Here is a 495,255-nt window from a genome sequence, read left to right on the forward strand (position 1 = left end):
TTGGCTTTCTTTACGTGAATCAATTAAACATCCACCAGGAGAGCAATTAACCTAGATACAAATTAGACTAGCAGGGAGAACGTTTCCTTGTATCAGGCCTTTTATTTTAGAAATAAGAATCATCCATATTTAAGTGCGCTGTTTTGCCTCAGCTAAAAACAAGTCAATAAAAGAAAGGAAAGTCAAATGTCACGGTGAAGAAGGAGGATGCAGCTGTTGCTTTTTGTGCTGTAAGGACTAAAGTAAAGCTGAGTGCAAAAGCAGGGTGACAGCACACAGGAGGTAAACCCAAATGCATACAAAGGAGCCCTGCCCACAAACTAATTAGGAACAGCTGCCATAAATAGCCTAGTAACTGGCCGCAGATTTAGGTCCAAGCATTATAAACATAAATCTTCCCAGATCAGGGGTTTTATTCCCCAGACATGTCTGCAAGTGTGAGCATTTCTCTGAAATTACTGGAGCAATGCTGATTTATATTTGACTTTAGTTTGCAAAAGAGCCCCCCGGCTCTGAGCCGGGATGTCCACAGAGCTTCCAGCCCGTTCACGCCACCAGCAGTTTTGCTGGGTTCAAATCCCCAGGAGTTGCACTTGTGTTAGGCCCAGGATTTTGCAAAACTGTAGGATGGGGTCGCACACAGGCCCTGTGGTTAGCACAACAGGCAGCGTTCCTTGGCAAGACCTCCCTGTCTTGAAAAATGGGGCTTCTACCCCAATAATGCCTCTAACTGCTAGCATGACGAATGTGTTGTGATAACGGATGTCAAAGGTAGCTGTGGCTGCGGCTAACTTTCTCTAATTTCCAGCCTGCAATAATTTTTCACTGCTATTCCTCGGAAGCAGCACTAGGAATAGTTTTGCCCTATGGCAGTCATACGGCGTGTACAGCTTCAGGAAAAGTGATCGTAAAAGGAAGCACAGTAGCCTTTTCAGAGTTATATTTTTAGAAAGGGAAGGCTAGGAAAAAACCTCTCAAAACTAGGTAGGAAGAGCTATTTTTGATCACTTCATCACTAAAAGGCTGCTATCCTGACCCGTGCTATTTTCTGTATGGCACTTTCAGGATAGATCAGTTTGAAGCATCAGACAATACACACAGGAGAAGTGACCAATGAGCCAGAAAGCCAAGCAGAGTGTGGAAGCATCAAGGGAACAAAGACGTGTTATTTCCTTTGCTTTTCATCTGAGCCAATTAGATTTGAGTTTTTCTTCGTCTGGGCTGTGGCTCGGAGCTGATCCTTCGCATTGTCTGGGCCATTGTATGCCTGAATCCCCCAGCTCTGCAGAAGGCAGAATTGGGTGATTTAATACCTTGAATACAGACAAATTTCCCAAGACAGACAGGAGAACCCGAGATCAACCATTTCCTAACTATTGATTAGAGGACATTAATAGTTAGTCCCATCTCACTCCCTGCCATCCCGCTAGTCCTATAATTCAACATTATGGCCACAGACAGCAGGGTACTGCAGACTGCGTTTCCTCAACAGCACACGATTCCTATTAGAGTTATGGCTTTTCAAAGATGTCACACGTGAAATTCAGTATGTAGTTCAGCACGGGATCAAGCACTGATTTGAATTATAACCAGACAGGCAAGGCAAATGAAGCTAACGGACCTCAGTGGTGGTTTCCAGATTTGTAGCTATTCTTACCTCTAAGTGTGCAGTGATACCCTGACACATCCATTGTGAGCCTCCCGTCCACTCCAGTTCTCTCTGACAAATTGATTTGCAGCACCCCACTGACACGAGTTTTTAAACATATAAATTCTGCTGATTCATCTCTGTTATGAACCCCTTTTACAGGCCAGGGAGACACTTGAAATCTTGTTAGAGGCTGGGCTGGACATTCTCTGCGGCCGAGGGGCCATTTGAAGCATCAGGACAGTCTCCAAGCTCATTCATGCCACACCTGAACCCAGTCCTCCCAGTTGGCACCTCCAAACTCCTTCTACCTGAAAAAGCTGTTCTGGGCAGGCTTATTTCTGTTTTGTCGTGTTTTGGCTTCTCTTATAAGGGAATCTACAATTAATTCTCTAGAAGAAACCAAGATTTCCGATATCTGTTTAATGTACATAGTCATTGCTTCAGAAACATTGTCATTAAGAAAGGTCATAGTTCATTTTTGTGCTGAATATGCTTTTCATATAGCAAGTTCATGGCACATCTGTACTTAATTGGTCCAAGAGCGGTTTGACAAATCGGTGAAACTGAGTTCAACATCCAGTTCAAGTAACTTGAACAGGGGTTTGCTGGCCAAGGACTCGATATGCTGCTTGAATATATTTGTAGAAAATGGGAGACTTGAATAGCTGCCATGGAGATAGAGGTACAAAATCTCTCTTTCCCTCTCACCCAAGTGAATGCCATTATGCCATATAATGCCACAGAAAGCTGCATTAATTTACAGCAGGTTCTGAAACTTTTCTTGAATATCTTTCTGTTATTTAATCATAAAACTCTAGGCTAAGTCCTCCACTGGAGTCATTTGGCATGGCTGATCCTTTGTGAATTTGCACAGGCTAGAAAACTGGCCCTTTGAAACATGGCAGGAGGTGGTCATGAATACAAACATGCATTACGGAAGTTATAAAACAAATGTGCAATGCAGTGTTTTAAAAATGCAAGGAAAACGCCACTGGAAAATGTAGGTGGTAAGGTACATGTTTAGCTTTTTTAAGTCAGTAAATTACTGGAGTATGCTCCTAGCTGTGAAGTCATTCTTCGTATTGCTATGGAAAGAAACTTAGCTCTGTAACTTTAACTGCTCTTGGAGTGAATAAATCCAGGAAAGTGAATATCAGCAGTGAGCTTAAATGATGATCTGTAGAAATTTGCAAGGAATCTTCATTTACTCATAAATTGAATGCAGATGTTGCTTTAGGACTGTGCTTTCAGAAATTTATTACCTTCAAATGCAACACAAAGCATTCCTGCACAAAGGAAATAATGCAAGTGGCTGGGAATGTTTGATTTAAGGTTCTGAAATACAACCCCTGGCTGAACATGAATGATGAGAAGTGAGATGGTGTTAGGCAACTACTACTGTGTTACAGCTCTGTCCTGCGGAAGTCCAGAACAGAAGGAAAATGAACACATAAATTTTTCAAAGCACAAGCGCTCCGCACGAGAACCGTCAGGCATTGTGCTGTGGCATGTTATCAAACAGCCTGGCGTAGCTGCCTTAGCCAGGCCAGCTGGCCTCATCACCACTGCCAGCAAGTCTGAGCCACGCCGAAGCAAGATGCTCACGTTTGAGTACCCTCCCATTCACTTTGTCCCCTTTCCTTCATTGCACGTCCCCGAACAAGGATGAAGATAATTCGTGGAAGATCATGTGAACCCATCATGAAAACCCACACAGGACCTGTTATTTCAAATCTCAAGATCCTGAACAAATTACAGGGAAGGAAACAAATGTAAATGCTGTTTGCTGCGAGGCAGTCCCTAAGAGCAGCTTCCCATGAAGCTGAACACCAGCACTGCTTGCTCGTGTGATGGCTCAATCCTGCCAAGAGCCGTGCGCTTCTGTGTCTGCTGATCACCTCTGGGCTTCCTTAGGAGTTCAGGTACCCAGCGCCACAGAGGATTAGGCCCTTAGTGCATAAACCTAAGTGTTTTCTTCCATAGCTGCCGCTATATAAATATTATTAGGACATCCTCAGCTGGACTGAAATGTCCTTGTTCTGTTGGCTGCACTGGAATGAGACCAATTTATGGCAGCTGATTATCTGGGCCATTATTTATTCCCAGTTTATGGTGACCAAATAAGGCTCTAGGACATCAAGGTCTTTGGCTGATACAAAGCGGCAGAACTTCACTGGTTTGGAGAGTCGTGCCCATCTACATTACTGTGTGGTGTGGAATATAGGAAAGGGGCCAAATTCCAACTACCTTATTCTCCTTTTCAGCCTGACAAAATTCCTCCTGAAGTTGCACTTTGCTCTCCTTGCATTATTATCACTAATGCCTATTCAGGCTTAAATTTCTTAAGCTTAAGCTTGAAGCAGCCTTATATTGAAAATAGGCAGCCACTTACCAAGAGAAACCCCATTAAACTGACAAATAGTTTTTAATAGTTCCAACCAACTGCATTGCATTGTCTGCCCAGTCCTCTTCGTTCTGTTGTCTCTCCATAACCTAAAAAAAAAAAAAAAAAGCCAACACCTTTTCTTCTACTCATCCGATACTATCATTTTTTAAAAGATATTCAAGTTAATTCATTGCCACTGAATGTATTTTCTACTCCTTTATCTGGAAGCAGTCAGGCTGTTGTGCAACTCCGCCTTCTGTGGTTTGTCTCCTTTTTTTTTTTTTAAGGAAGCTGCAGAACTCAGTCTCATCCTTCCATAGTATTTCTTTACTGCAGGTTTGTCAGTAGTGCGTAATCAAGATTAAAATCAATGCAGCTGATTTGCAGTTCGGTGTGAGTGCCTGCTCCTTCCGTGCATTTGCTCCAAAGCATGAGACATCATGTTGCTGTTTGCTCCAAAGTAGCATTGCTTGTTTCTTAAACTTTGGGGAAAAAGTTCTCTATAAGCAGAAATATTAGTCTTAATTTCAAAATCTCCAGAAATGGATATAGATAAAAAGGAAAAAGGAATTAGATGCTCATCAGAAATAAGGCATCATTTCAGACTAATTTCCCTGACTCATTCTAACCTTCAGATCACCTTCAGGATCATGTAGCAGGAACGCTGTCCATCTACATCTTATTATAGCCAGAAATGCATATTACAAGACTGTGATTAAAATGAAAATGATGTATTTTATTTCAGAAGGAAATTCTGTACATGCTTGTAAATGCCTGCGTGAATAAAAAACTTTTCCTTACCTGAATACCCTGATTTTTAAGGTAGTCAATATGTATTATGAAAATGATTGTATTCTATAAAAGTTTGCACTGCTTGAATTTCAAGATGCAATGAATAAGCCGAACGCTATCACTGCTTGATTATAAAGCAACAATTTATTTTGCATGCTGGGTAAATGGATTTAAAACAATCCATGCCTCAATTGTATTTAATGAAAGGGAGTTCTATTACAAAGTTCAGTATGTCTCTCCTTACTTGCTGTTCAACTCCATTAACTTGTTTTCAGAACATTAAAAGGATAATAAAAATTCCCAAGCACCTCTGTTAACCATATGTTTGCTTTTCCAGGAAGTTTTACATACGTATAAAACATGTTCTGCCCCCCCCACCCCCCACCCCCAGTCTTTTATTTCCTTATCAGGGGAAAAAAGAGTAGTAAACCAGATCATAACATATATTTTTCCCTAAAATGAAACTAAATGTGATGCCATAATAGACAGTATTTTTGTTTTGACTTCCAATCAAATCCAAAGAGCTGCTTTTTGCCCATGGAGAAAACTTCTACCAAAATAAGTGGAACAGATTTAGAATCCATGATTGCTTCAATTATGGTATAATCTTTTCTCTATGCTTGTCATATAAAACTCCAGAGAGGTTAAACAGTGGATCTAACTGCCTGTGTTTGCAAATACAATTCAGCGGATACCGGGGATAATTCCGACTTCTCCACTGACTGCAGTGCTGCAGTCCTATGACAGCATCATATTAATGAGCCAGCAGAGGTCCGATGTTCCATGTGCCTTGCAAAGTTTAACCCTGTCCCTCGGACTTCCCTAACTCTCCACAATGAAGACACAGCAGCAGCAAAACCAGGAGCTGTGTATGCCCCAGGTTAAAGGCAGGAAGACTTTTCTGGGGACGGATTTTGCCTGTTAACAAGATCAACTCCTCCAAAATTCAGATTGCTGAACACAGGCAGACACATTTTCAGCACCTTTCTGAATGAGGAGTTAAAACCTACCCCCCTCAGCTTTCCTTTGCTTTGCAATGGAGCTGTAGCAGTGATTTTTCTAGCACCAGCAGGGCTTTTTTTTTTTTTTTTTTTTTTTTCCTTTTCTTTGCAGCTTACTAATCAATTGCCTGTGTAGCTGTCACCCATCCAGGAGGAGTTCAAAGTCTGGATGCTAGCTAGTCTCTGCATGCAACCCCTAGAAAGTATATTGGACCACAAAAACATAATTCTTAACAGAATTTCCAAGCAGGAGAATTCATTTCTAAGCAATGCACCAAGCGATAGACGAAACAGGGAGGGCGGGAGGAAAAAAAAAAAAAAAAAAAAAGAGGAAGAAAGGGAGAGAAGGAAGAACCAAGAGTAGGGATTTTGGGTGCAAGGGGGGGCTTTCAAACTCCTGTTTCCTGCAGCGGGTGTAGGGCAGAGCGCAGCCAGCCCCCTGCAGCCCCCCTCCTGCGGCTGCCCTGGCCCCCAAGGGGAGGCAGAGCTCTCCTTGCCGCAAAGCCTCCCGCAGCACCCCCAGCCCCCCGGCCCCGGCCACTTTTGACCTTCAAATGTCACAGCCTGCCTGGGGAGGGAGAACCGGGGAGGTGGCACCGGGGGGTGGCATTTTGGGTCCCCTCTGCCCCCTGCTCCCCCACCCCCCCTGTGCCATGCGGGAGCTGCCCGTGGTGCTGCAGCCGCTGCTGCTGGCCCCGGTCCTGGCCCCGATCCTGGCCCCGGTCCTGGCCCCGGTCCTGGCCCCGGTCCTGGCCCCAGCCCCGGTCCCGACCCGGCCCCGGGCCCTACCCTGCGGGCTCCGCCGGGCGCTGCGCTCCGCCATGGCCTCTGCGGGGGTGGGAGGGAGGAAAGGGGCAAGGAAAAGGTAAAAGAAAGAAAAGGGAGAAAAGGAAAAGGGAAAGAAAGGGATAGGAACAGGAAAGAAAAGAAAGGAAAAGGGAAATGGAATAAAAGAAAGGAAAATGAAAGAAAGAAAAGAAAGAAAGGAGAAAAAAAGAAAAGAAAGGAAAAGCAAAATTAAAGAAAAGAAAGGAAAAGGAAAGAAAGGAAAGGAAAAGGAAAGAAAAGAAAGGAAAGGAAAACGAAAGAGAGGAGAGAGAAAAGAAAGGAAAGGGAAAAAGGAAAATAGAAGAGAAAGAGCGGCGATGTAAGGGCGGGGGAGCAGGGAGCCGGGGGAAGGGGAGGGGGGAGCGGGGGCGCACGGGAATGGGGACGGGGGCAGGGGCGCAGCGGGGAGGGGGCAGCGGGGATTTGGGGGGGTCGGGAGTGGGGAGCAGGGGCCAGCGAGCGAAGGGGGGAGCCAGGGAGGGAAGGGGGGAGCCGGGGCAGTGGGGGAGGCAAGGGAGGGAGGGGAGGAGCCGGGGAGGCGGAGCAGGGGAAGGGCCGGGGGGAGGCCGCCCCCCCGGCCACGTTGTGCCGCCGGGGCTTTATAAGGGGCGGCGGGCGGCGGAGCAGCGCCGTGCTGCCCCCGGAGTGTCCCCAGCCATGAGCTACACGATGGAGCCCTTGGGCAACCCCTCGTACCGGCGGGTGACCGAGACCCGGGCCACCTACAGCCGTGCCAGCGCCTCCCCGTCCAGCGGCTTTCGCTCGCAGTCGTGGTCGAGGGGCTCCGGCAGCACCGTGTCGTCCTCCTACAAGCGCCCCAACCTCGGAGCCCCCCGAGCCCCCTACGGCTCCACGGTGCTGAGCTCCGCCGACAGCCTCGACGTGAGCCAGTCGTCGCTGCTCAACGGGGCGGCCGAGCTGAAGCTGAGCCGCTCCAACGAGAAGGAGCAGCTGCAGGGGCTCAATGACCGCTTCGCCGGCTACATCGAGAAGGTGCACTACCTGGAGCAGCAGAACAAGGAGATCGAAGCGGAGCTGGCGGCCCTGCGGCAGAAGCACGCCGGCAGGGCGCAGCTGGGCGATGCCTACGAGCAGGAGCTGAGGGAGCTGCGAGGAGCCCTGGAGCAGGTGAGCCACGAGAAGGCGCAGATCCAGCTGGACTCGGAGCACATCGAGGAGGACATCCAGCGCCTGCGGGAGCGCTTCGAGGACGAGGCGAGGCTGCGTGATGAGACAGAGGCCACCATCCGTGCCCTGCGCAAGGAGATGGAGGAGGCCTCGCTCATGCGGGCGGAGCTGGACAAGAAGGTGCAGTCGCTGCAGGACGAGGTGGCCTTCCTGAGGGGCAACCACGAGGAGGAAGTGGCCGAGCTGCTGGCACAGCTGCAGGCGTCCCACGCCACGGTGGAGAGGAAGGACTACCTGAAGACCGACCTCACCACAGCGCTGAAGGAGATCCGCGCCCAGCTGGAGTGCCAGTCCGACCACAACATGCACCAGGCCGAGGAGTGGTTCAAGTGCCGCTACGCCAAGCTGACAGAGGCAGCCGAGCAGAACAAGGAGGCCATCCGCTCTGCCAAGGAAGAGATCGCCGAGTACCGGAGGCAGCTGCAGTCCAAGAGCATCGAGCTGGAGTCGGTGCGCGGCACCAAGGAGTCACTGGAGAGGCAGCTGAGCGACATCGAGGAGCGCCACAACAACGACCTCACCACCTACCAGGTGCCGGGGGGGGGGGCTGGGGATGGCGGGGTGGGGGTGTTGTGGGGAGATGGAGCCCCCTTCTGGGTGCTGAGCATGGTGCTGGGTCGGGGGGAGCTGGGGAGGGGGGGGTCTGTGGGGTCTGGGGTCCTGCTGCCCCGAGCCCGGCGCTCGCTGTCGGCGCGTTTCTGAAAGTCAGTCCCCAACTTCTTGCGCTCTCTGTGCGTGTGGCTTTGTCACAGGGGCTTTCTTGTCTCCCCTGCAGGACACAATTCATCAGCTGGAAAATGAGCTTAGGGGAACAAAGTGGGAAATGGCACGTCACCTGAGGGAATACCAGGATCTCCTCAATGTCAAGATGGCCCTGGATATTGAAATTGCTGCGTACAGGTACAGTAGGGTCGTTGCAGACATGTCTGGAATATTAATAGCACTGCAGATGCTGCTGCTCTGAGAAGCCGTACCATGGATGAGAAATAGCTGCACGCAGTGAACACAACTCAAATTAGAGCTTGACTAAATTACTGCAAGCCTCTCCAAATCTAGGCAGACCCTGGAAGGGCTGCAGTAAGGAGGCAGAGCTCACTGGGGACCAGCTCGCTGGTAATGAGTGGCGAAGCTCCCAGTGTGCTCAGTGGCACTGGGATGGCGTGACTCAGTGCAGTGGCACCCTGGTGCTGCATTCTGCCCTTGTTTACAAAAGCAGAAGACGAAGCAAAAGACAAGCTTATTTTTAACTCCTGCTTGCTTTGCATATGCCAAGCAAGTGGTGCTTGTCATTTGAATTCCCTTTTATCACTTGAGAGGGACGGTGTGCTTGCTTGATCACAGTTTCAGGCAGGGACGGAATCTGCTTGTCACAAACACTTTTGCTTTTCTTGCTCAACTTTCCTCTGGCATCCACTCTAATCTAGAGCAGGAAAACTGCTTGCTATTGCCATCACCTGGCAGATTTTTTTTAGGCTCCTTTGCATCACTTCAGAACACTAATCAGAACCACTGATTTTTCTGGGTCACGGGCTTAGATGAAAAACATGCCTTTGAATACAAGAAAAGTCAAAATAGAAAGCACCCTCAAGTCCCTTTAAATTCCTGAGGCTGTTCAGACAAACACAGGTTCCCTAGGGTCTATAGCTGTTTGCTGCCAAAGATCACTTGAATGAACCAAAGTCTCTGAAGCCTTCTATTTTCAAAGCCACACAAGAAGGGTGGATGCCCAGGCTATTGCACTAGAGCCGTGCTCTAGCTGGCTTTGAAAGTCTCAGTGACAATATTCAATTCGGGACCTTTGGCTGCATTCAATTCTCAGTTCACCTGAGTCATAATGCAGCCCAGGAAGCTAATCAGCCTGAGTTTCTGATGGTAAAGATGAATTGCAACCGATCTGCCATAGGTGGTATGTTTGCCACATGCAAAGCAAGCCAGAAGGTGCTTGCTTAATATGAATTTACTGGAAGAGCTGATTTGAGGAAAGCAGAACTCAGGCTGTGAGCGATGGATTATGCTGATCAGCTCTAGCATATTCTACAAAACTGTTTTCATTGCCCTGACAGAGGGAGATATTCTAATAGCCGTCGCTTATGTTGGGTTTCCGTGCTCACTGTTTTTCTTCCTCCTGACTCCTTTAGGAAGCTGCTGGAGGGTGAAGAGACAAGATTCAGTGCCTTCTCTGGAAGCATTACTGGGCCCATATTCACACACAGACAACCATCTGTCACAATAGCATCAACTAAAATACAGAAAACAAAAATCGAACCACCAAAGCTGAAGGTCCAGCACAAATTCGTAGAAGAAATCATTGAAGAGACAAAAGTAGAGGATGAGAAGTCTGAAATGGAAGATGCCCTAGCAGCTATTGCAGAAGAAATGGCAGCGAAGGCCCAGAAAGAAGAACAGGAGGAGGAAAAGGCAGAAGAAGCTGCAGAGGAAGAAGTTGTTTCTGAGAAGGCGGCCGCAGAACAGGCAGCTGCACCTGAGGAAGAAGAGAAGGAGGAAGAGGCAGAGGAGGAAGAAGCTGCGAAATCTGATGCAGCAGAAGAAGGAGGCTCTGAAAAAGAAGAGATAGAGGAAAAGGAAGAAGGGGAGGAGGCTGAGGAACAAGAGGAAGAAGCTGAGGCCAAGGGCAAAGCTGAAGAGGTAGGAGCGAAGGTCGAGAAGGTCAAAACACCTCCCGCAAAGTCACCCCCTAAATCCCCCCCTAAATCCCCTGTAACTGAGCCGGCCAAGGTAGTCCAGAAAGAACCTGCTGCAGAAGCAGGAAAGGAACAGAAAGTGGAGAAAGGTGCCGAGAAGGCAGCTAAGGAGGAAGAGAAAGCAGCATCTCCAGAGAAGCCAGCCACACCAAAGGTAACATCTCCGGAGAAGCCTGCAACACCGGAGAAACCTGCATCCCCAGAAAAGCCTGCAAGCCCAGAGAAGCCCGCGACCCCGGAGAAAGCAGTGACCCCGGAGAAGCCGGCAACCCCGGAGAAGCCCCGCTCCCCAGAAAAACCAGCAACCCCGGAGAAGCCCCGCTCTCCAGAAAAGCCGGCGACCCCAGAGAAGCCCCGCTCTCCGGAGAAGCCAGCTTCCCCAGTCAAAGACGAAAAGGCCGTGGTGGAGGAGACCGTAACCGTCACGAAGGTAACAAAAGTTAGCGCAGAGGTCGAGGCCTCCAAGGAGTCCAGGAAAGAAGACATTGCAGTGAATGGTGAGGTGGAGGAGAAGAAGGAGGAATCCAAAGAGGAGGAGGAAGACAAGGGGGTGGTCACCAATGGCCTAGACGTGAGCCCAGTTGATGATAAGGGTGAGAAAATCGTAGTAACCAAAAAAGCAGAGAAAATCGTTAGTGAAGGAGGGGACAGTACAACCACATACATCACGAAGTCTGTGACAGTCACTCAGAAGGTAGAGGAACATGAAGAAAGCTTTGAGGAGAAATTAGTGTCCACCAAGAAAGTGGAGAAAGTTACTTCACATGCTGTAGTAAAAGAGATTAAAGAGTGAATTAAATAAATTATAGCTAAATTAAAAAAAAAAATTAAAGAGCTTGGGTCGGTGCAAAAGGTTAAGCCATATGACAGCTGCAAAATGCATGTGAGTGACGGCTTTAAAGCAGAACGGGTTCTCTCATGGAGGCTCCAGACACACAGTATTTTACTTTTTTGTGCAATATAGGGGAGGGGGGGGGAATGCATGCAGGCTCAAGATGTACTCCCTCCACAGAGCTTGGGGAACTAAAAAAAATAAAAATTAAAAAAAAAATACTAATAATAATGCATGAGATGAAATGTGCAAAGGAAGCTTTTGAATTTCCTGAGCTGTTGGAGGGACATATCTGAGGAACGACTTAAGATGTATTATGCAAAGAACCAACTGAGCCAAAAACAAACAGAAAACAGTACTAGAATATTCATGAGAACCAGAACTCTCCTAGCCTTAAAAAAAAGCTACTTATAAATAATTATGTTTACCTCACTGGTGCAATTAGGGTGGACTTTTGCTCATGGGAGAACCTAGTCGACATGCACAGTACGCAACCTTTTGTTGTTTGATGTAAAACCGTCACAGCAGTTCTTGCTCAATAAAGGTCAATACTGAAAATATGCCTTGTCTGGTGATTCTCTTCCAACTCAAATCCCTCCCTGAAATAAGGTATTTGTACTGACCAGCAGGGTGGTGGGGGTTGAAAAGGCTCTTGAGCTTTTCCTTCTCTGCATTTCCTCATTAAGATAACAAATTTCCTGTAGCATGATTAAGTAATGCTAATACTTCAGCTGGTTTAAGCAAACATGAGCCATATGCCCTGGTTTCTAGAGCAAAGTGGGATCTATTCTATGGGGTGGCCTTCTGGTGCTTGGAGGGGTTGCAGTCCCTCTTGCTAACAGAGGAAGGGGTCTCTAAGCCGTGTGCTGCTAACACTGCTTGTCTGAGCAATCCTGCTCGTGTTACTTGTAAAAGCGTTGGGCTGGCTCTGCATACTGGTCTCAATGCTTAAGGAGAACCTTAAAGATAGGGTTATTTCCAGATCATTCCTTGACTTTCCTGTGATAGTAGCATATCTGTTAACCACAACTGGTCATGGTATCTTCTGTGACGCTCATTTGTGACTTAATGGGTCTTTGCTCACTTAAGTCGTCTCAGCCCCAACACTATGTATTCAAAAGGTAGTAGGTAGCAGCTTTTACTTTTTCCTTTCCTGCCTTAATTCTGTGGGACCGTCCTTCTCATCACCTCCCTGTCTCAAATGATCCACAGTGAAATCTGTCTCTAAACACAAAATTTAGAAATTGAGGGCAAATAATTTCCTAGAAAAAGGAAACTGTCCCAGAGATGACATTGGGTTGAGTATCAAAAATATCCCTGACTCATTTTTTTACATATTTGTCCATCTTAAAATAACTGTAGAAAGGAAACCGTTCCAGAGCCTGGACTGAGGCTTAGTAGAGTTCAGATTACAACTGGTATGACTGAGAAATAAAATAAAATTAAAGCATTTTTTTTTATCATTTCCAATAGAAAGCCCTTCTAAATGCTGGCCTATGTCTACCACCATTTGCAGGTTGGCTTCATTAAGAAGAAAGCCAGGTAAAAGGGCCCTTTAAAATCCCAGTACATGGAAATTAAATGGAGATAGCTGACGCAAACGGAGAAAGAGGAGGGCCCTGACTCTAGTTTAGGGAAATAATGTCTTATTCTAGGATTAAGATTGTGTTTATTTCAATTGCATTTTAAAAGGATAACAAAGACCACTTCTACTGCTTTACATGCCATAAATAGCAAAGAAATGCAAATCTTTTTTTTGTTCAGCTGCCTGGGTTTGGCATATGAACTGTTCTGAAAGCTGTTGACTAATAGAGGGTCTGATCAAAACCCATGCTTTGCATAAGCCTTCCAATTCTTTGCCCTATCAATAATTGAAGATCAAGTAGATTTTAATTGGAAGGGTTACTCATGTTCTTCACTGGAGAAAACGTAAAAACTCCACAGTAGATAAGTCTTTCAAATAAATGCGAATGCCTTTGTGTAGCAAAGTAATGAATGTTTCTCCTGCTGATATCAATAATGGAAAGCTGTGCTCAACAGATTGCTGCTTGAGTGACGTTTAATTAAAGCAGAGTAAGCAAATTAAATGGCAGCTTCTCTGTAGCAAGCTTATTTGTGAAAGTTACGTGCATATGCGGATGTAAAAATAACTATACCTTTATGAATAAAATGTTAACGAGCCCAGTCCCACTCACCTGCCATCAGTGCTGCCAGAATCTGCTAAAATGTCACGAATTGTGAAGCCAATGGGCTACCCCTCAGCATGGAAAGTTGGGCATCTTCAGCATCAGGACAAAGAAGGGTCACCTTGTACAATTAATTAAATTTTGACATCAGCGAGAAACTCGAGAACATGTTAACGTGTGCTTACACAGGTGCAGGTGGGATCCCAAACTGGCTTGCTCTTTTTTATGTTATGCTTTCTTTTCAGTTCTGGTAGGAGACAGGTACAAGGACAAAACCTAGAAATTAATGTTCGTGTTGCTAAATGCAGCCAACAGACCAGAGTTTTACAGCAAGAAATGACAGCCATCGAAGTAAGGCAAACTCATGGGCTACTCATTGGCATATTACAAAATACTCTCTTCCTCCCCTTTTCCACACAAAGCATATTTCAGCCTTTAGTTATTATCCACAACTACACTTCTTTTCTCTGTATGCTTTAACATACAAATTTTTTTAATTATTATTATTATTTTTAGTTTGGTCTATTTCCCACTGCAAATGTTTCCGTCAAATCCTAAGAGAAATAAGCAACCAGTTAGCACATTTCTAAATATTTATAAAACTATAAGATCTGGTTAATATTTAATTTTGCCAAGAGGTTTTGTCTACTGACATCTGCAATCAAACAGTTTCAAGAGATAGCATAATTCCAGGGCAGAGATGCATAAATAGTATGTTATTTGCCTGTTCTGCACCAATTATTTCTTGAGACTGTGCATAACCACTGAAGGGATTAATTATTTTCAGACACAGGAGTTCATTAATGAGTACAAAAGACTCTGCAAAAGGAAAAACAACAATTAATGGAAGCTATCTGTGAAGATCTGTGTGTTTGAGTTACGGGGGGCCATCAAGACCCCCCGTGACTTTGGGAACTGGAGGGCTCTAAAACGGGAACTTTGTGCCTTATCGGGTTGGAGGAGCTATGATTAAGGCATTTTCAGCATCCCAGAGCTAAAATCCAGGCAGAAACAAAATCGGAAGTGTTACAAAACAGAAATAGGTTGCGTTTGCCAGGGTGCTGAGTCAGGCACTAGAATTTTCTCCACACGTCAGGGTCTGTGCTTTTACCAGGCACTAGTGGGCTTTTCCCTTCTCTGTTCAGGACCGAACCACCCTCAATTAAGCCAGGAAGGTAGAAAATGATGAACTGTCAATTATTCAATTACCGGAAGGTTAATTCTTAGAATCTGGGTATTATACCTGTATAAGTTTTCCTCTTGCCAGGTAGAAGGGGAGTGTGTGTGGAGAAGAAAAGCCCTCAGGACCTCCTTGCATTCGTCTCCCCAGTGACAAGATCTCGGCCTGATCCAGACCCCGTCTGCCTGAAGGCCAGAGGAAGCTCAAGGACAGACTTGCTGCTTCACTTGCAGCTGCAACTTGGGTTAAAGTTTCTACCGTGTCTCCCTCTGCCTGCTTTTACTGCATTGCGTCAAAGCCGGCTCCTGGATTTTCTGAGGTAAAGCAAGCGTTGCCAGCAGGATCTCCACAACCCCGAGAGCCTCTCGGCACGCAGACGCATGCTTCCACCCTCTCTCCCTCCAGTTTTCCTCAGGAGCTGGGCAGGACTGGGGGTACCAAACCAGGCTGGATGGCCCCTGCAGCTCACTGCCACGGCTGTGACTCACACATTTCCCGCAAGAGTCGTGAAATCTCTCCTTTAGCTGCAACGCGTTAAAAATAACGCAGGGAGCGGGGATCAGGCCGAGACACACTGCAGGGAGGACTGTGTTTTCTGGTGTACCTCTGAATGCGCTGGTTTGAGAGCATCCCTAGCAGCCTGGCTGCCAAGATTTGGAAAGCCACAAGCTGTGTCACTTCCCAGAAGTGAAAGGGATGAAAATGACTAAGTGACGAAAAGGTTCATCCGCAGGAGAAGGCATGAGATAGGAAGAAAAATCAGATATTGCAAAGTCAGGAGGTGCAGTGCTTGGAGAATGGGAGGATAGGGGCAGTGGTTTTAATATATGCCGATCTATTTTAACAGTGGTTTGGCTTTAATGGCTGTGATGAGTTCTGATCTGGCACATAGCATGCTTTTTGCTCTGCAGAAGCAGCTTCTCTCTTCCTAAAGTGCCATGCTAAGCATTTTCTGATAGGGCACTTTGGCGGTTTTCCAGGTGCCATCTCCTGCATTCAAAACCGTGCTGCGTTAGAGCTGGGGGTGTCACGTACCGAGAGGAGCAGCTCTGCCACCCTGCCAGCCCCTCTGAAAAGCTTGACGCCAGTGGCACAGCCGAGCCTCTTGTCCATGGCACCGAAAGTACCCGCTGGGGGGACACCCACATCTGCCTGGTGAGTCTGCATAAACACAGAAAACTCTTTTCTATAGAGGTGGAAAAGCCTCTATGGAAAGCAGAGGGGAGGTGTGGAAGAAAGTCTTAAAAGAGATTGTTGAAGAAAAAGGGGTATAATTTGCTTGCTTACCTTCTGGTTCTCAAAAGCATCAAAAATACAAAAAATAGGAAGAAAAAATAAAAATAAATAAATAAACAGTATTTAGAAATGCTGTCAGGACTCCCTGAAAACAAGTTACTGAATTACCCCATATGAGTACAAAGCTCTGTCTCCTGAACAGTTTTGCCATAAACTTCCTTTTTCCTGCTGTATTTCCTGGGAGCATGGAAGGAAAGAATTGCCTTGAGCACTTACCTCATCCACCTTCTTTATAACTCTTTCAGCAGAGGGACGTGCTTTTGGAACATCCCTAAAATTTGTATAAAAACATACTTCTCTCTGAAAATAGTCGTTGAGGAGAGCCAATGCAAATCAGCCAATGTCATGAAGTCAGCGTAGAAAATTAAAAGGTACCCCAGAATCTCATGTAAAAATCCATCTAGCTAAATGTGACTGAGAAGGGTGCAGCCCCACGATGCCTGTTCTATTTTGGCTTTCCATAAGTTTAAGCATATTTTAAATGGTTTAATTTGCAGTCCTGGTCTGCTACTTGCCCTTGGCACAAGGTGAAGTTATAGGCATCAACTTTTTGAAAGCTAATTGAAGCTAATTGAAAATAAATAGGCTCAGGCTTGATATTTCTTTCAGAATTGTCAGGCTTTGCTGCTGTGAGCTGTTCCTATTTTGTGTCTGATCACACTTTGTGAGACTTTTCTTTGGTTCATATTGAAAACCCTAAAAGGCCCTGACAAATTCTCATTAGAGAATGAGCCTCAAGTCCATAGTGGTATGACTTAAGATGGTGGTCTGTGGGAAGACAGCTCACACTCAGTTGTCAGAGAACGCTGCACACACCCCGTCCTTCCTTAAAAAGGAGAGAACTATGATAAGGTGTTAAGACAGACCTTGTTCCAAACCTTGTCAGCAGTCATTTTCCCTTTCCATCGCTGAACCTATCCATTGTTCTTTTGCCAATATCAGTTTCTCTATTCATTGGATTTTTTCCATAAGGCAAGAGAGTTTGTTTATACAAGACTAGCAAAACCAAAGCTAACAGCCCATTCAGATTGCAGCATATTTTTACAATTAAAGTTTCCTGTGAACGTACATCCACAGCACAACAAAGAAACGCCCTTATTGCTTTATCCACATATCAGTGCTCCAATATATCAGCTTGGGACAGAATCATTCAACAGGCTTGAAAGATGAGTGTAATACCCCACTTTATCTATCATTTTTAAGTGCATCAATGACAAAAGACACATACTACAAGGAATCTGTGTAAGCATTTCTGTAACTTTATTGACTAGCTTTATTGCACATACTTATTGAAGCCTCCATTTTGCCCACCCAAGGTTTCCATAATTATTTTAAATGCAAGTTAAAGATAACTTTCATTCCATGACTTATTTTTTCCTTTTAGAATTTTAAGATTCTGAATCACCCAAATAGGACATAACCCCTGAATTCATACGTGTAGACCATGCAGCACTCAGGGAGCAAGCCAGTGGGTGCTCTGCAAGCATACTGATACTCCGCATAGAGAAACATCATAGATCATTAACTTTAAACCTCAGTGGTCACTGAATTAAATATGTGAGACTGCAATTTTAGCTCAGTCAATCATAGTTTAACTTGATGAGAAAGCTGGACTGCCTTAAAAATTAAGCTTTCTTCTTCACTTCACTCTCTTCCTTTCCTGCTGCTTCTTTCTCTTCCTTTTCTTCCTCACCAGTTTCCTCAGCAGTTTCTTGAGACTCCTCTCCTTCTTCAGCTGCTGTTTCTTCCCCTTCTTCATCACCCTCTTTGGCTTCTTCAGATTCTTCCTTCGCACCTTTGAAAAGCGAGAAGAAACATTTCTCATCTCCTACACTGCTTCAGACTAGTTCCTAATCCCAATTCCACAGAAGCCAGCATACCTGCACCTCCATCTCCATCCATTTGGATGACAGCCAACCTAAACATCATGGGGCTAGCAACTGATTTCTGCATGGTAGCAGCAACATATCTAGGACTGACAAAATTATACAGCCCGTTTACCCTAAATTTCAGAGGGAGTGAAACTTTTTACAGGTCTTTTAGAAACCAGTCTTGAAAAACAGTAATTAACTGTAGACTCGCTGCTTTAAACCTTATACAAAGATTTGAGTTCAAGAAGGAATCTTGCTATTATCCTCCAACTGGCTCTCAGCTGTAGTTTTGTTATGATCTGATCACGTTAATAAAATTGTAATTAATCACCTTAAACTCGTCAATTGGTCCAATGGTAACCAATACATTTCAGATGTGTTTAGGTTACAGCCTTCAGAGCTAAAATGCTGCTCTTACATTTTTAAAAAGTGAGTTTGGTAAGTAAACTGGGGGACAGGAAGTGGCGTATACTTCGGTTGAAGGAAGCGAGTAAGCTACCTAGACCTCAGGCAACAGGAGCTGCTCTCAAGACACGGTTAAATCCAGACATCAGGTGATGTTCCCATTATCCTAGCCTACTCTGGGAATTAGTATTTAGTTCAGGATGTTCCTGTTATCCACTCAAGGATGTTTGAAATAGCCACATATTGCTTGCTGCCAGCATTACCTGCTTTTAAAGTATTGCATTAAATTTTGTAAGAATGAGAAACAGACAGCAGTTTCCAGGGGCTAGAACCAGTCCTATAATCTCCCTGGCACTAAACATTTACCTTACCTTCTATTCTAAATTCAGGTGTACTTGCTCAAATGCTACATGCTTGATCTCACATGCTTGTTAATAGTCAGTGAGAAAAGTCTATTAATTAAATCTAGTTCCTAGGATTTCTAGGTTTTATCCATATGAGCAGGGTGAAACGTGGAAGAGAGGGGTTTGAAAGTAACTAAGTACCTTCCTCCTCTTCTTCAGCCTCTTCACCTCCTGCTTCTTCCTCCTCACCTTCTTCTTTCTCTTCTTCCTCACCTTCCTCTGCTGGGGCTGCCTTGGCTTCTCCTGCTTTAGCAGCCTCAATTGTTTCCTCTATTTCAATCTGTTCTTCCTGGACATGACTAGAGTAGTAGGTGGGGAAGGAACGGGTTGTCATCAAGTAGGAACTGGACTGGAGACCACTGTATGCAGACCTGCCAAAAGTCGGGGCAGCCTGGGTGTAGCCACTGGTGATGCTTCCAACACTAGTGAAGCTGAGTCGGGTCTCTTCACCTTCCAGCAGTTTTCTAGCAGGAAAAAAAAAAAAAAAAAAGCAAGCATCTTAGCTCTGCTGCAGTGGTATTCAGCAAACTCAGCTATGGACAAGAGAACCATTATTACGCTTTGAGCAGCACAAGCTCTAGGGACTGCATACTACCTGGAGTGCAAATACTAGCCCATAATGAATAATTGTGTGGCAATAGTATTCTTATCTTCTTAGAAGAAGTTAAGTTTGAAATGTGTATTACTGTGGAATTAGTACTTGTTTGAAGTAATGAAGAAAAGACCCCCCAGGACTAGGTTTCTACAGCAGGTAAAAGATACAGATGTATTTTGGTAGCCTGTGAAGTTCCAGAGAACAATGCAGATGCAACAACTCCATGTTACAGCTATAAACCTCGTCTAACAGCTAGCCACTTTCAATGTTTCCCTCTGCGGCATTCACAGAAACTGTTTCAGCATTTATAATTTCTACCAGTATCTGGGTTAAAACATTAAACAGTTATTTGAAAGCAATTCTGTGAAAGAACTCACAAGTAATCTCCTGCTAAGCAATTAGAGAGATATCCCATTGTTGAAAACATGTACGGGATTTCTAGTTCTGAAAACGCAGCTACCTGTTTTAAGGAGTTTTACTGATATAAAAACAGGTTTTAGGCTTAGGGATCTCTTTGCTGTATGAGTACAGCATTTATTTTTTTTACATGTAAAGATGGAGAATAGATAATATACCTGAGTTAATAATTCTGTATGCATGTACACACATACTATGATACTCCTATTTGCTACACAGTGCAGATTTTGCTGAGAGCAAGCTTTACCTTAAAAGCACTGCTTCTTTCAACCACAAGACAATTAAGAAAACCTGATTAAACTCTGCTATCTCTGACACTTTCAGCTGGAGGAACAAAAAGAGTTCTCTTATAAAAAAAGGGGGAATCAGATCCAAGATTGATTTACACATCCTCCCTGTCATACCTGTATGCTGCAATCTCAATGTCCAGGGCCATTTTCACATTGAGCAGGTCTTGGTATTCCTTTAAGTAGCGAGCCATTTCACTCTTCGTGGTTCGCAACTCATTCTCTAATTTGTTGATTGTATCCTGTTGGAAGCAAGAACATTGACAGTGCACAAGCCTCGGTTTTCCCCTGTCTAGCAACGCCACCTGCCAAGGGATTCCTGCAGCCCTTGCAGCTTAACCTTGCTGCAGCAGACCGACAGCCCCCTCACACCGCTCCCCAGCAGGGCTTCCCCACCCCGCCCTCTACACCCTACTACAAACCTAAGCACCCATTTCCCGCTATTTAAAGACTAAAGCATTCACAAGGGTTAAATATACTTCATTTTATAATCTAGGCTGTTTCCCCTTATGCTTTTTGGAGCATTCATTTACCTTATTGACAGGAGCTTACCACAGTACACCCAAGACCACCCCCGCGTTATGCACCAAGCGGTGCTGTGGGCTGAAAGGCAGCCTGCGCTCACCTGCAGCGCCGAGATGTCAGCGCTCTGCTTTTCCTCCAGCTCCTGCAGCTGCTTCTCCAGCGCTTCGTTCATGCCACGGGTAGCCTCAATCTCCAGCGTCTTGGCCTTCAGGAGACGGCGGCTCTCAGACACCTCATCCTTGGCGGCACGGACAGCGTCGGTGTTCTTGGCAGCGCTCTCGCTGAGGACGGTGAAGCGGCTGCGGAACCACTCCTCGGCGTTCTGCATGTTGCGGGCCGCCAGCTTCTCGTACTGGGCACGGATGTCCCGCAGCGCAGCTGAGAGGTCAGGCTTGGCCGACACGTCCATCTCGACGGAGAGGTGAGCATACTGGATCTGAGCCTGCAGCTCGGCCAGCTCTTCCTCGTGGACCTTCTTGAGGAAGGCCAGCTCATCCAGGAGGCTGTCCACACGCTTCTCCAGCTCGGCCCGAGCCAACGCCGCCTCATCGGCGCCCTTGCGGACCTCCAGCAGCCTGGCCTCAGCATCCTCCCGGCTCAGCACCTCTTCCTCGTAGCGGGCCTGCAGCCCCCGCAGCGTCTCCTCCAGGCTCTCCCGCTCGCCCTGCAGCGCCTGCTTCTCGCTTGTCGCCTCCTCAGCAGCCAGGCGCAGCTCACGGATCTCCTGCTCGTACAGGGCTCGGAAGCGGGATGGCTCAGCGTGCTTCTGCCTCAGCACCAGCAGCTCAGCCTCCAGCACCTTGTTCTGCTGCTCCAACTCGTGCACCCGCTCGATGAAGCAGGCGAAGCGGTCGTTGAGGTCCTGCAGCTGCGCCCGCTCCTGGCTGCGGATGGACTTGAGGTCGTTGCTGATGGCCGCCACCTGGCTCAGGTCGAGGCTGTCCACGGAGTGCAGGAGGGAGCCCGAGGCGCTGGAGGCGGCGTAGCTGCGGCGAACCGACACGGAGGAGACGGGCGCCGACAGGCTGGAGTACGCCGAGCGCCCGGAGCTGTAGCCGCCGCTGCTGCTCCGCATCGTGGAGACGTGGAGCCGCGAGCTGTCGGCATAGCGGCGCTTGTAGGAGGGAAAGAACGGATCGTAGCCGTACGAGCTCATGGTTACGGGAGGCCAGCGACTGCTCTGCGGCTCGGCGCCGCCCGACGGCCCCTATTTATCGTCGGGGAGGGCGGGCGGCCCCAGCCGCCAGGCGGGGACGGGGAGGGACGCGGCGCTGAAGGACGGCCCCGCTTGGTTCGGGCGGCTCTGCGGGGGGTTGGAGGCGAGGGGGCTGCGGTCGGGGCTTCCCGCTGCTCGTTTGTCCCTTCTCGGGTGGGTCTGTGGGAGGCAGGGTGCTCTCGGGTCTGTGTTGCCTCACGACTCCTTCAGGATTAGCCCTAGGGTGCTGCGCGGCGCCATTTTGTGCCTGGTGGCCCCCTCCCGCCCAAAGCCTCCCTGAGGGAGGTGGTATGGAGGCTGTCGGAAACCCCTGTCATAGCCAGGGCCTGGGGAAGGCTCGGGTTATCAGTGGGGCTGGGGCGTTTGCAACACTCACCTGTACCTCAGAAAGCTTAGAATACATGTCTAAACAGCGTGGTTTTTTTCCCCATCTCGTTTGCAGTTGTCACAAGGTGTGTGTGCTCTTCAAGCTCCTGCTGTGCTCACTAGGTATCTCCTCACAAATGGTTCTTGATAACCAAGTAATTACATGAATTAAGAAACTACTATGCGGTGTAGTTTGCTCTTGGAGCAGGAAAAAAAATATTGTCTAGCCATCTAACTTTGCTTTCTATGTTCTTTGAAATGGTATGGAGGCAAGTTTGAGGTGTGGACAACTGGGATTGAATACTTAATCTTTCATAACCTGACTACAATGGAGACTAAAACTGGACAGCTGCCTTGCAGCTACCTCTGATACAGATTATTAGCCACTGATTGAGTAAAACCAAGCGTTATTATGCAGTAGAATTCATCTAAAAGTAAGGTAGGGATACATTGCCCAAACATTTTCTGGGATGCTCCAAAAGGTGTTGATAATAATATATGTAAATGAAGCTGTCTGGCTGTCACTAATTACAGTAGTACCCAAGTATTTGGGGCACAAAGATATGCTTGCTTAATATGAATCATCTAATAAAAGTAAGACAGGGTGGATTTCATCATGTTTCCTTCTATAGTCTAGTGCTCTCAGGCAGAACTTTACCTGTTGTGTGTTGTCATTTCCACAGGTCATAGTGTACTTGAATATAAAGAATATTAAGCTGTGAAGGGCAGTTTCTATCAAAGATAGAAAGGTATAAGATCTTTTCATCTGAGCTCATGCTGGAGAGAATTAACTATGCAAAGAACAAATAAAGACATATGCATCACTACCTCACAGTAAATCTGATGAGATTTTATTTTGCAAATATGAAGTGTCCACATGAAGATCGATGGAAATGCTCTCAACTCATAAGCATTGCAAGTGAGGCTTCAAGTTTTATTCAAAAAAATTCAGTAGCGGTTACGTTCATGCTTGTTATTCGTGTATTATATATGCAGAATACAGTAACAGCACAGGCATGATTTTACGTGCTAATAAATTTTAGATTTAACTGAGTAGCTATTCTTGACTTTTGCCAAAAAAAAGGTAGCTTTTGTATCTTGCAGTGCACCCAGGGAAGTAAATGAGCAGTGTAGACGTCGTAGCAGATGGGAAGATTTACCAGTAGGCTTGGTCAGAGATTCATTGAGCTTCTAAATACAAGTTGTTATGGGACATTCAACAAATGGATACTGGCATACCTTGTTTCATGCCAATGGATTTGTTAATCTCCACTGTATTCAATTTTGAGCATAAGATTTAATAATTAATAGTATCAATTATTATGCCATGTATTAATAAATTAATATACCTCAACTTGTAAAATAACCTCTACTTTGTGTCCCAGGAAAATAAGGTTTGTAATTGTAGTCTGTTAATATTCTTTCTCATATTTCTTTCTCATATCATTTTAGAGAGAGCAAATGAGTGCAAAACCCCTCCTTCTCCTCCAGTAGCGTGTGCCAGGAAGATGGGAAAGCATGTCTGCAGACAGCCCTGCAATGTTGAATTTCAGTGTTAGTCAGAGGTAAGGATGAAGCTTTCTTACTGTAATGAAAGGGAAACCACTGCTCGAGGCATCCTATCTTGGAAGTTCACATTTCCAGGTACGGAGTAATGCTAATGCTGGTTTTCCCATTCTCTTTGTCTCCCTTTTGTTGCTTTTTGTCATAATGCAGAGCACACTAGCCCCTTGATATTATTGTTAGACAAATCTCTAAAGTAGTAGTGAATAGAAGAACAGGATAAAGACTGGCTTCCAATTAGAATGAAATGGTCTGTGCTGTTTGCCTTGTCTGTGTTTAAGATTGCATCGGAAAAAAAGCAGGCAGGTGGTCACTGGAGATGAGCTGAGTCACCCAGCTGCTTAGCATTACTTCCCTTTCCATCTGCTAAAGCTACCTACAGCTGCTGCCTTGCTGTTTTAATTAGGTGCGAGTCTCATGATTTCATGTAACACGGACTTTAGGCGGAAGAATTGTAAGGCCAGGTTCATCCCTTGAAAACCTCCACTAGGTTGACTGACCTAAATAATGTAAATTATCATGAATGATACTGAAATTACATTAATGACATGAAAAGTGGCAGCTGTGCAGTCACATAATAGTGCTGCAGAAGCAAAAGCAAACATCTCTGACATTACTGTTTGCAAATTTCCCTCTGCCTCATACTACTTAGTTAATGTGCACCTAGGAGAAATTTAGGTCTAGGGCCAAAGACTTTCCTGTGCTAGGGCCTTACGTGTACTGAGAAGTAACTTGAATGCAAAACAAGAGCCAGTGAAGAACTTCCCTGAGCTGGAAAAGATTCATGCATTGGAATGTAGTGGGGTTTGCCTTTTGCTTATTTGCATCAAAAATTGGTTTCCCCAGCAGAAAGTCTAACAGGTATGTTTGGGGTTGGGGTGCATGGCAGAATGAAGCATGTATCATCTGCACCTGGTCTTATTTCAAAAGCATAAAATAAGCTGTGTCTGCTCAGTGTGGATTTACACAGAAATTGAGCATTCCTGAGTCAGAAGAGCAAAAGCATTGTTTATCCTTGTAGATTTTTCTACTCAAGAAAGGCACAACTCTGATAGACTGGGGAATCAGGTGCTCCCACTTCTGAAAATTTCCTAACTGTGGTGTAAATAAAATACAATGTAAAACAATCTGGTGAGAGTTGATCTGTGCGTGCTACCTATACTTGCAAAGCAGGCAGGTGAGATATATTACACATAATTAAGTGTGATTAAGAAAGTTACTTTCTAGTGTTCTGTAATTGTTGATGAATTTACTGGAAATTCAAAAATCAACATATTTGCATTCAGTGACACCATGTATTACTGAATGATTTTTTTTAGTGATAAGATTGATCAGAGCAGTCCTGAAGGAGAAAAGGAAGAGCTGGAACAGGTCCACTGTAGCAGTCGATGTTGAGTGCCAGTACTTTACTGCTATGGGAATGCAGTAAAGCATGCATTCTGCTGAGTGGTCCCTATAGGTCCTTTTACTGATCTTACCACAGAGAGGTGTGTTGTAAAAACGGAATAAGAGAATTCTCATTGAAGCCCCTGAGAGCTTCAGTGCTGAGAAAAGTCAGGTTAAGTGTTTCAGTTTCCCTACAATGTTTCCGTTTTTAATAGCTACTTCTCTCTTTAAAACTTCTGGGAAGAGACAAGGGGGCTAAAGAAATTTCTTTGGCTTTATTCTCATGTATGCTGGATAATACTGTATGTATTTTTACATCTTTGGGTTGTTTTGAAGCTTTGCTCATATGCTGAAGAGGCTTCAAAATCTCTGTTGTAGGGCACTAATACAGGGGAAGATTGTGAGAGGCTAAAAGCAGGAGTAAGGGGTCCAGTTTCTTTCCCTTTTCCTGGTGTTCAGAATCCGGATCTTATATATGCACTTGAAATTATATCAAGATCTCTGAAGGATTTAAATGTACAAACAAAAATGCTTTGTTCTACTTTGATTCTCCTTATGCTGCTGCATTTTTCTTTGTTGAATTGGAATGAATCTCCCATTTTAGGAAGTCTGCTTCCTGTATTCCGAACAGCCCTTTTAATATGAGACAACACTAATATGAGTTGTCAAAGCTCATAGGGAGTTTTGTCTGCAAGGACTGAAATACAGTATCTGAAAGACACAAAAAATGCTAATAAGTATTTAATTTATTTCTTTTGAACTGCTATTTGCTTTGTTTGTGCCATATATAGTAAGTGCCTGAGCAGCTTTCATTATTTTATTATCGCTTCCACCAATTCTGTTTTGCTGCACACAGTAACGTTAATTTGCTCACTTTGAGTTTGTTCTGCCACTTGATTACAAGAGCTAGAGGAAACAACCAGCCATCTGAGCTCCTTCAATGAATGCTTAATTAGAGGATTCATTAGCTTTGTTTACTCTTTGGATCAAGACTCCAAACTAGGCCACAAAATGTGATGGCAGATTACTTCTTGTGGTTAGATCTTAATTCCCAGAATCAATTAAATAGGTGATCTACGTTTGTCAGATTCCAGCAATTAAAGATAAAAAGGTTCTTGGGCAAATAATCTGAAGCTACCTTGCCAGCTGCAGAGCAACGTGCATGTCTTGAACAAGCCCACTCAGCCCGTTCTGAAAGAGATTTATTCCTCTGCAAAATCTCATGAACGGGTCTTCTGCCAACAAGAGAAGAAAGGAGTTAGACTGAGGCACATGGTAGGAGTTTGCCTAAGTTGGCACTTGCCCGTAGGCTTCACTGAAGCCCTGCCAGTTTAGGCTAGCTGAGGATCTGAGCCTCAGCTTTTAAAACATTTTGTCTCCTTGTGGATGATCTTACACGAAGCTGTCACCTGAGAAGTGTTTTGTGATGCCCTAAAATCCAAGAATAGTTGTTGACACCTCCCTGTGCTGTTATACGATAGTGTTTTCTGCCCGCAGTATGTACTCGCGTGTCAAGCAATGAACTCAGATCTGAGACATTCTCATCAGTACGAGTTGTGTTAAGGGGCAAAGACAAAGTGAACCCTAAGTGTTGGTGTGCACCAGAGAGTTGTTCTGGGAGACCAGCTCTCACTACTGCGCTTTTAAATGCGCAGTGATGATAATTATGTGTATGTAGTGTTACTGTTAGTGATAAGTGCAAGGAAGAGGCTGCATACAGTTAAGAGCATATGAAAGGCTCATAACTCAGGCAGAGGCTCTGTTTCCTTCCAAAAACTTGCCATCATGCGTGACAATAAAGATAAAATGGGAGTCAAAACCAGTATTTATTTGTGATCTGCAGGCATAATTGAAAGGCAGAGAGATCTTATATCTGTGGTCTGCAGGAACTTAAGCATGGTCTGAGTTCTCCACTACCAGGATGGGTGCTTCCTTTGGTTGCAGAATCTAGAAGAGTTGAGGAATTCATCTGCTGTAACTCAATTATTTTTTGAAATTTTATGAGATTCTTCTTACTGCATAAGTAGCAATAAAATTTGTGGAGTGTAAATAAAGCCACCTCTACCTTTAATATATATAATCTTCCCATGCACAGAAGTGCAAGCATTTTTTAGCAAGATATAAGCATCCCATTATTTAGTAGTCTGGCACGGACAGCTGACCATAAAACACAGATGGAAAGCGAGCAGTAAAACTGTCTGACTGTACTGCAGTGTAGTGAATGGTTAAGCTTCATAGCAGCGAGCTGAAGTTGCTCAGCTCTGCAGCATATGAATAAAAATTATTGAACTTCTGCAGCCCGTGCACCCAATTTCCTACATCAGATCTTCTTGCATGAATCAGATTCTTGGTATTGTATTTGATAATCAAGGGTGATAGTCAAGGACGTACGCCTGGGTGCGATGGAATAGGGAATGCATCCCAGTGCTCCAGTTTTATGCTAATATAACCTCACTGAAGCATTTGCAGAGGTCTGCAGAGGTTTAATCTCTGGCACTACTCCTAGAGGGAAATTGGCTTTGCACCACTCTAATGCAGGACTATTTGTAAATTAAACAGCCTGGTTGACAGTGCCTGTAAGGCTCTCGTAGCATGTATTAGTGTGTTCTTGATTATACTGCTTAAGGGCAGATGAGAAGTTACTGTTTTTTCTTATTTGTGCAAATTTTTCAGAGAAATAGCAACTACCATTAAAAAAACTGTTAACTCTTTTTGAATGTGGGGGAGAAAAAATTGCTTAAAAGCAAAAGAAACTGCTAAACTGGAACACTGAAGCTTCATGAATCACAGGCAGATCACAGTTAGTAACGAGAGCATGATGCGGGTGTGCTTCAGGGAGCCCTGCGCAGGGACTAAGCAGTGCCTGCTGCCTTTGGGTGTTCCACGATCATCACCTTCCTTAGATCAGGATCTGTCACACTCCTTCAAATTTCTGTTATCCTGATATTATCCTCTAAGTCCTTCAGGTGACTGGTGGTATTAGACCCTTTAAAAGCCCTCAGGTTACTAAAAACTTGGAGCATGAGTTTGGCTTTTGTGTAAGCGAAATATTCCTGAAATAACTTCAGAAGTGCCTAGCATTGTAACTAACTAGCCTGCTTATTTGGCATTGCCAAAAGCTACTCAGTCGTTTGTTTTAATTACTCCAAAATCTCCAGGGTCGTTGTTGCTGTTGAGCAGATGGTTGTGTTACCTTCTAAGTGATTCCGCTTCCTCTCTGACAGCAGAAGGGGTGCACTTGCATGGGCTGCAGTGTGGGAGATTATTTGCCTATACCTAGCTGGTGCTCTGCAAGTCAGAGAAATTCCTGCAGCAGCTCAAATGAGCGCGGTTTCTAGGTCTCCAGAGTAAGATAGGAGATAAATCTTCAAGGGTCTGCTGATTCACAAACACAGCCATCAGAACTGACTAGAAATTGTATTAACTTTGCTTTTCAAGGAGAGTAACTTGGCCGTTTGTTATGAGGTAGCGTAAAGCACTTGATGTTGTAGAGAATAGCTATTGAGTAGACGGGGTATTAGGAAAGATGAGGTAGCCAGATAGATCCTTTTATCTCGCATTTATCTACTTCTGTTGGTAGAATCTATAAGAGGATGTTTGTGAAGCTAAACAAGCGTATTTCAAATACTGAAAGCAAACACGAAAGGTCACGTTTCACCTTTCAGCACAGCACTCTGCCTTTCAGAACAATATAGCTGGGGAGCGGTGTAAAAGCTGCTTGCAGTGAAGAGTTTTATGGGTGGATTCTCACTGCCTCCTGGTTCCTGCCTGGTTCCAGATGGGGTGACCTTTGGGAAAGCTGAGTGCTGGTTTGAGTTTTCTGACCTACAGCACATCAGTGTAATGGTTTTATGCTCTTGAAGAGCACTTTTTTTTTCTGGTAGATGGGTATCAAAATGATGAAATGAACCTCGAACAAGAAATGACCAGAAGAGAGCCCTTTCCTACAATCTCGTCAAGTCTATAATTCACTAAGCTGTCAAACCAAGCCCTTGCTCTTGAGTTGCTCTACCTCTACCAGGTCATGCAGTATAAACCCAGGCAGTTCTGTATTTTGAGCTGTAATTCTTGGAAATTCTCAATTGGTAAAGGTATTCTCTGACCTCTGGGCAAAAGGACCGAATAACTTCTAAAATTTCTAGGATTGGCACATTTACTAAATCAGAATCAAGAACATTGTTGTTGAGCCTAAGCGGTGCTGAGCATCTAAAATTTTTATGAGACTGTGGTTGTTTCAGAACTGAATCCCATATACAACATTTAGTACCTTTCTTAGCCCAGCATCAGTCATTTATAGCAGGGGATGCCAGCAGAAGAGTAAAACTGATTTCCACATTCCCAGGTTAGCAGAGGCTCTGAGGCTGTGAATGCTGGACTTGTTTAGCTGGGGAGAGGAGCTTTCAATTAAAAATTGCCTGTTGCCATGCTGTAGTAGGAAATTGAGAGCCAGCTGGCACGTCTCAGAGCCTGGCTGATAAACAGGCGCTGCCATGGTGGCTGGAGGATGTTCTCCTTCAGCACATTTTCTAAGCAGCCTCCAGAAGCTGAGGTGCTGTAGATGTACAATCAGATATTAGTTATCCAGCTCTGATGAGTCAGTCCTGAACAGGGAGATGAGCTTATTTCATCTGCCCAAAGATACATTTTTCTTTTCTTTTCAGCACCAGCAGGAACTAGTCAAGCCTCCTATGTTAAACACAAGATGGGATGGTAACAGTTAACCTCTGCATTACTGCACCACATTCTGTGACGCTACAGAGGCTGGCAGCTTTCAGTGGCACCTCACAAGTGGTATGAGTAGTTTATATGCTGTCACTATTTAGAGGAATAATCCCTTGTGTATCTGCTTTTACTGTGTTGTTGGGAAATGTTTCCTTTACGTTCATGGGCTACAAGATATGATAGAACTGGTTGTACCCAGATTTAAAGAAGTTCTTTGTGTAGTCATCAAGAAATCAGGTGGTACTCCTGAAATATTTACAGCTCCTTCCTTCTGGAAGGCAACAGCTTAGAATTCATCTTCCATGCCTCAGCTTTCCAGCTACCATTTTTCCTTTCCAGATCGTGCTTTCCTAATTACATTGCAAGTGCTCAATAGCAGGCACTCTGTCCGAATTTATATATGTACAATATCTAGTGTGCTTGTGGGCCTCCACAATGTGTGGCAATGGTAATAAAAATAAAGCATTAAAGTAGCACTTCTTGATCCATTAAGATAATGGTTTGTCATCAGGAGGAACACGCTTTTAAAAATTTCACTAAAGAAATTTGTACAAGCTCTAAGATGTACTTCTGCTTTGAAGTACTGGGAAAAAGGTTCCAAGCTTTTTTATGATTTCAGGAAAAGATACATAGTTGTTTTTAATACCCGTTGCATATTCAAGATGGAAAGCAGTTTTTCATTAATTCTTCTTTTTTAACTTCAATAGTGGGTACAAGCAACTTGTTTTTTAATCTTTTGAGTGTGTGTGTGAAGAGAGCAAAGAGGAAACGGTCACAGTATCCACGATGTCTGCTTCTGTTAGATCAAAGTTAAGGACGCGTAACTCTCTGTAAGGCTGGGCTACGTCCTCTGTTTTATTTGTTAAAATGACTTGTGAGCATGGCAGCATTTCCAGTAAGCTGAGGAAAGAAGTGGCACAAGCTGGGTTGTTCCTGTAACTAACACAATCTTTAAATCTGGGAGCATCTGAGGCTTGAGTTTAAGACCAGTAAGCCTGGAGATCAGATGTTGAGAAAATTGGCTGCTGCTGTGAGTCTGCAGAAAAGAGAAGCCATTCTGCCAGCTCGCAGCCCTGGTCCAGCTGCTCCTGCGGCCATTAGAAAGCAAACGCCTTTGTAGGCTCAGCATGGTCAGAGAGGTGAAGGTGCACCTTGGGGATGTGTGTGGGATGAGTGAGGGGGAGGAAAGGAGGAGTTATTTCTTCCAGAAGTGCAGCCAGAGTGAGACAGGAGGCGACCTACTGAGTTCAGTGCTCCCCAGGGCTTGCTACTGCTGTGCTCGGAAAAAAGAACGCATTGCAGATTTCATTTAGGCTGGGCAAGGCTGTTCAGCTGCATCTAGGGCTTGCCTTGAGGGGCAGAGTTACTATCCATATAATCTGACCTAAATCATTCCTTCAGGAGGCTTGCCACGCTTCGGAGCAGCCTGCGCTGGACTGAGAAGTGCTGTGCACAGTGAGGAAGGAAAAGGCCCAAGGGAAGGGTTAATTTGGGATTTGCAATTCCCTGGGGGCAGACCGCAGCGTTTGGAGCTCTGTGCACCCTGCCAGCGCCTCCTGTTGGGAATTCACCCCGGTGGAGCTGCAATTTAGGGGGAGAGGAGAGGGCAGAAAGGCAGCCGAGACATTTTTTTCTTGGACTTTTCAAGGAATCTGTCTGCATGAGGTGAAATAAAGGGCCTAGGATTGCTGTGTCAGGGACAGCAGAGGCAGCTGCAGCCTAAGGGGAACTTAAGCAAAGTTTCTCTGCGTCCTTTGGGGGAGGATGGGGAAAAGGGGGATTTTACCATTTTTCCAAATGGAAAAGGAAGGAGCAGCCCCTCTCGCATTAACCCTTGGCAGTGTCCTCTGCCTGTCACTGCAGGGGTGTGGAGGTAGGACCTGGCATTTCTACCTGTACCAGGAATTTATTGTTAGAGCCCTGCTATAGGCAGGGAAGGGAACGAAGAGGGAGAAGTGATCGTCTGAGTGGCTGCTGTCAAGTGGAGCTTCGAGAAAGCATTACTCAGTCTGCCTCTTCTCTCCACCCTCTGGGAAGCTGCCGCTTCTGCAGCAGGTCCGGTTCCTGGCAAAAGTTCAGCACTGCAGCAACTTTCCAGGAGAAGGGAGGGAGAGAGGAGGAGAGTCCCGCATAGAGGAGGAGCTACCATGTCCCAGGCTCCCTTTGGACAGAAGCATAACTGCTAAAAGCAAGAAAAATATGCAAAGGGCAAGCCTCTTTCGTATCCAGGAGCAGTGAGTGCTCTGCACCAACTTCCGTATAGTTAACAGAAGTTTTCAGTGGCCTTATCACTGCCAGACCTCACCCCAAGAGCTAGTGTTTGTGATTGATACTGCATAAAATTCTTCCCCAGAGTAGCTAAAAATGGTGCAGCAAAATGGGGTGATGGGAGTATCCGTGGGATCGGAACAGTTTTAGCCCAGGAAGGTGTTCTTTTCTGAGTGCCCCGAGAGGAGGTTCAGGTGAAACTGGGGGGGAAGCAGGAAGAAAATGTTCATTTTGGGGGAGAGGGGTAAATAGACAACATACAAAAGAGGGAGGTGTTAAATCAGGAATAGAGAGGTGGGGTGCCAACAGGTGGGAAATCAGGACAGACCTAGCAGAAACTGAGCAAAGGGCTGAGAAGTGAGCGCGTGGGCTTTGTACAATTGTGTGTCTCTTCTCCCTTGCCTCCCACAGCCTTCGCCAAGCGCTTGCATTCAAGGCAGTGTTTGTGGACACCGAGTGCTTCTCCCACTGAGCCCAGATTGCAGGAACGGAGAGCACGTCCCCCGTGGGAGTGGGAAGAGCCCAGTCTCCAACTCCGGGCTGCGTGGAGGGGGATTAAGTTCTCCGCCTGCAACCAGCCTTGCACACAGAGCAACTGTGGGGTGACAAAGGAAGCTTGCGACTCCTTTCCCACCTGCTTGACAAAGGAAGCTTGCGACTCCTTTCCCACCTGCACCTTTAGGTGCCTCCTGCTGGAGAGCAGCGGTAGGTGTGTGGGGCTGGACGTGCAGCGCTTCGTGGCCCTGCTGTTCCTTTTCTATCCTGTGCAAGGTAGTGAAGGCACTGGTGTACAGCCGCATGGGAGATGGGGTGTAGGAGAGGAGGCGTCAGCTGCTCAGCTGCTCCCCGTGAGTGGGAGGTGAGCGTGGCAGTGGGAGTTAATGGCTTTTCTGCAGCTCGGAGGGAGCAGAGCGGCTTCTCCTGACTGCGGTGGGGAGATAACGGGCTGGGGGGGGCAGCTTTGATGCTTTCCCTGGAGCAGACCCTGGGGAGGCAACGGAGGGAGCTGTGACTCTGCGATTATTTGCAGGGAGATTTCTGGACAGGAGGAGACCAGCTCTCCGTGCGAGTGGCTCCGGCTTGGCTGCAGTGTCTCCTGCAGCGATGGCTCCCAGGGACGGGCAGGCCTGGTGCTGGCAGCCGGGGAGGGGCGGTGGCTGCTGCCAGCCCCCCTCTGCCGCAGGAGGCTGCTGAGTCACTCCTGCAGCGCCTGCTCCTCTCTGAACCTCCAGGCTTTCCTAGGCACCCGCAGTGAGACTGGCGGAGACAGCGCAGCCTCTTTATCTCTAGCCCTTTCTCTCTCCTCTCTCTGTCGTTTTTGTTCCCCTTCTGGGTCCCAACCAAAGGAAGACATTGCTTTATAATTTTTTTTTTAAAAGCCATAGCCAGCATAAGGTGATGCTGAATCTATTTCTTTGATAATAGATCTTCCCATTCCTCTAGAGAGCAGCAATAATATTTGATGAATACAGTGAGTGCTGCAGCAATTTTCTTCTTTAAAGGAGCCCTACTGGGCATTGAATCAGCAATTATTATCCAGCGGGCAGACATTTCTTGGAAGAAGGGCTGGGGTGTGGGGGAGAGACATGATTTTTTTTCGTTTTTTGCAGAAATAAGCAGCAATAAAGTACTTTGTACTGCTGCTTTCCACTGCCTGCTGTACAAGCTATTCCTCTAACCTCTTTTTCCTTAGGGATTGCTGTAGAACTTGTTGGTAAAACTCTTCAAAACTGCCCAGCATGCAGCTTTAGGGAGGATGCTCTGCAGGGAGGTGAAGCATGTGCAGGACTGTGGTTGTTTTACAGAAGCAGGGGCTTGGGGAGAAATGGGTGCTGGCTGAACGCTGATGACCAGCATAGAAAAAGCTTCCATCAGTGTTTCACTGTTCTCTCAAGCATTAGTGCTCTTTAAACATTCACATCTGCACTACCTGACAGGAATTTCATAAATGTAATGGTCCTGGTCTCCTGAAAATCTAAGTACTTGTTTGAGCCAGTGGATGATGACTCATTGCTTTGTGCCTTACAGCTCTATATTGAACTCCCCTATAGCCTTACCTCCTCCATATCAGTACAAAGATATTAGCACTACTTTGTCTTAAGATAAGCTCATACTAACTATTTTAAAATCCTGTTTTAATTTGTTCAGAACTTCTATATGTAATCTTTTTAAAATTAACTTCTGCTTTAGAAGTTCTTTGGGCTTGCTATATTTTAAAACTGGGGCTTGAAATTTCATAATGCTGGGTATTATTTCATTTGTATCTGTCTGTTACAAAGAAGCCATTTAATTATGATCATAGTTTTTTTTCCAGAACACTTGTAGATTCATACAAATATACCAAAATATTATATTAATATACTTATTTTATTCTTTTCCTTTAGTGTTTAATGCCCTGTACTGTTTACAGCATGCAGTCCAAATTCTGCATTTAATACCATTAGGTTTTCTATTTTTTCCCACATGGGCTCACACTAATTGATTCTAAAATGCATTAAATGGTTGAAATATATGCAAGGAAAAACATTCCATTATTTAATGAACCACTCAAAGTCAGCTCCTCGTCCTCCAATGTTTATGAAAAAGCAAGGCCAATTGTAGCCAGCCCCACAATAAGTCTGGCTCGTTGGCTCTTCCTAGCCTGAAATCTTAGCCTTAAAATAGAGCCATGAGACCAGCAGGGTTTATTAGGTACACAAAAAGAAATATAAATTAAAAAAATCTCAATCATCAGTCTCTGCTGCTTCTAACTCTAGCATTAATTCTAGTTCAGTGCTTGCTGCTAGCTACGAATCTAAATTTAGCCAGTTGGCCTTGGCACAAACCCACTCTGAGTCCTATCATGTCCGTATCCCAACATGTTTGGGAACATAATTTTGGTGGGAAATTTACTAGAGTGATAAGAACTTGAGAACTTGTTTCTGAGCTCTGAAGTCCTGGCTACTCCAGGAGCTGCTGTTTGGAAAAACAGGGAAAAAAACTTTCTTTTACCAGCCTGTGTTCCAGCATCTGCTCACATACTTATTGTTTCCTTTTTCAGATCTATTTTTATCCCAGCCGTTCCTAGCTGCACATCCTTAGGGATATGCAGATGTTACATAATGAATAAGTCATTTTCCTTGTAGAACGACAAGAGGAGGGGAGGCTTGAATTAGGAAATCTTTCTTGTCAAGTTCTGCAGTTTTCATAAAGTTATTTATATAGACAGAAGTATCTATCTGCCTGTAACATCGGTTTTATCAGGCTTCAGCATTTCATTTGGATAGCTCTAAGGGGATTACTCAAGTTAATAAGGAGTGTGTGTAGGAGGACTGCAGGTCTTCCCTTCTGTCGTCCTCCCACACTTCCCATCGAAGTCTCTGAGCCTAGTAAACTGCCTTAGAACACTTGGAACTGAAGCCTATGAATCTTCTCCTGTAGCTAATGGGCAGATCATTCATAGCGCACGTTGTGTAGCTACAAGAGGAGTATTAAAGACCTGGCTCTTGAAATGTAGGAGTTTATCAAAGAAGTGGAATTAAAGGATGGAGAAAAGGAAAGGGGAGAAGCAGCATCAAGGTTTTTCCAGCAATTTAATTTCAATGTGTGTTTCTATGTTTCATTGACTAATAGTAGAGTAAAACGTTGTCTTTCTTTTGTATTTTTCATCTACAGATCTCAAAATGCATTATGAATACTAATCAGGTAAGAAAGAAGAAATTTGGATTGGCCTACCTAAAAAGTAGTTAAAGAATGTTTAAGCCATACTGGCAGTGTTTTCTAAAGATGGGCCTATTGCATTTGCTTATATAAAGACTACAGTCATCTAATAGCTCCTTATAAGTTGCTCCAAAATTACACCACTGCAAAGTGAGACCAAAACAAGGACGTGTTTGTTAGTCTTATGTTAATTATTTGATTACTGATTTTGGTTAAGATTCTGATCAGTGTCCTGAATAGACAATACTTGCTAGCCTTTCCTGTAGTCTGTCAACGTTTGGAATGATTATGTGCAAAATGAAAACTCTTTCCCCGGGCTAGTACACCAGATATGTAAACCTATCCTATTAAAGGAGTAATTTACTTAACAAGGCACAAAATTGGCTTGCCATCCCATGAATAATTGGAATAAATGTCTGCCATCTGAGCCCTTGCTGCAGTCACTAATGCAGATGGAGATTTGCAAGGTTTGGCTGCACTGTGTGCTAAAAGGGCTCACATGTACAGCTCACACAAACTACCTCTTGGTCTGGGGAGTTACAGATGGGACCCATAAGAATCCCTACACATGCCCAGATACTTATTTTATCTTCCACCAGCCCAACTTAGAAAAAGCTTTATGTTCTGTTGGGATCTGAGGCTCCTTTGTGCATTTGTTGTGGAACAACATGTGTGATCTAGTACGTGGGAGCCCCTTTATATATAGGGTATATATATAGGGTATATATATATGCCTCTTATGGGATCAGAGGTCTGGAATTGGGACAGGAATTTGAAACAACTTTTCATTACATGAAATTAATTCATTGGACAGGAAGCAGAACAAACAATACAAAGTTAGGGGTCTGTCTGTCTGCATGTTAGACAACACTCGTTGATGTCCAAGCACCCAGAGCTAAAGTTTGAATCTGAGCTTCAGAGCCAAACGTGTCAGTATGGCAGGCGTCTGTGGCAGACACGTGTATGTTAGTTCCCACAGAAGGTGGGCGTTCATTTGAGGCTTTGTCTAAGTCTTTCAATTTGTTACTGTCATAACAATAAATATAAGGACACTCAGTGGGATTTTGTTTTGGGCAGGTTAACTTCAGATTCTTCAAATGTTGGCTTCCATGATCATTCCAACCACAGCGGTTTTCAAGATCGAGCTCTTACCAGTTGCATTGCTGGACCAGTGCTGCAGCTAAGATGATAGGTAAGTGCTGTAGCTTTGTTTTTCTTGGTAGCATACTGTGAATTATTTATGCCATCTCTTTGTTGTCCTGGTGGCTTGGATGAAGGGAGAAAAATGCATGAGTGTGCGGCTTCATTTATAGACCACATTAACATCAGGTACAAAACAGGTGCATCGGCAGGTAGTAGAATCGGTTGCAAGCTGTTGTAAGGATGTGCCGTGCACCTACATGGACATCATGTGTTAGCTGAAATTGCAGCACCAAGAAATTTGCTAGAGCTCGTCATAGTGGATCTGTTGGGTATAACAGGTATATTTTAGTCTTGTTTCGCTGTGTATCTGGTGTTATATTGGCAGAATAGCTTGGATAAACTGTCATGTACATACTGGTTTAAATAGATGTAAGCACGAGCCTCACTTTAAAAAATATAAAGCTTTAATTGAACACTTTTCAGTGTGTGAACCATCTGGCTCCTGTTTCTGTAGTCTCAGAACTGCACAGAATCTTAGTACATGTATCCTCATCACCTCTCTGTAAGGTGATGGCACCCCATTATCCTTGTCCAGCACGTGGGAATTGCACTCATAAATACCCTGGACTATCAAAGAGTTAATTATCTAACATGCTTTTGTGCATTTCTGTGATTTCCACAAAGCACATTTTAGCAATTTTGTAGTCCTAAAGATCTTTGTAGTCATGGCTGTGATTTTCTGAGAAAGTTCCTGGGAGAGTGGAAAGGTGAATTTAGTTGTCTGGAGTTTTACGTCAACATTGTTGCCCCTGAAATACCTTGTTCTTGTGATCTGTAACTGTTGGTTCTTAAAAAAATAAATAGAGAGATGTTGAATGGGTACATATTTACATTAATCACAAAGACAAGGTAAGTGCATTTGATTTTTGATACAAAGTGATATTGTAAAAGGCAGGTGGCTTCTTGGCCATAGCCCCAAATTCTGCACATCCTTGTGCACCTTCTATTACTGGCTAAAATAAAGCTTATAATTAAATAGGTTACTGAAGAGTTTGTAGATTCTATTATACGTGCAGCTGCTGCAACATTTTAAATTCAATTTGTTAAGGGATATAGACATCATCTCTATTAAGTTATAATGTATAACTTAATGTAGGGTAGGAGGGACCATTAGCAAATGCCATATGCTAACCTCAGTCGTGTCCACACTATAATATAAGTTAGGAACAAAGGCGTATTCCCAGATGCAGTTATCTCCTATGGAAGAGACCTATAGGGTCAGCACGCCCATTGTCCATGCAGACATGAGGGAAGAGGTTTGGGTGAGGGAAAGACACAGACAGATGCAAAGCTGTGTGATGGATATGCCTGATTACAGCATGAACAATAGCTGAAGAGAGGTTCATGCAGAGCTTGCTGCTGTGAATTTACTCAAAATTTAATGAGCCCAATCTGCCACCTTTGCATCCAGCAGGAATTTTGCCATTGATTGGAAAGATGGCAGGCTAAGGCCCAATATCAGACACCAGCTAATGTTATTAGTGCACGGCTTTCCTGCTATTCCTTTTAAGAGATAAAAAGCCACCAGTAAAGATACTTGCACATGCTCATGTTTGTAGTTTATAGGAAGTTAAGCTGGGGTTGCTGCGTTTTATGCTCTGCTCTGAAGTGACTGTTCTACCATTACACCTTGTGAAATACCCCTCAGGTGTCCTGACTTTCAGTTCCCTTCTCCTATGCAGTGGCCTAGTTATGAGTCTACCTTTCTGCCCAGAGAGTAAAACAGAATCTAAGCATCCTGAGGCTGCTCTAATTAGCCCCTACCTTCCAAAAAAACAGGAACAAAACCCTGACTGATGTACCTTCAGACACCTGGTCTACCTATTTGGTTGTGCTGTTTCCTTCAAAAGCTTTTTACTGGAGTGTTTCAGCCCAATTTAGATTACTTTTCCAGCTACCTTATCTTGCTTTTATTTTAATGGGTATTTGGTATCTCACATTGTTTTGTTGGCTTAGGACAAGACTCCAGTGTACCTCCGTAGCAGAAGTAATGCATGATGTCAAGAAGGAAGCTATGTAGAACATAATTACTTGCAGTCTTCCGAAGTAACTTAGAGTCATATTTAAGGTTAAATTTCATTCTCGGTAGTCATGAAAGCCAATTTGATTAGTAGCTTTATGCACAGAAGTTGCCGCTGATATTAGATTACTGCTGCTTTTTTTCCCAGATTTTTGCCAGTGTTTATTGATTAAGTGTGCTGCTCCAGGCACAAATAAATAAATAAATAAAATCATGTCCTGCAGCTAATCAATGGGCTGGTTTTTAAAAGTCTGCAGATCATGTTACAAGGGCAATTGCTGTTGTGGGTTCAGCAGATGTGGCTGCAAGCTGTGATTTTGGATGCAAATGCGATTTAAAAATAAAGTAGTGTCTCCCTGCATCTCAGCTCTCTGGTTTTAAAAACGGCCTGTTCACACAATCTTGTGCTGGAATGTGTTTGTTTAAACACCTTGTTAAGTGATAAGGCTGGCACAACCAGAAATTTCAGCATTTCTTACTACACTGTATGAGGCAAAAAGAATTTCATATCAGAAAAACATAACATTGCATCTTCATTGGTCAATATCATTGGACACAGTACCCCAGTATACACTGGTAAAGAATTAATTATCATTATTTTACGTAGCTGCAAGCAATCTTGCACTCAGTGCAGTTTTAATGGGGGTGAACAATTTAAGGCTCTTCTGACATGCCATAATCATGATTTCTGTCCTTCCCTTGGGTGTGTAAATGTGAACATTTTATTTTGCTCAGTCTGTTTCTCGATTGTGACTTAAGGACATTCTTACCTGTGGCATTTTGACACTGATATTCTTGAGGGCCCTTCCAGTGTTCACAGAAGGTAATACAGAATGGCTGAAAATGAAATACAGATATTTGAAAGTTTTATAGGAGGAGCTGTATGAGCACAGATTGCCACAGAGATCGTGTTTTAAATTGATAAGGTAACAAATAATGGTAGAAGTTTTGTCCAAAATGGCACAGTACGGTAAAAGGAAGGCCAATCTGAACCTGTTAGGTTGTCACCCATTAACTGATACTGTTGTCCTGCCTTACAACCCCACAAAATAACGTAGTATCCATATAAGAAATCAGATAGCAGTGTTGAATCTGATCTCACCCATAATTGTTTAACTCCATCTTTATCAGCAGTCTGTCCTGATAAATTACTGGAACCTAAATTAACTAAAGAAAGTAAGACTTTTTATTGATTTCTATGGACTTTTAATTAGGCCCTCACATAAACCTGCCTGAATTCATTAGAGTTACTGGGGGCTTTTTCAACTATTCTGCCCAATTCAGAAGACTGTTTATGTTCCTAATCTCTTACTAAGTCATCAGGAGGCTTGTGTGGAGTCGAGGATATCTCTGTGCACCCCCACATTCCCCTACAGAACGGTCATAAATGCTTGGAAAATTTTGAGCTGCCATGACAGTGCTTTTAAGTACAGCAGTGGCTGAGGACCACAGCTGACATTAAATGAACTTTCTCTTCTAAGTATCTGCATATTCAGTACTGTGTTTCAGTGCTCAGCAATGCTTATTTCTGCATGCCTAAGTGTCCTTACTTCTCTTTTCTGCACCTAATGCTTCCTATATTTTACTTGTTCAAATTGATAACAAATGTGTTCCTTTGAAATGCAAAACAGTTGCAGAAACAGAAGCGAGAACTCTGAGTTGGGTCTGAAGCTGTGATGAACCTGTATTTTAATAACAGGTGGTTTAACAGACATGAAAGAAAAAGCTTTTGAGGGAGAGAGGCTTGTCTCATGAGGCTGCTAACATGTTCTCAGCTTCAGCTGCTTTGAACCACCATGTTCCAGTAAACGTTGCATTTCAGCTCAAACCTCTTCCATTATTTCTAAAGGAAGGGGGGATATCTAACCATAGAACACAGAGCCACGGTAAGAAAGTTTATAAAACATCTGGATTATCAAGAATCATCCTACAGGATTTAAATTTTTAGTACCAAGTCACCGTAGGCCAAATCTTGCTTGCTTCTATTTTAGTCAAAGGATGTTTTATAAGAATAGGTTCAAGAGGGATTTGGCCTTGTCTTTCACAAGATCATTTTTGTCTATCGTAGCTGTGGCATGTCTGTAGAAATGTCAGTGTGAATTGTCTAGTGATCAACAGTGACGGCAAAACATGACACTTGTGTGTTTGCAGATAACAGCAAACAAATTGACCTTTCATATCAGGCATGTCAATATACCAAGCAACTCTATTCTTTTGGAAATAAATGCTTTTTGCTGGTTCTTCTCTTCTCTTTCTCTGTCTCTCCCCCACTCCCACCCTTACCCACTTTTTTCAGTAGGCAGAACCAATGGTGGTGATTCTGACATCTCGATTTTGGTTTAGATAGTCTTCAGGTTTGTTGTGGTTTAACCTGGCAGGCAGCTCAGCGCCACACAGCTGTTTGCTCCCCGCACCCCTAGGTAGGATGGGGGAGAGAATGGGGGAAAACAGTAAAAGCTTGTGGGTTGAGATACAGACAGTTAACAGGACAGAAGGAAGAGAAATAATATGATATCCACAAAGCAGGTGATGCATAATGCAATTGCTCACCACCAGCAGACTGATGCCCATCCCATCCCTGAGCAGTGGTCCCCACACCCCCCATATAATTGTTCAGCATGTCTACATGATGTGGAATATCCCTTTGGCCATCTGGGGTCAGCTGTCCTGCTTCTGTCCCCTCCCAGCTCCTTGTGCACCCGCAGCCTCCTCGCTGGCAGGGCGGTGTGAGAAGCTGAAAAGTCCTTGGCTTAGTGTAAGCACTGCTCTGCAACATTAAAACATCAGCGTGTTATCAACATTATTCTCATCCTAAATCCAAAGCACGGCTCCATATCAGCTCCTAGGAGGAAAATTAAATCTCTTCCAGCTGAAACCAGGACAACATAGCAAGCTACAAACCTTTAGGTTTTGAGCGTTAGTATTCTGAGGATGAGAAGCCAAAGGTTGCTGCATGTTATTACTATTATTGATCGGGAAATAGTGCCTTATCCAAGCTGAATCCTTTGCCTTTAGGTGGCCTTTATTTCTCTACCAAAGAACTACAGAAAAGAGGAGGACTTGTTTAAAGCAGATTCACTTTTTCTACCACATTGTTTCATGATACTTGTCCTATGTGGTATGTATTTCTTTCTGTACCAATCATCTCAGTGTACTATCAAATCTCATCCGGAACAGTTCCCATTTTAAACCGAATTATATGATGTCATGCAAATTGTTTGGAATTTTAATTTTATTTTTAGAACTAGGATAGGTAAGGAAAAGGCTAAAATGCTGAAGAGCCTGCATGTCTGAGACTTCGGGAGTTCAGCATTGAAAGGTATCTCTGATACATTATTCAGGAAATACTGGGCAGACAGCATACCTAATGAGTAGCATCAGGGGTATCTGGACTTTTTCTTTAATGCCAGTGCCTTTGTACATCTTGCTAACGTGATTTACAATGCCTTAAATGAATTAGTACTACAGCTTCACTGGTCTTGAAAGAATACCTATGCATCATCTTACTTTGACACAGCAGCTAATCGCATCCAGGAGAATTAAAAGGCATGTAGCCATAAATTCTGGCATAAGCTTCAGATAAGGACTGGAGGTGAAAAACTGGGTGGAGAGCCAAGTAGATTCTGCAGCTTGCAAAAATACATCCTGGGCACTGGGGCAGAATTCTGAAATTCACAAGGTCAAAGTAAGCAAAAGTTGTGTCTGACTCAGATGATCAATAGTTCCTGCCCTAATCACTTGTTTGCACTCCCAAAGCTCACTGAAGAGACCAGGAATATCTGTATCTAGGTCTCTTACATCTAAAGCTTAGATCTGTGTTCAGACAGACTTCTTTCAGATTCAGCTTGAAAGCAAAGGACCTATACATGCAGAAGTAAATGTGTGTGCGTAGCCTGGATCTTAAGTGCTCATGTCCTCAACTATGATCCAAAGGAGTCTGTCATTTTGCTTCCTTACTGTTCCAGCCCACAGCCCCAAGTCCTGTAGCCAATAACCTCTATTAGTAGACAAGGGCTTGCTTTCACTGGCACAGTTATTGTGAAAGATATCTCTAAATATAGGTATAAAAACATACAGCAGCCTTACATGACACAGACTGCTTTGAATCTCTCTCGTATGTCTATATAACCACCACTGATTCCACTAGCTTGACTGAATCCTTGCTAAATTACCTCTCTGGAAGAGAAGAATCAGACCCCCCTGCTTAACAGAAAGCACTGTACTTTATTTTCATTCTGTTTAAAGCAAGGAGGATCCGGTGCTTCAGCCGTCAGCAGGGAGACAGTAGTTATTACCCGTGGAGCTGTTACAGACAAGCAAGGGCACTGAGAAGCTACTGACAGATTTTTATTTCCATTACTGGTAGGCATCGATGTCAATATAAAAACCCATACATTTCTCCATTAGGTATGCGTGCCTGGTTTATGCATAAGGGCTCGATGACATTCTTGTTTGTGTTTTGACATGACATCTTTTTCCTCTGTAACTGGACATTCTCTAAAAAGAATGTCATTGCTTTCCTCCATGCTTCATTATAGTTTGTCTTTATGTTTTCCCCCCCAGCAGCCTCCGGCAATTAGGCTGTTAATGCAGTTAGGGGTGGATGGAAGGCAGCGATCTGGGCTCTGAAACAGAACAGCAAGCCCTACGGTCCTGCACCACTTCCCTCTTGTCCACACTGCGTAGTCATTAATAAAGTCCCGCAGGTCTCTCGCGGCGTGCTCTCAGAATCTGGGCTGCCCTTCACAGCGGAGTAGCGATAGTGCTGCTTCGGCTCTTCCCAAATTCAGATAGGTCTGACCTCTGGCGCTCTGATAATTTGTCTACAGCAGCTCTCTTGCAAGCCAGTGACAGACAACCTAGAACAGGTGAACTACAAAATATTTGCTCTGGGTTTCCTTAAATCCTTGCACAGGAGCGTTAGTCAGTGGCAAAGAACAACGGCAATCAAAGCTAAAGATGTGAGTGTAATAAATTGCTTTGTGTGGTAACCTGAGGCAGGCGACATTTTGATGTTGGAAAAAATTCAGATCAGTTGTGAAATGAAAAGTCAAAGGTGTTCCTTTAGAAAAGGTTTCTCTGCTTTAGATTCAGCAAAGTTCTGCTTTTCCGTCACCCTTCTGAGTCAACTGTTTACTGAGGGTGACCTGAATTTACAAAGAGCTGATTTTCTACCAAAAATTGCATTTTTTTTCAGTGAACTGCAAATAACACTTTCAACAAAGTTTCACCGAAGCTTATAAGAGAATTTGGGTGGAACCTGTGCCTTAGCTTGCCATATAGCCAGGATGGCTTGGGGAAAATTGCACTGTCATGCCAGCCTTGTATCGGGTCTTTGCAGCGAAGATCCAGGAATTAGGATTCTCAAGCAGGCGTTTAGGAAGTGCTTGCCACAGAGGAAGCATGAATATGTGAAAAGCAGCAAACCAAAATATTCTTTACACTCGCATTTATAGACAGACACATGCACACGTTTTGAGGCTTTGTTTTGAGGCAGGGAGGGTATCTTTAGTGAATATAGATCATTTATATTCTGGTGGGTTTAGCTTAAATGCTGCACAGCTCAGTGCCTGCTTGTCTGAGGCAGCTTGCTCTGAGAAGGGTTAAGCTTTGTGTTTGTCGACAGCATTGCAGCAAAGGGGATGAAGTAAGCTTGAAGGGCAGAAACGCTGTACTGCATCTTTAACAGGGTGTGTCCCATCCATTGCTGCAGTCTCTGCTGCAGTGAGGTTTAAATTGGGCTCTGTCTGTCTCGTTAAGCCTCCTTACTTTATGATAATTGGAGACGGCAATCATATTCAGACACAGCGCTAGAATGGCTGCTGATCTGAAAGCGACAGTCAGCCCACGAAGGGTGGGAAACTTTGGATAGCACAAATCCCCTGCTCAGTCACCCATTGCGTAGTCCAGAAAAACTTTTTAGTGATTTTGTGAGTTAAAAGGCTCTGTTGCATATAAAAAGGAGCTAGCCGGGGATTTCGGCACTCTGTAGCATCGTACTGTGTTAGTAACTTCGCAAAGTCATCGAACATGTTCTGCAGCAGCTGCTGGATATTGCTGAATCAATTTGGCACTGAGAAGAAGGAGACTGTTAGGCTGTTGAATTTCCTTGAGATTTGCAAGTCCCTCAGACTCATTCGATGTGAAGTTATAAAAGACACTGGCTTTTCACAGTATTGACAAGCAGGTTTCAGAGGATTAGAAGAAGTGATTTTGAAATAAAATCCTCTGCCGTCATGACTGCAGTGCTGGCTGCACTGCATGGGGCAGGTCCAGCGCCACTTGCGTAGTCATTGCGTGGTGTAGTTCTACAAAGCCTGCCGTGGTCTCCTGAGTGCTTGTTCCCTTTGTATTATAAACATCCATCTGTGACGAATGTCATATTTAAATCCTGTGAATTTGTGTATTACGAAGTTGGTAGACAGCGTTCAGTTATTTTTATTTTGAAAGGAGACGTTTTCTTAGACTACCTTGTAATTCATTACGTCTGACATACGGTGCTGCTCTAAGAAGAGTGCTCATGTCACCAAATGTAGCTTCATGCTCAGATCTCATCCTTTCTAATTGAAGTTTTGGTCATATGCATCTAAGACTTGTTCTAGTGAACTGAAGCAGTGACAAATATTTTGTTAACCTAAATGAAAAGGTAATATTTAACCAGAACAAAGCTATGATTTAGGCTATCCGTCTAATAGCAACTCCCGTGTTCTTACAGACTCATGCTGCTAGCACATTTGTATGCAGGGGCTCCTGCAGAATGTGTCGAGTCCACCAAAAACTAATCAGGCTTCCTGCTAATATTAAGGGCAGATTGCAAGATCAGCCTCTGTAATTATAAGATGGCAGAAATAATTTCTGCTTGTCTGTGAAGTGTTCGCTGTACTTCTGGCACTGAAAATGAGATAAGTTGTTCAATTTCCTCCCGTGTCGTGAGAGTTCACTGTTCTAAGTCCTGCGGAGACTTCAGAGAAGATTGCAGGGAGCAGGGAGTGGATCGCATTTCACTTAAAATTATAGAGCACATATATTTTCAAAGAAAGTGCAGAGCCAGACTTCAGAGCTCATTGAGCAATGTTACCTCTGGAACAGAGCAAACCCTTCTAGATGACACTCTGCATCAACTATATGAACAGTGAAACGCTGCTGATTCATCTCTATTTGTACTTTCCCTTATGTGAGCTCTAGTGCCACCAAGCGCCCGTCCCCTGGAAGAAAGCAGCCCAGCCTGATTGACGCAAACAACGTCCAAATGATCTCTTTCAGGGAATGCAGTGATCTGCAGCAGGTGGGATCAGAGCTAAAATAATCTTTTCTGAAACAGAAATATGAAGGCTTGAACTTGGGATTCCTCCAAAGCCTTAAAACTCCTTGTAACCGAGCTCTTAATAACAGATTTAGCAACATTCCCAGCTTAAATTTGTTGGCTGATGGAAATAATGGTTTGGTAGTTAATAGACTGGGTGTAGGTCCTACAGCACAGCTCACACCAAAAAGGTAGGACCAGCTGCTTTGTTTGTGATCAGTTCCTCACAAACCAGAGACTGAGCAGAATTGTGAATTCTGCCTGAAAGCAGACGTGAGGGTGCTGGGCTGGATTTTGTGTATAGGGAAAGAGCTGGAAAGAGCCTTATTCTGCCGGCCCCTGAAACGCCAGTTCTGCAGTGACAGGTGAAGGAAAGGAGAGATGATACTAATCTGAGATCGTGGCAGCCTTAAAGCAATGATGGAGGAGACAATACATCGTACAAATGCATTAATCTTATGTAATTTCAGAGAAGGAAGCTTGCCAAAATTGACGTAAATAGAAAGCCGGAACATTTTTAGGTGTATACTCTACTTGATTCTCAAGTGGACTCTGCCAGGACTCACTGTGCTGCTATTTTTTTTGGATACCACTCAAGGTGATCCAGGTTTGTCCTGCATTGCTTCCTCTGTGTTGTAAGAAGGCAATAATGGTTTTTTTTTTAGAGCTCAGGTGATAGAAACTTTTACTGCTCTCTTCTTCCCTGTAGAACTTTTACTGATTTGCATCATCTCCAGCAGTCTGTTATCAAGAGTTTAGTCTTTTTTAGTCCTTGATTCCTTCTGAACAAAGTTTAACAGATTTTATACTGGCTCATTATGCTGTGCTACTACAGCAGTGCTGTTAATGAGGCCAGAATACTTGTTTAAGAAATTAAACCTATTGCCTGAAATAGGAGCAGATATCCTTGAGCCTTTTGTATGAGATCTCCCTTTGGATGGGGGAGGCTGTAGCCTGGTGAAAAATAGTTCCCCACAGTGCATTTTGTAATCACCGCTTGCATATGAACCTAACTGACTTCTTCCTAAAAGGGCAAAAGCTGGAAGGAGCCAAGTGGCAGATAAAGCTCCATGAATTTTCATTCCCTATCTTAGAAGAAAGAATGCAGAGTCCCTTAGGCCAGGCAAGACAATTGTGCGCCTCACCAGGAGATCTGTCTGTTGCCTGCCGAGCTGAAACAAACATTTCCATGTTTATAGGGCTGGGGATGGCTTCATCAAATTGCAGATCAAGTCTGCTTCTGCTTTCCTCCCCTCAGACAATATATTGAACTGCTACCTCTGAATTAGTCATCCCATCTGGTACTCACTGAAACCAAGGAGCTAAATCTCCAGGCAGAAGAGAGTGGAGCTGGTCCCTTAGCTGACGGATTTGTATTTTAACATCTGAGAAACGTTCAGAGGCCTGAGAGGTGTCAGCACGAAGGCAGCCGAGGGGGGCTGATGTGCAGCAGCTGAGATCCAGCATGCCCCTTTGCTTTCTAGTGCAGACTTCAGACAAGGAATTACAGATTGCACGTGAGAACACACACAAAAAAAATTCTTAGGACAAAAGACTCCGTCCTTTCTGTGCAGCTTTTCATTCGTTATGCTGCAGCCTCGGTGTGTGCAGTTTATATCTCGAGACTGAACTAACGTGCCAGGCTGTCACCTCTTTGTGTTCCTGCACGTGTTAATGAAAGAATGTGGGCCCGACCCTGGAGTCCTGCAGTGCTTAACCCTCCCCCGTGAAAGCTGGTGTTGGGTCAGATACTTTGTCTTGCTCAGATCAGTCTTGCTGTCAGTAAAACAAGACTGTAATTGTCTTCCTGCCTTTCGTGCGGTGCAGTTTTGATGAATAAATCAGTTTCTAGACTGCTGTGTTAGAGATAAGTACAATTTGGGCAGAGTGTTGGCAATCTGTGTCTTTTGGACTTCTATACTAAACTCACTAATTAAAATCCAGAAGAGTAGGAAGGCAGAGGGCTTTTTCTTACCCTCTACAGAGCGTTACCAGTTGCCAGCAAGTAATTTTATTTTCTTTTGCCCGGTTGGTTGCTTGAGCTCTGCTCCAGGCAGTGCGTGTGCTCCCAATGCCTGGCAACAGCGACCTGACGTCAGTCCCGGCACGCTCCTGAGCAGCAGAAAGAGCAGAAATAGTGCCTTGTCACCGTGTTCTCCTCGGGCTGAGCTGCATCATGCTGCTGCAGGGATAGCCTGCCTTCGGTTGCCTGCACAGAGCAATGCAGAAAGGTGCTTGGGGGGGTATCAGTGCTGTGGGGGGAGCGTGGTGCATGCTGAGGGCACGGGGCTGAGCACAGCAGCAGCTGTTTCCTACGGTAACAAGTGGCTCCTTGTTGGCTGATGGCAACATCTGTGCACAGCAAAGTGGCAGAAGTGCTGCCTTCCGTGGTGCAAAGCATTATTCCACGCGAGGCAGCGGTTCCCAGTCCCTGTAGGGGACCCGTGGAGCAATGTGCTGCAGGGAGTCACCCCTCAGCCGGCTGGCCACATCTCATCTCAGGGACCGCTGCTTCTCTGGGACACCCACAGCTATTCAGAACATGTTCTGTTGCAAAATGTATATACAGCACGCTCAAAATAAAACGGGGGTGGTACAGGATAGAAGCCCGCAGAAGGTATCATTGCATTGCTCTGAGGTTTGTCTTCAATGTGAATTTACAAAGTCGAACGGACGCTTAGTCCCTGCTAGAATTTTGCCCTGCCGCTTAAGGCTTTGAAAAGTGCAGACGTTTTGAGTTACAGTTTGTGTGCACATCTACAGAGATCCTCATAGATCTTGATGCCACAAACGCCCTTCTTGTTTCACGCAGTAAATACCGGGAGCATCGCTGAATGACGGTTTTAGCTCATGTTATTTCTCTGTGCTGGAGGAGGTCGTTTTTCACATAGAAGAGCATTAAATCTCTTCTTTGCTGCTGTTTGCTGCAGAAATATTTGAGGCAGGCAAGGATAATAGCAGGAAATAATTTTGCAGAAACCTAAATACTGCACGCTAACTCTTCAGCTGTGCAAAATGCCCCCTCAGGTGTTTACCTGGAGCTCTTTTCATTTGCTTTTTTCCTGCTGCTGAGGAACCAGGCCAGTGGCCACAACCAGGTGCAGGGGGTTTGAGCACTCTGCAGGGAAGAGCGAACAGTTTTCCATGCTGATCTCTTAGTGGCATCTAGCGTTTAATATTTGTAATAGCATCCTCTCACGAACATTTGGAACTGCAGTAACCTTGAGGATTTCCCTTGAGATTAAGCATTTGTAGATCTTTTTAAGCAGAATATCACTTATATGAGGGCTGTAGGCTTAGCCCTTTTAAAAGAAACGTTTTCCAATGCTTTCCTTCTCCCTACATCCCAGTGCTTTCCTTTGATTTGGGTATTTAGTGAGTCTTTTCTTCAACTTTGATATATTTGTCATTAATTCTCACTCTTAGTGATTTTTCTAATCTCTATTTCCCCATAGCAGAGATTTTTTTTCCCAACGGTTGTGATAGTTTTGCTTCTCTGGAGGGATGAAACAATCTCTTGGGCTCTTTGCTAGAATTAACCTCACACTATGGGAGCACTGAGACAACAGAGGGGGTGTCTGTGAATGTTGCTGGCAGAGCAGGTTTGCGTTCAGGCTCTGTACCCCTTGCATGAGAGGGGAACGGAGAGGAAGAAGGCAGACATGAGAAGCAGCATGGAAATCAGGAGAGCTTAATGGCCAGTGCCAGAGATCTTCAAAACCATAGACTCTACTGTTAATAGGTGTTTTATTTTGCCTGTTCAACTCCATTCCTGCAAGCACTGAGAACCAAGCCTACTTTGCTTCCTTTCTTTCTCTTCCCTGGTTCACTTTACAAAAGAAAAACCTCTCCACATTGAGGGTATCGCGGGGCCGGTGCACTGCACGCCGCCAGCGTGCTCTCCTGCAGGCCTGTGCAAGAGAGATCCAAAACTTCTAATGACATCTAAACGGATATTTCTGGGTCCCAGGAGGAGATGTGTTCTACCTCCGGAGAATCAAAACTGAATGACAGAAATTACAAGAAATTTCCTTTAAAAAATGAAAGCCTCTTTCAAGCCAGGGAGAATTAACTTATAGAGAGGACATTTAGAGCTGTGAAGGCAGTCTCTTATCAACAGTACTGTGTGCATCAGGCAGTACCCTAGAAAAAGTGATTATTGTATTGGTATTGTTTCTCAGTTTTGGTTTTCCAAGTTCTGAATACATCTTTCCTCCTTTTCAATGGGAGAAAAGAGAAATAAGTTGAAAAAAAAAAAATTAAAGATAAAACTCATAAAAAAGAATCAGTATTAGATGAATGGAGAAATTCTTAGGACTATGAATGTATCATTGAAGTGCTCGTTTATTCGTATGCAAATGAAAATGAGTCATAAGAATGAGACATAAGAAAGTCATGGGCTTTGTTGTCTTTTTCTGAAGCGTGCATCACATAATAAAATTTCATGCTTATCCAGAACCTTTCCTCTGAAGATCTCAAAACTCCCAATGTAAATTAATCAAGCCCTGTACGTAAATATAAGCAGTTTGCCTTTGTTTAAGGATGCAAGGAATGTGCTGTACCTAGAACCCCTAAGTTGTAGGTGAATATTTCTGAAGAGTTGCACATAACCATTAATTGTTTACAAAAAAACAAAGCACCTCTACCTCCTTATAACTTAAATCCATGCTAAATGGAAATTAGTCCGAGCCACAAAATTTGTATTTGGGTATTAGATCGGGTGAGTTCCTGGGTGAGCCTTTATTGTTTGTGGTTAGGTCTAGAAACTACTGTGCTTGGTTTTAGCTTGAGTTTACCCGTTGTAAGATCTATATTTGATTTTTCTTTTTATCAGTATTGATTTATTACTTGAGAAATAACCACATATGACAGTGGTGACAAGCAAATATCAAAATCCTGTGGGATCAAAGTCAGATCCTTCTACTTTTGCTGCTTTCTGTCCATCTGAATCTGCATCTTCCCATCATGAACCAGATCTCTGTGATGGATTTGACAGGAAGCAATCTCTGATCAACGGCCAAAGCAATTATTATTCTTTACAGAATGTCTGAACTCCTTAGGAAAAACACTCCTGTATGTAACAGGCATCTGAATTAAATAGGTGTTTTTAGCTTTCTTGTATCCTCAGTGTCAAAATCGGGGGTTAATTTTGTAGTAATGCACTTCATATAGACTTCCCAGGAGCAGAGGGAGAAATCACTGCTTTTAAGAAAGGAACTATTGATCGCAGTTGCCGAAGAGGACTATGACATCTGCCCATGCGTCCTAAGAATTATTGGAAGCTCATTTCCAGCCATGAAAATTTTGATTAAATCTGACCACACACCTCCCTGCTGAGGACGCTTTCGGGAACAAGCTCTTCAGACATTAAAGATGTAAGAGATGCATTAAATATAAAATAGTCGATATCCATGATTCAGCTGTGATGGATAGATACCACAGGCATTGCAAGAGGGCTTCTACTAATAGGCACTTTGGAATTAGCCAGTGATTCTTAATGAAAATGCCTGCCAGCACTTCCTCCTTTTAATCTTTCTCATGTTATCAAAGAGGAGGGAGGAGTGGGATCGCTGGAACAAAAGTAAAATATAAATTCAGAGTTTGCAAGTCTCTTGGTAGCTATTTCAGTTGTGCCATAGCAGCCGGAGCTGAGGGTTCTGGCCTACGTGGTGGTAAGGTAGGAGTAAGAGAAACGCAACCTGGATTCCTCCTGGGGTAAGTAAGCAGAGTCACTGCCTGAGGTACCAGGCCACTAGTGAGAACCACACGTATCCGTCACTGGCATCTATGTCTGTACCTGCAGGTCAGGCTGTTACGCCAAGAATTTTGCTGAAATCTTCCTCTTGCTGAAGTTAGTCTGAGCATTGCTACTGACTTCAGCTCTTAGTTCCTCAAGTTTATTCTTCTGTCTTGGAATTAACTGAGCTCTGTTGAATCTCATTGATTATAAAACCAGTTCCATTTTCTATAGTAATGGGAACAATATAATGTAAAAACCCCGCAGTAGGTTGACGTTGAAATTATTTTTTCAGCAATACATTCCTAAAAAACATTTATCTCCACAACAAGTACTCTGTTAGATAGGACAGGAGGGTCCAGGCACATTCGCAGTGCGAATGGGGTCAGTTTTTTTGCTGTTCTATTTGCAATTGCTTACATAGAAAGTAATGTTAGAAAATGAACGAATATGTTTTAATGTAGTCATGAAAAAGGGGCAGAAAACTTAACCCTATGACCATTTAGCGCTGTAGAAATCAACAACTAAATGAAAGAACTTTATGGCTTTTTGATAGACCAATACCAGCTTGAGACAGAGGAGTTTAAATAAACCCACTGGCTGTGAGAGTGATCTTTCTTGAATTTATAGGGTCCTTCCTCCAGCCTCAAATGCTCTTTTCTTCAAATAAAATAGCAAAAGAGTAAAATGCAATGGTTAAACCAGAGTATGGCAATTATCTTTGGAGTAAGAGTTACTTACTGCTTGCTTTTCATCGTTCTTAAATTGTAAAGCTCAAGTTGGTAGCTGAGGGAGTGTTAACCTAGAACTTAACTAGACACAAGACGCAGCCACACAAGCAAATTCCCTTCCTTCGTGTCTGACGAAACACCAAAGCAGTCACATGCCTCGATAAGGGGCATTTCTGTGGAAGTTTCTGGCCAGTTGCAGTCACGCACTAAAGATACCTATCTGCCCCTCTGGCAGAATGTCAGTTAGCGTAACTCTGCACAGAAACACCCACGTGGGTAGAGAATTACTCATTTACAGCAGTTGACAATGTGTGTTCTGCTGTTTCCTTAAATCTGCTGCCATCACTCACAGTTTTATGGCAGGCTGCGTTTGGGTAGCTCGTACCTCATCAGATCCCTCGTTGACAGGACGAGGTCACAGGGATCTTTTATCTTCACAAATTTTGCAATAAAATCTTGGAGCACTGAAGGTCTCTGAGTTCTGTCAAACTTGCTTGTGCTGTTATTCCCTAGAATAGCCACGAATTTCAGTCTAGCAATTCTGATTATGAGATTTTGCCTGAGGCCACGGACTTGCAAAACCTTTTATGAAACATGCAGCAATCTTTCCGACAAAGGGAATTGCAAGATAACCTTTGCCTCTGCCTCCTGCTAACCTTTTTAAAAGGAGTTCAAAAGTGAGATAAAACAATTTGATATCCAGCTGTTGGGAAAGGTCTTGGCATCCCAAGCTGAAATGTAGCAGTCAGATGATCTCCTGCTAAAATTAAAGTCACAACCCTTTTTGTTATCGCTAAGAGCAACATTTGTGGCATGAAATGTGAAAAGCAAACAAAATGGATTTCAGTGAAGCTGTGCTGATTTACATCCACTGAGGATCGTGCCCACCTAATGAGCTACTAATACGAATAATAAAGTCTGGCTTTCAGCAGTAATTCATTCATGGGCTGGAGAGCTGGATTTGTTGCTGGCCCATGGGATTCTTTATCAGTGCATGTGGCAGCAATAAATGGACTCAAGTGAATTGTAGATGATGAAGATAGTTAAAAGCAGTTTTGAAGTGAGATCTCTGAATGCTATACCGTTTTAAGTATCGTTTCTCATTGTGTTTCATTTCAGAAATATTGGATTTGGGACTTAACAGAACCTACAGGAGTAAGGTCTGGTCTTCTTGTATCAAGTTGGTGCAGATAAGTAAATGCATGCGTGCATCATGCTGGCATTTGCAGCGGTGAACATACCCGTAAGTGTTACAGACAGGGTGTTAACACCTTGCACTTTCTAATGAAGCAAAATATCCTAACGAGTTTTGCAACTGTTGCAGATGTTGATTGCGTGATTGGTGCTTTGATTTGCATGGATAGGATTCATGCCTCAACAAAGGAAGAGATCACCATCTGGATAAAATGCAGACTAGATGGGAAGATTCTTCTGTCTTTCCTTAATAAGAAACAGATGGAGGAGGGGTAGGAAAACTAAGCTTTGAAATTTTAATAAACTCAGACATGAAAATACAAAGCTATTAAAATAGAAACGCCAACTAACTGATTACTCAGAACCTGTTCATCTGACTTAGGGATACATCAAGGCAGAATTTTTCAAAGCTGCCTAAGGGTTGTTATAGTCCCCATTCCTGTTTAATTGAAAAGGAGTCAGGTTTCGGTACTCGGATGGCTTTGGAATTTTTTGCACAAAATCATGAAACGGAGATGATTACATTTCATCTAGGATTCCTCTTGAGAAAAAGCGATAAGCCCGTCTAACAAACTGTTGTGCTACTCAGCACCATGTTACCCCAGCTTATCAGTGGCGTAACTGTACTGAAACGAGCAGCTCTGCCTCATTAGGACTGAAGAAATGCAGGGCTGGCTTGAAGGGAATCCAAGGGCACTGCAGAGCTTTGGGGCTGCAGCCATGCCCCATGCCAGGGGTGCTAGTCATGCTGCTTGCTGCTGATGAGAAGTCAAGTCCTCTTGACCTCTCAAGAAACCCGTACCTGCCTATTATTTGACTACAGGTCCTGTAGTCATTAACCCTGGAAGATTCTGAACATTGCTGAACTCAACAGAGTAATTCATACGAAGGCAGCATCTCTGCAGCTTCTGGATTTGAGCTAGTAAGGCTGCACGGCACGGTGCTCGGGACATGCAGCGTCATGTCTTTATTAATTGGGACATACACTGGAAAACCTAAGCCTGAATGGCTTTCAGCGAAACTTGCTGTTCCTACATTAATTTCAACAGGAATTAGCATTGAGGTAACTCTCAGATTCCTACTAGAATCGTTAACAGCATCATTAAACATCTAAATACCTTTACAAATCTGTCCCCAAGACGTGCATCGGTTTTGGAAAGGAAAGCTCAGCTCCATAATCACATAATTGCTTTGGGGATTTTTTTTTTTTTTACACAAAATCCACAACTTTTACAGTGCATCTTCTCCATTACTGGTCCTCTCAGCAGCACTGTTTGCCCACAGTTCTGCTTATTTACCAGCCCAGAATACCATGCAGAATAACTGTTTGCTATCATATGCAGTTAGCCTCCTGGGGAGTTTGCTGCTCTGTTCAGAAATACTGAATGCTCTGCTTAAGAAGCAATTTATACCGTGTATAAATAAAACAGAAACATTGAGCAGCCATTCATGTTAGGCCTTGGGTCAATGAGCTGTGCCCAGAGCTGCTGTGTATTTCTTCCAGTGAAGAAATTGTTTCCTTCCATCGCTGCAGGAAGACTGAACAAACTGTATTTGCAGAAGAGAGGGGTCTTGACATAATTCGTGGGCTTGTTGAGTAAGCCATCCTGTGCTTACTCTTAACTCCCAAGTAGCAGGAAATGCTTCTGGACAAGTTTGTTGCACCTTAGTCCCAGGTGGTGATCAAAAGATGGTAGTAGTAGCTGTAAATCACAGCTTAGGTAATGAATGTTTACTCTTTCTCACAGCTGTGCTGGTATAGAGTAATCCAGAAAAAAAGTGCCTGTGAAATTGGTGTCCTTTAAATAGTGTTTGTTTGTTTGTTTGTTGTTGTTTTTTTTTTTTGAGAAGTTGTTTAGAAATATCACTGCGACATTAACAGAACAACAAAATGAGCTGACAATATGGTAATGCCAACTAAATAACCAAACTACCATTATCATGCAAGCTTTTGCCTTACTTGCATAACAAAATGTGCAGTGAAATATTCAGCTATATAACTATATATTTGGGCTGTGAGATCTTCAGATAAGGTTAATTGTTATTCCACGATAAAACATGTACAGGCAGCTGGGTATAAACGGCGTTTTCTCCTATTTGTGGTGTATGAATATATTTGCATATTTAGCTGATCATATTGCTTACACTGCTGGGTTTTATTTACGATTTCTGCTAGTGATCAGAACCTAAGGGTCAATTTCTGAACTAGACCTGATCATTCATCAGCAGGAAGGCTTGAATTATTCAATTAATGAAGAGATGGCTTTAGTTGTGGCAGGAGATTTTTTTTGTTGATATTTTAAAACCACTTAACATTTTGTGGAGCAATATAGTTTTGTTATTTTTTCTCCACTCTGTTTCCACGTCCTTTCTGTTAATTTAGATCGCAAACTTTTTAGTACAAGTGCCATCTTTTTTTGGTCGTATATGCACAGCACCTAGCTAGATAGAATCCAGGCTGGTGACTGGGAGAGTTCGTAGGTGTTGCCCCAGGAAAAACTTTTTCTTGCCTTTTCCTTTCATCCAGTGAAGGTGAGTACATTCTCTAGCCGCTGTAGTTCTCATTTGGGACATAGGAGGGCACTAGAATTACGTTTCTTTAACTCCAGTTATTCCACAAAGAAAGAGATGCAGTTGGGTAGTACTTGAGAAATGTTTCTAGGACATGGGGCTCTTTCTAACTTAACGTCTTGAAATGACAAGTTCAGATGAAGGATTTACTCCAGCAGTCAGATAAATTGCAATTGTGTTGTTCTTTCAACTGTGAAAGGTAAAAGACACAGAAGTGATATGGCGTTCTTAGTGCACTAACGTGAATAAACCCCAGTCACGCAAATTCTCTCCCACTCTGATGTGCAGCATGCCCTCAGTCGTGTGGCTTTGATGTGGTATTTATGTAAACAGAGTTAATCTCTAATTGTAACCTTGATGGAATTGAACTGTCTATCTTCTGTTTGGGGCAGAGAAGAACAGGGTCCAGACTGTTTACCACTAGTGTCCCTGGTTAAACAGCACTTAAGCGTTGAAAGAAAAAAAATAATGTATTTGGTAACATAAGATTAAATAAAAGGCTTTCCTAAATAAAACCTACTTTTAGTGATAGCTGCAATTTCCTATTCCATGTGCCCTAACATATGCAAATCGTTGTATTCGATGAATCATTCGCCAACTTCCCTTACTTCAGTTAAAAAAAAAAAAAAGCAACAACAACAAAAAAAGAAGCAGCTACTCTAGTTGCTGCTTGTCTGTCTTTCATGTTTTGCTCTTGTTTTTCATTTGCTGCCAAGAATTTGCTTGAACTGGGTTGGAAAATACGGGTACGGCTCAGCCAGCTCAACTATAAAATCAGGAATCTTAAAATCAGGGTGCTAGGCCGTCACGCAGACTCGGTTAGAGAACCTCTAGCCAAAGGCCTTGGCAGCCAGAATACAGGTGGGCTTTCAAAAACTCACTGCATTCTCTTCCTCAATGTTTTTCTGCTTTAATATTCTGGCCTCAGATCCAGGCGCTTTGCACAGTCCCTCGCTGGTCACCTCCAGACGCTTACCAAGCTGCTTCTCTTCTCTCTTTGGGTTGATGATATGGAAAACCACTGCTCAGCGTAACTGACATGGAACAGAAGAAAACTTTAGCAGAAAAGAAAGAGGCGTTTTCCTCCTGCAAAGGAGGGTTATTTTAGCTAAGCTTGGATGTTAGCACGCACGTGGCACCTTGAACTGCAGCGAGGAATGTTTAGCTTGAAGTACTGCAGCTTTTACAAGACTAACACTTCAGGCATGGCTAAAGCAGCCCTCCAGGGTGGATGGAAAGTTCCTTGGACAGGGAGGAATGCAGGGTGATGCAAGAGAAGCCTCCTCTGCATCGTTTGTTCTGCCACACACTGCAAAAGGGCCACAAAAAAGCCTTATCCCATTTGTATCGGGGAATATTTTGGAATCCAGACAGTCCAAGGTCAGATTAGAGGGGCTTAGACCAACCCAGTTTGGTTGTCTTGATAGCCTAATTGCGTTGTTCTTTGTGTTAAGGTCTCCAAGAATTTTGCAGTGTTAAGCTTCCATTAAAAGAAAAAAGTTTGGGTGAATCTTTCAGAGTAGAAGGATTTGCAAAATACCCCAGTGTTTGTTCTTCATGCAAGTGTGTGAAGTTGTTGGATGCCCCCACCCCATTCCTGTGAGCCCTCAGCTCTCCACAAAAACCCTACAAGGGCTGCGTTTAGTGGCACTACCGAATCTTTAGCTAGAGGTACTGTAGGCTTTGTGGATAAGGACAACGATTTCAGGTAGGTGTCAGTACAGCATCAGAGGCACAGTTGGCTGAGTTGAGTTAGTGTTTTGTACAGAACAGATTAGTTAACCGGTTCCAGCTTGCAAATCTTGCTGTTTTGTTGCTATAACTTGTTCCACATACTGACAAACTCCGTGTGGACCCTTCAGGTGCCGTGCAGGTACCGAAAGAGCCCTTGTCCACGTTTAACCTTCTGCTGCTCGGTTCTTCAGCAGTACACAGCCGAACAAAGTTGGGAGCACCCCAGTCGCGTTGTGAGCAGCCCTAGGGAGATCAAAACATCGTCTGAGAGAAGGGCTTGGCTCTCTAGTGGGAACTGGGCGTAACGTTACAGCACATCACAGCTGGATGAGTAATGGACTGGGCACGCAACAAATTCGTAGGCCACACATTCTTGTCGGATGACAGGCCACCAGGTATTGTTAAAAGCACAAAATATTGTACAGTGGTGCTGTGATAGTGTTATCAAGTGGCCTTAGGTTTAAAGTTTTGGCTGGCGAAGAACAAGTTTATTTGTTGGAGAGGGCAAATTACCAGTAATTAACTCTCATTTATGTTACTCTGCCACTTAGAGGCGTCAGTGAAGATGAAGGCAAATTAAATTTAGAAGAAACACAGGTGGGAGAGCGTGGTATGGAAAGTATGCTCTGAACATGCAGGAGGGATGGAGGCTGGGAATCAGCCACGAAGCGATCTGCCCAGGGCAAGATGAGCTGAGCAGCAGGGCTGCCCCTAGTGCCTCTCCCTTGGAAGAGAATAAGATTATTTCTCCAGATTCTCCTGCTTTAGTGCGGGTATACAGGTGGTTGTGTATTCAAATATTGAGACTGATTGCACTGTTCACTGCCTGCCACGGGAGACAGGCATTCTGCAGAGATAAAAAGCACATTGGTGACTTCCAGCCCCCGAGGGATGAGGAGGACCTGGACCTTCCCAGGTTCGACCTGGCACTTTGTAAAAACCCCCAGCTGTCCGCACGGCCCAGGGCAGGTCGGGCGGTGGGACGGGGTGCTCGGGGAGGTGCTGGGGTCACCGTCCCTGGGGATGTTCGAGGAGAGGTTGGACGTGGAGCCTGGGGACACTGTCAGTGGGTGATGGTGGTGGTAGGGGGCCGGTTGGCCCAGGTGATCTTGGAGGGCTTCTCCAACCTTAATCGTTCTGTGGTTTTGTGTCTCTGTCACCAGTTTCAAATACTCCAGCAGGTCCCAGAGCACCGGAGGCTTACACCAGGAACCAACCCAACCCCACAAACAAGAGCCTTGTGTCTTCGGCAAAGCGCAGCCCTGTGAGCTTTCTTTTTTTTTTTTTTTTTTTTTACACACTACTTTTAAACTAACCCTTTTGTTTCCTTCCTCGTTAATGGTTCACTGCTCGAGCAAAGCCTGCAGCCAGCGGGACCCCGGCTGCTCCAGCAGCGGGAGCGGCCGCAGGTGAGTCCCAGCGGGCGGAGCCGTGCCGAGCCGAGCCGAGCCGTGCCGGGCCGCCCCCGGCCTTGTTCCCTCCCCTCTGCTCCGCTCCTTGCCGCTCGGCGGCGGCCGGCACTCGGGCGGCTGCGGGCAGTTGTCCCGCATGGCGGAGCGGCCCGGGCCGGGCGGTGGCGGCACAGGGACCGGGCCGGGCCGAGCCGAGCCGGGGGAAGCGCCGCCGGGATGGCCCGCTGGATCCCCACCAAGCGGGAGAAGTACGGCGTCGGTGAGTGCCAGCCCCAGCCGCTCCCCCTGCCCGGCTCCTCTGCTCCCCCCTTTTCCCTTGCTCCCCCTTTCCTTGCTCCCCCCTTCCCTGCTCGCTGTGCCTTTCCCCCCAGAGCCCTCCCCATGCTGCACGTCCCTTTGCTTCCCCGGCTCTGTGCCTTTCCTTCCTCCCCAGCTCCTCAGCCCCGGGAACCCCCAGTTCCTTTCTCCTCTGCACGCTTCCTCCGCTGTTACTTTCTTTTTTTTTTCAGTTTCTGCCCTCTTCCACTTTCAAGTTTCAGCCGCCGGCATCCGCTCTTTGGACCCGTGGGGATGGAGGCTGCGTTCAGCGCCTGCCCTTGGAGCTCTGGGTTTCTGGGCTCAGGACTGACCTTTGTAGTTTTGCCTCCGCAGCGTGTTTAACAGCACAGAGAGATCTAACGTAGCAGCAAAAATGCCTGCTGTTGTCCCCAAACGGAGATGTGGATAGGAAAAGTAGCGTCAGGATAAGAAGTTTGTAATGTGGGAATTGGGGATTGTGGGGGATGTATTTGGAGGGGGCTGGAAATCTTGACAGTGATATTTTGAAGTGAGGGGAGGAGCAGTGAAGGCTTAACTGGCACCTTGTGCCTTCTGCCCTGTCCCGATAACAATTAAAAGGAGTGGGTCGAGTACTGGCTCGCTTCTCTCTAGGCAGAACATAACCAGTGGTGCTGCCGATAAGTTCCCATTTTCTTGCGAGCGTGACAAATCAAAAACCACACAATTCTGAGGTTGATTGCAAGAATTGGATGGGAACGATGGGCAGGAAACCATGACTGACACAAGCAGCTCCTTACAGTTTATTTTAATGCAGGGCGATCTTTTGTGCCCTCTGTGTTCCTCGGTGGACTTTTTTTTGATGCGAGGCAAATTTGTAATTTCATGCTTGCAAAGTGTCAGTTGCCCCAGCTCCCATGAGGTTGCTTGTTCAAGTTCAGTCCATGGGCTGAAAAATGAGGGACCTCATCCAGCGCAGCTTTGCGTAGTGAATATGAAAACCAACTCGATTGCAAAGTGGCTTCGCAGGGAGGCAGCCTCCTTCTTGCAGGACTGTGGCTTAAGTTTGGCTAGATAACTTCAGAGGTACCGTATGCAGCATGGCCTTATCTAGTTCTGCTCTGGTAACCGGGAGGGTGTGGAGTGCTGTACACCCTGAACTTTGCTTCTTTCTGTGCAGCTAACAGCCCAGGCTGTTTGTACATGGGAACCCATGTGTATGACTTAGTGAGATTACTCCGAGCGTCAGGAATTAAAAATGTTGGGTATTATAACCCAGTAAGCTACATAATCATAATCTGAATGGCTGGGCTAGATCGTTGTGTGTTTTTTCCTGAGCTTTTTTTTTTTTTTTTAAGCACACCTTTGAGTAAGGCTCTGCTACCTGAAGAATGGCCTTGGGCAGCGGGATGAATCAGAGGCACTCCTCTAGCCAACATTTCATCTTGCTTCCGGGGTGATTTTTGTGTGCTGGCTTCAGCCAACTGCTGATTATGACATCTCCTCTCCACAAAAGGCTTGTGAGTAAGCAGGGTGGAGGAAAAACTGCCTCGTCCCTTATGTTACCGACCAAGAAGTGCTGGTGGGAAGTGTCCCCGTAGGTCTGTGCGTTCAGACAGCTGTGTAAAAAGGATACTCACTTCCCCTGCCTGCAGACTCATGGACCAAACTGACCTAGAGGCTGTAATGCTTCGACTCTTGCTTTTATTTTGCAACACAACTGAGGGGGTTAATCCGCAGGCAGTAAACAGAATTATTTACGCAGTGACAAACTTTATCAGGCAGTGTTTGATACGTGGTGTTAATGAATCTTAATTTTGTCAGTTCGATATTCGCAGACCTGTCAGTTTCCTATCTACAGTTGCATCCTGTGCTGTGTTAAAGCTTTGCACTCAGGTGCCAGTCCTCTCTGCGTTTGTGCTTAATGCGACTGTCAGAAACAATAATCGGGCCTACTCATCATAGGTAGACTGAGCGTGTTTATGGCTGTTTGTAGGATCTAGATTTCAGTCTGTAGGGTTACTAATGCTTAGGATAGAATGTAGACTGATCACATGAGATGGAAAAGGTCCACTTGTGTATGGAAAAGCCCAGAGCGGGGGCATTAAGCTTTTTCTGCTGATGCCTCAGTCTAAAGAAGTTGACGTGGATTGAAAGGGAATTGTGAGCTTCTTGTGCTGATAATGTCTGCTAGCCAAGGTGCCAGGTGGTACAAAATATGAAGGTGGCTGCGATGAGGGTAATGCTACTGGTTCTTGTAGTATGGGCCCTTGGATGGTAAGAACTTCATTCACTGGTAGCATGGGTAAGTTGATGGTTGTGAAATGTAAAGCTAGAAGTTCATTCCTTTTAGAAACAACAAACACACGCTGGGTTTGTTAGTGGTCTGCACTTTGGAAACTAACCCAGAACTGCTTGGTTTTTTATTTATTTTTTAAATACACCCCTGTAAATCATACCAACACAGTAGGAAATTCCGAGAAGTTAACAGTGTGATTCAGTGTCACTTGTCTAATCTTTGCAGTGCAGTTCAGAATGGTTTATCTCCTGGGTTATATTCTACAGATTGAGGGTTCAAATGGATTTGCTGCCTTCTAGGAGTTTTGTTCTCAATTGGTTAAACCTGGTGACTGCTACCTTTTAGCGTGGATACTACTGATGGCATATGGACTGAGTTTGAAACTGGAAATTACAGCATCCTAAGGGAAACATACATGAGAGGCAAATGACTTGCAGTTTCTCACTCCCGATGAATTTTCAACCCAGTAACAGATGTGAGTTTGGAACCTTGAGCCTTGTAAAGGGACAAAACTGCTGCTGATCATCTGATGGGCAACATCATGCCTTTTGAAGCAACAACTGGGGGGCTCACTAAGCTTCCTTGCAATATGTTTCACCTCTAGTTTGGGAAGGAAAGATACCGAGGTTGGACGGTCTTTGCTCCAGACTCAGTGAAGTAACCTATTCTTGGAGTAGTGCTTTTCTCAAAAAGAAGTTGGCACTTGCAGAATGGCTTTCTTGCAGACTCTTTTCTGTCAAAAGAGCTTGCACTGGAGGAAAGAATACCTGAATGGCTCACTGCAGCTTTTAACTTTTATTTTCTGCTTGTTTTAAAATGATTAACTTAGGGAATCCACAATTCAATTTTTTTTTCTTTTTTTTTTTTTCTTTTCTGCTGGCAGTGACACAGGCTTGCATTAACTTTAGCTTAAGTATTCCACTTCAGTTGTAAAAGCAATTCTTTCTTCAGTCATCACCTGCTCTTAACCTGTAAGTGTTCTTTGTGGACTGGAGAAGACCGTGCTCTTGGTGCTTGGCTTCAGCATGAAGTACGAGAGAAATCTGGAGTCTGTGGTACGATAAGATCACAGAGTCACAGAATGCTAGGGATTGGAAGGGACCTTGAAAGATCATCTATTCCAGTCCCCCTGATAAGATGTTCCATTGCAGTGTAAATCCAGGCTGCTATCAGAAAAAGTAGTTGGACCCCTTTTTTTGATTGCTGCCTCATACAGTAACAGTCTGAAAAAGCAGCAATGGCAGCGTGGCAAACCAGGGCATGGAACTGAGCCAGCTCAAAACCAGTTCAGAAATAAAAAGTGCTGGGTTTTCAGCCAGAGCAGTTTCCAGATGACAGTAATGATGCGTCAGGTACACATGCTTTCTATGTCACCTTTGACTGTGAGCTAACAGGATGAGAAGTGCTTATTTGCAGTTCTGTAGTTGATTTGTGTGCATATCTACTCTTCAGGCGATCCACAAATCTGGTCTCCCACAATGAGTCGTTAACTGGAGTTCTACTGAAAGAGCTTAGAGAGGTGAGGTCCAGAACAGTTTGTGTTTGGGTGGGGTTGGTGGCTTGCACCTGGATGCACTGCTGTGGTTACCTCTTGAAATGTCTATTTACCTGGAGTTAGGGGATAACAGCTGTTCATAGAGCTTGTGTGCTGCGACTGGGAAAGGGCTGGGCAGGTTATCGTGTCTGAGCCTCTGCAGTTGAAGGCTGTAATGGAGCATTTGCTCCACACACCACGAAATGCTTCAACCCAACAGCAAACTTAGAGCTTGCAGCAAAAGACCGAAAGCCACAAATTGCCATGTTCTGCTTGGAAGGAGAAACCAAAGGTATTATTAGTTGCCTATGGTCTTCGGAAATTGTTAAATGTATAACTTCGTATGTTATTATGAGCCCAGAAAACTTCACTAGTCAATGAGGTATATCAATGAATTGTTTGTATCTTAGTAATCTTTATAGACTCTGAGTAAAATCAGTCACATTTTGGGTAGAAAGTGTTGTAAAATGTTGGGTCTGAGAGAATCTAATGGAACAAAGCACTTCAAGTAGTTTTGTGGAAGGTATTTTGGTTCTTCTGGTGCGTTTTGAAAGAAAAAAGTTGAGAAACTTTTGGGCAGCTTTAATTCCCAAGCTTTCTCTGCCTCTTCACATCCCATTGCAGGGATTTACATGTTGTATTTCAGCTATGCAAATACACGGGTGGCTGTTTGAAAGGGGATGGCTTGTTTTGATCCAGTTCCAAAAGCAGCAGGGCCATTTGCTAGGGCTGAAATACCTCGGCCATGTTACCAAGATCAGCTATTTGTTACAGGGGCAAGTAGCAGCCTCCAAGTTTTCAATCTATCATCTTTTATTGGGGGGGTGTTGAATAGATTTTTATTTTTTTTTAACAGACAGGTAATTACCCCTAATAGTTATTGGTGACCTTTTAAACCCATTATATTTTTCCCTGCTGGAGGGACCAGCACGTAGGACTATTCTCGTCGCAAAGAAGTATTTACTCTGCTGAAATACCATGTGGTGGTTGAGTTACAATCAGCTGCGTCATGTCTTAGGAATGGCAGTAATTTTTCAAATGTAAACCAGTGCCTGGCAGCTACATTTGTGATTTATGTGAGCAGAAATGCAAAAGATCAGAGAGGAAGAGAGAGTGCTGCAGAATAAGATTTTCTTACTAATGGTTTGATTTGTGATGACTTCTGATACGCTTGGCCATCAGGTCTTGGTTTCGTGTTCAGACTTCATATATCTTCTGCAAAGTTGTCTCGAAATACAGTCTGTGATCAAAAGAGGCTCACAGCACTGATAGCAGTACATCATGTCAAATTAGAGCAAATTTCATATTTGTTTCAACTTGCTGCTTGCCTTGTGCTCCCCTTCCTGCAGGCTGCTGCTAATTGGAAACGTTAAGTGCACTCTGGTGCGCTGCTTTCCTGACCAGGCTCCAGAAGGATGCAAGAATCTGGCTGCATCTGGATGCAAGAATACCTGGCTGTACGAGTAGCCCAGATTAAGTAAATTTTTCTTTTTTTTCAGAAAAGTGTGCCTAAGGATATCAAACCAGACATTTAGCCCTGCATCAGGTTAGCTTCATGTGAGATGTTGCTTAAAAAGGGGGGACGAGACGATGATAATATATTTACCTAAATTGGTGCAAAACCATGCGTGAATATTCTTCATCAGTTTAAGGTGGATTAATTTTGATGTAAGCTAATCGGTTAGCAATAAGTTCAGGCTGGATTGAAGGCCCATTTATTGCCAGCAACACATTTTTTTTATTTCAGAAGGAGAACCTAAAACTCAATTCACTTTAGTAGACGTTTATGTATAGAAAAGCACTGAGTGGTTTTATGCACCTGGTTTGTCAATACATTAACTTATTGAGCATCCTCTTTTTTTTTTTTTTTATGTGATTTAACCTTTCCCTCTTGAATTTGTGCAAAATACTGTAAGGACTGAATTGGGAGCAAGAAAAAGCCATGTCATGTCTTACTGCATCTTGATTCATTTTGGATCTCCCGTTTTTATATAATGCTTTCAACTGCATTAATACATCCTCATTCAAAAAGCACACTGCGCTGCTTTTTGCTGACCAGTTCTGAAACGTGCACTTAACCTTTTTTCTTGCAAGCTCTCAGATTCAAGGTTCTCACTCTCTCCGTCTTCCAGTGGCTTTCACTCAACACAAGATAAACTTGCCATGTACTTCAGAATTTGTTTGTACAAACGTGCATCCTGTTCTTCTCTTCTGTGTGTTTCTGAAAGGAACTTCATCTGTGCTAAATCGGTAAAAGAGCAGTCCGAGTGCATGTGTCCAGTAAGTGGAAAATTCTTTATTTAGAAGAGGCTGTGAGGGAGGAGCAGTGCTGGAGACCACAGGGGGGGAGCTCTCCTGAGCTATCTACCAGATTTTTTGTGCCTGTGTGTGCGTGTTCGTGCTTTTTTCACTTTTATTTTTGGTCAGGGTTGATAGAAATTCGGAGTTTTCACAACAGAACAGCTGAGCAAAGTCTTTTTTTTCCAGGAATGGATGGAGAGAAGTACCTCTTAAGAAGTACCTCTTAAGTATTGGTGCAGCTGCTTAGCTTTTTTGTTTGCTTGTTTTTGTTTTCTTTTGTGTAAAGAATTATTGGATACTGCTCATTTCCCTTGAAGAATGAGAAAGCAAAAAAAAAATAATAGAGATCTGATGAAGTGATTGCTTCCCGGCCCTCCTTCCCCTTACAGAAAGGAATGCGGAGAAGTGGCAGTAATGGAGTAACAGAAACAAGAAGCGTGCGGCTTTGAGGTGAAACTGAATTACTGAACGAAGATGTAACAGTGGAAATGGAGCGTATGTGATAAGGATGAGCTGTGCCTGGCTGGATTTATGTGTGGGAGCAAATGTTAGGGAGAGGTTTTTTCAGAGCAGCGCTGTGTGTAGCCGTTGGAACCAGGCAGGAAGGACCTGTGCCTGGAGCAGCGATGGGCTGGGGCTTTTGTACCTGGATTTTAACTGGGAGCCAGACAGAGTTAACACCCCAAACTGGGGACTTTTGAAAGCTGTATTTCATTCACATCCTTGGAAAATTCCAGTTGTGGCTTCTTATCCAATTTTTAGATGGATCCCAAATCATGCTTAGGCATGCTTTGCTGTACCATTTTCTTCTGACACGTTTCTTTGTCAAAGGTGCGGAAGCTGTACTGTTAATTGCTGAGTGTAGCTGCGTTGCTGCAAGGTCTCTTCCCACCCCTGTGTTTCCAGCATCCTTGTGCTCTCTCTCTTCGTTCCTATCCATGTTACCAGACTGTAACTTTCCAATTATTTCTGTCTGGGAACGAAGAGCTGACAGAGGTTATTATGGGCAAGATTTGCTCAGTTGTAACTTCAAGGGCAGATAAGCGTTGTTGGGTGGAAACCCCGCCTGCCAAAATTTGCAGCTAGTCTCTCGAGTTACAGCCATTGTCTCGCCAGCAGCAGCTCAGATTTGCAGATCATATCATCATGGCAGAACATTAGGTCAAGCCTGCCAGCTGTTTTATGGGTACTCTCTGTATGTCAGCAGAGTATAATGCATCCCATTATTAGTCTTCTATAGGATTACTCATTTTTGCAAGTGCCTTAGTCTTTTTGAAACTTACAGCACATAGCACAGAAGACCCTGTTGTGACAGCAAAAGAGCAACAACAAAATCAAACAATAAAAGTAAGGGGGGAGACTTAAATGTTTCTTTTAATTTTGCATGGTCCCATACATGTTTTATTTGTGTTTACTTTCTGACAGCCAATTAAATCTCATTGTGTTTGGAATCATTATTTTAAATTATATAGAAACAGAAGCAGTGCTGGATTTCAGCTTGCAGCCAGAGAATGAATAAATCAGCAATCTGCTCTGCAGCTACGAGCAACTCTGGCTTCTTGAAGCTTACCGCCGTCATAGCCTGTGTTGTGGTAATGAAAGGGAAGGAGGCACAGGTGGGAAAGCTCTGCAATCCATACCTAGTTATACTTTGTAATAGATGTTTTTAGCTCTGGGCAAACCTTCCTAAGTCTGTGATAAGGATAGTGAGTTTAGATTTCAGCATTTAAAGTGAAGAAAGAATTAAAAGACAAACCTTACCTGTTTGCTAATAACAGTTGTTATAAATCCAAAGTCTAGAATTTAATAGCCTTAGGATTCGCTCTCCACAGAAGCTAAACAGCACTTTCGTACTTTGACTGGAGTGTTTCCCTTACCAGTTTCCTAAAATTAGTTTTCTGATCTTTACTGTGTCTCAGTAAAAACAAAAGGCAGCCTGTTGCTCCTTTCTTTCCATGATAGAAAATGAAAATAAAGTTAACTTCTTAGTTCTCATGTACCTACAGAGTTTGTAGTGGAACCAATACAGGGAGATACTGTAATTACAGAGCAAAGTAGGGGTTTGGTTTGTTTGTTTGTTTTTGTTTTCCAGAATATCTAGAGCCCTCCCAACTCTTCTTTGATCAGGACAGAGAGAAGCTACTGTGAACCCAGTCCTGGTGTAGAAGTAGCTGTCTTCCTCTCGAGTGCTATGCACATTTTCCGTAACTATTCGTGTTCTTCCTCCATTTGCTTTATTACGATTTGTGTCTACCAGTTCATGTTGAAGGTAGTAACTACAAAGCTTTCAACAGGGAAAGGTAAAAACCTTGGTGCTGTTGACAGCAAGAAGTTTGGACTCTTCAGAGCAATATATGATATTTTCTGTCCTGAGTTAATGGTGGCATTTATTCTTTTAATTTAGTTCCTCAGTTTATTGGCTGTGTCTAAAGTTTATTTGGTATGTAAGTTCCCAGTGCAACTTATCGCTCCCAGAGTCCTTTCTCTTTTTTGCTAATCCGTATTAGCTTGAGTCTGTCTTCCCTTGCTTTTGGTGCTTACTCTATTTCTTAAGTAGTTCCCTGTGAAACTAATCCTTTGGACTTCAAAGGCATTACTGACATGCAAAGGACTTGTACCCATTCCTTGGCTTATTCTTACTTTGCAAAGTAGAAGCAATATTTCTGCAAGTGTCTTGTGACTTTTGGCTGCTTTAGTTCTGGGTATCGAGCTTGAGACGTGACGGTCTTGATTTTCAGGATCTGTCTAACTCCATCTTCTTAACAGTCAAGCCTCTTTAGCTCTTGTGAAGCATCCAAAACTGCTCCTTGCATTCTGGAGCTTCTGCTGAGGTGTCTCCTGTTAATTAGATATGAGCCTAATTGTTCAGAGGTGTCAACAGGCTGGAAATATCAACTTCACTAGTACCGGCTGTGCCGACTGGTTCTGAATTTCACACTGGCCTCTTGCACATTCCTGTAGTTCTTCTTTTGCCATGGGGTTGTATTTGCTAGCACAAATGCAGTTAGGAGCTATGGACGTTACTAATGAAAGTTTAGAAACTGGGAAAACTTCAACCAATAACAGATTGATCAAGAAAGAATAAAGGTATAATAATCTCGCCCTGTCATTAAAAAGTGGAAAAAATGTACAACAAAAGTTTGGGAGAGTTTCCTTTACATGCTAACATGGTAAAGACACAAACATGGACAAGCTTATAACTATCTTAGTCCCAAGTCATATATGCATTTATCCCCTTGCTACCAAATGAGAACTGTGTTTTCAGGTCCAGTGCATTTAATTTATGGTAGGATGCCTAAAATAATGTCATGAATTTAGGCGCATTTGCCAGGAACATAAATAGGAATTACTGGACAGCTTTCTAGGTGGACAATTCACGGCTGGCTTCAAAGACTGAGGGTGTTAGAGTCCTGGTTGGACCAGTTGCAAATACAATTTAAGTTTCCAGCTTAAATGATTAAAAAAAAAAGCCTTTTTGGTACAGTACAGACTGTACCTCCTAGGAAGATCTCCCAGGAGTAGAGGGGGGAGCATTGTTCAGAGGATGAATTGCTCTGGCAGCCTCTTGAAGCTTTCAGATAGGCGTCTGGCACATTGTCAGGATGTGTCTAAAAAAAAGTCATGACGGTCCTGTGGAGAGTCTTTAGCCACTTCTTGCACTCACAGTTTCTGAGGTGTTGCTGCAATAAAAGTGGGCCTCGTCCTGGAAAATGCTGAATGGGCAAAAAGTTCCTTGAGATACAAAGGCAGTAGTAATAATTTTTTGTTCTTGGGAAGGGTGGTGCTTTGATCTGCCTAGTAATAAAACAGGTTATAACTTCAGTTATGTAGTTCTAATGCTGTTACAAACTGTCACAGATAAATAGTGGCCTATTTGTTCTGAAAGAGGGCTTGTGTGTGTGTGTGTGTTTGTATTTATTTATCGGAGTACCTAGCTTACGTGTCGGAGGTCTTACTCTTGCAGCACTTACATTTTCAGTGCTCTGACAGTGTAATGGGTGCTTCAGGCTGCATAGAAGTGGAGTTTAATGTACGGGAATAAAATGAAACCACAGACATCCATTATGAAGAGCAATCCGTTACGAAGCCCACGTGGAATAGGTGGCACTGAAGATCCAGAGGCCGACTGAAATCCCTCTGGTTATGCGCATTAGAAATGCTACTCGTGTTAGTCCTGCCTGGATGAGTTATCTCAAGGGCGAGTTTCCACGGAGGTGCTGTCTGCTGGCAGCAGAGAAGCTTTTGGCAGCGTATCCTGAGTTTCCTGAAACAGAGTAGGCCAAGCCGTGCTACGGATTCATCTCATGCAAATTGTGGGAGAGCTCGTCTGTCTCTTTCTGAGCGCATCGATGGCAAGGGGAAAGTATTGGAGGCCTGGGAACACTCGTACACAAATTTGTGTCTGTGTTTCTGGTGGGCTGGGTTTGCAGCTGGTGGAATGGGATCCCTTAGCTGTGTTTTCCCTGTGGGTCTGTCAGCTTAAGTTTAGGGTTGCTGCGTGTAGGTGTGATGCTAGCAGGAGACGATGCTGAAGTTTTAACTCAGGTGAACTTGATGGTGAAGACTAGCCTGTAGGCACACTTGGGCTCTGTGCTCAAGTGTTTTACTCATTAGACCTCCTCTCATCTCTCTGCCCTCTCTCCCTCTGGAAGTAATGCATACAGTGAAAACTCGTTAGATAGTAACACTCAGTTCTGTACAGTAGTATTTCCAAGTTTTCTTTTTATTTCCTTTGATGTTTTGCCCAGTAAGATCTAGGACAGTAATTTAAAGCCAGTGGCAAATTCACTTAATTCTTTTGAAAGTGCCACACACTTTCAAGTTGGAAATTAGCTGAGTAGTCCAATTTATCAAGTGATGGCTGCTTTGGTGGGGTTTTTTGTTTTGTTTTGGTTTTTTGTTTCTACAAATCTGCTTGAAAATTTTGTTTCAGAAGTTGCTCTTGTGCTATTTCATTTTAGGCACAGAAAGTACGTTTGCAGGAGTGGAGGCAAAAGAAAGGGTGACTACAGGCAGACTTCATAAACTTCAGTAGTGATCGTATGTGCCTTATAAGTGAGCATCTGTTTCTTCACAGGCCATAAAAATGGAAACATTCAAAATCAGAGGTTGCTTTTGTGAAAACTGGATTGAAACCCTCTACTAGGTATGTGCAGTTGTCAACACTGGACTGGAAATACTGCGCTATTCAGAAGGCTGTAGGTACTGACCCCTGTTCTGTAGGAGATTACCCAGAGTGTTTATGTGCCTGTTCTCTGCCAAGTCTCTCCAAAATAGAAAGTGCAGAGAAGATGCATAATATTTTTAGGTTATTAAAATTATTATTTTTAAATATTTTTTTTATTTGGAATTCTCATGATACCAGTGGGCTAACCTGAATACAAACCAGATTCAGACACAGCCAGTGGTAAAACTGTTGAATTCTGTGGTCATGTGACAGATGAAAGTGTTTTGAGGTTAGAGCATTGCTCTACAGGACAAGGCTGTGATTTAATATATCTTTGGGAAAATACTAGTCTTTCAGGCTAGGTGTTACTGCTCAGATTTCAAAGAGGTAAAATAAACCTGCAAGGCGTGGAAGATACGCACCTTACAATAATATCAGGCACCTTTTAACCTAACGAGATCTATAAGTCACCTGTCATTATGGTATCTAGTTCCTGTAGCCTCGCCAGTAGATGAAAAGGAGCAGTCTTGTGTTGTGTCCTGTGTATTGGGAAGGTCGCTGTGTCACAAAGCAGTTAAACGTACATCGTGGTGAATGAATGAAATAATTAACACACCAGATTGATGTGTTTCGTGAAGTTAGAGCTGGTGAAAGACGCAGCTTTGATAGCACCAGGGTCTGAGACCTTGCAGATTGCAGTAGTAATAACAAGATTGGCAGCTGTTGTGGCACCCTTCCTCCCCGAGCCAGCTTCATACTGCTCAGAATTGAGTACCACTCCGAATGGCAGCATAGTGTCACTGGTGGCTTTTCTCCTTTATCAACTAAAGGAAGGTTGGCTCAATTAAACAGCAAGATCTTCTGGCAGCTGGACTGTGAACCATGAAGTCAAGGAGCACCTTCCAGACCCAACAAGCAGCGCATTGTCGTCTTTATGGACTCGGAAGCTGCTTGTAGCACGTGAGTGCCAGATTGGCTGCTCCTGTGTGTGTTCATTCCACTTGAACACTGACATGCTATTGCACGTTGTTTGGTTTAATTCAGCCAGACCTGGAATAGGCTGCGGCCTTAAGAACTGTCTTACACTGACATTAACACTTCATGATTTTATCTTCCCTTTGTATGTTTGCACACTGTTTGGTGGGCAGCATTATTGACTGCAGGGGGTAGATGGAGGCTGGTAGAGCAACAAGAACAAAGCCAAGGGCATTCCTCTTAAGTACAGTCTAGGTAAGCTTGCAGACAGCCTTAAATGGTTGTAGAAAGAAGATGGATCAAGGCAGCCTGAAAAATGTTCACAGAAGTGTGAATCTTCAAGAAGAGAGAGGCCAAGCTATTTTCTTCGTCTTTTTTTCTATCTGCAAAAGGGGATATTTCATGATGTTCCAAGGAGGCTAGAATTGTAGGTCTAATAGAAGGAAATTCATTTTGATAAATCGTTGTCTGTATACGTTGGGATACGTTGTCTGTAGTGTAGGAGTTGGCTCCCACACTGGTTCTGATTTATTCCTCCATTGGCTCACAGCATTCCCTCTTACTCCAGACATAAGCTGAGACAGCTAATGTAGATTAATTCTTTATCTGAGCTTAAAACCCCTAAGGGCTCTTTAGAGTGAAAATAACAAAAGGAAGTAGAGAGCCCGGTGAAGAAAATTACACAGCTAACAATTTGTGTGTATTACCTATATATAAATTAAAATGCGTACTTACTATTATGTACTGTGACTGTTGTGCATTATTCTGGTACGTGTTTTCAGGAAGATAGTTTAGAAAATGACTACACATGTAAAAACAGCAGATGTATGTCTACGTGAATGCCCAAGTGTGTTTGGATAGGCTTGGTTTCTGGTGGGTTTCCTACTGTACGTTTTCTGTGCTGTTGACTTCCATGGCCTAGTTTGAGGAGGAAGCAGCAAGAGAGGCTAAGACGTTAAATTTATTTTGTCCGGGCAAAATGTGGGACTGCTATAAAATACGCACTTTGTGGCAAAACGGGAGAGATTTCAAGACTTGTCCAAGTGTTGTGTCTGCCCATACACATACTGGTTTAGTGTGTCGTAATGCAATAACCAGCGCTCCGTAGCCTTACTCTGCTAGCCACAGATACAAAAGTAAGCTCAGAAAAGTCACTGGTCATCAGGAAAACTTACTCTGCAGTCTTGTCAGCTTAACTGGGGTATCTGTGTGGCTCAGATCACTGAAGCAGCTGCAGTTTGGCTAGTTCTACCCCAGGCATGCTTAGGAAGAGGCAGAGCAGTTTATACTGAGATGATATTACTGGTGTCAATATTAACATTATGTTTAGGATGTATACCTCTATCTTTTATTGCAGGATAGATGTACCGTGGGAACAGAATCTCCTTTATTTTCAGGCAGCAACCACCGTGGTGTAAACGCTTTGCAATAAATAATTGAAGGGAAGATGACTAATGGGAATTCTGTAGGCATGAAAAGATGGAGATTATTTCTTTTTCCTTTATAATCAGTATGTCTTTTGCTTCAACAGTTCTGAATCATCTCAGCTTGCCTGATCCGAATCTCCTAAGAATCTCTAATTAAAGTACAGGGGTAATTTGTCATTGGGTCTGCTGCTTGATGCAGAGCATTGTTGTGGAACTGACTGTGGTTTTCCTTGGTAGAGTGCAAAGCCATAAGAGACCATTAGATCATCTAGTTGGAACATTTGTGTAATGCTTGTGAAGCCGTCCCTTTTCCCATGGGTGAGGTCGTTAAGTTGGGTTTCTCTAAAGCAATCCAGGCTTTGAGAGATTAAACCATTGATCCTAGCGTATGATCCACAGGCTGTGATGGAGAGGAACGGGAATATCCAAATGTTGGTGGTAGCGTGACTGAAGAGGAAATCTTTCCCAATCCCAAATCTGGCAATCAGAGCATTTGTGCAGGGCAGACTGAAAAACCTTAGATTATTAGCCTGTCCCATCTCCAGGATAATACTCTGTTATTCAGAGGAAATCTGAAACATCTTAGCATGCTTTTTATCAGCTGTGCTTCTGGAATCACACTTGGCAGGTGAGCAGCTCCCATCCTTGTTTGGATTTGGTTATTGGCATAGTCTTAGGCTGGACTCTTCAGTGTTAGAAGCATGTTGAGGACAGTGTGGATCCTCTGCTATTCTCACGGTTCTCAGAAGGAAGGAATTAACACCGAAACTGACAGTTATAGAATTCAAATTAGAAAGGCCATGCCGTATTTTCATGCATAGGCAGATTATCTGACTTCTCAGTTCATTTTTAATGCTCATTTTTAAGATAACTCTGAATGATTTTAAGTAAAAATCCTCCCAAATGTACTCCTGTGTGAGAGGTCACCCTGAAACAAGAAGTATACAGGATATTCATGGTCTACTTCTAGCTCATCAGATGATTGACTCTGAAGCCTAATAATGGCTGTTAATTAAGCCTTCTATCCAAATAATGCCACTATTCTGGTTTACATTCAAAATGCTGAGCATTTGCTTGGAAGTATGCAGAATCGAGGCTGAATGTCGGCTGCAGCCGTTTCAGGAGTGGTCATTTTTTGCATAACGACGTGTATGTTTCCCAGTGTTGAACCACGACTTGCTTTTTTTCTGAAGATATCTGCCACGCAAATCTTAATTACGCTATTTTCAAATTTTCAGACACAAATTCCTGGGTAGTACAAGAAAGTTTTTTGCTCAAACATCAAAAAGCCTTTGTTCCCATTAGGAATTAATTCCTTGGGCAGTTCCTTGTTTTTTAAATAAAGGCACTGTTTTTTTGGTTACGTCTTGGCAGCAGACAGCATACCAGGCTTCTCCGAATGGGTCTGTCCAGCCTAAATGCCACTTCTTAACACAGGGCTGTTGCAGCATAAAGGCACATACTTCTGTTTCCGTACAGAAGTTTTTGACTCCTCGCTTGAAAGATGTAATGAGACGAAGTCTGGTCGTTGCTGCAGCACTGAATGTGATTCTTTGTTCGGAGGAAGCAAGGCACAGCCCTCTCCTATCAGATAGTGGTGAGGGCAGACTTCAGAGAAGTGGGACGTGGTATTTGGAAACTGTTATCGGGTCTCTGTGATGGGTGGAGGGCTGGTTATTTTGAGCCCAGTGAGAAATAGCGGATCTGGCAGTGGCTGTGTTTTCCAGGCCAATAATCCACATTTCAAATACATTTAAGCAAGTTACTCTGCTTTGAATTAGACGCAAAATGGTAGGTGACAGTTTCTGCCTCGTTCATTTTAGTTTCAGATGTTTTAGCTAAGCTTCCCTTTTAGAGCTGTCTTGAAAATGAGTTACGATCTTATGGCTAAAATGGCTCAAGGAATTAATATTTGGGTTTCGTCTGAGTGTGCTGCAGATGAAGTCTTATGTGCCGTTCAGTTCTTCTGCCTCCAATTTCCCTGCATGTAAGAGAGAACGATCACTACCTTTCTAATGTGTGTCAGTACTGTTATGTGAAAGGTGCTGCATTAGTGCAGGAGGTCACTTGTCCAGGGATGTATTCAGCTGCACTCTGAAGAGCCAATACACGTGGCACTGGAGCTGATGGCACTGTCACCTTCCTCCCAAACGAATGGTGCTAGTAGGACGGGAAGGAATAAGCCTGCTTTTGTTGAAATATTTGCCAGAACTCCCACTGGTTTCACTAAAAGCCAAGTCAGGCCCAGTTTGTTGCTGACAGACCTCTGGCGAATCAGGAATGTGCTGTGATTAATCTTGTCCCTTCGTACAGTTGGAGATTGACAACGAAACCTGCTCATCCCATCAGAACCCTGCCCTCTGCCAGCCTGCATCCAACTCTGCCTTCTCAGAAGCCTCCAGCTCGCTGCTAGCTATTGCTCAGCGCCCTGGAAAGCCCAGGCTGTCCCGGAGGTGTCCTTTGCCCCACATGCAGCCCTTGCTCCTGGTGATGACTGTTGGGTGATGCTTCAGACCGAGCCGTGCACCCCCTGACATGCCCCTTGCTCACCCAGTTGTGCAATGCCTGGGGAGTTCCCCCGGATCCGTTTTGAGGAGTCGCCTCCTGCCCTGCAGCATGAAAATTGCTTCTTATCTTCACCTACGTAACTCTGGCTGCTGTCATCGGCCATAAAGTTATCTGTTGTCCTCTTCAAACCACCTCCAGTGTTTACTTCGCTGACCTTCCCTGCCGGTGAAGTGCTCAGGCTGAATGCACAGCCGAAGAAAATATTTCCTAATCCAACTTGCTGCTAAACAAACTGGGGAGCCTCCTTCACGCAAATTAAATAATACAACACGTCGCCTGAAGTTATGCTTGAAGAATAAGTTCGTTAAAACAAACCCAGTATCTCTTAAGGATCGGGGTTTTCTTCTCTGCTTCTTTGTTCAGAATAAATGTATTAGACTTCAGTGCTGCTTTTCATTCAGGGCAACAAAAGGAACAGAAAGGCTGTTTTAAAGTGAATTTCAAAGGACAAATCTCAATGGAAGTTTAACTTGAAGGGAAGAGCCTTAACTTCACATATTCCTACAAATTCTGGGGCAGAAGTATTTATTTTCTTTTTTTTTTCTTCTTCCCTCCTTGCAGCACTGTCAGGTTTTCATAGGAAGGATTTTTATTTTTTCGTGCCGTGACCGTGCTTGTTGTGTGCGGCTTCCTTTTCCTTTTAAGTTGGAAGGAGGTCAGATTAAATACACATGATGAAAAAGAGGCTAAACAGTTCAAATAACTGCGGACGGACAGTTTCAGACGGGGCTGACTCGAAGCAGCAGGAAGCATCGGTTGCAAACAGCAGAGCTCCCAGGGAAAATATGCCAGCAATTTGTCTTTTATAACCTTGCACATAACCGTTGGGTAGGAGACTTTATATACAGTGGCCCTCTGTTCTTGCTTAATTCAATGTAGCAAAGCAAGATATTACAAATCTTGCCTGCCTTTGATGTACGGTGGCAGAATCATGTTCCTTCAGCTTGTAAATGCTGCATTTTGGGATGAGATATCTTCCCTGTAAAGCAGGGGGGAGAAAAGGGAGCTGCGGTAGTTACTTGTTTCTCTTGGGGCTGTTGCACTTTTGGAGGGGAAGGGAGCTGCCTTTAGTTCTCCCTCTTCTCGTGGCTGTTGTGCTCTTGGCTTTTGAATGAGCTGCCTGTGCTCTCCGAAGAAAGGCTCGTCTGATGCCCGCCCACCTTTCTGTTGGGTGCTTGGTGCTGCTCAAACTGCTTTTGTCCGAAGCTAAAGCAGCAATTTTATGGAAAAATACAGGCTTGTGTTTATATAATGTCTGTTTGTCCCAGAGAAACCCAAGGCATCTAGAAATTCTGTGTAGGAATCCCTACAGGGATAAGCACAAGTGCATTCCCACAAGGCAGCCGTTCCTCACGTCGAGCCCATCCCTGAAAAACCATTTGAAGGCAGCAAATAAAGCAGTGAGCCTGCAACCACGGGAGGAAACTTCCGAAGCCAGAACGTAATCAGCCAAGCTGGGAACTGGCTAAGATGCTGCGGTTTAAATCTCTTCAGTCTACAGGGCGATGGGATTAGTCCATCTGCACGCTGCTCGGTGCTTGGCTTCACCCAGAGAGCGACACCTCCTGGGCTGTGTCCCGGTGCTCAAAAGGAAGCCTGCATGGTTTTATTGATCCACAGCCCTTCCTGCTACACCTAGGGGAGATTTGGGGCTGCCCTATCCGAGCAGTGGCTCGCAACATCCCTGCTTAACTTAGGGATTTGGCAGGTTTACTGCAGCAGGAGGCATGGCCGCAGGGAGTTTGCTTTCCTTTGGGCTGGGCGCTGCACTTTTCTGCTGACCTCTGCAGATCCTGGCGGAATTATTTGCTGCATCCAGCAGAATGGTTTCTTTTTAACTGACTCTAATCCAACATTAACCGGTTCTTCTCCCAGATTAATGCTCCCAGTGCCTGGCAATACGCGGCGCTTCTCAGCGGAACGCTCTGGTTTGTGCGGTCATGTTTGGCTTCTCCCATAAACATCATACAAGTTTTTCTGCAAAAATATCAATGGAATTTTTTCACTCTAGGGGTGTTTACAGTGTCTGAGCCGACTGTCCAGCTCACCAGTCAGTTTTGAGTATCTTGGCTTAATACACTATGGTTGGATGTTGAAGAATATATATAGGATGTTGAAGCAGTGCTGTAAAATCCCGGTAACATCCCTGTAACCCCCGTAAAAACAGTGCAAGAATTGCACACATACCCCGTGTGGGTCTCTGCAGGCACTGGAAGTCACAGCAGGCATGAATTAGGGCCACGGCGGACATGCACTGCCCCTGCAGCTTAAGAAAATAAGTGTCTGTTAGCGATCAGGGGTTACTGCAGATACTGCAGGGAATTGACACAGCCTGCCAGCCTCTGCTGGATTATTTATAGTTACAATATTTTAAAGAAAGTTAGTATATGTGAGATAATTTCCGGTGTGGTAAGCCACAGTCATTTGTTTGCACTGGATCCTTGCCAGGAGGCGATATACCTCATCTTGACGGAAATGATAGGCATTTGATGTGAATTTCCTGACACAGGAGCTCGAGTTTTTATATTTAATTTTCAGAGTGTTCTTCAAATACAAACCCGCTGAAGAATGTTCCCAAAGCCCTCTGAAAAAGCGTGCCTGATTTATTTGCCTTGTTAAATATAAACATTGTGCTTACTTCACTAATACGTTTTCTTGGGAAAATGCTTTTTAGAGACATAAATACAGTATTTCTATATGAGAAGGTCGCATTGCTACATTTAAGATGTGGATTTTATCATCCTTACTTGCACCAGAGTTAACTAACTAACTAAGATCATCTCATTTTGGTAAAGGAGTGCTCTGTTCTGACTTATTTATCAATTCGTTGAACGATAGCATTGAACCATTCCTGGCTGCTTTAGGTAGCTTTGTACTTGCATTGTTTTGAAAGCAAATTCAAAGTGAGCTGTCTCATCTTGCCAGGCAGCTCTGAGGAGGGCTCTGCATCCCAGGAAAGTTGCAGAGACCAGGCAGTTTACAAGTGTGGGCTTCTGGACTTAATCCTATTCCAACTTGAAATCCGATAAGCATTCAGATTAGCTTTAGGGATTAAATTTGTGGAGAATCTCAAGTTTTCGTGCTAAGTTTGGTTGGTGGCTGGGAAGAGCCTTCAGTAGCAAACTGTCTGAGGCACTTGGTACAGAATAGTGGCATTTTTCTTATGGCAGAAAATGGGTATTGTTTTGCCTGTTCTTGTGAGTGCTGTGGTATAGTTAGCCCTGTGAAACACTAATAAAAAAGGCAATTATCTAATTGATCCATAGCCTCTACCCGGGGTAGTAGTGACCTTTGCCAGGCAGGCTGTTAGTGAAGTGTGAAGTTGGAGCTTCTTATGGTGTCACGGGTCTGTGTTCTTAGAGGTAAAAGAATAACTTTGGCTGCTGAGAATAATGTGTCTTATCCTTGCAGGAACTGATGGTGGAATCTGAAAATAGATACGCTACATACTAAGCTATCCTGCATATGATACACTGAAAAAGTAACTTTATCATACTTTTCTAAAATCACATTCTGCCTTTGACAGGTGATGTGTTACTAGATCTCAAAATCTGACTAGCTCACAGCTTTTGTGATTGTTGTTCAACTCTCTCTTTCCCTTTCCCTCCTTTCTAGCAATCTACAACTATGATGCTGTCCAAGATGTGGAGCTCTCCTTGCAAGTTGGTGATACGGTTCACATTCTGGAGATGTATGAAGGTAGGTTGCAGATCACTTCCAAGTACCTTGCAGTAGTGTTTGAAAGTAAATATAGCAAATGAAAATTTTTAAAATGTAAAGTTCAGATTTAGATTTTCAATTTCTGATAAGTATTCCATGACCGAAGCTTACTGTGTCGTGCTTGCTGCATACACCTGATTTTTTTCTAAAGAGTACAAAAATATGTGAAATACAGAAGCAGCAGTTATGTCTGTGCTGTTCCTGGCAAAGGTTTGTCAAGGTAAGATTTTACTGACAACTCAAAGCAGCACTGCTAGAGAAAGAAACACTTTTACTTCTGGCTGTTCGTTCCTTTTTTTACACCACACGTTAACCTTGTGCCAGGCCAAGGAATGAACTGATCCAGATGGAGGAAAAAAAAGAAAAGCTTTTAGCCTGAATTAGTTCTTTGATCTGAGACAAGGGAGGCTGTGGTTGAAAGAAAAGGAGGGGGCAGGTCTAATTGTTTAAAAGTAATGCTGGTTTAAGTGGTAGTATCAAGAACTGGCATGATATGCTTTTGAAAGACACCAGTGATGGAGCTTCTTTGTGCTTTTTAGGCTCTCTCTCCTAATACTTTCCAGTAAAGTTTTTCATAACGTGTACCTTAATGTAAAACATCATGCAGAAAGGAAAACAAAATTACTTCTTTACACAAGATGAAAATGATACTTACTCGTGTTTCTTATCTACTTATTAAACTAGACTGTTTAATGAGGATTTCAATATCGGGAATAGAGCACAGCCTTGTAATTATTTTAAAGATTGTACCTATCTATCCCTAGTTCATTTGGAAGGTTGTGTCTATGCTCTCCAAAACCTAAATGCTCTTTCCGAAATATAAATGCAATCATTTTCACAAGCAGCATCAGTTTGAAAGAGACTCGGAGTACAGTCTCTTCAGTATCTCTGCTGGGAACGGCGCGCTGCTTGTTTAGCAATTTGTTCTTAGCCAATTGTTCTCTTTCCATTCCTCTTTGACCTTGACACTGGAAACAGCCAGCCGGTACCTACATGTCAAAGCAGATTATGTTGCTGATGTGTGTTTTCACACTGATGTGTGTGATAGCGGGGAGTGTTGTGTTGTTTGTTTTGTTTTGTTTTTTATGGGGGGGGATTAGTGTGTAATACAACTAATTAATGAGCTGTTTTTGTCAGTGATAAAAACAGTCTTTATGAAGAGTATGAGTTGCATACATTCGAAAATGTTGGGAGTATTTTATGTGTTTTTACAGCAAGTTTTTTGTTCAGTCCCACTCAGTGGTAGCAGTCAGCTGTTTGTAACAGAGTGACAGTCAAGAACACAAAACGAATACCCCAGTGGCATTCCTTTTTATTACCTGAAATGTCTCACTTTGGAACTTCAGCCTGAGAGGACTGATTTGTAAATTGTTTGGGAAAGCAAATGCATTTTGGTTGTTTTCATACGCCAAGCCATCGGTGTGCATCCTAGCTTGTGACTGAGGACCTAGGAATTACCACAGTGCAGCTAAGAAGTTTTCCTGGAAATACAAGCCAAAAATTTGGGCCAGACATTTGTGAATCCAAAGGAAAAGGTGTAGATATCTCTGAGATGGTAACTGTTGTGGGTCTAGTCTTGTTTCCCATAAATATAATTAATCTTAAAAACTCTGATTCTTGCAATGTCTTGTTTGGGCTTCAAGTGGGCTTTGAAACAGCACAGTATATTTATACATGTGAAGTTGTGGAGGATATCAGTTTTCTTAGACTTACCTTCCTTTAAAACAAAAATACTTGTACCTAGGTGTCTTGGTCTTGATACTCTTGATATTTGTAAACTGCAAAGCAAGCTATTTTTTCCCTTCTTTCTCTGGTTGGCTGTCTGATTGCTGAAGGGCATAAGGTCTTTATACAGAATGACTTTTTCCACTTGATAATAAGATAAATACCACTTATCCAGTTGTTTGCCAAATATTGGCAAGATTGAGCATATGCTGCAAAATCCAAGAGTTAAAGGAAACTTGCTGCCTCCAGAATTTTGAAGAATTCTTCAGTGCAGGCTTTACGTTCTCTCTCTGGGGATCTGTCCTTGAGCGGTGAGCTGGGGAGGATACGTTTCTGTTCAGGGGAATCATCTCTAATCTGCAATATGTGTTATTATTTTTTGCAAGCTGTGGGAAATGGCCACATTGTGGATAGAAGGAATGTGTGCCCACACACTGGGATTCAGACCAGATTCTTCTCCCGATGCAAATAAGTTTGCATTGAATTTGTTCCTAGTTTGACTCTTTATAATTCCGCTGACTGCTGTAAGTAGATGAAGGCATCCCTTGCTTTATTTCAGTACAGTGCAGTGGTGTACGTTGTGGTCCTGAGAGGTGGGACGGTACCATGGAAAAGGATCAAAGACCTTGTGGTTAAGCATGTGAGCTGGGGCAGTCTCTGTAACTGCATCACTGTGTATAACGTGTAGTTGTCTGAACTACTTTAATTTGAATGTTTTTGTTCATATTTCCTGTTTTCTTTTTTTCATTTGGTTTTTGTTTTTTTACATATTGCATAAAAACATTTAATGAAGGGTAAAACTAAGGACCTGTGTTCCTTTTAAAACAACAACAAAAAGTCTTTATGGTGTTTCTTTGCAAGAGTCAGTCTGCTATCCTTGCTTTTTAGTGAGACTTCAGCTAAGAGTCCGTGGTAGTAGCTGAAATGTCTGTTTGATAGCTCTGAACATCATCCATGCAGAGTGGATCATAATCTATACCCTTTATGTTTGCTGAGCAGTAGGGTTGCTGTTTTCATGCAGGGACCTTCAGGAGCGGAGTCAAAAAGTGGTGCTCCGGGAGCGCGGCTAACCGAGACCTGTGGCTGCAGAGACCTTTGGAAGAGTGTTTGTAGGGGCTGAGTCGGTGCAGGTCTGCATCCTACCCCAGGGCCGCACAAGGCACCTTCTGGCCGCACGTCAGCATTTAAAAAGGAACAGATCCTTCTGAAATGTTTAGTGTTGTTATTTCCAGAACATTAACTTCAAGAGGACCAAAGGTGATTGGAGACTGTTGGAGAGGGCGAGGAACAGGCACCCAGAGGCAACAGTCCTTGATCACGCACGGCTCTGACACAGCCGAGACAAATGACAAAAGTGAGGGTGGAGAGGAAAAAGCCCTTTGCCTCCTATAGCTTGGAGACAGCGGAAGAAGAGCCGAGCGACTTTCTCACAGCGATGCTTCTCTTCTGTCTACTCATTAAGCAAGGCTTGCTTGAGGGCAGAAGGAGATACAGCAGTTCTTTCACACACTTGCATTTCAGTGACTTTGAAATCAAAATAGTGGTTTAACCCCAGGTGCTGAAGAGAGTCGTGTACTCTGAAAGAGGCATGTGCTTCTGAGTCTGGGGGATCGCAGTGCAGGCTTTGTATTTTATACTTTGCTTCTCAATATTATCTTGACAAGATCTAGCAATGTCAGTACCAGGGCAAGCAGATTTTTTTTCCTTTATCTAACAGAACATTCTCTTTCAGTTTTCCTTTGAAGGAAGGCTTTCTTTTTCTATGACTTGGTCTAAAGAACCTAAATAATATGAAGCTCAAGCAAAATCTATGTGATGATTTGGATGAAAATGAACTTCATAGAAAAGAAGACTTTAAAAGGGGTGAAGTGGAGTTGGACTTGGCATTCTTGAATCTATTTCCCTTTGCCATATACACGCTATATGATCTTCGGCCAGTAGTTGTGTGTGCATGTCTGTATTTGCCTCTGTGCTTATCTGTCAGATGATCCGAGCAGTAATTCTGTGCTGTGCAGATAATTTGTGAGCTTTATGGAACAAGGATTGTCACTCTTAACATGTAGCACAGAGAGGCCTGATTTTGATATTCAGCCCTATCAGTGTAACCCAAATGAACGAGATCAACAGATTTATGCTGTAGAATGGTGGTGGGAATAACAATGTGTACTTAATTGCTGTAGAGGGGAAAAAAAATACTTCTGTTTCTCTTTGACAGGCTGGTACCGAGGATACACTCTCCGAAATAAATCTAAGAAGGTATGACCTCACTTCTCAGTAACTGTAATTTTTATTTCACACCTTGCCAGACCCCATGCAGTGCTGCAATTTGGCTACGCTCCCGCTGTATCTCTTGTCTTAATGCTATGCAGGTCTCCTGATCAATATGTCCTTTTCCTTAGTGATAGAAATAAACGCCCTTGAGCTAAATGTTTCAGAACCATTAACGGGGTACTTCTCCAATGTAGGCATGCATAATGCCGTTTGAACTAGGGGAATTTACTGTTGTATATCTGCATACACTAGTTTATTGCCTTATTATTAGAGTCTTGGACCTGTACACATCCAACATGAGTTATATATAGTGGTGAGGTTAGGGCTTTGATTTGACTTGGAAAATATTCCAAAAATTATGCATGCATGGATCTCGGCCAGGCCTTTTGAGGTTTGTGAAACCAGTCTGAAAACTCCATGGAAATCTGGTTTCCCGTAGGAATCCTGCCACCTCTCATGTGGTAACATCCTTCACAATCTCTATTTTTCGGGCCTAAAGGGGGATGAAAAGAAAATAGAAGAAGATTGCAGCATTCCTAGAAGGGTTGTTGCTCTTAAATAATGCAAAGTTGGGACTGGTGAATTCTTAAAAATGCTGTTATGTCTTGTGAGCTTTTCTAGAGAACCATGGGTCCACAGCATCTTGACAAATGACCCCAAAAATGTTTTGTAGCAAGGGCGCGTGACTGATAGTTTGCAAGATTTTACAGTGTTTTGTATTGGAAGGTGAGTGGCATTGTAGTGAAGCAAGGATTTCAGTTCTGAGATGTAGTAACATCAAATATAGTGTTCAAACGTGCAACCTGACACTTCTTACTTCGTTTTCCTGTGATACACTGACTGGCTGACCGAACACACTTGTGTTGTGGGTAAACAGTAACATCAGTCACAGTTACTGTTCTGCTGATCATGCTCTTACCCTCCTCCTGTTTTTTGCTGAATGCACTTTTGTCATGTCATAGTGCAATTTATTTATTTACTCATTCTATTTATTTATTTTAGGGCATTTTCCCAGAAACATATATCCATTTAAAGGAGGCAACCGTGAAGGACCGAGGGTAGGTTTGATCTTCTTGAGATGTGTCATTGGTAGCAAAACCAATGATGGAATCTGTTTCATTTAAAAGATAAATGAAAAAACTTTGTGGTTATTGTAGTGAGTGCTTCTGGTCTGTATGTGCAGCAGGAGATACCTGTGCTGGACTTCTGGAGCTGCATAACTTCTCCTTTGTACACCCCAAAACAGTTGTAGGCATAGATGCAAGAGAATACCACTTGCAAAAATAAGAAAGGTCTGCTAGACAAGTTAGTAGCAAGGCAGGTCGGTCAAGTTATGTTGAGATCCTCTGGGGAATCCTGCGAATCATAACACATTGCTGGTCACAGCCAAGTAGCCAGCAGGAGTGTGGATTCCTTCCTGCCTTGGAAAACATTTTAGGAAATGATTCCTCATTTGATTCTTATAGTGGATTCTGTGATCATTACGGTGTGAGGGGAAAAAGCAGCTGCAATAGAAAGAGACTTTAGAAAGTACTTTTTTTTTTTAATTATTATTTATTAAATAACTGTGGCTGAGTTACCAGGGTGATTATTCAGAACTTAATTTTTGTCCATTTAGGATTTGATCTTGAGTATAAGGTTTTGATCTTGAGTATAATGCCCTTTTTCTATTTTCTCTTTTTTACTTTAGACAACATGAGACGGTGATTCCAGGTGAACTGCCCCTTGGGCAAGAACTGACTTCCACCCTGAGGGAATGGGCAGTTATCTGGCACAAGTTGTACGTGGTAAGCTTGCTTCAGTGGTTGGTATTTAGCAAAGGAAGTGAGAGAAGGGCTACTTCATTCAGGTTGAAATGCAAACAGTGTGGAAGTCTTTTAAAAGCTCTTATTTCCTTCTGTGCAGCCAGAAATGTGTGTGTACATTGCAAGCGGTAAGGCTTTTAAGAATGGGAGTTTCCAGAGTCCAGTTATGCTGATAAGAGACTTAGATCTGCTGTGTTTCAAACCCCATGTTGCTGGGGCAGGGGGGATTCAGCAGCAGTCTGGAGCGTATGCAGAAGCAGAATTATCTTCAGTTATTAGGAAGATAACTGTCTCATGCTTTGCTGTACTCTGTCCTGTAATTATTTCTTGTTTCAATTGTCTGGCAAATAAAATGAACAAGATATTAAATGATGTCGGATGAGATGAGACCTGGGCCTTTTGCAGAGCACTTTAAGATCTCTAAAGAGAACCTGATGCAGAACTGAAGAACTATCATTCTTGTAAAACTGACCTCACAAGGGGCTAAAAAAGTTCCGCTCTCCCCTAAACAAATGTGCGAGCACAGACAGAGTGGCAGTTTAGTCCGTGCCACAGAGTGTTCGCTGTACTTGAATAATTTGTGATGACAGAGCACTGCTGAAGACTTGACTCTGAGCATCAGCTGGCACAAGTCACACTCAGCATCGTGTCAGCTGGTTGGGGTTGTGAGTGTGACTCAGTTTGCTGTACGGTGAGGCTTCCTGCTTCACATCCCTCCTGTATGAGGGCAGGAGATCTCAGTGAAGTTGTGCGAGAAACCGTGATGTTTTAACAAAACATTTAACAAGGGTGAAACCTGTGTTTCTGGACATCGTGTAGATATTTAATGGAATGCCTGAGCCTCACCCCCGAGTGCATGTACAGGTCAGGTAGGCAAAGGAGAGGAAGAGAGCTAGGGCTGGGGGTGCTGGTGGGACATTTGACTGACCAAAGTCCCATAATATGTGTCATTCTCAGTAGAGAGAATGACAAGACACGTGACAAAGTTACTACAGAAAAGTCAGCTCAAGGTAATGCACAGATTCAGTAGTTTTGCTAAAGCTGGTGAAGTTCTTGCTCAAAGAAGCACAGCTGGAGTTCACAATGAATTGCCTTCCTTTAAAGGTGATTATTAATGCATGTTAAGAAGAGCCAAGAGATTTCTCTTTGGTCAGTAATGTGTTCAGCCTGCAGAGTAGTATGTGCCCTGAGACTTTAATTAAGATGAAAGAATTGTTTTAAATTAGCTCTAACAATTCAGTTTATCCAAAGCAAGTTTTGCTATTGAAAATTTCACGGGGCCACAAGCACGTTTTGTTTGTGAGCCACGAAACCACAAAAATTTGTTCCACCCTCTTAACTTAATGAGAAACCGAATGTGACGTTATTACTATGTGAAAAGAGAGTTTTATTCCTGATTATTATTTTTTTTCCTGAATAACTTTAAGATCATAGCCTCAGAATCTGTTTTTTTAAGAGCAGAAGTCTTTCATGTTCCTGTGCTTAACCAACATAACTCTTAAAATAGTCCTGGAAAATGTTGTGGTTTGAAATGGATTTGAGTTTATTTTATTTTCCCCCTGCAGTATGTATTAAAAGAAAAAAATAACAAAGGAGGAAGGAGATATTTGAGGAGAGAAAGGAAATACAGAGGATTTCTTTATTTGGCAGCATTTCATTTCACTTTAATTTCTGTGCTTTGCAGCAGACATTGTACCAGGGGGTATATCTCCACTGCAAAATAAATACAAAAATGGGCAGGGGTTTTTAACTTGGGCTGGTTAATGGGAGTTAGCTAATGTAAACAGGTGCAGAGATAACTCAGGGTTAGCTCATGCCAAATTAAGATATGCTCTGAATTTCCCTGAAAGCTAACCCAAGTTTTCTTCCCTTTTTAACTCAGGTTAAGAGTACATTTATTTTTGCCTTTGTTTACTAAATATGTCAGCAATATCTGCCTTGTATCAACTATAGGCTCATCTAGCTTCCGCCAGCCCCTTGACATGGGCCCAAACTGAAGGAAGATGCCTATTTATAGCTCCCTTTACATTTATATTCTCAAGGGGCGAACGATGAGTAGTTCTTATCATTCCTGTTCTTTGCAGGGACCAGAACGGGGCAGTAACTGAGGTGAGCCTCTCGTTCTGCCATGTGGGAGCAGTTGGGGCTTGTGGTTAAACATTAACAGCCCTGATACAGCCAAGTGACATCAGTCAGCTGCCACCTGGATGAAGCAGCAATACACAGTCGACCAGTTCCCACTAGCTGTTGGGTGGGATGTAGTCCAAAAAAAATAAAATAAAAATCATTTTGGAGTTGCATAACCATACACTTTGTCCCAGATGATCAAAACTATGGCACTTTCCCTCTGAAAATGAACTGCACTTGACTCTCAACATAAGACAGTTGTAGTAACTGGCTAACCATGCAGAGGTAAAACAAGGATGAGGCCCGAATTCCTTCTTGAATCTTACAGCTGACACTTTTTAAGGCTTACTTACTTATCTAAGCAGGTACAGCTGCAAGTATGGTGGCTTCCTGCATAGCTATCCACTTCCTAATTGCAGTGTCAGCCTTGGAATCTGGGGCTCCGTGAAAGAGATGTACAGGTATGACTAATTTTATTAGGGCAGAACCAGTTAAGAGCATAAAAAATATTTAATTAGAGATGATAACAGTAGAAACGGGAAGAGGAAGCTCCTTAACAAAGCAGGTTTTGATGTTCTGCTCAGTCAGTGCTTTGTAATTAGAGATGCTGAATCCATAGCAAAAGATGAAAAATGCAGTGACTGCAGCAGAGCGGAGCGAGTACCGGGGTAGATGAGGCAGGTGGTGTCTGGGAAGCCTCCTTCAGCCACATTATCTTTTAATTGCATGTTTGGATGATCCCTGGCGTGGTGGGTTCTAAACAGCTCCTGTCGGACTGATAAAAGTGAACTTTGAGAAACCTCTGTTACCATTTTGCCTGGGTTAGTGCTTGAGAGCATGGAATGAGTCAGGCCTGGGTTGCGCTAAGGTCTATGCAAATATAAACAAAAACGAGTGCTCTGAAAAGCAGACAAGCTTCAGCCTTATTTACTGATAGGCACCAGCCAGGGAGATGATTGTGTTTCCACAGAGCTGCTCTGATTTCCATGAACTCCTCTCTGGAGGTCAGGCGTAGACATGGCAATCCAGGTACCAGCAGGTAGAGCGTGGACCTTGAAATATTACATGCATACTGGCAGGGAAGTGTATCCCAGATACTGCTGCATTTTGTTACCATTCCTTTTTTTTTTTTTTTTTTCACTGTAATGGATTTTGAGTGCCTGTTGGGACAGGATAAGGAGCAGGCAGCCATGAAAATGCATCCATGGACTCAGCTCCCTTAGCATTCTGGTTTTACAACATAGTTGCTAACACTGTAAACAGTGGTGGAGGCAGAATTTGAATTAATCAGGTTTTTCATGTTGTATTTTGGTGATGAGATCTTTTTCATGTGTACCAAATAGGTTGAAGAATTATTTTGGCTGGTGAGAGCTGTAGGAGGGATAGGTGTGAGGAAAAAGCTTATGTGGACATCAGTGGCATAAGTAGTTATGTTTTGGTATCACCTTTAGACTTTCAAAAGTAAATGAAGTGTTTGCTTTAAAGAGTCTAACTATCTAAACAAGCAAAACAAACGGGACATGCATAAAAACGTCACACAACATCACACATTCTGAGTGGCAGACCCTAAATCTTAAGACACTTAAACCTTGGCAGTGCAAAGTGCTGGAGAATTTTCTCCATGGTCTAATCTTGTATTGTCATACAGTGCCTCTTTCTCAGATATTTTTAGTTAAATGCAACTTGTGTGGATTTGGTCAAGTACCTTTCAGGAAGCTTACTGACCTCATAGTTTTCAGGCTATCACTAGCTTGAAATTGTCCCTTGTTTTCTGTAGGATAACAAGACAACACAGTTCCGTCATGTCCAGCAAATGACTTACAGTCTGATAGAATGGAGGTCACAGATCCTGTCTGGGACTCTTCCCAAAGATGAACTGGCTGAACTCAAGAAGAAAGTCACTGCTAAAATTGACTACGGTAACAGGTAAACTCCAAACTATGTCCCAGGGGCAGGAGAGAATCCCACATCCCACTGAAAGCCCTGGAACTGTGTTGTGAAAATGGATATAGATGTTTATTAATACAAAACGGTGTAAATAACCACATGAGGAGAACGCTGAATCAGGCTCAATGTTTTCCCTTGGAAAGGGGATAACAGCTTTCTGTTCCCATCACAACGTGGCTAACCTGGCAGGTGGGCACGTAGCAGTTGGTTCTACATATGCCAGCATTCTCTTTAACCTGGCAGGAAGCCTAACCTGTCTTAATTCTGCAGAACTGCTGGCACAGGGTGGCATTTCCCATGGAGCACAATTTTTGCCTGGCTATCTGGAGCCAGGATTTGGATACTGCTAATGAACTAAACTGCTTTATCAGCAACCGAGTAATGCGATTCTATAGGCCACCAAAAGTGCACCTTTCATCGGTTTATACAGAACAGAGATTGTCTCCAGAACTCATTTGTCTACCTGTCAGACTTGATTCAGGTTAAATAAGTCAATTAAGAAAAAAGCTTATGGCAAAGAGTAATAATTGGCCATAACCCATAAGCTTTGTAGTTATACCTACCTGTTTATTTTAAATATGTTTAAGTGAGAACAGAGATGGTGTCATCTTAGCATAAAGTTACCTGACTAATTATTTTTCACTGTAATGGGAAAACTAGTGGTGGGGGAATGAGAGGACAGCATTTCTAGATAGGAAAACCAGCAGTGTGATTATTGGAGTCAGTTTGCTGCCTAGAGCTTGGTCAGTGGTTTGTGCTCTTCGTCACCTCTGCTTCCTATACATTATGTCACGTCTTTTGTCCTCTGGTTTGCATGCTGTTCAGGATCCTAGGTTTGGACCTGGTTGTACGAGATGACAATGGGAACATCTTGGACCCAGATGAAACCAGCACAATCTCTCTCTTCAAGGCCCATGAAACCGCATCCAAAAGGATTGATGAAAGAATCCAGGAAGAGAAGGTACATCTCTTGGTGCTGGCTTTGCCCTCTCCACTCTATTTGTACATTCCTCTTAAGGATATTGTGCTACTTTGGCAGCAGAACTAAGTTTATGTTGTTTTTAATGGGAGTACTGTCCTTCTTTGCAGTCCCTGCAACAGAATTTGGACCTCCGAGGACAGCCAATATTCAACACAACACACACGTATAGCCTGTATGTAAACTTCAAGAATTTTGTCTGCAATATTGGAGAAGATGCAGAGCTGTTAATGAGCCTCTATGATCCTGACCTCTCCAAATTCATCAGGTAGGCTTTTTTTTTTGTATGTACAGAAGCGATTTAGTCATTGTGAGGAAGCCAATTAGAAAGTTAGTCAATTAGGAAGTTAGAAAGGAAGAGCCAGCAGAGTAGTTTTTCTCTGTTCTGTTGGTTGCTGCTCCAGTGGTGATATGGAAGGGGGTTATTTGACTTCTGGTAAGAAACCAAGGTTCTGAGCACATGCACTCCCCTTTGTAAAGCTGGGCATTTCTGTGATACATTAGTGAAATCCCAGATTGTCTATGTTCTTAAATTTCCCTAGTGTTTTCACTATATTTGAGACAATCGATTCATTGCTTCCCTTCTGGTCACGTATGGGCATGATATTTGCTGCCAAGTCGGTGCAATTTCACACCTACGAGCTCGTTATTTATTACTGGTCAGGGAAGATATGAAAAACTTTATCAAGGAAACATGTAGGTGTCAGGCACCCTCTGTCTCCATCACTGAAGTTGCCGGGTGTGGAGATGCGGTCCCAGTTGTAAGAGGAAGTAGCTGAGAGTACCCATTCTCTCCATGCCTGTCTCCAGTGAAATGAGTCACCTCAGAATCATGTTGGCATAGAATATTTTGGCAGAGCTTTGCAGATACTCCTAAAAGATCAAAATGCTTTTGAGCTTTTTCCTAGATAATGGGAATGTCATTGATTTTATTTTATTTTTTGCTTCTTTTTTTTGTAGTGAAAATTACCTGGTTCGTTGGGGCAGTAATGGGATGCCTAAAGAAATTGAGAAGCTAAATAACCTTCAAGCAGTCTTCACTGTAAGTTACTGTATTTACATCCTGGAAATTCTTCCCCATGCTGCAGACATGAGTCCTGGATTCTTTCCCTTTCCCCTCCTTTCCTTTCCTTCCCTGGCAGAGAGGAGCCACATGGGGCATTTTAAGGTGTTTTCATGGACACTTAAGATCTTAGAGGCAGCCTCAAAGGAATGCTTCTGAGAAGCGTTTTGTGGTATGTCAGTCCAAAGCAGTAGTAAAAGTCTATTACTTTGAAATGGCACTGTCAATGAGTGCTGCTGAATCCTGTTAGGCACTTCTCTTCCGAAGCCTAGCTGTACTGAAAACCTAGGCTTGAGATTAGAATTGTTTTGTTTTTCAGCCCATTGCTTTGCTGATTCTCTTCTGTATTAGAATTTATTTGCCACGAGATGTTAATGGAATTATATGACTGGAATAATTTCTGACAAGTAGCAGCAGTGGCACAAACTAAGTGCCTTGTCAGTGGATCTAGTGTGCTGGCAGTTAACACCACTTACTCTCCTTTCAGTACTGTTACTGGGGTACTCAAAGAGTAGTAGGATATATAGGAATTGCTGTGTGGAAATTACTACAGATACACTAGTAGGTCATTTTCCTAGGTCTCAAAGGGAACTGTTTTTCCTTTTATTTTAAAGAGGAGAGTTCCTTTTAAACATGTTTACAGCCTAACAAGAAGTGTTTTACCTTCTGTCTGTTTCTCCATTCACAAAGCAGATTGATGTAACTCTATTTTAACTGATTTCTAGGATTTAAGCAGTTCTGACTTGATCAGACCGAAAATCAGCTTGGTGTGTCAGATTGTGAGGGTGGGGCATATGGAGCTAAAAGACGGGAAGAAACATACATGTGGACTTCGGAGACCGTTTGGTGTGGCAGGTACGACAAATTCAGTCATAAGAGAAAAGAACATGGTCCAGTGGGTGCGACAGTGGGTTAGGAAACATAAGCTGTACACCAGCAAAGCCTATTAACCTCTTTGTGTCAGCATCTCTGTCTTCAGAATGGAGATTCTGATACTGAGCTGTGTACAGTGCTCCTTGGAGATCTTTCAATTAAAGCAGTAAATGAAGATGACATGCTGTCAGCGTTCACTTTTTGGTTTGTCACCATCTAAGGAGATAACACACTGCTCTCGGTGCAGTAGACTTTTCAGATCTTTGCTAAAGAGGGATTTGCTCCTCGCAACGAGTAAGATAAAGCTGGATTTTTTTTTAAGGAGCTTTGGTGAATGAGACATCCAATTCCTGTTCAGTTTGTATGATCTCTTGTGAAGAGACTTGCTTGAGATTAGTGGGAAAAACAATTTCAAAATAATCAGAATTTGAAACCTGAATGTATTTTTTTTGCCTTGAAATACCTGAGTCTCACCTGTCTTTTTATCAGCAAAAATATTCACATTCACTACTGTGTGCTGACTTCAGTATCGATGAAAAGATGCTTGCTAAAAAGTTTTAACGATGAGAGTGGCCTTCTGTATTGCTGTCATTAGTGGCACTGGACCAAACTAAGCAACTGTTTTTTTTCCATTCTGATAGGGGAAAGCTCTCTGTATTCTCTTTAGCAACTTGGCAGAACTGTTTGTTGAATTTGTGTTGTTGCAGTGATGGACATAACTGATATCATACACGGAAAGGTGGATGACGAGGAAAAGCAACATTTTATTCCGTTTCAGCAGTAAGTACTGGACTTCAGAGTTCATCCCATATCTGGCTCATCTAAGCCAGCTGTCCTTCAGAGAAGGATGAATTTGTATGGAACCTGGCAGCATACCAAGGTCTCTACAAATAGATTAGCTAATGGCAGTAGTCAGCTTTTTGAAGGAAAAGATTTTTGTCAGTCCTTTGACACTTTTGTTCCCCTTGATTTACATGGCTGTATGATAGGGTAAATTACTTAGGGAGTCTTGGCAATGCAGCTGAAACTGCTTTGATATCCATATCATCCGAAGTAAGAAAAAAGAATACAGTGCAAAATAATGTTGTGGGGTCTAGGGGATGTGACCTTAAAAACTGTTATGAGACTGAGGCAAGATTTTGAGAAACACCTGAGCACACAGGGAACACAATCCTTGTTGTCACTGCTGTGCAGCACCCTGTGTATTGTCAGCCTGTAGCTTTCCAGATTGCCTTGTAAAGGTGGGTCAGAGAAGAATAAAAAAGGGATTTCTACCTCTTTCTGGGAAAGAAATTCAAGCCCCGCTGTCTTTTGAGTTTCTGTAATGCTAGAACTTGTGTGTTCAGCCTGCTCTCTGATTGCTCTCTTTTTCAGCACATTACAGTAAATTAAAAGGAAGCTTGTTTGGGTAGAATCAGCTTGTTACAGGCCTAAATACAGCAGTCCATTTGGTGTAGCCATATGTTGTTGCAAGGTATTTTCAGGGGAGATTGTTTTATGTTTTTTTTTGTGTGTTTTTCCCCCTACCCTCTCAGGACCTTAAAGGCTGCAAAGAAGGATGTCTGTTTGCAGAATAATGTTAGTCTCCTACTTTTTTTTCTTTTTTCCTCTATTTTCTAATGAGGTTGAGTTTAGATCCAAATCTGGACACCTCTACTGGGGTGAGGAGTCTGTGGAAATACTTGGTTAATTATTGATGATGTTGGAAGAGGAGTGAAATCTGGTTCTAGATCCAGGCTCACTGGATGTGTTTGTGGCTAGGGACAGGTTCCATGTGATGTCATTAGAGTCATATTAATTTAAGAGTAGTTAATCTACGTAATCTCTTAGGGACGACTCAGAGGCCCACCTGAATTCAGGGCTCAGTTCACCCGATGGGAGCGCAGGGCCCTATGTGGTGAGCTGTTGCTGCATGGTGACCCTCAGCCAGACTTACTCTGCAAGGCAGCCTGTGGATGGGAGAGAGAACAAAGGAGACCTGCCTTTGTTTATGGTTGTCCTGAAGGCTGCTATTTCAGTCTGATAAAAATGTTCCTGGAGTCTTTTAGGAGGCCCATGTTACTTATTTCAAGCCTGAGCTAGCACCGACGTAGCTCCTCGTTTGAGAGGTTAGATGTATTTCCATTGGGTTTAGGCAGGTGAAGGAAAAACTTTTATTTAAAAATATATATATATTTGGAAATTAGTCAGCTGTTGGCCAGCCCTTGTCTTGCAGAGCACATGCTTGATGTTGCTTCCATGTCTGCTTCCCAGTCTGTTGTTGTTCTTCGCAGGATTGCCATGGAAACATACATCAGACAGCGACAGCTAATTATGTCCCCACTGATAACTTCCCATGTGATTGGAGAAAATGAGCCCCTCACTTCTGTCTTCAACAAAGTCATCGCTGCAAAGGAAGTGAATCATAAAGGGCAAGGTACAGCAGTCAGGCGAGAAGCTGATGTGAAAACCTGGTGTGGGGAAAGGTTCCCCTTGCTTAGAAAGGAAAGTAAATGGCTCGTGAAAGTCCAGAGATCAATGCTCACTGGAGTTTGCTGCCTACCCTGAGCCAAACCTATGGTCTTTGTAATGACAGCCATCCCAGCACACTGGGAGCTAAAAAGATTAAAAACAAGTTGTTCTTACTCAGGTGAAAAAAAAAGTCATCTTTCTAGCTGATGACTTACTTGCTACAAATGCAGTACTTTTTTTTATATGTGCATACAGTATTTGGAAGTGAACATAGCTGATTGCATATTCCAAGTGCTTTCTTCTGGATTCTTCTGCAGTTGCTTGTGTGTCTGGCTTTTACTCACTAATGCGTTTTCATGTTTCATGTTCATGTTCAAGTACAAGAACCATAGTTTCATGCTTTCATACTATTTTTTTCAGTAAGTAAACGTTACCCTTCTTTTTGTAGGTCTTTGGGTCTCCCTGAAACTGCTTCCTGGCGATCTAGCACAGGTTCAGAAGGATTTTTCCCACCTTGTAGACAGATCAACTGCTGTGGCTCGCAAAATGGGATTCCCTGAGATAATTCTGCCTGGTAGGTCCCAAATGCCTCCATACGTCGGTGGGTTAAAAGAGGTGTGAAATTCTGGAATTCCTTCCATGAACAGATTTATTATAAAACTAGCTGAAAACCAATTTGTTTTCACTTTTCTTGAAATTTCAAGCTGATCTCTTATTTTTTGTGAAAAATCTTCCTTTCAGAAACAAATGAAAAATAATAGTCTTTGTACTCTGGAGGAAAGTATCTATTTAGACAAAAAGATGATTTTGTTGCATACAGTTTTGACCGTGCTTTATGTAATCCATTCAAAATGGATTTACACCTCACTGGTCTAAATGGATAGAGCTCACAGCATTAAAAATTGTTACATGAAAACATGGTACTTTTGTATTATTTGAGGTGAAGACGCAGTGATGTTGCAATGGATGATGTGATGTTGAATGTCATCAATTAACTGGTATCAGCAAAGGCTATGAAGAGGAGTAGGATGATGTGGTACCCTAGGATGTTATCTTCTACAATTGTCCGTGCAATGAAAAGAACTCATTTAGTGCTATGAATTTTAGGTGATGTTCGCAATGATATCTATGTCACCCTGGTACAAGGAGAGTTTGACAAAGGCAAGAAGAAGACTCCCAAGAATGTAGAAGTCACCATGTCTGTACATGATGAAGATGGCAATCTCCAAGAGGTATGATGGCCTTTGTGAGATGTAACAAGGCTGCTCAGTTCGATAGGTGATAGCTCTGCTGGGCAGGACCTTATTTATTCTTCAACTGTATGCAAGAGCTGTATGATAATGAACAAGAAATACTATAGGTGACTAAATTTGAAGTCACTATTTTTTTTTTTTTTACATTAATAACAGATGTGAGTAAAAAAAGAATCATAGAATGCCTTGGGTTGGAAGGGACCTTCAAGATCTTCTAGTTCCAAACCCCTGCCATAGGCAGGGATGCCACCCACTAGACCAGGTTGCCCAGGGCCTCATCCAACCAGATCTTGAGCACCTCCAGGGATGGGGCATCCACAGCTTCTCTGGGCAACCTGTTCCAGTGCCTCACCACCCGAAGTGGTGACATGGTTTCCTTGACCGTGAAGCATAGATTTTGAGCAACTCTGCCAGCTACATGCTTTGAAATTTCCAACCTAAGATACTTTTTTCTTTCATTCTAGACCTTACCTTTTCTTTTTTTCCCCGTACCCCTTGTCTTTTTGTCCAAAGAAAGCTATCCATCCTGGTGCTGGTTATGAAGGTGTCTCCGAATATAAGTCTGTTGTTTATTATCAAGTCAAGCAACCTTGCTGGTATGAAACTGTAAAGGTAAGTGTGTGCATTTACAGTCTTGCTCTATTGTGTAGAAAATGGAACTAGCTTAACATTAGTAGGTGCATCATAATCTCTCTGGAGAGAGAGAATGCTGGTGCTGCATTTTTTTCTTTGTATTATCATGTGCAGGTGTCCATTGCAATAGAGGAAGTCAGTCGTTGCCATTTAAGGTTCACTTTTCGTCATCGGTCATCACAGGAATGTGAGTATCAGAAAAGAAGACTGACAGAAGTATTTTTGCTGCTCTTGTTGAGATTTTGAGTATCCACTAAAGGTGTAGCATTTGCATTTCTACTTATTTCCAGTGCTGTGGATTTTATTGGAAGCAAAAGCAAAACAAACAAAAAACCTGAAACTTCACGGCCTTAGGAAAGGGTTTGGGGCTGATTTTGGTCTAAAACTTGTATTAGGTAAGGAGCAATGACCCTCCTTGGAAGACAGTTGTCAATGCTTGTTGGTACTTGGCTTCTCAGCGTGTGGTTTGTTTTTCGGCGTTTGTTTTTAATTTCTTTTAAGTCCTTCACAAAATTCAGTGCAGGGCTTGGTAGGACTCTAATGATCTTCTTATAGAAAGATTTCTGTTAGCTTAATTAAGCAAATGAAAGGCAAATGAGAAAGTTTAGAGCCAGGGATTTCGTCAGACTTCTTCAGAACCCTGTGAAAACAGATCAATAATGTTACAGTGATCCCTTGAAAGACTAAGGAAAAAAAAATCTCTTAAGGCACCTGGGAGATGGAGTGACACACTTCCACATCTATAGCTTACAGATAGATTTGCAAAATCCTAATCAAAATTTCTGTATACAATTATATACGTCCCTCCAGCAGGACAACTAGCCACTGAAATTGTGTGGAGAGAGAAGCTTCAGAGAGGAATTTTTTTCTGGGTAACTCCAGATACCTGCTAAAGGGAAGGGAAGAGAGCTCTTTCTGCTGTGGGTCACCAAGTATGCTGCTTCCATTGCATTATCATGTGATGTTATTAAATAAAGACACTGCTGTAGTTACCCAGCTGCACCGTGGACAGTATGGGCGTAAATAAGATGATTACTAATAAAGATTTTTTTTTCTGTTTACAGCTCGGGATAAGTCTGAGAGAGCATTTGGCATGGGCTTTGTGAAGTTGATGAATGCAGATGGAACAACGCTCCAGGATGGCAAACACAACTTGATTGTTTATAAGGTAGCTTGGGTATTTGCACTCCTTAACTTTTGTTTAACTAATCAAAACAACTGTGTTGGCTGATTTTTTTTTTTCCTAGCAGTGTAAACACTGTTGTATCATTGCAGAGGTTTTTAATAATCTCTTCCAGGATAATAGGAGAGTAACCTTTTTTTGTAAGTTACCATCAGCTCTGCTTTCACTGCTCAGTTTTCTAACTGCAAATCTGGTCCGTCCTAGTGCGTATCTGTAAAGAGCGTTTTTCCTCTAACATCATTCACTTAGACAGCGTGCAGTAAACAGGCCTGGTGAACACCTGCCTTACAAGATCGGTATGTGACAGGAAGAAGGTCCTGGTGCCTTTAATCTCAGTAAAAGGAAAAAGCTAATGCACTGCTGTAGAAAGCTACAAAGTGTGTGTGTATATGGGGAGAAGGGTGAACCTCCAAAATTCTGTGGCTTGTGCCGCTCAAAACGAGCTTAATTTATTGGCAGTGTATGGGCAGCTTCTGTTCCTTAAAGTTAGAAGCCCAAACAGACAATGTAAGTGAGCTCTAGGCACGAAAAAATGCTTAAAGCCGCCTGTGGCTGTCACTGCGTTGAGGTGTGTATGGCGGTAAGGTGTCTGCAGATGAGAAAGAGGTCAGATGAGGTGTTCTCAGCGTGTGAGATAACCCTTTTCATTCTTGTGGTCAACCAACAGGGTGATAACAAGAAAATGGAAGATGCTAAATGCTATTTAACCCTTCCTTGTACAAAAATGGAAATGGAGGAGAAGGAGGCCCCTTCAGGGAAAAATCTGCACCATCTAGCCAACTTCACACCCACTAAAGATAGCACGAAAGACAGCTTCCAGATTGCCACTTTGATCTGCTCCACCAAACTCACCCAGAATGGTAGGTCTTGACACCACTGGGATACTAATACACGCTGTATTTTATCTAATTTTATCTAAACTACCAATGTTAAATCTAGTGGGTTTGTCAGCTTGTATAGAAATGGTACCTGTCAGTGACAGTGTAAATGTGGGTTCAGAATCCTTTGTTAAATGTTAATTATCTTTTTTCTATTGCTTGTCAAGAATGTAGCCATTAAAACTAATCTCTTCGGCATGCTGTTATGCAAAGTAGCCAAAATAAAGGTTGTTGTACATATGTGAATCGATACAGTACGTGCTGGTACGTGTTGTGAGATTGAAATGAGTTAAGGAAGCTAGCACAGTTAGGGGAGGCTCTTGGTATAATATACTCTCTGACTTTGGGAAAGAGGCACCAGCTGTGACTCCATCAAGGTGTACATGTGTAGCTGCTGGAAGATGGGCAAGAGCTGTTCTGCTTGTAGTCTGAGCCACGCCAGTTTGCTTAAGCTAAATGCCATACTGATACATCCGTGTGCAAGCGGGCCGAATCTGAATCTCATTGTCTAGTTGCTGCTCTAGAGCAAACACAGAGCATTAGTAAGAAAAGTCATACACTCTAATAAATGCCCTAGCTTGATGGATCTTCTCTTGAGTGAATGAGAAGCCTGCAAAATTGTTTGCCAAATGCCTTATGTTATCAAATTACGCCAAGGTTTTCCATTAATAGCAAAACTAACTCTCTTGCCAAGACAGAAGAGCCACCTCAAGGTAATGTTCTGTACATCAGTGTGAGTTTTCCTTATAAGCTGATTCTAAAAATAACCTCTAGTACTTTTTCTGTATTGTTCTGCAGCCATTAAGTCAGCTGCGTTGTTGTAATCTGTTTGTAATTGCTGATGTTCTGCCCTTGCTAGTTGACCTGCTGGGTTTGCTGAACTGGCGTTCCAACTCTCAGAACATAGCCCACAACCTAAGGAAGCTCATGGAGGTGGAAGGAGGAGAAATTGTAAAGGTATGCAAAGGTATATTGCGTTGTACCCAAAAGTTCTCTCTGTATGCTAAGATAGCTGTTTTTTCTAGCTGCTGAGTAACAGCAGAACAAAAATGTATTCTTTGTCCCAAGAGCTCTCATTAGTGGAATTCAGCAGAATTACAGAAGTTAAATGTTAAGAGAATCAAGGAGATGGTGGTGACTTTATTTTCCCATGTGATCTTGCAAAAGAGAAGGTACATGCAAAGCCTAGCTGTTAATTTCCAGTAGTGGCTCTGCTCTGCCTTTGTGAATGGGGACCTGCTGTGGATGTAGGAACAGAATGCAGAAAAGGCTCAAAGACCCTGTAGTCAGAGTGGGGAATAGGTGGGGAAGCACCAGAGAAAATGACCTGAGGGAGTTAGGAGGTGAGGTTTCCTGTGGTTCTCAGTGTGGGTCTTTTGGGATTATGCAAGGTCATGGCTTTGCCTGTTTTAATTGCTGAGCAACTGAAGTGCTGTGTCATTGCAAACCAGTCTCCATACGCTGTACTACAGCATGACATTTTGTAATTAGGGTTGATTTGGCCCAGTGCAAAGTGCAGCTACATGGATTTGGCCTAGTGCAAGCTGTATTCAGCAGCATGGACCTTTGCTCTTGCATGACAGGCTAGATAAAAAGGCAGTAGAACAGAAAAGAAAGTGGGGACAATCAAAGCTGATAAGAAAAAGTCCCCCTTTCTCCTGCTAGTAGGGATAATAGCATGATCATCACGAACAGCATGTGAATGAACACAGGACTAAGATCCCTTTTTCAGTGTTCTTTTGTGTACAACTTTTACAGTTCGACTGAGCTAGGCTGGAGAGGGAAAAATGATCCAAAAGAACAGACTCTTGTGCAAGGTTACAGAAGTAATACTCTTTTCTTACCCTTTTACTATTTTTTCCTCTAGTTTTTGCAAGACACCCTTGATGCACTTTTCAACATAATGATGGAAATGTCAGAAAATGAAACCTATGACTTCCTTGTGTTTGATGCACTGGTGAGTGACTTTTTTTTTGGTGAATTTTGTGTGTTTGTTTTCTGGCCACATTTTCAGTCTATTCATGATTCCTTCCTTGGGTGGATGACTGGTATTTCACTCCAAAGAGCTTAAAAGAGAAGTGACTTGTTTGGAGTCACAGTGGTGGGATAGAGCCTACACACCCTAAATCCTAACCCAGTACTTAATGCATTAAGGATGAATTCTGTTATGAAACTTTCTAGAAGGATAATAATAAATGAGTAAAAGACTTCACAGGAAACTTTCAGGATACTTGGAGAGGCTGTTTCATATGAGTGTGAAAGGCAGTGGCTTTGGTGTGCAGTAACAAACTTGTGTACTTGGCACTGATCAACAAGTTGACAGTTCAGGAAGAAAAGTGAAGCCAGATGTATCCAGCTGACATTAGTTGGGGCTAGTGACCAAAGGGGGACAGAATGTCCTAGCTCTAACGTGTCATTGTAGTAGCAGGACTGAGAAGTTCCAGCCTGAAAAGAATCATTTATTAGCTTTGAAAAACAGCCTTCAGCAGCTCTGTGCCTATTTAATCCTGTGCTATGACTGTCATATAATGACTGCTTCACGGAGTACCTGCCCTTAGCCCTAAGATTTCCTATCTAAATGCTGATGTGACCTGCCTTCCCTCTGAGAAATGATGTGGTCACACACACACGTACCAGTATTTAGTCAGAAAGTGAACAATGTGATGTGTAGTATTAATGTTATTAGAAAAACAAAGAAAAACTATGATCAAACAAAATAAATTACTTGATTAGAGACTAAGTTGTGATGCAGTTAGTTAAAGGTTGTGCAGCTCTGTACATTTGTCTCCTTTTGAATTTTGGCAGGTATTTATTATTTCTTTAATCGGAGACATCAAGTTCCAGCATTTCAACCCTGTACTTGAAACTTACATTTACAAGCACTTCAGTGCAACCCTGGCATACATGTAAGTATTGGTAACCACAAACCCACAGGCTGTCACTCAGGCAGCGTCTCGGATACTTTCAGTAAATGACACTAATGTGATCAAAGCAGCATAGACCAAATGACTGGGTTTGTCCCTATTCTTCTCTGCTTTCAGGAGAGAAAGAAACTCTGTAATTGCCCTTTTTACCTTGTAAAAAGTTTCTATTATCAGATTTTTTTCTGCAGGGGAAAGACATCACTATCATGGAAAACACTACATCAGGACATGTGATTCAGACTCTCTTTTGACCTTTAGTCCTCTGTCTATTTTTATTTTTATTATTTTGTGTGTGTTCTCAAAGGGTCTTTGTGTTTTTCAGCCTGCTTTACTATCAAAACCAAGTTTAATACAGTCAATGTGTATGGAAAATACAGTAAGTCATTGTAGGGAGGGAAAATTTGATCAAGGAATACAAATTCAGTAGAAACCTGGTCTAATAGGTATTGCTGCTTGATGGAACTGCTTTGTCCTGCCATTGTCTGCCTTGGTCCTTGCAACCCCCCCTCAAAGTACTTTGAGCAGAAGACAGTTTGACTTATCCTGTGTATTCTCTGCTGGAAGTTAGTGGTATGTTTGAATGGGGTCATGGGGAGCAGAAGCAGAACCACGCAGCTGAAATGACGCGAGTGACTTTGTGGTTGATGGTGGCAGAGATAAGAAAGGCATTTGCCCCCACTGCCTGCAGCCAGGCAGGATGAGGTGGCCACAGGCTTCAGAGAAGGACTAAATGTTGTTACGGCGCTTAAACATGCTGATTGCACTCTATATATTGAAACTCTCACATAGGCTGTCATTTGCTTAGATTTAAGCAATTTAAGTAGTAATGGGTTTTCCAGATTCCTGAACCCTTCCTTGTAGGGAAAAAGGAACAAGTCAAGGAGCTGGAATTTGTAGACAAACTTGGCAGCCACGGTTCAGGCTAGTTTTCTGAAAATTCATGGACCCCAAGGAGCCAAAAGCTTCAGTAGAAAATAGGCTGCGAAGAGGAACTGCTGTTCGTTATGTAATCATTAATTATAGTTCCTCTGTGGAATAGGGAAGCTGGGCATACACAAATACTTAACTGTGTCTTTATTCCCCTTTTTGTTTTTCCAAAGGAAACTCACTAAAGTGCTGAACTGCTATGTGGGAAATGCCGATGACTCCAGCAAGACAGAATTGCTGTTTGCTGCTCTGAAAGCCTTGAAGTACCTATTCCGGTTCATTGTTCAGTCGCGAATATTGCACCTGAGGTGAGGCTTTGTCATTGCCAACTTTATTATGTCTCTTTTGTAAGCCAGGGCTTCCAGTTAATACCACCAGAGAGGATATTCTTCAGCATGTCCTCAGGAGTTGTAAACCTCTTGAGTTGTAAAGAAGAGTGTCTTTCTACTCTTTGTCTACAGCTCAAAAAAAATAAATTGAGTAAAAATTGAAATAAATAATTTGAAGAGGATATTCCTTGTAGTTATCTATGGCATGCTAAAGGCAGCGTATGGTAGTACTTGAAAAGAACCTATTATTTAATTTAAAAAAATGAAGCATGGAATGACTTCCTCATTTTAAGGAGCTTCTGCATTTTGAAGGACTCTTCGAGATGTGTTATATATAATGTGCAAAAATAATTTAGTGGTGTCAGAGAAGGCCCTGCATAGATTCCCTTTAAAAAAAAAAAAAAGAAAAAGGTACACATATTGCATGCAGTGTCTTTTCACCTTTTCCCTGATTTTCTTGCAGCAAGCAAAGGCACACACTGTTGCTTAGGAGGTGAGGTGATTGAGGGGTACACATTGTGTAGGATATGGTCAATGACAGTGCTTTTACCGTAGTCTTAAAACATATTTTGAAGAATTTACAGTGAAGGTTTGGAACCCTTTTCACATGTTCATTGTGGCACAATTGACAAAGAATAAACTGGAGTCTTTTCTGATTTGGTTGTCATCAGTAGGATTTGTAGGCTGCGTTGAAAGTCTTTTTGTTTAAGACAGAAATGAGCTATTTGATTCTTGGAACCCAAGCAAATTGTGAGGCAATGGCAGTTAGAAAAATACAGCTTTTCCCTTGTAACAAGTTTAATCAGGAAATTACTACTGTAGTAACTGCAGAATCCTCAATGCCGTTTTTGCACTCACTTTTTTGTGGAAGGAGACTGATGTGAGAGGTTCTTCCAAAGGATAAAGTTATGTTTCAAACACTGTGACACTATTAGCCTAGATTTATGTATATAACTAGCACTTTCTGTTTTTTGTAGGTTTTATGGGAAAAGTGAAGAAGGGGATGAATTTAATGATACGATACGCAAGCTGTTCCTCTCCTTCAACGTCCTGATGGACCGTCCTTTAGAGGAGGCTGTCAAGATTAAGGTATGCATGATTTGCGAGGAGAGGTATTATCTTTTATGAGATCATCTGATAGAGCTGGGGGAAGGCAGAAGAAAGGACAAGCTTTGAGGTGCATAAACCCATTCAGATGAGTCACACCAGAATCCTCTGAATGTCTGTTTTAGTGAATGGAATGTAAGAAAGGAATATCTAAAGGAATATCTAAACTGCAAAGTTAATCAAATAAAGATGAGAGCTTTCTGTACATTCAAAAACTGTGGCTTTGCTGAAAACCCTGCAGCAACTGCTAGGATGAAAACTAACAAGCAACCAAGATAGAATATAGTACGGTGTGGAAGATGCTTCAACCAGTACCACCGAGCTTGTGGGTAATGGAGATGGAAATGCTAGATCACTGCAGAAATCAACATATGCTGGGAATGAAAGTGCTGAAGAAGCAGACAGTTCCTAAACGTATATTAGATCTTACACGTGCTTGACTTTCTGGTGTCAACTGGATTATGAACCTTGTGTTTGGGCTCTTGGAAGGAATAGAGCAACCATGCAATAAGGCTGGCTAAATTGATGGAAGTGATGAGGCCTTTAGATTGTTTTCTTCATAGTCCTTGTAACCAGCGTGCCTTTCTCTGCTCGAAGGAAAGATTGATTCTAAACTTTTAATTAGCATTTGAGTCATTTGAAGCCCAACTTTGATTCTTGTGTAATCAGAGTTCCAGCTGGCAGCAGCAATGGAACTTCACCAAGAGACCTTTAGTTGCTGTTGCACCCAGGTGCCTGGATGCTACACATGTAAATGCCACACTAGGACCTAGATAATGTATTCCTGTGTATGTGGACATGCTAAAGTAAACAGAACACTGAGTCAATTTACATAGTGCTTTTCATGTCAGGCTATGAGGAGCTTAATCACTGAAACTGCAGGATGTTTGCAAAAACTGTACAACTTGGCTACAGATCCTTCCTCCTTTACCTTTTCTGCTCTGCACTGCAGATGTGTGGTTGCTGGAGGCTCTTCGGGTGCATAATTTGATCTTAAGCCAGTTCTCTGCAGGTGTCCACATATTTGCTCTTGCCAAAGCTAGATTTGCCATGTGAACCATGGGCATTGTTGAGGTTGTGAATGAACTGGCTTTCAGAATGAACGAGCTAATCTAACTTAATCTAACTCAGTCTCCGTGTGTGCTTTGTCTTTTTAATTTTTTATTTTTTTCTTGCAGGGTGCAGCTTTAAAGTATTTGCCAAGCATCATAAATGATGTCAAACTAGTATTTGACCCTGTTGAGCTCAGGTAACCATTATTAAGTTTGTTTGTCCTCCAAACTCAGTTCATCTATTGGGAAAATTTGGGAAACGTTCCTATAAACAGCAGCTGTGACTATGACATGATAATGCACATACTGCATGATTTTTTAGGAAGCTCCTTGCAGGGCTTTAGAGGAAGTCAGTTTAGTTCAAAGGAGTCTACGCAATTCAACTGCTCTTTCTTAGGAACTTTTGTTTGAAACCAAAATTTGAGGACTGGAGAACCATGTGAGGAAATGCCATGGAAGTTTCCACCAATTCTTAATGATTGCTTCTGAGGTAGAATGAAATATGTGACAAAACAGAAAACAAAAGTTGTATTTATTCAAGAAATTCACAACACTGTGGATTTCTGTTCTTCAATATTCATAGCTTTACCCAGAACCTCCCTTTCATGCCTCCTTGTTCTGACACTAATAATTTGCTCGTAAACAGTAGACAGACAGCAAATGTACATGGGATTTAATTTAATGCAGTATAAGATTAAAATGAGTCATCACTCGTGATGAAAGGGGCATCTGGAAGAAAATGCTCTTGCCATTGTACTTAGCAGTGTCTCAGGCTTCAGCAGTGCAAAATTGTGCTTTCATTTTGTATGAGTATGATTATGCTGGCAATGAAGGGCATATGGTATTCCTATTTATAAGCTTTTGTGGCATATCTGTTGTATCTTGGGATGCAAGCTTCTTATCGAGAGGCTTAACCCTGTTCAGCTTGACTGAGAGCCCTGTGCTACCTTTCTTGAAAATGAGTTAAGTTAAAGCTCTGTAGTAATTTACCTGGAGACTGCTTGCAGGTGACATGTCAACACAGTGACAACTGCTTGACTTGCCCAGGTGCAGGACAGTGTAAGGGTAGGTGGAATCACATTGGGTGAAAATGCTGACCATCTGCTTACTTTGTGGTTTGCACGCTAGTGTCCTCTTCAGCAAGTTTATCCAAAGTATTCCTGACAACCAGTTAGTTCGACAGAAGCTAAACTGCATGACCAAGATAGTCGAGAGTGATCTGTTTAAACAGTCGGGTAAGTAGCACATTGAAACCTCTGGTTTCTCCGTGGAGCCATGCACCTTTACCAACAAAAAATGTCTTTCAAGTTTACATGTCATTTAAATCAGCCATCAATGGTAGTCTACAACTAAATCCATCTTTAGAAATATTCCTTGCCAATAGTGGCTCCAAAAGCGAACATCTGAAACTTTGCTGTTGTTACAAAAGTAGGATCCTGATTGAGTATGTTAATCTAGAAAGGGACAAGAGGAGAGTGATCTGCTTGCTGTAATGCATATCGTTACAGGTTATTTGTCTCTTCTAGTTTGCCAGTGGTAACTCAGGTGGATTTAGGTAAATGTTTTTGTGTCCAAGATAGAGTTAAGAGCAGAAAGCTACAGTGTGGTACCCATGTATACTGAATGCTGAAGGACTTTGAGAGCAAGATACGGTGCTGTTTCATTTTCAGAATGCAGAGATGCTCTCCTGCCTCTACTAATAGACCAGCTAAGTGGCCAGCTGGATGACAATTCAAACAAGCCTGACCATGAGGCCTGCTCACAGCTCCTTAGCAGTGTTCTGGAAGTTCTGGATCGGAAAGATGTGGTGAGTTCGTGAATTGTCAAGGGTGCAAATTAAGGTTAATACTTTTTTTTTTTTTTTTTTTAAGTTAGGGTGAAGGACTGTTCTCAGCTTATATTGTATTGCTCTGTATTTTGTTTTGAGTCTCTTTGGACATAAAGTAGCTGCGTTTGAATGAAAAGGGGCTATGCAAAGATTGAATTGGTGGCTGTCACTATAGTACAAAGAAAAATTTCTTTCCCTTCTAGGAACCAGAATGCTATTCCCAACTACTTTGGTGACTTGTTGAATTATTTGGAGCAAGCCATCTAACTATTGGGTTTCTGGTTGAAGTAAGGGCAACAGTCATTATTCAGTTAGGGGAGTACAGTTATTTGCCACATTAGTCATGGAAATTGATTCCAAGGTGCCTTGGAAAGAATAATTTGAACTGAAGAATTGTTCGGGGAACAAATGTCAAATCACATTGCCCGGTTCAGTTCAGCTGTGCCAGCATGAACAAGTGAAACTGGTACAAATGAATTTTGCCACCTCTTCACCAAGTATCTACCTGCAGTATTTGAATCAACTGCTGTTGTGTAGTAAGTCGTCTTTTTTGCATCTTCAGATAACAATTAACCACTGTCAGGGCAGTCCTCCCGCTCAAGGAGCTCTCTATCGAATAGTATACATCAAGAATTGTCTCAAATTTTCCTTATTGAATCCCCCAGGGGCCGACTGCTGTCCACATCCAGCTGATCATGGAACGGCTGCTAAGGAGAATAAACCGCACGGTGATCGGAATGAGCAGGCAGTCTCCACACATTGTGAGAGCCATTTACTTGCTTCCCTTACTACCTTACCCTTTGTTGTAGCGGAATTCTCCTGGGAGATTTCAGTGTGTAGAGTGGTTTATGAAATCATCTTTCCACTTCCTGCAGCACTTCTGTGCCACTACAACATGGCTTTGGGTGGCTTTCTGGGAGCTGGTATTAGGATACAAATTGTTCTATTCTAACAGCAATTTTAACCGAGTCACAGGTGGCTGTGATTTCAAGTTCCTTTGGGCCCCTGTGCACAGAGGATTTGGTTTCAGCCCATTTCTAATACACAAGGAATCTCTGCTGAGAAGAAAATACTCTTTTGCCACCTTCACTGAATAGGATTAAATGCTGAAGGATCAGACATCTCTGATTGGCAATGCTGACTACTGTGTGGCATCTTAGAAGGTGTAAGAAAGTTTGTATATTGTAATTTGCACTATACTTAGTGTACAGAAAGATGGAAAAATAAGGGGCTGAGCATGGATAGCAGTGTCTTATTTTTAACAGCTTTAAGGTCAAGTCTACTATTGCCAATATGTCACACATGAGAAATATATAGTTGGACATATTAAATCTAAAAATGTAGTGGCATATGTATTTCTATATATATAATATTTATATATGTATAAAATTACATATGTTCGTATATTCATTCCTTCTGCTGTTTAGAGGATATGTTTTTCTTCCAAATTGTGATCTCTGGGGAAACAGATAGACCCAGACCTCATACTTGACATTTAGGAAGTCTTAACTGGTTTGGGGTAGAGGAGAAAACAGCCACACAGAACGATGTCAGGAACGATCAGCAGGATTGTGATTGGTACTATTTGATTAGGTGGAACCTGAAGGCACAGGTCACACTTTAAGCTTATAGTGCTTAATACAGAAAAATAATGGTATGTCTTGTTTTTCATGTTCTAGGGTATTTTTGTGGCCTGCATGACAGCCATCCTGAGGCAGATGGATGATTTCCATTACAACCATTACATCAATACTTTCAAAACCAGGCAGGACATTATTGTAAGTCAGCCTGGCTGGGGGATTATCTCAGTCCATAAAGAATTATTTTCTGCTTCTGAAAGGTCATTTCAAGTTACTGTATTCAGTTTGAACTGACTATACTGCATTCATCAGCAATTACTTATGTGTACCTAATGCCGCAGCCACTGGGGATATGTTCGCATCACCCCTGCTGGGTATGGACAGTGGATGTTGCTGACTCTGTGGAGCCTGAGATTAGTATTTGTAGCATGAGTTAAAATGTTTAATGACTATTGAAGTCTGTGCAAGTAAAAGGTCTGGAACCAAAAGAGTGAATGTAGATGAAAAGGATAAGTGTTCCCCTTCCTCCATGCTCTCCCTGTGTCTCTTTGTGGTCATGTTCTCTTTATTTCCTTCTTTCTAGTTCACCACCATCCTTCCACCCCTAGATTAATTTAGAGTTGGAAAGCTTTAAAATGTATTTAAGGCAAAGAAAAGATAGCAAATTTGAACATATATATATATATTCATTTCTGAAAACAGGGAAGACATCTATTAATGAAGTCTCACAGGATAATAGCCAAAACCCAAATACTGAATTCACATTCAATCCAAAATGTTTTGCTTGCTTTAGTGGACAGCAATGCAAATAGTTTTCTCCGTGTTAAAAACTGTGTACAATTCTTTTTTTTTTTTTTTTTTGAGGCACTTAGAACAAACTGTCCTGTCCAGATTTGTCCCTAAAACGTCCTAGAAAAAGTCAGAACCAAACCCTATATTTATGAACATCTCTGAAGCAGGACACAGCAGCTGTTCTGGTTTTCTGTCCTCGTGCTCCTAGTTTTGCAACTTAAAGTGCTTGCTTATTTAAAAACTGGCTGGGGAAGAGCCTGGAGGTGTGTTCTTCATGTAGAAGCTAGATCAAAAACCAAAAGAAAATGTTTGTAATTCATTTTGGATGGCAAGGTCATCCCTCTGGTTCCTTGTGCAGTTGGAATCGCTCACCATCTGCTGAGCAACATAGCCACCTACAGGACACGCACATTTCTGTCACTTCTGCATCAAAAAGGCCCCTCAGCTGGATAGTCTACAGAGATCATTCAGCATCTCCTTTTAGAAATGCTTTTTATATTATACAAATAATAATTATTTTTTTTGTGGAGGACTCATTAGAAAACAAAACTCAAGTAGATCCAGGTATATTGCTATTGTTCATTAAATGAATGAGCGAAAAGGTTTTCAGCAGGGTTGTGTAGAAATCCTGTGCCTGAGGATGAAGAGTACGAGGAAGACACCTCTGATGGATTTCAGACAAAGGTGGATTGAAGGCAGGATTGAAACTAATTTTGTGTTGAGGGAGCCTCAGTTCAGAAATCTTTCTCTTTCCTGAAGAGCAGTTGAGCTGGTAGGAGACCATTGTTACTTAAGGTCAAGGTGAGGTTAAGCAGGGGCTTTAAAGCTTTATTGTAATGCAAACTGAGCTCAGTCTGAATTTTACAAGTTGAAGATGTCTCTTGATTTGCCCTTTTAGCTCTGCATCTTCTGACTCAAATAGATTATTTCTTTTATGTTCCTGTGTGTGAATGTGTACAGCTTCTGCATAGAGGCATACCAAGAGGGTGAGTTTGTGAAATCATTAAAACTACGAATATCATTTAAAGAGATACTGATCCAAAATCCAATTTATAATCTAATTCTTATCCCCTAATCTACAGAAGCAAGCCCATGTTTGTGGTGGTGTAGGAGTTACTCATACCAACAGAAAGCTGCATTTTGTTTTATTGCAATAATTATTTTTATCTATTTTTATTCTTTATTGTTGTTTTTTATTAGCTTTGGTATTTTCAGCCCTGGCATAGCATCATTACTTGGTTGGTTTAACACTGTTACAAGCTAATTCTTATCTTCAAGGTGCCCCTTGTCAAGTCCAAACTTTTCGGTCAAGCTCTGATTTAATAATGCCTAAAGGATTTTTACTGAGGCAGCACCAAATGCCCATTTCTCTTTCCACATTAGTGTTGCATGCCAATTTTTTAGAGCAAGCTGTTCAGCTTAACAGATTTTTTTTTGCTGGTGAGCTTTGTAAGGTGGTGATTTCTCATGTGACCTTCTTTGTATCCCTCTCATTTCTGAATGCTAATGTGCTGTCTTTGCAGAGAACAGTCTATTTAAATGCTCAGAGGTTAGCATTTATATCTGTAGAGACCACAGTGTGGAGAGATCAATATTATTGATACCTTCTTTCACTCGTCTCTTCTTTTTCTTTTTCTTATCCTGCAATTCAACCTTGTCTTGCCAAAGTCTTCAGGTGTGCTAGCTTTGTTTGGGGCAGTTTGGCACTCACACAGAAAGTGTCTTTTTTATGATAATATTCTAAACCATGTGTCTGAAGCCATGTTTGCTGCCTCTTTGTAAAAATACTTCTTAAACTAAACTAGAAAAGGCTTAAATAGTTGAGGAAGTGAAAAATATGTTCTAGATTTCCATCTTTGTAGAAGGTACTGCCTAGGGCTGTTACACTGTCGTCACTCAGGCATTTGGAAAGTGCTTGAATATTGATTTTGGTTCTTCATCCATCTTGTGCACCAGAACTCCTTACAACATAGCTTAATTTGAAACAGTAAAGGTAGATTTAATTAAACAGATCAACATGTTCTGTGGAGTTATTTCTCCTTCTGGAATTGAATGGATGAGATGTCAGAAATAATTTAGTTACTGGAATATACTCCTGCAGTAAGAGATGCTTCTTAGGAGGTGCTCTGTATTGATCGCTAATCGATGTAGTAGTTAATCAATGCAATTGCAGATACTTGCATTTCCCTACATTTTCATGCGGATAAGAAGATTATGCTGTTCAACTTGTGGTTTTTACTTTCTCTGACAGGATTTCCTGATGGAAACGTTCATAATGTTTAAAGATCTGATTGGAAAAAATGTCTATGCAGCTGACTGGATGGTCATGAATATGATGCAGAGCAGGTAAATAGTTGCTGCTATTTTAGTCTTGTTACTGCTTTGGAGTCTTTTTGGCTCGGAAAGGAGGGTGGTTCACCCTGGCAGGCTTGCAAATCACTGGAGTTATATAAGCTTATTTTCTTTTACAGATTCAGGGTAATTTCAGTTAGAGTTTGGTAAATTCTAGTGCCTGGCCATTTCTGTTAATGGAACTGAAAATCTTTCTTCTCCTGCCCAAAGGCACACAATCAAAACCATGTTTTCTTCCAACCAGTTATTTATTTATCTGTTGGAGAGTGCAAGATAAATCAGGGAAGCCCTTTCAGTTTCAAATCTGGGGGAATCAGCTCACAAACATAAATGTGTAGTGGATGAAAGCGTGCTGGCCTGTAAACTAGAATTACCCAGGTTTATTTCTGTCCTCTGATGTGGAGTTGTCATACGGGTGCCTTAATGGAGAAGGATATGGAAGTGGCAAGTTATTTGAATGCTTTGGTGGCGAGAATGGGCTAAACTTAGGAGGAGCTACTATCTGGAACAACACTGCGTGCTCACAGAGACTGACTTAAAATATATTTGTTTATTTTTTTATCATCTGCTTCCAGTCAAGGTTTCTTTTCCTTAGAAACAGGCGAATGACTTTTCCTGCATGTCCCTTTACTGTCCCAAATCTCATTTGGGAACATCTGTTCTTGTTTCCTGAGCTTATGTCATAAACCCAGAACTGCAGTGTTGTGTTTTTGGTTTTGTTTGTTTCTTTTTCCTTCCTAGAGCCACCTTTTATTTGGTGCTTTTACCTCTTCCAGGGTTTTCCTCCGGGCAGTGAACCAATTTACTTCTGTACTCAACCGTTTCTTTCTGGATCAAGCAAATTTTGAACTCCAGGTAATAGTTCCATTGTTTCTGGATTTTCTTTTGGACCTCGGTGTTTCCTGAAAGGCCTGAAGAGCAAGCAAATCCCCCAGTTACCAGACTTTTTGATATGGAGCATGCCAGTGAAACACATCTGTAGAGTCTTTGCAGAAAAGCAGCTGAATGCAAAGCAGCTCTGAATTCCAGGACTGTGGTTAGTACAGCAAAGCAACTGCTGCAGTCTTTACAAAGTCGAGCTGAATGGCCTGCTGGCCAAAGTTGACTTGAGCATGACTAGTTGAGAACAAAACACTGTGGGTGGGGAACCTATTGTCACTTCCTTAGGCTGGAAAGTCCAAGGCAAAAAGAGGGAGGAATTCTGAGTTGCTGTATGCTACTGGCTTGCCTGCTGTGGCTGAGAGGCTCATCTATGCTTCCACGCTTACTGTTGGTACACTTCTCATTAATACTTATCCGTGAGACTGCAGCATTTGGGACTGCGCAGCTCTGTTGTGCTGGTTGTTGCTTTTCCTTTGTCTTCTCCTATTTTGGACTTGTTTCTCTTCCACAGCTCTGGAATAACTATTTCCATTTGGCAGTGGCCTTTCTCACTCATGAATCCCTCCAGCTGGAGACCTTCTCGCAAGCCAAACGCAACAAAATTATCAAGAAGTAAGTTCAAAAAATTGCCAGACCTTTTTATTTTTAAGAAGCTTCATTTGTACTTTAGCAGACGTACCCTGTACAGTCTTAGAATGAGACGAAACATGCCATGGAAGTGCTTGCTTAATGAATGATGATGAAGGGAGGAGGGGTGACGAGCACACGTCAGACCTTTGAAACTACAGATGTCTAAGTCTTGATACACAGGTCCTGAGCTGAACTTAAGCATCTTGCCAAAATATTTTTTCCACTATAAGGTCTGCAACAGAAGGTTTGCCACAGTTGCCAGAGCAATACTTTATGCAGTTTCTCAGCCATTGTATGAGTTTGGTAAGCAAGGATCCTAAAAGCCCTACAACCTTTTAGTCCCAAGTCTTTAGTTTTTTGGTTTTAAAACCCAGAGCACTTCAGAGTCCTTAACCATTTCAGAAGTAGTAAAATGAGCTTAATGCCTGTGTATAAAGTGCAACAAATGGTAGTAACTTGTTGGGGAATGTGTAATTTGTAGGAACATGGCCAAATTCACAGTGAGATGGAGCAGCTTTTACTTCTGCATTTAGCTGTTATCATGTGCCTACATACATTTGTAGATCTTGACATAGAATTTTGTGAGGGCATGCATAGTTAATGTTTGCTATCCTGTTTCTGCAATGATAAGGGCTTTATTGGTAATTAATCCTTACCAATAAATGGTAATGCCCTGGTAATTAAACATTCCTCCATTCTCACAACATCTGCAGTTGAAGCTTTAGGGGAAAGCATGAAATGCAACAAAATTTGGGCTAGAATTGTGTTGAGCAGCAGGGCTGCAGTTTTTTTCTGCCCTCTGGGAGTCTGCAGTCTTCTGCCAGAATGGCACATGGCTGCTCTCTTCCTCTGAGCATTGAGCATCGATGGTGGGCAGGGCGATGAAGAAAAAAGACAAATTGAACATCTTAGCTACCCTTAACAGGAAAGTGTGTGATATTGAGGAACTTCTTCGTAGATGCTTAGTAGGGAATATAGCCTGTAAGACCCCTTGGTATCATTACCCAGCATATTCAGGTTTGTGTGGTGGTTTGTTGTGGTTTTTTTTTAATGAGAAGATAACAGCTTCTGTGGTTTTGCTGTTAAATTTCTTCAGCGTTGCAAGGGTAACATCAGTGAATAAGCCGCCTTCATCTTTTTCTTTCTAATACTTCTTTCTAGGTATGGGGACATGAGGAAAGAAATTGGCTTCAAAATAAGGGATATGTGGTATAATTTGGGTGAGTTTCAGCTAAAGAATTATCTTTATTCGAGCTGTTAAGCTGGACTTCTAATTATTTCTTTATATAAGCTGTTCGCATTTAACGTGGGGAAATACACGTAGGTTCAGCTGTTCAAGAGTACAAAATTTCTTTCCCTTTTTCGGTAAATAACCTTCAAAAGCTGATCTTCTTTCATGTCAGATGATGAGATGATCTCTTAGAGATTCCTTATAGAGGAAGTTCTACCATATGAATGCCAAGAATAGAATTTTCCAGGGAGCCTTTGATTTGCAACATGCATGCAGTTCACTTTTTAGGACTATTCCTGAACTTTGGAGTGGTATTAAGTAGCCATTATCCACATCAAAAATGCATTCTAATCAAAATGTCTGTGGTTTATGGTTTTTATTTTATTTGACTAATGCGCTTGCAAATTTAGATATCCACTTACCACTCAACTTCAAGCAGACATATTCCGTTAGGATGTATCTGACTTTGACTTTCTTCCAGGTCCCCACAAAATAAAATTTATTCCAGCAATGGTAGGCCCGATCCTGGAGGTAACCCTGGTCCCAGAGCCTGAGCTACGGAAAGCCACCATTCCCATCTTCTTTGATATGATGCAGTGCGAGTTTAACTTCAGTGGGAACAGAAACTTCCACATGGTAAGGGAGCCTGGTATGTTCAGTGCAAATGTTCCGGTGTGCATTAGGCAAGAAGGAGAACAGAATATTTGAACAAAAAGACAACACCATAAAATAAAACTTAAAAAATGCACAAAACATTGAGCCAAATGCTTTGGGAAGTAGTCTTTTAAGTGGTTTATTAGAGACATTAATCCTTGGTTATGTCCCTGATTGCACCTTTGTATAACTGTTAATTAAGGAACTCCTCTGTTTTCATATCTTTCTGCATTTGCAGATGTGAAGCACTTTTGAGACTGTAACAGGGTACTGAACAGAGTAGTGTCTATTTACATTTATGATAACAAAATAAATTCTACCGAAGCACATCTTTGATTGTAATGTAAGTTACTGTAAAGAAAATTGCTGGACAGTCAGGTGTCTCACTTGAATTATTAATAGGACCATATAGTTTTTTGTGTTCTGCCTAATCCCTCAATTTCAAATCAGAGGACAGAGCAGAGAACAGGATCTCTTGAGTTCCAGCCCTGTGCTAATTTCTCTGGGAGTTAACTTTTATTACTACTGAGAAAGCACCAGACAGGAAGAAAGAAAAAGAGGGTTTTCTTTTGTTCTAAGGTTAACTTTTCTCTGCAGTTTCTAAGGACTTTTTCTTCCAGCTCTCCTCTGGGGATATCAGACATTAACATTTCAACTGGCAGGCAGGGGACACTCGAGTTGTGCTGTAGACAGTCTTCTCCCTGGAGGATGAGTAGGAGACATCCATCCAAGAGGCAGCCACCTTGGCATTTCAGACTGTTCTCAAATGTGATGTGTATTTCCCAAAGCTCCATCCTCGCACCAGCTTAGACCCCAACTTCAGTGTGTATATGGGATCTTTCTTCCCAAGGGGTCATCAGTCTTTGGTGTGGTTGGCCCCAGGGTCTCGGGTTCTTGGAATGACTAGAAAGAAACCGGATGTGTGGCGTGGATTTTCCATGCCAGTGATATTTTTATAATAGTTACAGTGTCCCTCATATTTTGGAACATTAATATTTATATCTTTGTAACTGAGTTATAGATAAAACTATGTACTTGACCTGTTTGCACATAACAGGGCGTATCTTCATGGCTGAACAGATAATCACAGAGGACTTGGTTCCTGTCACATGAGAAGTTGCTTTAATTAGCAGTCACAACCGTTTATGTTGGTCAGAGAGCTGAGACTGGCCCTTAACTGGTGGTAGTAATTCAGTTGCTGTAGGGTGAGTGAATGACCATTATTATCCATAAGCTGGTCATTAAAGGTGCTTCTCCATCCCAGCAAATCCGAACCAGTAATGGATGGGTGGGAAGGAGAAGCACTACCCCAGATCATCACCTTCCAAGGATTGTAGCATGAGAGAGAGAGGACTCATATCTCTTTGCTCTGTCCTTGTCATCTTGACATCTTACCACTTTTGTTCTGGTCGGTAATGAAAGCATCCTCTAGGTTAGCTTGTAAAAAACAGTGTCTGATGGTGTAGCAGTTCAGAAATACCATCCACAAGCATTACTGATCACACTGTAGAGAGTCGCTGTGTATTTGACGTGGTTTTTGCCTTTTCAGTTTGAAAATGAGTTGATAACCAAGCTGGACCAGGAAGTTGAGGGTGGCCGAGGGGACGAACAGTACAAGATTTTGCTGGAGAAACTGTAAGTTTTGTAGTGAACACGGATGTTCTTCGTTTACAGCATAGTTGGCTATTTTTGTGATGCAAAGAAACCTTAACTTGTTGCTCCAGTGAATAGGGAGATAATGCAACTGACAGTGATTTAACGCTATGAAGGAGCTCTGAGACTGGCAGATTGCCTTAAAATAATGCTTTTTTACTGGAGCAGCAACTTGCACAATTATCCTAACCTTGGGGATACAAGCCTAAAGACATGCCGATATGGCAAGGGGCTTTTAAGTGGAAAAGCTTGGGAACAGCAGGATCAGAGCTAAACCCATCAGAGTCTTGTTTTAGTACCAAGATTAGAGCTGAGGCTTTTCATTGCCAAGGCAAGCTTTGACCTGTCTGATGTGGATATCTGAGGTCTGTGGATGTGCTGTGCTGTCCTGCACTGAGAGTGTCTGTTAAGGGAGTGTGTTTGGCTCTCTTAGCTGAGTGGGTAATCACACTGAATTTCTACTTATTAGCACTCAGAGCTTATTCCCTTACACCTCTTTGGATTTTGTCTACAGCCTCCTGGAGCACTGTCGGAAGCATAAATATCTGTCTGCTTCTGGAGAAGTGTTTGCTTTGCTGGTCAGCAGCTTGCTAGAGAACCTGTTGGACTACAGAACAATCATGCATGATGAAAGCAAGGAGAACCGCATGAGCTGCACTGTCAACGTGCTGGTATGGGACAGGCTGGAGATGTGCTTCTTTTCTGACCTCACTTTTGCGATGTGGACCTGGGGTGGGTCAGGTGCCCCAGAATAAATAAGAGGCCACTAAAGATTTTTTTGTCGGATTTTAAGTAACTCTCTATGCTCTTACTGGTTAATGATGGGTCAAAATCAGGTTACCAGCTATTGACAGCTAAAAACATAAAGGTATATATGCCAAAATCAATTCATGTGTCTGATCCTTGCCTATACGGTAACCTGAGGTCCCGAAATACAGGAAGGATGGCTAGCTGATAGTTTGGGAAGCATGGGCTTAAGTCCCTGTTCCACTGCGAAGAGTAGCTGTAACTTTGGACAAGTTGCTTTCTGTCTTTCCCTTAACCCTCTTCTAGAGGTGATGGTAGCCCCATCTTACGTCAAAAGGATGGTTTTAGGCCTCTGTGCGCGACTAAGTGGCCAAAGTGATAGCAAACATCCTTGAAATATCCAAGGCTTATCCTTAAGTTACTTGTCTAGCATTGATTATGCAAATCCATGCTGGCTTACATCAGTTTGACTATTTTTTTTCTACTTTTGGCAGAATTTTTATAAGGAGAAGAAACGAGAGGACATTTATATCAGGTAGGCTGTCTCCTTCCATAGACTTGTGTAGAAGCCTTTATTTCCCTTGCTGTTGTGTACACTGGTGGAGTCCATCACATAAAGTAACAATGACTTTTCATTTATTTAGATATCTATATAAACTCCGGGACCTGCACACAGACTGTGAGAACTTCACAGAGGCAGCATACACTCTCCTCCTCCACGCAGAGCTGCTCCAGGTAATACACTAAAGGCAGTTTCAGTTTTCATTCTCAGAGTGTTGGCTATAAATTAAATGTAATCAGAGTCTTTAACTGAAATGTAAACCTTCATCCGTGCAGAAGGTTAGTCTATCCACTGTAAGGATTTCTTTATCTGTGGATGTTCTAGTTCCTTCAATCTTGCTTGTTTTCCTCCATGCTAGTGGTCTGAGAAGCCGTGCGTGCCTCATCTGCTGCAGAGGGACAGCTACTACGTCTACTCGCAACAGGAACTCAAGGAAAAGCTCTACCAAGAAATTATCTCCTTCTTCGACAGGGGCAAAGTGAGTGTCTCTGTGATGTTCTTACTGTTCACTGGTAAATACTTAACTGGTGGCTGTAGCTAGCAGAAGTTGGTTTTAAAGAGAAAAAGAGATGTAGTTCCATAACAGGCCTTGATGCTTGAGGCCTGGCTTTTTAACAAAGACAAGGGTACTAGTATGAGCAGGGCATCCATTTGTCTTGGAGATGTTTGAATCCTTCAGTTTCCTTGTACAGAGATTCTGTAAAAATAACCCTGCTCAAGATACTAGCTAGGTGAGAAACTGCAGTGTTTGTTTTGTTCTTTTCCTGGTTAATGGGTTTTGTTAGACTTCTTTTTGCATGGCAATAAATAGGGCTTGTCTGGCTGATACAGAACTTGTGTCAATTGCGCTTGGGATAGATGGTTCTAAGAAGGCTAAATGAGACAAACCCAAGGAAGCCTGATGAAGGGGATTATTTATTGGTGTAGAAGGAGACCACGTGAACTTACCTGCTTTGCTGTTTATAGGCATGTCCTTCCACTTCTTCATGCCTCAGTTTTCCCTATCAGGAGTAAGAATAGTAACTTTGCATTGTAAATCAAATGAAAAAAACTGTGTGACTGTGATTACTGCAAAAAAAATATACAGCATGGAGTCTAACAAGAAGTTGGCAGTACATTTAAGTGCTGCCTGAACTGAAATCAGATGAGTTCTTTGTATTACTTACCTGCGGTACTGAATGCTTTTAACGGAGTCTTTTGTTTTGTGCTCTTCCTCCCCCACCTGCCTCCCTTCATCCTTCATGGAGATGTGGGAAAAAGCCATTCAGCTAAGCAAAGAGTTGGCTGACATGTATGAAAACAAGGTCTTTGATTATGAGGGACTTGGTAATCTCCTGGTAAGTTTTTTTTTTTTTCCTCTCAATTTTCAGCATGCTGTTGACTGCTTAAATTAATATCTTTAAGCACGATAAGCCCAAATTACATTTATGTTAAAAACAAACAAGCTAACATAGCCTCCATGGTTTTGTAAAGGTTAATACTAGAAGAATGTTTCCATAACTTTTTTGTTTTTAAAAGTGTGTGGTTTTGACCTTGTAATCCATATGACAATATTGTGTGAAGATGTTTAGCATTGTTAGTGTTAATCAAATAAGCTAACATTTGCATAGTATATTACCAGGCTCCATAAATTTCATCACCTTGTTATTCCTGTGGTAAAATTACCGTGCATGAACGCAGAACTATAGAATGGGCTTGGTTCTGAATGACTTTTTTTTCACGGCTAAAAGATGTAACCAGATGGTCTTTATGTTCTTTCATATGAGAATCATCTGCCCAGTTTTATTTCTGCCAGTTCTCTGACATTTGTCACCATTTGCGTCTGCTTTGCTTCAGAGTATGTTTACTTTTAATTTGTGTTGCAATAGTTAAGGATTTCAAGTATCCTCCTGGAATCCCAAAAAACATGACATTGGTCTCATGTCGGCAAACGAGGAAATGAAGTTGATTCTGGACTAGACAAACCAAATATTTAACCAAGTAAATGGATAAATAAGAGATACTGTATCAAAAAAAAAAAAGATAATAGAAAGTATTCTGCAGGGGAGAAGTAATAGATCAGGAATTGTCACTGGGAATGTGAGCTGCAGTCTGGCAGTGTCCTTTAGCACTGAAAAGTGAAAATGCTAGTGACTTTTTTTCTTTTTCAGAAAAAACGAGCTACTTTTTATGAAAATATCATGAAGGCAATGAGACCTCAACCAGAGTACTTTGCAGTTGGATACTATGGTCAGGGTTTCCCCTCTTTCCTCCGGGTAAGAATTCTTCAGTACTCAAGATCTGGAGTGGTGGGTACCCTAAAAGCCTGAACTCGCAGAGCCTCCAAGAAAATTCAGATGCTCCTTTTTCATTTGAATGCTACCGAGACATATAAATCCCTTAGGTATTGCAAAAAGCTCAGCATAGAAAAAAGATGAGTAAGAGGTGATTTTTTTTTTGTATTCCCAGATTTGGTAAAGTTAGTGTGGTGCAAGTGGGTTTGTTAGATGATTATGTTCTCATATGGACTTAAAACAGAATCTACCTTTAGTATTAGTGCTCTATAAACGTCTTCAGAAATATGATTTCCAAGCAAAATACATCGTTGTTGTAATGATGATTTGTTAGAAAATGATTAGCTTGTAAAGAACTTATCCCATCTCTTTTCAGTCTGAACCTAATTTTCAGGACATGGATCGTTGCAATGCTAAAGCACATTAGTGAGAGTCTGGTCCCACACAGAAGAATTAAAATGCAAAGATGCTTCCTGTTTGAGATTGCTGCTAAGCACTGCTGGATCTGTGCTAGCTGTAATACGAGAACCTAGCCAAAGTGAGTCAGATGGGCAGGGTGCAGCATAGTAGAAAATATTCCCAACTATTATTTAAAATCAAGAAACATTTACATTTTCAGACTGGAGTTGTTTGAAGCTTCTGTCCTTAAACCAAAGCCAAGTTTAATAAAAAGGAAAAATGTCAACTTAGAACTGTGGAACTGGATGGCATAGAAAGCTTTCTCCACTAGGTCATGTTTTTGAATCCAGTCCTTTCAGAAACAACCGCTGCTTGGTGGCCAGCATGAAAAAATCGGCTGTTGTCTACTTTTTAAGTCTGTAGTACAAAACTGTCATGGCTGGTTATTTTGTTAGGGGTAGCTGAAGAGGGCTGGGGTAAAACTCATGCTTTTGCCGAGTCCTACCCTTTAAAATCCATTGCTGCATCTTTGCTGTCTGTTTAGGACACCCCAAAGCTGTCTTTCTGTCTGATGACAAACTTGCAGCGTGACTTGAGGCATGGAGGAAAATGTGCACACCACAAAACACATGATCGCACGTGCCCAGACATCCCTGAACATGTCCCTGTCGGCTGTCAGTGGGGCAGTCTGTGTCCATCAGTCAAGCACACTGATGAAACCTGATGGCTAAATAGAACAAACCCAGGGTGATAACATGAGCAGTGCATGCTGACCTGTTGTGGCAGTGGCTTACCAACAGCACGTGTATCCAGTATACGTGCTGGATAAGTATACAACGGCTCACAGCAAGAGGGATAAATCAAAATTGCTAGAAGCATGAGCATGTCAGTAACACTTCTATGTGAAACAATAACTTTGTAGGCAGCTGTGAGGATGCTGTTGCAGTGCCTTGCCGCTGTGAGTTGCTGTGTTGTCACTCCAGCCTGTGTTTCTTCTCCCACGTGTTCTGCCTGTCAGGCTAGGAGACAACCCTTTGAAAACCAGACCTCTGAGACTAGTCTGTGTACATTGGAAAAGCTCTTTCTCCTTGCTTTTATTGCTAATTCTCCTTTTTCTTCTGCTACCCACAGAACAAAATTTTTATCTACCGTGGCAAGGAGTATGAACGAAGGGAAGACTTCAACCTGAAGCTACTGACCCAGTTCCCTAGTGCTGAGAAGATGACCAGCACTGCCCCTCCAGGAGAGGAGATCAAGTCTTCTCCTAAACAGTGTATCTTTTGGTTCTAAAAGGTTTTGGCACATTGAAGATCTGTCTCCTTCCTATAATGACAGAATTAGGAAATAACAGATTAATAAGCAAGGAACTTAATGTTCCAGGAGAATTTCAAAGTGGACACTGTGCATGAAATAAGACTATCCAGAACCATAATGGTGAAGTTAAATGTATTGAAAAAGAGAGAGAACTTGATGTTGTAAGAGTTAAATGAGTTGGTGCTAGGATGAAACCTTAGTGGGTTGCAGGTCAGGATTTTTTTTTGTACCTTGCTCTCAAGCAGGTGGTGCTAAATGCTGTGCTGTGCACGTGATCCGGTCTGGTATTTCCAGGTGAACGAGGTAAAACACAGGCAGTGAAGGTGGGAGGAGGTATGCTGTCTTCTTGCTTGCAGTTAACTAGCATTTATGAAATGCCTGCTTTTTTTTCCCCCCTATAAATCACATTGTAAGAAGTGTGAAATGATTATGTATGTTGACAAAAGCTGTTGGGTGTACAGCCGCCTTTTTTTTTCTCGTCTTTGTCCTGGTGGAACTCCATACTGTGTGACAGCACACCACTAGGCTTAAGATCTGTTTCTTAATCGTGAGCACAACCAAGTGCAATCAAGTGAAGATGCTTCAGATACTTATTTGTGACTTCCAGTCAATATCAGTGCTCCTGGAAGATGTACGTTAGTAAACACCAAGTTTACTAGGCTCCTGGCCTGTGTTATACAGGCCAGGCTAGAGAATCTGGTGGTCTATTTTGGCCTTAAAAGTCCATGTACAAAGGCGCAACTCAAGCAGTGATACCAGATGCTTCCCTTGCAATAAGCCTGCCAAGCACTAAATCCACATAGGAAATTAAAATTCATTCAAGACCAAACTTGGTATCAAAAAATGCCTCCTCTGTTGCTGCTTTGTTTCAGCTACTTCCTTTGCATCTGTTTGTGTTTGTTTTAATGTTTTTGGCTCAAGATGAACCTGAACTGCAAAATTTGGATCCAGATCTGAACTCTTCCAAAAGTTTGGGGGTGTTTGGTTCCGGGTCTTTGGCATAGCCCCATTATAAAGGGGAGCAGCTGCATAGCTTGGATTTGGTACAGGTCCTTCTCGGACTCATACAAACACCTTCTGAAAAGATGAGAAGTTTGAGTGCCCAAATCACTGTTGTATTAGGCAGGGGTTGGTGGTTCTGTAGTTTGTTTTAATTTCATGCCTTTTTTTTTTTTCCTGAAAACCTCCTTTGTGTTGGGTTCTTTTGACTTTTGCTTGGAACCAGTTCCCTTGCTCTTGCATGATATAATGCCTTGTGCTTCCTTTGGTTGTTTCATAATAGTGTACTGCAGATACTAATTAATCTGTTCACCATTTTGCGGAATGCCTGCATTATAAACCGTCCAGTCTAGCACCAGTTCTGAGCTGGAAGCTATATAGAATGCTTAGCATGGCACAAAGCCCAAGCTAATAAGATCTCCTGAGAGAAGGAGTGTATTAGCTTGGGCTCAGTGCTTGATCTGCTCTAGCAATGAGGTTTTGGGTTCAGACTTGGCAGGTATCCAGCTGGCTCTTCGATGCGGGCAGAATGACCTTGCCTGTGCTACATAGGATTTTGAAAGAAATAGCCATAGTGAAATCAAGGATATATGGGGTACCCTGCCCACCAGTAAACCTTCACCACTTCAGAGTAAATTTGGCAGGTGATTCACAGAGATAATCTATTCATGTGAGTCAAACTGTTTATGCTTTGCTTTGCTTTTCCACACAGATTTTTACTTAAATAAAGCCTTCAGTACAGTCCTTAAAATGGAATAAAAAGGAACAACGTAGTGTCTCCAAGCACAACAGTTTACAGTTACTGTTTTTTCTTGAATTTCTTCTAAGGTTCACAGGTGCAAAAGATGAAGATGGTATAGATGTTCACTGGTAAAAATAGCCTACATTTTTCAGCTAACTTTATTGATCTAAAAATTCAGGGGGCAATTTCACTGCACTGGGAGAATCTGGCAAATAAGCAGGCAGAGGGAGGGGAGGAGAAGAGAGGAGATGGATGCACGCATTACAGAACCTAGTACAGAGTTTTGTTTTCGTGTCCCTGAGGTAAAAATCTTTAACACCCAGTCTCCCATGCATTTCACCAGGGAATTTGAGTAGTTGGAAGTATTCGTATAGGGGTTATCTTTTTGGGCTTTTAGTTCATGAGTAGCATACCAGTCACATCAAGCAATATAATGTCTGTGATTGTTGATGAACAACTAAGTATTTCTCTTCAAACATGACAAGAGCACAGGGAATTGTTGAGAAGTCTGACATATGATGAAAACAGGAAGGGAATTTCTTTCCCTCTTCGGTTTTCCCAGAAGAATTCACGGTTTTTCATCCTTAACTATAGCTGCCTCAGATGTGCAGTGCTTTATAGTGAAGCCTGTGATGAACCTGCCACCTAATTATAAAGACAAACCTGTTCCTGAACAGATCTTAAAGTAATTTGTTTTCCCTTTTCTCTCAACATTTCCTCTATATTTTTCTCAACTAATCTAGTTATGAATTAGAGTGCCTATATGTCTCGTGTAAATTTGTTTCCCAGTCCAGTTTAAAGTTGGGAGGAAATAAAAGAACATCGATGTAATGAAGATAAGTCATTATCATTATACTCAACATTTTCTCTGCTTCTTTCTAGCTACTACAGAGCAAACGAGGTACAGCAGTTCACACACTCCCGACCATTCAGGAAAGGAGAAAAAGATCCAGAGAATGAATTTGCTGTGAGTCTTTTGCTTTTAATGCCAGCTGCCTTGGTTGTCTGTTCTGTGCAAAAACTGTTCTATGCATTTTTTTATTTTATTTTGCCAGTGGCATTTTGAACAGCACTGTCACAATTTTTCTTCCACCTGTGGCAGTGGAGTTTTGTTATTAAAATGTAGAAGGAGCAGAGGGCTACACTTCATATTGCAGTTTTTATGCAAAGATAATGTGATGTACTGAGGGGCTTCTTAGCTGAAGTTGTAATGTTCAAAGTCCTTGATGCAGGCATACGTAAATACTGTGCTGTCTAACCGCAACATCCTAGAGAGTGCATTCTGCTGCCTGCTAGATTGTGGGTGATGTAGCCATCCTTAAGGAGGCTTAACATCTGACTATGAAGGATCAGCTCAACTTTAGGCCAAATTTTAAGATTTGCAATGGAGAGTGAGCTTTGGGTGTAGTGTAATAGCATGTTTCCTTGCTGCTTGTAAGGCATACTGTTGCTCACATGCAATGGTTGGACATACTGCATATAACTCTGGCTAAATATGCCATAATCATATCCCTAGAAGTGGTTTACATGAAGGACCACAGCCGTGTTCTGCTTATGTTGATACCACTTAAGTTGTAGTAGTGGTATTTGTTGCCAAAAACACTGGGTTCCATCCCAGTTAATGAAAGCAAAAGTCATTGTGCAAATCCTGCCAGCTAGTGCTGGAAGCCTGGTTCCATATTCTAGTGCAGAAGAGAATTATATTGCAATACCAATATTTTCCTTACATCTTAGAATTTCTTTTTCCTTCTCTAACTAGACTATGTGGATAGAAAGGACAACCTACACAACAGCATACTCATTTCCAGGCATCCTCAAGTGGTTTGAAGTCAAGCAGGTTACAACGGTGAGTTTTGTATGTGAATTGCATTTCATCCTCTCTGATCTTTTGTGGAATAGAAAGTTTTGCAAAGTTTGGGACTAGCTGTTCCACCGTTGGATGTGGCACACCAATACTTTCTGCTTCAGATAAAAGCAAATGTGTGTCTGCTTTGATGTGCTTGCCTTTTTTTGTTCTGCAGGCAGCTGTACCACAGGCAGCCAAGTTCTATGTTGGCTGAGTAAAGCTTGGGAAGGTGGTTACTTCTTAACACTCCGCTCAGTGGCTAATTGTTAAACTGTTGTTCCTTCAGGATAAGGTGTGAGGTCATTCTTGCATTCATCTCTGTGGCAAAATAGTTAGCACAGGTGGGCTGAAATCCTCTGCTGTAAACAGTCAAGCTGCCATTTGTATACAAGGAGTTCCTTCATATTCAGTGGAGGAGAATGAAGGTTTTCTCTTTTCTCTTCTTTCTCACAGGAGGAGATCAGCCCTTTGGAGAACGCCATAGATACGATGGAGCTAACCAACGAGAAAATCAGCAACATTGTCCAGCAGCACGTCTGGGACCGGAGTCTTCCAGTACATCCTCTCTCTATGCTCCTGAACGGGATCGTGGACCCAGCAGTCATGGGGGGATATACCAACTACGAAAAGGTGGGCTTCGCATTTAGCTGTAGCTCAGTTTGACCTCCACAGTGTTGGAGGTCTGGATTGAAACATGGGAGATGGAACTTCACTTTTCAGCTGTTAATCAGGCATATTGCAGTATATAGCTTTATCTGTGCCCATTCAGAGCTTAAAGAAGAAAAGAATTAAAGTGGGAGATTTCCAGTAGGCTGAAAGGTGGAAAAATTCCACATTTTTAAGTGTTTAAGTGTTAAGTTTTAGTGGTGTGCCCTAACAGAGTTAAGGAGTGATCCATGCACCTCTTTTGGGCCTCATTTACAGTGGTGATAATAGCATGGCCCTACCTCATGGGGGCATTGTGAGGTGCTTAGTTAGCTCAGTGAACAGTGCAAGTATCAGAAATAGAAGCAAAATAGCTAACATTTCTCCACTGCATTAATATAGAATGGTAAGGCAAATGAAGATTTTACTTTCCAGCAAATAGTCTATCTTTGCAGTGTTGCAGAAAAGAGCATGTATTTCAGGGGAGGGGAAAAAAAAAGGAATGTTTCAGTGTTTCCTATCCAGGTTTATTCAGTTGACACAGTGTGTGTTCTTCGTTTGTGATGTTTAACTTAAGCTGTTTATTCCCAGTATCTTAATTATTCTTTCCCCGGCACAAAATGTATTGCTTATTTCCATAAACGGAATGGATGGTGTTAAAACATGTTTAATTCTTCTCAGATGTGTTGCAGTCACATGAAATGAAGTGAAAAAGTTAAATGGGAGAGGGTCTGATATATCTGGGGTATAACTCTTCTGATTCCAGAGGAGCTGCATGCTTCGCCAGGGGTGAATTTGGCCCCAAATCCTCCGGTTTCATGAATTAAGGTTGACATAAAGTTTAGAATTACGAAAGTGGGAAAGCAGTTAAAACTAGGAAACACAATGTATCTGTAACCACATCTGGAAATACTCATTTCTGGTTCATATTTTCCTATTTCAACTAAAGATCAGTACAGAACATTTGGCTTTTGTGGGCGGATAAAATCTTGAATTTTTTAATTGTTTCATTGTAGCCAAAAGTCAAAGTCTGCATTTTTAACATGGGCTTTCTTCTTGCAATAATTAAACACTTTAAAGAAAAATCCATTGGGACATACTCGGCAGTCCTTTCACAAGCTAACCTCCTCTTGACATCAGCCTTTTTCAGAATCATACCACTAGGCCTATAAACACTTGTACATACAGTCCAGTTAATGGAATGCAGGACTAAAATATATGCAGAGGCTGAAATAGATCAGAGACCACATTTTAAAACAAAATGAAAAATTATTGGGGATTTTATCTAGGAAAAGAAAAATTAAATTCTTCTGACTGGGAATTGTGATACATTTCAATGCAATGTTCTGCAGCACATAATGTGAATTGGCACAATTTTAAGACTTCAGTCCAGGAAGGCGTACATGTGTTTGTTCAACTCTTAAACCAGTACCAGATTCTGTTGAGTTAAAGGTAAACACATAAGAAGTGTAGACTAAAGGTGCTTTGTTGAACCAAACTATGAGTCTAAATCTCAACACAGGTCTTATTTCTACTGAATTTTCATAACAAGCCCCACGTAAAAATGCTGTACCTAAGGACTTAATGGTAGGTCTCAAGGAGATTGCAGGCAAGAGAAGGTCTGTTCACCTTTCAGAGGCCGAGGGTATTTGCACGTCATTGTGTACTGCAGGTCATTGGATGCTAAAGTGAGAGAAACCTCCTGAAGTGAGAGCTCCAGGACTGATTTTTCCACTCATGTTTGGGTGACAAATAATATAACCTTGATTATTCAAGTCAGTACTTTGAGAAGGGAGTTGGAATTGAAGAAAACCCTTCTGATGAAGTAACTGTTTATTAACATACCAGGTTTTCATTGAAAATATAGTTTAAAAAATAGAAAAAAGGCATCTTTTTTCCCTTTTCTGGATGAATAATTAAAATTCTTTGTCCTTTGGCTTTGTATCAGGTTGATATTAAAGACAATTTTGCTATGAGAAGTAATGGCAGTGAATTGCTTTTAAAGTACAGGGATCTTCACCTTAGAGCTAGCTGTGAAAGCATCACATCTATATCATTTTCTCTCTTCACTTTTAGGCCTTTTTCACAGAGAAGTATCTTCAAGAGCATCCTGAAGATCAAGATAAAATTGAGCTGCTTAAGCAATTAATTGCTCTACAGGTATCATATTGGGGAAGATGGGGATGTACTGTGTGTGAGTGCAGGTGTTTTTCCAGCATCGTTGTTTTGGAGAGAGAAAATGGAGATAAATACTATAAGAACAATCTGAATATGCATAGAATTTTATTTTGAGGAGAAATATCATATTCTAAATTTGTGGTCTAGAATGTTGCACATACAATACCATGTCCTGGTGTTGCTCTGAAATGTTATTGTGGAATATTTGCCAAAACAGCATATATTTTTTTCCTCTCAGGAGTTTAACAAAATATCTGTTAACTTTTCATGAAAGCATCAGATCCAATGTTTTGTAAGTCTGACCACTGAAAGTTGTCTATTTTGATCTGCATAGCAATGAAAAATTGCTGTGTTTTTGTAAGAGAGCAAATTTCACATTTGTGGATTGCATCCCTGCAGACCTGTTTTTACATATTTCTGTACAACAGAGCCCAGTTAAAACCACTTCACAATCACACAGCTCTGGTGGCTAAGTTGTGATACTTAATGTTTAACATCCCGTGTTTTCCAAAGCAGAATATGGAATCTGAGTATGGAAGAGGGAACCTTGGGTATAGATGTGGACGTATTTATTTGTAATACACACATACAACTCAAGTAGACAGTCAAGTTACTACAGTGCCATAAGTTAGGAGTCAGTAGCTGAGTAGGTTATGATTGCTTTTTTGCCTCTGCAAACTTAAAACACACTGATGCCAGTCCTGTGATTGTATCTGAGATATATAACATGCAGAGAAAATTGCTCCCTGAAGCAGGAGATCTGGTTTGTCTTCATAGCTTTATTTTTTTCCTTCTTTCAGATGCCGTTGTTGGCAGAGGGGATCAGGATCCATGGCGAGAAGCTGACGGAACAGCTGAAGCCTCTACACGACAGACTGACAGCCTGTTTCAAAGAGCTGAAGAAGAAGGTGGAGAAGCAGTATGGTGTGATAACTTTGGTAAGCTTATCTTGTTGTCTGGTGTTTTGCCTTGAAGTAACACAAATCTCCCCTTCCAGCTTGTGAATGAGTTAGTGCTAAGTGATTTGTGACAAGTGTGTTTGTCTGCAGCCTCCCTCCCTCACCGAAAGGAAACCAAGCAGGTCAGGCTCTGTCGTATTGCCCTATATCATGTCTTCCACGCTGAGACGGCTTTCTGTCACATCCGTGGCCTCTTCTGTGGTCTCTACATCCTCCACGTCGTCTGACAGCACTTCCTCCAGGCCAGGTTCAGACGGGTTAGTAACCAGCCTTTGCACGTGACTTATAAGAGTTGGGGATAGGCCTTTGCTAGAATGGGTTTATGTTATTTTCAAAAAACCAGACTTTTCTAATCTAATTAGTTACTCTTAAAAACAAAGATTCATTTTATAAACAATTATAATACCTACACCTTTATGGCTTTAAGTGGAGATTAATGTTACTCCAGTTTTACAAATAATGAGTTTGAAGAACAGGTAGGGATAATTTTGGGAACTGAACCTATGACTGTCTGTCTCTTGAGTCCCAGTTCTATATATGATACTGAAGAGGAACAGAGGCGCCGTGTATTTCAGAGGTACACTATTTCTGTTTCCCAGGAATCATAGAAAACAGAATTGTAAGATACTACAGTGTAACTTAGTTTGATGTGGTCTGCAGAGGTGTTACAGTCACATGGTACTCATTCCACCTGTTTGCAGCTGCATGTGTGTCATTAAAAGGAGCTGCAATACATGGAAACACTTCCTGATGTTACTTCTCTTTACATCTGCTTTGCATCTGTGGTAAGCAGGGGAGTCAAGGTGTTGTGCTCAGAGGCACACAGCAGACTCAGTGGCAGGGTTTGGCATAAAATGCAGATCTGGCTTCCTCTGCAAGTAGTTCACACTTTACCTTGTATAAAAGACGTAATACTCAAAATTGGTGAAGTAACTTAGGAGCACAAATGTCACTGAAAATTCCCTGGTCCTAATTCCGTTTTTCACGATAACTTGTGCAAAGTAAGAGATCACAGCTTTTTGACAGACAGCACATGAAGTGTCTGATGGACTAATATTTTGTGATTTTTCTCTCTTCTGGTGTGGGCTGCAGATCTATTCTGGAACCTCTCTTGGAGAGAAGAATATCAACAGCCTCCAGAGCTGAGGATCTGCCCATCAAAGAAGATGGCGATAACAGGATTTGCAAACTCAAGCGGAAGGAGTGGAGTATTAGCAAGTCTCAGGTTATTGTGGAGAAGGAGCCAGAAATGGAACTGACTTTAAAAATGGTAACACACACACACACACACACACACATGCAATAATAAAATCCCAGCAGGAGATTTTAGTGTTTCCGTTGCTTTCAGCCATGCTTGTCATTGGGAACTTCATTAAATTGTGGGAGGGAGGGGTTCAAATACCAAAAGCCTTGGTCATCTGAGTAATTCTTGCTTTTTTATTTGGAAAACTTGTGTCACAGATCAAACTGCAGCTTGACTTAAAGTACAGACTGGAAGCACAAGGCACTGGTGTTTCATCTAGGTGCTCAGTGCCCTCATTTCTTCTAGGAGTGGATGACTGTGATGCACTCAGCACCGTGTAGAATTGTTCTGTTTGTGTTGGAGCAAGTAGATACAGCTAGCCCACACAAAAATCCAGCTGGCAAGCCAGATGTTCAGCTGCTATCAGTCAGCATCACTACACAAATCAAATATACTGCAAGGTGAAGATCAGTTTGATAGATTGGGGAGTTGAAAAAAAATGGTCTGGTAGTTAGGTCACCAGCTTGGGGCTTTGAAAAACTCTTTTTCCAAATCTGCACTCTGCTTCAAACCTCCTGCACGAGGGCAGGGGTGTTTATTCCTTGAGCATTATTTGCAAAAGAGGAAAAAAAGAGAATCTATACCCCCACAGGAGTGTTGTAAGAAAGAGTACATTGGAGACTTCGGGGCATTCAAGTTAACAGTGCAATTCAGAATAATTGCCTAATACAAACAGAAAAGCTTGAGCCCAAAAGTAGAGTTGTGTGAGCTTGGAGTATTGGGGATATTGAGATTTATGCTGTCTTACACTGTCAGAGAGTACGCGATAATTAGGTATCTTAGTATTTAAGCTGGTGGCTCAGTGGTACTAATTTGACCTAACGCATTGTGTAAATAATGAAAAAAAAAAGATCAGCTCTTCTATTTTCCTTTCCTTCCCCAGATCTCGGTTGAATCTGGCAGGAATAGGTTATGTTGCTATAGATTCAGGAATTCTCATCAAATCTGAGTGATGCTGCCAGCACTTGGAGTCCACAGAATATTTCTATAAAAGGGGAGCTGTGGCTCTAGAATCCTGACATTTGGTACTGACAGCCTTTCCACCCAGGAGGAAAATCTGGGGTTGTAAATATTAGTGATTCAGGAGGCCTGGCCCTCTGCCTTTGGAAATGCGTTGAATTTTGAATTCAGTTGAATTAAATGGATTTAACCCACAAACTGTGATGTCAGCTGCTGATCAGTTTGTTAAGGAAAGCTAGAGGGAAAAGAGCTGGGAGAAGGCCCGCTTTTATTGACCAGTTCCCTGTGACAGCACGGCACATCTGTCCAAGGCTTTGCTTTGCAGAGAGTCAAGAGATGCAAAACAGAACCCCCACCCTCCCTTCTCCCCCCAGATCTCTGAGGGCACATTGCTTGTGTGATCAGCTTACTGAAGTATACGAGCAGTTAAGGGTTATACTTCTGCTTAAGAACATTGCAAAGTACACAGAAAGCTGGTTTTTTATAGCTGCTCTGTTCCGTAGCTGCATAGTGCAGCACGAGAATGAGGCAGAGTGATTTTATGCAGCTCTTGAATAAGCTGCTTGGGAGCTAGAAAGCCAGAGGGAACCAAAGGCTCGCTGTACGTCCAGCAGCTTTGGGCTTTATTTGGTTTATATTCACTGCACACCAATGTGTGGTCCCTTCCGTGCAGGGAGAAATACTAAATTGCTCAGTGGTGGAGAATTGGTCTCTAGAAGAGCTCGTTGAGTTTAATTACATATGTAAGCATGATAGCCTTCTCTGTAAAGCATATTAAAGGGACCTTAATATGCCCTGGGCTCTTGGGTCCGTATTTAGAAGGACTAAATTCCACCTTTGTCTGCTTGGCTGGAACGTCCTTTTGGCTGCCTTTGTATCTTCAGGCACGTGGCGCTAGTGGGAAACCCCAGGCACTGGGATTGAGGTGGAATTTAGATGTCTGAGTGAAGCTTTTGATGACTCTTGTATTGCTGACATCTTTAGTAGCACTGGCAGGGGGAAAGTTTGCTGGTGGAAGGCACGCTGAATACCACGGTCCCCAAATCAGATGGTTACCACCAGGCTGAATGTGATGTTTGCTGAGCCACCCGAGGACCTCCTGGTGACGATTGAAGCATTTCAGTTTACCCCCGCGGTGTCTCAGGAAATAAATTAGAGCCGTTTGACAGATGACTGGCTGAGGCGGTGGGATTGGGACTTTCAGAAGTCCTTAAAGATGTTGGGTGCTAGCTGTTCTTTAAAGGGGCTGTAGGTTTCCAAGCCCATGTATGCTGGTGAGTCTTCTAAGTAGGGAAGCCAAATTTTTTGAATGAAGAATACACAGGACACAGATGACACTGGAAGGAACTGGAACAACACCTCCTGAGTCCCAGATGCAAGGGATGTGTTCAATAAGCTTGAAATGGACTTGTTTCGCAGCCCTAAGGAGCTGGATGACACTAGCAGTCCTGACTTGCACCTAAAATTCAATCTTCCATCTTCTTGGAAAGGCTTTTTTCTCAAGTTTGTTCACAGAACTGTTAGCCAAATGCAGCAATTTTTCAGCCTCACCCCTTTCCCCGACCTCTTACCTTCTTAGTTAGACTGAGATCATTAAAAACAGTTTATTATTATTATTACCCAGTTAGTAAGGTCCCAGGGACAACTGAATGTGTCATAGGAGCACAGTGTGTGCCTTTTGCTGTAGCTTAGTCAGCGCCTTGGTTTCTCCCTTACGTTTCACCTGAATGCACCTTTCTCTCTTAACAAGCTCTAAAGAGCCACGCGTGATGCCTTTGCGACAAGTCTGATTATGGGATATGTGGGCAGCAACTTTGCTGACTTCTAAAGGTTTTGTTTACTCTTTGTTTTAACCAGAGCTTGTCTGGAAAAGCACAAAGGCCAAAGAGTCTTCAATTAGGAGACAGCAAACTGACTTTGCTTCAGAGTTCTTCACTCCAGCAGTCGTCGCCTCTCAGCCCACCGCCCATCACTCCCAAAACGCCAAGAACCCACAGTAAGTTGTGTCTTGCAGCAACTGAGTAGTAGGAGTTAGGATAAATTTGCTGAGGTAACCTCACTGGGGAGGCAGGGAAAGAGGTACTGCTCTGAAGTATGCAGAAAGTGACTCTGGGCTATTAATGTTTGTAGGAATTTTTGTTTGATAACAGTTTTTGGCAGCGTTATCAAAGGCACTGTGATTATACATGTGATTTAGATATCGCTTGGTAAATCAAATGAATTTCAGAGAACATTATCTGTGTTTTTCAATTTCTTTCTTCTGTGTTTTCTCCTGTATTGACTTGTGGAGAGGAATACTAAATCTCAAGGTGAACACGGTGTGCAGTTAATGTAGGTGCTCGGTTGTTTTTTTATTTGTTAGTTTTTAAGGAAGAGTCAGTCTTCTGCCAAATCAAGTGAGATGGTTACAGCACATACTAGGAATACCTCCAGTGAATTCACTAGTGAAAACTGCATCAGCCCTGCATGGTAGTTAAGTTTGGTTTCTGAAGAGGCCTCTGGCTAAATTTTCTGGGCAAGCCTTGCAGGATTGTTAAAAATTTTAGAAGGAGCTACTGCTCTGCAGCTTGGAAATTCAGCTAATAAATGTTACACCCGAAGGAGAAGGAATTTATCTTGAAGAATTAGTAATTTGTGAGTAATTTGTAGTTGCCTCACATACATATCCCCTAGTATCTGTAGTTAATTCTGAAGCAACGTGTGACCAAGGTAAAAATGCAACTGTAGTCTCACCATTGATGGCTTCCTTTCTAGTCGAGCTGTTATGTTTGTCAGCCTTACTGAATGTGAAGTCTCACTCTTTTACTTAGCAAGCGGTTTTAATTATCATTAGTAGCAGGACAGCTTCCCAGGAATTATTCTGAAGTTTGGGTACTTATCTGCTCCATCAACTGGAGTTAAAATCAAAGTGAATTCTCAGGTTGAGGCCCTGGCTGAAAGGAAATCCCAGGGAACATTGCAGATGTGATAATGGATTCAATTCTCTATTCTCTCAGGCATGCATTTTTCACATAAGCTTAGATTCATTTGTTGAAGGTAGAACTCTTCTGGGCATTTGGAACTTAAGGGAGATAAAACTGTGACTCTGGTTTGACATATCTGTGCGGGTTTTGCTGCTAAAACAGATCTAAAGTGCAAGATATTAAATGATTCTCCCTTAAAGTCATACATGGTCAATTCCTTTTCCCACTCCTTTTCTGCCTGCTTTAATGTCTTCTCTTACTGGTTTTGCTTCTAGGTTTTCCCTCGTTGCAAGCTGATGGATTGTCAACTGCTAGCTTGCAGAGTACCCCTCCTCCACCTCCGCCTAAAAACAAACCCTACGAGAATAGCAACCCGAGGAATTCTATGGAGGTAAGGAAATGAGAGCTGACATTTTTCTGGAAACCAACATTCGAGCAGGACACCGCTGGAATTTTCCAAGCTGCTTCTAGGGTGGTGGTGCTTGAAACTTGTCTAATCATTTTACTGGTTCCCTCCCTGAAATCACAAAAGAATAAGATTTTTGTTTTGAGAGAGGGCTATCAAGTGCAGTCCCTGTTTCAAGTGGAGGTTGTAATGTCCTTGGTTAGGCAAACTTGGGGGGGGGGGCGGGGGGGACACAGGGAAGTATATTGAAAACAAACATGCACAGTGATTGAAAAGGTTCAAAAACATGGTCAACACGTAAAATAGTACAGTAACCTGATCCTGAAAAAGAGAAGTTTACATGTTTTCAGAAATGTTTGTCTCTTTTTGAATCCTTAGCTCAGAAGAATCTAATTTTTCAAAGTACCTATCATTACTCACTTAAAAGTTAGCCCATTTTACATCACCATCTTGGCCATAGTCTTTTTTTCTTAATTTCATGAAGTTGATTGCCTTCTAGGAACATCATATTGACACTTTCCATGCTGTATCGCTAATGTTGCTATTCCCTTGCAGTATCTCAAATGACTTGTGGGTACGTAATGTGCAAATACACTGGTGGTTATGTCAGAATCATTTCATCTGCCCCTAAAACGCAGGTGATTTTAATAAGACACTGTCGTTGCTTACCATTGTGCAGCATCAGAAAACATCCTTTTGGAACTGTGAAGAGAATGTCTTCCACAGTGCAATTTACAGAGGGGATTTATGGAGTACCTTAGTAAAAGAGCTGGAATTTTACCAAAAATACTGAATGATCACACATCACAAAAGATGTTAACTCTGACAGCACAGAAAGACAACACAGCAGTTGATTATTTACGTCAATAAGAGAGAAATGACAATGGCATGAATTCCTGAAACACGGGATAAGGATAAATTGGAGGTTTTCTACTCAGGCCTTCACTTGGTCTGAATTAACTGTTCTTCTGAGAAGGGGCAGTATAGCTGATGTAGGTGGTGTGGCTGGAGGAAATATGCCAGCCCTAGAGATGCTGTGGGAGTCGCTGGTTCAAGAGGATTAATAAAAAAGCCTCCTTCCCTTGAGTCTTGTAAGAAAACTAATTACTAACATGCTCTGGCTTGTAACATTGACCCTGGCTTACAGCCAAATGGAACGGATTCAAAGGCCCGTAAAGAGAGGTTGTAAAAGTACTTTCTGAAGGGTTTTGCTACTTTTGTTGTTGTTGTAAAGTTGAGTCTGTCCTCCTTTCGTTAAAATAGTCAGGAAATCTTGGCAGTTTCAGCTAAGCAAGAGGTAAGCCACATAAGCTTCTTGTTCACCTGGCCTTTCACTTTTCATTAGTTTATAGGATGCCCCTTAAAACAAGCAAAGGGACAACTTGAAAGGACCTACTAGTGCAGTTTTCTGCAAGAACAACAAACACTCTACAATCCCATGCGTTAGGCAGGAAGGCTGTGACTTGTTTTAGCAGAATTTTTGCTTTGCTGCCATTTTATGGAATTAGTTCCACCATTCTGATTAGGAAGCGTTTTACGTGGTGCAACTCACTGAGCCAGCAAGATAAAAATAGTTGAATTTTGAAACCATGAGAGAAGTGGGTTTATTTCCATTTTACTGGTAAATCTGGGACTGGGCAAGTGACTTCCTGGCTCAGTCAGGCTGCAGGTCAGAAGCAACTAAAGCATGTCTGCAACTAAAGATGATTCTACCAACTGAAAAATACCTGTTTCTGTTACATCGGAGTCCTTGTTTGCCCCTCTCATTGATTGCATGGAGCACTGAGAGGATGAATTCAAAGATGTTGTCCTGAAAGAAGAATTAAGAAGTATATGAACTTTTGCATTTCTTCTGTTTGATCAGGCAAAATGTTTTTGTTTTATCTTCTCAGGCTGCTCCACCGCTACCCAACAGACGTGAAGCCAAGCCTCCCCCTCCTCCTCCAAAAACCAGAAAATCCAGCGTTGTCTCTTCAGAGCAAGGATTGCAGTGAGGATTGTTACTTGCTTGGCTCACAGCAAGTGCCTAGAGTGAAATGGCTGCTTTCTTTTCACCGACATGCTGGGCCTTTCCGACCCTAAAGACCTAGTGATCTCACTTGCCATTCCAGTCACGTCCCTTGGAGTTCTCCCTGGGAAATACCAAAAGGAACTTAGTTGTAACTATTCCTAACCTCTGGTTTACCTTTCCAATCATGAGACACTAATCACATGTGGGAAGAAGTCAGCCTACTGGAACTCCTGTTTGTCTTAGTCTTGTCTGTCCTGAACTCAGTCACTGATGCAATTTCAGCAGCTCATTCCTAGCGTAAATCTGTCACTGTAGTGATTTGCACCAGTGCTTGAACCAAGGTAAGCCACACCAGTATGAGATACATTCTACAGTATTTTCATATAGGTTCGTCACAGCTTTGTGGCTGTACTAGTGCACCGACCCCTCCTTTTGCCCCTGTAGCATAGCCAAGCCCTGCTTTGCATGAAGCGAGACGATCACAGCCGTGCCTAAGCTGTGAAATGTCTGCTCCTGAGATGTCAGGTGCTGGCGTATGATATGTAGTCTCCTAAGATTCTTGATTGCAGGCAGAGACCTGAGCATTGTTAGCAGAAGAAGAAACCTCTTTTCTGCTAGTCGTCATAGGTATTTAAGATGAAGTGCAGACATTCTGCCTTACGCCACCTCTGCTCAAGTAGTGGCAGTCACTCACTCCCAGCGGAGAGTTTAGGTTCACCAGTACTTTGTCGTAGTTTCGCTGTTGATTCTGGTTTTGACACTACAGAGCAGTCGATATTCCTTCCTTTGTGATGTTACTACTTCATTTTGTGTCTGGGACTTGGTACAATATCTCATCTTTGTGCTTTTCTGATAGGGTGTAAAAAGTTATTTTTCTCCTGTGAATGTCTTAGGGCGGATAGAAGTTCCATCGATACCAGTACTGTGTTGATAGCAGCAACCTGGAGAGGATGGAGTGGGTAAAACTGGTCACCTGGACCTCAGAAACAAAGTTTGATAGTTAATGTAACCTCTACTTCGGCTGGCCAATTCCATGTAAATAATTCTCATCTCCCCCCTGGTTTGTGGCGGTACTTGCGCTTTGTTTTGTAGCCTCCCTTGATCTAAGTTGCTAACAGCCACTGGGCTTTAAGGAGCCGTTTAGGTCTGGGATGCGTGTGGAAGACTTGACACTTGCCCACCAAGTTTCCTGTTGCTTGGATTACTCCAGCTCTGCAGCTTTTATTTCCCTGGAGGACGGTATAATAATATTATTTATAAGTATTTTGTTAATCTGTTTAATTTTTTTTTTCTTTTAGTTATTTATTCCCTGCTGTCTCAGAATGTTAGCATCAGTCTTTCTGTTTTATTTATTCTAGAGAAAAAAATGACATGATCTTGGGTTTTAATGTTTTTAAATTCATGCGATTCATGCAGAAAAAGGCTGTTGCAGACAGTTAGAACACCCTATCCTCACAGTTACATAGTGACCAAACATAGAACACAAATACCATTGTTATTTATGGACCAGATGGGCCTTAGACTCATTCATCATTCCTCTGTGCCTGAGCTGCCACCAGAAGATTGCTGTTTAAAAAAAAACACAACAAAATACTCCATAGTATTAGTGTTGGCAGTTGCATTTTGCACCTTGCAGGGCTGCTGGTCTCTGAGCCTGGGCAGCACCATGCTGTTAGATCGGCTGCTCCCCTGGGGTGGGGAACTCGCTCTTCTGCATCAGGCTTACAGGGAGTTTGTACAACACTTAGGCCAGAAGAAAATTCAGTTTGAAATTGTCTTGCAAAATGTATTTCTACTCTGTTCTACTATTAAATAATCTAGATCACTCCAGAAATAGTTTTCGCTTTGTGGAGGTGGACTTTCCTAAACTCCCTGTTCCAGAAGTAATGCACTGTGGAGAACTTCCCTGTTTTCTTCTCAAGCTACGTAGTTGTAACTTTCATGTATATCCCCCCAAAGTTGCTACTGCCAATTGGTGCCACATTTACCAGCAGCTGCAAAGTCCCTCAGGTTTGGTTTCTCTTGGTTTGTAAGAATTGTTCTCTTCTGTCACATTCAGACAGGACATTTTGCTGTGCTGTTCTGCCTGTGTGACTGGCCTATTTATAAATGTAGCTTCCATAGTGGCTGTTATTTTCACTGATGTTTTCTAGGGAAGGGAAAAAATCGCTCATTGTTATTGTTCCCTTTCACTGTGAATCTCAGGAAACACAGGAGTTTGCCTGCAAAGTTTAGATCCAAACTGTTTCAGAGCCTAGAAGTTTCTTAGTGCTCATCATAAAGAGGGACCAGCTGAAGTTTGTTTGAACTTAGATAAAATTTTAGATATTTGGTTGCCACTTGTGGCCTATTCCTTTATCATCATGTTGATGAAGATTCTTCTGTGTGCTCTTTCTTCCAGGAAATAATTTTGCTCAGCTATAACTGTTGTTTAGCTTCTGATTATCTGGCATAATTCACGGAGAGGTGTTAAAAACCCTGCTGAGGATGTTGCTCACAACAGCAAATATACAGTTGTTTGGTTTGGGTTTCTTTTTGCAGGCCACTGCACCACTACTCTGTTCACATGACTTAATGAGTTTCATCACATTAGTGAAAACTTATTTGAGAAAGGCTTTAATTAGACTTAAAGTCTTTTTCAGAGGAAAACAAAATCGTGCTCTTAGAAGTTCCTTGGGCTTCTGTGTGACTCCAGTTAAAGAAACCTGCAGAAGTTGCATTTATTTTGCTGCCTGACAACTTATTTATTTTTTTTCTGTCTGCTTTTATTTTGCTGGCTCTCTAGGCAGATTGCATTCATTAAAGGATCATATCAGATTCACATCACAGAGCAGGATGGAGACATTTTGGAAGCTGCACTGCAGTCACAGTCGTGCTTGCTGTAGCTCACATGCGATTGTCTTTGGGGTTGTCACCTTCTCTTGGGAAATCTTTGAAACCTTTCTGGACATCTTGGCTGTGTTTCACCGCCTCTCTGGTGCATTGTAGGACTTGTCCAAGAACATAATGTGGAGCTGACATAGACACTGCTTGACTTGAAAGCCACAGGGTTTTCTCGTCTTTGGCTTTTTGGGTCCACTTCTTCCTCTTCATGTAACTACTGTCTTCCTTCTGCTGCTGTTGCACATGTAAACTAAAGGATCCTCTGAAACTCTTTACTTGAAGGAGAACTTTTTTGTCTTCAGTGAGAACTTTGCTTAAGGCAGAGCAGTAGGATGTGGTGTGTATTGTAGAAACCTGAAGCTCTCCATCAGCTCCTTGGCCACATACACACATCCATGTATACGTTAACACCACCTATTGTTAATTCATTGCCTTGCCCCATCCTGCATCTGCCTGTTGCCTCATTCCTCGGTGCTTTTCCTTTTCAGAGGAGGCTTGCTTTTAACTCCTTTGGTAAGTCAGCAGAAACAAAAGAAACTGCAGGAATCTCAGTTAATGGTTTGTCTGTAGTGGGAAAACAAAATAGATAGGAGGTTTGGGTATTTTAGTTCCAAGTGACTTCTGAGTCTTGCTTCCCTGCCTTTCTGATCTGCTTTACTAACTTGCAGATGCACCTTGTGCATTCACCAGGTATTTTCCTGGAGGATGGAACTGGTCCGTGCAAAAAGACCTTTACCCCCCTTGGATCATGCATCTGCCAGTCATTGGGAACGCAGTCCTGTCTTTCATGTGCGCTGGTCCTAGGTGCTGAGCTAGCCCTAAATGCCCAAGTCATCTGCCTCACTTGGCAGGTTCCTTGACGTTTTTTTGGTCTGCTTTCTGCATCGCTGAGGCCTTTCTTCTTGCCACCTCTGTTGCCTGGCCGGTTGGAGATGGTTGTAGCTGAGACATCACCCTTACTGCAAGGAAAGGAACAGCTGATGCCTAAAGACAACAGGGCAAGGAGATCTCCATTGCCAAAATGTTTGGGGCATTTTCATTGGCAGATTTTCTATGCCAAGTGTTTAAAGTTGAACAAGTATTTTCTTCTTTGTTAGCATTATTTTTGTTCTAAGAGCCTGTTTGAAGTGCTGTAAACTCTTCCCTCTTCTTCTTGCCTTTGGGCAACCTAACTTACAGGTAGGAGTTCAGTTTTCTTAAGTATTACTGACTGGGAGGTTTGAAGAGTTGCATTGTTAGCTGATACAAGTCAGCATCGTTTCCTTAGAGGTACAAGATGGAATTTCTGTACTGTGCCTAAGTGACTTAGGGCTTCACACCAATTTTGGAAAAAGGTATCATCTTCAAATGTCAGATTTTTAAAAGAAATTGGGCTTTAATGTGTGTGAAAAAGCATGGGGCCTGACTGATTTTAATTAAGTAGAATTTAGTGCCCACACTCTTGTGAGAAACCCCACTAGACCTCTAATTTTTTTTTGACTTAAGTTCTGAGATCTAATTTTCAGAGACAATTTAAGGTCTTGCTGCTTCATTTTCAGAATGAGAATCATCTTTCTGTGTTTCTTAGATGATTTTGTAAATATTAACCAATGTCTTTTAACCTGTAGGACTGAAAATGGGAGTAGGGGAACAATCCATAATGGTGTCTTCTCTGCATGCCAGAACTGAAAGCAGCAGCAGCATTTCTACTGAGTTCATAGTTCTGAATAAAACAAATCTCAAAGTTAAACATCCAGTCTGTAGAGAAGACAAAATCTTAATCCCATTTCATAGCCATGCTGTTCAAAGCTAATGTTAAATTTCAAGTCTTAGAGGATTTTTTTTTCTCTTTGGAGAAATATGCTCAACACTTGTTTTCTGGAGCTTTTAATTAAAATTTGTCATGCTGTGATAAATTCCTTTAAAAATGTTACAGGCTCTAATCCATATCAGGGGAAGAGAGAAACAGACAGTTTTCCATTTCAGTGGATTAGTGGATTAGGAAAGGACACCGATTCCAGTGAGGACAGCTCTGTGATCTGCAGTGGCAGAAATACCATGATATGTATGTAGCAGTTGTTGAGAACCTTCACACTGTGCAGCCCGGCGTACGTTCCATGATGAACAGTGAGTTAGACTTGTAGTAATAATGGCTCAGATTTTCTCTCCTTATTTATTTTTATAATTGTAAATGGAAAAAATAAGTTTAAGATGTCTGTAGCTTAACTGTAATCTTTTTTTTTTTAATGTAAAAACATTCCCGACCATTACTGCTACCCCTTTTTAAATTCCTTAATTAAAAATCTTGTATTTACTGTTGCAGACTGTTATCTAGTGGACCAGGGTGAGCTTTTCCTAAGACTATATCAGAAAGAAAAAATACACAAATAAATGTGATTCGTTTATTGCGTGGTAGGAGGTGGGCTTTTCAAAAGCACGAGGTTCACTTAATTCTGCTCCTATTAACATTCTTCCTAATCTTCAGAGTGTATCACTGTGTTTATTTAAGTGATTATGATGTAAAAAGATCCCAGCTGGAGCAGAGCTAAGTTCCTAGTGTGTGCTCTGCGCCCAGTAGATAAATAAAACCAGGTCGTGTTAATGTCTGTGCCTGCCCAGCACAGTCCTCGAGGGGTACAGTGTGAAAATCAAGTGTGGAAAGCACCTTTAGGGCATTGTGTGTGCACCATGGCAAGTCCACAAAGGAGTCACGGCTGTTGGGAAATAGAGAAGCTTAACAAAAGTGAACAACATCTGTTTGTGCAGCCTTGGTCTGAGCTGGTTTAAGGCTGTCACTGAACTCAGGGGACACGCCTGACTGCACACGTTGGACCTGCGTTTTGGAAGAACAGTCTGCAGTTTCTGTGTGTGTACACCGAGGTGTAAGTCCTCAGCAGCTCTGAAATTCAGTCCCAGCGTGCCTGGTGTTCATTGATGTAGTCGATCACTGTTGGTATTACAGGGGTTTAATAACATGATAAACTGCGGGACGTGTTTGTCTGGAATTCAGGAGAATGTGGATGTTGTGTAACGTGTTTTTGTGAGTGCTTTGAGATGCTGGGTGTGATGGTTCAGTTACAAAACCCACCTCTACAGACTGCAAATACTTTTTTTTCCCCTCCTTTTTAATCCTCTGCAGTTGAATCAGCAAAAAAATACAGCTTTTAAACTGGCTCTGGACAAAGAGCAGGAGCCAAGCTTCGGAAAGGGAGTCTGCATCTCTTTGGGTAAATGGCGCGTGATTCACTAAGTCTGTAAAGCAAGGTGTATAAATTCTTGTGTTTTTTTAAATGTATTAACTATTGTAAAGTTTGTAAATACCTTTTTAATATAAATGTAGTTTTTATGAGTGAACCAGTAAAAAAAAAAAAAGGCATATAAAAGTGTTTCATGTGTGGCCTACTGACGTGTGAGTGGAATTGCATTCCAACAGTAAATTTATTCTTAATTTTTAATGTTGTATTGCTGTTGTATCCAGAGACGGGGGAGATCAGACAGTGCCCTTGCCTAGGCATTGTCCATGTGCGTGAAACAAAAGCTGTTGTGTCCAAGTTTTAATTGCAGAAAAAGCCAACCCTGTGGTGCTGATTCCCCACCACCGGACTAGAATGTGTTCTCTTTTAAGCTGGTAATCTATACAACAACATCTTCCACTTAAATACAGCTTCACAGAATTTATTCACATCATGAAATCTAATCCATTTTAGGAGGAATTGGTTTTAACGTTGCTTTGAAATTTTATTCTCGGTCTGTTGTTCCTTTGGCTTTGTGGGTTTAAATCTTCTTTCGTCTGGCTTCTCCTTCGATCAGACTTGCCTGTAAGCACACACATACACCAGTTTTAAAGAGAAGAAAGAACTGTGATGGTGGAATTTTAAAGCCTAGTCAGATGCTAACATATTCATAGTGTGGTTTGCATTGGAAGGATTAGAATGACATAAATCTGACCCGACATGATCTCTCCGCCACCTGCCCGGGGATCTGATCAGACAGTATAATGTAACTGACACTCATAATAGCCCTTTTCATCCCAAAGTCCATGACCAACTTTACATCTGTTAATGGGCCCACCACTGCAGCAGCTCTTGGAGTGCAACCCGACAGCTGTTGAACACTACATTTTGACAGCAGTGTAGGAAAAGCAGCACGAACTTACAAAAGCATCAGTATGTGAAATGTCCATGAGCTTAAGCAGTTGGCCAAGACACCAGAGACAAGAAAGCTCTGCTTACAAAAGCGTTACAAGATGGGACAGTTGCCCTGTTACCTTTCTCTCTGTACCTTGGTACTGTTAGAATGGCATGTGCTGTGCCACACCCTGCTGGATCTGGCCTCCTGCTTGAATATTTATTTATGTTGTTACCTCTGAGTTGAAAGCCTGAAGCGTTTTGGATCAACATGCTGAATGAGTTACTGTTTTTTGTTTTCCCTTTTGTATCTTAGCTAGGTGTATCTTTGTTTGTGCTCAGTACCAGCTGCTCCAGGAAATGATGAAGGTAACTTGAAAAGTTTTTTCCATGGGGTGGGCCGTTTCCTGACACCTCCCCTCGCATTGCGTAATATTCCTGTATCAACTCCAGGAATGTGTTACGTTGGAAAACCTGCATCTGGAAAAGTTTTAATTTGTTTTCAAAGTCATTAAGCAGCGAGAAGTAAGGCCACATAGTTCAGGCTATGTTACAGGAACAGTATGCAAAGTAACCGCTAGATGCAGAGGCCTAAACGTTTTTTGCACATATTGTGTAAGATTACCAGCAGTTTCCAAGCAAGCCTCAGAATTTGACTGCAAAGGAAGGCCAAGTTTCCCTCAGTGAGCAGAAAGCATCAAAGAACTCATTTCATATATCCTGATAATTTTTCTGCTATCTGTCCATGCCTAATAGAGTCTTTTGCAGGCCAAAAAAAAAAAGTATAAACATACTATGTTAGTGTTGGCTCTTCGTACTGAAAGTAGTGCTATTGGAAGCCAGAGTCACAGGCATAGATCCCATTTTATGTTCTGTACAAGTAGGATTAATGATGACCTAAAAGAAACCCTGGAATTTAGGAGATTTCTGCATGAGAAGCAAACAGAAGTTGGACTGACCTGTCTGCATTGCTGTTACTGAGTTTCTGAGCGATTCAGACCAGCTTCCTCAGTGAAAGGCAAGAGTATGTAGTTGAATTTTTTGGTCTTTGATTAAAAAATGAAGTAGAGATTGAGTGTTTCAACTTCTAGGACAACTCAGAGGCGTTCCCCAGAAAGTGGTGGCCATCTGGCCTAACCAAGGTGTTGCTGTATGATTTGAAGAGCGTGGGTTTGCTTGAGAGTAGTCTTTCTGTGGCAGCTAGTGTCTGCGTGAAGTCTCTGCCGTCACTGCATTAGAGCATCTCATGGAAAATACATTTTCCAGTCTGGGGACCTTGGGAGCAGTAGCTTCCATCTGGCTCCATCCTTCAGCTGGCAAAGTGCACCCCTGAAGTTAAGCATCTGCGAATGCTGCATAGATTTGTATTAAGGTAGATAGAATGTGTCGTTGTTGTTTGTGTGTGTGTTTTTTTTTTTTTCTTATTTAGCGAGTAACACACTGCTACAGTGGGAGCATCAAGAATAATGTAGTCATGTTCCAGGACTGTAAATTGGAGGTACTTGAGAACGATGCAGATAATGAGGGTACAGCCAGTATCACCATATGCAAACTAAGCTGACATGCCTCTTCTTTCATCACTCCTACCCCATCCTTGCCCTGTGTTTTCCCAGCCTGAACTAGCCCCCTGTATTCCACAGTGATAAAAGAAAAAATATGTTACTTACCACAGCTTCCTTCAGATCACTAAATCTGGGATGCTGATATGAGCCAGGGCATTCCGTCTTCTGCACTTCCCCTAATTTTTCCATGTCATTTTCAATCTGAATTGGGAACGGACACAGCCTTCATGAGAAGAGATTTCTCCTCTAAGGCAGTCATGCCCTAGTTGCAGATAATGACGAAACTGTTCCACTGCACAAATTCTCCCTTTCCCTTAGGTGCTGTGCTTGTGCTATAGCAAACTTTAAATCAGAATGTTACAACTGCAGTTACAAGAGCCTACACATGAAATATTAGAAAGCATGGGAAAAGCATCGGTGGACAGAACTTTTCACATCTGCTTTGTGGTTTGAATCCTTCATTTAAGTGCTTGCCATCTAATCCCACAACAGCTGCCCGTTGCCACATTCTCACTGAAGTGGATGAAAGTTGTCATAAAGCAGCTGATCGGAATATTGGCTGAATCTAGGGACGGGATGAGATCAGGTTTAACCTGGAAGTCAAACTTCAGTCTCTGCATTCGAGCAGACTGCCCAAGCCTTGTGTCTACAGTAGACAATACTGTTCTTTATGCAAGGCTGTCAGATGTTGTCTTACCCTTACGCTACATCACGGTCAGCTCTCCAATTACTTCTTTAAGAAGTCTGTTTATGTATGTGTGTTTGTATAATACATGTGGAGAGAGAGACACACAGTAATGCCTGAGCCACCTCTGATAGCATCCCATGGCTTTTTTGCTTGCATCTGGTTCAGGTGAGGGATCCCAGCAAAACCAACAGAGTTGCTTTACAATCCTGAACCCACCTCTTGAAATGATTCTCCCATATTGTCCACGTTCCTTTTTCCTCCTGGTTGCAGGCCGTAAGACCAGTGCTGAGCCAAGCAGATTTCCACAGACACAGTAAACAGGAGGATACCAACAAAGGCCTTCCTGGACTTCTCCATTCTGTGAGAGAAAAAAACATCTTTTCGATCATAATGTCATTTAAAGCTCAATTTTTATCTTACAGAACCATGGAAACGTTACATTTTGGGAGTGAATCTTCGGTTCTGATCCTCTGCACCCCAGTGGCACTGTGCCTACACACGAGACACAGCTGGTTTTGGAGTCCCTCAAAGTGTGGATTAGCTCATTAGAAAGAGATTTGACATCTGAGGAATTTGGATGGAGATCTAAATTAGGATTTTTGAACACCCTCTCAGAATTTTAGGAATGCCTGGATCTCCAAGGTTCACTGAAAGTCCCTGTTGATATTCGACAGATTTGTTCAGTTCAGCCAATTTCTGTTCTAACACTCTTTAAAAATTGCTCTTTGCGGTATCTTCTAATGCAAATTTCTTCCAATACAAGCATCTCTAAGGACTGAATAAGTGAAATGGGACGTGGTGTGTTGTTCAAGCACATTACCTGCTTGCTGAGAGAGGTTGCAGAATCACTCCACCTCTTCCCCGCTGGAAAACGTCCAGTGAGTTAGCTTGTTGCTTTGCTTTTTATATAAAACCACCCCAACACCAAACCTTTCACAGCAGGTGACTTCATCTAATTCTATCTCGTGGACTGCAATTTTGTTCTTAATGTTGCTGTCATGTAAAGAAATAAAGCCCATAATTGGGACGCCCCGGTGCAGCTATTAAATTCAGCTGTTTTCGCTAAGAGCCTCAGTGGTAACAGCCTTTCTTTTAAGAGGCTGTAAATCTGACATTCAGATCTAGCTGGCTGCGGTTGCCCCGTGAAAAACACAGTCGTTCCTTTCAGTGGCTCCTAAATATATATACTTCTTTTAAGTAAAGTCTCTCTGAATTTGATGAGTGTGCCTTACAGGAGTTGAAATGGATGAGGAATTCGGTTTAGTCTCTGTATCTCAGACCTGAAGGAAACGGACCTGTGGTGCATAAGCAAGAGCCTAAGACTGCACAAGCACACAGGGCATTTTGTGTGCTCCTTTGAAAGTCCCTCTCCTTAATGTTTGAATTAAAATACCTTCATATTCTTTGCTCTATAAAGTGCAAAGCAGTACTAAACTGATCAAATAGACACGTTTATTAGATTGTAAATATGGGGAAGGGACCCTCTGTTGTAAGATGGGATTTTCCTTGAATAGGACTCCCCAGGCACTTTCAATATATATATTTTTAAATATATATAAATACTTATATATTTGTGTGTGAGAGGGTATACATTGAAATACTTCAGAGTTTTTTTGTTCCTGAGACATTATGCACTGCAGTTTTATAAAGAGGTTGGTAGCCATTTGCATTCAGCACTTAACATCAGTCATTTTAACTGCAGAAATCTTTTTTAATTATTTTTTTAATCCACCTGGCTGCTATTTTGACTTGCTGTGCACCGTTTTATGTGCAATTGAGCGTATCACGTTTCGCAGTCTTCAAACATCCTCGCTTCCTGCCCCCACAACCTCTTTGAGATTAATGGATTAAATGTAATTTAGTAAGTAAATAATGTGAGGAGGGTTTAGTGACTTCAGCAAAGAGTAATTCTTCCTGCTCTAATGCACACACACAGCACGAGTAGCCAGTGTTTAGCTTCAGCTGATGAGCTGATCAAGCTGCGAAACTAGTTTGTTTCTGTGGGGGAAAGGTTACCTTAGCGTAGGCAGAGCACTTGAAAAGGGAGATTTTCCTGTAACTGTTTTAAGAGTATTTCCTTTTCTGATCAGCCTAGCAAGAATTAAAGTTATTTATTTCAAATTAAACGTAAGATTTTGCACATCCTGAAGGATGGCATTTAAAGAGGGGATCCCAATAATTGCACCTCTTATTAACCCACCATTTAAAGCTAAACCTAACAACAGCCTGCTTTTAATATTTTTCAGCAGCTGTGTTTCACAGCAGGTTTCCTATAGCTGCCCTCCTGAAGCACATCGGAACGAGCACCAGGAGCTGCACTGGCGACCAAGCTGTTCTCATGTCTTCTGTTCAACTCCAGACCACAGCCACACGTTATATAAAGGAGGTGGGAGGTTAGGAAAAAGAGTTCAGCTGGTTTTGTTTGCCCACAAATAGTTTTACAGCCCTGCGTAATGGAAACCAACAAACGAGACAGATTCTGGCAGAGGCAGAGCCTGAATGGGGTCTGCTCCAAGGGCTGGGAGTGCTTCGGTCTGGCTTTGTTAGGTGGGTGCCAGCTTCATGCTGGCAAAAGAAATCAAAGTGTAGAGCTGGGGCTAGCGTGTGACCTCTCTTTAGTTTTTGGACACTGGAAAATAGGGTTGACACAGCCTTCAGAAGAGCTCCCAGACCTTCACATGCACAAGTTTAACTGGTTTGTAAAGGGAAGTGTTAATGTCTCACTGCAGTTACATACCTATGTGGAAGGCTAGGACCTGCCTGGAAAATCTGGGTTTGTAGATTCCCATTCCAAGAATCAAGACATCTCCTATCAAAGTATGGGAAAGGTGTTTCCAAACCTATTTAGACAAGGTCAGACAAGCCTAAGAGACTCACAAGTTTGGCATTCCTAACCCAAAGAAGTGTGCTGTAGCTGAGAAACTGCAGTAAGAATGAAATTTTTCCAAATTTTTCTCTCAGGGTGATGTGTAGCACCCATACAGATGCCTTGTATTTGTGTTATCACTGTTGTACCGTGTAGTTTATTAGACTGAAATCACGAGCCCTTTATAGACCACAGTCAAGCAGAGTTTTGTTTTTTCATCCGGAAAAGCTTTAACACTTCCTTATAAAGTAAAGTAACACAGCGTAGCTGCTTGTACCGTGTGATGATTATCTCTGATATGGAAAGTGGGCCTTAAATAGCGTACATACCTATGGAAATTGTGGTTAATGACTTCTGATTCCAGCTACTTTATTAAGCAAATATGATGGGTGGGGACAAAGCAGATGAATGACAAATTAAAAAAATGAAGAGAGACATGGGGAAGGTTCTCAGAGTGAATTGAAAACTGCAGCAGTCTCCCCCAAGGGCTCATGAAAAGCAAAAATCAACTTCAGCTACAATATTTTTAAATTTGTATACAAGGAGCTATCAAATTTAAAATTTGGCATCTTTTATAACTTGTCCTTCCAAGTTAGAGTCAAGTAAGGTTGAGCTTATGTTGTTGAGCTTATGTTGTTTTTTAAATGAAGACCAAGACACTTTTATATTTCACACTTTTATTAATGCAATTTAAATTAGGCTGGAACCTTTGATTTCTGAATATGCCACTTTGGGCTATTCATACAGCTTTGTTGTAGCAAAAGAGGTACCTTAAATTCATCTGTGAATGAATGATGCCACATGCTGTGATTATTTAAAACATAGTGCTTCAGTGAAAGTTCAAATATATTTTATACACAGTGATTATGAAAATATATTTTTTCCATACAATATTTTACTTCTGCTAGCTAGAAAATAAGATAAAGAAAAATAATTCATTTATTTCTCTAGCCCTAAGAATCTTCTTCTTCTGCAACATATACATCACTCGATGAAAGCGATGAGGTGGGAGACAGGACTCCAAAATCAAAGTATTTCCCTACAGCTGTATTTCACCAAGGCTATGGTGTTGTCCTAGAGACAGCTCAAGAAGCCAGGGAATGCAGAAGGAAAAGAAATCCTAATTCCAAACCACATGGCTGTAGGATTTTGAGTCCTGGAAGTTCACGTGATACGCCTGAGTCAACCCAACTTGAAAGTAAGGGAGAATCCTGCACTTCTCCCCAAACAAATGATAAACCGTTCCTAAACTAACCTTTATAGATTGATGGCAAAGCAGCATTTTCATAGCAACTACTGAGACAGCATGACTTCTGTTCAGAGGACAGCAAATCTGCATCTAAAAGGCAACACACTGAAGTAACTGCAACTCAAACCACTGCTAACAGTATCACATTCTCTAAGTTTTAGGATATGTTTGTTCTTAACTTCCAGTAACAGTGGCATTTCCTTAGATTCAATGTTAGTTGTAACTTTGGGGTATTTTAAGTAAGCATCTGAGGTATGAGTTCTTGATGCACCTTTTTTTTTTTTGGTATAGTTTCTTCATGTGCTTTTTGATTGTATAGAAAATAAATGTTTTGTTAGATGAGAACTAGATTGATACTACAGCGGAAACAGCTTATTAAACGAAGCGCACCACCACTTAAAGAAATGCTGAGAGGCTTTCTGCACTGCAGAAGTCATAGTTCCCTATTTGCTCGCAGGTAAAGCAGTTGTGGAAAGGGCGCTCTGCCCCATGCAAGAGGCTTTTACAGCCACTTCTAGCAGGCCCAAAGTGGTATATTAAGATCTGGCTGGGAAAAGGATTATGCTCATGCTTTCAAGGATTCAGTGTACAACAGTATTTGCATAGTACATTGAGGCGAAAGGGGTGCCATTTATTCATATACTGGAGTCACGACGGGAGAAAGGAGTAAGTGCTGTGGCCCCAATGCCTATCTCTACTTTGGTGAGAGTGGATTGTATTGTCTTACACACATTTAACTTCCCACAAAGAATGAAACATCGACAGGTACTCCAGGTTGGGAGTGGATAGGACAATTAAAAGCAACAGCATGTTTCTTAGCAGCTGTGATTGATAGTGCAATTTTATACTAACACAGAAAGGATTAAGTAAGCCATACAACTTTTGACCGGGGTGTTTCTGTTATAACTCAGTCTGCTGTGTACGCAGATCCCTTCAGTGGAAGTGGCTTCCACAGCACATTTTAGATGATGATAAAGCTGTTCTATACCTGAATTCTAACTACTACAAGGCAATACATTACCTATGATGACAGTTAACTACTGTTTTCACCCCAGAAGAAAAGAGTACCTGAAAACAGCCTGTGGACATTGTCTAAACCACATCGGTCATTTAATACACTGTGCATGAATGAAGAAACTAACCGTAAATACACTAACTGTAATAACTGTAAACCTGAACTTCGTTGCTACTATACATGAATAACATCTTCTATTCATATTGCAGCTACAGATTTAATAAATAGAATTGCATATATTGTGCTTTATAAATTAAAACGCATTCCAAAGTGAGGCAATGCTAAACAATGAATCTTTAAAAAAAAAAACAAAACAACCACAAACATTCTGGTCCTAGAACCAGCCCCCTTCCTCACTCTGTTCAGAGGCAGAAACAGTACCTATTTCTACCTCTTCAGTTAAAGCTCCCTCCCCAAAAAAGTGATCAAAGAGTTTACTTAGGCACTACTGCAAATATAAGTCGTCTAATAACCATTACTTCTAACTTAAGAAGGGGAGGAGGTGAAGAAAGTCACAAATGTTTTGATTCCTTCCTCTTCAGCATATTCTTTCCTATCTGACGCTCTGAGACATGTGCAAAGGTGTCAGCATCTCTTCAAAAATAGCTCCTTTTACATTAGATCCCCTCAAATTAGCTTCTTGTAGATCACAACCTGAAAGATCACAATTCTAAAGAACAAAAGAAAGATTAAGTATTAGTTGAATATGTACAGAACTCTGATCAAAACCTTACCTCAACTTTTTTTATACAGAAGTCATGTCCACTTCTATGATTTCAATTTCCTTTAGTGTATCACTCTAGTGTAGTTTGAGTTATTTCTTGTAAGAGAGTGGTTGCTTTTCATGGTAAAAGCTGTTTTTATATTAAGTTGTTAGACTTACACTCTTTATATCAAATTACCTTCCAGGAGTTACTACTGCTTGTTAAGCAAAGCTGGAAGAAAGCTGCCTCTTGAAATCTCATCAGATATTGCACTGAATGCTTCTCTAGAACTTGAGGAAGAACTGCTAATGTACATAGCTTGAAATGAGCTAGTTTGTCTTTCTACAGCAACAGTGAGAGGAGTGTACGATGTGCCAACAGTTGGGTAAGATTCCATTATTACTCTACAAATGACATACCAGGAGAAAATACAAACAAAACAGGCAACTGCATTTCTCCTCGGTGTTGGCATGACCTCACACTAAGAGTTCAGTTTAGCAGTATTTCCAGGCTTCACTTCGGAGAAGACGCATGCCATTCCTGTGGCTTTGAGACACTGCAAATCCAAGACTTCAGGTATCTTCCAAACTGAGGCAAGAATGAAATAGGATTCTCTAGGTGATCCATACCTCACTAAGACTAATGAAAAGACTACTACATTCTGTCTAGTATGCAGGTGGAGAATCAGCCAAAAATCACCAAAATTTTTATCAGTTGACTATTTAGTATATAGAATTAATTATAACTCACTTCCAAATCAGTTCCTGCCAAAGTTGCTCCTCTAAGATTACAGTTTTTTAGTTTTGCATTTTTCAGTGTTGCAACTCTGAGATTAATTCCTGTCATTTGACTGCCTTCCATGTCAACGCCTTTCAGGTTAGCACCTAGAATACAAAAAAAGAAGTCATTTTTACCAAGAAGAACAGTCAGAAACACAGGAACTCCAGAAAGATGCTTGCTCAGAGCCATTTAAATTGATAGAGGTCAACACAGAACTTACTGTTTAATGGTTACATAGTCACACACTGAATCCTGCATACATGGCCCTTTCTCATGTAAAGATGAACTGCACAAACCACGGCTGAATCTGCCATATGGAACTAAAAATATATGTGGTTCTGTTTCCAAATGGTCAGAACTCCTTACCTTCCAAATTAGCTTTAAGGCCTGATGGATCTTCAAAATTGCACCCTTTTAGAGATGCTCCTTCTGCATTGGAACACAGCATCTTTACCCCTTGGAGGTTTGCACACTGATGGAGATAAATGCATGAATGAGACTCACGAATAATGCCAAAAAATAGTCAGCTTATGGTTCTTAATTTCTGTTTAGGAAGGCAATCTATTAAAGCACAACAGCCTTGTTACTGTGAGACAGTGTAAAAACGTGGTATACTATTACTTCATCATTAGGACGGCATGTAATTCTCTCCCACTGCCTTTCTTGTCTTCCCCTTCTTCCCTACAGAGGGGCAGGTTTTTTTTGGTTGGTTGGTTTTTTTTTTTTTTTTTTGCTTATTAAGATAGCTTCTAAAAGCTTTTGAAGTGATCTAACTAGAATAGTATCAGAAATATTGAAGAACTATGTTTTACATTCATCTGCTTGTTCCAATTCCCCTTTCCTTAAAATAAGGAAAGGATAACCCAGACTTTCCTAGACATAATTCTTTCTTACATCGAGCACCGATCCAGAGAGGTCAGCTCTTTCAAGATTCGCACAGCATAAGTTGGCATGCGCTAGGTTGCAACGGCTTAGGTTAGCCATCTTGAAGTTTATGTAGCGAAGATCTAGTCGTGAAAGATCTGCTCCACTGAAATTAAGACCCTAAAAAACAAAAACCCCAGAAGTTACAGAAAATGAGGTGTAGCTCAGAACACAAAAAGTTAAAAGACTCGCACACAAAGATACAAGTACACAGATACACACATCAGGACCACCTATTCTACTACATAAAACTAATGCAAATGCAAAGCTCTAAAGCATTGGCTTCGGTTATTCAATCGCATCTTACATTTAAATAGAACAGCTTAACAAACTGTTCCTCCAGGAAAACTTCAACTTGAAGAAGGAAAGCTGTCTAAACATCACATTCAAATTTCCTACTAAAGTCACTCTGCCACAACTTGGACCCAAAATTCAATTAAAACGAGAAGGTGGGGAAGCATTTGAACTTCGTGTTATTTGTCATATGCTGCAGGATATTTCACCACCTGACACCAATATTACAAAATGAGACAAAGTCTGCATTTTCGCACCTGACATCGCAGCTCAGACTTGGTTGGGGTTGCCAGCAGGAATCGCACAAACTCTTTTCGAGATATAGGAGAGTGATCCTCTGCTGGCTGTGAATTCTGTTGAGAGAGTTGTTTAAGAGCTAATACAGATAGGACTACGTTATATATTGCCTGGAAGAACAGGACATGCACGTTCATGTATAAAAGCAAGCAAGTTACCTTAATAGCTATTTCTAGATGCTCAATTAGTGAATCGATACCAAAAAACCTGGCTTCTTCCAAAACACCTAACAAAACAAAGCAGTATTTGTTAATTACAAGGAGCCATTAAACAAGATACCACTCTTCCCTTACAGGCCAAGGCAGCATACAGTCACACGGACAGCAGACCAGAAACTTTACATTCATCATTAATCCATCCTTAGTATTGGAGGACCATCAGTTCAGTCTAATTTCCCCACTTGTTAGAACTCTATTATTTTAGCTACACTAAAAGAGGAACAGATCACTTGTTGAAGTTGAAGGGATCTCTAACAAACGCATGAACTAATTAAACTGTCAACCACATACAGTATACTACATATAATCAGATAGAGAAGTGAACTTGCTTGTGCTAAAAGGAAAAAATGAATCAGAGAGGATGTTTCCACTACCAGCATTAAGTTAAAGATATCAAATCCAAGATTGTGACCAGATATTAATTCAGTATGGAGAATGTTTAATCCTCTCAAGGTAAGCTTAAACAATTTATTAAACCGAAGATGTGGAACTGCACTGCTCGAGTAAAGTCACCATAGAAAAATCCCAAACATTAGGATAATCAAATAAAAAGTGCCAGTGATTTCATCATGTTTACCAGAGGGCACAGTTTGACTTCTAAAGAGTAATAATTGAGGAGATGCCATCCAGGTAATACTTACCTAGCAAATTGATGCCATCATTTACAATGAGCTGTCCGTGACGCAAATAATTCAAAATTGGCTCAAAATACTCTGGACTGCGGTCAATCAGGAATGCTCCTCTATGATCTTGCTTATTTCCCCAAGCATCTGTTTCCACAAAACACATATCATTAAGTTTGATACATTAATAGAAAAGCATTTGTTTCAGTTTCAGATTGTTACTGCCAAGGGGTACCTTCCACTTGCAAGGGTGTTTTTTAGAGAAAAGGAAGGAAAGTAAGAGTGAGGGGACAATATCCCTTATATCTAACTCTCTCCTGCTATAAATAACTAAAACATATTTCACCACATGCATAAGAACCATTGCTAGAATAAAAGCAGCATTAAGATTTTACTCTGCCCCTGCTTCATAAAGACCATCTCGTACAGTGTTTGCCCATTGATCCTGGTATCAAAACAGCAAGTCACAACAAAAAGATGAAAATCTAAAATAAAAATAAAAAGACCCCAAACATATGAACTAGAGCTTTAACTTGACAGTGCCTTTTACCTACTTTGCTAATTTGTTAGCTTAGAAGGTGAATTTTATTTCAAGATACTAACCTTTATCTTTAAACATGTGGGCCAACATACTGTCAGGTTCCTTATTAACCAAAGTGCTCCTAGAAAATAAAGGCAGAGCAATTTTATTTTTACAGTGGAAAGTTAAGCTGAAGAGACACACTCACTGGTTGCAATGTATTTCCTGTCCTTCGCAGCTTGAAGGCAGTAACGGTGTGCGATATGCATTCCAACAGCTACAACACTATACTGATTTAATTTCATACAGTGCAATAACAAAATACATTTCTGACCTACAGTATCTCAAAGGTACTTTAAATACAAAGCACTTAGTTATTTGAAATATTCCAGGGATAAATCCAGGCCCATTTCAGGCTTTCCAACAGTTTTACCACACGTGTAAACTGTTGAAGAATTTGTCGCAAAACTGCGGTAGCAAATGCCTAATACCAAAAAAGCTGCAGAAGTCAAAGGCCTCCTACTAAATAGTCAATGACTTTTGTAGCTCTTTCTCAAGAGCATCCAGAGCATACGTCTGAGCATACACCAACTGCCAGCTGCTGTAACCACTGAAATCCAGTCCTTCAGGAGCCAAACGAGTTCCATTTTTACCGTGTCGTGGTGAAGTATCGGCCTCCAACATTAAGCGTTAACCAGTCCGTGTGCGACCCAGTTAGTTCCTCGTGAGGTCTTGCATCAGTCTGAGGATCTACACAGTTGAGGAGAACACAACAATTATTAGAAGAACGGTGACAATTTCAAAATCCTTCACGTGGTAAAAGATATCTTCTGAAAACAGCAGAAAATTACATTTTTAAATTTACACTAAAGCAAACCAAACCCTCTTTCCATTAAAGAAGAGGTCAAACAAGAATTACAGAGACTTACCAATGAATGGTTCCCCTTCACAGACAAACAAAACATCATCATCCCTGAAAGGGGGAAGAGAAAGGTAAGAAAAAAGATTAAGCATAGGTGTGTTTTTTTGTTTTTTTTTTCATCTAAATGACACAGATCCCTTCATGATTACTTTCAGGTAAATGATAATCAGTGGCCGTTAGTTAGTATCTAATGTATCTAAAGTTAGTATCTAAAGTATCTGATTTTTGTCCTGATTTTGCAGGTTCCAGGGGACTGCAATACTGTCAACTTCACTAGAGATGCTACCAATAGATATCTGTATCCATCAGGTAGGGATCACTTTTGTTACTCAACAAGTTTAATTTTACAAAAGTTACTTCTCTCCCCACTCTGGGTGTACTATATGAAGCCAAAGCAATGCTACAGTTTGTTTCCTTTTCAAAAACAAACTCATGCCAGTGCTGAATGGAACAGTGGGACTTTGCTGGTGTATTCATTGCACTGTGAATCAACACAGAGGGATGTTAAAAGGCATAAAACGCAGCTTGTATCAAATTCTGATTCACCAAAATAGACACGCTTTGAAGTTCCACAGAGAGCATTATTTTTCCTGGAGGTGAAAGCACCTTTGAGTATACTGGCTGGAAATGGTGAGATCTGTTTTGACAGAAAGCTCTTGTCATTGTTTAAGGTCAGAGCATTGACAGGCTATTAAGTCTCTTGGTCCACGTCCGTGATTTGAGTTTTATTGGATAAACCTTACCTAATCAACGCGATATCATCAATGAGTCCGCCTTTTCCATTGTAAACACTGGTCGCCTTTATTCCCAGCTTATTACTAGCCACAGACAGCAAATCCGACAAAGTGCCATACACGGCCACGACCTGGGGAGGAAAGAGGCAGCTGGAGACCCCCGTTTGCCCAGCTCTGCCCTTTCAGGGCTGTCACCCCCTTCCAACGGGGGAAGGGGGGTGTCCCCACATTAGTTGTGTGCAGGCTGGGCTCTGCAACCTGCGCAGTGATCACTCAGGAGACATTACTACCACGTAGCTTTTAAGGAAACCAGCAAAATTTCATAGAATCCTAGAATCGCTAAGGTTGGAAAAGCCCTCCAAGATCATTTGGTCCAACCATCCCCTACCACCAATGTCACCCCACTAAACCATGTCCCCAAGAACCACGTCCAACCTTTCCTTGAACACCCCCAGGGACGGTGACGCCACCACCTCCCTGAGCAACCCGTCCCAACGCCTGACTGCTCTTTCTGAGAAGAAATGTCTCCTCATTTCCAACCTAAACCTCCCCTGGCACAACTTGAGGCCATTCCCTCTGGTCCTGTCACAGTTACCTGTGAGAAGAGGCCGACCCCCAGCTCCCCACACCTTCCTTTCAGGCAGTTGCAGAGAGCAATGAGGTCTGCCCTGAGCCTCCTCTTCCCCAGACCAAACACCCCCAGTTCCCTCAGCCGCTCCTCACAGGACTTGTGCTCCAGGCCCTTCGCAGCCCTTCTCTGGACACACTCCAGCACCTCGACATCTTTGTAGTGAGGGGCCCGGCACAGCACTGGAGGAGCAGCCATTCTGTGGCAGGTAGGGCAGCTTCCCCCCAGCACCAGCGAGACCTTGGAGCTCTTCTCCAACCCCACTTATTCCCTGGTACCTTGACTCCCTTATTCCATGGATCCCTGGCTTCCTGACTCCCTTATTCCGTGGTTCCCTGGCTCCTTGGCTCCCTTATTCCACAGTTCCCTAGCACCCTTATTCCATGGTTCCCTGGTTCCCTGGCTCCCTTATTTCATGGTTCCCTAGCGCCCTTATTCTACAGTTCCCTGGCTCCTTGGTTCCCTTATTCCACGGTTCCCTGGCTCCTGGCTCCCTTATTCCATGTCTCACTGGTTCCTTGGCTTCCTGGCTCCCTTCTTCCATGGTTCCCTGACTCCTTGGCTCCCCGGGGACCCCTGACCCCACGGTTCCTCCAGACGATTTCCCCAGTCCCCCGCCAGCCTGGCCCCTTGCCCCCCCTCGGCTCCCCAACCCCACGGCTCCCTTAACTTACGCCCCCCCAGTCCCCTGACCCCCTTATCCCCCGGCCCCTGGGCTCCCTGACCCCCCGGCTCCCTGGCTCCTCGGCCCCCCGGTCCCCCTGGGGCCCCCACCCCATGCCCGCCCCCCCCCGGCCGCACCTTCCCGTTCCGGGGGCTGCCGTTGACGAACAGCGTCACCCGCCGCATGCCGCCCGCCCGCTCCTCCCGCTGCACGAACCCGGAAGCGCAGCGCCCCAGCGACAGCGGCCGCGCCCAATCGGCGCCCCGCCCCGCCCCGCCCGCTGACCAATTGGAGGCGGGGAGGCGGGGCGGAGCGCTGCCGGCTGCCAATCAGCGCAGTAGAGAGCTGTGACATTTGCATACAGTGACTCGAAGCCGACCGTGGCCTGTGATTGGCTTTCTCAGTCACGTGGCGGCGTCAGAGGGGCGGTTTTTTTCAAAGCGGTGCGGCGTTCCGGCTGTAACGGTTCTTGATCCTTCCGCGCGGGGGCTGTCAAAGAGTCCCCAGCCCCTGCCCCCCCTACCGGCGCCGGGAGACGGGGGCAGCGGCTCGGATGGGGCCCGGGGGGGACGCTTTGTCCCCGCGAACCTTCGGCCGTGGTGGCTACGGGCTGTGAGGGAGGGGAGCCAGAGGGGGGAAGGCGCGGAGGGATACGCGGCGGGGCGGCCCGGTTTGAACGCGAGAGGCGGGCGGCGGTGGCGGTGAGGCGGCTTTGAGGGGGGCGAGGCGCTGAGGGGACCCTGAGGGGATCGGGGGACTCTGAGGGGATCCTGAGGGGATCCACTGGTGCTGAGGGGATCCTGAGGGGCCGGGGGGGCTCAGAGGGGACCGTGACGAGGGGTTTTGTCCCTGCAAGTGTCGCCAGGGGCCCCTCGCCCAGCCCCGTCTCTGTACAACCGCAGGGAAGGGGGTGTCAGGTCTTGCTGTGACTTGAGAACATGCGGGGTTTAACGGCTTAATTCCTGCTCCGCAGTATACCAAAAAAGCATGCCTTCGTGGGGGCCAAGTTTCCGACTTATTTTCCTGGATTCTCTGTGTTTAATTTTAAAATGCAGGGAACCAAGCGTAAAAGACATTAGCGTCTTAAACTTCCCCAAGTTAGGCTTTACTAATGCTAACTAATACTTATTGCAATGTTTATTATAGCAAAGCAATGGCAGTGTGATCGAGGTTCGCATATTTGATGCTAATGTGAAATTTGTCATAGGGTAAAAGCACAGCCTCATAGTTCCTTACTCCTGAAACATCTGTGGTGAGGTGACAGGTGTGCGTTTTTATTTTTCTTCCCAGCCTTTTTATGTCTTTGCTGTGTAGCTTTCTGGAGATGCAGCTCTCCTTTGCCACACACACTGATAAACCCCTCACTATAGAAAAGTCCAGGAAATTCCGAGTTTTGGTAGTAGTTTGAGAGTGGTAATGGACTCCTCTTATGAAATGCCTACTAACATTTCTTATTCTCTTTGATAGGGAGCTGTCATTACAGGAGAGCAAAGAATGACTCAGCGTTTGGTTCTCAAAATCCATCACTAACAATGCACAGACAATTAAAGGTTGTAAATGTTACCCTGAAAGTTAAAGGTAATGAGAGTAGAAACACTGAAGAGAAGGAAGAGACCTCTTTCTCTGATCTGTCAAAGGACCAGAAGATTTGCAAAGTGACTGAATCAAAAGCCACAATGGCATCTGAGAAGGAGAATTTAAGCGATGGGAGCCAAGTGCGGTTGCAAAAACACACCCTGAAATACTCCAAAGTCCTAGAGAAGGAATCATACCACAGCAGAAAGGATGCTAGCTGTCCGCTTGCTGAATGCTCTTTTGATACACTAAAAGGGGATGTGGTTGGTGAACCCTCCTGGCCTTTGAACAGTGAGGAGAAATTTTCCAGAAGTGGACCTGGTTCACTGGGGGATGAATGCTGCTTGCTACCCAACAGGGACAAAGCAGAAGAAAAATCCTGTTGTGGAATAGTAGAGAAACAGAGGAGAAAAATTGTTGACTTTGCAACTGTAACAACTGCTGAATTTGGGATTACTCAAGAAAGTTTTACTAGTCCATCTATAGGTAAGGCTGGAATGATTCATGTCCTGTTGTCCTTCTCAGAGGGACATCTGGAGGTCATCTGGTGCAATCCCTATCAAAAGCTTCAAAGTTTGGTCAGGTTGAGGTTGTCTGGCTGAGTTTGAATATATCCAAGGACAGGAATTTGATTCAGTTCTGTATTTGCGCTCATTCCCTATTCTATTTTTTTTCTGTTCTGGTGACAGAAACTTTTCCTGTCAGTGAGCTTCACAAAGGAGTTGAGTAGTAGGACAAATTCTGCAAGTATTGTGTGTGGTTCCTTAACCTGCAATTGAAAAAGTTGAAAAAATAGAAAAACGGCTCGATTTCTCACTTACATGGTTTAGTTAAATGTAAATCTTGCTTTTTGTCCTCCTTTTTCATTTCTTATGTAGAAAAAGAATGTTCTATGTCTTATCTTTCTGTTAGTTGAGCAGAGTTTTAGAATCTGTTTTGACTTGGTTGGAAAACAGCATGAAAGAGAAGGAAGGTTTCCTAAGCTGAGCAGCTAAATATGTCTGTTTCTATAAATAACACAAACCAATCTTTAAAAAAAGAAAACAACAAAAAAAATCTGCCATGAAAAAGCTGTAAGTATTCTGCTGCAATTTTTCTTTGTATTTTTTTTCCTCCTGCATCCCATTTCAGGGAAGTCTCCAAATGCATTAAAGTTAAGACGAAGATCAGCGATTGGAGTACGAGGGTCACCAGAAAATAATGCCCTTATTCAGTACCTTGCCCAGCAGAGAAGCAATCGGCAAAAAGAAACTTTTACACAGGTGAGAGTCTTGCTCCAATGTCAAATGCGTTATTTTAGTTCCCCTTGAATTGACGGGTAAGACTTCAAATTTAACATATGCTGGCAGAAGGAGAATGCAAGTCTAAGGAAGAAGTCAGAAGAAATAACAACAGCCTAAATTTTATTCACTTCCTTAGATACCTTATTTTAAAATAAGGAGATGTTGCAGGTTTTGTTTCTGTAGAGTCTTCTCCATGTCTGACTTGCCTGTATATTTTAATTTTGTTTACTGTAACCTTCACTTTGCTGCATTTGCCGTACTTGATATCTGACTAATTAAAGTATTGATAATCCAAGATAAAGTAAATACTAACATGACTTCTTTTTCTTTTTTCAAATAAAGTATAAATACAAAGTAAAAAAGGCCATCATCTTAGAAAAAGTGTCTTATGCCATTGATTTTCTTTTAGCATGCTAGTCCTTTTAAACTTGCCAAGTCATCGAAGAACAAAATCAGTGTCTTTCAAACACCTTTGAAATCAGTGCAAGAAGCTGAAGGGCAGATGGACTTTTCTGGACTCTCACAAGCATCTGGTGCTTCTCAGGAAGCAGACTGTTGTAAGTGAATTGTATTTCTGGTACAAGATTTATCTTAAACATTTTGTCTTCCTTTAAAACAAAACCTATGAAGCAACACACTATGAAACAAAAATGTTTTCCTTTACAAGGGTTGGCAGTGGTTTTGTTGTGTGTTTGTTTTTGGTTTGAGGGTTTTTGTTTAAGTCTGTCTTGTTTCTTAGTGCATCCTGAACAGTGATTTCTCAACAACTCTTGAAAATCATTGGAGACTACGTTTTTCATGGTTGTTTTCTTAACCTTGCTTTCTAGATTTATGCCTTTTCATTTACTTTTCACAACGTATTAGTATTTTCATACTTCTTCTAGGAACGTGGGAATGGTTTTAAGGATTATAACTGGTTTTAGCTCTTCTAACTCTTGTCTGTCTTGACTGTGAAGACTTTTGTTCAGTAGCTTTTAGGTGCAGTAACTTAGAAATCACGATGCATTACTGCATGTTGTGAATTTCCTTATTTCCTAATGAAAATAGCAAATATTGCAAAAGTAGGTCACGACAGTACTGTGCCAACTGTTGAGAAGATGGTAGAGTGGAACAAACTAAAATTTGTTACTTCTCTGGTACTGCTGGTATTCATACATTTACATAGAAAGAAGAACTCATTTTGTTTTGAAGATTTGGTAATGTTATTTTCAAAGTTGAAGTCAAAATTGGATGATTTTTTCTTTCTAGCTAGAAAAGTACCTACCGTATTGAATCTTACATTCTTTTGGTGAAGAAACAAAAATAGCATTGACTGAAAGATTTGAAGTTTGCTGTTGGGACTGTTTGTTTTTAATCACTGTAGCTCAGAACAAAGTACCATTCACAGAACAGTGCAGTCTGGATCAGCAGAGTGAAAAGTCTGTGTCTGACTACAGTGGAGCTGATCTGAAAGAAAATTTAAAACAGAACTTGACCTATGGCAATAAGTCTGATTCCAAGATGTGCACCGTCTTGTCCTCACACCAGGATGTGACTGTCACCGAACCTGCTCTTTCTAAGGTACTTACACAAATGTGGGCAACGAAAACAAATAGCGCAGCAAATCTCCCTTGTAAGAATTATTTTGTCTTGTACGTCTTCGGCAGTTGCTTGATATTCCATGTAAATTCATTCATCTTCATTTCCATTTATGGTACCTAATCCTTTTAAGTTTTTAGCCTTGATATCTTGGGAAAACTAATACAACTCAAGTAATGACTGATTGAGGAAACTGCAATCCTCGTTTCTGATGGGATTAAAAACTAGTTAACGTATTTTTATAAGGTAACGTTTGCAAGTAGTTCCCTCTATCTTCGGCCATTGAGATAGATGTGAAGAACTTTAGGTTCTCTGGTCAGATAGGTGTAACCTGTTTTGGATTGATTTGTACAAGAATCCCTTGTACACATTAGAAATGAGTTAGTGAGCAGACAGACAAAAACAGGTAAATGTCAAGAACTTCACAAAACTCAGCAGATTATTTTGATCTCTTTATCATGTCGTGAGAGTTGTATATATATCTTTGTATTCTTGTAACTTTTTCTAGGAATGGGCTTATAAGCAACACAACCCTATTGAGTATTCCGATGCAATTCTGATTAGAGATATCTTAGAAACGAGCCATGGTAAGAAGTTTCATTGTTATTATAATCTTGTTATATTCTTATTAGAAACTCAAAAAAAAAAAAAAAGAAGAAATATTTGGAAGGTGGAGCAGGGCCTCTTGGGTGGTATGCTAGCTATGGGACACAAAAAGCAAGTTCAAACTGAGGCACAGGATGGCAATAATTGTTTAAGAATTTCCCTTGATTCTGCTAGGCCATTCTTAAGGAAAAGTATTGTTGAGCACTTCATGTCTGTGAAGCAGAACGTGCAGACTCATGGGCAGAGAAATCCTGATGCAAAATCTTAGCCTTCACGTAACACTCCTATTTCATTTCTGTTTTGTATGAATCGCTCAAAGTATGAAATGAAAATATGGCGTAATAGTAGCAGAAATTCAGAAAATAATTGATTTGTCTTGATATACCAAGTGAAGTTGCTGAGAGAATCTATTGATGTGTGTACATCTATAGTTAAGATTCCTAAAGCGTTCTCAGTTTTACTTCAATCTTTAATTTTCACATCTGTGTACTTGCTCTAAAGATTTCAGTCCCGACCATATCAGCAAAGAAGTCAGAAGTAATGTCATATCAGACCTACACAGAAAGAAGGTTAATTTTGCAGAACTGAACCTGGAAATCCATGATGAAAGCAAGCTGCCTGTCACACCACTACGAATGGGAAGTGCTTCAGTAAATGAACATACGCAGAGTGGCTCCCAGCTGCGATCTGTACTGAAGAAAACGCCACTGAAAGAACTGATGGATTGCGTTAAGGTTGGTTAACTAACTTAGGTGGTGGTGGGAATGCTAAGGATGAACTTAGCATTTGACTTGAAGAAGGACAACCTTTAATTAAATAGTACTGATTAGATAATTTTATCACTTAAATTTTTATAGGAATACTCAACTGATACTGTTGGCAGTGGAGGAAGAGGATCTCTTACAGGCTCTGAAGTAAAAATCTGTGAAGCATTGCAGACAGGTCTGACTCCATTTTTATGGGTTTTCTTCTGTTGTTTTTTTTTTTGGGGTGGTGGCGGTGATGGTGTTGTAAATAGAGTATTACATAGGATGATAGGGTCTTGCCTTTTTGCAAAATCTGACTAATATTTTGCATTAACCACCACTGAAGTAGCTCACACATAGGGTCCTACCAAGTGAAGTGGAAAATAAAGTTGTCAAGGAAAAAAAAATCACTTCAGAAACCCTTTACTAGCAGGAATGATAGTATTGCCTATTTTTCGGGAAATTTTACACTTGTCTAGTTGACAAGTTGACAACTTGCAGAATAGTTGAACTTTTCTAGGCTATTTTCTTCTACTCTGAGTTCACTAAGCAGTCTTTTGCTACAATAGAGAAAACTGAACAATACAGCTCCGAAAAGCCAAAGAAGAAAAAAGTTACTTTTGGAGAAGATCTCAGCCCAGAAATATTTGATAAAACTTTGCCTGCAAATACTCCCTTGCGCAAAGGAGCAACACCAGTCCGTCATCCAGGATCACAAAGCAATAGCCCTTTTACCAGGTCGGGACTCGTTGAGGAGCCATTATCCCAGCCAAACTTTGATTGCGATGACGTAAGTTGGTTTAAACTACAAAAATAGCTTCTTACAGTCTCCATGAGTGTTCAGTATTTTAACTTTTTTTTGCTCATCTTAAAGCAATGCGTTGAGCCTCTTGAAGAGTTACGAGAGGATTCTGTTGCTGCAGAAGACGTCTCACCTGTTGAAAACACCACAGGTAACCTTGAGTTGTATTTTTGTCATTAGATAATGCAGCTTTCTGAAAAATGAAAGGTGACAATTGTGGTTTTTTGTCTTACAGAGGTGATCTTAATACTAAAAGTTAAATGTTCTTGCTTTCTCCTAGAGGTCACTGCTGTAGCTGCAGAGTCTGCCTATTGTTTAGGTAAAGTGGATGCTATTTCAGCTGTTATTCTGTGCAAGTGGCTGATCTAATTAGACTTACTGCTTTAAATAATTTGGTTTACTATCTTAATTATGATATTGCAATTTTGATGTTTTTAAAACAGCAAGCAACACAGTAAGAAAATGGAAAGGGAGTTATACATTTGTGTGTATGTCTCTCAATGAGAGCTTTATAAGCACGGATTATTTTGTTACCAAATCCTCCCAAGTGTTGTTTTCTTCTATTCTGATTTATATTGTAAAGCAAGCTGTTAAGTTTTTTTTTCTTTAGTCTTTCCATGTTTGATAGTCCTTTATGCATAAAATCTCACTTAAGACTAAGATCTAAACATGTTGTACATAACGTTAAAAACCATGTGAATAATTTCCTCAATATGTTTGGCCTTTTTTGTTGAACTGAACTAATATTTGCTTTTTCTTCATATACAGTAAAAGAATCTGACAAATCTTACGCAATACCAACTCGTTCCTCTACTAAAAGGAAGGTAAGTTTCTTTAATGTGGATTTGTTGTTGTTGTTGTTATGTTTTTTTACATCTTCTTCAAACAGGGATGTTATACCTTTCAAACGTGTATCAGAGCTTTTGCATCCTCAGATAAAAGGATTGCATAAATCCAGGTATATGGAAATATCTCCCCTTAGTGCAGCTAAGGAAATTTCATTTATGACTGAAAGCGGTTTTTAAGTTATTAAAAACAGCTTTGCTTACCGTCTGATACTTAAATTTACGATTTCTATTTAATTTTGCTGGAGCTTTCCCAAATAGTTTAGCCACAACAGAAAGTTAGAGATATTCATATGCTTTAATTTCATTTTCATGCTCATGGGCTTCAGTCATGGAAATCTAGAAGGTTGTATTCATTGAACATTTAGGAGAACAGAAACAAAGTTTTCTGTCTAATTTTTCTGTTTGGTTTAATTTTTTTGAGATATAGGAGTGTGTGGGAGAGGCTAATAAGTTCAAAGTTGTTCTGCAGCCTCTGATGATTCTCTCACTGTTACTGAAAATGTGATTTGTGCTCCCAAGTCCAGTGCTGAAGGTCTTCACTATAACAGTGAATTGTCTGCTAGCCATAAGACACAAACAGACAGTATCCTACCTGTATCTCTTCTGGTTGCTGGAATTTTAAGGTGCATAGAATTTTTTGTACAAGAATTTCCATAAGAAATGCTTTCAGACATGCTCCAGTATTGTACAGTTCTAGAATGCTTTATTGGAGGGGGAAGGAGGAAAAAAAATGAAAGGCAATTAGAAAAGTAGCCCATCTTGTCAGAAAGAAATAACTGAAGATGAAAATTTACTGTATTCTTATTAGAATATCCTTTTTCTCAAAAGAGAGCTACATTGTGAAGAGATAACTGCTATAAATCTTAACTGCTGAGTGTCCAGCTTTTATGACTTCATATGTGAAATAACAGACTATTTGCAGCGGGGTTCGTATGGCTGTTGGACTGTGTTGCTTTTTTAGAAAAAGCAAACATGCACCTGCGCATGCACACATACACATGTACCCCAGCAACTTAAAATTTCATGTTCCTCAACAGTCTAGCACCCATTCAGATGTTAGTATCCCAAGAGCCACGAGTACTAAGAATGTTAAAGATACCAAAAATCCAAGGAAAAACAAACTTCAAAGACCAAAGAATATTACCACATCTGCTGCCAAAAAGACACAAGTAAGTGACAGCCTGGTGAATAATAAATTTTATTTCTCCATCCAGATGCCTCATGCAATTCATTTTTTCTTGTGTGTTTTTGTGTGATTATTTTGATGTTTGTAGTAAAGATTTTCTAAAGAGTGTTTTGTTTCCTGTTGCTGCTGATATTCTCTTCTTCATGTCTGTCTTGTTTTCCTAGACTGACTTGCACGCCTGTATTGCTTGTTAGGGCTGACTAGCAGGGCTTTAAATACTTGCAGGGCAGAAAGGGTACTTTACAGACGAAGAGTGGAACCTTTGAGACTTCAGAGACACAAGATGGGTTTGTGGTGCTTCTCTTATCAACTGTGGACGGTTGATAATTCTTCGTACTTGCCCAGGTGTATGCCAGTTTGCTTTAAGTGCTATAAAAGTGTGAGACTTCTGACGTATTTGAGCTTTTTGTATATTGGAAGGGAAAGCAAGTAATCCTTTTCAAACTGGAAAGATACAAGTAAGTACGAACGAAGAATCTGTAGTTTTGAGCTGAAAGACTCATTTTTTTTTTTTGATTTCCAGATTTGGTTAAATGAAACAAACAAAAAACCTAATATCTCAGAAATAATCCTTCTTTGTATTGTAGCTTTTAAATTAATTTGTAGATAGCAGAACAAGAAGGACCTTAATTTGAGAGAAACGATTGTTTTCTATCAAAATCCAGTAACAAAAGTTATTTGTTGGAAAATATCGCAAAGGATCATTATAATTGCGTTGTGCTCTGCTTGGTCTTCTGCATCTCTTCAGAGAACAAAACATGCAAGCTCTGGGAAAAGAAGAAAGAGAAAAGTTAAAAAATCCTTGTATGGGGAAAGAGAAATGGCTTCTAAGAAGCCTCTTCTGAGCCCTATCCCTGAGATTCCAGAAGTTCTCTCTTGTGCCTCATCTCCAAGCTCACCAAAGGCAAATGCACTTCCAGGTAATGTGGTTTTAGTTTTGTTTTGCCTTACTCATTCTTTTTGCTTCAATACTTATTTACAAAGCTGTTGATAGTTATCTTCAGTTCTGGGCATAGGTAAAGAGCACAGTATGCATTTTTCAGATTTAATGGCTTCTGGAGTGGAATGAAGGAGAAATAAATGTTAGTCTGTAATAAAGCCCAAAGCATCCACTAGATTATTAGTCTCCAAGTGCATCACTTCAACTCTAGTAGGACTCCAGTGTAAAGCAGACAACAAAAAAGACTCTCTGTACCTTGACTGCAGACTGATGTTTTCATAGGCTTTAAAAATGCTAAGTGATGTGCAGTAGCATTGTGGAGAGGCTTTTTTTGATGCTGGTTGTGTTCTGGAATGCTCATTTAGGAGGTTATAGTTTTGTGAGTTTGTTTTAGTACTTCAGAAATTGATTTCATACATTCACAAGGAGAGTCAGGTAACCATGTGTTATTCTGTTTCAGAGGATGCATTTTTAGATTCGAAATCCAGGAATGGTCAAAACGATGTTCAATGGAAGCAAGCAATAGAAGGAATGAGAGGGGAAAACATCCCTGCTGTTCACGTGTGTCCCATCTCTGGGGACCTGGATGTTGTAGAAAGCAGCAGCCCTGACGTTACGGTGTTTCAGGTGTCAGATGGTGGTCTGAAGTCGGTTTCTGGTCCTGATCATAAGGTAACTGATCTACTTCAAGTTACTGCTAGAAAATAAGTCCTGTTCTTGGTGTTGTTACATCAAAAAAGTAATGTTTCTGGGAAGGAAAAAAAAGCTAGCTGTTAGTGGTTAAACATTGGAACAGGCTGCCTGAAGAGGCCATGGAATCTGCATCCTTGGAAGGAGGTGTTCAGAACTCGACTGAACCTCAGGCAGCATAAGCTGGCCCTGCTTTGGAGCAGGTTCCTCCCAGCATGCAGGGTTCATTTTTTTAGTTGGTCAGTTTTTATTTTTGAGAATTACTAGACTTAATGAGGAAATCTGTAGCAGTTGTTTAATTGTCGGCTGTTTGAAACAAGTTTTGGGTGGATTGTTTCTGCCTATAATTTTTTTTTTTTTCCAGTTTCTAAGCATTGTACCAGACCCAAACTATGTTTCTGACACATACGACTGTTTCCAGCAAGCTGAAGAGACTGAGTGTTTAAAAGAGGAAAAAGGAAGTGGCTTCTTGATAGAAAACGAGAAATTACAGGGAAATTTCCCAAACAAGGAAGATTGGCTAACAGGGCTAGAATTTCCAGAACAGGACACCGGTATACATGAGATTCTCCAAAGAACTGGCTGTCCACCAAAAAAATCTTCAAGAGGTAGACCAAGAAGAAGAAGCAGTACTGTCTATATTCCTCCTATTGAAAAGTTCAATTTTGAAACAATTGGAAACGATCTTCCACTTTCTTTTAATGTGGAAGAAGTCTTATCTGCTCCTCAGCTGAAAAATAACTCCTCAGAAGGGCCTTTTAGAAGGAAGAAGGGTAGCAGCAGTGAAACGAGCAGGGTGAGACGCAGCATGAGGCTACACAAAGATGCAGAAACAGAAGGACTGGCGTGGATTCTAGTGCCCAATGAGATTCTAAAGAGCCCTCCTCCGGTAGCTTCTGGTTGCAAAACCAGGAGAAGGATAAGCACATCGGTCCTTATGGAATCTGAGAATATTCACCACAAAGAAGAAAATCTCATCCAGTTTGCAGCACCAGGGAAGGAGAACAGTGACCCTGTTAATCTGGCTGATGGTCCTTGCAGGAGATGGAGGAGGAAGAGCTTGTGTGTATCAACGCCTCAAGAAACAAGAACTTGGTCTCAAACCCGGAAAAGGAGCATAACAAATTCTGTATATAGCAAGGACAGAAGGAACCAAAGACACTCTGAAGAAGCAGAGATACCTGTTGAAAATCAGGCTAACACTTAGTGAGGTTTCAGCTACCTCCCATTTTCTAAGTGAAGGTCAGTATTAGATTCTTATATTCTCTCTTGGGAGTGCTATGTAGAAATCAGATGTTCCTTCTGTCTTCCACGTACTTCCTTCTGGGTAACTTAGAACTGATTTTCCTTGTTTTGATGACTAAAATGCTTGAAGATCAGAACTGCATGGAAGTCCTAGCTTGGCTTGTGCCTTGGTCTGGTAGACAGTCACGACAGATAACCAAGATGACGAAGTCCTTTCTCCCATGGTGAACTGCATTCCGACAACCTCCTCACCTTTGTCTACCTCCTTGCTTATGTGTTTCATACTTTAGCTCAGTCTACAGAGCAATTGCAATTAAACGCTGTAAATGTTATTAAAAACTCGGCAAATGACCGACTTTCTCTGCAGCCACCAAGCTCAGTCATCTCAGGAAGGCAAAGATGAATTTCTGTCGGGTGGAAGAATTGCTGTAGGGACTAGTGGTTTTTTTTTTCAATATACAGCAGTAAGACAAAATAAAGAACAACCTGTAGATGCATGCATAAACATTATGTATGCAATATGTTTATAGCTGTGGCACCTGCACAGCAGTGTGGGTTTTCTGCCTGTGAAACTGAACTGTGATTGTTAATCTGGTTTGTTTCATAGGTAATCTTGGCACATTTGCCCTACTCACAAACGCACAATCAATATGTGAAGTAGGTAAATGGAGAGAGGTCAGAAAACGTGACATTTGGCAATTTTGAGTAACAAAGTTGATAACTTAAAAAAATAGTATTATAGTGAAAGGTTACTTTTTCTTTGAATGGGGGTTGATACTAATCCATACTTTGGTAAAAAGGACTTTTTTTTTCTTGAAAGAGCAGGACTCAAGCTTTGAAGTCTAATCAAAGTAGATAAAACCCGAATTTGACTTAAGTAGTCAAACCAGATTCTAACAGATTCCCTTTTAGCTAGAGTTGTTCAACATGTTGATATTTCCCTTCGGCTAGATCATTTTTTATAAATTATTTTTGGAACCTGTGTTCCACATTTTAAAAATGCCATAAAAAACACTTTAGATTTTCGGGGGGGGGGGGCGGGGGGGGGAGAAAGAAACAGAGTTTGGCTTGAAGGGGAGGAGTGTAAAGCAGCAAAGCTGTTACCTTATGCCGTAGAAACTTAGCTTTACCTTGTCATACCGGAAGAGCAGAGTTTCTTCAACTAAGGGCTAGGAAAGACCAGAAGGTTGGTCTTTTTTTAAAAAAAAAGAAAGAAATCAGTAAATGTGGCAAACCAAAACATTTTTAAAACTTCATTGTATATAAGAATTTTTTAAAATTAAATTGGCTAAGGGAAGTGAAATATTCATCATGGAATAAATCTGCGTTTAATTTCTGGACCCTTCTGATCTTCACTGTGTGTGTTTTATTTACATTGCATAATGTTCAGTAGTTGACCTGTCATCTTACTGTTTCAATAATTCTAGTATGAACAATAATAAAATATGATGACTGTAGGTGGTCGACTTAAACGTTTACTGTAGCTTTCATTTTGCATACTGCTCTGTTTCAGCCCTAGTGAAATACCTGTGCCAGCTTTCAGGAAATAGCTTTCTCTTGAAAATTATCTCTTCTGTGACCTTGTTTTTACCGTTATTGGTGTGGAATAAAATATTTTATATACTGGGCTGCTTTTATAAAACTTAAAACCAAACAGAACAATTTCATGTTTATGTATGTTTTACTTTTTCTCTACAGACATCATCAGTTTTTCCCAAGACAAGAACTCCTAAGTCAACTTGAAAGGAACTTCACTAATTAAATGCTGTTCATCTTTACTGATATAGAAATATTATGGAATTTATCAAAACAGTCTCCTTGAGGTTTTATTTTGGCCTTTGTGTTTGTGTCACAATGAAAATTTTAGGTTTGGAAACAGGGTGGCAACAAACCGTTACTCGGGTTAAATTTTGTCGTGATAGCAGTATGTTGGCTTGCCAGGAGAGGGCAGTCTGACATGAGTTTTTGTGGTTATAACTGAATTATTTTGAAAATGTACAAAATCTTTGAACAGATGCTAGCTCAGATTATAATCTAAATTTATTTGAGATCAAAACTGCCTAATAATAGCTGCTACTTCTAACATTCAAAAAGAAAATGAGAACAGCAAGTGCACTAAGTACCAAAATTTATACTAGAGAGGTGAAATGCTTATGCACCATATTCAGATAGGACTTCCTATGTGGAAATCACATAGCACTCTTAAACACAGAAGAGCTCTGCAGTTGCTGCAGAGATGTTCGGGTTTACCTGTTACATCACATCAAGCAGTGAGGGAAACCTCTGGAGACTGTGGGGGTCAGATCCTGAGTACCAGCCTCAAATGGTCAGGTCAAGTACAGAGACGTCCTGGAGGAAGGAGGCAATAAACTAGCATATGTGACATGAGAGGGCTGAATCTCCAAAGTGCTGCCTAGAACCTGCTTTTTGTGGTGCTGCCGTCCTATGCATCAGTCACAGCAGCAGTGGAAGTGTGTTCTCCCTCGAGGTTCCTTGAGTGGATGTGTTAAGTGCACTTTAGATGTGGAGTGAAGTGTAAGTAAAATCAGAAATAGATGAGCAAGGGTAAGGAGAAGGAAAACCAAAGCTTGCATTTGCCTCCTGGCACAACTTGATTGAAAAGGGTTGAACTGCGTATAGATGCTCAATGGCAGTTTGCATGGCTTGTGTGAGGGTGAGGTTGGAACCTGCAGAGAAATAAAGGTTGCAGTAACTGGGTTTAATCTGGAGAGGGCTTGAGAGGAGACAAGGCTTCAATTATGCAGAATCTTACTGTAGGGGGAGGTTAATGATCAGTTCTCCATATCTGTACTGGAGGGGACGATAAACAATGTTTTTAAATTAGAAAAAAATATCTTTTTAAGCAGTAAGAAGCAGCTCCAGCACCAGAGATGGCTGAGCACAAGAATACATTGCCTTGGGAAGTTGTGAAATCTCCATCACTGGAGGCTTTTAAGAATAGATTAAACAAACATCTGTCAGGAATATCTGCTGTGACTTGCTCTTCTGAGGAAGAGCATCTCTCTTGACTCCTGGAATAGTGTAACCAGCAACTTGATAGCCGTGCTGCTCTGCAGGAAGGGTGACCAGCAGAGTGACCAGCGCTGTTCCCTTTCCAGTTTTGCTTTTCCAAAACTGAGTTTCCATAAACCTTTGAATGACAGCAACTTCGCTATCCGCATTCAGTGAACAGAAGTACTTTGAGTTGGTCTCTTGTCTTTGTGAGGGTATGGGAATGAAAATTTGGGTATATGTGCAGACAAGTCCCAAGGTTCAAGAGATCTTGAGTTTGTAGTTGCAGTTTTCAGCTGGTAATTGCAGCACTACCTGGAGCAGACTTCACTGGTGTTCTGTCAGGTTGGATTAGTCACTAATACCACTGGCAGTTTTACTTGTGACGGGGTTGTTGGACAGGAACGCCCCAAATCAGCATTGTGCAACTGAGCTGTCTTTTAGTTTCATCAGTGAAGCATCTCTACACAGTATGTTAGATTAGGGACTCTGCAGTGTCCCATTTTGAAGGCTAGCCTTTGGAGCCTTCAGTTTAAGTCACCATTTCAACTATTTTTAACTAAGTTCTGTGTCAAGTTTGTGTATTTTAATTAAGAAATTTGTGGTATGGGACAGTTTTTTACCTCTCATTCACTTTCACTACTATTCTAAGGGGAAGCTTTTCTCTCTTTAGAGGGTTATTATGAAGACAAGCTTGGGTATTCGGTAATGTTAAATTTTGTATTGTGTAGATGTGAAATGGCTTCAAGCATGGTGGCAATAGCTAGCGGTAAGTGTTTATTGCCAAATAATTGCATTTAGCAGGCTGCCGTGATCATGCTCCAGCTGACAGAGTACAAGTGGTGAGTCCTAGACAGACCGATCATTTTGCCGTTCTGTTGTAATTATGATGTAACTGGTAAGTAAGAGTAATATGTTACAAATATATTGCTTTGTTTGTGCTTTCCCATGAAGTGCAGTCTTAATGTATTCTTGGACATTCAGGCAGCTGAATATGTGGAAGCAAGGAGTACATCACAGCTGGGAGGGTCTTCCCGTAGACTTGCATTATATTACTCAGCTGAGAATACAAAGACCAGCAATACTTCATGTGCTGTCTTCAGAAAGTGTTACAGGGACAGATTAGGGTCTCTATTGCTATTTTCCAGCAATTATTTTATGCCAGTGTTTTGCCATAGTGAAGATGCTCACTGATTACAGAAGTGGAGGCTGTATGACCAAGTTTTCTCCCATGTGATTTAAGAGAGTTCAAACAACTTTCTCAACCTGGCACTCACTATAAGCAGGGGAAAGAAAATAAGGAGAATAGTATGTGCTATTTTTATCATTTGCTGATAAGCTCTATTTTAAAAATAATTGTACATAAACCTTCATATCTTCAGCTTTTTTTCTTTACTTGCTACTGATTAAATTGGCAATTGAAGGGGGTGCTGAAATGCCTGAGTGTTGCATATAAATTTCACTATTGTATATTCATTTACTTGTGATAATGATGTAGTTGTTTGGAACTCCACTAAAATGTTTTGTGCTCTAGCTCCTCTTCCTGACTCTGAATACTCTAGCACTTTTACAGTACATAGACCTGGAAAGAAATTAGCAATGAAGTGATCTACGCACAAGGAAGCAAACAGAAAATCATTGTTAGATCTATATACAAGGAAATGGAGAGGAAAAAAAAAGCCATTGATGTATGCCAAGTATAGTTTAAGCCTATAGAAACAGGAGCGGGCAGTGAAGAAATTTCATTTTCAAGCTGCTAACAGGTATGTAAGTGATGGAAATCATTTTAAAAACAAACTGTACTGTGTAGTTGAATATTCCTTCAAATTGCACCATTTTTAAATTAGGAGGTAAACAGTGCAAATCACAATGTTTTAACTTGAAGTAAGGTAGTGCCTAACTCCACTGTGTTCCTGTGGAAAAAATGAGGTGGTGCCTGTAACTTATAGACAAGAAGGCTAATGTATTAGTTTTGTAATTAACTTGTGTAAATTGTGCATAACAGAGCAATTAACTACTTTAACCAAGCTTTGGTGGGAGACGAAGAAAAACCTGTGTGCGCTGGGAATGAGGGCATGGAACATATTCCCTAACTCAAACCTGAAAAACCTGGTGTTAGTCTTGGGTTATTTCCAGTGACCCCTTGACTCCCATCTTCCTGCCCCCTGCACAGATTTGGAACTGGTCAGCCATTTTTGTTTTTGGAAGGGAGAGGAGACAGATATAATGAATGGCTTTTATTGTGCAATATTTCAAAACCTTTTTGACTGCATTCGGATGGGATGGAAAATGTTCTACCCTGTACTGTAGCCAAAACAAACAAAACATATTCCCTAAACCTGGATGTGTGTTTCACTCAAACTGGCAGTAGTTAGAGCTCTACTCTTAAACAAGAATTTAGTTTGACAATTTTTAGGCCTTGTTCAGCTGAATGTAACAGCCAAAGAAAATACGTGGAAAAAAATTAAATAATACACATATTTACAGCTTGCAGGTGGCATTAATTTTTGCAGTTCATAGTGTTTAGTTTCAAGAATCCCTGTTAGTTGGGATATATTGTAAATGTTAAAAAATATTCTTAATTGTCTTTTTTTTTAAAGATTTTTTTTTTTAATGAAAATAGTCATTCTGAAGGAAAATACATTTTATGTAGCTCCCTGATGGGTGATAAATAGCTGTGATTCAAGGCTTTTAAAAGTTTAGGGTCTACCAAGAAACTGAAAATTCTGCAAACACAAGACCCAGCAATCTAGCAGTAAAACCTCTTGACAGAAACCTGCTAGGGCCTGGCTTCCAGCTCCACTAAAGTTTAGTTTAAATACCCTCTTTATGGTGCAGGCTTACTGCTGGGTTTTGGCATCGCCAGTCAGTTCGGTGAAGACCTTGCAGTGTGCAACCGAGATAATTCATGTTGCGCAACATGTTTTATGGCCTGAACAACCATATTTATCATTAATAATAATAACTTTAAATTTAGACACCTATGCCAAGAGGCCTTCGGGTATTGTAACAATGAAGAACTAAAACTGCAAACTATCACAACAGGCACCATGCGTGGACATCCCACCCTGCCAGCCCTGCAAACAAATCCTCTATTCTTCACAATCCCACCCTCCGAAGAAAAGTCCCTTTGAGCAAATAAAATGCAAGACTCCTCGTGTTTTTAAGTAGACAAATGAACCTCATTTTTAAAATTATGATTAAGTCATTAAAGATTACAAACAAGGTATCTTGAAGTCTGAAGAGCAGTTGTAAGAAAAAATAGTGATCGTTCCTCAAGAGCCCTAATGACATAGTAAACAAACCAAGCTCAGAATCAGAAGTTTGGGCTTTTTGGTCCCTCTGTGGTCAGGGTTTCGTTTCGTGCTGTTCTTGAATTAAGTGTTACTCCGTTTTCTTGCCCTTTCTTTCATTTATTTGCCAGCACTGTAGCATCAGGATGAAAAATACGGATCTAGTACTACCATCCATTAAATCAACTGAGTTATACTGAAGACACTTTTGAAGTCAAGCTTCACTGTGTCATAAATAAGCTGCCCATGTCATACAAATGCTTGGACAAACATATGTACTTAGTTCCATGTTCAGAAGGTCAGTAACGCTGAGTTTTAGTAGTAAATATTCATTAATGCAAATCTACTAAGGTTGCAAGGGAATTCATGTTTGAACTATGATTTGGATATGTTGAGTATCCTCCTGTGTGCTATCAAGAAAGTAATTGTGTGGTTACTAATATTAATGATTAATAGAAAGGTCCTTTCACTTTCCCCTCAAAAAAAACAAAAAAGTAAGCACTCATGGCATGTTTTGCAAGAAAAGCTTTGTAAAGTTTATATAAGTACTAGGTAATGTTACATAGAGCTTATCTTAATGCTGAGCATTACATAATACACGCAACAGAACACGAGACGCAATTCACCCTGCATTTGTCTCTTACATCTTGGATTTGTCTCTTACACTGCTTGCTTCTCACAGTAGATAGACATCTGTTGTACCTTGCTGAGTTTTCCTGCATCCCTCTGTTCCACTGCCTCTGGTTAGGAATGTTGGTTCACAGAGGGATGATGCAAACAGGGAAGCAAAGCAGTTGGTAGCACAGAGTGTATGTATATGCAAGATATTGAGAGTTAAGCAAATTAAAGCGTTGCTGCCAGGAACTTCTGATGCCTGGCATAGCGCCGCTTAGTAGAGCCACAAAAAGCCTTAGTCACAGCCAGATCGGTGGTGTTAAGTGCCCTGGAATTGCACCTTTGCATAGGAGTTAAAGAAAATGATAAGACCATAGGCAGAATTAACTGTGTGGTTTCATACCGACACACAGAATAGCCAAAGCTGTAAATTGTTCTTCTTTTATTAACAAAACCTCAGCTCCTGAAAACTGCTTTTTTCTCATTCCGTTAAGGATCAGTAAGAGCTAGGGACTTGAGGTGGTAGTTGAAGAGAAGTCTTAAACTAAATCCTAGAACTTTCTGTTTCCACATTTTTAGCCTGCTTTTCTCTGCTTTCAGTATTGAATGGAGTGCAACTAGTATGCCTGTGCCAAAAGCTGTTTAAACAATATTAAGATGTTTTCTTCAAACTTCTCCCTAGGAAGATACTCTTTTTCGAGAGGAATGTTTTCCCTGGAGCATTACATCATGAATTGGTTCAGTTCTTGGAGTAAGAAATTGGACCAAATGGTGGAGAAGGTCTCCAGGGGAAACATACTTATGCTGTTAAGTATTCCCACCAGAAAGCTTAGAAACCGCTTACATATTACCATTCTGTCCACATTTAGCCTTTCACCTTACTGCAGCTGAACAGAGGGTAGGGGGGTGGTTAGACTTTTTTAAAGAAACTTGAACCTCCTTTGTTTTTGTCATTACATTATTTTATTTTTTCCCCTCGTACTGTATCTTGCGAACTGAGCTCTGGTAATGGAATTTCTCATTTTTGACAGTAATGCTGGGCAAGGTTGCATTTGTTTTGTATGCAAACTGTTAATGAAATCTTAATTATGAAAGCTTCCTTCGAAACTCTAAATTTAATTTTTGTTTGAGGATTAAAACGAGAGGAACCTCTGAGAAGACCAGAGGATGGAGGGATTTGGGTGGATTTTTGGGAAAGCAGCCATATGAACAATGTGTGAGCTGGAGCAGTATTGTGTTACCTCCTGTGTATGGAATCGTTCCACATCAAAGATGGAGGCACTTGATACGGTTTCCTTTATCAAATGAAAATAGCAGAACAAGGAAGAATATACTCTTTATCTTTAGTAGTGCAAGTCAGCAGCTTTTTTTCTTTAATATGGAAATTCTGCTCTGTAGAATAGTTCTTTGAAAGCTGATAAACCTGCAGTTTCACCAAGGTCTGCCTTTTGTTTTGCAGACAAATTAAAGAGAATTGTTCATCTTTAGTTCACACAATTACCTTACAGGATATAAAATGAAAATACGTACGAGTGTAATAAACTGTAGAAGCCAGACGTTACCAGAATAACCTCCTGAACAAACATGCCCCAGGGCAGGACACTCTTGTGGTCCCTTCGTGGCCTGAATTGACCATGGAGCTGAATTAGAATGGAGCCTCCTGCGATACTTCTGCGTCATATTCCTGGGGTTATTTGGGCAAAACATATTCTGCCATCCCAGATTTGTTTGATGGACAAAGATGATTTTTGTATCCTGAGTCTTATGTAAGGCACCTTCAATCACTCCGCAGAAATTAAAAGCTTCATTTAATTTGTATCCCCCCAGTCAAATGCTGTGATACTTAATAATCATAAGGGACCACAGAGAAGGTCAAGCCCGAGAGATTCTTTCTCTGCTCCCCACCCATTTGATATCTACTCTCTCAAAAAGTGCTTTTTCCTTAAAACAAAAACAAACAGAAAACACACACAAAAAAACAACACAACCAACCCACAACAACCAGGCAGCCTTTAACTGTTCGTACCAAGAATTCTGTGATTCCAAGAAGGACCGTTAAGTTGGTCCAGCTGCCGAGGGACTGGTACTAAAATTGATGACTGGAAATTGGCACGGGATTGTAAAAGACTTCTGCCAAAACATTTGAATTATGTAATCTTATTAAATACATAGTAATTACGCTGTGCATATTACTGCTGGATTCAGGTTATGAAATCATATAGTAGATAATGCGAGACTGTAAGAGGAGAGAAACTGGACTGGTCTGAAGCATGCTGAAGTCAATGGAAATGCTCGGCTTGGCTGCAGTGTTCTAGGTGAGGGTGTCTCAGTGAGGCTATATTATTCCAACAGGGAAAGGGCATCAGGATTCTAGGATCACAGCCTGGCCCTATTGTCCAGAACCTCGATGCAACCAAACATTTAGAAGTTTCATTTCTGCCATGGAATGAATTTAGCAAAGTTGAGCGTGGTGCATGCTTCTGACAAGGGCAATTCCCAATGTGTCTGAAGATCCAACAGATGGGGTATTTGGTTTGCAAGACTTATGCTGCTTCTGGAGTAAGTGTCAAGTCGCATTAGTCTTCTTTATTGGGGGTGCTTCTCAGAAAATACATTGCAGTCACTCATGTGGCATAAACAGCTATGAGGCTGGACCAGAAATTCTGCTGCATTTCCTTGCACAGTCCATGCAAGATGGTAGTCCTGCAAGTGCTTCCACTTGGAAATCACCTTGCTTTGGAAAGTCTCTATTTTTAGGAATTTGACTGGGTAAAATTATCATCAGCAATGACATTTAGACTCTACCAACACTTTTGTTTTAATTCTCAAACTCATTCCAATTCAAAATCTGTCCTTCAGAGCAGACCCTTTTTTTTCCCATATCTCCCAGAATGTGCCTCGAAATACGCTTCTGCTTAAACATTCTGAGCCGTTAGGAATAGTTAGCAGAATGCTTACTTAATCTTCCTGCTGCAGTGAACAAAAAGTAAAAAGATATATTTACTTCTGCTTCCTTTCTCAGCCATTTTTTCACTGCAGAACAAACTTCTTAAAAGTGATTGCAGCAGATGATTTAGCAGTACGGCCAAATAGTCCCTGCTTGATTAAGATGGATGGTAGCTGTATTTGGAGCAATAGTAATTAAGGCTCCCATGGCAAGCAAAGAAAAATAACAAATTAATCTAATAAGAGCTTATGGGGAAACTTTTAAATTGAAAAGCGTTCTTAAAATCCAAAATTCCTTAACACTAGTAAAATCTTAGTTTATTAAAGCACAAAGGGTTATTAAAATCCAATAGCTTTCACTATTTCTTTTTTTTTGATATTTGTGTATTTTTTTTAATTTATCAAGAACATAGCAGAAGTTTTCAACACAGAATAGATACTTTCAGTTAAGTGACAAGATTTCTTTGAAATGAGATGAACTATATTTGTAGTGTATTTTAATTCTCTTTCGATGTCATGCATACAAGTGACAACGTGTCCTGTCACAAAAACCCTTCTACATTGCATCTTCTGTCTAGATCAGGAATCCCTTCTTGAAACAGACTGAAAATGAATACTGCCTGCTCTAATAAACATTACAAACTTTACACAAGCTTGTTTTGCTCCTGGCATTCTCGAGCTCTTTTGATACCGTACAACTTATTTCATAATTTGGTGCCTCAGTTTCCACATGCAAAACGAGATGAAGGCAGCAGAAAGCATGTTTGCAGTTCAAACCACGCAGACACAATCCCTGAACTATTACTTTTTCTTTTCTTTTTTTAACTATTTCTCTACCAATTCTGTCCCTGTGCTCAGAGGTGAATAGTTAATGTCTGATGGTCAGCAGCATTAATGTTATTGCTGCTCAGGTGTGACTGACAGAAAAAGCCCCAATGATTTAAGGGTGGGACTACTTTTAGAAGAGAGGTGGCTTGTTCAGCCTTTTAAAGTCCTTCAGATAATGTCTTTTATATCTATGATTGATTTATTTGATATTTATGCAGTTGGCAGTGGGATTTGAAATATAACATAAGCACTTCCTGAGATGTCAGTACTCCGATGTTAGTGGTCTGAACAAGGATGTAATTCATATCTGCAGGTGCTTACTCTGGTATCAAACACTTCAATAACATCATGCTTGTGGAATCCGGCACTCCCCAGTGTCCCATTTGTATCCTGATATGCCCACGTCTTTCCTATGTGTGTTTTTCTTTCTTAAGGAGCTCTCATTTCCTTCAATAGGATATGTTTTATTTCATCCTTTTTCCTGCATTTACTCATATTAATGTCACCGCATTCACTGGTAATAGCTCGGCTTGGAAATAACCCGTATATCCCTGAAAACACTGGGCCTGAAATTTAATGCCTATGATACTTTATTAAGAAAGAATAGATGCTTAAGTGAAGGGAGGTAATCACTTATTTTCGGACTCTAATTTGATCTAACCGGTTGAAAGGTGCATCAAGCATGCTCGACCACAGACTGATGGCAGCCTTTGAGAGTCCTGGGATGAACATTTTCTGGGGCTCTTCTGCTAAATGGCCGTACGGTTTGAAACTGGATGCTGTCAGAGGGAAAGAACAAGACCATAGATGTATCGTAGGCTTCTCTTACGAAAATCGATGTAGAAGGAAAATAACAGAAGCCAGATCGTGGGCTCTCGCTCATGAGTAAGGTCTGAGAAAGGATTTCATCATGGTGGTGAGATCAGCTGATGCTCCTGGAGCTGTATTTCCAGCTCTACAGCTGGTAGGGTGTTTTGCTTGCTCTTTGTGCCATGAAACATTATCTTTCAGTAACTCCTTTCCTTTCTCCCTGTTTATTCCGTTTATGAAACGTGTGCGTTTAGATTAAAATCCGTTTAAGGGATAGTTGCCTCTTCACTGGCTTTGCAAAGCAAGGTTGCACCTTTTGGGGGATCTGAGGATAAAGCATTGTGTAAAGAAGTGCTTGTTAGCACTTCTTTGAAACTGCATTGTCCTTTCTGCTATCGCTTTGTAGACAACAGTCTTAATAAGGCTTCTGTCAACAGGGAAAAAGTATCTGACATGAGACTTGCATAGGTCACAGCGTCGATTACTAAATATGACAGTGCAGGAGGGATCTCATTTCCGAAACTCCAAAATGCCAGAGCAATTTTTTAGTTAGGATGCTTATTTTGGAGAAGCATTTTGATTAAATACTCTGTAGTGTTCAGCGTATGAAATCTTTTTATTTCCTGTCATTATCTTGGTACAATCACAAGTGCCTTTTTTATTATTTTTATGGATGTGCTCATCAGCTGTAGCTTTTCCCATCCCTGTGGGAATTTCCCTGCCCTGAAAAGCTGAACTTCACAATATCTGGTAGAAACTGAATTTTTTTCCCAGCTGGTTAGTAGTGCAGCGCCAGAGTCTCTAGTTAATAGTGCTCTACTTGGGGAAATTTTACAAGCCATAATCTGTTTGAACAACTCACTTGGGCAAGTAGATGCTTAATTGTGAACTCTCCTAGGTGACTCATCTGGAAAACAGCAATGAACAGAAATGCTACAGAATATGGGGTCTTGCTTGCAACTTGACCTACCCCCTTGACAAGGTACGTGGTCTGTATGGATACATCTTACTGTAGCCAACCTAAGTTTGAGGTTTGTTTGCAGCAAAAAGCAGTATATTAATGTTTAGCTGGTGGCATAACCCCACACTTACAATGGAAATAGACCCATTCATTTTTATTGCCACAGCAGTTGCCTTGCAATGTCATGGATTTGTTCTGAGACAGTTTTGCATTACACTACATAAAAACTGGATTACTTAAGAGAGAATCCTTGCTGTGTTAGGCTCACTTCACCTGAGACTGCATGTTTTGGTTTTGTGCTGCATTTTTGATGTACGTGAAGGTACAAAGTGTGAATCAGTCCAGGAGAAAATACACCCTGTAAACAAGTTTGTGGCTCTCTTAGGATTTTCTGTCTGTCATTCAACAAGCTATGCGGTCCGTGCAGATACGCCAGCCATCTTGTTCAGAAAGCACCACTTCAGCTCGAGTTGTACAGGAGCTCTGACCCAAAAGGTAACTTCTCCAGCCTCATCTAATGGAAGATAGTGGTGCAATTACGCTGAGCCACGTTATGGGCTGGTACAGTGAGAATGCCCTTATAAGATCTGAGGAGCACAATCTACTGGGGGTTATAAGATACTTAAAACCCCACAGATGGGGATCAGGAGAGGCATATAGTATGCGTGTTATTTCACTCTCACAGTTTATAAATAGCAAAAATGCAATTTCCTGCTTTCACTCGGGGCAGCTGCAAGTCACACTGGCCTGTGGAAAATGGCCTGTTTGACTCACGATTAAGCCCAAGTGCCACATGCATCTTACCTGCTTCAGCCAAAGCTGCACTTCAGCAAACTGCTTAATATCTCTGCTTAGCTCAAATTTCCCCCTCCCTTACATCACCATACAGCTTGGTTTTCCACATTAAACATTCTCTTCTGTGACCCTACCTAAAAAATAGGTGGTTCTCTGCTACCAGCAGGTAGGGACAGGACGTAACATAGCCCTATCGTAAAGGAAGAGACAAAACAAAGACAAATTAATTTCATTTCCTCTCCAGCAGGTGGGAAAAGTCTGCCTGCCTGAATACACTCCTATTTTCCCCTCTATTTATCCTCTTCTTACTCTTTAGATTTTTTACTTGTTACTGGCAAAACTTCAGTTAATCTCTCCAGAGAAGTAAGCAAATATGGTTTTTGTTTTGTTTTGTTTTGGTGTTGGTGGTAGTGGTGCTTGGTTGGTTGGGATTTTATATATATATATGCTTTCAAATATCACAGAGCTTCTAATTCTGGAAGAGGACAAGTTTTCCCTTCACAATTACTTACTGAATGTGCTGAAGGCAAGCAAAGAAATAAACAAGTAGAGAAATCAAACTTTCATGATTGCCAAGGGTGTGCACTTCCTCTGTGATGTGCTGCATAAAAGCCACACCTCAGAACAGTAAATCTCTGCAGACGAAAGCCTCTTAAAGATTTATGCATAGAGAAAAAGCACACTGGAGCACGCTGGCCTGTCCGTTTCAGACATTTAGCCAGGTAAAGAGCAGTGCATGCAGAGAAATGTATCCACATGCACAGAAATCAATACCATAATGATTAAACGACTGCAATGAACCTCAAATGGATTCCAAAAATTCACAGGTTAACTCTCCCTTTCACAGCAAAGTGGTTGTAACTCCACATATGCTGAAGTTGAGAAAGCAAAATACCGTTTTCTCCTTTTTTTCCTGCCCAAATTTTTGTGGCTACGTAGCCCTGCACCTGCTGCTCACAGCCAGCGCCCCCCCTTCTCACAAAGGCCAGGAGGGCACCGGGCATGCTTGGTCGTGCTGCGGACTCACGCATCACCTGTGGAGCTGGCTGGGCTCAGGTGCTCATCAGCACTAATTACAGGCTGCTCCTCAGCACTGGGGTAGGTGACACGGGGTTTTGCAGAGGATAACTTCTCTGAGAAGGTTTTCCCCTCAGATTACTTCTTATATTTACTTTTGCTCCAGTTCTCTGATCTAACACATGCATTTTTTATACCTGAAATGAGAAGCTGTAAGCTTGTTGGGGTGCTGTATGGGGTACAAATGGGCTAGCTCAGAGCAAACCTTGTTTTGTGCCTAGTGAATGGGATGTGGTAGTGCTTTTTGAGTAAAAAAAAAAACCACGGTGTAGTTGTAGCTAACAGTGATAATGCTTGTCTTCTTCCCACAGTGGTTTTGCTTGGTGCTAGAAGTTGTCTGAAGCTCTTTGCCTGCCCTGGCTTTGTGGCTTTTAATGAAATTTATCCATTGAAGCGAGTTTCCTGACTAAATAATATCTGGAAAAAAAGGATCCAATTCTTGTAGCTGGGTCACCCTCATCCTGCTGTGAGTTTCAGCTGTTTTCATCAGGCTGCTTGAGCTCCCCTCCTTCTTGGAAGGTTGTAGAGCAACTGAAGTTTCATTGGAGTGGAAAAACTGCACTGTAAAATGCTCTTAGATACTGTCCACAGCTGTGATAACCTCAGGGGTGTCTCAGTAGCACCTTGACTCTGCAGTTAGGAGAGCAGGGTGTTGGGATGTTTGGTCAGTGGAGATAAAAGCCCAACAAGAAATTGGAGTTCTGGGCTTTGAAGACCCTAGAGGACTTATTTTTGCTTGTGCAGTGCACGTGGTCTGTAAAAGAACAAAAGGAAAGGCTCGTTCCTGGTTTGGGTTCTAGTGTAAGACCCGAGCAGATTAGATATCATTACTTTTCGTGCACGCTGCTGGGTGTGAGGTGAGCTGAATTCAGACAACCGTCTTGTCTTCTGATCTCCTCTTCCCCATTTGTGCTGCAAGTCCCCAGCTGCAAAAGGGGTCTGGTACCTCTGGCTTCAGATACCTGGTGCCTGGCATTTTGATGGGGAGGGAAGCAGGCAGCTAAACACCTTAGAAAGACCAATTAAAATAAAGCCATAGCTAAACAATTATATGCATCTTGGAAGTCAAATAATTAAATAGGCAGCTTAGCACCAGGCTGATCCAATATTACACAATTGCTAACTCCAAATATTGCCTGTGAACAGCTGTTAGCATGTTCCTCTCCTTAATCCTCTGCATATGCAGGAGCCAGGTACTAATAAACAGCAACCACCTTTTGAGGAAAGAGTCTGATTTGACTACGTCACTGGACAATATCTGTGGAACCTCTGAAAGCCTGCAGATACCAAAGGAGAGAAAGCAGAGAAGGCTTTATTGCCCAGACTCGTTTGTAATGACATGCAAACCTAGATGTCCCCGGTGAATCAACTTCAAAGGCCTCAGTGTGCTCCCAGATCTGTAAGGACAGATTTTGGGGGTATTTTGGCTCTTCTGCGTGGGCATAGACAATTCATGAGTATGCATTTTCTTGTCTTGTTTGCAGTACCAAACCCTGAGCAGTCTGTTGTGTTGCATCTTCCTACAGGTGTTCACTTCTTACCTCTGCTTCTCTCTGCGTCAGATGTTTAGGACAGAAGTTGGTAGGTGATTCCCTTACATTCATTTTCTTCCATCACAGCGAGGCATGCAGACACGCTCCTGCAGTGGATTTTGGCAGGGTGGCTTTACCTTAATTTGTATCGATGGAGCAAAAGAGCCAAGAAATCAGACACTGAGTAGAAAATGTAGCTCTGGCCCTACTGTCTCTCTGTACTCTTAACAAGCATTCTCTGATGCTCCTCTGTGATCCCTATTTTAGTGCAGCTTCTGAAAGCTGCAGTTGTCTTGGCATGGTGCTTTCCTCAGACTAATTAGCCACCCTGCCTAGTAGGTGTATCAGCCTGAGCAGGCTGCTGTGCTAGGGGGACTGAACTGCTGCCTGGGAAGGAGCTGAGGTTTAGAGCTAGTTGAGGTGTTTGCGGGCAGTTGGTGCATCACGCCACGTGGACGTAACCATGCTGACATCGGGCGAGTTATTTCCTTTCTGTGCATCCATTTTCCCTTTTACCCTTTGCCTATTTCATTCCTAGTCCTGTAATGACTTAAACACGTGCTTAACTTTATGCAGCATGCGTAACCCTATTGCTGTGCATAAATCTTGTGAGAATGGGGCTTACACGCGTGCGTCAGTAAATTTATTCCATGTATAAACTCAAGCACATGGGTAAATTTTCACAGGATCAGTGCCTTGGATGCAGGGCAGGATGGTCTTTCGCTGTGTGCCTGGGCAGTGCAATTTATTGTAATAGGGAACAAAACACACCCGTCAATGAGCGCAAGGTGTCTGCCAGCACAAATCCAGTTGCCTTAAATTGCAAAGGTGGAAGTAATCTTCGAGGGTGGGGAGGGGTGGAGGGGAATGAAAAGTTATTAAAAGCAGAAGAGATCTCAAGGAACCCAACTTCGTTTCATTCTTATGAAGAAGCTGGGAATACAATAGGGAAAAAGCATTGGGAGTAATTATCCAAAATGGGTGGCATAAATCCGAGCAGAAAGTAATACATCAGTTTTAAAGCTACTCATTTCAAACTGTGAGTTAGATTTATTTGACCTGCATTTGGGAGCAAATATTAATGAAAGGGCGAAGGCAGCTTATGGCTCTTTCAGTTCTTTCATTTCCCACTAGATGTCTCCGGTGTAAAAACTAATTATGAATGTTCTTGATTTAATTTGGAAAAAAAATTGGATGAAGCTTTTTTTTTTATTATTTCTTTTAAAGTCTTGTGCTATTGTGCAGTATGCAGCTTAACCCTTGATCTTTCTTCAGTAACTACTTCAGCTTCAAGTATGACAAGAGGCCACTTAGAAATGATGCAGTTAATGGAATGCCTTTTTTTTTTTTTCTTTTTAATAAAGAGTTGTCCAAGTATTATAAGAATCAAATCTTTATTCCCAGTGATTCTTTTGCTGGTACCTGTAACATGTAACTTACCTCCCGGCTCTGATGACACACGTTCAGTAGTCTGTGAAACTTCCCATTTTTTTTTTATTTATCACTAAGTTGGCATGCTGTGTTGGAACTGGGATCTCTTTTGGAATTACCCTTTTCAAGAGCAGCATTATAGGAATGAATGTTCTGGTTGAATCTGCAGAAGTGGTTTCTTTCATGTCACTCACTCTTTGTTAAAATTAATGGGGCTTTAAATAGATACAAGGATACACCGACGTGGATCTCCCCACTGAAGACTTCAACCAAGAAAAAAAGCAGAATGGCTGTTGGCCTTATTCTGTTGTCTGCAGGTGAGAAGCCAGTAGAAATACACACAGTGGGGAAGCATTTGGGGTAACAGTGGTTTTGTATGGTAGAATCATTCATCTATTCATACTTCATTTGAAAAAAATGGAACAAATTTGGTTGATCATTCTCTTTTTTTTTTTCCTTCTTTCTTAATTTTAAAGTTTGGATTTTGGTGCTGTGTGTTATTTTTAGCCCGCCGCTGTCTGATGACTATGTAGGTACAGAGGATTGGACTGATTATGTTTGGAACAAGCAAAAACCCATCTCCACATTTGCCCTTTCTGAGGTAAGGAACCAAATCAAAGCGTCAAGCCTGGACTGCAGCAAGTTCGTGCAGACCTTGTCCACCTGCAGTTATACATTACTCTGCCACTGCACAAGCTTTTTCCTAGTCCAAGTTCACACATTGTCAGTCTGCGTTCGAGTGTGAAATTTGTCCTTTGATTTTGGCCTACAATGAGATTTACATTTTTAGGGATGGTCTTTAAGCTTGCTTTATTTTGGAAATACTCTGCTGAAATGTTTCCATTGGCTTTGAAGGTGCTCACATAGCCGGTAATTCGTTGTCCTCATGTCCATTATCATGTTCAGCAGAAGATTTAGGCTTGTACAAGCTACCTCTGGAAAACCTCGTGTTTGTTTCTTTCCTGCACCTTTTCAGCCTTTTTCCTAGAAGCCCGTATGATAGCTGCAGGTTTGAGAAAGACCACTGCAGCGAACAGTTTGTTAATGTCAGAATGAGGACTGGAGCTCAGCTATCACCAAGGCCCTTGCCAGGCCCTAGCAGGTTGGTGACAGCTCCTCTAATGGAATGCAGGGATGTACAAATTCAACAGCTGTTTTATTGTCCTCTCCAGCCCTCTCTTATACTCGGCTACACTCTCCCAAGATAGACATGCCATTAAACACAGTGTAATCACTGGCACAGCAGGTGTATTGAGATACAGACATCTAGGAATGTTTTAAATAAAAGGCATGAGTAATAATAATAATAATATAAGAACGCAAACAACAACAACAAAAAGCACCACTGCCAGTCACCGTAAGAAAAGGTATCCATTGGGAAATTAATAATTGCCCTCTGTGGACTATGTAGCATATGCTGGCTGCATCCTTCTGCCATTTTCATTTTAAAATGTTGAAGTTAAATTATAGCATTATAGGGAAACATGCCTTAAAACCTGTGCTTAAAGGTACATATGTAACAACAATCTAAACTGAAATGTCTTCATAGCACTATGTAAATATGTGGATAAATATATGGATAGCAGAAATGGATAGCAGGAAAAAAGTAAAAGCGACAAAGAGCCACAAATACACTTTTCCAATTAATAAGAGTCAATGACATTTTTCTGATCACTTTATTTTACTCGGCTATTACTGGGTGCTGGATGCAATTTGTAGTGAATGAATGGCCAATTCTGTTTTAAACATCTCAAAGTTGATTTCCCAAAATGGTCAGGAAAGAGACTTGCTGTCCCATCTAAGTGCTGTAGGGAGGTGATACAGAATAAATTGCACACAGTCAGCCTAAAACACCACCAGCAAGGACCTGTCCTCTTGCTTGCTCAAACTTACATATTTTTTTCTTTCACTTTTTATTGTTATTCTGCTTTACTGTATTGTGTTTCAGATCGAACCCTGCTCTTCAGTCGAGCCTTTCAGTGTCACGGTAAGGTAGTCACAGGTCTCAACACTTGCATAATATGCTGCTGGGAGACCAGAGGACTGTGTGTGCGTCTCTTCTCTCTATAGCACCTTGCAGAGTCCCCAAGCTTGACAGGAGTCTGTGGGCACTATTATAATTAGATAATAGAATAATTTCATATGCAATTGAAAGTGCTGCAGGGAAAGAAGAGGGGTATTTAGGAAAGTAGATTGTAATTACTTGAGCTGGAATTTGGCCAGGATACAGAGGTTAGTCTTACAAAGAGTACCGAGGGACCTTCAATGAACACAACTAGTTAGGATCTCAGTTAGACTTCTCATTTAGAAGATGCAGCCCTCCCAGCCTGGTGCCCCACAGTGTACTCATTCAGGACTGAATCAGAGCTGCCACAAAAAGCCACAAGCAATTTTTCGTGATAAAGGTAAAAAGGAAATAGAGGTGACTGGGAATCATTTCTTTCTGCCCCAGATTGTCCTTGGCATTTTTTCCAACATTCTGCACATGAAACAAAACATTTGATTCAACATAACATAGTGTGGGAGAGAAGCACATCTGTGCTGAAGGGAGCTGAAATTTTAAGTCCAATGGTTGAAGTGATTATATGGTCTAGTGTGGAACCTCAAAAAATAGGGAATTTGGCAGCCTTTTCAGTGGAAGATGAGCACAAGCCCTGTGTGGCCTAATAGAAAATCCCAGCATAAAATTTGAGCCTGAATCAGCCCAAGCAGTCCAGTAACGATTCTGTTTTCGGTCAGGGAGAAGATGCTGGTATCATAGAGGGTACTCTGACTTGCCCTCTCTGAAAAGGACCCTTCTTATTTTCATCTTTACTGCTAGTCAAAAAGATATATATTCTCCAAATAATAGCAGTTTCCTTGTGCTGGAGTTATAGTGGCTTTGTGATACAATAAACAGCACCCTGTCATAAGTCTTGTATAAAAAATGGCCTGACATTTCTTTAAAAGTAAAGAGAAACACTACTGCAGAGATGACCTCTGTGCAAGGTCACAGATGTTTTGCATGGTGGGGGAAACTATGGTTACATACTTATACGCTAGGATATATTGCTTACTTTTCACAAAGCATTTTCCTGAGAAATTACAGTACATTAAAAACCGTCGGGTGAGCTCCACTCAGCCTTTTAGTGCTCATTTTTTAAATGATACAAAACAGAATAAATATAGCTGGGTGGGTTGCTGATGGTTTGTTCCCCTTTCATTTCACTCACTTTGCACTTTTAAAAAAAAAAGTCTTTAAATGCCTAACGCCCCAAATTGGACGGTGTTTTGAAGAATAACAATGGAGCAGGTCTTGCGAAGGTTTTTAATGCAGCAGAAGTTTGGAGAACTGCCTAAATGTTTGGATATTTATCAGGACATCTGCAGAAATTGCATTGGAGATCTCGCCACAGTAGTTTACTTATTAGATTTCTTGTACTTAGCAGCATGCGGGGAGTCTACTGGTGGAACTTACCGCCACAATCCACTGCTGAAGTGCTCCTTGGTGTGCACAAAACCCAGGTTAAAGGTTTGAGGTTTATATCCTGCAGTGGTGTAAACTGAGCTACCTGATTCAAGCGAGCTATTTCATCTGATGCTGATGGATCCAGTGGTGCATTTGACCCCTGTATATATTGGATGCATCATCAACGAGGAACTCGCTACGGTCAGAACAAAACACATTTCCCTGAGGACTTTTTACTTTGTGGTCCACTCCCTCGAGATGCTGTGCAGCTGGGTCCCTACTCCTGTGTCAGCTGAGGGTGACAGAACTCCCTGAGCTCAGGGGGCATAGTGAAAACCTTGCTGATTTACCAACGGAAAATGTTCCTGGACACATTAGTCACGTGGAAATAAGCAAGCCAGGAATCCAACACATCCTAGCAAAGTAAGGATTCTGACTGATGAGTTTAAATTGAAATAGCTGTGACAATTCCCTTTTCAAACTGTCTAGTTTTAGGTATTAGGGTTATCCAAAATCATTGAGGGTTATATTAATACAGGGAGATGAAGACTACATCAGTTCAACACCTGTTCCATGAGAGCTCATTTGGAGAGCTCTACAATAAGACCAAGAACTAGGTCTGTGGTCAGGAACCCTTTCCAGAAGTTAGAGCCCAGGCTGCCAAACACCATTGGAAAGGTAAACTAGTATGTTATTTATCCAGCTCAAGTTTCTCCATGGGACACGTTCAGCTATAATACAGCAGCACCGTTTTTCTGTTTCTAGTTCTACAGCTGGCTTCTTTTGGGGTAGATTCAGAGCTTCTTCGTGAGACTACATTTGAAGACAAAGTGCTGTTTTGTACTTACAGTAAGTAGCATTTCTTCCCCAAACAGCTTAGCACCTCAGCACATGAGATTAAGGACACAAAGCACAACGACTGTTGTATTTCTTTTTTTCCTAAAAATCATGCAGCAAAGCCAAGAGAAGAACCCCGTTCCATAGACTTCTGCTCTGGCGTCTTACCCGTTGGACCAGCTTTTCCAGATGCTTTCAGCTAGTTAAAGAACAGGTGGAAAAGGAAGGTGAATAAACACCAGCTTCTGCTGGATAGCGTGTACTTTGGTGAGTATTCCCTCTGAATCTGGTGGTGTGTTTGCAGAGTAAGGGACTAAGATAAGCAAAGATGTTCATGTGGAAGCCATTACGGGGCTTGATTCTAATCCAGCAATGAGCAAGGAGTAATCGTTACTCTGAGTCCGTTCCACTGGACAGCCAGAACTGTTTCTGATCTGCTTTGTAGTCAAATAACATAGAAGTTTTAGTTACTACATGGTAAACTTAAGTAAAAGCAAGAAACCCAGAACTAATTTGTTGCAGTTTAATGGTGTAATGCCCTTCCTGGCAGGATAGAAAATGATCATCTCCATTGCCTGGGGACATGGTATAATGGGAAAACCTTTTTCCTACTCCTTGTATATTGTCCATTGGACATTAATTTACTTAACTGATGCTCTGTTTAAAAGAGAAGCTGTGTTAAATGTCAATAAACTAAGAGGTCTGTGGGTGTTCGGTATTGGGCTAATAGGTAGTGTGATCTGGTCATTTCAAATAAAGATCTTTCTTTACGTCATATCACACTGTGTGTTCCCAGCATGGCATTTGAGGGTAGCGAACCCTTAGGAAGGGTTTTTCTGGTGTCTCATGCTGACAATCAATGCCAGAAGTGCTTTAAAAGCCATAGAACAAGCCCTAGTTAATACTGCCAGGTAAGTTTTAGGAGTTCTTTGTGTATGATTTCTGAGCATGGAGGTGTAGGGTAGATATTCCCAACTAAGTTACTGCACTAATAGGGTGATGTTCCAGATGTGGAACTGTGTTAGCCCTTGTGTTTTTGAGAGTGAGTTAAAATTTCCTTTTAGGTTTGTGATGTGTATGGATACCATCTTGGTTTGGCATTAACTTGAATAATCTGCTTCACCACGTGCACTTGAAAGCATACCTGGTGCAGCTGGGTTTGTCTGTGATTGACACAAGTGGTCAAAGCAGGCCTGTGTCTCTGCAGGGTCCCTTCTTTGGCTGCCTAAATACGAGCATGGCCAGCTTTCTGTCAGCACCTGACTCATGGCATCTTCTTTATTTCTTCCTCGTTCCTTTACTATTCTAATGTGGACACTAACATTGACATTATCATCTTGACCTCATGTTAGCAGCCAAGTTTAGAGGATCTTTACAGAAGATATGCTCATAATAGCTCATTTTTAGTAGCACTTTGCACTTGTAAAGTTCAAAGGGTTTAATAAATTAAAGGCAAGGTGCCTGTTGGAATTTCTTCAGTGGGGAAACTGAGGCAGACTTTTTCTGGATTGAATGTCAAGTGATGCACATGTATTAGCTGTTGTAATTGGCTTGCTGCTGGGCTTGTCCGGTCTCTCGATCTGAGCCAATATGCATAAATCTCAAAGGGTGGGATTAGGAATAACAACTCCTACAGGCAGAGTTCCCTGTTCCCTCTCTTACTGTTCACTCTTGTGACCCTGTGACTTGAAAAGGGCTGCCAGTCATAAAATGATCCTATTTTAGAGAATTAGTCAACATAGTCCCGTAGCTTGGCATTGCATAAATTACACTAAACACTTTCACCTCTGGGTAAACTGTAACAGGAGAGGAAGAGCCAGGAGGTAACTTGAATCATAACTGTTAATGACAAAAGAAAACTTTTAGCTGGCTTTCCAATGTATGTTAATTTAGTACCATTTTAAACTTTTCACTTAGGAGTGTTCACCCCTTGACCACTGCTTGATCCGTGAAATTGCAAAGCAAACCCTTTGTTTGCCATTTGGTGTAAGAGTTTAATCAGTTTCCCCCTTCTCTCTCATCCCTCCCCCTTCTTCCCCAGTCTCTTTCAGACTTGTTAGGGGAACTCTCTATTTGAATGAAGCTCTTCTGCCACTGGATTTTTCAGTCAACAATAAAAACACTCTTTAGCTTTACAGCAAACAGGCAGCTAGGAGCATAGTGGAACTCGAGTTCAAAGGTAATCCAAAAGGAAAGGTACTGAATTTTCCTGAGGAGGGGACTCTGGACCCTCACTGCTTGTATTTTGACTTTTTTATTTTTTATTTATTTTAATCCACTAGATGGCAACAGACAGCTACTTACAGAGCCCTCTGTCATCACAACGGGCAGGCCCTAGTTCAGGCTCCTTCCAATTAGCTTGGCTACTTTATTTAAAGGTATAGTATACAGTGACCTTTGCTGCCTTGAACTCTGTGGAGAAATGTCTGAGCCATGTCCAATGTACTTCCTTTGTTTAAATAGACACTGTCAAGGCAGTGTATGCTCTGTCATTCAAACCCCCCGGGGAAGCTCCCCAGTAGGACAAATTTTCTTATAGGTTTTTTATCCCCTTTGCACATGTAGAAATGTTTGCAAAGGACTGTCATTGGATGTTTTGAGAGAAAAGATGCATTTCCAGCTCATAAGCAATTTAAGGTATGACCTTGGGGGATGGCTCTCTGTCCAGCTGCCTCGTTGCCCAGCCTCAATTTCCCACCTGTAAACGGGGGTTGCTTGTGACTCATTTTTGTGACAACTCTGTAGAAGATCTAGAGCATAATGTTGCTGCATGAGTAACATTACTGAGCAGATGTTGTGGTTTTAGTCTGTTAGCTTGTTTTTTTAGAAGGTAATATGTGAAGGGAAAAACATGTGAAGGTAAGATGGGAAGGAAAGCACAGCTCGCTGAGGGATGCTGTGGAGTGGCAAAATATTATAGTGTATATTTAGGATTCAAAAGCCTGAACAATGTGAGAAATACCTTTCCTGCAACTTCCCTGAAAGGCATATCTCTACCAAGGCATGTTCATCTTCCAAACTGCTCTGTCATGAGCGCCAGTGGGGTATTCCCATTTTGTCTTCAGGTGGACTTGAGCACTGTCCGCTAGAGAGCAAAAGCTGTCTGCGTGACACGTATTCTGTGTCGGCCTGAGGCCATTATCTCTCATCCCCTGCTCTACACAAGTGCAGGCTAGAAATGGAAATTTCTGCCTCTTTCCTCAGTTGTTTCCAACGGAGATCATCTCGTGATTTTTCTCTGTTTAGACTGAGCTGTGTGCTATCGCTTTAAAAACAATAGACATTGGGGGGCGGGGGGGATGTATAGCCTTGAATAATTAGACTAGAAAGTGCCAAGGGACATGACAAATGAATCTTCACTGAAAGATTGGCTGAATATTTAAACTGAATGCACACAGCTGGTGATCTTGTTCTTCACCATGAGGCCAAAACCTGCTCACCTCATTCAGCAAAGTCCTACTGCCTGGCAGGTGAGCGAGCCGAGGAGGGTTTGGCCCACACAGTGCTCCTAACCATCTATCTGCTTTCGTATGAATCATCTTGATACCAAAATGTCAGTTACTTGGTTAGATCTGCCCAGTCTGGGGGACTATAGTGGTCAGGGAGTGCTATGAGGGACTCTGCAGCCTTTTAGCAGCAAGAGTTAGATTCTGGCCTGGGGTCACAGGCCAAGATTTTCAGCAGTGACTTTTGATTGTAGGTACTGAATCTGAGACCCCTAAAAAGGCTTAACATTCCCAACAAGGAATGAAGGCAGCCTTAAGATCAGGCAGCTCTGTTTGTGTCAGGCAACTGATGTATAAAGCACCAAGAATGTTAAGCTGTGTTTTGAAGCTCAGTGATAGCGTACAGAGGTTGCTGTGCCCGTGTAGGAGGTGCTTTGGTACGGCTCCTTCCAGACCTGTGTGGATGGCACATCTTCAGTCTTCATCTCTACAGAGCTCTTGCCGAAGATCTGGGAACGGATGGACGTGGTTTTGTTGGCTTTTCTGCCTTGGATGTAATCGTTTCATAAAGAGTTGTTCGCAGGCTGCATAAGGGAAGCTACCTCCTCTACGCCTAAAGAAAAACACTGCGCCTTCAGGGCCCTTAACAGATGGGGTCCCCCATTACGACTGCACTGTCCTTGCAGTGATTGTACACATGCTGAAATTCGTGGAGGTTCCTGGTAACTATACACGCTGAAACTCTATAGATATATTGACCTTAGGAGTGAGCATGATCTTAGCATAAAGATACCTGTTCTTTTGTTGAAGTTCTTGTGTCATGTATTAGGTAGGAAATCAAGGATATAATAGTATCTTGTTTTCTAAGAGTGTTAACCCTCCAGTTATAGGATATAGTGATAATTGTTGAATAAGAAGAAGCAAAGCTGCTGTGTAATTGCACAATTTCTCATCGTGATGCTATTCACTATTAACCGCTATGCCCCAACGTTTTCTGTGAAATCAATAAAATAAGATTTTATCTTGTTTGAAGCCAGTTAGATTTCTTTACTGTGTAAGCATTGACAGTGTGCTCCTAGGCAAATAGCAGAGCTAGGCAAATAATTTGCCAGGATGAATTATTTCACTCTGCTAGTCTCCAAATTCTGGAATGTGTTTACACGTCAGAGTTTGTGGGTTGCTTTTTGTTTGCTTGTTTGTTTGAAGAAGAAATTTTGGTTCTCAGGTTCTTTTTCCTGCATCCAGCGTGTCTGTTGTCTGCGCTCTCAAAAAGTAGGTATTATGCTCCAAGAGAGGAGCAACTCCTTGGCTGATAAATGCAGGGAGAGTACCAGTGCAGTGCAGATGATGCAATATTGACTTCGTAATTGGAGTGTTCGGTTTCACTACTATGATGAAGCTGCCCCCAATTCAAAGAACTGCCCTGAGAGCTATGCACTAATTAAATTCCATTTAAGCCTGTACATGATATGATGAAGTTTATTTTTTTCTATAAAGCATATTTTATATTTGACCATCCAGCACAAGAACTGCTGCAAGAAGAATGTGGCTATCATAAAAATGCATTAAAAATGTGTTAAACTTGAGTTATGTTTTGATTCTTTTACTCCAAATGCATATAATTAGTAGGGAAAAAAATGGTATGTTCCTCAGTAGGGCCTAATCTTTCTTTCCCATTCATGTGAGAATAAATTCTTTGTGTCTTTGCAGTTTTTGTTTTTTGAGTCCAACATAACTTGATTTTACTTTTCTGTTGTGTTCTTATCTGTTGCCTTCTGCTGCAACTGCCAGCAGCTGACTCCAAGAGTAAGTACGTTCTGCTTTAGGAGAGTTCCAGGTGTTGGTGATATTTTAAATAACAGTTGGAGAGACCCCAAAACTGAAGACAGGACTTGGTGAAGGGGGAATCATGTTCAAATCACTTTAAAAATAATTAAAAAGTACAAAGCAAATGAGCAAAGGTATCAGAAGCAAACCCTTTCAATGCGGTGAACTCTCTGTAGCACTTGGTGTGAACGTGAGAACCTTAACTTGGCCCCCTGCACTGCCACACATATGGTCTCACACATAATAATGTGACATGCTGCACACTGAGAAAATATTTTGTTGAAAATATGAGTAAAGCAGCATCTTTGCTTTTCCTGGATAATTAGCGGTGGAATATGCAGATGACTTGCTTTTCTTGGAGAGGTTTTGCATAAAAAATACCTTTGTGGTCAATGTGGCAAATACAGATTTAATCTGGTCACTTGCTTAAAGCTTTCATTTGCTTTATCTTCTCCATCCAATTGCCACATTCTTTGGGATGTGGATTGTATTCTTTGTATTTAAACAGCTTGGCTGTTTAACTAGTAGTTTAATATTTATTTTCATTGCTAGGTTTTTGTATTACCAGTGGGCATCAGCAGGCTTCCCTAAGTGATAATGCCCATTTCTGGGGAAAGGAAAAGAGTGATCTTGTAAAACTCAGAAACATGCAGTTAGCTTCTATAGTCTTTTCTTTTGTTTGACATCATGGTTTTTTTTTTTTCCTTTGTGCCTCAGATTCTCATCTTGAAAAACTAGGTTTATTTTAGATTTCTTCCCCTTTTAAAGTTCTCTGTGATTTGCAGGTGATGTGCAAGTGTCATACGATTATCTCTGATGATCTCAGGTCTGAAAGATCCTTGTGAGAAGGAGGAATAAATAGACATCCGGCCTGGATAGCTCTTGCACGTGAAGATATTTCGACTCTGAATTAAAAAATGTCAGGTTCTCCGAAAGGTGCCTTAGTATCTGGATTTTGTAGCTGGCGTCTGAGGGGTACGTTGCACTTTTTTTTTTCCTTTTTTTTTCCCTGACAAATGGGAAGGATCTCAATTGAATATTGGGTCTTGGTCTTTACCTGCTAGAGGTTATGGATGGTGTTCAAGTTCAGTAGTTCAGGGAGTGCTTTGGTTACTCAGTAGTGTAGCAACACAGTGTTCTGACAGCTTTTTCATTTGAATATCTTCTGATGCCAAGAATGCAGCCGTGACTTGAGGCCTGAAACACTGTGTTGGGGTAGGGAACAGGAGAGAAACTTGGAGGGGATAAGGTGCCTTCACCTTCACGGAGCACCTTCAGATATGGAAAGTAAACTCCATCAATTGGGTCCAGATTTATCACCCACATGCTGTATTGTCTACATGCACAGAAGGGGATTTGTTAGCGTTATCGTTTACCTAGGTAGCACTGAGAAGTGTGATATTGTGGAACATATGGGCTGCAATATCATGGCAGAGTAGCCTGTGTGAAGGATGCGGCAGCTCAGAAAATATTCTTGTTTTTGACAGTTTAAATACATGCTGTTTAAAACTGAACTGAAGCAAAACATTTGGATTGCTATGACTTGAAGAAAACGCTTTACAGGGTCTTGAATAGATTGCTCCCTCCTTCCTAACTCTCACAACATTTCAGTGACTACAATTAAAGATCAAACAAAAAAGACAAGACAAGGCAAATCCAGAAAAGTTTGTTACTAATCATTGTGCAAAGAAGGAACAATGGTGATGAAGCTCACAGCAAAGTGAAGTTGAAGAGTCTTCCTTCCCTGACACGAGTGAAGAATGAATCAAGGATCTGGTTCTGAAAGCTGAAGAGCCCTTTCTTTATTGTCTATAACACTCAGGAGCGTGAGGTAAATGCCCTGTGCATATAATCTAATATTCACCTAGAGGCTCCGATCCAAATCCTGTTGGTTTGGAGGATCTTCTCTTTATTTCAGGCTTAGATTGTTGCTTTCTGAGTAACTAGCAAGAAATTTTATGATTTTGAGATGTTGTGTTCTCAGGTGTTTAAGGGTCTTATCTTGTGTCACTGAAATCAGGGGGAAACTTGTAGCTCCAGTACTGTTCTGTCAGTTGTTTGCCGCCCGTTAGCAAAGCCACAACGCAGCTGAACCAAACTCTAGCTATTGTCACTTCTTTGGAGAATTTGTCTTCACATGCCTTTTGCATTATTGTAACCGACAAGTCTAAGACACTGTCTAATGTTAATTCTGCTCATTGCTGCCAATTATAATCAGAGCTAGTCAAAATAAACAAATTAAACAAATAAACATGTCAAAACATCTCAGTCGTAGAGAAAATAAGCCAAGTCTGAACTCTATCAGTGCTGCAGTGTAACTGATGTGCTGCATATTGTAAAATGTTCTATCACATTTTTCACCTTTTGTTGAGGAGAGGAAAGAAAAGGTGGGTCAGTTTAGAATTACAGTTTAGTTCTACCCTGCTAAGGGGTCTGCAACTGAAACCAAATGAAACCCAAATGTTCTTTTAGCTCCTTCACCCAACCTAATGATCATCTGCTGTATGTTTTAAATGTGTTTTGGTTTTTTTTTAGGGCTTTTCTTTTCTTTTCTTTTCTTTTCTTTTCTTTTCTTTTCTTTTCTTTTCTTTTCTTTTCTTTTCTTTTCTTTTCTTTTCTTTTCTTTTCTTTTCTTTTCTTTTCTTTTCTTTTCTTTTCTTTTCTTTTCTTTTCTTTTCTTTTCTTTTCTTTCAGATCGCCAAGATACTAAATCATTGTAGGATTTGGACAAGACACAGGTGAAAATATACCAAACATGAATGTACACTTCAATATAAAACATGCTGCTGCTGTGACATAACACCATCCAAAGTGGTAAAATACTATGCAATTTGAATTAGAAAATAGTCCAGGTTTAAAACCGAAATACATAAAACATGTTTTTGCTACATGGAGGGGACATCTTAGCCTGGATTTGTTAAGAATCAGTGGTAATGGGAGGAGGGGGCATTTTTTTAGTGGTATGTTAACCTTAAAAATATGTTCTGAGGTTAAAGGAAAAAGCTGTCGCTTTAGACAGGTGGTTCTTGTAAAGAGGTGATCTTTTAAAGTGCAGTCTTACAATGTCAAAAACAACGTCTCAGCAGAGATAAAGCTATAATGCAGGTGATTGCAGGGACTCTTCTGTTGTCTGTCATATAGCTTTAAAATCTGTTTCAAAACTTGCATTTGGAAGGGGACTTGGTTTTTTAATATAAGACACATGCAGCAAATATTTGTTTCAAATAGTTAGCAAGTTGGAAATGAGTCCTTGAAATGCACTGCCTAGAAACAATGGCCTTGCTTTTACAAATCTTAGAATAACCCTCATTACTGCGTGGCTTTTACAAATCTTAGAATAACCCTTATTACTGTGTGTGATCAGAAGACTAACTTCATGCTGGGAACTGTCGGTGGGACCGTGCCTGAATTTCTTGGGACTCCCCAGCTGTCTGCTGCAGGTAGGTGGGATCCTGCTGTGATCAGGTGTGCCAAGACCTCAGGGCACAGGAGGCATGAAATAGGGAGAGAGGCTTCCTTAATGCAACATTTAGAGGAACGCCTCAGCAAATGACCATCGAGATTGACGTGGTTGTTTAATAGATACTTGCTTGCTCATCCTCAAACAATGTTGGAAACCCGTAGCAACATTTTGCTCAGGCAGGCAGGAAAATCCAAGCAATTTCCTTGAGGTTTGGGGAATCTTGCGAGGCAGATTGAAGCGAGTGAGAATTCCCCACAAAAATATACAGGACTCTTAACTGCTGAGGTTCGTCCTCCTCTCCCTCCCTTCCCTTTCTTCCCCCCACAATGTTTTTAATGTACATTGGGTCTAGGGAGAAAAGGGAACAGTGTGCCTTTGAAATGTTGTTTGCTGAAGACAGTATATAGAGTCTTGGTTATTAACAGCCTCTCACAAGACAGTTATTTTTGGAGTGGCCTCTGAGGAGGCAACCTCTTGGAATCGAACTCATTTATTCTGCGTTTCACTGTCCTGCCATTTCCTGCAGAGAGAGGGGAAAAGTGAAACCACATGTTTTGAGGAGCGAGTGTAGGAAACCCCACCGAAGACAAATGACTGCTCCTCTCCCCTGGCAATTAGTCAAAGCCGGGCTGCGTGCCAGCCCAGGTGTTCCCGACTGTGTATAAATTTGCCAAAGAACAATGAAAATAGCAGCTGATTGTGCTGACAGATTCTTCTGGTAATTTCCTGTTGTTTGGCATCTTCAGGTTACTTTCCCACAATTATGGATCCTGATGAAGTCTGGGGCCTTCAAATCCACTTTTTAACTGGAGACGAAGTGATTGTGTGTGTGTGCGCGCACACGCGGAGCCCTGCTCTCTCCAGCCCCTAGCCTTTTCCCCTAGTTACCAGATGTTTTAATTTAATTCGTTTTGCAAATACATATTTTAATGAGTCTGAATTAGAAAAACTATTTGCACCTGCATCATATAGAATTTCTTGGCAGTCCCACCATGGCTTTTGCCAGGATTCATGCTTCTTCTGCCGCTTAAACCTGACACTTAGAAGGCTTTCCTCTTGTGCCTCCCATTATCTTCTAAATCAAGGCTGCTCAAGAAACACTCGCTAATGGAAGTCAGAGCCTCGAGCTGGCCACGGGAGGGGGGGAGAGGGATCTGACAGCTCGAGACGCTGACAACAAGGTGGTGTGAAAAGTGCGGGGTGTCTTCAGATGCCAGCCGTTGTTTTGGGATCTGGGGGAGAAATGGCTGTCCCTGAAGAGTTCCGAGTTTTATCATCTAGAAGGAGAGAGGGAGAGCCAGAAGGGAAGGCAGACTTTACAGGGATCTTAAAGCTTCATGCAATCCAGTCTGTCAGGAAGTTATAAATACTCATGTGGGTTTTTTAAGCAACTTGATTTTTTTCTTCTTTTTTTTTTCAGTTGGAACAGAGCTGGATGGGCACCAAGGGACACTCGCCCTGGGTCCGTTGTCTCATTTCTTCTCTGTGTGCATTCCAGAGTGAGGGAGAGCAGAGCGCATGGGTCTGTGCTGCTGCAGCGTGTGTGAAGAGGAGAGGGAGAATTCTGTCCAGCCTTTCCTCGGTGCGTTTCCTCCTAGTCGAGCTATTCCTAGAATATCAATTCTAAGAGCAGCTCTGAGTTTGGAGAGATTTTGCAAACCTTTGGTGATTTTTTTTGTTTTGTTCTGTAGTTTAAATGTATGTTCCATAGAGAAGTGATTTTTGTGGTTTAAAATGAATGAATGTCCTTCCTTGGCTAGAGGATTTTCTACCTTTTTCTTGTCCTTAAAGAGGGGAAAATCTTCATTATTTGTGGGGCACGTGAAGTAGAACTAAGGCTGATGAAAACTACCCTGTTTTTTTAACTCTTTTCTGCAAAAAATTGCTATTTTCACTAAGTAAAAATTTCTGCCAAATACCTGCTTTCCCTGAAAAAGAAAAGAAAAGAAAAGAAAAAATCTCAGGTTCTTTTTGGCTTGGAGGAGGGGAATGACATATCAATATTTCAACAGATCAAGCACCTTTTCTTTTTGCCTCAGTTTAAGGCAACAGCAACTCCTGGCTGCTCTGCGTTGGGCTGTTCACAAACCCGAAGGGATTGGTTGAGGTGCTGAGGTTGGGTCCAGTATCCCAAAGGGTCCTCTTCTTTGAGACCACCAGTTTGATCCGCTCCTCATGTAAACCACTTGCAAAGTGTGCTCTGTCTCGCTGTGCTGCCCGGCTCACTAGGTTTTAAACTATCTGGTAGAGATCTATATTTGTTCCAGAAGGTCTCTGGTTCAAATTCTGCTGACAGCCTTTGCAGGGACCATCACGGTTCCCTCAGTGATAATGGCTGTTACCAATGAGCGTCCCATGTGTATTTCACCGAGCAGGTTAGGAAAAGGAGGGAAATAATGTTGTGAAACTCCCCCCTCACCCTCTGGTTTTCATCAAAAAATTCTTTTCAGTGGAAATCTTCTCCCAGCTGGAGTGTCGCCTTCTGTTCAAATCCCTAAAATTAGACTGAGAGTCTTCTCTCACTTAAACAAATCCATGCTGTCTGCTTTACGGTAATTATCATTCTGTAGCAGTGGCAAAGGCATGCAGGTTTGCAGAATCCTTTGAAGATGAAAAGCTCTGCGTTCCTCGTCTTGGTCCTGGCGCACGTCGGTAAACAGGTAGAACACATGGGAAATGCAGGAGGGTTCGAAACGCTGCTCCCCGCAAGCAAAGCTGTAGCTGCAGCGATGTACTCACCAGGCTGTGAATCCACCTTGCAGGGACTATTTCAGGTTTCTGGCTCTGGGGAACTGCCAGCTCTCTACCTACCCACTCAGCCCGATTCCAAGCCTCCTGAAAGCAATTAGAACTTTGTTGCTAATTGCTGAAGTGCCTGGTGTTGTCCAAGCCCCTCCACCTGTAGGTCCCACCTTGGAGCACATCTCTTCCATGTGTCCCTGAACAGAGTCGTGGTGACTCCATTGCACCGGGGGCTTCTCGTCCCTGGAAAGGCTGATCCCAATTAATGGTGTCCCCGTGAGCTTCTGTAAGATCAGGCGATAAATACTGCATGAATATGACTTCTCTAACAGGTCCTTGCTGTCTCCTAATCGATTTATGGTGAGTGAGTGACATGGAATCATCCAGCCTCCATAAGTCAAGGCTTGTCTTCCAATTTCATACTGGTAATGGCATGTGGGGGGGCTGAATATTGCCAGCTTCATGATTTGCAGTCTCCTGATAGTCTCGTGGAGCATTTGTAAGCTCTGCAACACATCAGGTGTGGGAGGTCTACCCTGCTGCTGGGACGGCTGCACTGCTCACACCATCACTAGCAGGGCATTCATTTAGAGGGTGTCTGTTTCAACTGTCTGGTTTTGGGAGGAAGAGGTTTACATGTTTAATTTCTTTCTCTCTGCTCTTTCTCTTCTCTTTCTCTCTCCTCTTCTCCCCTTCTTCCTTTTTGACTTGTATGCTCAGTGAGCCAGGCAGACCTCAGTTTGGATTGTTACCCCTCTGATGAAGCAGTGGATAGAGGAGGTTTGTTTCTGGTCTGTATCTCCTTTGAACAATTCTTTTTTTTTCCACCCATCATTTTTTTCTGCCTTATTTTCCCCATTTCCCCTCTGTGTGGAGGCTTTTTTTCCAGGACAAGGACATTCTCTCTCAGTGCTTGTTCTGCTGTTGCAGTGAGAGAAAACACCATTTCATCTGAGACTTCTGTGCATTGTAGCATATTTCTGATATTCCAAAGACTTTACACACTGTTGGATGGAGAGAACTGGAATGTGGATCTGTCCGGATCTACCTCTGTTTCTTTTGCAGGCTTCCTACATGGCTTTAGACAAGTCATTATACACCATTCTGCCTCCATTTTCCTATCTGTGACATACAGACAGGGGCTGTGTCCCACAAATAGCTTTAAAACCTACAGAAGAAAGATTTTTGCCAGAGCCAAACATTGTTTTATTAAAATTAATTGAAAACATACATGTTTAGGACCTGATCCTAGTCAGTCTCATTGGTTCAATTCCTTGACTATTAGCTTTAACCTTAAAAAACGAAACTTGGTGAACAGTGGTGCATAATGGGTCATAAATTTGCCCCTAGATTAACAACCCGAACAGTCAGAGCTCTTGTGAAAAGAAACCACTATAGCAGGTGGTTGGCAGAAGTTGAACCCTGGACTTCGGCACCAACAGAGCCTTGTGTGAATCGTGCTGGAGGTGTCGTTTTGTTAACTGGCTGCGGAAGCAAGCTTTTAAAGACCATTCCAACCAACCACAGCAGCTGAGGAGGTGACATGTTCTTTACAAGTATTTTACTTTCACCAACTGGGATTTTATTCGCGTTATAATTCAGTGAAAATGTTGCTTTCAGAATGTCCCAGGCTGCCCAAGGAATTTGATCACCCAGTTCCTAATAAAATGAATGCAACTGGAAGCCTAAACCCTTGTGGATGCAGTAAAATTAGTATTGGTGTTTTGTTCTTTCTAGATAACAACCTTGCTTAACTGGGAAATGGGGCAAAAGGAGCTAAGTGGGGCCCTTTGTCCAAATAAATTTGGTGTTTGAGAAGTTTTCTGGTTTTCAGTCATGCTTGCCATGTGATTCTGAAAAGCACACGTCACCTCTCCAACAAGCAGCAGTCTGGGTAGCTAAAGATGCAGATGTATTTTAGCAAAATATCTTGATATAATCTTCATTTTAAAAAAGAAAAAAAAAAGCTTCTTTTAAAATTAAACCTGGTATAAAATGCAGCATTCTGGCAGATAGTTAATTTGTCTTTCTATAAAGAAAAGTAGAAAGAAAAGAGGAAAAGGCATGCACTTCCCATTGTCTGAGTGGGACAGCACACCACGTTATAAAACACACTTCCTATACTCTTCAGTTTATGAGACAAGTATTTATGGCTATGAAGAAAAGTGTGGATGATCTCTCCTGTTTCTTTTCCCAAGACTGTTATCTTTGGATCAAGCCAAGAATGTCGGAACACACGAGGAAGCATTGTCTTGGCAAAACCAGGTCTGTTCCAGGTAAGGGAAGGAAGATCAGGGAGGCAGTGTGTACTGCCAGGCATAAAGCGACACTCCGTAGGGTTATCAATTCATCTGGCTGTTCCAGATTGTGGAAATGCCTCCAGCTTTTTTGTACGGGTACATCACACTACCCCCAGCCACTGGACTTGTTTCAGTGCCTGTCTTGCCTTGATTTACTGCCTTTGCTCTGAGCATGCATTGATGAGATTTGATTTTTCTTTCTGTTGCTGGGGATTCTCCTCGTTTGTGGATTTTGAGAGTGGGAAAAGTGGAAGAAGTAACTGGAAGGTGAAATTCCTCTATAGAAATGCTGACTGCAGTGAAATGTTAAATCTTAAGTGATTTTTTTTAATACTTTTTTTTGTAGGCACTTCCAAATAAGCTGCTGGGCTCCTTGCAGTCTAATTCACTTCTACTGGCGTTCCATGTTCATGTTAAAATCTCCTCTGAAAGAAGATGTGGTAGGATATTGTTGATGCACTTTTCTCATACTTTTTCCTCTTCACGTAAGAGTGAATTTATAGAATTTGACTTAATTAAAATGGAATCTTTTCTGTTAGATTCTGTGAAAGTTTTTACCACTACAGCTGGACAGGTATAACTTCTTTGTATATATGCTCCTCCAAGGAGATCCATGAAAGAGTCATAAGGGAAGAACAGGTTCCACGGGGGGATTTATATTAGTAGAATTATTAAGATTCATCCATTGGCTTCTGCTAGCATAGCTTTTCCATGTAAACAAGTGACTAATGATTAGTCTCGTAAAGTAGGTAGGAATGCTAATAAAGATTTTTAAGTAGTGTTGATTTTGGTATCATTTTGGAAACTCCAGTCTGGTGAAAATGAAAATTTAGGCCCCTAAGTGACCACAATTTTGAAGCCCAGATTTTTTCAAAACAAATGGATTTTTTTGAGGAAAAAAAAGAAGAAAAAGGAAACTTCTAAGGGAAACTGAATGAAGGTATCATAAAGAACAAAGTACAAGGTAATCTCACAATAGAAGGACAGCGTTCTGTCTCATATGTGGAGGTGCCACATACTGCAGCTGCTGTAGCACTAAAGGCTCAGAGGCACAGACTGTGCTGCAAGCTGATGGTGGTTAGGTGACAGACAAGTTTTGATGTTATTATTTTCTGCTTAGAAGTAATTTTGTCAAAATCTAAACTTCTGTTGCAAGCAGATCACTTCCTAAAAACCTTCCTTAAAGGAAGACTTCCATGCAAAAATAATTGGAAAGTTCCGTTTGGATTTGATCCTGGCTTTTTAATGTCTTTCAACCTAAAAAAGACTGTTTTCTTCATTGCAAATGAAGCTTCCTTAAAAAATGAAAAGAATCCTTTTTCCCTCTCAAACTGACAGCAATTTCCATTCCAGATCCACTGCTTTCAGCTGTAGAATTGGGTGCGTAATTTTCACTGGTGTCTTGGGGAAAAAAGATTAAAAAAGAAAACCCAGTGTCTTGTAAGTGAGATGTATTCAAGGTGTGGTTGTCAGAGATCCTAGCCAAGGCCTGCAACTTCTGATTTTCCTTAAACAACTTTTATTAGAGGTTCATGTAAAATAAGTTACTAACAGGTAAACTTTCAGAGGACTCATTCTAGCTTTATATCACTCTAAGAAGGATCAGACCCTTTCCCTTTCTGTCTGTCTGTGTTAATGTTCTTCCCCTACCTCTCAACCTCAGGCTTATGACCCCTGAATACAAGCTCAAAACTTAATGTTGTGGTTTTTTTTTGTTTTTAGCCCGTGCCTGCATTTCTTCAAGTCAGTTATCATGTGTCGCATGACAAATGAGCTCCTAGAGCACTAATAGTTCTAAGAATATTCTTTTTTCTTTTTTACTCTATTCTGTCTGAAAAACAACTTCTGGCCTCAGTCTTGGACAGAAACCTTGTGTACAGACAACCCTTCAGGCTGTAAGCTCAGTGAATGTCTTTAATAGTGCAATATGGTGTACCCCCTCTGATAAACATTTAGCTCCTGGTTAAAAGGGTGAATGCTCCTGTAAATCTGAATGGGAAAAGTGCTTGGGTCTGGTTTGGTCATTTTATATGCCCTGCACTGATCTCTTCACATATAATCATGGGCAGCCTTTCATTAGCTGGGTAGCTCATCCTCACGTTATCCCGTATGCTGAAGAGCTCATTTTGGGGGTAAAAGATGGCAAGCAAGCAACAATCAGCTTGCATTGGTTTAATTCAGTTCTAGTTCTACTGCCACAAGTGCTGGACCCCCAGGGGGGTTATAGCATGTACCATGGCAATCCCTCTTCAGGCAGGGTTTCTGTTAAACTGGTGCTCGCAGCTCAGGTGTGGCTATGGGTGGGGAGGCTCGGAGACGGGTAACTTTAGGGGAGGAAAGCACGAACGTGTGGTCAGAGAAGAACTTCTAAAAGCTTCCTATATGGCTGCTGGACCTGTCAGGCTGGTGAAACTTTATGCTAGTTAACAATGCTCTAAATTGTTTTTTCTCTGCACTTGCATTTAGGTGACGTGCTGTGATCTGCTGAATGGTCTGAGAGCATCGCGGCGTGGTGTCCGGCAGCTGCTGCTTGTCACCCACGTGGCAGCTGGACTTCGCTGGAGCACAGAGGTTCCCCTAAGCACTGGTTCTGAAGCACTTTGCGACTCCTTTAGGGATAAAAAAGATTGATGGTATTTTAATGGAAAATCTCAGAGCTGAGATTTTTTTTTCAAAGTGAAAAATTTCACTTTAGGTGAATCTGTTCCAGGCAGTCCAGTTTGACATATCTTAAAGGGAATCGGTTATCAGTAAGGCAGGTGTTCTTCAGTGTGTTTCGGCCTGGGTCCCTGACAATCATTACTCATGACTGGAAATCTTGTTCCTGTGCTTTAAATTTTCCTTTTTTTTCATTTTTTTTTTTACCCTCTCAGTTTTTGAAGCTAAGCAGCCAAATGTTGGGAATTACTAGTCTCTTGGAGACTCGGAAGATTTTCAAATGGTTTTCATGTTTTTTGGAACTGTTTAAATTTGGCTGATCTCTTTTAGTAGGAATTCCAGGATTTATTTTTATTTTTTTCCTTTTTACAGTTATGAAAAACAGGTTTGCTGCCTTGGGGGAAGGGAGCAGGATGAGGAAGGCAAGGCTGGGAAGAAAAGATGAATTTATTCTGACTTTATCTTTATTTCAGTCTCCCAAGTTAAATTCTACACTGTTTCACCGAGGCCAGCTGGTTTTAATCATTTCAAGAGAACACTATTTATTAAGTGTCTGTTTCAGGCAGTGTCAAATCCTTCAGCTCCTTCTCTATTCTCCATTGTAAGCAAGAACATCAGTAGCCCAGGTGGGCTTTGAATAGCTTCAGAAAGTAGGTAGGTGAGAATCTATTTATTACTTACTGTAGATCTCAGTAGACAGAGACTCCAATTAAGGCAGGAAACTGACATACTTAGCCAACTCTTTCCAAACAGAGGATGCAAAATGAGTGAATAAAAAATTAAATAAGATAATCTAAAGTTTTCTGCATTTACTTATGCAGTCTGGAACCATAATTCCTTTGTGATTTTCTTTTCATTCACTTAAAAATGCAGAAAATGGTGAGGAAGCGTGTTATGTTAAGCTTCACCAAAGCACAGGTGATATATTAAATACTGTAGAAGTCCATGATCCAGTAGATAACCTTCAATTTCATTTACTGTAAGACTTTGTTGCCTTTTCTTCTTGTGCTACTGAAACTGCTACAGTCAACACCATTACGCTTTAAGATCAAAAGCAGATTTACAGTATCTCGCTTTTAGAACCTTGAGTAGTATTTTATATTTTAATTTGTCGATATCTGCATTCAAATCCGTTTTGCTCTGTCCACAGAAGAGACAAAGTCCACGATGTTGAAAGATAGATCACTTATTGTAGTAACAAATGTGCAGATTGTGTATATATTGAATAGCCAGAGGAAAGTTTTTAAAAAAAAAATAAATAAGTAGATTGCTGGTCGATTTTACACGCCTCTCCTGACATCTAATCTACAGTAGAATCTACTGTGGCTCTCATAACTCCTGCTTTCATTCTGAAGAACTCTTAATTCAGTAGTAAGTAGAAGTATCAGCCCAAGGTAGTTACTGGAATATCATTTAAAATAATTTGGTTGGTAGAAGTAAGTTTCTGTTGAAATATCTTATTGTTTATGTAACAGCAGATATAATTGGAATTTCAACAATTAACATATCTGCTTTCATGCCAAGACTGGTTAAATACAGGAGAAAAATTATTTTTTTTTGGTACTTATCTGTTGAAACTTAGATATTTCTATAACATTTCAACCCCTATTAAATTGCTTTGAAAACAACACCAAAAAAAAAGGGGGGGGGGGGGGGGGGGGAAGAGGAAAAAGACCCACCCATCATCAAAATTTCAAACTCTGGGTGCTTTCCAGCAAACTGTTCTTGAATGAAAACACTACTCTGTCTTCAGTTAAACATTGGCTCTAACATAGACAAATTAGCACATTCAGTTACACTGCAAAAATCTTTAACTGTAGGAGAGGGGGGAAAACAAAGAAAAGAATGATCATAATCATTAGCATTTATATAGCAGCTCGGTAGGAATATGTGATTGTTAAAGCACAAAATGCAGCAGCTGGTACTTGAGGAGGAAGCAAAACTGTAAAGGTACTTCTTGATTCTTTTTTTTCTGGAAAACTTGCACAACTCTGAATTACTTGCATGAAGCCCTAATCTTGGCAAGACAATAGTGCAATACAAGACGGTATGTATTCCTTCCCCTTGCATCCCTTCAGCTCCTCCAAAAAGCTATTTCTTCAATTAAAAATAAATTTAAAAAAATTGTCTTAAAAGATTTCTTGAAGTGCTTTCCAAGACCTGCGTTTTGGTGGTTTCTTTCTGCATCTGTTACTCAAATATAAATTCTGTTTTGAAGTTAATTCCTTGACTCAGGATTTGAATGCTTTCCTGAGCTTCGAAATGCTTAAAATTCAGCTCCAAATTTTCTGCAATTAGCATTATGCTTCAATCTGTGAAATGCTTGCATAAAAATCAGGAAAGCTGTAGAAAGAGCAGCATAAAATCAAAGAAAAAATTCAACTATCGACAGAAAGACTCTTTCAAGGACTGACGAAAACAAATGCTGATGGAGGCATTTAATTAATTAACTTTTAATACTTCAAGTTGGCGTTGATAATATTGGTGATAATTAAATTTTAAGACAAAGTTTGAATTGGTGTGGAGATTAACTGCATTGAAGTCATCGGAGCTACAGCCGCTGGGTTTATACTCCTGCCGCTTTGCTTTCAAGAATCAGGTGCAATCTGGTTTTCAGGAATTCGCAGTACTCTTAACTCCCAGCAACTTCCGTACGAGTTGAAAATGAGCCCAGCAGTTCTTACTGGAAAGTCTCCCTCTGAGAGATCCCCAGCTGGTATCCGTTTGAGCATCACCTACAAGCTGAGAATTGGCTGAAGCCCATGTAAGAGGGTCTAACATTTTTATGCAACCTGGTTTTTAGGTTTGTTTGATTTTCTTTCTTGTTGTTTTTTTGTTCTTTTTTCTTTTTTTTTTCAAGGGATAGCTGTAGTGGTCCAGAACCACAACAATATATAAATTACTGGAACACATCAGCATGGTGAAAGGACTTCATTGTTCACACACATCTCCACTTGACATTTCTGCAACCTTGTGTCATTCTGTAGCATATCCTCTTTGTATTAATAGCAATTTATCATTAATCCATTTGAATAATACTTTTTTTTTTCCAACGGAAAGAGACAGAAAACATCTGCATATTGAGTAATATTAGCTACAGTTTGTGTCTCAAGTGAGACTAACTGACAACCCTCATTTATTATGACTGTGTAGGCTTAATTGGGTTGACGTAGGATTTGGACTTTGTGAAAGGAGAAGCAGTTTGAAGATCTTTTCAAAAAAAAAAAATTAGAGAGGGGAAAGAGTAGGGAGAGGAGCGGGGGAGGAGGAAATAAAAGAATAAATATGGAAAATAATGATGCTGAGATGTTCTGTTAAGGCCCAAACATTTAGGAGGTGTTTTAATAATGGTGCTTAAATGAGAGATTAGTTATTAAGCCATATGGTTTGTATTACAGCTCTCATCTTTTGTTTCCTGCTTACGCTGTCAAGCATTAATGTGATTGTTTTGATTCTTAATGTCTTAATGCATCATTCCTCCCGATGCATTAGGCTAATAACTTTGGTCCTCTTAAGGGCAGTGTCGCCATTCATTACTCTTCCTGTTTTGGCTGACCGTTGAAGTTGAAATGAGGGACTTAAAAAAATCTCTACATGTTCCAACATTTATGGAGCCAGCACATTGAGATCATTGAGAAAATCTGAAGTGTATTAAAGGCTGCTTACTTCCACTGTGCTGATGACATACATGCAATGCCTAAGCCTTCCCCCAAGGCAATTTACAAGTTTTTCTGCTATAAGTGAACGTGATTTGAGTTTGTTGTCTTAACTCTGGACAAGGCTTCAGGTAGTTCTTTGTAAAACTACAGCAGTGTGTTAAACTAACTGCAGTTTCTCTCTGTTTGGGCAAGTGACTGTATGTGCATGCAGTACATAGTTTTATATTAAAAGACGTCTGTTACACATCGGTTCAGGTCACCTTTTAGGTAAAACATAACAGTAACAACTCAACAGTCCAAGACTCTGCCGGTCTGCTTTTCCAGTGCTGCCGCTGTTGAGAAGCTCTCAAGTCAATGTGTTCCGTTAAGATTGATTTTAGAGAGCATTTACAAAGCTTTGCTTTCAAGTGTTTTCCCCAGATGAGAGCTGGTATTTCCAGTAGAATGGTCATCTCTGAGGCTGGTAATAACCCATATTGGTCACCCTTCATAGCATAAGAATATCAGTGTATCCAAGCAGAGTAAATTGGGGGCTTCGGTGGAGCTGATTTTATGAGGAAAAATGTATTTTTTAACTATTCAAATAAATTAGAACGGTAGTGAAACAGGTGGCTTCATTTTCACAGAGTCTACTGCAAAGGCTTGAGCTTGAAATGATAATGTTTTGATAGATGCTAGAAGTTTTGTTTAAATGATAATGTTTGATAAAGTTGAACCATAGTATTACACAAAACATTTAATATTTTGTGGTGTACTTTATCAGGCTAATGTAGCTCATCGAGTGGCACTTTCCGTTGTTGCAGCCAGAGGTGTCCTGTTGGTCTACAGATGCCAGGTAAGGAATTACATGTCACACAAACATTTCTGTGGATACACTCCTGCCTGCTGTCAGACTTTGTAAAATTTTAAAATAATACTAATTCCTTTCATTTCTTAAATTGGGACAATTTTGGCTTGTTTTGCTGAATAAAACTGTAGAGGTATAGTGTAAGATAGAGGGTTTTTTTCATCGTCAGTGAAGTATGGATCTTCCTGAACTGATTAGCTTCTTGTTTTTCGTGGATTTCCAGTGACTATTTCCCTTAATATATTCAGAGTTTACTGTAATTTTTGAGTGTTCTGTGTGAATTCATGATGGAAGGCTCTTTACATGTTCAGAATATGAACTATAACACTTTACTGCAATTATCAATGGGAGAATTCTGTTCATGTCCCGTTGCCTATACAGATGTACCTACGGTTGGTTTTTAGAAAATAAATGCGTTCATGCAAAAAGCTTGAAAACGAATGTGGAACAAACCCATCCTAAGGCAAACGTGTAAGTGTATGGATGAATATTCATGAATGTGGATATATATATATATATATATATATATATATATATCTCCACCTGAAACTCTGTGTATATTTGTATATATAGAGAACATACAGATGAAATACACACTAAATGTTTTGGCTGTGCCTATGTACATTTCATTATCTGCCTTTCCCTCTTGACAGCTCAAATGCTTTGTCCTCTTTGTACAATGCCAAGAGCATTATTTGCTTGAGCATGAATCATAAACTGCCTTAAACAGTTGGGATTCTTAAAAATCCAGTGCGTTTTTTCAGGGGTGTTTTGACTGGCATGTTTTTCTAATGGGGTTATTCAAATTCTTTCTTTCTGAAACCTAACCTGCAATTTCAAATGGTGATAGCTTCACCTAATATGAGCACTGGTTCAGCCTATGTTCTGTCACAGAAATGATGCAGTGAATCATATGTGAAATCTGTAAATCACTTAGGAATCCAGTGGGATGAAAAGTGGTGCATCAATGTGAGATTATTGTCATTCCATGGTCACCCCAATTTATACAGTAGAAATAGCAAATGCAGCAAGGTGGAAGGAGGATGAAAGGTGTGACGAGCTGTTCACAACATTAAAATGACCAGTGTCCGCTAGGGAGTCTGTTATATATTCAACATGTCACTGAAGCACTTGTGTGATGGGATTGCATTTGAGAAAGTGTCAATATGAAAGACAAGTAAATGATTTAAGTACAGGATATACCCAGTAGTATTGTCACACAGACTGAAATTTAAATACACAGCAGATCACACGATGGGAAGAGCCAGGATAGAAGCTTTAGGGAGACATAACAAGTATGTGGGGGAAATGTTTTCGGAAGGAAATTATCCAGATGGTTGGCTGTTGGTGTGGGTTTTGTTGTTGTTGTTGTTTGTTTTTTCTCACCACAGAAAGTTCCTAGTGTATCCACAAACAAGCTGGGTGTGTTAGATGCAGGAATGCAACAGACTTTCAAAGATTTTAAGGGACTGAAGCTGAAGTGTTCAACCTGTTGAGCAGGAGATGAACCTCAGACAGGTAATACAACATGCTGTTAGACCCAACACTTGTGTGTCCTCAATTCAAAGGAAAGTGGGTTCTTTTACTTTAAATTTCTTGTATTAGTGTTGATATTTCCTGTTGCTTGGCAGAATATTGTTTTTTATACAGGGGCAGTGGGGGTGAAAATGCTTGTAAGATGGAGAAAGATGATGGAGAAAGACAGAAGAACTCTGTGAGTATAGACCTCAGCACTGCCTCTTTCTCCTTGAGCCTGACTTAAAACCCAGCATTCCTTCCCCAGTGAATGATGTTCTGTGGGCCAGGTCCTAGGTGTAGTTATTCAAAATCTGTGAAGTGTGAGGGCAAAAAATATTAATTGTTGCCATAAGTGGAAAAGACTCTCCTTTCCGTTTTTTCCCCTAATGGAAATAATCCTGCAAATAATAATGCAATACAAAAGTTGGCCCCCTGTTATCACCAAGGCAGAGAGAGGAAAGTAAGTATCAGGCAGCACTCACTTGAAATCTGTTCAGACTGCTCAGTATTGCAGGAGGGGAAGGGGAAAATCAGATTCAAGGGAGGAGAGGGTTAAGACAGCCCCAGAAGCACAAACTGAAGTGGTAGGTTTCCAGTTGGGGATAAGGGCTTGATCTTCTCACCAGCCATCTTCACACAGTTCATCAGTTCTGCAGAGTGTGTCATTTCCCTAAAGCTCTGCACTCCCTTTCACCCACAAAATTGAATCTTGCACAGGTGTGGGCAGCATGTATAGGATTAAAGGCTTGTTTCCCCCAAAATCTAGACCTGTCTGTTTAAATGAGTGCCTTCATCCTGTGAGTCCTTGCTGTGTGTGAGAGTTTGAGAGAGTTTGCTCAAGACAATAGCATTAAGTCATCTCCCACACTGACTCTACATGGCTGAGGCCCTGGAGAGAAATGCTTCAGACTCTAGTGGCTGACGAATTAAACAATGAGGAATATATGCCAGCTCTTTCCATTTGCTTATTAATAGGTTCTGTGTCTCACGCTCCAAGGGGATTGTCCTTTCTTTTGAATTGCTAGCGGGGAAGCATTCAAGCATTCACTCAATGTAAATGGAGAAAAATGGAGAAGGAAGGAGTTTCGGGAAAGACTGGAGCATGTCTTCAAAAATGTAAGATTAGGGATCTGACTTTGCAGAAATTCTGATATTCATGTTTCAAGCAACCTGGCTCACATACCCAGGGCCTTTGGATATCAAACACCGATCATTTGCAAATTCAAATTTCTAATAGCCCTATACTATAGCATTTGCTTGAGCTAGAAGATGATCCCAAATCTGTGCATTCATGGCACACCACAGTTTGTGAAATCTCTGCAATATAATAATGCTTGTTTAGATGAGCAAGTTCAGTGGGACATCTTGTATGATGACAGGACTATGGAGCTCCTAAATATTTTATCCTCTTCCTGAATATTCAGCAATTTCTGAGGACGGTTAATATTCTCTGTCACTGTTACTTGTGATTATGTCCCTGAGTTTTGAGCTCTTTACTTAATTTAAATTCATGGTTTTCAGTAAATCCTTTAGGTGGTTGTGAAAATCCTTGCATTGGGGTGGATGTTTCCCCAGAAATTGCTGGCGGTTTAGCAAACAATTGCATGTTCATGTTTAGATCCCTCCGATTTCAGTGTTTAGAAGGCTTATTTCTGTCTATCTAAAACCTTTTCTAATGCAGTTGTAGGATAACTTAAGTTGTCAAGCATGCCTGAAAGTCACCTGCTCCAACTCCCCTCTCAAAGCAGGGCCACTAAAGTCAGATCTGGTTGTTCACAGCCTATGAACAGATTTATGCCGATCGAAAATAAAGCAGGCATAATCCTAAATGAAAGACAAGATAAAAAATATGAAAGTGCTTACATGTTCCTTTTTTATTAGAGACTTCAGTTCTTATATTCCACTGGCTCCCAATGACTTTTTAACCCGGTTTTTAAAGGTGTCTGTGCACCTATACATCTAAATAATATTGTTAACTTGATCATTCTGGAATCCAAAACTTCATTTACGTTTGGAAATGGCACACATTCTCTCTGTCTACGTGCAGACTTCAGTTCTGTGTCAGTAGGGTCACTTCCTTAACTTAAATTGTTGAAATTCTTCACATGAGCATGGCCACGGCTCTCTGGGTGATCACGCTGACTTATTAGATAAATAGATAAACTTTTAGGTGATGTTGGTTATAGCTGAAAAAAAAAGGTTGAAGTCTTGAAAGAAAATTGCTAAGAGGTGATGTTGATTCATTGTTTCCCAATGTGCTCTGGCACAATATTCTCTTCACACAACGTTTATAGGAAACCCTATGCAGATATAGCAGTAATTTCATTTGCTCTGCTCTTATTTGAATGACAGCAGGGTCACGCACAGAACTGAACTCGTAATATTTGAAGGGAAGTTTTTATGAAAGGGTAGCGTGGTTTGCTTCGGGTTTTCCAACAATTACGTAACCCTGCTGTACTCTCCTGTGTCTTTGTAGGACCTGGTACCAGGCAGTTGTTCACATCTACTTTTGTTTGCTGCGCTGGGCATCCGTGGGCTACGTGAGCTCAAACTGGACAAACCATCCATACCGTTCTTCATATTGCATTGGTAAAACTGTGACATCTAACAAAGCAGGAAATCCAATGAGTTAATTAAGGAAGAATTGTCTATGATTTCCTCTTACCTTTTATTTCCACCCCCACCCCGCAAAAGTCTATGCAGTGGAGCTGCCTCTTGCCCCTTGTGCCAGAATGATTAATGGGGGGACCACAATGAGGTCAATTAGCTGGGGTCGGCTTGAAGCTGAAAGGTGGAGTGTGTTTCTTTATTGAACGCTGCATTCACACTCCAAACCGTGACCTGGACTACAGTGATTTATTACAGGGGCAGTGTTTTGATCACTTACCTTCAGTACCTTACCTTGGCTTCAGAAATCAGGTTTTCACTGTCAATTAAAATCCAGGAAAAGGGATTCATTCAAAAATCTGAAATGCGCACCCCAAGTAAAGGATGGGGAGCCTGAGGATAGTTTTCAAAACTGTCTCTGTAAGCCTAGCAGCAACAAAGAAATTAGATCATATTCTGTGTCTAAGAGGAAAAAAATCATCCATGGCTGAACTTTTACAGCCTTTTTCCTAACTGAGTTGAAACAGAGGAGCCAAATCTGTCCTAACAAATTTTGTAGAGGTGCTAGGGAAAAAACTCTGCACTTAATATATATGTGGTTGTGTGGCAGAAAGGGCAGGAAAACAACCTGTTATTTTTGGAGAGCGAAAAAAATTCTCATGTGCATATATAAGGTATTTATTAATGAATAATGTTTAGCAGTTATGGGGCATCTTTCAACAGAGGATCTTGAACTATGCTACATACGCTAATGAAGCCTCTTGATGATGTAGTGGTGAAACAAATAACTGCTTGTGCTTGTTGTAATGGTCAAACTAAGATATAGAAAGACTACATTATTTTGGTATTTTTTTGATCCTGAAAGCTGCTGAGTCCCCAGATTAACTTAAACAGAGGCTGTTTGTAACTTAACCCGAAGACTTGCAGGATTAGTCCAAAAGTACATTTTGTTTGAAATTCATTCACTGTAATAATGAATCATAGCTTCTACCTGGTACTTTTAATTCTGTTGGCTGCAAAGCACTTCACAAAGGAGGTCAGGAATATTGCTTATTTTGAGAAAGGGGGAATTGAGGCACCAGGGAAAGTGATTTTTTGTTGTTGTAGCCTCTGTTCCCACTCCTTACCATTTGCTTATGATACTCCAAACATTTGTTTTCTCAGGGCTCAAATATATTATCTTACAAAATATCCTTAATGCTAATGTTGCAGCAGTCACGAAGCAGAAAATTGTTGGAAAGGACTGGCAAGAAGAAAACCATGGATGGCTGTATCTGGCAGAGGGGGGAGAAGGCATTTTGGTTGCCCAAAAACGCTGCCTTTGGCTCTGTTTGTCCTCCCCTTCTTTTCCCTTCAGTTTGAAGAACATTGCACTCACATCAACCTCATTCCATCTTGTAAAGATAAAGGGGAACAAAAATCTACTGGAAGATCTTTTGAAAGAGCTTGTTTGACCTCATGACTACTGCTTAAATCATTTCTGAATTCAAGATTCTGGTGCACAAGCCCCTGTGTGCAGAAGTAGAAGAGAGTCCCATTCCCAAATGCCTTTCAGCCAGAGGCTGGCATTTTCTAGTTGTGCAGAAAGGAAACCTGCAGTTATTTTTGTCTCTGGAAGCCCAAGGTTATATCGACAGAGTCTGTGAGAGGTAAAACCACCCAGCGAGGGAAATGCAGTGAGCCCCAGATTTCCAGGTGACTGATGGTAGGTTTGGGCATTCGGTCAGAGTCTCCTTTACACGGGCATACTGAAAGCACAGAATTTAACAACCTGCTTTGTAAATATCCTGAAATTCTTGTGTAACTGTGTAGAAAAAGGCTTTGATAATATTTTCTAAGCTGTTTTTGGTTTGTTGCTGCGTTCCCTTGTATCTCTTGCCCAAGCCTAATAATTAGACACAGAGAACACCTATTAGATAATCAGGTCCATCCCTCCCCCTGTACTCCCAGCAGATTATTTTTCCAGTGCATCATCCAGAGAGGTTTTAAATGACTCTTGCAACAGACAACAAGCTCTCATGGGGAGGGTATTCCTTCTAACAGCGCTTTCCATTTGCATGGTGTGTAGCTTGCTCACAATACAACATAGGTTTTAAACTCCTGGAAGAAAAGGATGTGGGCATCTATCGCAGCGCATTAGTTTTATTTCTCTGTCAATATCTGTGTTACTCTAATGGGAACAGAACGCCTTCAGTGAAAACAAAGCAGCACTTATCGATAGGCAGTGTATTCTGGTACCTGGACACAAATTTGACCTACATCTGTTCCAACACTCACTGTCCTTCCAGGCAGTTGTCACACCTTGCCAGCTTTACATTACGAGCAGGGTTCACGTGAGACAAGCAGCACAGCTTTGCAGTGCATTCATGTTTTGTCTAGGGTGATAGGGTGGGGATGTTTGCTTACCTAAACCTCTGCCATTTGAAAAACTATGGCAAGCATTTGATTTGCCATAGCGGGCAGGCTGTTGGTCCGGAAGGTCCATTGCCTCTGGCAATGTTCAATACCAAATGTTCCAGGGGAAGATGAAATAGCCACAGAGCACCTGGAGAGCTGCATAATGCCGTGTGTTGTTACATGAGGCTGGACTTGGCATTTGGAGCTTTTAATGTAAGAAAACAAGCAGCATAAATGCACGTAGTGCTTTACGGGATGTATAAGGCAGCAGAATTTCTTCAGATAGCTTGGGCCTTGTTTTGGTGGGTCTGCAGATAGATGCAACGCTATCTTTCAGATCAAGATCTAAATATCAACTCCCCAGTGGTAATTGGGTTACACCCTGAAGTTTAAGGCTTAACTTAGCTTGAGGAGATGTTTAGTATTGCTTGTTGATGAATCAGTTTAATTTATGCTGTTGATTCTGTTTTCCTACAGAATTTATTCCCCATCTGTGGTCATCTGTAAATGAAACAGCTCGTGGTCCTTGCTGCATTTATCTTCTCAACGCCTCTATAATACAGAAGGTATCGCCCCCGTTTGGAGTAAGTGATGTGAGCGGTGGCAGGGTGTGCCCTTGAACTAAGACTTCCTATTGTTTTGGTAAGCATTTTAGCCATTTGCCTTGCAGTCTCATTCCCTAATTTGTGGAGCATTAGCTCTTTCTTGGGTGTGAGGTACCTATTGTTAAATTTGTGCAGAACTTCTGTATCATAGAACAGAATAAATAAGATAATGCTAATAATTTACAGATGCCATTTAAATGAACTTCCTCTAGGATTTATCAATAACAGTACAATACCAGACAGGTTTAAGTGAGATCTAACTCAAGAGTAAAATTCTACTATCTATGGGCAAGTCATTTTCTTCAAGACAAGTACAACAACATTTTTTATTACATTTACTTGTAAATTATTTCCTCTTCTAGACATTTTCTAGGCCTTTATTGTGATTGCAGAAGTTAAAATATGAGCCTTTAAGAAAATAAAACTTCTCTGAAACTTCACCTTTCCTTGTAGATTTTAGAGTAATTTATATGGCATCCTATTTTATTCCTGTAGACTGCTGTTGACTCAGTGCCTATTAATTTTTATAAGATTTTCTCCATGAGGCTTTGTAAGGGAGAGACATATATTTAGTCCCTGGACTGGTAAATTTTAATGACAATTTTGCATGCTTGACTTAATTCCTATTTTTCATGTCCCAGTCGTGCATATCCCTCACCTTGTCCTTTTAGGGCTTGACTCTTGTCTTTTGAGTCTGATCCAATAACACACATAAGTATATAACTAGTCCCACAGATGTTAACATAGGGTATTTTTGCAAGGCATGTTAGTCCCCAAATCCAACCGACTTTCAGTGGGACTTGATTCCAATCTGCCCCCTTTGCCTTCCATGTCAGAAGTGTTCTGATACAATGACTAAAAGAGCTATAAAACCAAGGAGGAGAAAGAGATCTCTTAGTGCTAGTTGAAGCCTTCTGGAATCCTGTATTAAGTCCTACAGAATGCACAAGAAATAGTACTTTCAGCCTCAGAGGTGCCATGGAACAGCTTTAGAGGCTCCCTATATGTTCTAACAACCCAATGCATTTGGTTGTACCAGTTTTGAGGCAGGATTGTCCTACCGCTGGGAGCTGGAGAAGCTGAGATAGCTTTGTTAATCCAATCAGTAGGATTACTATTTTACTCGCTTGGCTGAGAGGCAGGAATCTTGAATTCCAGGTTTGGAATTTTCTCGTGACCATAGGACTTACTTTCCCTTCAGAAATTGCTCTTGCAATTTATTTCATGTGGCCTGACATAATGCTACGTAATCAGAGCCTCGGAATACTACTGCAGTGGAAGAATTAATTCCTAGTAGGACATTAAGGACGGAGTTGAGGTAAAGCCCAAGTTGTTTTCATCGCTCTAGTGTTACTTAGTGGTTGAGTAGTAAAACACAGACTTGGGGGCCCAGATAGCCTTCTATAATTGTTCTGCAAAAGCAACTACGAGTTTCCATTTCTAAGGACTGTTCAGTGGTCTGCAAGCCAGAATTTTCAAATTAACCCACTCTTTTCCATTACAGCAAAGACTATCCTGATAGACTGCTGCTGAAATACCTGTATGCTCTTAGGACCTGACCCTGCGTGTTTTCCTCGTGTGAACACTGTTTAATTGGAAACGGTACTGTAAATAGCAACAGTTCATGTGATTACATGAGATTACATCTTGTGATATTGGGAGGGAAAACAGCATCCTGCTGGTGGAAGCAAACAAAAAGAAGCCTGAATAGTAAATAACATCGTAACGAATTTTCTATTTTGTGACATTCCTAGACAATTTCACTGAGGATTCTGTTTAACAATTAAATTCCATAGAATTGCCTTCAAGCCTCATACCTGAAATAACCCATGGAAAAGATCTAATTCAAATCCTGTAGGTTTTAGAGGGGTATTTGTATACATCCCTTTTGCATTTTTCCCTAGTAACCTGTATAAGTCTTATCCCAAAGGGAATGTGAATATATGTAAACCTTCGTAGCAGCAGGAAAATAAAAACAGAGTTGTGTGCCAAATTTTCTGCAAATATAAACTGGTTTAACTCTGTTGAAGCCAAATAAACCAGTTGAATATCTGCTTCTCAGTTCACAAAGGAAAGGTTCTCCCCACTGCACAGAAAAATGTTGCTTTTGCATTGCTGCAAATGGATTTTGTCACTTTTTGTTTTCGCTCGGTGTACCCCTGAATGTGTCTTGTGCCTTTGTCTGTGTGGGCACAGAAGCATACTTATAGCTTCTAGCTATCTCTGCACATATACAGTGGTCTTGTTTTAATATTTAATCGCTAATTGGTGTGATGATCAAGGGACAGACGAGAGAGCACTCTGACATCTGATCTCTTGAACTGATTACACGCACTTTGCACTACATGTTGTTTATCATGGTCAGGCTAATTTCCTTCACTGAGTGCTGATTTCTTTCTTGCAAAGAAATCTCAATTTGGGGCTTGTAAAGAGATTCTTTCCATTTCTGGAAAAGGATTCCAGTGTGCATTGGGCTCCTGTTATTGACCAGAATTTCCAATAAAAGCAGGGCAAATTCTGTTGAATGAATAGAATCGAATATTCTTCTTTGCCTGAGCTTGCTCTCTCTGTTAAGGTTTGTTCTGTATTCACTGTCTCCGTGCGTTTATTCATTCCCCCTCTCCCTCTATTAGCTTTCTCCTATTTTTCAGTAGAAATTTTAGATTTCAAAGCTCCTTTCAGACTTAAAGAAAAATAAATAAATCCACAACCAAATGCAAACTGCTAATCCTAACAGGAGAAGAAGGTTTTCTTTCTTTCATTATGATGTTGATGATGATGATTATTATTATTTGGAAGAAGGTGGTGAAAAAGAGAGAATTTGTCATTACTGTATAATTTAAAATTGCACAGCCTACAGCCCACAAAACAGAGCATGTAATTACACACTTACTAGAGGTAACAGCAGTGCTGATAATTATTCTTTACACAGGAGAATCTCGCTGATATCCCAGAGTCGGAAAGTGGGAACTACAATATCTTTAATACCATCCTTAGAGACCCTCATAAGCAGAGGAGAAGTATGAGGAGGCACACAGGGTCCAGAGCAATATCTTCATCGCGCCAGAATGTCAGGGGCTTTAGTACAGCAGAAATCAATAGATTCAAGTACATTTTTTTTTAAGGTACAATATTTTTTTTATGACCCTACCTAGAGAAAGTACAGCAAAGCCAGAGGAACAGCAATGGTATGAAACAAACATTTTGAATGGAAGCCATGTCGGTTTAGAAGAATAGTAAGCTAAGATTTATTCATTTATTTATTTATTTTTAAGGCATGTTCTGCTGCAAGGATGTGTTAACTCTTTCTGGGCTGCAACCCTAAAATTTCTTTGGCATTAAATACCCAGATTATTTCTCTACCCCCATTTTTTTCTTAAATATTGTACTCTCTAGCTGTTCTCTGTCTGCCTTATGTAGCATTTTGGCCTCCTTGATTTAAATAGTTATAACAATTCAGAGTTGATCTTACATTTGGCATTTAATTTGATGATTTTTAGTGTGAGCTAGAAAACAATCTGATGAATAATTTTCTACATACCTATTTTCTAAGCTCATTTAAATCAGTATGATTTGTTGGCTAAATATCCCTCCCTTTATTTACGGTAAGTGGTGTTTTATTTTGCAAGTAATTCATTTTACTTTTAAGGAACAAACTGCTATTTACTATGAAAGCAAATAGCAAAACTTGCTCATGTTTTGCCATTTTACTTTGCCCAGATGACGCAAAGTGATGCGACTTTAACTGTCAATGGCAATTATTCATGTAGGGAAATTTTAAGATAGTGTATTCCTACACAGACGTACATTATAAGATAGACAATCTGGTGGCACATAATTTTCCTGTGCAGTTGGGTCTCAATCAGACTGATTGCCTTAATGGAGTTGGAGTAACCGCTGGGCTGCTCTAACTTAAGCCATCAAGTTAGGTCTGGAGTGGCTGCCCGGTGTGATTCGGGGAGGCTTCTTGTGCTTCTTGATGGTCTCAGTTCTGCCTGAGCAGATCTCTGTGTTGGTGAGAATCTGGGTCATGGTCACAGGGAGTCAATGTGAGTAATAAAGTACATGAAGCAGTTGGGGAGGAGTCAGGGGACATAAAGTTAATTAAAAAAATATCTGTTCCTAATATCCCTAATAACAAACTTAAAATGGCATAAAGATCTCAGAAGTTGGTTTAAAAGGGAAGTCAAATTCTTCACTCTCCATCTTTGGCATAAACTGCTAGCTATTATCACCTGAGTGTGTGATTATTTTGTAAGGAACTTTCTGTTATTCTTTATATTTCTCTTATTGTGTCTCTGTATAGGGGGAAGTAGAATTCAAATGAAAAAACATGCATACGCCCCTTGTACAGTGATAGTTGTTCCAGATGTGTCGTCTGTTTTGGGGTTCTGAGAGATCAGCAGCATTTTGGGTTTGAGTCCTAGTTCTGGCTCAGGGTGCCCATGTGCCAGTACTATGTCATTTCACTGCTCTGTGCCTCAGTTTCTCCTGTTTGAAGGTCAGTAATTTTGTCAGCGTTCAGCATGGAGGTTTGGGGTTTCCCCTTTTAAGGAAAGCAAAATACATCACACGCAGTATTTTGAACCAGATCTGAATTGTAAATGATTTAAAAGAACAAAACAGAGGAAGCTCAGCCTTGTGGCATTCAAGACACAAATAACACTAACGTTTTATTTGTCCCAAATCTTTGACATGGGTAAAAAATTAAAGCAGTTGAAGACCTTGACTCTTTATGCCTAACAAAGTAGGATAAGTGGTCCTCTGGTAACTGTAAAAGAGCAACTAATGTCTTGCAAGTTTTTAGGACTCTTCTTGAGGTTTGTTAATAGTGATAGATCTGAAATGAATCAGAGTGTAGGAAGATGGAGTGATAAATATATATTTTATATGCATTGAAGACCCACAGGAATCACTCAGAGATCTTTTGTTTTCTTGGTAGTTGCTTAGGGTCCTTTGTGTCACAATTTCTAGGATGTGGCATAGATGAAGAGGTGTTGAATATGAGAGGTCTGGATTCAACTTCTGGCTTTGCTACGGATTGCAGGGGTGACCTTGAGTAAATTCTTCATTTTGAGACCTTGGAAATTAAACTTACTCTGTTGTGTTTGTTTTTGTTTTAATCTAAGCTACTTGAAATATTCTCTGGGCTGTGTACATCCTTAATTTAACCTGTGCTGGTACAGTGCCTAGCACAACAGGAGAACAACTAGTAGCAGTTCACGGGTGACAATATCTTAATGGATTATTTCTCTCTCATCCTTCTATAGTCTTCAAAAAACATCAGCTAAATTTTCATGTTTCTACTTGTTAGTCAGAGGCCAAATTATTATAATTAGTAGGGAAATAAAGTATCAAAGAATAACACGGGCTTCAGTTACGTAGTGTGTAGGTCAGTGCAAGCACCTTCTCTTCCACTTGTCTCAAATACAAACGCACTTTTAGTAACTTTTGAATTGCTGTATTTTTGTTCTTAGTTGGCAAAATATTTAAGTGCCTTTCCAGAAGGAGGTCTGCATGGGAAAGGGTAGAAACTAATTTTCTTTAAAACTTTCCTCAGAAGTCATCCTGGGAGTTTTGAAAAAAAAAATCCAAGGGCACGTGGATCTGGTGTCTGTCATTAAGTTTAGAGCCACAGTCTCAATTTGCTGCTCACCTGATGATAAAACGTCTGCTGGCATATGAGAAGGTGGGTGGATGTCCAAGTATTTGATGGGTTTGCTCAGCTCAGGTGATGGGAGCATGCCTGTGACAAGGGTTATGTGAAAGGCATGTTCAGCTACATGATGGGAAGCACCATTCCCATTACGACAGCGTGGAACCGCTGCCTTGCTCTTATTTTGCATCTCCTGGTGCTGCAGCAAGAGATGAAGGCCAAAAGAGTGAGCATCATGCTGAGGGCAGGAGCTGTGACAGGTCTTTTGTCTTTGCTGACTTCTTTGCATTTCAGAGTCAGATAAGCAGTTCCACTTTTGGTCTGTCCCTTGATATTTCTATCCTCGTCATCTTGGACTATCTGAGCCCCCCCTGCAGTTCCATGGCTAAAGCTGATCCTTTTTTCTTACACTTTCATTGAAGTCTGTTGCCAAAAGTAAGGTGCTATTAACATATTCATGCATGCGTGCATCTATTGTGATAGTTGATCTGATATCTCTCTTTGCTTTTTCAGCTGGCTTGTGTCTTCATGTTTTGTGATTCCCATGTTATATTCCTAATTATTATTATTTCACACTTCATAACATTTTGGTAACTAAAATGCTCTAGGGTTCAAAACTTGTCTATTACATTTTAGCCCAGAGGAAACTTTGCATCCAGTTCCAACTTCCATCCCCAAATATGAATTTATATTGGAAATTCTGATGGATCCTGCCTGGGATTGGTGCAGCTCTGATAGAATATTGTAAAACACTGACTTTGTTACACATTGAGATGGGATATTTTCTCCCCCCTTCCTTTCTTTTGTGTAAATCTGTTTTCACCACAGGAGCACATGCTGTCTCTTCTGGCTACAACACTACTTACTAATTCATCGATTCATCTTTAATGAGGCCCCCTGCCAATGTTTAAATAGCATTCGGAACAAAGAAAAAGGCAACATTTCCAAAACAGCTGCTTCTCTCCGATCTTGACATATCAGCCCTTCAGAATTTCAAGTAAATTTTTCCCCCCTAAAGTTGGTAATTTATAATTTAGGTGTAGCTTTATAATTAATTGTTTGCAGGATGGAGGAAAAAAATAGGAAGAGAGAGGAATGAAATAAAAAAAGAGTAAAGTTTCCCTCGGGCTGTTATGATACATGAAACCAACATGGTTTCTGTGGATTGCACTAGCATTGCAGATATAACAGTGGGAGAATTCTCCTTTGCTGCCAAAATCATTTGTTGTACATTGCAAGTTGGTACAAGGACATGACAGAGCAAAGTTTTTCTGCCCGTTACATACAGCTTTACTATGTCGAATAGCTCAACCCTTGTCGTACTTGAGTTGGCTTCATAAAGTGCTCTTAACAGGAAGGGGCATTGCCCTGGTCACTACTGTTGGTTCCCAGTTTTCTGAGGACTCGCTGAAAGCACTGCTTAATCGTGTGGGATCGGGAGTCACGACCACGAGTACTTGTGTCACACCGAATTTTGACATGCAGTTAAATTCGTGTGTTTTGGAATGAATTTGGGCTTTCTGGTGGTGGCCATAACAGGAGCACTTCTTAAGTCCAAATGCCTCATGTTCCTGGAAAAAGGTATTCAGATCTGTGACCTGGAGCTTATGGGCTCCATGTCCCACTTTAACTCTTCGGCCCCTTCAAACCAGTTCGTTTTCCTGCCCCTGAGGAGTAAATGAAAAGGTTTTATTCTTGTTTCCTCACTCTTGTTGAATAGAAAAGGAAAAATAGGCCAAAGTGATTGAATTATATTTGTTTGTTGTGCCTTGGTCACATCGAAGAGTTTTTGAATAAATGACCTTAGGGAGAAAATGAAGGATGAGAACGGTCTAGCTAAAATTCAGAACTCCAGAAAAAATCCTCTTGACTTTGAGTGGAGGCTTCATTTCCTGAAAAAAAAAAAAATGTTGTCAATTTTTCTTTTAAGCTATTTGGTTAAAATGAAATAGTTTTCATTTTGAATTTTTCATGCTTTAGAAGTGAAACTGAGGCAAATGTAGTAACCGAGTATAATTTCAGTATGGAAATTCAAAAAATGTTCACTTCTAGGAAATATTTGTTAACACTTTGAAACTAAATTTTGAGAAATTTATGATATTTTAGTTGAATATGCATTTTTCAGATACAAAAAACTGTCTGTTATAGTAATATTTAGATACACAACAAAATATGAAATATGCATCTATTTTTCCCTTGTACAGGGTATACCATGAGAGAACAAGCAGAAAATAAATGAGGCAGAATTTAAGACCATATGCAAGCAATAGTGCCCCGTGGTGTCTTGCTTGTTCTGCAATGAACTTCTGAGGAGCAGAGCTCAAGATTTCCATAGCCCTGTACTCTGTACGGATTGCAAGGCTGCAGACCTGGCTGGTAAATCCTGGCTTAGATCTGGCAGCTTTGCATAGTGAAAGTGATGGAGAAAAACCTGTACAGGATGGGTAAGGCTGGTCGTTGTCTCTGCAGCGCCGTGACTTGATATGCTCTGCAGTCTTTTCTAGGGACTTCTTTCCTCTTAAATTTCTCCTCAGGTGTAAGAGGACCTGCCTGGCTGTAAATCACTGTCAGTGTACATTGCATTGCCTCTTCTGGGCTTGACTCCGTACGTGCTGCTGAGCTTTCCCAACTTCAAGCGGTGGGAGCTGCTGTGGCAGCCCAGGCTGTAGACTGTCAAGTTTTCTGTTCCAGTCCAATCCCCAGCGCTGCCCAAGGTGGTGGAAAGCACATGTTAATGTGAGAGTTTAGAGCGAACTGCATAGTTTTACCTGGACTTGCTGTGACAGACATTCCCCTTCTTTCCTTGCACCAGAGAACTGCCTTTCCTCGACCACAAGAGATGCAGATAAATCGCTGAGTATTTTAATACTCTCCTGCCATCCAAATTGCAAGACCAATGTTGGCAAAGAAGTCCCAGTCAGAAGAGGGGAAACCCTTTGAAAAGGGAGAGAACATTTTACACTTGGATTAATGTCGCACCTAATTCAGTTTCCAAACCGTTGTTTCTCTGTTAAATAGCAGCAAAAGTCCTACAGCCTCGGCATGCATATGTGCACATGCACACACGCAGACTTGCCTAGAAACAACAACAAAACAAAATGAAGGCAGTTTGGAGGGATTTCCTGGGAAAAAGATTCATGATTCTGTTTCCATGGAAGCGACAGCACATCCCAAGTGGCAGTGAGAGCTGACAGAGCGCGGCTAGGAGAGTTAAAGTGCCATCTTCTTCCTAGCGGAGTAGGGGGGGCAGAAGTAGGGGGAATTGCTTTTAAAGAGAATACAGAAAAATTTAAAAGGACAGATGGACATATGGTTAAAATGAAAGTCTGGAGATCGGGGCTGGTTCTCAGCTCTGCCATGAACTTCCCGCGTCCCTTTGGGCAGCTCACATAAGGCATCTTCCAGCGCCTGCTCCAATCAATAATTGATTTCGGTGGGCACTAAATCAGAGCCGTAAGCATTCTGGACAGTGTTCAGCCTGTCGTCTTTGGCATCCAAGTACTCTATGACATTTCAAGTTCAAGTCCAGCTTAGTTTGCCTGTTGATCTTCTACTCTGCTTAGCAATAAAACACTCTTTATTTTGCACAGCTAGGCTAGGGCTTTTAATATGTTCCTGTTCAGACTGTTATGCAAAAAATGTTGGTTAAATCCAGTACCAGTGACTTCACAGAACTAAAGATACAGCACCTAGATGGATGTCTATCACTGTCTTCAGATACTTAAATTTGTCACTGTGCTTGTTGGGTTTTTGTTTTTGTTTTTGTTTAATTTTAGATATGATGAGAAGTGTTAAAGAAGTTAAAGAATGAGAGGAGAGTGGGAAGGGATAAGGATTTGGGGAAGAAAATCCCTCTAGGGTGTGCACAAATAGTAGTGATGGCATTGAAAATTCCTTCTCAGTACCCCCTACGAGCCACAGTCATGTTCTCATGTGATGGGATCCAGGGTGAACTGGTTTTAGAAATGAAACAGCGTGAGAGGACAGGAGAATATCAAACTGCAGCTCATGACAAATATCATGCCTGCTTTTGTTGTGATCCCCCGTATTTTACTTTATAATTCTTCACTTCCTTCAAACTGAAAAAAGTTCAACTGGCTCAGAAATGCTTTGTGATGTTTTAGGGCCGTCGAGTGCAGATTGCAGCCAAATTCTGCTCGTTTCCAAGTTGGTTTGTCCACTGCTTAGCCTTAGCCTTACTCTGAGAAAGGCTTTGGGAATCCCCATCTTTCACCTTCTCCACAGCTTGACTATATTTCTTCCTGGAAGATGTGCTTTAGTGAAGCAAAAGCTGGTGAGCTCAGTGCATGGCTGGTTGATGAAATTCTCTAGCCTGTGCTGTTCTGGAGACATGGCCAAATGATCCAATGGCACTGACCGGCCTCAAAACCCAAGAAATAACTCTACAGGCTCCTGGGCCTGTGCAAGGACTTTTGCAGATCCCCGTTAATTGCAGTGGGTTTGCACGAGGTCTGGCCACGAGGACTTCACTGCATAATACAAATGAAACCCAGTCTGTCGGCAGTGCACGTGCTCGCTATTCAATGCATTAATTAATACGGTTGTTGAGTTTCAATCCTCTTTCAAAGCACTTTAACTACTGCTACGTGGATCTAACTAGAAGGCAGGGCCATATGCAGCAGGCATGGCAAATAGTTATAGTGCTCTGCTTTTTTTTTTTTGTTTTGTTTTAATGGTTTCTGGCAATGCATCGCACTGAGGTAAGTGCTTTGTTTCTCCCTCAAGTGGCACTCATCTCCCTAGGGTTTCCATATGAATGCTTGAGAAGAACGTCCACTTGGGTTTATTTTTGTTCTGTATGTACTGTGCAAGCTTTTGGCTGTCTTTGCCAAAGGAAGAGGCAGGTTACCGCTACTTAAAAGAAATATTTTTAATTGCATAGTATTGATTTTCTTTTTCCTTGCTGCAGTGCGTGTTCTCTTGTCGATGGATGTAGCAGAATATGGGGCTGGATTATGTGGATAGATTAGCACTGAGATAACAATACAAATGAATTAAAACCCATTCAGTGGTTTTGGTGAAAGTATGTTGGTCTGCCACCTAGAATTTGGCTTTTCTTTCGATTCACTTAATGAAACGCACGTGCCAGCCCTTCCCTCTTTCTCTGTCATACTTTCTGCACTGCTGCAGTACCCCAGCAATACAGTGCAGCCAGCAGCACCTAGGCACTGAGATGAAGGCTGGAGTTGTGCCTACCCCAGCTTATATGTTAGGTTCTTCCTCCTGTTGCACCCTGTGACTTTGGAGGATACAAGGCTAGGGGAGATAGTCATAGATTTTTACTTTGAAACCCCTCAGAAAATAAAACAAGCTGTAGAGCCCTTAGCATCCCCTGCACACCTCAATGGGAAAAGAGGAATTTTGCAAATGCTTGGACATAAACAGGTTAACACAGAGCCATGGAGTATAACCCTTTCCTTTATCATGACGTGTTATGATAATGTGCAGTTGAGAGCTGGTAAAAGACAAATGCATGGATGTTGATACAGGACCAGGGAGTTCTAAAATTGTTTTCACATTTATATGTAAAGCAATTACTGATTTTTTTCTCTGCCTCATAACCTGAGAAGTGGTGCAGACATACAGGAAGTCTTACTTTTTATTTCACTCTAGTAGACTTGTAAAGCATGCAGCTCTGGTGTACAGTGCAACAAGAGTCAAATGAAACTTGAATTTTTTTTTTTATTGCATTACTTGTAGCCCCATAATGCAGGCAGATACCTTTAGAGCAGGGAAGGGGGGAAGTGAAAGACCAGCGTGTTCTGACAGCTGACTGTACAATCATTTCAAATCGATCTGTATTCATGATGATCAGCGTACCAGTCCTAACACATGTATGCTTCTCTCTACCCTGGTTGTTCTGATCTGTCATATTTAGGGCACCGGGGAATGCGATTTAATTTTTTTCACCACTTGTTACTTTGGAAACTGCTCAGTAAAACACCCCTCCAAGCCTGCATATTCTTTCATGGTGTCTAATTAATTCATTTGCAGAGTGTGTGTTTCTCTCAGTGCTCATTCTGCAGAGGTGCTAAGTCTTGTAATAAGAGGGAGAGAACCTGAACAGATTTGTTTTCACATTCTCTGTTTCAAAGCTGATTGAATCAGACCCAGCAGCTCTGTGTTGGAAAAAGAGGTGTTCTTGTAGACTAACAACAGTGCTTAGGTCAGGACTATGCAGAGCCAAGCCCTCCTCGTGCCTCACTTTGCTCCTCAACCCCTGCAACATATGCTCAATGCTGTCAGCAAAGGTAGACACTGCTTGACAAGCAAAATCGGGACCTATTTGTGCTCAGGTTTGTCGGTAGAAAAAGGCAGGTTATGCCACAGCCACTTTGTTTGCTCAAGGAAAGTGTGCAGATTTCTACCCAGAAGTGGAAACTAAGGGAAAGCCACTGGCTACGTCTGTCAGCAGTAATTAATAATCCATTACCTGCTGCCAGTCTCTGGCTCGTGGTTATGCGTAGGCATTTGGCGAGTGAATGTGCTAGTTTACAGCCTCCATAAAGGGACAGGGCAGAGGTGAAGGTGAGCAGTGATGTCTGGCTGCATCTCCCATCCATTTGGGGGCTTTATACTTGGGATTTGAAACCTGATATCACAATTTTGCATGAAAAACCAGAAGGAATAAGGATGCAAGGTGTCTGCATTCTGATTCTCCGGAACACCTGCTTGTATTGGGTCTGAACTCTGTTGCTGTAAGGGTGCCTGCCCAAAGGTTTCAGGGGTAGATGGACTCTGCACTGAGTTTGGGCTGCCATTGCTTGACCATCATTTTTAAGGGCCAGGAAGACTCTCAGAAGATCCCACCTGAAAGGTATTGGTTGAACGTGGTATGTCTGAGATGTGGGTTCATAGCTGGATCCACATCCGTAAGCGTTCCTTCGTTTGTGGACATCAGTTATTTTTAGGATTTTAAAGTCCTAAACACTGCTGTATTAAAGACATAAAGCTGCTTGTGAGGGGTTTATCTGAAGGTCAAAATCTAAAATGTTTCTTCATTTTCTGCAGAAGCAGGATGTGCTGTATCCTAAAGCACTTTGGTAGTCTCTGTAAGCTTTATGATACCCTAAATAAATGTACTTAAATGTGCTGAAAGGCACCTAATCAAACAAATTAGATGGCAAAATACTTCAGAATATTTCTTCAACTTTTAGACACCTTCTGACACATGCACATGACTGGTTCAAGTTGGACTGTATGTGCTTATTTTACCCTGATCATATAAAGGCATTGTTACAAACATACATGATCTAGGGTGCCTTTCTGGGGGAGGAGGAGGCAGGAGGGGGATAGTTGGCATTGAGAGAGTCCCCATTATCAGGGGTATGGGTTTTAGAGATCCTCCTGAGAAGGCATTTTTAAATTTGTAAAGCCCAAGGCTTTAAAAAGTGAGGGGGAAAGGCTGTTATTAACAACAACTTATTGTGGAAAAATATTTGCATAGATAAAACATTTCACTCAGCGTGTTAGGACAAGGAATAAAACCCTTCTCTTATTTGATCTTATTCATGATTACTATTTGGGTCTTCTCATGCAGAGATCTCAAAGCATTTTGCAAATGAAGATGTAAGTTGTTATCCTTATTTTATACAGGAATGGCTGAGAGAGAGAAACGACTGCACCGCAGGACCACCGGAGACCTGGAGATCCAGCCTGGGTCTCTGCAGTCTCAGTCTAGTGCCTCATCCACTGGATTCTGTAGATACCATTCTTTTAAGGTTGAAAAACTCGTTAGAATGTATTAGCTAAGAGGAAAAGCAAGGTGGAGAGGTTATTGGCAGAGAAAGAAAAAAGAAACACAATACCAAACTTTGAGAAAGCAGATCTTGGGTAAGGAGTAAGCAGGGAAAGTTTTCTCCATAGCTACAGTGAACTAAAGATAGAATCTGACAGTAACAGAAATGTAAGATGCATCTTCTCTAAATTTCAGTACTCTCAGGTAGAGTGAAGGAGTTGGAAATAATTTCCAGAAGCAACTGTGTCCATTGCTTTTTCAAAAGCATTGTAGGCATTTAACCTGCAGCCCTTTACTGCGCAAGGGAAATTTGCACCTAACTTATTTGTGTGCTTCTGTGATTATCAGCAAATACCTAACCAACTTTGCAAACCAGAGAATTCACACTTCATGCCTTAGGAGTCTGCTGTTAAAACATGACCCCTCGTCCTTGTGCTCATTTGCAGATCACCTGACACGCACTCCATGTACAAATGATGCTGATGGTTCTGCTTCTGCATAGTCATAGAGTGCCCATCCAGGTGACAACATATCTTAAGTTTCTGAGACTAAAAACATCACTCTGGGCCTGGCAGTGTGTTTGATTTCGTTCCAGGCATAAAGTAACAAATTGCCTTTAATGGCAGCATCACGAGAAATAGGCTTCCGTCGCTTTTTCATGTCACTTTCAAGTGCGTCGTTGATGTTTTTATGGAATTTTATTATACAGCTTGTTATGCAGCAAGAACAACCATGCCAGGTTCTTGGGGATCAGCAGGCGGGGGGGGCTAAGCTATAATAAGAACTCGTACACTCGTGGTTTTAATATCTTTTACTTCAAAGCAAGGAGTTGATGTGATCTTTCATCATCTCAGCTGTTGTTTACCAGCTTCCTACAGATGCTGTTTGAACTAACAAACCCCACATTTCCTGGTTGGAGGGAGGAATTCCCTCGGTAGTTGCAATCCGTTCACTTGGAGGCTTAGTACTCCTGATTGAATGATGCCACTAACAAGAAGGGGATAAACCATTTAAACGTTCAGTATCACCTTTCAGTCAAATAATAACTGGCCAAATTAGTTTGGCTTAGCTTCTCAGCCCTGCTCCTTATTTACAGCTCCGAGGGAAAACGACCACCGAGTCCAGGGCTGTATTTGGGGTCAATTTGCTCCATGTATCAGAAACAGACAGACGTGTTCCTGATACAAGGGCTTCTCTTTGGCACTGATCTATGAACACTATTTTGTTTCCTAACAGTCTTTTAAATCAGCTGAAATCTAGAAATTACAGATGAAGAAAGAGCTGTGAGGTCATCCGTTCTGAGAAGATCAGAGCAGGTTCTTTAGTGCCTGTGATTACAGTGGGTGAGTGTCTGTAATGGAGAAACTAGCAGCAGTCCCAGACTGGTTCCATTTTTTCTTCCTTTACCTCCTCCTTTTTTTTTTTTTTCCTTTTTTCCCCAGCCCATCAGCAGAGCAGTCCTGCTACAGAAGTCGATGAAATTTTCAACCACGCTGAAATAAGTACACTGTAATAAAAATGGGATGAGGCACGTGTGTGCCAGGTTGGCTTTCCAAATAGACACTGCTTTCCCTTCCAGTGAACAGGATGGTAGCCATCCATGACTTCTTTCCCAGCTAGTTATGTCTGAAAACCCATTCCAATCTCTTTGTGTGCTTGTATGCATGTTTATGGTGACAGCATATTATTTACCTCCAGAGACTTCACAGCCTTAAGCTTGTCCCTGTCCCAAGTAGCTGATAGTCTGAGCAAGGAAGCCTTGGGAAGAAGTGTCTTGGGCAGTGACTTGCTCAGGGTTATGTAGCAAGTCAGTGGCCGCAGTGGGAAAGAGAATATGATTCTCTTTTCTCTCGGTTTTCTCAGTTTTTGTTCTTTTCTTGGTCTCTAATGCACAGGTTTTATGGAGTTTTGTTGGTGAAGAAATGCACTTTGAAGCTGAGGTTTGTGATGGACCTACATTGTGTCCTGCAGGGATCGGCGCTGCGTTGAGAACTGGCTGCAGCTAAGTGGGGTGTTGTTCTCGCTGCCATGATCTTCATAGTGCTGAAGAGTAGCAGTGGGAATGATCATCATTTTAGACTTATAGGCAATTTTGTGTATTTTTATTTATATGCTTATATATATATATGGTTTTATATGAAGAATCCCACGAAGATGTGAATCAGGAATTGTGATGCTCTGTAGGGTGTAAGTGTTACTGAAGGGCCCTAATCCCCCTTGGTTTCACCAAGCACACTTCTGGAGCCTCTGCAGGGTGCCCTCCTCCCTTTCTGAGCATTTATGTGGAAAATTGTAAGCTCAGAAACCACTTTTGCATAGCCAGCTGAAAATGCCCCTTTTTGGGTGCTAGCAGGTTACAATCAATACCTCGTGTTCTTAGACTCTTGTCTCCGTGCAGTTTTGCTGAACAAAAGTTTAATTGACCTGAAAAAGAAACTTAACTGATTTTCAAAGCCATCAGTGCACCTAGTAAAATAAACATTCTGCAGGGCAACTTCCATGTTATTTCTATGCTGAATTTCTGTTTTGTTTGCCCTGCCCAACAGCCAGCTCTTAGAGCAAAAGGCAAAACCGCCGTGTTGGATTCTACCCTCCTCTTAACATTTCCTAATAAAACAGCATTTGAAAAAAGAAACAGAATTTTGCTAAGAAGCAAGTTTGTGGGAAATGATGGAGAGGGCTACTTCATACAGATCCAAGAATAATTTTTCCACTCTTCAGAATGCTTGGCTATTTAGTCTGTGTCAGAGGCATGGGACCTTTATCAATCAAAGACCGACTTTGTCATTAAATGGAATCTGTGAGTCGCACTGCGATTAAATTCCTTGTAGGATCCGTGAAATAAGGGTCTGATTCTCAGCTACACTGAGGCTCCTTTGTGCACCTACAGTGGCATAAAGCCCCCAAGACTTTATTTTGTATCAGATCTTTCATAAAATCTATTCACCCAAAGCGCTTTAGGGTTAAAATTAATTCAGTTAATGAGTTAAATAACTGCCAAGGGAGAGAGAAATTAAGAGTCATGGGCAAGGGGGAAAAGAGATGCTTCCAGCTGAGTTCAGAAGAGAGTGTGAATGAGTTGAAGGGGAAAAGAGATGCAAAGAAGATGCACTGATGGGCAGGAGCTGCAGAGGAGAAAGCTCTTATGCCCTGGGGGTCAAATTATATGAAGGAAGGAGGAAGAGCCCTCTTTCTGCAGGAGACTTGCTACCAATGGAAGTTGATTTAATGCATATTACAGAAGGAGCAGTATCAGTTAGGATTTTCCCGTATTGTAGGCAGTTGCTATAAGTCTGCATGGGTTGTGCAAACATTCACCTTTTGTTTGTATAAATGCAGTAGAATTTACAAAGATCTGTCACTTTAGGAACAAAACGATGGTCCCTGACTAAATCTTCTGACACCCAGGATCATTCAGGTCACAGAGCACTGTGGCTGTTCCAGCTACGGTAGAGAGAGGATCAGAGCATTAAACTTTTTCTCTGATCTCATCAAAGCAAAAGCTGTCGTAGGGCTATGTGGATAACCTGCATCTAACACACCACTGCAAACAGCTAAGGAGTGTCTCTTCCTCAGCCCCTTAGTCGGGCACAGAAACATGTGGACAGTCATCTACAAAATATTTTAATCATGCTGACCACCACATCTTGAAACTCTACTGGAGACAGCAGAGCTTATTTATGTCTTCCAGGTTATTGTTCCACTGAAATCTTGGAAGTAACAGCTGAGTGGTGTGGCACTGGAAGCACTGTGCCTCTGGCAGCCCAGGTCTTGGAATGAGCTTATTTAGCTTTTATCAGGAAGGAGGGTAAGTTAATCTCTACTGTACCTATGTTCCTGTCTGTATTTAGCAAATAAGCTTTTATGTCATTTAGATGCCTCTGAAAAATGCCCCCTTCCCTTTCCCCCAGTCTTTTTTTAATTTCTCCTCCCCTGAAAAGTCTTTCCAAGCCTTTAAGCACATTTGTTGGACTCCTCTGGATCTGAATCTATCATTGGTCTAGACGACAAAGAATATTTGAACAGATGTTTTTTAAGTGAGCCGTTCTTTCCCAATTTTAATAAAACTTCTAACTTCATGCGAGGCACAACTTCATCTGAAGTGGCTCTGAACCTCCAAGAAACTGCGCTAAATCAGGCTTTAAACAACTCGCAGTTCCTAGCATGGTTAGACTGATGACGTCCCTTACACTTTAAGAAACCTCTGAGGCTCACAAACAGAAGTTTTACGTTTAATAGTTTGGATACTAACAGCCTTGATTCATTTCCCTCTGTTTTATATCATTGCTCTATCATGGTGCGATTACAGTGCAAGGAGGTGCCTTGGAAGCTTGGAGAATAGTAAATGCAGCCCTGGCTTCACTCAGCAGAACCTGCTCAGGGCTTTACAAGCAATTTTCAGACGAACTCATCTGACAAAGGTTGGTTAAAAAAGGAAAAAAAAAAAAAGACATAAAAACAAAAGAAAACAAACAAAACAAAAGCCCAGGTGCCTTATTTGAGAAAGGTAAATAAAACACATCCTGCATATTCTGCTAAGTGGTATGTAGTCTGCCTTTGGATGATATAAGAGGGAATTTGTCCTTGCTTAATGTTCACTCTGTGTGAAGTTGGATGTTATGTCCCGAGTTATTGGGAGCTCTTTAAATGGAGGTGGTGAGAATGGATAGTGAGGGAGAGAACTGTGAGCTTTATTGATGTATCTGCACAGCATGGGGCTGAAACATGCTCCCTTTACACGGGGGTGGGGTCTGGTGTAAAACCCAAGAAGGATTCTCCCGAGACACATTTCTTCCATTTAGAAGCCCCGTTTAGAAAGCTGGGGGAAGGATTCCCAGGACATTGTGTGTTGCAAATTTGGCTTGAGAAGGTCCTATAAAAGAGCTCTGGGTAAGACAGACATCCACAGGGGGCTTCCTGCAGGCCCTAGCAGAGGCTGAAATGGCTCGTATTTCCATAAATCCTTTTGTGAACGCAGAGGCAGGATTTGGGTTTAACACATTGAGTCTGTGACACTTTGCTAGGTCTAAAACTAGAACTGGGTGCCCGTTTTGAAGGAAGAGAACAATTAAGATGATTTTTCGAGACTACGTGTATTCAGTGCTGACGGCCTTATCTTTCTCATATGCTTTTGTTTCTTCTCACGCCTGCAAGTCTGGTTTCTGTGGCACAGGGATGAAAATATAAAATTCTTGAAAACAGGGTCTGCCTCTGGCCTGTGGGTTTGGGATTCTTGTGCATCCCTCTGTTTGAGCTGGGCCTATCTGGAATCACAGTGTGTAAGTCTGAGTTTCTCTGCAAGCCTCATTTTCCTCTCATCTGTGAAACAGGGTAGATAATTTCTGCCTTAAAGGCATGTAAATTTTAATGGTTTAGTCCCCAGTTCAGCAAAGCACTTGAGCACATTCCACTGGAGTCAATGGGGTTTTAATTCTGTGATTACATTGTTTGGTGAACTAGGGCCACAGAAAAAATGGTTTAGGATCATTGAAACAGAGGTGTTACAGGACTGTAAGGTGTCATTATCAGTGTTTTGCAGTAAAATAAACCATGGTAACATTGGAAGCATTTCAAAAACAAACCCCAGATATATTTTGGCAAACAAAGTCATTTAAAAATAAAACTTACCTTTAAATCTGAATGCAACATGACTGCATGGCATCGGAAGGCCAGACACAGATTTTTACAGCATGGGACCATGAATAAATTCTCCATTCTCCTTTCTTTATTTCTGTTCTAAAGATGCTTTCAGAAACTTATTTATCTTCTGCATGGATTTTGGGCCAGAAATGGGCACTTTTTTCATTACCTCCAACAAGTCATACATGGAGTTTAGGTCACCTTAAATGTATTTGACCAAGAATTTTTCTGGAGACGTTAGAGGATAATGGCTTGGCTGTACGTTTTTGTTTGGTTTGTTATTTTTTAAAATGAAATAACTCAATGCCCTAATGTACTTTTCTGAACTCCATGAATGCAGTTTCAGTTCCTTTCTCTTAAGTGGTTGAATCCACAGTTCTTAGACGTGTGTCAGCCCAAGATGGCTTTTAGTTTAGGGTAAGGAATTCTTAATCTACCCTGTTACTGATTATTTCGAATAAATAATGTTATAATATACATAATATCTATAAAATCACCAAACCCTAAGCTTAGAGAATTACAGTAGCTAGCTCTTTGTCTCAGCGGCTGAAGTGTTTTCTGTGTTCTGCAACTGTAATATCCTCAGCTGGCTTGTTTCTACTACCAGAGCCTCCAGATGCAGAGAAGGAGAGCTGCAGAGACCAGCACATACAGAAGAAGAATACAAGAGATCCCCAGAAAAGGAAGGAGGAGGCTGAAAAGGAAAATTCAGCGCCGAGGCAGCTTGTTTATATCACCTCAGAGAGTTGATTGCATGCTTATCACACACAGCACAAAGCTCAGTTGTCTAGACAATCGTCTAATTGTCTTTACTCAGTAAGTAGCAGCCCTGGTGACATTCCAGACCTTGACCTCTGCCCTGTCCAGCGCCAAAAAAGTGCCGTTAGGAATCATGTAACACTGGGTATTAAAGATTGTTGGAAAAGGCCATGGGGTCAACCTACTGTGGAGTTTTAGCAACAATGCTGAATATAGCCGACTCTCTCGCTCCTTCCTCCCTTCCTCTTGAGATTTGGGCTTATTGTACGAGAGTGTTGGTATGATTCCTGTGCTTAAACTAAGAGATGAGGCTGCACTAGCACCACTTGGGGGCCGTGCTAGGAAGGAGGAATGTAAGTCTAGGATTGCTTATGCCTGCCATCCTTTTTTAAAAGAGCTTGGGCAATCCCTGGTCAAGAAATGTGCTTCTAAATATTGTAGTCGGACGGTGTGGCTTGGGATGTCAGAGGCGAAGTCTACAAAGAGACTGCTGGCTAGAGCGACAGAGTTATATGTGTTATAGCCCTATAAACAGTGTTGTGCTTCAAGGATTTAGAGGTAGGAAGCAGAGTGCCAGCCACTGCTGAAAATATGTACAGACCTGTACAGATTCCTCGGCTGCTGCTGGTGAAAAGCTTACTTGTGCACACCCTGCTCCCCTATAGCTGCCGCTGGAAATGGGTTTTCTTGGCCCATTAGAAGATGAGACCCTGAGCATATGAAGTGAGGGCCCAGTTCAGGGAGATAATTAGCTGTAATGGTCGTTACAGCTAGACCTCAACTCAGAGATGTCCTGAAAGGCGTTCTTGAGTTAGAGCGGCTATGTGTTGTTTGGTAACAACTGTTCGTACTGTATGATTTGGTCTCCTGTGAAGTACTCGAGTTAATTACATCCGTCTTTTCTTTTAAATAATGATAAATTAGTTTGTTTGGGCTTTTAAATGATGTAAACGTATAGAAATTGTTACCAAACTCCTCAACTGGTGTAAACTGAGGTAACTGTTTAAATCAGTGGAGTGATGCCAGTTTACATCAGTTAAAGACCTGACTTTCTATTCCCAGGCACATTAAAGGTGTTAGTGTGCAAATGACTGCAAAAATTATTGCTGAAAGGTTTTACGCTCAAAGGCAGATCAGGTATCTGGTCCAGGGAGGGTACATCCGTGGCTGTTAAAGGAAATAAAGGAGAGAAAATTGTGAAGTGTTAACTGATATTTTTAGAAGCTTTATAATGACAGGTCACATTCCCAAGGACTATAAAGTGGCAAATCTAACACCCATTATTCAAGAGGGGCAAAAAGATACAGCAAGCAATTACGGTTTAACACCAGTTGTGGGAAAAATATTAGAAACCATTTCAGGAGGTTTTGTAAGTGAACAGCTTGGAAAGTGTAATTTGATTAGAGATGGCCAACATGGGCTTTTGAGGTAGGCTTTAACTAACTTGGAATTCTTCAAAGGTATTGCTGCCATGGGAGGCAGAGGGTCTGGATTGGGCGGCGTGTGCTTGTGTTACGTGTCTGAAGTGGCAAGCTGGGATGCAGCTACAGAGCTCCCCTTACTTGCACTGAGCTGGGCTGCTGAACCTACTTGAAATGCGCTTAAATGTAGGGAATAATGAATCCTCTTAGCCAGGCAAGGGGGAAAAGATGGGTTTTGCTTGAAGAAATGAAATAAAGTGGGTTTCTTTTTGCCTCCTACTGCCTGAAAGTCTTGAAGACTATCACAGCAGGCAGAGAAATGGAGCTTGGAAGAGTTGGACTTGCGTGCCAAGCTCTCTGTGACTGCAAGGAAGGGTCTCCCAAATGAGCTTTCCTAGGTGCACTGCTATATCTAAATGCAATTCAGACAATTTCTGGAGGTCATACATAGACCAGAGGAGTACAACTATCAGTGGGTCTTTGCTAAGTACATAAATCCTCTGTTTGTGTGAATCACTTTGGAAGTAAAATGCTGCTGTTCCTTGTGTTACCTTTTTACATTGCAGGCTGCAGCTCCGAGAATGGCTCTTGTGGCTTCCACCTGGCCTTGGCCACTGAGCCTGTGAATCTGGCCAGGTCTTTCCTTTGCACTCTTGTTCCCCCTCAAACCTCCTCTGTCACACACAGGTGGCTGGGACAGACTCCTGCCACATGGTGGACGGTGGTTTGCACACTGTGTCCCTGGTCTCAAAGGCCTCAAGGCTTCTTGATGCTACTGAATAAATATATATATATATATATATTGTTTTAAACAAAGAAGCAGAGATATTATTATACTCCTGAACTACCAAAAAGCAACTTAGTATCTGGAACAAGATTAATTAATTTACTTTTTTTATATATCAGAAAAGATTTACTGATAATTTCAGGGAGGAGGCCAGAAGTTAAGTTACTAAACTGTGTCTTAGGATAAATAATTATCTTGATTTTTATTTTTTTTCCCTGAAGTATGATGTATCATAATAACTATTTGCTTAGTACTTCTGAATTAAGGCTTCACAGGCATGATATTTCAAAGGTATTTACATGCTTTAAGATTTGAAGTTATGTAGGTGTTCTTGAGATTTGAAGTTATGTAGGTGTTCTTGAGAATTTCTCTTCCCAGTATTATCTTGTGTATGTATGAGAACTGTATAAATTTTAGCTTATTTTTTCCAAAAGCAGAGGATGTACTGAGCAAGGAGTACTGCTACCTCCATTAGAAGGGCTTGACTCTGCGACCAATAAATGGAGAATGCTGTTTTAATGCAGAAAAATATAAAATGCTAAGTCTTGGGGGCAATGCACCAAAAGTGAGAATACATATTAAATGGAGGAGCCATGCAGCATACTGATCAGGGAGGGGATTTAGGGGCTGTGGTAGTAAAGTCCTTCAAGCCATCATGCCATCATATTGCTGCAGCTGGGAAAAAAAAAAAAAAAAAGAGTGTAAAGCAACAATAGGAAGGACTTTTAAAAAATAAATAAATGGCTGATCATTGCATTGCTTTATTTGTTCAGTGAGGCTTTGAAGATATGCTTGTGTCCTCACAGGGAGCAGAGTATTTGCTCTAGGGGAGAAGTCGGACACATATAGGAGAGCTGCTGCCTTGGCTTCTCCTGGTATTCGTGGCACAGGACAGTTATGTGCAGCTGAAATTATTTCACCTAAGGAAACTGAGACCAGAGGCCTGCTGTGGTTGATGGAAGTCTTCCGAATTCCTAAGGGTCCCGAAGCGGGGTAAGTAATAAGAAAGGTGGAACTGAGCCTTGAGGATTGGGTCTCAGTGGGCGTGCTGCTGCTGGAGGGCCAGGACCGGCATCTGGTCCTTCGCTCTCAGCCCCACAGCACAGCAACGTCCTGGTCCACAAAGATTTTCAACTGCTGCAAAATGGGTCATGGACGAAGTAATATGGCTTCTGTGTCTACTAGCCAGTAATTACCATCCTGCTAATATCTCTTAACGTGCAACGCGGAGATTTCAGATCGCCCATTTGAAGGTAATGAGAGCATTTCGTGCAACGCCCTGCCTATTGTACGTGGTAAACACCGATATGTGTCCTCCGAAGGAGATGGCACTGGTGTGTAATGAGAGTCTGTAGGACTTGTCCTGCTTAATGAGGTTGTTCCAAGAGAAAGGTCTTTAAATTTCAAGTGATGACAGATGAATCCTAATTCCTGCAAACAAAGGCGCTGATACAAAATGGAGGGGAAGATGGAGAAGGCAATGGGGAATCAATAGAGCTGCTGTGGACTGGATCACTTACGTGGGTCAAGTCAGTTAACCTCGTTTTTATTCCTTCTGCTGCTATCAGTTCACAAGGAATGATAAGTACTCATCTTTTTACAAAAATGCCTTGTGATGCTTCAGTGATAGGTGTCATGATAGGTGTAGAACGATTAACAAGGATCAGAACAAAGAGGGGAACTGAATTAAGCCTTGGCTCTCATCTGTGCATGTGTGCATGCAAACTGATTTGTGCGTCCACCGCTAATCAGCCTGCCCTCAAACACATCCAGCAATAGGTGGTGCTTTTGATTTCAGCAGCAGAGTTCTAATACTTGAAATGTGTTTATTATTTTTTAAGTAGGTTAATGTTGCCTGGGTAGACTCTGATGTAAGATTTATGGCTTGTGTATATTCTACTCTCCTTGAGATCAGGCCTTTGTCTGGACCTGGTGTAGCCAAGCCCTACACCCAGGAATCTACACTGTAAGCAGGTGGGACAGCACAAAGAGGAGAAAGGGAAACTGAGGTACGTGAGCAGGGAGCATTATCAGCCTGTTGTATGCAACAGGTCCCATGGCAGGGGTCAGCACAGAGCCTTGGTCCCCAAATTGCTCGTATGTTAGCCCATATGCTATCCACCAGGCCCAAACTTTAATTCTTTATTGTGCAGAGGTACCCACTTTGCGAGGGAATAATAGGAATATTGGAACTGGAATCCACAGATTCCACCTCTTAACTGAAGATGCTTTTCAGTTTGATTGTAAACTCTTTGGGGCCAGTGATTGCCTTCTGGTTTTTGTGCTTATAAACACCTCAGCACAATGGAGTCATGGTCCAGGACTAGCTTCCCTAGGTGCTGCTTCAGTACAAATAATAACAACTACACTGAATTGCCTTGTTCTGCGAGGAAATGGTTGGGAAACGCTGAGAAACCATTTGCTTATGTTATTGTAAAAACAGAAATGTTTACTCATTATATTTAAATAGGTTTGGATCATTGTGGATGAAAGTGAAACAAGATATAAGCCTGCAATGACATGCATAAATACATAATTAAGTATATTTCCTTTCCATATGGAGACGATTAGCTTCCTTGCCTCAGCAGGGAGTTGCTTTATTTGGTGTCTGCTTTAGTGTCCCTTTCTTTTTGACAGCTTACAGAGGTGCACTGAAAGGGAATTTCACTCACTGCCTAATGAATGTTGGAATAAGGACTTTGAGGGCATGTGGAAAAGAAGAAGTGATTACCTCAGAAAACAGAAGTTTAGGGACCTTAAGGGCTGTCCTATTATCCTGACTTCTCTTTTTGACCTTAAGTGGGCCCTATGGGATGATATTGCCCGCCTTGCCAAGACTTATTGCTTAGTCATAAATCGAGACGGAGGGAGAGAGATGTGTCTAGTAAATGCTGAAGTGTCAGCAAAAGCTCCTTAACTCAGGTTTCATAACTTGAGAAATATTTTATCACCCTTGTGAGCCAAACCTCTGAAAAAATCAATAGAACTTGAGAGTTGCCAGTATTGATCTGAAAGGCCGAGCTGTATTGAAATATTCATGGCCGTGTGTGTTTGTGTCTGTGTGGTTGGGGGACTCAATGTAGGTATCTTTCAGGGGGTGAAAGGCTCTTTTTTCATTTAAACCAGATTAAGACTATTAGGTGACTTGCAGAGCATATATTTAAAAGGGAATGAATTTGTTTGTCTTACAACAAGGCTCCGGACAGATAAAGAGAAATGCATTCTCGTTATTATTTTTCTTAAATGACAAACTGTTGGGAGGAAGAAGTCAAGGAGATCTGATAAAATTAGCACCACGTTCTCTTGGGGATCTCCGGGCTTGCTTTGTTTGCAAAGCCAATTTGGACACTGCGTCTTTGATCTTCACTTTCAGTATTTGAGCAGGCATGTTTAGTATCACTCATTTCACAGGAGATTTGGGATTCAAGTTTCTTCAACAATCTAAAAAGCAGTACATTAGAAGGGGAATTGTCTGCCAGTCGTCTTAGAATCTCAATACCCTTGATACTAATTTGATGTGATGCATTTCACCAGATGTGTCTACCTGAACGATGTTTTATGCCCAAGAGGTTCGTGCTACTGTAGAGTATTAAACCTGGCTCTCTTTTTTCCCCCAGTCCTTCCCCCGCCTTTTTCTTCCAAGAGCAATTGAATGAAAAGCATCCATAATTTTAATCTGCATATAGGTGTGACAGGTTACAAATATTTGGGAGGAAGGGGGTGTGTCAGGCAGGATTCGAGGAACGAGTAAACATCACCAGGAAGAAAATCACTACCAGTAATGTTTCAAGAATATTTAACGAGAGTGGTGCTTGTGTGTGTGCATAATGGATTCAGACATTCAGCTCAAACTTGGAGACCTGCCTTTTTAATTTTATTTCTTTTCTTAAGTACCTCTGTCACTTCTAGGGCATGGGTTTAAGTCTCTGCTTGTCCCACAGACATCCGAATGGGCTTTAGGCAAATCACTTGGGGGCAAGATCCTCGAAGGCATTCAGGTGTTGGAGTGTCAGCGATCTCTGGTCAGGTACGTTCATCAGACAGAGCCGTAGTTATGGATGTAAAGGGAAAGGCTGAGTGAAGAAAGGGGGAAAAGAAAAGGTAACAATTACTCTTTAAGAAAAGCTATTGTCCATATAGGCTGCCAGTGGGCTGAAAATACTGCTACAGGAATGGGCACCTCCAGAATCTTTCAGACAAAAGGTGTGCGATACCAGCTACCGAGGGCTGTGCTGTGTGGTTATGGAGTCCAGATCTTAAACCAAAGGGCAAATAGGGGCCGTTGGAACTGATTTCTTCCTCAAGTCTGTCATGTGTAAATTCAGCCAGGGTTAAAAACAGTTCTGTGAAATAAAAACAACCACTCTAGAGGGGCATTGCTTAATCAGTGGCTCAAACTAAGCAGCAAACTAAGCTTCGTGCATCTGAGATGTGCTAGTGTTGCTACAGAGAAAGGGAGCAAGCAGCTCGTTCCCTCGGTGATGTCCGGAGAAGTCCCTTATCCCCAGGGAACGGGCTGTGAAGCCACCTGGTGTTGGCTTGGGATCTGCACCCTCTGCATTTGCTGCCTTCACCTCCTTTGAAAACTAAAATTAAGAGAAAATGAGAAACGTTGCTGCTGGGTTGGAGCTTTCTCGAAAAGGGAACCTTAAAACCGTATGGTCAGATGGCACAGAGGCAGCCACTGCAAAGCTTGGCACAGGGCTACAATTTAGTTGTTCAGCGCCTTGTACACCGGTTGGGTGTGAGTATCAGCTGCTGTTTGAGCCATGTGCAGCTCTGCTCTTGTGCAGGTCGGCATGTTGGAGTTTTTGAGGTGCTGGGCAGCTGGCACGTGTGAGACAAGGCTGTGGCCCTTTGTCTCCACTCCTGATTGCGTTGCATCCTTAGGTTACACTGTGTACTGCCCCTTTCTGTCCTAGAACCGAGGTCTGTCCCGAGCCCAGAGAATGTTGCCTTGTTGAAGTGTGCTGTGTTTTCAGGTTAATCTCAACCTCGTGGCTGAGCCACTGGGATAAAAGAGATGTTGGGATGAAAGGGAATAGCGTATCTCTGAAAAGGTGGCTCCTCCTAATTGCAGCCTTTTATCTGAAGACCCTGTGCCCTCCTGTCCAGCAGCATGTACGAGCTGACACCCGCTTCTCCCAGTGAGCAGGGCAAGACAAGTCTACAAGGCAAAGTTCTTGGGTTTGGCAATGTACAGAGGCTAACCTCTTGGTGGTCTGCATTGATCTACAGACAAGACCCCTCAAGACTGAAATTCTTCTTCTCTTTCAATTCAGGGGATCTCGGCAGGCCTGCAGATAAAGAAGGATGACATGGATAGGGCAGGAACTGTGTACTGAAGATGCTGCAGACTCCCTAGTCCATGATTCAAACTGCAGGCTGCAGCAGGCAGTAGGAATAGAGGCAGAGGAAAGCAACCCAGCCATCCCCCACCTGTGTACAGATCCCAGACGGATTCATTGGAGGAAGGAGGGAAGGAAGGAAAGAAGGAGAGAAGGAAAGAAGGAAGAAAGGAAAACTTTCTTATAGTAAGCAAAATGAAAGGAAGAAAAAAAAACCCTTCTCTTGCCATTCCTTATTTATTTGCATTCCTCAATGGCAAAGTAAACTGAATGTTTAAGCAACTGACATCAAAGATTTGATTTCTCTGAAGCTGAAAAGCCTATTAATCACAATTTTAAAGTGTTCTTTAATTACCCTGTAATAAAATGACACGCACAGAGCGGGAGGAAAAATTGTGTACTTTTAGAGTTCCTCATGCTTGTTTGTGTTTCAAATCTCACCGGAAATCCTCGCTGATCCCTCTTGCTTCTGCTGCTTAATTCCATTCTACCACCACAGCTTTTGTGTACCACTTAGCTTGTTAACCGTACACTGTGCAATTCTGCGGCAGGGAAAACGCATTCAGGGAGAGCAGGCCTGACTTTGAAGCTGGCTGCCAGGTACAGTAATGATAGAAACCTCATCATCTGGTGAATTAGGAGGCTGTGAAGTGCAGAACTCATCTGAGGGTTGAAGGCAGTGCTGGTGTTAAAGCCCATTGCTCAGCAAGTGGTGTATGTAAGCTGCAGGGGCCATTCCCATATTTTACGCTTGAAGTACACCGTGGTGCACGAGGATGTTGAGTCCGTGTTGTGTTCTGGGAGAAGAGGACCTTTAATCCCTCTCTAAGCAGCAAACTGGGAGATAAAGGACCAGTAGATGGTGCTCAAGATTGCACTGCACAGGCCTGAGTCATGGACCAGTACAGCTCCTGCTAGCCTTTGAATGTCTGGGTTTCACTGGTGAAAACCAGTGGTATGACCACTCTTGGTATGAGCATTGAAATGGGGAGGTAAGTGAGAGACACACAAGTGCTTTGGTTAACACTTGAGGGGATGGGACGTGTCAAAAGGAAAGTAGCTGTAAGGAAAAGACAAGGCATAGCTTTGTTTCCTCTCTGCAGAGCATACCAACTGTGTAAAGGAAGAATGACAAATCAAGTCAAGGTGACACCCAGCTCCTACTTTTACTCTAGGAGATAAGTGTCCATGGTGGTAGAGAAATGTTTGGCAATATGAAGCAAATTCAAAGGACTGCAGAATTGGAAGCATTACCAGAAAAAAAAAAAAAAAAGAAAAAAAAAAGTTCCACAATGTTTAATAAAATTTTACAGGTCCTTGAAACCCTTTTCAAGCGTTTAATCCTCAAGATTCATAGAACTGGCAACCTCAGCTGGCAGCATGGTAGCAGACTACAAAGACTACCTCTCTCTGTGGGCGGTGTGAAGGACTCTTAGTGGGAGGAGAAATGAGTGGCAGTGCTAGGGGGAGGATGCCACAATCCTAGCCGATCTGGGCTGGTACGTTTTGGGTTTGAATTCGCTGCTATTGCAAAACTCAGCCAAGTGGGTAACGTTCTGAGTTGATCTGTTTTCAGATCCAGACAGTTGTTAATGAAACAGTTGCAGTTTTGTTGACAGAACATTAATTACTTGATCTTAGGACTTGGTAATTGCACAGGCCCCCTCTGTATACATCACTAATTACATTAGCAATTATATGGCATTTTAAAGACAAAGAAATGACTACAGCAATTGCAGTGTCATAGGGACCCTGCTGGTAAATTTCAATCAAGTTCCTGCGATCTCAGTGAAGTGTTGAGATAACTCCTTCTACATCTGAATCCTGCAGCACCAGCAGTCTGTTGCAGTGCATTGCTGCAGCCACTTAAACCAAACATTCCTGAGAAAAGTAGGGGTGCTTGAATTTCTCATCAAGATTAGTGGCGTTCTCAGAATGGATTTGAAGCACTCTCAAAAGCCTACTTGCTACTGGAAATATTTCTGTATACCGTAGGCTCTATTAATCCCAGAAATTAGGAGTCATCTCCTAGAAAATCATGACTTTACAATTGTGGTTAATTTTATTCTTACTCGTAGGTGCCTTTCTGAAAAGCTGAATTGTGTTTTTCAGGATCTTCCTCTGTAAATTAGCAGGCCAGAGAGTTACTTAAGGAGCTCAAGTTCCTCTGCCTCTGGAAGTTAGACATTTGCAAAAGACCTTCAAAACTGGAAAAAAACTGTAAGCATGAGAACTGGCAACACAGCTGATATTTAAAGTCACCTTTATATTTAAAGTCATTCATTTCTCTTGTCCCACCTCCTGTGCTTTCCGGCTCCTAATCCAAGCAGTGTGTTAACCTGAAAATTGATGGTAACTTCTTTGGGTCAGGAAGTGTTTTCATTACTTGTTTATATATCGCCCTCCATGGTGGGGATGGATTTTGAACCCTCGCACACCACTGTAGTGTAAGTAATGAAAGTGATGTGTGCACTTTTGGGTGCTGTGCTAGGATGAACAGGAACATAAAAGAAATCCAATGCTTGTATTTTTTTTCATTTATTTTGTAGCTGTGCTTCTGGTTTGCAGGCCAGAGGGGAAAGTAATTATATGGCCAGCTCTATAGATGGCATAAATTGGTACACCTCCACTCACTGAGGTTTATGATAGCTGAGGATCTGGCCCATGTCTTGTCAAGTTTTCAGCTTGTAAACAGGGAGAGATGCTATTATTACCGATAGACAATCTCTCTGGCTTGTGCTAGCTATTTATTCGCCCGCTCCACTCTCCCCTCCCTTTTCACTGTTCCTCAAGTACTAAGGAAGGTTGACAATTAGAAAATAGACAAAAGTTACGCAGTGAACTGCATACATACAACAGCAAACACTGCGTGTAGAAGCTTCTTTATAAACTGGTATTTGGTATGAAGCCCAGGAGCTAAATGGGGGATCGGTGCTGGGGCTAAGATCAACTCTTTCCTGATGCATGGAAAGTAATTAGTTATTTTCCCTGCTCCGTTTTGGGGTTGACGTGTTGTAGCTGTCATCTTCTGGGTAGTTTTTTCTCACCTTAAATACGGAAAAAAAAGGCAGCTTTATTTAGTTAGTTATTTCAGTGAGGAGGCAAACTCATGGCATTGGCTGGCATGCCTTTGGGTGAGTCGGTTTTTCTATTGAAAAGAACAGCTCTGTTAAAATAAATGGATAGGAGGATAAAGAAAATCTAAACATGCATGTTTTGATTTGTTTCAGCTCAGTAAGAGGAAAGTGTTCTGCTGTGACATCGTTTAAACTTAAACTGCAAGAGAAGATGTGATCTCTTTGAAACAAAAGATGTGTTTTTCCAGGGAAGAGATTCCGCCATTTCTGACCAGAATCACGTTAATTAGAGCCTTGATCCGGGATTAAATATGGTAGGTTTGAACCCACTGATTTTTATGGTGTCGAGATTACACCTTCTCATTACAGAGACAGACTTAATAACTTCAATTCAAACATGAGTAGTGGCAGCTACACTGGATTGAGTTTGAGACCATGGACAAAAATGAGCTGGGATGTGTCCCCAGGTAGGCGTGCCATAAAGCTCACAGACTACTAAGCAAATAGCATGCTCCGTCCACCTGCCACCACAGGAAGAGGCACTGGCAATGGACAGGCCTGTGTTTTGCCATTCCCGTGCCTTTTTCTGTTAGTGTTGTAAACAGGAGATTCCTTCGCACAACCACAGCGGAAGCAGGCCAGCAGATACGGTTTCCCTGCCCCAACCTCCTTATGTTGCCTCCACGAGACAGCGTTTTGGTGCCTTCCACTTTGGGAGGGGGAAGTGTTGGGTTTCCTGCATCCCCTTATCTACACTGATGTTTGCTCAATGTTGTCTCTGTCATGGCTGCTCTGTCTGCACCCTCTCCTCTGGCCACCAGCTGTCTGTTTAATCCAGTTCTGCAAGCAGAGTTAATGAGACATTCCTACTTAAATAACCCGGTGCGATTAAAGCTTCAGATCTTTGCACCTCAACAGCTGTGTGTTGTCACTGAGATAAATATTTTAACTGGTCTGGCAATTCCCTAGCTGCCCTGCGTAAGTGGTTGAGAGAGTGGCTATTGTTTCACCATTTATTAAAGTGAAATTCAAGTTCTGACAAAACAGCCATCTAGAAGAGACCTGTAAAGGAAGAGGAGAGTGGGAGCCAATCTGGCTTTCTAGAGGGCTTTTGTGCAGCAGGGGCATGCCTGGCTGTATTTGTCTGCTCCTAGGCGAAGTCTGGCTGTGCTTTTGGTGGCAGCGTAGGTGAGTTTTGGTTCATCACTGCTGCCAGAAGCACGCGGTCCTTCAGGACGCTGGACAAGATAAAGGCTAGCCAAGTAACTTGCCTTTGGAAAACGGGGCACATGCCATTGAATTCTTTCTGCTTGCATGGCAACAGTCTTACAAAGGAAGACTGAACAATCTGATCTTGAGTTCAGCTTAGTGAATTACGATTTAAGAAGGTGGTAGATTTCTAGCCTGTATTTGTCTTAATGGAGACCAAGAAAAATTGTTTCACCACGTGTTTTTACGAACTGGGCGAGATATTGATATTAAAATAGCTTCAGCATGACAATCTAACTGATCCTTGATGGTTTTGTTGTTTGTTTTGCTGTTGTGGGGATGGTGGTTTAGTTTAGTTTGTGGGTGGCAGTGGGACTCATCGTTGCAGCACAGCGTCGTGGCTCAGAGGTGTCCGTGAAGACCTGGCTAAAGGAGGCCCAAGGCCCAAACCACAAATTCAGTTCCCCGGGCAGGCCCAGAAAGGCCCCTCTCCGTCACTCCAGGCTTTGGCTTTTGATTCATGCTTTGACTAACTGTAAGTACTAGCAGAAAGGGAAGGTTTCTGAAAAAGAAATGACATCTACTCTACATTTTGGTTCCTTCCCACCCCAAAATGGATGAAATTCTCACAAAGGCGCTGCCTGCTTTGTAAATTAGCTGTAATAAGGAGGAGGTCAGAGGGGACCATTACTGCCTTGGTGTGCCTGGTATAACCCAGCTTTCACTCTCCCAAATGCTGGGGGGAGATCTTACAGACAGGCATGGAGGCTTGATGTGGAACCTGTCACCCAGCGTATAATTCACATTTTCTTAAGGAGTCGTTGCTGTAACAGTGCCTTGAGTGACTCATGGGGATGAGAAAAAATAAAGAAAAAAGCACATTGGAGTACTCTGAAATTAAGATAATTCCCCCCCCTTGTTTACAGTACAAAAATTTTATTTTTTTGTTAGGATAATTTAAAGTTTAAAACTGAAGTAGACATATTCATTTTACAAACAAGATATTCTTCCATAAGTAGGACCATTAAAAACAGTAAACAAAAAAAGCTATCTTTACAAAAGCTCTGTGCATAGCAACTTCATACCGTATATAACTGACAAAGCAAAACAAAACAAAACAAAAACAAAAACAAACAAAAATAACAAAACAAACCAAACCAACCAAACCAAACAAAAACGACCAGCCAACCCCAAACAAACCCAAAAACTATACAGTGGGGAGAAATGAGGCCTTAATTTACAGAAGGGAGGAAACGGTCTTTAAAAACCATGCATATTGGAAGTGTGCAAAGAAATAGGGAGAGTAAGATACTATACCAAGATAAATAATGAAATAAAATGTACTCTTTCCAAATTATGATAAAATCTGTAATTACCTATTGCAACACTTTCATCTTCCTAGTGACAAAAGGAAAGCTGTTGGGGAATAGTAAATAGCAATAACTAAAAGAGGACAGGTTTGCTTATTACATTGAAAAAATCCTTACACAGAAATTTTTTACATTACTTTTCCTTTTTGTTGGGTGTCTTGCCACTGCCAAAGTCCTCTTTTCACGTTCAAGGATTTTTGATTGCATTTATTTACACACCTTTTCTCTTTGTAAAGCTACCAGTAACTTCTACACTTGTCTGCAGTACGAGGATTTGCATGCATGAGCAAAATTCATGTTCTACATCATTCCTATGTTTCCTTTTTTTCCATTTGTTTGGCTCAAATCAAACCCGAACGAGTCATTTTCCCTTGTCTACACCCACTTAGGCAGCTACGTTTGTTTCTCTTCCTGTAAGTACCTGAAGTAGCTTTCTAGGGAGGTTTTCTTTTTCTCTTTTTTTATTTTTTATTTGGACTGACAGCTCTCCCACACGTGCAACTGGACGGAGCCAATAAAATAGTAACTGAAATGTGAAAGGAACGTTGAGAATTTCACAACCTTTTATTTTTTTAGCCAACTTTTTTTTTTTTTTCTGAATCTTCCTGAGATTTCAGTTATCTCTTTTTAGGTCCATACACTGACTAGGCAATACTAAAAAAAGAAGGGTGGGGAATTAACAGAATAGCTCACTTTCCTTGAAATGTCTCTGTTTTTCATTGGGAACCTTTCTGACTGAAATTCTGTAGTGAAAAACTTATTTGTTAAAAAATGTGAGGAGTCATAGCGAGCTGCTGCTCTTCTGCCTGTGGTCTGGAAATTCCTATCTGGAATATTTGCTGGGCTTGGAGTTTTGAGTATAAGCAGCAATGATAAAATTAGAACACAGCCCGTTCAGAGAGGGGCAGGGGAAAAAAATCCAACACCTTTATGCTTTGGAGGTTTTTGAGTTGCATGTACTGCACATGGAGGGAGGGAGATGATATATTAGAAATTAATCTGATGAAGACACTTTTTGGAAAGCTAGGAAATGATGGAATTCTTAACCCCAACTCTTACTAAGCCTTAAGCTGTTGTATTTTTTTCCCTGTATGGTTGCAGAAATCCAGCCATGAATTTTGACCTCCCATGTTTAGCTGTGCTGGGATATTGGTACCCATGGATGTCTGCAATTCATTTTTCTTGTTCTGAATAGCAGTTATCAGGTTAGCTAGTACACCCTACTGTGCTATCAAAGGTGAATGTAGGGCTGTACTGTGGTACAACTCCGGACATCTTAACACATATGATTCTTTCATATTCCAGGGAGCACTTGGCTTTAATGTTGCTTGCTTTGCTGACTGCCAGTGACTGCTGCTTCCCTGATGGCATGAAGGGCATGCAGAGAGCCTGCAGTGTCAAGGAATGTCCATAACAGTGGTGAGTTATTTTATTTCATGGAGTTTATTTCTGGAATGAGACACTTTTTACTAACCTGACCGCAAGACTCCAACTAACTATATTCATGCTTCTTAAAAACACGTTGTTCTCACCTAATCTCTTTTGAAAGTGGCTTTTAATTGCCACTTTTGCAGATAAACTGAGCCTTGAGTTTTAGAAGGCAGTGACACCCCCCCCCCCTTCACATTTAAAAAAGGAATTCAACACCATTGAAAAAGTACCTAAGGAATCCCCTACTGAAGCGTCACAGCACAGCCAGGAGTAGTACAGAGCTGCTTCCAACAAGCACATCACCTCTAGGAATGGCAGGAGTAGGCCAGTGTCATTGGCTTTGCACTCCACTGGCTTCTTTCCTGCGCTACATTCTGGTTAAGAAACAGCCTGTCAATATTCGTGTATACCAAGTACATTTCTCATTAGCTGAGCTCTGTGCTACAGCATGAGAATTGAGCTCCAAGGAGGCCCTATTCTCACACAGTTTGACTCGGAAGGCTGGTCACAGGGAGTCAGCTTTCCTGCACTGGGTTATTCACAGGAATGATTTTTACACATTTGCAGAATGCAGTCCTATGCCAGAAGCCTGTCCATGCAGTGAGGGTCCATAATGAAGTCATACCGCACACAACACCAGGCCCTAGTCACTAACTCTTGCAGCTGGATTTGAACCCTGGCTCTAGATACAGACTTCCTAGTCTGTTACTAATCCAAATTAGCTCCAAATGGGCTCCAAATTACCTCAACCGTGTAGGTTGTCACAGTTGTTCTCCATCCCGAGTCCAGTACTGAATTGAACATCACCTACCATATATTCTTGGATCACCAAGAATCCCATTTTACTCACACATCAGTAAAAGTACTGGGCAAATGGACAAGGGCGGTTTCAGGGGCCATACACTAAGGGTTTACCTATCAGCAGAAAGATGTCATCATAGGAACAACTATTTGTGCAGATATTGTTATTATATATTTTAGTGGGGAGTAGCATAGCTGACTTTTTTTTTTTTTTCCTCAAAAAATGGCTTTCCAACAAAATTGAGTTCTTTGATCAATACCAAGTTCTCTTGTTTGCTCAGATAACTAGTGATTGGTTTTGTTGCCTTCTCACCTTCCAATTTCAGGAGAGAAGCAAAGGAGAACTCATTTTTTTCTTACACGAAAATGCAGAAAAATTCAAAACAATTACTTCTATAAACTTTAGTATATAAATGGAAAATACTTACCATTTTTATTGACTCAGGATAAAAGTGCATAAATTATTCAAATACATATTTACCCTTTATAAATGCACCCTTACTATGAAGTATAACTGAACGTAAGGTGTTCTAACTACATGGAAAAACAATGTCAGAGAGCCCTTTCCCTCCCAATTCATACACTGAATGTATAAAATAAACTCACTACCGCAAGAAAAATCTGATTCGTCCAAATCCCCAAGTGCCGCTCGTTTGCCAGTAGGGTCTTTGAAACTCACCAGACAATCCTAGTACCTGAATATCTTAATTGAAAGAAAAAAATGGAAGAGGGGAAAGATGAGGAGGATGAAAATTTATACATGAATTAGTGTCCTGTATACCACAATGCGTATAAAAGTTTCTGATGAGTTTGTTAATCAGAAAGAATCCTACAAATCCTTGCACATGAATTCACTAAGAGGGAAGAAGTGAGGAGCAACTGCAGCAGTAATAATATATATTGAACTTGTCACTACATTTTTGCATCATTTTTCTTCATTGTACAAGTGGAGGAAAAAATCCAAAAAAGGTTTAATTTCTACCTCTACATACAATAAGTTACAAGTTTATTTATTTAAATAATTGTAAAACATCTTACATTTTTAAAGAGGTTAAACTATAAGCAAATACACACATACACCAAAGTTCCATCATTCGTGTCAGTTTGTCCTAGAAATTCTTTCATGCTGGTACCCTGTTTTGTTGAATTTTTTTCTGCATAAACTAAATCGATATCTGAAAGGCTCCATAGAAAATAGAAACTTCAACTTTTTACCCCTACAAAGTAAAACAAATTGTATCCAAAATATCGAGCTTGAATCATTTTGCCAATTTCTTTTTCCTTTTATTATTTTACAAATCTTAGGAAGGTTTCGTGTCTTTCAAGAAAGACTTTGCATTTCTGATTCCGTTCTGCCAACTGTTGGTCATCCTGGCTCTTGGCTGATTCTTCATTCACAATGTTTTAGGAGTTGATGTGGTTGTGTCAGAAATATGAAACAGGTAAAAGATGCAGCCTTCTATCTTGTCCAATCCATAAAAAATGTTCCTTTTTTTTTTTTCATGGGCCTGGCTTTCCCCCAAAAAAGAGCTTGTAGTGCTATGTTTTTTCTTTTTAGTGGTCCATCACAATAAGTAGTTTTGTGCTGTAAAAGAAAAATGAAAAAAAAGAGGAAAAAAGGGAAGAGGGAGAGGAGCAAAGCTGCCTCTTCCTTACATCGGGGGAACGACAAGACCAGTCATGGCTGAAAAAGAAAATTGACAAAGATGAAATGCTGGCATATTTTTATGGAACAAACTCTATTTGAGCCCTTCACCCTTCTGTGTGCAGTCTCGCATTGCAGCAGGGGCTGTATTTGCAGGTTAACCTACTACATTAAAAGACCTTCAGTTTCTTCTAATGTTTTTATGCTTAGTGAGAAGAACTAACTCTGCAAGACTGACAGTGATCCCAGAAAATGGCCAATGTGTTATTTCATCATCAATTCACCGAAAGGCCAGGGCCAGTGTGGTTTTTAAGTGGCTAAAAGAGGTAGGTAGTGGATTAGCTCAAGTCTTAGCACATGAATTTTCAGAAATGCCTAATGATCTTGGGGTGGTTGTCCTGAGACTTCTCAGAGCTGGCCATTGCTTAGGGCTGTCCCCAAAATGTCAGCCTTCTGATGCTTTCTCAAGTTGAAGAGCCAAAATCACTCTTTAAAAATCAGGATCAAGGCGGCTCCTCTGTTCCCCACTCAACCTGCAAGGTTATGTTGTGAGTGAGGAAGGACGATGGGAAAGCAAATGGGAACTGGCCCCTGAGCTGCTTCTGGGACCCAGCCCCAGAACTACACGTGCCGATTCCCTGGAGAACGACCAGAACTGGGGTTTGCTCATTTACTTCCAGTGGAAACAGTGGACCAGCCTCTCTTTCTCGCTTGGTTTAGCCCATATGTCTGAATGACTGTAGTCTTACCTGGCACAGTCCCAGAACACTGGGCTTATGTAAATTATTTATTAGTCACTCCCGGTGCCTTTAATTGCAGCTATATGCTTCATAACTGACAACAGCACCATTTGAAGCTGCCTGGAACTGGTGCTGCTCCCAGAGGTTTTGAGGGGTAAGTTAAGTTTATATGTATTTATATAACAAATGAGTGAGTCACATTTTCAAAGGGGCCTCAGTGTAGTGCAAAGTCCTAATCCTGCAAAGATTTACGTTCACTGAAATTTGTGGGATTATTCATGTGTTTAAAGCCCTGTCCTCTGAGAATTTATTTCACCCTTATGTTCATAGTGTTTAAAAAATGCTCAGGGCAAGATCCTCAGCTAACATGACTCTTTTATTGGAGCTCTGTTGATTTTAAACAACTGTGGATATGGTCTATGAGTTAACACAATAGGAAAATAAATATTTTCATATTTTGTAAGTGACTAGGGCTAAAATTTCCTGCCAATTTTGGCAGATAGTTGAAAAAGAAAGTGAAACTGAATAGTCAAGTCAAATTTCTACCATTGTAATTGCCTGGGAATTTGCTAGTATTTGTCAAACAGAGATTTTTTTCAAGCAGGCAATTACATCACCCTAAATAAGGGAAGTAAATCTTTGTATCCCTGTTTGGGGGGAGGAGGGGGCAGGGAGGAGAGAGGTGACAGCGTGCACATTAGAGGAAGAGAGGTTTTCTGTAGCACTGCAGAGGCTGATCCTTTCCTCTTCCTCACTCCCAAGATTGAAGAATGACCTTCATTTCCTCGAGGGTCAGTGGTGTGCCACCAGCCTGGAGAACCCTCTCCCTGTGCGTTAACCATATGCCCGCCTTTCAGCCCTCCAGAACAGAAAGTCTGATTTAAGTCTTGGATTGATGCCCTCGTCCAGACTCTGCTGGGCTGCAGAAGAGGTAAGTGCCCTCAGCTGCTCCCGGCCATCCCGCAGGTTTCCCAGTGGAGCAGGCTGCATGAGCACTTCCTAATCTGCTCCAGGCAAAATCATCCAAGTTAGCTCAAAGAATTTAAATTGTTTGTCTGAGGTATCCTGGCTGGGTCTTTTGCCTGAAGCAAATGAAGGAGCACTTACACAGCCTGTACCTGGTCCGTCCATACGGGGGTAATCTGTTCTCCTGGCACAGCCAGAGACAGCCCCTGTCCGTGGCTTTTAGGCTGTCTGGGCGGAGAGGCAGCAGACCCTGGTAGAGCTGACATGGCTTAATGTGAGACATGCAGGGTCTGCTGTCAGTGTAGTTTAAACTCTGTTCCCAAGGGGCATTGGTCATACTGGCATAAAAGCTTTTTCAGATACTACTCTTATCAATATTATTTTCATTCTCTTCATCAAGGAAGACATTCCAGCAGATCAAAGACCAAATCTGAGTTTCTTCCATTTCGCTTAAAAATATTTTAAGACTACTTGTAGATGCAGCATTATGAGAAGTTCCTTAAAGTGAGGGACAAGTATATTTTCACTGTGTAGTTAAAGAGATTATGCTTAAAAGGCAAAAAGAGGCAAAAAGCCTCATCGCTTCCCTGGTGTTTCATCCCAATGTTGCAGCTTCACCCCTTTCTGCAACAAAGAACAAGTTGAGGAATTCTCACTTTTTTTTTTTTTCCACAGCTCATGTAAACAGCCTCACTCTGTGCTTCTCTTTTTGCGTACCTTATCTGTCCATTTCCACCCCCACCTCCACTCCCCTTTGGGGCTGCACTGTCAAAAGCCTATTCCCAGCCTGTATCGCTTTTTATTGAATGTTTGTGAGGTTTGGATTAAGGTCTTACACTGCTAGCAAAGCTGTAATTATTTTTGCCTGTATTACTATATATTGAATCGATGTAACTTTTCAATAAAGGTGGTTCAATGCAGGACACTCCCTGATGAGTTGGGAATATAGAAACCACAGTCATTATCCCAGAGGGTTGTTTTTTTTTTTTCTTGGAGCGAAATGGAAAAAGAATTAGAGATGAGCCTTATTGTATTAACCTTGACAGCTTGCAATTATCAACTGAAACACTTGATTAAAATTGTCACAAGGTTGGAGAATTTTTTTATAAATAAATAATCAAACATGGATAGTACCCAGATGCTATGGTGATAGGCACCTTTAATGGGTGTAATTAATAATGATCATAAGCCTAGTGTATACGAGTGGCTCCTGAAAATGCTGTCTTCCTTTGTCATGGAAAGAACTCGGCATGCAATTCACACAGGCCTTTGGGAAGAACTGGAAAGGGGCTCGGTGCTGCGTTAACGTACGCACCTACACGTGTGCACACTCTGATCTAGCTCTTTGGATGTCTCAGCTGCTTTGTTGGGGTCTACATTATGCCCTGTTTTACAGGCTGTGCTTTTTAGGTGGGTGTTGAGCATTTTCAGTCATTGTGTGTTGCCCTCTCATTTGGGTGTTTGACTCAGGTTTCCTCTCTTGCCACTAAGCTCCCAACAAACCCAAATCTTGCGGTTCTGCAGCTCACTGACGAGGTGAACGAAGCGCTGCAGTGCTGCTGTGATGAGCATCTTAAACGGCTGTTCCTGTCCTGCAATGCCAGAAACATCTCTGTGCATGAGCTGTCCTGTACATAAAGGTAGGTTTGTACATGGCAAGCCACCGAGCTGCTGGTACCAGAGCTAGCGGCCGTGTCATTCAGTTTGAGCTCATAAAAGATGCAGCTGCTAGGTGCAGGCTTCACCTTACTGAGATCTTTGACTCCCATCATGGCTACAACCAGAAAATGTGTAGTTTCACTTCTAATATTAAGACCAGGGAGAAGTTTGTAAAACAATGCACCGTTTTACGACGGAGTAATCAGCTGAAAAGGCTACAAAAAAGAAAAGACTTCCAGAGGAAAACAGCTGACTCACTTAAGCAGAAAACATCAGTGGCTTGGATGATGGGCACCACCATCCTTTACAGCAGACTGTAAGTGAAATAAACTGTAGCATCTGTGAAGGACCTGGGAGGATAGTTCCAGCTAAGATACTAAAAAGTAATAATGAAATACTTGTTTTTTCTTTTTATATTTTCCTCCATAAGAAATTAACTTTTTTTTTTTTCTTTTAGCAAAAATCTGTGTCTGGATGGAAGATTTGCATTCAGCCACATGCAAGGAGATGATTGCACAGGCAAGTAAAATATCTTTAAATAAGTAGGTGTTTTTTTTTCTGCTTTAGAAGATAAGCAGGTTAAACCATATTTTATGTTTTTAATGTGTTTTTTTAAAAATATAGACAAAGCTTTTGCCAGCTAGAGATGGAGAAGCTAACTCAGCCTCAGCTATTGAGTTATACTGCAGTAGTTACAGATCTCTGCATTGTGCTAAGTTGTACATGTACAAAAGGCTGCCCGAACACTTATTTTAATTTAGTTCCATTTAATTAGGAACAGCCTTAAAAATCAAAATATGTGTTTGCAAAGTGATATGCATTAGCTTAATTATTAAAGAGCACAGGAATGTGTAGCCCCTCTGCAGTTACATATGTTTCAAGATGGACTAGAAAGTGGCTAAGTTTTTGCCTGTGAAGGAGAAATCAGCATTAAATCTTACCCACGGTCCTCTTTTTTTTTTTTTTTTTTGTGTGTGACATATAATAGGCCTGAATATGTCTTTCCATAAATAAAATAGGTGCAGATTTTTATGGTCTCCCATGAAAAATGGAGCTCTTGTCTCACTTGAGTAAGTTTGTGACATATGATGAGATACGAAAATTAACATCCCATCAAATGAAAGATAAGTAAATAATAGAAACAGGAGGGATTTTTTAGCTAAGTGTTAACAAGGAATGTAAATATCTCTTAAGGTTTTCTTTGTTTAGAGGCAATCTGTGCACCATACATCTCTGCCAATAAACTGGGGAGAAAAATGTACTTGATCCTTCCTATATATCAAATTTAATCAGATGACAGATAGATATTTTCTGTATATATTGACATCATGGGTATATCATTCTGTTCTATTCTATCTAGCTATTCTCTACCAGTTTGTACAGCCTTTTAATGCAAGTGGACCAGACTTCCCTGTGCTGTTGACACCTCTAACTTTGTCAAGACAAGATATGAGCAATTAGGGTCTTTAACTCAAATACCTGTATTTCCTTAGGGAATAGTGCAGATGTCCCCACTGCTAAATTAAGGCTGTTCCTAAGCATATCAGACTTCAGTACCTTTTGGATTGGCCAGGATCCTGGTGGTTAATGGAACATCTGACCTTCTGGGGCTTGCCTGCTATTCCTTGTAACTGAGCTTGCATTTTTATGTTGAGATGTGCTGAGCTGGCCAAGGGTAATCTGGGCAGTCAGCGGTCCATGCTGTTCCAGCAGTTTCCAATTTGCTTACTTTTCCCCATCAGCTGCCTTCCATCTGAGATGAGTTGATTAGGCATTTGTGTACTTATCATGCCGCGTTGCGTCACGTCACATTATATCTTCCCAGTGCCTTTTTTAAACTCCCTTGACATATGACGTGAATGGAGCAAACAATTGTTCTGATCAAGATCACCTGCTCTCAATTTGGAGAGCATATAGAACTGAGTGGTGTCCAGTATGGATTGCTGCTTGTTCTCTACCTATCATGTCCTGTTATGCTGTCAGAATGTATAGCAGATGGCAGGTGAAAGAGGTAAGCGAGAACACATGGCACAGGATGGGGTTATCTGAGGGTAGTCCACATGTCTTGGCTGTGTTGTGCAGCCCAAAGCTGAAAGCCAGTCGATATGCATGTTCCATGCTTAGCTAATACTTTTGACTTACAATATATTTTTTTACAAGCTGGCCTATTGTCTCCATAAGCTTTAAGTATGGCCAAGACTGTTTTTTTTTGGTTTTTTGGTTTTTTTTTTTCAAAAAGATTTTTGTAAAATAAATACCACGAGCACTGTAAACTCTATAAACGGCCAGGAATAATAAGAATGCTAATCTGAGGATGAAGCTTGTAGAGCTCCTCCTGTTTAAGCTAGTTTTTATCTAAGCTTAAACATGGCTGTGGTTAACATACACAAAAGCTATATCCAAGATTTTTGTTGCTCCTTGTAAGTAGAGTGGCATGCCCTGTGGTGCTGGTAATATTTCTGATAATATCATGGCAACAGGATGCAATAAGTAGGATGGAGACTGTATTACTAGGAAACTTTTGCCCTTGAACAATAGATGTAGCCAAAGTACAACATTGCACACATTACACTAAAGTTCAAAAAAATCCCTGTTGGGGAGATGTTTTCCACGAATTATGGGTAGGGAAATTGAGAGGCAATACCAAAACCCTTGTATGATGTGCTTTGGGATGGAGCCTGCTTATATACTTACTGCTTGAGCTGTGCTTTTGCTGATTCCTATATTAAAAATAAAATAAAAATAAATATTACATTACCAGCACACCTATTCTTAGCTTATATAACATAGGGTGATGGCATAGCAATGGAGATTAACAGTCTCCCATTGCTGCAGCACAGTAAGTCCATTCAAGAAGCCTCTTTGGGACCCTCCTGTTGACTTTCTGGCCACATCTGTCTGTCAACACTGTGGGAACGTTAATTTGGATATCAGGCTGCATGGATCTGGATCCTTTCCAAAGCATGTGCTCCCCAGCTTGCATCAATTTAAATATTTCAGTTGGAAAAAATTTACATCTATGGCTGAAATAGTTAAATAGCAATGAAGATCTGGCATAATGGACCTTGGGCAGACGTGTTCAACTACTGTCTGTGCGGTGAGTCACAGCTGCTGTTTGTTGTTGCTGCCTGACTGACAAGTCTCATTGTACTAGGTGCGGTGTCTGCCGAAAGCTTATTTAAATGACAGTTGTAGCTATATTACTGTATTTATTTATCACAGTGTTGATATACAAGGAGATTTCCTGCAAAGGAGGGGATATAGTGGGCTTTTGTCAGTAAAAGAAATGCATACATGAGAGTCCTGGGTTTTTATCTTTGAGATTTTATGTTATACTTGATATTAAATTTCCATTTCTAGAATTTATTACCAATTTATAGATTGGATAAAATATTTTGTAAACACTAACTGGCATGAACAGCACCAAAGGACTCTGGTACTTCACCTGTTTATAAGAGGGTTAAGGAAGAATAACAAACTCTTGCTAAGCACAGGCTTAGGCAGACAGGACAGACATGGTAGGTTAAGGAAAAGTATTAACTAAATAAAAAGTCAATGTTTTTCTTATCCTGCCCTATTTCTGTCTCCCAGAAACAGTCTTCCCAAAGTGATTTTTTCACTGAGCTGATCTGCAGTTAGCACTGCCTTGGGTAATTTCTTAAAAAATTGCCCTCCTCAGCATGGCAGTTACACAAGTTTAAATTTAAATCAGATTTAAATCTACTCTGAACGCGCAACAACTCCTGAGTGATTTGTCTTTGGATTATAGAGCACTGTCCAACTGGCTTAAGCTAAACAAGCAAACTACTCTTAAGTTGACGGGCCTTCCTAGTTAAATGTTTAACTAAATCTGTTTAAAATCACATAACCTTGGACTAGTTGCCTAAAACACCTAAAATCTCACTACGTGCTTTTTAAAATTATTTTTAAAAAAAGTACAGTGAAATCAATACATTCCTGCTTTAGCTGATATGAAGAACTCAAGGAATTAAAGTTAACTGCAGGCCAGGTAGTGATGATAACAATTTAGAGACCATGATCATACATCATTAACAGAGACAAACCCATCTCTAAATGGTGTAGCTAAACAGTCACAGCTGTTGGGCCAACAAAGCTTTCTATATGTATAGATTTAAAAAATCGCTTCAAATCCTTCTACTCTTCTCCTTTAATCAGAGTAGGAGAGAAATTGTGTTCCCTATTAATACGATGCTTGTGCATTTACATGGATATATTAATATGTTTCATTACTGGGGAAAGGAGATGATCTTTGAGAGGCACAAAATTGGGGCAGGGAAATAAGCTGTTTCACATATATAGCAGAATTCTGTAAGTTAGATTTTTAAAGTGTAATTATTTTTGTTCAACACACCTAAAATTTCCTTATTATATAAAATAATCACAGTTTATGTAAGTCCCTGTGGCCTAGCTAAGGATTTATAATGCACCCAGATCAACAGGTGTGGTTTGTAGGACTCATTTTAGAATTACCACTGGCTCTTGGCATGGCTGAATTCCCAAAGTTGTTTTCTCTATGGTATCTCTAGTGAAGTCTGAAGGAGCCAGATGACTTCTCAGGCCCTGTAAAGTTGTTTTTTTTTTTATGGAGACTTGGAGTGTATTTATGTGCCGCATGCCCCCCCACAGCCTGTTAAAAGAAAGAATTTAGTACAGGTTTCCATTCTTATCTTAATACTCACATTTGTTTTGCAGATCACCTTTAAAAAGGCTGTAAATGTACTATAGGGCTTAATTCCCTGTATGAGCCTAAACCTTGCAGCAGGTTTCAAGACGCTGGCCGTTGTGTACAGAGCTGTCTATTAACTCTGCAGGGCAGACATTGGTTTTACAAGTCCCTGAAGCCTAAGGAGAAGCCGTTCCTCACAAAAGAGCTGGTATTTAAATGCAGCGTGGGTCAAATCTTTCTTGGTTTAAATGAGTGTCTGTCCCCCATTGTTTTAACTCAGAATAGACAAACCTTGGAGCAATGCTTTAATCCAGTTGAATTGGGTCAAATTTTCACTAGTGAGTGCTGTAATAGTGTAATGGTCTTCAGATGATTACTGTATTTACGAGGCTAACACAGCGTGCTCCGTATGTGCCAGCTGAATATTAATTGTACCTTTCTTACCTCTAAACCCATTTCCATTGCCACTAGAGCAGGCAGGAGAAGGAGACCCTTGGGGTCTGATGACGGGAGCAAAGGCACTCTTCTGTTTGACAGTAGGAAAGACGGAAGAGGAGAATGGAAGGATGGAAGAAGTGCTGGAGGAGCCAACTGTTGGACTTGAAGACATTACTGCAAAAGAAAAAAGTGAATCCTCATCAGAAATGCAATTTTAGAAGTTTGGTAGAACTGTTGAAAATGTCTGATCCATTGACTTGGCTGCTTAAGGTAAGCCTAGAGGTAAAGATGTAGTTATGTTGAATATTTTAGCTCAGAAAAAAATACGTTTAATTATGTTAAAATGAGGGAGGAGGACATCAGAAAATGGTAAGTCAGCAAGGGAGAGAGAGAGTCAATGTGAATAACCAGTAGAGAGTAATGGCATGTGCACTTACAGTTTGTGCACCGAAACTGGGAAAATAAATAACTCCTGTCCATTCCCTGGCTTTTTTAAAATGAAGACTTCCTTGGTTGGAGTTTAGGGGGGGATGCTTTAAGCTTTTAACTAGATTTGAATCTAAATTGTCTTCTTTTTAAAGAGGTGTCTTTGAAGAAAAAGTCCCACTGCACAGCAACTGTAAGCTTACCTTCTAGAAAAATATCAGCTATTTCTCTGGGAAGAAGGAACAAGTAACAATATTTCTTGTGGTTTCAAGAAAATCCCCAAGTCTCATGTAGGTAGTAGTTTGAAATAAGAACACCAATATGCTGCAAACCTGGTCCTTTCCGTACTGAAATCAATGGCAAAGCTCCAGAACAGGGGAAGAATCCAAAGTACCTGAACATTCTTAGGGCTGCAACTTAAATTACAACTCAAAGTGTGAAGATTCTGTTTAGCAAGTTTCAGACCGGCAAGAAGCCCTCATCATCACTGCAAAGTGGGTCAGTCCTTACACAGAGGATGTGAATATAATATAAAATAATAAATAAATTAAAACTGTTTCACTGTTGGCCCTTTCATATATACGGAGATAAAAATATAAAAACGTTGTGTGTACATGTATGTGTAGATAGATGTACATACACACACATCGACACACGCTCCTACGGAGGGAAATCAAGGCATGGAAGGAAGAGTGACTTGCTTGTGGTCACACTAGTAACTGGAAATGCAGTAACACTTCTGTTGTTATCAAGGTAAAAATAATTTCACAGGAAATTAATCCAAAATTCAGCTCTGTTATTGCTAATGCAGTTCATACACTTCTACATGGACATAAAAAATACATAGACTGCCTTTGAGAAAGATTCAGAGTAGCCTCTTTGCTTTAAGTGGTGACTACTTGCTTGGTCATCTAAAGAAACAAATTGTGCCGCCTCTCTCTCTACGCCCTTTGCCACTTACATAGGAATCTGCATAAGGAAAAAAAATGAAGAATGCATAGGTAGGATTTGATATTTCTCTGTTACCTCTTGAAAAATGGGAACATTTGCTAGTTCATACTATAACATACCAGAACACAAATCAGAACCTTTTACAAAAATTTAGAATCGCAGAAAATTAGAATCAAAGGATTTCACTAAATCTTGACAACTTCTCCTGAAAAACATCACTCGCTGCATTTTTTTGATGTGGTAAATTAAGCTAGCAGGACAAGGCACCAATTATAAAAGAACCAAAGCACATACTTCCGTAAGGGGATCCTGTTGGAGAGCCGTTAATGAACCCAGGTGAGCCTGGAACACCCAGGTTGGACATGGGGACATTGCTGTAGCCGTTCATACTATTGCTGGAAGTGCTGTAGTTGGACTGCTGAGGCGTGGAGCTGGATGAGTAACCACGGGGTGAGATGCTGCTTGTATTACGGATGTAACCTAAAAATAAAACGTATTTCACGGCACGTCAATGAATTTGAATTAAAACTTTTTTTTTTCCTGTATAAATACAAAAAAATCCTTTCTCCTGGTTAAATCAATGATTTATTTAAATCCAGATGAATTTAAACAGTCAAGCAAGTACCATTAAATTCAGTGTTTTGTATGCACATGCTTTGAAGTTAAGCAATATTAAGTTTTAAAGTAAGGTAGGGAACTAAACTTTTGTAGATGAACTTATGTATATTTGTTTAACTAGATTTTTTTTTTTAAGTTGAAATCTGTTCTGAGACCTAGAAAAAATGTGTGCTCATTTTTTCTGATGTACAATTTGTGTGATTTTCTGTAATTTTAGGGGGAAGGTTATACTTTTCAAATTATTGATGAATTACAGATAAATCACATACATTTTTAAGGGGAAATTATAACCAATATGTAGTTTACACTTAACAGAAAGAATAAACTGGGTAAATAAAAACCCTTTTTTGTCTTTAAATTTTTATTCTAAAAAATATTTGTGTGGTGTTTTTTTTTCTTAGCCTTTTTTCTCCAAAAAGAGAATACCTTAGTTATCAGCACTATAAGGCTATTAGTACACATTATTATTATTATCACAAGGCTATTACTACAGCAACAATTTTTTTTTTCCACTGAAAAGCTTTCATTAGAAAGATATGATCTAATAGATACAAAAGTGGTTACCATTTAACTAAATCAGGTTATTTCTGCCCATTAATACTATGAAGCTCTAATTCAGGGTTGGTAAGACCTTATTAGAAAACTAACAAAATTATCTACATTATTACTTTTGGCATGGCACATTTAATACTAACTTCATATGACATGGCTTTAACGCTTTAGAGTGTTTTAATCACAGCTATTCATGCAGTCAGACACCACAGATCCTTATGTTACCAGAACACATCGTTAACCTGAGAAATTAAGTATTCAAGAGTCAGAAAATGCCCAAAGTTTATATTACTCCTGTGATGTTAATATATCATTTTATGGCCTTTTTTTTCCTAAAAATCAATAATATACTATGTTTGATATATAAAACATATGCAAATTGGTAAGATAAACGTTGAGGAAGAAACCTTTAAAAAAAGAAAAGTAAAAAAAGAAGAAAAATTCCCCACCTCTTTAAGTGAGAGTTTTCTCAGTTGTTGTCCTTGTCTTTTATGAGAACAGAGATCTAACAAAAGATATTGGGTGGAGCAGGGAGAGAACTGAGGGTTAAGTTGATGTCAAATCTACCCAAGAATGGCTTCAGCCATAGCTAATTGGATGACTGGAACCTGGTGTGCAGGAATAGCACCCAAAACGGCACCAGGCGTCCATTCCTAGTGCTGACAGCTTAAAGCCATCTTTCTGTTCAGAAGCTGAGTAGGCAGAGAAGTTGAAGAACTAGGACGGAAATGACTACGATTTAGCTTTTCATTGTTTAAACTAACACTGCTGCTTGCAGTGCTTACCTTGGTTGTTCCCCTGTGCTGACTCTGAAATGCTGACGCCTAGCTGGCTGCCATAGGAGTTAATTCCCATCATACTGCTGTGAGCCGGGGAGCTGGACAGTGCGGGGATCTGTGCGGGATTCCTCGGTACACTATAGAGAGCTTCTGCGATGTCTGCAGCTCGTTTCAGAATGATGTCCTGCACAGTGAAGGGCACAACTTCATGAATGTGCTCGGAGAAAATTTCTAGAGTTTATTATAAAAATCTCAGCATATCCCACTACCCTGCTGAGAGTGGTTCCACTGACCTGGTTGTTATGCGGCGTGCCATACAGTGCTTCAACTAGGTCAGCAGCTCGTTTCAATAGCATTTCCTAGAGGATGAGCAGATACGTAAAATTGACATTTTAACAGAAAAGGATTTTAGTACAAATAAAACCACGGGCTAGTATTTTCTGAGGTCATGAGTGATTATGTGGGGTCATTCTCAGAAGTGAGTCCCTTAAAGAGGCATTATTTGGCATTTAAATGAAAAATCATCCCCCTTGCAGTATCTCAGACTAGACAGCCAAAATCATCGGTCACTCTAGAAAGTGTTGCGTGTGTGCGACAAATCGGCTGCCGCTGGCTGTGCGGCACGGCCCGACTTCAGCGGGGCCTTGGAGCTCTCCATAGTCCTGAAGCTGCTTTAAGCACCCTTGCTTAAGAAATGGAGACTATTTTCAGACATAACCCAATCTCAAATAGGAGCTCAGTTTCCTAATGCATTTCAATATATTCTTTTGCACAGATGTAAAAATAATAATAATAATAATAAAAATCTGTTTTATCTCTATGTCCAGTTATTTTTTCTCGATAATGGTAATCAATCAAATAACACACTTTAGCCAGTAGGTATCTTCTGTCACCTCTGGTTGTAAGAAAAAAAACCCACCACAGTATAATATCTGAATACGATAGCCTGTCACCGTGCAAAGATAATAATAGTTACTTTTAGTGCACTAAAAACAAGGAATAGAGTCTTTAATGCCACCTGCATCGTGCTAGGTACTAAATCAACACGGCGTGTAAGATTACAGCTACAGTTGTTTCAACACATACATGCTGCAATTGTGGCTACAGAAAAAGCTGAGCTACGAGTGATTTTTTTACTAAAAGATTCCCTTAAGAACAGACCTCTGCAACAATTCCTTTATGCTCATCATGTATCTTAGGTGCAGAGATTTGCCGATGTGGATTAAGACAAATGGCAGAGAAGTTCACAGAAAGTGTTTGAGCTCTAACAGGTAAAAATTACTGGTACCTGTGGGGTCAACATGCTCAAATTGGTGTTTGAACCTACAACCAATTGGTCGATTTATGTTCAGGTGTAATCATCACTTAAGGTATCATTTTCTCTCTTTTATGAGCCAGAAGTGGAAGAAAGTACTTTGTGGGCTCATTTAAAATGCCTGGAAATATTTTACCTTAGCTAGTCTTTCAGGGTCACCTGGATGTCTTGGGATGACCTTCTGCAGTCTTTGGAAACCATAATCTATGGTAGGTTCATTTAAAGCTGAAAAAAAAAAAAACAGAAAACAATGTATTATATGACTATGTATCTTAAAAAGATGAGTTTCACAGCTGCTGCACTGAAATCTCTCCTTGTCTGGGTTTTGCCTAGTACTCAGGTGAGCCCTGATCTCTGTGTGAGACAAGATTTACAGTAAGTGAAACTCTGTAAGAACTTCTGCATGAACATCCCAGTTTCTTTTTGATGATATTACTTGTTGTACCACTAAAAAAGCTGCAATACAGAAGCTATTAATATTGGACCATATTATACAGACCAGGTGACCTGACTCCTGCTACCCCAACTCCACCCATTTAATTGTACAGATATTTCTGCATTATCTGTATAACGAACTGCATGGTCCTGGAGAATCCCTCAGTGTGTCTGTAATTTATTAAATAAAGAATTAGAGATATCTTCCTGCTTGGAACTAACTCTTGAAAGAATTCTGTGCGTTCATGCATATATACACACACACATCCCCTCTGCCTGCTCCTTCTGGTGGGCACAGCTGAACTGAACACACATGCTCATCTTCTGCCAGTATTCCAGAAAATGCGTTCAGAAGCAGATACATTGACACAAATGACAAAACGTATGTGAATGCTGCATGCTACTTGCATGACTTCTAACTGAAAGCATTACAAAGGGTAACTCTAGTGAGTTTGGCTTAGCCAATAAGGGGAAAATGTGTGACTTGTACACTTCAAACTGCTTCAATTGTCAGTGCTGACTTACCACCTATCAAAGGCAGAGTGAATAATCTGAAAGATACAGCAGGCAACTAGGGTGCAGCCCTTCATCATGCACATAAAATTCTTAAATCGTGCGTGGCTCTTCTGCACGCATAGCCACTTCACTGTAATGGTGTTAATCGCTAGTGGATAAACAGCAACATTTTAACCCAGATCCTCAGTACAAGCTGGTAGAGCCCTAACAGCAATGTTGGTAAGTTCACAAAACTTCAGACACTCTGATACTCTCTACTTCGCATCTGACAGTAATAATCTAGTTTCTGATTACTCAGAATTAAACTCTGATTCAATTTGGTACAGAAACCACAGTCAGCTCTTTAGAATTCTGCATGCTTATAGGATTTGCCTCTAATACATTAGGAGTATTAGTGTTAACTAATACAATTATAGGTATTTTTAAAGAAATTCCTAATACTTCAGGATGTGCCTTATAAGATAAATGACATGTTCATGCAATCACATGCTAAGAATCCTGATGAGAATTCCACAAAGCGTTTAATAAGTAACACATGTAGCTCCTTTAGCAATATCCTCATTCAGTACTGGCTTCTTCCATCTTCTGGTACTGTTTTTCCTTCTTTAAAAAAAAACTTTTTTTTGAAAGAACCAGTGACATCAACACAGCTGAAAATACCTGACTCCAAGAGATGTTGATGGCACTTATTTAATCTTCCCAAACGTACTCAGCACCTTCCATGATAACCATTTCTGATACGGGGAGAATGAAACTATCAAGTGAGACAGACCGTTACACCGCTCCAAATTCTCTGTTTATCTGTGTCTGTCTTTGGTATAACAACATGAAGGTAAAAGGTCATATTCCCCACTGAGATACATTTTATATTTACTTTTTATTAAATAATTATGGCATGGCATGAAGTTTAAATATTACAGGAGATAATCAAGTGGGAATTGAGAAGAGAAAACCCAGACCTGAGAATTTAGTCTTGGCTATACTTAGAATGTCTTTGCTCTCCACTGGGAGCCATTCTGGTTTGCTTAAGGAGTTTAATAATACACATTTCAACTGCCACAGAATCTACATCCCATTTGGGAAGAGGGTTTTTTTTGGGGAGTGGGATTTTTTTTGCCAATAATCCTGAGAATTATAGGCCAATTCTCTCAAGAGCCTATACATCATTACGTGCCATTTCTCTTCTTGATTACAAGCCTAATCAGTTAAGTTTTATATCTTAAGCTAGGCAAAAGCAATGTAAAATATACAGGAATTTATACATATATGTATATATAGTTGACTAAAAATAGCTAATGGGAATATACAGCATTCTAATTCAGGAAAAAGAAATTGGCTATTATCCATCAAACATTTTTCCGAAGTATTGACACAGACATTTTCATTCTGTTCTGATAGATAAATAGCAGCAAATCATTTCTCAACAATGTTGAACTGTTCCGAGAAGAAATCAACCATTTTGAGTCAATGCATATATTATGCCTCTCATCACAAAAGGTTTTCTGTACAGCTTGCAACAAAATTGCCTACCGCTAGTTTTACTCATTAAGGAAACAAAAATCTCTCTGTCATGAAGTCCTGGTAAGAAACAACCTCCAGCGTTTGTGGAAGTAAATGGCACCATTTCAGCTGAAGCTGCAACAGGAGAGGTAGGATGTAGGCTCCACCAGCAAGTTTTAACGGCTCCACCACGATACCACTTCCACTGAGAAAAGAGCTATTGGATCAGCAGTGGTCTATCTGCGTGGTATGTAGACAGGTGAAAATTATATCCAAATGCTTTTGGCTTCATGGATTCAGAGACCATAAAGGAGTCTGACACAGAAGCAGGCTGCTCATTATTTCGTACAAATCAGATAGGTATCTGAAATGAAACTCCCAAGAAAAAACAAGATTCAGGTACAGCAAAATCCCTTTGGGCACTCTCAAATCCAGCGTTTCAGGCACAAGGGGTCTCTTGAATTTCCCAGAACATAATTTAAAAAATTGTCCATGACATGAGATATGTATGCAAAAAAGAGCAACCATCTAGTGAATAAACTAAACTGTCGGTTAGTTTATAAACCACACTCCAGCATAATTGTTTTAACAACAGAGTTGTTACAGTCAGCAGCAGGGAGAGGTCTGAATGCTCCACAGCCTGCCTGACTTAATTTATGACGAGACTCAAATAGAGTATGGCAAAGAGCTGCCTCTTTTATAGCGTTCCTTAGCCTCCAAAATCTATGCTTCCATTTCAAACACAAGTCTCCAGTTAGTAAGACTCACTGGAAATAAAAAACTCTCACACTTGAACAACTGATGCCACGACATCTGTCTTATTTGCAAAACCTGAACCAACAGCTTGGTCCCGTTCACCTCAACGGGGACTAACTCCGATACCCAACGAGAACAGTGCTGACATTTAAAGTATTAATTATTTCACCACACATCAAAGCACAGGAGACTGGGGAAGGAGGAGGATGTTATGGAGATCTGCACAATTCCCCACGAGTGACAGCTCGTTCTGATAGCGCCAGTGTATGCCCTGGGAGCTGTGCATGCTCCCTCACCGCCAGTTGAAGGGCCTCATTCAAAGACCTTAGCAAAGTTGTGCATCTTTGCTTTACTCTACAAAGTAGAACAGAGGCCAACAAGTCCAGTGTTTGCAAAGTATGAATGAGAGAAACAACAAATGCATACCTCTAGATATAGCTGGAACCCAGAGAGCACGTGCAATATTTGGGGTATGACGGCTAACCTTAGATATGTTAGCACAGAGAAAACAAGGCACCCCTGGACCTAAACACATAATTCCAGCCATGCACTGGGGACTACCCTCACTCAAACCACCAGTGAAGAGGTGCTTGGTGTTCACCCTACACAATAAAACATTGCCACGTCGCTGGCTACAGAAGCTCTCCTGCTAATCCTGGTGCCTGGAAGTACACACGTTCTGGTCAGCCTGCTCGGATGAGTATTCTATGACCTAGAGATGTAGAGTTGGAGGGATGCTACCAGGCAGTGACTTGTGTTAAATTTGCTGTTTCAGTAACGGCTGTTCCAAATACCCCAGTCCCAACGCAGCGTTGTCTCCTATCGCGTGCGCCTTTAATAGGCTAAAGCGGTGTAGGAGCTGTTCTCTGCAAGGGCTTTCAGCTCACATCAGTTGCGTTCTGGCCAAGTGAGCTCACCTGCAATTTCCAGAGCTCACTGTATCCTTGTAAGCACCACTTCCCACAAGCAGATAACAAGACCTTCTCAAATCTACTTACAAGCTTTAGCAAAACAGTACCTCCTATCCTTGGTGCCTGGCATAGAGAGTGATACACCACAACCTGGGAGTCCAACATATCCTGCAGATTACTTTATATTGCATTGCTCTGACAAGTTAACCCCTGGAGGATTTTTGCTCAGCAAGGAAAATTATGTTCAAAATCTCCCTGATATACACATTTCCAGGTTAGCATCTCTATGACAAACCAAATGCAGAGCTGTGATCAAACTTAAGATATGAAAGCCTACGAGACGTAGCTTCGGCTGGCGTAAACTGAGGTAAGCGTTATTAAAGTCAATGGAACTATAATGGAACTGCTTACAGCAGCAGAGACTTTGAATTTGTATAGTATTAAAAGCAGAATATGAGGCTACTGCGAGATTAGCAGCAGAGAACAAACGCCTTATTACTCTATGAACAGCTGATGATAGAAAAGTAACTCTGAACAGGAAGGTGTAGGCGTTACCTGCATTCACACCAGTTTCAGGCTCACCAGATGATGCTTAGCTGTGGTGATGTAAAAACAGACTTTTTATCTCCCTCATTTTAAGTACACACTTACTACTGATGTAAGTTGGTTCAGCAGTTGCCGTTAGCTTGCAGCAAGCCGTTTCACCAGGTTTTTGCTGCGCTCTGTAGTGCACTGTTACAAGTCCACAGGTTCCTGTTGGTTTCACTCTTAGAAGAGTTTCCCATCTGGGAACCGTATGGAAAAGTCCACGCATCACATTTGGGCGATGAGAGGAATTTGATGGCTGAGTTGCAGCACCCTGAATGATAGCACTTAAGAGTGGAAATGCTGACAGAACCATAACTGCAGCACTGCCAGCACAGCACACTTCGCTAGGAGCCCATTATAAATACACATTACAGGACGCATATGAGCTCCCGTAACAGCTCCGCTGTGGCGTTTAGATTTACCCTTGAAATTTATATCTAATTTTTGTACTCATCTTTCTAACAGTTTACCACTTTCTTCTTCAAACAACCTGTCTTTTTGTTACTCCTTAAAAAAAAAAAAGCTCAAGTATAATCAGGTCAAACATTAATATTTGATTGTATATTAAATATTGAGGGCAGAGGCAGATATGCACTGCACAATACTAAAATGACTGCTTTTGTTTCCATCTTTTCAAAAAGTTTCGGTGGTCTGGTGATCACAGGATACGACTTGGACCTGGGACTTCTATTGCCCTGGCTCTCTTCAGCTTTCCTGCACAACCACAGGCAAGCGGTCAGTCTTTCTTCAGCTTCCTGTGACAGTGCCTCGCATAAAATGGAAGCACGTGTCCTTCTGTAACTGCCCACGGCTGATGCAGTGAGGCCCTGATGAACCTTCTGAGGTCTGGCTTTATATGAATAATTATTATCGTTATACCTGCGACATGCCCATAGCCAGCTGTTCAGTGCTTTCCATGTGACTTGACCCTTTGTGCTTTTCATCTGAGGTTATCTCGGCACTTAATAATTATTAAGGACTTCATGCAACATGACCCTGATAGTGCCGGGGCTGCTAGTTGTTGCTGCTGTTATTAATTCTGACAGAACTACGTCTGCCCAGGCTTTCACTTTGCAGGATTTCACACTCCTCAGTCTCCTGTGCTCAATGTTAATCTCTCTGCATTTCTTTCCTTTTTTTTTTTCTTTTTTATTTTTGTGTCAAGTGTAGGCTGAATGTAAAGGGGATGTATTGACGGGAGAAATTCCTGGTTTTAGAGACAAGGACAATTCAAGAGAGAAGTGCTCTTATTTGTCTCTCCAAGCTCCATCCTCTGATATTTTGTCAGATACAGACTTTGTGACTGCAAGGAGGAATATACTGCAATATAAAGTGCTAAAAGTATCAAGAAAATAATAAGCTTCAATTATCACAAAAAATACATTTTTGTTGAGATGCACCAGACTGCCTCATCAATAACTATAAAATCTCTTGAACTCTACTATTCAGTGTTTTATGTATTTGCCTGCTACACTTTCTCCAACAAATATCTGCACTTCTGTGATGTGAGGCTGTTTTCCAGAGTGCTATGGATATTCGTGCATTCGGTGGCATTTAAATAACCTCGTTTCCTGAGGCTGTTTTCTGGTAGCTTCTCTCATCTAATAATGATTGAGCTCTGCAGCCTTTCCTTCAATGATGGATTAATTCAGATCTCTCTTACAATTTTCCATTTTCTAAAAGTGTGCTTGGACTGTGCATGGGTGGTGCTTCTACCTTTCTGACAAAACCAGGCAGAAACCGGTGAAGAGGTTCAGAAGTTGTCGGGGAGGGTCTGGAGAAGACTTACAAGCAGAAGGACCTCGACTGCATGAATATCTCTTGCCTAGGTTAAAAGTCAGTGTGTTTGCTCACAGCAGGATCACAGCAGTTTTCTGATAGCACAATCACAGAAAGAAAAAAAAAAGCCATGTTATTTTCATAGCTTAGAAGTTGTTTTTACTGCTATTAGCAGCAACAACCTGGGGGAATTGATTACACAGGTGAGCCTCTACCTAATAGCTGTGTTTATCGTTTTGCCTGCCATGGTGGGAGAACTGCAGGTTCCTGAACAGACAGATTGAAACGTTGTCTCTTCTACCCTCGCCCAAACAGCTCGGCATCTTCTGCGAAATGCTGTTTTGTAACATATGGCAGTGAGCACCCACTCACTCCTCAGAGAATGCTAACAGATACCCCTATGCCAGTAACAGCAGTAAAACAGGGATAGTATATTTAACTTTCTTCTCTTCCGCCAGCTCCTACATACATCTTCATGTCCCTTTTTGTGGCAGCACGCTAATTAATATGTGAAAGAACTGCTACAGTCTGACTCCAGTCCCCCCTGGATGGTACAAGTAAGTCTTGCACTTAAAATGGCTTCACCATAATGAAAAGATTTTTTCCTTCATAGGCGGATGCACATTCCTATTTTACACATCTCTGCATCGCTCCATTCCTAAAGCTCTTTCAGTTCTCATGCCAGCAGCTTTCAGATCAATGCTTGTAGCGAAGAACTGGAGGATCAAGGCCTCAGCAAGCAAAAAATGGCATAGGAGAACTTTGCAGTTTCAATGTGTAATAATAACTCAAGAATTAATGGTCCCTCTCTCTCTCTCTAAAGAGAAAAGCATCACACCTAACGCTACCCCTACAACCCTTCACTGCACACCCATCAATGACAGCGTTCCCTTGCTTAAGTACTGCTAGACTCCAGTAAATTAATCTGCTCCTTCTCTTCAGAGAGACAACTGTGTTTTCATGCAGATTTGGAATTTTAATCTCTTTTGTGACTTTGGCCAGTTATCGCCCAGGAAAGGCTTAACCTGCTCAGACATCAGGTTCAACTTTTCCCAGAGACTGATGAGCGAACGCACTGCCTTAGAAGAAAATGTCTTTCAAAAGCTTTTGGCCAGATTCTGATCTCACAGGTCCAGGCATAATTCCAGAACAAATTTTGGTGCAAGATCAGAACAAAGTCCTAACCTTCGTGAGGTTGACTCGGTTTCAGTCAGTGGATATCATTTTAATGTCTTCAACTAACTGTGGATCAGACCACTATCAAAACAAAAATAATCCTTTGTAGTTAAGCTTATATTTCTTTAGAGTACCTTGTATAATGGAAGACTTAATTCTTGCTGCGGGTTTCTAGGTATGACAGTTATGAATAAATGCCTTCTCACATACATAAGTAAACAGTAATTTAGCATCTGTACTTAAAAAAGCGTATATAAAGTGGCATACAGCGGTAAGAGGATCTTCACAAATCATTGGTTCTTGCTAAAGCTCTGAAGTGTTAGATATCCGGTCAAATTTTTCCAGTTTTAGAAAAATTCTAACTAGTTCACTCAAGACGTGGTTAAGTTTTTGCCTTATTTTTTTAATAAAATGTTTCTTGGACCCTTGTAATTATTTTTAATTTAGGATTTAATTGTTTTCAAATACAGTACACGATTACTTAATGAAGATTGTTGGCAATAAGAAGCTTTTAAAAAGTAAATCAATCCTTGCATTTTGAGAAGGCTGAATATGATTTGGTGGGAGCAAATCATTCAATTTAAATACAGATCCATCCTTTACAACTGTGTGCACCATTATTCTCCATCCATGCTTAACAGGCTACAGAAGTTTTGGTGTATGCATGGTATGCCATCGCTGATACTACTGGTACTGACAGTTCAGTGAGGGATGGTCATCTGGTCCCATCTGATTTTTCCTTTCAGATATATAGATTGCTCTCTCCATAATATTAGTATTCTCCTGCTAGCAGAGGTGAATGTAGGGCACTAAACAAGTTTATAATCCATTTAAGAATAAAAAAAATAAAAAAAATCGTATTTATTTTCCACTCGGCTCATTGGCTTCTCTCGATACAAGACACTCTCCTCGTCCTCTGGGATTATCTCGAAAATGAAAGGTTACCCCCAGCGAGAGAGAAATGTAAAATAAATACTGTTATAAATAAAACATCTTTGGATATACAGAACAATGCTATCACGTTACTGTACATTCAATATATCTACAGACAGACCCATATCATAACAGCATGAGCTCTAATCTGGAAAAAATATTAACATGTGTAGTAACAGTCCCTTAACACCTCTGCACAGCAATGAAGCTATCTCCTTATGTATCCAAATGCCACAACTAGCAGAGTGGCCTTCAAACAGCAAGAGGCAAAGCAAGCAAACAAACAAAGCACGGAGTTGTCAATACTGTTTACCAAAACAAAGAGGCTCAGAGCTCAAGCTCCTCCACTGTAAATCACAGTCACCTACCTGTGTAAATAAACCTGCCTGGGGCGCCTTTGCAAAACTGTTTGGATTTGTATGATAATGTCACTTCAACCACTCCGGGAATGTGACGTGGAGGTGTCTGAACTCGAATGGCATGAGGTGTGATAAGCTGGGAAATAACAAAAGGAGAGATGCAATTATGATATGTCGGTGTTACTCCCCCGACTTGCATTTACACCCTCCAAACATACTCTATGGGTAAATGTACTGCTTATTGCTGCGCAGGAGATGCTATAGATCTGGCAGGTGATACATTTGGTCTAGTTTCTTGCCTCCAGGAGAGGAAGACGCTTTTTAGGATAAATTGTCATCAAGGAAAATTGTATTATTTATTGGTTAATTGCTGGCTTCTTGCTGGACCCAAAAGGAATTCTTTCTCCTTCCCAAACTCTAACTCTTCCTATATTCATACCCTCTTGCTTTATTTCTGTACCTTTACCTGCCTCCAGACCCCTGAACCAATCACATTCTGGATCTTACTGGGCGGTTGGCCTCAGTAATGTCACCTAGCAGGGAGTTCCACAGAGTAACCGTGTCCCATGAATTCCCTTCACAGAGGTTTACACGGCCCATCTTACACACCACCATTTTGGTAGCGTTATTGGAATGAGAAATAACACCACTCCCCTCCACCTTCGAAATAACAGCAGAGTGTTTCTCCAGCTTCGTAGCAGGGAGGTGCCTCTACCTACCTCACTCCAGACGAGCATGGTTCCAAATACTACTTGCAGCCCATCAAAGAAGTTGTCTCCAATAATGATCACCATTGCTCCTCCTGTTGTCCAGCCTTCACTCGGGCTGATTGCTTTGATGCACGGTGTGGCTAAACAAAACCAAAGGCTAAGATTAGGGTTGGGGGGTTGTATTTGTGCACGATTGTGAGATTGTTAAAAATACTGCGTGTAAACCCTTGCAGCTGATGTGTGCACCCAACTTCTGTGTGCATTAAGCAGTCCTAAGTCGTACTGAGACAAAACTTCACCTGTCTACTCCTGGGAGTTTCTGCACCGCTGCAGCGTCACGGTTGTCAGGAATTCCCCAGCGCTGCCAGAGGCCTGGGACAAGTCCCGTCCAGCCATTCACCCATGAAGGCTGCTTTACCATTCCAGGAAGCCCAACAAATATATAAATAAATAAATAGTGTTTTCTGCCTTGCCAGTGTTAATTACTTGCCTATTCATTACCGGCACTTAACATTGTGTCATTAAAGCCTAATAGGCCAACTGTAGTGGGTGTAAAAATGAAACGCTTAAATGATTGTGCAGAGGCTGTTTTAAAAAAACACTCATTAGCATACGATCACACAACAGCTAAAGCCTGTGCAAAGGGAGGTAGATTAAGATTTATGAAGTTTATCAATGGGTAAGAGAGATATGGAAATATCAAATGTTTCCTCCAATTCTTGTCAGAATACGATTTCTAATAATTTTCTTGATTTTATAGAGCGGATTTTTTTTTTCTTCTCTCTTCCATATGTTCAAGGCCTCTGGACTATACATCCCATCAGGAACCCAATATGGTTTCCAGGCCATAACCAAAGTCAATCCATCACTCCATTCCCAATGTTGACAGGGTCAGAGGTGGAGGGGAACTTTGGCAGGGCTCCAAAAACATGAGACTCCTTTGAACAGCCAGTCAATCACATCCAATCAGTCAAGGAAAAACTGGATGGCTTCCTAGGCTAGGAATCCTGGGATTTTCCTTCTACCATTTCACTGCCCGCTGGGGGAGAATTAACACCACTCTGAATTCTTTACTGATTCAATCATTTTCTTCCAGTTCATTAATTCTTCTTATAGGTTGATATAGGGCACATTTAAGAAGTGGGACAGCAAAACATTATAATGAAATAATATCCTCGCTTGTCTTTTCTACTAACATCACTAGCTCTTCTCACTTTCACTAGCTGTAGGGGAGGAAGAAGTAGACACAGATAGCATTTTCTGGTAATTTTGAGTACTGCCTGCACAAGAGAGGTGGAATGCATTGGTAATGAATGCACGAGAAGAGGGAGAGGAGGGGCCAACCATTTTGAAACTTAACAGATACAAGTAGTCGTAATTACTTTAATATAGTCCAAAAACCATCCTGCAGACGGCCATGAGTCTTGCTTAGCCAAACAAACTAAAATCAATTAGTGTCAATTTCCTTCTGTGCATTGTTATGCTTTGCACATAGTTTGTTTAAGGGAACTAGTGACACTTTTTCATACACATCTTGTGCTGTAACAGTTCTGTTTAACTAAGATGTCATGTTGCCTAATTTGCCTGAAATCAAATCTATCCCAGCTGAAAAAGTCTGAATTTTAGATAATACTTAATCTTTCTATGTTTTTCATCTCTGCTGGACAAACTAATTAATGAATTGGGAGGAGGGGGAGGGAAGTCAGTCTCTTAGATGTGAAGAGGATCATATTTTGCATGCTGTAGACACTGTTTTCCTGCCTTTTCCTTCCCTAAACCCCCCGAGGTTCTGTGGTTCCCCCTCAGCTCCCCTTCCCTCCTGAAAACAAACAGAAACCAAAGAATGGTAATATGCTTTTGCACTCATTTGTGTGCTGTTCTTCCTACAATATCCTACCTTCAGAGGGGTCAAGTCTCCTTGCTCTCCGTCCGTGCTTGGAGTTGTTGTGAACGAACATGTTGTCAGACACTGCCAGTACGTGCCCGTCTACATTCACTGTTGTTGATAGCACAACCTAGACATTTGCAAAAGGAGGAAAAGGGAGGCAGGTAAACAACTTACTTGGATATTCAGCTTGTAAAGTATTAATTATTCAGTTTACTTAAAATCCTGTTCTGTTTGTAAAATGTAATCATGTCCTACAGGATTTACTCCCTAGCAAGGATGGGAGAAAATATTTTCAGCCTCCACTCTATGCATTAATTCCATTTAACATAGCATCCTGAGGGCCATATAAAGTCCTTAATGTATAATGAACCAGCTACTGCAGATGGCCCTAAATTTTGTTCCCTATGATGCACTGTAGCATAGCTGATGGCAAAGAGGTCTGCATACACCAACCAGGGGGGCAGGCTGCAGAGCACCACAGCAATTTGCCCTCTGATACAGCCATGCAGATTCAGAGCCATCTGCTGTACTGCGCACACATGCAAATGCACCCGCAGCTGCTCTGAAAATACAGGTCTCCGTTGACCGAGCAAAATAGAAATTCCTACTACGTGAAAAAAGTACCTAATATCTTGTCTGCTTTTTTAAATATGCAGGCTCAGTGCCTCTCAAGGAACACCCGAGCCTGAGCAACCAGAACCAAGCACCAGTTTTGAAAACCTCAACCTCCCTGACTTCTGCTGCTGGGCTCCAATGGCACCTGAATTCATAGAAGAAATAACCGTAGATGTTAATGAAGGCCATTTAGTTCTCCCTTTAAAACACAATATCCAAAGCTCTATTTCCTATAAATCCAGAAATATGCTTACCTTTAAACCACAAGTTTTATGGAAAAAATTCAACTGCAGAATTTACCTACTGCAAGAAGATGCATCCTTTTGAAACTTTCAGGTTGGGGCCATCAGCTGGGGTAAATCAGCTTAAATCCCTTCAGCTGCCCCACAAGCACAGCCCTTCACAGCTATTGAGAACCTGCCCCCGGTCGTGTTCATGAATTTTCACAGATACAGCTGTCGTGGTCTGGGTAGGAGAATGGCGAGCTCTAATTGTTGGTAAAACTCTACTTGTCATAAAGCGGGAGAAACCTGGCCTTCCTACAGGATTGTGCTGGTTTAAAGAATACTTCTTTCTTGAGACAAGTTTAATTCATTCCAAAAGGCTCTTGTCATACCGTACTCTTATATTTCTCAAGCATTCTTGTCACAAAATGTGTTGCTTTTGTGTGCCAACTGATTTCATCATTGCACATTTGGGTGGAGTGAGACTCCTATCCAAAGTGAACATTTCCCGCATGACATAGCTGAACCCACTCAGATGCACTTCATTATTTTCCGTTAAACAATGGAAATAAATTTTAATCTCTCACTGGCCAGCACAGAGCACACTATGGCAACAGGGGAATAGACCTGAATTATTCCAGTGTCTGAAATATTTACGACAAGTGTTTAAATTGTAACCAAATGTAAATCAAAAGTATATCATATATATACAGTTACATTATATAATATATACATATCTGACCTCACATACACAAGGTATGTATGTGATAAACACACACACATGCTCTCAGTATGAGATTTTTGTAATATATGCGGACTACAAGTATGCATACATTCCCTGTTGGATAACCACTTGGGTGTAAATGTTGGGCACAAAACAAGAGCCCCACTCCAGTTGCAGAGGTCCCTGCAGTACGAGTACTAGTGAGAAATTGTCCTCTGTGGAGGAGGTAAGTGTGGAGCATCCTCTGTTCTCTGAGCCAGCACGAGCAGAAGAAGCACTTTCAGACCTCTCTCCACGAGCAGCTCCATTTGTATTCACCTCTCCCATTCATCATAGGAGGGTCAAAGCCACTCGGCATTTCGCAGGCTGGGACCTAGGGTAAATAAATACAGCGGTCTCGGGGACGGGACGAAATGCAAGGTTCAGATCTGGACCAGAACCTTCTCAAATATTGGACCTTATTTGGAGGCATCTCCAAGGTGCCACGGAAATGCAGCACACACCTTTGTCATCCTTACTACGACACTGCAAGGCAACTCATTGCTGTGGAGTAAGAAGATTATGGACATAAAAGTGCTGGACTCCTCCAGTCTGGTCCAGTCATTCCCTCTCGCCTGATGGAGATGGCAATCCAATTGTTTTATACCAAAGATTAAAAACCAATGTTTTATGGATAAAAGGAAGAGGAATGTGCATTCCACTATGGTCTCTAACTCCCAGGCCCTTCCCTTTCACAAGCCAACTGCTTTCCCCCAGTGAGTATTTCCTGGGTCACGACGGGTGACCCTTTCCATCTGGAATCAATCAGTCAACTCCTGACAACTTCCTGAAACACCTCACTCCATTTCCTGTTCTCTCCCCCTTCTCTCTTTCCCCCTGGTTTGCTTCACTCTTCAAAACTGCAGGCCACAGCAGCTTAATGTTAGAGGGTCAGACACAGTTAGACTCCAAAACACTACACAAGAACACCTTTGACCTTCAAAAATCTTTACATCTTAGCTAAACAAATCAAGGTCAACGTTTCTTACCATTACCTTGTTAACCATTTCTATGCATTTTCACCAATACCCTTCTGAACACAAATTTATCAATAACACTTGTTCTCCTAACATCATAAAACATCTCAGGTCTTTTTTTTTTCTTAACCTGTATTCCTGTATGCAGTGCTGGTGAAAGGTGATGCGCACACTTCTCTGGAGGTTTAAATTCTCAGATTTGTCTACAGCACTGGCGAATTACCAGCAAATGCTTTTCTTTGTTGGTTTGTTTCCTGATCTGATGGCACTACTTCTAGTGCATGACAATTTGGCTTCTCTGCCTATTCAGTTTATGGTCTTTCAGCTAAAATCAGTAGTTACTGCAAAATGTACGACTAAGGGAATGATGAGAACATCAAAATACATCAGGCGATGGATTCTGGTAGTCGTAGCTTTGAGTCAAATTTGCTGTAGACATCACAATTGAGAAAGAGTTTGTGCTCCAAGCGGCTGATCAACTTGTCACCCCGGTGGAGTTTCAGAGGGCAACCAACCAAGAACCAAGAAGACCAGACGTGGCAATGAAGCTGCTGCTTCAGCCAGCCCAACGGGGGCAATCCATATGAACAACACAGGAGCGGCAACCTTCTGAGCAGGGCTTTCAGCAGGATTCCCTGAATTTTCCTTAGGATTCCCTTTGCGAGGGTTTCATTATTGGCTACCGAGCCACAGACTTACAGCAACAATTCTGCTGCAGTACTGGAGAAACGCACGTGCTGTTATCTCCACGTTGTTTTCACTTCCCAGGTGGATTCCTGCAAGCACTCCCTGCGCAAAAACCGCAACGAAGGCTCGCCTACCGTGACATCCAGCCAAAGTCAGTTACACGTGGGATCCCTGAGACGCACTGTCCCTCTTCCATGTCCCTGCACCATTCAAAGTGTTGGTACTCCCTTACAAACCTGTACCCAGGTACCTTAAAGATCACCTCTCTGATTCAGTAGTACTGACAGCCCCCATCAATCCCAACAGTTCACATTAGCAGCTCGAAAGCTGAAATCCTCAACTCCTGCAGCAGCCAGCCCGGGTTAATGTCCCCTGAAGGAAGCCCGAAAGTGGAGGGCAGGTAGTGGGGAAGGCAAGTGCTGCACCTACCTGAGGTATTTCACTGAAAAATGTAAGAGTAGCATGAAGTGCTTCAGAATGCTTGGACAGAGGCACTGCAATCTCTCCTCCCCCGTCTATACATGATATTGATATTTGTAAAGCGTGTTCCACTTCAGATCCCATACATGAGAGTGAACACACAAAAGCTGCATCGCTCAGAGACACCTCTTCAGGCATATGGCACAAACATTCCAGGCATACAGGCGTTTACTTACATGTAACATATCTCATCACTGTGTAAATGATCTCTCCCCAAAAATTCCTGTTGCCATTCCAAGTGTGGAAAAAATTCTTTATGACATTGTACATCTGGAAACAATATTACATTCCTGATGCACTTTCCCTTATAACTCTCTAGTCCCAGCACCGTGTTATTTTAACTTTTCAAAAGAATAACTACTATGAGGATTTAAAAAATTATTATCATTATTATTATTTTCCAGCTGGGTGGAAGAAAAGATGTCAGGCCTCATCCTGCTGTCTTCACTTGGACGGGGCTCCCATTGATGTCAGGCGTTTTGGTTGAGCGAGTAATACAGGAGTAGATGCTACGATACTTGTTTGCTTCAGAGTTGGATTAGGAATAAGATAAACAATGTGAAAAATGCCAGCGGCTTCTCTCTGCTCAAACCTTCCATCGAATTCCTTGGGAAATCCTCCCTGATACCCCGGCCTGCCGCAAACTCGGGGCTACCAGGGAAGCGTGCACTTGGCCTTCATTTCGGGCATGGGGGCACAGGGGTAGGAGATAACTCCCAGGTCACTGATATCCAGTCTCCTGCTATTACAGACAGCTAAACCATGTGGCTGCTTTTATTAAATGGTCTTAAACCAGCTCAGTGTTGTGTTGTTGTTGTTGTTGTTTCGTTTTTGCAGTTTCAATCCCTCACATGTATATAGGGTCTAAAATAACACCACCTTTTGTCACTTTCTGACGAAGAGATCTGTCACACAGCAATAGCTGGATGCCAGTTGCTCTTGATTTGCAATCTATAACTGGGGAATTAGTGAGTAATGACATTACTCCCTGCAGTATTCATCTCTCTAACAGCAGTTCAGAGATCTCTGTCCACGTCCAAATCTGACTGGGGGGTCTCTAGCACATCCTTTTACCATCAGGCTGCGAGTGATTTGATTTTGACCAGTTCTGTTTTGCTGCTGCCCTCCCTTTTTGTTTCTTTACAGACCACGACATCCTTGAGTCGCAGCACGAGCCCCCCATCCTTCCCCGGTTTTCCCGAACGACACAGATCCTTCAGTGCTTCGGGCCAGAACCTAGCTGGGGGAGCTCCCAGCCACAGCCAGCTTGGCTCACGCGCCTGGTGAAGAACTGATCCAACCACTCCGAGGTCAGGAAGGAAATCTCCCCGGGGACACACTTTGTTATTTTTCCTTTCTCTTTCTCCCTAGAGCACCTAGAGGGGGATACCTGCCAGGAAATATTCCGTGTCATGATGTCTGCTGAAAACAGAGGACAATTGCCGACCTTTCTCTTCTCTGAAGAATCCCGCTGGTTCAAGGATGTATTGATGTTCTCGTGCCTGGTACCGTTCCCTCAAACATGGCACTGTAGGATCGTTTAATCAGTGTGTTACCGGATGAAGCAGAATTCCCAATCAACAGGAGGCTAATGCATTAGCACCAGCTCTCAGCTGAAGCATTTTAGCTGGAGTGCCTCATCTTAATTCCACAGAATTATTGTCCCCCATTACACACCGGTCATTACCATTAAGTATCATTGGGCTTCAATCAAGTTCTCTAGGAGAAGTCCTCATTAAGTGGAGGGCATCACGTTTTTTTTTATTCTGTTCCTGGGAGATCACTCAGTGCAAATACAGCAGTGACAGTAATGACAATACCTATGGAAACTCAGATTTGCAGATTAGCTGAACTCACATAGCAGTGTGGTTTGCGCAGTGACCCAAACATGCTTTTTTTGTTGTTTCTTTTTTGTTCCTTTTTATTCAGGGATATTTCGGCTGATAACTGATCAATATTTGCTCCAGTTAAATTCCCAAGGACGTATTACTCGATCTGTATACGTACTTGGGCAGCCACAAGTAACCATGAAGCTATCCACTAGTTCTAGACAGGTTCCCTGCCCTTGCTCTAGCCACTGACAGACACTGAAGCAGCCTGAGATTCACAATAAATTATGCTATTACTGGGGAAAAAAACATTAAAATAATGATCACTTATCCTTTAACTTCTGAGGTATAACACTTCTCAACAGTAGAAAGACATCGTAAGAAACATTTTAAAAATCTGTAAAAGTTAAGGGATTTTCTTTTTATCTCTGCAGCTCTACCTCATATCAAAGCAAATTTCAAGTAGTTAACGTGATCACAAAGCAGCTGGCGTTGCTCTCCAAACTAAAAATTAAAAAAAAAACCTCTTCAGGCATCTGGAGCTGTATTAAATTTACAATGCAGCGTTAATGTAACCTTTCCACCCCTTTTTCTCCCCCCCCCCTTTTTTTTAAATGGGTGTGATGTAAGTGAAATCTAATGTTTAATTGAGTTTGCTATACTGTAACTGTACTGTACAAGAGCTAAATCTTCGATCTCGAGGTAGTGAGCGTGAGGCCAGGCTCGGAGGCTGGATCCCAGCTCCCCGGAGCGTTGGTTATCAGCCAAACCAAGCCCAAGCCGTACATTCACACCCATCTCTAATCAGAAGCATTAACTTGACGCTTTTCCAGACATGAGTAACCACTCTTCCATGCTTGAAGAGCTCACTCAGAGGCACTGTACGGCACAATTTCCATGCCTCTTATTTACATTTGTGTCTCAACAACCAAGCCTGAGTTTTGGGCTTTCGTTCAAAGAGCAAGAACGTTTGGATGAGACCCTTTCAGCTCTAGATTTCAGTAGCAATTTCAGTGATGAGAAGCCTGAGACAGGGTTTTGCTCTTCTGTTTTCTTTCTAACCATAAAAAAGTATCTTAATGTCTTCTGGAGATCTGACAAGTTCTATCCCACTGAAAATGAAGAGATTTGATTCCCTAGAATAACACGGGTACAAATTAAAAGAAATTCAACTCAGCATTGCTGCAGAAGTCTGGGTAAGGGAAGTTGAGTGTGTGGAAATGTTTGAAAGAAGAGGGTCTTAATAATAGCTCTACAAAGAATTTACTAGGAAAAAACAACAAATGTTTTAGACATGGCCCATGAATAGAGCATAAGCATAATTAAATCACGAGTCAAGTAGCTTTTTATGCTTTTTGAACCTGCTTTTACTCTGCTCAGGTGTTCTTGTACTGGTGGGACAAACAACTGTCCCTTCAAACCCAATAAGCAATCCCACACGTTAATTGCCCTGCCTGATGTAACTCTTAACAACTTCAGTGAAAATGAAGACGTTCACAGCGTGCAAGCACACTACTACTATTTGGAGTGATGTCGCTTTTTTTCCACTTGCGACTTTAAGGGTAGCTGACAGACCGCACTCAACAAGATGCAAACAAACAAACATTTGTCCAAATTAAAAAAAAAAAAAGGAAAAAAAGGAGGCTCCTGAAGACAGAGAGGGTGGAGCATCCAAGAAGGCTCTTTCTTACGTTGTGTTCAGGGAAGTCGTGCTTCTGTCCTTAGAAACAACCAGGCACTTTGCTTATCATCCTTACCGATATCATCCTGGCTGATTTCCACTGAAACACACAGCTGTTTTACACCCAATGCATATGATTGCAGCAATGGAACTACTTTTTTGTATCTTTTTTCATACACTCTGACCTCTCTAGCCCAGAACCAAGCTCATCAACTGATGAATCCAGTTCTGGACAAGCCTGAACAAAGATCCTGCTTTCACACACCACCTCAAGCATTTTACCATTTGTTTCAAAGGTTCGTTTTTGTAACTCTGAAAAAAGTCAACATTTTTGGTTTTGACAAAGAGTAAGATAAACCTAGGCTTTGCCTAACCTTGATTAATTCCAAGGTTTCAACTTAAATCTCACACTGAAGCTCCAAGGGTGTGCTAAGCTGCTGGTTTTGGTACGAAGAGCAAAACCAAACCAATCCTTCTTTGTGCACATTTTTGACAGATGATGTCTAATTGGTGCTTTTTTCTTTATGGAAATTGCCACATGAAATAAAAATCAAGGCAATTTCGCTAACAATGGCCACCTCTTTTCTTCAGATGTCTTACCATCTCTGAAAAAACAGAATGGAAAAGTAACTATGGTCTCTTTAAACCACTGGTGTAAAAATAAATAAATAAATAAATAAATAAATAATTTTAAAAATCTTTTTTTTTTTTTGCCTAAACTTCTCTAAATTTTTTGGAGCTTTCAGAGATCAGAGTAGATTTTTGTTTTCATTATTCCGCATTTTCATTTTACTGGATTTCTCCTACAAGTTTTTTGTGTCTTTTTTTTTTTTTCATAAGAATAAACCTCTTGTGCATCTTTCATTTCTAGTAAGAGTATAGAACAAAATCCATTGTCTGTGGAAACCTGTTTTGTGGAAAGTTTTATGCAGTTCTGTAAACTCCTCTGGAGTTTTTGCTTCTTTGGTAAATGAGGAAAATGAGGCAAGCACCTGAGTAATCAAACATGAATCGCCAAAGCTAAGCATGTCGCCTTCCCCTGACAAGTCTTGTGGGTCTGCAAGAAAATCACACAGCCCCCAGCAGGGTAAAATCCTCTTGGTATCACGGTGCAATGAAGGTGCAATAATAATTGTAACTGTTTACCCGGACAGCCCGTTTCATCAGCAGATTTCAAAGGCCCTGGCTGGCAAAGTATGCGTGTGCCTTCCCAAAACCTTTCCTGAATCAACCCCCCAAAGTTTTGCAGAGGTGAGCAGCCCCATTTGGAGAGGTGGATGTATAGGCTGAAAGCAAGGGAAATGACAGCGTACCCGTGTGACTTGCAATCTCATGCCCCTGCCTTGAGACCGTGCTGCCCAGCTCTCAGCTGCCCGAGCAGGGCCAGTTCTGGCACCACTTCCCTACAGCATCCTCCTCCACGCCGCTCTTCACACTGCACAAAGACCTGGCCACACACCCAGGACTTAGAAGGCTCGAGCATTGCACTTAGCTTCTTGTGAGGGCCAAGTTACAGGGAAAATACTTATTTATTAAACGTAATTGCTTAAAGGATTAGGGTATGGAAGAAGAGAGACCACGTCTGCCTCCCCTCCGCTGCTTCTAACCTGACACACTTCACCTCCTTCTGTGTTTTTATTAGCTGGTATTCACAATACATCAGCGACAGCTATGATGAAACCAGTGGCAGATTTTACTGCAAAGCAGCTGGGTCATTGTCCCGTGGGTCTTGTTGCTTTCCTGCGTGAGATCTTAAAGTGACCATCACTACTGTGGCTTTTTTTTTTTAAGAGAAGCTGAAAGGGAGGGCGTGAAAGAGTTAAAAGGCAAAAGAGATGGAAAGAGATAGGGAGTGGAGGGAAATGAGGAGACTGCTTGTGTACCACGTACAGAGCTACTTTGAAAAATTCTGAGGCATCTAAGTATCACAAACATGATCCCTGCTGTGGGCAGCTGTATGTGCGAGTGCTTTGCCCGAGGGTGTCAAATCAAATATCCACTGCTGGTTGGTACAGTACATCACTTCCCCTTGGGGATTCAGAGTGGGAAAAGAGAGAGAAGAGGGAAAAAGGTTTAAACACAACAAATGGAGAAAAACTTTAACAATATCTGATATGGCTTATCATATACTGTCATCATATTTATTATGAACAATGTAGGAGAGAGGAAAGGAGAAAAAGAGAAAAAAAGCAGACAGCTTAATGCTGAGCCTTACCTGGAACCGCCTCATATCTCTTGGGTTTCCTGCTGTTTTCAAACAATTCTGATTGCACTTGAGAAAAAATTTTAAGAAGAATCTGGAATGATAAAGAACCGTGTCACTGTTATTAAGAATAACAGAACATGTTGCTGTATTCTATCTTAAAGTACACATCGCGGTGATTTACATGTCGGTGTATCAGGAGACCAGGACTGTGAGAACTTACAAAAAAAAAATCGACAACAACAAAAAACACAGACAATTTTATAAAAATCAGGTAAATTATAGCTGACGTGCCTAATCCACACTGAGATGGGCAATTAGTTGATGTAAATCAACATATCTATTCGATTTATGCCAGTTCCTTCACTGCATGTTTGAGCACACGATTTGAGTTTCTTTCTTTATCTCTTCCATGCATACCGGGTCTTTCTTTCGCTGTCTGAATGGATTTTCCATGAAACAATATAGATGAATAATGTTATTGTGAAAAACACAAAAACCAACAGGGCAACTCCGAGGCAGATAAGCCTTGAAACTACTTAGAAGGTATTAAAAAACAGAGACAACCAGAGCTGCCAGAAGAAGCTGATGAGATTTCATCACGACGATGTTTTCAGCTATTAAGATTTCAGTGACTAAAGCAGAGAGGCAGAACTGCCAGAAGCCCAGATTATAATCTTACCTAGATTTTCAGAGAGGATAACAGAAACACAAATCGAAGTCAGCCGTGACAGCTCACGCTGGCCAAGCAGATAAACCCATTAACATTGCACAAAGTTCTCGTGCCGATTATTTTTGCCTTGTCACATATATCTGTCTTTAGACGTTATTATTCTGGAGAGTTTAGCCTGTCATATTCATAAATTGAATCTTCAGGATGCTTGATGGGCTAACCCAACACTATGTGTTACAGCCTATGGATTTTACAGTTTAGAAATATTAGGCAGGCAGTTTTCAATAAGCTGTTCCACCAAATTTTTCATCCAGGGACGAGAGGATTCGTCCCTTTATTGTCTCATTCGCCTGATTAAATTTGTGAATTGCAAAGGTAAAGAAGTCTGCCCTTCTCAGAAGGGCACAAAAATCACAGTTGTTGGATTACAAACAAAACAAGCGTGTCTTCTGAATTCAGACAGAGCAGGCAAGAAGATGTTTTGACATCCTTTATCCTACGTGAAATTATTTTCTGTGATTCCTTTCTGCTCGTGCATTGCCCTTTGGAGGACAAAATGGGTTTAGCTGCAACAATTAAAAAAAAAATCAGAGATTTTTAAATGAGTTTGGAAGGAAAAAGACGCAGATATGAGAAAAAATTAATAGTTGAAGAATCGGTTTAGAATACAAAGAACACTTTATTTATTTATTTCTCTTGCTGAGTGCTTTCCTTAAAAAAAAATAAAAAAAAATCCGCTTTTGCAGTAAGTTAAAGTCCCAGGTGAGCCAGGCCTATTTCCCTTTCTGTTACTATGACAACGATTTTTTACCGCAGTCCCTAAGTCCCTTCAGAACTCACACATTCATGCCTTGAATTAGAACTTTAAAGGAGAAAGATGTATATTTCCCAGGCTTTGCCACCACCAACAACCCAAACAGCCCCAACGCGAGGCAATAAAGCAGAAATCCGCTTCTCCTTGTTATCGCTACTTTCTTTGCATCGCTCACACCGTGCCATTTCTCTCCGTACAGCCATACAAAGAGTAGCGAAGGATCTGATCCATTTATACCTTGCTTGAACAAACCAAAGCCCTCCAGAACCTCCCTACAACTGACCCCACAAAAACGAGCCCGGTAACGTCACGTAAAATGCCTGCCACAAAACGCATCCTTCCGCTGAGCGTTTCTTTCCTTAAATCCGTCACCTTTGAACACCTCCACACGACACGCTTGCCGTGCGTGTGCGTGCTGCAGGCTGGTATTTTTCTCTCCGTCGCTCCTCGTCCTTCGGGGCTCAGAGGGCTCCCCGCTTTTCAGGGTAACGCTCCTTGTTCTCCTGCCCTCTTCTTACAGATATCAAAACATATTTGCAGATACGTCAACTGCTTCTGTTACTGCGATGTAGTGAGGCAGGAAAAAGCCTACAAAGCGCACAACAGACCAAGGCAGGGAACTTGTACTTGGCAATCAGTGAGCCAGAGGAGAAGGGACTGGTTTGGAGGGCTGCAAACAAACCCAATGAACCCCCCAACATCCCCGGCTTGCTGTGACTTGCAAGGAAAAACAAAAGATGAAATGAATCAGGGAGGTGTTCGGGTTGTTTTTAATGTTTGTAATTGCTGTATAGCTATTCCTCCAGGTCAGGAAAAGGCTCGGCAGCAGCTGAAGAGCGGCGCAGCGCGGAGCACAGGAAGGTGTCGGTAAGCCAACTCGCTGTGTCAGCTGGGGAGCCTCGGGACGAGCCGAGAGCCCGCAGCAGCACCCTGCACAAAGCCCTGCAGGGCAGACACACACAGGTACAAATTCTAAATGTGCTTAACCAAATCTGTGAGCGGACCGTAATGTTGCGTGGCAAGGAATGCAATTTCTATTTTCTGTCAGAACAACCCCAGAATATTTGGGTCTGGACCCCCAGCTAAAAGAAATCAGCGATATACGTGGAAATGAACTTGGGCTTTAATTAGAGCGGCGCGGATTCGTCCCAATGGGTGTCTGCTAAAAGATACACAGAAAACAAAGCTCCTGCTAGAGGTGGCTGCCTCCAAAAGCAGCGGGCCATTCCCCGCTCTCACCGGCTGCTCGCAGCGCGCTGAGCTTTGGAGGCTGCAGGCCAGGAGATTTGGGCAGGAGCAATTCGGAGAATCCCACCAAAGATGAGCTAAAGGAGCCTGGCTTTCTGGGGTTGCTGAGCTCCCGAGCTGCTGGAAACTGTGTGCCTCAAAGGTATCACAAACTGGGCATCAGTAATTCCTCGTTGCGCTTTTGACAGTGCTGGCTCTGGCTCCCAGTGTGCGAGCGTCGGGGCAGTACCTGTACATTGCCGTGTTAGACATGTGCAGCTTCTCTGGAGCTCACTGGGTATTCTGTGCTAAGACACTCTTCCCTCCTGCCACCCCGCATTTAGATTCAGTTTTATGTAAATGCACGCTCAGGAATTTCTCCTCCCGTTGATCCACGTCTCTCTCTCTCCTTTCAGAGGTTTTCCAGTCAAATTTTAGCTGCAACTGGGCATTCACAGCAAGTATTTGGTAGGTCGGTGTATATACATATATATTTTAAGTGGTTGCATCTGGGAAAGGCATTAATATTTATTGCAGCATTAGAATAAAAATGACTTGGGGGGAGCAAAGAGAAGCAAAGGTTTAGCTCTAAATGAAGCTGATTTAGGGGGAACCCGAGAATTGCAGAAGGTCTGTATTATTTTTTTTTTTAATAAGAAACTTTAGCCAGTTTTTGTCCTTAACCTATACATATATCAAAAACAAAATTAAAATTAGCTTATTTTCATGATTCTTAGCTGGCCTTTGTTCCTTCCCAAGGCCAGCATCAGCTCTGGGTTTAGCAGACAACTGCATAAGGAGCTTGGCCCAGGCATCTCCTACATCAACATCGAAGGGCACTGGGGAAAAACTTTTGAATAACCACCACTAAAAGTTCTGGCAGTGCTATAGAAGACCTGATTAACTTCATGTATAGACGTCAAATTAATTAAGACATACTGCAGACATTTCTTTTCTCCTATTGTCTCTCTCCTATGGTCAAGCCCTCTCTCTACAGACTGATGCGCTCGCAGAGGTCTCTCAAACGCCACCTTAAATAAATTCCTTCTTCTAGGGTTTAGAGGGAGCTATTTCAAAAGTTACTGCTCCTCCTACTGGGAGTTCCCACCGTGGTGGGGAGATGGGCTGATGAATCATTTACGTGCCCTTCTCTGGCTGCAGTCCAGAGGCTGGTGACAGTGTTATCCCCGCTGCTTTCCAGCAGAACTGCAGGCCAGCCTGGCCGACGTCGTGGGATCCTTAATGGGGCTCAGAGGTGGCAGCAGGACAAATTCCCCTGCAGACGGCTCTCAATGGATAGTGAGAAAGGGTAAGGGCAAAGCAGGAAAGGTCTTGTGTCTGTCAAGCCTTTTCCAAAGGGGCTGCTGCCCCACGCTGACGTGGCCGGATCCGAAAGGCTGCTTCCACCTCGGAGAACGTTCCTCCTCCATCTCGGCTGGTTGAGAAGAACCTGAAGCAAATCCTGCTGGAGCCAGAAAAAATCTTTCTGTGACTTCAACGGGACGAGACAGGCCCTAAAGAGCAGTCCCACGTGCAACAGAAGGTGTAGGTTTTTTTTAAAAAAAAATCCATTAATGTTTTTTCAAAGCCTTGCCACAAGACCTGGGACTGCTCAGTCTCACCACGTGGAGCCCCAGAAATAGAAAATACGCTTTGCGCTTTTATTGCGCCATTCTATGGGACTTAAACTTCAATTAATTCTGCCTCACAACCCCCTCTGCAGCAGGTGGTGTAACCACCAGTGTAAGGCAAGATACGGGGCCTGGAAACTGGGAGGGAATTGCTCGTATCACAAACCTGCTGCAGATCTGGGACTGGGACCCCGGTCTCCTGGCTCCTGGCTCTGTGTCTTAACTAACCTTCCCAGCCACCCCGTGTGCTTCCCTAAAACATAGCTGCAGGATCGAGAGAGGCAACTGTCTTGATCTTGTGAGCAGCCTTTGGAGAGACACGCCAAAAAATATCCCTTGTAAAGCAAACGGTGAGACAGTCCTGGCTCGTTTGGGCTGCTGCAGAGTTTGGGTCGCTGGCCCCAGCCGTTCTATGGCACAGGATGTGCCACCATCTGGTGTGACCGTGGTATCAGCAAACCCTGGGATGCTGCAATCTAATGAGAATATAAAGTGCACCCTATATGGTGGCATCATGATTAAAGAATTAAAGTGCTTCCAAGAGGTCACAAAGTCAACTAAAAAGAAATAAAAAGCTGGGAGTTGTTCCTGTGAGTATCTTTGCTCTGGCTGAACAATGTTAAGAGTGAGCCATGGAACTATCATTACGGGAGGGCCTGGCTCCAGCTGCATCAAAGCGAGGAAATTCTGAGGTCAGGGTCTCACACCGTCCCCCTGATTCCCCCGTGTGTGTCTTGGCACTGCGAGCTCTGAGATAAGTGTGACGAGCAACCTTACCCGCTGCCCCAACGCGGCGAAGCAGGCTCTGCTTTCAAACCTCTGCCTTGCAAAGGGACCAGATCAGATTTTGCACATACATTTGAAGGCTGGCGTTTAAATTCAATTAATTGCATTTATTTGATGGCATCATCTTGATTTTAATGAATATCACAGCAGAAGACTTCTTTATAATCTGAATATTTATCTCTGGAGTAATTCCGCTCTATTATGTCAGCGTGTATTATTAGGGAGCTGATGAACAAATTTCCTACTTTTTGAGCAGTTATCGTCAGCGTGGGATCAGGCATGGCACGAAGGCATTCTAAACGAACACACACCATATACTGTGCGCGAAATGATTGAGGTTATTACAATAATCCAGAGTATTTATACGATACTCCACAAACAGCAGCTAATTAATCTTCGCAAAACTCCTGTGCATAAAGTGTGAACCCAGTTGAACAAACGTGAAAACCAACATATGTAGGTCAGAAGCCTTTGCTGAGATTTTCTGCGAGAGAAGGGAGCAGGAGTCGGATGGCAGTGGGGCCCCGGGCTGGGCCAGGAGGGGTGGTGTTCGTTTGCCGCTTGTTTTTTAGGGGAAAGGCTCCAATTGTACCAAAACACTCACGTGGGCATTCTGCCTTCTGCTGCTGCCCCACCAGTGTCCTCATTTCTTGATCTGAAAAGTGAGGAACGCTTCTCTGCCCTTGTGTCTTGGTCCAAAGTGATTTCTTCGGCTCAGGGCGCTTGAGGACGAGTGACAGCACAACGGCGCTCCTCGGCGTGCGTGAGAGGTGAGCACTGAAACACCATGGGAACCTTGCCTAGTAGGATCCAGTGACCCCACTTGCGTCTAATAAACACCACATTCCCAAATCACTTGTTTTTTCCTCAAACTAATGCCTCCGTTGTAAGGCTCACACTTTTCCTAGCCTCTTTTTGCCCTCTGCTTCCCGTTCAGTCTCCTATCTAGTCTTTGTACCTTCACAGCTTGGCTGTAAGACGATAAAGGAGAGAGTAAATAGCATAGGTCTATGCCAACCTAGGGGAGATGGTCTAAGTGAGCCTTTCAACCCCCCTCCCCAGAGATGTCCATGGATCTTCCTATTTTCCTGTTCCGTTCCATGCACGCCAATGCGTTGCCATCACATCTTTCTCCTCACCCCTCCTCCCCAGTCGTCTCCCAGCTTCGAGGCACTGACCCCAACCCATCCGTACAGGAAGGTTTCCCTGTGCTCTGCAGTTCTTGTCCAGCACCGAAATAGAAGCCTGCCAAGGCAGGGTCTGCTTCTGCAGGGGTTTAAGGAGCGCGGGTCGGGAGGAACCGTGCTGATGTTGGAAGCATTGTAATGGCTAAAGTGAAGCTGGCTTCAAGATGTGAGGCTTTGGGGTATTTGTATTATTAAATCAAGGTGGTTTGAACCAAAATCTGCAGGAGTAAATATCGTTTGCGCTGCGGAAAGTCTAGATCAGAAGTTTTCTGTTTTGGCCCATCGTTATTATTAAATTAGTATTTAATCAATCAATAGCAGAATGCTCCTTCCAAGATGCTTGCAATGCAAAGCATATGAAGACGTGCAGATCAGATAAGTGTAATAGAGAACAGGTGGAATTAGTGCTTTCATTTGAAAAAGAAGAAAAGCTCCAAAAGGATTTTAAAATGCTACAAGGCATTGTATCCCCCAGACAAACCGGAAACATCAGATGATTTTAGGTACCCAAACAACTCTGTCTTCCAGCTCGAATGGTCCAACGTAATTCAGCAGCACCTACGGTGTAACATCCCATGTTCTTTCACCCACAGTCAATGACTCCAGTTAGATTTTGGGCTTTCAGTTTTGATGTGGGACCTTTACTGTGCCGAGTATTGAGACCTGAAGCCGAGGGCAGCAGACCGCTGACGCTGCCTGATGTGTAGGTCTCCGGCCCCTTGCAACACCGAGCTCAGAGGAGCTGACCCAAGAGATGGGTGCGAGAGCAGCACAAAAGGATCAGCGGTTCAGCTAAGGCAGGCCAACAGATCAGCCTACCTTAAAACTCTACCTTAAAATTATGGGATGGCAGCACCCATCTTAAAACTGCTTCAAATTACAATTTGCTTGTGGTGCCAAGAGGTCCCGATCACACTTGGGTGAGTAATGCTCGGCGCCGTGTATTAAGATACAGGATGGAAGTGCTGATATCCTATATTTCGGGTGGGTTAAGGACGAACACGGCCCCTTAGGTCCTCAGCAAAGGTTGGACTTGAATTCATGTCCCACTCCCAGTCCCATGCCTTAACCACACATCTACTGCTCTTCAAATATGCCATCTCCCTGCAACTTAGGACATCCTACTGCTCCCTGCCCTATACCCAGTGGCTTTTTTTTCCAAGAGCTTACTTTCCAAACTAATAGTGTCTGAATGCAAGCCTGCAATATGTCATCCAGACCCCAAACACGTCAGTAAAGTTGATATTTATATTCTGTACATTTTCCACCTTCTGCACAATTTTCATCTCTGCAGTAGCTTCTGCTCCCCTCTTTCAGAGCAGCAGCAGGCGTACACCTCTATGACTGCAGTTCCCATTCGTTTGGTAAATGCCTATTCTGTCTTGCAAAGTGATCCCATTTTCAAGAAACAAGGGTTGGAGGAGAGTGCGCTGCCGGTTCTATAGGCAGGCGTTTGTCAGTGCTGAACGCAGTTATTTGGCACAGCCACACTTGCTAGGAAAAAAAAAATCTCCAAGGAAAACCTCCTTGTTTGTGCACTCTGATGAAAACCTGACACCATTAATGAAAATAATAATTGAACTCTATGGGTTCGAATTGAAAATGAAACACAACACTAACAGCGTGCTTGTAATTGCAATTGTTCTCCAAAAAGCCTTTGGAGGACTCTTTGCAATCCGAGCAGTTTCCCTTTCCCTTTGGGTTTTCCTTCTTCCTCTCACACCAAAACTTTCCAGTAACTTAGGAGACAATGGCAAGAAGGTTGTTTATGCTGTAGGATCCATATTATTCATGCCATTTGGCACACAACCAAATACCAGAGCGTAATCAAGAGTCAAGAGGCAGGGAGGTAGTAGAGGACGGGGCTGACGGGCTGTTGAAAGGGGTGCTCAGATACTATTCCCTGCTTTATTACAGGATCTGCGGGCTCCAACTGTGCTAAGCATCGCGCAGTCACGTTGTGAAATTGTTATTGGAGAGAGATACACAAAGGAGGGGAGGAAAGAAAGGTGTTTAGCTCATTTCACTGACGAGGAAGTCAAGGCACCTAGAAATCGAGTGATGTACCCCCCATCGCACATCGAGCTGCTCTTCCGGCCAAGAACCACGCACCGTTCCTGCAAGCCCGCGGCTGCGACTCCACTGAGCCTTTTCTGTGGCGACAAAAATCTCATGAAGCCCTTTGCCTCAGAGCCTAACCCTCAGCAGGGTTTTGAAAGCAGGGCCGAGTTCTTCCTCATTACCTGGGCCAGGCTCAGCGGTACGCACATGGCTCGGTGCTGGGCTCTCCGATGGACGCTGGCCCGATGATGCTCACAGCACCGGCTGCATCCATCCAGCCGCTGGCAGCGCCTTGTCCTGATGCTCTCGCAGGTGCAAAGTCAACTCTGTTCTACTTTGCAAATATCATGGACCCCAGAAAAAGCATGCAGAGGCGTTACGCGAGCACGGAGCCTGATTCCCCACTCGTTTTTTCCACGCCCACTGAACCCTGTTTAATCTTTTGACTCTTGGATCCCCTCGTTCCATTTTCCTGAAGTGCCCATGTCCTGAGCCGTGCTAGGTGCACAGCCAGCACCAGTGACACCAGTGGCTTTTCGCTGCTGCCTGGGCTGCTGCCTTTTTCTCTTCCTGCCAGACGGCAGAGGCCAGCACATACAAACTGCCCACCCCGCGGTTAGTGTAGGGCCTGATCACAACTTTCCTGCAGCTCCCAGAGACCAGGAGCTGCAGGGATGGCACTGTCAGCGACAGAACAAGGTTAGGCACCTCTTTTCCACCTGCCACAGTGGGTAGCGCCCAGCTGAGAGCGCTCCCTCAGTTAGGAAGTCAGGAGCATTGCCTGTCCCTCAACTGGTTTTGTATGAAAAAAAAAAAAAAAACACACATTCATTTGCTAAAGAGGCAAATTTACATCCAGGCAAGTTGCTTCCCCACTCATTTGTCTCCTCCCTTCTCCGAGGCTCGCACCCGTCGTACTTCTGGGTCTAGTCACAGCTGACCTTGAGTGGGAACACCGGTGTAACATTATATTCCTATGACAGATTTATAGATTGGCAGAGAGGGGTGCGTTCAGAGCATTCCTTCCCTAAGACAGGACAGCATCCAATGTTTGTTAGCATCATTAAACTAAAACTGACTTTTCACCTGCTCCCATACCATATGCAGCTGCAAATTTTTAAATTAAACTATGAAGCCATGCATAAATTTACATATATTACAGACTAGCCTCTCCATTTAACATGCAAATGTACTCCAATGTTTCAGAACACCTTCTGTCGCTAATTAATTTGCTGAATTATAATTAGACTAATCCTGCATAATTAATAAGCACAGATTTTTTTTTAATTTCTAAGCAGCTTGATGAGATCATTCACTTCCTTCTATAAACTGCTAAGTAACTGTTAAAAAAAATCTGGAAAGAACATATGTGAAAAGGTATGTTTGATGTCGCATACAAATTTAAACTAGCGGGCAAGCTTCAAGAAAGTCAGGATTAATATAGGTAGAGGGCTGAACCAAGAGACCAACAGCGCATTATTTTCAGGGGCACGGACCAAGATTTTCCTTGCCTATTTTATTCCTTTTGCTTTTACCCCTCGGACCTTCCGAGATCATAGCCCGAGACAGAAAAGGATTACAGAACCGTATGCAGCATTAGGAGATGTTACGATATTAACGCACCGTTGTATATCAAAACACTCCCTGTACATGCTGTGTGTGGATGAGCTCCTTTGATGGTATTTGGAATTGTTTTCATTTCGGCTGCCAAAACCAACGGAGATCATTCTAGTGAAACAATTAAGTGCTATTAGCACTGGACTCGTTCCGTAATGATTAAAATGAAGGGTCTCGCTTTAATGTTGAAGAGCTCGGATTCAGAGAAACGTGCACACCAATATGTTTTTTACAACGTGCAGTGTTACAGCCCCTCTAGCAGGGAGCCTGCTCCTGATGCACGAGGCAGCCCCTCCACCTGAAACGGGTCCCGAGATCTCACCCAGCAATAACCAAGCAGAGTCGGAGGGAAAGAGCATCCCAAAATATCACAGGGTATTTTGCAAATGAGAATGCAAACAGTCACACGAGTGTATCATATTTATACACATTGCATATATACATATACAAACAAGCATTGTTTGTAACCTTGTGATAATCACTGTATTTATATATATACTTTTGATATGCATTGCAGCTCTGTTACTAACATCCCCATTCAGTCTTCATTTAATCTTTCCCAAACGCAGTGCTCACCAGCTTCACTGGGTGTCTGCTCCACTTGGGAGTAGGCAAAATGTGAAGCAAGACCTCATGATTTGACCCAAAGAAAGGAAGCAAGAAGAAAAGAAAAATAAAAAGAATTCCTATACTAAGAGATTCCTGAACCACTTAAAGCCTGCAAGTGTCTTGTCTACTGCAAATGATAGATGTAAAATACTTACCAGCCACTTCTGCCTGGAATCTCTTTTTTTTTTTTTTTTTTTTAATTTGGACAAGTGCCCTTGTTCATATAAATATAGCTTTTAAATTGACTGGGGTTGTGCATGCCCATATATAAATAGCAAACTTATAAGGGAAGGGACCCAGCTCACACAGGACAGGTTCTTGGCACTGTGTGCCAACAAAGCCGCTTTCTAGTATTTCCTACTGGGCAGTCAATGGGAAATCACTTTTTTTTTTTAACTTTTTTTTTTTTTTTGCCCAAGGAAGATAGCAAAGTACCCTGCTCTTCTTTAACTCACTGTAAATCTTATCAGAAAAGATAAGTGCTTGGCACAGGTATAACAAAGATATTTAGGAGAAGGAACAACATCTAGAAATTAAAACTGTAGAAGAATTGCAGACTTGGAATCCCAGCTGCTCCAGAAGCATAGCGATGCCATGAGACATGCTCATTGTGGCAGATTACCCTGGAGTAAAGGACTCCAGACAGGGAAGAGCTTCCGTGCTTTGTTCATTTTGGACAGCCCCAGTACATTTTGTTTTCCTAATAGCCACTGAACATATCACCAGGTGACAAGGGAAGCTCAAGAAGAAAAAAATGAAAAATACAAACAGAAAACATCTTTCTGTCTCATTCTTCTATTTCTTATCTTCCCATATCCCAGCTCAGCAGACAGAGACAATGTAATGAGTGAAAATAAAACATACAGGACTGGGTCTATATTTTTCCCTCCTCGTTTCTGCCTGCACCTCATTTTAGACCATGGATGAATTGGCCCAAAGATATATAGGTCACGGGGCTGAGGCAGAAATAGAAGCCGTGTCTCCAGAGCCACAGAGCAGGGTACACGAGCAAGTCACTGAAATTCTGTTTTCCTTTCAAGCTATTCTTGTTTTGTCAGAGTAAGAAATTTCTAAGACATTTAGAAGCCATAGTATAGTGCCAAACCCATATGTCAGCATCCGCATCTTTCAGAAGGTTTCTGATGGCCAGGACTTCCACCGTCTTCCCAGGCTCTGGCTGTGGAGTTTGCTATTACCTACTTTGCATCATCTGCTTTGTGCACTTTGTTATCGTTTTAACTCAGAAAAAAAGATCATGTGTGTGCATATGTAGAGAAAATTTTGCTTTAAAGAGAAAAAATCTGAACTCTGAAACCCACCTTTTTCTGTTTTAGCATGTCCTCAGAAACCACCTAGCTTGCCATGGGAAAATAGTGCACAGTCCTGTAGTGGTGTGGAATATAAAATTTCTAGTGTGCAGTAAATAAATTAGTACATTTAAAGTAATTCTACCTTTCACTGAAAACATTTCATTCATCTCTGCTTACTAGCCCCCAAATTTAATTAACCTTTTCAGTCCCCTTTGACGTAGCACATAGGTGCCAGAGGCCAAAAAAGCAGCAGCAGTTTGGGGTAGAACGCGAATCAGAGGAGAGTACCAGGGTAATTCTGTTAACTGGTGATGGCTGAGCCTCCAACGGGGCAGCAGCTTGATTTGAAGAAATACCCACGGTTCATGGGCCTTTCCAAGGACCTTCGCAGGAGGCTGCAGTGAAAAGAAATGTAAGGGGAGCAGAAGAAGGGTAATCTGCCCTTCGCTTCTGTATCTCTGCTGGGGCTGACTCAAGGGGACTTCCCCTGATTTGACTGCTCGGTTGTTTCAGAGCAGCTGTCTTATCCTGAGAAGTTACAGAGGTTGTGAGGGTGCACAGCACCATCAGCTCTGTCTACAGTAGGCTGAGAATGAGGCCCTTTAGAAATAATACAGTACTAAGTCGTGGTCCCCAAAGGTGCATATCCCTGGCACTGAATGGGTCGAAACACCAGCACGCAATTTCTGTGCCTATATGTCTGTGCCCCCCCATCAGCTCAAAGCACGCATTTCATGCTCGAGGAGCCACTTTGTGCAACTGCTCGTAGCATCCACAATGTGAGGATTCAAAAAAAAAAAAAGGCTGGGTTTCCATGAAATGTGTCATGAAAGCCATACTGCTTTAGATTGGGCACCCAGAAATAAAGATAAGGTAAAATTCAAACACTTGGGCAATCAGTTTTCTATAAACTCATGGCAGCAGCAAGTTATTTTGCCTCTGGCAAATACTTTATGCTACAGGAGAAATTGCTTCTCTTCACTCCATCCCTCTCCCTCTCCCACGCATACACACGAACCCCAAGTTGACTGTGCAGCGATGTTAACAGGAGAGGAAAATTGCTTCCTGACCTTTCCAGTGATCAATTTACACCCTGAAGCATGAGATTGGTTTCATTTTAGTGTGTATATGTAATACCTATTCCCACCTCGCTTTAGACAATGCAAAACATGCCGCTCACTCAAATGGGTGCACGTGTTCAGATGGTTTGGGCCGTGGCCTCCTTCAAGGCACCCCTCTGGTACCTGGGCGATTCCTTGAGCTCCGTGACGGTGCCCGTGCTTCGTGGTGCAGGTTGTAGTTGAGCTGCAGAGATCACAGGGACAGACTCGACACGATGTGTAAGTAGGTACTGCAGAAGCCAGGGATGGGGCTCTTGTAAGAGTCTGGCAGTGTTAAAGCTGGACACAAAACCATATTGCTGACTTCGAAAGGCTTCTCAGGGAGTGAATCCAATCCATATTATCTCTTGGAAACATATGACATATTTTTATGCCTATGTATTTCACGTCTTATATCCTCCCAACTTGCAGGCATATTCACATACATGCAGAGTATAGATTGTAAGCCTACAGTTGGCTTAGTGACTGGAAAATATTCCTGTTTTGAGCCTTTAAATAACAGGGTATCGTTCCACATGCATCATCACAATGTGCTCTCTACTGAAAAAAGTCTCTTGGCAGTTCCCAACTTTCGGACTTCCTGCCCGTGTCCCCGGTGTGCTAAGATGATGCATGCAGTGAATTCTGATTTTTTTCCTTCTCAGGTTCTACTGCAGTCATAATTCCTGGAGAAAAGTTTTAGAGTGCATGCAACATTTGTTGAATGCTTTCTTCATTTATTTAATCCAGATGTTTGCATTTTAAATAATTGAAAAGCTGCTCTGGTAAATAGACATCAAGGGAGGCTAATGGGAGTAGCACTGTCATTAGAAAGAGCTTGTACGATAAGACATCAGACCGAGGAGTCGGTCCCTGCAATGTCAGGACAGGTTACAGGAAGGAAGGCATGCAGCTCGGTGGAAAGCATTACGCATCAGCGCAGGACTAGCACGGCACTTAGAGACTGCTGAGCAAGGCTGAGCACAAACTGCACAGAACTTGCAATGAAAAGAGTATTGTGAGCTTTTCCCTTCTCAGTGCTTAATCTCTTCATGTGGTTTGATTTAGTTGCACAAGAAAAAAAAAAAAAAAAAGGAAAATAAAAGGAATTATTTCCATTCCCCCCCCCTCCTTTTTAAACTTGATCACTAAGCTCATTTAACAAGTGTGATTTCTGGAGCTCCCAAATGAAATACTGCAGTTGGTGCAGAACTTTAACACAAATAGGATTATTTGATTTAAGATTTTGAGACTGACAGTGCAATCTTCAGTCTCTGCATACCTGGGCTCTACTAAAAGCACCATGAATTTGCAGCTTGACCCTTCAGCTGTCCTAATTTTTGTCTCCATTGTTAAACTCCTGCTCTGTTTTCACCTGAACCTCTGAAATAATCAACATTAAGTTATATGAAATCGAATCAGTTTAAATGGGAGTAGGATTACGTGCAGGTTTGCAGTAGTTTCCTTACATTGATTTTTTAAAATCACTTCTTAAATGACACTGATGTAACCGTGGAGGGTGACCAGCCTTGCGATCACTGAACTCACTAGGATTTATCATTTTCGCTGAAATTGTTTAAATACTTGCAGCCGTATCCCAGCTATGTAACCTGGCACAGAAGTTGTTAGTTACAATAACTCGAACCAGGTAAAGACTTGTTCCCTGGAAGTCAGCTACTGTACATACCCTCCCCTCCTGTATAGGAGAACTGTGTTTTCCCCCAGTATACAAAAAATATCTTAATGGCCCCACTTGTGATCATTTTTTGATCCCTTGCAACGGCTCCTTTGGAGCTGTTAAGAAATAGCTTCTGAAATGTCTGTGGAACAACTCTTTTCCAGGAGGTATGGCCACTGGGCCCCAAATCGCTCCTTTATACAGAGCCAGCGGGAGAGAAGAAGTGTTCCCTACAGGACCAGATTTCCAGAGATGTTCTTGTCCACTCAGAAAATCAAGTCTGCAAAGTTTCTTCATGCGTAGATGTGTATTTACATCTCTGATGAATGCTGTGAGGTTGAATAGCACTTGATAAACCATTCTGATTTGTTCTCCAGTGCCTGCATATGCTTCTTAGAAGGCCTGTATATGTAACTTTACATCATTGGTTCAATAAAACAATTACGGTACCATTTGCTGTCTGAATTCTTACAGCCCCAAATTAAGTTTGATGCCAAAATTTAAGGTTAAGTGGATTAATTCACAGATACTAATTTAAAAAAAATGCATTTTCTTGGGGACCTAGTAGAAAAACGTTGCTGCATCTCTTTCTAGAAGATCAGCATGTACTATAGAGACCGGCTAGAAGACTTGCGCATCTTAATATACATGTTAAAAAGATGTGCCATAGCTTTGAAGCTCATGGGGTTTAAATCTACTAATCACACTCATAAAAAATCATCAAACCAATGAATGTCAAGGCAGAAACTCTGATCTCTGCCAGGACACTTGGAGATCTTTATAAGATCCATCAGTTCCTCTACTAACAGATCCTTCCCTTCTCTATTCCCCCTTTCCCTTCCTCTCTCCCTTCCAAAAAAAATAGTTAAAAAAATAAAAAATAAGATTAAAGCAGTTTCAATTCTAAATTCTGTTTTTTAGCAATAATTCAGTGAATGCCAACAACATTTTTTGTTGCTTAATTAGACCAATTTAAATTACAGGACAGTTTAGGAAAACATTCACTGTAATTCTAGGAGTGAGACATTAGAAACCATTTAATCTGTCCTATGCAATTACTTTATACTTACCTATTAGGAAGTAAAATACTAGTGTAAAAGTGTCTTTTACACACAACACAGTTTCTTTCTATTTAAAACCAAAAAACAAAAAAACTGCTCATTTTTTAACTTGATGAGTAAGCTCATATTGCTGAGCACCTGAGCAAGAATAATAGCGCAGCTATTATTTTTGGCAGTGTTTTTACTTCAGCTTAGAAAATGACAAAACTTTGAAAAAAGTGAAATTGTTTTTCTAAAGGGCTTTTCTGCTACCATTCCCTGCCGTGCTCTGGCTCACTGTGACCAGAATACCATCGTATCAGGCTGGAGTGGCAAGCTGAGCTGGCCAAGTTAGGGACTTGTGAGCATCTTTCCCTCCCAATGACAGAAATTATTTTTACTGTCAGTGTCCAAGAACTTTAAAGAGGGATCAGGGCCTCATTGTCCCTGCAGTTATAAAAGAGCAGGATTCAGAACAACCTCCTTCTGGAGCCTCCAAGAATCCAACAGGGAGGGGGAATTGTTCCAATACCTGCCTGAGATCCAACAAAAGTTTGTGGTTAACAAATAAACGGTCCCACTGCTGAGCGCCGGTGTAGATGCCCTGCAAACCTAACATTTGCTCCAAATTTTGCTCTGCATAATGTTAGTCCCTATTAATCACAGGAAAATAAGAGATCTGGCCATAAAACAGGAGCACTCGGAAGAAAATAAGTTGGCATTTACGATTTAGATGTTTTTCTTAGAACACTTTGATAATGCTGGAGATGAAGGGATCTGTAAACCTCCTAAAAACCATCAGAGCGCAGTGCAGCAACTCCCCAGCCCGGTGTGGTCCAGCAGTCCTCAGTCCTTCCTCAGGCAGAGCCAAGCCCCACCAGACATCTATCCCTTCATACGCGCTCTTGTGGCCATCTAACTTCTGCCCACGGATTCACCTGGCCTTGCCACCACCCGTCCGGCTGACCTCAACAGACAGCAGGAGACCTCACAACGGGGAGACCAAACTTGGGCAAAAGGCACTTGAAAAGGGCCGAGTAACAACCATCGCATTCACTGGAGGCAGAACTGATGCCCACAGGGAGACGCTGGCCAGGCTGGAGAACACCCCTAGTTATATATCGCCGATAACGCACGGTTGTTATTTAGGGCCCACACCACGGGACTATATGTGCATGGGCCAGCAAGCGGCGATTGCTCACGCAGGGCACCGAGCCGCTTGCGACTGCTCACAGCTTCGTCGCCTCCAGCCCTGGAGAAGTCAGACTTCAGAGGAGCTCAGCACACTTGTGACCCCATAACTGGGATGCCAAGGGCTCCTTCCAAAACTGCTGCCATCGATGCACCTCAGGGACAAAGACAAAGAGAAGGTGCTGAATTTCCAGCGGTTCTTTTAGCATCCCGGGCGGGCAGGGCTGCAGGAGAGCCTGGTGGCTCCGTACCCGGTGCCCAGGCTGAGACACCTTCAGAACAGCCTAATTTTCTGCAGGTGCTGAGCACCAGCATCTGCAGTGCCTTGAGTTTACAGTCCAGCATTCCAGATGCTTTCTGCCCATATTTTTGTGGCTGGTACCAGAAAAGCTCGTTTTATTACTCCAGACACTGGATTTGTGCGTCTGCGTGCATGTGTATGTATAGCGAGGGGCTTAGAGGGGTAAGGGGCATAAATCACTTCAAATTGCTACTGTAATAAATGTGGACAAAAGAATAAAATTTGTCACCAACCTAATATTACCATCAATGTTTTGTCTAGCTACATTCCTTCCAATTTAAAAACAGTTCAATACCCCTTTTACCTTCAAGTAGCAGCACTTAATAAACAGTGATGGATGCTTTTTATTCCCTTTCCCCCCTTCCTCCTATTCCAGGCTTTCCTATGTCTGTTACAAGGGGATTGTTTAGCTTGGGGGAAATGTAGATCCTCCATCTTTCTTGCATTGACATGCATCCCTCAAGGAATGACGACCATATTTAATTCATAACCCCCGTTGGCTACACAAACATACAACTTCCCATCAATTAGGCAACACAGAGATGCTGTTAAAAATCAATGAGCTTATTATTAAATATATTTTCTTTTCATGTAACAATAATAGTTATTGCCGCTCCATTGTTACAGCTGCAGTATCAGCTGGCTAAGCAGCTCCCAAAAAGGGGCTGATTGCTTTTTGATCAGCCCGGGTAATAGCAGAGAGCAGCAGAACGATGTTGTCCTCGCTGTGCTGCTTGGCACAGATGCTGAAGGATAAAGGTGATAAAAAGTGACCAAATGGATGCTTCTCGAATAAAATCATCGATATCAGGCGGAAGCCAGCAGTTCCTGAGTATTTCCTTGATTTTCATAGCCTCACACACGGCTTCAGAGAGGTACGAGGCGCTGAACATCCGTCAGAGCAGCCCCATCAAAACGCAGAGAGGCTCCTATTTGTGTTCTCACTGTGGTGTGTTTATTAGAAATTATTGGGATATTTTGACACATGCCACTACTGAGGGAGCTCCCTGCCTACAAACAGAGACGTAAAGTCTGTGCCAGCTCATGCAAAGGTTAAAAAAAAATTCCACACACACAAAAACCCACAGTGCACAGATTTTGGCAAGTACATCATATGCTGTCTGGCCACAGCTGATCTGAAGCGAGTCCCTTGTAATTATGGGAGAAGGTGGAACAGGTTTCCTGCTAATTGGAAAATTCTGCAAATGGCACCACTGAAGTAAATTGACAGTCGTTAGAATATTAGCAAAATGAGGGAACTGATTAGGAAAAAGCTCAGATGTGGACTTTTTTTTTCTTTCCTTTTTTTTAAACAGTGCTTGAATCTACAGACAAATTGATAATAAAAGCTGAACTTAGTAATAACAGCTGTTATTTGACCTGGATGCAAATATATTTGTGCACACACACGCACAAAGATACTATATATATGCATATATACACTATATATATACTATATCTATATACTATACTATATATTATACTATATATACTATATCTCTACTATATATAGATATATATTCCCCACACACACATACGTATGTATGAAGTGCGTAACCACATCCACATACATATTATTCCTGCCACTCTTCTCACATTAAGACAAATACACAGAATGTTTGCTAACTTTTAAGAAAATAAATATCTCCTCCAAACATATACACACAGTAGGGGAAGAAAAGCTGCACTTCGGAGGACCGTCAAGAGGCATGTTCTGATGCAACTGTGCTCACTTTGTGCTTCAAACAGATCTTGCAAGATATTTGTTTATGTCTTTAAATCTTTAAGTGATTTGCTCCTAGGGGAAGCTGGATTTCTATTGTAAATTTGCTCTTGATTGACTGCTGTTGAGAATTCCGGTAGCAACTTCTCTTTGTGTTTTAGTTTAAGCTGTACAGGAAGCAGAGTGGGATTTGGCCGCGACTTTGGCCATCCATCAACGCTTCGGTATTTGTAGTCGGTATTTTTCAGCTACCAGGGGCAAGGGAAAAGCAGACGTGAGGGGAAAAATAAGACATTCTAATTAGAGACACTCCTACCAACACCGGCAAATCCACCTCTCTGCAACTTCATTAGGAGTCTCTCATCTCTTTGCCTCCAATCCTCTGTTTAGTCTCAAAATAACCTCCGAGGGCCCGATCCTTCTGCTTTGACTTACCGGGAGCTCTACCTCCTACGACACTAACAGCTCGGTTCGACACAGGCTGCCGAGGCCTCTCATTCCTTGTCAGCTTCACTGGCAGAGAAGATGCTCTGTTGGCAGTTGGCTTTATAGGGGGGATGCTGCTTGGGTGTTTTTTTTTGCTTTTAAACTGGCTTTGAAATTGATTCCCGTTCTCAAGAAGTCCAAAAGACGTTAATGCAATTTAGCCAAAAAACCCTATGAGAAATTCCTCCAAAATCCTGTAAAACTTATTAAAAAAAATCAGATGCTATCCATAGTTGAGCTTTTTTAAAAAAAAAAATCCAATGGAATGACAGAATAAAACCAGACCTAACTCTGAAATCCTACAGACTGTCCAATGAAACTTGAAATTACCATTTCAGTAAGACCTTCCCTCGTACCAGCTCCCACAGAAGTTTCATTACACCTAACCCAATGCAGACTACGAATGTTTGCTGTGAATTTGCGATCACTTTATTCATCCCAGTGATACCATAAACCTAATAAAACCTCTAGCCTGGGTCATTATATCACGCTTAGAACCAAGGTAACTATGTAGGATTCTCCCAGCCAAACACAGTCTGACCCCGAATTGATTTTAAGCGTGACGTTTTCAGACTCGGGAAATTTCACTGCAATGTAGCACTTGTTCCTCTTACACATTTATATCAGTTTATTTCCTTTATGTGATTTTAATGGTTGGCTTGGTGTCTCTTTTACTGTACTTCACTATTTTGGGGGATGTTCTTATTGCTCTATCTTATCCACTAACACAAACGTTTATACCTAACATATAATTTTACATAGAATAAAAAACGCAGAAGGAATGTTAACACAGAATGAGGGTTTATAGGCCAGAATAGCTAATTTATATAAGCATGTGCTTGTGTGCATGGAAGAACCTCAGCTGTACCTCCAGAACCAGACATGTTGGCTTTAGAGAGCAATTTCAACAAATAATATTAGGTTGTATTCTGCTAAAAGTCTGCAGGACTTTTGTAGTATGTCGTTTTCTGTATATTTTTGGTTGATCTGGTTAGCAGACAGCCTACTGTTTGCATTTCAAGTATCCATGTTTATTTTCACATATTTATTTAAACAAATCAGGGAGTCAAAATAATGCCAGATCTAGTCTCTTCATAGCGGTCCCTAGATGGCAAGAACACACAGCAATTCCCAGTCCTCATGCTATTTTGGCCACTTCAGCATCCTGCCCCAAAGCCAATTCAAATCAATGGACTGATTCTCATCAGCTGCTATGGATTTTGGATCAAGGCTTTTGGTGCCAAAACTCGGCTGAATATTTTCTACGGGAGCAGATCTGCGTTCTCACAGGGGTAGCTTGCAAGCCCTCGTAAAGCAGCATGCGGGATGTGGACAGAAAGATTTCTTTATAGAAATAATAAGAGAGAAGGCATGTGAATAAGAATGTATTTTGGCTTAGTGTGTCGTCTCCCTGCCTATTGCTGTAGATGTTGAACACGCTGTCCCGGTTTTCAGCCCCCCAGAAGGAATCCTGGCTCCAGGAGGTACAAAGACCTCTGAGATGTCTGCTGACAGCCCTTAGAGTGGGTGGGCTCCGACAGCTTTTACAGGAGTAACTACACTCCGCTGCATATAAACCTGGTTTTCCTTTCCTACCTTTCCCACTTTTTTTTTTCTCTCTCTAGTTTTTGCTTTGTTTTCCATTTTTGGTGTGCTCCGTTTCCTAGTTTTCATTCTTCCTGACAATTCCGCTTCGTGAAAACAAAAGAAGGGAGGAGGGGGAGAAAGGAAAGGGAGGAGGAGAAATCCTACCCAAAAAAAAAGAAAAAAAAAAAGAGTCCAACCCAGACAGTTTGTGCCAAATACAGTTAAGGGTGGTTGGGGAGTGGGGGAGGGAAAAAAAAAAATCAAGTCACTTTCAATCAAGTGTCACACCTTTAAATAGTGGTTAAATCTTTGCATTATGCAGCTCATCCCTTTTACAACATGGGGTTCCCGTAGAGAATTCCCTGTTTACACTGGGAATTCCTCCAGGAGAGCATCAATAAAGCTGAACAGATGTCAGGGTGGAATGCCAGCGGCAGTGGCTGTTGTCAGGGGTGGTGGGGAGAGAGTCAGGAAACAATAAGAGGCGGCATCTGCTGCACAAAGCCCTTGCGTGTGGGTCAGGTTTGCCAGTGTGTTGAGATTCCACCCTCTCCTTTGTCTGGGCACATTGCCTCTCTTGTTCCTGGATGACAGGGGTTGACACATGTCACCCAACCCTATCAGAAGGGCTATTTGTTTGGCTCTTGCATATGCACCAGTGTTTTTGACCTCCTCTGCTTGGAATACATTGAGCAACGCTGGAAGGGGGAGGCGGGGGAACCTGGAGGGGAAAAAAAAACAAACAGAAAAACCCCACCATACTCACAGGTCCTCCCCGCTACGCAATTTCATTATGACCAAAGGAAGGATGGAGATGCCCTTCTTTTTAATTAAAAGCCTGATTGATGAAACTCAACTACCAGGAAAACCCAGGGTTTGAAATGTTTCCTAAAGAGGAGTCCACGCAAATACTTGGATTAAAATTTCCTCTGTGACGAACGTATGAAAATGAAAGTTACCAGTTTATAAAGGAAAAACCTCGAGCCAGGCTTCAGGAGTAAATGGCAACACTCAGCTGAAGGAGCCGAGCTCGAGTCCGCCTGCAAATTTCGCCACCCACCGAACTCCAGGCTTGCAGTCGCGCCCTTCGGACGGCCCTTGCCAAAGCTTATGTGGGATTTGAACCTCAGCGTGACTTCGCTCTTATTCAGATCACCCCATGGCTTATGATTAAAAAATTAAAAAACCAGAGAATTAAGCAACAGGGTAAGAAGTAAACCATATTAGGTAAACAAGGAGAACTCTTACTAATGTTATAAAGAAAACAGGAGGCTGTCGTACAGTAGACGAGCAGATTGCAAAGTGGGGCCCCTTCCCCCAAAGCGGTTACGTGTGGGTAGCTGGAGATCCCTAATGAAACTCTGATGTACTCCCTGTGTAGTCTTCAGAAAGAATAACCAGAAAATAATAACAATTTAGGTTATCTTTTCCTCTTTATGGGTAACTTCTTATTTTATCATCAGCCTCCACTTATTTTAAAATCTCTGCTAAGCTTAAAACCTGCCCACAGCGCTGTTTATTGGTTTGATTGCCTTAAAAGCTGTGGTTTCCCCGATATGAATAAAATATCATTCATAACGATTAAAGTCGTGCAGTCGGTCTTCGCTGAGAAGTGACCCCTAAGTAGCACTCCTTCATTTTAACGTTAAATGATCGGGTTGGGAGCAGGAGACAAAGCCCGACGGCGGGACCTGAGCAGAGGGCAGCCCCCGGGGAACTGCGCCCTGAGCTGTGCTGCCCGCGCGGAGTCACACGGTCCGGGTTATTTAGCTGAACCGAAACGGCTTGAGCCGAAATTTTCCTATCATCTTTTGTCTCCTCCTAACAGCCTGGCTGGGAAAGGGGCATATTGGGGAAAGCACAATCTCGAGTTACAGGGAGCAAAGCCCGAGCTTTCAGCCGAAGGGATTGAGAGATACGTTACAGGCTGGCACGCCGCAACTGTGCGGGGGCAAACCTTTGAACTTTGTTCTCTCCAAATTTCTTCGTTACTCTCAGAAGTCCACAAAAGAACGGCACGCATGCGGAGTTCAGAATTTCTCTCTGATTAAATGCTCGCAAAACAAACAAGAAATCCCTTCAATCTTCACGTGCTTCAGAGGTTCAGTGTTTGGGGGTTTTTCCCCCTTTATTTGACAATTAGAAATTATTTTTGGCTGCTATGTAGCTAGCAAAGGTTAATTGGTCTTGCTGCTGTAAAATAGTGAATTCTGATCACTTGATTAATGAGGTGTCAGAAGCCACAAGTAACCAACACTTTTTTGAAGGAAAAACACTGCAACAAAATGTACTTTTAGAGACTGAACGTTTCTCCCACTCCTCTTCCCACCATCTGAAGAGGCAGCTGCTTCAAATGCAGATTTAGTTTTCAGCATGGTCAAGAAGAGAGAAATCAAATCCCTACTTAGATCAAGCAAGCTTGGAGAGAGATCCCACAAAAGCACTTTGTGGGGTGTGTAACGCCTCTCATCTCCGGGAACACGAACGGAGCAGGGCTTGGGGCGAGAGCCAGGCGATGCAGCCAGCAGCCCGCTGCCCACGGTTCTGTCCCTATCACCAGCGACAACCCGGGGTGCGTGTGCTGGGGTGACTCCTCAGCTACCGATCTTTCTTTGGAGCATTTAAATAGACTGCATGAAATTTTAAGGAACATAAGTTTCATGTATATTCGTCCGCGATGAGGAGAGCCAGCCCTGGTAATAGCGCTCTGCTCCCATTTGACTCCACTCGAGAGCCAAGCGATCCTGCTCGATTTGTGGCATAGATGCACTTTGTCACAATAAACCACTGTATATTATGTTTATATATGTCCTTCAGGCATGTCACAACAGTTTGGCGTTCGGAGCTGCTCTACCACTGTGTACATTAAATAGTCATGTAGTTACATTAAACAGTGGGGAGTTCACACTTCACAACCACTCAGTGTTTTAAAACAGATGTGGGCTGTCTGCTGTCAGGCTGTAATAGAAAGACTTAGGAGGATCTTGGTGGGAATTTAATCTCCAGATGATTGAGTGCTCCCCGCTCCCCTTCCACGGGCGCTGCCCCGCTCCTGGAACCCCACGTTTCGAGGAGGAGGACGTCGATAAATCGATAGCCGGGCCCTGCAGCACCCGTGCCGCCGGGAGCCGAGGCGGGCAGGGAGGGGAGGCTCGGGCTTGGGAGCCCGCGGTGCCTCGGCATATTTGTGAGCGGGGTGGGCAAGGAGGAGTACCCAGGGATTTACTGACAGGAGAATTTCTGACAGTTGATGGACAGATGAATTCCGTCATGGAAGCGTTAGTCGAAAGCGGCAAGGCCAGATGGAAACTCACAGCTTGTCTTTAATATTAATTTTCTCTCCCCCCTCCTTTTTTTTTTCCTTTTTTTTTTTTTCTTTTGCAGGAGATCAGAATTCCCTAATTCCCTAAAATGTTTCAATGCATCTTGAGGTATTATTTTTCCAGTGCCTTTACCCACCTACTCTTAATAAGAAGTGCTCCTTTGTGTTAATGTTATTTTTTTCTCTTTCCTCTCTGCTTATTCCCCTGCCTCCACAAGAGTCAAAAGAAATCAAGGAGAAAGAAAAAAAATAAATCAGTATAGCTCCGCAGCTGTTAGAAAGTCTGCCTGGGTTAAAAAACACATAGATGAGTAATATCTTAACCTTGTACAATATTTAAAAGATGGAGATGAATCTGTTCAAGCCAGCGAGTTTTAGCTGCAAGGGAAGACCCAAACAAGCACCTGAAAGCAAGGAGCAACCAGGACGGAGAGCTAACGGCATCGGCCGGATTTCAGGAGAGACAAGAAAGCCCCAGAAGCAGGAGTGCTGCTGCACGTCGCCTTCCAGAGGAGATTTTTTTCAGAAAAAGCAAAACCTGTTTTAATGAAAAGAGACCTATGGCAGAGGATGAAGAAGCAGCCCAAAGTCACACATTTCTAGATTTTTCTGCCGTGTTTGTTCAGAAGCTTGACTGCCAGAACATCGCCACTTAAAAAGCACAATTGACTCCCAACATCCCACAGTGACCCTTTAAAAAAATAAAAGAACAGAAAACGAAAAAAGAATTTTTAATGGCTTCATTTCCCTAATACATACTTGCGAAGCTGATGTAAATAGACAATGATGGTTAGGCTGAAAAAAAATTCTGCTACCATCCTCCTTTTCAAAAGTCCTATATTCAGTTGGGAATAAACCATATGGTTCTATCGCAATTTAGCATGTAGGATCCTATGGATATTTATTCAGTAGAATTCCAAGAGGGAAGGAATAAATATTTTTTTCCAGCTCCTCTAGTGAATTCAACCACAAAATTAAAGAGACAAAATTAAAAATAGGCACACAGAAGACTGGAAAGCCTCGTAGAAAGGATCTCCTTCTCCAGCAACCCCTCTGGACAACCCCCTAACAAAAGGATGCTCCTTCTAGGCTTTGCCAGCTCCGTGCACAAGTTCAGAGAGATTCTTTGGTAACAGTGTTGCTCCAAACAAGCTGCATATTAACAGGCTTGAAGATTATTAATTCACATAGAAATTAGAACATATGCACGCTTTGTATATTTGTTTTCTTCTCAATCTTGGTTATGTGCAAACATTTGCAATGTAAGATGATTGATGTGCAGTATGATGTCCTCCTGTAATTGCAGTAATTAGACATTTGGCCAAACTGCTAAAATCAGGGGGGTAAGGCGGAACTGCAGTTTGGGGGCAGCACCAACACCACTTCCCTGCTGCAGGCACACCGAGAGCTGCTGGAAGCCCCGCTCGACCCCCAGTAATTGCTTGCACAGAACTTCAGCAGAGGTTCCCCGTAAGCGGAATTGCAATTTGCACATTACAAACCGAGACCGGGGAAATGTGCAAGGATCACGCAGCCGTGATGCAAGAAACAATGACTCCGGTTTAATGCAAGCACCAGGCCTAGTGAAAGACATTCCTGCACATATGACCCAGGACTGTCTCATCAGGCACGCAATAGCTTCGTGTTTTTGCAAGACCCCTCATGGCAGCAGTGATGTGGGCTGGCTGCGGCTCTGCATCGCGCTGCTGCACACAGCAGGCTCCGAATCCAAGAGTTTTGCAAACCTTCACGAACTTCTGCTGCGAGCTTGAGTGTAAGGGAACAAAACAAGCTAGAAAAGAAAACACAACAATCTGAACTGGATCAGGACCAAGGAGTAGCTCAGACCGTATCATCACTTCCCAACGCCCATGACTGCGAATCTGGAAACGAATCCAGCCCTTGTGGCTCAGACACATCCTTATTCACAGCTGCAGTTTTTGCATAGTTTTTACACAAAAACAGCAACATTAGCCACCCACACAGGTCAGGATGTCCTCTCAACCTTATTAGCAAATCTTGTCCTATTTTTGAGTCTGGAAAAGTACCATCTTCCTTCCCCAGTCATCACCCTATCAATCTCCCCAACTCAGGCAAACTTAAAGATTAAGATACAAATGTGCATGCCTGAAAGTTAGTCCAAAATTTGTGGATTTTGACCTTTGTCCACTGTTAACAGGTCAAAATGGCTGAGAACCTCAATTAGAGGCAAGTCCCACAGCACTTATCCTGTGGACGACAATCTCCCAGATAGATCTGAACCAGTAAGCTAGGATAGACCCCAAAAGTAGGTACCCACCAAAGCGATGATCCACAGTTCCATGGGAATCGCATCCCATGCTCTCCTTCCACGAGAGCCATCTCGGATAACAACTGCCCGAGCAAAGCCGGGCTGCTGTAGGCCTGCATGCCAACATCTGCAGTTTTAAAACGGAGCCCACTTGTGTCACAGGCAGAACTGCACACGGCTTGGCTAACAGCGAGGATCTCAGCTGTGGAAACGTTTCTGCTTCTGCTCGATGACATAACCTTCCAGTCCCTGATCTAGATACCATTCGGCACTAACATATCCTGAACTAAGTGACCGCTTCTCAACTAACCACTGCTTCTTTGTCAGCGAAGGATTGTTTAATCATAAAATGGGCCCTTAAGGAAAGGTGCCTGATGCATCTTCGGCAAGGGATGGGGAAACAGACACTTACTTGAGGATGAAGAGAGTAGGAACAAAGAAAGCAATCACCTTTGGCTCACAACAAATCTCCTTAACTGTGCTGTCACACTGCGTTTGGTTTCAGACCCTGTAACATTCTTCCTGATTTTGTTTTGTAAGAGGTGATATTTTAACATATCTACTTGCAGAACTCTGGTGGAAATGAGCTCTGTCGTGGTGGTATTTACGGTGCTCTCCCTGGCAATGCAGTCAGCCAGCTGCACTATTCGAAACTTCAGGTTGCCCACCAAGTCCTGCCCTGGCCAAGAGCAGATCAGCAACCACCGTTTACAGACTTCTCACCAGACTTGCCTTTTTTTAAATTCCGTAAACCAAAAGCTTTACTGTTAGTTCTCACCTGTTTGTGTTCTGTTTTGTTGGTCTGTTTTTTTCAAATGATGTTTCTGTACTGCAAGGTCATTTAATCAGGGTTTGAGGGGGTTTAAGCATCTATTTTACATCGCTTGATATCTCTCTCTTGTATTTGCACAGGGTTTGTCATTCAGAATCCTCTACGGCTACTTTCTACTGTGTCATTTTTGTCTCATCCAAAGGGTCAGCCCAAGACGTAGGACCAGACTTGTCCTCAAACAACACCTACAACCCTCAGGGTCACTGATAAATACCTGTTGGCCATGATGTCCTTTCAGACTCCTGGGACCAAACCGTTCTGGACACCCAAGGCCTCTGAAGGTAAATTAGCAGGAGATGATCCCACCTCCACATTGTTAACCCAGAAAACAATATAGAGAAAGGCACTGAGCAGAAGTTAGTCCTGCTGAAGTGCTCTAGGAAGAACTTCTCCAGTTTGGGTCTCACTTCCAACTTCACACAAGGCAGAAAGCCAACTCTGCGCTACCAGTGCTCCCAGATACTTGGGAGAGCTCCGATCACAACCTCCATCTCTTTGCCTCTGTGTTTGTTTGGTTTTAGCCGAAGTAAATAAACAAACCAAGTCCATTAGGTAACTGGTAGCTAGAGCATTCCTCAGCTATACGGAGACTGCTGACAAGGGTGGGCGGAGAGCAAAGAAGACAGAGAAACTTGAGAGTTCACATGAGAACAGGGCACTAAGAGGCTAGCTTTGAAATTGGAAGTCCTGTGCCAAATGCGCTGCAAAGAATCCACAGATGCATGCATTACACAAAGCTGAAAACCAGAGTGCACTAAGCCAGATGTCTGGGCATGCAGGATGGCGAGTGGTGAGGAGCTAACGTTACCCACAGTTACAGCCAGCCAGCTGCAGCTCCCACGTATATAAAGATGCTTACTGCCATAGAGCAACAGGTTGTGCTTCCCAGCCTGTGACAGAGACCCCCCTAGCAAACCTCTGATCTAGCTGTCAGAAATTCCCCGTGCCTACCTCCTGCTGCAGCACGGACAGGGCAGCAAAGTCTGACAAAATCCCTTCGCCAGAGAAGCAAATCCTATTTGTCTACATGTAGACAGTTCATGGAGAAGACGCAGCAAGATGATCTTGAAAAATATCCAGCACACTACTTGCTTTTTGCAGCATTTTTTGCTCCACATCCCCTAGGTTTCATAAAGCTTCTGTGCTGCAGGGAGGCACTCCCAGCCTTGCCATGCAGGCTGACATTCTCCAAGATGCGTGGTGCCAGCAGAAACCCCAGTTTAACAAACTGCTCACTGAGGACTTAACCCCTGACTCCCAGACATACGTTATACCTATTTAAAGAAGAGAGGCAGGATTTACACCACCACTGCTTCCTCCAGCGACGATAGGACACCTAATTGCGGGGTTTGGTGAAAGGACTGTGAAAGCCCTGGGTCTGTACAATTAAATCTGCGTATAGGATGAGAGACGATAGAGTTGGAGGGAATGTCAAAATGTGATCCACTTTGTTACCTTGCACCAGTATTTGTAACTTTTTAATTTGTCTTTTCTATTTTTTTTAAATCAAAAAGAGGACGATACGCCCTTACCAAGCTATCCAGGCAAAAGCTTCACCATTGCCTCTCCTGCCCTAGCTGAACGTGCCGCAGTGCTCTCCTATCTGCTGTCCTTCTGGTGGGGGAAGAGGGTGAAGAGCCCAGGCCTCCGATGTGGTGATAGTGCTGTCCGTATGTATCTCTCACCACTGCGCATCTGTTCAGCATTTGCAGGGGTTTGCACTGGTAGTTTTACAGCTGTTTAGGCATGTAAGTAGCATCTACACTTAAAAGACTCCATAAGGGAAGGGCAGGAGGAGAGGGAGTGAGAGATGAAGCAGAAATGGAGAAATAGAAAAAGGAAGGTGGCCAGATGCTGCTTTAAAAGCAGGGATAGCAATCCCTTTAATGACCGGGATTTGTGTCCCTTTAAAAGTGCATTTGATTTTGCAGGTTTATGGCCTTGTTTATTAACATCCTCCAGGATTTGACAAAGGAAAAGGCAAGAGTTCTCAGCTAATATTTAGGCCACCAAACAAACGCTTCACAAAGGAGCTGAATGGAGTTCAGCCGCAAAGTCCTTAGCGTTGCCATCCGCTTGTGCTTGCATTTGCACGGCACCTTTCTCACCTGGTTTGGTGACTGCAGCTCCTCAGAGCTGCTCCGGTACCAGGCACAGGCGTTCAGCTCCCACTGGAACCAGGCGCAGTCTCTGCATCTCATCGCCTTAGGAAACCCTGGAAAGCCTGGGAGTAAGGGCAGGGAAGGCACAGCGCTTCACAGGCCTGGCCCTACGCAAAGGGATCTCATCAGTATATCATCTGATTCCAACTTCAGGGAATTTAATGTTTTGCAGGATACAATCTTTAGTTAAATCACTGCACACAAGACCACTTAGAAGAGATTTTTAAATGTGATAACGTTCAAAATTCGTTTTGTGTGATCAGCCAACACTCCTGCAAGCTGAAATTAGGCAGCGCTTCAAGGAGGGCAGCAAGGACAGGGACTCAGATATTAGATCTGTGTGTCTACATCCTGGAAAGGTGCCGAGGGCCTTTGAATTTGCACAGCAGTTAGGCATACAAAAGTCGCTGGGTACCTCAATGGTAAATTCCATAACAGCCATTAATTGAGCGGCAAAACTATCTAAATGTTACGGGCTGGGAAGGGGTTGTTATTGCAGCATGGAGAAGCCTTCCCCACCTGCCAATTCTCAGTTTTAGAGTTCTCTGGGGTTTGAGGATGATGGTTCTGGCAGAACAGAGTGGCAAAATTCATAATAGACAATAATATAAGACAAATATTTGGATTTTTTTTTATAATACCCTGAAATATAAAGGAAATGTTGTGCAACAACTACTTGTAGTTAGGAGCAAAACAACAGCTGTGAAAAAGCCCTTCAAATTCCTTCTAAAGTTCAAAAGACAAAGACTTCTCGGCTTCAAGACATTTCATACTTGAGCAAAATATTAAATGATACTCGGACACCAAAGTATCCCTTGTTTTCTGTCTTAATGGGAAAAAAATCCAGAATCAGATGTCCAAGTCCTAAAATGCTGCAATTAGAGTAATATAGCAAACAAGCCTATGATGATTTAGCTAATTGCTGATATTTTATTTCTTTTAAGAAGTAATATGAAGGTTTGATTTATTATTGTTACCCTACATTGCTTAAGGATTGGCTTTAAAAAGAACCGGCTTAATTGCCGTGATTACACGAGATGTGAATTCCCTAGAAGTCTCAGCTAAAACTACCTACTAGAATAGTTTGTTTGTGAGCCTTAAATTGAACTTTGAAGTAACATAACCAGTCCTTTGTAGGCAAGAAGTGTCACCCAGCCCTGTGTGACCGCCTAACCCATCAGTGAGGGTGATTCTTTGTGACTGCCGTCGGTTAGGTCCCAGTGCAGCGAAACCATTTCCCTGGACAGGCTCTTAAAAAAGGCGACAGGGCACAGTAGGTGTAAGTTACAAGATGGGGGCCTGACACCCCGAATCCATACACCACACTATAACTCAGCCATATACAACTCAACGGCTGCCACTCATTTTTGCTGATGTTTTCTGAGAGCTGTGGTCTTGTGCAGCTCTGCGCTTCGGGTGTTGGTATCAACCGGCTGTAAAGCAGACACAAAATGCCAATTTTCTGTAAAGCAGGCACAAAACGCCCACTTTCTGTAAAGCAGACACCAAATGCTAACTTCCCTACTTGACACCTAGGACAGGGGTCAATCAGGCCCTTCAGAAACCTGGCATTTTAAATACCCATACTAAAATAAGTTAAAGACATAAGATGCCAATTAAAAGTAATTAAGGCTGTAGGATCTCTAGGGTGAATGCAGCTATGCTGCTAGGAGGACGCTGCTTAATCCCTGGGCTGTTTACTCCCAAAGCTGCAACCCTGTAAGCACAACACTGAAGCTCAATGGTCCTAGCCTAAATTTTGAAGACCCAGATACTACTCTGAGCTCTGCTACAGCCTACGGGAACATTTGGCAAGTCACAGAGAGCGTATTTCTTATTGTATGTGCTTAAATCAATAGGAGACAAAGGGCTAAATGCCTTCGAGCTCACCGCGGTGGGCTTACCACACGTGCAGCAGTAGCACAGGGCTGACGGGGCTTCCCTCTGTCACTGGGGCAATCTGAAGCCAGATATATAGGGAAGTACTCAGAAGCAACTGCAATGTGGGCCATAAAAGGACTTTAGGGAAAGAATACAATAGCATTACTCATTAGATGAACTGCAGAAACGGAAACAAAACTGTAATTAGCCTGCCCAACTGCAGGGAAAAATGGGTTCATATTCACAACAGTTTAAGCAAATAAGGCTGCTTTGTAATTAGGAAGAACATACCCACCGTCAATGGCCACAGTGTGGGTTTGTTTAAATAATACATGATAAATTTTGATTGTGCAACCATATGCCTAGGTTTGGCCATAAATACTCGACAAAAGAGAGGTAGGAAGGAAAAAAAACAACTGAGAAAAATGATAACAACAAAAAACCTGTAAATGAGACTTTTACATCCTAGTGGCTTTCTAAGGACTGCAGAAGCAGAAACCCCGTGGTTCCTGAAATGCAGCCACCTCCCCTTCCCAAAGAGGACGTGTGAGGGATCCCAACCCCACCCCACACCTGGATGTTGGGAACCGCCCGATCCAAGAGCGTGCGGCTGAAACACGCGGGGCAGCAACAAGGAGTAAGCAAAAAGAGGCTCCCGGGGGAACATCTGAACCACCCGAACTGAACCTGGGCCTGCCGTTCTCTACAGGCTCAGAGAGAAAAACCTCCAGAAAACCCCTAAACGCGAATGTACCTACTTTCAGCATTATTTCCCCTTGATTTTTCTCTCTTTTTTTTCCTTTCCTTTATTCCTCTCTCCCCACCACCTCCCCCTCCCCTTTCTACATCTGTACTTTATTCAATGAACACATCTGCATTCTTTCTTTCTGTTTTTGGCCAGAAACTCTATCCAACCTTTATCACTGACACCTCTCTGCAGTTTCAAATTCCAACCTTGTGCCAAATCCCCATTTCCTGCTGCTTAATTTCCATTCATTTACTCTTGTTTTTGCTTCTTCTGCCATTCCCAGCATGGACCAGCTCCAACCCAGCTTCTTCTAATTTTTTAAGGAAGGCTCCCTATTGAGTGCTATTGGAACTTGATCCTCTGCTCCAAGCCAATGGCTGGCTATTGTTTATACTACCTAACAACAGTTGCCAATATTACTGCTTTTTTCCTTTTCTTTATTTCACTCTTAAAGTGTATATCCTAAGACCCAAGAGAACTCCTCTCCACATATGGTGACCCATTAGGTCTGGTTTTATTATTACTTCTGCAGAATCTGAAGTAGCCTCTTTTTTATACGTGTGTGTGTGTATAGACATATATATATATATATATAAAGTTTAAAAAAAAATTCAAGAAAGTCTGTGGTGTCTTGTTTACACAGGTCTATTGATCTGGCTCTCTTCCTACCTGCGGAATAAACTGGTATTAAGATTGTGGTCTTTAAAGAAAAATCATCCTCTTAGCGGTTCAATGAAAGCTATGTTTTATGCAGGTGAAACCCAAAAGCTGAGCTGCAGCAGAACTTCAGCCGTCGCCCTAGCTGTCAAGAGCGCAGGAACTTTCCAAGTTCTAAATTACACCGGGCTGTTCGGGTGGGTTTGAAAAACTTCGCACCCCTTTTCGCACATAAGAGGAACTGTTTTAATAAAGAGTAACTGGAGTGTCAGTGCTCTCACTTACCCTAAGCAGATGTAACCTTCCAAGAGATAACCAGAGGATGGGGTAAAGGACTGCCATGCTAAGGGAAAGGTAGCCCTAAACAAACACATGAAGTGTTTTCCTCAAGTTGTGCCCTGAAAACGCTGCAGCTGTCCTCCATGGCCACTGCTTTTGGTGCCTTTCTTCCTTGCTCATTGGCTCTTCTTGTCAGTCTTCTTCATTGTCTTCTTGTCTTCTTACAGGTCAGCTTGTGCCAGCAGTCATTCAACGTAGCAGCAGGGAAAGCTGAAGAACTTCTCCAGCTAAGCTGTCCTACCTTCAGAGAAGCCTTCTCCCTTGGGAGAGAACCAAAGCGTTCTCTTCTGCTCTTGCACAAGCTGACCACTCCACGAACATTTTTATTCAAGGCTCTTTACACTGAAACGAAGACTCCTGCCAGCTCTGTCTGGAGCACCCAGACCCCTTCTCCTCTCCAACCAAGCCTGCAAACATGGAGTAACAGCAGCAGCAAGGCCTCCTGCTTCCCCCCCGGTGTAACTCAGCTTTGATCTCTCTTCCCACAGCTTTTACGCCTCCTTCCTTCGTAGGTTTTGGCCTTCCTCCTTTACCCTAAGGGCTGGAGATCTGGGATTTGGCGTCAATTAACCATTCCTACCCCAGTATCTCTGCTTCATTTCAGACAGCAGAGGACCTAACTCCGAGGACTCGCAGAGGAACACCACACGTTACGCTGAGGTGGGAGCTGATTCTCTTTCGTAGCTGGCAAACCCAGGTCCCGTTCTCTCCTTGAAACTTCTCATTTGACCTCGCTGTGCAAGAAAATACGAGAAAACTTGAGCAAAAGCTATGTTAAAAACACGGCCAGACACAGGGAAACTTTCAGGCCCACAGCGTGTGAGGGGGCTGAAACGTGCTCCAACACATTCTCCTGTCCCTGGCTCGCGCAGCACTGGGGTTGTAGCTCAGCCTTTCAAAGGGAGCTTGCCTCCTTGTAAGGTTTTATGACACAGATGTGTTGCACACTTTGCTGAGCTGCATTCTCTTTTTATTTATTTATTCTATTCCAAGCAATAAGTTTGAAAAGCAACATGCTTCTTCACAGTTTTGGTCCTGTTTCCACATTTGCTAGCTGCCTCGTGGCTAACATTCGGCATCTCGCAGCTCATTCACACTCTGCCTAAAGACAACAAGCATCTGTTCCACACTATGACCAAGTCCACCTGCTGGAGTCAAGATCTAATGAGGAAAACAAAGGCAGTTCAACTTCTAGACAAGGAGTAACACAGCCTAGCAGGGAAGATGTAAGGCTAGAATTTGGAAGAAATGTTTTCTAGATGTAGCTCTGAACAAGGGAGTCAGCCGGTAGGATATCAAGGGCAACCTGCAACAGATGAAGCGAGGACAACACTACAGGAGCGCATTCATTTCTCCTGACCTGTCCTGTAATCCTGCTGCTTTCTCTCCCATGTCTCTAGGTGTTAGTCTCTGTATTGGCACTGGGAGTTCACCACCGCAACATCTGTCGTTTCCTAAATTCCTAAATAAGATGATCCTTCATCAATATTGGCGTGTCAAAGGCACTGTAACACGCTGCTTCGGGCTCTGCGTCCCAGACAAACTCGATCGAGATCAATGAAAGGCTTCCACGGACATCAACAGCCTTTGGGCTTCATCTTGTGGACTGTGTGTTAGGTAGCATGCCTTGGAAGGAAATACTGCACGATCCTGACAAACCAATGCCAAGCAACCAAAGAGGGAATGCTACTTCTAGGTTTCCTTTTGTTTTTCAGCCTTACCAACTGAAGAACACCACCTTAGAAAAGGAAAGATTGTGTTCAAGCAAAGGCACTGATGGAGCATGCTCTGAGGCCCCGTGTTTTGATGGGCTCTGATTAAACCACTGCTCCTTCTGAAATAGAGCAGATGATGGAAGTTTAGCTGTTTTTGCTGGAGGGGTAACAGACCAGCTGATAAATGCCCTTTCCTCCCGTGTTCATTAACACACAGGTAACTATCAACAGTTACGATCCTAGCAAAGACAATGCCATTTTGCTATGAATGAATTTTAACAAGTCGAAAAAAAGCCTCATCTTCTCTGCTGTGATCTCGGCCTGGTGGCACGTGTGACATTAAAAACAAGCTTTCTCTTCACTCGGGGTTTACCCCGCCACTTCAAATTCATGCATCTGTCTCCCATTTATTTTATGAAGATATTCCTCTTGGTTTAGTAGAACATTCCACCAACATGAGGGATTTTCTCTAAATCCATGCTTAATATTTCTTCACGCGTGCTCCATTTGCTACCCAGCACGGCCTGATGAAGCAGATGCATTTCCCCGGTGCAGAGCGTGCACAACTCTTGTAAGATGCCGGGTGCAAACACAACTCTTCTTTGACTGCCTTCTTCCCCGACTGCCAGCACGTTGATGGCACAGAAAGCAGGCAGAGCCAATGCCTGGTGTCAGCCTGTAACAGCTAGGTAGTGATGAAAAGAAGCACAGACACAAATTTACGTGTCTGAAGCTCAAATGATTCACTGGCAAATCAAGGTGATACGTAAACTGGTGCTTCCTGCAACATCCAGGAACTTTCAAAGAATAAAATTCCGTCTGAATTAGGGCATTAGGCCAATCTTTCCTCACCAGAGGACTCTACCTGACCCAGAAGCAAGAGTCACGACCAAATTGATATGTAATTGTCCTCAATTCTTTTGTGGTTCTTACCTGTGTAATGGTTCAAATGGCTTAGAAAAAATAAAATCCCATCATAACAATTAAAATACAGAAATATATGTGAAGCTTTAATATGCAAAACAAAAGAAAAAGCAAAAATATATGGTAGGGTAAGGTAAGGATACTTGCAATTTGTTATATTTTTCATAGTGGGCAGAGTTATCAAAAGTATAAAAATATCAATATATTATTTTTTTTTTTTTGTAAAATAAGGGCTTTGATCTTTAAACAAGATTCTGTTTTTATACTCAAAAAACCAAACCCAAACAAAAGGCCTATTCTAAGTTAACCTCAAATTTCCTATTCTTAGCATTCTGGTTTGCTGAAAATTCTTCATTTGGGATCTCAAATACGTTAACCGACAAACTGAAAACTCCTTTAACAGGATAGTTGTATTCAAAACACTTAAGTTCTGCTTAATGTAACATCCGTAAACCACATCAGAAAAGTTTGCTGTCAGATGGGAAACAGACCGAAAAGGATGAGACTTGCCCAAGAGAATCTGTAGCGGATTTAAGGGATGACTCAGATCTTCCCCACCCTTTTATTAACAACCTTTACCCGCAAAGCCAACCATTTCCCTGTAAACCTTCGCAGGATGATAGACGAAGACCAAAACAGCAGGTATCAAGATTCTGGCAAAGACTCTGTGAGTTTAATCCCAGCCAGTTCTAGAAGCCGTCATTGTTGGCTAGGAGGCCTCGCCGTTACAAATGTTAGATTATTCACTTGGAGACAGATAGCTGACACATCCTGAAGTTAACACTTCACCCAAATACGAGCTGAGGGACTGGGTTTTGTCCCTAACACGGAGCTGCTTCGAAAAAGCCAGCTGACCACTTCATACCTCGGTTTCCCCATTACAAAAAAAAAATATATATATATATATATGTATATATATATAAAAATACGTGGGGTAATGCTATCATAACGGAGGTTGGGATTTGGGGAATATGCTCTAATCCTAGCACTGCCACTGCCCCGCTGTGAAATCCTAAGGAAGTTGTTTCACATGCCTATGTGGTTTCTGCGCTCAGCACCCGGTGTTTATACAAGCTGTTCTGAACGCGAGCTCTCGTTGGCAGGATCTGTCCTTCAGTGACAGTGAACAGCACCCGGCACAGGGACCCGAGCCCAGCTCGGTCTGTGGGCACGGCTGGAACTCCAAGAGCAGAATTTTTGTACGTTTCGATGACAAACTCACAAATGACTGCGATCGTAAGGGGAGGGAGAAGGTACAATCCAACTACTACGAGTAATAGCTAACAAACCCAGACAAATAGATGTCACATACTTTGCTGATGACTTGGCTGGGGGTACAAATTCCATTGTGTAAGAACCCTCTCGCTTATGACATCATTGACAAAGTATTTTTGTGTTTCTTCCCCCTCCCAGCTCCTACGGCAGGCCTGCTACTCTCTTGGTAGCTCTGCACCCCCGGCGGCCTGTAAATCTTGCTAAGGATAAAAAATAGGGGTATCAGCACAAGGCACATATTCCCCCCTGTGCTTTTAAGCCCTTCTTAAACCTCAGAAAGGAAACAGCTTTCAGCTCACTACAGAGCACGACTGCAACACAGGATATTTTTCCAGCTCACTGATATTTCATAAATACCATTTGTTGTCATGTGGTTAAATTAAAAACTCAGGATATCAAACATCAAACAGTATGTTAATGTCAAGTATGCTTGAATAAATACTAAAGAGTTCAACTGACTGAAATATGTGGACTACTAGCTAATTAAGAAAGAAGCAGGTGTGAAAAAAAACTAATTTAAGCAATTTTTTTATATAATTAATAATGTTTACTTGTAGTTCCCCTTATAATAAGGCTGCAGTTTAACCTCCAGAGAATTCATCGCTGTAATCCAGCATTTTAAAAATAATAATTGAACACGGCATTTTAAAAAGCAGATCGGTTTTCAAACGTGGGTAATCTGCCTGGCGTATATTCAGAGAGGATTTCTCTTTTAATAATAATGAAGCTTTGTATCAATTGGATCGGTTACCAGATTATTCCAGCAAATTTTAAAAACAACCCAGACCAGTGTCCATCGAGCTAGTACCTGTAGGGATTACAGGAGGAACAAGGAGGAAAGCGCTTGGTGCGATTGCTGCAGAAATCATCCACTTAACAAAACAAACAAAACAAAGCAGGTAATTTCGAGGCTGGGTTTTCTGGTGGGTCTGAAACTTCTCAGAGGAACAGCGACTCTGTGACATTATAGTCTAGTTTTACACAGGCAAAAAAATAAAAAACAACATTAAGATTTTTATTTGAACTGTTCTGGCAGCACACACACAGCCAATCAACTAATCCAAGACTGTATTTAACGTAGACTTTCCTTCCAAGAAGGCAAATGGAAGTAAAGGAGGAGAAAATGGCTACAGATGTAAAAACAGACCTGGAATATTTCATTGACATGACATATCTACTGCATTTAATTAAAAGAAGAATGTATGGGAACAATGCATCCTACTCAATCCGGGTCGGGGGAACAAAATAGGACTGGATTAGATAGGACAACTCTAATCCCCAGAGAGATTCCCATATTTAATGGGAGCGCCACATGTTTGATATGTAGGGAAGCAAGTGGGTGTTCCTGGATTTGATCCACTATTCATCATAATACCGCAGCCTTGTTCATTCCCAGTGAGGAGGCTTAAAACCATGAAACCATATGTAGAATATTAAAAATCATTTAAAGTTAAAACGAACATTATGAAACCATGCACTCTGGCTGAGGCTGCAGTCCAACAGCCCTCCGAGTGCTCACTGTTCCTGTTGATATTGGTTAAGGGAGTAAACGAAATCACACGCACACGCAGGCGTGCACACACACACACACACACCCCTTCGTAGCTGCAGCGCTTCGGTGCAGAAGATGGTTCCTCACTAACACTGCAGCGAGCTCGTTATCAATAATTGATGGGACTTTAATACCTACAGCACCAGTGCTTTAATTTATAATTAAAGATCAGAAACTCCGGCTCTATTTTTCCACTCCTGCTATTTGTTGTTTAAACTTTTTTGCTTTTTTCCCGACATTAAATTGTTTCTCAGATGCAGTCAATAACTCTACTATATTCTCATTGCCGTTGAATTAATCATAGCTCTGCCCTAACCACATGGAATTTAATTTCCCATAAGAGAAATGTTTACTTTGGTTTACTTTGTTGGAACTCAACGTACTTATACAGTCTATAAAGATTTACTGTAACATATTTTGTTAAGCAACATTAAAGCCTGTGCTGACAGATCTTGTCTTACATTACTTCACTTACATTCAGGTCCTTAATGCTTTTGCTGTACACCACTGCAGCAGTACGGCGTCACGACGAGCTGAGATATGCATGTTTCAGAAGTGCACCAAGTGCCAGAACCTTGGGCCATACCGTCTCAAGTTTATTCCTGGTCAACTGCTCCATACGTTGCATCCATTTTTATTGGTCATTAACCATTGGGATGAATGAATGGCATGATCAGAGGAAAAGAATTTCGCTCTTTCTTTCCTTATTACACATTAATTTGACTCAAACCGACTGCACCGAGGAAGCTGAAGGAAGTTTCACCTAAGGGTTACTCCAGACAAGAGTCCAGGGACAGGGCTCAGGCCACCTGGGGGCTGTAGCCTACCTGGGGGCAGGTCTCTTCCTTCCCCCAAGCCTCAGTTTCCCTGTTGTGGCCTGACAGCACATTGGCCCCTTTGTGCTAAAAGCATCTTGGTGTGCAGACCTGGCACCGCTGGCAGTGCCAGGAGAACAGCGAACACGGCATGGGGCACGCTAACTTCACCTTCGGAGCCTCTGTGCTAGAAGTGCCTCCAAAGTCCATGGGAATTGTGGCAGCTCAGTGCCAAGGAGTACCAAATTTGGGCTCTCAGAAGCAGAAAATTCCCACAAGTATCCAAGCACTGGAAAGCAAAGCTACATGCATACGTTAGGCAATCCCGTTACATAGGCTGCATTCAAACAACGTGGTTTTGAACGCTCAGCAACCAGAATTAGCATATTTACTGTAACACTGACCAAACTTGGTTAGGGAATTCCACTTGGTGCTGACAGGCTTGCTCAAAAGCTTCAGCATACGCTGTGTCTGCTGCTAGCTGTGGCTTGGTCCCTCTGAGCTTGCCTCTCTCAGCCGAGGGACCTGCCCTGCAGCATGGATTTAGGTCACATTCGCACCGGGTGAAGGCCTCTTACCCCAGGACCCGAGATGCCCGAAGGACGTGGGGGAGGAGGGAGAGTGAAAAAAAAAAAAGTCATTGTTGTACCAAATCCTGGTGAAATCAGACCTATCGCTGACGGCGGATGTGAATTCAGTTCACATGCATGCATGTGCATACGCACGTTATGGGGGTGGGAGTTGGCAGCTGGGTGGAGGAGAAAGGAAAAAGTGATTTTTAAATATATTTATTAAATCACTGCTGAGAGCAGAGGGGAAAAGAGGAGCCTGGGAATCTGCAGCTGAGGCTCAGCTGGTGAGAAGACAAAGAGAGACCACAGCGTATGCACGGTAGGAAAGTCATTTAAAAAAAGAAAAAAAGAAAAAAATCCCCCGATTTTCCACACGCACCCCCAAGAAACAGCAACATTTGCCTTAAAGAGACAGCACAGGATCAGCTACACAATTTCATTTTAGGATGCTGCCTTGCAAATGCTTTGCACAAAACCAGCAGAAGGGATGTCCCACCAGTTTCAGACCGAGCTACTCGCGGTAATAAGCTTTTATAGTAATTGTTTACCACGGGGAATGCTAATGCGACCACTTGCTACCGACACGGGGCTCCATCAATGTCAGCGCAGCAGCTCCCTGGGCACTGGCACGCTGAGCACAGCCCTCTCGCTTACGGGGCTGTGCCCGGTGTGACTGAACCGTGTCCCCAGGACGGTCACAAACGGGCTTCTCCTCACCTGCAGGTCTGCTGGGAAAGCAGATGGCTCTAATCCCTGCCCTGGAACAACCTTTCCCCTTCCTGCTGTCAACCAAGACCCTGGGGAGAGAGACCAAAACTTTGTTCCTCGTCCCACCCGCTACCTGTGCCCCAGGGGCCGGGCGGCACAGCACTCCTTTCTCCTGCAGCCCTGGAACAGTGTCACTGGAGAAATGCACGGCTTGCTGCCGCTCACCTGGCTGCTGCCGTTTGGGATCACACAAGTGCAATACCTCCGCGTCGCACCAGGTGGCTTCAATAACCTGCTCCAAGCAGTCAGCAGACCCGAGCGCACACAGGTCTGCGTCTTCTTTCAGTTTTAGTTTCTGGCTGCAGAGCGAGAAGGAGCTCATAAACCAGAGGCATGCTGCTGCTGCTGCTGCTGCTGCTGCTGCTGCTGCTGCTGCTGCTCCTGCTGCTGCTCCTGCTCGCTGCCCCGAACGCTGCAGGAGGAGCCGCACACGGGGAATGGCAACAAGAAGCCCACTGAAAACGCTCCGTGACCACAACCACAGTCTCCTGGACAATAAGTAAATTAAGGGCAGTATTTCGACATACCTGCTTTCTCAGTTAATTTCACCCACTGGTCATTACAGTATTTATTCCAGGTGGAACGTACTCATGCAAGGCAATTATGCTGAGCCTACCTTTGACTCGTTACTCGCTGCTCACGGTGTTACAGCACGGCACTGAAATCCTGCCACAAGTTTGAGCTGGCCAAGGACTAACTTAAAATCTCTCATCAGCTCCTCTTCTACAAACTACTTGAAAAAAAAAAAAAAAAAAAAAACACCTTCCTGAAACTTTTCAGTAAGGGAGTAAGGGTGCTTTCTCCCCCAGTTACTTCCCAGGTTTAAGAAAGACAATACTCGTCTGTCCCCTCTTCGTGCCTTTTCCTGCCCTCCTCCCCACTCTTGGTTTTTCTGTATCAAACTTGTGGAGTAAGAAAAATAAGAAGCAAAAAGAATTGCTTGAGCAGTATCTTTAAAAGCTGTGAATAACCAAATTAGAATCATTATATTTAGAAAACATTCTGGTTTATTTTTGAAGATTTTTTTTTAACATGCAGAAGTCACCACTATTTGTTAATCTTCCCCACAAAAGTCACCTAAATTTTGTTTTTCTTTTCCACATGCAAACAGCCGGATTCAGACAGGCAAGCCCAAGACGCACAAGCCCGGTTGCAAAAAAACAAATTGCAATACGGCTCGCCACTCCTTTCCCCCCATCTGCCCGGGCCTTTGGGGAACGGGAGCCTCTCAGAGCACCACAGAAGCAGGTGTAGTTGTATTTTCAGCAACAGAAAATCAGTTTAATTAAGCTCTCCTCAGACTTGCAAACCGGGAGAGTTGCTTTCCTTTCCCCAATAAAACAGCTCGCAGCAAACAGACCCGCTCCTGGGTCAGCTCCCCCCAGCTTCACACCTCTGGCAGAAAGGAAGCGCTGCTCAAGCAGGGAGCTTCTGAAAGCCTTTCTGCTCCTGGGAAAGGGCAGGGGCCTCGCATTTTGGCCCGTCTGAGTTTGTGGCTGGAAAAATCTCAAGACCCCTCCTCACAAGCCAGGATCCCGATGTGCCGTGCGTCCTGCGGACTGGGGGAAAGCCCAGTCCCCTCCGAGGCAGCGCTTCGGAGCAGAACGGAGCACTGGTAGTGCTGCAGTGGAAAGAATACCTTCAGTTCTTCCCCAAAAGTGTGTGTCCATTGCTCTTCGGTATTTAATTGCAGAAGTCTTTGAATTTCTGCACTAGGGGTAGAGAAGTGCTATTAATCTTAACACGTATGGGAAACTGAAGCTCAGCAAGGCAAAGACCTGGCCTTTTTACCAGTGACTTACCAGTTGCATCCTCTCGGGGTGTTTGTAAGGTGGGAAGAGTGAAAAACCCTCACCCGTCCGCACAGTGACCCGCTCCCGACAGCAAAGCTCTCGGCACACCCAGGGGCAGGATGCAAGCACCACCCTGATGGTTCTGGGTACTGATTTATGAACCCTGAATGATATTGCAGGAAAGTCCAGAAGGAGTAGTTTACAAGAAAAATTACAGCAGGCAAATGGTGGTTGGCGTTTTAAATCACTCACTAAAATTGAGAAGTTAATGTATGCCACACTTGCTAAAGGTTCATGAACCAAAAAACCTCCTCTTCTGGTTGATACTACCTCTAAGCCAATAGACATACACACTTCATGCTGAAGTCTGCCGTAATATTTACAGTTTTCTGAGTCACTGACTTTAATTATACATCTGGATTTAAGAATCATATTTGTAAAGTTATAAACAGACAAGCCATTTTCCTTCCCCAACCTCCCCTTTTCCTACTGGGAGTAGTGGTGAAAATTCAGCATTTTTCAACTCCCCTTTGTTTCAAGCAACTGAAAAATAACTTGGTCTTCAATGCTGTTTGAGCCAAGTCTTTTTTCAAATTTTCATAACATTTCTGCCACGACAAAACCTGAAAAAAAAAGTTAAATAAAGCAAAACGGTTTTGAATAAGGTTAAATGTCTGGCTTAAGCTGACAAACCCCAGGAAATTGAAAGTTAAGGCTGATACTAACAAATTCAGGCTCCCATGAAAAATAAAAGGCAAAGACAAAATGGTATGAGCCATAAATAATGTCTGCCAAAACTTTTCATCTTTAGGATCAAGCCCACTTGTACACAGATGGAAGTGTAAGTACAAACACACAACCCTACTAACATTATTTAAATGTTGTTTTGTCTACTTAATTCTTACCAGGTTCATAAAACACATCATTTATGCCAGGGACCACCACTGTACCTAGGGTGAGCAAGGTAACTAAGCAGTCCTATGAAGTGTTCCTTATTTACCTGGAAGACCAGAAAACCACCAGCAGAGATGTTTGGTCTCTCAGGTAAATAAGGAAGGAATGCAGGAATGAAGAATGTAAATGCCTTTTTTTTTTTTAAGACTCCTTTGATAAAATACTGAATATATACAACGCAGTTATTTTTATAACGCAGCACGATAAGCCCCATTTTTCTTTGTGTTCAGGTTTCATTGCATTGTTTAGATGATGTTAAAGAGGCTCAAAACCAGAAGCAGTTGTGATTTACACTTTCAGAGTGGTATAAAGCGACCCTGGTGAAGGGAGAATCCTTTCCCGCATGCCTTAAAAAAGTATTACTCCTCTGGCAACCTTCTAGTATTTTTATTTGCAAGTAGCAGACTTTACTTAATAAGAATCATTCCCATTTCAAGGGGAGAAGGCAGTAAGGGAACAGGACTTCATGTACACAGTGCCTATATTTTAGAATTACGTTATTTATGCCTGTTGGTTTCTTCAGTTAATTAAGGGTTGGGTTTCTCTGCACGTGTAAATGATTGCGCTCATTACAGTATAGCATCTTGAAAACAAAACACAAAATCATCATCCATGCTGAAATCACTCAAATGCGAAAACTACTGTCCCTCCTCCGTGAGATGCTGTGAGACCCCCTAATGAAATCACCTCGAGAGCTGGGAGTGCCAGCACTAGCCCAGCGAGCAGACCGCGACGAGGCTGTGCTGCTATCGCGGCACCTAGGCTGAGGTACGGATCTTGGTGAGAGCAAACTGCTCAGGCTCCCTACAAATCTGGTCTCAATTCCTCCTAAAAGTCTTTTTTTTTTTCCTCCTTCAAGATATAACCCAACACATTTGCAATAAAAACTAATTTGTTCAAGCCAGCCTAACATGAACTTTCATTCCCAGCTCCGAAATCCGTGCACATCACGTGTTGGAGAACGGGGGAGAAAATACGCGCGGCACGCTGAGAGAAAGGGCAGGTGTGGTGAGAGCATGAATGGATAGCAGGAAAAAAAAACAGCACCGAAGAGGCACACTGTATAAACTTTAAATTGAATACACCCTTCTCTCCTCCAACGGGAAAAAAAACCCTTGGCTCACTAACTGAAATCTTACACTGTTGACTAAACTTGCTGCAAGTTGTATGCTCACCATACACATTTCGGGATATTGGCAAAAAATCTGGAAATGCTTATAAATCCTAAATTGCAACATCAGTCACAAACAGCTAGTGTGCAATCAGATTTGTTATTATACAGTCTCGGGCCGTGCTTTACTACGCTGAACAATTCTTGGGAATTCAGAGAAGCAAGTGTATGATCCATAACCTTCCGTGTGTCCAAATGAAAAAACTGTTGCCAAGGAAACGCCCAAATATCAAAATTGAAATATAGCTTGGCCCTTAATGAGTCCAAAAGGAGCTGTAGGAAGTTTACTCAAGTTCAGCAGAGATTTTGGCTAAATGTGGGGAAGACATTATTAAAAGAGATCCCAGCTCTGTGGTGGAGGCAGGAGAAGAAACACGATGCAATTTTGCAATGTAACTGTGTTTAAAATCTTCTATTACATTTTTCTTCTCTCGGGACAATTGCAAACACCCTAAATGCAATAAAAATGTGAACGGTACCGAAAGGATGAAAAAAAAACAAAAAGGAAAACATGCATTTGGGGACAAAACCAAACAAAAAGAAGGCAAACTTGTAACGTTAGCACAATGATGCAACCTTAAAAAAAGGTACAGTTTTCCAAGAACTGCATTTTTCTGACATCTTGTGCATATTGAGGTCCATGGAGACTTCACATTTTCCACACTCAGCACTTTGAGGGTCAGAGAGGTCAAGGTACCAGTATTCCCAGTGGATCGCTGATAGTTCATCCAGAACAATCAAGCTACTGCCTGTTCCTCCCCCCTCGTTACCAAGCTGACACTGGGCTAGAGAAATAGCCACTGCCGCTAGGAACGAGAAATCCAGAGGCAGAAGATTAATTTGAGATAGGCAGTTTCTTTTATATTTTGTTGCTTTCGTTCTTTTAAGCTCTGACCCATTTCTACCAAAAAAAAAACCCACAAAAGTTTCTACCCATCTCCAGCTGAAGTCACTGCAGCCCGCTCCATCCTCGCACCCCCAGCTGCACAGCGGGGGAAGCTTTTCTACATTTCTTACAGCCATGGGTGATGTGAAATTAGAAATTCTTGCCAGTACTTTGGGACAGAGACCGTCCTTTTTTTTCTGGAGCACTCAGAAAGCACCTAGAACAAAGAGGCTAATGTTTTGAAAATTCTCCCAAGTAAATTAGTCTGTGATCCTACAAGGAACGCACACCACCAAACCAACGCCACTACTTGTGTTGTGTCTCCTATTTCCAGCTACAAACGAATGGGTTCCCCTAGTAAATTAGACAGGGGAATTATTAAAGAAACAATGATTTTAGCAAACAGGTAGAAGAGCAAGCTTTCCTCCTTTTTGTCATGAGTTGTTTGCATGCCTTAGCTAAGAATCCGCATTAGAATCAGTTTCCACCCTCTAATACCTGTATTTGTGTGTTCACTCAATATGATCAGCAACTAATTAAATTCTACATTTTAAATATTCCATCCAACCCATCTCTGTCTGGAAGAACTTTAAGCTTTGTATGCAAAATAACCGACCGAGAAGAGGAACCGAATGTAATGTGCATGTTTTTATATTTACCTAAATAACAATTTTCAGAATACATTGCTGGTTTTGTTCCAAAGGAATTCCCAAAAGAATTAAAGAGAACCACAAGCCTTTTGGTAACTACCTTATAGCAAAGTTATTTTTCAGAATTAAAAATTAGGCACAATACAAATATATGTATGTGTATATATAGATATTAAACAGCAGCAAGCTTCCCATTTGTATTTAAATATCTCTGGTTTCTCACAGATGTTGTTCAGAGTTTAGCATAGCTACCAATGAAAAATATCAAATCCAAAAAAAGAGCCGATACTTCTGTATTAAATCTTTATGTGGTTCTTAAATAATATTTAAACCCATATCCAATTTAAAAATAGCATGTATAAATAATATTTATTATGAGTCAGTTCTGATTTGTTCTTTCTGATTCTAATAAATAAACTACTCATAAGATAAATCACATTGCATCATGTGTTTCATAAAATAAATTAATTTTTTTGAATAGGATGTGGTTAAAATTGTTAAATCATTATTGAATATAATTCTTAAAAACCACATACAGTTTTTCCATGTTATTTCCCCACTTCAGAATCAAAACCAGTACAATTTAGCCAATTTGGCAACCTCCCATCATAGACTGCTATTAAACACTATTAAAGTGCTAAGCTTTCTGACTTCCATAAAGGTTTGTAGGCCCCAATAGGTGCTGAATGGCTATCTGACATCTTTAGAAGCACTCATAATATTCTGGGCAAGAGACTTAGGAAAATGACATAAAGTGGGAGTTAGCTGCAAAAATATACAGTCTGCTTCAGCTGAACACGGCTATTATTTGGGTCCGATTCCCCACATTTTCTTTTATTTATAAGTTATTCTGATATATTTTCCAGTGCTTGGAATTTCCAAGGCTTTGTATATTTTTTAAAAAAAAAAAAGTTTACAGGGAAATAAAAAATTAAATCTCACCTTGGAAGTGTGTTTGCTAAAAACGCAAGGCCTGATTTTCAGTTCTTACAATTCTATGGTAATAAGAATCGTGGCTCTAAAAAGCAAGAAGAAAAAGGAACACACACACACAAAAAATGGTTGTTGCATTCTCTGCAGCTACTGTAAATATTTTATGAATGGATACCTCAGAGCAAAGTACCAAGATAAAAATTCCCTATAATTATTTGTCTAACACACCAAGCAAGGATTTGGACTTTGCCACAAGTCCTTAATGCAAAGAACTTGTCGACATCAGCTTGTTGAGACATTAAGAGGATTTCTTTGGGTGCCACCTTTTAAACTCCAGTATTAAGCCACAGCTCCTGGTAAATTTACCCTGTGGTAAGCAATTCCAGATGAGTTCTAGTGACAGGCTTCAGTCTCAAGGTACTTATTCATTGCACATTAAAATCTCATGTTCCCGGGACCGGGTTGTTTCTGACTGATATCCAATTAGGGAATAGACAGGAGCGGCATTTCCAAGGCTGGGGCTGAAGTAAATAACCCAGAGCAGCAAGCAGCCGACAACCACCAGCAGCAGTTGGCACTTTCTGTTTACTAACAAGAAAACAGGCTGGAAAGAGGTCAGGTTAGGAACAGCAGTAACTCAAGTCCTTCAGAAATAATCGCACAGCAGAACACCGTCAGGATTTCAACCACGCAAGCATCTCCAGGGCAAGCTATGCAAAATACCTGCACCTACCAAGTGTTCAGCTTCTGGTCCATTTAAGATCTTTCTTACCAATCCATACATGAAACTGCATCAGCCCAGAATGTCAGCAACCCAGACATTCAATAGCTGGAAGAAGAGCAGCACAGGTCCTGCAGCAACATTTAGGGGATCGGGCAAGCACCTGGCTGTGCTGCGCTCGCAGACGCTTGCTGCCTTCCTGCTGCTCGATCCCCCAGGAACTGCAGTTGGGTAGTGAGGACCAGAGCCTGGCTCCAAACCTGTAAAGATCTATTGTCCTACCGCGGAATTTGAGGAGCAGTTTGCTGCCAGCTTTGCTAGGAGTAAGAAGGGTTTCTTAAGTGGCAAGATCTGGGTGGGAAATTTTCGTTCACATCTTGCTGGGGAAATGGGCTGTCACCTCCCTTTGGCACTTGGCGAGGACCTGGCCCTGTGAGTGTCTCGGCATGAGAAAACTCGGAGCACGTTTCCCCCATGAGCTTCACAACGTGCCAAGAGAAAGCCAAGTGGTGTAATGACCAGGACTAACAGCAGCACTGTCGGTCTCGCGGGCCAGGTCAGCCTCAGCCCCATCAGCCGTGTCCGTCCCTGAGCTTGTCACAGTGCAGAAATCAGGACGAAGCTTCGTGCCCACAGCTTCTGTCTGCAAAGGGAACACTCAACAGCGACATAAGGACAGACAGACATGCCAGAGAGAAACTGAGACGCGTTTGCCTGAAGCTAAGCGCGAGGCAGGCCTGCAGGAGCACGAAAATAAAGCGTAGAAAGCAGCACCCCTCGCACGAAGCAGCAGCAGGCAGCTTTTCCTTTTACGCCTGCTAAATGCCTGGCTTTCTCCCTGAGCAATTTACAGTGCAGCCACACGTCAGGATGGCTGGTGGGAACCAAGATGCTCCGAGTTCCTCAAAATAGATCAGGGATTCTACTGACAGATGCCTGCGGTATTTGCCTGGCTAATTTGCTTTTATTACAGCGAGCGAGGTTTCTGTTAAATGTTTGCTGTCTCCTCCACGTTTATTATGCTGGGGAGGTTTATATGGGTGGTGGTAGAACTGTGCCTACTTCTGTAACAGTGTGGGGTTTTATCAATGTTTGTATTAGGCCACTTTCATCAGAATGGGAATGGATGTTTTTAATGCCCTGCTTCGCTTTATTACACTGGGTGCTTTATTTAAGAGGCCCTAACAGCCGACTTTTAACACGTTTGTGTGAAGGCTTTTGTGTTTAGCTGTTTTTATTAGGTAGAAAAGTTGCCGCACATATCTCTGCTAATACTTAAGGCTTTCTACATCCATAGACCGTTCCCAACCAGATTTCAATGTAAAGCAACCCTTTGCAAATATTTGCAAAGCATTGGTAGAAATTTAAGGGCGGTTGGCAATATGCTGCACAAACACCGCTCGTCCGCCGGGTTTCCTATTCAAACGCCCGAGCTGACACACTGAAGGAGGAAGAAGGAAGAGGAAGGCAGCCCATGCAGCATCGAGTTGGCAGCGTGGCTCATCACTGAGGTCAGCGTCAAAGGTTGTTTTGGTAGAAAAGACAGAGGGAATTCTCTAAGTTCTCAAAGGTGTTGAAAACAAGAAAATAAAAAAGGCTGCAGAAATGGATGACAACAGTGAGGAGGTGAGAAATCACTCCTGGTGCAGCCAGAGGGCATGGGGAAATGGTAGAGGCACTGCACGAGGGTTGGATGAAACCAGGAGTGGTTTTCAAAGCCGGAGGGATGCAGAGGGAGGCTGCAATGATGGGGATGGGTTTCCCGTGGCTGCAGTAACCCATGGGTGCCAAACTGGGACAGAAAGCTCTGCCTTAAAGAGGCACCTACAAAGACAGTGGCACGCAAAGGCAAAACAAAGAGGAAGAGGAAGAGAAAAGAGGAAACCTGAAGGTGGCACCGAGAGCTTGGCACGCAGCACCAGGAGAAGGACGCTGCCCACAGTTAGCGAGGAACAAGAACGGCCTCAAGCCCGCGATTCTCTAAGGTAGTGGAGCAACAACACATCCTGGGAAAGCGTTACCAGCATGGAAGGCGGGCAGTCACATTTACCTTGCGCTGCTATTGCTGTGGGCATTAAGAGCTGCAAGGGGAAGTGTTGACCAGGCAGGGAACTGGGGAGCATATGTAGGAGACAGAACACAGCAGGAATATGTGAGAAAATATAAAAAAGGGCTGGGTGAATGAAGGCAAATGCTGGACCAGTCAAACTGTGGACAATCAGTCTAAGAAGAGAAAATGAAGTCCATAAAAACCAGTTGGACTTTGCAGAAAGAAAGGAGGATAAAGGTTATGTGGAGGAAACTGTTGGAGAAGGCAGCACCTAGCGCAGCTGATCACGTAGCACGCAACAGGTGGAAGGGAGAAGCAGCCAAACGGCCTAATCCATCACCCTTCACACCCCGCTGGGAGGCAAGGCAAATTTCTCAATCTGTATTTAACAGACAGGGAAATCCAAGCCAACGATCCAGACCTCTTCCCCAGCTCAAGTCACACTGCGATGAGGCAGAGCAGACCCGTCCTTTCCCCTCCAGCCTTTGCTTCGCCCCTGCCGGACAGCGCACGCCGCTCAGAGCGAGCAGCACACCGACTGCCCCGGTTCCCAATTTTCTGATCCGCCAGTTCAACACGATGACCCCAAACCTGTGGGTACCTCCCAGGGCTACCGAAGACAGCAACGTCAAGCGTGTGCTTTGGGCGTCTGCAGGATCAAGGCTGGGTTGGTGATCGCCTCTGTTTTCACAAATAGTGTTTTACAAGGCGATCAATAGGGAAAACACAATGCATTACAGATGTTAGCCCGACTACCTCCCTCACCCCAAGTACAAAGCCCTGAACGGTCTGAAGTCTCAATTCCCTGCTGACGGCTGGAGTTATCGGACTGATCGGAGCGATGCCTGAACCACCTTGCACCGAAAAGGAGGCTCAGCCCATCACACGGTGCGCAGCTTTTGACAAAAGGGCTTTGCAACATCATTTTACATCACCTTGGAGGTTTCATGGCTCAGAGAGAGCAGGGCTTATTCTCGTTAAAGGGGGAAGAAGGTGGATAAGGTTTCTGAGGACAAATCCAGCTGAGAACATTCAAAGGGCACTCTAAAGCAAGCACAAAATTGTTCCTCGAGGTAGGAAGAGGCCAAACATGAGCATTAGCAGAGCACAAATCAAAATAAATACACAGGAACTGCCACAAGAAATCAGAAGGATCATCGGTAGCCCTGCCCGACGAGGCAGAGGAGGGTTTATTTTTTCTTTTTATTTTAAATTTGAATTATGCCGGGAACAGAAGAGTTTTATGTTGTGTAATCCAGAGTGCTTAGCCCCCGTAAAAGCACACAGCAGGAGTTTCACAGGTTACCCGTGTTGTTCAGCTAACAAACTAGGTCTGCTACCACGCTGAATCCAAACACAACGGCACACAGACACCCTCCTCTGATGAAAACCGTGGTTCAAGTCACACTGGTGAACATTTCACCCACAAAAGGAAGGCAAGGGTGTACATTTGTTTGTGTGTGCGATGGGAAGGAGAAAACTGACAACTATGAGTAATGCGTGCTGATACATGCTAAGCAAAAGCAAAACCCTCCTTCCCTCCTCTGCACTGCAACAAAGTCGGACGCTCCCAGTCCCTGGAGTGCCACCCCCATGGACCACCAAAACGAAGCAGAACAAAGGAGGCTCGCTTCGATCTTACTCAAGGAAAAGAGCTTGTTTACTGATCATCCGGATCTGGGGAGGAAGACAGCAGCTGAAAAATCCGTGTGTCGCTGAGAAGTTGTGGAGGGGCAGATGCTTGGTGCTGTGTTCTTGCTTTGCAGGAGGAAAAGGGGCAAAGGAAGAGAAGGAGCATTCAGACAACTTTATCACAGCAAACGCAATCAGAGAGGCTGTTCATAATATTGCTAAAAAGAAAAAAATATTAACATTTCACAAGTTCCCCTCGTGGCCTCCCTTGCTCCTCCTCCCCCATCAAAAATTCATAAAGGGAATCAGCATTCTTTACCGAATGGGTCCCCGAGGTGCCATAGACCTTGTTGGAGAGAAAGGCTATAAATATCGAATTATACACCTCATGGGAAGGAAGGCTTGGAGATTCAGCTTCAAACCCACTGCGCTGCTCCCGGGGGAGCTCGCTCCAGACTCAAGGTCCAGCGTGGCAAGGAAATGGGTCAAGTGTGTCAATTTTGAGATCGCCGACCTCTGACACCTCTAATGATGCCCGCAGTCCACCTCCTCGCCGGCCTGTTGCCCCCTGTGCACCACAAACTTTCCAAAGTCCCTTCAAGTAGGAAATAAATAACTGAGCCAAGCAGCAGGGAGAAGCTGTGCTAAGGCTACATCGCAGGCACTTCTGGCCACGAAGGCGAGTGCAGCGCTTGGATTTTCACGCCTCCTTCGCTCATCTCTATACCACTGCAATGCAATGTGGTTGAATTAAAGGCATCTGTGCTTTTACCATCAAGTCCTCTGCACAGGTTTTGTACTAGTTAAAACATCAAGCCTATGGTGTTAGATTGTGCAATGCTCGAAAACAAGTAGCAGCTGTTTTTTGTTTCTTTTCAGTATATTTCAGGTTGCAATAGAAGACAATGGATGTTAAAGAGTTAAAAAATGAAACCAGCTTTATTTTTCCCTAAAAATTAAAAAAAAAAATCAATAAAAATCCTGTCTGCATCCACAATCCCACGAATGTTTGTTGTTGAGATGCGGGAGGTCAGCAGACCTGCCCAGACTCAGCAATCAGTCAGGATCTGTCCTCTGCCCAGGTTCTTCTTGTCTTTGGCTGAGGCTGGTGGTAACAAAAGCTGCCACCTCCAACAGCACCTCCCAGCACAAAACAAAGAAAAACGAACTCCTCGCAAGCCAACCTTAGTGCCTACCAACTTGTGTCTGTGCAGCATATTCCATCCTCACGGGTTTCTGGGAAAACCTGGGTGAAGGAGGATCTTCCAGTAGTGCCAGTAGAAGCATGAGTTACTCGCCTCCCATGGAAATGCAGTCACTTTTGGGGTGGAATGCATGTAAAACAGGTTAGGTCATACCACAGAGGACAGCTTCAATAACCTCATAAGGAATGATAGGTAGGAAAATGCAATGACCCAGTTCCTAAATTGGGATCTGGCTAGGACAGCACGGCCAACATTTTCTCTTCCAAAACAAACCATCATGGGATCGTAATGCCACAATGTATTTTCAGCATAAAATCAAAATAAAAGAGGGCTTAACACACTGCAGTTCCCTAGAAACACATGAAAAACAACAATCTACTTGAAACCTGTCTTCCACCAAGGCAGCCCCAACCACCGCCCTCTTAGCAGTGGGGCGTGAGTTTGGGGTTTTTTTCAAACATAGTACAACTTCAGCAAGCAAGTGATGCGTGCAAACCTGGAAGCATCCCAGGCATACTTGTTTCTGGTCTCTGCTCCTGGAATTTACTGAAGAAAAGATGCAAGATTCAGCTTCTAGGGCTGGGTAAAGACACCACTAAAAATCTGGCTCACCGTTCACCAGCAGCACAGTCCTACAGGAGGAAATGGCCTCCGACAACGGTTTTCGAAAGGCCTGTGCTCAGTTTAACTCACAGCCCACTGCGATCCCAAGGATATGGGTGTATGTCTGTTATCCCTCTTGCCCCCAAACTTAGTGACAGGAATGTAATGCTGAGGAAAATCAGATGACCATCGGTACCGTGGCAAGATGCTTATTCCCAAATAGGTACAAAAGAACCTGGAGCCAGACCTACCCACTGTCCCACACCAAGGTCACCTCTTTCAGCCTCTTGTCATTCTGCGACTACCAGCAGTATGTCACTTAGTTCTACGGCAACGTTTAGGCATACAAATTCATGTTTTTAGATGTAGCTTCTGAGGTCTCTCAGTTTTTCTTTTTGCAGGGGTGAGAAGGGGAACGGTTTATGCAGTTGCAAGCAGTGGATTATTAGCACATCTTTGGGGAAACTGTTCTCTCAACACCAAAAGGGAAACGCTTTCCAAACTCATCACCATCACTTCTCCTGTCACCTTCCAGCCCAAAACCAGGGAAATTTTTAGCCCATCTCCAGCACTCACATCTGAGTCCCACGTAACACTCTGGATTGTTGGTAAGCATGTTTCTGCTCGTTAGGATTGGTTTGGAAGTCCACAATTCAAGACCCCAAAGCCTCTCCTTCTATTTGTGTGAAGACCATAGATTAGGGTTAGCTAGGGTGACCTGATGGGGAAATGAGAAGTCATCCGCAACTCCCCGCTCATTTTCCCTAGGTCATTCATAACTTCATGTACCTCTATTCAGTCCTTCATCTGCTTTGTAATTTCCAAGTTAGAGTTCTTTATTTAGTCTCACCTTATATGAATGCTGTGTCATATCCTGATCAAGCGAGCAAAAGGTGTACGACAAATACCTCAAACAGTGCGAGATATTTATACCTGCAATAGAAATATTTTTTTCTATGTTTTTTGATCTGTAATCATTACTTTCTTTTCTTTTCTTTTTCCACTCCCAATGCTAAAAGCAGGGATTGCTAAAATAGCACACGTAACAGGTAACTTCGGAACCAAAGCACCACCTTCGGTGAGCACAGGTTGTCTGCATTGAACCAAAGGTGCAGAGAGCAGAGAGGAACAAATAGTCATAACAAAGAACAGATCGAAATTTCAGCTTCTCAATGTCAATGTTATTTCTCTCCTGTTGATGCTATTTGCAGAACACTAACATTTTTTGTGAATTTTACTACGTGCCTTCAATTTTGCAAAGTCAAAGCAATTTAGAGCATTGGAACCATGCTATTTGCCCAATGTCTTACAAGAAAAGCTCTCCACATTTGTTTTCCCTGTGATCAGAGACAGTTTAAGAACAACATCATTTATGTAAACTCATCTTTCCATGGACAATTCATAACTGCCCTGTTTTCTTCTCTTTTGCTTGCAACACTTCCCATGTTGCGTTTCAGAGTGGCATTAAATGTCCTTTTATTGCTCCCTCGCTGTAAGTACCTGAGTATTAACCAGAGCTTCAAGATTTACAGCCTATTTTAAACTCAGATAACGATGTTTAATTTGTTATTGGCTGTGTAAAGGTTAACAAAGAAATAACTCAAACTATTAGCAAAGGAATAATGCATTACGACAAGGCAATTAAGAGCTATATCTGGCACTGCATGAGAAGATTGATCTCATTTCAAAAGGAGCTTGACGATCCGGATTCACAAGCCATGAAGCATGAGGGTGGCATGGAAGTTCATCTTCTGCATACTTCATGTATCATTGACTTGGTTTTCATTACGGAACTTGCACGAGTAACCTGCTGACAGCCAAGCTCTCACAAATGCACCTGTGCGGTTTGAAGGAAGTTTCTGCCCTTTGCAGTTCGTACCGCTCCTTTTCTGGGGGTTACCACCTCAGATCAAGGCTGGGAAAACACAGTGAGCAGCATTAACCAGCGCTGCCAGCTGTAAAAGCCACCTTGCTTAGCTAAAACACACCTTCGGGGGCACGCTGAGCTAAGGCTTTGCCCGTACTGGAGTAAGATGCAGGCAGTTTTCACTCCACCAGCTTTGCACCATCTGAAGCTAACGGACTGTAAACACACACAAATCAAAGCCCAAAGTGAGAAAATATCAAACTGATTTCATGGCACTGCTGCAACCGTCTTGCTTTTAAATTTTGCTGTCGTGGGCTCCACTGCCCCCATTTTTGTTGTGAGGTGTGGGTGTTTTTACGGCGGGCAGGGGGTGAGTTGGGAGTGCTTATTGCATTCAAAGCTGTTGCTCTGTTACAATCGTTCTCATGTCGATAAGTCTCTTTTTTTCCCATCCTTATTCCGGCTGTTGGGCAATTACCGGAAACACTTTCTGGAAGAGTTGGGGAGAGGTTATTGGATGTAGGCCCAATGCTTTTGGAAAAAACAGAAGAAAATATGCAGAATTCATGGAAGAAAGACAAGCAGATGCTGCTTGAAAAGATGGTTTTATTCTTGTGTCAACAAATTAGTACTTGAGCAGCCAAAAAGCCCACACAGAGGTAACATAAGCAAATGTGTCCTTAAGACATTCAGGGAAAACACAAACTCTCCCCGCAGGATCTACACTAGCAGGCATACCGCTAAGACCCTGCTTCGCAATGCACTCGAGACCAATTCCTATAAACTTTGGATCAAGGCAGTGGAAAGGCTGGGTACAAAGCAAACCCAGGCTTGAACTTTCGCAGCTGAGCTGTATTTTTGAACAAATCCTTGCATTTAGAAACAATTCCAAACCATCTTCCATGGGGCTGAAAAACATGGATGGGACTGAAAAAACATGGATTCTGCAACTTTGGCTCAAACAACGTTCATTTCCTTGAATACTTACCCAACGTCGCAGCCAAGTGTTAGGTCAAGCAGTCTTCCCAGCCCCTGTCTGGGAGGGGAGCAGACCCCGGCTGGCATACGATGCAATGCCACTCCACCAGCTCTGAGCCTACTTTCACCAACTGCAGGGTCTAACTTGTAATTCTCTTTGAAATCCCTTTCTTCATTTTTTCTACAAGCCCTTGCTCCATACCTTCTCTGGCATAGTCACCCAAATTTTATTTTTCTCATCTCTAAACTTGCAAAAAAAAATAAAATAAAATCCAGGGCTGGGTGTGGCTACTTTCCCTGTAGGGTTTTAGTAAAAATTCTATGCAGTCTTCCTGAGTTGTGTGGAACCTGCCCATCCTCCCCTTCCCCCAACTTTTTTGCTTTTTTTCCCTCCTCCTAACTCTTACCACATGTTGCAAAGGCCAGACGTGAGTCAGACCAAGCAGCAGGAGAGGGGGGAGGTAAGCAGGGTTCCTTTATCAGCTACGAGAGGGGCAATTTCCAAGGCTGCCCATTCCCCACTCCAGTGCTCCATCCCACAGCACCAGAGACTGGCAGCGACAGAGCCATGCCCTTTGAAAACAGTCCTGCCAAGAGCTGAAAGTTGAGGACCGACAAGAAACTCATAAAAGCAGTATGAAAATTGTGGAATTCCCTCTTTTATTGGCCAGTAAATTTCTAGTGGGTCCTAAATGACGATTGGCCAGCGGGTTTAGGTGCAGGGACTCCTGGCTGCTTGCAGATCGATGCCGTAAATGGAGACTGAGGATGAAGTGAACCTTACGAACCATGTCACACTTCCATAGTGAAACAAGGTGGAATCGAAGGCATAAGGCCATGGATGGGTTTCTGTCTGGTCTCTCCCATCGCATTTTTGTCTTATTTGCTTAACTTGGTCTTGCAATCTGTTTTAGATGACATTTTTCAGCAGCTCTGCCAACTCGCACAGGCTTTGATCATGGGACTTGCCACACCAGACATGAGACTTGACCTTTCACATCCCATCCTGCAGTGCATGGTTAGAGCTACCCATCAGTATCAGAACTCACCAGTCAGTTGGCTGTGTCCTTCTTAAAACACAGTTCTCTATTCCCAATATCACATCCATACAGAGCGTTTATAAACCTTGATAGCCTCATCGATTCTGCAGTATCAGCTGGGAATAAATGCAGAAGCAGCTATACCTCAGATAATACTATTTCATCCCGCCTTTTTCTGAGGTCTTTTGTTCTGATTTAATCTCTCTTTTTGCTGAATTTATGATAAACCATGTTCCTGCTTCATGCCAAGTATTATTTTGTATTCCTTCATGTTACATTTTTATCCATTCCCATTTTTACAGTATTCCTTCCAGGATGAAACCTGCAGCCCATTGTGCCATAGGGGACTCATCAAAAGTTTCAGGCTAGACAGATTTTTTTGTCCTACTCTCTTTTATTTCTCCCCATGCGAAACTCTGTTCCAACTTCTAGAAACAGTTTTCAGTTATGCCTTGATATAAATCTATATAGCCATTGGTCTTTAATCTCAACCATTTTCTAGCCCATTCCCATCAGTACCACTGAGGCAAACGGGCAGCTCAAAGGTACAAAGCTAAGTGCAAGTTTTGGGATTATAAAATGTAATTCAGGTGGCATTAGTTACTGCAGCGGTAGGAAAATCCCCAGGAAATAGAATCATCCGGATGGATTTCCTGCAGAGGCAGCTCAAATATCTCTGCATCATATTTGCAAGCACTTCTGGATCCGGGACGATGTACTGCCTTAGCAGTGTACCACACAGGAGACACAGAACGGGCTGAGCTCCAAAAGCCGGACTGCCGTGCCCACCCAGTCCAGCACCTGAAGCGATCTGTCCTTTTGGGGTCTAGAAGGGCTGGAAAACATGATGCAGAAGTACAAGGGGCTCTGCCTGGAGCCAGCGTAGACATTTAAGCAATGCAGTTAATGCTGCTTCCAGATCACTGCAATCCTTGGCCCAGCAGGATTTCTGAGCTCTGTACTAATGGAACAGCTTACCAACAAGCCAGATAATCTCACTCACAGATAGGAGAAAGAGCCACAGACAGGGCTATATTAAAAGTCAATCTGCCAATTTCTTGATTAAAGGAGAACACGGAACACGATACTGAAACGTATCCAGCAGCAGAAGCTGCCCGAGCAGCTGCCTCTACTACCTACTGCATCTCTCCCCAAGGCTACAGGAGAGAAGACTGCACAGGAGCAGTGCACAAGATTTTTACTGCTTCTAGGATATTGGTGTTTTAAAAAAAATATATTGATGAACTACTTTGTCATTGTTAACAGCATTGCTGACAAACTCACAGCAGGCCCACTGAGAGGAAGACAGCAGCATGTCTACTGAATGCCTGTTGTAGCTGAGACATGTGCTCTGAATTAGGCAAGGTGTGTAAATTATGACAGCCGGAGCTCTTTAGAGAATGCCCAGGTCTGAAGGATTCTGGTGCACTTTTGTTGTTGCTGCTGCATTTCCCCGTAGTTCTTCTCTCAAAAGAAACCTTGCTCCTTGGAGGGAGCATTAACAGGCTCCAGCTCCTGAAGTGTCATTTGACAGAAATAAAATTGAAATGCTAAAAAGAAACTCCAGTTTCCTTTCCTTATTGCACTCATTATTTTATTCTCTTTAACGGTAGCTTAACCTCAGAGGAGAAACAACAACTGCAGTAGGCTGGGGGAGATGGGGGAGGAGAAAGGATGAGATAGACAACCCAAACCCATGGCTTCCTTGACAGAAAATCATGCATGAAACTAGCAGCCTGGTAACATCTGGGAAGAACTTGCCTGCAACAGACTGCCAGATGGGTCCAGGAAAGCTTCATTTCCAGGAATGCCCCCACCAGGGCAGTATCGTTCAATGTTGCTTCGTCCTTATTGCCATCTGAAGGAAGCTAGGTTACACTGCTCTCGGTCATTAAAAAAGTAATGCTGAAAGAGACCTTGAAAGGACATGGGTTGCTTCTGCTTTCACGCCTGGTGGACTCGGAGAAGGGTGCTATTGGGAAAGACGTCCCGGTCCTTACAGAACAGAGGCAGCAGCAAAGGGAGCAAGACACCGAAGCTGTAGGCTGGCTAACATCCCTGTAAAACAGACTCTAGAGGAAGAACCACAGCTTCCTGCTGGCAATGCAGAGCAGACAGGTGGGGTAAGCAAACAAGCAGGCTAATTATCATAAGAAAGGTAGATTTGTCTCAGGGAACCCGCAAGCATTTGCCGTGTTGATCCGTTTCAGTCACTGGGCTACACACGTCTGTCAGGCTGAAGAGACTGACAGCCTAGGAAAGCAACCCAAACTGCAACACAGCTGTGAAGAACCAGGGTTAAATCCAAACTTGTTGTCACAAAGAATTATGTAACACTTTCAAGATGAGATTATTGACCTTCCCTTGAACGCCTAGAACAGCCTTAGCATATATTCTCATATTCTGCAGACATACATTCCAAAGGCACAGATCAAAGTCGGAATCATCGCTGGATTTTGGCACGGTGAATCTGGCCGTTTTACATGTTCCAAAGCGAAATCCATTAACCCAACTCAAAGGTTGTAAATAAGAAGGTTATTAATTAAGAAAGATGTCCTGAAATCAGCACACTGCCAGCCAAATGGTAAGCTGGTAATGAAAAAAAGCATCTGAAAAGTATTTTTTTGTACTACAAAAGATGTTAATTAAATTCGTTGGAGAAATACTGCTAATCAATCCCACTCCTTCATGTCCTCCAATTTTGTCTTTGTTTCTGCCTCTGGATCCCCAAGCTCTTTTCAGACACTCTCCAAAGAAGAAGAAAAAAAAAAAAAAGAACAGTTACAATACAGTTATCTCCATTATTAGTTATGCTCCTTCCAGGAAATATTTTGACCTCAAGTATTGCAATACAAATGCTCATCATCATCTAAGCAATTCTTGGCAGGAAAAAATGTTGCCTTTTTTTTTCTTCCAATAACTGAAAATACATTTTCTAGTCTCAAGAGCTTATTGTTGAGAGAAGAAAACTGTGCATAAAAAGTCTGAAAATTAACAGTTGCAAACAGAAAGTACCAACTAACTTCCAAACATGTCTAATTATCAGCACTGTGGTGCATTTGGGCTGAAGTTTCCCCACATCAGCCTAAGTGCAGGGATAGTGTTTCTTGAAAATAAAAAGATTTGATGAAAGATTTAACAAACAAACAGAAAACCCACCATTTCCTCTTTCTGTCGGGCTAGTCTTCATATTTTGGCTCTGAAAACATTCGTGCCTCTGTTCCTTTCAGTGTGGCAGCATGTGGGAGGACTGGGGTGGTTCTGTACGCAGCGCAATAATCATGGTCATTGCAGTCCCATTCTGCTGCAGTGCTCAGAAATGTTCTCATTTCGATATAATTAGTCCTTTATTGCAGGGAAAATTAACCAAATGAAACTTTATCAGCTGGTTAATTAATACTCACTTTGCCAGTGCTTTTTGCCAGCTATCGCTGTGTTGGACTCGTTCATTCAAGTGGTGCTGCGAGGAGCGAGCTCCAAAAGCCGTCTCACCGGCTCTGCCCGTCAGCTAAGATGCCCTCAAGGAAGAGCAGAGGAGGGGACACAACTGAGGAGCTCTCGCTCACAATTGGGATTTCTGGTGCCAGGAGCCATAGCTACAGCACCACGCACAAAGCCACCTCCCCTTAGGTCCTACACAAGAGCACACGAGGGGATGGTGACACCAAAGGAAGCCATATCTTCTGTTTGGTTAGGAATAGCCACCACTACCCTATTCTCCTAACCAATCTGATGTTGTATTAAAAACCTTTTAAACTTATTTACAGGTATGCTACTCTTGCAAACTTGAACATCAGCTGCCCCCAAATCCTATTTGGAGTATGTCCCCCGTGGAGATGTACCTGCCAGAAAAAGTTTAGGCCAAGATCCAAAGCTGAGAGGGCATTTTCGTCAAGAAAAAGTAAGATTTTTATTAGCTCAGTTTAGGGTTTTTCTCTGTGCTACCGCACGCTCAGAAAAATGAAAGGCACCACTGAATGTCCACCCCTATAAATTTTTACCCAAACAGGTCTTTACCTCCAGTTCCTCCCCACACCCCAGTTCTCTTTAATTCTTCAGTACCTAAATATCTTCAGTCATCAGCGTGTAAGCTAGGGGCGTGTAACCGTCCTCCATTTCACCCCTGAGGCACAGGGGCCCTGAAACGGAGAGGAAGGGCGCAGGTTTTCCGTGCCGCAGCCAGCAGAGAGGCAGGTGGCTGCAGGAGGCGGCGCAGGCGGAGCGAAGCTTGCTGGACCTGCTGCCCGAGGGGTCTCACCTACCCGAGCTGCGAACACCACCCCAGCGACAGGGACCTCACGGAGACCTCCCAGGCTCCAGACCAGTGACTCAACCCCAGGACACTCCTTCCAGTGAGAGATCTTACTTCCAACTTTCCTCTCTCTGTTCCAGGCCCAACACGTCAGGTGTCGCTATCTGGGAACAACGGGAACACTGACTCATTTCTCCTCTTGGCTGGAACTACAGAGCGTCGGGGGCTGACAGCAGGCCCGGCCGAAGCGCACGGTTTGAAGCAGCCCCGTGCACATCCCCGCTTCCCAGGCACAGCCTGCTGTTGCGGGATGACATTTTACACCGGGAGGTCACAGTGCACTCACATCCTTCCTTCTGAACTCACATCCTGCCTTCCCTGTCACAACAAATGCCTCCAGCATTCCTACCTGCTCGCTGTGTAGCCCGGTAAGATCGCGCAGCGCGTTTCTGCTGACTTTACCGCTCGCTCCAGCTTTAAGCCCCGATACCGCTGCTCTGGTTTAACAAGCTGGTTTCACTGCTTGCTAGTACTTAAATCAGGCTGAAAAGCTGCAGATCAAGGTTTTCATCAGTTAAAGCTGCAATTAAATGTGAAACAAAAATAATGTGAAAGTTCTTTTTTTTTTTTCCTTCCTCTTAGCTAACTGAACACTTCCAATGGAAAACAGTCAAAATTGACTACTGCAACTGAAGCAAAGACCTAAGACATGACATGGCTGGTTAAGGCCAGGAAGGGAAGCTATCAGATATTCAGATTACAACTCAGAATTCCTGGCTTATGCTTCTGGAGTCGTTCCAAGCCTTCTCCTGCTAGGAGCGACCAGCACTGTCTCAGCTCTTCAGGGAGCGCGGTCACATCCTACGGAATGAAGTTTACCGGTGGCCAGACTGATAACATCACATCTTCCCATAGCGGTTCTTATAAAATCCATCGGTAAGGCAGACAGAGGCTGACACTAGAAACACTTTAAAGCAGAGTAACTGGACAAGTAGACTTGTGCAAAAAGAGGCCAAGCAGCAGCTTCACAGGGGGAGCTAGAAAAGAGCTCAGCTCAGCAGTTCTTCCTGGCACAGTTTCATGAATCACAAGAAGGCTGCTGAGAACCAACACAGGACGTTATTGGCATTACGCAGCTGGGAGGAAGGGAGCGGGGGGTAGAGAGAGGTTTAGGAAGAGAAATGGGAATGAGACAGCCCGTTCAGCTTGCTGTTATCAGTGCAAAGGGGAGGAAGAAGTCAGTCAGGGCTTCCTCTGAGTGAGGGATCAAACTAAAGGGCCGAGCCCTGACTCTGGGAGAGACAAAGAACTGGGCAATCCTGAGCAAGCTCCTTGTGAGACAGAGAGAGCCCGACGGTGAAAGGGGCACAGCTTGCAGGAGGAACAACCAAACGGGGAAGTGAGGCTCTGTGAAAAATCCCGTGCCATCCGACTCACCAGGCTGTTACAACAGGTAAAGGAGAATGCAACGTTTTTATTGTCTAGCCATAACTCTATAAATACAGCCCGACTTCACAAATTCTTGAAGGGGAAAAAAAAAAAGTGTCTGCTGTTATTGGTCTAATGAGCTAACTCTGAAACATGAGCTAAAGACAGCTCCCTAGCGGCTGCCGACTACTCCACGAACTGAGAGGAAACCTCTTTCAGAGTCCATCAGTGCAAACCGTTGCTGACAGCTTGGGACTACACAACACACAGATTTATTTCACAGACAGCCACAGACAGGAATTTAGCACCCCGAGCTGGCCTCCTGCTTAGCAGAGAAGGTGTTAAAACGCAGCCACGCAGAGCCTCCCCCCGCGTTTTCTTCCCCGACCCCTCCTCGAACAAAACCCGGGAGCAACTAATCAATTTGGTCACCTGCTCCAGGCAGCCAAATACTCGCCAGATTTCCCCCTTTTCCATCGCGGTCCCTCCCCACCACCACCCAAAAAAAGAATTACACAACAGCGACCCAGCAGAGGAAAGCCAGCAAGCCAAACAGCTGCTGCCGGTGCCAACCAAGTTCAGCTGCAATGCCTCCAAAATTCCCAAATATTTTGCGTGACCTTTCATCCTACAAATTAATTTATTTCCAGGCAGCAGCCAACGCCTTTTGCACCTGACAGCTTAGAGTCATTGAACTCATCCAAAAAGATTTAAAGGAGGAGAAACTGAGAAGCCGTAGAGCCTCCTGATATTACCTAACCAGAGGGATTTCTTTCTTGTTTAAACTTTGGTTTCATCTTTTAAAATAAGCCTTTTTTTATTATTGCTTTCCCCCAAATTTGCTTTTAAAAATTAGAAAAGGATTTGCAGAGGTTCACATCGTTTCAGTTTAATAATGTGTTGATAAATTGGGAGTTGAAAAAATAGGTCAACCCGATCAGTGCAAGTCCTCACACACACACGTACACATGGAGAAACTTCATTTCTATTAATGCAACTGCAAAAGCTCTGATAGATCCCCCAAAACTAGGGGGAATTTTATACAGTTGGCAGCGGAGCTATTGCTGATTAGATAATAGGAATTGTGCTCCTATTTTCAGGAACCAAAGAGCCCTTATTAATGGCTATCTTCTTGTTTGGGAAAAAGGGAGGGAATAATTCTGTTTATATTTCTCAATCAGCCTGCTGGCTTTCACGCAGAGCACAGGGGCAATTACACCGGCTCGTAGACGAGATGAGAGATTTAGCAAACATCATTAATATTATTATTCATTTACTTAATTCACTTCTTTCCCCTTCCACTCCTAGAGACACCACACTAAGGCTCTAACCCGTCCCCCTGCCAGTGAATGTAGCTCCCGTTAATGTTGGACACCTGCCTGCGGGGAAGCAACGCACCGAGTTACAGCAGGGGGATATATTAATAAAACACAGCAAGAGATTCCTCGGCAAGGCCACGCTAGGGAGAGCGCTGGATGGCCTAAGCGGGATGGAAAAGACCAAACTTTTATGATCCTAGGATTCCACTGACAGGTCAGCCACAAAACCAAGGATTCAAAGAGAAAAATACCGTGAGCACGTTTTGAGCACTGAAGTTTAATTTCTTTCTTTGGACACTGACAAAAGATTCTTTAAACTGACTTCATCCTCTCTCCTGACGGGAGGTCACCAGTGCTATGTCCCCTTAGATAAGGTGATGACTTAGAGCCAAATTCTTACATTAAAAGCAACAGGTTAGGAACAGCTTCATTTTCAAAAGAGCTGAAGAGCCAGCAATTTCCGTAACTTGCCCAAGTTACTGCTGTCTTTGGCAAGTCTTTCCGAGCTAGCTGTTAGATTTGGATTATAATTTCCATTATAAACTCTTAGGCAACACAGAAGATCTCAATCTAAATAGTGCTCTGGGAGCTAAAGCTTACATTTTTAGTGTTCAGGGTCCTGGCCCTTAAGCAGGCCATCTTCAGAGAAAGTTTTCAGTTGCTGATTAAGAAACAGCCTGCGAGCAGCAAGACGCAGCCTTTCAATGCTGTCACACTCAAACAAATCAAAACCATTCCTGCTGTCCCTACCAGCAGCTTGAGATGATCTCCACACCATTCAGCCAGAAGCTGCTGGCTTTTTAGCGCTGAAAGTGATTTCTGATGCATGTTAGGAAAGTCTCTTCCCGGCCCAGAGTGACCAGGCACTGTATTAACCAGATTGCTCGGCAGTGACAAAGTATATTTGCATTCCAAGGTGAAATCTATTAAGGGGAAAAGATGAAGTGTGAGATTTCAAGGCAGACAAGGTGATCAGATAATGACATTACCCTGCACAATGCAGGATATGGTTACCATTTTAAACCGAACTATTTGTTTACTCTCTCCTCCACCCAGCCAGCAAGTACATGAGACTCCAGATTTTAATACGATACGCAGAGGTGAACATTGGGGGGAAAACTTCACATTGCTCAAGGTTTAGCTTAGATAAGCATCCAGATGAAGTCAATGAGTTGGAAAAATCAGATGGGAAATCTCCTTGCTAGAAGACTCTTCCCCCCTTTTTAATTGAATTTGCACAACTTGTCTTGCTGCCGATTCCGCCCTGCCCCAAGTCCCTTCCTTTTCCTTTCTGCTCTCCTCCTCGGGTGTTTTCAGGAGGTGAGTTGTGCCGGTACAGCTTGACGCGGCGTCAAGAGTCATAAAGGAGAATTCTTTGCTACCTTGGTTTTCAGATCAGCCGTTGCTCTCACACAGAGCAATGAAGCAAAGCAATTAGCAAATGCTGGTTCCCCTGCACCAGCAGAGGGAGTGAACTACAGCCGCGTCCTGCTCTGCCTCCTTAAAGCCTAACCCTTTCCTTCCACTCCATAAAATAACCCCTCAGGAATCCTCCCCCTCTCCATCAGGGAATCCTAACACAGGCAAACCTGGAAATGTAACTGAAGCCTGACACAGGCTTCGGGAAAGGGGAAAGATTCCCCAGCCAGAGGTTCGGCTTTCCCCCTTCCTGGTGTCTCGTGTCACTGAAATGGGAAAAAAAAAAATAATAATAAGCACCACAGCGTGTTGAGTCCCCACAGTCTGGATCTACCCAGTCCTTTCCCTGGAATCAGGATATTTCGACCTGAGAGCCTTATTTGCGTGGTGTACTTGCTAGTTCCTTCAGACCTTTCCTTATCATCTCCAGGTTAAGAAAGAATTTCAGATGGGAATCCCTCTGTGCAGCTATTCCAGCTCCCTATCCATTTCTTCAGCCTTATTTTCCAGCTTTCTGACTTGGAAACATCAGGAACAATCCATGGTAATAAACAAAGGCTGAAAGTTTTCATTTTTCAGCCCAAGTGAAATATTTACCAGATTTAAAGTTTTCTAGTATGGGATTTAAATTTAATAGTGTATTTTATGTGCACCCACCCACACTGTCCCAGGAAAGCAGAAACTCTTAGTTCAACTTTGAAAATAAAATAATAATACCTCTTCCATATAACTTTTTGGGTTTTTTTAAGCACCCTTATTGGAAACCCTCTCACTGGCTTTCAGTTCATTTATTTACCAACAGGTCACAAGAACACATTCATAAGGATCTGCTATCATGAAGCAGCAGCAAAGGATATAACCTTAAAAATTAGTCACAGCATCAAGACATCGGAGAAAATGGCTCACTCTGAGAGCCCACCCACAAAAACGAGGTTTAATGTTCAAAACTTTCCTGTCCAATGGCTGGCCCTGTTTTCTCGTTCTGAATCTTATCACTCCCATTAATTGGCCTTGTCTCCGCAGGTTTCTTCTCTATCCCCAGCCTCCTTTCCCGTTCCGCTTCTTCCTCATTACCCCAATTTCCCAAGACATTACCACCCTATAGTTTTGTAAGCCTGTTCACACAAAGCAACTGGAGATTTATAAAGAAAGGGGAAAAATAAAAAAGACAACGTGGGGAGATGAAACTCATACAGAATGCAGTATTACATAGAACAAGGGTAAATCTAGTGTATACTTGAGGGCTCTGGAAGTGCCCTCAGCTCAGGCCATAGGGATACGGCACACGAGCGCTGTGCTCCTCCAGCTTTTTGAGGCCGGGGAACACGAGTGGGCTGATTCCTCCCCTGGGCTCCCAGCACCCCTTCCCAAAATGGTCTAGAGTAAAGTGCATTGCAAAAAGGCCCAGAATTAACAACCAGATTTAGGAGCGATGTACCAGACGTGATTTTATGTTATTTTTTCCCAAATCCACCTCTTCACTTTACCCAGCAAGATGTGATCTTCCTGCAATCGCATCCTTTTCTTTACTGCAGTCTTGCCAAGGGCAATATTGCCCCTTGATAATACGGCCTTTGTATGCACCTACAGAATTAAGAGAGATGCGGGGGAACTGGGGAGTTGGAGGGAGATAATTTCAAACCAAAAGCAGCACCATGCAGAGCAGGGTGGTGAGAGATCAGAAAACACTTCTCCTCTCTGATCCATACTATAGATCTCGCCTCCCAGTGTCCCACTTCCCCTACACACACAGAAGTCCCCCTTATGTCAGCATCGTATATTGATGGATAAAAATTCAACATCAGCAGCAAAGAGCCACCCTGTTCAGTATTGCCGGTGCAGGAGGATTAGGAAGGTCCACTGTGCTAGACACTCTTCATACGTTGGCTGCAAGGCCATTTTGGAATCGGAGAGCCTAGAATCGAATCCGAGAGGGGCTGAACAGCAAGAACTTCACTGCGTGAAGTTTAAATTAAAAGGTGTTAAGAATAGGCATTTCACTTCCGTAGTCTTTACCAATTAGGCTGTGTTCAATATGGTTAGGTTGCCCTTTAATTTTGATTTGTTTCTTCCCCACCCACACATTAACTCCAAAAATTGATTTTAAAAATTAAAATCATTGTTACAATTTGCTGAGCTTAATATAAAGCAAAAGCGTAATGTCCCCTCATGAGTGCTACTGAAGTGGCTACCCAGCCTGACCCTTACTTATAATCCCCTGTAAATTCACCCAAAAAGTCATGAACTACATAATATTAGTTCTTACAGACTGACATATTTCCCTGATCTTTCATGAGCCACATGGGGAAACAGTTTTCGCCTGATCTGAATGAAGAAGAAAAACAGTGATCCTAATCAACCGTTTACCCTTAGTGGCTTCCCTAAACAAATCTGGGAAAGAGCTTAAAGGCTTGGGAATATCCTCGACCCTGCTTGATGCACTGTAATAACCCTACCTAATTATACTGATATAAAAACTAATTGGAAAGATAGCAAATGTCAGGGTAAGATGCAAATTGTAGGGTGTTAATTGCTGAACAGGTGCTGGAATAGAATTAAATGAGCATCTTGATTAGGAGAGTGGAAAAAACAAATGTGGACCCCGAAATCAAGTTGGCCACGTGAATTATTTAGCAGCCTCCTTGTACCAGCAAAAGGTCATGTTGACGTGACCTCTGCTTTGTGATGGGTGGGCTGACAAAACAATAGTGAACTCCAGGAGAACACACGGCTTAGGATGAGACTCTACAACGGACAAAATTTTCAATGGGATACGGGAGGAGCTTTGTTTTAACTGGTGGACTTCTTGGTGGATAATGCCAGCGGGAAGTTCTCCATACGGATCATCGCAGTGATACGGAGCCACCAGTCCCAAGGCCGTGGGAGGCCCCAACGGCAGGAGGCAGGGGAGGTGTACACACCGCCCCGTCCTCCTCTGACCCCGTACGCGCAGGAGCGAGGGCCGTGCCTTTTACAGCAAACCCTTCAGGCCGGGGGCATTGGCCCAAGCCAAAACAGACTGAAAGCCAGTTTTTGCATTTGCACTTAACAGGATTTTCGTCCACTACCAGAAGTTCTTCAGCAGCACCACTGCAGCAGTAAATTATTGTGAAAGCCATCTCACGTTTCAGTTGCCACCGAACGACCGGCAAACAGATTAGATCACATAATGCCAATTAGTACCAGCAGCCCAGAAATACGAGACCCTATCATTAGGGGTTATTATTTGGGGCATACAAGTAGAATCATTTTAATAATATATTTAATCCAGTTTCAGTTCAAAATTTCCAAATTTTGAATCTGAGACCACATTTTCTTGGTGAAAAATTAAACTTCTGCAACAGCATTCTGGGGGCAGAAGAAAATTTTTTGGAGAAAAAAGTTTTTTCTTTTTAAAAATGGTTTCAACAAGTGATAGAACCTACTGAAATGTTTTGCTGATTAGGAGAAAAGTTAAGAAAAATCTGGAAAACAATTTTCTTTAAAAATTGAAAATATTTAAGTGGTTATTTAGCTAGTGCTATGAGTTACTTCAAAAAAAATCACATCAATTTAAAAAAAAAAGTGTCTTAGGGAGAAAGGGGACTTTGTCTCTCAAGTTCACTTACTAAATGAATACGTCTCGGTGGACAGTAGCAACCATCATGTTGTTTTAGGAGCAGTTAGAGACCCAGTCTACAGCAGGACTCCAATCCATTAGGCACTGCACAAAATCAAAGTACAAAAAGCCCTGCACTGCAGAGCTTCCAATCTAAACAGAAAAGATGGAGAAGGAACGACTGAAATGCAAGAAAACAGGCCAATTGTCCTGGGCAGGCTTAAAACATCGGGAGCTTAAAAGAGATCCTAAAATCAATGTAAACAGGAGCCCAGTTTAAGGCTTTTAATACTGCCAAACTGCAAAGAAGTCATGATATTAGACCTGGATCTTAATTTTTGCTATATATTAACAGTTGCTCTCCTTTTAGGCAGTGCATTCCCAGAAGTTCATGCAAAACAGTGCACTGCAGTTGGCTCTAGGCTAATTGTCCATCAGATCTATTTCTACCAGCAACCCAACTTTGCTGAAGACAGACCTAAGCACAGAGTTCAGACAGACAACAAGACGTTGTTTCCAGTCTCACTGACACCAGGTAATGGATGGGGTTAAGGCAGCGGTGAGAATATGAGCACCTGAGCTTTTGGCAGGTCCTGGAAAGGAAGAGTAATTTGTACAAGACAGCCCAGAGACTGAGTCGCTGACAAAGAGAGATGCTGAGCATAAGAGACCCAGCTCCCTTTTCCTCACCCTAAGGCTAGAATATTCAGCAAAGATACCTGCAACAGTGCCGAGTCATAAGAAAGGCATGTCCCTGCTCTAAGAAATGCAAGAGGAGGCCAACGCTTAGGGTTTGTGCTCGAAGGCGGGTCTGCACGCAGACAGAGGAGGTGCTGCTACCCCCCTGCAGTCGGAAAGGCACAGATACCACTTCAGGGGAAGATGACACATTTCACACAGATCTCAGGGGCAGGGGGAGAAGCACGCTTAAGACTGAGAACTTAGATTTATGCCACTAAGACCTGGAGTTCGCTTTGTATCCAGGGGATACGCTACACCATGGGTGACAGGAGAATAGAGTGGGTACCGCATCGCAATGCTCGGTCTCCTGGGATAAGGACACCAATTCATTATCTGCACACCGTCCTTCGTGGGGCCTCCACTGCTGGAGGAGGTAGCTGCCAATCATCTTCCATTCGGCACTTAGATTTAGCGCTTGCAGTGGGGGCTAGAAGCAGCTGCAGGGAGAAACAGACTCGGTTAATTTTTCAAGTTCAGATCCACGTCTTAGCAGGGAAGGGCTGCAACTCCAATCAGGCTGTCTCTCCAATGGCTTCAGCTTTAACTTTCCTGTTCGGGACCACCACAGATACACAAGGTGCATTTGAAATGTTACATCTGGGGAAAAAAGAGGAAGACGGGCAGACTCAATTCGTGTAGGGTAAAGCTAAGCAAAATCATAGTAGTCTGTTAAAGTCCTACAGGCGTTGTACATGGGTGGGATCACAGCTGCGCTGCAGGCTATTGCACGCCCTGTTAAAAACTACCTTGCTTTGCTCTTTGCCAGTGCTGCCACTGCCCCCAAACAGCTCTTGGAACAGCTGTAGATTTCTTATAGATGGAAAAGTAATGTGCATTCAAAATGCAGGAGGTTTTATTTTTAAATACTCATATTGAAACTTGAATGGAAACAAAGCTTTACCCAGACCTGAAAGTAATGTAAATAGGGTGTCCAGGATCTGAAGTACAGGAATACTACTGAGCTTGTAAATCTCATTCAGAAGCTAATAAATGTTAAAATCAAGATTGAAGAAGCAACTCTAATTTAAATCTGTTTTGGAATATACAATGCATAATTATGACACAATCCCTCCCCACCAGGTCAGCATGCACCTCACCACAAGGTCCCTGACTGAGCAGTCCCCTTCCCCATTTTCACCCGCTCATTCTAGCTGCTTCTTGCCTCACCCCCAGGCTCCAGCTGCACCCAAATACTGTCAGGTCCTAATCTTCCAGTCTTGCCTCCTGGTCCAGTAGAGAATTCCTCACCAAACTCCAAAGCCTGGTCCTCTGGACCAGAAGTATCATTTCCCAAAACTGCAAGTTTGGGGCCATCGAAAGGACGGCCCCAAACCAAGCACCATACACACTCAGCATTAGAGGCAAACCTTACAGATAAACTGTCAGAGCTGCGTGACAGTTCACATTAGCCAACGAGCAGAAGCCACGCTGCTCTAAAATCCGCTTTGATCTGCGGAGACAGACAGCACTTAAATGCTCTCTGCTTTTCTCTTGCTAAAGCAGCGTTCTCAAGTGGAGCAAAATAGCCATCAAACGTGTGCATGCAGAAAATGAGAGCTTAACATATCTTCATCTGTAACGCTGATTTCGCCTGTAAAAAAAAAAACCCTGAAGCTACAGAAGAAAAGCCAGAGGAAGAGTCGCTCTACCCATCAGAGAAATGGTTAAGGTTGCTGCTTCTGAAGGGCAGCTATGTTTTAGGCAAGTTATCAAGCAGGGCTATCAGCCCGCTTGTGTTGCTTGGCTAAATAGAAAGAAACAGAGTGATATTTTTTTGAAGGCACTGAAGTAAAGCTAGAAAATGAGAGAACCAGATGTCCTGAAGGAATGCTGGGAAATGCTTGAGATAAAGGGAAAAGAAAAAAACCCTTTAACAAAAATGTCCCAGAGGATTTTTTGAGGTTCTATGTCAACAAGTGACACTGACACAACGCTGTATACTTTTTCTCCCCTCTTTAGCAGAGGAATTTTGACTGACCAGATATTTTGTCAACATCAAGTAGAATGATTTACACTGGCAGGGATTCAACCTTAAAAGTTATTATTTTTCTTCAAGGTACTGAGTGCCCATGTTCCTAATGAGAATATAGATTTGGGAAAACATCACTGTTCAAGTATTCACTCACACTCAAATTTAGTATCTAGCACAATCTAGTTTGAAGTCCCAGTGAAATTTCTAGTAGCAATGAATTCAAGGATCATTTAAAGCTACCCAGAATAAAAGCTTAAGGTAGAAATACAAGATAAATCCCATGCATGAAGGGGGCAAACCTTTTCGGGTTTACCAATTGTTCAAAACAACACTTTTTTTTCCCCCTCAAATTCAGGTGAATGTGAGAATCCTAGATTTATTCCTTTCTTTCACAGGAAAATAAAAATTGTCATTTCTTATAGAAAGTTTTCAAATATGAAATGAGCCAGAAACTCGGATGGGCATCTTAGCAGTTCCGTTTTTCTTTTCAGGACTTAGTTTCAACAAAACATTTATATCCATGTTTCTTGATATTGATGCTAACTAATATCAAGTGCTAATTGCTTTGCTGAATCAGGACCCATGTGCTGAAGTAGCTTTTTGTCAACGTTGCATAAGAAAATTTAACCACATGTCTTCAAAAGCAATTAAATCCAATTTGTATTGGCATCACCACTCTGAGCTTCAAGTCTTATTTCTTTGTGCCACCAGCTAATTTCATCTGTACACTGTGCACTGGCTTTCAACTGCTTTAAACGCCTCTGTCATTACCCTCCCTATGTCACCTCTGTTCAAACAGCCCGTGATCTTCCTCTAAGGTCTGGCATTTTCAAAAAGAGCGTGTGTATCTGGCTAATGCAACCATACCTTGTGCAACTGTGCTTTCGCAACATTGCTCTTGGGTACGGAGCCATAAGAGCAAGGCAATTATTTCTTCCCTTTCTGATACAAGCCTCTTGCACAGAGCTCCAAAGATCAAGACAAGAACCCAGAGGGAAAATATGGTAGTGGAAAACTTTTCCCCTGGAGCAAAGAAACAGACCTAACTAGAGCAAGTGAACACCTACAATAATCAGACTGAAAAAAAAAAAAAAACAGCTTGGTGGTGCAGTCAGCAGCAACAATGGAAAGCAGAGGAAGCACGCAGAACTGATGGCACATCCTGTGGCGAAAGTTGTCTGGTTCTTTGAGGGAAGCATCAGGAGTAAAAGGGAAAGACTGTCAGAGGAGTAACTAGGAGTAACTTCCTAGCAGTCTACAGAGCCTGAATGCTTGTGCTTGATGATATCATTTTAGCTTGCTTGGGATTCACGTTTCCAATGAGAATAGTTACTCTGTTCTTTTTTTTTTTCTTCTTTAAAGGGGAGAAAAATCCATAGAGCAGCAGTTTCTGCCTTCATGCCAGAAACGGGAGCAGAGGGAAAAGGGCTCAACATGCCACCGGCTGCGGAGATGGAGTTCTCCGCTCGCTAACCACTTCGGGCCATACGGATCTGAAGTTATGATGCTTCGAGCAGCAATGTTTCTATAACCCCGACTCTTCCAGCTCAGGCAGCTGCCTGTGTTCTCAGAAAGAAATTGTTGGTACTTACCAGTGTGCACTAAACCCCCCGTTAGCTGACACTGTGCTGTCTGAACACGTAAGCAGGAATATTCTTTTCAGGCCAGCCGCGTGGTCTGACTCTGCTCAGCCTCAACCAGCCACCAACACGCTCAGGACATCTTCTGTCAGCACTGACAAGCACCAGCAATGCTGTTCAGACCGCTGTCCCAGTTAGCACTGCAGAACCCCCACGCAGCTCCTAGCTAAAAGTGCCCTCCTCCCCTCATCCCACCTGGCTTGCCACACTCCTTTCAAAGGTCTTGCAATTTTAATGGGCACCCCGAGGTAGGCTCAGGGGGATGTGATTCGTCCGAATTCCGACACAGGCCACAGGAAGGAGACCGTGGGAAACAAGACTTCACCCCTCCTAATTTCCATCCCTTCCGCTAAAGCTTGCTTCGTTAACTTGAAGTGCTGGGTTTCTAACAGCTGTGTGCCTCTGAGGACCACAGAAGGCCAACTCCCCGTTTTACTGGCCATTATGGGCTTCCTCTAGCTCAGCCTTTTTGTTTCATCTTGCCTGGCGAGACTCCTGTAACAGAAATGGGTTGGGGCTATTCCTTTGGTAAAGGATCTTGAATGAACAGAGCAACAGGAACCTTACAACACGAGCCACCAAGAGGCTATTTGACCATCGATTTTCTAAATTCAGTTAAAATTCCCCATCCCATTCTATTTCTCTTCCCCATGGAGAAATATTCATCTTACAAAGAAATCTTACCTTGGAGTTCTGCTTACTGACCAGTAGGGAGCTATGTCCTAAATAACACTCTGAACTACAAGAGTTTCCCTGAGAACAACTGCTCACGGATGGGGGAATGCCTTTTCATACCTAGTAGAAGCAGAGCCTAGGCTGACGGGCACATTTTCACTGTCACCCAGCCTCACGCCTCTCCCCAGCTGCGGGCTGCCCCAGTTTGGGTCCTTGGGTGCAGGAAGAGGAATCTGTGTAAGGAACCGCGCTGCCGTTTCCTACGGCCACCAGAAAACTTCCTGCTGGAAGGGGGAAATGAAACGGGGGGTCTACTGGGTGACAGTTACAGTGGTGCCTCTACCTCACACCTCTCCTGAGATATATTAAGGATAAACGCCACGAGGCTCTGTTGGACAGCACTTGGTTCAAAAACAATAGACCGGTTAAATACAGGCCAAAGTTCAGCTTGAAACACTTGGGGAATAGGAGTGCGTGTGAACTGGAAAATTACCAACTGACTTCAGACTCCCAATTTAAAAAATAATGCTACAGCTTTGCTCTTTGAAAAGGAAGCTAAGGGCTACAAACAAACAGAGAGAGAAATAAAAAATGCTGGAAAAATGTAGAATTTTCCTTCCCAAATTGCAAATCCCAAATTTTCTAGAAAAGCAAGCTTTTTTCAGTCCTTTTTTTTTTTTTTGGGGGGGGGGAGGGAGGGGAGTTTGTCATGTTTTTTTTTCCAGTGAAAATACATTTTAAAACGTATATTTCAAATGTTACATGAATTTGTTTTAAGATACTCTAAGTGGAATTTTTTTCCACTAAGTGGAAGTGGTTTTGCTAGTTGTAGTGCCATCCAGGAATGGAACCTTTTGAAAATGGCTTATATTTGAAGTTTGGAAAAAATCTGGAGGCACCCAAAATTGTTAGTTGCTTTTGATTTTCCCCCCCCCGTGGAAATTATATACAACAACTTCCAAAATAATTGAATACCTTGCTCCTGCTTCCATTTAAATTCAAGAAAGTCTTGGTGTGGATTTATATGAAAATGGGATAAAACCCCAAATCTCCAACATACCATACGTATAGCCTGCTTGTTGTTCTGTGCTGGAATAAATAAATAAAAAATCCCTTCAGCACGAGAAATGCCATCATCTGGTGAAATCAGCTTTATGCCATCTCCTGTCAGGTGTGACAGTGCTTGGGAGTTCACGAGAGGGACGAGTGATTAAAAGCCTCCATAGGGCGATCAGTTGCCACTTCATTTTATTTTATTTTGTTGAAACAGCCTTTGTAAGAAAGATACAAAGCCAGGTAGGAAAGAGCAACCCCTTTTGCCTAATAGGTTCACAGTCACCAAGGCTCAAATAAGCTGACTGCTTAAAAACAACTCGGGAGTCACAGTAAAAGATAGAAAATTATTGCTTCCTGTCATGACCAAATATTAAACACAGCGCACACCTAATGGCTCTATCACTCCCCAGGGAAGAAGCTTTATGAACAATAAAATCCCAGCAGACCTGCACTGTTTGGACTTAGAAGCCTCATTATAGGCTCACTGATCCAACACAATTTACAAGCTCAATGGACTCCAGTTGAAGGAAAAGCCACCAAACATGGAGTTATAAATGGAACGCCCACGGAGCTCGTTATTTGGGAAGGAAATTAGCGGAGAAGAGAAGATGGGAGGGAAGAAAAGAAAAGGGGGTGGGGGTGGATGACAGCAGCACATTAGGGATCCAAATCAAGTAAGAGGGAAAGATGGATATACGAACTACACTTACGAGAGGAAATGCATTTCCAGGACGTACTTACACGATCCAGCCTGGAAGACACAAAGCTTGGATTGCACCCCTCACCGTGTCACACACCTCCTGCAGGATCTTAGGGTCATCACCTAAGTACTTAATAGCGTTAAAATTATGAGGCCAGCTCCAACTGACTCACATTCCAGATATATATTATGTACTTTTAATATAAATCTTGTCCTCGTTTTTACAAGGACTTTGGGCGATGTTCTGAGTAGGAGAAAAATTGGTTCACACGCTGTCTGAAAGCAGGAAACAGATACTGCACATTCACTGCGAGGTCTTCTTCAGATGTGAAACGCTCACTTCGAAGAGGCTGAAATCCTGGGATGTTTACAGGGTAAAAAAATACATGAGATCCCACCAGAAACAGATGGTGTCCGAAACACACAGGGAAGGGACGGGCAGAAACAAAAGGTTCAAAAGGGAAGCAAGAGGCAGTAACAAAAAAGGTTAGGGCAAATGAAGTGACAAGTCCATAAAACCAGGTCTAGACAGAGGCTGAGGAGTGGCAAGGTGATAAGGAAGACCATTTTAGGTCATAAATACAGGGGACGCTTTCATTAGAGTGCAGATACTCTGAAATATTGGCATAGTCAATGCTGAGTGCAGATGGATCCAAGCAAACACAGACCAATGTTCAAAAAAAATGGACTTGGAGAGACCCCGCGTCGCACACTCCTGCTCCACACACCCAGGATTTCTCTTGTGCTGTCTGCACAGTGAATTTATCACCAGCTCCTATTCCCAGAGGTGCTTTAGTTCATGGGAAACTTTTATTCCATTCCCCTCTGCTACTACCAAAGCCCTTGATTCTAACGGTTCCTCACACTATCTCATCTGTCCTTCGGAGACCTCTCGTTATCCGCGGGCCATGCGGCCATTTAAGCTCCTCACTTGCTGTTTATGAGAACTCAGCATTTACATGGAGCAAACTTCTCCTAACTTTAGTGCAAACCTTCCGTTTAAAAGTGGGCAAGGATTTTTCCACAAACTGTTTTAACTCTCCCCAATTTTTTGCATTGTTCAGTCAAGATTAACGCAGCCAGCACCACGATGTTCGTTATCTCAGCTAAAGCACAATTAGTCTAAGCAAGGCTGGAACTCCTCCACGCTTACTGTCTAGAGTACACCAAAACATCACAGAAGCTCATCTGATTTGTCCAGAGAGGCTAAAATCCTTCTGGTCTTGTCTTCATTTGGACTTACTTTCTTAAGGCTTCCAAAAAGTAGCAATAATCGGATTTTATTTTTATTTTTAGTTACATAATTATTCATCTAGGTTCAGGCTCAACCTGTTCACCTTGCAGTTCTGAAAGCAGAACACGTCCCAGCTATTCCAGTTATGGACTTGGTAGGACCAAAGCTATCCCACCCACTATATTTCCCTTCACAACCCCACTTTCACTCAAACACACCCAAAAAACGGCAAGCACCCCGTTCGCAGGGCTCAGGACAAAATGGCTGCAGTCACACAATGACAGCACACGGCTAGGGGCACACGCACAGAAAGCTAGTGGAAAAGAGGTTCCAGTTCTGTAAACCTCCTAATAAATCTGTGCTCAAAATCAGCGGTGATTTAAACTAATCTAATTTATTTTTGGCTTCGTTTCAGAAGCGGTAACCTTCAGCCCAGGTGGCAGCAAGCGACAGCCTGAGGTAGAGTAACTCTGTAAAGCGATCCAAAACAATCTCCAACCTAACAGCAACGGTTTCCACACCCCCAAGCATTTCCACCCATCATTTTTCAGCACATGTATCCGTATCAGTGAAAGCTGGAGAAGCACACACATCCTTGGTTTACTGATAAACAGAAATTATGTGGACACAGAAAAATACACGGAGTCTGCGATGGAGGGAAGAGAGCAGAGCCCAGGACATCCACAGCTCAAACTAGTTCCTTACCCCCAAGTCCATTCTTCATTTTTATATCATGCTCCAAGAGATATTTATGCTTCTTTTGACACACTGGCCTCCTGGAAAATCTGTTGTCTGTCTACATTACAAATGATGATGATGATGATGATGATGATGATGATGATGATGATGATAATAATAATAATAATAATAATAATAATAATAATAATAATAATGTGACACAAGCCAGCCGCTAGTTTGGTGGCCATTTACAAACCTAAATGCCTGTATGCAACAAAAATTTCAAAATGCTTTTGACAGCAAACTAGTAAGGAAATTTTCTGGTTGCTTAAAAGAGGAAAAAAAAAAAAAAAGGAAAGAGAAGCAAATTATGCAGTAAGAGAACCACTTGTCAAATGGCTAGTATAGTGCACTTTAAGTTACTGACTCCCCACAAACATCCAGTCTACTAAAAAATTCATAAAGAGACAGATGGCACAACAGCAGCTCTTTGCAGGAGAGCAGGGTTTAGCAGTGAACAAAGGACTTTGACTCCTTAGGACAAGAGAAGAGATCATTGTGGGGTTTGGAGGCTTGGAAGGGGGGATTGGCGCATGTGGGGAGCTAAGAAGGGCTGCGTCTATCTGGGGCTCCTGGTTTCACTCCACAGCAGCAGATTTGAGACATTTATTCTACCCCAGCAGGCGTACAAGGAGGAAGAAGGGAGTGGAACAAGAACAATCCAACTCTGCCGTGTATTTGAAATTCTCCTTGCAGTACAAACCTGGGAGAAAAGAAAAGAAAAAAGAAAAGAGTGGAAGGAAAAAAAGAAAAAAAAAAAAAAAGCCTTTCTGGAAAGCATTTCACACAGCTAGGGATTTGACATTTGCTAACACTTTGCATTAAGGGGGAAACTGAGGCACGGAGTTATGTGACTTGCTTAAGGTGACAGGACTGCTCGGTGTCAGTGGGAATTTGATCTCTCCGTTCATGCAGTTCAGCCTCAAAGCACTGGAAAATATCCTTGCACTACCCTACAGATTTCAGGGTCAGCCTGAAGGGGAGAGGTAAGGGACAAAGTCCTTTTCAGATTACTGACACGAAGGGGAAAAAAAAGAGAAACACCAGAAGTCTGTACTTATTTCAAGCCAGACCTTTCAAAAAGATGGGAGTGGAAATGAAAGCTAACCTACTGGGGGAGCGACGCAGCGCAGGAAGACATAGAGCCCGGTGCTATTAATGTGGACGTCTCACACAGAGCACTTTAACGCACAGCATGGACACCACGGTGGCATGGTCAGAATGTTTACATGCCTGGCAATGGCTGTCTTCCCGAAAGAGAGTTTTAGTGCTTGTGAAACGTGCCAGACAGACAGCCTGGGAGAGCTCAGTCCTCTGTTTATCCGTGCAGCAGGTAGAGCACGAGTGTCAGCAGGGAGGGAAACCTCCACCTGTGCCGCCCCGTCTCCGCGCTGAAGGGCCGGGCCCCACGCTACGAGAACGTAACCCAGCCTCTTTGGCTTCTTTATAGGGATGCTAACAAGCATGCCAGCTGTGCTTATGGTTTGGGGGATTCTTTAAAAATAATTTGAAAAGGCTAAATATTTACAGCGTGCGTCAGCGGACCAACCGTGTCGCTCACAATCTCCTGAAATCCCCGTGCCAAGAGCCCCGCTGGGGCAGGCCCACGCCGCTGAGCCAGCTGCAGGCCTGGCCCCAGTCCCCCAGCCCCCGGCTGCAGGGCGCTGTGCTGCGCGCCCCGCAGCTCGCTCCCATCCCATCCCATCCCAACACCAACCCTTGCAATAAATAAATAAAAGGCGGGAACAAACCTCATCGGGTTCTTTACAGGGCAGTTAAGAGGAGTTTGGGTTAACAGCAGCAGGAACCGAACCTAGAAGCTCGATTTTAAAAGCGTAACTGTGAGCTAAACAACCTCACTCCGCCAGCTTGAAGGCGGTGGAAAACTCCAGAGCCTCCACACGGTAAAACCATGAAGACACCCAGCTACACGTGGCACACAGCTCACACTCACATTTCACGGTGCTATTCCAAGTGATTTCACCTATAGACCCAGAAGAGGCTGTCCCATCCCAGTTACATTCCATCGTTTTAAGTGAATTAAGATTTTTTTTTAATTAAGTAGAAATTTCTCTTGACAATTTATCTTTTATTAGAAGTAAGAAAAAGTAATAATAAGCAAATAAACTGTTCAACCAAAAAAGCCACCCAGTTCTCTTCAGTACCCTGGAGGCTTCCATTCAATTGCAGCTTCAGAAAACTAGAAAAAGCACTGAGTTAAAAGTGCACAAAAGAGCATGCTCTGTAGAACTTAAATCTTAAAGAAACAAAAGCACTAAAAAAATATCATTCACACTTGATGGGTGGGCAATTTATATCCAAAATTGTACAACTCACCTAAAGTGACAATCTACAGTAAAATGATGGATTAAATTAATTTGTAGTCATCTCTGGCCTCCTAATCGTAAGACCAAGTTTCCTTTTACTTGCATAACTGAGGGGGAATAATTCTAATATAGGTGTGACAAAATGCAGTTTTCATTTGGAAAGTATCCTGTGCAAAAGAATTACCCTTCTACACTTCTCTCCGAAAGCCACTCCACCCCATCCACTTCATGTCACTGTCTACAACCTCAGCAAAGGAAAGACGTTAGCAGGCAAAGATCAAAGCAGTTTCCATGAACTACAAGATATGTCGAGAAGAACCACTTCAGCCACAAAGAAAAAAAAAAAAAAACTATTTACACATTTTTCAAAACTGTCAAAACTATGACTACCGCAGGTTCTAATTTCAGAAACTAAGCAGGAGGACAGCAGAAATAGAAGTTAAGATCCCTGGGAATCCACCAGTGTCAGGATCCCCCAGGGGAACACACTAGAACCACTTTAGATCTGGTGAATTTTGATCTTCTAAGTAAATTAAAGCTTGCCCTCACATTTTGAGAAGTTACCATGGCTAAAAAACTTGAAGCCTGTATTTTAACTCTGGACATCGGTCATGAATCTCCTGGGTACCTTCAGGTGCTCCTTCCAGTCCTACATTCCGAGGGGGTTGTGCCTGCTGCCGCTGCAGATGTTAGCAGGCAGCACCACCGGAGGGTTTGAGCTCTGTCAGCACAGAGGTCGTGTCCTGAAGTCAGGTTCCAATCCCAGTTTCATTGGAATTCTGGATCAGAAGAAGGCTGCAGGATCACGAATACTCTAATGTACCCTACAAATACTTGCCGGGGGAGAGGGTGCGTGGTGAATTTCAGTGAAGAAGCTGCATTTCACACAGAAAAGCACTAGTTTCCAAGAGTGAAGAAAAAAATAACTACAAGCTCCTTAGTATCTAAATCTAGTCCCCAGAGCAAAGGTCACAGCAGAAATGCTTTATTCAGTATAAAAACTCTTGGAATTCGTTCAAGGAGTAGAAAAAAAAACCAACAACAATATGGCTGACATTTTTTTCAACCAAACTATTTCTTCTTTTTTAAACAGGGATGCAAGTTTCTATGCTTTGGCAAACAAAAATGAATTGTGCCTCCCTACAGCAGTAAAGAGGTAAACCAGCACAATAATCTAAGCATTAGTCTGTGACAGCGTACAAAGTGAGGAAAAGGGAAGAGAAACAAAGGGGGAAATGATAGAGTTCATTTACAGCAATTTAGGGTATAGTCCCTGAACTTAGCTAAAGTTCATGGGTACTTACTTCAGTTCAACATGAAGTGGGAGGTTATAACCTGCACTGATCTGAACGCCTTAGCAGCCTAGGGAGGGCTGTACTACAGACTTACAGCAGGGTCAGAAGCTCACAGTCACGCTGCTGATAGGCACAGCAGATGCAGCCACTTAGTGCAGCTGGTCTAGGCAAAAAAGGAAATCATAAAGTTGCAGTAACAGACATCAGTGTGTACCTCTACCCAGTAACAGCAGCCCTGCTCGTTCCTTCACCACACTCATAGGTACCCAGGTAGTTAATTTAACTTGTGCCCGCTCACAGTAGGGGCACACCTTGGATAATCACGCAGAACTTGCTTCACCTTGGACTCGAAACCCCTCTCCACCTTGCAGCTCCTTTGCTGTTGAGGGAACCTGCTTGCCACATGACTTTCACAGTCGAGCAGCTCAGAGGTTAGCACCAATCAATAATCCGGTGTCCTCCTGAATTCGTTGTATTTGAGTAGGCCGCTGCCTCTGCAGGAGTTGCAAGTCAAACTCAGAACTTACCTAGACCTAAGCTGTACATAGCTCATCCTAACCCTGGGTTCCACCTCTGCTCCCACACCTTAGGAGTCACCTAACACAGTTCTGAAGATTTGGGTCTTTTCTACGTTGTACAATCAAGCCACGTTTTAACCACGAAGGTCCCTCGCATCGCCAGAATTACAATGCAGATGGCACCTCCTGCATGCCAGTCACAATTTCCTCACACACATTTGCAGCAGGAGCAATGCATATTAATTAACCTAGGCTCAAAGGGAGAACCTAGCACCTGCAGACAGCCAAGTTCATATCTGGCCTCCATTTTCCTTCTACTCTTGTCCCATTTCACTTCGCACACGCTGTTTAGACATGGCTCTGCATAACACAAATGTATTTTCCCAATCCCTTTTCCTTTTGTTTTACTTCCCTCCCTCCTGCTAGAGCATGATAATCTAACAGCTGTATTGCTATATGACAAATTTTATATTTACTTATTTTAAACAACAAAAAACCTTTGTTCCAATTACTCTATTTTAAATAAAATTTGTAGTTCATTTTAAACTAAGAAAAAAACAGTACGAAGCCAGCACTGAACCAAAAAGAAAGCATTTAGATTTAGAAGTTGCAAAACATGCATAAATCTTACCATATTTGTTGGCCTGCACGACAGCAGAGGGTTGCAAGCTGCGTTTTAGAAATGGCATTCCACCTGCTATTGAGTTCTTAAGCATAAACGTTTTCTTCCTAAGAAGCTATATATAGTCCCCCTAAATAAATAAGAACACTGCTACCCGGATTCCCAAGCATGTCCAGAGCTCTCATGACACCTCAACAGACTTTTCTGCTCATGTGAAAGGCAGAAAAGTCAGTTGTGTTGAATATACCTCAGGAGAGGGGACTGTTTAGACAAACACCCATGCAGTTGTACTTACTGCTGTGGAAATGTCTGAGGATGACAGACCAGACAATAAATTCCTCTGCACAGCCGTGTGCAGCATGACTTTATTACGTTTGCATTTCAGATGTTGATCAAGACATAGCGCACAAGATTATCTCTAACTCCCCAAAATATGCTTAACCAGGTAAAATGCTGGAGTAACAGGAAATAGAGAAAAGCAAGTCATTTGCTTGAGGCATCACTACGGACCAGAGGCAGAACAAGGCAGATTTAGCTTCAAGTTCTCTCTTCACCACGCTGCCCACTAAACCGTGCCACCACCAGCCAGCAGTGCAGATTTGCAGTAATTTCTTTCCTTGGTGGCCTAAATCCACTTTGGTGACATTGCTTCTTAAACAAGTTAAAACAGCTTTATCAGGGAGCACTCCTCAGTTCTCTCACCTACCTTATTATTACCCCTATTGGACTCTAGAGTTCACCTGCAATTTCAAGGAACACAAACAAAGAGAGGCGGAAGAACCGACAGCAGAAAACTGACAGCAAGGTGACCCCAGAAGATACTTCTGTGCGAGTGGCAGGATGCCTACAGCAGTTAGCAGGGGAGTTACAAATCTGAGTTTTAGGCTCAGAGCAAATTCGGAAAGCTTAGGACTCACTGAGCACCAAGGTGATGTGTCGTGCATATTTTGCACTCGGTTGTTTAAAAAACAACAACAAACCACAAAAGCCAACTGCAACAAAAAGCCACCCACCCTGCTCTTTCTTTTCTTGTTTCTCTTTTCTTGTTTCACTTCTATTGCATTTTACATCAACAGATCTCAAATCCCTCCAGAAAGCATCAGATTTTTTTGCATGGGAATGGACAGCTTGCTCAAGATAATAAATTCAGGTAGTGAGAGGACCCCTTTGTGAGGAACAGTCTTAACTCCTAGGCCAGCCCGTTGCCTTATGCCATGCTGCTTCTCCAGCAGCAAGACAAGCTTCACCGAATTCAGACTTTAGATTGGAAGGTTCCCAAATGCAGATTCATACCAAACATTAACACAGCCAAAACTGAATAAGCAATTTCATAGAAAAGGTCAAGATGGCATTATCTAGGACCTCTGCTTCTAGTCAGGAAACCACCCACCACACCACCGCGCAGTCATGCAAACAGTCCAGTTTGCTGGAATTGCCAACTTTGTCCCCAACCACAACTGGAAGTACAAAAATAAAAGGGAAATCAGGGGGGTAAGGGAGTGGGAGGAAGAACTTCATCACAGCACGAACAATTTTGATTAACTCCCTGATGAAAAAATGAAGGATATAATTGTAGCTCTTTATTCAAACCAGCTTGACCATTCTGAATGCCAAGACAAATTCACAAGAAATATTATGACAAATAACACTTATTAGAATGTAGATAGAAGATGCCAAACACATACAGACATAAAACTGAATCTGCAATCAATTCACCTCAGCATCAGCTTTCCACTGGCCCCTTATAACAGCTGCTTCAGAGAAAAACTCTTTAAAACAATTAATATAGAGAAAAATCTGTCTGGGGAAAAAAGCCTTCTTCCTGACTTTTTCCTGTTTACTATTCCCTTCTTGGAGATCTTGGTTATGGACTTTCTGAAAGAGCTCTGTCTATTCTTATTTTTCCTTTCTGAATCTTGCTAAGTTCCAGATCTCAAACAAGGCTTGGAGTCAGTGAATTCCACAGGCTAGTTTCCTAAGCCTCCACAAATACTGACAATTCTGAATGTAGCAATTCATGTAACAAAATGCTGTTCGCCTTCATTTATGGTTTTTACCTAGAAACTGGCAAGCGGAACCTAGGGCTGGATCTGGAACTAAGTAATACATGAAACTGTTGTCTTGCATAAAATTGCTCACAATCCCCAGACCATCAGTTTTAATCCCTGCTAATACGTTGCACGTCTGCCTTTACCCCTTCCTTCCTCTCTGCACTTCTTAGGGAATATTGCTATTTTGTTAAAAAATGCTATTGAAGCTGCCAGGTTGCTCAAAGCTTTATCCTCTCCATGATCTGTTTGGATCACATGCCTGGTGAGCAGAAAACATTCCAGATACATACATTTGGTCACAATGAAAATAACACACATAGAACATAATTGAAAAAACTAAAATAAACACTTCTGTCAAGGCAAGCCCAGATGGGGTAAAGGTAACCGGCTTTTAGGCTGGCATTTTTCTAAGGAGTCAGGAAGCACAGACACCTCCGAACAGCAGATGCCGACAGAACCAAGACCTTCAGCTGCCTCCTGTGACACACAACAGTTTGGTGGTTGCTTTGTGGAGAAAGGAAGATTCATCTCCTACCTGTCAATGATCACGGGGTCAGACGGAGTCTCATTTCTGTTGCCACAACTTTTCTTTTCACAGCACCGACTAGAGAGAGGAAGAAAAGCAAGATGGAAGTATTATTGTGACAGTTGATAGCAAAACAACCAGCTGAAAGTCTTCTCTGTGAAGCTTTAGGGCTCAATATATGCCCAGAAGAGTGACTGAGAGAATTCTGGCTAGGATTTTTGGAAAGGAGAAGGAGTAAGAGAACTGGGTGCCCAAATCCTGGTTGATTTCAGCCAGAGCTTGGCAGTTGGCTCCCCTTAGTCTGTTTTGAAGTTCACAGCCAAAGTGAACAGCAGTATAGTCACACTTTAGACTAAGGCACTACATATAAAAGACTTATAAATGATTAACAGATGTCATAACAACATTACAGACACGAGTATCATGTGCTATGTACGGTTATAGTCCACCAAAAGGTGTTAAAACTGACTATAAGCAACTTACTGATTTGTTATTATTTTAATAACTGATTTGGCATTTATTGAATTCTTAGTAACCCCCTAAATTTCATATGCTTACAAAAAAAAAAAAAAGCTTCAGCAGTACAGTAGCACCAATGTGGGGAAAAAAAAAAAAAAGAAGAAAAAAACAGAAACTGAACATAAAATTAGAGCATATTAAGAATCTGATGAGATTTTTCAGGTTGGCATTTTGTCTGCAAATCCCTTTGCAATTGTTTCAGTCATGATAAGCCCTTGAGATTAATCTTGTATTTATGCACATTTTATACTGTGTGGCTACCTGCACGACTGCATAAAAATTATAATAACTCCCTCTGATAAGCTTTCAACATAAAATAAATATATTTATCTGGCTTGGCAAGAAAATGCAAGATAATGCCGCCGCCCTTTGGAGATTGCAGTAAGGTACAAATTGCAGGATGATATCCATATTATGGCTGTGTCTGTGTCTTCATGCTTATACAAAGACGACCACGTGTACATATAGACGTGTGCAGATTCAGAATATATTTTTTTTTTACATATATATGTACACACATACACACAGAGAGAAGAATATAACCCACACAAACTATTTGGGCTTCTTCGCTCCCAGTGAATTTAACTGTGCTTAAGGAAAGAACAGAATCACTGCATTTACCTTACCTATTTTAAAAAATAATAATTAATTAAAAAATAAAATGAGAGCCAGCTCATTATTTGATTTCCACTGATGTACTCATTGACATGAGTGGTGCTCCCTGCACTTACTACAAGTACCACAAGTTCAATAGATATTAAAAACAGTCCGTGCTCTGAATTACTTCATTTTAAAAATTCGGCTGAGAGCAGCACAGAAGTCTGTTAGAAGTTTTCAGCTGTCTTGCTGATCAAATAGTTTGCTCTGACTAAACTAACACGGGGAGGGGAAGGACGTAGGCAGCCAGAAGTTAAGAGCATCACTGTGGAACTTTACGTAGACTGTACCAGAACTCCTATATGCCTCAAAAGGCACCAGACCAAATTCTAGGCTGCATAAAAGCCTTTCCAAATTACATTGTTCACATTCTGCTGAGGTTGTTCAAATTTACACCTATGGAATAAAAAAAATATTTATTTTTTTTTTTGCACAGCGATATAATAGGTGCTGAATACTTTTACGAAATTCCCAGGCGAGTCTGAATCCCACTGTTTTCCACCTTAGAGCAATTTCAAGCAGAGGAGTTAAGAAAAGATGCCTGAATTCACTGAAAGCAGTATAAAATATAAAAGAGCACTTTTTTTTTTCTTCCTGAATATTCAACAATAAATACTTAAAATAGGCATATAGACAAAAAAAGAAGAAAAAAAAAAACACTTTGGGTATGAAAAGATTTCAAATACATACATTTTCTCCATGAGTTACAGTGTGCCAGGAACTTCCCATTTAAAAGCTGAAATTGCCCAGCAAGATGAGATACAACTACCAGATCTATTTGAATAGCAGCTCTAACTGTTTCAACATTTCTACATTCCTTTTGCCTCAAACCTGCACTTATTCATCGATGCTAGTCCTTTTAAAATAAAAGGATACACTAAATATTTAAAAATCCCTGGGGCAGACCCTCTAGCTGCTGTAAATTGTCATAGCTCCATCGACTTCAGTGAAGCTATGGTAATTCACACTAGCTAAGAATATCCCAAATCCTCCTACTCCCAACTTTGTTTTAAGTGCATCTTTTATGCGTTTCACTGCCTAATGATTGTTTATACAGAACTGCATATTTTTTTGTAATAAAAGCCAAGATATATCCTAAAGAAGAAAAAAGGAAAACAAAACAGAAAGCCATCGCTGGAAAGAATATAAATTCGGCATATACTTTTGACATGTCCAATATTACAAAGCATTGGAAATAACTCTGGGAACAAATGCCTTGTGGTTTCGGTGCCGCTGTAATAAAACAACAAAAGCAACTCCATTTTTAAAAGTTTTTTTTTTTGCCTTTTCCTCTCTTTGTGGTAATACTAAATGAGATATCCCTTAGTCATGTAACTTAAGCGTATGGTCATAAAAAAAATATTTCTGATAGCACTATACCAGAGTAAAGTCCGAGCAGAATAAAGTAGCAGCACCTCCACCACATCTCCTCAGCTCATACAGGCTTCCTCGAGGTGGCCATGTCCTGGCACAGTAAGTGCTTAGAATGAGTTATGTGAAATGGGAGTGCAATGAGGCTGGGCTCTGAAATAAATGCGTCACTTTATTTTATAGTTTGTACTATTATCACAGTTAAGAACTTTACATTTAGTAAACTTTCCTGCTAAATCTGATTTTTCCAAATATTTTGCAAATACCTACATTCTTATCACTCAGCACAGTTGGGTAATGGACTTTTGTTAGAGACCTCGATTATTACCCTTGGACAGTACGTACTTTTCGAGCCCCAACATACATGAAATCTCTTGATTACGCAAAACAGTCACTGGTTTCCAGTAAACGACTAGTTCACAGGAAAATCAGCACTTTCTAAAGACTGAGGCAGTTTCAGCCCAGAGTTTTAGCAAAAGTACCTCTCAAATCTTTAAATCCCTATTTCCAAGTGTTTCATCGCCGTATCCAAGTCCACATTTCCACTGGGTTTGTTTTACAAGTGCTGTCTAACAGAATTGACTTGTTCCAATATAACTCAAAGGCAAAAATCCCAAACCCTGGTGGGGTGCAGGGCCAAGCCTACAATATTATCTTAGAGCAAATTACTGGCACAACTTCACTCATACTTAAGCTTCTGCTTCTGTGCCGTATTAGGAACACGCCTTCAGAGGTGCTCCTTTGCTAAAAACAGGAATATCAAGGCCAAAGACTTATTGTCTACACATATTGCTACTAGACTGACATGTACCACTTTGCTCTTTAACTAGATCTACATGGGAAAAATGGTGGTTTACATTACGAACAGTCTTGAAAGCAAAACTAAAAACAAACACCAAATCCAAAAAGCTATCACAGACACCAGACCTACAAACTGAACACCCCAGAAGGCTCGTGGCAAAGCAAACTTGCCCCCTTTCCCCCCTCACACTTGCCTAAAATGGTTTTAAAATTCAGCCCTCAACTTCCCTCCCTTCACTCCCCCCCCCCAAAAAAAAAAAAAAAAATCTGTCTCTAATTTCAAACTCAAATAAGCTCACAGCATGGTGGCCTTTGTTTTGTTTTCTTCTCCCCAACTCCTCCCTGCAATTGCATAACAAAAGTGTCTAAATTCACACCATCTGGCCGATAAAGACACAGGCCCCAGTGGCCGCCTGGCCCAGCTGATTAGAGCTCCTGTCTAGTCTGAGCCTTGTGGCGAAAGTCACAGCTGTGGGGCTTGCTTGCACTCAATACAACTCTGTTATTAGCCAGCTGTAGGCCCTGAGACTACTTCTGTTCAAATTATAATACCTTTTAACCCTCTGAGCATTGAGGGCATAGAGGGTTGCTGGCAGCAGCATAACAACTAGTTTCCTCTTAGTTGATAATTGGAAGAAAAAGAAGAAGGGGAAAAAAAAAAAGTTATTCCAGGAGAGGAGACTGTTTACCTTGATTTCCAACCACTGCAGGGAAGGCTGCGTGTTTGAGAGAGATCCACCTAATAGGAACTGTTCCCATTAGGCTGTAATAACCCAAATGAAAAATTTCAGATCTGCAAATAAATAAATAAAACCTCTCATGGAAAGCACTAATTACGGAGAGTTGAGAGTTTAACTTTCAATTGGTATGACAGATTGTTGTAGCCGTATCAATATTTAGACAACTTTCCTGCTAAGCATGCATCTGTCACTGTCTGAGTGGAAGATGCGGAGTTTTGGATGCGCTTGTCTCTCTATACAGCAAGAATATCTGCGTGTGTGACTATATACAGAAAAAAATATAAAAAAAAAAAAAAGAAGGAGCCTACCTTCAACTAGCAAAGATTGGAAGAAGGGGAGCAGAAAGACAGCCAGACCCTGCTTTTTAAAAACAGGAGGCATCAATTTGGACAGCAGAGCGGGTACAGTGCATTAAATTTTTATATACTGTTACTAATGCAAACTAAACTAGGGGCTTTAAAAATTGATGCTGCCACTTAAGCAGCACACAATGAGGAACATTTGATTATTGTACTTAAAAGAAATAAAATAAAATGTCAAGTTTAACTAGAACTGGATCCGTTCCCTGGGCATTATTCAAAGTGATAGGTATAATGCCTCTTCAGGATACACAGCATCCTGTTCAGAGATACTTTAGGAAAACAAGACATTTAAAATCAAATGTCTTGATTAGGCTGCAGAGCGCTTTTGATTTGGTTCACTAATCTGTGTTTTACATGGAAAGGACACCCCTGAGCTGTAATTCTTCCTTGGCTAATCTATCAAGCAGGAAAGTTCAGCACAATCTGAATAATGGTTTACATTTGTAGAACGCTGCCTTAAATCAAGCACGGAATACGGTTACAGGCACCAGTGGAGGCCAGGTATGTAAGAGATGAACAGAGTGTTTGATACTTTGAAAGCAGAGGGAAGAAACAGGGAAGAAAAACAAGCCAATTTTATTTTAAAGCACTACGTTTGCTGCGCTATTTTAACTTCTAGAATAGAGCCTCTCTCTGTACAGAAAAGCAGAGACAAAGTTCGCTGACTTATTTTATTCTCACAAGCAAGAACCCAATCGCGTAGCAATTCAAAGATTTTTCTGCTTCACATTCAGCTAATTATAGAAGAGACTTTCACTAGCAGGAAAAGCACATATATTTAAATCTGTACGTAACCTCCAGGTGTGCCAAAAAGTGACACACAACCCTTTGATCTTTGCTACCGCATCTATAGGTCCTCGTAAAGCGCGCGTCGCGTGCAGCCCATCCACAACACGAGCTGTGTTTGCGCATACATATGTGATAATTGCTCAAAAGTAACAATGCTCAGCGTCTTAATTAAGGAGAGCAAAGCATAACAGATAAACACTATGCGTTTACTTGATTCTTATTACATTTAACAATTACATCAATTATTCTGTTCCTTTTAAGTGCTGAAACTGAGACTTCCCCTTGACAAGCCTGCCCAAATAAGCTGCTCTTACTACTATAGTAACTTGGAAGCTGACTTAGAAGGGAACAAAAATAGTAGCAAATAGCAGCATTAAAAGAAGCAGCATTCAGTCCAACTACTTCACCACCCCCCCACTAATACAATAAATCACAAAATGTGTTTAATAAAGGTCAAGATTGGTTTTGCCTTTCATCTTATGAAAGAACATTCTACGCACAATTTAGCACATTTTAATATAAGAACATTGACTGTTTGCATTGTTATATGTATTGAAAAAAAATTTAATTACACGAGAACAGGAAAAGTAATAAGTTACCATGGAAGCACGATGTACATACATAAGGTACATGTAACTTCAGATTTATACAAATGTTATTAAAAACATCCTCAACTCATTTTACCCTCTAATTTATAACTTTACATATTAAAAATAGTGTCTTTTTTAATTAAAAGATTGAAGTCCTATAAATATTGCTTACAAAGTATAGAAGGGAAGGATTTGGGCTTTGGTTTGAGAGTTTTCTTCCTTGCTTGGATTTTTTGGAAGGGGAGGAACTAAGTAAAATTAATTATGTTAATTTAATTAAGAAAAGTAAAATATTTCACCAAAGAAGATTACAAGGAGAATACCTTCTAGTTTTCAGGTAAAATGTCTAAGTCAAACTGTTCATGAAAGGTTCACAGGAATTTTGTAAGAAATAAGTACGTGCAAAGTATCAATTTAGACGGCACATGCAAAGGCCTAGCTTACAGAAGAAAAAGAATGCAGCTCAGGCTGCGGGCCTGAGCCTGCTAAATCTGTTGCACAAAAAACAAACAAACAAAAAAAGGAATCTGTATCGAATCCAAATCAAATCTTATCCACATATAGAAAAAAAGTCGGTTGACACGCAGTGTCTCTGACTCAAAAATCAAACTCGTCCTGCCTCCAACTTCATCAGAAAAGCCCTTCCAACATCCATGCAAGCAAGCCTAACAAATTGTATGCCATTAGTAAAGTCACCTTACCTGCACATGACTTCATGAGTGAGCAAAACTCTGCACATTTCAGGATTCTTGTTCTGTCCTTCATAAGTTATGGGCTAAAAATGAAGAAAAGGGGTCAGTCAATAGCATTAGGGTTTTACTTGCTGGTGATAATATTCAAATTTCAGGTGAAGGCTTTTTACCTTTGTCATGATCAGCTAATAAATGCCTTTCTCAAAGCCTTTTTGAACAGGAAGGCAGCTTATACAGTAGTGTTGATAAAATGTGGACAAAACCCTACAATCCAGGGGGGCACAACTTCAGAGAATAATTTAATTATTCTCAAAAATAAGGCAAAAATAAGGACTGTAACACATGTGGAAAAGAGACAAAAATGAACCAGAGATGAAAAATCATGCGGGGCAAAGAGAAGAAAAGAGCGAGGATGAGGTGGAGCAGGATAGCCCGGCATATATTAGCTGTGCTCACCTGCTTAGTGACTGAGTCAATGAGTCTAACATACAGATCCTGTTCAGTCCTGACACCTAGAGCGAGAGAGAAACGCAGCCATTAATACTGTTACATGCGCCTTTCCTTACAGAACATACACATTTAGTTTCATCTAGTGCCTTATTAAAAATCCTCAGCAACATCAGCTACTTTTGTTTCCTCTAGTGTGCTTCCCAAACCCATCGCCACGAGGTAATCTTCAGAGCCCATCCCTGTGATAAGGAGGCACCACAGAAGGGAACTGCAGTGCATTTTAGAAATCATCGTGACAGCGCCTACAAACCTTGCCTCAGTTCAGTGCCCACAGAAGATGACTGGAAAGGGGACTCACCGTTGCTATAAAGGAGTTGGAGTTTGTAATGTGTGCCGTTGTTTGTCTTTTCATTGCCTTGCTCCTGGAAAGAGAATTTAAAAAAATAAAAATAAAAAAATCTTCCAGAACTTATTTGGCACATTTAAAATGCAAAAACTGATAATCATGATGGAAGTGACAATGAAGTTCATTAAAATTCCGCGAGGTGAATTCACTGATTGGGATATATTAACCTTCCGAATGACCCAGGACAAACTACAAAATACTGCTGACATCTTTTCCTAGAGGAGTTCAAGAACTTCTTTTCCTCTCTTATTTGCTATTATGCTCTCAAGTTTTTCAAGGCAACAAGATGAACGTGCACATTGTAAGTCAGCTAATATAAAACAGATTGAGAGTAGAAATGCCTAGTGCTTCTTGTCTTTAATGTGTTCATTACTTTGCAACAGTGTTATCTGGAATCACTACTGATATTTACATCCTGAAGGTTACGTTACAGAGTGTTTTCTTGCAGGATATTTTTTTAATGTAATTTTCTAAAAGCATTATTTATGAGCATCCTTTACAATTAAAAAGTCTTTTTCTATGACTAAGAAAATAACTGTAAAAACAATAGTATGAAACAACATGAGGTGCTTAACACACGGATTTAAAATACAAAAAGAAATGCTTTTCAGGTCCTGCCACTGACTTTGGAGCCTTGAGAAATACATAGCCCACCAGATACTGTGACACATTACAGGTCAGATTCCACTCCTCTTAGGGAACTAATAAAACTTGGCAGATCTGATTGATTTTTAAAATAAAAAATAAAATCAATCATTCTTTGTCCCCCGTGATTTTTTTGTTCTATTTTTAGTGGATTTGTGAAATTCCCTTTGTATTCCTGATACAACCTTACAAGCCTTTTCAGCTAGAGCAGCACACAGAGGGCAGCAGCTTTTCCAAAGCACCTGAACCCTGGACCAAGAGCTGGTTTTATTTTGCTAAGGACCAGTACAACAGGTATTGTTAAAGGTGAGCAGCTCTGTGAGGGAGAAGAGACGAAATCTGGAGGGGAAAAGAGGGAAAAGAAAGACAGCAAGCCTTACTTTATCGTTTTCTACAAAGTCCACAAAAGCTGTCCTCTCTATTTCCACAGGCTGCCCTTGTCTGTCGTAGAGAGCCAGAACAAAGTGGAAGAAATTGGATTTCCTCAAGTTGGAGGGTGGCTGCTTTTCAAAGTGAGCTCTGGACAAAGCTACTCCGCTGTGGAGGAAACACACGGGATAGGGTGTGGGGGGAGAGACAAAGACATTACAAATCCGTGCAGCAGCAGTACGAGCAAAACGACGGGCGGGCACGGCAGAAGGGATTCGGGAGAAGCCCGGAGCGGTCGGCCCGGTGCAGGTGCCGCTCCAGGTCCCCCCCTGTCCCCTGCCACCGCCGGCTCCGAGCTTGGCGCTTCCCCCGGCGGCGGTGCCCAAATTTGCAGCCGCTCGTTCCTGCGCGGCCCGGGGCGGCGCAGCTGCACTCCGAGGGCAAAAAAACCCGCCGGGCTCGGAGCGTTAAACCCGAGAAGTTGGTGCTGAAGGCGGTGTTTTCCTTCCTCCTCGGCCGGCACCTTTCTGGGCACGGAGCGCTCCCGGCGCCTCGCACCCTGGGTTGCTTTTCTCGGAGAAGACAACCGACCTGAGCGCGTTTCCTCCGGACCGGCACCGGCACCAGCTGCGGTACAAGGCAGCCGGTTTCGGGCACAGCACCTGCTTGCCCCAGCAGCAAAGTTGGTCGCCGCGGGCTTTAGCGGCTGGCTATTTGACCCGGTGCCTGGGCGTGCGGTTTGTGATTTACCCGGCGAGAATTTGAGTTAGGGAGCCCCCGGCTCCGCTCAGCCCCGGCGATGGTTCCCACGCATCTCCCGGCTTGGGATGTTCGTGTGCCCGCCGTGTCCCGACCTGCAGCCCTGTTTGGTAGTGAAACGAGCCGAGCCTCCCTCTCCTAACGCTGATTTTTACCTCCTGCAGAGAAAATAGGTGCCCGTGGGCACCTCCGTAGCACGGAGCACACGAATTCAGTGTACCTGCAGGACAAGCTGGGAGGCAGAGTTGCTTTGGCGTCCCCACAACAGCTCTGCTGCACGGGCACAAGTATTCAAGGCTTTCGGAGCTTTCCCCGTGCTTTCCCTCGCCAGAGAGGCACGGGGTGAGCTCCCCGCATCTGCCACAACCGCACCTGGGGGGGCTGCCTCTCGCCCTGCAGCGAAGAGCTCGGATTTGGGGTTTCTTACTGATCCCTGAAATAAAAGCGGCGCTGCCCCCAGACAGCCCAGCGCGGCTGCACCTCCGCGGCTCCCCCGCAGCCTTTCCTTTTACTTTCGGTTTTCCCGGGAATAAACGTCCCCGGTCCCCCCCACCCCTCCCCCGTATTTTTTAAACCATCTATCGGCATTCCTAAAACTCTGATAACTCCTCCCATGGTGCTTGGGAAACCTTGGATCAGGCCGTGGGTGGGGGCACCGAGGTACCTACCATTCCTACAGCGTCCCACCCGCCGGTGCGTGCCCTCACCTTGTCGCTATGTTCACTAAAAAGCAGCTGGCTCCCCGGCTCCTTCGGCTTTCCCCTTCCCGGCGCTATACCGGTATTTTTTTGGGGGGGAAAAATGTATCCAGAGAGTGAGGGGACAAGTAGATATATGGTACTTAAAGGAGTTTTTATCACCTCAGCCAAAAAGGGAAGAGACTGGGACAGAGGTCCTGCACAGATTGAGCTGAGGATAGGAGTGGGGAAAAAAGTGTGGAAGAGAAGACACCAAAACACCACCCCACCCAAACAAGAAAAAAAAAAAAAAAAAAAGGCCCCAAACCCCACAGCGACCAACCCCAAGCCCCGGCGGCTCCCCCCGCGGTTCCAGGTCCGCTCCTGCCCCGGCAGCCGGCAGCAGCGGCCGCAGGGCCGCGGGGTGGGATCTGGCCGCTGCCCCCGGTAGCCCCGGAGCCGCCTGAATTGAGGAAACCAAGATGCACCGGGGGGCGGGCGGGGGAGAAGAGCGGCACCGAAGTTGGTTTTAACTCGGTTCCCTCCTGTTCGGCTGTCTGCCCCCGAAAGTGGGAAGGGGTCGCCTACAGCGCTGCGTACAAGCGGCTCCCACCGAGAGCCCTCTGCGCTAAAAAAAAAAAAAAAAAAAAAAAAAGAGGAAAACGATCGGAGCTCTGTCATCCGAGCCCGCGCTGGATTTTAGGGCTCCTGATGCTCTCCGGCTTTGGAGCGCCTGTCCCCAGCAATAGCCGTATTGTCTTGAGCCTTCAGTGAGTAGAAAAGACCGGGAAGGAGGAAGGGGGGTGTCAGAAAGGGAGAAAATAAATTTAATGTCAAATGAAAATAACAAGAGGGAGTAAGGAAAAGGTTTGCTTAAAAATAGAAAATAAAAAAGAAGCACGGAAGAAGAGGGGGAATGCAGTGACGGTTACCTTTGTGCTGCTACGTTTGCATCCACAACCCCAACGTTTCTGACCCAGGACCTGACGGAATCCATTTCAGAACCTAGAGATTTATCTTTCAGAATTGGTCCTCTTCCTAAAGTATCTTGAATCCCAAACATTTAAAAAGTCTATTCCAACTGGCAACAGTTTCCTTGGGGGGGGGATACGGGAGGAGAAGAAAAACACGCAGCCTCTGCAAGTGACACACACAAATCCCAGGGAAGTGGAGAACTTCAGCGTTAAAACCAACTTCTTCTGCTTTTAGGTGCTACGTGTGTTTTAATGCCTTCAGTGAGGGGGAAAAAGTTTGTCCTCTCGCCGAGCAAAAGTTACGCTGATTCACTCTTGCCTGGGATCATCATCATTCAAACGCGGGCGAGGAAACTGCATCCAGCAACCGCTCGCGGGTAACGAGGATCACCTGTTTCTCGAAAGACAGGGGGAGAAGGATTGATTGCTGCCCAATCCGGGGGGGAAACACAAAAAAAAAAAGGGAAGAAGGGCTGGGGATGACTCGGGGAAGGCAGGGGAGCGGGGAGGGAGCCGGAGCGTTGCGGCGGGCAGCCCGCGCCGGGGAGGAGCCGCAGCCTCCCGGCCCCGACACCATCAATGGGGCACGGCGGGCAGGGGGCGGGGCCGGGTACCATAAAAGGGCATCTCATTTGCATGGCCCGCCCCGATTGGAGGGCTCAGGGCGCGGCTCCCCCGCTCTGCTCCGGCCCCGGTGCCCGGCCGGGAGCGGGTCCAGGAGCGCGATCGGGAGTGGGGCCGGGACCGGGACCGGGACCCGGAGCGGAACCGGGTCCGGGTCCGGTAGCGGATCCCGGGCACCTCAGCTCGGCCCCCGGCTTGCAGCCTCTCAGCCCCACGCGGTCCAGCCGCGGTAACCGGGCGGCTCCGCGAAGCCGTTAATAAATATATAGAATAAATTAATTAATAAAGCAGCCGCGCGGGTGCCGGGGCGCCGGGTTTGAAACGGATCGAAGCGACGAACGGGGCTGCCCGGGGAGGCTTTGCCCGCGGGGTGCCACCCTGAGCGCCATGTCGCGACACGGGCAGGGCAGCCCCCGTTCCTCCAGCCGGCCTTAAAACTTCTCGTAAGGTCCTGCCGAGGGAAAGATGGCCCGGGAAAGGAAAGCGGAGTTCCCCCAGCCCAGCCGGCGGTGAGGCAGGACGCTACCTGTGGTTTTAGTTGGGTTTTTTCTTAAAACTACTTTGTCTCGCTGATATTTCCCCCCCCCCGGCCCTTTTGTAGCGGGATCCGTGTATAGATCCGCCTCTGAAATCCATCTAACAGCAACGCGAAAACAGATTTCAAGACAATGAATGCAAATCTGTGCTCAGCGACCATCTGCCAGATGAGGGAATCAGATGTTCGGTAGTTAAAGGGACAGCGCCAGGATTTCCTTCGCTCATTATCCGCAGCTCCTCTTTAACCCGCTTTATTTTTTAACGGGATGAGATTAATTCGGAAATCGATCTCGTATTTCTAACTCCTTCCACCCGCGCACACTCAGATTTCAGAAGGCACCTTTCTGCTAAATGCCGGGTTATTCCCAGTAAGTTTGACACGGTTCTCCTGAAACAAAAATCACAAATTCAAACCTTCCCCGAAGACTTTCATAAAACGTATCCTTAATTCAGGCGCGATCGAGGGCAAAGCCGGCACTCCGGATCGCTCTGCCTACAGAAGCGACAGACTTTTAGGTGATCCAGATCTCACCCGATCCCTGCTCAAGGACGTTTCCCACCCCAGCCCCCTCCCCAAATTGATCAACGCGCACCCGGTGATTTTGTCACGTTGGCCAGGGGCAAGGCGGGCGTTATAAAGCAAAGCACGGGCAGCTCAGCGCTGCTCCGAGCGGAGGCCAACACCGGGATGTTCACAGCCCTGCGATGCGATTTCTCCGGTCAGAAAACAGGGTGACACATCCAAAAAAAAAAAAATGTAATAGAATAAGAACGTGCAATGTAAACGGATGCGTTACAGCGAATTTGGTTTTACTTTCGTAATAGGCACGGGTACCTTTCCCCCGGTAAGAGCCCCTCTGTGGACTAGGATTATTTGGGGCAGTGGCACCCTGCGGAATTCCCCAAGCGGGGCTGCTGGGTTCCCATGGGGAAAGTGCTCCCCCCGACCTCCAGCCGCTCGGCTGCGGATCCGGATCCAGCCCAGGAGCCCCCCCAGCCCCAGCCCCGGGGCCGGGCCAGCTTTAGGAACAATGGGGACTCGTGTGCCGCGGGGAGCCGGGCTTTTAGGGCTTCACGGCGGGTCAGAGGGCAGCGGCGCAGGTCAGAGGAGCTGCTCTCTCCTCACCCCAAACAGCTGCCACCAGAATTTGGCACTTCGGGGACAAATGAAGGGAGCCGAGGGCAGCGCCGGGCCGGGGGGAGGCATCGCTCCGCCGGGAAGTCGCTCCCCTTTGGGGTGCGTCTGCAAGAGGCAGCACTTCTTAAACACTGCTGGAACGCCAAACACCGCGTCCAGAGCCCCCGTTTCAAGCACTTGGGTTACGGAGAGTCGCGAAAAGCCCCTCTCGGCCCGGCTCTCCTGACGGCGATTCCCCGAGAGAAGCGAGCAGCGGCGTCGCTGCCCCCGCGCTGCCTTGGGGTCCGCGCTGAGGGCTACGGGAGCCGCTTCCAGCGGGCGGTGCCAGGTGAATGCCGCCGGGGAACGGCGGCGGGACGAGCCTGGCAAAACCAAACCAAAACCCAAAGAAAACACGCACACACGAAACCCTGCGAGCCCTGCCGAGGACAGCTCGGGCAGGAGAAGGCAGCCCCGAGCAGCCGATCCTCTTCTCGTACAGCTCCGAGAAGCGCCCGGCACGGCCGGGAGCGTGCCCCAGGCTCCTGGGCCCCGCAGCAGGGGGAAACCTAGGCTGGAGAGATTATCAGGTACTTTCAAAGCATTACCCTAAAAACGCGCTTGTTTCCTCTCACGTTTAAGGCGAAAAAGGGAATGAAAAAGGCTAACCTGCGCCTGGAGAAGACCCTGGAAAGGCAGCGTTTCGTTCGCGTTCCTACTCACTCGGGAGAATCCTGCATCCTTCAGGTGTCTCAAGGGAACAAACTGCAGGTGAAAGTTATCCTTTTCCCTCTGACACTGATAACTCTTTCCGTCTTTATCCAATAATCTCACTGAAAGTTTCCCTTCACAACTGCACCAGAAAATAAACGTTCCTGTTACAAACAGCTTAAAATTAAGTCCTGCACAAGGCAGGCTGTTTGCATGCAAGCACACACCACAGGTTTGGAAATACAACGGTATTTGTCAAACAAAGAGCTCCCCGAAAAGAACTTTCAGGAGCCCAAGAGCAGAGCAAACAAACCATTCGCTTGCAGAGGATGCCCTGTGCCAAAGACGTGGCTCCTGGAAACGAGAGCAGGTTGTGATCTGAGCTCCTGGTACGTGGACAAAGCACTTACAGATCTGGTTTAGAAGTCCACTCCGATTCAGGAACGTACTCCTGATTTACAAGACCCCCATTTAACTGAAACAGGAGAATATGCAATGCTTCTTAAAACGTTTAATACAAGAAGTTTAAAGCAGTTCAGGTGCATGCAACCAAACCATGTAAGCAAATCGAGCTCTGAACTGAATGGTGCATGCAAAACAAGGACTTAAACAACGAGGTGCTTTTGGTTGGATTGGGTACATAAAACTGGGCTTACAATAAACCTAAAGGTTCTCTCAGAAGCAAACTCACGATTTGATTGCTGGAAGAAGTTTAATCCCCAAGTATAAAATTGCTTTCCCCTTCCTCCCCCCCAAGTGCATTTGGAAATATCTAGAAACATGATTTTACAGCTATAAAATCCTGAGCTGTACCTGGGCTCTCCCTCTTTCTCCCCCTTCCCTCTTGCATCGTAAAGGTGCCATTTACTGGAGTCAACTCTCCCGACTGATCAGCGCTTATAGTGTGCAAGTTTCAGAGATTCCACTGATCACATTTAGCAGCGTTGAACAAAGGAATGCTTTCAAACTTACAAATGCATAAGTAAACATTTAATAACTTCTTCTCCACCTTATCTTTCCCAAAAGAGAAAATATTGCATCCATCATATCCTCTTCCGAGTTTCCCATTCACTCCGATAAGTAGGTGCTTTTTGCAGTAGAACAGAAAAACACATCTGCTAGGTTTTATATCCACGTTTTTTGTTTTGTTTTAAAGATACTTTTACTGCCTTTTGCCTAGCATGGTTTTTGGAACACGTTAGCAAATAATATTTTACCATCGGGAGTATATGTTCCATTTTATTTTATAATGCAGATTTGAGAAGTCTTAGTGCTGAAGTTTGTTTTTCTAACCACATGGAGGTTTGAACCACCAGGCATAGTCAGGAAAAATGCTTTAAGTGGGTGTATATTTGTGCTCGTAGTCTCATTTTCCAGTTTATAGAAAACAATCAAGGGCAGCTTTTACTATGTCTTTGCATGTCAGCTACCCAAATTAATCTTCCTCTGGAAGAAGAGAAGTTGAGGTTATCACACCTTTTTAGTTCCACCACCGATGCACACTCATGACCCAACTCCAGCTGTCAAACATCACCCACAAGAACCAGGTAAGTGCAGACATACTGAAGAGCAGAATTACATTCACTCATTAACATATGAATCAAATAAAAGCGGTCCCCAATACTGCAAACATTCTTATATGTAACCTATATTAGTCACCAGAGTGGCCTTACAAGAATTACTTGACAATATGCACATGCTTAACCTCATGCTTACACATCTGCACAGCGAGGGCCTCTTTTTCCTCGCCTCAACTCAATGCAGCTCTGTCTTAAACAGGTGTCTAACTTTAATTACTTCAATAGGCACTCTGAAGTGATGCCACGGGGACACTTTGCCTACTTAAGAGTCAGCACAGCTTAAGCCTCTTGATAGATAAAAACTTGATTTTTGAAGTGTTTCAAAATACAGAGAATTGGGAACACTCTGGACTTGCAGCTCTTTTGGTGGAGCACAGCCTAACACTTGATTTGGAATTTCAAGTTAACGTACTAAACAACTACTTTCATGCAAACTAGACTGTAGCAGGAGTGCCCAACTTGCACTTAATTCCTAATTTTCCAGCTCTGCCTGTGAATAATAGATATCTAGAAAGATATCTAGAGCCTCCCTGGTTGTACTGTTGTAACAGTACAGCTCTACTTTAGTTCCACCAGCTAGGGCTAACTACCCAGAAAAGCTTTGCTTTCGAAATCTGGAATTTTCCAGGCACATACACGTATATATGTGCATATATTTCTTAGAGAAGACTCGGGTATGTGTATATGTTTTCTAGGAAACAAGTATACTGATTTTTCATCCTTGCATAACTCCAATAAGCAGACACCTGAGACTTGCCAATAACCTTTCATCATTTGGATAAATCCCAGGTTTCAACATAAACATAGAGGAAGTTACGGGGTCTGGTTGAAAGCCTAGTACACTGTCAAAATAGTTTGACTTAACAGGTTTTGCATCAGACCAATATTATGCTGTTAAGCTCAATTATAGCCTTTGTTCCTTTTACTTTGAGATGGTTTTACGTCTAAATTTCAATGCTTGTAAAGCTTTCAAGATACTTGCAGAGACAAACTTACTTAAGTCATGCAACACTGTTTGATGACCAAGAAGCTGAGGCACCAAAAAAGTCACAGTACACAAGAGAGAATAAGGGTCCAGCATCATCTCCAAGGTGATTTTTCCTTTACTGGGCCATTTTCCAAATACACAGAGCCTCCCATGAGAGCTAAGAGTGTGCAGTCATATAACATGCATGCACAAAGAACCTTGGCTGGGTTCTACTTACTTTGTGCTGCTCACGGATGTGGTGCTCATGCAGGCGGTTTTCGATCTGCAGTTACATAAATTAGTGCAAACCAGTTCTCAAAGTGCTGTTGAGTTTTGTGGGTTAAGAATTAAAGCAAGTTGTATTATCAGGAGCCTCCAATTGCAGGCTTCAAGGAAGAACTTGAACCATTTTGTGTAACAAAAACTCACTCATCAAGATTCTGAATCTGGCTAGAGGTTATTGGTGCTACCATCGGACAAATTATTAGGATGAGGAAGATATCTCTTGGGAATGCTCAATAATCAAAACATCTGCCTCCTGCAAAGCTTTCCTGTGCCTTCTTTTAAAGCATCCGGTACTTGAAGCTAAAATAGAATATACAAGAAGCTTAATCTAATCTGACTAGTCCTATGTTCTTTCCATAAGGCAAGAAGGAGGTAGTTAAAAGCTCAGTATATCATAATTAGAGCTTTACAACCTTGGAGAGACAGTTCTGTTCTTCTCTGAACTGTATTCAATAATCCGAAGAACATTTTTGTCTTGATTTGGTGGAACAGAAGTATTAACACACCTAACTTCATAAAGCCAACCAGACTTGTATCTCAGTAAGTGGCATTTCAAAAGCTGCCAAGTTACATGACCAGATTCTGGTCCCGCAAACATTTATGCTTGTATTACAAGCAACGAAGCTGCAACACCAACTGCTCACAACAGATTTCTGCAAGGTTAGAATTCTGAGCTTTCATTTGGGAGTTTATTCTAAGTGATTAGAACCTTGTTTAGCCTAAACATTATTTACTAGGAGGGGAGAAATCTACACAGAGTTCTAAGCCTTCTGTGCTAGTCAGTTACAGCTTACCATTTGAACTGTTCCTTTCATCACCAGTTTTTGAGTATTCATTCGTAGGGTAAATATAGATGCTTTGAAATGTACACGTACCTAAATGGGTATGCTGCTTAAAAGTATTTGGTCAGCCTGGTTGAACATCATCACTTTCCCATCATCAGTATCAGGTAGGGAGAAATAATGTTTTACTAAATAACCTGATACTATTCAAGTATTTCCAGTGAAGAGCGCTGCTAATAAATACATTTATTTAAAAAAATTAAAAGGCTGTACCACATGTGTCCTGCAAGCTAGCTAAGCCAGAACAGATGGATAAAGAAAAAGCTCCCATGTTAGCTTTGATAGGCGTACTGTACGTTAGTGGATCTAGCATGTTTTACAGTTAGTATGTATATAACACTCGTAGGTGGGGAACCTCAAGCATGTTTTCCATATCCAAAAACTAGAAACAGTAAAGAGGATGGATAAAGAAACCCGCACACACCTGTGGAAGGTGATGGGCCCAAGGCTGATTGGCAGTATCACACCTGGGTGAGCAGATGAGCCTCTTCTAATAGTGGTTAGGGGGAAAATCTAAACATGAATGTATAGCATGAGAAGTGGATCTCTGTACACACTTCAGGATTCAGTCAGTTCAGATTAAGGAATCAGCAGGAGCGCTCGGTCAGGTTGGGCTCATGCTGGTGAAGGAGCATTAGGGCAGTGACAGGCACCTCTGGGACACGCAGCAGAGCCAGGCTGGGCAGTGGGCAGCTGTGCCCTGCACGAGCTTCACTGTGAGCCACGAGACGTCTGAATCGTAGCAGACCAGGAAACCGTAACTCCGTTCAGACGTGTTCTTTGCTTTGTGTTCTCATGGAGATAGAAGAATAAGGACTGCCACACACGCTGTGAGCCATCAGAAGCTGCCTCTGCTCAGGATGTGCCCTTCCTGATGGGCTGCCCGAGCTTTGCAGAGTCCTTGTGCACCAGTGGCCTGATCCGGGGTACGGGCGAGAAGGGGACTGGAAGAACACCAGCTCTCCATGTGCATCCTCCCCCAGCATTTAGCTATTTGCTGAAGTGGTGAGATGAGGTCTTTGGTGACTCCAGAGCCGCAGGGCATCAGCGACAACAGAAGCAATGAGCAAGTTCTGAGGGTTTCGGAACACCACCCTAAGCAGACACAGCTTTGTCATCCACATGTATTCTTTGGCTTTAGGGAAGGAAAACACCCTCTGTTATTTTCAAGAGCATGTGTTCAGAGCATCTGAAGGGTAGAATATGTTGGAGCATATGGCATATAATTTCTTTTTCCATTCATAATCTGTAGCAAGACAGCAAAATCAGTTTTCATAAGTAGAGGCTCCAGCTTTTCTTTGGAAATATCTGCACTGCCACGTCCTTCAGCATCGTCTACATGCAAGCGAATGTCAGCAAAGCAGTAAGTTATCATCGCTGAGGATGGTCTAAGGAATTGGATTACAGCAAGTACATGCCACACAACCTAAAGGCTTTCCATGTGCTTGCTACCTCCACCGACACCTCCTGTTGGAAGTACAAACAGTATGGGATGGCGCCATCAACTTACTCTGCCCTTACATGCCATCCCAGTGACTTAGGTCTAATCCAGAAGAAATAAAGCTCCTTCACTGCACTGCTCATAACCCAAACGTTAGAAGAGAGAAAAAGCAGAGACAAAGGGAAGCCAGAAGGAGAAAAGAGGACAACCACTCAGGACACTCCAGACCACGCAGCGTAGCTATTGAGTATCTCAAGAACAGTCAGTCGCTTTTGAAGACTTGCCATCTGTTTATTCTCCCCTTCACTAAAGTCACCTATTTGGTCAAAGCATTCTCCAAGTATTCCATGGGGCAGAGGCAAAGAACTTCAACCCACAGCAGTGAAAGCTGCCTCAAACATTTCCCCGTATTGGCCCCATCTCATACTCATCCTAGAAGAGAACCTCACAAAGAACTAATGCCCTACAAGCATGTGCCCTAATAGCTACAGCATTGGAGATCCCCCTGAATTTCCGAGGTATGAGATCTGGGTTGTCACTTAAGAAAATGTTCTCACTTTTTCCCCTCGAGGTGTGCGCAGGCACCCTTACACCCCGGATTTCCTCCGCTGGCCCTGACCTGAGGGTACCTGGAGCACGCGCTGTGCGGAAGGCCGAGCTGCCAAGAGGCACAGCTCGCACAGCCCCCAGAGAGGAAAAGCATTTTACAAGATGGTTTATGGCATCTTATTTTTCCCCACGTAGAATATGAATAACGTTAATGGTGACAGAGCCTACAGGCAATAAAAGGCCTTTGCAGGTATCAAACAGCTTCAAACTTTGCTTTGGCTCTCTGCCAGCGGTACAGCCAGCCAGTGCTTCCTTCCCAAGGCTAGGCCCTGTGGCCACTGTGTCCAAGTAATTACAGGGCTGTACTCGTGTCCAGAGAGAAAGCAGACAGGAAACTATTTTGATGTAAAAGATTACATGAAAGCAGAAAGGAGGAAAATTGTGTTTCGTGTATACCTGCTACTTCAGTGTGGCAAGAAACAAAGCACAAGACGAAACAAGAAAAGACTTTTTTCTAGGTGTTTGGTCTTGTACAGCATGTGACTTACACAAGTTTGGCCAGTTGGTTAAGTATTCACGTTTCAAAGCAAAAACCCCTGATCCACTGTTTCTAGTGCATGTCACTTTTTCAATCAGGCAGGGTAAGCACCATGTAGCACCAACAAGTCACAATATTTTTGATGAACTAAGTCATCTTAAGAATCACTTCCTATTTCATAGCTCCAAATCATCAAGCAAAAGTCAGTTTTTCTTCAGTGGTTAATCCAATTTGAAGGAGTACTCTTTGAAGAACTGGCAGTTTTGTTTTTTAATTTTCCTTTATTTTTTTATGTTTTCATTTCTTAATTTTTATTTTATTTTGCTGCTTGCCCACTGCAAGCTAGTTCCCATGAAAGTACAATACTGCGACAGTCAAACAAGTTATTTCTTCATTATCCATAAGTTGACAAAAGCCTTTTGAATAAATACCCAAGCACACATACTTACCTTACACCTCCAGTTTTTTGTTAGTTAGGTTAGCTCATAAGCTGAATGCCTTCATTCACACAATATCAAGAAACCCTACAAAATGGTTGTCTGATTTTTTTTTCTTTCTTCTTTTTTTAAAATTACAATCACAAAGGCAAGCTCCTCAGCACCTGCATTAGGTAAATGCTGTTGGATTATTCCTGCTCAGTAACAGAGGAAGTAGGAGCACGTAGAAGCCAAAGTTAGAGCAGGTCAGCTGCAGGGATGGGGCTGGATCTCAGAAGCTCCTGGATTCTGGGACAATGCTATCCATGAATGGGAAAGTATTTCCCCAAGGCTCAATTATTGGCACATTTGCCATATACCCTGCAAAACAGCAACATTTAAGAAATAAACCTTCAACAGCCAAGACACAAACATCTGTTTTGAGGAACATGCTGTGGGCTGGGAACAAGACAACCTTTGCCTTTCCACCCAGACCTGGTTAAGTCAGCCAAACACACTGACTTGTGTTTCACGCATCTTGAAACTTGAATCACTGCTCTTACACACCAACACGTACATAGCACATGTGAACATATGTACATTTATAATGTGTATAAATGTGGGTTTGGCTTTCCACTAGAGGTAAGTCTTAAGATATTGATAAAATGTTATTGTGGAGTTCCACAATATTGTTCAACAGCTGCAAAGTTTCCACTTCCACACTTTTTAAATGGGGAATGTAGTTTACAAGTATTAACAGCTAACAACTGCCATTTTACACCTGAACTTATTATTTTTTAAGATAGGAACTAAATATTTGATCATCTGATGCATTTCAACATCTGCACCGGTTTCCTTTCCCCTAGTCTCCTAGGTAGATTTGTTGTTCCCGAGTACCACAAATACACTTGGGGAACTGGACCATTGGAAGTTTTACCATCAGTTTCAGTGTCAGTGAATTTGCTCTTGGCCATCTAAAAGAAGACCAGCTGTGTCTTGTACAGGGTGCTGTGCAGTCAGGCCCAGCAAGGCAGTCCATGTATCCAAGAGTTCAAACTTGTGAAAGTCAACAAGTATGGGTCAGAGCAATCAAAGGCACATATTCCTGCCAGTCAGATGTAAGAGCAGGAGCTGGCAGAAAACAGAAGTCCTTACTGATCATTCAGATGACATCCATAAGATTTAAAATCACAATTCTATGATTTAATCCATTACCATTGTTTAAAGTTCTTCATAGTAAAGCAGATCAATTCTGACCTTCGTTTTTACCTACCACAAACACCCCCGTAAAGCTCATCAAGAAAGGTAATTCTTAGGAAAGAGAAAAGATTACCCATCTTGTTTTAACTTTCCAAAGTCTGAGGCGTTTGGCAGGCAGCTTTCTCCTCAGACACTGATAGATGATCGAGAAGGGAAGGTGTGTACGTGGAGGGGGCAGCTACGCCTTCGCTGCTCTCCGGGTACAGGCGATGACAAACAGGCAGATAAGGCAGCAGCTCAGAGCACTGCAGAAAGGCCCTAAAGAAGCGATGGAAAGATCTAAGAGGAACTGTTGTTTTGGTGGAGGAACAGAAGGAGGTGGAGGTGTAGTTGAACTGATGACCCAAGATGATCCCACTGGTGGTACTTTCAGCAGGCTAGGAGGAAACGTGGGGAGAACAGCAGCTGTCAGCAGACCCACGCAGGCAGGAGATCCTACTCCTAGAGGAAGAGCCTTGGCAATTTGGGTAGGAAGACAAAAAACACATATTTACAGCACTAAAGTGGGAATCTGGAGGCTCACAGAGCAAGGCCACATGGCAAAAAAAAGGCTCAGCACTGTCTCAGTACAGGCTGCCCACTGATTAGCATCTCCTCTGAGCCCCTGGTACTTAATAACCTGTGCAAATGTGTTAACAATTAAAAGAAAAATGCTGTGGTGCTGTACCTCTTAACATCTGGAAAGATTACAAGAGTACTTTACATGCTCAAGAAGAGAAAGGATGCTAGCAAGTTAAGCACTCCATGCACATGCCATGACTGAAGAGGCCACACAGAGCACAAGAGGGAAATAGAAGGATGGTGTACTCTTAATTTACAGATTGGAAACGGAGGTCTATGAAAAAGTTCCACCACTTGCCTGAAATCACACAAAGGCAGGAACTCAGCCCTACTCTGCCAATTCCCAGAGCTGTTTTTCCAAACCACGACCATATTCAGTCCTCCTGTAGGGCAGTTACTCCAAATTGCTTAGTAATGGGGTTGGGGGAAGCAGAAGGGGGAAGTTTCCTAATAAAGAAGAGCCCCTTCCATCAAGAAAGGTCCTTCTGACTCTTGGTTAGTAACGGAACAGATGAAAAAATTACACGTTTGATTTCTGTTCCCCAAACAAACCTCGCTAGCACACAAGACAAACCTCAAGGACAGCGTTCCGTGTACCGTTTACCTGTGCAATGCCACCACCTTGTGGTCTCTGCAGTCATGGCACCACCAGGATCTTCATTTCTCCAATGGTAAGCAAACCACGTATTCTCTTGCCATTTAATTTTGAGATAACTTTGCTTAGACTTCACTTGAACAACCCGAGTAGCAATTTCTGGTGTGTACTGGTGGAATTTGATGCGCGGTTGCTCACACACTGCTGTTGCAGAGCTGCTACCTGTTCTCACCACAGCTAGTAGGGCAGGCTGCATCCACCGAACGGACATGACACCTCCTACTCACCTCATCCTGAAAAAACCAACTCCATAGCACAGTTACTCTGGAATAGCAGCAGCCTCTGAATTTAAGGCCCATCCTTTAGCTCTAAGAGTACGGGCATGCTGCCTTTTTCAAGCACTGAGCTTACAACAAGCAGTTTCTCTGAAGGTTGGAGTCCCAAGACCCACAGTAACGTGCAGATTCAGCAGGCTGGGTGCGCAGCTTGTGGGGGCAACTCTGCCAGTCACTAGAGCAGGAGCCCAAGTTTACAGCACTGCCCCAAAAATGTGTTGACTAGCCATGACCTCAATCAAAGCCAAGTCCCTTGGAGGTTGTTTCATGAGATCCCTTCCTCCACACCAACACTCTTTGCCCCTCCAAGCAGGAATGGCAGCGTAGATTTGTAGGCACACTGTGTAAACAGCAAGAAGCACAGCCCCCTACAACTCAAAGGAGTTCCTCCAAAGGAGGAATTATCTTTTGGGTTAGACCAACTTTTGGTGCCTACATAGACCACAGCAGTAACAAGTTTGAGCAGGAAAAGGAAGATCAACAATCTCAGGCTCTGCTAACAAGTTACTCCACAGCCCGAAACATGTCCGTCTCCTTTCCCTACCTGTTAGATCAGCATATCATGCCTTTGCAGCACGACTGCAGATCCACAGATGACAAGCAAAAGAAAACAGATAATATAAAAGTTATCATGTTTGGCCACAGTGGAAAAGAATGGCTATTTATTGCAAAATTCAGTTCTATTCTAACTAGAAAAAGCTTATCTAAAACTGCCATGAAGAAATAAAAATACTTCAGATATCTGCTACTGATATAATCAAGACATCCTGTATGATGTAAAGCTGGGCTGCTTTCCAGGATACTAGCACGTATAAGCATTTACAGGAATTTTTCATGCAGTGACCAACACAGACCTGGTTCAGGGTCACATCAGAGCCAAGAAAACACCTTCCAAAAAACAGACATTGACAGTCTGCAGCGTCCTCCTCAGAGGCAGAATTATATCCTCCATTTGCACTACAGCTCTTTGATGCAACACATGCTACCTTGCTGGTTTGATACTTGCTTTACCAGTTCATTTTGCAGTTCAGCTTACATTTGCCAAATCGTCAGAGACTTCAGAGAGCTTTGCATCACAAACTCGTTCAAAAAATATCAAAGGCTACTACCTTTACTCTTCTTGCTGCTTTCCTTCTACCTTGCAGCCTTCCAGGCCCATGCAGTGCAGCCTCAGAAATCTGCTAGTGAAATAAGAGGCTATGAACAGTCCTGCAGTCATTCCTGTCACTTTTCTCACTCAGATAAGCTCCAAGGTCCAATTTCCATAGGCATTTGAGCATCTAGTCCCTTGAGTTCCTTTGAAAGTTAGCTCATATTCCTTTCCCAAAAGCCCACTAGTATTTGCAACATTCACGCACTACATTTTAATCTCTTAATCTAAATTACAAACACTGTGGTCTCTTTACAGCATTCACAGCACACTTAACACAATAGGGTCCTTATCACCAATATGTATTTCTGCAGTTAGCATAAATACTCATTGGGGAAAAAAATAGCCTTATCGTGTAGGGATTGCATTTCATTTGCAAACAGTAAGTATCTGACAGAACTAGGAGTTAAAGGGAATTGCTTTAATAAAATGCAACACAGGTAACAACACATGTAAGTCCAAATTTCACTGTATGCTTACATATTAAATATTTTTTTGTTAAAACTATTTGAAATACTCAAAAGACCACACCTTGTGTTATGTGTTTGAGGACTTGGTGGTAGTAAAGATAAAGCAGCCCAAAGCCCTAACAGGCTGGAATGCACCAGAACTGTCCAACACACAAAATAAGAGCACAGAAACATTAGCCTCAAACCCCATTAAATGCAAACAGTGCCTGAATTCCAATGAGAGGCTCTGAAAACTCCAGCTTTACTACCTCACCCCACACCGCCGCTAAATGAAGCGTACCTTGGGCTAAAAAGACGGTGACTGGCTACCATATGGCTTCACGTCCATGAACTGTTTGACTCACTGCATGATAATCCATGAGTTGGGTCAAACCATTTTTTGGAAGATAATTCTTGGTGCAATCTAACGTTGTAACAGCCCACGAAGCCGGGCTTCATTCCCAGTTAAGTCACTTGTCACCCCGAGGACGATCATGGCGTCAAAGAACTACCCCACTGAGGTTTCCACATTGCTGCTTGGGGGAAAAGAAGCGCAGGCACCCTAAAGATCTGGGGCATATAAGTTGCTCCCCCCAGACCTGTCCCTGCACCAGAATTCAAAGGGAATACCTCAAGAGAAGATGCATTAAGTCAAAAAAAAAAAAACTCAAAAAGCAGACCAAGACTCATCAAGGTACAAAGACACCTATGCTCATTGCATCCTTGCTCGTAAGGGACTACCTGTCCTAATGCCCTCCAGAGAAGCACTGGTACCTGTGCTTATCTTCAAGTATACTAGCCAGAGATTAAAAGCTTGATGCAGAGGAAAAGTGCCTACAAATCATAGCAGCTCCAAATTACATCAGCGTAACAGCTCATTCTCAGTTTTGCAATTCTAGAATCATTACAGTGCCAGGACTCAGAACTCTCTCGTGCTTGGTACAAGCACAGAGAAACATTTCCAGCAAGCAAACAACTCCTACCACTTCATTACTCCATTAGGACATTTCTTGCACTCAGATTGATACTTACCTCCATATCCCTCAGCTCATCATTGCCCTGGTTCTTTTCTGAGTCTTAGATGATGCATAGCATAGGGCAGCTTAGATCACTATGTTTTCAAACAGATAATAGTCAGTAGCAAACAAAATTGTTATACCTTACTATAAGAGGGAGACATTCATTACCATAATGCTTCTACATAACATTAGATTTACAGATACTTATCTCAATAAACAAGTTTCCTAAAATATTTCAATGTGCAAAAGTGAAACATATGGGACAACCAACCTCTTTGAAATACAGTTAAGAGTCAGACATAATTAGGTCACAGCCATATTGCAGCACATTGAATTAAGAACAGTTCCATCTCTATAGTTTTTATATTTTTTATTATTATTATTTATTTATTATTTTTTATTTTTAAGGGTCTATAAGCACTGGAAGTACCTAAATCCTATTGAGCATTTTTTAAGGAGTGGCAGTAGGAAAGAAAAGAAGTTTAAAAGTATTTCTGCAGGTCACCTAAAAAGAGCAAGAATATAAACCAAGGGTTTCAAACCCAGTCTTACCCACAGTAACTAAGTGCTAATTTTAAGGCAACGCACACTGGTGATCGCTGAACCCTGTCTTTTGAGCACCACCTGAGCATCTGGGCCTTTGCTCCTTGCTCAATTCTTACTGCTAGACAGTACAACAGCAATGCCGTCATTAACACTGGATTGATTTCATGTGTTCCTCCTCACATTGCCACCTCTGTGTAAGGTGACAGCCCTACACAGGACAAGCAAGACAGCTGCCAAATCACAAGCCACTGAATATCTAAGTGAGTAAACAGCTAACAAGGTTAAGACCACAGTAGGTATTCATCCTCCAACCAGGTTTCCAAAAGAGATATCGGTATACATGCATAGTCATTATTTTATGCCTGTTTTCTTCTTTTCACCATCACCTCACACAAGCTCAGAAGGGAAAACAAATTGGAGCGTTGAGGTTGTTCAAGGAGGTGTTTCCAGACCTTTGTGTGCATGAATACGTTCAAGTAGACTCAATTTCCCTTTTCAAAAGCAAGAGCTAGGTTTGAACAAAACAAGGAGCTGGAGTCCTCGTTTCCACAGAGCAGCTGAAATCCTCCTGTACCCGCTCTCAGAGAAAGCCATATTACAGCTTACCTACCATTGTATTGTAATGCTGCAGGTAACAACACCCTTTCTGTTTGACACAAACATAGCAGGAGACACGACCCTTTCTTAAAACTACTCTAGCACTACATCCCTTCTCCTAGCCTCATCCTACTAGCTAGAAATGAAAAAAAAAAAAAGGGCAAAAATTTGTAGAAATGATGGCTTATGCACAGAATACTATCTTGAGTTTAAACAGCTAAGAACACAAAACACAGTGGCTATATATACCCTACACATTTTTTCCTGTAAAAATAGCACCTTACATTTGTTTTCTTCAACACACAAGAAGTTAAAATAGAAAATAAGAACATTTATTAATATTTATAAGCCAACTCCTCTATTTATCTGCAGGCCTTGGACCTGCACAAGATATCTGTGCCAACAGCCTTCAGCAGCTTTCTCTGCTGACTACTTAACTATTATGTTGATTACAGTAAATCCCACTGAACTGGTAATCCCATTCCATAAAAGACCACAAAGAAGGCAAATGAACCACTACTTTGAAAAAAAAAAAAAAAGAGAGAAAAAATTAAGAAAAAAAAAAGAAAGGGGGGGGGGGGCTGTCCAAGAACAACCATCCCCCCTTCCCCAAACTGCCCACTGAAAACACCCCCATTTAGGCAGGATTACAACCCAGTAATGAACAGCCACAATCAAGGGAAGAAAGAATTAATGAATTAAATCAGCTCTTACCAGGAGAATATCTTCAGCAAAGGTGTTTTACCTCAGGGGCCAGGGTGGTTCTACCCAGCTCTAGAAGGTTCTGGAACCCCTCAGCAGTTCTGTGAAGGCATCTGTAGTGACTTGTACCTCAGGTAACTTGTCCCTTCTTCTTCTCGCACACCTTAAATCTACTCACTATTCTGCTACATGGTGCAAATAGAGTAAAATGAATGTGTTGTTTGTGTCTTCCTCAAAATTCTCTGTTCTAAGGCCATATGCAAGGTCAGTAGGTAGTGGGGAGGCTAAGGCTGTGCTTTCCTCTGAGGAAAAACACATTAAAGCTGTAGATCTATCTCAAGCATTTGGGATTATCTCCTTCCCACATCTTTCAGCAGGGAAAGGCCTCTTCTCAGCACATACCCTGTGCATTTTCAGATCTCCTCTTGTGTGCTGGGGGGAGCTCAGGGCAGGAAACGGCTAGTAATGCCCCCAAAGTGCCTTTTGGGTGCAGAGCCTCTAGTGACAGCCTAGCACATCACCCTTATTCCTAAAATGTGGCCTCATCCCACCAAGGTACCTGATAAGCAGCATCCCTGCCAAGCGCCTCCTTCAGCACACAAAATGGCGCCGGGTCAGGGGGGGCAAGGCCGTGGTGCAGTCTCAGGGCCCTGTGTGCTGCCGCAGCATGCACATGCAAAACAAACATATATGCAGTAAATCAGGTATATACTTGAAACATGGAATTTTTCCTCACATCTTCCTCACTTCTGTGAGAAAAGAAGTGGGCTGGAAGTGCTGCCCAACTCTTTCTGATGTTTTTACAGCACTTAGCATAATGGGGCAGCAGTATTTCACATCAGGGCCTGGAGGTGCCACTGTCAAGCAAAAATATTGTCTTAAGGACCAATTTCCGGAAACAATTTCAATTTCAAAACTAATTTATTTGGAAGGAAGAGAATTTGAGCTGCCTCATGTCTAGATTAACAAAGATCCAGTAACAAATATGGAGTTTTATCTGCAGATCAATTGTGCACGTTTGAAGCCTGTTTTCACAGCTGCGAATGCATTAGGCAGATTGCAAAGGTCGGGTCTAAGAAAGTTTCCATAGGTGGCAGCATTACTGCAGTGTTTCAGTAGGAAATGGAGATGAGCATTATGGTCGCTTCAGCACTGATAGAAAACTCCCTTATGGGAAAAACCTTCTAGGAATTAATTACTTTTCTATAGTGCCGTCACCCAACACAGGCAGCCGTGCAAACCTGGGGGATGAATGAAAAAAAAAAAAGCATCCAACAGAAGGGTTGTGTCTGAATAAGGCTTAGTAATGAACTTGGTATTGGTACTGCTAATTTATAGTTTTTAATAGGCCTGTTACTACTAATGAAAAGCTTTACTTTCAGAGCTTTATTAAAATTCTGTTAGGAGTTATTATGAGGCTCCTGTGAAAGGGCATATTTTTACCCTAAGTGTCTTCTTTGGGGTTTCTTTGCCTTTGGAAAAATTCAATTTGTTCTAATAATTATATACTATGTGAAATATACTGTTTGAAATGGCTCACGGGTAGGAAGGAATTTGGTAATTCTCACATTCCTATATGTTTGTATTGTATTCTATGAGCTGTTTTAAAATGATTGATGTAATCCCTCTGAGAAGCTATTAGCAACTACCAACAAATTAGGGTTTGTGCAAAGCATTGGCTTAATCGCAGCCTGAAGCTCTCTGCTTATATCCATGGTGCACGTAACAACATAGCTAGCTTCTTCAGATTGCTGGCACATCCACCATGGTGCTGGAACAAAAAGATAGTATCTTCCATGTGCTTGGGAATCACTTTTATTTTCAGATGTTGGGGGAAATGGAGAGATCGACATTTCCATGTTCATAAAGAGTTGTTTCACACATAAATGAGCCTTGCCTGAACCAAAAAGATCTCGACACTCTGCAACAGTACACCAATGCTTTCAAAAACATCAGTCCAACCACCAGTAAGTATCCATAGAGCCAAATAGTAATATATAGTCAGTTGGATTTGATATGAGAGCTGCCCCTCTTGGGGGTTATCACCCAGAAAGGACTTCCATGACTTTAACTTTTCTGACGTCTCAGTGAATAAAGTGTGTCAGCCAGGATGATGGCTTTTACTTTCATGGACTCCCATACTGCAGGAATTAGACTGAAACCCAGAAAAAAGTCATCATGTTGCAGGCCAATAAAGAGTAAATGGTATCCACTCTTGTCTCCAGTTTGGGTTAGATTTGAACTGCTGACCTGGAAGGGAAAGATTGGATTCCATTACTAAACTCCTGAGCATTCCTTGTTGTCCCTGACAGATATGGGGCAGATAGAGGTGGGGAGGAAGGGAAGGAGTATATCATCTCAATCATCATCTTTCATCTGTTTGGAAGATAAACAATCAGTGGATATATTTCACTGTGTGCCTAATAGGAGAGTATAATGTAACGTTATCATTTTTATGGGTTAGAAGGCCTCTCGGGACATGGGGGAGCAGAGTAATATATGTCTTTTCTCAGCTGAAAATGTGACACAGTGCAGTTATATAAAACATTTCCCACCCAAAATTGAAGGGGTAGCAATAAAATAGCAGCTGACTCATGAGTCTAGCTCTGATTTAAGAGCTAAACCAGCAATTTTATTGAATATGTCTATAAAGAAAAGGAAAAAAATATTAAGTGCTTTTTCTACTCTTCAGCTCACCTTTTCCAGCCATTTCATTTCCCATAGTATAGGTTAACACAGAAATCTTCACAGAATTTCCTAAATCAGTCTTTTTGCAGCATTGGAGAAGAGTCCTGAAAGGTGCAAACATGGGAATCAAGAGCAGCATTCAGAGTACTTTAATCTAGGTAAGCACTCATTTGGAGTTTCAGCGTTGCAAGCAGCTGTCACGTGTCCTTAGGGTCGGTCCCTCTAGTAGGCATTATATTGCTCTGAATTTTAGAGTCAATGTACAGTTGCACTGGTGAACATTAAACAGGCGTTACCTATGTTTTAAAAACTGATTTGTGACTTTGGAAAAGCATACTGTCGTCCTTAAAATTTGTGCAAACATATGTCTTCTTCAGATTAGTGAGTAAATTAGAGATTCAGGGTGAGCCTGCTCAGAAAATGTCCCACCAGTAACAGACTCTGACCTCTCCAAGGCTAGGGCTGTTTTTTATTGTTACCTTTATGGCTGCCCTCACCAGGCACCCTTAATCAAACTTTTCTGCTTTTTGGTAGGGTATTTTTTTCTTTCACCACTAATTAGGTGACTAAATACAATTATAGTATCATAAAACACACTTATTGTGACCAGCTGTATGCAGCTGGTATAATTTAGTTTTCATTGTGAGTCTTGAATTGGCTGTACTGGCAATGCATACATCTGTGTTATGGCTGACTACACGTGGAGATAAATGAAGAAAATCTGGGGGGTTACTCCCTAACATAGCACATCTAGAGCACAACTTTTAACTGTAGACAAAGCCAGCGTCACACTGTCATACACACAGTAGTAGCAGAAGACTCTACAACTGACTTCCCTCAGCTAGCTGGGTCTCTGCTTAATCAGCTTCATATGTTCATGTGATTCAGAATTCCTGCTTACCCATTTACATTCAGTATTTAGGGTGCTGGTAAAGAAATATCCCAAAGGAAGCTGCCTATTTTCTCACTGCTGCTGTTTCACATCTGTCTCATCTGGTTATGCTTTTGCTTCCCTCTCCTGGCTGTTTTCATCCTAAAAAATACAAAGAAAATTGCAGACGTATAAACCAAAGCCTTTAGAGAAGGCTGAAGAGAAGACATTCCGTGTTCTATGAGTTATGCTGGCTCATTTAACAACTGCAATGTAGAATAGAAATTATCCAGCATTTCTGAACTCCCATATCAAACTTCCTTGCCATCCTGGTACAGCTAACACCCTGTCCGCACATCAAATGTCAACCTTAGGTACATCAAGGACAAATACCCAGAGTTGCCCTGAAGAACTTGGAAGTATTCCTGGACCTAAGTATTAACTGAAATGCCACATACCTTTGTAAACATAAACGGGAGAGACTGACCAAGCCCGTCTAGGATTTATTTTTGTGGGGACCCAAAATAAATCTCAACAAAGAAGAAAGAGTGGAGGGATTTCCACTGAGGTTTCCACTTGAAGCATTTTGAGAACTTTGTCAAGTCCCCACCAAAAATCATAACATTTCATAGATAACTGTAACATAAACTGGAAGCCTCACATAAAATTTTTACATTTTGATGGTGACTTTTATATTCTTGTCACACAGATCTGAAAGTTAATTGTAACTTCTCCAGGCTTCCCTGCTGTTTCACAGCACTTGAACCAACGGTCTTCGTTCCCACTAAAAATAAAGGAACATTCCTTTTAGATAAATTCCTAAATTCCTTTTAGATAAATTCTAAATTCCTTTTAGATATTTCTAAATACTTAGAAGTATCTGTTTTTTTTATTATTTTTTAGTTTTTGTGATTTTCCAGCGTCTTCCGTCCACTCAAGCTCTTCCCCCTAGTCTTATCCCTACTTCAACCATTATACCAAGATTCGCTCTTTAAAACTGACCAGCAAATTTCCATTCCTGTTTTCAAACATTTTCCCTAAATATTCTGAATTTTCCCCTTGAGCTAAATATTCTCCCTAGAGCACAGGACTCTCTTGCAGCATGACCCATTAATACCATAAAGAGCAGCTAGTGTGTGTCACATCGATTAGGTCAGTGCTCTGTGAGGTAGGCAAAATTCAGGGAATGATGATGAATTGGTTTTTGTTTTCTTACAACAAATTGAAAAATGCAACGAGCCCACAATTAGTTGCTCTATCTAGCCCACACACTGAACTTAATTAACTATTTAATTAAGCAATGAGTTAACGCTATTGTTAGCAAAACGTGATATGGGTCATGCCAACCACTCTTCCTCCTCTTTTCTGCCCCTCCTCCAGGCATCCACTCAAGTTTTATCTCCACAACAAAACAGAAGCCTGTCTTTGTTACAGCTGCAACACTGGTGGCATTGACGGGAGTACTCATGTGTCCAAAAATAACCAAGCAAGTGTCCATTCTGCTTGGAGCCATCTAGCATCATGTCCTCATGCTTGGCACATCCCATGAAATCCTACACCTTCTCTGATGGAGATTAAAAAAAACAAGATCCTAACTACTTGTATACGTTTAAAGGGGCAATGACTTTATTTTCCTCCACGTGTTAAGTTATTTCTTAAGCATTTACGATACCTGCATATCTTAGCACCAGTTGTTCACACGGTTATTTTCTGTGTTCTTGGCTAAATTCCACCATGGGTATTTACTTCCTACCTTGAATTTCCCAAGCAGTTTTATCTGATGTTTTCATTTTTTTGTCTTGCAATTTTTCTGACATCACATTACATCTTGTATGCCCAGGACACATTTTACACCTAAACCCAAAGAAACTTCAGCTCTCACATATTAAATAACAATCCCAGTATCATTCACGTAGCATCAAGAGGTGCAAAAAGAAGTCAGAGTCCTTAACGTTCGGTGCAGTAAGAGAACCCAAACACACAAAACCTAGCTAAAGACACCATTATTGCTCCTGCTTGTGGAAAACAGGAAGTAAGAAGTTAAATGATTTGTCTTGCTCATGATGTGAATGTGAAACAACAGACAACAAAACTCAGATTCTGTAAATTCCTTGTCAGCCTTCTAATTATGAACTCTTGATTTTATAAAGAAAAACTCTAGTATCAGTCCCTTTTTGATCTGTGCTGTCATCTTATTTACTACTTAACCGATTTCAAAACCTACCACAGAAAGGGCTGCAGGTCAGTACTAAGCAAAGCAGATCCTCCATTGATACAACTTGTAAATCAAATGAAGGCAGCTCCAGTTTATAAAGCATTATATAATCCCTGGGAGTGCAGATTGCTAGGGAATAAAGCCTGTTTCCAAGATCAGTTAACTTTCCTACCTTCCCGTTCAACTGGAAGGATTTCTGACAAGATGCAAGTGGAAACATGAGCCCAGATTACTTTGTTTTGTTGATGTCTATCAGAACAAAATGAGAAGCAATAATATTTAACAGTGTGCGTAGCTGTGCCCTCTTTAGGAGTCCTGTAAACATCGGACGCTTGGAAAGCAAAGGTCTGATGGTTTATTCCTGCTGTCAACAGAAGCCCTAGCTGGGCTGGAATGCTCCTCATGGAGATCTTGATTTGAGCTGTCTCATGGCCAAAGCCACGTATCTAAGTGTAGGGAGTAGCCCTGGATAAACATCATTCTGATTCGTACAAATTTATGGCTGTCAGACTGGGCCCCGTGTATGGTATTTTCCAATCCATTCTGTATTCTTTCCTCAGCCTCCCCCTCAAGACCAATGTCTCACTGGTTGCAGAAGAATTCAGTGTTGCATCTAGAACTAGTATGTTTTCCTGGTAAGTACACACACGCCCATCACAGTCACAGTGAAAGCAAGGTACTTAGCCTACAAGGGTCACATTTTATTTAGACCACTCTGGATTACATAATCCATGCTGTGTAAGTGGCAAACATGACACTGAAATCAGTGGCTTTCTGCAAGTTGGAAGGGAAAGAGGGGCCATGCTCTGTGGAACTGCAAATTTGGCAAGATAGGATGAAGCTGGTACTACAGACTGGCTGCTGCAAGTTATCCTGATGCTGGTGGCACACAGAGAAGAAAAGTTGAAGAAACAGTAAGCAGAAAGAGAATCTGTTTCAAGCTGCTGCAGAAAACACCTCTCAGAAAAGACCTACCCTTTGCTGAGGATGGCCAGCAACAAATTTAATGAGGGCACTGGTTTCTAATGCAACAGACCAAGTTCAGGATCTTGGACAGAAGATCTTGGGCTGCCTAGGACTGATCAGAAGAACCAGAGTTTGGTTTCTGCAGGGTCCATGGAGGAAAAAAATGTGTCCGTGTCCTTTGGCACAGAGCCAGTACCTTGTTTAGTATCGTTTGGAGACATGGATCATGAAGGTTAATGTATTTAACAGCAAGACAGTCCTCCTGGCAGTTTTGCGGGAAGTCAGATAGCATGGGAACCCCTGGAGTTGCTCAATGAATTGATGTTCTTGGTAATTTCCTGCCTGCTATTGGAAACAAAACTGATAAGGTTGTTGATTTCTCAGAGCCCCTGCGGAGTCCAGAGAACTTCCAGTTTGTGGGAATTTGAAAATATTTCTAGTGACTGTCCAATTTGGACTGTAACCAAGTTTTGGAGAGATGAAATTTCTCTTAAACCAGAAGACCCTGATTTTTATTTTTATTGGGGGGACAGGGGTGTAGAGGTTTGCTTTACTCTCAGTTTCTTCTAACTTTCTACAATTATGATAAAGAAAACATAGAATGATAAACGGACATGTTCTAACCTTGTGGTTCTCTGCCTCAGAGCTTTTCAGCCTTGGATTCAATGTCACCAACAGGAGGCAAGTAGGCTGGCTCTGCACCCAGGAAAGGCTGAAACAAGCAGCTTTGTAAGAGGGGAACTTGGAAAGTCTGGTCCCTGAGCCTTATAGCTGAATTCTCTGGTATCTGGTAGGATGCAAACTTTGATTTTTGCCTGGATGAATTCTCTGGAGTCTAATAAGGTCCAAACTTATGGTGCAGCTGCTGTCAGTGGAGGCAAAAATTCAGGCTGTCTCACTATCACATTTTCTTGGAATTGGTAAGCAACTGAATATCCTTGAAGCATCCATTCGTATGAAACCTAATTGGAATAGGTAATTGAGTCAACAGCTACTGCAGGGAAGTGGACAGACATCAAGCACGAATATGCTAGCCTCATTTTGGTTTAAGCAATGGAGCTAGGAGAAGACTATTTTTACTTCAGTAAAGATAAAGGAAATAAAACTGCAGAAACACAGCTTCACCCAGTGGTCTGGCATAATGCTAGCAGTAATACTTACACAAGCCCTCAGCCTATTGTTAGGCAAAGTAAAAGGGATTAACTTGAACCACTTTTAATAATTAAACCTTTCAGTAGTGGTTCAGATGAACTCACTTTGCATGCAACACGCTAAGGAAATGTTACATGACTAATTATTGCATCTCTGTGCAGTGCCTGGTTAGATATATCATCTGGATCTTGTCTCCTCACGTGAGCATCCTCTAAATTCCACACAGTTTATGCAGATGGCTCTTTTCAAAGATATCTGGATGCCTTCTGGATCTATCTGTGCCTATTCACTGTTCTCCTCACCCTTTTATAGATAAACCACACAAGTATTACAACCTCTATAGTTCTTATCTGAAGGCAAATGGAGATATATAAATATCACAGAATCATAGAATGCTATATGTATATATATGAGTCGTGGCCGAGATTTCCCTCTTTGTACTTCAGCAAAACATCTGGCTCACCTGTCAGCATCTGATTTTAAAGTTGTCAGCAGGTTCTGTACCTAAAGCCTGACCTAAAAGCCACTGAAACTATAGATCTGTCTATAGTGACTTTGGAGAGAGGGGGCAAAAGGCGTAATATTCTCACAAATCATTACTATTTTTTGTGCTACTTTAGTGATAACAACTCAAGCCACGGAATTAACTTATTGCACATTAACATTTAAGTGAGCGCTGCAGCAATGATCTTATCAACCAAATTTCTCTTTCAGGTTCATGAGTTCAGGTTTGCACCTGGTCTTTGTGTCAGGGCAGGCACCATCTCTTCCCCCTCCAAGGACTGTGAAATCAGCTTTGGATGATAGAATGATGAGAAGGTAGGAGTCTAATTGTAGCTCATAAATGGCTGAGGTGCCCCCCATGCCAAAAGTTCCTGGGGTTGTGCATGTTCAATCTCTGCAACTTGACTGGCAGGAAGAATGCAGCACATACCAGCTGTATTTGTGCAGCTGGGGTAACCAACAGCTAAACAGGGCGTAGTGAAATGTAAATGAAGAGATTTTGGTGGAGCTAGAGAAAATATCAGTGTCTTATGGCAAAAAAAAATCCACATTTCCGCTTTTTTTTTTTTCTCCTGCTTACTGTTTGATTTGCTTGCACAGCAGGAGAGATCAGCTTTAAGTCTAAACCCAAGAGTTAGAATGGAGAACTAATGTGTTTTTTTGGAAGGGCTGGCTATCAGACGAAGCTACAGTGCAGCATTTCTGCATTGTAAAACAGAGAGTAGAAATAGGATTTCAAAAAATAAAAATTGATAATTTAATCTGATGACTCAGAAGCAGGATATTTTAATATTCTTCTGCATACTTGTGTTTGTCCAAACCAAGATTCATGTAGTTTAAATTAATTGATACTCAAGTATCAGTAAAGGAGTTGTTTACTTTTCTTCTCCTTCATCCCCCATGCAGTCTTTTACGAAGTAAATTCTGGTTGAAAACAAATAAATATATATACATTTTCTTCTGGGATATAAATACAGAAATCTCTCTGTTTACAGGCAGAGAAAGCAAGAAACAGGTTCATGTTAAAAACCACATACAAGGAACTTCAAAGGAAAAATTCTTCAATTCCAGATACTGAGAGAGGTGCAAAGAAGATAAAGGCACTGAAAGGGAAAGGGAGGAAGGTCAATAAGCAGATAAATTCAGGGCTTACAGTTGTCTAGGATTTTTAAATAGTCTCTAGAGTAGGCCAATTAAGTATCACTGTTAAACAACATGCCGTTTTCCTATATCTCAGGGGTTCTCTCTACACAGCTACTTCAGGCTGTATCTTCTACTGCAGACCTTGAATGCATTGCAGCCCTGGGGTCTTTGAAGAAAGAGATACGTTTTCCTTTTGGATGGCAGCAGTTGCCTGTGGCAGAAACTGAGATTTATTGGCAGGCTTAATTTCAAATTTCTGTCTCTTTCACTGGTATCTTGTAAACACCTTCCCAATCGCCAAGCTGTGAATGACTAAATGTCTAAAGCATGAGCCGGTAATTTAGTGATTTGAATCCTGATATTGAAAGCCACAAAAGCTATTTGGCCATCTGCATGCCCTGGCACATGCACGTATAGTAACTTGCACAGCAGTGACAAAATGAAAAGAAAACAACTGGGCCTGCTGCAACTTTCGATCTGTTTTTGCTTCGCTGAGGATCAAAGAAGGGGGTTAGATTTTGAAGGGCAAGGGGAGAGATGAAGGAAGTAATGTAGGGGAATATGTGGGAGAAGATAGAATGGAGAAGCATGGAAAAAACAGACCCTGTGAGCACTGGAAGATGTCCTGGACCAAGGAGGGAGATTCCCACCAGGCAGGTGAATTCTTACAATGAAGCCTTATAAGAGAATTGAGTTCTACACGTGTAAAACTTCATGGCTAAATTCAGGATAGCATATCAAGCTTGGGGCAAATTTTATGCAAAACATGACCCAGTTACTGTAGATTCTCAAAATCAGATGTCTTTCAAACTAAGCCTAGTTCACAAAGGCTTTCAGAGCAAGAATTAAATTATTTTTTAAATAAAAAATATTTACAAATAAGAACGCTGAGAAATTTCTTCTCTAAATTTCAGCAGCGTTTCTCAGCAGTTTTGACAACTGAAAATGCTTGCAGCTAAGTGAAAAGCTGAAGAAGTTTTGTAAGTAACAGTCAACTGTTTAATGAGCTTTCCTTCTCTAATTATGTGATAGAAGAAAATAGTCTCTCTGTTCTAGAAATTTTTCTGTGAACTAGCATGAATCGTCTGGGCTTGGTACCTCTGAAATTGTAGCTGTAAGCACAAGTTACAGAAAACCCAAGAAACCTGAGATGAAGGCATACTTTTTAGGAGTCTGGGCTTTTGCCTTTCCATGCCCCCGTTAACAGGCTGTGTAACCACAGGTTCTCCCCAATTAAACTAGGTTGATAAGGATGTGAGTCTGATCCATCACTTAAACAGTCATTTACGTCAATAAAAACAACAATAAAAAATCAGAACCATTACTCTGCCTTCACACAGGGCTGTCACCCCTCCAGTCTCTATGCTTCTTCAGTATTCCCAGCCCAGCATCACCACCTCCCGCTCCTGGACCACTCACGTCAGACACAGTTGGATAGCTTGCCAGACAGCTGCATCTGCTACACGGGGTCTCAGGGCACAAGAGGCTGCCACACAGCTCAACAACCAGCGCGTGTGGCTTCTAATGAGGGCGTGACACAGAAGAGTCCTCCTAAAAATATACTCTCCCCAGCCATCTCACACATCTTCACTCGCAGGTGTGCTCCCTACAACCCAAAAGCAAAAGGTTAAGAAATCTTTTTACAACAGGGCCAAATGTAGCCACAGTGGGTACTAAGGATGGCAGAGCAGTGCCTGGCTGCACATTATAAATAGACAAGGGCTGTTGGTGGGGCTACATTTTCTTATATCCCTGGTAAAGCATCTGCTTCGCATTGTTACAAGTGAGAAAAACAAAGCCTACGATGACTTGGGCCCCCGAAGGTCCCTGGTCCTCAGAGCAATATAAGGAAATAACCTCAAGCAAGTAGCCAAGTTGATTTCAAGCCCACGTACCATGAGCTGTTTTTAAAGTATGTTATAAATGTTTTAACTGAAAGACTGCTCCTATGAGCGAGTTAAGTGCCATCATCCCTAGTTCATTTCCAATGAAAAAATAGGAACAGAAAGCATTTGCTCAAGGTCTCCAAGGGAATCAACAACACAGCAAGGATTAGAACTAAGGATTTCCTGTCCAATCTGCAAACCACACCTCTCTCCTGTTTACAGTGTTAACTTATTCCCTAGCAGAAAAGCCATGTGAATGGAACAATTCAGTCTGCTATTCTGGCCTCCCTTCCTTCCCTTCTCAGTTCATTCCTGGCATTACCTTCAGGCTCTTACAAACCTGTTACCAGAAGAACTGTGGGACAAAGTGAAGCAAGCAGAGAATGTTTCAGAACAGTTTCAGCTCAAATATTTGCTAAATTGAAGAAAATTTTAAAACTTAAAAAACCGTCCTGGAAATATTGTGCTATCGTGCTGTTATTAATAAAAAGGAAAACAAAACCAAGAGGTAAATTAACTCATACATCAAGGGATAAGTTAATGAATGACTAAAACCAATCACGCTAGTTACCTGCACACATTATTTTTTGTACACGACCCATAAATACTAAAGCAATAGTGTCACTACTCAGAGTCATAGTTGGTGTATGGTTTAAGAATCAAGAGAGTTATAAGGATATATATATTGAGGCCCTTTGCATTTGGTTCCACCCCTCCTTTCTTTTTTTATGTCACATTTTCACATTTCCCTCTAGAATCACAGAAGCTAAAATCTCCTTGAAAGATACCAAAATATCAGCTGAATTTCTTATGTGAAAATCTTCTTCTTTCTACGATACCAGGGCTTAGGACATCAGTCTGTTCACACCCCCTAAATACCATGAAGTGTTAACAACATCAAGCTGATTGAAAGTACAAGACTTGACTAGAGGCTAGGATCAGGAGCAAGAATGCTTGACTTCAAAGACTGCAAGGGCATTTTATTCCAAATTATACATTTAATCATCTCTTCCCATAATCCATGCTTTTTAAGGAACATTTCTCCTGGCAAAGTCAGATCACTGATGTGGGAAGTTCGTACACCCTGCTAGCACCACATAGAGCTAGCAATTAGCTTCCTTACTGCAATATCCTACTAAAGTTACAAGCTTCTTCAAAGCACAAAAACATGATTCCAGAGAGCCAACTGAGCTCTTTTTAGACCAGCTGGCTTTTACATATGTTTTGTTAACAATGGCTTCAGTGATACGTACAAGATAACTATAGCACTTGAGCTAAGGCTTATATTTACTTATGCTTTTTGAAATAAACCTGTGCAGGCGTAATTCTTCCAACTCATGGTGAAGGATAATAGCTTGTTAATTAATGCATAAAAGTACATTGCTTTAGTAAGAATCGAAAATAGAAGATACTAAACCCCACTATTAAAAATAACAGGGAAATCCTATAGACAGCAATGTTTTTAGCACACTTGCTTTCAGCTTCCTGCTTTTGTTAAACCAACTCATTTCATAGAGGTCGCTGAAGCCATTCTTTTACCTATTTAGGTTTATTAGTAAGGAACGAGCAATTCTGCTCCCTCAATACCACTGCAGCCCTTCCTCAAAAAAGAAACATTTCAGTGTATAGGGCACGAGGTTTAGAAGTTAAAAACAAACAACTAAATAAATAGAACTGTTCAAGACCCTTTGCAGTTCTTTATCTTAGCTCCTCCCCTTCCTGCAAAGTGCCTCATAAAGGTGGTGGTGAGCAAGGCCCTTTTCACCTGTGAGTTACTCTGTGCTTCTTAGAGATGCAGCATGTTATCAGTTAAGTCTGTGCATGAAGTGTTTTTTTTTTTTTTTTCCCAAGATAACTTTTTGTAAAAATTGTTGATGTTACTGTTATGTTTATTCCATCAATCTCAGTGTATTCCAAGAGACTGAAGAATGTTAATTATTCCTGTCCTAGAGACTAATAGCACAAAGAGATATAATACTTTTTTAAAGTATTCTCTGTGAATGCATATATCAGTTTGGGATTATTTTGATTTTGTAATTGGTACAAAGAAAATTTTCAAGATGAAGAATGTGGATGCTCTGCATCAATAGTGAAAACTGGGACTGGGAAGGGCTAAGGCATCTCCTGCCCTTAGGCAGGGAGCAGCTCTGCTTAGACTATTCCCAGTAGGTGGTTATCTAATCTGCTCTTAAAAGTGCCTAGCAGTGGATGTGCTGCAGATTTGTTGGCAATGTGGTCAAGTCTTTAATCACTCTTATTAGAATAAAAGCACTTTCTGAGCACCTTGCCTTGTGTTTCTGGGGCTTAGTTTAGTATCCCTGTTCTTTTTTTATTGTTTTGGTTGTTTTATTTTTTTTCTCGTTTGTTTTTCTACTGCCAACAGGTTTCAGAGCTCTGAGTTATGTCCAATTTATCCGGAGGTGGAAGATTCAAATACGAAGAGATACCAGGTTATCCTGAACTATCTGCTCTCTTAATCTCAGCTAGTAGTTTATGGGAAGGAATAAACCTAGGTCTCGTGAATCTCCTATTTTGTCCTGTAGCTGCAGTTTTAGTTTCAATAGGATAAAGTTAGTTTGCTATGACAGATCTCTTATTTTGTGGTTTGATTCATCCTCCCTTAGAGCTAACTATAACTCATCAAAATGTAGTGAGACACTTAAAGGCAGTAATAATGTAACTTTTGTGTGTGTCTCAAGTTATCCTTTTTTTTTTTTTAATTGTAAAATAGTGGGATATCTGCTACCCTCCCAAACGAGCCCTCCTAGTTAAAAAAAAAAAAATAAATTATAAATATATATATATATATATATATACACACTTGTTTTCCTATCCCCAGACAGGTGCTTCCTGTCTACATCTAAGACCTTTTTCTTCTTTACCAGAAGCCTTGTTTTCCCTGTGTTCTTGCCTGTAATTTTGCACTCACTTTAAAATGAATCTCCTGCCAAAACTCGGGTGGATGAAACCTGTACAAATTGTGCTTAAATAATCCATTAAACTAATATTTTGCAAATTGTGGTTTCAATCATTATAATTTAGACCTGCTCTAAACAGATCATCTTCAGAGCTGGTTTTAAACCAGTTTTGCAAACTCCTGCTTTAATGAATACAAAAAAACTATTTCCAAGCCTAATTAGTTCTTCTGTTTGCTTGCACCAGGCTGAAGTTAAGAAAAAAGTCTTTGTAATTTCGGAAAGAAAATGCTGAGGCTACCCCTTGAAATAGCGGCGCTTAATCCAATGAATTTTACAATTCTGAGATGACACAAGCTGCTTGTTCACTGAAGTTAGGAAGCTCTCATTACATAGGTTTGTTCAATGATGAATAGTTTAGGGCGCTCAGTTACAGAACCATTAGATATTATGGTTGCATGGTTTCCTTTGGGAGATGGCACTCTAGAAAATAACTTTCAGACCAACTGCAAGTGCCACTAATCTACCATCCTCTTCTGCTTTTAATCCTTGCTAATACTTAAACTAAACTGTCGAGTGAGTGTTCAGGATAGAATGTTTTATGCCCCTTTTGAATATTTTTTCCGCAGTGTAGAAGCTCAGAACTGCTAGAAACTTTAATTTTATTTTTCCCTTTTCAAAAATAAAAACCAGTGACTTCACTGGAACTGTTCTAGAGAATAGAATCTGGTACATGCCTTTGTCATGCTCAAGCTTAGGACTGTGAGGAGAGTTTAGGAATGGAAATGCTTAAACCTTTGTTTAAACCTTGGTTATGGTTGAAAATCTCTGGCCACTGGCAATGGAGGTTTTCAGGGCGTTACAAGTGGGACCTGCTGAAAGCGAACTCAGGTCAGGTAAAGCTTGACTGTCAAAAAAGCAAATGCGTGCCCAGAGAAGACTTCCTGGCATGGCACTTGGCACAGCGCAAGTAACACTAAGGGCCTGCCTGCTTGAGGTTGGTGTTGATGTAACCTCAAAGAAGTTAGATGGGTTGGGACTTGCACCAAGTGCAGTTTGCCCTGCAAGTCTGCCTGCAACTCATTACAAAACCAGGGTCTGCCTGACCTTTTGTTAAGCATGAACTTCCACCTGGCAGTATTAAGACATAGCACTGTTCCGATAATGGTTGTTAATTAAGTGGCTACATGCACAGAGACAATTATGTGAAATTAAGAGTGGGGAAACACACGGTGAATATTAGCAAACATTTTCTAGGAGTAAAGCCTGTTAGGCTGTGAAACGCTCTCCCGAAAAGCAATGGAAACCTCTTTTGCTGAGATACTTCAAGCTAGACAGTACGAAGTGCAGAAGAGTATGCTGTAGGGAATTAAATTGCCCTGATGTTAACCGTCGTGTGACCTTGGATGGCTCAGCTATTACTAAACTCCAGTGATAATTTTGGTGATAATTACTCCCTTTATTTCTAAACTGAATTATTGTAATTCATTATAGTCTTGTCTAATGGGTCATATTACTATGAAACTAAAGCAGATACAAAATGAGTTGGTGATAATTCTTTGGGCCTTAGTTGTTTGATCAGTGATTTGACATTAATTTATTATTTAAACTGGTTATCAGTCAGATTTCATGTCTTGATTTTAAGTTGTAACTTCTGCAGCTCATGATTTATGCTGCTGTGAACTGACCACTCTGTATGTAGTTCACTGTCCTTACCAAATACAACCAGAGAGAGTTTTCTGTGGGTCTTTGTCCCTACAGTATTTTCGTTTCCTGGAGATGGTCTTTTAGTCTGAGTTGAAGGGGTTGGTTTGCATAGCAAGAACTAGCGAGTAAAGCATAATTGGAATAAACATTCAGCAAAGCTTTGTACTGTTGGTGGTTGTGTAGAAATTTAACATATTACAGTTACTGTTTCCCCAGAGCACCTGAACAAACGCTTAAACTCCAGTGAAATCAAAGGGTCATAAGCATATGCTTACAAACTTTCAGTCAGAGCTGCAAAATACTCTTGCTAATTTGCACTAACCATTAATACTAGAATGAATACTTGCGTTGTCTGAATTAGCAAGTGAACACCCAAGCAAAGACTGTGATTCCCAAGTTGTCTTACTAATTACCATGGCTGTGATTTAATGTTAATTATTTATTATACTTCATTATGTTCTATAGCTCAGTTAGTTCAAAACAAAAACCTGAAATGTTGGAATTATGATCTTTCATTCTGGCACCATGATATTAAATCTTTTCTAAGAAGGACTTTGTTCTAATTATAAGGTATGTACTAAAGCTTCATTAATTTATATTACAGGGCTAATTGCAAGTCTTTGCCTTTTTTTTTTTTTTTTTAGCAGCATAAGTTCTTGAAACAATGCTTATGCTACCGTGAGGGCCAAATTCTGCATTAATAGTACAGAAAGCAATGGATAAATTGGACTTTATTTGCAAGCTTTCCTGCTAAATGGATGCAGGACACTTCTGTTTAGGGTTGAGAAAGATGGCTTTAAGGAATCCCAAAACAAGAGGGACATCAGCTTCTGTTCCAGATCTGGAATTGACTGAATATGGCCACAAATTTGTAGAACTGAGTCAACTTGTTCCTGAGCTCCGGGAAGTGTGGACCTGGGTGTTAAGAGAAGGCCCTTAACACTGTAGCAATCTAAAAAAAAAGCCTGTCTTGATTGTGAATGTTTTCGAACTTGTGGTGTGTTTGCCTTTAGATTTTTGGGTGGCTGTCATGTTGGACCAAGCAAAATACATGGTTCCAGATTCTCCCAAACTTAGGTGAGTTGCAGTTCTTCAGAATGCCCTGTATGTGTTGAGTATTTTTCAAATATTGCTTTATCATTGCTTACAATAATTATTTTATTTGCATGTGTGGTTTTTGAGGAACATTGAGATAAAGCTGTATTTGTCCAAAGTAGCCTACAATGTGAGCTAGTTCTGGGTTTGTGGCATTTACTCTCAAGCACTGGGAGCCCAACTGCGTTGGTGTGTTTGTTTAGATGTGTTCAGTTCCCACAGTTCTCTTTTGCACTGTACTTGACTAGGAATTGAATGGTCTTTCATTTAAGAAAAGCAGCTTCTTAGTTTTTTTGAGCTGGAAATGCAAAATTAGTGTACGTGATGACTTGGGAAACTTGTTTGAAGGCACACTGTGCTTGTGGCAGTGCTGGGCGTGCAGGATGAGCTCATGAATCTCAAAGTGAAATCTGGATTAGCAAGCCCTACCCTGCCTAAGAAAGGGCCAAAAAAAAAAAAAGCCTGCACAAACACCTGCGAAGGGAAACCAATGGCTTTGACAAGATCTTAAAATGGATTGTAGTGAATGTGTTGACTATGTCCTGTGAGGTAACTACAGTGGGGACCTTAATGGGGATGGAAGGGGCAGGCTTCTGAGCCAGCAGGGCTGAGTAGAGAATCCTTAAGGGGTGAGGGGGGCTGAAGGGTGGTGGGAAGCTAAAAGGTGATGGGAGGCTGAAGGCTGGTGGAGGCTGAAACGAGCTGGGGGTGCACGGGGAAGAGCCATAAGGGCCGCGGGGCCGCGCTGGGGCCCTGAGGTGAAACGAGAGCCCCCAGCCCGCCGGGGACGAGTCCCCAGAAGGGTCCCGGCTCTGAGCCCCTCGTGAGGGAGCCGAGGCCGGGCGGGGAGGCCCTCTGAGGGCCCGGCGAGGCCCAGCCCGGCGGCGAGGCCGCTCCGCCTTCCCCCCCGTCCCCTTCCCTCCTCCGGGTGACGTCACCCGGAGCTCGCCCGGCGCCATTTTGAAAGTGGAGCCGCTCGGCGGGGGGGGCCGGAGCGAGGCGCGGAGCGGGGGCAGCCCCGGGAGCCGAACGGGAGCCGAACCGGAGCCGGAGGAACCGGAGCCGGCCGCAGCCCCTCCGCCATCCGCCGCCATCCTTCCCCCGGCCCGGCCCCGGCCGCCCCGCCGCCAAGCGCCCGGCCCGCCCGCCTCGCCGCCCCAACATGGCAGGTAAGGGGCGGCCGCCCCCCTGCTCGGCCCGCGGGCGGCTCGCGGCCCCCGCAGCGCGATGGAAGGGGAACGAGGGGGAGCTTCGGGGGGCGAGGCTGCACGGTTGTCCCCCTGGGGCCAGGGACCGGGCTTGGGGACAGGATCGGGCCCCCGGGGGGCTCGGGGGCAGGCGTGCTCCGTGCCAGGGGCAAAGCCGGGCGGGTGCGGGATGCGGTTGGATAACGGGGGGGGCTTTCCCTGCTTTATTTCTCCTTCCTTCCTCTGCCTGAGCCCCATTTTGCATCCCGAGGTGCTCGTGCTGCTGGAGGGGTGTGTGTGTGTGCAGGAGGTATCTCTTCCTCCGCACTTCTCCCTGCGGTTTCATCGATTCGTCCCCCCCCCGCCGCAAATTGGATCGCCTTCTCGGTGCTCTGCCTTCGGAGGAGCAGGCGAGGGAGGCAGCGTTTGGTTTGTGCTTTGCCTTTCCCCCCCTCCATGCTCCACCCTCCTCTTTTAGCCAGGAGAAGAAAAAAAAAAGTGCCGACTTGGTTCAAGCGAACTGTATGAAAACTAGAATTTTGGCATTATGCAGAAGGAGCGGTGATTTGCCTTATTCGCTGTCCCCTTTCAATGCTGCCATGGTGCCAGCTGCTAAATGACAAATGAAGAGGGTGGCGAGAGGAAAGCAAATGGGTTGTACGGGTTTGGGGGGAATGGGAGAGGCGAGCGCGGCAGATCCTTCCAAGGTATCCGCAGAAAAGCCTTCTGACATCTCTCGTGGCGCTGGGAGCCCATGCTTGCCTTCGCCGTGCTGAGTTATGTAGTTTGCTTGCCTGGAGTCCTTCAGAAAAGAAACGAAGGCAAGCGAAAAATGCATGCTGGAGTCTGGTCGTGGTGTAGCACTTCGGTTAACAGTGAGCCATTTGGTCACCTTTGGAAAGAATATTTTGGGGTTTCCCATTTCCACATCTTGGACTTGTTTTTACCCCTCAAATTAATGTAGGAGAGGGAAGAAGTCCGTTCTGCATTCTTTGTTATGCCAGGAGTGATAGCAGACCTCTGGATTAGTGTGTAAATGCCATCTGTTGCTCAGCCTGTTTGAATCGTGTTGAGGAAAAGTTCCATTTTGACAGTGGCTTTAAAAAAAAAAAAAAGGCAGGCCCATTTCAGTCCCTTCCTGTATGTACTCAGCTCAGCAGTGATTTGCTCAGAATGCAATGCAAAAGAAATGGGTGGTGATTTTTTTGTGTGTTTTGGTGGCAGGGTTCAAATGAATCACTGCCTTCCGCCGAGGCAGTAATGTTCCTGAAGTTTTCTCTTCGATCCGTTTTCTATGGTAGTAGAACTTGTTAACATCAGATTGCTTGTTTGCTTTTCTGCTCGGATTTGTTGGTGGCTTTTTCTTAAGCTGATAACTGCTTTCGTTACTTCTGCGAAGAGACTCTAAATTTGTGGTAAAATTATTTTCTTTAGCCTTCAGTGTGTAGGTTCAGTTCTTTGTTTTTGTGGGAGGAGGAAATGAATGACGTGCGTGGCTTATGTTGATTGAGAGATTGAAATGTTCCAAAAATGCAGAGCTTTTCTGACAGTTGCTGATTAAGTTGTGTGCGTGTGTTAGTGGGGTTCTGCTATATAAAGTAGGAAGAAGCTTTATGTCAAGTAGGATGCTCATGCGCTCTCGTTTTAAGTGTGTTTTAAGTTAGTGCCAGCCGTATTACTTAGCCATGCGAGCTTTCGGTGAGAGGCTTTTATCGCTGTTACTGCTTACGCTGTTTTTGACAAACATTGCTTGGGACGCTGGCAAGCCCCTAATGACAAAAACAATATCTGTAAAGGAAAAAGGTGGGGAGGGGCAACTTGCAATTGTGCCGACATCATTGCTGAGGAAGTAGGCGGGTGCACTGTTGTCTGAAATTTTCGGTTAGTAACTATTACGGGCTCTTTGTGTTGCTCTGGGGGGGTCTCATTTTTTGTATTGTGTTTTTCAGGAGCTGGAGGAGGAAATGACATTCAGTGGTGTTTTTCTCAGGTGAAAGGCGCTGTAGATGATGATGTAGCAGAAGGTAAGAGGAATTTTTTTTACTGTGATTTTTTTTCCCCTGATTTTCTAGGTACATTTTAGGAAGACGTGAATGCAATCTGTATTGTATGCAGCTTGAGCAAAGCAGATGGATATTTAATGTGCATTCAGATACCTAGAGTCAGATCAAACTGTGCTATGAGTCTTGTTCACGTTTGTAAGAAGGGATGAATTTAGGCTTCTGAAGTGTTTTGCTGGAATTGTTTCCCAAAATCGTTAGATAGGTTTTTCCTGTCATTCAGCTTTTGTTTCGTGTTTTTTCCTAATCTGCAAAATGGGGAATGTGATACTTGTGTTCCACAGGGAGGTGTCGTGACAGCTAATTAATGCTTGTAGTCTTTGAAGACCTAAGTATTGGGTAAAGATCAAGTGATTTTTCCCAATTTTTCCAGTTTCTATTAGCCAGAAGAGGAAGAAATCAGAATATTTGTGTGTGCTTGCCTACTAAGTAGAGAGGGGTTTTGTGTTTGACATGAAAATGGGAACTGGCTCAAACTTTTCTGAGCTAGGGCTACTAGTGCTGGCAGTGACAAATGTCATCTCTTACTAAGATGGCTGCCTGCGATTGTGACTGCAAAAAGTGCTTGTTTTTCTTCGTTTTGGTTGGGGATTGTTAGAGGGGTCGTACTTACCACATGCTGCTCAGCGGTGCTAGCGAGCAAAATTTCTTCTCCGATCCTCACTGGCCTCTACATTTCTTTGGCCATAAGTTCCTGTTTGCGTAATACAACCTGTAAGATCAGGAGTTAATTTTTCTTTTGCTAGCAGTTGGCCTTGTCAATTATGGAATTTGTAACATTTCTTTTTTTTAAACATATCCCAAATGCTCTGACTTACAGACAAGTGAGATTGATGTTGTATTTAGAAAAGCGGTAACTACGGTTCCCGTTATTTTCCCATTTGATGCGTGGTTCAGATTAACTTCCAAAGGCTGAAAAATGAGTATAAACATGAGACTTACTTTTATTAGCTACAGCTTGTGGCAAACAAGGCACTTTCAAAGACTTGTGTGATTTTACAAGCTGAAAGATGGCTTTTGGAAGCAAGAAAGCTGTAATATTTTTTAAAGCTGAGTTTTGAATTTTTCAGGGAGTATGTTTTAAAGCTCGAACTCCAAAGTACTGTTAAATGTAATACAATCTTTTTTCCTCTGACAGACTTAAATTCTGTAACCTTTGTTTTAATTTCCGATCAAACTAAATACTCAAATATTGCAAGAATTCCAGTTGTGTGGCAGGTGCTTGCAAATAATTCTTTGTGCCAACAGCCCTGTTGACATGCACGTAATAGTAACGAGCTTTCTGTATACGCTGAAGTGGCTCTTGCAGGGAAATGGAAATGCAGAAGTCCGGAAATAGTCTGTCCTTCGCTTCCTTAGCTGCTCGGAGGTGCCGTACTTTGCTCTCCGCCAGATGACTTGCTGGCCTCCCACTTCCTTCCGGGCAGGTGAGCAGCTGCAGGAGCGAGGCGCAGGGGGTGGAGTGCAGGGAAGCTGTCACCGTAGGAGAATTAACCAGCTTCAGGTCAGCCAGCCGCTCAGAACGCTCTCCAGAAAGCTGTATGAGTGTTTTGGACCGTATGGAACATGTAGGTTTCTGATTTTGTGACCCAAAGAACAATTTCGTGTCGTTGCCAGCTGTAATTGACTTCCGATGAGTAAGTGCAGACCCCTCAGCGTGATGCAAGACGGCCTGAAATTAAATGCCGAGATCCTGGAACGAGGTCCCCGCATTAGTGTTGTACTTGATTGTCGTGAATTTGTTGAGCTGAAATTCTAAGCTCTTCTGAGTATTTGGCTCCCCCGATGCATGCTGGAAATTGTTAAAAGCCAGCTGTGTAACTGTAACGCAGCTTTACCTTCCCTGCAGTCCTGGGAGCTCCTGTTATGCTTTGTAACGTCCATCTGTAATCCTGCTGGGTTGATGATGTAGCTGAAACTTAGCTTTTTCTGTACTTCTGGCTTTAAGGTTCACCTTAATAAAATGAAGCCTTGTGTAGTTCTTGCAAAATGGGAACGGCAATTTTGCATGCTTCTGGTCCCCCTTCAGAATACTGAGGGACAAGTCGCCAGTGGCTCCAAGTCTGGTCTGACCTTTCTTCCCTCCCTGCCTTTGTCTGCCTTTTTGTGGCAGCTCCATGGTGAAAGCTAAAGAAAATTTTGCTGTCTGAAACTTCAGTGATTCTTTAACCGTCGTGGTCTGCAGGCTAACAAGCGTGGGCTCCAGCCACGGCTGGGACTGAGGACAGTGCCAATTTGGCTAGGGTAGTACCTAGGGCGTGGGGTTTTGAAGTGGCTTTAGAACTGGGATTTTAAGAACTGACTTTTGTGGAGTACTGAAACTTCCCTAGAAACAGCAAAGTGAAGAAAACAAACCTAGAAGAAATGGAAGAAGTATGTTTCACTTTTTCTTCCCATTCTTAACAGAATTGTGATATCTGTTAACACTAACTGTGTGTCAGCCAAGGAACCTGCATCCATTCATTACATGAAGCAGCCGAATGTGAACCAGCAGTCTCCCTAAAATACTGCCCGTAAAACAGGCCAGTGGAGAGTAACGCTTCTATCAATGCAGTAACGATGGCAGCAACTTCAGAAAGTTTGCAAGGAGTGCTGGTGCAGAGCTTCCAGTAGGTTTGGGGTCAGGTGTGAGCACCTCACCGTCTCGTAGTAGGAACAGCCTCCAGTTCTGTGGGTGCTGAGGTTGGAATGGCTGGCTGTTACAAAGTCAATATTTGAGGGTTAGCTGGTGTTTCAGCCAGCAATCAGGTGACAGTTCTTAATTCTCTGGCTTTCTAAGCACCGTGCGGTAGGTGGATGTGACATTTCCTTTGGAGATAAGGATGGAAGCAAAAGGGGGGAAACTGTTATGAAACCTAGGACGTGAAGATGGCAATGGCCAAGGCTGCGCCATTTCGCTTTGGCAGAGCTTTTGTAACTTCAGGAGCGTGGCTGTGTGAGGAGCAGCCAGCTCCCCTCTAGTCTCAGCACGTACGGAGCTTCTCTTTGGTTGTCAGCTTTGGCTGGCTCTTGTTTGCATCAAGGTGAAGTACGGAACTTGGATTTGAAGTTGACATCTGAGTGTCAGAATCATTATAGTTGGTGTTCTTAAAATCAACCGATGACAGAAGATTGCCTTTTTGTCACGTGGCTTCTGCTGTCTCTGCTTCTGAAACAGCCGATCCTTTGCTCAACAGAAGTCTTCCTCCCTTCTCAACTTCCTATTTGTCCTTCTGGAGCCCAGTCCCACAAAGTGTCAGTGCTCAACTTGTTATTCTGACTACTCTGGAGAATCTGGACCCAGGACACTAGACGAGACAAGACTTTTCCAGGGGTGAAAGCAGATTTATTGTCCTTTAAGTTCGGTGGTCCAGGGTATCAAAAGAATCTCTAATGCATGGATTTGTTTTTTTGTGGCATTGCTGTTCCAGTGCAGGAAAGATTTAACTGTCCGGAACTGCTCAAGAGCAGACATGACCACACTTTCTTAGTAGAAGCTTCCTTTATGGGAATGACTGCAGAAAAGGAGTACAGAGGTTTCCTGCAGTTTCTTTGGTTTTGCTCTGCAGTTCTGCTCTCCAAGAGGTAGCATAGTGGCAACTCCACTTGGAAACAACTTGAGAACCGTGAGTTTAAACCATCCTTGAAAACTAGACGTTAGCTTAATGGAATGAGTTTGTGCTTCAGAACAAATTAAGTCAAATTTGTTTAATTACTTGGCAGAAGGAAAAGAGTCAAGCTGCTGTATCTAAATGTTCTTTCAAGCGTAATCCAAAGATACGTAAAAGTCCGATGGTCTGCGTCCAAGGCTGGGAGCCAGGAACCTAAGTCCTAAGCTGAGTGATCAGCCCTCATCGTGGACAAGTTGTTTTAACTGCTTGGGGCCTCAACGCCTCTGGAGGAGGCACTGGGGTATCTGCTGTGGCTGCTAAGTCTGCTCCAGGACCGTTCTCTGCTTCTTTGTTAGTAATCTATCGCTTGATTCGCGTTTCCTCTTAGTAGCTGAAACGCTGCTGTAGTCTGCTGCAGTTTGTGCAGATGATGAAGGGATGAAGTCACATTTCTGTCCCTAGCCAAACTGAGTGTGGTCAGAGATGTAAACAAGGTTTGCCTTTTCTCCTGTTCAGGAATGTCTTTCTCCATTTGATTCTAGGTATGTTTTATCTTAAAAGTGTAGATTTGTGCTTGCTTTTGGCAGACTTCAAAATTGCGGAGCAGCTGTGGGAGCTGTTACTGCTTCAGCAGTGGTACTTGGTCTTCAGTACCCCAAAAAATCTGTTGTTAACAGTGAGGAAACTGAGGCCAGGAATGAGAACTGCAGTGAGGAGCAGCTTACCAGCATCTGCAGCTCACTGTCTTCTCTTGCCTCATCAGAAGACTTTCTCTTGGTCAAGTAACATCTGTGTGGAGTAAGAGTAAGAGCTGCTGAGCCTCCCTCCAGAAAGCTGGGTGGCTGTGCCCCGCACGCTGCTCCTGGTGGCACCTCCTGCGCTGTTGGCTTCCACGTAGGGCGGTGCTGGGGGGACCACTCGGGGAGCGGGGCTCCCACCCAGCTGCGTCTGTGGGCAGGAGTCGCAGAAGGGGAACAATGGTGTCATTATGCAAGCGGTGGATGGGCTTCTTCAAATGCAAACTGATGCAGTAGGAGGGGAAGAAAAATCCTTAGAAGTAGCAAAAGCGTGAGGAGGGTTTGGGATACTAATGTCGAGGAAAGATCGGGGTGCAGTTATAGGAGGGAGCTGAACTTCTGTTTGAGAGCTATGGTTAAGTTCTCTGCTCATGGAGCGATGTCAGTTAAGAGGAGCAAGGCCTAGCAATAGGCTTGTTTAAAGGGGTAATGTGAAATATGCCGTTGAAAATTTAAAACCAAAAAAACCCACTGAGGGTATGGTCCTGTCCTGCCTGTGTTCTTCAGTCCACTTCTGTGTTACAGCTCTTACCTTCCGCTGTTTGCAGAACGGCTGGCTGCATCTGGAGAGGAGTAGGCTGCTGTGCTCTAGGAAGCGCTGGTCTGACTTGGCTGAAGTGTGTGCTTCTGAGGTCCCCCCCGACAAAGAGCAGACAGCTCAACAGTAAGAGGCTGTTCAGCTCCCCGAAGCTGTTGTCCTCTCTTGACGAGAGGTCGGTAGCTTGGGCACTTCAGCCCGTCAGTCATGCTGACCGGGGTTGGGCTCCGCTGTTCTGGGAAGCTTTTGCACTTAGATCAAAAATCAGATGGGAGGAGGAGTTGTTTGTGGTTTTTTTTGTATTGTAAATACAGCAGCTACTGTGATGAAGCCATCAGGCACCAGCCCTACAAAGGAGTGTGGAAATCCTGGTGGATTACAGCCCTTGAGCAACTCTGTAAAAAAAATTTTTAATTTTAAAGGTGCTACTCTTCTTGGGTACTTGCACCCTAAGAACAGGCTTCCGTAGCTTCACAGAACATGCATGGGAGAGAGCTAAAATGAAGAAGGAAATGTCTGGTGGGTGCAGTGCTGAAGTAAGAGTTAAAGGCTGGGTGTTCCTAGCTGTACTGTTTGCCTTTTTTTTCCCCGTGCTGTCTTCTGACTTGCCTATTTAGGCCATGGCTACATGTTTGGCAGCATTTCTGCTTAAAGAGGCACTCCTTCCCACTCTGCTGGCACCAGCGTGCGTGTAACTGCACAATGAACTTGTCTGGGAAGCCGATCCAGCTGAAAAATACTTAAAATTGTGGTTTTGACCGGATTATTTCTCAGCTGAATTGAACCCTGATCTGGTTCTCAGTGCTGTGTGCGCTTGTGCCAGCACAGTGTGATGAGTGAGCGAGCTGCTGAAAGGAAGAGGAGGAACTGTGGAAGGGAGGCAGTCTCTTTATAGGATTTTATGCACAGCCAATGTGAGATCCTGATCTTTAAGTGCTGTGCTACTCCAAACGGTAGAGTAGCTTAACAAAAAGGACTTTAGAGCTTTGCTGTTCAAGATATACTTGGAGCACGTGCGGTCTGAAGGCCACCAATAAATATATCTAACACCAGTTCTGTATGGTAACCTTAGGAGGCTGCGCTAAAGTGCTGCCCTAATAAAATGGGTCAAACTTCCTGCAGTGCACTGCTGCTTGACTGAGATCCTGCATGGTTGGTGATGGCCTTTGGAGATGTTTTGTAGACTGAAGCTGGTCCAGTCTGCGCTGCTATAGGGGAAAAAGCTTATTTTTACTGGGTTACTTTGCAGTCAAATCATATCCCTGAGCTCAGGGCTGTGGGGATGTGCAAACCTGCACGGTGTAAAGAGGGGTGGTGGGAACGTGCCCGAGGGCAGGAGGAGGGCGCAGAACCCCCTCGCGTGGTGGCAGCGGGGATTCAGGCAGGTAGGAGCCGACTGGCAAACCGCTTTGTGGTGTGTTGGGTCGGGATTCTTCCAAATTAGATCACGCACACATCTGACACACACGCACCATGTCGTTTATTACCAGGCTGTAAATAATTCTGGTGTTTTTCTGCAGCAGAACGAGTACACGTGGAATAGGCTTTCATCCTCCGGTGTTCACACAAGCAGTCTGAAAGGAGAAACAAACCCTTCTCGTTCAGCATTTATTAATTGGTATTGTTTCTCTTAAAAGCTGTGCTGCTGTTCGTATGGTTTAGTTTCTTGGAAGTTGCTGTAGAAAAGCATCTCAGTTAATTGGGAGATGGATTACTGACTGACTGCTTTACGGTAAAGAGCTTTAGGTCACGTAACAAACGATAATCTATTCTTACCATGTCTTACCGCTCTTAATATGATTTGAAAATTTGATCCCTTGTTTGGGGATTTCACTTAAACTAATGTCTTCTCTTGCATTTAGGTGCTAGAGAACGAGGCCTGCCGTGTCTTAGGGGCTCCTGAAGTGTGTGCAGTGCACCTGCTGTGCCCTGCGCCTCCTGTAGTAAAAATGTCTGTTGCTGATGGCACCAAAGTGAGGCTACCCGTGCTTTCCTTTGAGGAAATGCTGTGCTCTTGAAGCTCTTTTATTGGTGTAAGATGCTTTTCTTACTGCCTTAAGGGTATTTTCCAGACCTTTTTTTTCCTATTATTCATAACATGCAGTACCATAAACGTCTACAATATTTTTAGTATGGAGTGCGAAGTTTTGTGGAATAATTCAGCCTTCGGTAATTATGTGAAACTGTGAGCGTTACTGCTCTAAAAAAAGAGGAGTGAAAAGCTGTGACACAGGCAGACACGTTGTGAGTCGTGACAGCAGCTGCTGTGTTTCTATGACAATCGGGAGGAGAAGTGCAGGAAGTGTGTTCCTTGAACCAGCCTCGGCTGGGAATCGTCCTTCACGAAGCTCTGGTAGGCTTTAGGTCAGAATCTGGGCAGTTTTCTGGATTTTAAATTTGAGTGGAATACGTGTAATGTCACTGTGTTAATATTTTATGGCTCTGTTAAAGCACGCACTAATGAGATGCTATTTGTGTAGGGTTTGCACACAGGTAAGCTGAAAATAGGATATTGTCGTACGGTGTGGGGGTCTTAGGGGAAAAATAGGCACTGTTGTCTTCACCCTGCGGGTACTCTGCAGGGTGAGGAATTGATGCTCTGATGGTGTGTGCTTGTTGCACATCTACCCAGCAGGGCTTCCTTTAAATAATACACCGACCCTTGCTTTCTGGCTACCCAAAAGGCCTGCTTTAGGGCGTTGTTTGGGGCTGTTGGTGTTACCTAGCAGTGGGTTTGCCTTCTGGTTTTCTGTTGCTGGTGCTCTGGGGTTGTTACCCTTGCCTTCAAAATGCGGGTGCTGGCTACCAGCACCAGGTAAGGTGTTCCATCGAGTTGATGTTACTGCAAATTATTCTTTGAGGTTTCTGTGCATGACTGTAATTCTGTTACAGAAATAGAAGCGGCTGCAAGCTTCTCTCTTCTAACTTGTCGTGCTTTTGTTGAGCACTGGAGGAGAAATTATTTACTTGGTCAGCCGTTCTTTATAAGAATGTGTTTTCCTCCCAGCCATCCCCAAGTGATAGCACCATTAAGAAACCCAGCCTATCTGGGCCACGTGGCAAACCCTCGGGCAGATAAACCGAAGTTAGATGCAAGTCTAAAAAAATATAATTAGGGTCAGGAAGAGAGGATTTAGGAGTTGTATTGTTGGAAAGATTGATTTCCCAGGTGTGCAGAATGTGTTTTAGGTGGAAATGTTTTTCTTTGCATTTTCAATTGTAGTTTTTGTATTAATGCTCAGGGAGTAACAAGATTTCCAAATGTGCACAGTTAATGCTTGATGGTTTTGAGAACTTAGGAGAATATAACTGCGTATATTCAGGAACATGTAAGGTGTTTGAGAGTTCAGACTGTAGTTGCTCACTTAAACTTAGGAAGCATTTGTACGATATTCCTGTCTGTTAAATGCTCCTGACTATATTTTGCTTTTTCCCCAAGGAGTATAAAAAGTATTCAGGGGCCATTCTTTGACTCTTCACAACGGTGGTTGCAGCTGGCCTTTCTTCCGTCAGGAGGTCAGAAGTTGATGCGCAGAGACTGTGACCTACATGTGCTTGGGTATAGTGCTCATAAAGAGTGTGAAGAGCGCTTTTTTTAAAGTAATTCGACCCAGCAGACAAAATTTACGCATTAAAATATTTTTTATCTTGAAATTTCATAAATGATAATTCTGAAAGACACTTTTGAGAGTTCCTGGACTTTTTTCTGATGTAGTTGCATAACAGAACTTAATTTCCCAGTGTTTGTAGTGCATCGTTTCTGTAAACGGGGTCATTCGTAGAGATACTGACAGAACTGAAAGGAAGTCCTGCGTTAGCTCTTAATTGCTGTTAATTCTTGCTTTGGGGAACTGGCCCGAGTGGAAATTACATGTCTTGGGTTATTGGTTATCAGAGGAATTTTTTATCTTGAATTAGTTTCCCCAGACAGTTGTCAGTGTAGCAAGTATCTGGTGGAGCCGGAGCAGTGAGGGGTGGCTGGCTGGATGCTTCCCCTGGGTGCAGGATAACGGTGTGAAGGAGCCACGGGAACAACTGAGACAATTCCTCAGCCTTCCAATGCTTGTTTGTAGTCTCCTTCCATATGGGGAGCTCTAATATCAGTGAATTTGGGATCTGTTGGAGAATCTTTTCTAAAAGATCAGTGTGAACAAACCGCAATTGAAACTGCAGCATGCAGACCTTGTCATGGTCTGGTCCAGCAGTGAGCAGACGGCTCTGCGATGCAGAGGCAGTACCGAGGCATTCATAAGCTGCATTTAGGGACACTGGAACTGGCAGGAGGGGCTTTTTGACCCAACTTTCTGTAGAAGCTGCCTGCTTTTCTCTGTTCTCACAGCCTTGTGTTCGGAATTTTGTAGTTTAACCTTTATTGATTTTATATTTCTGTTCAAGAAACATGCAGGGTCTTCATTTTGTGTTCCCTTTTGGACCAGTAGCCCACTCACGAGGAGCAGTGGAGGCCGGTAACATGACAATCCTGTTACTGGAGCAGGACGCCTGCTGTGCTTAACCCAGCAGTTCTCTCTCTGAGAAGATTTGGATGCCTCAGAGGAGAGTGCAGTAAGGAGATAGCATTTAAGAACGAACCAAACCTCTAGGACTGCGCACACCAGCTTGCTGGCTCCCTGGAGCTTGTGGATTCTCTTCCTTGATTTGACCTGAATAAGCTCAGACCAAACTTTGTTATAACACATCTACTGGCTTATGTGGCATTCTCACCCTTCTGCTGTTTCTGCAGATCTCAAGTGTGATCTAAATTGTCATCTACAGCTGTGCTGTGAGGTCATCTCTGTTCTGATCCTCATGTTCCTGTGCAAGGGCTATTACGTGTGTACGTTGGTAGGGAAAGAGCTGACACAACGGAGTGATTGCATCCTGTGTCGGAGCACTTCTGGCTTAATCTTTCCTCCTTGCTGGCTGCAGTCATTTTGAAGAAGTCAGCAGGAGAAGATGATGTACACAGCCCTCTTTGGTCTTGTAAGCTTGTTTGTGTGTGTGTTGAAACTCGTTTTCCAGAAGTTCTGCTCTTACGTAATGATCAAGTTGAAGTTTGGCACCTTCCGCTTCGTGTTCTTTTAACTAGTGTATTTTCAGTGAGGCTTACCTCTATTAAATAGCTGTGTGTTTTTTTAACTTTTTACCAAGTTTAAAATTTAGGCTTAAAATTAATTATCCTGAGGGGATAAGAATAGAAATTAAGATAATTGAAAGTAATCATGCTGAGTTGAGATGCATCATTTTAGCCCCTATGTACTTTGTTTTTTCCTTGTCTGTAAGACTAGCATGCGTGTTGCCCAAAGTTGGGTTCCAAGACTTCTACTAAAAGCTATTGCAGGGAGCTTTGAGGTCTTTGCAGGACAGTAATATAACTAAATATTGTGTCTTGTTTTTATAGCTGTTATATAATTTTTCCAAGATCAAAGAAAGGCTCCTAATTTATAGATAGCGAAGATGAGATGTAAAGTAACTCCGTTAAGAATAAAGGTCAATATTTAGCTCAGGCTTGCAGACTGTAATTTTTTCAGATGTGGTATAAGCGTGAGGGTCAGCCTTACCGAGGTGTCAACGTGTAGATTCTGTTCTGCATCATTTAAAGAAGTGTTAATCTCTGGAAGTCCGGGCTTCAAACTAGTATTGGCTTCTGTTTAAGTACAACAAAAATTTAAGACGTTGAGGCATGTATGCTTGGGCTGGAGTAAAAAGTGCAGGAAAATACTTGCTAAGTGTGTGGGGCGGAAAGGCAATTGGTAAATGGAAGAGTATTTTCCATGTTCCACAGCAAAAAATGCACTAAGTATTAAAATGAACAAATAAAGGAGTGGATGTCCGTAGTGAGTGAAATAATTTGAAGGTTTTATTCCTCAGTCCCATCATAGTCAGAGCTCTGTATTCGTCTCTGCTGGAAGCTTCAGTTGCACTTGTGACCTTCACAGGCGCTGTGCTCTCCGGCAGGCTGCCTGAAACTCATCTAGTGAGCGTGCCTCCTTCCCTCCTTTCCTTCTCCATTATGGTAGGTAAGATGACTTTTTTTAACTTTAATTTTCCTTCCTTAGAGGGAGGCACTTGACATGTGTCTGAGGTGCAATGGTCTCTTGCATGCTAGAGTTTGACACTTGGAGATTAAAAAGTGTTAGAAATTTTTGGCTTTAGCAATAAAAGCTTTGGTCAAAGAATGTATGAGAAGAGTCTGAAACAGCGTGATAGTTTCCAGGAATTGTTTTTTGTATTGACAACAGAAGGGCAACCCAGACTACAGAATTCTAGTAGCTGATCTTGAAAGGCGTTGCCAAATCATGATGTTTTTCTAAAGTACTGCTCCTAATTTTTAACTTGCGGTGTATGTTTTGTAGTGGCTTCAGCAAAAAGAGCAAATCAAGATACTCCAAGTGCTCTTAAGCTGTGGCATTCCCAGTGACAAATGAAGAAAGGCATCGCCTCAAGGCTTCTGTTCTGTACATGCAAAACAATAGCACAGTATGTTATTTCCAAATATATTGTTATTTGCAAACAGAAAACGAACCACTGGCTTTTCTGTGCTGTGCAGCCTATTGAAATTCTGGCTGTGATTCCAGCGGAGACTTTGCCATAAATAGCTCTGCACTACTTCGGAACACAAACAAGCCTCCTGAAAAGATCTGAAGTAAGGTCTTCTGAGGGGACTAGTTAGTGGAGATACTTCGGTGGAGGTGAGGAATGTTTCTGTAGGTTGAGGTGGGGAGCTGTCAGCAGGAGTTGAGAAGTAAGTAGTTACTGACTCAAATTAGTTTCAAGGACTCCGGAATCACCTGAGTTGAGTGAAGGAAGAAAAAGGATGATAAAAATGCACAAGTACAAGCAGAAACAGGTATGTTTTCCTTGTTAGCATTGAAGAGCTTTAAAAAAAAAAAAACCAAACATATGCCACATGGTAAGTAAATATAACTTGAAATAGAAATGATTTATTCTTTTAACGTGCAGTCATCCAAATGAAAGCATCCTTTTAAAATTTATACTGAACAGATGTTTGGTAGTGTGAATTAATACATAGCTAATTCTGTAGTGCTTATTTTTCAGTGCTGTCTGGGCGAATGTACCCTTGAATAAGTAACGCAGGGGCAGCTTTTGTGTAGATGTGTTCAGCTATAATTGGTGCAAGCTGTCTTGAGTAAGATACTTTACTGTCTTGAGGAGAAGCTTATAAACCTGTGCGTTAGGAGAGGTGAGTAAATTCCTTAGTGATTCCCCTAGTTCACAGCGCTGATTTTTCCATAGACCTGTTGCTACTAAGTATTTTAACAAGCAGAATTCAAGAGTCAAAGAGCATGAACATAACTTTGGCACTTGTGAAATCCATGCTCTGAGTGGTAGACTTCAGTTCTCTGCTCAGCCCCTGGTTATCAAACAAATGTGTTTATCATCTGTCACAACAAAATGAGGATGGCATCACAGAAAAGGGCTGAGAAGACCTTGGGAGTTTGTTATTACGTTCTCTACATGCAAATCTTTCAACTTTACATATTACTCCTGATGGATGTTTATTAAAAAGCCTTAATCTATGGACATCTTGCAGCCTCGGAAGCGTATATTTAAAGCTTAACTACTCATATTTTTGAATGACTTTTTTTATTATGTTTAAAATCACATTTGGTGACAGAGCATGAGAGATTTATGTGTGGGAATTGCACGCTGGTCTTGAATGGAAATTAGTCCTAATACCCATAGAAGGCAGGGACTCTGTGCTATTAACTGCATATAACTTAGTGGGATCAACAGCTTAGCCACTGATACTTTTTTCTTTTTTAAGATCTCAATGGTATTTCTGAGCTTGTTGGCATTTTTCAAGAACATTCTTCTTCATCCTTCCCATGCCTATTAAGAGCAGTTCCCTAAGAAAATGAAAGTATAAATAAAACAGCTTGGTAATACAGGAAAGCACTTCTGCTGCAAGGGGTAATTAGCCTGTTCTTCGAAAATAGATGCATTGCTAGCATGTTGTCTTTATCACAGTGAGAAGAAATAAAGCGTAAATAAATCTTTGTCTAATTCTTTCTTTGTATTTTGGAAAATCCTGATAATAAATGTAACTTGAATTCAATAGTGCTGGTCATAGGAGAATTATGGAGCACTTCTTGAAGTATCACACATCCAGAAGGAGCCCAGTGAGTGTGTAGTACTGTAATTGATCTCTCAGAATACAGGTTTTCCAGAGAGCAGTGGGTTGAGCTGGAGTCTGGTCTCCCAAATCTTACCCTGCATATGGCAGTAGGATGTCCTTTATCTGCAGGTCAGCAGGGATGTTTTCAGGAGAGCCAGAATCAGCAGCGCTGCTCTTCTTTGAATAGAGGTTGTTTGATTTTTCTGGTCCATCATAAAGTTTATTTTGGAAAATGAGTAATCCTGATTTTTTGTGCTTAATGTCAGAACTGAGGTAGTTCTTTCTTGGAAGTTCGGCATGCAGCAACAGTTTTGCTGTAGCTTTATTTACGATGCTTTGTAAAGCAAAGCTCTGCAGGCAGAAAATGTGTTGGAACAAGTTATGTACCAGAGCACCGAGGCTAGACAAATGCAGTAGTAGAGCAGAAATAATTAAATCTGTTATTTATAAGCCTTTTTGTCTCAGTTCTCCTGGTATTGCTCAGTAAATCCCTCAGTGTTGTGAGCGATAGTGACAGAACATTCAGGCACCTAAGGGGCTCTTACTTGAAACAAAGTGTGGGCATGAAGGTAGTCGCTGCTTGAGTTAATTTTGTTCCCCTATAACCAGATAATGCCTGATCTGTATGCAGTTGTATAAAGGACAAAAATGACAAGAAACTCCCTAAATTCTCCACGATATGAATATAATTTAACCCTTCTGTCATCTTTCTCCAGGGAAGTATCTCATAAGTCAGCATGGGTTTTGTTGGCTGAGCAGGGTTTCTGCATTGAAATGTAACTAGTGTGGACTGCACGTTGAATTGCTTAGTACAGTTAACTTTCTAAAGTGTGTTGAAAGGCATAATGCGTGGAACTAGAAAACTCAAGGTGGAGGAAACCCTTTCCTTTCCTGCATCATTTAGTCAGGTTATCGCTACATCTGCAGGAATATTTAAAACGTGCTCAGTAGTATGTATGCACTGTAGAGGCAGAAAGCACTGTCAGATTGCTTGTTTAAGCAAACCATGAGCTTCACGTTCTTCTGCGCTCGTATTTTTGAGATTTCATCTAGGGTTTTAAACAAAAAGTTGTTTTTGAATTGTTGCTGCTGCAGCACCAAGGAGCACGTGTTTATTTCAATTATTTTTGGGGTATGTAAACCAGTCAAGGCTTGGTTATGTGAGTGTTCTGGGCTGTTGTAAACTGTTTTGTATGTGGGATATGCCGTTGCCATAATGACAGCCACTATCACTTATTCTATCAGTAATGGTTGCCAGAGATGTGTGGCATTTGAAACCTAAGGTTTTGGATTTCTTTATCTACATCTAAGCAGGGACACGTAATTTTTTGCAGGTTAAGTGTGACTGTTGTATGCTGTGACAGCAGTGGAGCACATACGTACCCAAGCCAGATATTTAAAATGTTAGATGTTTTTTTATGTAGTAGATGCTTTCAAAAGGAATACATTGCAAACTGTAACGTGTTTAGATTTTTTTAAACAGTCTGTCTTCTATACTTAAAGCCTTTTATTCTTTATATTTCACATCAAAGCCATCCTTTCTGATGGAGTATTAGATAGCAGCTTAATTTAGGGGTGCATAGCCTCTCGAGGTGATGTTATTCAGAGGTTAGCCACTGCTGCTCGCAGTCTTTCTGATGGTCCTGACCTTGATGGGAGAGGAGTTTTTCAGCGTGATGGCAGAGGGATTGATGCAAAGCTGCGATGCACATCCTCAGTAGGGGGGAGGCAGGTGGCTTTTCCCATTTCCCTGCATTAAAGTAGATTCAAACTTCTCAGGTTGGAAGCTCTCAGCAGCTGAATTTTGTGATGATTAGAAAACTGAACCCTGCAATAGCTTTCATATTGAGCAACAGGCCAGTATTTAACAATGCTGAAGTGTTGGGTTTGCCGTTGGCTACCTCTGTATTTAAAGTCAGAACAATTCGCTGGTTGCAGACAGGAAGGGTTGTGGGCAGACCTGAGCTGTTTTTTGGGATCGTGCACTCTTGCAGAGGCTGTAAAGAGCAGGCTCAAGGAGAAGCTGTGACCTTTAGCAGCTTGTCCCTAATTGTGACCGAACGTTGCAGCTCCACAACCTGTGAGGCTGCTCGCCCGCCTTTCTAAGGTTATTTAAGACGGGCACCAGGAGCGGGGCTGGATTTCTGCCACTTGTGCCTCTTATGTTTATGATATTAATAAACTGGTGTCAAATGTCCTGGGAACGGGTGATGTGGGCTGAAAGACCTTTGTTTCAGCCAACAATAGACCTGAATTAGTGTGAATAGGAAAAGCAAATAGGCGCTTCCTGTCATATTTTAAGGAATACTGGGGTTTGGGGAAGCGTGTGCATTAAGAGACTTAACCTGAATGCTCATCACTTGCCAGTGCTTTTTCCTAGTAAAGTTTTCCCCGTGTGTGTGTCTGTTAATCTTTCTAAATATGTTTGCTGTGCTAATGAGGTAGAATCCCATTTGTTTGAACAGATCTTTTTTAGGGTATTCTTCAGGGGAAAAACTGTAAGCTGAACTGCATGAAGATCTGAAGAGGGGACACGTCTTAGTTATTTTCCTGACCTGCCTTGTTCCTCGAGTTTGGACCTGGAGGCCTCCTGCAAGGCTGGAAAGTATGTGAACTGAAAACACTTGGGTGGTGCTTCAGACCACCTTGAGGCTCACTTGGCTTTCACAGAGTATTGTAAAAGTCCAGAACAATGGTATTTGTGGTTTCAGGACAGCGGGTGCCCTTGGAGACTCAAGGGAATTCTTGTCAGGTATTAAACAATCCCTTTTTATTGAGTCTGTGGTATTCTCAGGCTGATCTAGTGTGTGTTGAGCGGAAAAACAGCTCTGGTTTGACCTGGTAACTTCTCTGTTTTGCAGTAACTTGCGGATTGAATTATTTGGATAGTGGTGATCTTTCAGAGCTGCTTTCCTCTTCGTGCAGCAGATGCAAGGAAGCTCTTTTTTCTCCCCGGTTTCAGGGTGGGAAGATCATAGGGTAGGTCAGCTTAGTTGTATGCAGAAAACATACCCTCAGAGGTCCTAGTAGCAGGTAGGCGAAGACAGCTCCCAGGGGATATGGAAAAGGCACTAATTGTGCCACAATTAAATTTCAGTTTCTACATCCACTGATGCTGGAGCTAAGCTAACCCTGCTGGTTAAATACATGGTGCCTAAGTCTAGGCAGCCAATTTGGTGGCAATTTTTGTTTTGCATCTGGCCTGGCTTGTTGTAAGTTTATATTCCTGTCCCTCTGGTTGCAGCTCGACTGCTGGCACGTTCCTGTGCTCTCCCAACCAGATGCCTTCTAGCTGAGGGAAGGCCAAGGGTGCTGGGAGCTGCCTTGGTTTCCAGCATCTTGTGAGCTACAGACACTGCAGCGGTCCATTTATTCTCTGTTTCACCTAGGGGAAGAAGGGGGTTTGCCTATTGGCTTCCTATGCATGTGTTCTGAAAGGAACTGCAGTAATGTCCTTTCTCAAGGTTTAAAAATAGAAAGTAATTAATCAGGGTGATGAGGGTTAATGGTTTCTATCCAGAAACCAAACAGCTTTGCATTTGTTTATGTACAGAGAACATTCTTCTATCTGCTGTTGTTAGGAATTGAAGAAAAGAAGAATTTTTCACTGTATTTTTTGAAGCACTTTATTAATAACTATTTTGGGGTTAAAAACAACCCCAAAACTCTTTTTAATGCTTTCATTGGATGAAGTGGTTTCAAGGCACCAGTTCAAGATTCTTTTCAGCTACCAGCCCTTTATTTTTTCTTCTGTAAATTTTCAGTGAACTTTGTATGCATAAAAGGAATTCCAGAAGCAGTTCCAGACTTGGTGAGCAGGAATAAAAACCTCTGCAGTCAGAGCCCGGTGGTTACAGTAATTGTGGTACAGCTAATGCTTCACCAGTTCCATAGTGGATCAATCAAGTTTAAATCAATGTAACGTTTAAAAGTTCTTTCCTAAAGCTTACACTGATTTTAATGTGAATGCTTAAACTCCTTTCAGAAAGATGAAACTTTAAAATGATATTTTGTCATTTTAGGTAGTAGGAAGCACTGAGCGATCAGTGCACGTTGCTGTATATCACATCTGTTTTCAGGAGTGCTTTGCTGCTGTTTGCCATCTCTGTTTCTCTGTGCCACCACAGGTGTCTTGGAGTCGTGGATATGGGAGACTTTGAATTTCCTACTATAGATGGAGACAGGAAGCCAGTGGTCGGAGGTTTAAATCCATTTCCTTTCTCTTTGGACTATCAAATTCTTACCTTTAGGGATCTGTTGCAAGCGTGAGCTTGTGAAGACTGTATGAGTAGACAGAAATGCATTTAATTGGCATTCTGGTCCTGAGCTTGATAGCCTTCTGCAAATCCAGAAGGTTTGAGACTATGTTAACATCTGTCAGAGGTGGTGTGTGTAATGTTTCTCGTGATTCCTGCAACTTCTGAAAGTTGCTGCTGGTTTTGCCTGCTTGTTTGTTGGCCCCGTGCCTTGGTCTGAAAATGGGACGTGAGGAAACTGGTGATAACTTTGGAGAGTGGAGATGTTGAAGCCTTCCAGTGTTGACCCACAAACAACACTGTCCCAGTGAGGCACAGCAATCGTTTACTAAACACAAGCAGTAAAATGTTCAATATGCCACTCCCTGCACAACTTAAATTGTCGTACTGAGCACTGAGTGTGCCTTCTGTGAACTGCTTTTAAATGGGGAAGTTGCTTTGATATCTTAGTTAATTTAAGATCATGCAAAGATTTCTGAAAGTTCAAGGAGCTGGCTTTCCAGGTGGGAGGCACTGTATTTTGGTAAAGCGGTTCTGCTCCCTGTTCGTACTGTTACCCTGGTAAAACACTTCAATTCACCTGTGTGTTCACGGTTATTCCAACTTCACGATAAGTGCCTTTTTGTAAAGGGATTAGAGATTTACTTGTGTTTCAGTTCTGTTTTCTGCAATTTGAACATCATCTTCTCACTATTGCTTTGCAGACAGGAGCAGCTTCTTTCATGCGGGACAAATGGACTTGTGTTGGTTTCTTCTGTGGATGTTGTTGAGAAAATTACTAGCCTTACATGAAAACCAATGCTAACGAGGTTAAGATTGGCATCGCTCTATCATGTCAGTAGGAGGGAGTCAGGAGGGGTCCAACCTTTGTTTTAGGGAGTTGAATAGGAAGTTAAAAATAAGGTGTAATGAGTAAATCGAAGTTCAACTCCAAGTTGAACTAGGGCCTCTCTGTTCTATAAAGTGATTTTTTCTTCAAAAAATTGCATGGTTAGAGAGAGAAGGGGAGAAGAAATGCAGTGAATAAGAAATGAAATGGGAATGTAGGGAAGCCCAAGAAATGGAGGGGAAGTATGGCTCATTTAGGACTGTTTGACAAGGATTGTGTTTGGTTATTTTACTTAGAGCGAGCAGCACATGCAGTAAACCTGAGATGGTACTAGTGCTGGGTGCATGCGTGCATTGCACTTGTATGCACACGTACATAGGACTGGGACACTCTCAGTGCTCAGATACCTCTGCCAAACAGAACTAGAACGCTCTCCAAATCAACAGGGAGATAACAAGCTTCCTCCTGATGATGGCATGTCTCTTATTTTCAGCATCACAGGGCCTGGAGGGCTGGAAATGAATGTTGGGTGCTAGAGGGTACGTAATGGGATTCTGTGGGACTCCTCTTCCCTGCGTGTAGCTTTCCCAGCCTCACACAAGCCAAGGAGAGCAGCTTGATTGTCTGTTGCTTGAGCTGCAGCTCTGGCTGCTGCCTGCTTGGGCTTTCACTCTGGTAGGGCCAGCTCCAGGGCGAAGCTGGTGTCCTACAAATTTCCCTCCCCTCTGCATTAAGGGGCTTTGTGCATTCCTTGCATGCAGCAGCGGGGCAGACTGGTACTTGGGAGACAACAAGCAACCAGCTGGCTCTTGCCGGCCTTTGCGGCACAGGAGTGAAAAGTTCTGCCACAGACATCCGCTTTCTTCCCTTCTGCCTTGCATATATTTTACCCTGTCCTCATTATTTCTGAGGAAATAATATATTTTTAATGCCCTCTGCTAGCAAAGAGATCTTTTTAAAGGGCTTTGGAATGACTCTTGAGAAGTAAATTGAACCGCCGGAATGCCTTACCCGCGCTGCTCTGCCTTTGTTGCCTGGTCACTTCTGCGAGACGGAATGAATGCGGAGAATCACTCCTGAAAGTGAATGAAGAGAAGGGAAATGAAGTCAATAGCAAAACGGGTCACGGCGACTTTATAGAATGGGGTTCCCTTCCCCCTCTCTGCACACATAAATTAGGGATGGGGCTGGAATGCAGAGGGCATTTCCTTTCATGCTGTCATTTCGCTCTGCTCTTTCCCTGGTGCCTATAGCCGTAGTAGCCTGAATCGGGAGCCCTCTTCTCTGCAAACACACATGTATTGTTGCTCTTCCCTAATCTTATTTAAACAGCTTTCCTGTTCACTTTAACACTTCGCTATCTAGCTTCAGAGATTTAATGTACGTTATATTAGGATTCTTGATCTGTGTGATACATTGAAATCATGCAAACAATGGGGTGGTGTTGGGATGACTCGGATGTGCAGAGTGCACTGTGCAGCTTCTTCAAATATTTGAAGCCTTGGAGGAGCTTACTCCAGAGCTATTCTGCTTTTTTCATTTCTGGTAATGACTATTTAGGCATTATGTACTTAATCAGTGAAAAAAACACCAGAAAAAGTCCAATAACAAGTCTCAAACTTCTGTCATTATCTGTGATTTAAGTGAGGGTGTTTAGAAGTCACTTCTACCTAGTGGTCTGAAATGAAGCAGGAGAGTTTTCCGTAACTCTGGGTTAGAAAGGACCAAGCAATTCGTAAGTTATTTCAGACACCTGAGGTCTGCAAGTTCTGGAGAAATACCCTTGCTCAGTTTTGAGTGTGCTGTCTTTTGTCTTTAGAAATAATCCAGGAAGAAAAGCTCATAATGGTTTTCCATTTCTGTGCTGCTTCCTCAGTTTGAGATGTTTTGAGCTTCCTTGGGTTTTAATGATCCTGAAAGTTAGTTTCTTGAAGTTTACCCATTCCGGATGGGTTCTGAAGTATCCTTGGATGATCAGTTGCTGTTTGATTCGATCAAAGCAGCATCTCCTATACACAAGGCTGGCAAACTGGGGTCATGGCCTCCACATTTGGTCAGTGAATTGTCTTTTTACTCCTCAGGACAGAATTACAACCTGTAAGTAATCTGCTCTGCATTGCAGCTGAGCTTTGTTTCAGTTGCTCCTTTGGAAAATTCCAGAAATGGTATTTTTTGAGGCACTGGGAAGGTGTATAAACAATGAAGGAGCACCAAAATGCTTTTTAATACTACAATTCTTTGTTCAGTCCTTGGAAACATCAGGAGATTGCTCCACTTGTGTAAACATACTGATTTACTTGCTCTCTGCTTAGGCAGCAGATCAACGTGATTCCAAAAACTTGCACAGAAACCTTTTAGGTCTGGTGAAATAAAGACACTCTTTGTTCGCTGCTGTGATTGACTTGCTGCTGTAGAGTAGGTGACATGTTTTGCCTACCAAGCATGTTTTATAAGCAGAGTTTAGAAAAAGTTCATGGTACATTAAAATAGATAGCCTCTTCTGTACTAATAAAATACCTTTTATTCTATTATTGGAAACAAATTTAATACAGAATTGCTTTTCAGGCTCACAATGGGCCTTCTGGAACCTAAGTCATTGGATTAAAGTATTTTTTGCTTGTTTGGATTGATTAAGTTGTTTTGTTGCCTTATTCTGTAGACTTGTCAACGGTGGGAAAACTTCAGGGTAAAAACCAACAAGCTTCTGATGGTTCAGGAAGCCTGCTTGTAATTTTGTCTGATTTTTGTTCAGAATTCCCATACCCTTGCTGAAAAGTGTGTGAAGCCCCTGAAGTGCACGACTGGTTTTCAGTATCTGTCACTGAGTTTCTGCTTTCAAACGCTGCTGCTCTTCAAAGTGGGGGGTGGAAAAAGCATTTCAGATGTCAGATGGGTTTAGTATTCAGCAGTCTTCGAGCACTGTAATTTACCTATTTTCATTTAAACTGGTCATCTTTCGTAAGCCCTATGGTCTGGGGCCTCAGTGTTTTATCCTGCTGGACATGGCTACCTTTCTACACAGGGTCCCGGAGTCATGTTATTTCAGCATTCAAGTACCTTTTACTTCTCAAGAAGCAGATGTTGTGTTATCAAACCCAGACTGTGAGCGGTTTTTCTTTCAGGAGGAAGACCTGGGTGCTTTGGAGGTGTTTCAGCTTTGCAAGGTGTGCATTAGGGGGCTGGAAGCAGAACAAAATGCAAGATTCACGCGCTAGATTCAGGATTCAAGTGCCACTTTGTATACTCTTAGCAGCAAAATGAAATATGTTAATAGAACAACTGTAAAAGAAAGCACTTCCTAAGCAAGAAATGGAGCCTTTTCTGCATTAGTGATGATAATCTTGGTCTTGGTCCCCCTTAAAAACATTTTAAAACAATTGGACTTTCTGGTTTGGTATGAAGGTGAGCTTGGGATCCTGCCTCACGGACATTGTGCAGGATTTTAGTTATATTACTGTTTGTCGGTTTTGTTTTAGTCCATTTTCCAGCCATTTTATCTGTTTGGTATTTACCTACTCATCCTCTACTGGAACTACCTGTGAATTAGTGTGGTACAACACCAGGCTTTTCAGCCCTGTCATTATCTTGTAAGGTGAGTCACCCAAAATAAAAAAATTTGTTACAAGAATTGACTAAAAATTCATAACTCGTGATTGCCATTTTTAGAAACTCCTGGGAAGCAAACCAGGCTTGTGTTGGGATGATTCTCTTGCTAGGGTATTACTGGAAGAAATGTCTGCCACCAGTAGGAGCTGCTTGGGAGCTTCTGGCACGGCTCCCTTTCACATGGACTGTGGGCATGTGGCTTTAGCCATCAGCAAGGCTGGAGACAGATGTCTTCCCTGCTCCCCAGCCACTGCCACCAAGTCTCCCCTGTTCTGTCAGAGCTAAACACCTGGCTCTGAGCATTCTTCATTGTGTTCTAGGCAAGTCGGATGTGCCCTGTGTCCGTGTCTACCATGCAAAAGACTACTGCAGTCTTGTGAAGACAAGTGTCTGGACCTTGTGGTAGTTGTGATTTCTGTTGAAGCACTTGCATTAGTGATACATCTTCACATTAATGCATACAAAGCTAGAGCAGGCTGTAAAAATAAAGAACATGCGCAGAAGAAAAAGTAACTTTGGAAGCAGTTGCAAGAGAGCAGGCGGTAGCTGCTGCGTCTAGGGGGAGTTCCAGGAGGCTTTGAGGGCTCCCTGGAAGCAGCCTCTGCCCTCTGGGTGTGTGGTAGGAGGTCAGGGGCCAGGAGCCTCCTCTTGTTTTTCTAGGATGTTCAAGATCACTGGCTCAGTTGCGCTGTGGAGATTTTTCCTGCTTTGGGGGGCTGGAACTGTTCAGTAGTTCTGTGCCTGGTTCGTAGCACTTCAGCCAACCTGCTGCACATTTTCCCTTTGTGATGTGCAGGCACAATAGCAAATGGACTTCAGGTTGTGCATGTTTCTCTTTGTCTTCAGATCAATGAGAGCCATTACTTAGGTCTCAGAAGTGTGTGTGGACAGTGGTAACAAAAGTGTCTATGAAGGGATATTTATTGGAACTAAAGGACAACTATATTTAAATCTTCAAGGACAGATTAGGGTAACCTAAAGGTGTCTGCCCCACGTTGATACACAAGTGATAGACTTAATGCAGGTACTGCAAGAACACGGTGGGACCATAGATGGCCATTTGCATTGGGTTTGGTTTTGTCAGGATGATGTCTGTCATGTGTGCCTGATGTTGCCCTGCGGTGAACATCTGGAACCTCAGCAGCTGAAGCGTCACGCTTCATCTTGGTGTCAAAGGTGTCCTGAGGTGCTGGGGGGAGAAGATCTGCGCATCTGACCTGTCGAGGCGTGGCTGCTGTGTGTTGGTAACTCTGTGCGAGTCTCTTAACAGATGCTGCTGCTCCAACTGTATCCTGTGGGGGCATGGTTATCAGATAAGGTTCGGGTGGTTACTTATCTCTGGCAGCGGTGCTTGAAGAGGAAGGCACTGAAGTGCATTCGGCGGTGAGCAATGCGATGCGTCCCTTTCTCACAGCCACCGGTGGTAGTGACAGCAGAGCACCGTACACGTCTGCTCCCTGCTGTGTTCCTCCCCAGCGCTGTTTGCACACAGAAAGGATCATGTGCAGGCTCCTGGGCAGGGAGAGCAGCCCTCTGTGTTTGCAAGACTCCCACCTAGAGACCGGAGCAAAAAATAGCACGCCTAAAAGGGAGGAGGCAGAGAAGGCAGCACGATCTATACATGCTCTCTGGCTCGTTGCAGCACTGAAGGACTAAAATAACCCTACACGTAACTATCCTGGGAATTATAGTTACCATTTGAAAAGCAAAGGATAACATTGATTTTTATCTGGCAACAAGGGTGTTAATACAGATGAAAACACACAGGCGAATCAGTGCACTGCGGAAGATGAAATGCTTCCCCTGTCAATTCGCAAACACTATTAAATCCGCCCAGTTCACCACCAGTGCCTTGATGTCTGTCTCTTTCTTTGACCAAGGTATGGGAATACAGTATCCTTAACGGTGAGTTATTGGATTTAAAATGCATGATTGGTTGCTTTGTTCTCCTGTACTAATTTTGTGTAAAATATGCGTCTCGGTGCTGTTGTGGGACTAGTTAAGAAGAAAGCATTTTTCTGGCTACTTTTTCAGCACATTTGGTTTTGTCCTTGGAAGGAGAATAGTCCAAGCTCACAGTGTAGAAGGCACATAAAATTCCATAGGTATATCTTGAATTAAAAAATAATTACTTATTTTTCTGTTGTGGTTGCTGATAAGGAATGTATTTTTTCTAATTGAAAATGAAATTGGTCCAAGTACTTGAAAATATCTTCTGCATAGAGCTGGTCACCAGTGAGTTTTGTCAGCACTGTCTGAGCCTGCCGGGTTTTTTGGAGGCGTGGGGGCGTTGGTGCCGAAAGTTCGGTCATGGATGGAGTTGAGCCTATCGACAAAGCAGGAGTTGCATCAACTTCTGCACATCAGTGATCTCCAAGTTCAGACGAACTTGAAAATTAAAATAAATGCAAAAGGTGAGGATGTCTAGAACTGTTAGAGAAAAGTGGTTAGCTTTCTGTGATATGTGAGAGTTGTATATGATACAGTAAAAAAAAAAGTACATCAGCAAACTGCAGAAAATGGGATTTTCATCCTTTAAATTAGGACTTCTGGCTGCTGTTGCTACAGATCGTAAGGCTTCAGTCTGAAGGCCTTTGACCTTGCAAAACTTCTTAGTGGCTTTCATCAAAAAGTGCTACGATGAATATATACTTAGATGTGTATATTAGATTTCTAAGGCAAATTTTTCCTCTTGTGCATACCCACATGTAGGTCTGCTGATACAGTGCTGTATTATCTTCTGTTTTAACACTGGCTCAGCTTGCAGTGTTGTTTCTGAATGCTTTTCAAAATGGTAATTGTGTGTGTACTTCTCACTGTTAAGAGGTGAGGTGTCTTGTTCTTCCTCTAGTAATTAGTTCTTAACTTCCTTAAGGTCTTTCTCTATTAGAGGATTATAGCAGTGGGGAGTGGATACATACAGCATTGTATGGAGTAATCAGAATCAGGCAGTTTGGTTTGCACTTCACTTCCTGCACACTAGATTTGATGAATTTTATGTTAAGGTTATATATACCTTGTCCACCTGTGAAAGGTACACATTGAATGTCACATCCTCATCTACGTGGGGTGCAGTTTCAAGCCTTACAGATGGAGAGGAATCACTTGTTCGGGGTTCTGTGAACGGATGGATGAAGTAGCAGCTAGCTTCTAGGCGAAAAGCATCCCTATGTGCACTCAAATCCAGGCTTTACCATCAGTGATCTGGATCCTGGTTTCTCTACATACAAGTTTGTATCGTATTTATGTTCCTAACGCAGTGTTCTTGAGGAATTTCAGCCTGTGTGTTTCAGCACTGCCATATAATCGTGGTGAGGAAGGTCGATGGAGATAAGATAAACTCATGCTTATCCCTGGGTCTGTGGCAGTCTGTGCTGTATATTAAAAAACACAACTGAGCTCCATGCCAAGATTCTGACTCTGCATCTTTTACCTCTGGGGATGTTGCAGCTGGGGCTGGCCTGCTTGTCGAGGCTGCCTTTGCATTGGGCAGTTCTCAGACGTCTGTGCTATGTATGTGCTGTGTGCTTGGAGCTGCTGCGTAATGCAGCCAGTAAGGAACAGCTTGCTCATGTCCTCAGAGGCCACCACCCCTGTGTTTAGGACAACCAAGAATGATGTAAGTTTCATTTTGCTACCGAAACATGCAAGATTTGTATTCATTTTACTTCAAAATGCAATAACGCTGTTGCTATCTGTAAGATGCTGTTGTTGATAGCATGGTTAGCAGCGGCTTTCAGTTTGTACAGCATGTGCTGGGCTTTTCTAAGCTCCAAAACACAAAATGAAAAGCCATCCAAGAGGAAAGCTGGACGCTGCTTGTCTACCATAGACTAACATGGAAGTGCGATAGCCTGAATTGTGTATGTACAAAGCGTAGGTACCTGCTTCTGCAGAAACCCAGATTTATGTAGCTCTAATACAGTGCAACTGCAACTTGACATTGGTGTTCACAGAATGGTCTGCCTTCTAATATTTGAAAGTATTGTGGGATGTGTTTGAAAACACAAGTTGTGCTTGAGCTGCAATGTCCTTTATCCTTTTATCTATCTTTTTGCTTCGTAAACAGATCGATTCGGTATTACCTGACTTCTGTCTATGTATATTCACCATTTAATTTTAGCACCTCATGCAGAAATACCTGGTAAAGTAAAGCTTGCTCATCCCAAAAAGGTACTTGGGTTTTTGAGTCAGCCTGTTGAACTTGGAGCCAACTGCAGCTGTTTGTTCCACATCCTTGCGTTCCTTAGATGCTGATGTCTGAACAGCTCCACCCTCGGAGTTTTTCCTTTGTTCTCAAATGTGTGTAGTCCTTAAAAATAAAAAATCTGATGGGTAGTGGTTGTGTCCAGTTCTTCTATGGGAATACAGAAAATGTAGCAATACCTGTACGCAGAGGCTCACCGACGTTACAGTTTGTACTGAACATCCCTTTCTATCCCTACCCTAGAGCAGTAGTCCTAACAAAAACAGTTGTAAGGAGCGACCAGGTAAAGCCTTTAACATAACTTGCAGACAACTGAACCTCTGCTGCTGAAGTAGTAATGGGTTTTCAAGTATATAACTTTTACAAGCTACTTCTATATCTTCAAAGGAGCTCCTGCTTGCGTTCTATAACCTGAGTATAGGGGAATTGAAGTGTATGGTTTTATCTATAATGGCAGCTTTCTTGACCATTGAGTATTTACAAGAATAATTAATTTCTGGGTTTTATTTTTGTTCATTTGCAGCGGATATAATTTCTACAGTAGAATTTAACCATTCTGGAGAGTTGTTAGCAACAGGAGACAAAGGAGGTAGAGTCGTCATCTTTCAACAGGAGCAGGAGGTGAGTGATAACTACTTAAAGTACACTTAGTATTTTCCTCTGTTCCCATTTATTTTGTTTTTAAAGGAAAGGTGCATGCTTTTATAACAAACTCCACACAGAGCATATGCTTGCATAATAAGTGATTAAAATAATGAAATGTAAAAGTAAAGGAATTATTGAAAACTTGGTGATGCTGTTAGAAATGACTTCAGTTTTAACACTGTGGCCCTCAGCTGTGGTCCAGGCACCGCTTAAAGTGAGGTGGGGGAGCAAGGGGGAGGGTAGGACACCTGAAGACCTTGGGGAAGCTAAAATTCATCATCTTACAGTGCTCGACTTAGCTGGGATTGTTATTTCAGATCTCACTGTAAGTTGGGGAAATAAGAACCGCTCTTAAATGCGAATGTAGCTGTGACCTTTTCCATTCTGATACCAATCAGGTAAAATAGTTCAAGGTTATGTCAACATCGATTCCTTACAAGGGTCTAGGATTTTCTGCTAGTTAAAATGTATCACATGAAAGTCTTAGTGCTAGATGGAATTCTTTTAAAACTGTAGGGCTATGTCTCTCATGTTGCTTTTGAACTGGAGCTAGAGTTTTTCTTCATGTCCACAGTAATTTTGCTCATATTTGAAGTTAGCTTTTAAACTGACTAGCTGCTTTATCTTTTATATGGAACAGTATTTGTTGGTAGCACTTAGTGTCTAATTTAAAGTACAGCACTGGAAAACATGGAGGGAAAGTAAGTTCCAGTTTGACTGACTCCTTTTGGTGGAGTCAAAGCTTGTAGACGTTGGTACCTTGACAGATTGTTTTCCCCACAGAAGGTATGTTTGTGGGTGGGTCTGAGTTGCTCTTTCTGAATATAAACCAAGTTTGAATGGCTGCGCTCAATGTACTTTTAAATTTATGCTGTAAATATACTGATTACAGCTTTTTATTCCCCCATGAGATCTGCTCTCTCTGATTCATCCCATCCCTGCATCAGGTACAGAATTCCTCCATCTCTTCTAGAATGTAAGCGTGTACTTGGCTGGCTTTCAGCTGTTTACCCTTACACCCGAGCAGAGAGGTTACCGAAGACCTGAGTTAGAAAAGAACATCCAGTACAATAGTCTTAGGTCTGTTTCTCAGCAAAGGGATACAAAATCCATTGCTTTGTTTTCTTTTGGTCTTCAGAGGATAACAGGTCACTGTCAAGGCGTGTCTCTGGATGGTTTGAATACTGGAAGTTAGTGTATCGTATTATTAAAATAAGCAATCAGTGTTAGTGTTTGCATATGAGTAATAGCTGAGGCTTATTATTAACCCACCTGGCAACCAAAGCAATCTGTTTTTATCAATAGAGATTACTGAATATTTTTCCGCTACTTTTATTTTCATGTGAACAGTGCAAGCTTGAAGCTAGATTTTCTAGTTCTAAGCTTTTTATGCAGTGAGTAGCCTAACTAATACTAAAATTAGAGATAAAAGGACTGCTGAAAACTTAATCCACTTTATCTCTTGGATGTGAAGATGAAATATTAAGAATTGAGTGTTTGATCTTGTTGAAGTCTCTGTTAGTCTTAGAACGTTACAAGATACTGCAATGTCCAAGTGATTTAGGAGCACAGCTTCCAGTTCTGAAAGTAATATAAATGAAGTCACCTAAAGGTTTTATTAAAAATAAACCAAGCCTCTCGCAGTACTGGGAGCTGAAACCTGGCTCTTTTAGGTTATAGTGGTAAGGGTATTTTTTCATTTTATGCTTGTTCTTTTGGTCTTTGTAGAGTTCTAAGACAACTCTTCTGATGCTGAAAGGGTTTCTTCTTCCACCATAAAAGTGGGAAAGCTGAGATGAAGTGTTTGGTTTTAAACCTATAGTTAGAAGTTGACTTGATCAGAATTTATTTACTGAAGGGGGTGGGGGGCATGAAAGGCACTTCTGCCATCTCACTGCTTGGAGAATTCGTGCTGTTACTTCTTTCCTTGGCGTTTGATGCAATTTCAGATGTACAAACCCCAAGAATTAGAATTCCATGGTTCCCCAGCACAAGTTGCTTTCTGCTGCTGGTGTGCAGCCACTTGGCTTTGCATGCAGACTGCTTTGGTCAGCTGGTGCCACCTAGCGGGGTGTTCGTGGCTCTTAGCCTCTCACTGGGTTTCTTTGGCCACGGCCTGTGATGAACACAGCATGTAGGGGGGTATCCTTAGTGTGGGGTATCCTTACTGTAATCTTCCTGTAGCTCATAATCAGCCACAAACTCTTGGGGCATTAGCTTGCTCGCACCCCTTATGGACCCTTTAACGTAGCTAAAGGCTTAAATGGCTTACTGCATGTACTCAAGTCAGTTGGCTTCAAATATTTGACTTTTTTATGCATAACCCATGGTTCATGCCCTTCTGATCTGTGAGTCTGCGTGTAGTAAGAAGGCTACCACACTGAGCTGCACGGGATTCGGACAGTTCCATTCCTTGGTGTTGGGGCAGCGAGCAGCAGGGACTGGTTTGCCTGCCACAGCAGGTGGTTGTGCCATGGGTCTGACTGGATAGGGCAAGTTTTATATAAAAGATGGTCCACGAGACCATTGTTTTTAAGTCTTCTGGTTGGATTTACGTCCTACCTTCTGTTGCACTGCATTCCTGAGTCATTTACAGACCACAAAAACAGAAGCACTCTGTAAAGTTACACAGGGCTGTGCAGCACCCCCCACCAAAATGCTGCCGCCTCTGGGCTGGAATGTGGCAGCCCTTCTGTGGAGCGAAGCAAGTGGCGTTACGTAGGTGTCAGGCAGGAAATGAATACTGGCTCTAATTGAAACTGAAGGCGGGATTTGCGTAGGCAGCCTGCAATTACCTAAATTGGAATTTAACATAAGGCACTTGGGCCAGCACGTCGTCTTGTTTGGAGTTCTAAGCATGCTGTGTGATGATCTGATGGTCGAAAGTTTGCTTTCCATCCCAAGGATGGACTTCGTGTACGACTGATTATAAATATTCTAGTCCTGTAGAGCTTTAACAGAATATACCAGAAATGTGTTTAAGACTGAATCATTATGGTAAGTATGGAGCCGAAGGAAAGGTCACTGAATCATGACCAGCACTTCCTAAAGCTCAAGAGATTTTCTTTAGAAGCTGCCTATTGAATGCAGCCACCCTGCTGAACTTGTTAGGTCTAACAGAAACTTGGAACAAAGTTCCTTCCGTTCTCTGAGGTGGGAAAGCCAGCATAATTGGATAGGTGTGGTACAATATTCTAGTGCCAAATTATTTCTAAGGCGTTTTTTCCACTTTTCCCTTCCCCTGAAGCTTATTGTAAAATGTGAGGATTCCTGCCAGCCATTAATGGCAGGGTATGAAGCAAGAGACAGTGATGCAGGGAATGTGACAAATGTGGGCTAGCAAGGATCATATCGAGAAGCATGTCCTAGTGAGGCATTAAGGGATGAAACGAATGGAGGGACACGAGGTGCACCAGGGAAGGAGCGAAGTCCCTAGTCAAGAACATATCACAGGAAAGGAATCTCATGGTGCAACCTCCTGAAACGGGTGGAACGGGAATCTAGCACAAAATAAAGGCTGAACTCATCTCAGGTACACCGAGTGAGCATTGCTTCGAAGGGGCTGCAGTATTGCCACCGTACCCGTCGGAGGGAACACAAGGTTCCATCCCTGCAGTGGTGTTAGAGCTCAGAAGCCGCTGCCTGAAACAAAGCCTTTAGAAAGAAGAGGAATTGTGCAAGTTTGGAGGTTTTTAGTGTGTCAAACAGGCTAGCTGCTGTTGTGACTTCTCATGTCAAAGATGTATTCATCAGATGTTAAGGTTTTTTTTCCGTCAGAGTGAGGAAGAAGCAGAAGCTTCTTAAACAGTTCAGAAGTTTGCAGGGAGTGGGGAGATTATAAAGCAGACTAGACTGGCAGAGCTGTGTGTAGAGGTGACAGGTAGGAGTCTTGCAATGAGCTCAGCGAGCTGAGCTTACCACAGAGTAGACTTGTGTTAGGTGTGACTGCTTCTTTCTTGGGGAATATCGTCCTCACAGGTGGGAAAAATAAAGCTTGACTTCTTTTAAGCAAATAAACAAACTTACCATTCGTGTTGAGGTCAAACTTTAATTCTGAGCAACTGAACTTATGAACTAATGTGAAAGGGGAAAGTGAACTTGTAATTCACGTGGTGAAGGGAGTTTCTGAAAACTGTAATAATCAGGAGCTGCTGCAATAAGGAGCTTTTCACTGATGTAGAGTGTAGAAGTTTTAACGTACTCTTATGCTAGCTAGCAGTGTGCCTGCGTATCTCGCTGTGTAAATATCTAGTTCTGGCTTCTGCCTGCAGCCTTGAAAAGCGTTCTCTACATTGCATTCATATCTTGATCATTTAATTCTCTTTTTAGAACAAAACCCAGTCTCACAGTAGGGGAGAATACAATGTTTACAGTACCTTTCAAAGCCATGAACCAGAGTTTGACTACTTGAAAAGTTTAGAAATTGAAGAAAAGATCAACAAAATTAGGTGGTTACCCCAGAAAAATGCTGCTCAGTTTTTATTGTCTACAAATGGTAAGTTTTGACTTCACTGTGAATTTTACACAGTAACGTGTTGTTACATAGCCTAGTTGTTGGGATTTTATCTAATCCTCCTCACTTTCAAAAGGCTGGAAGCAAGTTTGTTTTAAATGCAGATATCTAGGGATATGGTTGCAGAAGAATTATGCTGCTTAACTGTCTTGCCGTTCTATCTTACCTGGGAACAGCAGCCCCGTGACATGGAGTGGTGTATTAGAGATTTCCTACTTGCTTTACGGCAGCGGAGCTTAGCTAATCTGTCATTCGGTACCTTTATGTGTATAACTGTGAGCGAGCTTGCATTAGTCATTCATAACAAGCCAAACTGAAACTTGCTCCAACTTTTTAAGAAAAGAACAAACTGTGGAGGAGGTCTTTTTAATGCTTTTCATAATGTCTTGTTTTCTTTGTGTAATTTTGAGATGAAGCAAAATTTCTATCCAAATGAGGTCCCGATCTCCAAGCAGTATTTTTGTCTTTTTTGGTATGCGTAGGTGGTCTTGTATTATTAGAGCATTCGTGTTAAAGTGCATCAAGTGAAGACTGGTGCCTTTGCTAGAGCTTTGATTTGCAGCTGTGGCTCTTTCTTTGCAGATAAAACAATAAAGTTATGGAAAATCAGTGAAAGGGACAAAAGACCAGAAGGCTATAACTTAAAGGAAGAAGATGGACGGTATAGGGATCCTACTACAGTTACAACACTACGGGTGAGTGAATGAGCCATCACTGGTCTCACGTAAGGCCAGCTGCACGTGCATTTTAGGAAGGTGCATGTATGCATTTGAGTGTTCTCTTCCGAAGGTATGCAGGCTGGCATGTGGCTCAGTAGTTGCCCCATTGTGTGGTAAACTCCATCTTCTGTGATGCCCCAGGTGTTGTCCAGTGAAACCCTAATTTTGTGCCTGCCATTTTGCAGGCACGTTTACTTCGGAGATGATTTTGAGATGTTTTAATGAGCATATTGTATTAAAGGACCATGAGTGCTGATGCTTCTGCATGGCACTTGCATATACTCAGTACACTTACATCTCAAACTTCTGTTGCTTTATGTCTTGCAGGTGCCAGTATTCAGGCCCATGGACCTCATGGTTGAAGCTAGTCCACGAAGAATATTTGCCAATGCTCACACGTATCACATCAATTCCATCTCCATTAATAGCGACTATGAAACATACTTATCTGCAGATGACTTGCGTATTAATCTGTGGCACCTAGAAATTACAGACAGAAGTTTTAGTATCTTTTTGGCATTGATTTGTATGGTGGGAATGATTCGGTTACAGCAAAGCTATTGTGTTTGTTTTCCCTTTCATGAAAAGTTTCTGTACAGCATGTTTCTCCACTTCCTGGTTTTGGAGCAATATGAGCAGAGCTTGTTACATGCGTGGTGAAAAACAGGCACTCCTAAAGGAGGAAAAAATGCTTAAGGCTTCAAGTTAAACAAGCAATTTTGGAAGGCAGCGGTATAATAAGCTGTCCTGTGAAAATTTTCTTGACTTGCAGTTTAAAACGAAGAGTCAGACAAGGATCATTCTCTGTTCTTTTTATTTTACATATCAGCCATTTCCACATGTGTACCTCTGAACATTGCAGGCAGTAGGATCATAGGAGTATGTATTCAGCCCCGTTACTGGGAGCAGAGGCTTGATCAGTAAGATCCTAAGCAGAAGTCACACATGCCTGCTTTATAAGGTAGCAGTGTAAGTGGAATTTAAGCAAAACTCTAGCTGACAAAACTTAAGTGACATCTGTACTAGAGAATTACTGCTGGAGTGGAGCAAAATATTAAATAGGCTTTTGTTTAAAAAAAAAAAAAAAACTTCAAGCTATGTTACAGCCTTGCTTTCTAGACAAGTTGTGGGACTTGATCTTATTTTTTTATCCAGTTTGTGACTGGCTCCCGTAGCCTTTGGCATCAAATTCCTGTCCCGCTTCCAGATCTCAAGCATTGTGTTCCTTTGTTTTTGTTGGCTTGTTTTAATTCTATTTGGCTATTTCAGATGTATTTTGATGAATTGTTGAATACCTTTAAACTGAAAAATATGTTGTGAAAACTGGAGAAAATTCCTTAACAAAATGGTGTAGATATTGTAGATATTAAGCCTGCCAACATGGAAGAGCTGACAGAGGTGATAACAGCTGCAGAGTTCCACCCAAACAGCTGTAATACATTTGTATACAGCAGCAGTAAAGGAACGATTCGTCTCTGTGATATGAGAGCATCAGCACTCTGTGACAGACATTCAAAATGTAAGTTCTGTTTGTCTTCTGTGGAGTACGATGTCTTGCTGCTAGGTGAAACTGTGCTCTCATGTATACATTAAAATGTTAAACAGGAAGGGGTGTTAAAATATTGAGCAGCAAAGTGTGTGCATGCATATATATAAATATACTACAACAATCCTATATAAATAAAGTAGATCCAAAACCTGAAATCTAAATGAGTCCTAAAATTAGATTCATGTTTTTTCAGAATAATAGTAGTGAATAAAACTACTAGCAGCTTAAGCTGGGGTGTCTGCCTAGACAGCAGGACTAGGAATAGCTTTCTGCAGACTTTTAAGTCAAATACTGACTGAGAATGTTTGGTCTGTGCTTGAAACTGGAAATCTTACATGTGTGAATGAAGTGTCCAAATACTACCAAGCAGTTTGCTTATTTAGAAGCTGACCTTGATTTGCAATGACAGTAGAGGATTTCAGAGTACGGCAACCATAAAACACCTTTCAATGAGAGAGTTTTATAATACATAACTTAGGCAGACTAGCCCAACATGGCAAGTGTGTTGTAAAAAATTAACCTAATTAACCTAATTTTGGTGTATCTTGTACTGGGAGAGACGTAAACTTACCCCTTGAAATGCCTGCCTTATTTTTGTACAGTGTTTGAAGAACCAGAAGATCCTAGCAACAGATCATTTTTCTCTGAAATCATCTCTTCCATATCTGATGTCAAATTTAGCCATAGTGGTCGTTACATGATGACTAGAGATTATCTGTCAGTGAAGATCTGGGATTTAAATATGGAAAACAGACCTGTGGAAACATACCAGGTATTTGATGAAAAAAATTATATGCTAGAAGTTAAAAGCTTGAAGGACACTGAGTCTTATTAATAGTCTTGATGTAGCAGTTAAAACTTTGTCTGTAAATCTCTACATCCAGACGAAGCATCTGTGAGATGAGCAGGTTCCACACGTGCTAAAGGATCTTGCTATTTGCAGGCTGATTGCAGAACCCAAAGCTTTGTTTGGGTATTAAAGTCTCTCTTAGATAGCGGAAATGGGGGAAAGGTAATGTTCAGCTGTGAGACAGCACATCTCTCTTACAGCCTTCAGTTGACTTTATATTGACCTGTTCTTTCCTGGAAAAAAATGTAGGTAAAACATTTCCTTTGCAGGAAAGGCTTCTACTTGACACTGAGAATTGCTGCAGCGTTCAAGCATTTTAAAGAGTTGTAGACATCTTTTCCCTGCCCAGAGTCACCTGCTACTATTTATGTGCATTTTTGAAACCTCCGCAGAGCAGACTACGTTAATTCATGGGTCGCTTTGTTTTGCTCTTTGTATGGTCAAAGGAGGGAGCTGTGTATGCCCCTGTGAGCAGGGTGTAAGCAGTATTCAATGTCAGATACAGAGTTGGTTTTGGAACATAACTTAGGAAGGCTATTTTTCAGGTGTGTCATGTTCAAAAATTATTCAGTTTATCTAACTTTTTTCCAGGTGCATGAATACCTCAGAAGTAAACTTTGTTCACTGTATGAAAACGATTGCATTTTTGACAAATTCGAATGCTGCTGGAATGGATCAGACAGGTAAGTTTAATCTTCTCTATATGCACTTAAGACATTTCCACATTTTTTTCAAAGCAGGCAGCTGAAGCATGGCCTCAAATACATTTTTATTCCTGAACTGGCTTGGATAGTATTTTGTACTTCGATAGATACTAATATGTTAACCTTAACCTCTCCATGTTGTAGCAAAAGGGCAAATTAAAGAAAAAGATACCCGTCATTAAAATGTTTTAAACATTCAGATGCTGCCTTACCTTCATATTGTATATTGTATTGATATTGTAGAAGGTATGGGAAAGGCTGTTTGCTGCCCTTACGTATAATAAGGCAGGACCTTAGGTGGGACCCTGCAGTTTAACAGGAGTTCTTTTCAACTGAACTTTTGCTTTTTTCCTTCCCCTTCTCTGCAGCATTGTCATGACAGGATCTTACAACAACTTCTTCAGAATGTTTGACAGAAACACAAAGCGAGACATCACCTTAGAGGCATCACGGGAAAACAATAAGCCCCGTACGGTTTTGAAGCCACGTAAAGTATGCGCGAGTGGTAAGCGAAAGAAGGATGAAATTAGCGTTGACAGCCTAGACTTCAACAAGAAGATTCTACACACAGCCTGGCATCCCAAGGAAAACATCATTGCTGTAGCTACTACAAACAACTTGTATATATTTCAAGACAAAATGAATTAGGGTTGGCATTCCTAACTGAAGAGTCCACTTCCTGCATAGTTGAAATAGTTGAATCTAGCATTTGTACCTGTAAACAAAAGCGAATGAGGTCCATTATGGCACCCCTTTCCAGTGTTTAAAAATGTGCCATATGACAACACACTTTTATAGCTACATGGAGAAAACTCTGTCAGTCTGTCACCGAGTTCTCCATGTCTGCTAGCCATTTAGGTGAGGATAGGGCACTTTTTAATTTAAATGACTACTTGCACCATCTTGCCTAATGGACTAGATTGGACTGTATCAACATCGGTTTACTCCACTTTTTATGCCTTCCATTGTGATGACGTCAAACACAGGGAAAGCCTTCAATCATGCTATGGGATTTAATTGTGTAACCTCATTACTGTATCATTTGTGGCCCCCTTTTTTATTAAATACAGCTCATTCTTGCTGTGGCTTGTAGCATTCCTCCTTCTGGCCTCCTGGACTCCCCCTTTCCCTTTCATCCCCCTCCACCTAGCCCTGGTGGTGGTGTATAGAGAAAAACAAAATAAAGCACATGAAATGGGTCCGTTTGGGGTCAGTGGTAAAGGGGGTCTGTGTTGCAACAAATGTTTTAATAAACAGTTGACTGTAATCACTCCTTGCCATGTCTGGCACCAAAAAAGAGAAAATAAGGAAAAAAAACTACTGAATAAAAGTGACAAAGAATGGAGAATCTGTTTTCTTTTTTTAATCTACCTCTTTATACAAATACTCTGTGTTTTACCTTAGATGCATGAAAATAAAATGATGTTTTTTGTAATGATTTTAACCAGTATTAATTATTTTTCATGGGAACGAAGAGAGGGAGGGATTTCACGAGTATCCGCATTCATTTGTGAATGACAACGATACCAGCCTTAGCGTGTGTGGCCACTTGCATTTTGCAATCACGAACTGCTGTCAGATTTTCTGTAATCTGAACAGGTCAGGTACTGCTCCAGTCTCCTTAAAGGCTCGCTCTTAAAGCTATTGCTTAAGTTGGAACGGGAATAAAAGTTGCAGGTTTAAAACCTATGTTATGGGACTCACTTTTTAATGCTCAGTTTCATCTGGTTTCTTGAATGCCTTGTTTTGGGATGCAATACCTTTAATGCCTTGTTTAGAGTACAAAGTCCCCTGTGGCTTTTTAACGAGTTGTTTGAATTCTTGTCTAGCAGTATGATGTTACGTAGTTCAAGATATCAAGCGATTACGTAGATAACTACTACGCTGCATTCTGAGATGCTCTATTTTCCTGTATTTTATTGTATCAGTAACTGAGTGGAAATGTAGTTTTACCATGCAAGTGTTTCTGGCTTTTGGCTTTGCAAAGTTACTGCACTTACAGAAGCGTTAAGTGGTGCAACGATCAGAAAATACGTGGAGTACAGAAGCTGCATGAAATATATGTTCATAGCTTTTTGAGAGATTTAAACTCTTCAGCAAATAAGGCTTATCCAAAGATGAACTGATGCTTTATAAGGCTCATGAGTTTTTACCTCCGGATATTTTTGCTAATTGTGTTTTTAGGTTTACTCTTCCTTCAAGGAAATGTTCAGAATGAAGCTTAAAGTCGTGGTGAACTTACCTTGAGTGGGAGGACTTTCACTTTTCAGTTCCCTAGATTTAAATTATTTCTGTGGCTTAGTTATAGATAGCTATTACAATGCCTCTCTGATTTGATCAACTAAGATACTGCTACTGCTGTAAAATTATGGCTGGGTTAGACATTGTTAACAAGACTACTCTTGCAACCATACTTTAATTTCTTTAAGTCCTTGTGCAGTGGTTTGAAACTGTAAAGATGATAATATTAGATCTGGTTCTCTTCAATACAGTATGTGTCTTGTAACATGCATGCCTGCCCATGAGCCTTTGTAAGGATTTTACCATTTTCACCTGTTAGCCTTGTGTAAAAAAAAAAAACAAAAACCCTCCCCCAGGGACAGCAGCTGTTTATCCAATGGGTGAATAAACCCACAGGCCCTACCCCCACTTACACAGCATGTGACTAATTTTACTCAAATCCTTATACTTGCTAACAGTGAAGGAAACAACTTGTTTTAGAGGTGTTTTACAGGGTCAGGGCCAAGGTTTATCCATTACCTTATCACAAGGGCAAAGGGGTAACCAGACACTGCTTCAGCATCAGAGCTGGTAAAAATTCATCTCCATTTCTGCCAAAAGGGGAGTAGGTTTAATTGCTATTTTGGGAAGAATGAGCTTTGTGGTAGCGAGCCTGCTGCTCTGACATGTCTCTCTATCCTGAACGATGCACTGAACGCACGACAAGCTGCTTAGCACAGACAGAAGGGAGGATACAAAGAAGATGCAGAAGTGAGCAGGCAGAGGTGGCTTAGATCAAAGCGCAGCCTTCTAGCAATACTACACTCAAGTACAACTGCCTCTTGGACCTCAGCTGTGCATGTTGGGTTTCAGGATTTCTAAAGCTATCTTGGGAAAGATTTTTGTTCGTATCAGTAGCGGTGATCCCTGGCATGTCACCTGAGGCTTAGTACTACCCTCAACAAAACCAGCTACTGACTTTTGTGTCATACTATCCAACTAGGTAATTCTTTAAACACTGTCCATTGACATATGCTGTAAATCGTATATTTTATTAATAAAAGTATGCATAGAACACATTTTGTCAGGTTGCTTTTTATCTTCCATCCCCTCCCTTTCATCCCATCCCTTTCCTTTCCTCTATTTACAGGCATTTTTAAAGTTACTCATCCCTTCCCTACTGCACCCTGACTAGTGCCCCATTTTGCTGGCTTCCCTGATGTTATTTCTGGGCCTGAGCCCAGAGTGCTCGCCAGACGGGGTGGGTGGGTGCTAAGGTAACTGACCTCCTCCAGTGTGCGCAGCGACAGAAAGGCAGCTGCTCCCTTCTAGTGCTTTCTCCCAGTTCCCAGTGAAAGCAGTTTTTCAGTACTCAGCCCTTGAATAGTGGGCCAAATGCAGAAGAGGAGTCGTGTTCCCATCCCCAGCATCCCTCCTGAAGCTAGTGGTGCTACCTAAATGCAGACAACTGCCGCTGAGGTGGTGAGCATCTGCAAAATGACAGCCCTACTTCGCAGCGATACTGTCAAGGATTAACGCGCAGCCTAAGCTGGCTAGCTGGTGTGGGGCTGCAGTGTGGGTTAGCTGTGGCCAAAGTCCCTTCGTTTCCGTGCTGAGAAGTGGCCAATGCCTTTAAAAGGTGTTGAATGTGGTTTTAATTTCGATACATGTATTTATTGTTATTCTCAGCCTGATTTGGAAAAGCAAAGGGTTAGTGCTGATGAGCAGACGCTGGTACTTCCCTCTCAGAGAGGGGCTGTTGGAACACCAATAATCTTCTTGTTGGCTGCTCTGGAAGTGAGTGCTCTGAGGGGTGACACAGCTAGGAAGAATTATTTCTTGTGCACTGGATTTCATCTCTTCATTTCATCTCTGGCATTGCCACCATGCACCTCTGACTTCGTGTGCTGGATGTTTCCTTTTTGCCCTTGCCCCCATAATGAGCTGCTGTAAGCTGGAGCACCAGTGGGTTGGATTGGGGTAGGGAGAGGTGTGCTGGAAATGAGGTTGGTGTGTAATGACTATCGGTGTGCTGAATAATTTGTATTGTTTGCTCATTGCAAGTGCTTGTTCAACCTGGTACAGAAAGGTTTGGGCTTGTAGAGAAAGGAGTGGTAGAAGAAAGTCATAGCAGCGGTTGGAACAGAAACAGCAAGCATTTCTCGTGGGGTAAGGCTCAGAACCAGGAAACAGCATGAATTTTCTACACAACCTGCCTCTGAATTCTAACATCTTGACCTTTTGCAAACAATTCAGCTATTTCTCCATCACAAGAAAAAACATTTATTTTTTTTTTAATGCAGGTGTTTCTGTATTGGTGCCCTCCACTAGGAGGCAAAATGTTACCAGAGAGAGGTGGATGCTTCAAAAGTGCAAGGGAGCAAGGTTAGATGATGTGACTATCTGTAGCAATCTTTTTTTGGAGGTCGTCTCCAAGGTCTGTATGTTTGATCAGTCATTGCTAAATACAAAATATCAAGAAAGTATTTCCAGTACTTACTGCTACCTCCAGCGTAAAGAAAGCTGCCTAGGTTGTCCCACAGGACAAAGCCTCCCATTGTGTTTGCCTGCTGTCCGCTGGTGTGATGTCTGGCAGCTGGGTACTATCCTTGCTGTTACAAACTTGCTGCTTAACTCTGAGCCCTAGGGTCAAAAAACAAAAGTAAAGAAGAATTTAGGGTTCCTATACCCAGGATATTCATACTGAGGGGTAGCATTCACTTTACCAACAAGTTAACATTTTTTCAGGTTTTGGGCACAGAAATACTAAATGAAGAAAATAAAAACAGTTGCTGTTTATGATTTTAGATCATTCTTTCCTTAAATTGCTTCCAACAGGTAGAAGAACATTGTGGACCCACAAGCATAAAATTGTGCAATTAGCTTAGCTCAGCTCGTGGAGATAAATCAGGTGGCTTGTTACACGTTTGAATTGACTTAAAGACTTTCTGTTAAAAAAACTTTTTATTGCTCTTTGGTACAAGAGGCCTTTCGCAGGAATTTACAGCCATTGTTTCTCTTCCATTATCATGTGGCTTTCTGTCCCTCCAACCTAGCTATTGTCATAGCATTTTCCATCCAAGGATTCAAATTACTTTACAAACATTAATTACATCATTCAACTGCCTTAAGGAACCTGCGTAGTGGTTAGAGAACAGGGCTGAAAGTCAGGACTTCTGAATGCTATTTCTGGCTCCGCATTGACTCACGCTATAATCTTGATTAATTTATTTCTGACTCAGAAACTTTAATAGTCCCACTTTGCTGATAAATATTCATGCCACAGGTATTACGGCAAATGCTTCCTGAGTGATGGAGACGACAAGTACGCGTGATGCTAGCCCGTGATTGGTAGGATTGCAAAGCAGGATGGGGCTCCCTTGGCAGGTTTCCTATTCAGAACTGTGAGTAGCTCAGGGTTCCGTCTCAATCTAGAATGCATCTGTGGCCTTCTACCTGTAAAGAGGTTTTCTTAAATTATCTGAATTATCGTCACCTTCTCACTACATTGAGCTAATTCTGTTCCAGGGATATCCAAGGGGCATCCAGATTTTCCACGAGATTAGATGTTTGCTACAGTCAAGAAGCGTACACAGTCAGTTTTGTGAGAAGGGTCAGCATTACCTGAGGTGGATTTCAAATCTCCACATGTCAATGTTTGGATGCTTGTTAGCATAGTTCGTCTTCTGATGAACAGAAGACAGAAAAAAAAAATATCTAATAATCTAGTCTAGGATAACTGTGACAATTGCAAATGTGTGGTTTCTAGCTTGAAAAAGTTCTGATGAGTGATTTGTTTTTGCATGTGTAATAGGGAGATAAAAATACATGAACAGAAATGGGTTTGTGTGACTTAATTTCAGTCTGATGGCGTTACTGATACTGAACTATTGTGACTGAAGTTAAAAAAACAAACAAACAACAACAACAAAAAAAAACAATGACACCTCCCCCCCCCCAGTTTATATTCTCATGCCTGCTGGTGGGATGGGTTTGTGATGTCGGGAAGGGAAATGCTGGCATGTATTAGTGTGGGATGGGGCTGTTATTGAGCTCCACCAAGATTCTAGGCCTCAAAATATACCCTGAAGTGTAAACGATGTCGAATGGAATGAGGTTAGTAAAACAAATTTCTTGAGAAGGGCAAATTAAATCATCTTCCATGCTGAGGTTAGTCTCACTGGATCTTTTTGCAAGAGGACGACAATGAAAAAGGGGATTAGAAACTGAAGAATCCTAGGGAAGGTTCTGCTACCTTCAATGCAGAATATCTATGAAAACTCACTCTGCCTTGAAGAATTGATGTGCCTGATTTTCAAGATAATATTGATTTATCTTGAAAACTAAGTGATGTACAACCTTTCTATGTACGATCATTTCACGGAAGCTTAGAATACATAATTGGTACAGAAGCTACTCTTGTGTGACTGAAGAAACCTCAGCAGGGCGAGGTAGAGGTTTGCATCTGTATTTAATTGCATTTTTAAGTCTTCTCCTTGGAAATTCACTTATTCCCATTCTTAGTACAGCAGCAGGTGCATCAGTAGCCTGAGGTTGTCTCTCATTTTCATACGGAAAGGAGGCTGTGGCACGCACAGCAGTAATTTCACTTTTTATAGCTGTATTTCTGTGAGTCCTGGCTGAGAACAACTCCAGGTTTGTTCTACAGGTGCCATCTCTGCCTTAATGCCTGCCAACATTTAAAAAAAATGCCGTGCACTTCGCTGACTTTTGCTAGATCTCAGAAAATTTCATTTGGCTGTTGAATGCTGTCACTTCAAAGAGGTTTTACTTTTAGTAAAAGATGGTTATTTCTTTCAGGGAGCCTTGCCTGTGTTTCCTTGACCTGCTGGTTTAGCTGGCTTTAAATGATTCGAGGCCAAAGGAAGCTGGACAGGAGGGGAAGGAAGTTTTGGGGAACTCACACACCTGCACCGTGCAGGTTTGCCGGGTTACCTCACATCTGGGTTACCTCACGACTGCCGCAGCGTCTCCTGAGGAGACTTGTTTGAGCCTGGGTGGGCACCGAGCTGTGGAGGCACTGAGCTGTGGAGGCTGCTGCTGCCCTCTGGAAGCAGAACTGAAGCCAGGGCAGCTCGCAGGGGGACTCTCTGTGACCCCCTCAGGCAGATGGGGCTCCCTCGCAGCCTCCCCTTCCTTCTCTCCCCTCACAGCCCTCCTTCCCCTCGCAGCTTCCCCTCTCCTCACAGCACTCTCTCCCCACCTCTCCCCTCACAGCCCTTCCTCCCCTCGCAGCCTCCTCTCACAGCCCTCCATCCACGCAGAGCCAACCTTCCCCTCACAGCCCTCCCTCCCCTTCCTTCCTTCCCCTCACAGCGTCTTTTCCCTTCACAGCCTCCTCTCTCCCCACAGCCCTCAACAGGCTCCCCTCCCCACAGTCCTCCCTTGCCCTCACAGCCACCCTTCCCCTCAGCCTCTCCTCACAGCCCTTCTCCCCTCACCGTCCTCCATCCCCTCCTCTTCCCTCACAGTCCTCCCTTCCCCTCACAGCTCTCCTTCCGTCCCCACAGCGTCCCTCCTCACAACATTCCCTCCCATCTTCCCACCCCTCATAGCTTCTCCTCCCCTCACAGCTCTCCATCCCCTCCTCCTCTCTCACAGCCTCGCCTTCCCTCGCAGTCCTCCCTTCCCCTCGCAGCTCTCCTTCCCTCCCCACAGCGTCCCTTCTCCTCACAGCCTCCCCTCGCAGCTTCTCGTCCCCTCCCAGTCCGCCCTCCCCGCCCCCATGCCGCCCCGCAGCCCCGCCCCCAGCCCCATGCCGCCCCGCACGCTCCCCGTCGCGAGCTGCGCATGTGCGGGGGGGGGAGCGGGGCGCGGGGCGCGTCGGGCGCATGCGCAGCGGCGCGCTGGGGGCGGGCGGCGGGGCCGGGCCGGGCCGGGCCGTGCTCGCTGTGGTGTCGTCGTGCCAGCCCCAGCGGCCCCGCGTCCCTCCGCCGCCGCCATGTCCTGCCCGCAGGAGCCGCGGCCCGGCAGCAACAACAACAACAACAGCCCGGGGGGCGAGCCGGGCCTCAACAGTGAGTATGAGGGGGCAGGGGGCTGAGGGGACGGGGATGAGGGGATGGGGATGAGGGGCACGGGGAGCCCTGGCTGTGGGGCTGGGTGACGGGGGGTGGCTGAGGGGAGAGCTCGGGGTGCCGCCGGGCTCGGCTCTGGGACGCGGGGAGAGCTGAGGGGAACCGGCCCCGGAGAGCTGAGGGGAGTAGGAGGGGGTTTGGGGTGGCAGGGGAGGGTTTGGGGAAATAGGGGCAGGTTTTGGGGTCGCAGGAGGAGGTTTGGGGTGGCAGGAGGGGGGTTGGGGTCGCATGGGAGGTTTTGGGGTGGCAGGAGGGAGTTTGGGGTCGCAGGGGCAGGTTTGGGGAGACAGGCGGTTTGGGGTCGTAGGAGTAGGTCTGGGGTCGCATGGGGGGTTTTAGGGTCGTGTGGAAGGTTTTGGAGACTCAGGAGGGGATTTGGGGTGCAGAGACAGGTTTGGGGTCACAGGAGGTGTTTTGGGGGTGTAGGAGGGGGTTTGGGGTCACAGAATCACAGAGTGGCCGAGGTGGGAAGGGGCACCTGGGGATTACCTAGTCCAACACCTGCCAAGCTGGATCACCTAGGGCAGGATGGCATCCAGGTGGGTTTTGGATATCTCCAGAGAAGGAGACCCCGTAACCTGACCCAGCGTTCTGCCACCCTCACAGTAAAGCAATCGCAGGGGCAGCTTCGGGGTGGCAGGGGCAGGTTTTGGGGCGGCAGGGGCAGCTCTGGGGTCGCGCCGAGTTTACCCAGCGGCTGGCAGTGGCAGCGGAGCTGGGGCTGCAGCAGGGCGGGGGGAGGAGCGTGCCTGTGGGAATGAGTTTATTCAGGGGCTGAGTCAATAGCACTGACGTGAGCTCCTTTCCTCTATATCCGGCATCTCTGTCAGCTGCTCTGCTGCATCCTTTTGTTCCCAGGGTGACACCGGCAGGGCACATCCATGGGGTTTCTGTGGGCTCTGGTACTTGGGGCAGCTGCCTTTCCCAGGTCTGAAACAGCCGTTTCAGTGGGGCTGTTCATTTGCTCACAGTTATTAAGGATGCTTCAGTTGGAGAGGTGAATAGATGGCATGAACGGTTAGCTCTTGCCTTCGTGGTTTGCACTGAAGTCAAACCGACAACAAAATGCCTTGATTAATCTCCTGTGACTCGATGGGAATTGTGCTGAAGAAGAATAAACCGTGCCTGTGTTGTAAGGCTGTTATTGCGCCACGGTAACGTTGCACCTTGTGATAACGAGCACAGTTCACAACAAAAGGCTCACCTGAGTGAAACAGGAATTTTCAGCGAGTTATTCAGGGCGGTTGGCATGCTTTAACATCAGTTTTCTGTCTTAAATTTGCAGCGTGCCTAGTGCCTAGCTCCATGCTTTATACTTACTTTATAAATTGCCACCTTTGCTTTTATATTTTGATCTTTCCATCTTGTTTTCTGTCAGTGCGTTAGCTCGCTCTGTGGGACACGTAATCTGCTGGAAGGTAGGAGCGACGAGAGGGGAGCGCGCTGTACGCCTGGGCTGGATCTGCCCACGGGGATCTTGCTGCTGGGTCAGCGCGTACGGGCTTAGCTAAATCAATGTGATTACTGAAGGTGGTGAGCACAAGGTATGAGAGGAAATATTTGGTCGTCTGCGCTCGGCGAACAAAACAAACGCAACCGATGGGCTCCGTGTGGGCTTAGCGCTGCTTTCAGGCGGTCAGCCGCTCCACAATGCTCGGCGTTACAGCGACTTTTTCTGCCATTATATAAGCTTTGCAGTGACCCTTTTCAGGCTAATGAGTTCAGACACTTATTCATTTTGTTCTGCATGCCATCCGTGCATGTTGGAGGCCTTCCATTCAGAGATCTCCTAGCACTTGAACTGAAGGGCAGGAGACCTCTGGGTTCACAAAAAATAAAAACAAAAACCCCAAACCCAACCTTGTGTGCTTTGGAAACCCGAGATGCTTCCTACATTTTAATTATTATAAAGCTCTGTTACATATTGACAAAAAAGCAATTCCACCTTAGGCAGGAACTCATCCACCTCTGTCGTGGAGAACTTGCTTAATAATTACCATTTTGGGAATCTGAGAAGCTTTCTTTTTGTTAAAGGCATACTTCATTGTAGAAGTGGTAGTTTTGAGTTTATTCAGACTGATCATGGCTCAGGCTTCTTGGGAGCTACTAGTTTGGAATATATTTCTACAATTTTATATGTAGAAAGTATTTTTAAACCATATTTTTATAAATAAACACATAAAAGTATATAAATATATGCAACATTTACATACTTCTAATCATATCTATTTTGTATCATATCTTTTTTAATGTAGTCTTTCCTCTCCACCCCCAAGTGAAATCTCAGCATAAGCAAGCCGACAGCCCCTCTCCTGCACTTTCAGCTACTTTTGCTTAAAATTTCCACCACTTAGGAAGAACTGAAAGTTGTAAGCTCACACTTACGAGTTATTTTCTTCCAAAAGCAGTTGGATTTCTCTGTTTAGTAGAAACCTGTGTGTGCAGGATGACCGCGTGCCAGATGACAGCCTATTGATGCTGCAGTTTTGCAACAGGATTTAGGAGGACTTGCCTATTAACTGACTTAATGCTGCTGCATAAGACCTACTTAAATCCTGCTCCGGGACTTGTTTGTACGTGAGGAGTCCTGCGCCCGCGTGGAGACCCGCTGACTTCATTAGGGTCTTGCCCAATTGCCTACACAAATGGACTTTAAAAAAAAAAAAAAAAGAGAGAGAGAGAATTTAAGTGGGTAGCCGATACCTGAGTTTATGTTTTAGTAAGAAAATCTGCCTGAGAATCTCAGAAAAGCAATTGAAAACTTTTCACCTTTTCGCAAATACCTTTTAAACGTCTTCAAAATCCTTAGAATAAGAAAAACAGTAAGCATGTAAAAAGGTTAATTTATTTAATTTATAACGAATTACAAAAAAATCATTCGGTATATATCCATTCCTAATGGAATAGTTAGCATTAGACCTTGGCCAAATAATTTTGGAGAAAAATACTGTTCATATAGACAGCTTTTGGATTTTTTCTTTCCCAGAGTGTGTGTTACGTGATTTGGGGAGGGAGGAAAAAGTGAACTCAGGAAGTTGAGTTAAACACCCACCTGAGAACGCCCCGCGCTGCCGTATTTCCAGCTCGACAGTGAAATGGGAGACGTGGTGGAGCTGAGCATTCTCCTGTGGGTGATTACCATAACGAACCCAGAGCCGGAGAAGGGCTGGGGCAACTTCTCTCTTGGCTCCCTGCTGCCTGCTTTGCTCCCAGGTGTTGTGCTGCGGGCAGCAGAGGTGCCGATCCCTCCGAATGGGGGCTGCGAACCCCCGGGGCTCGCTGGCTGCCGCTTGCAAACCGGTTGTGATTCCCCTGGGAGGACGTAGCGTGTTTTCGCTCGGTGCCAGATGAGGCTTCCCCGCGTGTGTTTTGACTCATTAAAAGTGAGGTCAGATGGGGAACGTGCTGCTCGTCATGTAAACTACTGCCTGGCTCGTCGGGGCTCCTTGCTCACGGATAATTTGACTGTTCTTCCTAGCGCGGCCATAACGTGCGTTAGATAAAGGGCAAATTCTGTCAGTCCAGGATAAATTTCATGCACAAATAAAATCCCCATTGATGTTAAGGACCGTGGAGGGCTGGTAGCTGCAGCCAGGTCTGATCGCCTTCCCCTGGGCTTTCGTCTGCCCATGGCTGCTGTTACAAGAAGTGCTCTCCTCGCACGTTTGTCCTATGATCCTTTCACATTTTATCACTGTGCTCTTTTTCCATATTATGTGTCTTTGCAGTTCCTGAGCATTAGGATTCCCAACAGATGCTCCCTGCTCCGATGTGGCTCTAGGGGAGCCTTCACCTTTCTGGCCTGCCTTCGACCAGCAGCTGCCACCTGCCTTTCTGCGGGTGCTGCCCCTTGCTGCACAGCTACAAGACAAACCTACCTTCCTCGTCAGGTTCTTGAAATGGTTTGAATTTGAAATTTAGACATCAGCAGTCATCATAAACCGGGAATAATACAGTTTTGTGCCAGCTAGCCCAAGCAGAGGCTGCCTTTCCCCAGCTGACGAGTATCTGTAAAGCCCAGTATGTGGTACAGAGTTGGTGTACTTGGCGTGATTGTAGGCAGGCTCTGTGCACGCCCTAAATTCCTTGTTTGTGAATGCAGCTTGGGGAAACCAGGCTCTAAACCACCGGGACTCCGAAGGGGATGATGCTTCCGTGGCCATCAGCATAATGGCTTTGTTAGCAATCGATACTAAGGAGGAGCTCTGTTTGGGCTTCGCAAAATCAAGCTGGAAATAGGTGAACACATCAGGAGGTGTGCTCCTTCCCCCATCACTGGGACAGCTCATAGAGCCAAAATTTTGCTGTAGAGACAAGTGGAGGCACAATACCAAATTCCACAGTCAGGAACTCGGTATTGAAATTCAGAACCTTTGCAAGTAATTCAAAAAAATAGTTTCAACTCTTGTTTTCATATCTTTAGGCTTTCTTTTTCTTGAATATTGTTACTTCTTTAGGAAAGGCATCAAAACTAAAAGGAGATGAAAGTGCTTACCGTCAGACAGCCTAAGTTAAAGTCCCCAGGAGTCATGGCATGATACAGTATACGTGTGAGGCCATTATCTGACCGATGATGCATTGAAAACAGTGTGCTTTTGAGAAATCGGAGATCTTTCTCCTCCCTAATGATGGTTGTCCAACGTGAGGGCATTATTTCTGCTCCACATGCTGTGCTGCGTGGAACAGAACCAGCGTTTGTGCTGGGGAAACTGCTGTGACCTTCCTGAGAGGGTGCAGGAACTTTTGAGATGGTAGAATTACGAGGACGTGTTTCGTAACATGCTGATGGTGTTTCAAGTAGTTCATTGTGTTCGTGGCCCCTTTTTTGATGATATATTTGAGGTGGTGGGGGCATCAAATGCAAAGTTACTTAGAAGGGTTATTAACACTGTGATTGAGGACTGATGAGCAGAAACAACGTTTAAAGCCCTTCCAGTTTCCTTAACAAAATTGTATGGCAAAATGAAATGTCCTAAGGTCCTAACTGCAAATATTTTCCTACAGGGAGCCTTAAAACGTTGCTAAATGTCAGAATTTTGTAACATGGATAAAGACAGTGTGCGAGTCAGTAACTGAAGCAGTAACTGCAGAAGGAAGTCGGCTGCTTTAGGCTGCTGTAGGCAGTCGGTGCGCTCCGATAAATAAAGGTTGGACAGTCAAATGGTTCTTGTTGTGCGCCTGAGTGAGAAGGCTGGAATTGCAGTTGGGTAGGGAATGCATCTAAATATTTGGAGCAGAGAGAAGGGTGGGGATCTGTTTTATCTTTAGCCCTCAGGGCATTGAATAATATTTCCAAAACATATGAATTGAAACATGTCCCTTCCCAACGTACTGGCAAGTACCGTTTCTCGTGTAGTTTATCAGCACATTAAATGGCAAACTGGAGCACGAGAGGCTTCGTCTGAACGCCAGGGAGCAATTCGGGGCTGCCTGGGGAGGCCGCGGGGTCTCCGTGGTGGTCTGCAGAGGCCGCCTGGGCAAGGCACCCCGCTCTGGGTGGCCCTACTAGAGCCAGGGGTGTCTCCAGCCTCAGCCAGCCCGTAAAATTAACGTGAGGTCATGGAAAAAAAAAGAAAAATATTAAATCTTAAGTACAGAGAACGTGAATTGTGTTAGCAGATGTTTTTGTCACTTAGGAGATGCTCTGTCTCTTTTGTCAGGTCTCAGCACACACATGGGTATTCCATAGTTATTAAAAATAAATCCAAATCTCAGCCTGTTGAATAGGTAGGCTACGTGGTCTTTGCTGGCTAAGGAAGAGGGTTAAAACAAAAAACACGATGGCATGGGAATTAACTCAGTATGTGTGAAGATTCTGGTTTTCTCACAGTTCTTCGCTTTGTCTTATTTGCGGTAAAATCTTTTAATCTAACGGCTATGAGGCGGATGTTAGCGTGGTCCTTCAGCTGTGCTGACCTTAACCTTCTGGTGGTTGGAGTGGTGTGACCCAGCTCTGAAGGCAGGGTAGGGTGGGTGGCAGATGGCGCTGGAGAGGAGGCTGCTTTCCTATCAGGCCAGGGCAAGAAAGCGGAATGGGGACTGATTTTCTTATTTTTAAAATATTTTTAGATGATACGAGTTTTATACAAATAAATCAGGGGCTGCTTTGGAGATGGGGGCTGTTGGAAGTGTAGAGAAGGAGAACACGAAATTGCAGGTGGGGGAATTGTATAGAAGGAGGGCTGGGGGGTGAAAACTTTGTCGGAAAAGGAACAGGGGAGGTCGAGTGATTAATGCAATTGAGTGATACAGGGAGGATGGAAGCCTCAAACTAGGGAGAGAAATTTGTCCTGTCAAAGTACTGATTGTGGAGGAGAGGGCGACAACGGAGTAGCTGCAGTGGTAAGTAGCAGCGTAACGTTTGGGGGCGTTTCTTCAGACACAGGAAGAAGCACGTCGCCTCGCCGGCCCTCGGCGTGTGTTTGTGAGCTCCTTCCCAGCACTGTATGTTATCTGAATTCGCCATGGTCGTGGGGCTTTTTTCTGCGTGTCATTGATAAACTTAAGATGGGTTTTAGTTTCCCTGCTTTTAATGAAATGATGTCTGGCTGGCCTGACAGGTTCCTGGGTGGAGTTGCAGATGAACGGCAATGGCAATAGCAATGATAATGGCAACGGGAAGAACGGAGGCCTGGAACACGTCCCTTCGTCGTCCTCCATCCACAATGGAGACATGGAAAAAATCCTTCTGGACGCCCAGCACGAATCAGGACAGAGCAGCTCCAGAGGTAGTTCCCACTGTGACAGGTAAAGCAACGTTTGCCATCCTGCATGCAGATCATTGCAGGTTTTATCCTGTAGCTGTTAAATGAGGAGTAAAGTTTTTTCTCAGGTCAGGTTTGTCATGCTTCAGCATGCTTTCTTTCTCTTGCCTATCAAAGAAGTCATTTCCCTTGAAAAATAAGTCGTGTTTCAGAAAGGTAAGGGCTCCAGGAGCAGGGAAGTCACATCTGCACCACAGTTAAATTTCTTGTTGTTGTAAACCATACAGGGTATGAAATATATTAATTTTTCTGGCACGTTAGTAATAATGTAATGTATGCGTGCTTTATATTTAGCCAAGTGTAATAAAATGTATCACTGGACTTGGCAGAAGGATTTCTGGAATTTGTACGCCTTGCTTTCAATATCCTGCAGTTTTTTCATGTGTAGGCAACATAATTTTGCCTAACAATATAACCCCGTGAGACTCATGTGAGCATTATGATGTTCTTATTTGTTCATTATACCTTTCCCTCAAAGGTTTTGGGCCAGTTTTGGAGATCTGTGGGCGGTTTCTATATATAATTTTAGGTGTCCATCTGCTTATGCCTCATTTGGATTTGCTAAATGACTGCTAACTGTCATGTCTACTGTACAGCTTATATAAGTGGGTGATCAGAAATAAAAGCTATTTAAAATTAGTTAGGCCTGATTTAATTACTGACTGTAGTAGACAGTGCTTGAAAAGGATCCGTACAACTATTTCAAATAGAACTGTTTATTTTCTATTAAAATAACCTTTTCTTACATCTATGTTTATAAGAAACTAGCTGCCAGTAGTTCAGTAGTATTCAGTCCAACCAGGAATGTTTGCTAGATGATTTTTTTTTTTTCTTACTAGCATTGGGGCTTTTTCCCTATTTCAAGTGAATAAAGATAGACTGCATTCCTTTACTTAATTTTCCAGTTGTTAACTTTTGAGTAATTCTTTTCCCCTTTTCATAGTTGAAGTAAGATGCAAGGAAGGGGAGATATATATTATTTTTTTTCTAAACTAGAAGTTCCTCTTAAGTGTGTGTAGGGTTCTGGGTTATTTTTGGTTACTTCTAACATAGACGCTTCTAATGAAAACTTAAATTACAAAGATGCCCTTAGGAGTTGTAACGGGAGACCTGTGTTGCTGCATCATATGGTATTTCACATCGTTCCTGACTTAAATTCTCTGCTGTTTCCTTGGTTGACATAATTAGGTAGTTAATTTCTTTTGAATAGATGACCAAGTTTTTAATATTCACAGCGAGGCTAACAAGCAGAATGCCTTCTTGCCAAGCATTAAAAGGTATTTTGATACGTTATGTTGTAGCTTGTATAGATATAAAGCTAATTTGCAATACTAGTAGTGTTACCTAAAGCAAAGAAGGGATCTGCATCTTTTGTGTAGCTGTTGAAGTTTTGGGCAACGCTTTGTTATGCTCCCGTGGAATGACAGTCAACCCTGTTGAGACAGATAGGATAATTAAAAAAAAATGGAAAAGATAAGGGCTTTTGGAAAACTTTGTTATTCTGGTGATTGTGACATGCAGAGTTGTGTAGTCTGTTAGTCATCTGAGTAGTGTGCAGAAGTACATGTGGAAATGATTCAACTGAGATGCTATTTATGCTAATTGTTCTTTAGCTGACTGTGGTGTGACAAAAGTGACATAATAAAATCAATTTCTCTTTAGCCCTTCACCTCAAGAAGATGGACAGATAACGTTTGATGTGGAAATGCACACAAGTAAAGACAGTAGTTCTCAGGTATTTTCTTCATTAACTCTTAAAATAATTTAAAATATATACATTAAAGTTGTAGGTATTGTATATAGATCAGACTTTTATATAAGTCAATGTTAGGAGTTCTTGAGGGGCAGAGCAACCTCTCACTTTAGAAGGTCTTAAATCTTGTGTGTTTTACGTGGCGGAATAAAAAATATGTTAAACTGCTGCTCTCTAGTAATTTTTTTTCATTCTGACTCTAAACTTGGCTGTTATGTGCTGTACAGAAAAAAAAAATTATCTAAATTTTGTGTATTCAGAATTTGGAGGTGTCCTTTAGTCACTTTGGTAAGGCTGTTTACTAGTCTCGTGCTTTGTTCTTATATATTTTTACTCCATCTTTTTTATCAGGACTTTATATAATACTTCCCTGTAAATAGGTGTAGTAAACAGCTTTTGTACATTCAAGCTTAGGTCAGTTTAACTAAATTACATTTTCTTCTAAGAGAATGTTTTCCGAATAAAACTTTATTAAATAAAAACACCTTCCAGAACAATTATTTTTAACAACCAGGCAGAGATGGTAAACTGTGGGTAGGCTTACACTCTGTATTAATTGCAGTTTGACTTGTAGAGATGAATAGCTTTGGAGGGAGGGAAAAACGAGGCTCCATCTCTAAAGCTGGGAAATGCCCTGGTTAGTAGCAGCGATGTTATTGTTTACCACTCTGCTCGTGCTCTGTGTGTCAAACCTGTTTTGGCTTTGGAAATGTTTATATTTCTGCACAAGATTTCAGGGTGTTTGGTGTATTGATGTATGGATCAATCGGCTCACATGACAGTGAGTAATCCTCATCGTGCAAACTGAGAGGAGACTAATGCTGAACTCTTAGCTTGGCAATTTACTGGAATTTGCTGCCTTCAGCAGTATAAATAAAAAGCAATCCTGGACGAGTGAAACCTTGCATTTAATTTTGTCTAAGAGCAGTAGGCCTGTTGCTCTTCTGCCCTACAGAGAGCCGGAGCAATCTGCATGATAGGTTAGGTTTGCCATCGCTGTTTTGTTGGATTTGATTGCTTCTGTTTTTGGTCTGGTTCCCACTTCAGTGCAAGTGGCATAACTTATTTTACTAAAGGTCACTCAGGAAATTGTTTTAATTCTGAGAAAGAGTTTGTACCAAAGTCATCTTGTGCTAGCCAAAGAAATGGCATTCTCTGGCCTTTTTAGCAGATATTTTTTTCTAATTCTGGTATCTAATGATGTAATGTTGACTCCTTGGGTCAAGAGAGTTGCACTGAGTGCTTGGCTTTCCCTGCTGCTTCTGGGGTGCACCCAGTAGAAGCCACCAGTTGCATGTAATATAAATTTCAAGTAACGCCTTCAAAGAACTTCCTAATATTGTTTTGGAAACATTTTTATTTGGCTTTCTGTGCTTTACCTACATGCTGTATGCTTTCAATTAAATGCCATCAAATTAAAGTTTTTCACATTTCTAAAAACTTTATTTAATGCATCGAGCTGGTTTGCTACAATGAGGATTAACATCACCACCACCCCTCCCCACAAAAAAAGCCAACAACACAACCACAAACCAACTTCCTATGATGCTGAGGTCTTGAATATAATAACCAAATTAGTGATATCCTGACCTCTGCAGATCCTCCTTTTAGCATAATAAAATCTCTTCTAAATCATTGGTAGTCCAAGAACACTTGCTTGTTTATCAGTTGCCACCATTTGGTGCTTATCATTTTACTGCTGCTGTTGTTGTTCTCAATTTAACACCATGAGGAGGAGCCAATTGACTGTTACAAGGCTTTCCAATGTGTATTTTCAGTCTGAAGAAGAAGCAGTAGAAGGAGAGAAAGAGTTGGAAGTCTTGAAGAAAAGTGCTGACTGGGTGTCAGACTGGTCGAGTAGGCCTGAAAACATTCCTCCCAAGTGAGTTTTTTTTTTTTAATGGATATTCCTTCATGTGAAAGAAGAATCATGAGTCTCACTTACATGCAATTACTCTGACTGTCCAAATAATATCATCTTATGAAAAAAGAAATAATTTCTTTGGGGAGTCTACAAAAAGTCAAAACAATGAAGTTTGAAAACCATAATAGCATCAAAATTACTTTTTACTGAAAGTAATATAAATCCACAGCAAGTTGATTACAAGGTTTCTTTACAAAATTATAATTACTGGGAGAGTTGGGTACTTGGAGCTGGGATTCATGGGATTTAGTTTAGGTTTAATGAATGGAATAGTGTTGAGCAAGTGTCATAAATTCTCTGTACCTTTTTTTCTTTCTATGTAAAATATGTAATGTTCATCCACGGAAGGGGAAACGTTGAGCTCCTTGAATGCAAAGCATTTTTGTTAAAATAGAGGATGCTGTCTATATCTGGCAGACTTCTGTATCTCTGTTTGGAACAAAAAATGAGGCTCTTGCTAACATATCACATCCTGAAATTCCCTCTCTCGGACCTACCTCTCTCTTCAGCTACCGCTCCCTTTGTCTCTATACTGTCTGTGTAAGTGGTCTCTCCACAATACCTCCTATTATTCTCTTTGATCCCTTACTCTGTGTAAAGGATCTCTTGCTTTGATCTCTAGCTCTTTGTACTTTAAAAAAAATAAAGTTCCTACAGAGATCATTTGTGTGCAAAAAAAAAGAAAAAACACCAAAAAAATTGTGTTAATTTTTTTTCTCTCCTCCCCCTCTTCTTTCAGGGAATTTCATTTCAGACATCCTAAACGTTCAGTGTCTTTAAGCATGAGAAAAAGTGGAGCAATGAAAAAAGGTGGCATTTTCTCTGCAGAATTTCTTAAGGTTTTCATTCCATCTCTGTTCATATCTCATGTTTTGGCTTTGGGACTAGGGTAAGTATTAACATAATTCTCACTTCAACTTCTGCATCTGGCTTTGCTTTTCTGCTTTACTTGAATGTCAGGTGCTTGCTGAAAAGGGCTTTGTCTAGAATAACTAGAGTATTGTTGCACCTTGCTCAAGAAAATTTGGTGCTTTTTTTTTCCTTGAAATGCAGGAAAACTTTGCAGCAGTTATACCGTCATTAGTATGTTCATAGAATAGATCACGTTTCTTATATTAAAAATGCATGAACTATCATGAATTTGCAGATAACTTTTGCAGTTGTGTGTGCCATTTGATTATGCACACATTCTACTTAAATGCTTCATGTTATAATATAGGGTAAGTAAGAAGAGAATAGGTGGGAAACTGTTGTTAACATGTACTGACCATTACAAGAAGACAATGCACAAATCCTGGTGCTGGAGTTCTGTGTGCATGGCACATCCTCTGTAATTTTCAACGTCTAACGCCGCAGTTTTGTGATATTATTGAGAGTAAATGTTTGAATACTTAGATATCTGAAATACTGGATGTATCTTGGGCGATCAGCTGCTGCTCTGCTCAGCGATGTTTTCAGTGCCTGCGTAATCTGATGTAATCTCTGAGCTTGCTTAAGTTCTAACTTTATGTTTATCTGTCATATTCTACAAAGGGGGCAGAGGTGTGTACTCAAAATATGTTTTTACTTAGCTTCATGTTTGTTTCTGGGGTGGGATTCGTGCGTCTCTAAGCTTCTGTAAACTATCGAGTAAATTAGGAGGATAGAATATATGAAAGTATATTGTACAATACTTGTACTACTGCAAAATTGTACCTTTCTGCAGTGAATTAGATGTTGCGTGGATGTATTTGTTAGAGATCAGTGTTTGTGTAGATCCTCAGCAGTGTTTCAAAGCTCACCCCTTCCTTCTATTGGCAATACTTTGTTTTGCAATAATAATCTGAGTGTTGCTCAGCTGTTCAAGAGCCTCCTGTGTCAGTTACTCTACGGACAACACAGCTTTCAGGCTGGGGTTTTCAGATGAGCTTGGGACTGGAAGGAACCTGCTTTCACTGAATGTAGATAACGTCAGTCCTTCTAGGCTTGTCTGAAAATCTCAGAATGAGTAATTTTACAAAACAGGAAGTGAAGTCTGTGGAAGAATCTGATCAAGCTTGAAAGACAGATCCCAGTAGCTAGGTGCATGAGGACTGTGTCAAAACCAGGGAGTATTTCTGTGAAATACACTATGCCTTATACTTTTTATTTCAGCATCTACATTGGGAAACGACTGACCACACCTTCAGCCAGCACTTATTGAAAGATGGAGTGCAAAACCTGGAAATCCACGTGACCTGTGAAGGTGTTTCTGTCTCATTTAGTACATTTGACTTGAGACCATTTTAAGCATGACCCTGACTTCACCCTTTCTTTACATATCCAGGTTTTTGCTAACTCTGGAATTGAGTATTGTGTTGGAACTCTGTTGAGGTGTTTCGCTATCCACATTCTTTTCCTCTCTCTTCCCATTCCCTTGCCTCTTGGCCTGCAAGACACGTCAGAGTTGCTGAACGGAGTTTACAACTGTCTATATGTTGCAAGGGCTTCTCTCAATGCAAAATGCCACCAGCAAGTTTTAATTTTCTCGGTGATGCTGTTGCCTCCTTAGTGCAACCTGACTTAAATTGCAGTTGTGCATGGTATGTTGACTGTATTATAGTGATAAAACTAAGTATCTTTGAGGAAAATTACTGATTGGAGTGAAATTGACTTTTGCTTTGGAAAAACAAACTGGTTGTGAAGCAAACTAAGAAATTACTGGCAATAAAAAAATAGTTAAATCAGCTTCTGGGGGAATTTATTTGACCCCCTTACATTGGCTAACACGATTCAATTTGCAGGAGGCAAAGACTGCGTAAATTTTGAACTAGGATAACTTATTCCATCAGCGTATTTTAATATTAGATAATTGTTGTAATCTTGTCTTTTCTATGAAGTCAGCTCCTTATTCCTTGTAGGAAACCTGTCTGATGCCTAGAAGATATTAGGAAAAAATTGCATTGTTTGCATGTGAAGAAGCTTTTCTTTTCCTTACCTGTTTTCTTAAGGGAAAATTTTAAATGTGAATTTTTCCTTTTAAACGTAGTTTAAAATTAAGGAAAAACCCAACAGCTGTAGGTGTATTTAGACTCTTGTATAAAAGGATATGATTCTGTTTGTTGTGGAACCATTTACAATTATGATCATAGGGCAGTTTTGGAAGGTAAAGCGTTTGACCTATCTCTAAGGGGGGACAATCTTGCAGGTGCGTAAAGATTCAGAAGTTGCAAAGCTCTGAAATGTCTTCTGCAAATGAGTTTTCAATATTCCTCTCATTGTTTACTGTACAATCTCCTCTGGGGATACATGGAATCTGAAAGTCACTCGTGATGTCTCATGTTAGCTAGACTTCTCACTAACGTCGTTGAACTTTTATCTTAGGGAACATTAAGCCTTGTCCTCCTTCAGTGACACTTCTTTTCAAAATGTGAAGCTTTAGTACCAAATTGTTACAAAGCATTGGGACATTCATGTCCTTAAATAGATTTTATTGGATTTCAGAACATGTAGCATGACTCTGAAGGATAGAATACTCTTTTTTTATATATATATGAATATATAAAAAAAAAAAACCTATGGTATAGACTTTAATACTAAGTATTTAGGGAACCAATGCTAATTTTAAGACTAGCAAAATCTCATTTAAATAAAAACTTTAGCAGGCTGACTTGTAGAAAACATTAAAGAAAATACGGTCAGCTAGTTGGAAGAGAACAGCTACCTATGATTGTTTGCTTGCAGCAGATTTTGTAAAGTTGAATATTTGATATAGCAGTGATCGCTTGAAACAGTTGATACGTAGAAGCTAAATCCCAACCGAGATTTGGTTTAAAAGAGCTTAGTTAGCTCCCAGGAAGTAAAAAAGCTAAGCATAAATCCACTGCTAAACCGTATTTATTTTTATTCTCTACTTCTGAATGCTGTTAGAGAATGCTTTCAGGGTAAAAGAGCAGTCTAACAATTCTGGTGAAGACATCTGCTTTTTTCTTGTAGTTGTCAATGCTCGTGGCACTCGAGTGGCCTACAACTGGGTATTTGTTTCAAGGGTGGATGCTGGGTTTTGCCCAAAGGTGGGGGAGAGAGGGGGAACGTGGTGAGGGTGTTTTAGATCAAGTACATCACTTTACAGTCCTGAAAAACTGAGCGGACAGGGGAAAGGCTGAAACACTTTCAGTTCTAATTACAGCACCTTGTTTTGTATGGAAATTGGAATAGTGGGAAAATAGATTTTTACCGAGTAGGGAGAACTTATTCAACAACGAAAAATACCCCTTTGTAAATTAAAAGAGGATAATTCTTCAGAATATCTAATAACTAATCTTGCAAGCTTGTGGCTAGAGTATCAACGTAGTTTGTAATATTTGAAGGAGCCATGAAGAAAAATTGTAAAGACTGCAGCCGAGGAATGGATACGTGATCACGGTAACTCTTGCTGTGATACGATGCAGTATTTATTGATACCTGCTATAAGCTTTGGAGGAAAGTCTACAACTTTGAGTTTTACAATGAACAGAAACAGATTGTATAATTTGAAAAGGGGTTTCAACTATTGATAGTTGAGGTTTTGTTAAGATAAATGTTGTTTAAAAAGCTTTATACCTGTTTACAGTTTTGGAAAAAAAAATGCAGGCTTCATTTTTCTTACATACAGTGAAAACTGGCCTACGATATTTGTAAATAGGATCAAGAAAAAAATGCATAAACTCGCACATTAAAAATGCAGCAGGCTAACTTAACTGCAGTAAATACATATTTACTTACTGTTTTAAAAAGTGAAAGCTGAAGATTATTAGAAACTCAAATTTTTTAATTGACATTTATTGAAATATTGGAGTTAACTGAGCCAAAGTGATTATGCATTCTTCATAAATTAGTTAGCACTTTGTAACATTATATACAGTTTACAGTACATGTATAAGTTGTAGCTTATAAACATTTTGTGCCATTAAAGCTCTCACAAAACTGGTTGTCTGAAATTACTTCATGCTGCGCCTTTCTTTTTCTTCTTTTAACAGGACTGCTTTGTAAAATGTTCAGTAAAACTTGCATTCTGGGTTACATGAATATTGAAGCTGCTGTTTATAGACTGGAATAATTTTTTTAAAGATTGCTTTTTTTTTTTTTGAGTGACTCGAGGTTATCAGCTTCTTTTTCTAAAGCACTTAATAAAAATTCTTCCATTGTCACAACGTAAACCTGTGCCCCTCCCTCCAGCACCTTGTCAAGGAAAACTTCTAAAGCAAAGTAACGTGGTGGCATATGAAATGCGAAGTCGAGTTGATAAGATTTTGTATTAGTCTACTGTACTCCTTGTATTTCTGCTGTTTCCTAATTCTGTTAAATTTGCAGATTAAAGAATAAGGGATGTAAGCCCCAGTTGGTAATCTGCCTCCATGTTGTTGGATCAAGCAGTGTTTGCTTTGAGAAGTATCATGTTGGAGGAGTGAAAAAATGTGAAATGTCATTCTGATGCTTTTACTGCCGGTTTTATTTACCTATGTTTTTTTCCTATGTTTTTAATGTAAAAATCCAGAATTCTTTAAAAATGAGTTGTTTTTTTTTTTTTGAGAGAGAGGGAACACGATTTATAAAGTTATAAATCCTACCTTAAGAAAGCTTAAATGTTTTGAACTTACACTGAAATTTGGGCTTGAGGTTTTGAATTGTCAGTACTTTGTAACTGCTCTGTAGAGCAGGTTTGTGATGTGTTTTTTTGAGCAGGTTGTTCCTCTGCAGCCAGGTGTGATAAAGACTCATTTAGGAGGTATTGGAGGGGGAAAAAAATCATCACACACTTCAAAACTTGATTTGTTACAACGCAGTGTTTTGCAGAAGACTAAATCCAGGATAATCCTGCATAAAGCAGTAGTACCTTTGCACAAAGATTTTTTTTCTGTTACAAATCACATTTTGATGAAGTTTCAGAGGACTGTCTTAGTTTTACAATTTCCTTCGAGTTTCTTTTCATTTTGGTGCATGAATGTGCAAGTAAGGATGAAGAGAAGGGACTTGTATATTTAGTTACGAGTGGCATATTGATATTACTTACCTGTTGAACTAAAATATAGCTGGACAAGTTAGCTGTGTAGCGTCTTGGTTCTCTGTAATCAGCCCCAAGCAGTGTGTTTTATGTTACGTTCTGGGAAAGTTATCTTCTGTGCTGACTTACTACAAAGAGCCTAGGAATTTAGTCAAGTTAGCTACTCACATGAGAGCAACATGGGATGCTGAGTCCTTGCACTCTGTTTTCATAATTAGCTGTATGCATATAAAAGACTAGGATTAACTTTGAGTTCCGTGCTTTATGAAAAAGTTAAATATTAAAGTGTTCTTTATACATTTACATGTGTGAATATACATACAAAACTTCTGTCTAGTAATGAAATCCTGGCTCTGTGCAAGTGTTTGTTGGAGCTTTGCCTTGTATTTTAGTTGTATATAAGGACTCCTTTTTGGTTTGGGTCTTGAAAAGCAAATAAAATGCTAGGGCTCTTAACTCTATAGTTCCATCATCACTTTAAAAACAAAAACTGTAATGCTTTAGGTACTCCTGGAAAAATCTCTGCGTACACCAAGTGTCCACACGAAAAAGAAAAAGCTAAATTCATTTCCGTTTATTAAATGACTCCGTGTCCTGTGCTGTATGGCAGCTTGGCGAAGCGCAGCTGACTCAGCCAGACTTCTGTGTGCAGTGCTTATGGCACGATTGGTCTTGACATTAGGGGGAGAGCGAGTGGTGCTTTTCCATTAAGGAAAATAAACATGACTTAACTTTTTGAGCTGCTGCCAGAAGATAGAGGAATATGGAAACACGTTTCTATTGTCCCTAACACTTTTAGATAAGATTGTAGAGTTTTACAGAGACTTTTTTTAATTTTTTTTGCATTGGTACCATTCGTTTAACTTGCAGTTTGGTGTCCAGAGAGAAATTAATGAAACTTAAGGGCAGAAAATCCCATGAGTGCTTATTCTGGTATATATAATGAAGGGAAAAGATGGTTTAAGTCTGCCTTTCCAGGTAGGCTCCCAGGTTCATACTCTGTATAGACTGTGTCTGATCTCCTGAGTAAGTGTTTTAATGCAAATCTCTGCATTTCAAGACAACTTTTCTCTGGGAAATTTCACAACCATCTACTACTAAGTAGTAACAAGCATCTAAATACTTGGTGAGAGCTGTCATTTATCTGTGACCAAGAGAAAAATAGTATGTAATATCTTCACTAAAATTTGAGCTGAGACCTACCAATGTGCTAGCATGATGATGTGCCTGAACAGAGCAGCAAGGCTTCGTTTATGAAGATGTGACGGCATCAGCGCAGCGATTGTGTCAGACTGCTCTTGCTGAAGATGGATTTTCACAGAGCCTGTGAGGAATACAGAAACACCCCTAGGTAACTTCATTTGGGAGTTGGCAGCTGTTTATCCTGTTCCCTTTTTGGAACTTCCGTCCTTCGTTTAATGTCTTCCATCTTTCTGTGAAAATGTGCAGAATTTTAATGGTTAAATACTAACATGCAATCTTGTAGAAATCTTACTTCTTACCCCTCCTTACTGAAAAGATACCTTCCTTCTTTGCTGAAGAAGTGCTTATGGCTCCCCCCCTCCCCCCCCTTTACCAAAAAGTACCGTTTTTACTTCGAAAATGCTACATGCGCTTCTGACCAAGCAAAATCTAAAAGGTGTGTTGTTCTTCTGATACTTTGTGAACAGGAGCAAGCAATGTGACTGTCTTTCGGGTCATGTGAAGTGGGGTTTTTGGGGACTGGTCTGTTCTGACACCAGCTAGCACAACATTCTTCCTCCTGCAGCTTGCCGTTTACTGAAAACCTTGTTTGGGCTCTTCCATTATTCGCTTGTAAAACCACTTGTTCATTCCTTGGGTGCTTCTGGTGTCACCTTGCCTCACTGTGCTCCTCTTTTCTATGATGCACCCAGTCTTGTTGGCTGCTCCTTCTGCTTCCTTCTTTTGTTTTATGTCCTCGTGCTAATGTTCCTTTCCCTTCAAGCACTGTGAGCAAACACTGAGCACGCACCTATTCCATGAAGAGCTTCAGTTACTGCGACAAAGCAGTGCCTCGTTTGTGTTTTCTGGTTCCACGAGACCCCCATTTTTTTCAGGTGGGTATCTGTAGGTACTGCATGGCTTCACCTCTCGCACTGTTAATTTTTGGTTGATCTGGTAGAGCCCAGAAGGGTGTTCAGGAGACGCTGCTGCTGCTGCTACCTCAAAGGAGCAGGTCATAAAATCTGTCTCTGTCATGGCTGTAGAAGAGAGGGTGATAAGAGCTTAATAAGTAAGCTAAATTGGGTTTCAGCTCTGAACTTAAGATGATCTTGTGGACTTTTCTGCCCAAGAAGTCCTCCTGAAGGCCTGAAAAATGCTCCGTGATGGTCGTTCACTTCCAGTAGTGCTGGATAAAAAGAAATTGCTTGCACCTCTGGATTTCACACAGACTGGGACTGTCAGGAATAAGTCACTATTTCTGACTGCTTGTCATGGGAGATGAGGTGGGGGAGAAGGAATAGCTGGCAGTATTTCGGTTTTAAGGACTGGTGTAGCTGTTGGTGAATTGAGCAGGCACTTACAGAAGTACCAGTTGTCTGCTCCGTGGCCTGGTTTGGGTGTGGAGAGGTCTGTGATCCTAAATCTCTGTCTGACTGGGGGTTGTGCTCAAATATTTTTGTGGTAAGCATGACAAAAATATGTCAGTGCTGCTGAGTGACTTGGGCTAAAATCTGTGTGTCTAGGGTACAGCCTACCGTCTCCCTTTGAATTTCACGTAGACATCATTTGTTTCTCACATGAGCAGGCTGAACTAGTTCCAGCAGACCACAGAGCCATGTACTTGGATGTACATGTTGTCAATTTTCAGTCTAAAGCAAAAAGACAATTACAGCTTCTTCGAGAGCCCTCTAACAGGCAGGCAGCATCCTGGGATTCTGGTTCCCACCGATTATTTTAATACCTTGCTTCATCCCATGACACTTTGTGCCTGTTTCTTGTAGCAGAAGGCAGCTGCAGTGAAGCATCTCTGTGCTGGGCACGCTGCAAGCCTCGCTTTGCAGCACTGCAGCTCGCCCTGAGCTGGTGTTGGGCTTGGCTTCTGTGCGCTAACAATTTGCTCTTGACTAGTTGATTATAGCCAGGGACAATCATAACCTAGCCCTAACTTTAAATCCCCTGCTGTCTCTTCATAAGCTTACAGCCAGGGCTGGAGGTGAGTTGCTTTTAGCGCATTTGGGACAAGAATACTCGAGACTGCTAGCTGTGCAGCGTCACAGCAAGGAGTTAAATATTCAGTTACTTAGAGAAGGAGGTGTCTTCCACTGAAACTGCTAAACACATCCATAAATTTCCAGAAGTAAGTTCTTATCTGAGCCGTTGCCAAAAGCCTAATGCTCAGAAATGGATTTTTAGTGTGCAAGTGAACACGCGTGTGTGCGCGCTGGAGCGGGGAACGGGGAGGAGGAGGTGTGGCCGGCTGAGCATCAGCAACGAGCGAGCCCTCCGCCAGCGCTGCAGCTTTTTCCTATAGGCTTCCCGGCTAGGTGAGAGCTCGAGGCTGAGGGAGAAGGCTCCCCAATTGGCTGCGAACATGGTGGCACGATACGTGATGTCACCCTGATGTCACCCGGCAGGCTGCTGCCCCGCATCGTCTCCTGGCACTCTGCGGGCTTGGGCTCGCTTCTGGGCAGAAGCGTGCGTGGCAGCGCCGTGCTGCAAGGTGCTGCGTCGCGTTCCCTTCCGCCTTACTTCCATCTGTAAAGCAAGAGTCGCTCGTAAATCATTCCCGTTCCACTTAGGGCTGGGCAGGGCAAAGCTAATGTGAAATTAGTACGGGGGGAATTAGGTTTTAGTGGTTCTGCACAAGAGTTATGGTTTTCTGAGGAGTAAGCAAAGAGCTGCAGGAAATACTTACCGTGATGGATGCTGGAGGAGGGCTCAGACAAATGCACTGCTGCTGACAGTATTGTGTTAATCGTGAGTGTTTACCAGGGATAATCAGATGAGCGTAACAGACAGAGGAGAAAAAGCACAATGGAAGAGACTTTCCTCCCAGCCTCTCTCTCTCTCAAACCTTCTGACTCGGGTCTTGTGATGCTGAGCTCCACAAACATAAGAAGTCTTTTTTTGCCCCAAAGTGCTTGTTTGTTGTTCCTGCAGCACACACCTCACTGAGCATGCAGATGTGCCTGCAGGATTGACACACCCCCTGAAAGCCAGAGCAGCACAAGCCAGTTTCCCCGTTTACACCTCTTCCTTACCAGCTTATTTACCCCTTGTAGTGAATTTGACCAGATTTTTTTAGTGTCATATATTTAGGATTTGCTCTCCCAGTGATAAGGATTTTGTTTTGTTTGGGATTGGGCTAGGAACATACCTTGTAGGTTTGTTTCTCAGGGTGGGAACTTAAAGGAACAGCTGCCTTTATGCCACTGACTAAATAATGACTCTGGGAAAGTCTTTGTGACTCGCTCCTTGTCTGTGAAGTGGAAATATTAGCCTGCTGTAGAAAAGTATTAATGGCTTCATTTAAAAGCAAAGGATTTCTATAATCCTTTTGTGTAAAGATCATATACCAATGATGATTTTTCCACATTCTTAACCAGTGTAAATGAGTTTAGCGTCAATAAATTGTATTCTGATCTGTGCTCTCTAACCTGTTCTTGTTTGATTAGTTTTGGAAATACATTATACGGTATTTCTGCCTTTGCTTTTAAGGGCAGATTTGATGACCCATTAAGTGAATACTGAATTTATATTCTAGTAGAAGAGTATTCCTAAGATACTAAGAAATTTGTGTGGAATTGGGTGATTTTGGTGAGCTGTTTTTATGGTCCATGTAGTAATGGAGCAGTGAGATGATGCTGTGTAACCTTACTGGTTTGAACTGGTCTAGCATGTTGACACGCTCAGGCCATCAGGGCACTTCGGATCCCAATTTTTGATAGCGTGATACGAGTACTTCACATACAGGTACAGTACCGTGCTCAGTGCGATCAGGCTGTGTGATTGGAGTCATACGAACTCTACTGTAGGTTTTAGGATCTCAGAAGCTGAAAATGTATTGCTTGTTTCTGCAATTGATAAATAGCAATTGATAGATACACGTGGAGCCTCGTTGGAGAGCTGTGGGCTCTGAGAGCGTATGGATATCCAAGTATCTGGGTGAACTGAGCTGGGGGATTATGGCAGACTGTCCTTTGAGCTGTGCTGCACCTACAGATGCGCTCCTACATCAGGACGTAGGTGACACGAAGCGGGGTGCCTGGTGCTGTCACGTTACGATTCTTTCTATGTCAGTGCACACACAGTCTGTTGTGCTATCTGTTCCCTGCCGTTCTTATCGGCAAAGAAATCCGCATTGTTCTGGAGGCAGAATCCAGCGGTCTTCCCAGACCTCCTATGGAGAGCGATGAAAACCTCATTGGTAAGCCCGAGATGCTTTTATCACATGTGCTGGGGCAGTGAGCCAGAAACTTAATGATGATCTCTAGAGGTTAGGCAGAGCAATTAGAATATTGGTTGGATAGAATAATTTAAACCACCCAAAGGCTCTTCGCCAACGCACCGCTGAATATCTTCTTCCTTTGACTTTGAGGCACAGGGCTTGATTAAGGTTCAAATGCATTCCGCACCAGTGGTTTCTTCCATGGAACTGATTTATGTTCCATCATCAGCTGCTTCTGCCTTCTGCTCAAGTACGTTTTTATGTCTTTTGGTCAAGCTTCTTAAAGTTGTCTGAATCTACTGGATTTTATCACATCTGCCTGAGTTTGCCAGCAGCCTGGAGCAGCAGCTTGCAGGTGGGTGAGCTGCCCCGTGCAAGGCGGTTCGCTCTAAAACCGGCTTCTGTTCTCCAGAGCCCGACCTCGCAGAGCTGTCAGAGCAGCCAGGGTGCCAGATCCGTGTGCTGGAGCCAGGCGAGGGCTGTGGCAAAGAAATCCAGGGTGGGGAAAGTTCCTGCAAGGATCCTGGAGGAGCGGTGGGCACTGTCTGGTGTTTTGCGTGTGTCAGAAGAGAACATTTGCTCTCCTTCTGGTCTGAAGTGTCACGAAGAGAGTCTGGGGCCTCTGGGCACTGGGTTAGGGTTGCAATAAGCCATATTCTGCCCTGCCTCATCCTTCAGTGGGAGTTGTAGATTTCAGCAGGGTCAAGCCAAGGCTTATTTTCTGCATAATGACTGCATGAAATACAAGCAGGTTTAATGCATCGGCCGTACCGATAGGAGCTGTGGGTCAAGTTCCCCACATACAGACCATCCTTTGTGGGACACGAGAGCTGCCCAGCCCTTGCACCAGGGCTCTGTTCCGAAGCGAGCCTCACTCAGAGCTCTTGTGAGGCAAACGCAGAGCTCCTGCCGGTGCTGTGACCTCCCGGGCGGCTCTGAGTTGCCATGGCCACGCGGCATATTAGCGGCAGAGCCCGAGTCAAAGCTGGGCTCAGTCTTTCCGCTGGCCGCAGCAGGCTTCAGGGTTAGGGATGGAGCATCAGAGGCCCAGCTGACGGCTCTTCCTTCTGTCTTGGTACAGCGATCGGCGTTCCCCAGCCCCGAGCGAAGATTTGGTGGCCTGGCACTCGGGAGGATGCTGCTCTGCGAGCTCTCAGGATGCTGCGCCGAGCTCGCTTCTGCCTCCAGATGCCCTCCATGCAGCGCTCCGGCACGCTGTGCTGCAATTAGTCTGGCAGGTGCCCGGCACTACAGCTCATTATTAACCAGCCCTAATACCGTGCTGCAGGCGCACGTGATGCCTTGCAAAGAGAGGGATGGAGGTTCCTTGCCCCGAGCACCCGTTTGCCTTTTGTTCCTAAAACCTCTCCCCCCCGAGCAGCTCGGTGCCTCACAATGATTTCTTCCCCACCCCACGTGCATTTGGAGAGAGAATTAACCTTTCAGCAGCCTGATTAACAATGAACTCCTGCATCCTTCCTGGGAAAGCAATAACTTCCATAGAAAACCACACTTTCTCTCTTCCCAGCTTGATTTTGTTTTTCTTAAATCAAATCAAGGGACACTGCTACTCCTCATTGACCTTGGGATGTGTCGGTCCCGTGCAGCACACGAAGAAAACCCAACGTCTGCCTTGTGGCTAGAGCAGGTTATAATTATTATTTTTTAAATCGCCCGTAACCTAGGCAAAACTGCCACCATGTTTTCTCACCATAGTAGAGATACTTCGCTGTTATTATTTTGAAGATGAAGAGGAAAGTGTGCAGTTTCTTGTTTCTTTGGAGCGTGGGGGATAGCACTTAAAAAGTTTCTGTGTGCAGATTACATTGTGCTTCACTTTAAGAGTAAGTACGGGGAGGTCTAGCCCAAGATGAAGGGGAATAAAATGAGGAAAATCTGTACCCGTTAGATGTATCTGATGTATCTGGTCACGTGAGTAAAAAAAAAAAAAAAAAAAAAAAAAGGTGTAATACATGTTTGTAGCATTAGGACTAGCCAGGGAAATAAGGAGTAGGGTTTAGCCCAGAGCTGATTCTGTGAAGCATTAAAGCACCGCAGACAGGACAGCCTCCCAACATACTTGTTAGGCTGCCACTGCTGCTATCTCTGCTTATTCTTCCTCTCTAAACATATCAGGAACCTGGGATGGGATGCAAAAGTTTTGTGAGACCTTTTTATGCGCAGGTCGGGTAGAAGGCTTTGTAGCAGCTGTCTGCCTGGCAGAATACTGCTAGAGGCAAAGCGTCAGACTGCTCTTGTGGAAACAATGAATGCAGCCGTGAGTGAAGGTGAACCAGACCCAAGCAGGTTCCCAACACAGGCTGCCGAGGAGAGCTAGCAGCTGGGCTGGCGGGTGGCTTGGTGCTGGGGAAGGCAGGCACAACCCCTGTCCTGATGCAGCTGGGTTTCTGTCCTCGTCAGTCTGCTGGGGAGCGTTTGTTGTCCTCCCTTCAGCCAGTTTCTTGGTGTCCGTTTCAGTACGGCGATGTATTGCCTCTGCTCTCCCTTTTCTCTTGCTTGGCCAGGTAGCAGTCAAACGAGGGGTTTGTGTTACAAAAGAAACCGCTGTTGTCTGCCGTGAGTTGCAGCTGTACTTATCCTCCGTGCCCCTGCATGGTTCTGTCCCTTCCCGGAGGGACGCAGCTCCCTCGACTCAACAAGCAGCAGCTTTTTGGTTGTGCTTGCACAGACGCTTCCAAACAACTCCAGGCTGAACAGCATCACCTAACTCTTCTGTCAGTTAATGCCCAGATCTTGCTCTAGGCTGTTCTTTCCCTGTCTGGGTGAGTAATAAAAACATCTCTGATCCAGGAGAGGTAATTTTCCAAAAACTTTACAGGAAAATTCAGAGAGATTCCTATGAATTAGGGCCTTGTAAGCCGTAGGTGGTGATTCCAGGGCACTTTGGGTTTACGTCTTCTTCAGAGGGCTGTTGCAAACCAGGCAGTGCACTGCTAGCACGTATGCTTCTCTCAGTATTAGCAAAGCAACACAGACTCCACCATTTAAGGTTTTCTCCAGGGCTTTAAAGCTCCTTGCAGCTGAGGCCCCTGTTCAGTGGCTTCCTTCTGCCTCTTTCAGGCTCTGACAAATGGGGGGGTAATAATAACAATAATTTTAAAAAAAAAAAGCCATACCTTCTTCCTTCCCTGATTCTCATCTCTGTTTCCTTGCCTGTGTGCCAGGTTTCCTTGCTGCACGCTTTGCTGGAGGCAGGCACAGTAATGGTCTGGGCCTCTGTGAGACGTCTCCAGCCGGCAGTGTTAATTGCTGAGCGCTTTTGAAATCAGCACTGTAAACACTTGAGGGTTTTTCCTGTTGGGATGGGCGCCTGCCCAGTGGGTTTCTGTCCTGCGCCCTGCCTTTCACATCAGGATCTTCGGAAGAGCCATGATAGTGTTCTGCTCCTGGCTATTTGTAGGATCAGCTGCCTGACTTCCCTGGATCTGGGATTGGGATCGTAAGAAGAACGAGCTCCGTGGCAGGAGGTTGCTGCCCTCCAGCGCTGCAGCCCGGCTGTCAGACCCAATATTTTCTCCGTGCCACAGCAGTGCCGGGACGTGGGTCTGTTGGCACCAGGCTGATCTTTCTGCTGCATGCTCCTCGAGCAGACCCGGGTCTGGTACCACGCTCTTGTGGCATTTTTGTGTATTTATTCAGAGGAGAAGGATTTTGTTGTTCGGCTCTACACAGAACCCCACTGAATTCCTGGGAACTGCGAGTTTCCGTGCCTGCCTGTCTCGTGACGGGGATGAGCTGGAAGGAGGGCTTCTCTGGCCGAGAGCTGCTCCTTTGCCTGTGTCTGAGGGAAGGAGGGCGGCGCAGTGAGTCACGGGCTGCCGGAGCCCTTCTGGCAGGGCCTGCCTGCGGTGTATTCAGATGTACCCAGGCATGGCTGAATGAAGTGTAATGGGTCGAACTTCCGTGGTGATCTTTGCCTAGATTAGGCCTTTTCTTCCCCCCCAGTGGAAGTCAGACATTTAAATCCCTTCTGTTTCTTTACAGTTCTCTACCCAAGGCTTATTCTGCTCCCCCCTCAGGAGTTTTAAGGTTAGCTGGCTGTGCAGGCGCTGTCTTGTCCTCCCACAAAAGACAAAACCTGCAAGTGTGCTGGTCTTACCACTTCTCGATCTGCCTGCTTACACCCAGAGAGATACCAGGCAAATCAGGCGTACCCCGGAGCTGTTCACGTTGGCCGTCAGTAAAGGATGGCAGCCCAGCTTCCTGGGGCCTTTTGGAAATACGTGGTGAGGAATGAAAGCCTTAGGTGCTTTCAGAGGGTTGCTTAAAGCTTTGTTTTTTTAATCTAGCTGTGGAACAGCATTGTTAGTAACATGGAAGAAATCCTTTTCCCTTGCAGATGCCAACTCCTGCAGGAGCACTGCTCCTTTCTGTTAGCTCTAAGATAAAGGGAGCTGTTTTTCTCAGCTCTGGGAAGTGAATAGCAAAGTGTGGCCATTTATAGCAGTTCCTCTTTCAGGATGATTTCCAAGTGATTTACTGATGTGATGCCACCAGGGAGAGAAGGGAAGCTGAGTTAGAGGGAACATTCAAGAAGGTTGGAAGCTTCAGGGGCCTGAAGTAGAAGAGGCTTGGCATCCGGCAGGGTCAGCGCTGCAGAAGGAGTTGGTCTGACAAAAGACCCGGGCAGAAATAGCAAAAAGACACCTGGAGATCTGCCAGCAATGGCAGTTCTGTGAGTTAAACAAATGGAGGTTTGTCGTTGATCTGAGACACTCGATCGCGAGATGCACAAAGGGATCATTACGGGACAAAAAGTATGACCTGATAGTTGAAACCATGGAGCAAGATTGTGATTCTACCACTAATTTGGTGTGTGACTTGAGGTGAGGTGAGTCATTTACTTCTTGCACCATCTCCCTTCTTCGTCCCCTCCTATTTAGGTGGTGAGAAGATTGGAGCAGCCTCGCTCCGACAGCAGGAGGGTGCTGGCAACCCTGTTACACCACCCAGCCCACTGCTGCCCTGGAGAAGAAAGGTCCTTCTTTGGACCTCCTTTGGGCCAAAACTAAAGGTCCTTCTTTGAGTCTAGGGGCCTGTCATCGAAATGGGGTGACCTGTGGTCCTGGGGAGCTGGGGAAGGACTCTGGCTAATGTGATAAGCACGTAAGAATGATCAGAAGCTGGGTACTCTTGGATAATTGATTAATTACTCTCATTTTATTAAGCAATGCATTAAGTAGGGTTCAGTGCACTAAAAACTCATTAACCAGGGCAATCAGGGACAAGCACAACAAGCACATGCAATTTGATTTTCCCAAGGGTTGCAAAACACCCGCACGTATACACAAAACCCTTTTGAAGTCCCAAGTCATCACATCCTGCAACCTGGAAAAGCAGAAGAGCCAAACTGCTCCGCCTGCTTTTGTAGGTCTTGCTGTAAGCCATTGCTATC

General features: G+C 42.5%; 9 protein-coding genes and 2 long non-coding RNA genes across 34 annotated transcripts; 6 read left to right on the forward strand and 5 right to left on the reverse strand.

The window, feature by feature from the left end:
* Window positions 1–7,209: 7,209 nt before the first annotated feature.
* On the forward strand, window positions 7,210–11,938 carry NEFM (neurofilament medium chain). Its single transcript, XM_083811619.1, has 3 exons — window positions 7,210–8,377; window positions 8,622–8,746; window positions 9,985–11,938. Exons 1-3 carry the CDS (start codon window positions 7,316–7,318, stop codon window positions 11,339–11,341), a joined length of 2,544 nt encoding a protein of 847 aa, XP_083667745.1. The 5' UTR covers window positions 7,210–7,315; the 3' UTR covers window positions 11,342–11,938.
* Window positions 11,939–17,279: 5,341 nt separating this feature from the next.
* On the reverse strand, window positions 17,280–21,809 carry NEFL (neurofilament light chain). Its single transcript, XM_083811673.1, has 4 exons — window positions 20,647–21,809; window positions 20,139–20,263; window positions 18,864–19,186; window positions 17,280–17,837 (listed from the first exon to the last, which is right to left on the reverse strand). The coding sequence occupies exons 1-4, from the start codon at window positions 21,700–21,702 to the stop codon at window positions 17,668–17,670; spliced, it is 1,674 nt and encodes a 557-aa protein (XP_083667799.1). The 5' UTR covers window positions 21,703–21,809; the 3' UTR covers window positions 17,280–17,667.
* Window positions 21,810–21,942: 133 nt separating this feature from the next.
* Window positions 21,943–143,619, forward strand: DOCK5 (dedicator of cytokinesis 5). Of its 6 annotated transcripts, XM_083811587.1 has the most exons (58): window positions 21,943–22,251; window positions 23,581–23,693; window positions 35,722–35,751; window positions 36,844–36,958; window positions 53,880–54,003; window positions 54,085–59,175; window positions 59,423–59,523; window positions 79,834–79,917; window positions 83,879–83,919; window positions 84,937–84,992; window positions 85,625–85,721; window positions 89,644–89,792; window positions 90,639–90,774; window positions 90,903–91,060; window positions 91,753–91,834; window positions 92,581–92,710; window positions 93,436–93,508; window positions 95,002–95,144; window positions 95,628–95,753; window positions 96,287–96,411; window positions 96,946–97,044; window positions 97,180–97,252; window positions 98,130–98,233; window positions 98,916–99,108; window positions 99,986–100,083; window positions 100,994–101,083; window positions 101,932–102,032; window positions 103,151–103,285; window positions 104,284–104,395; window positions 105,592–105,662; window positions 106,594–106,700; window positions 107,136–107,272; window positions 107,959–108,054; window positions 108,973–109,071; window positions 111,917–112,011; window positions 112,794–112,872; window positions 113,411–113,511; window positions 114,691–114,749; window positions 115,242–115,396; window positions 116,964–117,049; window positions 117,582–117,738; window positions 118,309–118,349; window positions 118,459–118,549; window positions 118,735–118,854; window positions 119,624–119,713; window positions 120,527–120,631; window positions 122,180–122,321; window positions 124,707–124,788; window positions 124,986–125,070; window positions 125,863–125,949; window positions 126,403–126,579; window positions 128,671–128,754; window positions 129,573–129,710; window positions 129,822–129,988; window positions 130,824–131,001; window positions 133,852–133,990; window positions 135,233–135,348; window positions 137,256–143,619. In XM_083811587.1, exons 6-58 carry the CDS (start codon window positions 58,892–58,894, stop codon window positions 137,355–137,357), a joined length of 5,976 nt encoding a protein of 1,991 aa, XP_083667713.1. In that variant the 5' UTR covers window positions 21,943–22,251; window positions 23,581–23,693; window positions 35,722–35,751; window positions 36,844–36,958; window positions 53,880–54,003; window positions 54,085–58,891; the 3' UTR covers window positions 137,358–143,619. The 6 variants fall into 6 exon arrangements, with proteins under 6 accessions (XP_083667713.1, XP_083667712.1, XP_083667714.1 ...); XM_083811586.1 differs by lacking the exons at window positions 21,943–22,251; window positions 23,581–23,693 and adding an exon at window positions 32,633–32,772; XM_083811588.1 differs by lacking the exons at window positions 21,943–22,251; window positions 23,581–23,693 and adding an exon at window positions 32,633–32,772 and having other exon boundaries at window positions 130,824–130,956.
* A 276-nt stretch (window positions 143,620–143,895) lies between these two features.
* On the reverse strand, window positions 143,896–148,078 carry GNRH1 (gonadotropin releasing hormone 1). Of its 2 annotated transcripts, none has more exons than XM_083811739.1 (4): window positions 147,434–148,078; window positions 146,830–146,971; window positions 146,031–146,126; window positions 143,896–144,052 (listed from the first exon to the last, which is right to left on the reverse strand). In XM_083811739.1, the coding sequence occupies exons 2-4, from the start codon at window positions 146,968–146,970 to the stop codon at window positions 144,011–144,013; spliced, it is 279 nt and encodes a 92-aa protein (XP_083667865.1). In that variant the 5' UTR covers window position 146,971; window positions 147,434–148,078; the 3' UTR covers window positions 143,896–144,010. The 2 variants fall into 2 exon arrangements, with proteins under 2 accessions (XP_083667865.1, XP_083667866.1); XM_083811740.1 differs by lacking the exon at window positions 147,434–148,078 and adding an exon at window positions 147,053–147,401.
* Window positions 148,079–150,139: 2,061 nt separating this feature from the next.
* Window positions 150,140–159,340, reverse strand: KCTD9 (potassium channel tetramerization domain containing 9). 3 transcript variants are annotated; one of them, XM_083811680.1, is made up of 12 exons: window positions 159,189–159,340; window positions 157,769–157,890; window positions 157,033–157,076; window positions 156,757–156,853; window positions 156,187–156,245; window positions 155,602–155,730; window positions 154,901–154,968; window positions 154,703–154,798; window positions 154,122–154,271; window positions 153,594–153,699; window positions 153,198–153,331; window positions 150,140–152,413 (listed from the first exon to the last, which is right to left on the reverse strand). In XM_083811680.1, the coding sequence occupies exons 1-12, from the start codon at window positions 159,234–159,236 to the stop codon at window positions 152,297–152,299; spliced, it is 1,170 nt and encodes a 389-aa protein (XP_083667806.1). In that variant the 5' UTR covers window positions 159,237–159,340; the 3' UTR covers window positions 150,140–152,296. The 3 variants fall into 3 exon arrangements, with proteins under 3 accessions (XP_083667806.1, XP_083667804.1, XP_083667805.1); XM_083811678.1 differs by lacking the exon at window positions 159,189–159,340 and adding an exon at window positions 158,355–158,982; XM_083811679.1 differs by lacking the exon at window positions 159,189–159,340 and adding an exon at window positions 158,483–158,979.
* A 102-nt stretch (window positions 159,341–159,442) lies between these two features.
* CDCA2 (cell division cycle associated 2) lies at window positions 159,443–182,894 on the forward strand. Of its 6 annotated transcripts, XR_014575431.1 has the most exons (18): window positions 159,837–160,315; window positions 160,519–161,112; window positions 161,758–161,888; window positions 162,319–162,466; window positions 163,273–163,469; window positions 163,996–164,074; window positions 164,595–164,827; window positions 164,951–165,035; window positions 165,409–165,629; window positions 165,714–165,792; window positions 165,922–165,960; window positions 166,410–166,465; window positions 167,527–167,658; window positions 168,424–168,595; window positions 169,076–169,287; window positions 169,670–170,547; window positions 172,249–175,325; window positions 176,987–177,153. XR_014575431.1 is itself a non-coding variant. In XM_083811609.1 (17 exons), exons 2-16 carry the CDS (start codon window positions 160,584–160,586, stop codon window positions 170,510–170,512), a joined length of 3,156 nt encoding a protein of 1,051 aa, XP_083667735.1. In that variant the 5' UTR covers window positions 159,443–159,494; window positions 160,519–160,583; the 3' UTR covers window positions 170,513–170,547; window positions 172,249–177,153. The 6 variants fall into 6 exon arrangements, 5 of the variants coding, with proteins under 5 accessions (XP_083667735.1, XP_083667738.1, XP_083667734.1 ...); XM_083811609.1 differs by lacking the exon at window positions 159,837–160,315 and adding an exon at window positions 159,443–159,494 and having other exon boundaries at window positions 172,249–177,153; XM_083811612.1 differs by lacking the exon at window positions 159,837–160,315 and adding an exon at window positions 159,525–159,663 and having other exon boundaries at window positions 172,249–177,153.
* A 30,671-nt stretch (window positions 182,895–213,565) lies between these two features.
* On the forward strand, window positions 213,566–267,207 carry LOC310886736. The gene is made up of 23 exons (XR_014575441.1): window positions 213,566–214,595; window positions 214,728–214,791; window positions 215,571–215,711; window positions 217,072–218,907; window positions 220,077–220,241; window positions 221,709–221,806; window positions 234,856–234,962; window positions 235,515–237,427; window positions 237,929–238,040; window positions 239,867–240,075; window positions 243,033–243,219; window positions 246,168–246,253; window positions 247,509–247,760; window positions 248,888–249,073; window positions 249,687–249,794; window positions 250,805–250,965; window positions 254,536–256,904; window positions 257,318–257,433; window positions 257,927–258,001; window positions 258,610–258,778; window positions 260,305–260,995; window positions 265,640–265,867; window positions 266,179–267,207. It is a non-coding gene; the product is annotated as an uncharacterized lncRNA (long non-coding RNA).
* On the reverse strand, window positions 252,777–404,932 carry EBF2 (EBF transcription factor 2). Of its 6 annotated transcripts, none has more exons than XM_083811655.1 (17): window positions 404,350–404,932; window positions 387,475–387,907; window positions 385,118–385,274; window positions 384,045–384,108; window positions 383,693–383,748; window positions 383,246–383,319; window positions 376,725–376,793; window positions 291,261–291,342; window positions 281,799–281,916; window positions 279,911–280,041; window positions 279,201–279,327; window positions 270,375–270,463; window positions 269,217–269,282; window positions 268,930–269,107; window positions 267,269–267,454; window positions 265,604–265,771; window positions 259,249–260,405 (listed from the first exon to the last, which is right to left on the reverse strand). In XM_083811655.1, the coding sequence occupies exons 2-17, from the start codon at window positions 387,603–387,605 to the stop codon at window positions 260,263–260,265; spliced, it is 1,839 nt and encodes a 612-aa protein (XP_083667781.1). In that variant the 5' UTR covers window positions 387,606–387,907; window positions 404,350–404,932; the 3' UTR covers window positions 259,249–260,262. The 6 variants fall into 6 exon arrangements, with proteins under 6 accessions (XP_083667783.1, XP_083667779.1, XP_083667778.1 ...); XM_083811656.1 differs by lacking the exon at window positions 404,350–404,932 and adding an exon at window positions 390,464–391,534; XM_083811657.1 differs by lacking the exons at window positions 259,249–260,405; window positions 404,350–404,932 and adding an exon at window positions 252,777–257,146 and having other exon boundaries at window positions 387,475–388,756.
* Window positions 404,933–413,022: 8,090 nt separating this feature from the next.
* On the forward strand, window positions 413,023–461,098 carry PPP2R2A (protein phosphatase 2 regulatory subunit Balpha). Of its 6 annotated transcripts, none has more exons than XM_083811858.1 (12): window positions 413,023–413,048; window positions 418,146–418,212; window positions 421,398–421,461; window positions 424,616–424,690; window positions 451,210–451,307; window positions 455,661–455,826; window positions 456,427–456,539; window positions 456,891–457,068; window positions 457,918–458,082; window positions 458,715–458,884; window positions 459,554–459,645; window positions 460,035–461,098. In XM_083811858.1, the coding sequence occupies exons 1-12, from the start codon at window positions 413,038–413,040 to the stop codon at window positions 460,312–460,314; spliced, it is 1,479 nt and encodes a 492-aa protein (XP_083667984.1). In that variant the 5' UTR covers window positions 413,023–413,037; the 3' UTR covers window positions 460,315–461,098. The 6 variants fall into 6 exon arrangements, with proteins under 6 accessions (XP_083667984.1, XP_083667983.1, XP_083667987.1 ...); XM_083811857.1 differs by lacking the exon at window positions 413,023–413,048 and adding an exon at window positions 417,506–417,568 and having other exon boundaries at window positions 418,143–418,212; XM_083811861.1 differs by lacking the exons at window positions 413,023–413,048; window positions 421,398–421,461 and adding an exon at window positions 417,509–417,529.
* LOC310886797 lies at window positions 460,958–467,612 on the reverse strand. Its single transcript, XR_014575483.1, has 2 exons — window positions 466,859–467,612; window positions 460,958–464,529 (listed from the first exon to the last, which is right to left on the reverse strand). It is a non-coding gene; the product is annotated as an uncharacterized lncRNA (long non-coding RNA).
* An 89-nt stretch (window positions 467,613–467,701) lies between these two features.
* Window positions 467,702–483,348, forward strand: BNIP3L (BCL2 interacting protein 3 like). The gene is made up of 6 exons (XM_083811863.1): window positions 467,702–467,924; window positions 474,545–474,731; window positions 476,411–476,483; window positions 478,280–478,383; window positions 479,165–479,314; window positions 480,559–483,348. The coding sequence occupies exons 1-6, from the start codon at window positions 467,849–467,851 to the stop codon at window positions 480,605–480,607; spliced, it is 639 nt and encodes a 212-aa protein (XP_083667989.1). The 5' UTR covers window positions 467,702–467,848; the 3' UTR covers window positions 480,608–483,348.
* The last annotated feature ends 11,907 nt before the right edge of the window (window positions 483,349–495,255 follow it).

Source organism: Anser anser, assembly GCF_964211835.1.
Source record: "Anser anser genome assembly, chromosome: 26".
NCBI lineage: Eukaryota > Metazoa > Chordata > Aves > Anseriformes > Anatidae > Anser > Anser anser.

Coding starts and splice junctions, on each gene's coding strand:
- NEFM (XM_083811619.1), top strand. CDS start 7,316: ATGAGCTACACGATGGAGCCCTTGGGCAACCCCTCGTACCGGCGGGTG. Junction 8,378..8,621: donor ACGACCTCACCACCTACCAG/GTGCCGGGGGGG, acceptor TCTCCCCTGCAG/GACACAATTCATCAGCTGGA. Junction 8,747..9,984: donor ATTGAAATTGCTGCGTACAG/GTACAGTAGGGT, acceptor TGACTCCTTTAG/GAAGCTGCTGGAGGGTGAAG.
- NEFL (XM_083811673.1), bottom strand. CDS start 21,702: ATGAGCTCGTACGGCTACGATCCGTTCTTTCCCTCCTACAAGCGCCGC. Junction 20,264..20,646: donor CTGACATCTCGGCGCTGCAG/GTGAGCGCAGGC, acceptor TGCTTCCAACAG/GATACAATCAACAAATTAGA. Junction 19,187..20,138: donor ATTGAGATTGCAGCATACAG/GTATGACAGGGA, acceptor TTTTCCTGCTAG/AAAACTGCTGGAAGGTGAAG.
- DOCK5 (XM_083811587.1), top strand. CDS start 58,892: ATGCAGGAGGGATGGAGGCTGGGAATCAGCCACGAAGCGATCTGCCCA. Junction 96,412..96,945: donor AAGATGGCAATCTCCAAGAG/GTATGATGGCCT, acceptor TTTTGTCCAAAG/AAAGCTATCCATCCTGGTGC. Junction 112,873..113,410: donor AAGCAAATTTTGAACTCCAG/GTAATAGTTCCA, acceptor TCTCTTCCACAG/CTCTGGAATAACTATTTCCA.
- GNRH1 (XM_083811739.1), bottom strand. CDS start 146,970: ATGGAGAAGTCCAGGAAGGCCTTTGTTGGTATCCTCCTGTTTACTGTG. Junction 146,127..146,829: donor TGGGAGAATCATTTCAAGAG/GTGGGTTCAGGA, acceptor TTCCCAATTCAG/ATTGAAAATGACATGGAAAA. Junction 144,053..146,030: donor GTGATCTGAAGGAAGCTGTG/GTAAGTAACATA, acceptor GTGTGCTTACAG/GCAAGTCTGATCGAAGGAGA.
- KCTD9 (XM_083811678.1), bottom strand. CDS start 158,585: ATGGCTGCTCCTCCAGTGCTGTGCCGGGCCCCTCACTACAAAGATGTC. Junction 154,799..154,900: donor ATCTAGAAATAGCTATTAAG/GTAACTTGCTTG, acceptor CTCTCTCAACAG/AATTCACAGCCAGCAGAGGA. Junction 153,332..153,593: donor CCTTAAAGCTAATTTGGAAG/GTAAGGAGTTCT, acceptor TTTGTATTCTAG/GTGCTAACCTGAAAGGCGTT.
- CDCA2 (XM_083811609.1), top strand. CDS start 160,584: ATGCACAGACAATTAAAGGTTGTAAATGTTACCCTGAAAGTTAAAGGT. Junction 164,075..164,594: donor TATCTTAGAAACGAGCCATG/GTAAGAAGTTTC, acceptor CTTGCTCTAAAG/ATTTCAGTCCCGACCATATC. Junction 165,630..165,713: donor CAAACTTTGATTGCGATGAC/GTAAGTTGGTTT, acceptor CTCATCTTAAAG/CAATGCGTTGAGCCTCTTGA.
- EBF2 (XM_083811652.1), bottom strand. CDS start 387,223: ATGACAGAGCTCCGATCGTTTTCCTCTTTTTTTTTTTTTTTTTTTTTT. Junction 280,042..281,798: donor GAGACTTGACCCCTCTGAAG/GTAGGATATTGT, acceptor GGTTTTGTTTAG/CCACACCGTGCATCAAAGCA. Junction 265,772..267,268: donor AACAGGATCCCCTTACGGAA/GTATGTGCTTTG, acceptor TTTCTTTTGCAG/TAATGTCTTCAAGTCCAACA.
- PPP2R2A (XM_083811857.1), top strand. Junction 421,462..424,615: donor CCAGATTCTCCCAAACTTAG/GTGAGTTGCAGT, acceptor TGTGTTTTTCAG/GAGCTGGAGGAGGAAATGAC. Junction 456,540..456,890: donor CTACAGTTACAACACTACGG/GTGAGTGAATGA, acceptor TATGTCTTGCAG/GTGCCAGTATTCAGGCCCAT.
- BNIP3L (XM_083811863.1), top strand. CDS start 467,849: ATGTCCTGCCCGCAGGAGCCGCGGCCCGGCAGCAACAACAACAACAAC. Junction 474,732..476,410: donor GGTAGTTCCCACTGTGACAG/GTAAAGCAACGT, acceptor ATTTCTCTTTAG/CCCTTCACCTCAAGAAGATG. Junction 479,315..480,558: donor GTTTTGGCTTTGGGACTAGG/GTAAGTATTAAC, acceptor TTTTTATTTCAG/CATCTACATTGGGAAACGAC.